Consider the following 571,015-nt stretch of genomic DNA (forward strand, 5'->3'; position numbering starts at 1 on the left):
ACTGCAAGAGGAGAGTGCCCCTAGATACCAACGATGAGTTACGTCAGAGCTCAGCACCCCCAGGGCTGCTCCAGTCCTTGCTTTAGATGCAGGGTGATCAAGAGAGGAGCAGAACCACGCTATAGCAACAGAGAGAGGGAGGGGGAGGGTGGATGGATGGATGGAGGATGAGCAGGGGATGGGGGGGCTGGCTTGCTCTCTCTCAAACCCCCCCCCCATGCACTTTCAGTCCCTTTCGAGCCTGCGGCTCTGGGGGAGGCGGGGGGGGGGGGGGATTCCGCTTTTCACTGCCAAAATAGGAAAAAGGCAGAGATGCAGCTGTGACGTCACTGCTCCCCACCTGCATCACATCACCATGGCAACAGCGTGGGGGGGGGGTGGAACCGTTCACTGCATCAGCAGAGCAAGGTCTGCCAGTGGCCCCCCTCCCCTGACCCCACAGACCCCTCCCCCTACACCTCACAGACCCCCTCCACCGCACTCCCACTGACATCTCCCTGCTGATCCCTCCATTCACAGACCCTTCCCTCTACCCCACTGATCCTTCCACAGACAACTCCCCCCACCCCATCTACTCCACACAGACCTCTACACCCCACCCAAACCCCACACTGACACCCCCCCCACAGACCACACTTCCCACACACACACTGCATCCTGAGGGGCCCCCTGCCCACCCCACTGATCCCCTTGGGACAGCTTCTTTAATTCAACAGCCCACTCCACCCCACTCAGACCCATGGGCCCAGCCAGCCTGGTTTCATCCAGTTGCAAGCTAAGGGGGCAGGTTTTTGGGGTGCAGTTGGGGCCAGGTCCCCAGTGCAGGTGCTGAGGATGAGATTTGGCTTGGCAGCACAGGGGGAGAGGGTGGATGGGGGGCAGAGACTGTTCCCCAACTACGTCGGGCACAGTCTCTACACCCCATGGCACCAGGGCCGTGCCCAGCAAAACGGGTGGAGGGGGAGGCATGAGTAACGGATCTGGATCTGCCCCTATAGGTCTGGGTGTGTAAGGGGGGGATTCATGTGCAGGGCAGTGCCCATAACTTTCTGAAGAGATGCATGGGAGGTCCATGTGGATGCAGGGGTGGGGAGCTAGGGGGGTTGTGTGTCTCTGGCGGGGCCGTGTGTATGTCTGGGCAGGTTGTGTGTGCATGGCGGTGCTGTGTGTGCATGGAGGGTTGCATGTGAGTGGGGTGCTGCACGTCTTCAGGGGGTTGCATGTCTGTGAGGGTTATGGACGCAAGGGGGCAATGCATGTCTCTGCGGGAGTTGCATGTGCATGGGGGGGGTCCATGTCTCTGCATGCAGATGGGGACGATGCAGGTGTAGATGGGCACAGCCCCCCACATGGGATTCGCCCCCCAACCTCCGTTCTGAGGCAGCCTCCCCTCCATCCCTCGCCCACGCAGACCTAGCAACAGGAACCGGTTTCCTAGAGACCCTCTTACGTTGCCAGGGCAGCAGCAGCACCGACAAGCAAGGAACCATCAGTCAGTGGGAATGGGGGGTTCTGGTGGGGAAAGAGCAGGGAGCAGTAACTGCCCCCAGGACAAAGCTGGGGGAAATAACCTCCCACATCTCCCAGTCCCTCCCCCTCCCTCCATTCCCCCTCACTCCCTGACCCCCAACTCCTCTCCCCCGCCAATCCAGGCCCAGGGCAGGGGACTGAGATATAGGGCCTTTCCCCCCTAGAGGGCGCCAGCTCTGATCTGGCCATGCTGCCCCCATGTGAAACAAATTTGCCAGGTCTCAGCCCCATTCCCAGCCAGGCACCACACAAACTCAGTCCAGGCAGAAGGGCCGGGGCCAGCAAAGCTGAGCTCCTTGGGGTGAAGGGCTGTGTGTATGGTGGGGGGGATGCTTCTTGGCATTGGCCCCACGTTGGGTGCTCCAGAGGATTCCATCCACCCCCCCCAACTGCACTTCCCACTGGACCCCATCTATACCCCTCCCCTCCACAAACTGCACCCCATCTACACCCCACATCTCCCCTCCACAAACCGCACCCCATCCACACCCCATACATCCCCCCCAAACTGCACTCCCATTGCACCCCCCACAACTGCACCCCATACCATACCCCCCACACTGCACCCTATCCACATACCCCCACTATACCTGCACCCCCCAACACACACACACAACTGCACCCCATACCATACCCCCCACACTGCACCCTATCCACATACCCCCACTATACCTGCACCCCCCAACACACACACTACACCCCTAGCCACACACCCCCACCTTCTCCTGCTGTCCAGCTCACAGCAGCGTAACCCTGTGGCTGCCCCTTTAGCTGGAGGGTGGGGGTGGGTGGCCAACGCCGGGTGTGGGCCAGGAGGGCCCTGGCAGAGCCATAGACAGGACCCCCATGTGCCCCACACTGCAGTAAATTAGCAGCCACCACCTCCCCCGAGCCCCACTCCCTGCCAGTAGCAATTGAAGTTGTGGGTAAACCCTGCCACCTGCTGGGGATAATGGGAAACAGCAACTTCCTTATTTCCCCACCCCTCTGGCTGCATCCTGGGCCCTCCATCCCAACCTGCCACCCCCAGTCCTGGGCTTCCCTTCCCCCTCCTATCGATGCCACTTACCACTGATAACTCACCGTCATTCAAGAGTGTACAGAGGTGCCCGCGGCAGGCTGTCAGCCCCAGCGTCCCGGCCGGGTCCCCGCGCCGGGTCATTCTAGTGTCTGTTCACCTGCTTATTAGTTTCAATTGGAGATTTGATTCCCCTTCATTTCTCACCTTAAAATCTTGTGCAATGATGCTAAGAGATTACCCAGCTGCTGTGCACTAGCCCAGAGGTGGCTGCATCTCAGCCTCAGGTGAGGGATCCCTGTATAAACAGCCTCTGTGCCCCACCCGAGGAGGCCAAGTCTCCAGATCCCTGTATAAACAGCCCCACACCTCACCCCTGAGTCCCTAAACTGAGACTCTGGAGAGGAACAAGGTACTTAGGTTTCCCCTCCAAAATGCATTCTCTTGGATTTATGATCCTTGATTATTTGTCCTTGTTTTATTCATTCCCCAGCCGGGGCTTTGGTGTCTCTGAATTACATCCAATATATCCTGACACAGTGACTGCTCCACCATTTTCCAATTGACCCAGGTTTCAACAGGACTGCAGCTGGGCTGCTCCCCGGGATGTCTCGGCACACAGCATGGTCCCCTTCTCTAGAATCAGAACGTGTATTAAAAAGAAAGCTGCGTTTCCAGCCCTTGGGGTTACAAATATAATCTCCAAAGAGCTGCCCCAAGTGTAACCCAAGCAATAGCTGCCTGGGCTAGAAATGGGGGAATGGCCCCGTGTCCTGTTTCCTCTCCCCTCCCCGCCACCCCAGAGCCAGCCAGTCTCCCTGCCCTGGGGCTGGATCTGAACTGTCACCCCCCCCAGAGGGGAAAGGCCCCATATCCCAGGTCCCCACCCATTGCACACACAGACACAGGCTGATCCCAGTTTGGGGGGTCACAGTGGGGTTTTATTTGGCTGGGATTTTAATTGCAGCAAAACAACTCCAGCACATTTTAAAGAAGGGTTGGACATGAGGGGTGGGGCCCGTGGCAGGGCTAATTCCCATTCTCCATAGAGACAATTCCATAGGCCAAAGATGGCCAGGAGAGAGGAACAGGGGGGATGGATGGACAGACTGACATATTGCTGTCAAGCGGATGCCCCCAGCTCCCCACACCCAGAGCAGGGCTTTGACCCTGGGGGCCAGCAAGGTGGGATCTGGACTTCAGGCTCCCTAGGGGACTGTAGGGCCAGCGTGTCCCGGCAATCATTTCTTCTTCTCCAACTCCGCTGCCTGGGCTTCTGCTGCCGCCACTGCCAGGGCCTCCTCGCGCTGCTGCTGGAACACAGCATATTCCTCTGCACTAAGGCTGATGGGGGAAGAAGAAAGGGGTCAGACCTACCAGACATGGGAGCCCTGGCCCCCAGCCCCATCCCCCTCTAACCCACTAGACCACACCCAGCCCCACGTGCTCTAACCACTAGATTCCACTCCCTACCCAGAACCAGGGATGGAACCCTGGATCCTGACTGCCAACTCCCCCAGTTCCACCCACTGGATCCCCCACCCCACCCACAGCTAGGAACCAAGGGGTCCTGGCTCCTGCCCCCCCAGGCTCTGTGCAGGTACTCACTGTCTCACCACCTTGATGCCCAGGGTTCTGGCACTGCCAATGAGGGATTTCACCACCTTCTCCAGGCTCATGTCCCGCACCACGAAGTTGGGGTTCTTGGACTTCACCAGCGCGATCTCGTACAGATGCTTCAGGGTCACCATGCCCGCCACCTCATGCCCTGTTCAGCCAGAGACTTGTGAGTTCCACCTGCGGGACCTCTCCACAGCCCCCTTGTGTCCCGACCCACAGCTCCCCCAAGCTCTTGTGGGCCCAGCAGCCCCCCTCATGTGGCCCTTTCTGTCCCAACTGGCAGTGCCCCCCAACGGACCACAGGGCCCTTCCCCTCAAGCTGCAGCCCTCTTGCGGGGACCCTCCATCCTGAACCACAGCTCCCATGTGCCAGGGTCAGACGCAGTTCAGAGTCCAGAGCGCTAATGCTGGGGGCAGCCACCGGGGGCTCACAGGCTTTCCAGGAGCGCCCAGACTTCAGGGCACCCCCAAGGGATGGGGGAGGTGAATCCTGGGCATCAAGGCTGGCAGGGAAGTGGGGGGGGGGGCTGATGTACAGCTCCCCTCCTTTCTGGGTGCCGGTTTGCTAGCTGCGGTTCAACACAGAGGGCAGCATTGGACCCCCCCGCCACACACACACCACAGGAGGATTGCCCCCCGCCCCCCATCGGCAGGACCTCTGCCCTCTCCACCCTGGGTGGCTCCTGCACCCTCCCTCTCCATGTTGTGTAAGCCCCTCCCCACCAGTTTATGTCTCTTCCCTCCTTGATCAGTCACTGCAGTCAGTGCCGCCCCCCATACCGGTCTGTGCTGCCCCCTTCTCGATGCCGGCAGCCGCCTTGAGGAAATAGGAGGCCGTGGGCTGGCTGAGCTGGATCTCGTAGGTTCTGTCTGGCTGCAACACAGTGAGGGGATGGGGCTTAAACTGGGATCCTGCCTGAGGAGAGGTGGCCCAGACCCCGCCCCGCCCCGCCACACACAGATCTTGCCCCAGTGAGGAGGGGTGTGCTCTGGCCCAGTGGCAGCGATGGGGTGGAGCAGGATAGGGCATGGGGGGAAGGGGGGAGTGCCTCCCCTGATATTGAGGCACATGGGCAGCAGGGTGGGAGTTGAGGGCATGGGGGGGGGGGTGTCTCACCTTGACATCAATGCGCACAGGCAGCGGCACCCCCTCTTTGATGTCCTTGGTTCGCTCATTGAAATCCTTGCAGAACTGCCCGATGGGGATGCCCCTCTGGGGAGAGGGGCAGAGACACTGTCAGGGGGTTCTGACCCCCCACCACCTGCCCCACATGCTCTAGGACCTCCTGCACCTCAATGTGTGACCGCCCCCCAAATCAGAGCCTGTGTTTTTTAGAGGTGAAAGGCCCTGTACCCCATTCCCCATCCCTGAGCCACCCAGTCCCCTACCCTGGGGTCACATTTCCATGGTATGTGCCCCCCACCCTTCCCTGTTCCCTGTTTGAGGACATGGTGTCAGGCTGCCGTGCTCCTCCCCAGAGGGGGCAGGGGTAGGGTCCAGATCGAGGGTGTAACTCCAGGTTGTGACTGTGGCGGCCACGCTGTGCAGCGGGAAGTTGTCACTTGATCATGCCAAACAAAGCTGAATTAGAGCGGAGCTTGCAGGCTCCCGGAGCAGCTGTGACCTCCCCAGGAAAGCCAGCGCCCCACACCCTGCGCACACGGCCCACAGACACACCATGCACCCCCCATGCTGAGAGACGCGTCGTAACCCCAGCACGGACAGGCTGGCCCTCAACTTCTGACCCCAGGAGAATCACTGGACTGCACAGGGGCTGGGACAGGCAGAAGGCAGCAGTGATGCCACCCCCACCCCTCTCCCAGAGCCAGGGACAGGCCCCAGACATTCTGATTCCCAGCCCCACTCCCCCACTCCAGGGCTCCCAGCCCTGCTCTAACCACTAGCCCCCACTGCCCTCCAGCAGTGGAGAAAGATCTCTGTACAAGCAAAATCCAATGCCCCCCTTTGCAGGACCCCCCACACACATACACGCCAAAGCCCCCAGCACCTGATCTCGCCTACTGCCACCCCCATGGACCCAATGCTCAGCCAGAGCCTCTGGGGCCCACAGAGACCCCTTCCCCACTCAAGAGCCTGGCACCTCCACACCCCGGTCGGACCCCCGCATAGCCCCCGTGCTGGGAAGAGGCACAGGGACCCCATGCAGGGCCAGGACCCCATGTGGGATTCAGGCCCCCCCTCCCCCATCACGGTGACCTGACCTGCAGGTAAAGGGGGTGGGAGGGGAGCAGGGCCAACTGGGCACAGGAATGGGCATGCCCCAGGAGCTGCCACAGCGCAAGAGGTGGGGCTGAGAAAGGAAGGGGCGAGAGAAGCAACAGGAGGGGTTGGGGGCTGGGGAGGCAGCAATGGGAGGGGTCAGGCACTGGGGGTGAGGAAGCAATGGATCATCAACCAAATACCTCACTGATCCACTCCTCCCCGCACACACACGCTGCTGTGGTAGCCAGGGGCTCCCGTGGTTAGTGCAGAGCTGAGCCAGGACTCCTGGATTCAACTCTCAGCTCTGGGTGGAGGGCGAGTCTAGCAGTTGCAGCGGCAGGCATGGAGTCCCCCAGCTCTGCCTCTGACTCCATGTGCCCCTGGGTGAGCCCCTCTTGCTCTGTGCCTCAGTTTCCCCGTGTGGGACAGAACTGACATTGACCCAGTTTCCGGGTCCCAATCGAACATTGGAGCTGGCACAGTCAGAACAATCCCATCACCTGCCTGCTCAGCTGTGCTCTAGGGGGAACCCCCACAGGCACCTGCAAGTGGAGCAGCGAAAGGGGAAAGGCATTCCCTGCAACACAGCCTGTGGAGGGGAGCATGGTCCCCACCCCGTCCCCGGACCACACCACTAACCATGGGGACATGTAGAGTCTTTGACCCACTCTGGGGGCCCAGCACTAGCCCCAGGATGGTGTGTGTATGTTGAGAGTCCACAGCCTGTCCTTGGTCCCCAATCAGGGTGACCAGCTAGCAAGTGAGAAAAATCGGTATGGGGGAGAGGGGTAATAGGCACCTATACAAGAAAAATCCCCAAATATCAGGACTGACATCTGCTCACCCATCCCCAGTGGCCCAGTTGCCCATAGCTGGGTCCCCTGTGGCCTGTCCTCAGTCCCCCTGTGGACTAGCGCTAGGGAGAAGGTATTGGGTAGGGACATACAAGCAGAGCAAGACCCATCCCCCCTTGCCATTCTCCTTCTGAAACACATGCGAGGCGTTAAAGCCAGCAATTAATAACAGGGGTGGCTAATTAGGTGGAGCATTTACCAGCTGGCTGCTGAGAAGACCGAGGACAAAGGCATAAAGACGGGTCCACTGTGTGGGAGGGGCCCAGGCCCCCTCCTGCCCCATCAGACCCTGCAGCGCTAGGTCACAGCCTTCACTTGCTGCAGTGGGGAGGCCTTTCCCAAAGGACGCCGTCCCTGATCTGGCCCACACCAAGGGGACTGGCTGGCTCAGGGGGTGGGACTTAGGGCTGTCAGGTGATATTTACAGCAAAAACTTTTTGTGGGTTTTGCAGCAACTCCCAGCCCCTTCTCCAGAGCTGGGACAATCCCAGTCCGGGGGCAGGATTCAGTGGGGTCGCCCCCTGGCCCTGTTACAGCAAGGGACCACATGGGGCAGCAGCAGTTGGAGAGGAGGAGGCAATCCTGCAGGATTCTCCGCACTCCCAGCGGAGTGGAGGCCAAGCACCCTGCTGCTGCGACAGATACCCCCTACCTGGACACAGTCATGGCAAGAGGCAGCATGGTTTTGGGGAAGGGTGAGAGGATGCACTGGGCTGGGACTCAGGACACATGGGTACAATCCCCAGCTCTGCCACTGACTCCTGGATGAGTCATGGCCGTTCTTTGGGCCTCAGCTTCCAGCTAACAGCCACCCTACCTCTCCCATACTCTGTGTCCACTTTTGGGTCAGGGACTGTCTCTTGTTATGGGTCTGTGCAGTGCCTGGCACAATCAGAGCCCCCATATCAGCAGAGGGAGTGTCTGTGCAGCCCCTGGCATAATGAGCAGCTCTGAGCTCAGCCGGGGCAGAGGGGAGCGTGTGTGCAGCACCCAGCAGAATGGTGCCTCTGGGCATCACCTCTGTACAAGCAACAGCAGCTACAGACAGTGCCTGCATTGCCTCCCCATCGAGAGGGGGCTCAGTGTGAGTCCGGGGGCATTCTCAGCCATTCCAGCCCAGCCCCTTTAGTCATTGTCTGAATACAGCCCAGAGCCCCAGCAGCCTAGAATGGCAACAGGCATAAGAGGAAATCCTCCTTCCATAAGTTGGGATGCTGCCCTGACATCTGCAGCCGGCCAGCAATGGGAGGGGGCTAAAGACCCTGCACCCCAGATCCTACAATGATGATATAGCTGAGGTTAGTCCTGCTTTGAGCAGGGGGTTGGACTAGATGACCTCCTGAGGTCCCTTCCAACTCTAATATTCTATGATTCTATACAACCTTAGCCAGCCCAGAGTGACAGAAGCTAACCCTGTCCCCACCATGTGAACAGCCATGGGGGTCAGCAGGAACCTGGGGGATTATTCTGGAGCATCACTGTCTCAGAAGCACCCCCTGCCTTTGCAGCAAACCTCATTAGCCCACCACTCGTTAAACACACCACTCACCCATAGCATAACAGCCCCTCAAGTGAGTGACACAGGCAGTGAGGGGCCTGGCCTACCTGACCAAGGACAGGGCCCAGGGGAGGCCCCGGCATGGCCTGCCCTGCCCGGATGATCATTCGGATGACGCTCCCAGGATCAACCTTCTTCACAGCCTTCGCGGTACGGGAGATTTTTGACATGGTGAGTCTAGCTGCCAGATGAGTAAAGAGGAGAAGGGAGGTCAAGGGAGGATCCAGCTCCAGGAGAAAGGAGGAGGGGGGGTGAACGGACAGATGGACTGACAGGCTCTCTAGCACCACCAAGCTGGCACTAGGAGGGGCTCATTTCCCACCCAAGAAATGGCATGGGCCTAGGAAAACTGGCGTTTGTGCCATAGCAGTTAGAAACCATCATATCCTGGGGGCCTTAGTGCCCCCCACACCCCTATGATATAGCTCAGCCCACTGCGATCCACTGGGCCCCATACACCCCAACCACACAGCTCAACCCCTTGGGCCCCATACACCCAACCACACAGCTCAACCGCCTGGGACTCCCATACACCCCAACCACACAGCTCAACCGACTGGGACCCACTATATACACAGCTCAGCCCCTCAAATCCCCTGGGCCCCAAGCGGCTTCACCAGACAGCTCAGCCCCCTGCAACCTCACACCCCATGCGTCCCACCACCCCATGGCATGGCATGGCCCGGCCCGGCCCCGCCTAGCTCCCTGGCTCCGCCCTGTGCGCCCCAGGCCCCACCCATGGCTACTCCCCAAACCTCAGCCTCTCTCGTCTCTGCCTTATTGCCCCACGTGCCCCAGACATCAACTCCCAGTCAGCCCCGCCTGGGCGCAGACATATTGGAACCGGACACAGCGTGAGCGAGGGGCATGCTGGGAGCTGCAGTTCCTTCCTCTTCCCCCCTCCATGTGCATGCCGGGAGTTGTAGTTCTCGTCTTGCATGTACTGACCCAAGTGCATGCTGGGAGTTGTAGTCTCCTCCCTGTGTTGACACAAGTGCTTGCTGGGAGTGACAGTTCCCATTCCAAAAGAGACAGATACAGACACACACACACACACACACACAGAGTGCTTTGTTTTATGCTAGACAGCAGCTTGATACATCCAAGTTTGCTCTTCCTTTTCAGTAACCCAGGACGTTCCAAGCTATTTCTCTCACCTTCAGATTTTGCAGCAAATAGGAGTATCGATCTGCAAGGGGCGGATTCCCTGTGTATACCATACAGTCTCCAGCAACCCCAGCCCTAAACACTCACACAAATCATGAGTCTGGCCTGAAAACCCAGGAGATGATTTTAAAAATGAGATCTGGGGGCAGGGTTGTCTTCTGGTTTCTGAGGCACTTACGGAGCACGTGGGGACATTCCAAGCTTTTTTCCACAATCAGGACAGCTGACTTTTAATTACTTATTTTAATGAAAGATAAGATTCTCCTGTAATCCCAAGAATCTGGGCCCTGGGGCTTTAAGGGGAAAAGCAAATATCATAAAACTCATGATAAAACTGGCCACATGGGATCTCTCTTCCACCTATATAAACTCTAGAATATTCATTGGCCTTAAAGTAACTAGGAAGACTGCTTGGCAAACAAACCTCACACATATTTCCCCCTCACCCCCCAAAATAAACCCTCACTTTTTTTGTCCTTGTTGAAATGTGTAGATTTAAGTTTTTCTACATGAAATGTTTTGACAAATATAGATTGTTTTTGAAGGGGAGAGAAAGGGATTTTCGTTTAATCAAAAAGCCATTTTTTGCTGGAAAAATGTTGTTCTGGAAAACCTCCCACCAGCTCCAGGGACTAGCATCATTTCATAGGCAAGCCTGAGTGGTCCAGAGCAGCATGACAACAAATGGCGAAACGCAAGTTGTTTTAGCATCACATGTTCTAAAGTGCTGCAGCCACACTGCTCGGCTCCTGGTAGGCTTTACAATAATTACACCTTAGAAATGTCAGAGGAAAATTCACTCGGTTTCTATCCAGGGGCCCTGAGACGTCTCCCAGCAACACTACACTGGTTTCACTCCGGTGTAACCACACAGACATTGATGCGGTCACTCATGATTTACATGGCTGCCAAGGGACGGGAGAAACAGGCTCAACGCCATTGGGTGGGTTAAAGGGCCAGATCCTGACCAGGCATAAATCCTCCAGGTTTTTTGTACACCAGCCGAGGATCTGGCTCCAAATATTAAGCAAACCCGGCTGTCGTTTAGGTTGCTCTCTCCAGCTTTGGCCAGGGGCAAGACAAGAGAGGGTGCAGGGGTTGCTTGGCAGGAGTAAGTAGCATAATGCATCCCGGGAGGTGAGAGGACGCGGCTCTGAGGTGCTTAGATGGAAACCCCCCAAAGCTCCCACTTCTCCACTCTGCCCTGCTTCCAAGTCTGAGCCTGCCCCGCAACTCCCACCCCAAGCTCTGGGGCCTAGGGGGGTCCCAGAAGCCTGGGAAACCTGACTCCTGAATGGTTGCCTAGCAACCAGCCAGTGCTCTGGGCTCTGCCAGCCTGTGCTGCCCCCTGCTGCACTGGGATGCTGATGCAAGGCCGGAGCGAGCTAGATGGCCTGCGGGATATGCTGTATACAGACTAACACGGCTACCCCTCTGGATATACAGTGTATTTCAATACAGCCAAGTGCAAGGTTCCCCACCCAAGAACAAGGGGGTCAGGCCACATCGACAGAGCGGGCACTGGCTCCTGGAGAGCACTGACTCTGGACAGGTCATAGTGGGTGAGAAACTGACCCCGAGCTCCCAGTGCCATGCTGTGGCCAGAAGGGCCAATGTGACCCTTGGCTGTGTAGACAGGGGAGTAGTGAGTAGGAGCAGGGAGGGATTCTCTCTCTGCATATGGCGCTGGGGAGACCCACGTTGGGATAATGCGGCCAGTTCGGGGACCCCGTGTTAAGAAGGATGCAGAAGAAGGCCTCAAGAAAGAACCAAGGGCTGGAGAAAATGCCTGGCAGTGAGAGACTTAAAGAGCCTTCTGTTTAGCTTCTCTCAGAGCAGATGGAGGATTTGAGGGGAGATTGATCACAGTGTCCAAGCACCTTCATGGGGAAAAATCCTGGGGACTAAAGGGCTCTTTAATCCAGCAGAGAAAGTTAGACTAAGAGCCAATGGCTGAGGCTGCAGGTTCACACTGTACCCCACATTGCTGCCAAGGGCATTTGCTAAAAGCTCCATGGAGCTGTTTCAGGGCTGGATTTGAAGCTGGATCAGGGGGTTTCAGAGTGAGATCTGTCCCCCATGTTCCCTCCTTCCCTCACTGGTTCCCCTCCCTCATTTCTATATCTGGACTAGGAAGGCCCCAAACACAACTTGCTCCCCAGCACTTCCTCTCTCCCAACTTCCCTGGACCCCTTTCCCAAGTTCTTGAGAAATCCAGCCAAGTTCTTCCAGCCAGAATCCATACAGCGATCAACTGAAGTGTGTAAGAGTCTGCTGCTTCCTGGGAGCCCCCTCACGGCCAGGGATGGCTCTGCAGCAACCTACTGCAGTTTCCCCTTTTATTCACTGCCTCTTAAAATGTCCTCACAGTCCATATATTCAAAGCATTCCCTTTCTAGAGTCCAGTTTATTAAAACCCACACCATCTTTCAAAACAGAACTTAAACAGTCTTCATCCCAGTCCGAAACTGGGCACAGTCCCCCCCAAGGGCCTGTCTGCCCTTCTGAGTTCAAGCATTCTCAAGTCAGGCACACCCAGTGTTGCTTCCCAGAGCTGGGTTAGAACCAAACAGGCTCCTTTTACCCCTGGCAACAACCAGCTTTGCTTCTTGCAGCATTCATCTTACAGCTGCTTTCTCAGGCCAGCTACAGCTTCCCAGGCAGCTAGTTTGTGTCTCAGCTGGCATTCCCAGCCCACCAACCTGGAATATTGGACTCCCTTCCCCAGGGACTACCCCAGGAGTGTGTCCCTTCCTCCCTCATTGCCACAACCCACTATCATAGAGATTGTCTGGCCTGGAAGGATTCCCCCACAGACACACTCACAGCTGGGACCCGTCCCCACGAGTCCACCCGTTCCCAGCCACTGCTTCATTCCCAGACACGGGGCAGGGGACTCCAAGACCTGGGCTGAGATGCACCTGCACCAATGCCGCCCTGCCCCAGGTGCCAGATCCCCAACCACCCCAGTACAGATGGGCACTGGCCTGACCCCTAGAAGGCAGTGGGTGACTCTGGATTGATGCCAGAGTCCTGTCTCTCTCCCTCCCCATTCAATCACTCTGGATTCATCAGTCAGTGTCCACAGTCCCCCAGTGCATCCTGTCTCCCCCACTCTGACCCAGCCTCTGACTGGAAAAGATTCCCTGCCCTCCCATAATGGGGCATTATAAACTCCCTGCCTCTCTTGGGCCCCTTTGCCCCACCTGGCCTCTCCACTCAGCTCACTTCGGAGGGAGTTTATTGCCTGATGTGCCACCCACGTGCTCTGAGGATCCTGGACAATCAGAGCCCTGCACTCTGGGGGAGAGGGGCAGCCTCAGGATGGGGTCACACTGGGGGATCCCCCAGTCCACGTGTCACTCTCATCCTGGTGGCCAGCTTCACAGCCCTGACTCCGTGTCTCTCTGCACCCCCAAGGCCAGACAAAGTGACTCTCCCATCCGCAGGCTCTGGATCCCTTCCTCAGTCATAGAAGCTGTCCTGGTCATCCAGGCTCTGGTCCTCCCTCAGTGACGTCTCCAGGTCTGCTCCCAGCTCCTCCGAGTCACCTGCGCAGGAAAATGGGGTAAGCAGGCATGGCCAGGACTCCTGGGTTCTATTCCCAACTCTGAGAGGCAGTGGGAGCTAGTGGCCTAGAGCAGGGGGGCTAGGAGCCAGGACTCTTGGGTTCTATCCCCAGCTCTGTATTAACCTGTCCCTGTCTGTGGGCATCTTCTCACTGGTGACACTGCCAGCTGCAGGCCCCGGTGGTGGTGCCCTGAGGAAGGAAGCACAAACCCAGAGGGGTCAGAGCACTCCCAGCTGGGGGCACCCCTGCCTGCCCCGAGGAGACCGTTCTGAACACAGATGGATCCCAGCCTCCGTGGCCCATCCAGCCCCACTCGTCCATAAAGGGGCTAGTGCTATAGCAAGGACCATAGGAATGAGGCCAACCTGCCCCACCCTGTGGGAGCTGCCTGCTCCCCACAGTGAAGGCCACTCAATGACTCGTCCTCATGCTCTGGCTCTTTAAATGAGACAAATGCCCTGACCACATGGTCCCCCCTCTTTCAACCAGTTTATTAACCAATTGCTTCCCCTTCCCCAGCAGACAACAGATTCACATGGGGTTAATTAGTGCACCTTGGGGGAGGTCTGCCCCCTGAGGAAATGGGTGGAGACCTGGCAAACTCATCTCATGCATGGGCAGATCCAGACAGAACCCAGCACTCCCTAGAGGGGAAAGACCCCAGATCCCATTCCCTGAGCCTGCTAGCCTCCCTCACTGTGATGGAGTGCACCCCTGTATTCACACCTTACATAATATTGTAATAATATTTGTACATGTTTTTTTCACGCCCCTGAGCGACAAAAGTTTTGCTGGCATCAGTGCTAGTGTAGACAAGACCTTAGCAAAACCACAGCATGAGGTGTTCTTCCTCCTTCAACCCCTGTCTCTTGATTCTCAGCTGGAAATGCTTTACCAAGAGGGACTGAAGCTAAAAAAAGGAGGGGCAAATACCCCCAGGACTCCCCACCCCTGCCTATCTCATTCTCCACACCTGAGAAGACAAAGGAAACAGCTGTTGGACTCTGGGGGCAGGGCCTTGACCTGAAGACTTTGGTCAGTGATGCTGTTGGAAGCCTGTGGTGAGAAGCTTTGCTTTAAATCTAATATAGTTTGTTAAGTTAGGCACTAGAAAACATTTTATCTCATAACCATTTCTGACTCTCATTGCGCGTCCTCACTCCACATCGATCTCCTTGTAGTTAATGAACGTGTTGGATTGTTTGATCTAATCCAGTGTGTTTAAGTTGAAATGTCTCTGTAGGGTGGCACGTTGTGTGTATGTCATTCCCTTAAGGGAATAATGGATTCCTTATCTCTGGACTGTCCAGGGGAGGGCTGGGCAGAACAGGACAAACATCCGGGACTGGGCTCACCTGGCAGAGGTAACCGAGGCTGGTAAAAGTCTGAGTACAACCCAAGTGTGGCTGGTAAGCTGCAGTTACACACAGACACTCGGGTGTGACCTGCAGGCTGGAAGGCCGTTTGAGGGCAGCCCGTGTGAGATCTGCTGCAGCAAAGTATTGTATGAGAACCAAGGTTCAGGACAGGGGTGACACAGCTCCTCACTGGTCTGGACTGACCCCGGTATGTCACACCCATCCTGGGACCAGATCGGAGCCTGTGCCCTCTAGAAGGGAAAGGCCCCATATCCTATCACCATCCATGGAGCTGGATTCCCTGAAAGACAACCAGCTCATCCTCCTGGGAGGAGGGACGAGCTGGTGGACCAGACTGTGCCTGTAGAACCTGTCCTGTCTTTTGCCCATTGTACCTTGGCCACTGACTTCCTTTGATCCTTCCTGCAAGGGGGGGCTCCCCTGGTTGCCTCTCCTTCGCTCATGGCTCTCCAACGTTCTCTTTACCCTGCAAAGGGCAGACAACAGAGGGGACTCAGCACCCAGCTCCCACCAGGAGGCTAGCCAGCTGCTCTGCCCCATGCAGGTGCTGACCCCACACCCGTCACTGGGGTATCAGGCCCACTCCCGGGCACTGAGGTCTGTACCTATGCAGTGTGTTCTCTCTCCTCCCTTCTGCAGGCAGGAGGACTGTGTGTGCAGTGACCTGGATTGGTCTGGTGTAGTGTCGTGTAAATGCCATGCTGCTCTGCATTTATATCAGAGCAGGCTGATGATGATTAGTCCCGGGGGCACTTGTTCCATAGTCCACCATTATTTATCCATTAAGTGCCAGGGACAGAACCTTGGAGTCCGCCTGCTCTAACCCACCAGACCCTATTCCTTGACTAGAGCTGGGGATAGAACCCAGGAGTCCTGGCTCCCAGCCCCCTGCTCTAACCACTAGATCCCTCCTCTTGTACTGTACTAGGAACCACTTTTGGCTGGGCTGGGGGAGGGTTAACCTGGCTTTGCTCACCCGGCCCAGAAGCCTTTCTATCCAGCTCCTCCCCTGTGGTGGATGCCTGCTGCAAAGGCCCACTGAGGGGCCTCCCCTGAGACTGTAGGCCTACAGGGCCTCTGACACACGGGGGAGCTGCTCGGATGTTGTCCAGCAGAGGGCAGTGTTGCACACTACATAACAGCGCTAGAACTGCCCCATGGGCTGGGCCCCATGCTCAGTCTGCAGCCACAGGCATCCCTCTGGGCAGAGAAAGCCATCTGCTGCATTGAGCCTTGGGAGAGCAGAGGGCATTCTGGGAGCAGGGGGTTTTCATCAGCCTGGCTGAGAAAGGGAAGGGAGTTCTGTGCCTCTGCTCCAGCCTCTTTTTATCTGGCAGGGGTTGCGCTGACTGCGAGGGGAGAGCACCCGTCCTGCCCCTGCAGCACAGCGCCCCCTAGTGCCCCACAGGGAACACAGGATTCAGGGCTGATTCCCACCTTGGTTCCGTTGCGTTTCCGGGGGGAGCCAAAGCAGCTTCTATGTCGTCATCAGCTTCACTCTCTGCGTCCTCCTCCTCCTCCCAGCTGGAGTCCTGTCCTAGATCTGGGGGGAGACGCAGAGGGGTAACGGGCTGGGCAGGGGGCAGCAGGGGGGAGGGGGGATACCAGCCTCCTCACTCACCTGCCCGTCCATGTGGGGCCTTTGGGGTGTGGCTGTTCCAGGCAGGGGGGTCTCTGCCACTGCCTCTGCAATGAGAAGGGGGGATGGGTTAAAGGGGAGGGTTAACTGGGGCTCATGGCCTGGGGTGGGGGGGGGGGTAAGAGGAGGACTCACCTGCCTAGCTCAACGCCACTGCCTGGGCCGCTCTGGGGGCCCAGCACCAAGTCACTGTCTGCATCCTCCTCCCCCTGCACATGGCCTTCAGCCCCCACCGCCGGGCCCTCACTGCCCTCCTCCTCCTCACCTCCCTCCTGGCCCCCTTGCTGCCCCACTAGGCCTTCCTCCTCCTCACCCTGCTCCTGGACCCCCTGCCCTGCCAGGCCTTCCTCCTCCTCACTGCTCTCCTCCTCCTCACCCTGCTCCTGGACCCCCCGCCCTGCCAGGCCTTCCTCCTCCTCACTGCTCTCCTCCTCATCCTGCTCCTGGGCCCCCCATCCTACTAGTACTTCCTCCTCCTCCTCCTCACTCTCCTCCCCCTCGGTCCTGGTCTGGCTCCTCGGCCCCTTTGCCAGGCTTTCTTTATCCTCACTGCCCTCCTGCCCCCACACCAGGCCTTCCTCCCTCTCGCCCTTCTCCTCCTGGCCCCCCTGATCTCCTGCCAGACCTTCCTCCTCCTCTTCCTGGCCACCCCTCTCCACCAGGCCTTCCTCACCCTTCCCCCCTGTGCCGATGCCTGGACATGCCCCAAGACTGAGCCTTCCTTGCTCCTCCTCCCCTCTGCCTCCCCCTTCTCGCTTGCTCCTCCTGAGCCTTCCTCCCTATTGCCCTCTTCATCCTGCCCTCCCACCTCCTGCCCCCCCTGACCTCCTGCCAGACCTTCCTCTTCCTCCCCCTCCCTCTGACTCTGCCCCATGGCTGAGCATCCATAACCCCCCTCCCCTTCTGCCAGCTGCCCTACTCCCTGGATGAGGACATGCCCTACCTCTTCCTTCAGCTCCACCCCTTCTCCAGGGTCCCTGTTCCTCCCCCGCTGTCTCCCTCTGACACTCAGCCCCCACCTTGGGCTCCCCACAACCTCTTCTGACCCATCATCCCCTGCCTGCTCCCCCCATGGTTCCTGGCCCCAGCTCCCTCCCTGATCCAGGGGTGCGGTGTTTCCTCCTGGCTTCTCCTTGTGCCACAGCCTTGGGACTCTAGGGATGAGAGAGAGAGAGAGAGACAGAGGATCTGAGCACAGGATGAGGCCGCTTTGCACTACTCCTATAGCCCACCCCAGAGGCGGCTGCATCTCAGCACTGAGTGAGGGATCCCTGTATAAACAGCTCCAGCACCCCACCCCAGAGGTGGCTGCATGTTGGGGTGGGTGGTGAATGATGCACCATCCCCTGGTGTTCAATTCAAGGACTGGGGACCTAGGAGGGATTCCAGGGAGGTACCTGTCCCAGGACTCCTCATAGGCCGTCTCTGTGCTGTCCTGCTCCCAGGCTCTTCTCCACAGCAGCCGCCTGGAGGCCCCGTTGGCTGTGCAGTGTCGGTGCCCCAGCCCAGAGCTGGCGGCGGCCTCAGTGTGCGACCCGGCTCCTGCACACGCCCTGGTCTGCATGGGCTGGGGGCGAGCCCCTGGAAGGGAGGGGTGCACTGTAAGGGCAGGGTGTAGGCTGCAGCTGCTGGGCTGGGCACAGTCAGGGTCAGTGCTGTCCAGAGAAGGGCCCGATCCTTTCCCAGAGCAGTGCCACAGGGTTGCAGCAGAGGCAGCAACTGTGCCAGGCTGGAGGGAGGCAAAGGCCCCAAGAGCAGCTCACTTGTAGCACACAACCTCCCGCCTCAGCCCCCCCTGCCTGGCCACCCCCCAGAGCCCCCTAAGCCACCCTGCCACGGATCTGCAAGGCCTCATTGCCCTGACTTTACCCAGTGTCCTGGGAGGACCCCCGTTTCTGTGCCAAGCCCCAAACGTAGCCGTTCCCAGGGCGATCCCCACCGCTTTCCGATCCCTGTGGCCTCCAGCCTGGTTTGTCGCTGGGTGCGCTGAGTTCTGACCCCGGGAAAGGCTAGCACGTGGCAGGGGCAGAGCGGGTCCCCCTGCAGACAGATTCTGCTGTCTCACTCCCTCAGTGGGACCCAGAGCCGTTGGGTTGTACAGTGGGCCCATACTGGGGTCTAGGGACCGTTCCAAAAGGCCTTACTGCTTATGTCTGAACTGATCCCTGAAGCTTGCAGGAGAAGGGGCTGGGGTGCGCAGCAGGGCCGGGGGGTGATGTGCATGGGGGGAGATATTGGCACAAGGGGGGTAAAGGGGCAGGGGTCACTGCACTGGACACTTTGTCTGATCTACAGGGGCTAGACCAGTTCAGTGGAATCTGCTCGCATGAGCTCGGGCTGTGGTTAGCAGATCAGGAGCAGCGTAGTGCGGCCCCGGCCCGTTCGGCAGAGGAGATCATAGAGAGCAGGTCTGAGTCTGAGGGGGGGTGGTCTGGCCCACGTTGGGGCTCCATGAGGGGGTTACTTGGCGGCTCCCCAGAAGGGGGATTAGGGCAAACCCGAGCTGGGGGGGGAATGGCTGATGCCTGATGTGGGTTGGCCTCCTGCCGAGGGAGCCTAAACCCCTGCGGTGCAATGGCGGTTGCTGAATAGGGCATCAGTGAGCAGGCAAGCTGAGCACAGGTCAGGTCTATGGGGTGTAGCGGGAGCCTCCAAAGGGTAACTTCATGGAATCCCTGCCGGCGGGAAGATCAGCTTCCTCTCCCCTGTCCATGGCTGTAGGACTTGCTCAGCGCTGAGTGTTGGCACCCAGTGGGTGCCACCCTCCGTGGCCCGTACTCAGGGATGTGCTGTGCCCTCTGTGCCTGTCCCCCCTCTGCTCCCCCCTGGACTCCCCACTTCTCAGGACAGGCCCCTGGGCCTCCCCACCAGAAGCAGCTCTCCTCCTGCTGCTGGTGCCGGGGGCGCCTGAGGCATGGCCACCCCAAGGGAGTCCCGTCCCACCCCCCCCAGGCTCCCCAGGCACACCCTTCCGTTCAGCTGTGTTGGGAAAGCTGAGCCGATGTGGGGGGAGAGGCGGGGCTGATTCCTGATGGCGCATGGGAGTCAGCAGCCTGTAGCCACCATCTCTGGCGAAGGGCCTTCGGTGGAGCCAGGGTTTGCGATGGGGGCCCCCTGGGGGGTGGAGAAGAAAAAAGCATCAGTTCGGGAAGCAGCAGCTGAGCAGCACAGCGGGGACAGGAGGACACCGGAGTCCCGGTTCCCAGGCCAAGCAGCACAGAGCAGGGATGGGAGGACCCAGGAGTCCCGGTTCCCAGGCCAAGCAGCACAGAGCAGGGATGGGAGGACCCAGGAGTCCCGGTTCCCAGGCCAAGCAGCACAGAGCAGGGCCAGGGCTGTCTCCTTACCCTCCATGGGCCCCAGCCCACCTGCCCCCGTGGATACAAGGAAGGCAGCAGGCTCTGGTGGCTGTGCAGAGACAGGATGAGGCCAGGGGGTCTGGTGCCGCAGATGGCCCATCTGCTCTGGGGAGTCAGGGAGGTGTCTCCCAGGGCGGGAGCGCAGAGGCAGGTCCAACATCCAGGTGGAGACCCAGTCCTGGGGAGAGGGGGAAAAGAAATCAGCTGAGTATGGGTGATTCCAGAGCCCATTATGCTTCCAGGCCGAGCTCCCGCTAAGCAGGGTTGGGACCAGGCCAGTGCTTTGTGGGGTGGGGAGGCCCCAAGAACTGCAGGGAGGAGGGGGGAGCTGCGGGGAATAGGGTGGGGGTGGTCTCTCCTCCCAGTCAGTGCTGGCCCCAACGCAGCCCCTTTCGCCCAGGAGGGTTAGTGTGAGCGGGCTGTGCCTACCTGGTGCTGAGTGACCCAGCCAGGACTCCCGGCCTTCATCCTCTGAAGTAGCCGCTGCAGAAATTCCTCATAGTCCACCTGAGATGAGCAAGATACGGATCCAACTGTCTGCCCTTGGTCACATCACATGCCCCGTCTGGCCCCCATCTTCCCCTGCGTCTCCCCCTTGGAGTGACTGACATCTTCCACCCTCTCTGCACTGCTGGTGCTAAAGCCATTCTCCTTCTGGGAGAATGGACCCCAGGAGTTCCCACGTACACACACCCCTCTAACCACTAGACCCCACTCCCTTCTGAGAGCGGGGGATTGACGCCAGGAGTTCTTATTAACAGTCTGTTTCCCCCTGGCGGGCTGTCCCCTGTCCAGTGGGGCTCTCTTGCCTGTGGGAATACCCTCAGGGATCAGCCTGCACAGGAAGATGTCTCGGGCCGGAGCCCACCTCACCTTCCTCCTCCTGACAGCATCTGTCTTGGCCCAGAGCAGCGCCAGCTGGGTCTCCAGCTGCCCAAACTCCTGCAGCAGCTGGCGGTTCCGCTCCCTCGCCTGGCGCTCCCGCACGCACAGCTCCTGCCATGCCCGGCACAGCTCAGCTGCCTGCGCCCCGGGGCTGTGGGGTGAGGCAGAGAGGGGTCAGCTCCTACCTGGGGCTGTTCCTGATGGCAGAGCCCCACCCTGGGAGCTGGGGGGGGGGAAGGGGAGCTCTGCCTCAGCAGGGGTCACCGCTGCACTCACCCTCTGTCAGCCCTCCCCCGCTTGCAGGGAGCTCCAGCAGCACCCCCCAAACCAGCGCCGCCTCTCACCGGCACAGAGAGACGCAGCAACACCCCTCACTGAGTGGGAGGGAGATGCTGGACGGCTAGACACTGGGCGGGGGGGGGGGGAGAGAATGGAGGGATTTGCAGATTCATTCATAAATGTTGAGGCCAGAAGGGTCCTTTAGATTCTAGGCCGACCGCATGGATGGCCCAGGCCAGGGAGGGTCACCCCGATACCCTGCACTCAGCCCAGGCACTTGTCAATCAAGACTGTGCTGGTCCCTGGGGGATGATGGTGGCAGGGGGCAGCGATGCTGGTCTCTGCTTGAGGGGGGAAGTTCCTGGGGGATTGCAGCAGAGGGGAGAAGCTGTGCTGGTCTCTATAGGGGGCTGGGCTGTGGCAAGGGGCGGCTGAGCTGGGGGGGAGGGGACTGTTCAAGACCCTGTGGAGGGGCAGGAGGAGGGGGCTGTGCTGGTTTGTATGAGGGTGGGGTGGGGGCTGGGCTAGTTTCTATGGGGATGGTGGCGGTGGGGCTGTACTGATCCCTGTAGGAGGGTTGGTGGGCTGTGCTGTGACAGATGGGGCTGTGCTGGTTTGGGGGCAGGGTGGCTGTGCTGTGGCAGATGGGGCTGTGCTGCTTTCTTGCAGGGGGAGGGCTGTGGGGCTGTGCTGGTCCCTGTAGGGGAGAAGTGGGGGCAGTACCTCCTTCGATGCCGCCTGTGGCTCTGTCCCAAGCCAGCTGGGGGGGAGCTCATCCCGGACGTGCTCCCTCTAAGCAACTCAGGGGCGCAGCAGGCTCTGATGGGGGGAGTTGCTGTGTCCGTCTGTCTCTCTGTCTGTCCCCCAACAACCCAGTGTCTAACTGAGCCAATCAAGGGAGGCCCCAGGGGGATTAGTGAGAAAATCCCATTGCAAAGTCAGGTCCCCCTCCCCCCGCAGGGCCTCAGCCCCAGCTGTGGAGGGAGGGGAGGGGGCAGAGGGGCGCTGGACCCCAGGCAAGGACCCTCCCCTCACTCCCCCTACCCCTGTCAGGAGTCCTCCCTCCCCCAACACCTCTGCATGGCAAGTTTAATCCCTGCAGCTAGAATTAGCTGGGACCGGCTGCCAGCAGACGGCCCAGGGGAGCCCCAGGGCCCAGAATAGCTGCAGCCTGTGCCTAGCCTGGACTCCCACGCTGAGCTGGGGCACCACATGGATGGGAGAGACACCCTCGGTGCTGACCCTAATGCCATAGCGTGGCACTAGGGGTGCTGTGCTGCAGGGAGTGATGGGGCCAGTCTCCCCGGCTGGCAGTGCTGGGCCTAATGCCCCAGTGCAACTCTGAAATCTTCTCCCCCATAACCTCTGCAATGAAATTCACTGTCCTTCCCCACTCCCTGACTCTGTCACAATGTTCAGTGGTTAAACAGCCCCCTGCACTCCACTCCAGAAGCAGCCACATCACAGCTCTGGGCAAGGGATCCCTGTATAAACAGCCCCTGCGCCTCACCCCAGAGGTGGCTGCATCTCAGGGCTGGGTGAGGGATCCCTGTATAAAAAGCCCCTGGACCCACCCCAGAGGCAGCTGCATATCCATATGTGAGGTATGCACAAGTAGTAGCGTTTATATTTGTGATAGCCTATTGCCTCCGGGAGCCATTTATTGAGCTGAAATCCTGGGAAACCTGAGCAGATCAAATCTTATTGCAAAAATCAGCCGCCTGTGGCCTGGGATATGGAGCTTAGCCATGTCCCATATTCTCTGGGGATGACTGTGTGGGTCTGTCTTTGCGTGCTTCTCTGCACAGCAGGGATGAGCCTGGACTCTGGAGCTTGGGAGGGTAAAAAATCTGCACTGCTCATAACCATCAGCCCCGTGTCTCCATGGCTCAGGCCCGTGACCCAGCACTTGCCTAAGTCCCCCAGTGCTGAGGGAGAGATTACTTTTTAATCTGCATCAGTGCAGAGATTTTAGCATTATGTATCCCAGCCAGAACTGGTTCAATTAGAATCTGGACACAGAGGGACTGGTGTGCTGCCAGTGCTACCAGTCTAGCATCCCCTCCTCCCTGCCGCCCATCCATCCTGGTATCCCCTCCCTCCTGATCCCCACATCAGAGCTGTGGGTCCATCTAGACAGGTCTTGCCCACCCTGCACCCAGGATTCGGCCCCCCCCCCCCCCAATAGCTCCCGGCTGTGCAGAAGCACATGCAGAGGGGTGCGTTTCTTGAAGGGATGTGAATGGACCCCAATGGGGAGTAGATCCAGCCAGCTCTCATCCTCCGGCCCAGCGGTGCCCCCTCGCCATCGGGGTTTCCACAGCTCTGCTCATCCCGCTCCATGGAGCTATTGGCTGCTGTGTCTGCAGCCTGCCCTCTGCGCTGGCGTGCGTGCCATGGCATTGCCAGGGAAGAGAGGCACAGAACCTCTGCCCACCTATCCCCACCTCCCATTACCCACTCCCCTGAGCCAGCCAGTCCCGCTGCTCTGGTCCGCTGCCCCTTAGAGGGGAAAAGCCCCGTATCATGCTCCCTGGGTTGGGTACTTTCTATGGGGCAGGGTCGGCCTCTGCCAGGGACATGTGGGGCCAGTTGCAGCCTCTGGCATTTGGTACCGCTCTCTCCCCATTGTGGCATGGGGGGCAATGACTTGTCATCCGCTCTGTGACCCTCAGCCCTATTCTGCACAAGGCCCAGGGCCAGGGCACCCAGTCTGACCACTAGATGTCCCCTCCCCCTCTGCCAGCTTGCCCATTGCCTAGGTCTGCCAGGGGGCATCTGTGCATCTGCGGCTCCCCCTCTCCTCTGCCTTGCCCTTGCCCCACACTAACCCCTTCTCTACAGGGGCAGATCACCATGGCCCATTTAGCCTCTTGGACTCCATGCCAGGGGCTTCTGGGCAGAGGGACCCCTCTCTTGCTAGGAGCCAGGCTGAGAACTAGCAAACCCTTCTCAGGGGGACAGCACCCAGGTGGGACATGCTGGGAGGGGAGCAGGGACAGGGGGGCTGGGAATGAGACACCTAGTCCCCTATACCTGACAACACTCCAGCAGTGAATCCAGCCCCACATCAGTGCCAGCAAGCCAGTCACCATCCTCAGGAACCAGCCCTCAACTCCTCCCCAGACACTCAACTCCTCCCCAGACACTCAAGGTGTGTGTGGAACACATGCCGTGTGTGCCTGACTGCCCCCTTCATGCCTGCTGAGGGTCAGGGTTCACACCCTGTGGTACCTGTGGGGAAATAACTGCGGAGAGCCCCCCAGAACCTCCCACCTGCCCCCTGTGAGCCACAGACACCAGAGCAGACCAGGCACCTCATAGAGTCCTTTATTGGGGGCAGGGTCCCATCCCCCTGACAGTTGTTCAGGATCAGGGTCCTAGGTTCCTGGGAATCCACTGTGACGCTGACAGGCCAGCTCAGGTCAGAGCAATAGGCCAATAACTTGCGTATCAAAGGATGTTAAGTGTGCCAATTCACTGGAGTGCTAATTTAGTTCAAAGGAAACATGAATGATATTGTCTTCACTTATCTGTAACTTGTTGATTGCTATCGATTTACATTACGTATACCCCTGTACTTAATTAACCCTAGATTAAAGTGTGTGAAAATGTGAATGGCCTTGATGTGAAATCTTCATGAAAACTAATGAAAGGTTGTTTGGATTGCTGTAACTTAAACTCCTTGTGTATTGCTCTGCAATTGGATTGCCCATCAAATGGGATTGAAGCCTCGGCATGCTCACTTCAAAGCATGGGTCATTGTGATCAGCAATGGGAAATCCACAGGCCCAGTCTGCTTCTGGAGACGAAAAGCCCATGCTGCGATGGAAACAATGGTCAGGTTGCTTTCTGGGGAAAAGAGCTGTAAGAATGAATCCAGGGAACGATCCTGTATCTCTGAGCTGTTTGTACACTTTCAGGGAGCGTTCCAGATACAAGACAGAGATCTCCACAGTTATGCTGGGTAACCCTGAGAGACTTATCGAAAACTAGCAGATTTTTACATCCCTGCTACCACCCTGGACTTAAAAACTTGGACTCACCTGCTAATGTATTTTACCTGCCTTAACCTCTCAGTAACTCTCATTTCATTTCTTTAGGGTATGTCTACCCTAGAAATGTAAATCAACCGATATTCGATCGACTTACAGCCATTGCCGTGATTACCGTGATGGTTCCTGTCCACGCTACCCTCCTTGGGTCAGCGATGCACATTCTCACCGACAGTGTTTCCACCAACCTACAGAGGACACTGTGTGTGTGTGGGGGGGGAGGGGGACACGACACCACGACGACGACAGGGACTGAGAGCCTGTTCTCTGCCCCACAGGATCCTGGACGGTTGCCCAACCCTCCCCCCACCCATCCCCTGGCTCCCCATTCCCTACAGGGAGCAGAGGAAGCTGCTGGCATTTCTCCTCTCCCCATTCCATGCCAGGAGCCGGGGGAAGCCACCCAGGGCTTCTTGCCCCCAGGGAGCAGGGTCCAGCAGTGCTGACTACTTGACCCTGCCCCCCCGCCTGTCTGTTCCACTGCCAGTCTTGTCAATTGAAATTGACAAGGCTGCCCCGATCCTGGTGGGGAACAAGGGAGAGGGCTGCCCAGGCTTCTCCCCAGGCTCCCAGCTGGGAGCAGGACCCAAAGCCACCCAGGCTTTTTGCTCCGGCTCCCAGCCAGCAGAGGAGGGGTCCAAAACAGCCCAGGTGTCTCGCTCCAGCTCCCAGGTGGGGGGGCAGGTCCAAAGCTGCCTGAGCTTCTCAAGGGGGCTCCCAAGGCAGAGCAGGGTCCAGCCACCCCCACTCTCCAGGAGAGCCAGGGCAGCTGGACTCCAGCTGCCTGGTTTTTTTGGTCAATTTCAATTTCTCCAGCTGTGAAATTGACAAGACAGCCAATGTCAGGGCAGTGTCTGTGTGGCCCTAACTACAGGGACATAAGCCCTGTGCCTCTTGTGGAAGTGAAGTTATGCTGGTGTGGTAGGGCACTTATATCAGCAGGAACAAGGCTGTACAGCAGACACGGACATAATCAGGTCGACATAAGCTGCTTTATGTCAGACTAACTGTGTAGTGTAGCCAGCCCCTAGCTAATAAACCTTTAGGTAGTTGACTAGAGAAATTGGCTGCCAGCATTGTTTTTGGTATACGATTGAGAGTATCCATGGGTCCCGGGTAAGTGACAGAGCCTGTGGGATTGGGAGTAACCTAACGTGAGGTGCTTTTTGGTTTTATTAACCTTCCATCGCAAAGTCTAGTTTGTCTGGGTGGCAAGATGCGCTGGAGAGCCGCCTAAGGCGACTGTTTGTGATTCCATGGTAAAACTAACAGCGTGATCCAGGAATGCACATTTGTTATTGGCTTGGTGAGATCTAATTAGAGGCTATACCACCAGTGTAGGGTGTCTGCCCTGTTTTCTGACAATCTGACCTGAAACTGGCACTCTCAATAGTGAACTACTTCACAGGGCATGACGCCCATTACCCAGCACCCCCCAGGGAATGGCTCACAGGGCAGGAGAGGGCCCAGGCGGTGCCCGCATGGGATCCCGGGGAGGGAGTCACACCCAGTTGGGACACTGTCACCTCGCCACACCAGTGTGGCACAGTGGCAAGGTGTGTGTGTGTGATTGCACAGGGGACAGCTGTGAGTGATTGTGTGTATGTGGTAAAAGCATCTGGGGGTGGAAATTGATGGGGAGGATTGTGTGTGACAAATAGGATGGGTGCCGCACATGTGGTGCGGAGGGAGTGAGCTCTGCGAATGATGGGGGGTGTCTGTGGGTGGTAGTGTGTGCCTGGGCAGTTCTCTCCTGCACCCCCTGCTGCACGTCTTAGTGTGCGGGGCCCTGCCCTGTTGCCTGGGGCAGGGGTTTGAGTCCTGCCTCCCCAAGGTTCAGCTGGGCCCCATGTCTCCCATGCAATGCTACGTCCCCAGCTGAGTGGGGGTGCTAGGCAGGCATGGGCCAGAGAGGTGTGGGCCAGTGCTGGCGGGAGCACTAGGGGGAAGAGGCTGGGGTTGGGAGGGACCACCATCTTGGCCGCAGACCAGGTGCACTGCGGCTCCATGCTGAGCTGCTGGGCATCCCTCCAGGGCTCCCCAGTGACCCAGGCCCAAGGTTGCGATGGGCAGATTTCTAAATCCAGGTCACGTGCAAACCATCCAGAACCTGCCAAAATGGACCTGAAGCAGGCTCAGGAAGTGGGGAGGGGCAGCTTCCCAGCAGTGCTAGGCCGGGCCCTGGTGGAATTCAGTTTGGACCCGGGGGGCAGGGGATGTAGGGAAGGAGTGGGGCTGTTGTGCAGGACGAGGACTGTCACGGGGAGGGAGAAGGGGATCAGCAAAGGGATCTCCCCATGGCTAACCTGAGGGTATGGAGTGGCCAGCTAGGCCGGCACAGCAAGCCGGGTCCTTGATCCCTGCACAGCCCCACGCCCAGGTGCAAGTCTCCAGTCTGGGCCATGCTCCCAGCCCCTCTTCAGGCCACCTTGGGCACGGTGGGGTGGCGGAGCGGGAGACCCCTGGCCGGGCGCGGGACGCCCCGGGGGGGCAGCGGGCGGTGGGGCACAGCCCTGCGGCGGGTACGCAGGCTCTGCTTGCGCAGCATGTAGCGGGAATACTGCACCTCGGGCATGGCCAGCTTGAGGCAGCGCTCGTCAGGGGGGGCGCCAGAGCCAGGCACGGCCAGGGGCAGGTCGTAGCCCACGATGTCCACCTTGGAGCTGGGCTGCCAGGGCCGCAACTCCTTGTTCTTGATCTGCGTGGCGGGGCGCAGCTGGGGCAGCCCCCCGAAGCAGCGGCGCACCAGCTGGTCGCGGGCCCGGCGCAGCGCCCGCACCTCCTCCGCCACGCACTCCCGCCCCACCTGGGCCATCTTGCGCCAGAAGGTGGCGTTGAAGTGGTCGTAGAGCTGGGCGTCCAGCGCGTTCCAGGCGCGGATGCGGGCGGCCAGCGCTTCTGAGCTGCCGTTGCCCTTGGAGCGGGGGCCGCGCATGTTCAGCTTGACGTAGAGCACGTCCTCCAGATCCCAGGAGAGCAGGCGGCGCAGCAGCACCAGCGACTCGTCGAAGTGCTCGGCGATCATCACCAGCGAGAAGACCTCCTCCATCTGGCGGATGAAGCTAGGCAGGTAGGCGGGGTCGGCGGGGCTGTGGTCGTTGTCCCCCCCCAGGTCGTAGAGCAGGATGTTGTGGGCGTACATGGAGAACTTCTCTTGGGGGCGGTAGAAGGCCAATGGGTTGGCCAGGAAGGCTTCCATGGAGCCGTTGGGCACGCGCCGAAAGCTGGGGCAGTACTGGTTGTAGTAGGTGAAGAGCGACTCGAACATGGCGACGGGCTCCCGCAGGATGGTGACGTAGAGCGTGTCGTTGGGCATGAGGCGGCGCAGCTCGTGGCGCTGGAAGCGCAGGTGGTTGGCGATGATGCGGGGGGGCAGGGTGTGCGGATGCACGAAGCGGGCGGAGAAGTTGCGGGGGTAGCAGAACTGGTGGTCGCAGGCGTGGTGGGGCAGCGCCACCGTCACGTTGTGCTGCTCGGCAAAGCGGAAAAGGATGTTCTGCACGGTGGTGCCTGCCGTCTTGTGGGTCTTCAGGAAGGCCACCGAGGTGTGCTTGGGGCGGGGCGACGAAGCTGGGGGGCAGCCCGGGGAGGAAGGCTTGGGGGACCTGCTGGGGACAATGGGGGTCAGAGCGAGGGGCATAGCCTGCCCTGATCAGCCCAGTGGGCCCATCCACTCCATCCCTATGTCCCAGCCCCACATGCCCCCTTGTACCCTCCCAGGCCCTAGCCCCATCTGCCCCCATCCCTAGCCCCATACCCACTAGCTGCGCCCCATACCATCCCACCCTGCCCCGTGATCCATGCCCCACTCCCACCCTCCTACCCCCATTCCCTAGCCCTGTCCCCAGAGCCCCAACTTGCCTCCTTCCCCATCCTCTAGCTCTACCCCCCTCTGAGCTCCACCCCTTCTCATAGCCCCAATCCTGCCTAACCCCAACCCTCTAGCCCAACCCCTCCCCTTGCTCTTGCTCCGTACCAGCTGAGGTGGGCGCTCTGGTGGATGAGCAGGCTCAGGGTGCTGAGCGCCAGCAGCAGCAACAGCAGGGCCTTCTTGCGGGACATCATCTTGAGCGCGCGGTGCAGAGGGAGGGCGTAAGGCATGGTGGGTGCTGGCTCCCCCCTACCTGGGTACCATCCAGCCAGGCACCTCCCTCGTCATGGAGCCACTGGGTTGGCAGCAGGGCCAGCCTCACGCCGGGGAAGCCTGGGGGAAGAGGGACAGGTGAAATGCCAGTATGTCCATTTCTCACGCTCATGCCCCCCCCGCCCATTTGCATACTCACAATCTCATTTCCCAGGCATGCCTGGTCCCCTTTGCACACTCCTGCACTCACGCTGACCCTCAGGCCCACCAGTGCATGCATCACAGGACATAGGACGTTTCAGGCTATAGTCCCCATCTCATAAACGGAACCGATGTTCTTTGGCCATAGCTCTATGACCTGGCACAAGGCTGTTTCAAATGCATGTTGTCCAAACCAGCCCAGCGTGCCGCATGATCCAGGTTGCTCTGTATGATGGCCCTGTCCCTAGCATTATTTACTGCTCCACCAATCTGTGTGCCGCGGGCACGCTTGACCAGCCCTGAGCTAATATTTCCTTCCAGACTATTGATTACAAATGCTGACTAGTGGCAGGCCTAGAACCCATCCTGCAGAACGTTTGGCTGCTTGTGTTGGAGCTGCACGCACACGCCGGGAGGGCGGGTGCCAGTGCAAAGTGCAGTGCACCACAGGCAGCCAAATGTGCACGCACACAAGCAGTATGCGTACTTTGGCAGCTGTCCATGGATGTGACTTGCGTCAACCCATGTTTGTAGTGTAGACATGGCCTCAGCCAGCAGGGGTTGATGAGCTGCTATGGGCCCACTCAGCCCCACCCCATGTCACAGAAACGCACCGGCAGGTAAAGAAGGGGCATGCTGGGAACTGTACCCCATCTCCCAGAGTCCCCTGGGTGAGTTGCTTCTATCCCACGGCACATTTGGAAAATTTCCCCAAGGGCATTGTGCTAGATGGCAGCGCAAGGCTGTGACATGCAGGACAAAACAGCTGGATTTGCAGCAATGGGCTTCCCGCACTATGGTGGCATGACGGACACACGCATATCCCTGTTTTGGCCCCAGCCTACCTTGCCTCAGAGGATATCAACAGAGAGGGCTACTTCCATGGTTATGCAAGAGTTGGTGGAGCACCAGGGACACCTCACTGATACCATGGTGGGCTGGTCAGGGAAAGTGCATGATGCTGGCATCTTTAAGAACACAGGCCTGTTCAGAAAGCTGCAAGCAGGGACCTTCTGTCCTGACCAGGGAATTGCTATGGGTGATATGGAAATGCCAATGATGATTTGGGGGGACCCAGCCTACCCAGTGTACACCAGCCACCTCACCAACACCATGGATAGATTCAGCTGCTAGCTCAGCAGATGCAGAACAACCATTGAATGTGCTTTTGGTAGATTGACGGGACGTTGGTGGTGTTTATTCACGAGACTGGATCTCAGGGAGAAAAATATCCCTGTGGTTGTAGCTGCCAGCTGTGATCTGCATAATATCTGTGAGACAAAGGGGGAAAAGCTGCAGCCGGGGGGGGAGGGGAAGGTGGGGAGACACGAGGGCCACTACACAAACTCCATGTGGAACGAGGTGGTTGAGGGAAACTTTGAAAGAGCACTTGAACGGTCAGCCACAGTAGTGTTCTGTGCTGGGCCAGGAGCTATGGGTGCTGCTGGGAACTGTGCAGTGCTTGCTGAACGTCTATAAACGTGACTGGTTTCCTGAGCCTATGAGTTCTGCGGTGCTTGCTGCACATTTACAAGTACTGTGTGCTGTGAGTACCACTATGCTTTCTGCAGTACGTGCTGTGAACTAATCAAGAGAATTTTATTCTCCATAAATAGACATTTGAGTGGCAAACACACTGCAGAAAAACCTTGTGCAAAAAGACAGGCATCGCCATGCAAACTTTAAACATAAATTCGTGGGATCGGACTTTGAAATTGAAAAGGCAGCAAATAGTTCTGTCCATTTCAGTGCACAAAAGCAGCCCGCTGTGGGTACACATACACCAGCTGTGGTTCTCCCCGGTCAGTTATGTGAAGGGAGCGATTTCCCTTGCTGGCCTGGAGTGGTAGGAGTAAGGATGTGGCCTGTGATTCCACGTGGTATGTTGGGGCGGCACTGGGAGAAGCTAGCACAGAGTTCTCCAAGGACTGCTGGGGTGAGGAGTCTGGGATTTTCGGACTGTAGATCAACAAGGTCTGCTGGATCTGGGCTTGCTGCCTGAGAAGACTCATTATGTCCTTGTGCTTCTCCCGTCCCCTTTCTCCTTTTCCATGTCTGTCGTGTTGGCACCTCCGGGCCTTTAGTTCATGGTCCAGTACAGCGCTGGCTTGCAGGATCTTGCTGAACAAGTCCTCCCTAGCGCTGCTCTTTCCGCTCCTTCTCGGGCTCAGGCGTTCTGCAGGTGCGGAGGGGGCACCCCTCAAGTCCAGAACGGCAGCAGCTGCTGATAGAAAGACAGATGCATCACTGGCTTTGCAGTCACAATGGAAAGAGAAAGATAAGTTTCAAAACTCCCTTGCCCGATTCCCATAAAAACTCGTAATAAGACAGGCTTGTTGCCACGTCAGCTTTGGAACACTTCTGCACAATGCCTCTGCAAGCGCCTCTCCAGCCCCCTCTGTGCCACCAGAGGCGAGTGGAGGGGAAGGAATTTTGGTTGCATAAAACAGTCACATTTCAGTCCCTACTCGATGGGTACAGGTATAGGGCAGTGGCACTGAATGCTGACCCTCCGTCCCACAGGCAGAGGTGGCTTTCGTTGATATTTCACTCCTGAGGTAACAAAGCCACAGAGAGCTCAGCTGCTGCTGGTGTCAGCAACTGAGATGAATGGGTCTAGTGGTTGGTATGGTAGCAGTCAGGCCAGGAACTAAAGCCAGTGGTCAGAGCTGGAATCAGGAGCCAGAAGCAGGACTGGAGCAGTTCTGGAGCATGCGAAGGCCTGTGGAGTCTGTCACCACTCTCTGCCAGGGGAGAGTTCCAAGCCATGACGTGACACCGGGCAGACTGAGCTGCTGTTTCTCCTGGGAGGGTTTTATACCTGCTCTGAGAGTCACCAGACCAGCTCCTGGCTTGTGGATTGGCTGGAGCCTAGCACAAGAATGACTCAACACTGTATGTGGCTTAATCAGGCTCTAGTTCAGGGATGACTCATCACCTCACGTCACTCCCCCAATCGATGGGGCCATACAATTTCCCAGTCTATTAGGTACACAAGTCATCGTCCGAGGAGATTAGAATCTCACCAGATATCTCCCTGCCCCTGAACCATGATGGAGGGTGGAGGTGGGGGTGGTTGGATGCATCCAGGAAAAGGGTTGTCCACAAGGCCAATTTCTTTAACAAGGAAACATGGAATACTGGATGAATTTTCATGGCACGGTGTAACTGGAGCTTAAAGACCACCAGGTTGATCTGTTGAATGATCTGGAATGGGCTAAGGTAATGATGGTCTAATTTCCTTGAGAAGGTATCCAAGTGTTGAATCGAGAGCCATCCCTTGTTTCCAAACGACAGGGAGGAGGGTCCTGTTGATGGAGGTCAGTCCTCCTTGGCTGAGTTTAAGCGTGATTTTTAATTCCTCTTGAATGTGGTATAGGTTTTGAACCAAATCGGAGGCTGTGGGGACATGGGAGACTGGCAGGACGGATGGATGGTGGCAGCCACAATTGGCATAGAAGGGCATTTGGCAGTTTGATCTGTGATTGGAGTTTCTTGTGTAAGCAAATTCAGGAAAAGGTAAAAGTGGGAACCAATCATATTGATGGCAGTTCATAAAGCAGCAGTTATTGTGCTAGAATTTGATTTACCCGTTCCGATTGTTTGACGTAGTTTCCTTCCTGATCTTCCTTTTCCAGCAATGGCTGACTAGCTTTTACTCAGGGTCCTCATAGAGCCACAGTGTTGGTTTTCCTTGTCTCCTCAGGTGAAGGATGACTGTGGGATTTGCTCCTCTCTCTTTATAGCCCAGTCAATCTTTGAAATGTATTCTTCTGAAACGCATCCCCAGATAAAGTTCTGGTTCCCACTGAGTGTGGATGTCATGCTGCCTGGGGTAGGCTCCAGGCTGTCTTCTCCCCTACTGGTAATTTTTACAATGCAAACTGTCTCTTCCTGCAAGCTCTGATACCAATGGGTAGCCCTTTGAATTTGGCCACACCTGGTTTGAGGCATTGGCCTCTTTCCTCTGTCTGGAGAAAAACAGTTTATCAACTCCCCCGAGGTGCCTGGTTTAAATACATTTTAGTCACATATTTCCAGCATCTCTTGCTAAAGTCCTTGGGGGGTTGACTGTACATAAATCGCTCAAGAAAATGAGTTGAAAATCAGTGAGTTATTAGTCTTCCAGTGATATCTAACATGCCACCTTTTAGGTAAATATTATGATAACCATATGTGAGGTTTAGTGAGTGTGTCAGGCCTGACGAGTGACTGGCACAAAGAGTGAACCACCAATGGGCCTCTGTGTCACGCTTGAACTACCTCTTCTTGTGTCAGTACAATGATGTAAACTCAATCCCCAGAACTTGTTAACTTGGGGACGAGCCAGGCACCATCTTTAAATTTAAACATTGTAAGGAAAACTACCTGCACCTGTGACCTTTGGGTGGGCTGGAGTTCATTTCATTGCCCTTCTCCGGTGCCTAAAAACCCAGCTCCTATGGAAAAGCAGCTGGAGACCCAGAATTCAGTCTTTAAGGATTTTCAGCAAGGATTGCACAGGGTCAGCCTCCCCACAGTCAAGTCCCAAAAAGAACAAAAGGAATGAATTCAATTAAGTACCAACTTTATACATCTTATGATAAGATATATATTATTATTATTATTATTATGAGCAACTTAATTTTTGCAACATAACATGGCTATTTGGTAAGCCACATACATTATCTTCACAGTTATACATAAATATAAATAGAGAAAACAAATTAAAGCTAAACAGGTCAGTCTCCACAGAAACATCAGGAGAAGAAACTCAGAGTTCCCAAAATCTTTGGCTGAGTTCGCCCGAGTCTCAGAGCCTTTGATCCCCTAGGGTACGGTTTGCTGAGTCAAAAGCAACATCTTCCCTCCACTTGCTTGTAGGAATCTTCTGTTGGAATCCATGCCGACTCTCCCTCTTCCTCTGCTGAAATCACTGGTAGCCAGTTGGCTACCTGATTAACCAACTACTCAATTAAGGATATAGATTTTTGTTTAAAAACCCAAAACCCTGTTACGAGGAAATACAAAACTGAGACTAGCAAAACATAAAATGACTCTTTCTCCATTATCACACTTAAAGAACAAAGTGGGTGAATCACACTAGTTGGGACAATTTAACTAAAACAGTTTGGCTGAAAACCAAATATTTGAAGTGTACAATTAAAATAAAAACGATTATTTTTCCCTCCCAATTTTCCCTTTGCTATGATTAACACTGCCAGGCTTCCCTGTTGGAGGCTTAACCTGCTGCAAAATGCTTCAGAGCTAGGGAAAACAGCCTACATCCCGGAACCCAGGTAGGAACGATGACACAACTCATTTCTACGCAGCCGCCCCACAATAGATCCCTTAAAAAGATGTCTCCCTATTAGGCACCTGAATTGCACACACCCTTACCTGAGGCCCCTCCCTTTCCCTGGATTGAGCTTGTCTGCACTTAGCTGATGGGATTGGCTACACTGTGGCGGAGTCTCTAACAGGTCCTGGCTCACGGCATGGCTGGGGCCTCCCGGCCACGTCCGCCCCTTGTCGTACTTCTCCCCACTCTTCATAGCCGGAATCTCTGCCTCAGGTTCCTCCGAGGCACCTCAGTGGTCTGCCGGGTGCTGGTGGGGTCTCCGTCAAGTGTGTCGTGCAGCTTGTTGTAAACGCAAGATTGTGCTTCAGCACCAGAGGGACTGTTGTGCTTCCTGGCCTTGTACATTCTTGCGGCAGTTGGTTTTCACGCAGCGCTGCTGCTGCTCCGGATCGTGACCCTTTGCCTGCATCTCCTGCTCAATCTTTTCATAGAGGTCCACATTTCTACAGACAATCTGTAGCTGTGTCTGCACAGCCTCTTCTCCCCACGGGTCCAGGCATTCCAATACTTCCTGTCTACTCAGAGCAGGAATCCCCTGTTCATGGACATGTTCCTATATGTCCTGGTGACTCATAAGGTGTAGCTCCTGGATTCCTTCTCTGGATTCATTGTGCATTTGAGTTTCCTTGATGGGCCATTAAGCAGGCTCCGTGCTGCTGCCATCCTGCCTCGGCTGCTGCGGCGACTCATGGTGTCCGACACCATCAGGTAGTCGAGGGACATCTACACAGAACACATCACCGGACATCGGCAAGGCCAGGAGGAATGAGCCGCAGAGCCAGTGAGAAAAGTTAGTTAAATACATCGTAGTGAAAGACTATTTAGATGGATCAGTGCCCCAGAGATGGGCAGGGGACCCCAGATCGCTGCACACACACCAGGGCGCAGGGAGTGTGGCTCCCTGAAAGTATTTTTGTGCAAAGAACGTTCGAGGTGTGAATGCTCGCTGGCAAGGGAGGGGCATTTTAGGGGGTGGAGGGAAAAAGTTGGCTGCATTGAGGGAGAGGGGATAAATATTGGAGATGGGTGGCAGAGGAAGTGAGAGGGCTTGGAGGGCTCAGGTGAGGGATGCTAGGAAGGGGACATGAGCATGAAGGTGGGGCTGGGGGGAATAAGGACAGGCATGTCTGTCAGCCCCACCTTCTCCCATTGTGTGTGTGTGTGTGCTAGGACTAGAGAGATCTGAGCTCCTTTCCCTACCTTCATGTGTTGTGCCAGAATCTAGGAGCCCCCCTGGCCCTTTAGGGATGTCTAAGTCCCTCTCCCTACTCCTCCATGTGCGCTGGGATCTGGGGGTCCCTGCCTCCTAGGGATGTCCGTAGGAAGAAAACCAGCAAGGGTTAGCTGCACAGTGAGTTACACCTAGCAAGGGACAAAAGGCAATAAGAAGAGGTCCTTTAAATACATTAGGAGCAAGAGAAAGATGAAGGAAAGTGTAAGTCCTCTGCTTAGCAGGTAATCTATGTCTCCAGAAAGCTGAGATGCTTAATGTCTATTATGCTTCAGTCTTCACTGAAAAGGTGGATGGTGGCCAGATACTCAACACAATTAATACTAACGAGATGGAGGAAAATCGGGAAAGAATGGGGTAAAGAACATTTAGACAAGTTGGATGTATTCAAGTTGGTGGGGCCTGATGAAATTCATCCTAGGGTACTTAACGAACTAGCTGAACCAACCTCAGAACCATTAGCAATTAGCTTTGGGAATTCATAGAGGATGGGTGAGGTCCCAGAGGACTGGAGAAGTGCAAACACAGCATCTATCTTTAAAAAGGGGAACGAAGAGGACCCAGGGAATTACATACCAGTCAACCTAACTTTGATAGCTGGAAAGATACTGAAATCAATTATTAAACCATCAGTGTGTAAGCACCTGGGAGATAACAGGGTTAGAAGGAATAGTCAGCATGCAATTGTCAAGAAGAGTCATGCTAAACCAACTTCATTTCATTCTTTTTCAAGGTTAATGGCCTAGTGGATGCGGGGGAGGCAGCAGACGTGATATATCCTGATTTTAGTAAGGCATTTGACAAAGTCCCTCATGACATTCTCATAAGCAAACTAGGGAAGTATGGTCTAGATTAAATTACTCTGTGGCAGGTGCACAGCTGGTTGAAGGACTTACTTAGCGTAGTTAACAACGAACGGCTCATTGTCAAACTGTGAAGGTGTATCGAGTGGGGTCATACAGGTGTCAGTCGTGGGTCCAGTACTAGTCAATATTTTCATAATGGAGCATTTGTCTGAATTCAACAAGAAGAAATTCAATAAAGACAAATGCAAAATACTACACGTAGAAAGGAAAAATCGAATGCAAAGCTACCAAATGGGAAATAACTGACTAGGTGTTAATACTTATGGGAAGGATCTAGGGGTTATGGTGGATCACAAATTAAATATGAGTCAACAAAGAGATGCAGCTGTGATAAAGGCTAATATCACTCGGTGGCAGGAAAAGGATACACTTTACCAGGGCCCAGAGGCCCTGGGGGGCCTGGTCCAGGCTGCAACCCCCATTACCATGAGGAAAACATTTTTCATGGCTCATGAGATTGTATGTATGAGATGAGGGATTGTGGTATGTGTGTGGGAGGGGGCCTGTGTTACAAGTTTGTACTGGGCCTGAAAAAATTATGCTTGGGACTTGCTCGGAGGTGTATTAATAGGAGTGTGTGATGGGGTGTTTGCCCCACATCAGCCCGGAGGGGGCTAAGATGGCCCAGAAGGGGCCAATTAACCTTTGTAGTTGCACCTGATGATGGAAGGCGCAGGGAATTTTAAGCACTAACTGCTAATGAAACCCAGCTGGGAGAGAAGCTGGGAGAAGATTCTAGAGAGGGGACTATTGTAGAAGCAGGAGGCTGCAGGGAGAGTCTGTAGTTACTCTCTGGGAGCAGAGTGGTGGAGGGGGAAGGAAAGCTGGTGGGGGAAAGTAAGCCCTGGGATCCTGGCTCTGGAAGAAGTCTCAACCCCAGAGGAGTTGTGGGGAAAGAATGCCTGAGAAGGCAAGGTAGGAAGAAGCCTGGGGAAACAGCAGCAAGGAGGGGGCCTGCATAGATCTTGGCTGCTAGTTATAGGGTCCCAGTGTAGGGATGGGGCCTGGGTTCCCCAACCAGCCACTGGACAGTGATGCAGGACTGTTGGAAGCACCACTGGGACAGCTGGTCTGGTGAGACTTTGATTCCCGAGAAGGGGGATTATATAGTGACCCGGAGGAAGGCTGAGTTGTGAAGAGAGAGCACTGCAACAATGGAGTGACAGTCAGCAGGGACTGCTACACAGGAAGGAAGCTGCTACACCATGCCTGGCTAGAAGGAGGTGCTCTTGTGGTGAGTGACCCCTGTTACTGGGTGAGGTGTGTAAGACGTGGGAGGGAATTGCCCTGCTCTACTTGGCTCTGGTGAGGCCTCACAGCACAGTGTTCACACATAGGGCTGCTGCCATAGAGAGGATGGTGACCAATTGTTCTCCATGGCCGCTGAAGGCAGGACAAGAAGTTATGGGCTTCATCTGCAGCACACTTCTGAGGAGAGGCTGAGGGAACTAGGCTTGTTTAGTCTGCAGAAGAGAAGAATGAGGGGAGATTTGATAGCAGCCTTCAACTACCTGAAGGGGGGTTCCTGGAGGCAGTTCTCAGTGGTGGCAGATGAGAGAACTAGGAGCAATGGTCTCAAGTTGCAGTGGGGGAGGTCTAGGTAGGACATTAGGAAAACCTTTTTCACTAGGAGGGTGGTGAAGCACTGGAATGGGTATCTAGAGAGGTGGTGGAATCTCCATCCTTAGAGGTTTTTAAGGTGCGGTTTGACAAAGCCCTGGCTGGGATGATTCAGTTGGGGTTGGCCCTGCTTTGAGAAGGGGGTTGGACTAGATACCTCCTGAGGTCCCTTCCAACCCTCATCTTCTGTGATTCTAAGGGAGAGTCAGGTCAGATATTCAGAAAAACTATCTCATTCTAAGGGCAGTTGGCCTCTGGAATGGGCTTCCAAGCGCGGTGGTGGAATCCCCGGCGTTGGAGGTTTATAAGAACAGGCTGGACAAACACCTGCCAGGGATAGTCTAGGTTTACTTGGCCCTGCCTCAGCCCAGGGACCTCTCGAGGTCCCTTCCAGCCTGACATTTCTGATTCTATGGTTGAAGCACTGTGGACACCGGGTGAGGAGCTGAGAATGGGTACGGTTGACACACATTAGAAACACTTCAGCAGTGGAGAGGGGGAAAGGGAATACCCACTGACATGTATGGAGCAGCTCACCTATCATTTCAGGCTGTATTCATGTACCTTCGCTATTCTCTTTCAGTTGAGAATGTCTCATGGAGGCCATTTAACACCTCTTTGAGCCAGCTATGCTGCTGATGGATGGGTAGAGTCCCTCCCCTGTATCTTCACACAATAGTCTGTCTATGGTGCACGCCAGGGCAGCTCCACTCTAGCTAAGGTTGGGAAACCTTCCCGTTTAAAGGAGCCACATGCTTACATGGTTTGTCTTGAAATTTGCGCTCTCTCATAGAAGCATAGGGTAGGTTAGTGATCTAGTCACGGGGTTATTTGAGCAAGGGGTTCGTGAGATACAGCCGCCCCCTGGGGGAAAAACCACCAGCATTTCATTACCTTAATTGCTTCTAGCAATTCTGATTAGTCTGAGAGCCAGGCTGGACAAGAAATCTGAGAATGAAGTGGAAAGGAAAAATCTGCCTCTGTCAATACTTTTATTTATTTATTGCAGAGCAATTCAATCTGAACACAGCAGAATCGTCAGAAGACGCTGCAACTAATTTTGAAAAGAAAAGAAATGGCACATGTGACCCCTCACAGGGAGGGGGAAGGGCGATTGGGGTGCAAGAGTAGGTGCAATGAAGATGGGCTTGGGACTGCAGCGAGGACATGGGGTATTACGGGAATGGGTGGCTGGGTGCTCTGGTGAGGTGGAGGGGGAAAGATTTGGGGGAGTGGGTGAGGAAGAGACAGGAGAGGTTGGGGACCATGAGAGGTAGCAGAGAAGGTTGGGGGGCGAGGAGGGGGCCTGTCAGCCCTGAGGTCACCCAACAAGCCAGTGGGTGGGCTGGGATCTGGGGGAGCCCCTCCCCCTGCCCACTGTGTGTTCTGGTATCTGGGGGACCCTGCTCCTTCTGGGGGTGTCTGAGCCCCTCTCCTGGAGTCCCGTCCCTGCCCCTCCAGGTGAGCTGGGATCTGGGGTGGGAACTGACCTTAATGCAAATTAGACAGCTGAAATCCAGCAGATGAAGAGTTAAGATGCACACCACTCCTGTATGGGGGGAGGGGGTGGGGCTGGCCAAAGTGTGTGGGGGAGAGGGAGGCCCAGTTCGGAGGAAGAGTGGGTGGGGCGAGACTGGGAAAGCCTGGCTGAAGCAGGGGCAGGCTGGAGCGGGGGCTCCCAGCTGGGTGGGCAGGGCACTGGATGGGAGCGAGGGGCCCAGCTCAGGCTCCAACACCAAGAGAATCGGTGGCCCTCCAGTGAGTGGCTGCCTGGGACGGGGTGGGTGGGTGGGTGTAGGTCTGCAGCAAGTTAGGGGGCCGGAGCCACCAAGGAGCAACTTCCTACATGTAATCGCCTTCTCCAGTGTTAGGGCTTTGAGACCGGGTGGGGAGGGGCGGGAGGGACTGAAGCAGACTCTGGTCTCACACCTACTTAAACCGACAACCTACCACGGTTCCAGCTCAATCTCCCTTGTGGGGAGCAGGCGCAGTTAGACCACACTGAGAACTAGGCTGGGGTCCCTGGCTGCCGGGGGCCCCACAGGACAACAGGGCTCCAGGTGAGGGGGCAGGGAGTCGGGGTGGGCACTTGGCATGGGGAATGTGGTGGGCTGGGGCAGCAGCCGGCTTCAGGCTGAGAAGGGGCATCCTAGCACTTCACCTCGCTCTCCCCGGGCGTGGCTGCTCCTGCCTCCCATCACCCCAGTTCCTATCTGCTCCCTGGCCCAATCTGGGCACCCCAGCAGCCACTCAGCCCCCTGCTCCCACCTCTGCCCCCAGCAGCCAGGGAGCCTGCCCACCCTGAGGCACCTGCCCGGCCCTCGCAGCGCCAGCCCCAGGGACAGAGGAAAGGGGGAGCGATGCAGTTTGGGGCAAGTGCGGTATGTCACTGGGAGATTGTTGATGCGCCTGGTTGACGGGGAATGCTAGTAACACCATGTTATAAAGCTGCCGAGGTGCTGGGACGCAGACCAGAGATGAGATTTCTCGCCCCACGTGTTAGCAACAACACATTGCAAACCTGTCAGAGGACCACCAGTATCTCCCCACCACACTAAATGCAATGTACCGGAGAGGGAGGAGCACTGAGGAATCACATGGCAACTGTGTCACCTAGTGGAAAGCCCACGGGGTTGGGACTATTCCCAGCTCTGCCACTGGCTCGCTGGGTGACATTGGGCAACTCACTTCACCGCTCCGTGCCTCAGTTTCCCATCTAAGAAATGGGAAAGTTCTTTGTGCTCCACTGATGCAAAGCTGGGTCTCATAATTATGACCTAGCCACCAGAACAGATCAACTGCAAACCTAGGTGCGAGCTACAGCCGTCTGAATGACCACTAGCTCCTAGCAACAAACTTTCCCTCTAGTTTAAAAAAAACCAAACAAAACCCCTAGGAAATGAAATGGCAAAGCACTTTGTTACGGGAGAGCTATGATCGCCTGGGTGCGGCTCGTGCCAGTCAGAACATCCAGATCTGCAAAACTCAAACTTGTGAAAAGCAGGAAATAGAGTTAAAATAAACGCCCACAGGCCTTAGCTCTGCCGTCTCTGAGTGATGGCCCATGACGCACACCCTCGCACTCTGCCTTTTTCCTGCAATGGACAGCTATTAGCTGCACTTGCCCTATGCTACTCCCCTGGCAGAGTACCACACCTGCAAAATCTGACAGACCCTTCACATCCTCCCATAACCCCCTCACAGTAGCACCCGGGATACCACCAAAACCCATACTATAGCACTCAGGATACCAGGATAGCACACACGATACCACCAAAACCCTGCCCTTCGTTACATTCACAGGCTACGCTCTGATCCCCCCCTCTACTGCCAGTACCCACAGCCAGGAGACCCTAGTCAGTGCCCTGCTGCCGACACAACTGGGTACTGAAACGATGCAGCCTGCAATCTCAAAGTCCATGTGCACCTCTCCTCTTTGAGAACACACATGGGGGGACTTGGACCCAAGCTTCCTCTTATCACAAGCTCTTCCATTCGTTCCTCATTCGTTCCTCCACCCTCATTCGTTCCTCCATCCTCCAGTATAGCACAGCTACCTACGCAAACGCAAACCAGTGTAGGCAGCTGGAGTGCATGCCCATTACATTCCCAGTGGCTACTCCAGCTCCACGGGGGTGGAGTTAAGGCTGACTTGGAATTTCTTGGTGTTCAGAAGTTTGTGGCGGAACCTGAGGTTCCAGAAGGACAGGAGCTATCAGCCCGCAACTTTACGGCCTTAAAGTGTTTTGCCATTTAAGTGCTAATAACTTCAATCAGAATGTCACATGGGCCGAAGTCAAATGTCATTCTTAACCCTATTATGTCAACACCTTTATCAACCAGACTCCTAATCTCGTCTCAAAACAATTCCAGGTTTGTTTGACAAGAACTGTTTTCTATAAAGCCGTGCTGGCGGCCACACTTTCTATCCTTCACTGGTTGTGTCCCATCTCAGCTTGTCCATGATTTTGCCTGGGATCATTGTCAGATTGACAGGCTTATAATTACCTGGGTGGTCCTGTTAACTTTCAAATAATTGGCACAGCACTGATTTTTCTGCAGTTCTCTGGAACTTGTTCCAAGATGTGTTCAAAAACAAAGCTAATAGAATAGTTCAGAGACCTCCTCAACCAATGCTTCTAATATTCTTGGGCACGAGTTACCAAGTCTTGTGGGTCTAGAAGTGTTTAATAGTTGTGATTTAACATGCTCATGTTAATTACTGCATGAATAATTGTTGTTTATGCCTGGCCTAGCATTAAGAAAACCCCCAGCCCTTAATAAACATATCGACTGTGTTCATATAGAGATCTCTCACCCAGCACTGAGATGTGGCCACCTCTTAGGTGGAGTATGGGGGCTGTTTATACCGGGGTCCCTCCCTCACCCAGTGCTGAGAGGCAGCTGCCTCTGGGGTGGAGTGGCAGGGGCTATTTATACAGGATTCTTTCACCCAGTCCTGAGATGTGGCCACTTCGGGGGTGGGGGACAGGGTTGCTTAATGTGCAAATTGCCCAGCACTTGAGTCTTTAAATCCAGACCAGGTGTGTGTCTTTAAGCTGTGCACCAGCTCAGACAGAAGTGACAGGAGGGAGGTGGGGATCCTTGGCCTGGGTGATGCAGGAGGTCAGATTGGAAGATCAGAAGAGGTCCTTCTGGCTTTCGACTCTACAGGCAAGATCCTCAGTTTGTGCAAACTGCCAGGGCTTGGTTGAAATCAATGGAGCAAGGACAATTTACCCAAGCTGCTGACCGGTCTCTGTGAGCAGCTGTGCATCACTGCCCTGTGACAGTTTAGGACAGGAAGAGAAGGAAAGTCCTATATCCAAAGGAAGCTACAAATTCCCTGGTGAACTTACAATCCCTTTGACCTCCCTGGCTCAAGGGTCCATCCCAGCGCAGCAGTGGGGAGCGGCGCAGGAGGCCAATGCGTCTCCACCTGCACAGAGGTGCCACCACCTCACCCCTGCCCCACACATAATCCAGGCCAGACATGAGTTGTGCTGCCCAGCTCCCCAGCCAGTCAAATGGCCCCGTGTCCCTGCGGCGAGAGTGGCCTGTCATGGCTGCCCATGTCGATAAATCCATTCTCATTTCTCATTGCCCAGGGGTCTGAACAGCAGGTGGCTGCGTCGCTGATTCCAGCTGCCCCCCCAGATGAACTGCCTCCCCCGCCACTTCCCCAGGGCGAGCACCCGTCTCTGCAGAGCCAGCTTGATCAGCTGGTAAAGTCCCTGCTCACTCGCTCCCTCAGCAGCTGGTTAATTAGTGCCTCATCCCAGCGCCTGGGGCACAGCTTGGGAATGGAGAAGGGAGTGACAAAGCCCCTAGTGTTACGGCAGTAGGGACCGGGAGCCAGGATTACTGGGGTCTAGCCCTAACTCTGGGGGGGGGAATGCAGTCTAGTGAGCCGCATGAAGCAGGGAGTCATGACTCTGGGTTCTATCCCTGGCTCTTGCAGTAGGGGGGGGGGGTCTCGGGGTCAGAGCAGGGGGGGGGAGGTTCTGGGAGCCAGGATTCCTGGGTTGTATTCCCAGCACCCCGGGCTGTAACCACTAGACCCCACTCCTGGCTCCCGTGCCCCTCATACCACTTAGTTCAGCTGGGCTGTCTGTGCCTCGCTCCTGCAGAGCACTACCTGATTCCGCCCGCCCTGGTGCTGGGCAGGAGCGGAGCTGTCTTTCAGAAGGAAACACAATGAGGGCTGGTTTCTGCTGCCCTGGCGCAGCGAGAGATAGATTTACTGTAGCGCAGCCTTTCCTCTGCCAGCTAGAGTTACCGGGTATTAGCAAGGCTGGGACACAGCACAGGTGACCTCAATTCAGATCCCCTGAACAGCTCCTGCAACCACAAACCTGCCATAACATGAGAGCTAGGAGTAGAACCCAGGAGTCTGGGCTCCCAGCTCCTGTGCTTTAATTCACTAGATCCCACTCCCCCCATTCCCCAAAGTTGGTAATAGAACCCAGGAGTCTGGGCTCTCAGCCCACCTGCTCTAGCCATTAAACTCCCCTCTTGGAGCTGGGATAGAACCCAGGAATCCTGGCGCCCAGCCCAGCCTGAATACCCCGTGGGGTGGCCACACTGGATCAAAACCTACCCCAGGCTCCTGTGCTGGTGCCGGGATCAGAATCGCTGAGCATTCGGGATCAGGATCCCTGCCTCCCGGGGTCGGGCCCCCCAACAGGATGTGGCTGGGCTGCCGAGGGCATATTTATATCTCGGCCACGTCAGAGAGCCGTGCCAGTCTGTGACACTGCTCAAGGGCACCCAGATCTCCAGATACCTGAGCAGAGCCTGGCAAAGGCTATGGAAAAGGCTGAGTCCTTAGTGTGCACCATCACGTCTCCAAGGACAGGGCTACCTGGAGGAGGAGGGGTTGGATCAGTGTGATCCCAGAGCTGGGGCATGTGCAGCGATAGCCCCCTGCATACATCCCATCTTGCACAGACCTCTCCTGCCTGGCCCCACAGGGACCTCTCCAGGTAGCAGATGCAGGGAGAGCCCCCCATAACATCTTATCCCCCATGCACCTCACTTGCCCCACACGGACCCCTCTAGGGGGCACAGGGGGACTCAGTCCTTGGGGTCCATGCAGACCTCTCTCGGCTGGGGCTGCAAGTGCAGGTGTTGCTCTAGCTACTGGTTTGCGTGGGTGTCAGGTACAGCATGTTCCAGTGGGCAGGGCACTCGGCTGGGAGCCAGGACTCCTGGGTTCTATTCTCAGCTCTGCCATTGACCTACTGTAAGACCATGGGCAACTCTGTGCCTCAGTTTCCCCTCCCACCTTTCTCTGTCGAGACTATGTGCTCTTCTGTGCAGGGTTTATCTCCCGCTGGGTGTTTGTGCAGCACCTGTCATGACGGGGAATGCCTGATCTCAGTTGGGGCTTGTGCAGGGCCTGGCATGACCAAGGTTCCCTATCTCTGTTGGGGGGTAGGTGTGTGCAGCAGCTGCCTGGATGGGCCCCAATCTTGCACCATGGAGTGCTACAATAATACCCTGGGCTGAGTCCCACCTGGCTGATGGGAGCTGTCCCCAGGCCCAGCCTGTCCAGGGTCCCCTCCTAGATCTCTGTAGTCTAATGTTTGACTCTCCCATGAACTAATCTTTGCATTTGCAATGGACCTACCCTTGCCTGCCCGCTGTGGCTGGAACACACAGTCCTGGGTCATATGCCCAGTACTGCACTGAGCCACTGGGGAAAACCATTGGGACCTGAGCTTCCACACCAATTGTAGATGCATTTCTACAATTAGTAGATGCAATTTCTGTGCAGGTCGGCCTTTGGAACTGGTGCAAGAGAGACACAGGGGAACCCACACCTGAGCCGGCTCCCAAACTCACCTCGGACAGGACCCCCACATAGATGGGAAGGACTTTTCACCCCTGCCAGGCGTGGCTGGACTCTCCCTGGGCAAGTCCTGGCGCTAGAGAGGGGCCGCTCTAATTAGCACTAGGGATTTTCATGGGTTTTTGTTTTATTGTTTTTGATTGGGGGGGAAAAAATGGACACAAAATACATTGTTTGCTTCCCTTCAAAGTGAACATTTCCTTCTTTTGGGAAAACAAACACAAAATGGTGTCAGAATGTTTCTTTTTCTCTCCTCTTTTAAAACAACCTCCTCCCTCCTTTTTTCCCCACTGGGGAAAAATAGGGGGCAGGAGGACTAAAAAAGAAAGAGAATGGGGAAAAGGCCCCCAAAAGAGAAGCAAAACTGAAAACTATTTTTGTTTGTTTTTCAAAAACTGAAACGAAACCACCATTTTAGTTAGTTTTTTGTTTTGAAAATGTTTGTCAAATTTCTACCCATCAAAAATGTTCCATTTGCTCAGAAAGGCATTTTCCGTAGAAAACTCTTTTCACTGCACAATTTTGTATCATGTCTGGGGTGTAGCGCATCAGCAACACATAGAGAACAGAACCAGTCCTTACGAGGGTTTGAGGGCGGATCCCTTGGCTGGCAGGCTGGATTGAGAGATGCTGGCTATGTAAGTATCCGTCTGTCTGTTTTAATAGAGCAGTTTACAAAGTCTACCCCGCGCAGGTCTGGAGAAGCCAGGGATAAGTTGGCCCCTCAGTGCACTCTCAATTGTGACCCCCGGGGTACGGGCTGACTCCCATTCCTGGCTCAGGGAGCAGCGTGCTGTTGGCGCAGCAGCTGTGCATGGCAGAGCCAAGCACATAGATTTGGCACGTCCATTGTGGGAGGCGCTGTGGCTGAGATGTGGGTGTCTCACAGTAGAGACCTGGGCTATGATCCTAGGTCGGCCTGAAGGGACCTTGTGCAGCTTCTCAGTTAAAGGAAGAGTTATACTGGACCCTACCGGGAAAAGGCCTCATTACCCCTCCCCCTGAGCCAGCTGGTTTTCCTGTCCTGGAGCCAGTGCTCCCTAGAGGGAAAGGCCCTGAGTCTATCCCACACAGCTTGGCTGCCCAGAGATTCTTCTCATCTCTAAATGCAATTCTGAATGCAGAGAGCTGAGAGAGACCCAGGGGGGCAGCTGTGGGTGGGGAAGGAGGAGGCAGAGGATGGTGATAAAACGCCCCTTCTCCCCCAAACTGGCGTGCAACCTTCCCTGTGTGAGACCCTCCCAGTCTCCTCTACCTAGCAGTCCGGCCCAGCCCGGAAGCAGAGGATGTGTGAGGCGCACAGCTATCGATGGCAGCCCCAATCAATAGGACAGATGGGTCAGTGCCGGGCTATGGATGAGGGCTGGTGACGAGCTGTGACGTGTGCTGCACAGCCTGGCCCAGGAGTCCTGACTCTCAGCCATCCCTCTGCTACCGGCAGGAAATGAAACCAAGCCACTGGTTCTCCTCCCTGGTTTGTCAATGTGGATGCCCCATGTGACTCCAAAAAGGGAGAAAAAGGAACAGACAAATGGGGGTAGGAACTGTTGGCTATCAGGCCCCAGCCCCCCCCACTAATACATCAGCCTGGGCAGCCCCAGCACCCGCAAGAGACCCTACAATAACAAAGCAGTGCAGGCAACCCTACGCTGTCCAGCTCCCCATTCCCTGCAGTGTCAGTGGCCCTGGTTACCCCGTTGCCCTCTGTGCCCTAAACACAAGGTGCCTCTGCCCCCCCACGCTCACATAACTCATCCTCCGGACTGGGGCAACTCTGCTGGCTTCCCGGGGGTGAGGCACTGGAGTAACCGTTACTGAATAAGGGAGCCCTGCCACTCTGCAGATATTATTGCAGCAGCCCCTTTTCCAGCTCCCATCGCCAAGCTCCTGAGGGGTGAGTTCCCGAGACTGTGGGGCTGATTTGTACCAACTCTGCTCATGCAGAAGCAGCAAGCCAGTGAGGGCAGCCTGAGGGCTACGCCAGACTACTCTTGACACCTCTGGACCCTGAGAGCAGAGAGTAGCCACAGCACAGGGCATTCCAGCCTTGTCCCCTCCCCTCCCCACCCCTATGGGGCTGAGCCCCACCCTGACCAGGGAGACCACTGTGTCCCCCTCCCCCACAAGGCCTGGGATGATGGCTGGATGGAGGGGTGCATATGGATACGATAGATAACGTGTATATAAAAACACACACACCTCTCTGTGTTAATATATCTCTATATCCTACACAGATCTACCTACCCACACACAAAATCCTGTGCCCCTTCCCCTGGCAAAATTCCCAGGGATGTCAATGGGGATGACTGAAATGCAGACCCAGGCTCTGCGGGTGTGTGGCTGTGTGTGTGTGTGTGTGTGTGCGCGCCCGCTCGCCCGTGTGCATAGCTATACAGATTAGATAGATGAGAGAGCGCAGGAAGGATTTGGGCTCATGAAGACATACAGGCCCTAATCCTTCATGCTCTCTTTTCGCATGGACCCATCTATCCAGCCAGCTAACTGCCACCCCTAAGCCTGCTGTATCTAGCGAGCTGTCTGGCCCCATCTAAGATCACTCTATGTCTACCAATGTCTCCATCACCTTGCTTGGATACACATGCACATACACACACGCGTGTGCCCATACTCCCCCGTGCTCTGGCAATGCAGACTCCCAGGTCAGTGTGTCCCAGCGCTTCCGGTCCCCAAATCAATGACGGCCTCCCCACCCCCGGCCAGGCATTGCCGGCACACCACGTTACTTGGGGTTTGATTTATTCCTTAACTTGAACAGGCGAACAACAATGGGAGTAACCGCCAGCCCCCGCCACATTTGTGTGAAACTCCATGCCAGGTGAGTGTGTGTGTGTACACGCACAAACACACTCACACAGAACATGCATGTATGCCCCATGGGCACAAAAACACGGCTTCACACACAAACACAGAACACGCATGCATGCCCCTGGGCACAGAAACACGGCTTCACACACAAGCACAACGCACAGATGCACGCACACACTCCGACACAGATACATGCACACCCCTTAAGCACATGCTCTCTTGATTCAACTCACTGTGCCCTTGTTTCTCCTTTTATTCCTAACGACCTGTTTGGGGGGGGGGGGGGGTCTATCCTGCTAGCAAACACTGGGCACAGCCCCAGGCCCAGGGCCCTTCGCGCGGATGCTGGAGGGAGAGCGGCAGTATGGCGGTAGAGAGATTTGCAGAGAGAGCCGGGGGTGGGGGATGCCTGGCAATTGACAGGGCTAATTTCTAAAGGTCCTGAGCATCTCCGCACCAGTCCGAGCAGTGGGTGCTCAGCCGGCTGGAATCCCTCTGCCATCTTTCTCTCTCCCCAGGGCGTTGCTGTTACTTGCAAGGGGGATCAATTGGGCGGTGCGATGGAGGTGCACATGTGGTGGTGCAAAGAGCACGCCTGAGCCGCTCTGCGGGCTGTGCACACACGTTCCCGGGGCGGCTCCGAATCCATAGGACAGCGACTGCATTAGCATGTGCGTGTGCCCACAGCTCTGCCTCGGGGCACTGAGGGGGCAGAGGGCAGCTGTGTTTTACACGAATGCCGGCACCGTGCGGACGCTTGGGTGTCTCTGTAATTTGCACACACAGGCACATAGCTCCACAGGGCTGGGCTGGATCCGTATCTCCCCCGGGGCATGTTCATTCACCCTGCCCCATTTCATGCCTGGGCACCAAGCAGATGGGCTCTCCCCAGCGTGTCCGAGCATCCGGCTAGCACAGTGCCCCCCACCCCGAGAAACATCACCTCACACTGCACGAAATAGCCCGAATCAGCCAGATCTGGGAGGTGGGGGGGGGGGGGGAGTTAAACCGGGAGTGGGGGGGATGGAAGAGATTATTAAAATAGCAGCGCCGTTAGTGGGATCCAAAGCGCCCCCCGCCCCCCATGGCGAGAGCCCTGGGTCAATGCAAGGGGGCAAAGAACCCGCAGCCCCGGCTGGAAGCCACACGATGCCTCGCTCAAAGGGGGCAGTGGGCGAGCTGCCCGGGCCCCAGCCCCAGCCCCAGCCCCGTACTCACCGTGCCGGGAGTGCGGGGAGCCGGCGCCGGCTCAGTCCCGTCGTGGCCGGGGCATCACCGGGCAGGGCGAGCGCAGGCGGCGGGGGGCGGACAAGTGTCCCGGGCGCGCCGCGGCAGCATCGCTCCACGCCGCGGGCGGGGCGGGGTCCCCGCGCTAGCGGGCGGCCGGGGAGCGGGGGCGCCCCATCGCCATGTTGCCGGCTGCGGGCGGGCAGCGGAGCCGGAGCCGGGGCCGGGGCCGGGGCCGGGCAATTGGGAACGCGCGAGCGGGGGAGGGAGGCAGGGAGCGCGGAGCCGCCGCGTCCTTTGTGCGGTCGGGGCAGCTTCCCCGCGCCGTGCAGCGCTGCGCTGTGCGCCGAGCCCGCACGCAAGGACGCGTGTCTTGCACACAGCTACACACACACACTGCTACACACACTGCACGCAGCTACACACACACACAGCTACACACACACACAGCTACACACACACACTGCACACAGCTACACACACACAGCTACACACACACACTGCACACAGCTACACACACACACTGCTACACACACACACAGCTACACACACACACTACACACACACACACACACTGCACACAGCTACACACACACACTACACACACACAGCACACAGCTACACACACACAGCTACACACACACACACTAGCTACACACACACTACACACACTGTTACACACACTGCACACACCTACACACACTGTTACACACACTGCACACAGCTACACACACTGCTACACATGCTGCTACACACATACTGCTACACACACACTGCACACAGCTACACACACAGCTACACACACTTCTACACACACGCTACACACACACTGCACACACACTGCATACTGCTACACACAGAGCTACACTCACTGCTGCACACAACCACACACACAGCTACACACCCTGCACACAGCTACATATAACTACATACAGCTACACACACAGCTACACACTCACACAGCTAAACACACTGCACACAACTACACAAACTGCTTAAGCTGCTACAAACACACTGCATACAGCTACACAGATGCACACACTGACACACTCACTAATACACACACAAAGACCCACATGCACACTTTTCTGTCATACACACTCCCTGCTGCTCTGCATTGCACTGTAGCTGGAATTCAGCAAGAGGATAGAAGGGGAGAGAAGAGCACACACACACACACACACACAGAGTCACATCCTCAGCACACCAACCCATCATCATCACCACACACACGTCAGTGCACAACAAGCGTCACACATTCTCTCACCCCCTACCCCCAAACACACACTAGGCATGCACACACAGTCTGTCATACACACTTCAACACACACAGCCTCTCATACAGCCTCTCTCATGTACACACACACACACACACACACACAACAGCCCATTTGCTTCTGTGTGCACATAATCACGCCTGCACACTCTCCTGCACCCACAGCCTGCATGCACACGTACACACCCACCCTCCCTGCACCCTTGGTACTGCATCTTGCAGTGTTGTAGCATGGGGGAGGGCGCCCGGGGATGGTGCCAGGCAGGGGCAGTGGGTGTCTCACATTACCACATGGCCCACAAAGCGGCCATTGTGGCTGCAAACCCCCGCCCTGGGGCGGGAGGGGGTAGCTGGGAAGAGATACCAGATCTGGGGCCGAGGACAATGGGGTGTGTGTCTGGAAGGGGGAGTGAGGGGCCAGCTCGCTGTGGGGCCAAAGGGTAAATCTCCCCCTTACCCTGGTGGGCAGTTGTCCTGCAGGGACCCCTCAAGGGGCCAGGGCCTCTGCACCTGGTCAGATCGAAGGGGCCAGTTAGTGCCCAGGAGGACAAGGGCCGAAACCCTTCAGACGCGCCACACGCATGGGGTGGGGGGGGGCATTCTACAGGATCCCATCCAGGGAGTGGGCACGTTAGGGGACTGTGAGGCATGGGTGGGGCCTGGGATCAGCCTCTGGGGGGGTCACACGGCCCTGCATTCTTGCCCACACTGAGGGGGAACCTGAGGCACAGAGAGGTGAATGGACTCATCTACGGTGGGACAGCGAATAGACCCAGGAGTCCTGACTCCCATCCCATCCCCCCGCTCTAACTCCTAGCCTCCACTTCCCTCCCAGGGTTGGGAATAGGATTCAGGGGTCCTGATTCCCAGGCCCTTCCCCCCCCAGTGCTGGAATCCGGGGGGCGTTACACAACAGCCTCTGAGAGGAGCCCAGTATAAATAGCTGCTTGTTCTCCGCAGCAGAAGCTGGGAGCAGACAGTGTCAGTGACTCACGCATCCTGGTAAGGAGCTGTGGGAAGTGGGGATGGGGATGGGGGAGGGGCTCCTGCCGCAGTCAGTCCCATGGGGGCTGGAGCTGACTCAGCCAGTGCTCCTGTCCTGGGGCTGAATCGGGCTAGTGCTCCCTAAAGGGGAAAGGGCATGGATCCCATTCCTCGCCCACCCTGAACCAGCCCGGCCACCCCCTCCCTGCCCTGGGGCCAGGCTGGAGCTAGCACCCCCCCACCAGGGAAAGGGACTGTAGCCCATTCCCCGCCCTGGAGCCAGGGCAGAGCTGACGCCCCCTGGAGGCAAAGGCCCTGGATCCCCTTCTCCAGGGTCCACGCGGTGTCTCCAGTGGCAGCGGTTTTCGGTTCCGGTTTGAGTGAAGGCTGTGCCCGTCATTCAGCAGATCAGCAAAGGGGCCAGCGGCCTGAACGTTCTCCAGCGAGCACTCCATCCGGCCGGCTCTTTGCCATGCTCACGGGGTGCCGAGTGCGCTCACATGCGGCTGTTCCCACGTAAGGAACAGCGAGCTAAGCAATGCCCCTCGGGCCAGCAGCAGATGAGATCTGGGGCCCTGTGGCACGATTCCTAGATGACCCAGGGCTTGGGGCGACCTGCCGATTTACAGACTATGTCGGAGCCCTGGTGGGAGACAGCCCAGGGAGGGAGCCGGGGGAACAAATGACCATTTCCTAGTAGTGGCCCATGAGCTTTGGTGCCGATCCCCAGCCGCCCACGCATACTGCCTCCCCTCCCGCAGCTGACCCAGCTCTGGCTGGGCATCTCACTGGCAGCTCCCCGTTCTCCCTGCCTCCCCAGAAGGGATGGCCGAGCTCTCCCACAATGCATAGCACAAGCGATGCTGGAGTGGTGTCCCCAGGTGTCTCCGTGCCAGCGAGGAAGCAGGGCAGGAGGCTGCTTTCTGCAACATGGCTGCCCACCTCATGCCAGGGCGGTGAAAGGGGCTTCTCTTTTCTTCTCTGCCACTCACTCCATGTTCCTCTGATGAAGGCAGCCCGGTAGGGGATTTGCTCTGAGGAGCTATTAGGAAGAATTAAGGTTTCAGGGAGTTAGTTTTCCCTTCCTCCAGGGGCTCAGGTCACCGCCCACCCCACTCCACCCTGGGCAGGGCAGTGTGAGCCCAGCACACGCTGGTTCTGCCTGTTGGGAGGAAGGGGGAGCATCTTGTGCCCTCTTACGTCCAGATGGGCAGTGCAGGCCAGAGCTGGGCAGTCTGGGGAACCACAGGATGTGTCTGTGCCCTGCAGCCTTGACGGAGACACCCCTTCATACCAGTCCAGTCCCTACCCCAGGCTAGGCTCTCTGGGCCATGGAGGGGCTCTTGTGCTGGCCTCACCCTGCCCAGCCCTTCCCAATACCCCCAAGACAGCCTACCCTGCCCCCACATGGCCTCACTCACCATATAATGGAGATCTCAAAGAACATTTCAAGGTCAGGTTCTATTCCCAGCTCTGGGAGCGATTTGGTGGGTTACCGGGTAGGGGGAGGGGGGCTGGAAGTCAGGATTCCTGGGTTCAGTTCTCGGCTCTGGGAGGGGCCTGGGGTCTAGTGGGTTACAGCAGAGGAGCTGGGAGCTGTTGATCTGGCACTTTTGAACTGAACGAGTGATTTCATGACCCAGCTAGACCTGAAAGATTCCTGTAGCTCTGGGTCAAGTATTGAGTACAGTGAATGAGAAGCGGAGGTAGGTGGGGTGGGGGCTGAGCGTCCATGGCTGGGACAGCAGGAGGCTGCAGGTTGGATTGAGGAGCACCAGCTAAGCTGTGACAGAGGTGCCCAAGGTTGGGATAGCAGGGGGCTGTTTATCCAGTGATTCCCTCACCCAGTGCTGAAATGTAGGTGTCTCTGGGGTGGGGTGCTGGGGCTACTTATAGTGGGACCCCTCTCCTGGCACTGAGATGCAGCCATTTCTGGGGTGGGGCATGGGAGCTGTTTATACAGGACCCCTCGCTCAGTACTGAGATACAGCTGCCTCTGGGATGCGGTGTGGGGGCTGTTTACAGAGGGACCCCTCTGGCTGAGAGCTTTGGGGCAAACATCTCTCCTCCCCTCTGAAGGGCTCCACGTGGCTGAGCAGTGGGCAGTGGGCATGTGTAAGAACAGACAGGCAGAGGCAGGGGCAGACAGATGGACACAGACAGATAAAGGCAGGCAAAGACAGATGGACTCAGATGTGTGAGGGGTCCCCATACACTGCCCTGTGGGTTGAAGTGGGGGAGGGCTTGGCTCTGAGCTGGAGGGTGCTGGCCTATGGAGGGGTACAGGGTGTCACCCCCCATTGGGGGTGTGATTACAAGGTTGAATATTTACAGGGTCTGATCCTTCCCTGGGGTCTGATCCTTCCCCGGGGTCTGATCCTAGGCCCGAGGGGCTGTGCCCCTCTGTCTTCTCCAACAAGGGGGTGGGGAGCCCACACCAAAGGGTTCTCTGCTCATCAGGCCAGGATCTATGGTGATTAATGGCCAATTATCATTGCATGCCTGACAGGATGGGGCATGGACCCCCCCCCCCCCACACACACACTATGCATCCACCAAGTTCCAAAGGGAGCCACCAAATGATACAGGGGAGGGAAAGGGAGGGAGGAAAAACCACCCTCCACTTCCAGAGCCATCCCCAGCGTTAGGAACCAGCCATTGCGGGTCACTGCGGGCCCTGGGTCCATCCCCCCAGGGGGACAGGGAAGCACCACGACATTTCCCACCGCGGCGTCCCACTGGGAGCTTGCAGGACATTCCCATGTCACTGCAAGAAAGCCAGGCCCAGATTCACAGCAGGGAACATCCCAGGAGTCCTGATTCCCAGCCCCCCATGCCTAACCACTAGACACCACTCCCCTCCCAAAGCCAGGGATAAAACGCAGGAGTCCTGACTCCCAGGCCTACCTGCTAGACCCCCACTCACTCCTTAGTCAGTGCCCCGTGCAAGGGCCAGGCTAACGCGTCACCTGCTGGGACAGGGACAAAAAGCTCACTGCCAAGGGACATGACAATAGTGTGCATGTACTGCCCTCTGGTGGGGGCTTTGAGACTGCAGGAGCATTGCCATAAAAACCTGTTCTATCTGTACAGAAGTTGGAGAGACAAGGTCGGGGAGGTAATATCTTTTATTGGACCAGCTTCTGCTGGGGAGAGAGACACAAGCTTTTGAGCCACCCAGAGCTCTTCTTTCAGGTTGGGGAAAGGTACTCCAAGCGTCACAGATAAATGAAAGGCGGAACAGATTGTTTTAGCATAAGTAGTTAGCATGTATTGTAAAGGACCAGTCAAGGTAGAGTGACCTGTTAACACCTCTGCAGTCACAGGAGAAAAAGGGATGAGTGGGTAGTAAACCAGAAATTCAGTGTCTCTGGTCAATCCCTGATTTTGGTGTCTAGCAGAGTAATGAATTATTCTAATATCCTGGGACCGATACGGCTACAACTACACTACATATCCATAAGTTGGTCCAATAAAAGATATTATTACCTCACCCACCTTGCCTTTCTAATATCCTGGGACCAATACGGCGACAACACTGCATACTATCTAACTATCTATGGGTCTGTCTAACCTCATATACACCCCAGTCTCTCTCTTCCTTTTTCTCACAATCTCATCTCACTCCAGGGGCCTCTGGCAGTGAAGGCGGCTGACGTGAATGTGTCTCATCCCCATCCCAGATTCTCCACTCACATCCCTGCTCCATTTCTCGGCACGCTCCTGGACAGAGCATGCCCCTAATTTGCTCTCATAGCATGTGCAAGGCAGATTTGCACGTGGCATTATGGCATGGGGAGAGCCCACGTTAAACAATACATTGGAACCTTGGAGTTACGAACATCTTGGGACTGGAGGGTGTTAGTAACTCTGAAGTATTTGTAACTTGGAACAAAACATTCTGTTGTTCTTCTAAAAGTTTACAGCTGAACATTGACTTAAGACAGCTTTGAAACTTTACTATGCAGAAGAAAATGCTGCTTTTAACCATCTTAATGTAAATGAAAGAAGCACAGAAACAGTTTCCTTACCTTGTCAAATCTTTTTTTAAACTTTCCCTTTATTTTTTAGTAGTCTGTTTAGCAAGCACTGTACTGCATTTGCTTTTGTCTTTGGTCTCTGCTGCTGCCTGATTGCGTACTTCCGATTCTGTATGAAGTGTGTGGTTGACCGCTTAGTTTGTAACTCTGGTGTTTATAACTGTGAGGTTCTACTTACATTGCTTAATCTGTGCTCACCAGCACGCTGCTCAGGATCTAAACACAGGCCAGGATCTGCAGTACATTACCTGTACCCAGCATGTCTGAGTCCCAGGATGTTTTTTCATGTTCACGTGTCACAGTTGACAACTACATGTCTATGCTCATTCATTTGTGTCCCAGTGCACATGACTACAGTGTCCCACACAGTTACACATCGTGATTTACACAGCTGCGTCCTCCATCCCCATTCACAGAACAATCGACACAGCCACGTGTTCTGTGCTCCTTCCTGTGTCGTGATTTATAGTTTTATAAGTGTCCTCATAGACACACCCCTACACTGACGTGTGTAACACATCACATGACTACGTCCAACACACATGTTCACACGTGTCACTATTTACAGTTATAGTTTCATGCGTGTTAACACGTGATGCAAGTTGCATGTAGGAAAGACCCCGTGTGCCACACCAACCTCCAGCGCCCACTCCCCTTCTCTCTCGCTCCGCCCCATACTGGCCTCGCCAACCCCTCAGAACTACAATTCCCAGCATGCAAAGCGCCTTGAGGACTTCAGCCCCTCCATATTTCAGAACTACAACTCCCAGTAGCTTCTTGACGTCACCCTGCTTTGGGACTCTCCAAGGACTACAACACCCAGAAGGGAACGCGGCAGAAACCTTTCTCCCTCATTGGTTGTCTGGGCTGTGCGTGTTAACGTCATCACGCTGGCGGAGCCGCCGGGGCATACATTTACCGAGAAGGTAGCGCTTCTTCTGATTGGCTGTAAGCCGCCCGCCGCGTGTGTACGTAGTGACGTAGAAGCGGTGCCTACGGCGAGCTGGTGGGGGGGAAGATGGCGACCGAGCACCCAGAGCCGCCGCAGGGCGAGCTGCCGCTGCCGGCCTACGGGGCCTGGGCGCCCCCCGAGCTGCAGGCGAAGCTGGCCGAGATCGGGGCCCCGGTGCAAGGTGCGGCCCGGCCGGGGCCGGCTGGGGGCGGGGCGGCCGCTGGGGCCCATGCGGGGGGTGGCGGCGGGCCCCGGTGCGGGCGGGGGTGTCTGGGACCCGTGGAGGGGAGCCTCGCTGGCGGGGGCGCGCTTGGGGCTGGCGGGGAGGAGGCAGGGTCCGAGCTGGCCCCCGCGCTGTGTTTCCCAGGCAGCCCGGAGACGTGGGGTAGGTTTGGGGAGTAGACGGGAGCCTGCGGGGCTGGGGGTGCCGGGGCGGGGCGGGGCAGCTGGTGGTGGCACAGGCGGTGTTGGCCTGTGAGCTCTGACCTTCGCCTGTGTTTTCTAGGCAGCCGTGAGGAGCTGGTGGAGAGGCTGCAGACGTACACCCTGCAGGTGAGGAACAACACCCTCCCCCCCCCCCCAGTACACACTACGCACGGGGGGGGGGAGGGCAGGAGACATGCTCTGCTATCAGACACAGCCTCCTGGCTCAGGCCCTGGCACCCACCTCCCAACTCCTCTGTGCGAAAGGGACCTGCTTGGCGGCCCAAACCTGTGGTGGGAGACTTTACTTCCTGACATGCTCTGTAGTGTTGCACCCCCAGCATGCAGGATAGAGCGTACAGTGAGAGGGTCTCCCACCTTTACCACCCCTAGTGCTACATGGGCACCAGTACAGGCAAACAGAGTGAGCAGTAATCACACTCAACAGCCTCACCTGACTAATGACACGGACTAGGAAACAGGAGGCTCTCAGCCTGGATTCACTGGTGTTAGAATAAATGAGCAGCATTAGCAGATGAAGGCTGATGTGGTGGCTAGGGCATTAGCCTGGGACTCAGGAGAGCTGGGGGACCTTGGGAGTGTCACCTAGCCTCTTTGGGCCTCTGTTTGGCATCTCTAGGGAATAATAGCGCTGCTATACCTGTAAGGATACATAAATTAATAACTGGGAGGTGCTCAGATACTACGTTAACCGGCACTAGAGAGGTACTACTTGCTTGAACAGTAAGCTGGGTTGTGAATGTCCCTAGAACATCTTGGGTACTGTCAACCTATGGAAGGAAACTTGTGATCTTTATCTTAAGACTGAAGCATGTGTGTGTCCCTGCCATGCTGGCTTGGGGTGGGGGCACCAGCTACTCAATCAATGCTGTTTGGATGCCAGCAGGGAGCTCTATTGCAGCGAGGGTCCTTGAGATTTCATCTGAGCTTCTGCATTCCTTCCTGTCCCGTAATACAGCAGGGTTTGGCTGGTGCACCCACCCATCCATCAGCAGAGATTTAAAGGCAAGTGCTCTGCTGTGGCCTCAGGTCTCCATTCCAGCATGTCTGCTAGTGTTCAGAGTAATCAGAGCAACTGTACTGCAGCCTGTGATGGGGGCTAGTGTGTGAGCTGCAGGGGGTGGCCTTACTTCCATCTCTGAGCCATATGCTCTGTGTGGCTCTGGGCATCAGTATATTCCTTCTCCCCCTCCTTCCCCCCGTTCTACTTTCTGTCTTGGCTATGGAGACTGTATGATGGTCAGTGTGGTGAGGGCTATGTGTGGCGCCACCGGGCTCCAACTTGCGTGGGGAGCTGTAGCACTACTGTCTTTACTTGCCATGGTGGTGAGTTGGCCTCCCCAGAGCCTGGATTTCCTCCCCAGAGCATGTCAGTGGGAGTCTCTGATAGAGGCTCCCCAGTGGATATGCTATCACCTGCTTTGCGGCTGCATTTACTGTGTCCTCCCTCTCCGCAGACTGGTATCGTGCTGAACAGGCCGTCTCTTAGGGGAGATGACGGTGACAAACCCACTCCGCCCCCAATTGCTGGACAGGTAAGTGAGGGCTATGGGGAGGAGGAATCCTGTCCTGGCTAGGTCACAGGGGCTTCCCTAGGGGCTGTGCTGGCTGCACTGTTGTAGCTCTCCTATGTTGGGAGGAGGTTGTCCAGCTTCTTAGGGTGACTGATGTCCATTGGTACTTCCCACCGGAAGCTATTGCTAACCCCAGCATCCTGCGGAGCAATGCTGTTCTACCTTCCTAAATCCCTCCTGCCGGCTCTGGGATTCAGGAGCCTTCCTATTCTGAGCATGCTCAGCATTGCTGTGTGGCTCTTGGGACGTTGCTGTGCCCCACCACAGAGGCAGCATCTCAGGGCCGGGTGAGAGAGCTCTGTATAAATAACCTGTGAATCGCTTTGTGATTCTTCATGTTCTGTCTGATCCTTACCTCCTCATCTTTTCTCTCATTCACAGCTCTCTGGGATCCCTCTCCCTCCTCCCCCCATGGGAATGCCACCCATGCAGCCCCCGCCACCTCCTCCCCCTCCCCCTGGCATCAGCCTCAACTTCCCCATGGGCGTGGGGCCCCCTCCCCCTCCCCCAGGCATGGGGCCCCCCCTCCGCATGCAGAGTGTGGACCCCTCGGCGCTGTCGGAGGAAGATCGTCTGAAGCTGGCACAGCAGCAGGCAGCCTTGCTAATGCAGCAAGAAGAGAGGGCTAAGCAGGTAAGGGCTGCGCTGCAGGCAGCAGTGCAGAGGTGTTCTCCCTCACAGCCCCAAGGTGGTGTGAGGAGGTGCTGGGGTCTCGCCCCTGCTGGTGAGTGCTGACTCCAGTGCCTAGTGTAGTGCAAGGAGGGCCTGTGCTGCCAGAAGACACACAGTGAAGATTCAACCACTTCCTTTGGCAAGAGTCTGGGCTTTGATCCTGGCCAAATCTCAGCTGCTGTTTTGCCATTTGGCCTCCCTGAATTCCTTCCTCCCAAGTGCAATTTCCGTTGTGTATAGGATTCTTCACATCCTGCCCTAAACTATTGTGACGTGCTAATGCTGAGCAGCCCCTGTGCCCCATCGCAGACGAGGCCACATCTCAGCACAGGGTGAAGGGTAAATAGCCCCCGTGCCCCACCCTGGAGGCAGCTGTGTCTCAACGCTGGGTGAGGGAAAGTTCACCTTTAAACTCTAGCACGTGCAATCTGTTCTGTCTGCCCACCCATAGCCAGGGGATAGAGAGAGACACGGGGGTGAAATCGACCAGGTAACAGAACAGTTTGTGTGTCGTGTAGGGGCCTGAGGGAGCCTGATCCTGTTCCTTGCCTCCTCAAGTTGCAGAAGAGACACTGCTCTCTCCTCTGACGTTGATCTGAATTGGACCCGATTGCTCACCTGTTCTGCCAGAGAACACATGCTGCAATCCATTCAGCTCCCTGCACCTCCTCCCCTTCCCCAGGTTGTTCTGAACACCCCTGCTGACCCATTCCCCTATCACAGCCTCTCCCTGGTCCTTTCCCAATGCTCTGAGCAGGCAAGGAATGGGTGTCACTTGGTCACAGCTGGTTCCCAGCACTTTGGCCTCCCCCTCACTCCCTGCAGGGGGAGTCCTCGTTCGGGGAGAAGCTGAAGGAGCAGGAGTTGCTGGAGCAGCAGAAGCGGGTAAAGCCCCACGCGGCGGCATCTCACTGGGCGCTTGGGGCCAGGATGTGGGTGGGGAGGACTAACCGGCGAGGTTGCTGCTTCTTGGTGCTGTGTGTCTCCCCCATCCGCACTGGTACCCCACTCAGTGGGCCCACCCAGTCTGGTGTCCACCCCTCCAGCCTACTTTTTCCCCCCGTAACCTTCAGTACCAGTGGCCCTATCTGGCTCCCCTTCCAGCCAAGAATATGCTCTCTCCCCACAAATCTCCAGCCCCATTGGGCCCCTCTAGTCCACAATCTGCCCCTTTCATCACCAGTGGGCTCATCTGGCCTGATACCTTTTCCCACCTGAGGGCTCATGGCCTCACGTCTCTGGGCATCCCTGTCCGTGATAATGGGGTGAGAATCCAACATTCAAGCATGGCAGGGGTGTTACCTCCCCCAACCCTTGGGGACATCCTGTGGGGAAGGCTGGATGGGGGGCAGGGCTGCTGATCTTCAGCCCTCACCCAGCTGTGACCTCTCCCCATATGTTCCCCTGCTCTCAGGCTGCAGTCTTACTGGAACAGGAGCGACAGAAAGAGATGGCCAAGCTGGCCCCTCCGGTGCCCAGACCCCCTCCAGATGTGGGGCCTGTCAGACCCATAGGACCAAGACCCCCAATGGTGCCACGAGGTGAGATTGTTAGTGCCCAGACTAGGGGATGGGAGCTAGAGCCTTTCCCCTCTATAGCAGGCACTGGCTCGGATTCAGCCCCTGCTTTGGGAACAGGGCAGCAGGGAGCTAGTTACTTCAGATCCGCTCCTTATGTGGACTCACCCCTTTGTGTGTCTCTCCTGCTCCTCTAGGGGCTGCCCCTGTGGGACCCCTGCTGCCCGGAGTTCCTATTGGTCCCCCTGGCCCAAGGCCCCGTGGGCCGCCACCTCCTCCTGGGGAAGAAGGCCGAGAGGTAAGGATGCAGAGAGTGGTGGCTGGTGGGTGGCCTGTTGTGGGTGGGCAGCTTTCTGAGATGCGCTGGAGGTAGAGGGGAGAATTCCTATCCCTATACCCGGGCCGGATTCTATACCTGGCTCTGGGAGGTGAGTGGGGTCTGGGACGGGAGAGCGGGGCGCTGGGAGCCTGGGTTGTTCCCATTCATGCCAGGCTGTGGGTCCTGTTGTGGTAGATCCCCCTGCTTAGTTAGTGCTTCTGTTTGTAGACTGATGACTCCACCATTGGCCCCAAGATCCCTCAGGCCCTGGAGAAGATCCTGCAACTCAAGGAGATCCGGCAGGAGGAGCTCATAGCCGTGCCTGGCACCACAGGTTTGAGGCTCCTTCCATTCTGTTCCTCTGTGGTCTGGGGCAGGAATTTTGGCTGCTGGGGGAGCCCTGGCCTCTCTCAGCAGGAGGTGCTGTAGGGACAAGGGCAGGAGCTCTGGAGGGTCAGGACGCCTGGGTTCTATTCCCGGCTCTGGGTGAGGAGGAGGGGCTAGTGCATGAGGCTGCTGTGGGACTGGGAGCCAGGACTCCTGGATTCTATTCCTGGCTCATGCAGGAGTGGGGCCTAGAGGTTAGAGCAGGGAATTGCGTGCGCCAGTGACCTGGGAAATGTGACCTTCGTACCCCATCATTCTCCATCCTCTTGCTCCCCCGCCCTGCTTTTCAGTTGTGCTCTGGCCGTGCTGACTGCTGCTGGGGCTGGCCCATGAGCTGGGTGCAGTCTGAAGGCAGGGGGAATCCTGCCTTCCAGGCACGCCCCACGGTTAACCTCTCTCTGTCAGAAGACGGGGTTGGCAGGCGTCTCCTAGGGAGCCCGTCTCCTGTCCCTTGGCAATGCTCTCCACAAAGCAGAGGCAGCCAAGCCACCCGGATTGTGTTCCTTTTGTATGCTGCACCCCCCAAGCCAGCTCCTGCACTGGGACAAAGGGGGCTGGTTGGCATGTGTTCAGGGGGGCACAGGAGGATTGGAATGTGGCTAGTTGCTCCTGCTCCCAGCATGCAGTTTGGAGGGGCCAGCAGAGCTGTCCCCTCCGTCTCTGCTCCCAGAGCTTGCTCTAGTGGGTCTGACCCCTCCCCCGTCTTGTTGATCTTCCTGTATTTCAGTAGATGATGATATGGAGACAGATTTGAGGACATTGGCCAGTATTTCTGCTTCTGAGACTGAGGAGGACATGGCTTTGTCAAAGAAAGAGGTGAGCAGGCTGCATGCCTCACATTACAGTCCCCAGCTCTAGCAGGGGAGTCCTGTGGGTTGGAGTGGAGAAGCTGGAAGCCTGGACTCCTGGGTTCTCTCCTCTCTTCTGGGAGGAGAGGAGTGGGTTAGAGCAGGGGGCCTGGACTGCTGGGTTCTACTCCCTGGCTGTCATTGGCTCGCTGTGCTAAAGTCTGGTCAACCCTTTCACCTCTCTGTGCCTCGGTTTCTCCTTCTGCTGAATGGGGCGTGTCCATTTCAGGAGCAGAGAGCTCTGTTAGATGCTGAGACTGGCACATCCCTGTCTTGCTCCCTCTGTAGTCTAGCCATAGTCTGGCTAGCAAGAGGTTGATTTAAAGTGACAGTGTCAGCTGAGCTCCGGCCTGATGTTGAGGCTGAAAATGTTGGCTTGGAATATAAATTCCTGTGAACCATGTTTCCAGTGATGAGGTTTGAATCTTCACTGGCTGCCAATGTCGAAGAATTGGGAGTGAAACTCACCAGAACCTCCCTGCAACAGGGATGCTGGAAGGGAAAGGAGGTGGGAGATCTTTCCCTCAAGAGCCCCCTGGATGCAAAGGGAAACACTGCATGGCAGCTGGGAACTGCCACCTAAGGCTGAGGCCCTGTGGCAAGTCTCGCAAGAGTTGCTGTGTCTTGCTCCGCATTCTGCAAGATGACTGTCGGGAACATTTCATACTGTCACCATAAAGTGCCTCCTCCAGGATTCTTCTTCATGCCTGCCAAATATGGTGCAGCAGTGTCATGCGCTGTTGAAGAGCTGCCACTTACAGGATTGGGTGTGACTGCATCTCAGTGCTGGGGAAGGTTCCCTGTATAAACAGTCCCCATACTCCACCCCAGAGTGAGGAATCTGTAATTATTATCCCCCTTCTCTCGGCAGAGGAACCGTAAGCGCCGTAACCGGAAGAAGAAGAAGAAGGCACGTGTGGCAGCACAGGGCACGGAGGGCAAAGGGGAGAAAGAGACCGTGCAACGCACTGAGCCCAAAGACACCGAGTCAGTGGTGGAGATCGAGTATGTTGCTGAGGAACCAGAGATCTATGATCCCAACTTCATCTTCTTCAAGAGGATCTTCGATGCCTTCAAGGTGAGCCAGGCCCGAGGTGCTGGCTGGGTTTGAGGGATGCTGTCTTGGTGTTTTGGCACTACACATGTAAAAGGTCTCTAGTGGTTAAAGTGCTGGCATCTGGCTGAGGAGTGGGTTCTAACGATTAGCACATAGAGGGGTGCCAGGAGGTTCTGGTGCCTGGGTTTTGTCTTCAGCTCTGGGAGGGCAGCACAATGGTGGTTGGAACAGTGGGGCGGTTCTCACTGGGCTGCATGGAGCCCCGAATCCTGTGGGGATCTGTTTGCAGTGGGGCAGGGGAATTAGCTGCAAGCTCTATCTGCCATGGCTCTGGGGCCAGTGCTCCTGTCTCATCAGGATACAGACCAGTGTCTGTGCTGCAGCCTGGGAGAGGGCACAAGTTGGGTTCTGGTGCCTGCTGTTCAGTTGGGAGCCTTGGCTGATTCCTGAGGGGATAAGACCTTGTGGTGAGAAGATGGGGGAGTTTCCTTTCCATAGGGGAGAAGTTCCTTCTCTTCTGTAAGGGCCTAGCTTGCAGATCTTCATCCCCCAGGGCAGGGGCACCGCCACATGGCCTGTATCCCCACCTGCTCCCTATGGGGCTGTGCAGGGGAAGCATGTACCCCCTAGCTCCTCTCAGGAGATGGGACAGGAGCCTTGTGCTCCCAGCTGCTTTTTGGGGGGACAGTTGCTCAGGTTCATGCGCCCCTGCTCAAATCTCCCTCCGGTCAGTGTCCCTTCCCTGGGGATGGAGTCTCCAGCCTTGGCCCCTCCTCACCTTCCCTTCCCCCCACAGCTGACAGACGATGTAAAGAAAGACAAGGAGAAGGAGCCTGACAAGGCAGACAAGCCGGAGAGTGCAGCCGCACCCAAGAAGAAGGGCTTCGAGGAGGACCGGAAGGGCAGTGACGATGACAGTTCTGATGATGAACAGGTGGGCTGGGGGTGGGGCCAGGCAGCGAGCCACTGGAACTCCCTGCCACCACCATAGCCCAGAGCTCAGGAGAGATTTGGGGGCAAGTGTTGCTAGGGATAGGCTGGCATCTGTGCTGATCTCGCTGGCACCATGGCCCCAAGGCTACAGAGAGGTCGGTGTCGTGTCCGTCCGTCCGTCCGTCGTCCCCCCCGTCCCCCCGTCCCCCCAGCAGGGCTAGTGCTGCAGTGATGATGGGTGGATCCCCCCTCTGCATCTGGCACTGGCCAGTATTAGTGCGTGTGGGGGGGATGCTGGGTCCATGGGTCCGATCTGGTGGGAGTGGGGTGGGGGAGCCTGGGCTGGATGAGCCAGGTCTATTGTGGCTCCTTCTTTCTTGGATCCAGGAGAAGAAACCTGAGGCCCCAAAACTGTCCAAGAAGAAGCTGAGACGCATGAATCGCTTCACGGTGGCGGAGCTGAAACAGGTGAGACGGTTGGTCCCCTCCAGTGCCATGGGGGTGGCAGGGTCACAATTCCTCTGAAGGGATGGGCACCCTTCTTGGGACAGAGACCACCCTGCTCAAGACGTTGTGGAGAAGGATTGGACAGAACAGCCTCTCCCCTCTCAGCCTCTGGTTCAGGGCACAGGGGTCTCTGCATCGGGGTTGGTGCCCTTTGGGCCGATGGCCAAACTCAGTCGGTTGGGTTGGCTCCATTTAGGTAACGAGTGAAACTGACCAGACTGGCAAAGCCATGACCCAGTTGGGTGTTGGGATCTGTTTTTTTTCTTGTAGGGGACACTGTACCAGCAAGGGGTCTCCCAGGATGAGCTTGCCTTGGGTCCTGTTGCCTCCAGTGTCTGCTGTCTAGCTGGGAGGGGGTGAATGGAGCACGGGGAATTGGATGCAGGGGATGGGGGGAGAGAATAGAGAAGGTTCTGGTGCTCGAAAGGTTAAGCTGTAGGCTTGGTGTAGGGGATAATGGGAGGGCGGCGAACTCTGGTGCTTGGAGGGTTAAGCTTGTGCTGTCTTGTCCCCAGCTGGTGGCACGCCCAGATGTGGTAGAGATGCATGATGTGACGGCCCAGGACCCTAAGCTGCTGGTTCACCTCAAGGCCACCCGCAACTCTGTGCCCGTGCCACGGCACTGGTGCTTCAAGCGCAAGTACCTGCAGGGCAAAAGGGGCATTGAGAAGCCGCCCTTCGAGCTGCCTGACTTCATCAAGCGCACGGGCATCCAGGAGATGCGAGAGGCGCTGCAGGAAAAGGTACCCACATGTGCACTGCACCCCAGAGGTAGCTGCATCTCTGTGCCAGTCAAGGGCTCTCTATAAAAACAGCCTCTTCACTGAGCCCATCCTCTCTGGTGTGGTGACTTGGAGGGGCTGGTGCTATATACCCCTGGCTGGGATGACTGCAAGATTTGGTCTTGTATCCTTTGCCATGCCCCCTCACCCTCTGCCCATTAGTAGGTCAGATCTTGTCCTGGCTGCCTCCTGGAGCGGGGTTTGCAGCCTGTGTCCTTCAGAGGGTGATTTGAGGCTGTGTGGGGTGGCAGTCTGTTCCTGCAGCTGCAGGGATCCCATGGGGTGTCTGAAGTGCATTCACCCTCTCGCCTTCCCCCCCGCCCACTCCCAGGAGGAGCAGAAGACAATGAAATCAAAGATGCGGGAGAAGGTTCGCCCCAAGATGGGCAAGATCGACATCGATTATCAGAAGCTGCATGATGCCTTCTTCAAGTGGCAGACCAAGCCCAAGCTCACCATCCATGGAGATCTCTACTATGAGGTGAGTGGGGCCACAGGAAGCCCTTTCAGATGGGACAGCGGCTCTGGCTGGGGCCTGTGCCCAGGGCATGCCCCATGCTGTGACTCAGGAGGGCAGTCTCCATCTCTGGCAGACTGTTGGGGTTTGAGGGCTGGGAAGGAAAGCTCCCACCTTGGCCTGGTTCTCCCTGACCCTGGATTTGTGGTTGCTGGGAGCCTCTTCCCCAGCTGGGTGCTAGACAGTGATCAGCCCATGTGGGGCACTGCCAGAGCCCCTTAGCATTGGGTGCCCCCTCGCAATTGCTCTGACTCCCCTTCCCACCAGGGCAAGGAGTTTGAGACGCGGCTGAAAGAGAAGAAGCCAGGGGATCTGTCAGATGAGCTGCGCATCGCCTTGGGGATGCCCGTTGGCCCGGTAAGTGCTCTTGGAAGCTGCCTGTTAGACAAGGGGAGCTGGTGTGACCCTCACCTGCTGATCCTACAGCCAGCCTTCGGGGTTCAGCTAGCCATGGCCACTGCATGGCTGGGCACCTCAGGACTAGAACAGCTGAGCCGCTGTTGGGTTTACTGGCAGAGCTGTGGTGGTGGGGAGGCAGATGGGAGGAGAGTGTGGTTGGGACTGAGGGGCACCTGTGTGAGTGAGATGAGTTTCTGTCCCCTCGTTCTGGGACTTCCCTGCCGTAGGGGCTGGTTAGCCAAGTTTGTGTAAGCGAGTCTATACTGTTGGCTAATTCTGTGTCTCTCCTGGCTCCAGAATGCCCACAAAGTGCCACCCCCGTGGCTGATCGCCATGCAACGCTATGGCCCACCCCCCTCCTACCCCAACCTGAAGATCCCAGGCCTCAATTCACCCATCCCAGAGGTGAGTGGCTGTGTCCGTCCTGCAGGGCACTGGGGAATGGTCCCTCACCCCAGTCTGTACTCTGAGTGCCAGAGTGCCTGGGAGTGCCTTACTTGGGCTGTGGGAGTGGTCCCAGTCCAAGGATTCACCCTGCGGTTTGGCCTTGCTTTCACTAGGGGTGCTTCATGTGGGGCAGTGCTAGTGCAGCTCAGGCACTGTTTCCTCACTAACTTTGCCTGTCAATGCAGAGTTACTCTATCCCTTGGACTCCCCTTTTCCTAGCAGAGACCAAGCTGGAGCGATGGCCTTTCTCCCTCCTCCCAGTGCCAAGGGCTCCAGCTGTAGATCGCTTTCATCCGTGGCTCCATGCTTCTTCCTGGGTTTCTCTCTCCACCACATGGTTAAATGCTCTTCTTCCCCCTGCCCCACTCGCACAGTCCAGAGACCTGTATTAACCATCCTGGGGTGACCTCTACCCTTTCTGCCTAGAAAGCAGAGACCTTGCAAGGCATATTGTGAGCGTCATCCCTGCTTCCCAAATAGAAGAAGGCCCACAGCTGAGAGGTGCCCTGGCCAGAGTCTGTGGCTGGGCCAGGAACAGAGCCCAAGTGTCCTGGCTTCCAGTCACCCTCTGCTCTAGTCCAGTGGACTCCACTGTCCTTTGGAGCCCGAATAACCCTTTCCTCCTGTCCCAGGGCTGCTCGTTCGGGTACCATGCCGGGGGTTGGGGAAGCCCCCCGTTGACGAGACTGGGAAGCCTCTGTATGGAGACGTCTTTGGAACCAATGCTTCCGAGTTCCAGGTAGGTAGCTGAATGGCCATGGCCCTGGAGAGACTGCATGGGGGTGGGGATGGGAACAGCCATTGCCTGGGGGATGGGGCCACCTGCCACTCCTATGGTCTTCTAGGCGCGATGGGACAAGGTCGGGGTCACCCACTGGCTGGCATACCCCCTCTTTGGTACTGCCAACCAGGCCCGGGCTCTTCCAGGGTGGCAGGAACCAAGATAAATGCACAGCCTGCGCTGACCCATTCCCTCCCTGCCCGGTGTCAGTGGGATGCCTGGAACTGAGCTCCTCAGTGGAGCTGATGAGCTGAGGCAGAGCCAGGGGGCAGCCAGGCTGATGCTGGGGAAAAGGTTGGATCTCTGAACCTTGGAGACTGAGTCCCCTGTGCCTACTCTGTACTGGGGCTGGAATGGTGCCTCCTGGGGGAGAGGGCCCATTCCTTACTCCTCTGAGCCAGCCTGTCTCCCTGCTCAGTGGCTGAATCAGAGCTAGCCCCCCTTGTCCCTACACCTTCCTCTATCTAGCCCATCTCCCCTCATTTCAGGCCAAGGCAGAAGAGGAGGAAATCGACCGGACGCCCTGGGGAGAGCTGGAGCCATCAGACGAGGAATCCTCCGAGGAGGAAGAGGAGGAGGAGAGTGATGAGGAGAAGCCAGATGAGACTGGCTTCATCACCCCAGCTGACAGGTCAGTGCCTAGCTGAGGCAGGGCTGCCTTGGCATGGGCTATGGTTGCGCTGGCACTAGTGTGGGGCTCCTCCATTCCAGCCAGGCCATGTGGCCCAAGTGCTGTGTCTTTAACCATTTGCCCTCTCTCCCCAGCGGCCTGATCACGCCAGGCGGCTTCTCCTCAGTCCCTGCCGGCATGGAGACCCCCGAGCTCATTGAGCTGAGGAAGAAGAAGATAGAGGAGGCCATGGATGGGTAAGTCAGGCCTCTGCCTTGCTTGGGCCACTCTGCTCTCCCAAAGGGAGCAGGGCTGGGCAGGACTCGGGGGGGGGGGGGAGAATCCCCTAGGGAGGGGAGGAGCACTGTCCTGTGCAGTCTGTGCTGGCCCCATGTGGCACTAGGGGGCGCTGTGCTGCAGGGAGGTGGGTGGGGCCCAGTAAGGGATGCTCTGCCTTTGCAGCCAGTGCTGACCCTGGTGTCCTAGTGTGAGCCTAGGGGCACTGTTTGTGATGCTGTTTTGGAGGTCTCACTCGACTTCCCCATTGGGGCTCTTAATCCTGCTCTCTTGGCCCAGTCTCAGCCCTACTGTTTCCATTCTGCTTCCCAAATCCTCCTCCTGTTTCATTAGGGTCAGACACTCTCTTCTACATTTCCTGTCTCAAACTGCTGTCTGGCTACTAAACAGCCCAGCTGCTGCGTCCCACCCCAGAGCTGGTTGCATCTCTGTCCCCCTGGCACTTGTGGCCTTTTGTGCTGATTCCATTTCTCTGCCCCTCCCCCTTGCACCCTTTACAGCAGCGAGACGCCCCAGCTCTTCACAGTGCTGCCAGAGAAGCGAACAGCCACAGTTGGGGGTGCTATGATGGGTTCCACTCACATCTATGACATGTCCACGGTGAGTGACTTGGGCCAGCCAGCTGGTGAGCTCTGGGTTGCTGGTTCTGGTCCAACGGCTTGGCAGGACGAGGGCCTATGGTGGAACCCCCCCATCCTCTCTAGGCCCTTAATTGGCAGCCCTGGAGCAATTGTGGTGACAGGGCTTCTCCGCAGGGGAGGGGCCATGAGGAGGCCCCGCCCATCCTTGGCACCAGGAGAAGGGCAGGAAGTGGGGCTGCCCATCCTTGGCATGAGTACAGTTGTGTTCACTAGCGATCTGCAGCAGGGAGAGGGCCAACTGGGCAGGGGAGGACAGTGGGGCTCAGGGAGTGGGCAGTATTGGGGCAGAGGGAGCTGGAAAGCCATGGTGCGGGGAGCGGGGCAGGACTCAGCTGCATGGACTGGGAAAGGGGTTGAGCAGCTTGGAGGGCAAAAGGTGGCACTTTGGCTGCTGAAGGGCCAGGCTAGAACTGGAGTTAGGATCTTTGGACACGGAGCCATTCGGGACACCCTGTCAGAACTGGAGGGGGGCAGGCATTCGGGCCTAGACAATCCCTGTTTCTGAGGGAAGAATGGCTGAGGGCTGGGATTAGAATGCCTGGTGGTGAATGGCGAGGTCGGGTGCTGCTGGGAGGGGTTGGGGTGGGGGCATGTGTCTGGGGAGAGATGGGGCCTGGGTTAGAGGGTGGGCACAACAGGGCTGGAGGGGTGGGGTTCAAGGGTTTGCTCTAAGGGGATTGGTTATGCCAGTATCCCCTGTCTCATCACCCCCAAACAAAGGGGCGCTCAGTGAGACCACCCAAGCTCAGTTCAGGTGCAAGTACCTGGTCTTCCCCTGGTCATGTGGGACTCACTGCGCACAGGGGGTCATGGTGGCTGGGAGCCAGGCAGGGCCTGGGTTTCTGTGGGGACCTAGCGCAGGGCTCTCACCTTTCCAGACTACTGTTCCCCTTTCAGGAATCTGTCTTGCATACCCCAAGTTTCACTTAACTTAAAAACAACTTGCTTACAAAATCAGACCTAAAAATACAAAAGTGGCACAGCACACTAGTACTGAGAAATTGCTTATTCTCATTTTTACCACAGAATTATAAAATAAATCAACTGGAATATAAATATTGTTCTTGCATTTCAGTGCATAGTATGTAAAGCCATATAAACAAGTCACTGTCTGTATGATGTTTTAGTTTGTACTGACTTTGCTAGTGCTTTTTATGTAGCCTGCTGTAAAACTAGGCAAATAGCTAGAGGAGTTGATGGACCCCTGGAATAGCTCTGCGTAGCCTGGCTGAGAACCACTGACCTAAGGCACTTCAGGGTAGAATGCTAAATGTTCAGCCTGGCGATCTCTTCCCCAGATCCTGCCTTGGGCACAGCCAGTGCTGTTTGGAGGTGAAATATACTGGGCTAGCTGGGCCCCTGGCTGCACTTCCCTGGGGGGGGGGGAGGAGTTCCCCCCCTTCCCAATCTAGTGCTGGCCTCTCACCCTCCCCTTACCTGCAGGTGATGAGCCGGAAGGGGCCTGTGCCAGAGATCCAGGGGGTGGAGGTGGCGCTGGCCCCCGAGGAGCTGGAGCTTGACCCCATGGCCATGACCCAGAAGTATGAAGAGCATGTGCGGGAGCAGCAGGCCCAGGTGGAGAAGGAGGACTTCAGCGACATGGTGGCTGAGCACGCAGCCAAGCAGAAGGTGAGGGGGGGCAGGGCTGGGAGGAAGTGACTTGGGGATGACATGGGGTCCTTCCACTCTATGGGGTGCCAGCTCCGCTCTGGCCCCACAAGGTAGGGGGATTGACTGGCTCAGGATCAGTGAATGGAATACAGAGCTTGTCCCCTCTAGGGGGTGCCTCCAACCCCTGTCCAGCCCAAGGGTGGGGGATGGGCTGGGTTGGGGAGGGGGTGTTCCACCCAGTAGGGTACTTATCTTTCTCTCTGTCTTCCCCATCCCCCCGCAGCAAAAGAAGCGGAAAGCACAGCCCCAGGACACGCGTGGGGGCGGCAAGAAGTACAAAGAGTTCAAGTTCTAGCACCATCCCCTTGGTTTGCATCCCTTCTGTTGTTTTTTAACCCACTTGTTCCTGCCCTGTGCCATAGGGGCGGGGAGCAGCTCGCTGGTACTCTGCCCCTTCATCTTCTCCTGTGCCCCATCAACAGTATTTTGTTGTGTTTTTTGTAAATAAAATCCTAGGTGCTGGGGTGGTTCCCCTGCCTCGGCTCTGGCTCCGTCTGGCCCCTTGAATCTTGTCTTCCTCCTCCCCTTGCTGTCTCGGCATCCCCATCAACCACAGCACCATCTTCTCTGTGGCCAAATACTGTGGGGCAAGTGGAGACAAGACGGTTATTCAGGGAGGCTTCTGGGAATCTCGAACCTCATGCAATACGTCACGCTGTGGAGCTTTGCCATAGAGCTTTCTGCTGCTGGGGTGCCAGGCCTTGGAGTGCAGTGGTCGCTCAGCCCTCTGGTTCCAGTTCACTGCAGGTGGGGGGGGGCTGTCTCAGCTCCCTGGCTCTGTGGGGGGGGCTCTGGTATTGTAAAAAGGCAGTGGGAGCAGAGGGGTAGGTTGTCTTTGAGAGCTGAGTAATCTCCCCTGGCAGGCCCTGCCCTTTCTTAGTTTGGCACTCTGCTCTGAGCCTGGTCTCTGACCTCACGCCAGGGCTGTGGCCCCTATCATGTTGTTTGTGGGCAGCCCAGCTACTGTGGGGAGAGCTGGCCAGGGGCAGAGGGGACAAGGGGCAGCTGTACATGAAGCAGTGCTAGTGCCCAGCCATCTGAGTGCTGGCCAGTCACCCCCATGCCCAGGCAGTGACATGCCATTGCCCTCGTGTGTAACCATGAACAGAGCTGGGGGTACAACCCAGGACTCCTGTTAGACAAGCAACAATCTAGAAACATCAGGCTGTAGCCCTTGTGCCATAGCTACAGGCTAGTGGCCCAGCTGTCCTGAAGCTTGGGGCAGCATTGGCTGTGGCTGTCTTGAGGGGAGAGTCCCCGTCCTTGCCCTTCTGGGAAGCCTGGTTCTTGTTTCACTGTAGGTGCTGGCTGGGAGTGGGCCCCGCAGGGGAAGACTAGCCCACCCTGTCTGCTTCCCTTTTCCTGCTCAGAGCCATGGGCCCATCCACCCCAGCATCCCTCACCCCGGCTCAAGGCTATGGCCTTGTGCTCTGTGTGGTGGGTGGGTAGGTAGGATCCAAACTTCAGCTCCTTTCTGCCTTGATACCTGCACTTGCTTTCCACGGTTGGTCCTGGCAGCTGCAGCGGGGTGGTGGGGCAGCGCCTGTGCTCGCTGACCTTTTCCCCCATCCCCGTGCGTGTGCAGGTCTCTGCCTGGAGCCGGGGAGGGTGGACTGCTGGTTAGCTGCTCCCCTGGGGCTGAGACCAGATCAAGGAGGGTTGGGTAAGTCTTGCTGTCTGATGCTGGGCTGGTACATGGGCATGTATGGCACTGAAGCTGCTGGGGACATCCTTTCCCTGGGGTGAGGCCCCCACCCCGTTGTAGTAACCAACCCTGCCAGCTGCAGCCTGGGGTTTGCCCTGTGGGGAAGGCAGGGGCGGGCACCAGCCTTGATGTGCCACTGGCACAAAGTGGTTGCAGGTCAGAGCTGTGCCAGCCACCTCACTTCCAGGACCTGCCAGAGCTGGGGCAGGGACAGCTGAGGCCAGGTAAGCCCCTTTTCCTAGTGCTGCCCTCCTGTGTGAGCTGGGGTGGGTGCAGCAGGCTGGCTGCAGAGCCAGGGCTCAGCCTGGGGTCCTGAAGCCGTGCATGCCCCTGGCCTCAGGTACTGCTCTGTGCCCCTTCGCGTGCCCTCGGTCCTGCCCCTGCAGCTGGGGAACGGGCTGGGCCGCAGAGCGAGGGTGGTAAAGCTGGGCTGGTCGCTGCACTTGCTCTCTAGGCCGGAGGCTGTTCCCTTTTCAGCCTCCATCCTGCCTTAGCTGCCGGGGGGGGGACCCTTGCCTCGAGCCGCTGCATGGCAGGCGGAGAAGTGAGCCCACAGCTCCAGCCGGCTGGCTGCCTGCCCCGCCCCCTAGCCCGCTTCCCGTGCTGGCAGGGAGGGGCCCTGCGCCCTAGAGCGGGGCGGGGCGGGGTGACTCCAGCGTGGGGGGCACTCCCCGATCCAGCCTCGGCCCCGCTTCCTGCATTACCGGCCGTGCAGGGTCGCAGGAGGGGGCGAGGCCAGAAATGAGGCTCTACCTCACGGGCGGGGTGAGGGGGGGGGGGGCTGGTCACGCTGTCGACTCCGCCCCTTTCAAACCGCGGGCAGGAGTGAGAGGCGCGCGCGCGCTCCCCCACGCGCGTCCCCACGGGGCTGAGCCCGCCCCTCCCTATCCCTTCCGTTTCCCGACAGCCCCGCCGCAGGGGCACGAGCCCCGCTCTCCAGCCGGTGGGGGCTGCGGGGAGGCGCGAGCACCGCTGCGGCCAATCAGCGCGGCGCGCGCGCTCCCTCGTGCCACGCCTCCTGCCCTCAGGAGCGAGCGGCGGGCGGGAGCGCGCCCAGGGCAACAGGCAGGGCTGGCCGCGGTGCGGGTCCGGCAGCGGCTCGGCGCGGCTCGGCTCCATGGCGGAGCGCGGGGGTCCCGGCGTGGGGGGGCAGCGCGCCCCCGCCCCGTCCGCCCTGCAGCCCGCGGCGGCCGCGCTCCCCCCACAGCTTCCCTCGGGGCAGCCCTCGGCCCAGCTGCCGGGCGCGGCGCCCCTGCCCCCCAAGCCGGGCTCCGGGCCCCTCACCCCGGGCGGGGCGGGGGTGCGCCCGGTGCAGATGAACCTGTACGCGACCTGGGAGGTGGATCGGAGCTCGCCCAGCTGCGTGCCCAGGTGAGAGGCTGGCGGGGCGCGGACCGGCCCCCTGCCCCCCCACTCGCGGAGAGACCCGGCTGGACCGGAGCGGAGCTCCCTTCCCCCGGCACAGAGACCGGGCTGCACTGACCCTGCCCCCTTCCCCGGGCAGACCCGGCTGGACCGGACATTTTGCAGGCTCCCGCGCCCCGCAGAGAGACCCAGCTGCACCAGATCCCTGGGCCCTGGCCCCTGCCCGTGGAGAGCCCCACCCCCTGCTCCCTTCTACTTTGTCTCGCCAACCCCTCCGCCCCAGAGCCCACCTTGTTCTGCTTCTCCTTCCTGACAGGGGGCTTCTCTACCCCGCTCCTCCCTTGTTTTCTCCCACATGGGCTGCCACCATCCTGCTCTTCCTTGGGCACCCTGCCCCCTGGACACAGCTCCCTGCGCAGCCTAGGAGTGGCCAGCCCCTTGGGTAATCTCCTGGCCCTCCCACCCCAGTGGTGGGCTCTGGTTGGCTACCAATGCCCCCTGCTGTGGGGACCCAGCTGAACCACAGTTCCTACTGGGGAACCTTTGTCTGCTTCTGAGCCCGGAGGGGCACCCACTCCCTGCTGAGAATCCGACCATCCCCTCTTAGCTATTCTGTTCATTCTCCAGAGCCCTGCCCTTCTCCCCCAGGTATCCAGGAGAGAGACCAACTTCCCCTGCCCCACATATGCCTCACCTGCCCCATCTCCTGTGTGAGAGATACCACTGCCATCTCAGGGGAAAGCCCCCTCTTCTCTCTCAGGTGTGTGCCCAGGGGCCCAATCTGTTTCCTTTCTTCTTGTGCCTGGACCAGGAGCACATCCCCTTTCTAAAAATGCCGATTGTTGTGAAAGCCCAGTTGTGCTAGCTGAGAGGGATGGCTGCCCGGCTGTGCCTGGATCCAGAGAAGTGTGAAAGGAGTGTGGGGCTGCTGGGAGATAAGCGTCCCTCTCAGTTCATTGATTGTTTATTTTTAGCGCGGTTCCTCCGATTCTGCCCAGTCCAGGTGACTCGTTGTCATTCTGCTCCCGTGCTGCTGCTGTGGCGGGGATCGTAATTGCTGTGCTAATCTCTTGTTCGAGATGTTTTTCTGCTACCACTGACACATCCGGCTGTTGCTGTGTTGTGGCGATTTGTGGTCACCGTGGCAGCTTCCTACATGCTCAAGGGCACCCCAGTCTCAAATAGGGTAAAGGCAGAACACACCAACAGGCACGTTTCTCAGCTCTCGGAGCATTGGCCTCAGACTTGCCTCCTGCCCCACTGTAGGGTTTAAAAGCCAGCCAGCCATTCTTGTTGATTTCTTGGATGTTTTGATGAGAATACAGGTTTTTTCTGCTCTGTGTGTTTATGATCTACTCTGCATTCAACACCCCTTTAAGCCCACAGACCCAAACCTGCACTGAGGTCCCCCCTCCAGTAAGCAATCCTGTTTCCCCAGAGAACTCTTAGCAGTGGATCCTCCAGGTTTTTCTGTTGAAGTAGGTAACTAATCTGCATGTTTTTGCACCATTTGCTCAAGACACTAATTGACTTTTATTTAATTGTCTTCCAAACCATGCAACTAATGATGAGTGAGACCCACTCTAAAGGGAACAGGCTCCCTCAAGTATCTGGCATCTGCCTTGGATGAGGCATGTATGTTTATTTCACACCCCCCACCTCACCTGTCTTTTTATGGGAGTCTTTTTTTGAAGGCGTGGCAGGTTAATGTGCTGTGCATATAGAGTTTGGTTCTTGTAGGTGAAAAATACTTCTAAAGCATTTGGGGTGACTTTTTTTTTTTTTATTACATGAAGCAAAATTGCACTCACTTGAAGGGATGGTCTCATAAATCAGTCTCGGGCTAGAGCCTTAAGAGACGTGAGTTCAGTTCCTGGCTTTGCCACAGGTTTCCTATGTGTCCTTGGGGAGACCTTAATCTTTCTGGGCCTGAGACTCTCATTCCTGACATAGGGAATTAAACCTCCCAGCCCACAAGGCTCTGAAGATAAATTCAGTAATGTTTGAGGCACTCAGATGTGGTGGTGAGGAGGGTTGTATTAAAAAAAACTAGACTGTTAGTTAGCATTATAAGACTAAACTGAATCTGTTATAGCCATGTTGGTCCCAGGACACTAGAGAAACAAGGTGGGTGAGGTAATATATTTTATTGGACCAGCTTCTGATGGGGGAGAGAGACAAGCTTTCTAGTTACACAGCTCTTCAGGACAGAAGAGCTCTATGTATCTAGAAAGCTTGTTTATCTCACCAACAGAAGTTAGTCCAATAAAAGATATTACCTCACCCACCTTGTGTCTCTAAATTGAATCTTGACCTTCTGTAAGTGGTGGTAAGGTGCATTTGGTTTTTAAGAGCTAACTACTGCTCTTTGCAAAGGGCATTCTTGGCACCCATGTGTTCTGTGATCTACTAATTAAAAGTTGTATATAAGAACTTGGTATTATTGAGGAAGGGATTTTTTTTTGGAAGGTGGGGGAGCAAAAACAGTCTTATAAATTTCCCATTCTTTCTCCCAGTCCAACTATGCATACAAAATGATGGATTCTAAATTAGCTGTTACCATTCAGAAGAGATCTTGGAGTCATTGGGGAGAGTTCTCTGAAAGCATTCACTCAATGTAAAGCAACAATAAAAAAAAGCAAACAAAATATTGGGAACCGTTAGGACAAAGATACATAAGACAGAAAATATCATAATGCCACTATAGAAATCCATAGTATGCCCATATTTTGAATACTGCATGCAGTTCTGATCACACCATCTTAAAAAAAAAAAAAAAGAAAAGAAAAGATAATTAGAATTGGAAAAGGTGCAGAGATGGATAACAAAAATGATTAGGAGAATGGAACAGCTTCCATATGAGGAGAAATTTAAAAGGCTGAGACTGTTCAGCTTAGAAAAAGAGACAGCTAAGGTGATATGATATGATATGATAGAGGTCTATAAAATCATGACTGGTGTGGAGGAAGTGAATAAGTATTATTTACCTCTTCTCATCACACAAGAACCGGGTCACCCAATGAAATTAATAAGCACCAGGTTTAAAACAAACATAAGGAAATACTTCTTCACACAACGCACAGTAAACCTGTGTAACTTGTTGCCGGGGATATTGTGAAGGCCAAAAAGTATAATTGGTGTTCAAAAAAGAATTAGATAAGTTCATGGAGAATAGGTCCATCAATGGCTATTAGCCAAGATGCTCAAGGATGCAACCTCATGATACGGGTGTTCCTAACCGTCTGAATGCCAGAAGCTGGGACTAGCCAACGGGATTGATCACTTTATAATTGCTCTGTTCTCTCCATTTCCGCTGAAACATCTGGTACTGGCTGCTGTCAAAAGACAGGATACTGGGCTAGATGGTCTGACCCCCAGTATGATCGTTCTTATGTTTATTTCAGCAAAGGTGTGTCTTTTACTGATAAAACCCAGTCCCTATGAGCATTCCATCTTTAGTACTAGCAACGAAGTAGCTGTTGTATCACTGCCTTTATAACTGTCCATCCACTAGTTGTTTGACCAACCCCATCTACTTATTGACATGAGGTCAGCAGCCATACAGTGCTATTTATTTATATAGCAGCCAAAAGCATACTGGATGCTTTATGTAAGCCAGCTCCTACCTCAAAGGACTTTGCAATTTAACTGTCGTTTATTTCAGATTCACACCAGATCATAGGTGACCAGGATCCTATCTGGCCAAAAGCAGGACTGTTCTAGCTGCAATGCTGTTGGCACATCCTTGACTGCAGTTTTCTGACATGACTGCGGCTAGCATGATTCTAATACCTTTTGGGGATGGAGGTTATTTCTCTGGTGTCTTTGCTATCATAAACTGTTATGTGCCAGTGATCCATAGCTTGGTTTTTGAACAGTTTGGGATCAGCTTGGGATTGAGCTGTTGTATGTAGGTACAGACTATACTACAATACCTGATGCACTGGGGCCTTGATCCTGACTGGGGCCCTCTTGGCATCAAGGCAAGAACCAATCATCACTTTTCACGAAACCCTTGGTTTTATAACTAGACACCTCTAGGGCATTAAGGTCCATATTTTAGCATCATTCAAGTACTGGCTCTGTATCTCAGTATATTGCCCGTTGGGCTATTTTGCCCCCTTGAAGGCATTTCTGGGTGTGACACACATGGCAAACTTTACTTGTCTGCATTCATTCCCCCCCCCCCCCCCCCCCCCCCCTTGAGTATTTGCTGTGCACACAGTTTCTGTTGGTTAAGGGGCTACTTTGATTTACTGGGAGAAAAAGACCATTGCGGATGAACGTTGACTCAGCTTTGCAAAGGCTGCTGTTGTCTCTCTTTCAGCACTTAGCTCATTGTGCATGTCCTAGTTGAAGTCACTGACATTTTCAGGAAGAGCTCTGAAATCCTCCTAGGAAAGGTGCCCCATGTCAGTTATCAGCTCCTGTAGCATTTTGCCATAGGATTGCTTCTCTTTCAGATGGGGTGATAAGGTCAGGCTTGTTCTTCATCTCCCATCCTATCAGGCTGTTAAATTGTTTCCCTATCCATCCAAAAAGAAAGCAGATTTAGGGCCTGATTTTTCCCCCCCGGGGGTCCTGATCAGATGTTTCTCCCATGCACTTCAATGGGAGCTAGGGAAGCTTGCCACCTCTGAAAAGTGGACTCTTTGTGTAGGCCCTCCCAGTACCCACAGATTGCTGCTGCTTTGATCATAGTCTGTTTTAAAGGGGAATGTAGAGCCCTGTTCTGTGCCGGGGTTCTGTACTACATTTCAGCATGCTGCTTTGGCTGTGCAGGAGGAAAATGGACCATCCCTTTGTTTGGTTCCACTTTGGGGCTGAATGCTGCCCTGTTCAAGTGACTTTGCAAGCTGGAAACCTCAGTTCTCGTTTTAGTGGACAGCGGTCTGCAGGGAGAGCCCCTGTAATCTGTCCCCTCGCTAGCTGGATTCCTAGATTATAAAGCCAAAAAGTACCCTTGTGATCATCTACTTCGGCCATGTGACTTCCCTGGGAGGAACCTTAAATCAGGGAGGATGCCACAGGGATTAATTTAGCTTCTCATGTGCAAAGCAAATTGAAACCTTACTGCCTGAGCTAGCCGAGCTTCTAGAGACCCAGGAATTGAAGGCCCATGGAGCCTTGTTTCCTTTGTCCCCTGGAGGCAATCCATTTGAGTTAGATTTGAGGCATGGCAGTGGAAGGGGCACACACACAGCCTTGTGGCTACATTGGGGGCTTGTTCTCCAGGGCTGTCTATCAATTCCTGGCCATGCTGAATTGCTGGTTGTTTTTAATCATATTTCTGGTGGTAATTACTCCAGAATTGCTTTTACATTGATCCACCTTTCATAGATCAAATCTCAGCCGGGGTTATAACTTGCTCTGCTGTGAAGATGACAGGACTTCCTTTCTTGTCACATGGAATCAGGGGTGATTTTGCACACTCCATTTTTATGGCCTCGCAATTTACTGTACATCCCCGTAGTTGGCATGGTTCTGGGTGAGAATCTGGTTCTTGCATCTCTCCCGTAAAACTCAAACGCTGCTTGGGTTTGTTTGTCTCCTGTGTCTCAACCATCTGCTAATCCCTGGGGTTTGGTAGATATAACTGGAATGCAGAGTTCCTGAGGAAGTGCATCAGGCTGGGTCTCCTCTTGTTGTTCACGACTGCTGCTGTTAGAGTCCTTTGACAGTTTTGAAACACAGCTGTACCAGAGAAATCTTTGGGGCAGTTTGTTATACCTGCCGTGCAGAGCTCCACTTGCCTCCAGGAAGAGGGGACTATATAAATCCAAGGAGGATATTGGTATACAAGATCATCTTTAATTTATGCATGTCCATGCCTTAGCTGTTTAAAAATAATAATTAAGGCTCTATGTGGCTGATCAGATTGCAGACTGGGAACAAAGTCTGAAAATTGCCACAAAAAAATGCAAACCCACACAATGCGTGGGAAAAGCAGCAGTTCTCGAGTCTTTAGTCTAGTGTGCAAGCAGCACGGTGTGGGATTAATTGGTAGAAGACGAATGGATTAAGCAGAGGAAAGGAGGCCAGGACTTTCAGAGTCTTAACCCTGCCCTGCCACTAACAGTCACCTGGGGCACGTCACTTTGTCTGTTCCTCCAGCTCTGAAGCAGGGTGACATACCTATTTACCAGAGATTGTGAGGAGTAATCTTTATGAAGAACTGTGGAAGTATGGATGCAGTAGGATGCCCTGAAAGTCTGCCTCCTGTGGTGACAAGATACCCAGAATCTGAGCAGGCTTTTAACCTGAGTTGTTTTAACCTAACCTAATCCTTGTGTATTTCGTTGGCTGCTTCTTCATAAGACAGGAGCAGATGCGAAAAATGTCTGCCTGGAAAAGCCCCTTTCTAAGCATATTAGTCTTGACAAATGTCCCTTTTAACCTGCTACTACCACCACCACCCCTCTTTTACATGTTGCCTGGCTGTAAACTAAAGAATAAAATCTTGCTGTTGTAGGACAAACTTCTATTTTTAAACTCCGTGGATCTTAGATGATAAGCAAACTCAACCTCAGACCCCCGGTATCTTTAGTCAGCAAACCTGAACAAGTTTTGGTTTCAAAGTAAATACAAATTTCTCAAAGAGCTTGGACACCTCAGACAATTTGTGTTTAAAAAGAACTTGAAATCCTCCTTTCATTCTGAAAATACTGTGCCTTCTATGGATAAGTAACACTTAAAAGGTCGATAACTGAAGGAAGGTAACCAAATATATTTTTCTTTGTGCAATGTACAGCAAGTTGTGTATAGTCAATTTCATTATTTCCCTGCCTAGTTGATTGGCTAGTTAGTTTCTTCTTTCCTGAAAACATCAATGAGGGCAGAGAGAAATCATTGTAAAAAAGTCTAGGTTTTTAATTGCCTTAAAAAGCCTACTTTTGAAGGCTGGGGAATAGAGAGAAAAAAATCAGGATGTGTCCCTTTAAATTTGGCCCAAAACTGGGTGACTGGGCAACAAAATGGCAGATGAAATTCAGTGTTGTTAAATGCAAAGTAATGTACATTGGAAAACATAATCCCAACTATACATATAAAATGATGGGGTCTAAATTAATTTACCACCCAAGAAAGAGTTCATGGAGTCATGGTGGATAGTTCTCTGAAAACATCCACTCAATGTGCAGTGGCAGTCAAAAAAGCTAACAGAATATGGGGAGTCACTAGGAAAGGGATAGATAATAAGACTGAAAATAGTGTATTGCCTCTTTATAAATCCATAGTACGCCCACATCTTGAATCTGGTCACCCATCTTAAAAAAGATATATTAGAATTGGAAAAGGTGCCTAAAATGGCAACTAAAAAGTTTATGGAAAAGCTTCCATTAGGGGTATGGAAGAGATTAATAAGACTAGGACTTTTCAGCTTGAAAAAGAAATGATTAAGGGGGGACATGATAGAGGTCTGTAAAATCATGACTGGTGTAAAGAAAATAAAACAGCCCTGTTTAATAATTAAGACATTTGTTAAGATTCTGTGTCCCTTTAAGGTCTCAATTTATTGGTAATAAATATATTGATTTAAATGTTTACACAAGTTTTTAAACAAGTATTTGTTCTTGTATTTAACATCTGAAATGTTGCAGAGAGCTGCTTTTCTTACATTGTTTTATAGGCTAGTGAGGCGATCAGCTGTGAAATTAGAAGTCTGCCTTTGAGTTTTAGTAGATTTAAAAAAATTATTTCAGTGGTAAAGCACTTACTGGGATTTAATGCAGCATTGTGAAAGTTCAAAGGTAACTTTGATGACTTCTAAATTAATTGTAGCCATTCAGAAAAGGATCTAGGTGTTCTGGTGAAAGACTCAATAAAAATCTCTTATTGTGCAGGAGACATCAAAACAGCTGACAAGATCTTAGGACATATAAAAAGATAGAGAATGTCAAAGCCCTGAGAGAGTTCTATCTTACAGGGATGAATAAGAGAAGACATGTTAGAAGTGTGTAAAATGAGTGGTATTGAAAAGGTTAATTATATGCTCCTAATTTACCCTTTCTAATACAAAAAGAAAACATGGAATTAAATGAAAAGGTGGCAAATTTAAAGCCAGTAAGAGTAATACTTTTTAATGCAGTGTATAATATGTGGAATGCACTGTCACAAGATGTTGAGGCCAAGATCTTAGAAAGGTTTGAGATGTTTGTTTGAATAACATGCAAAACTATGTAAGGATGAAAACAGCTAATGTGCATGTTGCGTATAAGCCAATATCTCACTGATCTGGGTTTAGGAAGAAACATACAGCTGTTACTGTTGACTGTTAGGGATTTCTTGCACCTTTTTCTGAAGCATCCGGTACTGGCCACTGTTCGAAACTGGAGACTGGAATCTGGACTAGATGGACTATTGGTTTGAGCCAGTGTGACAACTCCTTTGTTCTGAAAAAATATGTTCAAATGTACTGATGGGATCTGAGAGATGCATAGCAAAATCTGTGAAATGCATTAATTTGGTTGCTACATAACTGCTTAAAAGGACTGTTTTTCCTGTGGTGAAATAGTTCTGTATGTGCTAGAAAAGTAACCAGTGTGCTTTCGAAACTGAATATTAATCTGCCACCCAAATACGTTATTACAGTAAACATTTCACGCCTCTTGGGCAGTACCTCCTCTGCCTTCCGTTGCTTGCTTTCTGACATAGCTGTAACAGATCTGCCGATTTAGATAGCATTCTCAATTAAAGGAGCAGCAGAATGGATACTTGACTTCAGCTGCTTAATTCTGTCAAGGAGTGGTGCAGAAATGACACATTTTGCGTTAAATTCCACAGGCTGCATGTTTTTAAAGAGCAAGGTCATTTCAAGGGAAAAGCTGACAATGTAGAGATCTCTGGTGTTGATGTGGGGAATGTTTCCATTTAGTTTCGCTTTGACCTGATCAGCACATCTCCACCTTCACTTTTATAAGGGGAAATAGTAAACAAAGCTCCAGCAGTTGCTATAAAAATCACTCTGTTGTCAAATAGCTCAATGTTTGAAAATTTAAAATGTATTTAAGTGGCCTGTAAATGTGAGGCAACCTGGGTTAGTGCCTTATCAATAATGTATTAAAAAATCCATTCCTTTCAGTGTTTTCTCTCTACTTGTCTTTACCTAATAAATATCAGGAATATCAAGTGTGCAGTAAGTGGGGTTTTCTGGAGAACTCTTGGGAGGTCTGACATGAATTGTGAGGTTTCTCAGGCATCAACCAAGACCTCACTTCTCCCAAGTGTGTGTTGGATGTTAGTGATAGGCCCAAACGAAAACAATGTTTTAAATACTTTAAATACTTATTTAAATGCATAAAAGTTGCTCCCAATTATCTATGATATCCTAGTTTTCTAGAGAGTCTTCCAGGACAAAAGACTAGAACGAGACTTGAATTTTTAATAGATGAGGAACTGTTTTGAGCTCTTTCTACTTTATAAACAGGACCAACCCACTTTCATTTTACCTTTTAAGGACGGTTTAGGGACACAAATTAATGCTGAAACTACTGCACTGTGTGTAGGGGGCAGACTGGCTTTGTTTGAAGAGAAGTTTTGTTTATGCATTTCATGTAACGTCTGGCTTTAATGGGATAGACTAAGCCTCAGTGCATGTTCATAATTGGCCCACGTTGTTTTTCCATGTGACAATTTAGAGCATGAGGTGAGGAGAAATCACTCCTGACGCCATGAAGTTCCACAGTGCACCATAGCTATTCAGGAGATTCTGGCCCTTAAGCCATTTTCTGTCCTTTATCAGGCCATTTGTAGATGCAGTTATCTGGTTTTAGCTGCTGACACCACAATGGCCCACCCAAAAATGTTCCCCTTCTGTTGTTTCAGGTGCCAGAATCAGCATCCCATTTGTATGAACCAGGTTAGCTTGCACCTCTTCAAGAGTTGTTAAAAGATCTGAGGGTCAGGTTTCATTCAGAAAGCATTTTAAGAAGAAGGGGTCAGAAAATGAATCTATGTCAGCCTGAATTTGAATCTGTCATATGTTCTGGATAGATACATCAGGTGGGCTGGAGATTAACCCCTGAGCTAGGCAAAGGAGGGGGGGGGAGAAGATGGAGCAATGGTCTCTTGTTGGACAGGCTGAAGACACATTTTCTTCCTTCTGTGCCTCTGTTCCCCTTGAATTCTTGCATTTCCCTTGTTGTAACCAGGCAAGCTGTTTAATTAATGATTCATCCAAGGCAATGGCTTTTCTGATAAGATCCTGTGTCTTCAAAGGGAAAGAGTAATGCTAGACAGCCAGGACACGCTTCCTATTGACAGGGTTTGATTTAACCCAGTGTGTTTGAAGGTAAACTCTGGCACAGATCGGCCTGATCTTGTTAATGTAATATGTTCTGTTAATTATTTTCATCTCCAGAGAGTAGAGTGGGTGGCTTTGTGGCTGCTGCTTCTCCTACATCAATACTGAAGCCAGTACCCTGGCAGTGGTGTTTGAGAGGCATCCCGTGTTATGGTGTGTGGTTTTTAAAAAAAAAAAAAAAAAAAAAAAAAGGGGGGGGGTGTAGGGGAATCCCATTTTCGAGAGGGGGACAGGACATTAACTCTGTTATCCTAACAAGTTTGTCCTTGCAGTTTCCATTGGATATAGATGTCTTTTTGTACCTAACTGTTAATCAGATACCTTTTCTTATAACCAAGGTAGCTGCTTTGCATTGGTGGTATGAAGTGATTCCTTCCACACACCTTTCTAAAAACCATTCTGGGTGCACCAGTTTGTAGATATTATAATTTTTACTGAGTGTTTGTATCTGTCCATAAATTACCATCAGTATGTTATAGGCATCAATAACCATATGGAGTCTTAAAGAGTATTGGAAGGTGTTATGATTAGAAGTCCGATGAGCTCATTCAAATGATTTTCTATTAATATAAATAAATGGAGGCGCACACAACAGCATATGATAGTCCTTATCTGAAGCACAGCACAAGATAAACCAAGAATTCCAAATGCTTGCTTTGACTAACAAAGTATTCCAAAGTAATTTAAAGAATTACCTGGTCAGAACTCTTTAACCGTGTCACAAAGCTAAATAATGATTTGCACATGGAGATTATTAGCAAAAGAGAACTGAAGGGATCTCATCTTAAAGAGCCAGGACCGGGGTTGTCAGGCATCAACAGCAGGCAGAAAATTGGTATGAATCAGTTATAAATTATCTGATTGGTGCCATAGGCTGGTGATGAGTTAGCTACCTTTCCCATCTCTCCACCCCCAAGTTTGTTAGTGTGATCTTATTTTTAATGCAGTAAATGGAAAAAGACAGGCAGGAATTGCTGTTTGCCAGTGACTGGGAATGGCCAACGGGATGGATCACTTGATGATTACCTGTTCTGTTCATTCCCTCTGAAGCACTGGCATTGGCCACTGTCAGAAGACAGGATATTGGGGCAGACGGCCATTGGTCTGATCCAGTATGGCTGCTGTTATGTTCTGAGCTTTGACTCTCTCCAGTGCTGGCCATTCCACAAGTGTCCTTGGCAGCTGGTCCCATTGCCTGGCATGGAGTTGCTTTGTTTTGATGTATTTTTATTATGGTATCAACTACGAACAGGGCTCAATTGTGGCAGGTGCTGAGTGCTCTGGCTCCAGTCCAGCAAAGCATGTGAGGAGTTTCATTGTCTCCAGTGGGATTGCTCACCAAGGGGTTAAAGTAAAGCATGTGCTTATGTACTTGGTATAGTTATAATAATAAAGTAGTGATTTTCCTATTGAATTATTCTTAACCTCAAAACTAAAATCATTGTTGCAAAATCACCGTGAAAACTTATCAGCTGTGCTTTATGTCTGACCCTACGTCTCCTTTGCTGCCCCTCACCGCTCATTCAGTCCTTCATGGCTAATCAGAATAATCCCTCCCTGTTCGGCTCATTAGCATCCTCTTTGCTGCATGTTGGCCTACATTTACCATGCTTCCCTTGCTGCAGATTCCATTATCTGTCACGGCAGAGTTATCCTCAGCCAAAGAACTCTCCAGTCATGAATAAATGATGTGGCAGATCTCCAGCCAACCTTAATGCACTGTTTATGAAACTGCAATTACTAAAACATTTTATGAAATTATTGTTACTGGGCGGCAAAGAATGACTCTGTAAAAATGGGCCCCTGAGAATTGGAAATAAGAAATAAACCGAGATTTTCGGCATTCTCTGTTCACTCATTGCAGTTGAATGGGCACCACGCTAAGTTAAGTTGCTCCTGGTAATTTTTCCTTTGGCTAAAACTGATCTGAGGTTACGACGGAAAACTTGCCTCAGGCAAGGAGTCGACTGAAGAAATGTTGGCCATCCTGAAGGTCCTCAACAGCACAGCATAGAAAGCTGTTCATTCATTCGCTGTGATCCAAGGGCCTTCTGTAGCTCACAGCATACGGTCAGTGATGGTTATGGGTAACATAGGTGGTTTTGTAACAACCATAGTATTTACTTCCCCATATGTAGGGTAAATATGTCAACATGCTGGGTTTAGTTTCAAAAACAGGAAATAAGTTGGCTTTTCCTCCCTATAACTGTCTCACTTAATCCCTAGCTCTTCCATAGTGCTTTTCATCAGCAGGTCTCAAAGCACTTTACAAAGGAGGTCAGTATCATTAGCCTCATTTTACAGATGGGGAAAATTGAGGCATAGAGCAGTGGCTTGCCCAGCATCCCCCAGCAGCAGAGCCAGGAATGGAACACAGGTCTCCTGAGTCCCAGTCTAGCGCTTTGTCCCCTGAGCCCCATTGCCTCTCAGTTAAACATAACTGTTCCCACCATGGCTCCAAACATAACGTGGAATCAGGGCACTGGGTTGGGACCCGGTCCTGGGTTAAACTACCTGCCCTGCCACAGACTCTGTAGCTCTGGTCAAGTCACTTAATCTCTGTCTTGTTTTCCCATATGTAGATGGGGATGATGATTCTTCCCTTTCCTCCTGCATTGCCTGTCTTGTCCATTTGGACTGTAAGCTCTCGGGACAGCCATGCTCTGTACAGACTTGACTTTGGTGTGATTTCCCTGCTTGCCTCATTAGCGATAAACATGTCCATCTTGCATATTGTGCGGCTGTCATGAAACCCCAAATCTGAATCATTAGTCTTGCTCCCGGCCCTTGCCCCTTTCTCTGTTCCTGGGTGCTCTCCCCTCCCCAGTCACCCTGAGTATCAAGACAACAAATGGAGCAGATCAATAGTTAGAGGGATTTTGACCTCTCCTTCCTGTGAAGCCCAAGACCAGACTGGTATTTCTAGTGAGATTAGATGATGTGACTCAGCTAATTGCTGCAGAAATGCAGCGCTAACATCATTCACCTGAACCTATGGAAACAGCAGCCTGAGAGCTATAATGCATCTGCTGCCTAGTCAGTGCTACCCGCCTCTGCCTTCACAAGCCTTGTGTCCCCACTTTGGCTGTGCCTACCTTGGCAAAAGCAGAACCCATAAGTCACCCTGATGCATGCTGCCTAGGGCCAGATCTGGTTTCAAAAAAGGGCGTGTGCATTTTTACTCTCCTATCCTATCAGCAGGCTTGGTAAATTGCAATTAGATGTGTAACACCCCTGAGATCATCTTGGCCAGCCCGCTTGCCAGTGCTGTGTGCCTTGCAGTTCATTAGCCTGTATTTTGTCTAGTGCAGCGTGCCGTGAGCCAGCACTGATGCAGCGCCTCTCACGAAGGAGCCCAAGTCTCTGCTTTGGGCCTGCTGCAGTGTAAATAGAAATAGAGGCCCACCTGGGTTCCAGCCTGGAGCAACTGTGGTCCTTTGGTCTCTCTGGACCTACTTTGCCCTCTTTGTAAAGCAGGGAGGGAGCTTTGCCTAAACACTGCTGTGTAAGCGCAGGGTACCGTTAAATGTGCAATTTGACACAGCCCCACAGAAGACTACTCCACATTCAGTCTAAACCCACACTCCTGGCTAGGGAGCCAGGCAGGCTAAGCAGGTGGCTCGTACTGGGGCTGCTTCTCTGACAACATCTGTCCCTTTGCCAGTTAAGGAGAGCTTTGTCCCTGGACACCTTGTGCTAGGCTTGCTTACACTGGTGCACCGGGGAGCAATGCCACTGCCCAGCCTGTTAGAGCAATCCAAATCCAGCCCTGTGGCTCTCCTGTATAACCTCTCCCCTTCTAAACGTGCAGTTACACACGCCTCCCAGCCAGTTTTGCGCTGTTGTTCCAAGGCTGCCATGTAAATTGTGCTGCATCTTCCAGCAGTCCAATATTTCCTAAAATGTTAGGGCCAGGAGGGTGCTAGTCCGGCGGTGGGGTGAGAGCACTTCCTCGGTGGAAGGACCTGGAGACGCTGGGTGGTGGGGTGAGAGCTGTTCCCCAGGGGAAGGACCTGGAGGTACTGGCAGGCGGTGGGGTGAGAGCCGTTCCCTAGGAGATGGCCCCGCTGTGTAAGGTGGCAGGTGGCAATGAAGCTTCCCCCCCCTCCCCCCCAGTATGGGGGGTGTCTCTTTTCCCTGGGGTGTGTTCATTGGTCAAACACTGTTCAAAATCAAACAGGTTGTGCTGCTTGGCCATCTTACAGCCCTCTGCCTCAGTGGGCTTCTGTTGCTGCTGTCCTGCAGGGATCCCAAACCAGGCCTTTCCCCTAGGACTAGGTAGTGTGGTGAGGCCCCCTCGTCCCCTTTCAGATCCTTTCCCTGACCCGGGGTCTCCTGCAGGGGCTGCCCTCCCCCCTGTGACTTTCCCATTTAGGCTAGCTGCTTGTGGGCCTTTTGTCTCCCCCAGCTGGGAGGCAGCTGATTAGTCACATGGGGACTAAGTCCATGACACCTTGTGACACCCAGCAGTGAAGGTGCCTTGCTTCTTGCAGAGGTCTCTTTGCCCTGTGACGGCAGCCCAGCCAGCGTGCATTTCCCCCTGCAGAATGCCATCTGCTTCAGAAATGAAGCTGGCATTTCAAAAGAAATAGCGACTTTTTTAGCCCATGTGGCTGCAAATAACACCTTTAAAAATGCCAACGGAGTGTAACTGGCTGGGTGTGACTCCTCAGCCCCCGAAAGAGCTGGGGACTGCTCCTGCCAATTGTCAGAACGCTGAAGCCCAATGGTGAGTTTAGATGCAAGCATTAACTATTTCACTGCTGATCAAAGCACACCAGGCAGGGAGGGCAATCAAATCATGAAAGTCTGTTGTGAGCAGAGGATTTTGCCATCTTAAGTGGGCAGAAGGTTGGTTTGTGAGGTCAGCTTGGGAAAATACTTTTTAAATTCAGTTTCCCCCCCTGGTACCTACCTGGTCCTCTAGAGCTGTGTGTCTTAACCATGGCAAGTGGGCATCCCTTATTCAAAGTCAAAAATTTTCAGAACCACCTTAATTTCCCACAAGTACAAAACATATCCATTATAACAATGGTAAGGGTTCTGCTCCCACCCCTGCCACTGGCTTGCTTGGTGACCTTGGGCAAGTCACTTCTCCTTTTGATCCCTCAGTTTCCCCTCTGTAAAGTGGTGATGATAATAATGACCTCCTTTGTAAAGCACTTTGGAGACCTACTGATGAACGATGCTGGGTAAGAGCTGGGCTTGGCATATAATTTATTTTATACTGTTATAATTTTAATATATAAATATATGTTTTGATGGCTTTGCTTCAGAATTGTAATAAAAATCCCAATGCCCTGTGATCCCTCTGATTGCCTTTCATGACCTTCCTGAAGATTGCCCATTGGTTGAGACGTGCTGCTTTAGAGGAGCATAACCCCATAGCCCCCTGTGCCACCAGTGCAGCACAATATGTGGTTCATGAGGATGAAACTCCTTCCTGACGTCTTAGCAATCAGCTGTGTCCTGAAGCATAATAATTCAATCACTTCTCTCTCTCGGAGCCTCGCTACTAACCAAGATGCAGCAAACAGCTTCCTGACAGTGATTCCGTGTGGCTAATCTTTAGTTCATCGACATAATGCTGTAGTGGTTGATGGTGTAGCGGAACCAGGGGCGTGCACAGAAATGTAAATTTAACCCCTTTTGGATTGCATGTTCTGTATCCGCCCTGCTGCGCCCCACCCCTGCCCAAAGCTCACTCTTTCTGCACCCCCTCCACGAGCCCGAGGAGAAGCTTTCTATCACCCCCGCCCCAGGATCCCGGGACCAGAGGAGTTCTGTGACCCCAACAATGATGGGGGGGGGGCATGCCCCTGCTTGCCACCCCACCCCCTTGTGTACCTCCCTGGGTGGAACTTGCTGGTGTAATGAACTTGCATGTGGAGAGAGTGAAAGTCCTGTTTTAGTTGAGTTGCATTGCAAGATGCAAATTGTAGTTCCAGCGAGTGAAGCCCTTTCTGTGTAAGGCAATGATGTTGCTGTATGAGAGTCTTGCTGTGTCTGTTCAGAACATCACGGTTCTTAAGGAAAGAACGGTGGGCCTGGTCTCTCTCAGGTGCTGAGAACCCAAAGTTCCTCTTGGCTTCAGCTGGATAAGTGGGTGCTCAACACCTCTGAAAATTAATGTCAAAGAGAATCATCTTAGGCTACGTCTTCACTGATGGCAGCAAATTCGCCGACCGTCAGATCGATTTCTCTGGATCGACTGAGTGGTCAGTGAAGACCTACTCAGTCGATCCAGAAATCGACGTATTAAGACCACCTTCTCAAGTGGCATAGTGCTGTGTTGGTGGGAACGCAGTTCCCATTGTCACAGTGCAGTGAAGACAGCGCGCAGAACAGAACCACAGAAATGGATGGGAGTTATGCAAGCTTTTTGCGTAGCTTGCATAACTCCGGTCGATTGCTGCCGAATCTCTGAGGTAAGTGTAGACAAGCCCTTAGGCATGTGGCCACTGCCTGTGGCCTTTGCAGTGGAGGAGGGCTTGACAGCAGAAAGGTCTGACTAGCTCAGAAATCCAAGGCTTGTCATTTTCATTTCACAGTTCACTTAGGCACAGAAGTTGTCTTTTAATTTAAAAAAGACACTGTCAACGTGAAAATCCCTTTTGTCTGCAGACTTTGCACCTCCTCTCATTATAAGTAACACTTAAAACTGCTTGAATTTCTCTAACGTTCAATTATTTTTAGTTTCTTCCCATTTCACATGGGACTGTGTGGTTGCATAGAGTCGTGGCTCTTTATCGCATTCCTAGAGGACAGGCAGTGTGCTCTTTTATGGAGGAACTCTGTTACAGAATGGAATTCACTCCACAGTGCAGGCCAGGGGGAAGCTTTAATTCTGTAGTTGGGTATTGTCACTTTTAACCCCTATTTTCACTTTTCCTCCCTTTTAATTTTGCAAACCCCTTTTTTTGCACTGAAAATTCTCATGACTCAGACTTCAGGAAGTTTGCAGTGAAAAGCCCAAGCAGCTGTATGCCTTTTCAATATACTGAAGTGACTGTAATGCGTTTCTGAGCTGAGTCTTCCAGATAAATCTAACCTTTGTCAAGGTTGCCGTGTCCTTAGATTTTTCATAAGAGCTGGTGCAGAAGATAACTTTGAACATAACTGATCTACAAACAAATTCCTTTCCTTTGCACTCGAGTTAATAGCAGCAGCTGCACATGGGAATACTTAGTCATCCACAACTTCATGACTAAATATTTCATTGCCAGAGGCAATTGCATCTAAATATTTAGTCTTTGTCTGATTAGTAGTGAAATATTTAGATATCAGCTAATTAAACTAATTGACAGTTCTAATATGTCAGTCTGTATGAAGACCAATGATGATGTCAGAGACACTATTTAGCAGCAGCTACATAAAGGATTTTATTTGTACCTGATTCAGTGACAAATACCTGGAGTCTTACAAGGCAAGGTGTGCAGACAGGTGTGTGTGAGAGAGTCATCCTGCAGTGGCAGCCTGGTGTTAGGTCATTCATGATGAGCAAACTTATTCCATTGTCCTTTGGGGACATGAAGTCTGAGAAATTGAGATGAGTCACATTTTTTAAAGGGAACTCACAAAGTTTGGCTGTTAGAAATCATCCCCTTCGTAAAGCTCTGAAATGTTGTAGTTGCAAAATTTCACTGAGAATTTCCAACAGCTGGTTTGAGTGGGGCGTAACTAAAGCTTTCTGTTCAGGGAACATACTGTAGAATGTGTCATTCTTATAACAGGGGATAGGCCTCCACAATTTGCTTTTGGTAAGAGGCAGAAGACAGAAAAGAACCTTGGGTAGAATTTTTAAAATTAGGCTCCTAAATCACATTTGAAATTGGTTTGAAGAGTTCTGTGTAAGCTCGATGGCTTGTCTCTCTCACCAACAAAAGTTGGTCCAATAAAATATATTACCTCAGCCACCTTCTCCTATATCTTGGAACCAACATGGCTACGACATCACCACCCGTCTAAATCACTTGGGCACTCTTAAAAATCGCCCTTCTTGCCTAGTGGTCAGTTCACTCAACTGAGACCCAAAATCTTGTGTGTTCAGGCCCTCAGGTGAGTCACTTAATTCATCTTCTTCAGCTTCCCCACCTGTAAAATAGGGATAACGCACAGCTGCTTTCCAGGGGCATGGCTGGGACAAAAGTTAGTCTGCTTTGAAAATGGAAAAGCACCAAGTGCTCGAATCTCTTTAAAGGCCCAAAATGCCAAACTCCTCTAGAAAAACCACTCCCATCCGGTGTCAGCTGCTCAGCTCTGAAATGGCTTTCGAATGTTGGTCACAAAGGGCAGCTCTCGGTTAATTACAGCTAGCGTCCTGCTGGAGTCGCTACGGCCCAGGAAATGCTGCACCCTCCACCACCTACCCCGCCTTGTGCCACTTGGCTGCGCGACTGTAGGCGCGAATTTGGCACTTCTCGCATGGCTGAAGTCTCAGAGCCTTCGGCTTCCTCCCAGCATATGAGGCGTGCAGTGATCGCCCACAAATCGTCTTGTCACGTTGTATTGCTTAAATCCCACTAGTCTCTTAATTGCAGTAAATTAAGATGATTCACAAAATGCTTCAGCTAATATTTCTCTGACTGAGATATGAGGGATTTTGGCCTGTGGGGGGGATGCCAGAAGCATGCAAAGGGTTAAACTTGCAATACAGATCTACCTCCCAGAGTGGGTTGGTGGTTTTCAGAGCTGGGATGCTGCCACTGAAATAATGATTTTTCACAGCTGAAACATTTTCAATGCAGGGTTGAATAGTCTTCATAGCTGGAGTACTTCTTGGCCTAGCTGAGTCTCCAGAAGTCCATTTGGAGAAGCCTTGCGGTGCTTGGAAAGTGTTAGGGAGGCTGGTCCAGCATAAAGGGGTAGCATGAAAGAAAGCACAAAGTTGAGAGCGGGTGGAGGAAATAGAGGGAGTGGATGGGACATTTGGAAGATGCAGTTGGAAATGAGAGCCAGCGTGTTCCTTCCACTCCTGAGGTAGCTGTCTTTCTCCTGTGGGTGAGGCATTTCTTGTGCATTAAATCTGCAAGCCACTTTGGGTGGCAAGACAGTGGAATGCGGCTGATGGTTTCTATTTTGCATAGGTTCTTATATCCCTGCATCAAGGCAGCTTCCTTTCTTCTCCAGTTGACACTTGTTTACCATTGCTGACTCAGCAGCTACCTGTGCTAACTGCTCAGATGATGGGAATTGAATACATTGGTATATACAAATCCTTCTAATCTCTGAGGCAGGCGCCATTTGGGATGGTTGTCAGGCCACTCCTAACTGAAAATGCTAGCGGTCGAATTCCAGAACTCATAGTTGGCCTCTTTCACTCACCCAAGACAGCTGAGAGCTTCTTAGAGCTGAGGAAAATGTGATCTGGTTTTTAAAAGCACCACATGGTATTTGCAAGTTAGTAGAACTCTGTTCACATGAAGGTGCTACCTGGCCTCTGAAGCCACTCACACAGAGGTACTTGATAATGAGAGTCTACGGGAGTTATGGGAAATGGAGGATTAACAGGCACTGGTAGTGGTTTAGAGCTGTCTGCGTCTACATGATATTGCATTTCAAAGCCTGTGTCTTGATACAGACCTGGAAAGAGAATTGATCTAAACAGATAACTGGATTATTGGGGGGAAATGGTTTTCTAATCCAAAGTGAATATGGATCTGGGACCGGGGGAGGAAACAAACATTTGTATTCTTCTGAGTGGGGTTTGTATGTTGGGAAAGCAGAATAAGGTCTTCTGTGAGTCAAGATTTTTTGTGTAATCAAGATTTGCATTAGTTTATAGAACTCTTATAACTCAGATTTTACCTTCAGATAGTGACTTGCTTTATTTTTTCTCCAGTGTACCTAAATAAGAAGTTTAGATGACCGTTTCACTTATATTTTGAGGTATTGTGCTGGGTTGTCAAGATCAGTCCTGGAGAGCCATTGCTAACAGTCTTCCTTTTCGAAGAAAGTCTGAGTGGAATGGATGAGATACTTCTGTTCTGGAGTAATGAATGTGGAATCTCGCACTGTCTGAAATGGCCAGGGCTTGAAAACTTGCCAGGCATCAGTAGCCAGAGGACTAAGCCCACGAGGTAGAGCTAGGTAAAAAGACAGCATGGTGAATATTGTTCTGCTCCCCTTCCCCTCACTCCCAGGAGTTGGTATTCTTTCATACTAAAATTAAGAGGATGACACTGGATTGGGATCAGAAGATGTGGGATCAAGTCCTGCCTTTGTCATAAACTTCCTGTGTGACCTTGGACAAGTCACTTGCACTCTCAATTCTCTATCTGTAAAATCGGGGTTATACTGCCTTATCGTCCAGCAATGCTATGAAGATAAATTCATTAGTGTTTGTGAGCCATTCAGATACATTTGTGATCAGGGTCATGTGAGGAACTATATAGCTGGAAGGATCTTTGCAATCATTAGAGCTCAAAATGTAATATTTTTTTAAATGGTAGCTGAAATTCAAGATCTAACGGCTGGAAGCTGAAGTTGGAAAGTTCAGACTAGAAATAAGGGGTACATTTTTAACAGTAAAGGTAATTAATCATTGGAACAATTTATCCACAGGTGTGATGGAGTCGCTGTCACTCAGTCTTTAAATCAAGACTGGAGAGCTCTGTCTTAAGTGATCAGCTGTAGCTCAGCCAGAAGCGATGGGCTTGACTCAGAAACCACTGGAGGATATTCTCTGGCCTCTGTTATGCAGGAGGTCAAGACTAGATTGTTTTAATACCTTCTGGCCTTAAAATCTATAGATCTGTTAATTCTGTAATGTGATGGTTTAGTCTGCCCATGCACATCTGACAAGGAGGCCAGGAGTGTATCTCAGCTATTGTACCTCTGCGTTGGAGAACATTTATACCTCCCCAAGTGCACAGTACAGCCTATCAAAGCTACAGTGCCTGCAGTTAGTTACTGCTGTGTCTTTTCTGTAGTATCATTAGGTGACTGTTTTAAATGCTCCTCAGACCCTTTGAGAAGGAAGGAGGAAGCTTTGTTTGGGTGTTGGAGAATGACAGGCTTCCTGTTACCCTGCTGGATTATTTTCAGTTGCTGCCAACAGTCAAGGGTGTGAAGACATAGCTTTTTCTGATGTCAGAAGATGCAAGTCTCAACAAAGCTTCCATCTAGTATCCTGACGTGCAAATTTCCTGTTGCCATGTAGAGCAGGTTTTGACTTGCGTTGGTATGGCTAATTGCCTCTGGCAGAGCTCAGAACACAGTCCATTGCATTTGGCAGGAGACTCCAGCAGTGGGAAGAAGGGTCCTTGAGACGACCTTGGCTGACAGCTGTTTACTGAGTAAACCTTGCTTGGCTTTGGAAAGATTGGTGGGTGGGAGGGAAGGACGTGGGATATGTTCTGCTGATGCTGAGCAACCTGGGATAAGTTGGGTATTTGTCATGATCACTGTAAAGGAGGAGTAATAGAAGATACAGTTAGTATCAAACCTAAGTATATGCCTGGCAGATAGAGGCCTGACCCAAGGTCCTGACATTTCACAACTGGAGAATTGAGCCTTTCTGAATGGATGGATGAATGAACGAATGGGTGGGTGTTAGAGCCTTCTGTGCTATTAGAATTAGAAGGTTGCTTACCTGAAATCCTCCCTGAATTTGTGGTAAGACTTTTTGGCTTTGATTCGTAGCCTTAATAATCTCTGTTTTGACTCCTTGCTCTATGTGGACAATATTCCAACAAACAAAAGCACTATTAGTTCTATGTACACATTCTAGAAATTTGCTGATCTATGAGCATAAACTTTTAGGAACCTATACCCATTCCTCAGGCAGGGAGTTGTACCAGTGGAATACAAAACAGCACCCACAATGTGTTTATAGTCCATGCCATAAGTCTCCGTAGATGTCTGGCCCTCACAATAATGGCCTACTTGTAGCTTAAATGAGTTACTCCTTTAGCTGAAATGATACGGACTCATGCTCTTGGTGTTGAATATTGAGTTGTCAGTCTCAGATGTCCAGGGTGTTTTTATTGGCAGTCATAGTTCATTACAGTAGCACTGAATGAAAATAGCATTCCTGGCTCGGATGTCAGCCTGTGACCCCAATGTTGGTGTAATCTGAACCAAGGTAAATCTGTTAGATGGAATTTGTATCACAGGTAGCTAGGGTTTCAATAAATCAGTTATAACTCGCTGCCTACCTAATGTTTGGTGTGGTTAGATTTAAAACCTTTTAGGGCCCTGCCTATACTAGGAATGGTGATGGAGAAAGATTTATAATTGCTCTTGCTGTTAAGAATCTTTCTTCACTATGTAGTTTAAACTATTCCTTGCATACCTTCAGGCTAGTTCTGACCTCTTCCAAACATGAATAATTGCTTTTCTCTAGCTTGGTACAGGTGACCGTTAAAATGCTAAAGCTTTGAAACTGCGGGTATCTTCCTTTCTGCTGTATGGAACACTGCTTCAGAACTTTATTACTAGAACAACTGCATCGGCACAGATAGAAAAGCTCCACTTCCATTGGACCACCTTGGAGAGAAGCTATTTCATCATCATCGCTTTGAAGGCGGCTGGCTGCTACCACAGGGCTTTTAAAGCTGCGTATATTTGCAACATTAATCTGCACCGAACTTGTCTTTCTCAGAACGTGGCAGGATTCAAGTTGTGCTGTCTAAAATTTTCTCACACTGAATATTTTCAGTGAAGTGAAAAATCAAGTGTGAAGGGCCCAGAGATGGGCAATAAAAACTGACTAGAGGCACTGAAAGGCTTCCATGCAAGGGGAGATAAAAGGAATAGGATTTACATAGCCTACCACGGAGGTGAATGAGAGGGGACATATGAGAGATGCACAATACAGTGAATAGCAAAGCGAGAGTCGTAAGTTCCTAGGAACCTTCTCTTTAAATAAATCAACCTTAACTATAGCAGTGCTGCTGCTCACTAGAATAGATCAAAGGAGCAATGGCCCCATAGAAGTACGAAGGGTTACCGAATGGTTAGGAAAATGGCCCAGCGAGGTTCCCTGTTTGTTCTTTCTCAACAATGTCCATATCCAATGGAGAGCTGGCCAGTACCTTTCTGTCTAAATTGTTTTTGTCAGAAAACTGGGTTTTCTACTGAACACATTATTTATTTATTTTCAAAAAAGGGGTCTGCTTTCAGCCAATCAAACAAATGCCCCAAACCCAAAATATTTTGATTCAGAATTGTGCCAACAGGCCTCATGGGAGTTGTAGTTTGGGTGCCTTATTCTCCCATTCTACTCTGGCCAGACTACATATCACATGACTCCAGTGACACTCCCCGGACCCCAACCCCTCACCAAGAGGGGAGAAATGGATGCATTATGGGAAATGAAGTCCAGCCATAGAGCCTGGCCAATAGACGAGAATGGGAAAACAAGGCACCCAAACTACACCTATGAGGAATAATAATGCCATTTTGAAATGAAATATTTTGATTTTCAACAAAAATATTTCAGTTTTAAATATTTTTCCAAAAAGTCAATTTTTTCCATGGAACTTTTCCCCCTGCTGCCCCTCTGTTTTCCTACCAGCTCTTATCTGTTGTGCTCAGTTCAGCTCATCCAGAAGATTTGAACACACAACTGTCTTCACCTTCTTGGTAGTGATGACCGTCAGTGGAGATTAGGGGACAATTTGGATGACTTGTAACTCCAAATAGTTAGCTCTAGCTGCTGTATTGCCTCTCACATGGCTCCTGTGAGCAAACTTTTCTCAGGAAAACCCAGAGATATGACTTTAGACACATAGGGAGCTGAGATGTTGAGAGAGAACGTGCCAATCTTTGCACAGTAATTTTCTGGCGACAAACACCTCGAATTGCTATTTTTGTTTAACAAACAAATGGACCAGAGTGATTCTACCCAAGCTTTCCATCTCTGCCATTGTCAGAGCTCTTTTATTGCATTATAGCTTTTTAATCCATCTCTGGATTTGTATGATGTGTCTAAGGAACTCCCCTCTGATATCTGAGTGTGTGCATCAAAGTTGGAGTTTCATCTCTTCCAAGGACGTTAAATACCTGGGGTTCCAAAGTGGTGCCCAATTCTTAGCCTAGCTATCTTAATTTAGCATTTTCTGCTAGATTCCCAGTTGGCAGCAACGGAGGAAGAGCTCTGAACAAGCCCAGATTTTCCACCGGGGGCCACCGTGTTTTATTTTTATAATCATCAAAGAAGAAATTAACAAGGATTCCAGTCTGGGCATGGTAGTTGGGCTGATTTAATTTGCTTGGTTAGAGAGACCATCTGTTTTGAAGACCCTTGCGGAGCTCTTGCTACAAAAGGGATTTTATTATTTAGATGGCAATTAATTTCATTAGGGACGGTTTAACCGGAGGTGATGGAGTAGCACTGTCTACAATGGGCATATGGTCAAGGACAAGCCGTCTTAAAATTAAAAAAAAATTATACAGCTGTAGCTATTAACCAGTGCCTTGTACTTTTTCCCTTAGTGCTAATAGTGCTTTGAAAGTACCTTTTCATGTAAGGTTTTCAAAGCAAGAGTTTTGGGCAGAACCAGAAACATAACTGGGTATGCTGGTTCCCAGAGCCACTGCTATGACCCGACACAAGACACCAGATATTAAAATGTAGTTCTAATCCATGTCAGTCCAATATTGTCTGACTTCTCCCTGTGGGATCAGAACTTCCTTTGCAGTGACAAAAATAGGAGCTGAGGAAAGCCGCCTGGGGCTTCTCCATTCCCTACTCTCTGCCAGGAGCCAGGCAGCCATGTCAATTTCATGTATGCACATGTGTTGATTCTCATGGTCCTTCTCACATGCTGTGTTCATCAAGGAATATCCAAAGACTTGAAAGTGTGGAAAGAGGGAGGGGAGAGTTTAGCTTTTTGGGGTAACCAAGCCACAAGGTGCTAGCAGTGCAGTACTTCCAGCAGCATGTCCAGCCAGACACCTTATCGTTATCACCCAGTTGAGTTAGGTGGGGCCTGTACCCAGGCTACCCATTGAACTGTGAGCTTGCAAACTACTTAGGGCAGGTCTGGTACTTGGATGTGGAAACTCTCCAAGTGGTCCCATGGCACTGCAAGTGGTGGTGGCACACACCAGTCAATAAGGCACTGAACCCAGTGCCCAGATGCTGTGCTAGTTTGCAGGGAGGGAGCAGAGGGAGTGACTTACTAGGACCATTGTCCCCAGTGTTTGCTGTGCTGGTAGAGCTCCCATCTTTCAGGTGAGATGTAAGGCATGAATGTTGATTGCTTTGGTCATGGGAGCCTGGGGCGTTTTTGTAGCAGATGGGTACTAGGGGCTGCATCCTGGCCAAATTCCAGTGTGGGTTGTATTTGGCTTAGTTTCCCCCTTCCGCCCCAGTGCAATTCCAGTTAGAGAATGGATACAGCATTTCTGCCCCACTCATGGGTGTTGTGAAGGGTTTAGAAGGAGAAAGCCCGCTGGCAGAAGTGACCAGAGAGGGGGGCAGCGTGGCCTAGAGGAGTCAAGAAGTCTCTCCTGTGGGCAGCTTACCCCATGATTGTCAGTCATATGGGTTTCTTTAACCTTTCTCTTGAAGCATCTGGTACTGGCCATGTCAGATGGGACACCAGACTAGATGGCCAACCGGTCCGGCTGCATCCCCAGCTGTGAGGATTAAACATCCGTGCAGTGTGTAAATGATTATAGTATAGTATATAGTATAGTATATTATAATCATTATATATCAATCATATATATAATTATATCATAATCATTATATTGATTAAATTTAATTGATTAAATTGATTAAATGATTTATTGATGATATAATTTCAGCCTGACCATGAATGTTGTGAATAGTGCTGACGGCAGCCAGCTGTGCATTGGAAGGCCACTGGGGTATGTGTTGCTCTAAAAGTCTCAACTTGAAGTTTGATGTAGCTTGAATCTTGCTGATTCTTTCTGCACAGCATCTCTGAGCCGGCCTCTTCTATGCATCTGCACCATTAACCCATCCTCTAGGCCAGGGGTGGGGAACGTCCGGCCTGCGGGCCGTATAAGGCCCGCGAAATCATTTGGTCTGGCCCTGGCAAGGCAACCGCAGGGGGGAATTCGGCGGTGGTGCGGTTTCACAGCGGCGGCGGCGGGGGGGAATTCGGCGGCGGACACTCAGCCATCTTCCGCGTACCACCATCAGGCTAATTTTTAAGTTGATAATTTTGTGTGGCCCGCGAATGATGTTATAAATATCCAGATGGCTCTTGGCAGAAAAAAGGTTCCCCACCCCTGCTCTAGGCGCTCCTTTTACATCTCCGTTACTGCAGCTTTCCCTTCTTTTCCCATCTTGCCCTGCTCGTGTCCATTCAAAATCCTGCTGCAAAGATCATTTTCCTAGCCTGTTGTTTGGCCTTGTCCCCCTCCTCCTTCTTTATCACTTCAAACCTTAGCTACTTGTCTTCACTTTCAATGCCCATCATGGCCCGTCCACACCTACAGCCATCTCTCACGGGCTACTGAGATGTTGTCTGCTGTCTCTATCACCTGTCTGTATCGCCCACTTGTAAAGTCTCCCTTTGTGCTTTCTCCAGGCTGTCCCACACAGTTGGGTGGTGCTCTCTGTAAACGTCTGCCAAACTACCTCATTATCTACCTTCAAATCCCTCCTCAAATTTCTTTGCCATCATGCCTACAAAAAACACGAACATGCCTCTGACGAAAGATCTGCTGCATCCCTCCCCCGAGGAGGAGAAGCGGAAACACAAGAAGAAGCGTCTGGTCCAGAGTCTGAACTCGTATTTCATGGATGTGAAGTGCCCGGATTGCTATAAAATCACCACTGTATCCAGCCATGCTCAGACTGTGGTTCTGTGTGTTGTCTGCTCAACTGTGCTCTGCCAGCACACTGGAGGAAAGGCAAGGCTTACAGAAGGATGCTCCTTCAGACGAAAGCTGCTCTAAACTAGAGTGTCTGAGATGGGTGGGACTACTTGCGCAGTTGTCTGCATGGACAAATACAGATGGTTCAAGGACAGAACAACATAAGTGTCAAGGTGTGAGCAGAAGGCTTGAAACAAGTCTATGGAATGTGATGGGAGAGCATGACTTTCATACTGTCCTTGTAGCCTCACACATCTGACTGTCAATAAATTTTGGATTTAAAAAACAAAACAAAACAACTTGATAACAGTCAGGCAGTGGGTGTCCTGTGGTCACTGCCCATTATGCTGGCCAGGACTGGCATGTTGTTCCTTGGGCCTCCCCGTCTGTCTGCATTCATCTGTTGTCTTGTCTTATTCTTAGACTGTAAAATCTTCAGGGCAGGGGCCATCTTTTGTTCAGTGTTTGTGCAGCACCTAGCACAATTGGGTTCTGGTCCACGTCAATACAAATAATAATGTAGTAGTTTTAGTATTTTGGGGCGAAAAGAGCTATTTAATTGCCAGCATCAAACATAATCAAAAAGATCTTGGTAAAACGCGAAAATAAGATAACAAAACTGCCTTCCTAAAACCACCATGGCAGGGACTCTCAGGTGCTTTAAATCCCCCTCCATGCTGCCTGCACATCCCACTGACCCTGCTGCTCCATTTCAGCTGAGCATCACTGCCATTCTCGTGCTTTCCCTTTTCCTTTAGATGAGGTGCAGGAGGATGTGAAATGGCTTCAGAAATGTGTACTCCTTCCTGGCCGTAATGGGAAGCAAGTTTGGAGGCTTGCCCAGTTCATCAAGTGCAGAGGAATAGAATAGTGTGTGTTGTGGGCACATCGAAGCAATGTGACAGTTTGCGTTCCCTTCAACTGGCCTAGTAATGTCCAATTAAGGAATCCCCGAAGCCCAAACACTGAGATTTGTAATTGTAATGCTCAGCTTGGCTGGCTAAATTGTTCAACAAATTTTGGGCTTGTGCTTCCTTTCCAAAGGCACTGAAAGAAAAAACAAACCAATACCCTGCTGGACTGGCAGCCTCTGCAGACCAGTCTGCTGGCTCCAGAACAGGTCGAAGCAGGGCCTGGCACTCTGCTCTCTGTCATGTGCTGCGAGGGATGAGTGGAGCCTCAGTAGCCCGTTCAGTCCTTGCAGCCTGCCGGTAAAGCCCTGTCCCGTTAGGAATTGGAGACACTAACATTATAACCGAAACGTTCAGTGCAAATGTGCGAATTACTTAGTGAGACAAGGTGGGTGAGGTAATATCTTTTATTGGACCAACTTCTGTTGGTGAGAGAGACCAGCTACACAGAGCTGCTCTTCAGGTCTGGGAAAGGTACTGCGTGTGTCACAGCTGAATACAAGATGGAACAGATAGTTTAGCATAAGTAGTTAGCACATATTCTAAGGGACCATTCAAGGTGAAGTGGCCCATTAATTCCCCTCTAGTCATAGGACAAAAAGAAGGGGTTAGTGGTTACAGATGGTTGTAATAAGCCATAAATCCAGTGTCTTTATTAAGACCATGATTTTTAGTGTCCAGCAAAGATATGAATTTAAGCTCCCAGGCTCATCTTTTGAAAGTGTTGTGCGGGTTTCCTTTGTGCACAGGGACTGATAGGTCATTCTGAATGACTTCTGCAGCCAAGGCCCTGCATGCTGTGCTAGTGCCATTTCAATGTCCTGATCCTCCAGGCCACTGGTGGTCTATCTTCGGGATCAGCTTTTTGTTACCCACCATGACAGCTGTCCTCATCTGGGACATTGGAGTGGAGTGTGCCGAATCTCTCAAGGTGTGGCAAGCTGCACATTCGTTAATGATGGACCTTGCCACTATAACAGTCCTGACAAATTAGCCCATGGTTACTTTCCTGATGGCAAGTTAATGAGATTTCCCTATAACGAACCCTCACCCTGCTCCATGGGTGTTGTATCAGGGAAGCTAATGGAGGCCTGTAGATTATTGCTCTTTGTAATCTTGCTGCCTTACAAATCCTGCAGCTCTTGGTGCGCTAGAAGTGCTAGACAGAGGCGGAATAGATCCATGTTTATAACGTGCACACCAATCCTTTGGAAGGGTTTGAAATATAGATGGACTTGGCAGGAAGGCTGAGCTGTGTTTCCTTCCTGAAGCGTTGCCTGAATAACTGCAGCATGAAGCTGCCTTTTTTGTCTGATTACTTGTTCCTTTTTCATGCTCTGGCTCTGGAATTGCTGCTGTGAGGTAAACAGGTACTGGGGCTTCTGGACTGGCTGAATACACTGGAGCACAAAATCTGTGTTTTATGGATTCATGAAGTTCAAGGCCAGAAGGGGCCATTAGATTATCTGGTCTGACTCTGGTATAGCACAGACTAGAGAATTGCATCCAGTTACCCCTGTATTGAGTCCAGTCACTTGTCTGATTAAAGTATATCTTCCAGAGAGGCAGCCAGTCTGGATTTGAAGGGAATAAGAGATGGTAAATCCACCCCTTGTCTTGGATGTTTGTTCCAGTGGCTAATCAATCACCTTCCCTGTTAGAAACTGATGTCTTATTTCTCGCCTGACTTTGTCTAGTTTTGCTGCCAGCCATTGGGTCTCATTCTACCTTTGTCTGCAAGATTAATGAGCTTTCTGGTAACAGAAATCTTCTCCTCATTAGTACGGATAGACTGGAATCTGGTCACCTCTTAACTTTCTCTCAGCTAAACAGGTGGGATGGTTGGGGCTGTAAATATACCATTGCTGTTGCTGAGGAAATGTAAACAAACAAAACTAAATCACCTGTTTGTGTAGGGCCTGCACAAAATCCAGTATCTCTAGCCCTGAGCTTCCTTTTTCAGTTTTGTGGCAACAGCTAACTGTCAAACGTGAAGTGCTTGTCTGCTCTCACAAGCTTAAACAATACTGGTATCCTTAAATCCCTCTTGTGGGAACACAGGTAAAAGTGTGACATAAAGGTAGCTAGTCCCATATAGAAAGAGGAATAAACTATGCAGGTGTAAGGCACTTTGATCCCGGTATCACTGCATGCACACTAGGGATTGTACTGTTGTACATAGATGGGTAAATAATCACAGCCCTAATAGGGAGAATCCTACAAGTACTATACCCTGTTCAGTGGGCAATGTGAAATGAGCTGGTAGGGTTCTGAACAGGGAAGATGGCAGCTACTTGGTGCTAACTGGTGCAGGCTTGTTACAGGGGCCAAAGAACAAATTCCTATCTGCTTCCTGCAGACTAGTGGTGGGGTAGGTGGTAAGTTTGGGGGCTGCTGCCTTTGCTGTGTCTGTTCTGTGAATGACACTTTTGCTTTACAGTGGTTATTGATCCAGGTACCTTATGGTTCTTGCTACAAAAAGTACCATGTGATTAATTGTATGGCTGCACAGGGCTATCACTTCTGTGTAGGCAGTCAGGGGATTTCAGTTTGTATTCTCCTTTCCTGGTTTTAGAAGAGAAAAATTGGATGATGTGCACAAAATACCTCACATACAAAGACTGAAGTCTGCCTTTGAGTAAGGTGAAGGCCTAGCTCCTGGTCAGCCCATTTCCAGTGGTTGGGAAATAATTCTGCAATCTGGGAAGGATTTCTCCCAGCTCAGTATTGATCACTGGCTCCATTCCATATTTCTGACATTGACAGTTGAAAGGGTGCATGCTTTGAAAAATAATAGATCAGGAACATTCATAAGCTCGGAATCCCGGTGATGACTTTGAGCTAAACTGGATAACAGTGATATATATTTCGTAGCTACGAGGGGAATAGTAAATCAGTTATATAATCATGCGCATGGACACGAACACAGGTTAGGTATCCCCTTTCTAGTTATTTCTCTATGCATTTTCATTCTACAAAAATCTAACAGCTCACAGTCAAACACACTGGAAACGTAAGAAATCCTTATAGCCGATGAGGGCAGGGGTCTGCTAGAGGAAGCAGCTTTATTTGGAATAATTCTGTTCTCCCAAACACATAGAGAACCTCAATGCACCCCAAGGTTCAGAGGATGTGAATCTTGCTTCTGACAGATACTTTCTCGCTCTTTCCTCCAGCTACTGCAGCTATTCAAATGGCTTCTGCTGAAGAGCTCATTGCTGCTGCCACCCTCTAAACAGTTTGAAGTTTTACAAGATAATTGGACTGTAATTTTCCTTTTATATAAAAGCTTCCTTCAGCAGCCTTCAAAAATAACGTTTTTCCCTTTGTTAAATGCTTGTCAAAGTTAGCCTAATCTGATGCCTGCTTTAACCTTAGTCAAAGGCCATGTGTGTCTGTCATACTCCTCCCACTCCAGTCTATTCAGTACAAAACCTTATACTCCTGAATTCTCTTATACAGTGCCGCTACTTTAGATGAAAGAGGTTTCGATCAAGTTATCAGTTAATTCATGTTGCTCAGCAAAGCTTTTTTCCTTAGAGTTCTTAGGCTTTGCAGGCCTTCCCCATGAAAGCCTTAGGTGGGGAGAAGTGGGTTAGTTGTTGTGAGGGTAAATAGGTTGTATGAATTCTTTGCCAATTTCCTTTCTTCTGTGGGAGTGGTAGAGGGCAGACTTCCTGTTATCGAGGCAAGCAGCACTTCCTCTGACTACTCCCAGCACTGAGAAGATGATTGCAGGAGAGGCAGATAGTTCATTCCAGCTGCCTCTGTTATAGAAATGCATGGCTGGTCTTTTAAACACTTACAAAGGCAGCTATGTATTTAAATACTCATGTTGCAAACAGGCTTCCAGCATGGATTCCTCCCCCCATCCCGTCACCCCAATGTGCTAGAGAAACCATGAAACTGCCACCCTTTTAGATAGCTGACACTTGATTAAAACTTTACTAGGAAGTTGGTAAGCTGGCATGACACTTAAGGAGTGCTTTAGCTGTGCTGTCCTGGACAAATTCAGGAAATTATATTCTACTTCCCCTGTTTTGTCCTGCAGTTAAATTGTGTCTGATATCCCTGGCCTAAACTGTTGCATAGTGTTGCTGTGAGCTATTAAACAACTGCCTTGTTCCACCCCAGAGTTGGCTGCTTTCCAGAATTGAATAGATTCTTGTTTCATAAACACCTTGTATCTGGAGCAATATAAAAGTAAGGCTATTATTACATGTATCTCTAAGGTGTATTTCTTACAGAATTTTTTTTATCTGCAAAATTGATTTTCAGAAAAATTAAAGATGTAAAAAACTGATTAGTTCATCTTCATCTACACAGGATAGATTAGAAATAAATGTAGTATCCCTGTGATGTCATGTATTCGTAGTTTATAAATTCAGAAGAGACCATTGTGATCATGTAGTCTGACCTCTGTGTAGAATAGGCCATAGAACTTCGCTGAATTAATTCCTGTTTGAACTAGAGCAGATCTTTCAGAAAAATATCCAGTTTTGATTTAAAAATTAACAGTGATGGTTAGTCCAATGGTTCATGTTAAAAATTTGCACCTTGTTTCTAGTTTCAACTTGTCTAGCTGCTTCTTCCAGCCATTGGATCTTTTTAGATCTTTTTCTGCTCCCATTGCTTTAACAGCAACCACAAACCGAGCCTGAATGCATCTGATAGTACAATAAAGGTATTTCTTAGTACAGAGTAGCTGTAAGCTCTTGGGGTCAGGGACTGTCTTTTTTGTTCTGGTTGTACAGTGCCTAGCACGGTGGGGTCCTTGACAGTAGTGCCTCCATAAGCATTCACAGTTGCTAGCTTATTTTCCCCTATAACTGAAAAATAGCTAACCACCAAGCAGAATAGAGAGAGATGAATGCAGACTGGAGGTACAGATTTCTGGTGTGGTTTAAAATGGGATTGGAAGCTAAGAGTTAAATTAAATTCCATTCCTGTGGTGGATATGTGCAGCTATTGCTACTAAATTAGTTTGCTTCAGTGCTGCCTTATAAGCCTACAAAGCAAACGGGATCTCTGAATAGTGAATGTCCTCATTAGCTGATGAGGCTTCTGAGTGGGGCCCTGAGTATCTTCTTCATATGTGATTAAACACTGTTTATTGAAAGGGAATTGCAAAGGGAATCTCTGTTTTCATTCACGATCCATACAAAATGTATGGATTTAGTGGCTTGTTGAATCTCCCCCTCTCCCACCCGCACAAACCTGTGACAGCTCTCTCCATTCCGTTCCAACAGGCTGCCTTCAGACCTGGGGAATGAGTTTAAAAAGGACGGTGACTGTCTTCTTGCGTGATTGTGCAGCACCTAGCACAGTGGGGTTCTGATCGAGACTGGGGTCTTTGTGCTCTTCCACAATCAGCGCTGCCAACCCCAGGCATTCAAAGATCATGAGTCAGGCTCCCCAAACTCCTGAGGCTTTTTAAAAAACACATTAGGCTCTCTTTTGGCCTTCTGGTTTCTGAGCCAGGCTGTACTAAGGCAACGCACCAAGTGCATTTTGTCTTTTTCAAAACACACTATTACATATATGCACCCTCTGCCCTGGCACTGCAACCCTAGCCCTGGACTGATGAAGAGGGGAAGTCAGAGACATGGGTGGGAAGGGGTGGAAAGCGCGCCTACCCCACAATAATGGCTCCTGTCCCACAGGGCTGGGCCTGGTTTCCCACTCTAGGCATTATGACCTGGTGCGTGGAATCACAGTGCCACTAGGTTTGGCCTGGCCACTTTGGGTAAATTGAATATCATGATAAATCCTGAGTTGGCAACACTACGCAAACAAATATGCCAATGATCTGTGGATGTCAAAAATGGCTTTGCTTTCTAAATGAGTGATCAGCTCCCGTTACTGCAAGCTCAGGATGATTTCTTTGCTGGGAAGACAGTTGGCGTAATTCTTAATAAAGCCATAGATGATAAATGATAGCTTCTCTTGTCCTTCACTCCATTAGGTTTGGCTGGAAAGAGATGAAATACACAACTACTGTTATCCAAGAACTCCTTTAAATCGTTTCAGAGGGAGCTGAAAGGCCCCACACGAACACTTCCACAGCAGCATGGGCACTCACATACACAATAAGATTTGCCTTGCGGAATAACCACAACAGGGGAATGATTAATTGGTTACACCTCACTTTATCTCAGGTGCTCTGCTACAGTACAATCTCTTCTGTGCTGGCTGTGACATTGTGCATTTAAGGAGGTGTACAGATAATAGAGGGATTTCTTTCTGTTTAGCTGCTACTGGAGATAATGGCAGCAGAGGCAGTAAAGACTATAAGAGAAAGGGTGGAGAAAATAGGGATAGTAACATGAAGAGAAGTCATGCAACGATCATGGAATATTTTGGCCATTGAATTGAGCAGATGTGACATCTCAGAGCAGTCAGGTCTCCAGTGTGGTAGCCTCTTTCACAGCTTTTACAGAGAGACTCATGAAAAACAGGAGTATCCAGCATTGCGGTCACTCTTGCTGGATCTCAAGATGCAGGCCTTCAGGATGTGTTGGTAGTGATTCAGTACAATACATGGTGTTAGTTTAGTGCTTTTCAGCTGGAGATCTCCAAGCATGTCATAAAGGAAGGTATTGTTCAACAGATGGGAGCTGAGGCACAGGAAAGGGGAAGTAACTTGCCCAGGCTCGAATAGTGAAAATGGTAGAGTGAGGAATGGAACCAGGAGTCCTGACTCATTATCTGGTGCCATAACCAGCAATAGATGCTTCTGTTTTTCTGGGTCGGTACTAAGTACAGGGTACCAGTGTGGCCCTATGGGTTGCTACACTGGTGGAAGGGTCATTTCAGATGAAAGACCTTTTCTAAACACACAAGTTGCACTAGTTCAATGAAATCCCTACAAGCTCCTTGCGCAGACACTCTTCAGCCAGTTTAAGAATGACTTCTATTGACTTTGCTTAGCATAATCCCTTACTGACTTAAAGGAAACATTTCAAAAGTACCAAAGTGACTTAGGAGCCTAGATCCCATTGCCTGGGACGTCTAGCTGCTACCACTGTACAAATATTGCTGCCAACAGAGTGGGTGGGTCCCTTCCCTGGAACAGATCAGGTAACTTATGTGTGACTGTTAGGTTTGGAGCTTTCCAAAGAGCAGTAATGACTTCATCTGGCTTGGTCATATTGGCGACATCTTGCAATTCTCCCCAGCACCTCTCTTGATCACTGGGCTCTCCTCTCTCACACCTGCAGAGCAAAATGTAGCAATGTGTGTGATGGTTTCCTGTGTCTTTTGTCCTTTGAGTGTTGTGCTCTATTTAGCCTGCCTGCATGCTCCAGCTTGCCATTGAGGAGGACACAGCAGCTGGGCATCCCTGCAGAGGAACAGTATGTTTCTCTTTGTTCTCTTCTTGTGTTTTCAGATAATCCCCAATGAGTTTGTGTGTGCACTGCTCAGCTGCTCTCTCTGGGAAGAACTGAATCCTGCTGACACCAGTTAATGATCAAGCTGGGGAAGATTTATTTTAACACAACCTATTATAGAGCTAATGCCGAAGCCTGTAGCGCTTCTTCTAAACAGTAACATTTTAGCCATATTAAATCAACATAAAAGGAAGAACCCCATGGGATTATTATAATAAACACATTGTTTTTCCCCGTCTTCACTAGCTGCTGACGCATTGAAGGACTGGGCAAAAGGCTATTGGGATAAAGTTAGGGCCCTTCACAGTGGGTGTTGTTTCTGTACGTCGGTCTGCTTTCTATGCTCGGCCTATGTTGGCATCCATAGTACTCAGGAAGCTGTGGTGCGTCTACTCTTCTGTATAGCAGCGTGACCCTAAGAGAGAAAGCAAGGATTTTAAATCGAGGCCTTCAAAAGCGTCTCAGTCTTTACTTTTGTTGTTTTATTTGACCATCTGACCTCCTTTTTCCATGCAAATGGCACCGAAAAGGCTGCTGGCAGCCAGCAATTGAATGTGTGAAAACTTGCCTGTGGATTTCTTCAGCTGGCTGAATGTGACAAGTGCCAACTTGTGTGTAGTTAAAAAAACAAACACAAGACCCCACTGGCTACAGACAGCAAGAGTCTCTCCGCTCCGTGTTCTCTTTGATCACATTTGCTGGTTCCTGGGGAAATGGAGTTCTTTACATCCGTTGCCTTCCATCCTAGAATGTGTGCGTCTCTGACACTAGGGGTCAGATGAAGCTGGCAGACTACAGCAGCACTTCTCAGGCCCCCATCTTTCCAAGCATGGCCAGGTGTAGTGCTGTCTCCCCAAGCCAGCCATGATGGCTCTGAGCCACCCAAGCTGCTCTGATTAATCTCAGGATAGGTGTTAGTTACAGGGCCTGATGGTGATCTGTTGAATGTCACCATTAACTCTCTTACTGCTGATCATTTAACCAGAGCGGGGGTTTGCAAACTATGTTCAACAGAATGGGAGGGGAGGGGGAAGGACCAAGTTATGGTGAGGTTGGGAAGGAATGTGGAGCCTTGGGAATTAAAAGTGTGGAAAGCTTCTCAAGCATCTAGATTGATGGAATTGAAGGCCAGAAGGGGGCTATCAATATCCTCTAGTCTGTTCTCGTGTATAGCCCATGCCAGAGAATTTCATCCTGTATTGAGCCCAGTCGCTCGTGTTTGATAAAAGCATCTTTCAGAAAGGCAGTCAGGTTTGATTTGAAGACACCAGCAGATGGAGAATCCAGTTGTTAATCACTGTTTCTGTTTAAAAACTTGTGCCTCAATTTCTAACTTGTCTGGCTTTAGCTTCCAGCCGTTGCTTCTTGTTCTGCCTTTCTCTGTTAGCTTAAAGAGCCCTTTACTACCCAGTCTTTTCTCCTCATGTAGGTACCTATGTACTGTAATCGTTGCCTCTCAATCTTCATTTTGATACAATAACAGATTGATCTGTAAATCTCTTCCTGTCAGGCACTTTCTCCAGCCCGCAAATAATTTTTGTGGCTCTTTTCTGCAACTTCTCCAGTTTTTCAACATCCTTTTAAAAATGTGGCCTCCAGAACAGGGCGCAGTATTGCTCTCATCAGTGCTGTATGTGAAGATAGATCCCCACCCTGCTCCAATTCACTACTCCCCTGTTTGTAACGCCATGGGTCGCAGTTTCCCGCTTTGCCAGACGTTGCACTGGGAGCTCATGTTAAGTTTGTCCATTTAGGTGTTCTGGAATGGTGGGCGGAGTTGGGCACCACCACAGCCCCTACCATCATAGATTCCTCCTAGCCAGTCCTGAATACTAGTTTGCGTGTGCCGCCTGCATGATTGTTATACATAGGTTGTAATAATGCAGCCTGTGAAGTGTCTGAAGCTTTCTTCTGGTTAGCCTTTTTACATCAGTATTTAGCTTGTTTGTCAGAGTGGCTGTTTCCTGAAACCCTTTTCTGATTTGCTTCTGCTGTTTAACTTTCAGCGGCCCTTAAACATTACAGGCTGAGTTCCAGCACTTCCAAATTCATGTCCCAGTTTCACCATTTTCAAAGGAAAATAGCCGTGGTGCCAGGATGTCCCCAGCTAGTGGCCTAATTAAGCATGAAGACAAGTATGTTGCTTACATTTTTTTTAGATCAAACCTGAACTTGGTCTGTTTTTTGTTTCCTTAAGCGCAAGGAAGGCTGATCTGAGGGTTAAAAGACAGGACGTATGAGGTCTAGGCTCTGTTCCCACTCCTGCCAAAGACTTGCACTGGTTACTTCATTGCTTTATTTCCCCATGTGTAAAAAAGAGACAGCTATTCCTTCGCTGCTTGAAGAGTGGTGGGTGACTTAAAGGGAGGTGATATGAAGCCAGATTGGATGTCTGGAGACTTGGGTTCCGGTTCTGCTAATGACTGCTTGCAAGCCGTTGCCTCTCTGTGCCTCAGTTTCCCCCATCTGTACAAGGACACCACTCCCTGTCTTTCTTTATAAAGTGCTTTGAGATCTATCAGAAGCACTAGAAGCTAATTATTATGGAACTGGTAAATGAAAGATGCTCTAAAATTAATAGTTCTTTGCTTGAACCTGACTGGTATGAAGATAACTTTTTTAGGAACATAGAACTAGAAGATGCCTCCTGGGTCATCAAATCCAGTCTCTGCTATTGCAGCCAACCCCTTCATAGAATCCCAGTCAGAAACTTACCCAGCTCCATCTCCAAACTAGTTGGAAGGCTTTTCCAGAACCACACTCCTCTGGTTAGAAATCTTCCATTTAAAATGCTTTTTTCTCTAGCTGGAGAAGAGCATTAGATCCAGATTTCCCAAGGTGAAACCTACGCTGCAGCATATCCCCACTTGCCCACCAGGAACATTACACCCCAATGCTTGTCAGGAGGTCTGACATCCAAACTGATGTGATGGAAAGATGAGAGTGGCCTGGTTTAGCCACCGTTTAATAAAAGCCTGATAGTTGCAAGCAATTCCTCTGGCCTGTGAGTGTTTGGTACAGTTCTTAGGCTGTGGTGAGCTGCTTTGGGCATCCCAGTTTGATTGCATACATTAAGGTGCCTGCCTGTGTAGCATCTGGACACAACTGATGTAATGTAGACCCAACCAATGCCTTTCCCTCCACAGCAGGAAGTGTGCAGCCCTCCTGCCTATGGAACTGGCTATCCTAAAATATCAAGAGTCATAGTTGTTAAGGCCAGAAGGGAGCATTATTAGATCATCTAATCTGACCTCCTGAATGTTGCAGGCCTGAAAATTTCACCAGTTACCCCAGAGTTGAGCCCACTCACTTGTTTGACTAAAGCCATTTCCAAACAGGCAACCAGGCTGGATTTGAAGACATTAAGAGATGGAGACTGCCACTTCCCTGAGCAGGTTGCTCCAATGACTAATCACCTGGGCTGTTAAACATTTATGCCTTATTTCCAATTTAAATTTGGCTGGCTTCAGCTTCGAGCCATTGGTTCTTATTCTGCCTTTCTCTGTTAGTAGCCAGCATTTTCTTCCCGTAAAGATATGTAGACACCATGATTGAGTCACCTCTTGATTTTCTCTTTGATAAGCTAAGTAGATTGAGCTCTTTAAGTCTCTCACGCTAAGGCATTTTCTCCAACCCTGGAGTCAGACGTTCCTGTGGTTCCTTTCTACACCCTCTCCAATTTTTCCACATCTTTTTAAAGACCCCCTTGAACTGGATGGGCCGTTCCAGTTCGGACAGTACAGAGGTAAAATCCCCTCCCTGCTCCTGCTCTGTTTACACAGCCAAGGGTTACAGTAGCCCTTCTTGCCAACCATTGCACCTGAAGCTCATGGTCAGTTGTTTGCCTACTATGACTTCTGAATCCTGGTCAGAGTCCCTGCTCTCCATGATAGAGGCCTGGCCCTGTCGACACGGCCTGCATTGCTTGGTCCTACATGTGTGACCTTGCATTTGGCTGTATTAAATACCAAACAAGAAACCAATTGGGCAGAGCAGTTCAAAGGCTGCCATTAGTGGAAGTCCTGACCAGAGAGGTGCCTGGGGATGTTTTGCTTTGTCACATAGCAGGTTGCATAGGTGGCCTGTCAGATCTGACCTGTGCTGAGACACTTGCAGGACACAAGCTTGGCACAGCCAGGTTAAAAATGCAATGCCAGCCTTCATTTCAGTGAAATCCTCATGGTCTTGAGGAGCTTGGTTAGCACTGTCTCCATCCTAATGTGCACGGGCTCCACTCCCCCATTGAGAATAAGACCCTGCTACTTATCCGCAGCTAGCACAGTGACTCTTTTAGCTCAAGGGGTAGGGGCTGGTGCGGAAGGTCTGGGGATCAGTCCCCCTGGAGGGAAACAGGCACAGTGTGTTACACAGACTTGCATGGGGGAGGAACTCTTCCCATGCTTCTGAGAGCCGAAGGACTGTAATTATCAAGTGTCTGTAGGCTAAGTGTCTCTAATATTTCATTGTGCAAACAGCAGTGTAACTTTCACCCAAGGATCTTGGAGAGCTCGATGAACAGCAATTGCTCCAGCATCATGGTGCTCCTATGAGATGGGCATCGCCCAGCTGAAAGATGGGGAAACTGAGGCACAGGTGGGAATTTGAAGAGCCTGAGAGTGAAAATCCCAGCTGGAGTGACTTCCTCAAGGTCATACAGAAAGTCAGTAACAAAGATTGAAATAAAACCTCATGACCCGAGTGACTAAGCTGTGAAAGCTTCATTGATGCTGACTGGATGCCGTTTTGTTCCTGGCAAAGCTGTACGGTTTCCCAGAAGATTTCACAATGATGGATTCCTGCAGCAGCCCCCGATACATCAGAAACTCCTGAGCTTGCAACTTACCATAGGTCTTCCTTTAGAAGCTGTGGCTCTTGTTGTATGTAACTCTTTTCCTTTTCCCCCTGTGGCTCATGTGGTGAAAGTGAGGTTATTACTCCGGGGTGGTTTCTAAACTTAGCAGCATGGGGAAGGGATTCTGCGTGATCACAATTCATGTTTGAAGTCCTATGGCAGGTCTACACTACAGTGGCACAGCTGCACCACTGTAGCATGTCTGGTGAAGACACTCTATGCCAAGAGGAGAGCGTTCTCCTGATGGCATGATTGCTCCATCCCACGAGAGGCTGAAGCTCTGCTGGTGGGAGAGCATCTCTCGCTGAGTAGTTCTGGTGTGGACAGTGCTGTAACTTGCATCGTTTTGGGGGGTGTCTTTTACACCCCTGAGTGACGTAAGTTAGATTGACTTAAGCGGTAGTGTAGACCTGCCCTTAGTCTATCACCTGCCTTCCTAGCTGGTGTGGAGTGGCTTACTGTGTACCTTAGGCCAGAGAAGTGTAATGCATGAGGTTTTCTGGATCACATCACCTAGGTAATAATTTTCCCTGAACTTGCAATCATGTCTTGGAAGTGACCTGTGACTTCCTCCATGGTCATCTTGGGTATCTCTTGGCATTGTGGCAAGCAAACTCTTGCTGTGTTTAAACAGCCTCAGAACTCCTAGATTTTGTTTATCTGGGAATAGACGTGGCTTGGAGACTGGTAGATGATCTCCACTTGGAGAAGGGATGAAAATTAGGTATCCTTGCTTAGCTAATTAAATCCACCTTCAGGATTGTTGATCATAAGGTGGCGGAGACCCTTGCAGACTTGTTGCAGTACATAAGCCTGCTTTTGGCTATTCCTTTCCATCTGAGGATGTTTTTGGAATGCTTCTTTTTCCTTGAGAGCACAGTCGTGGAAGGCTGTCAAAAGGTCCCATCTAACTCCCCCGTTGCTCGGGGTATGGAGAATGGGGTAGATATTTGTAGTATTTTTATGAAAATTATGTCCTTGTTTGTTTTGCTCTTGTGTTGGGGGTTATGAGATCACCAGGCACAGGGACATCAGAATGAGAGCTGCTCCCTCGGTGGAGAAGCACATGGCAATTGTTGTGTGGAAGCTGGCAACTCCAGACTGTTACTGGTCAGTCGCTAGTCAGTTTGGATTTGGCAAGTCCACTGTTGGAGCTGTGTTATCGCAAGTGTTGCAGGGTCATTAATCGCATTTTGCTGCGAAGGACTGTGACTCTGAGCAATGTGTGTGAAATAGTGATGGCTTCATAGCAATGGGATTCCTTAACTGTGGCGGGGTGATGGATGGTGCACACATCCCAATTTTGGCACTGGACCATCTTGCGATGGAGTACATCAATAGGAAGGGGGACTTCTCTGTGATACTCCAGGTGCTTGTGGATCACCATGGGCATTTCACTGACATCAACGTGGGTTGGTCAGGAAAGGTGCCTGATGCTAATATCTTCAGGAACACTGGCCTGTACTGGAAGCTGCACGCAGGAACTTTTTTTTTCCAGATTAAAAGATTCCAATAGGGGATGTTGAGATGCCCATAGTGATCCTGGGAGACCCAGCGTATCCACTGATGCCATGGCTTATAAAGCCTTACACAGGCAACCTGAACAGCAGCAAGGATTGCTTCGATAACAGGCTGAGCAGGTGCAGAATAATGTTGAATGTGCATTTGGTGGGTTAAAGGCACACTAGAGATGCCTTTATGGCAGGCTGGACTTAAATGAGGACAATATTCCTGTGGTTACAGCTGCCTGCTGTGTGCTCCATAATACATGAGAAGCTTGCCCCTGGGTGGACTGCAGAGGTGGATCGTCTTGCATCTGAATATGAGCAGCCAGATGCCAGGGATATTAGAGGGGCACAACGGGGGGGCCATACTCATAAGGGAGGCATTGAGGGCCCATTTTGACAATGAGAACCCGTCAGGTGTTTTTTGAAACTCTGCTGTGATGTTCTATGGCTGCTATACAGCTGTACTTGTGTGTCGGTGGTAGGTGCACATATGTTCAACACACAAATAAAGAGTGCTTCTTGTTTTGAGAGCTTACTTTTATTATTAAACACAAAACAACGCCCAACACAAACAAATCCTATGGGGGGAAAGTAGTGGTGGCAGTGCCAGCTATGACAGCTGTGTGTAAGTCCAGCTGTCATTCTCATAGCTGTCTGAGGGGTTCAAATGAAGGGGGTAGCGAGATGTACCGTTACTTTGGTAGGAATGTGTAGGGGGAGTTGGTGGAGTCCAGGAAAAGAAGTTCTGTTGCGGCTGAAGGGGGGGGCTGAGCTTGCATGAACTATGTCTGCAATGACACTATTGTCTTTAGAAGCGCTGTCTGCTCCTCCGTGGCCTTGATCATTTGCTCATAGCCAGCTAAAATTCTTTCCTGATTTTTCGTTCCTGTCTGTCCATCTTCTGAGATTCTGACATTGATTGTCTCCATGCCCTTTTCTCTCTTTTGGACGCTTTAGAGGACAGGAGGAGTTCCTGGAATATCTCCTCCTTGCTTCTCCGGGGTTGCTTCCTTATCAGTTGTAGGTGGTCTGCCGGCATAGGGGCCTTGGCTGTGAAGGTCACATCTGTGTAAGAACAAGAAACAATGAACAAAACCATTATTGTGAGTGCCCTAACAGTACACATGAGTCACTGTGAAACACACCTCATTCTCACTGTCCCCCTGTGTAGAGTACAGCTCCTTGATCAGCCTGAGAATGGTGAGTTGAGGGGAGGAGATACCATACAAGTAAGTCTGGGTTCTGGGTAGGTGCTTGCTTTGGGCATAAATGTAGGTACATGGGGAAAATAAATTTCAAATTGTGCCACCATTCTCTACAGGCAGGGGCCATAGAAGCAGATATCTCACTCCTTAAGTCAGCAAAGATGCTAGGATGCATCTCAATGCGAAGAGCTTCAAACCAGCTCCCTATGCTGCACGTCTGTGCGCTGCTTTGGTCCCTGCTCAAGTGATTGCCAATTGGCGTGGGAAAGTGACCTACAGTGGGGGCAGAAACACAGCTGCTCTGCCTAGGAATCTGAGGCAGAGAATCGGGGAATACCTCCAAGAAAGTTTCCTAGCGGTCCCATTGGAGGATACCCGCAAAATCTCAGCATGCATTAATGTGCTTCTCAGCCGTACTGCCTAGATGCGCAAGGGAATTGGAAAGCACATGGAAACACAGCTACTGCTGTGCATTTCTATCCCTTCAAGCACTTGTATGTTTTAGCCAAGCTAAGGACCTTATGCCTCCAGTACACAAGCAGCACCAGCTTCCAAACACTTACCAGAGCTCCCCTCTCCTGCTTCCCAAGCTGAAGGGCTGGGACTGGCTGTAGCCTTCTGGGGTCAAGAGCAGTTCCTGACTCCCAACCTCAGCAACCGGACTGGTCCCGGGCTCCGGATCATCCTCCAGCTCCACTTCCTCGTCGATGACCTCTTTGTCGGGGTTCAGTCCAGTATCCGGTGGCCCCGGGGTTGCGGAGGTGTCTACGGCATCTTGGGGGTGGATGTGGGATCGCTGCTGAGGATGGATTCCAACTCTCTGTAGAAGCAGCAGCTTATTGGCTCCGCACCAGAGCGATGGTTTGCCTCCCTGGCCTTGTGGTAGCTCTGCCGCAGCTCTTTGATTTTAGCTCGGTGTCCGCTCATAGCCCTTCTCCGCCATGGCACAAGAAATCTGGCTGTAGGTATCAAAGTTCCTTGGACTGGAGCGGAGCTGGGATTGCACGGCAGACTCCCCCCAAATGCTGATCAGGTCCAGCAGCTCCAGTGTGCTCTAAGCAGGAGAGCGTTTGCGGCATAGAGCTCGCAGGGTCAGCTGGGAAGATGAGATGCAAGCTCTCCACCCCGACCAAGCAGGAAGTGGAATCAAAATTTCAAACTTACCGTGACTGCAAAGGGGGAGGGGCAGGTGGCTGCAGAGCAGCGGAGTACAAACGGATGTCCAGAGTGGTCAGGATTGGCATTGTGGGACATTTCCAGAGGCTGATTACTGTGACAAAAACATCCCAGCAGGGTCTATACTGATGATTTGTTGCTAAACGTTTGTCACAAAAAGTTCTACACCTCTTGTCGAGGCGGTTTTATTTTGTTGACAAAACAGGGTAGTTTTGTTGACAAAAGGGTCATCGCAGTGTGTACACCAAGATTGTTTTGTCGACAAAAGTCTCTAGTGTAGACCAGGCTGAAGTTTATGAATGGGGTTCTATGACAGGGTCGACTGTGGTAGCAGGAGATTGGACTTGGTCCCCCATGAAAGCCTTTTCTGTTTCGTGTCCTACACTCCTATGAATGACAGTCTGACTGTGACCTCAAGGACTGTCTCTGAGAGAGAGAGGGAGAGAGAGAGAGAGGATCTGCAGAGAGATGCAGGCTGAACCTCTGACAAAGATGGGGTGGCTGGGACAAGTCAAGCCCACCTAAAAGGGCAAGGAAAGGATATGGGTTAGGTGAGAGAAGATGAGTATAGATGCTTATTGCTTTAACCCTGTTTCTCTCATCTTAAGTTTCTATGAATCAATAAATCATTTTTGGTTTTGATGAAGCTATCCTGAGTCACTGCAGATTCTTACTGGTCACAAACGCCTGTAGAGAATTCTATAATAAGACCCAAACCTGGTTGGGCCAGCTGAGGTAATATGGCTGGTAAACAGGGGGTGTTGTAGCCTGGTGATCCTGTCTAATGTGAGGGGACTTGCAGGATTCCATTCTGGGTGGAGGGCAGGTAGAGGTACTTGAAAGACTTGCCCATGGAGAGACTGAGAGAGATCCCAGGTGCAGCTCATTTCACACTGTAATATGGGGCTAATAGGGGACTTAACTTCAGTGGCAGCTGGGCAACTCTGAAAATCAGGCCACTTCTGAGCTGGCTACCTAGACATCCACGTCTGAAGATTTTAGCCTTTGCTTCTGAAAACAAGAACAATGCACTCTTTCCCTACCCTTCAAATCCTGCCTGATCCTTCTGTTGGCAGTGCTGATCATTATTCTGACTAAGACGTCTTCTTTTAATTCTCCATATGCTAGGAGCTCAAGAACAGGATTGGGTAAAGGTTGGTGTGCATCTGTTCAATCTTAGCTCCCTTTTAACAAAGTTTTTTATGTGGGAATTGTCTTTTGTTTTTTAACTTTTTCCCGAGCACGTAGAAATACATACTCCAGCAATTCCTGTGTAAGTGTAGAATATTTGTAATTGTACTGAGCATTTGTGAGGTTCCACATTATGCAAAGAAGCTGCCAGTTTGGAATTCCCTAGTGCTGGCCTCTTATCTGTCACAGCAACTGTGCAGATAACAATAGATGTTCCCACATTGTGCTCCACTTAGCTCCTTTGGCTCTAAAAAGGTCACGCTGCTTGAAAGACAAAGTTGTTTTGGAAGTGGAAGCAATAATCTGTTTCCTCAGTCAGCACCTGATGTGCGTTTGCCGTAAGCTGGCAGCAGGTCCTTATCCAGTTTCTCTCACCTTCACAATACAGCTATGCCTCCCTGAACATCCTGCACTCACGTGTCTTCTTCCTGAGCTCTGGCATTTGCTATGGGTACAGGTGCATTCATCCATGGAGATGAACAATGAGACATGGATGACTTACCATGTGCCTGGTACACATGCTGCATCACAAGAGGCTTCCCTTTGCAATTAGCCAATTCTGGTTTCATCTGCCTTTTATTCCTCTTCTGCGTCTGTATTTCTATCTGTTAAAGATTGGGATGGGCTTGGTGGTTGGTGAAGTTTCCTGTCTGCTCCTGGGAAATCTGGGCTCAATTCCTGGCTCTGCTACAGATTCCCTGTGTGACCTAGACATTAGGGGCCTTGTGCAAATCTCCTCTAAATCCCCAGCTGTGGTGACCCCCACCTTTCTTAATAGAACATGGTGACGTGTTGCATGTTCATCTGGTCTGTCCTTTGCTTGTCCATAAATAGCACAGAGCTAACCTTTTAAACTAGTCCTGGCAAAAAGTTAGTGTGGTATTGACCTCCACTGTCAGGTCAAAGGTTGTTCTGGATAAAACTTTATTTTAAGAGGCTTCATGCAGCTGAGAATTGGGTCAGAGAGTTAAGCAAAGAGGTTATGGTTACCTTTTTGCAGTATGGATGCAGGTTAACATCTATTGCATTGAAGAAGACAAGGTGCTCAGATCCTCCGGTGAGGGGCGGGTAGGACAGTTGGAGAAAGGAAAAGCCTGGAGGCCTCGTGCTGGGTTTCACTTCTGTTTGAACTCAGCTTTGAAAGAGCTCTGCTGGTTTCCTGTCTAAAAGCAGTGCTTCAGGTAGGCTTTTATTGCAGTGACAGAGCATGGAGAATGAAGGGCTGGTGGTGTGAGGAACTCTGGAAAACAAGTGTTTCCTCCTTCCATCCCCGTATTTCCCCTTTATCTCTGAATGAAGAAGAGTGCTGCCTTAGGGGTGTCCTGGGGCTCAAACACTTCCTTACTTCATCAGATGTGGGTGAGAGGAGTCAGCAAAGAAGTCACTAACAGCTGCAAAAGAGAACTTGATTCTGACAAAACTCTAAGGATGTACAGCTACAAAACCATGGGATTTAAGCTACCATGGTCTAGTGGTTGAGCCCCTGGCTTGGGTCTTGAGTGATAGGGATTCATCCTGCCATCATATAGTATTTGAGCATCTTGCCTATGTGGGGTAGGGAGTTCTTGTTACTCCCATTTTACAGATGGGGAAACTAAGGCATGGAGGGGAATGATTTGCTCAAGCTTGCCCAGAAGTAGAGCTGGGACTAGAACCCAGACTTCCTAGCTCCTTGTCAAGTTCCTTAACACAAGATCCCCAAATCCACTCAGGCACCAGTCGACCCAGGGGATTTCCTCATTGCCTAGAGGTGAGACGGACGCTTCCTCCATATCCCCATTTATTGATGCTGCAGCAGGCACCTGCGCTTTACTTTGGGGTGACAGCATTTCCAGCGCAGGGTTTGCCTTTGGTTCTGGCCACGGCTCCCAGAGTATTCACAGAAAGATTGTTGTGAAAGAAACTGTGGGCAGGAGGGCATCCTTATCAACTTTTTGGGCTGCCACAGTGGGGCAACCGTCAAGAGAGCTAGCCATGGCAGACACTCCCCAGGGGGCCTAGTTACTGCCGTGTTCTGTATCAGAAGAGTCCGCGAGCCACTCGGGCAGTTCTCTCCTGGGAGCAAACAGAGCTGGTGTCCGTCAAACTAACTGCACTAGTTTGGATCAGCACTTCCAACGCTCCCCGGCAGGAGGGACCTTTCTGCAGTCACCTCTCATGGCTGCAGAGCGATGGACTCCCAGATGGCTTTTTCATGTGCAAGCTGGAGAGTAATCCCTGACCATGGCCAGCTCCAAAGGGCTTGGTTCTTGAAGAGAAGGCAGGGTAGAGGTGTCTGGAGCCCAAAGCCCAGCTTTCCCTCCATGAGCAACAGGCATTGTGGAGTGAAAAGTTTCATTTACCATGTGCTAATTGGAGACTTGGGAAGGGGGCTTTCCTGCCTCCAGAGGGAGGTGCAACTGTACCTGTCCTGGGCAGAAAGATACCTGCAGTTATTCACTATCCTTAGCACAGAAGGCAATATCTCACGCAGTGTCAGAGTATTGGTTCTTTTCAGGACAGTCAGTCTCAGCCCCCTGGCACCGCAGTGTGATCCCTACTGCTCTCATGGAACATGCATTTGAGCCCCCGAAGGAGGTATCAGCTTTTCTCCTCTCCACTGTATTCGGAGTCTTCATTGCTCTGTCTGCGCCAGTGCTCTTCTGGAGCACTGGGCTCTATAGTCCGTGTACCTAAAGTAGCCCTTTGGGCAGAGCCGGCCCTCAAGATTGATCCGAGGCTGTCCTGCAGATTGAAAGCCTTCTCCATCAAGAGTTAAAGGGAAAGAGCGCCTCCTAGCCTGCCATTTTAAAATGGCTAATATCCCTTACTGGGGTCTACCTAGTGGAAAGTTTATATTGCTAATGTCAGAGCTCATTGCCTGCGGACGGTGGTGGCCCCACTGGAGGACAATCGCATGCCTCCCAGGGGAGATCTACTAGGCATTTTCCCCCTTTGCTCCAATCTCTGTTCCCTCCACTACAGAGAATGGAGTTAGTGGGTGGAATTTTCAAAGCATCCAAGTGATGTGCTTTTGAAATGGGACTTGTGATCTTAAGTCACTTCAACGCTGTTGAAAACCCCACTCAGACTCCGTACATAGGCAGTTTCCCTCCCTGGGTCCATACTGCCAGGAATGGATCTTAGGATTTTAATATGAAGGAAAAGAGGAGAGTGTATCGGAGCTATCTGAAGATTTCCTTTCCCTGAGTAGTGAGGTCACAGACCAGAATGTCATTTCAAACTGGGATCTGGTGCCGCTTTTGGTTCAGTGGAGAAATGTGCCCATTTCTGTTGAGCTCTGCGGGATGTAGCTGTCCAATCTGTCTTGAGTTTTTCTGGAAGTAGATTCTGAAGTCTGTCCGTCAACCAAGCGAGTAACTTCCACAGAGCAGGAAGGTCCTTGAGGCCTGGGCTGCACCTGTTTGTGGCAGTGACTGGGAGGTCAGGTTCTGCCTCCAAAGCTCCAGACCCACTATAATGGGGAGGGGGTGGGAGAGGTGTGGAGCTGATTGCTTGGCAAAAGGAGATTTCCTGACTTCTCTAGGACAGATCGGGCTGTTGATAAAGTACAAAGTCTCTCTCACTATGGCCTGCACTTCACCACCCCCTGATGGAAATGCTAGCCTGCTCGCAACAGGACACGGACACCGCAAGCCAGTGAGATCTCATTAGCCAAAACCCTCATTGCCCAAAGATTTACATGGCCCCCAGAAACCTCTGGATAATTGAGGCTTTACAGGTTGGTCTGTGTGCCTTCCGGGCATTCAGTGTGGTTCATAGATGTTATGGCCAGAAGGGACTGCCCATTTTTACTCTGACCTCCTATCTATCACAATCCATAGCACCTCACCCCGTAACTTCTGCATCAAGCCCAGAACTGCCAGAGGCTGAGACTGAGTGGAACAGATTTGAGTTGTCTTTAAAGATAAGTTCAGGGCAGGTGAGCTACAGTATTGCTTGACTTCCACATGTGCTTCCTCTCCCTTTCCCCTCTCCTGAGTGCTGTCTGTATTGCAGGAGGCTGGACGGGCAAGGCACATAACTAGGAAAATATTTGCACTTAGAAATGCACAAGAGCATGTAGACAGCCTTGGGGAGTGTCTGCTCCAACCTGCCCTGCAGCCCAGAGAAGCACAAAGCTCTGAAGAGCTGTCTCCTGGCTCTGATGCAATAGGAAGTCATGAGGGTATTGCATCTGTTACAACCTCTGATTTCCTGTTTGGCTTCAGGAATGCTGCATCTCTTTCTGCATCTCTCAGCTATTCCAAGTCCTGTTTCTGACACTTTCTCTCCTCCTGACAGGTTGTTCAGCTTGACCCTGAAGAAGCTAATCATGTTGAAGGAGATGGACAAGGACCTAAACTCAGTGGTGATCGCTGTGAAACTGCAGGTCAGTGTCAAGTCAGTGGGATGAAGTTGGTGTGTTTTGCACATGGGAGCAGGGTGGAGGGGGTTCCAAGCTAAATAGTCAATGCTGTTGCCTTCCTGGATTCCCAGATCTCCCACTGACTTTTTCCCCACCTGGTGTCTCAGTTTCCTTATAAAAATGAGGCCAACTATGCCCACCTACGTGAAGCATGCTGAGATTGACCGATGAAGAGCACTATGTAAGAGCTAGATAGGGCTGCTGCCATGATGAGGATGATGGCGGGGGCGGGAGGAAGTTGAAGTTATTCATGCAGTGAGGAACAGCCCAGCAGGCCAAGGATGTAAATCAAACAGGAATGTTTAAAGAGCAGTTTTCTCTTAGGTGTCATGAAAAAGGCAGGTCTTACGGAGGGACTTGACTGAGGGGTAGAGGAATGGCCTGGGCGAGGAGCCCCATGCAGACCTGGTGTGGGGGAAGAGTGGCCAGTCAGACAGGCAGTCGAGTGGGAGGGGACAGGTGGGCGAGGAGTGTGGTGAGAAGAGGGACTAAGTGGGTGGTGGGCCGCATTCTGCAGAGTCATAGGTAGCAGTGGAGAAGGGGTCATGATCTTTGCAGCTGCAGTGTGCTAATAAAGTTTGCGGCTGACAAAGTTGGGAGGCATTGCCAATACAGAGAAGGATCGGGATATCGTACAACAAGATCTGGATGACCTTATAAACTGGGGTAATAGAAATAGGATGAAATTGAATAGTGGATAGTGCAAGGTCATGCACTTAGGGACTAATAACAAGAACTTTTTGCTATAAGCTGAGGATGCAAAAGTTGGAAGTGACAGAGGAAGAGAAGGACCTGGGTGTATTGGTTGATCACAGGATGACTATGAGCTGCCAATGTGATGTGGCTGTGAAAAAAGCTAATGCGGTCCTTGGATGCATCAGGCGAGGTATTTCCAGTAGAGATAGGGAGGTGTTAGTACCGTTATACAAGGCATTGTCCAGACCTCATCTGGAATACTGTGTGCAGTTCTGGTCCCCCATGTTTAAGAAAGATGAATTCAAACTGGAACAGATGCAGAGAAGGGTTACTAAGATGATCCGCAGAATGGAAAATCTGCCTTATGAGAGGAGACTCAAAGAGCTTGGCTTGTTTAGTCTAACCAAAAGAAGGCTGTGGGGAGATATGATTGCTCTCTAAGATTACATCAGAGGGATAAATACCAGGGAGGGAGAGGAGTTATTTAAGTTCAGCACCAATGTGGACACAAGAACAAATGGATATAAATTGGCCATCAGGAAGTTTAGACTGGAAATTAGATGAAGGTTTCTAACCATCAGGGGAGTGAAGTTCTGGAACAGCCTTCCAAGGGGAGCAGTGGGGGCAAGAAACCTAGCTGGCTTCAAGACTGAGCTTGATAAGTTTATGAAAGGGATGGTATGATGGGACAGCCTAATTTGGCAATTGACTGATATCAGATTACTAGTGGTAAATATGGCCAATGGCCTGTGAAGTGATATTAGATGGGGTGGGTTCTGAGTTACTACAGAGAATTCTTTCTGGGTGTCTGACTGGTGGCTCTTGCCCACATGCTCAGGGTTTAATGGATCACCATATTTTGGTCAGGAAGGAATTTTCCCCAGGGCAGATTGGCATTCCTCTGTGGTATGGGGCACGAGTCACTTGATGGTGGATTCTCTGTATCTTGAAGTCTTTTTAAATCATTATTTGAGGACTTCAGTAGCTGAGCTTCAGATTAGGGGTCTATTACAGGAGTGGATGGGTGAGGTTCTGTGGCCTGCGTTGTGCAGGAGGTCAGACTTGATGATCATAATGGTCCTTTTTGACCTTATAATCGGAGTCTATTTTGCCCGGTGTGGAGTGAGGCAGCGGGCGTGTCAGGGAGCCCAGAAGGGAGGAGGCTTCTGTAGCCAAGCCAGAAGATAAGGACCTGGGCGGTACCATTATCTGTAGAGAATCTGGAGCCAAGACATGATCTGGAACAATGGTTCTCAACCTGTTTACCATTGTGGGCCACATATGCAGCTCTCTGTGTTATGTGGGCTTCATCCACTACCTGTATGGCCCTGCGGATGTCACATGGGCTGCAGTTGTGTGGTGATTGGGCCGCAAGCAGACCATGGGCTGCAGGTTGAGAACCACTCATCTGGAGGAAGCAGCCGCAAGACTTACTCTGTGCACCCAGCCTTTGGGCAAGAGGGAGGTCTGGACTCCGTGTTTACTGGCCCTGGGGACAGAGGTGGTGTTGGGGAAGGCCAGGAGGTCAGTGTTGTCCCTGCTTATGTTAGGTTGATGCTGTTACAGATGTAACTTGCTATGGTCTTTCTGGTAACCCTCTTGCATTGGGCACACGAGGAATGAACGTCAGCTGCGTCCACTGCTTACTGATCTGCTAACGTTACATAAGCCCCGCACCGTCACTAAAATGTATAACCCAAGCTGTCGTCTTGCATCTTTCCCTGCCAATTTCGATATCTGCAGCTCTAGGTCAGGTGATGCCTGGAAGCTCTTCTTCCCCCCCCCCCTCCTGTATTGAGCCTTGCTAAAAGCTGTTGCTTTTGCCTACCGCTCAGGTTGTCAGCTTTGCGAGAGATCATTGGCATGCTTGACACACATTCCCAACCGCTGTGTGTCTCCCGCATTGTCTGGGAGAGCCAGCATCGTACAGATCTCTGGCGGTGGTGCCCTGTGTGGATTCCCTGCAGCACTTGAAGAGGAGGTTGAGAGCTGAATCACTTTTGATTAACAAGTGCAGCTGCTTTCTGTGTTTGAAAGGGTGTGAAGAAATTAACCCTCCCCTTTTAGGAGCTTGGGGTTTTTAATTCAGGTAGTGTCACGATGTCTGCAGAAAGGGCCAGCCCTTTAGCTAGAACGCTTGGGTGGTTAATTGCAGGGAGAGAGGGACGCGCTCAGAATTCCCATCCACAGGCTACATTCGGCACACTTGAGCCATCAAAACAAGAATCTGTTCACAGTATGTTGTCCAGCTCTCAAAATCTGCAAAGTCGCTCCTAACAATGTTGATGTTTACCTTGCAGTCATTAGACCTAGAGTTAACATTCCAGTCTGAGGAAGTGGAGCAAATTCTCACCTCCTGTAGCTGTGCTGCTGTTTTAGGCTGTTGCCAGGCTTGTTCTGACTCGTGCTGGGTTCACACATTGAAGGTAGCCTACAGCTATAAGAATTGGAGGATCTGGGTTCTAGTCCCACTTCAGATCCTGCCCTTTGAGGCCTTCAGCAAATCGTTTATCTCACCTTTTTGTGACTTGCCTTCTCCACTTGTCTAGGTGGTCCTAACTTCCCCCCCTTTGCAAAGCGCTCTGAGATCTTTGGGTACAAAGCCTGTAGAACTACAGACGAACTAAAAACTGTATCTGCCGCTTTATTGGCCAAGCACAGTGAGGTTTGTGCACTTCTCTGTTGGCCTGCAGTGCGATAACTTCAGAGTGCCGCATCCACTAGATTCCAAAATTCCAGGGCGTGTTCTAGGCCTCAGTGGGCAGAACCCTTTGATTTTGGTGAAGAGCTGAATAGAGGAAATGGGAGACACGTGACGCTCCTGGCAGGGGTTGTGAATGCCAGTAGGGAAGAGGAATTGTTCAGGGTGGCCTTTAAAAAGCACGTATGGTGCATTCTTCGACATGCTACGGTCCACAGAGCCATTCCAGTGGATATCGCCAGCCTACTTGCAGTTTGGGGCAGATCCAGTGTGAGAGTCATTGGCTGCAGCACCCTGATGGTCCCCTCCAGTTTTATCTGCCTCCCCAGTGGCAACCCTGACCCCTCCCTGCTGTTAAGCTTTGCTGAGGGAAACCCCAAATAAGCAGAGCAGGGCCCTGTATGAAATATCTAAATAAATTCCTGAAGGAGGCTTGTTTTCAGAGCATTCCCATCTTCAGACAATTCTCAGGTTTTGCAGATGGATGGCAACTTTTTCCCTTTGATCTGACGTATACTCCCATTGTTCCTCTCCAGGATCATGGTAGCAATAATATTGGCTTTAGGGAAGAAAGACATTCACTTAATCTTTTCCTGTACAACTTTGCTTCAGCTTTCTCTCTGTACAGAGCTCAATCAGAAAACATGAGTGGTATGGTTCCTGGTGAATCTTGGATTCAGGACAAACACAGACATGGTGCCCAGAAAGTCGATCGTAAGCTAGGGCTTAGGATCAATATAGCAGGTATGAGGTCTCCTCTCAGAAGAATGTTAACAGAAGATGACGACGACCATAAAGGAAAACTAGTGGTGTGTCAGAGAAAAATATCCAATACTTACTGGAGCCTTTGGAGAATTCTGATCTCATACACAGGCATGCTTCAGTGATCCTGGCTTCCTGTGATACCTAGGTAGTAATTCTGGGCATCCCCTCCACATCTTATTCGGTTGCATCCATTGGCAGAGATCTAGTTCCAGCTGTATATTCTCCCCTCCCACAACTGACGAATGCAGAGAATCAGATTTTTTTTCTTTTAAGGGATCTTCCTCATTTAGTTCAAGGAATGGTTACCAGAATGAGAGTACCGAATCCACCAGCTGGAACAGAGTGATTCATTGAGGTCTCAGAGCACTGCTGTTTCCTTGGGTAACTTCCATGGGTTCCATGTTCTGGTCGCGACAGTCAACATGTCTGATTGCGTTATTCCTACTGTGTATGAAAACCCGATCGGACCTTCCTCAGAGAGAAATTCTTCTGTCCCAGGCAGAGCAAGGTTTGCTATTTCTGTGTACATTGCCCACCAAGAGGGAGATGAACACCAAGACACACATGGCGAAGTTGGATTAGCAGAGTAACTTCTACACCCAGAAATATCTCTAATTTGGTGGGCTGGTGATTGACTGCCTGGCATCTGGAAAGTGTAAATAAAGTGTCCTGAAGTCTTTCTGTATCAGGACCTGGAATAGAAGGTGGTGAATGACATCTTGCAAAACAGGACAAGGTCCCTGCTTTGTCTTCCCATCTCTGCCACTGCTCCTCTGGGCAGTACAAAAGTTAGTAAGGAGACAGGCACGGTGATACTGTTTTATGTCTTTCTGGCTGAAGAGGTAGTCGCTGTCAGGCCTGATTAACCTAGTGTTGAATTTTCGCTTGTCTTTAGCTCATGAAGGAGGTCTGCTATTGCAAGACCAATCCTCCATCTGTGACCAGGCAAGTTTAAATGAATGCTTGGGTGAAGTGATCATTGCTCCCATGGACCCTGACGGAGAAGTCAGCAAACAGAATTTATTCTACTGGTTGAGTGCAAAGACTATGATTAACTGCCATGCTAAACTGGTGAAATGTAACCTTGAGTTACCTCCACAAGGGCTTTATTGTGAGTGTATAAGAGTGTCCAAGCAAAAAGGTCAAGTCTCTGTAGTGTAATGTTTTCAGCATCTTCAAAAAAAAGGGAGTTTTGTGCAAATCCCAATATTAAATTCTTCCTTCGGGCATCAACGTTATTCCAACCTACAAGGTTGTAGGGCATGACCTTGAAACCTCATTCTGCTCCTTACAGCACCATCCATATTGGACACCTGAGGGAGTGTCATTATATTTGCTGGTCATTAGAGCAGGAAGTTTTTTGACGTTGGGAGCTTTCGCTTAAGGAGACCCTGTATTGTACTTTTAATGTAGACAAGTGATTTCATTCCCTAACTAAATTCAAGAAATAGTCCTCCTTTGGTTAAGCATCAGATCCAGTCCCTAGGAGCACAGATGGTCAGTTGACAGAGTAGTGATGTCTTCTGTATTGAGACTGGCTAGACAGCCACATGGCCATCAATATGTAAGTTCACCAAGGTCTACATTTTAGCCAGTGCATTTCCTTTCTTCTGGCAGAAGTCTCCTCCACGCCTTAGTGCTCAGAGGAAGATGGAGGAGATGTAACCTAACTTGTTTTGGATGTCTGTATTTAAAGAATGATCCTGCTTCCCCTTCTGGAGGCACACTGCTATGAAAATCCTATTGTAGCAGATCTGGTGCCTGGAAAGTCGATCAGAGCCGTAGCATGAAGAAGAATAAGAAAATGTATCCTTGCTTATCTGAAAAGTTCCTTTCTTCAAGTAATAGGATCCACAGATCCAGCCCACCCAGAGACAAATGACTCCTCCAGGTTAGAGATGGAAATTGACAGCCAAAGATTTGGATTTGTTGTCATTGAAATTTTCCATGCTCTGTAGTAGGAGAAATGGTGCAAAGTATATTTACCGCAGCCTGTAATTTAGGAAACTAGCTGTGAATGACCCTGGCTGGGAAAGTGGGATTTCAGGGAGTGACACTGCTACCAGTGACTGTCAGGCCTGGCTCTGCCCCCAAGCTGCAAGCAGGTGGAAGTACCCATTGTAATGGATCTGTTGACCTTGTTGCTCAGTTCAAGGGAATTTTCAGGTAAACACAGATGTTTTTTTTTTCTGTTTTATCTTCCAAATTCCTTGCAAACATGAACTCTCATCCTCACAACCCACCCCAGGAATATCATCCCCCGCCTCCCACTGAGGCACAGAGATGGAAGGACAAGGTCTGCGGGAGAGCCAGGATTGCTGATCTCAGTTCTGTGACATCTTCCTAAGAGCAATAAGCTTCCTAATGGTCAGATCTGCTACGCTGTGGAATCTCTCTCCTAAGAAACATCCCATGAGATGGGGCAAAGCCTTCGAGATTTGCTTCAATTGTCTCCCTCCTTCACAGTATCTTCACCTCTACTTCACTCCACATTTGCCTCTTCTGCCCTGGTTTCCCCTGCCGTGTAATTTTTCCCTTCATTTTTCTTTCCAGTTAGCTGATCCTCTGCTAACTAAACCCACCCCCCAAAAGAAAGAAAGAAAATTGTGGCACTAACATGCTGTTTGCTGCCATCAAACAGCTCACCCTGCTTGAGTGTTATGCCACTTCTCCCACCCGGTGTCTGTCAGCTCTTCAAAGCAGGGACCATCTGCTATTCTGTACAGCACCTAGCACAGTGGGGCGCCCTTCTTGGCTGGCCCTTAGGCACTACTGTAATAAACATGATTACTAATCATTATCAAAGTGGAAGCCATGCTGTGTTGCTGGGGACAGATAGGGTTATTCATAGAATCATAGGGCTGGAAGGGACCTCGAGAGGTCATATAGTCCGGTCCCCTGCACTCATGGCAGGACTAAGTAACATCCCTGACAGGTGTTTGTCTAACCTGCTCTTAAAAATCTCCAATAATGGAGATTCCACAACCTCCTTAGGCAATTTATTCCAGTGATTAACCACCCTGACAGTTAGGAAGTTTTTCCTAATGTCCAACCTAAACCTCCCTTCCTGCAGTTTAAGCCCATTGCTTCTTGTCCTGTCCTCAGAGGTTAAGAAGAACAATTTTTCTCCCTCCTCCTTGTAACAACCTTTTATATACTTGAAAACTGTTATGTCCCCTCTGTCTTCTCTTCTCCAGGCTAAACAAACCCAGTTCTTTCAGTCTTGCCTCATAGGTCACGTTTTCTAGACCTTTACTCATTTTTGTTGCTCTTCTCTGGACTTTCTCCAATTTGTCCACATCTTTCTTGAAATGTGGCGCCCAGAACTGGACACAATACTCCAGTTGAGGCTTAATCAGCATGGAGTAAAGCAGAAGAATTACTACTCGTGTCTTACTTACAACACTCCTGCTAATGCATCCCAGAATCATGTTTGCTTTTTTTGCAACAGCATTACGCTGTTGACTCATATTTAGCTCGTGGTCCACTAGGACTCCCACATCCCTTTCCTCAGCACTCCTTTCTATGCAGTCATTTCCCATTTTGTACGTGTGCAACTGATTGTTCCTTCCTAAGTGAAGTACTTTGCATTTGTCCTTATTGAATTTCATCCTATTTACTCAGACCAATTCTCCAATTTGTCCAGATCATTCTGAATTATAATCCTATCCTCCAAAGCACGTGCAACCCCTCACAGCTTGGTATCGTCCGCAGACTTAATAAGTGTACTCTCTATGCCATTTATCTAAATCGTTGATGAAAATATTGAACAGAACCTGACCCAGAATTGCTCCCTGCGGAACACCATTCATTATGCCCTTCCAGCTTCACTGTGAACCATTGATAACTACTCTCTGGGAATGGTTTTCCAACCAGTTTTGCACCCACCTTATAGTAGCTCCGTCTAGGCTGTATTTCCCTAGTTTTTTTAAGAGAGGGTTATGCGAGACAGTATCAAAAGCCTTCCTAAAGTCAAGATATACCACATCTACTGCCTCCCCTCTATCTGCCAGGTTTGATACCCTGTCAAAGAAAGCTATCAGGTTGGTTTGACATGATTTGTTCTTGTCAAATCCATGCTGACTGTTACTTATCACCCTATTATCTTCTAGATGTTTGCAATTTGATTGCTTAATTATTTGCTCCATTATCTTTCCAGGTACAGAAGTTAAGCTGGCTGGTCTCTAATTCCCCCGGTTGTCCTTATTTCCCTTTTTGTAGATGGGCACTATATTTGCCCTTTTCCAGTCTTCTGGAATCTCTCCTGTCTTCCATGACTTTTCAGAGATAATCACTAATGGCTCAGATATCTCCTCAGCCAGCTCCTTGGGTATTCTGGGATGCATTTCATCAGGCCCTGGTGACTTGAAGACATCTAACTTGTCTAAGTAATTTTTAACTTGTTCTTTCCCTATTTTAGCTTCTGATCCTGCCTTATTTTCACTGGTATTCATTGTGTTAGATGTCCAATTGCCACCAACCTTCTTGGTGAAAACTGAAACAAAGACGTCATTTAGCACCTCTGCCATTTCCGCATTTTCTGTTAGTTTTTTCCTACCTCATTGAGTAACGGGCCTACCCTGTCCTTGGTGTAACTAGTATGATTATGAAAGAGGAACTAATTTTTCTCCGGCAGCCTTCGGTGATTCGGAGAGAGAACTAGTGATATCAGTGACCCGCCAAAGAGCATTGCAGTAAAGTGCAAACCAGCATTGCGTCGGGGCATTTCCAGCAGCTCCCGTTGGACCAGGCAACCCTTCAGTCCATTTAGTGAAGTCCCTATGTTTCTTGTGTAACAAATATGCCAGGCAGAGAGCGAATCTATCTTGTGAAAACAAATATGCCAGGCAGAGAGCGAATCTATCTAATCACAGGAGTTGGGGGCATGACCTGCTCCATCCTCGCTCCTGCCAGAGAGCCCTACGCATTTAATTAAAAATGTATCCCCAGTGTGAATTAGTTACAGCTGAGATGATGCGCTTTTATTGCTGAGTGACTGCTGGAGTTTTTAACCTTTCCCGTTGGGACTTTCCATAGACTGTACAAATGATCCCCCCAGCCTCCATATCTCTCCATAAGTGCTTACCAAACCTTAGGGGGGTTTAAGCCAATATTTTGTGTCCCATGTACGGAGAGCTGTTACCAATAGAGTATTTCCTTTTATTTCTGTCTGCTTCCTACTCTTTCCCTATCATGTTTCTCATTTTTAATAACTTGGGTTTATTAGGTTTTCATCTAGAAGATTTTCAAAGTGCTTTATGGACTATCTGTAGCTTGCTCTGTCCCTGCTGAGATCAGCTATCTCTGCAGCATGCAGCAGCCATTTAACAGTGTGGATCACAGCAACGCAGACGGTCAGGGAAGGAAGCAAGTAGCCTGCATTTGATTGCAAGTGGAAGGGGCCAAGTGGCACTTCACCCACGACACTGCTCCATTGGAGAGCCAGGGAAGAACTGCCAGAGAAACTCTGAGCTCAAGCACTCTCATCTTTGCCAAGTCTGGTGTCATTCCAATGGGGGGATACATGTGTAAACTATTTAATGAGCTAATTATCAGATAAGCGTAAATTTCTGCTTGAAAACAATTGTGTGAATTTAATGCAAAGTTCTCGTCCTACCTGCCCCCTGGGAGGAAGCTGTGGGGATCAGGGTTCCCGGCTCTGGGAGTAGCGTGCCATCTGGTGGCTAGACCAGTGGTTCCCAATGGCATTGCCAAGAGCGCACCTGGCATATTCAATCTGAAAAGCTGTGTGGCTCTGGGGGACAGTAATTGGGTCTGTTGTATTAGAGACCTGGATTCTGTTCCCAGATAGCATTGTAGGTGGCCTGCAGAAATGTTAACAGCAGTCCAAGAAAGAGGTAAGCCTCAGGCTCATGGTCTCCTGGCTTGCAACTCGGTGCACCTTCCCCTAAGTCTAAGGGTGTCAGCTGAGGTGCCACAAGGCTGCCAAGCATGCAGGTACCTGGTGAGATGTGAGGTTCATGGTGGGTCTCCACGCAGGGCTCTCTTTGATGAAAGAAGCCTTGAACATCTAAACAGCATTTGGAGTGCTTCATCTACAGGCCCCTCTGCTTCTCTCCCAAACACCGTCTCAGACTTTGCCGGCACGGCCTGCCTGCTGCAGAGTTCTTACATCTTTCTTTGCAGCATCTGGTGCTGGCCGGTCTGGGTGGGTTCTGGGCGAGATGGGTCCGATGAGTCTGCATGCTCCTATTGTTGCTTATGTTCGGCAGCAATGTTATGACTCCCAGCACAGGTCATCAGTGGGGACAGATGCTGTAACCCTCGGCAACAAAAGCAAGGCCTCTAATGCTCAAGTCAAAGAAGTAACCATATAGTCTGATGGGAGATTTGTAGATGTTATGGCCAGAAGTGACCATTAGGTCATCTAATCTGACATCCTATATGGCACAGGCCAGAGAATGTCACCCCATTCCCCTGCACTCAGCCCAGTCACTTGGGTTTGACTAAAGCGTCTTCATGAAAGGCAACCAGGTTGGATTTGAAGACACGGAGAGATGGGGAATCCACCCCTTCCTTTGGCAGTTGGTTCCAATGATGATTCACCTGCGCTTTCTGTGCCGGCTCTCATTACATCTTTCTCTGCTAGGGATAAGAGTCTAGGTTGCTATGTGGATCAGCTGCCAGAGGGAGACATGCCACATGCAGCCAATGTCTTCCACTGTCTAGTGGTAAGAGCAGGGAACAGCTGGAGTCAGGATTCCTGTGTGCGTAGCAACAATATGCCAGGGGCTTTGAAGGCCAGGCTCTGCCTCCAAGTGGATCTGTGTGCTCTGGGAGGAGTGGTTGGAGCAAGGGATGCTGGGTATTATTCCTGGCTCTGCCACTGCAGTGTGTGGCTTCAGGCAAGTTGCTTCCCCTCTGCTGTGAAAGGGAGAATCACCAGAGCCTTCATGTCTTAGCAGCTCTGAGACTGGAGAAGGAGGGCTGCTCCCGGGGTTGGTGCTAGCGTGGAACTGGAACGCCTGGGCTCAATTCCCTGCTCTGCCAGCCTGTGTGCGTGACCTTGGGCCTTTGTGCCTCAGTTCCCTATTTGTACAGCAGAGATCATCCTTCCCTAGCTCCCAGTAAATTGTGAGGTGCCCAGATGCTGTGGGGATGGGAGCTGGATAAGTGCCCAAGAGATCTTGGAAAGGGCCAGTGTTATTTCCACAGTACGAGCACTCCTTAGGTCTGGGTGTGTGTCCGTCTGGGTCTGTCTCTGGGAGCCGTCTGAACCACAGGTCAGTAATGGGGGGATTTAAAGTGGTGCTGAAAGGGAAACAGCAACTTTGGAAAGCCTACTTCTGACAGGTCACGTAAAGGTGTGTTGTTGGTGCTCCCTTCTGAGATCAGCCAGGCAGCTGTGTCAGGGATCAGAGTGAGCAGGCGGCTGCGATACCTTCTCTTCCTATAGCTGGGCCCTCCAGGGTGGGGTTGGCGCAGGTTAATGGGGGGCAATGCTGGGCAAGCTTGCCTTGCTGGTGTTCCTTTGGGTGCTGCCTTCTGCCTGTCCTGATCCCGAACGTGAGTGGCATGTGACTCTGTCTGATCTGTGTTGGTTATAGGGCTCCAAGAGGATCCTGAGATCCAATGAGATTGTCCTGCCGGTCAGTGGACTTATAGAAACGGAGCTTCAGCTTACCTTCTCGCTACAGGTGAGTGAGTGCAGCCATGTGGGCTCTGAACTACAGGCCTTTTCCTTGACAGGGGGAACTCCCCATTTAGCACCTCTTTAAGCTTAGGTTTCTTCCAATGTACTTGAGTTGCTTTTTAGAGAGAAACTTTGAAGTCCCTCAGCAGATCAAACATAGCCTCTACTCTCAGCTAGAGGAGCCCTCCAGGGTCCTTAATGCCCACAAGGCTACAAAGCCTTTGGAAGTGGCAAACTGTACTGGCATAGTTACACTTAATAACACCAGGTTTCCTTGAAAGCTCCAAGCAATGACAATTCCATCACCTTCTATTTTAAATTCCCCATGCCTGCCCTCTGCCTTAAACTCAGTCTAACAGTTGAACGACCCATGTTATATTTCCGGGGTGACCTTGGGCAGGTCCTTTACCATCTCTGTACCTCAGTTTCCCCATGTGTAAAATAGGAATATTCTTAGGACCACTGGACTGGACTGTCTGGGTCATTGAGTCCATTCCCATGGTATTGCAGGCAACCCTGCCATTATTCATAGAATCATAGAAGATTAGGGTTGGAAGGGACCTCAGGAGGTCATCTAGTCCAACCCCCTACTCAAAGCAGGACTAACCTCAGCTAAATCAAATGAATGATGGAAGGGTTCAGATATTCCAGTGATGGGACCATACAAGTACCTAGATCGAGTGAGGCAGCAATGCCAAAATCAGTGGCTTATAGCTGCGCTCTTCATGCAGCGTGCCGTGTTTCCCACTGCTACTTGAGCCCCTTTGACAACTCCCTCCACCTTCATAAAATCTTGGCAGCAGAGATGTGACAGTGTGCGAATTCAGGCCCTACATGTCAGCCTGGTACCATGGGACTCTTGTGTTTTTTCTGATACACTTTGTATCTTTTTTAGATGTGACCCTTCCCCTTTCATTTGGGGAACCTACCAGCATCCCTAGAGCATAGGAGTCAGTGTCACTGATTACAGAGTGAAACGGACCAGCCTACTATAACTTCCTAAGCTGAGTGAAATGGACAAAGCAGACTAGCTTCCCCCACACCCCCCAATATTTTGCCCTCTTTAAATACACCCAAGTGTTGCTGACGACACAGCATAAGGAGATTTCCAAATGACTTTTAATCCTGCAGGAAAATGCACAGTAGGCAGTAATAAGAATTGATTGATTAAACTGTTGCAATGACATCCTTTGGTAATTTCCATCTCTTTTAGCAAATGGAAGAGTTTGCAGGCCATTCTGGCCTTGGACTGGTCCTTGGAGCAGTTCTGAATGTCCCTTTCTTCCCTACATTCAGCCAAGAGAGTGACATAGAAAGAGTCTTGTTATTTCTTGTGAGAGATACTATGTCCTCCCTTTACTTTTTTAAAATAAGACTATAACGGGGATCAAAAAAGAACTAGATGCGTTCATGGAGGATAGATCCCTCGATATTAGCCAGGATAGGCAGGGATTGCTGTTTGCCAGAGGCTGGGAATGGCCAATGGGATGGATCATGTGGTGATTACCTGTTCTATTCATTCCCTCTGAAGCCACTGACATTGGCCACTGTAGGAAGACAGGATACTGGGCTAGATGGACCTTTGGTCTGACCCAGTGTGGCCGTTCTTATGTTCTGTAATACAGGATCTAAATGGCAATGAAACTTTTGCCACACCTCATTTCCCAGTGAACGTAAAGTATTGCCCTGAGCCGTGTGTCCTGGGATTGTGTTTTGTTCTCAGATGTTGAGCATAGCACATTTGTCGTCCTGGATTATTTCAAGGTGTTCATGACCTCTCTGATCCCTCACCCCGTCCCTCGAAGCCTCTTGTATATTTCTAGTAATGGCTTTTGGAAGCTGCGGTATGCTCAGAATGGCCAGCCAGAAGACTTCCTCTTTCGACAGCTGGCTTCCAGGCACTTCTTCAAATTAACTAGTTTCCTTTCAGGAAGGAAGTACAATCAGTGGGGAGGTGGGAGGGCAGGGAACTGTCAGTCAGGGCTCCTGGGTTCTGTTCTTGGATTTTGAAGGGTAGTGTGGGCTAATGGGTAGAGCAGGGGACTGAGTCCTTAGTTCTAGTCCCAGCAATGCTACTCCCTCAGTTTGTCCTTGGCTAAAGGATAAGATCACTGGCAGCTCTAAAGACCCATTTTCGCCCTCCATGCCTGACTGTCTATTGTGCTGCATAAATCTCTGCTTCCCAAGATGGGCAGCTGGGAGCTCCGGAGCCTGCTGAGAATTGTAAATGTGTGGGCCTTAAATGGCTTTGTTGAGCCTTGACTGCCCCTTGCCATGCAAGCTGTATCCCACAGGGAGCTTATCATCAAACAGGCGTGTTTTGAGGCAAGATGGACGGGATCTTAGATCCTACTTCCATGGCTTTGTCATGCCAGCTCAGCCTGGCCGCCTGCCTTTACTGATCAGACCAAGCACAGCGTCTAAGGTGGGGGCTGATATTTGGTGCCTCGGAGGAAGATGCGCTCGGCTTTGTTGCCCAGTGCCATCCACGGAGGAGGGACGGGATGGGGGAATGCTTTCCTGAGTACTACAGCTCTCCTCTTACCCCCTGCAAACGTGAGATTTGATCATCGTTATTGTAGCTTGGCCAACGACAAGCCCTCTCCTGATCCTCAGAGCCTCCCCAGGACTGCACGGTCCACGGCTTCCATTGGAGGAAATCGACTACACTTGCACATCCACTGTAATCAGGGCACCGCCCTTTCTCCCTGCTAGCCTGGGGGACCAAGGGTCCTCTAGATCTGTCTTCATCTGTGTGTAAACACTAGCCATCAGTATGAGATGCACTTTGGGAGAGTCACTCCCCAGCATGGCTGGACATAGGGTTTTTAGCAGCCTCCCTGAGTACCCATGTGGACCAGTGGCCTGGCCAGGAGTCCCTAGATGGATCTCTGTGCCCCACACCTTCTCACCAGACCACGTGGAACCCCAAACGTACCAGGCTCTCTCGCAGCCCCATGTCATTGCTGCTCTCATGACTGTCACTTGCTCCTGCAGTACCCCCACTTCCTGAAGCGAGATGCCAACAAGCTGCAGATCATGCTGCAGAGAAGGAAGAGATACAAAAACCGGACCATCCTGGGATACAAGACTCTGGCTGTAGGGCTCATCAACATGGCTGAGGTAAGGAGAAGTCGAACAGCCGAGGGGAAGAAACGATTACATACAACCTTTCTCCTCTTCATCTCAGACAGATGCAGAGTGCTGTGTACCTAAGCTGGGCTAAGGGATGATAACCGGAGGCGCCTTGGCAAATTGTCTCAATGCTGTGTCAGCTTGGGTCATCAGTTTAAAACTCCCTGCTCAGCCCTCGTGGGGCCAATGTCTCCGTGCTGTTGACTGTCCGTGTATTCTCAGCAGCCTCCTATGGGGCACGTTGAGAGTATATGCCGCACTCTCTCTTCTCTGCTCAGGTCATGCAGCACCCCAGCGAAGGAGCTCTGGTGCTTGGACTCCACAGTAATGTGAAGGATGTCTCTGTGCCTGTTGCCGAGATTAAAATCTACTCTCTGTCCAGCCAGCCAATCGACCACGAAGGGCTCAAGTCGAAACTGTCGGGTAAGGAGGGTGCTAATTTGGATGGGGGCGTGGGGCATCCAGAGGGGGGAGGCTCATTGGCTGTCCTGTAGCCAGCATCACTAGGCGTGTGCACAGCTCAATAATGCTCACTTGGCACAACGAGCTGCTGCTATTTCCAAGATGGAGCTCAGCTGGAGGGTCCAGGGGTTTTCGTCAGAAGCAGACCCTCTCCACTGAGCATCTGCCCCCCTCCGCCCCGGCTGTGGAGGCGCTGTGCTGCAGGGAGGGGGGTGGGTGACTCACTGGGAGGGGACGCTGCGCTGCAGGTGGTGCCTCCTTCAGATGAAGAAGAAACAAGGTCCTGACCACAGTGGTCATTGAAATTCCTGAGACACTCGCTGTTTGCTCGAGTCAGGGTGTTGGAACCAGTGGCCTGACCAAAATCCATCTGGGTGATTATGTGCCACCTCCCTAAATTCCCTCCTCACCCCTGCCTTTTCACTGGGGCAAAGAATTCAATGTGGGGCTGTGTGCTGTGACACAGCTCCCATGTTCCTCTACAGAGGGAGCTGCATTTCCACGTTGTGCAAAATCACTTTTCTTCAGAGACTTGGCTTGACTAAACAGAAGCAGAACAGCTTTTTCTTGGTCCCTGAAACCTACCAGCTGTAAAAGCCGCATGCCTGCTGGTTCTGTTCTGTATTCTACAGCTTTGCTAGTCTCTTGTATGCATGGTTGGAGGTAATGCCTTAGAAAACACATGGAGCCTTTTCAGCTTCCTTCTATCCCAGCATAGCTATATTTCTTACTAGTGCTTCTGTGATGCAGCCCAGGTGAGAGCAGCAGCCAGCTGGGTATCAGCACCCTTGGTTGCCTGTAGGGTGATTTGGTCTCTGGTTTTAATGTGTTTAATCTGCAAGAGTGAAGGCAAAACGCTGCTCAGGGCCTAGTTCCACCACGTCCATTTGCATCAGATCTTGTTTGGACAGTGGAGGCTAATTCCTTCCAACACGGCTATATTTAGCCTTGCGTCTTGGAATCGTTCAGTTTATGATACTGTCTCAGATGGCTGCCTAGGCAGTAAATCTGGTTGCCAGGGAAACTGATGGAGATGCAGGCTGTGTGTTGGATTTATTTTAATATTTGGGTTTATTACCAGCAACTGCGTGACCTGACAAGGGAAGGCAGCTGGGGACTGAAAAAGGGCACCGGTTGATCTGGAAAACTGCACCCTTTCTTGTCTGGCATCTTGAGGCAAATAAAAATCAGTCCAGGTCTCTTATGGACAGAGCTTAAGTTCCTTTGAGGTGGCAGAATCTAGTCCTTGCCACAGAATTGCACTCCTTTATCTAGTTTTCATTAAAAATAAATCTGTGCAGCTCTTACGGTTGCTAAGTAAAACCTCCAAGTGTGAGGACTGTAGTAGTGTCTGCCTGAGTCTGCAGGCAGCCTGAAACAAGCATCGTCAAATGGAACCTCATTCATCTCAACGTGTTGACTCTGAAGCGTACTGATGACAATGTACATATCAATACAGATAACTGTTTAGCTGCTGAGCACATTAGTGGAAACATCCCCCTGTGTGTGTGTGGTGTGTGTGCCATGCCCCCTGACCCTGTCTTCTAGGATGTCTGGAGCAGGGGTGTTAATGCTTGTAAAATGCTTTGAGAGCCTCCAATGGAAGGCACGAAAGGGGCCCAGGCTTGTTGCTGTGAAGGGAGAGATGGTTCTATTCTGCTATATTCCGTGAGGAAATAGGAATGTAAGTATGTGAGCCATGAAATCCTCTCTCTCTCTCTCTCAAATGCCGGCACCAGCTGATCTTTGTCCTATGAAGTGGAATTTAAGCAATGGTTTTGTTTTAGTACAGTGTCCAAAGACAACTCCCCACTCCCACCTCCTTCAGACTCTAAACAGATACAAACAACTGTCTGTCAAATGGTTGGAAATACCAGATGGTCCCAAAGGGAGTGCAGGGAGCTGTTTGCAGCTCAATAATCAGCACAGTTCCCAAGTTCATCAGTCAGACCAAGGCCAGCTCATCTCAGATGTTAGGCCTGCTCCATATTCCATGCTCCCAGCCTCCCTCCACATCCTGCATTAGGTTGACTGTTTTCCATCCATTGGATGCAGGCAATGCAGGGCCGTATTATCCATTAGGCACAATAGGCACAGTGCCTAGGGCCTACGAAACAACTTTTTATATATAATTTTTTATTTTTATTTAAACTATTTATTAATGGCTTACAATCAAATTAGTTTTTTCGGTCGGGGGGCCTACGAAGGTCTTAAAACAGCCCTGAAGCAATGCTGTGATGTGAAGGCACATGAGCCTGCTATGGGGTATGGGGATGCCATCTTTGGCACTGCTGAAGGAGAGGGGCAGAGGAGGATTGACTGGATTTGTGCTAGTTTATTTGCTCTGTTAAGGCATTTGAAAGGACTCTCTTCTGCTTTTTACCTTAGGCGTATTAGGGATGGTTCTTCCCTGGGGTTTGGGGACCCTGGAGAAACTGTCTGGGAGCTTTCTCAGTCCTTAAATGAATGTGAGAGGGGTTGAATCACCCACAGACTTTATTTTCTACCAGCTGTTCATCCTGGGGGGGAGTTAAACTGATTCTAGCAGCACAGTGGAAGGCTGGCCTGGTGGCTTAGCACTTGTCTAGTTCCTTGGAGACCTGGGTTTGATTCCCAGCTCGATGGCCCAGACTACCTGGTCCACCTGGGGTAACAGTGTCTCAGTCTTGTTTTCAATAGTGACTTAGGAGCTAGCATCTCATTGAAAGCCAGTGGGATTTAGGCTCCAGGTTGCCCAAGTTACTTTGGAAAGAAGGCCTTACACCTAATTAAAGGACTGGAATACATGCCTGATAGTAAGTCTCCAGGAGTTCAAGCTATTTAGCTTAATAAAAAGAAGGTTAAGGGGTGACTTGGTCTTTAAGTACCTATGTAGGGAACAGAAATTTGATAATGGGCTTTTCAGTCTAGCAGACAAAGGTCTAACAAGAGCCAGTGGCTAGAAGTTGAAACTAGATGAATTCAGACTAGAAATAAGGCATACATTTTTAATAGGGACGGTAATTAACCATTGCAACAGCCTGCCAAGGGCTGTGGTGGATTCTCCGTCGCTGGTAATTCTTAAACCAAGATTGCCTGTTTTTTAACAGAAATACTCTAGTTCAGCCAGGAGTTAATTCAGGGAAGCCCTGAGGCCTGTGCTATACAGGAGGTCAGACTAGATGACTCCAAAGGTCCCTTCTGGCTTTAGAATCTATGAATCTAAACCACTCAAGCACTTTTGAAAATGTGATCCTCCCCTCTGTGCCTTGGTTTCCCCATCCCCCCCAGTCGGGACAGTAATCCTGCTTTTCTTCAGCCTCTTGTCTATTTAGACTGTAAATCCTTCAGGATTATCTTCCCCATGTATCTGTGCCACACCCTAGCACAAGTGGGGTCCTGACCTCCGCGAGGGCATCAAAGCACTACTGCAGGACAGGTTTACAGTAAAACCCAGCTTTCGAAAGAATCTGCATGAAAGGCCTTCTCAAGCAGCCCTGCCTCGCTTAGTCCCATGGTGTTGGAGCCCTCCTAGCTCTCCAGTCACCCACAAAGCCTTCCAGGATAGACGAGATGTGAATTTCTAATGTAAACCCAAGCCATTAAAGCCTTTCTCGTCTGTTATGCATGACCAGAAAAGGGCACAAGCTTCATTTCTGGATCACCCTTAAAACTGAGTCCTGGCTGCTTTGTGGCTACACATGGCCACATAGTACTTTCCACGAGAGAAGAGGTGTGCACTGTGCTTGTCTAATTGTGGGGAGGCCAGTGTCGGCTGCCTGCTAGCCCATCCGTAAGGTAGGCCAGGCTATACAAAGACTAAAGCCTTGGTTGGACTGCACTGTGCTGGAGGGCCAGTCTGCACTGCAAAATATCTTCTTACCTGCCAGGCTGTGATCTATGGTGTCCCTGGACCCTAAGCAAATGGAGGCTGACAACCATTCCAGTATCCCCCTGAGCCTAACCCCAGCTGTCTCTTCCAGATCGGTCCCCTGACATCGACAACTACTCAGAAGAGGAGGAGGAGAGCTTCTCCTCAGAGCAGGAGGGTAGCGATGATCCCCTGCATGGACAGGTAACCTCCCCACCCGCGTTCCCAGTCTGCTGCCCCCCCTCCGAGCGCTCTGGGCAAAGCCGCATTGCCAAGCAAAAGGCTGGCTGGGCATGGCTTCCTCCATTTGCAAACTCCTTTTTCCAGGTGGTTCAGGCTTTCCTCCAGTCCTGATCTCTGTGCACCTTAGTGCTTTTGGCTGGTTTCTGCCTTGAACTCTCCGCAGCCCTGCGTACTTCAGTGGCTGAATCAAGACTGAGAAAAGTGCCCCCAGTGAGCTCTGCAACAGTTGCCTCCCCCTTCCAGTCTGCACCTCTGGGGGGGGGGCAAAGGAGGACAAGAGGTGGTGCTGTGCCAGCAAGGGAGCTGGTTGTGTGAGCATCCCTCTTTGGGGAGGGAAAGAAGGGGCAGAGACACCCTGCAAAGCAGCCTCTCTTCGGGATCTAGCTGAGGACTGTGGACTCCAGGGCACTGATCCCTCGGCTGACTTTGTGAGCCTGCCCCGAGCAGTCACCTACGACTGGGCTGCCGTGTCCCAGGGACAAGTGAGATGCTGGTTCAGATGGTTTCATGGCAGTGTGGGCAGGTTCCACTGTCCCCGGGGAGCAGGCAGGGTTGTTTCTCTGAAGGTGCTGTCTCCCCTACCCCCCAAGGACTTGTTTTATGAAGATGAGGATCTCCGGAAGGTGAAGAAAACGAGGAGGAAACTGGCCTCGGCCTCAGCGATCACTCGGGTGAGTGTGTTCTGAGGGAGCGCTGGCTGGCTGTCCCCCTTGCCCTCGTGGCTTCAGTCTGGGTTGTACGCGGGGCCTGGCGCGTGCCAGCTGCACCAAGAGGGGTCTCTCAACTGGTAATAAGCATCTTGCAGGGGGAATGGGTGGCTGTGGGACTTGAGATGGGGCGGAAAGAGCCATTTGCCTCTACAAGTGACCACTGCTCAGCAGCGTCAGACGTATCGCTGGGGCGGTGGGGAAGCTACGTGGCTGCAATCAGGGTCACTCATCCAGGCTTGGCTGTTTGACCTAAGCCATGGCTGGGAAGCTTTGCCCTCTCTCCTAGGAACGGGTCTGTAGTAATGCTGCCTCTCACTGTGCCCAGGCTCAGAAGGCAGTTGCAAGAGCTGTTTGCACGCCTCTCCTTTAACAACCACCTCTGGATATGCAGTGCATGTTTTCAGCCTCGCAGTCTCGCCCAGTGAGCTTGTCTGGTTTGAAAGCTAAGCAGGCTTGCCCTTGGCTAGCGTTTGGAAGGGAGGCCTGTGGAGGATGAGCCAGAGGTGCAGCATGCAAACAGTGTGGGTGACTCAGGCAGAGGAGTGCTCCCCTCTGGATTGGTGCTAACCCCAGTGCACCAGCCCGGTGCTAGGGGGCGCTGTGCTGTGCTGTGCTGCACTCTGCATGTTTCCTGCCTACAGCCCCGCATCAGGTTTGGACACTCCAGTGGACTTTGAACTGTCACTTACGGTACCCGGGATGATCTATGGGGCGATGTGATGTTCTCCTTCTGTTAGCTCCTCCATCTCACAGATAACAAAGGCCTGCGCCCTTCCCTTGGGGCCCCTGATTGCTGTTCACTTCCTTGGTGTCACTGTGACGAGTCAATGGTACCGTTTTTTCACAGCAGCCAAATATAAAGCAGAAGTTTGTGGCGTTACTGAAGAGGTTCAAGGTGTCGGACGAGGTAGGTGCAGCCCTTCCCTGTCTTGTTGCAAATGCCTTCGCTGTTGCAATGGTCTGTTGTTGGGAGTCGGTGCACTGGACGGCTGGGGTCAGGGCTGTGATCCAGATCAGGTGGAAATGCCATCCCACATCACGGCTCCTCTCTCCTCCAGATGAATGGCTGGGTGGGGTCAGAGCTCAAATCCTTCAGCTGGCTCTTCTAGTTTTAGTTGTTGGAAGGGAGGCAAGTAGGGTCAAGTGGCTAGAGCGAGGGGGGCTGGGAGCCAGGACTTCTAGGTTCTGTCCTAGCTCCTCAGCTGAGTCATTCATTGCCTTTAGCAGAACACATCACCTCTGTGTCTGGTACTCAATCCTCTGCTCTCATCACCAGACCACCTCCCTCCTGGCCCTGGGAGTAAAACCCACTTCTCCCTCCCCTACATCCCACCAGAGTGGGGAATGGGACCCAGCAGTCCTACCTCTGTTACCAGTTACCCCCTGCACCAACCACTGGACCCCATTTGTCTCAGAGCTGGGGATAGAAACCGGGAGTCCTGAATTTGAGCCCCTACTTTTTCTGACCACTAGGCCCCACTCCCCTGCAGCCTTCCAACCAAAGGATCATGAGGCGAATGCAACTAAGTGGGGGCCCTTCCTGCTTCATGGGCTAAACCAGCCCCGTGCTGCTGGGTGTTAGACGTGCCTGCGAGAGGCAGTGTAGTCCGGCATCCGCCTCAATGGGGTTTCTTGCAACTTGCTCTGAAGTCTCCAGTAATAGCCACTTTCTGACACGGGATACAGGACTGGCCGAGCCACTGCTCTGCGGGTGACTCTGTGTTCTCTGGGAGATGTCAGACCAACATCTGATTATGGGGTGGGGGATGTAAGACCCTAGACGTGCCATTGGCTGGGAAGGGAGAGCCAAGAGTGGGATGAGGTGACCTTGAGGCCTCTTCCAGCACTTGCTCCTGGGGGCTTCCACAAAATACACGGTCTCTGCTTCGGATTGCCTGGCCCGCTGGTCTGCACAGTCTCCTCTCCACAGGTTGGCTTTGGCCTGGAGCACGTGTCCAGGGAGCAGATCCGAGAGGTGGAGGAGGACCTGGATGAGCTGTATGACAGCCTGGAGATGTACAACCCCAGCGACAGTGGCCCTGAGATGGAGGAGACGGAGAGCATCCTCAGCACGCCCAAGCCCAAACTCAAGTGAGTGCCGGGGGTGGGGGCAGCCTGGTGAGCGGCTGCTGCAACCAGGAGAGAGCATGGACTAGCGGGACCAGGGGACATGGCAGCTATTCCCAGCACTGCCATTGCCTTGCTGGATGAACTGGAGCAAGTCAGGTCCCTTCTTGGTGCCTCAGTTTCCCCTCCCACCTTTTCTCTGTCTTGTCTATTTAGAGTGGGAGCTCCTCAGGGCTGTTCTCTTGCTGTGTGTTTTGTGCAGCACCTGGCACAGTGGAGTCCTGATCTTGGCTGGGGCCTCCAAGCACTCTTGTAATACTACTACTAATAGTGTAGGCTGGGGAGCTAGGAGTCAGGGCTCTGGGAGTCTCTTCCCATAGGTAGGGCCCTACCAAATTCACAGCCATGAAAAATGTGTCACGGACTGTGAAATCAGACCTGCCCCATGAAATCTTGCTATTGGAGGGGAGGGGGAGAGCAGGGCTGGGGGCGCTCCAGCTGTGGGCTCCTACTGTTCCCAGGGCTCCAGCTGCTAGTCCCAGCCGGGCTGGGGAGGGACAGGACTTGTTCTTCCCCTGCACAGCTACTTTCGGGGGAGATCAGGAAGCTCCGCAGGCAGCACAAAAGTGAGAGAGGCAATCCTGTGATCCCCCTACAACAGTTGGACTTTCCAGGGCAAGGCCTGCTGGTGTGGGGTTCAAAGGCCAGAGCAGGAGCACTGACCTGTAGCTGACTCTCTGTGCAGAAGCTTTCGGCCACAGAGGGGCTCAGTGGTTACAGCGGGGGAGTAGGTGCTGGGACTCTGGGTTCCCTCCTGCCCCAGTCTTGTCCCACAAGTGCTGTGGCAACTACACCCTTCCCCACCCTGTAGCTTGGCTCCCCCTTCTAAAAGGAGGCCATGTCCCTGCCTCCCGGGGAAGGAATGTGTCTTACAGCTTGTGTACCTTTCTCACGTAGACCCATTTAACGGACCGTGGGAATTCAAGCCAGGGCACAAGGCCACCTGGGTAGAAGAGACGGCTTTGCTGCAGTTTAGCTGTAACCCGTTCCCAGGGGTTTGTCTAGACCCGGATGTTGCGCTGGGCTGAGTGAAATGGCTGCAGCTTTTGCATTTGGTCTTGTGTTGGTTTCACACTGCTGTGGTGGGGTTAGCACACCGGCTAAATGAACTGAAATGAGGCGAATGGAGAGAAGGCAGGCTTAGCCCAAAACAACCTTGCAGGCTTCTGTTCTGACTGAACGCCTGCACTGGGAAACCACCCTTCATCACCGTGCTGCAGCCAGAGGGGCTGGAACTGGGGGTGCTACCGCACCGCCTGGCTCCAAGTAATAACCTAAATACATGGTTTCCGCCTTCAGCACCCCCACTATAGACATGGTTCCCGCACCACTGGCTGCAGCTGTGTGTGAGGCCCGGGACTCAGGCTTACCTGGCATAGGCCTCTCTTGTACCAAAGCAAGGCTGATAGATGCACACACTTGCATCGTTCAAGGGAAATCTGTGCAGATCCCTACATGGACACCCTCCGGTCTCTGTTTGAATTACCCTGTTCCCAGTCAACTTAAGCTGCTCTTCAGCTGCAGCATCCATTAGACCTTTGGCACCAGACTAACTAGGCCAGTTTCACTTTGGTGTGTAAGTTAAGCCTTCTCAGCCTTCTCATGTAGACAAGGCCTGCTGTGGCTGCACAGCCCCGACCGTCCCCTGCTCGGTGCTAGAAGGAGGCGTGGCAGCACTGAAGCATTTCTAGGGGTGGGAGTGGCCCCTGGAGACAGCCCCTTGTGGAGGCTGGCAGGAGGGAAAGTTGAGCCTCTCACTCCAAACCAGGCTGGGACGTTTGATGGGTTCCTTAGCTGGGAGAGCACCTGGAAGGGAACGGGAGCTCTACGCTAGCACCCATTGCTGTACTGTCCGGTGCCGGTTTGGAGAGCCTCTTGCAAAGCAGCGCAAACCATGAGAGGAAACGGCTTTAAATATTGGTCAAAGTGTCTAACGTCCAGGCCTTGCCCGTAGGCACTGAAATAAACGTGGGATTCTCGCAGGCGCTGGGTGTTGCAGCTGTCACTGAGGCTTGAATCTCTCTGAGAACTCAGGCTTCTTGATCCCATCTGGGTGACCTGGAGCCGCTCGCGCTCTCCTCGCCCCTGGGCCAGGGCCTGCAGCAGCTCTTTGTTCCCTGATCCTCTGTGTCTCTCTCCTTCCAGGCCTTTCTTCGAGGGAATGTCTCAGTCCAGCTCCCAGACAGAAATTGGAAGCCTTAACAGCAAGGGGAGTCTGGGCAAAGATGCCACCAGCCCGGTGAGTGATCACAGGTGGAGGGAGTGGGTCCCGTGTTCCAGCAGAGGGTGCCGGATGTAGGACCACGTGGGTCTGGCTGCATGGTGATTCGCAGCAGATGTGTCACGCTGAGACTCAGACTTTGACTTCCAGTGCATGCGAATGCGGGCACAGAATCCATGCTCTCTGCCAGGTGCCCTGGCCCTGCTGGAGCCAGGTGGCTGCGGGAGTGCCAGGCACAGGCAGGGCGGTGGAGTCTCCCATTCAGCACCCTGGCGCTCCCCTCCCTAGAGCCCGGCAAATGCGAACTGGCTTTTCGAACACCAGTATTTGTGAAAGGTCAGGCTGCCGTTTATCAGCATCGATTATTGGTGTTAGCCTAGCACACAGGATCCCCACTCATGACCCAACACCCCAGTGTACAAACACTGAGAGCCACTAATCAGTGTCAGCCAGGAGACGGCAGACAGACAGTGAAGCCCAAGGACACAGTGAGGTGTCCCTGCTCGGCATGGTGGCAATGCTGCCATGGGATGACCAGAGTGGGCTAGGCCTGCCCAAAGATGCAGCACTCAGCCAAAGCAGGGCAGGACTCCAGGGGCTGAGCAGGGGAAGCACTCTCTGTATCTCAGCTGGGCCAATGGGTCTGAGCACTGGCCCCTGGAGTGGCTGGGGGGGAGTACGTGCAGCAGGACCGTGACTGCCCAGACCAGTAAACACCTCCCCCCTCTGCCCTTCACTGGTTTTTCAGATGGATGCAGCCGTCGGGGACAAGTTGAAACCATCTCGGAGTAAAAACCTAGATGACAGCCTCAACGAAATAGACACCCTGGTAATGAGCCCCTGCCACATTGGCCTGCCCTCCTCTTGGTGCTTCGCCGGGGTTGGAGGCTGGGACAAGGGGAGCCTGGCACATACAGGCCTCTCCCTTTTGGGGGAGCTTTAATGTCTCGCATGCCCAAGATAACACCCTGCGCTGGTGCCTGTTTGCCCCAGGAGGCAGTATGATCTAATAGGTAGAGCGCAGGAAAGCTGAGCTCAAGCCGGGGGGCTTGGGGGCACACAGCCCCTCTGACAGTCGAGCCCAGCTTGTCTCAAGTGGGCACTACAGTCCGTGGACCCTTGGAACGACGTGATCTGAGGCTTTTGGCTGTGGATTGTCACCCACAAGGGCCCCAGCTTTTGATCGTCAAAATGAGTTCTGGAGCCGCCTCTTTCCCTCCACCATCCCTGTAGGAGGGGAGCGAGCAGGACCTGTTCGGAGACTCCAGCACCACATTAGTGATCCCCGAAAAAGTCAAGACGCCCATGAAGAGCAGCAAGGGGGAACTTCAGAGCATGGCATCGCCCAGGTAAGCTGCCCACTTTGAAACCAGGGATGAGAAATGGCCCCTCAGGGCAGCAGATGGCTGGACACAGAGCCTTTCTCCTCTAGGGGGGACAGTCTCCAGTCCAGCCCAGCTGCAGGCAGGAGGCGTGGGTGGCTCAGGGGGCAGGGAATAGGACCATCTATTCCCCTTTGGAGAGTTAGTTCCTAGCCAGGCTGATTGTCACCAACCATTGCTCCCCTTCCATGACCTGTCTTGATGTAGCTCTTAAGAGGCAGGTTCCCTCTCCTTGTCCATTCCCAGGCGGGCACCTTTCCCCAACACTCTGCAGGTTTGGGGTTCAGATCCTGCCCATCTTCCGGGGAGGGAGGCTTCTTGTGGTCACAGCTGGTGGAACTTGATTTCTCTTAAAGAACTGCTTTATTGAATTCTCCCCAAACACAGGCTTTCTGTGGGCTTTACTCGCACTATCATTACAGAGCCCAGGCTCCCGGCTTCCCTTGCTTGTCACAGGTCACTGATGTCGCACACTAGCAGGGTTGGAGGATCAGTGGGGTTTGCTGCCCAAGAAGCAGCCCCTGCCTTGTGCTCTCCAGTGAGTTGGCCCTAAAGTGGAGAGGTTCAAAACAAGCTGCTAGTTACAGCCCTGGCAGGATTCCCTGCCAGAACAGAGCATGGTGTGTTGCACCTGAACTGTCTGAGGCCTTTCCAGAGAGAAAGGGGCTGTTGCAGCCAAGGCCTAGTGTGGGGAGTCAGGAGAGCTTGGTTGTGTCTCTGGCTCTGCCTTGGAACGTGGGTTCTCACTCAGTTGCCATGTGCCTCAATTTCCCCATCTCAGGGGAAATGCTCGGAGGACCGGGTGGCATTTCACATCCAGCACCCAGCATTAGGCATCTTCCCCCAGCCAGGGCTGTCTACTCTGCTCTGCTATTGCCCATTCCCTCCTGGCCAGGAAAGTTGGTGCTGCCTTGCTCCTGGCTCTGAGCTCCCAGCTCTGGGTGGTGTGTGGGCAATCTTAACATGGCTGGATTTGATCCTTTGACTGATTCCCTGTGGATACTGGGCCTCCCCCCCTGTGAAGGCAGCGGGACCATGCTGGAGCTGCACTGAGTTAAGGATTGTATCCAAGTTCCTGTGTGTTAAAATGCCATTTATAGCCCTTTGTTCCCAGTGGAACCTGCCCCGCCTGCCTCCTGCTTTGTTTGGACAAAAGTGCATCTTCAGTGCGTGACACAGCCAGCCTTGCCAGCCCCGCTCCCACGTGCTCTGGGGGGGGTGAGCTCCCGTCACTGCCATTTGTCTGCTTATCTCCCTGATAGTGCTGACGCTGCTGCCCAGACTGACACACAGCAGCACCTTCTTGGAGCGAAGCACGAGGCTACTTTGTCCTAGGGCTTCCCCCTTTGCTTAATTGATGTCAGGTGGCAGCGGAGGCCGCTGTGTCCCCAGGCTCCTGGGAGCGTGCTGCTGTTCCATTCAGCCCAGGCTCCAAATCAGATCTGCTCACTTACAAGTGAAAAGCTGATGTTTCCTGCATGCCAACACTGAGCCCACGAGCTGGCTAATGCTCCCAGAGCTGGGCTGGCGCTGGGGGGCTGGCTGAGCTGGCTGCAGGGATGCCTGGTGGGGAGCTTAGACTGTGTGGTCAGAACAGGCCCTTCTGGCCTTTAGAGGCTGAATACGAGCAATAACTAAAAGCGTATTACAGTCAGTGAAGGGAGCCGCTGGGCCGCCAGTACCCGGGCTGCGTGGCTCTGTAGTAAGGTGGGGACATCGGAGACCAGGTCACTTTTCAGAGAAAAGGCTCACTGTCATGGCCAGAGTCTATTAAAAGGGGAACTATCAAATATTCCTTTGCAGTGGTGTCCCCAGAGGTGAAGGCTAATGATCAGAGCGGAGGCTGGGGATCTGGACTACTGGGTTCTGTCCCAGCTCTGGGTGGGAGTGGGGTCTAATGGGTCAGAGCAGGGGACTGTGAATCAAGACTCCTGGGTTCTATCCCCAGATCGAGGGGGGGGCGTGTCGGCTGGAGAGCATGCCTGCCTCACCCCACTGGTGGGGGGGGAAGGAAAGGGTGGTGTGGGCTGGACGTGGAGCTTTGTGCTCTCAAATGGCCATGTTCTGGGTCACCCCTGTGTTGCTTTGTCATCTTGGTTTGTAAACTCATGGTCCAAGGCCTGCACAGCCTGGTCCTCACCCCTTCGGGGTCTGTGTGCTCCGGGAAAGATGCCAAACGTGCCAGCATTGGAGGGCTCTGCATTTCTGTAGTGATTGAGCCCTTGGCACCTCGGACAGCTTCATCTCTGCTGCTCTGGGCTGGCTGGAGGAATCCAGATCTTGGCAGATAGCCCTTGGCAAAGGGTGGGCACCCTCATGGCTAGGAGTCTACCTTGGATCTGCCGGTAGAGGAGGGGACGCAGCCTGGTCCTGGGGTTCCCTCTGAGTCTGCGCTGGCTACAGTCTGTACATGGGCTCTCCCTGTGTCTGCCCTGCACTGGCAGACCAGCCCCTGCTGAGTCCTGGTTGCACCCAGCAGTGTTGTTGAGCTCCCGCTCTTGACAACGTGGCAGGAAACCCGTCACCTAGCCCTGCCACCCTGTCCCCTGACAGCGGGCAAACGTTGTCCTGGTGCAAGCGCTCCCAGGAGCACAAGGGCATGGCTCAGACTCTAATGTTACCTGGGGAATCTGCAGTCAGAGGCCCTGGGGCGTGGGGGAAGGACCCTGTTCTCTCCCAGTTGAATGGCATGGGCCCCTCTTCCTGTGCCATCCGGGGGCTTCGGGAAACGAGACCAACAGCATTGTCCCTTGTCTGCTGCAGCAAAATGGAAGGTGCAGCGCACACGCCCCGGCAGAAGAGAAGCACCCCGCTGAAGGAGAGACAGCTGTCCAAGCCCCTGAGCGAACGGACCAATAGCTCAGACAGCGAGAGGTCCCCTGACCTGGGCCATAGCACACAGGTGACGTGAATGCAACCCCAGACAGCTCTCGGGGGGGGGGGGTGATCCCAGGGCTGGCAGCTCATCACAGATCTAACCAAACACGGTCAGTTGCCTGACAGCCCTGTAGGGAAAGCCAGGAGCCGCAATGAGTGAGTTGGAGAGGAGCTCTCCACTCACTGTGCTGAAACAGTGGCTTTGGGGGTGCTGTGCTGCAGGGAGCAGGGGTGCAGCACGAGGCGGCACTTTGTTTGTAGTATTCCAGCCGCTCTGTCCCATTGTGTCCTGCCCGCTGGCGCTCGGCATGGATCCCAGGGCACTGTGTGTAGCAGAGCTGGCTCCCACGTCTTGGCCCCGTTCTAGTTCAGCTAATGGATCCACCTCCCTCCACTCCCCGTGCAGGTCTAAGGCAGGAGTTGCCTTCCCTCTTCTCCCTGCCAAGGCTGGCTGTGTGGGGGCTGGGGAGCTGGATATGCAGAGCTGGGTGAAAGGCAGGGGACCTGGGGCTCCTGGTACCAGCGCTAAGGGAGAAGCAGCTCACCAGGGGAACCTCCAGACTTCTGGTCCAGCCTGGTGTATGCAGCCAGTGCCCTGCCAAGGATAAGCCCCCCCCTGCCCGCCCCAACAGATTCCTCGCAAGATCGTCTATGACCAGCTGAACCAGATCCTGGTGTCAGACACGGCCCTGCCTGAGAACATCATCCTGGTGAATGCGGCCGACTGGCAAGGCCAGGTATGGAGGCCAGCCAGCGGGGCACCCTGCAGGAGCTGCAATGGCTGGCTATACTCGGGCGGGCAGTGACCCACAGAGACAAGGCCCCTCTGTTTCCCCATCCTCTGCTGTCATGTCTCAGCCCTGCTCTGAGCAAGGGGGTGGGGCCTATCCCCCGCCCTGCCCATCTCTGGGCCCCCCTGCCCACGGTGCCTGCCTTGTCCAGTGCAAACAGAGAACAACAGCTCGGGTCACACGGGCCCTTGGAGCCCTGCTGCCCTGGGGGTGAAACTGGCTGCTCCACACAGAGGAGCTGTTCTGTGTCACCCTGAGCCAGCCTGTGTGGGGAACCCTGCCCCGAGCTGGGCCCTGACTGGGAGGGAAGTGCCAGAGGGGGCTGGGTTGGCTGCCCAGAGTGTTAATGCTGCTGCTGTGACTGGGTGGCAGAGTCTGAATCCCAGCTGAGCTTCCCCCAAGCGCCCAGGCCTTGGCTTGGTATGGAGTCTCCCCGGGCTATGTCTGTAGATGGGCTGGAGGCTCTGGGGGCGGACGCTGAGCTTTCCCAGTCCAGACCAGGTCCGGTGTGTGATCTGACGGCTATGGGTCCCTCGCCAGCCCTCCTCACGGCACCTCCCGCGCCCCCCTAGCACACAGCACCCTCCAAATTGAGACTGACCGCCCGATCTTATTTGCACTCTCAGTGGAGAGACCAGAGCTCTGGAGCCTTGACTCCTCTTCTCCCTGCTCCAGAGCGGGTCCCTCTGCCCCACACTGCAGCCCGTCACATGGGCGTTGTAGGAACCGTGCCTCTGCAGGCTATGAAGAGGAGTCTGCAGAGCTGCCATTGGGACCCTTGACTTGCCACGATCTCATACATGAACTTGCCAAGCCCCAAGCAAAGCTGACCCACAGTGTTCCCGGCCCTTTGCCGTCTGGCAGGAACACCCCGCAGCCCGCCGGCCCTCAGCAGGGACAGCTAACCAGTGCAGGGAGGTGCACGCTTACCGACCTCTCCCCAGCACGCTGGCTGCTAAGCACCGAGCAGGAATATTGTGTGGCAGGTGTTGAAACCGATCCCTCTGCTCCCATACGCACGTGCATGCTCTGCTCACGTCTCCTCCTCTCCTGGCCAGTATGTAGCCGATCTGCTTCGGGACCAGAAGAAGCCGGTCGTGTGCACATGCTCCACCGTGGAAGTGCAGGCTGTCCTGTCCGCCGTCCTCACCAGGATCCAGAGATAGTGAGTAAAGGAACCTGGCCCTCTGTTCCTGCCCCTGCGCCGGGGGCAGATGGTTCCCATTGATATGGGCGTGGTGGAGTTGCTGTCCTGCAGGGGCGGGGGGCTGGTTATGAGTCAGATCTCGCAAGCTAAGCAGGGTGGAGTCAGGTCAGTGCTTGGAAGGGGAGGCCTCCAGGCAAAACCAAGATGTGGCATGAGGTGATGTTGGAGGTTCATTAAAAGGCACTTTCCCCTCTGAGTCGATACCAAGCCAACGTCCCAGCGTGGTGCTAGAGGGGGTTGTGCTGCAGGGAGCAGGGCAGGGGCTCAATAAGGGGCGCTCTCCCCTCACAGTGGGTTCTGGCCCCAACACCCCAGCATGCTACTCGGGGGCACTGTCCTCCAAGCTAGTTCTGCTCCCAGTGACTGAGGGGTAGTAGGGAGTGTGGTAAAGCAGGGAGAGGGGCTGTTGATCCAATAGGGGGACCTGTTTAAAACATGACTTCATGTGCTCTTACGCCAGTGGCTCTCAGCCTTTGCAGACGACTGTCCCCCTTTCAGCAGTCGAATCTGTCTGGCGTACCCCAAGTTTCACCTCACTTAAAAATGACTTGCTTGCAAAATCAGACCTAAAAATGCAAAAGTAGCACAGCACACTTACTAAAACACTGCTTACTTTCTCATTTTTACCATATAATTGTAAAATAAATCAACTGGAAGATAAATATTGTCCTCACATTTCAGTGCATAATATGTAGAGCTGTATAAACAAGTCATTGTCGGTGTGAAATTTTAGTTTGTACAGACTGTGCCAGTGATTTTTATGCAGCCTGCTGTAAAACTAGGCAAATATCTAGATGAGTTGATGGACCCCCTGGAAGACCTATGCATATCCCCAAAGTTACACATACCCCTGGCTGAGAACAACTGCTCTAAGCTGTCAAACTGCTGCTGTGTCCCACACTAAAGTCGTTTGCATCTCAGCCCTGAGCAAGGGGTACCTGTACAAACAGCCCCTGCGCCCCAGCCCAGAGGTATTTCATTGCTGGGCAAGCATTCCCTGTATAACTCTCCCCCTGATCTCTCTCCAGAAGTGGCTGCATTTCCTTGCTAGATGAACTCTCTCTGTATAATAGCTGCTGTGTTCCACCCCAGAGAAGGGTGCATTGCAGTAATGGATGATTGATGTTGTGATGTACAGCACATCAGGAGTCTGCAGGGTGAAGTTTGCCACAAACGTGTAAGATATTTAGTTCATAGTGCAGGAAAATGAGGACAGAAGTGTCCTCTATTCCTTTTCTGTGGTTCTCTTGCATATTACTCTGAATATTGCAGCATCTGAGGTGAATGCTTTCAAAGGCACAAACCCCAGCCTGCTTCATTCACAAGTGGAGCCGCCTAGGCTTTGCCTACAGTCTGCAATGACCACTGCTCCCCCGGCCAGCTCTGCTCGTATCCCAGGTCATGCCTTGCCAGCGGATCTGCCACTGGGCTGCTTCACCCACAGCTAGAGGCGCTCTGGAGATGCTGCCCTTCAGTGACCTCTGCGCCCGTGACTCAGCAGTGGCTGGCTGGGGATGCAGCCGGCTATTCTTAGCCGCTCTTTCTGCCATTGTCTGCTCACTGTAATGTGCTGTCTGTTCCCTGGGGTTGTTCTCAGGTGAGCCGACTAATGCAGGGGGTTAACTGTTCCAAAGAACCATCTCGGCTTTGAATGGACCTGCATGGTGGAGAGACGGGAGCTTGGGGCTTATTTAACATGCAGAAAGATTTCCCTAAAAAACCAAGCCAAAATGTGTCTGTTAGAAAGTCAGGTGCCATCTGCCCTGTCTCTCTCCAGGAAACTCCCTGGGCAATTGGAGAACCAGTAATATAATTAACAAGCCAGGTGCCAGGAAAGGGGCAGGCTGAGTCAAACAGCCGGGACTGGTAGCAACACATGGAACTTAGATGCTCTACAGCGGAGGTCTTCAAAGTGTGGGGCGTGCAGGAACGTTGCTCAGAAACCTCGCTCCCCTACCGTGGGGCAGAGAGTGGGGAAGCCCCCGCTGCCCTGGGGCTCCCAGCTCAGAAGTCCTGCTGCTCCCGGCCCCAGCTGTGGCCCAGCCCTAGCCAGAGAGGGATGGGGGGCGAGTACAGGAGTAAGGGAGGCATGGGGTAAAAAGCTCTACAGACATCTGGGAGAAATGTTCTTTGTTAACAATTCCATCCCCTCCCGTCACCAAAGAGAAGTGAGCTCCCAATCCACCTCTCCGGCACATCCAAGGAGACCTCCAGGAAATCTCAGACTTGACTTTGTTCGGAAGTAGATAAATGAAGGTTTGTTTCTCCTCCCTGCCAGCCTGCCTTTGTGCATCAGATCCTGCAGGGGACAGGTGCTGAAAGCAAACCTGGCTGGGTAGATCAGAAAAATGCAAGAAAGGCTTGAAAGCCCATTGCTTCCCTCAGCAGATCAGCCATACCATGTCAGCCTGCAGTCCTCTCCCCTGGGGGATCTGTCTGAAGGGGAAACCTGGGCCCAGGCTCCTTTCCCCAGGAGAGGCTAACCTGTGCTCTTGGAACATCCCTGCTCTTTTCACATCTGGACATAGGACTAGAAGGGGCCTCCTGAGCCATGGAGCCCAGTTCCTGCTATCAGAGGCTGTCACAGAATCCGTGGCACCTCACGGGGTTGCAGCTCCCAGCAAAATCACTCCCCTGCGCTCATGCGTGTGTCCAGGCCTTGCATCTGGTGGCCCCCACAAAGGAGAACTTGAGCATTGATGTGCGGAGGCTGGCTGGCAACACCTGTGGCCGCTTATGCTCCTGGAGGAAGAGGTAGCATTGTTCTGCTGGGCACCTGTCCTGTGAACTGCACCTCCAAATGCTTTGCAGGGTTAAGGGGCAGAGGAGGGGAGAGAACCGGAGGCCTACACAAAAGGGAGAGGGGACACTTTCAGCTCAGGCAGGAGACAGGGAGGAGCTGCAGAGGAGATGTCTCTTGCACCGGCAGTGCCATGCTGGTGAAAAAGGGAGCAGAGGGGCAGTGATCATGAAATACAGGGAGGAGCGAGGGGTCTAGGATGACATCACCAGAAGGGCCCTTCACAGTGCACTGTAGCGCCAACGCAATCTCTCCCGTCACCAGGGGACAGGCTGTCCCAAAGCGATTTTGTAGCTTCCCTCTTGGTCCCTGTTAGCTGCAGAAATGAAGTTGGTGGTTCGCAGGTGCCCTCTAGTGGTGATTGTTGTGTGGCACAGTTAACTGCAGCTCCCTGAGGTCAGCTAGAGGTGCCCGGCCGTGGACGTGCGGCGCCTTAGCGATGCAGGAGGGGGCCCTTGGTCCTGAGCATGTGCCTGGCAGGGGGCTGAGCCACCGGGCGCCGCTCCGAGAGCCCCTCCACAGCTCAGTGTGCGCCGGCTGGGTCCTGGGGCTGAGAGACGCTGGAGCATCAGGACACCCAAGCTGCTTCACCGTGGCAAAGAGCAGCAATGCCAGGCACTGCACGGGCTGTGCCGCGGCTCCTCCCTCACAGAGGCCCTTCCCTGGTGCGGGCGGCAGCCGCTGATTCCAGCTGGCGGGTTGCTGGCGTCGCTGCTCCATGGGCCCCTGCCCTTTTACTGCCTGCCCTCACCCGCCGCAGCTCCAGGCTGGGCACGGCAGCACCTGCAGCTGCTCGTTGACTTGGAGCCTCACAGCCTGGCAGGAACAGGTGCCCTCTGCCTGGACTGCAGGGTGGCATCCCTGCAGCTGTGTATGGGGAGGGGCCCCGCTCTCTTCAGTTCCTGTCTTCCTTGCTGTATAAACAGCCCCTCTGCCCCTCCCCAGAGACAGCTGCATCTCAGCACAGGGTGAGGGGTCTCTGTATAAACAGCTCCCGTGTTCCATCCCAAAGCTGGGTGCATTTCAGTGCAGCGTGAGAGATCCCTGCCTAAACAGCCCCGGCGCCCCAGGCCAGAGTTGGTCATGTCTCAGCGCCTGGCGAGGGCTCCCGTGTGCCCTCCAGGCAATGGGCTGCAATAAGCACACCCATTCCTGTGCTCCTGTCTTTTGCAGCTGCAACTGTAACTCCTCCGTGCCGCGGCCCGTGAAGGTGGTGGCTGTGGGGGGGCAGAGTTACCTCAGCGCCATCCTCCGGTTCTTTGTGAAGCAGCTGGCGAACAAGACCTCAGACTGGCTCAGCTACATGCGGTTCCTCATCGTCCCGCTGGGTAGGTGCCTCTGCCCACACCCTGGCCAGCGGGCGCGAGTCCTGCTTGACCCCCTCCAGCCAGAGCGCGGCTGTTTGTGCTGGGCCGGCTCTAGCCTCTCCCTGTTAGTGTGGCTAGGCTGCGGGTGCGTGGGCTGGCAGGGTCTGACGCTGCCCCTGGGGGCGTGCAGAGGGGCTGCTGGGCAAAGCACGGGCAGATGTGCCCATCTGGGTCTGTAGTAGGTGCTCCTAGAGGCTGAGTTAAGAGCCAGCCTTGCTGGTGGGTTGAGCTCTAGCAGGCTGCCTCCTGCTGGGATCCCAACAGAGCAGCTGGGAAAGGCTCCCAGTCAGCCCAGCCTCTGCCTTCCCCCAAGTGCCCCCTTGGACAGCAGCTGGGAGCCAGGAGGGGGGGAACCTGGGGTGTGGCAGACACAGGACAGCAAGACCATCGCTCTTCCATTCTCTGGGCCCTGTGGAAGGCTGCTTTCAGAGGAAAGGGGTAACGGCATCCCTGGGGCTGTCAGGGGCGCTGCCCATGCCCCTTGGACGCAGCTGGCTAAAGAACTCTCCTGGGGGGCGCTATAGTGCACAGCTAAAGAGCCCCCCCCACCCCACCCCCTTTCTCTCCTCCGCAGGCTCCCACCCCGTAGCCAAGTACATGGGCTCGGTGGACAGCAGGTACAGCTGCACGTTCCTGGACTCCGCCTGGAGGGAGCTGTTCAGTAGGGGCGAGCCTCCAGGGGCAGGTGAGGGGCCAGAGCAGCGCTGAGCGCCGTGTCCTTGCCCATGAGGTTGGACAGGGAGTGGAGTGGTTCGCTGCCACCCATGGGCTAAAGAGAGAGCAGCCAGAGCTGTGTGGGGGGGGGGGTCCCCGCTACCAGGCTCAGACTCTTGGGAGGTGGCCTGGGCTCCCCTACGGCAGTGGTTGTTCTGTCTGCACAGAACAGGGCTGGCTGGTTCCTTCCTGTGCCCTGCTTTGTTCCCTGGGGCCTGATCCACCCTTTGTCCTGCCCCCAGCTCCAGGGGGTCACAGCTCCAGCATGGTGTGCAGTGAGGGAGAGGGGGGTCTCCATGGGGCAGGGGGCGCTTTGGGTGAATCTGTGTCCTACCTCCTTCTTAAGGCAGTATAAGATCTAGCCTTCCAGCCTGGCCACCTGCTTCTCTGTCAGCCACCCTCACCAGAATCCTCTCTGACCCACACACAAGAGCCCCTCTCTCCTCAGCCAGTGGGGGGCGTCCTGACTCTGCTGTGCCAGCTCGGGAACAAGGTGGCAGGGAGCAGGCTCTGGTGGGCTTGCCGCTCACACCTCTCTCCCCTCTGCCCCAGAGCCGTTCGACGTGGTGGGCCGCATCGTGCAGTATGTGGCTGGAGCCAGCGTGACCCACCAGCTGCCTGTGGCCGAGGCCATGCTGACTTGCAAGCATAAGTTGTAAGTGTTGCCAGGGCGACCTTTCTGCATTGGGGGCTGGTCACATGTTGCAGGGCACCCGGAAGCCCGTTCAGTCGGCTTAGGAAAGCTATTAAAGATCACTGGGAAGGGGTGTGGGGACTGGTGGTTAGAGTGGGCAGCTGGGAGCCAGGACTCCTGGGTTCTGGTCCTGGCTCTGCTACTATTCAATGTATGACCCTGGGCACGTCACTTCCCCTCTCCGAGCCTTGCCTGGTTTCCACCTCTCTGGAAGCTGCCCTGAATCTGAGTGTATTTCTGGAGTGCCAGTTCTCTTTGCATCCCAATGCCTCTGGCACGGGGATGGGAACTTACCTGCCCCATCCTGGGAGCCTTGCTGTGGTCACGTCAGTACCGGGGGGGGGGGTGTTGTTTAGCCTGGCCAGCTTTGGATGCCCCTCTCCCGTCGTGCATGCAGGGCGGGGGGCGTTGCCTGTCTCCAGCCTCATCCCCCACCCCCTTAGCAGACCCTAACAGCTGTCTCTTCCTCTCCCCACAGCCCAGATGAAGACTCCTATCAGAAGTTCATCCCTTTTATTGGGGTAAGGCTGCCCCACTTGGGTGTCCAGCTCTCCCTGTGGGGCCCTTCCATTGGGGGTCCAGGAACGCTGCTGTGCACTGGGTTGGGGCATATGTTGAGGCCAGAAGGCCTGCGTCACCCGGGGTAGGGCTCCCTGCCTCCAGCTCATCAGCCTCAGGCGAGAACAGGCTGGAATTAAACCCCCCAGGGGCTGGAGAATCCCTGTCCCCAACCCCGTGTCTGTTCTTCCGGGGGTTAATCCCCCGCCCTGGTAAGCAGGTTCAGTGCTTCTCCAGGTCTCTTTCCATGTGGCTCCCTCTGCTGTCATGAGATCCACAGGGGTGAAAGCTCTCCAGCAGGGCTCTCCGGGGTGTGCTGGCACCGCCGCGTCTCCGACACCCAGGGTCAAGGAAAGGATCGCGCTGCTCAGACTTGTGCTGGTTACCAGGGGGCGCCATCCACCTGCTGAGCCAGGAATGCAGTGTGACTTCTGAGCGAGAGCCCCTTCTCCCAGAGAGCACCGGGATTGCGGACTCTTAGCTCGCCGTGCCCCGAGCCAGGCCAGCAGAAACCGAGGGCCTTCATGCTGCCCAGGGGAGAGAAGTGCCAGGCTTGGGCCTCTTCCAGCGCGACATGGGCCTGCGAGGGTTAAACCTCTTTAACCCCTGGAGTACTGAGCAGTGGTCAGAGCCTCTCTGCTGTGTCCTGCCCCACTGAAGTCTGCTTGGAGGACTGGAGTTAGTGCTTCCAGCCCTGCGCTATCGCTTAGCGGGTGGAGAACTGGACTGGGAGTGAGGAATCCTGGGTTCTGTTCCCAGCTCTGCCACCGGCTTGCTGGGCACCTTGGGCGAGTCACTGCCCCTCTCTGTGCCTCAGTTTCCCCATCTGTAAAATGGGATAATACTTCTGCTCTACCCTGACTGACTTTCCACAGAGTCTCCTGGGGCATCTGGCTGGGTGAGGCTCTCTGATCGAAGGAGCAAATGGAGGTGGGGGAGGGCAGCCACCGGTGCCTGGAGGGGGTCGCTATTGTCCGGACGCTCTCAGAGCACTGTAGTGACGGGGGCTTTGTGCCCTGCCATTGTAAACACCCCGATGCAACGTCCCGGGCGCTGGGCTACCATTGCTTTGGGCACTGGGACTCCAGCCAGGGTTGATGGTCCCTGGTCACCCTGCCAGCTGCTTGGCCGGGGTAGCTGGTGCTTAGGGTGGGGCTGGCCCTGATGCAAACATCCTGGGAGGTCCCACCCGCCCAGCTTTCTGCACGGAGCTGGTGGAGCCTGCGTGGGGGGGGGGTGAGCCCCTCCCCCATGGTGCAGGAAGGGTTAATGGCAGCCTTGGCCCTGTGGCTGTAACAGAGCCAGGTCTGTGTCTCCAAGAGGAGAGGCTCAAATGGCTCCTCTGGGGAGGGCTGGCGGTGTTGATTTCCAGCACAGCCTGAATTACTGATCTGTCTCCCCACCACAGGTGGTTAAAGTGGGCCTCATCGAAGATTCCCCGGCAGCCACAGGTACGTGCTCTGCGAGGCCGGCCCCGGCTGCGTACGGGCCAGCTGGTGCCGCGGCGATACAGTTCCCGCCTCCCTGAGCTGCTGTCAGGCTGTGCGCAGAGCTGGGCAGGCCCAGGGTTCCCTCCCAGCCAGCAGGGCCAGGAACACCATTTGGTAGAGGCAGGCTGAGGTCCTGGGCGCCCTGGCTGAGAGATTGCCCCTCTCTGTCCCCCAGCCTTGCCTCTCTCTGACCTCGGCTCACCCCTTCACCCACAGCCCAACTTCAGGTGAACAGGGCCTGGCATGCCCCAGCTTCCAGCTTATAAAACTGGGGGCTGGCTTTTTCTGCTGCCCCCTCACCCCCCCTGTTGCCACTGAAGTATGTGGGGGGCGGTGTCCAAGCGACAGGGTCTGCCTCTGGGATTCCCCCACCCCCAGGTTGCTCCTTGGCTTGTTCCCCTCTCGCCTCACAGCCGGAGTGGGGCTCGGCTGGCACTGATGGCCGGATCCCAGCAGGAGTGGGGTGGGGGCTGAATCCGTCTGGGCTGGTGCGCAGGGGGACGTCGCAGTGAAAGAGTTCAGACGTTAAAGGGGAGTCCCCGACCTCCAGTCCCTTGGGCTGTAGAGCCTTCCGCCCAGGGAGGCGATGGCACCTCGTGGTTCAGGACGCCCGTTAGCCTGGTACCCCCAGAGTACCCCCGTCCCTGGACAAAGCCTGGGAGCTCCCACGCCATGGCAGTGATGGGGTGGCTGGTGGCAGCAGCAGGCTCATCTCCCGCTAGCCCTGCAGAGCGGGGAGGTGCCCTGCTGAGTCACCTGCAGTAGGGGCCTTGGCCTGCACTGACTGGGGCAGGGCCAGAGACGAGACACCTGGGAAAAGGAAGGCACCAGCATCGTGGACTTGGTGCCTGCCACAGCACCCCTGTGGGGAGGCCAAAGCGCCCGTGGGTCGGGGGATGCCCCTGTGGGGAGGCTGGGGCGCACCCAGGGGGGCGAGCCTCTGTGGGAGATCAGGAGGTTGGGGGTTTCCCATGGAGAAATGAATCTGAGGCCAGGACCCTGCCTCATCCCAAAGTCCTGCTCTGCTCTCTCTGCAGGAGACGGAGATGACGTGCCTGTGGTCAGCCTGACCGTCCCCTCCACGTCCCCGCCCTCTTCCTCTGGCCTGGTGAAGGATGTCTGTGCCACCCCCCCGTCCTCGCCATCCATGAGCAGTGGGCTCGCTGTCGTCGGGTGAGGCAGCCTGGGCCACCGGCCCCATGGTCAATGACTAAACCCACGCCCCGGGGGGCAGATCAGCACCATCCATGTTTGTGCAGCACCTGGCGCGATGGGGGTTGGGCTGTGACTGGGCTTCCCGCAGGGCAGGTAGATAATCTTTACCATGTTCCAGCTGGGGAGAATGAGTGTTTCCTTCATGGGTGGAGGAAAGTACGAGCTTAGCCACACAGTGAGTCAACAGCTGGGGGAACCCTGGCATCCTGGTGCCCAGTTGTGTGCAAGGCCATCCCGTTAGAGTGGTTCTGTGCCTTTCCCTGCGTTCCTGCCCCCAGGGACGTGTGCGAAGTAATAGCCTCTGCCATGGCAGTGTCAGCTCTTGTAGCTACCAGTGGGGCAGGTCCCTTCCCTCTGAGTGCCCTCGAGTGGCTGGTGCCCCCGTGTCCCCACCCATGCAGGCTGGGGCAGTCCTATCAAGTCCTGCATCTGGGATGGACTTTGAGCTAGTGTTAAAGCAATGACACAGGAAGTCAGGACGTGTGGGACCTAGTGGGTTAGAGTAGGGGGTCTAGGTTCTGTACCTAGTCTGTGCTTCCTGTGCTCTCTGTAAAGCAGGCTGGCGTTCGCTTGCCTCCTAGAGGTATCCGTTAATTGGTTATCGTTTGCAGGGGGCATTGGAATCCCACAACAGACATCAGCCCAGGAGTCTGGGATCCAATTTAAGATGTATTTGCTCATCTGGGCCCCCAGTAACCTGCCATCGGGAGCCAGAATTCCTGGGTTCTGTTCCAGCTCTGCCACTGACCTGTTGTAGGCCTTTGGGCAGAGTCCTCCTGTGCCTCAGTTTCCCCATCTCTGTGATGTGGGTAGTGCTGTCCTGCCCCTTGGGGGTGACCCCCTGCTCTGCCCAGCTGCTGCTGATGCTTCCCCACTCTCCCCAGTCCCCCCAGCAGCCCCTATGGAGACGTCATTGGCCTGCAGGTGGACTATTGGCTTGCCCAGCCCACGGAGCGCAGGAAGGAGGGCGAGAAGCGGGACGCCAGCTCCAAGAACACCCTGAAGAGTGTCTTCCGCTCGGTGCAGGTGTCGCGGCTGCCCAGCGGCGCAGAGAGCCAGCCCTCAGGGACCATGGCCATGACAGTCGTCACCAAAGAGAAGAACAAGAAAGGTGGGTGGCAGGCCCCTGGGTGTGCGGGGCGTAGATGGGCTGGTAGGCCCACGTAGCTCTGAGGGGGCGAGGAATGGGATGTGTGGCCTTTTTTCCTCTAGGTGTGCTGGCTCTGATCTGGCCCCGGGGCAGTAATGACCCAAAAGTCCTCTCCGTCTGCTCACCATTCAGTGTCCCCATAGAGCAATGTCCATTGTAATTCGCACTAACTGGCCCATTCCTTGGCCATGCTGGGGCAGAGGACTGGCTAGGCCCTGAGTGTGGACCCCCGTCTTGCCCCAGGGAAGTCCTGCAAGCTAAGGGGAAGCCCATTCTGCATCTCCTCTGAGCTAGGAGCTCAACCAGCTCCTCTTTTCACCGTGAAAAATGCCCAGGGACCAAAAGAGGGAGGGCTGTGTCCTTAGGATGCCTCTGCGCTGCCCGAGGCTCAACATGCAAGGTGCTTCTGTGTGCAACCCAGCTCTGCCTTCCCTCTGTAGGAGACAGCTGGCTCAGCTGCAAATGCACCCCCTCCTTCTCAGCTCCCTGTGTCATTGGCGGCTCTGCCAGTGCCCCGGTTTTCCCAGCCCCCGATCGCTTGGTGCTCCCTTGATCACCCCCTTGTGCCGGAAGAGCTGACTGAGTGGGGGTCACTGGTAGGCTGTCTGTCTAAACAGTCCCCGCTCCTTCGCGCTGGACATCGGATTCAGCTTTTATCACTGCAGCTGATGGCAAGAAAGTGGACTGAGAAGGTTTGGAGGAGACTTGATCACGGGCCACAAGTCCTTCCGTGGGGAGGAGCTTTCGGATAGTGCTTTTGTAGCCGTTAGGGCCAGAAGGACCAGTAGATTATCTTGTCTGACCTCCTGGATGGCACAGGCCAGAGAATGTCACCCCGTTCCCCCTGCACTCAGCCCAGTCACTTGGGTTTGATTAAAGCATCTGCCCGAAAGGCAACAGGCTAGCCATGGAGACACCGAGAGATGGTGAATCCATCCCTTCACTTGGCAGGCTGTGCCAATGGTTACTCACCAGCACAGTGACTGTCGGTGCTGTAATTTCAGTGTGAATGTATCTGGCTTCCACTCCCAGCCCCTGGTTCTTGTTCCGCCTTTCTCTGCTAGATTAAAGAGCCTGATAGTGCCTGGGATTTTCTCTCCTTACGGTCCTTCGAATTAGGGTTAAAGGAATTCTGAAAACACGCTGGATAGGCTGAGTCAGCAGCGGAAAAGTGTTGGGGAGAACTGCTGCTCAGCTGCCGTGGGCCACAGATCTGCTGGAAGGAGAAATTTGCTCTTCAGAGCACTTCTGAAGAGTCCTGCGGGCAGGTGGTGGCTGAAGAGCATGAGGCAGAAAAGTAGCCCTTGGCTGGATGAGGCAGAATCCTGGCTGGATCCGAGGGGCTGTTCATCCAAGGGGCTGAGCAGAGGCTCGTACCGAATGCGCGGCCATGGCTTCAGGAATGCAGATGCCGCATAGGAAGGAGGTGGTACTTAGAGCCCAGGACTGAGTCGCCTCTCGCTCATGTTGATAAGCTAAAGCTCTTTAACGTTGCAGGCGCAGGCCAAACGAGAGCGAAGGGCGATGCCGGAAACGTTCAGCTTGGAACTGAGCGGCCAGTCAGCATTTAACAGAGAGGGGGATTTGCCCCGGGGGTGGGGAGCGGGTTCTCCGGCACGTGGGGAGTCTGTCTCTGTAAAACTCCACTCCAGCTAGACGCTGAGGGGCTGGGGGCAGGGCTCCCTGGGCAGGTGTCTGACTGGAGGGTTGCAATGGCCAGTCTGGCCTTAGGCTCACTGCTGCCTGCCAGTTGAGAGGGAGGAGAGAGATGGCGTTAGTCCCCCAGCTGGCTGGGCAGGAAGGCTGCATGGGGGGCCCTGGCTGTGTGATATGGGGGGCTCGGCCTGGGGGGCTCAGTCCACGCCCTTCTGACCTGGCCATCTCCAGTACAATTTAATCCATCTTGTGTGTGTGTCAGTGTTTGCAGTAGGGGCTCCCATCCCCCACCCGATGGACCCTATGGCTCCCCGATGTGGGGCAGGGTTTACAATCCAGGCCTGGCCACACAGGGAGAGACTGTTCCTTGTCCCGCGCAGGAGCCGAGTCTGTCCTCAGTCCTGGGCTCATCCGGGGACAATGTGCACCAGCCTCCCCCTAGCCTCCCAGTCTGGGAAATGGGCCTTGGATTCCTGGATCTGGAGAGGGGGGCAGGGTTTGGCTAAGGGGGCTGTGTTGGGCCCCCAGCCTGCTGAATTAATCACCCTGGGGCTTGAAATGCCCCTCCCACCTTGGCCAGAGGGCTTTGTTGCAGTGAGGAGGGGGGGGACTGGGAGCCAGGTCTCCTGGGTTCTTTCCCTATGTCCATCGCTGACTCGGGGGGGCCACGACCAGGGGGTGTGGGGTGGTGGTCTGCAGCCACGTGACTGGATGGGGCTTTCCCAGCATCTCTTCATGGGGCTCCAGAGATCAGTGCTGGTCTGGCCTCCGGGGCAAGTTATCCTCACCCCGCAACCCTCCTGGCAGAGAGGGGCTGGGCCAGCATCTGCCTGGCCAGGCCTAGCCCAGGAAAATGGCTCACCCCTTGCTGCTGCTGCAGTGCAGGCACCTCCCCTGAGCTCCAGGAGGGAGTCAGGTGAAGCCCTTTCAGCCAACTCCAACTTCTAGCCCCTCCCTGGAGCTTCCCGCCTGCCCCGGGGTGTCCAGCCCCCAGCTGTTATCCTCGGAGCTGAGCCAGGTCTGAGTCACTGCCCTAAGAAACACAGTGGGGTGCAGTACATGGGGCCCCGGACCCCTGGATCCATTTCTGGCTCTGCCACTCATGGCATGACCTTGGGCACATTGCTACCCTTCTGTGCCTCTGCCCCCACCCCCACGCAATGGGGCACAGACTGTGTGCGTGCTTTGAGAGCTAAATATGAGCCACAAGCAGCCGTGTGGGCTCCCGACTGACCCCTCAGAGACTCTGCGGGACAGAGCACAGACCCCCAAGGTACTTCCAACAGCCAGCGTTCCAGTTGCACCCAGCTGGGTGCACTCTCCCTCTGCCTTTCCCAGCCCTAACACCCCTGCCATGGGGCAGAGCCCTGGCTGCCAGTTCCTCCATCCCCCCACAGCGGGAGTTGGGGTGAGACTGAGCGCAGGGTACGTGTGTTCCAGCCGCATCCTGCCTCTTGCCCAGCTGCCCTCCCCTTAGCATTGCCGGCTAACGGCTGCTGGCTGCCGTACTAATCCGGGGGCTCCCCTGTCTCTTGTTCCAGTCCCCACCATCTTTCTGAGTAAGAAACCCAAAGAGAAGGAAGTGGATTCCAAGAGCCAGGTGATCGAGGGCATCAGCCGGCTAATCTGTTCTGCCAAGCAGCAGCAAACCATGCTGAAAGGTAAGGTCTGCCATTGCAATGCAGTGCAGCCACTTCTGGGGCCAGGCAACTTGGTTATACAGGGGTCCCTCATCTGGCGCTGAGACGCAGCTACCGCTGGGGTGGGGCGCTGAGGTATTTATACAGGGATCCCTTTGCAGGTTGAGTTGCAGCCAACTCTGAGGTGAGGCAGCTGTTGATCCAGAGGTCCCTTGTCCAGCATGGAAATGCAGCCACTTCTAGGGTGGGGCAGCTGTTTAACAACCACCCTGCAACCCCGAAGTTTGGGAGGCAGGTGGGAATTATCCTTTCTGTTCAATTCCGGGGCTGGAACAGTGTCGCTAGCCATCCTGTGGGGGCAGCCGAGGGGCACAGGAGCATCAGAGCTGCCCAGGCTGCCCCCTTTGCTGCAAGCCAGCTGCTAGGCGCTGCTCTGACTTCCCCGTTCCTTTGCAGTGTCCATCGATGGGGTGGAGTGGAGCGACATCAAGTTTTTCCAGCTGGCCGCGCAGTGGCCCACACACGTCAAGCACTTCCCTGTCGGACTCTTTGGCTCGAAGCCAGCGTGACAGCGCCCGCTGGCCTGGCCGCACCTCAGCCAGGGGGGAAGCCTCTTCTGCTCCATCCTGCCCTCCTTGCGTAGCTGTGTTGGTATGTTCTGCACTGGAGGGGGCTGGAGGAGGGAGCAACCCAGTGCCAAGCTGTCATCCCCCCATCACCAGCTTTGTCTCCAGCTGCCACCCACCGCTTTCCCGTGTGTGTGCGTGTGTGTAGGGTGTGTGCACCGCCTTGGTTCCCAGTGCTCAGCGGGGAGTGACTGCAGCCGGCCCCTGCGAAGGGATGGGCCTAAAGGACTGAATTTTATTGAGAGTCACACTCCCCCCCTTCAACCCAGAGCAGCCATGGGTCACTGAACAGCCAGGGCTGGAAGCGCTGAGTGTGAGAATGCGCTTAGCCTGGCACAGCTGACCAGCAGCTCCAGCCTGGCTCGTGGCCCACACACTCCTGCTCCCTTCTGGAGCCCTTCTCTAAAAGCACAAGCAGCCAGGCCACAGCTGGGTCCCCAGTGCCGTCTGTCTGCCGTCTGCACTGGGATGGCCTTTCCAGCACAGCCTGCCCTCTCCTGTACGCAGTGGGCGCTTGCTGACCACAGGGCCACTGCACTCCAGGCAGAGCGACCCCCTGCTCTTTGCTAGCAGAGGAGACCCCTGGGGACAGAGGCTGCAGCTGTTGGGAGCTATAGTATTACAGCCACTGATGGCTTCGTGTCCAGGTGGGAGATGAGCCCATGGCAGGGGCCCCCTGCTGATGAAGCAGGAGATGGAGGGAGTGGGGTCTGGAGGTGGGGCAGGGGCCTGGGGCAGGGGCATGCTTGGACCACCAGCTGTGTGTAACCATCCACTGAGCACTCGTGTTTCTGTCGGTCCTAATTGTTTGCCAAGACGTAGCTGCTTAATTTCACCAGTGCCCCACCACCTCTGTCACCTGCGCCCATGCACAGCCAGCCACCTCAGGACAGCAAACGCCCGTGCCCGAGCAGCCAGCTCTGCCGCTGTAGGCTTGGTCTTCCCACTGCCCCCTCCACCCCATCCCATGCTCAGCTGCTGGCTGAGCTCTGGCCAGCCCCATGCTGCGAGGGGCTGGTTACAAAGCCCCGGCTGGCTCGGCTGCTGTGCTTCAGCTGGTGTCTTTCCCCAAAGCCAGCAGCCCAGCTATAGTCTGCTGCAAGCAGGGGCCAGCACCAGGCCTGCTGTGGGCACAGAGCAGGTCGGTTCAATAGGAATCAGGTCACGGGGTTGCCCAGTTTATTATGGCACAGAGCATGCAGCCAGAGATCCTGAGGATGGTGGGGGCGCGAGTTCTGTTCCACAGATGGTCATTTAAGAATGAAGCAGCAGCAGGCTGGGTCCCGCTCCCAGCCCCAGGGACCATGAGCCCCACACAGCACTGACTACCCGACCCCCTTCTTTAGCACTTGCGTGGCAGGAGCTGGGAAGCGGCACCCGGCCATCCCGTGCGTTTCACTCCTGCCTGCACTTCACCCCCTGCTCCAGCCCAAGCCAGCACCTCCGGCACCAACTTAAATCAAGCCCCGCAGTTGGGCTGCTTCTCCCATGCCCCCTCCCGCAGCAGGCAGCAGCGAAGCGGTTGCATTTTCCGTTTGTTCAGGCTCACTGGGAGCTCTGCTCTTTTCTCCCCACGCGTCAGGCAGGGAGCCACAGTCCATAGAAGCCTGAGTGTTCGTACGAGTCTGGCAGGTCCAGGCACGGGTCCAATAATTCGGAGGGGGCAGAAAAGTAAGTGCCTCCCTGAGCCTGGAGTGCCCCTGCCTCAGCCATAGGCACCCACGCTCTCGGGGGGGAGAGGGACACTTAAAAAGCAGGCAGGAGTGGCAGCCCAGCCCTCTGGCATCCTGCTGCACCCAGCCCTGATTGCTCAGGGCAGTGGGCAGCGGAGGGCATGAGAATCCCAACAGTCTCCCCCGCCCACCTGGTAGCAATAAAGCCAGATGTGTCACCAGCAGCCTGGCAGAGCCCCCCTCGCTCACACACCACGCGCCGTACAGCCTCCATTGATTTCCCATCGCCCTCCTGGCTGGCCTGGCTGGATGGGGAGGAAGGTCACTGGGCTGTGGCAGGTAATACCCACAGGCCTGCTGAGCTTTGCCAGGAAGCCAGTTACTTGCTGGCTGAGTCGCTGCTTTGCCACCCCTGGGGTTACAGGGGGGCTGCAGGATGGTCCCTGTGGCTTCTCCAAGAGGAGCTGCGAGCAATAGCACGAGGTGGGAATGGAGCTGGCGAGGGCATGTCAGCGCCCGTGCTGCCTGTGCCGTGGGTCACTCGCCTGGGCCTGGCAAAACCCTTGAGGGTCTTAGACAGCCCGGGCGAGCTCTGAAGGGCTGGTGGGTGGGGGCTGGAAGTCCTGAGCTGCATCACTAGTGCAGATGAGCCCCAATGTGAGCCCCCTGCAGGCCAGCTGTTCCCTGCTGACTGTGTGTCCCATCCATCCTCTGGTCTCCCCTGGCCAGGGCCCCTCACTTGCTGAAACCTGGCGTCCTCCGATTGTAGTTTCTACCAAGCACAAACAGCTGCAGCCAGCTCTCCCCAGGGCTCCCTGTTCCTCTGGGTTCTGAGCCTTGCAGTTGCCTCTGGTGTAGGGCTGGGACGTGGCCCCGCTGGCACTATTGGGTGCCGTCACCCCATGGGAGATGAGTGGGCCAAGCGCAGGTCGTCTCCCAGGCAGGTGCACTAGGCTAGCGCTCGGGGGCACCCCAAAGCCCCTAGGGGGCCTCAGCAAAAGCTCCGGTGTCCCTCAGGCTGGGCTGGGGCGAGGGGCTGTAGGAGTGGAGGGAGCTGCCCTCCAGTGAAGCACCCACGGCCCACGTGATCCCAACATACATTTCCACAGCCAGAGCTGTCAGGACATTTTAGGCCGCCCCAAGCTCCATGAATGCCGGTGGGTCCTGCCTCTGTCTGTGCCACCACAAATCGCTGCAGTGAGAGCACTCCAGAAACACCCTCGTACTCCCCCAGCCTGCGTGCGGCCCCAGGGAGCTCTGGCTTCATGCTGGAGCCACACGAGCACCCCAGCGGGACTCTGGTCCAATACACAGGGGTCTGAAGGGGCCTTGTCTAGCCCTCAGGGCATAGGTGGGGTGGACATCTCGATCTCTCCCTGTTCCCCCGTGCGTGGGGCCCTCTGGGCACACAGGGCACTGTGTACATAGCCTCCTGGTTTGTGTAAGTGCGTGACTCTCCTGCTTGGTTTGCGCACACCGTCCATGTTGGGATCATTGTCCGGGGTTGGGGAGAGACCCCTGTTGTATTTGACACATTTTATGGGGGAGCTGTTGTCCCCACTTTTTTTGGAGTTTTTTCATTAAATAAACTGTGGTTATTTCTTAAAAGGCATTTCTTTATTTGAGTAGCGGCGGCGCTTCGTGTCTGTTCATCTGAATCCCTGTTCTGGTCCACCCCCGCCAGCTAACACAGGCCAGGTGCAGGTGTTTGATTGCAGTGCAGACATACCAGGCCTGACATGGACCCCCATGGACTCGTGCTCATAAGAGTCATCCGTCCCCCCCCCCCCCCCCAACTCCCACTGCAGCCCCCTGCTAGGACAGGCAGGGAGGAAGCTGGAATCCGGCAGAATGAAGAAGCTCCTTCCCCAGGGTGCTGGAACCATTGTATGGTGGGGGGGGGCAGGGCCTTGAACAAACTTGGAAACCCTCTGTAGGACGAAAGCCAGGCATTTGGTTGCTATGATTTGAAGCTAGGTGGTGCTGCTGCACTGCATCACCCCTAGCTGCAGCGCCTCTGCCCTTCCTCAGTCAGTACTATGGCCCTGGCACCCCCCACTCTCCCAGGATAGACACTGCACAGTTCAAGCACCAGCCTCCTGCTGGGTCCTGTTGCCTTGGCCCTGGGAATCAGCCCCTGCTCCTTCCCTGCTGGGGAGGCGGGGTGGCCTGGGACTCAGCTCTGTGGTTCGGGACTGCTCAAGGTGATCTCTCAAACTCTGGCTGCAGTGGAGAATTGCAGCTGAGGGAAAGTGCTCACTTCTGGGCCAAAGACAGAGCCTGCCCTTTCCACCATACATTGGCACTCCTCCCCCCCACCAATCAGACAACGCCGGTCCTTGTATGGAAAAGCACCCATGGAGCTGCTGCAGCCTGGGTTGTCCCAGCTCAGAGCAGCATCGGTACCAGCTGGGCCTAGAGGCTGCCAGTTTGGGCCCTGCAGCCTGGCTCATTCTACCATCGCATTAGCCTCCGGCATGTGACTAGGAACTGCCAGAAAGACATACTACCTGGCTGCTGCTGTGCAGCTCTGGGACAAGAAACTGCTTTCACTGTTGGTAACTAGCTCAATAAACACTGCTGGGGGTGCTAACACTGCCACTTCAGCCAGAGGTCTAGATTGAAGCTCATGTGCGTGCACACAACTGGATCCTGGAGCATGGGAGCAGAGTGGACAAACCAATGCTGTGGCAGAACACGCCAGTGCAACCCATGGCTGTATAAACAAAGGAGGCGGCAGGAGGGGATTTCACAGTGTATATGGCAGGGGTGAGACCTGTACTTAGCACAGTACAGGTGTATGGGGCATTGGTGAGTCACTTGAACATCTGCCCAAATTTGGCCAAGTTATAAACCTTTGAAAAATTGCAGTTCACACATGAAACTTGCTAAACACGTCACAACTACATTCTGGGCAGATTTTGTCCATGCTGAGCATGCTCCAGCCTGGGGCAGTGCAGGGCTGTCCTGTAATTGTAACTCTGGGCTGCTGTAGTCTGGGCAATTTGCTCTGTGACACCACTCTCCCCCTCCCGGCCCCCCCCCCCCCCTTCTGCCCAGACACTGCAGATGAGGAAGCTGCCTGATTCAAATGCAGAGGGGTCAGGAGCTAGACTGGGGGTGGGGTAGAGAACAAGGAGGAGGAGTACACTGGCCTAGTGGTCTGTGTGCAGGGCAGGAGATGGGCTGGAGGCTGGTACGATGATGATTGGGATCGGGATTGGCCTAGTGCCATAGGATTATGACTCTTGCTTCTGATGCTACCATGGTGGGGTGAATGAAAATGCGACTGGGAGTTGGCAGATCTGACAGGGACTAGGATAAGTAGTCTAATAACTGGAGCCTGGGCTTGACTCTGTGAGAAGATTGGTACTGGGATGATGACCCAAGGAAAGAGGCAGGAGTGGGACAGCTTGGAGGGGACGAGGTAGAAGTTTGTGTCCGTTGAGGAACATTCTCCTTGAGGGCCCACAATGGAACCCACGATCCCTGCACGTTCATTAATTTGTCTGCCCAAGTCCCTGCTGAGGTGAGAGGCGGGTACTTCCCCCGTGTATCAGATGGTGAGCTGAGGCACAGCGAGATGTAGGGCAAGAGTATCCGCTAAGTTGGGGTGCCCCATTTGAGACAGCTTGGATCTGATTTTTTTCCTTAACAGAGAAATGCCACATAATGCTCCAAGCCCAGCTCCCAGCCGCAGTGGTGAGTGCTCGGCACTTCTGCAACTCAGGCCCCCAGCCCCCAAGGAACACACGACTCCTGACCACCGAGGTTCAGCTCGGTGACGTGCCCGGCCGCCGGGGCAGAGGCAGGGCTGGAATCCGGTGCCCCAGGCCAGCATTCACCTGCCTGGCGTGAGCCCCTGCGGCCCCTGCCGCTTTCACTGCTCGCCGGCAGCAAAGGCGGCACAGCCCCGGGGTGGGCGCTAGCCCCGCTCAGAGGGACAAGCCTTGCCCCAGGGTCACACGGCTCATGACAGGTGTTGGGGCCCCCTGGCCTCCCCTGCTCTAACCACTAGACCCTGCTCCCCTCCCGGAGCCAGGAGCGAACCCAGGAGTCCTGGCTCCCGGCCCAACCCCCTGCTCCAGCCACTGGCCCCCTCCCCCCGCCCAGCGCTGGGGATAGAACCCAGGCGTCCGGGCCCCCAGCCCTTTAACAGCCAGCTCCATCTTCCAAACCCGGGCAGGGCAGGGCAGGGCAGGGCAGAGCCCGCCTCCCCTTTAAGGCGCTGGATTTCTGCCCACCGGACACTAAGTCGCCGGCGGCGCGGGCCTCTTCCCCTTTATATGGAGGTTACGAGTCTGAGGGTGGGTGTCACGTGATGCGGGCCGCGGGGGCTGCCGGGTAGCGGTGGGGCGGCGCGGGATGGGGCCGGCGGTAGCGGCAGGTCTGGGCTGAGTCCGGGCGGAGACAGCGAGGGACAGGGGGCGGGGCCTGTCGCAGGTAGGGGCGGGGTCGTGGGTGGGGGAGGTCTCAGGTGTGTGTGCCGGGGGGGAGGGTCTCTCTAAGCGGGCGCTGGGTCCAGCGGGGACCGGGGGGGGGGGGGGCACATCTGGAATGGCCGGGGGTAGATGCGGGTACTGCGCGGCTAGCACGGGGGAGCGGGCGGGGGGCATCGCCCCTGGGGGGGGGGGGTGGCTGGGGCGGGGAGGGGAATATGACATTCGGGGTGGGGGAAAGCGGACTCCACATCTGGAATGATTCCATCAGCATGGGGGGGTTCCTCCACATCTGGACCGACCCAGTGTGCTATGGAGGGTGTTTCGTTCACATCTGGAAGGGCCCCGGCCGTGTGGGTCTGTGTGGCGGGACGGGGAGGCCGGAGGGGGTGTCTGGACTGGCCCTGGGCGTGCAGGGGGGCTGGGAGGCTTACGCCACATCTGGAATGGTTCTGAGCCCTTTGGGGGGTGGTTTCTACCCAGAGGAATGAGAGTAGAGCGGGGTGGGGGGTAGGGGGCTACTTCGCATCGGGCGGGTCCGGGGGTGGTATGGGGATTACTCCACATCTGGAATGGCCCTGGGCGGCGGTAGGGGTATCGAGATGAGTTGCTCCACATCTGGAATGGCCCTGGGAGGGATGGCGGCACTGAGGGGGCTGTCCTGCACATCTGGACTGCTCTCAGGTGGCATGGGAGGCCCTGGGGTGGGTTCCTCCACATCTGGGATGGCCACGGGCGATGCGGGGCCCGGGCGTGACTCGGGGCAGCGTTGGCCTGGAGGCCCCCGGTCGTGGCTACTCGGCCGGGACCGTCGCTCCGGCTGCAGGGGAGGCGGAGCGAGCAGCGGGTCGCACGGCGGCGCGGCGGGCGCATTGCGGACTGAGCGCGGGGCTGGGCAGCCGGGGCAGGTGAAGGACGCGGCGGGGGATGGGAGCGAAGGGGGCGCACGGGGTGCGGTGGGAGGAGGTGCAGAGCGGCCGGGCTCGGGCCTGGGGAGGGGGATTGCACGGGGCGCCAAGGTACAGGTCAGGGCCGGGGGAGCATGTCCGGGGCTGGCAGCTGCAAGGTCCGCGGGGGGTGGGTCCGGGGGAGTCGCAGGGTGACACTGGGGTGTGGGGGGCAGTTGCAGATGCACGGGGCGGGGGGAGATACGGGATGGGGGGAGGTGCGGGCTGCGCTGGGGCAGTTTCAAGGTGCAGTGGGGGGCTCGGGGGGCAGCGGGGGCCCTCTTTGGGGGCCAGGGGAGGTCGCTCAGTGGTGGGGAGGCGGGGAACGATCTGTCTCCCCCGTCCCGGCGGGGTCCCGCGAGCCGCCGGCTGAGTGGGGCCCGCACCGCATTGCGTCGCTGTGCTCCGGCCGCTGGCCTCTGCTGGGGGAGGCTGGGACTGCGGCGCCGGGAATCAGGGGTCATTCCAGGGAGATGCAGGCGCCCATGTACCCCTCCCCCATGCGCCCCTCCTTCCCCCAGCATGTCCCAGGGGGGTCTAGTGGTGAGAGCGGGGGGGGGGGGGCCTGTTTCCAGTTCTGGGAAGGGAGGGGGGTCAAGGAGTGAGAGCAGGGAGGCTGGGAGCCAGGACTCCTGGGTTCAGTTCTGAGGGGTGGCCGGGCTGAGGCCCTGAACGTGTGTGGGTGGGGAGGGGGCCAGGTCCCTGTCTCACAGTCCGCCCCCCGCAGGAGCCTGGCCATGGCGACCATGGTGTACCCCCCAGAGGAGAAGCTGAGCCAGGATGAGATCGTGCTGGGCACCAAGGCAGTGATCCAGGGCTTGGAGACGCTGCGCAGCGAGCACCACTCCATCCTGGCCACCCTGCTGGGCGCCCCGAGCTGCCTGGACAAGCCGCCCGAGGACAGCGCTGTGCAGGAGAAGTCCAGCCTGCTGCGCAAGTCCCTGGAGGCCATCGAGCTGGGGCTGGGGGAGGCTCAGGTGAGGCCTGCACGGGAGCCTCGCGTCCCTCCGCAGCTCAGGGAGGTGAATTGGGGCTGGTTGTTGGGGGGGCTGAGAGCCAGGACTCCTGGGTTCTAGTCCCAGATCTGTCGCTAGCAGCACGACCCTGCAGGCAAGTGCAGTTTCTCTCTAAAAGGGACAGCCACCCCTCCAGAGGCAGATGTGGCCTCTGGGTGGTGTCAGGGCTGTTGGGGAACTGTGAGGGTGGGGAGGGCAGTAGGGGGCAGCAGAGCCTGCGGGGTGGAGGAGGGCAAGGGATTCCCGTGGGGGACAGGGAGGCTGGGGGTGAGGCAAGGAGAGTGGGGAGGGTGAGGGGTGTGGAGGCTGGGGAACGCAGGAAGGCTGTGGCAGGTGGGGAGTAGTGGGTGCCTGTCAGGGGGTGGGGAGGTCATGGGGCAGTGGGTGCCGAGCGGAAGGGGAGGGCTGTGGGTTGGGGGCAGTAGTGCCGGGGGGTAAGGGGAGGGCTGTGGCAGGGGCGTGGATTCTGTGGGGTTGGTCCCCATCTCACGTCCCCCCAGGTGATCATCGCTCTGTCGAGCCACCTGAGTGCGGTGGAGTCGGAGAAGCAGAAGCTGCGGGCCCAGGTGCGGCGCCTGGTGCAGGAGAACCAGTGGCTGCGGGATGAGCTGGCGGGTACCCAGCAGAAGCTGCAGCGCAGCGAGCAGGCCGTGGCGCAGCTCGAGGAGGAGAAAAAGCACCTGGAATTCATGAACCAGATCAAGAAGTTCGACGATGACGTCTCCCCCTCGGTGTGTGCCCCTGCAGCCTGGCATCATGGGCTGGGAGGCCAGGACTCCTGGGTTCTCTCCTGGCTCTGGGAGGGGAGCGCGGTCTAGTGGTGAGAGCGGCAGGGTGGGGCTGGGCGCCTGCGTGCTCCCCAGGCTGGCATGGGAGAGCTGCAGCCCTGATCCCCTTTTCCTTGCCCAGGAGGAGAAGAATGGAGAGGCAGCCAAGGACTCGCTGGACGACCTGTTCCCCAGCGACGACGACCAGGGCCAAGGTGGGTCACGCTGCTGCCGAGGTGAGCGCTGCAGGGTAGGGGCCAGTTCTCCTCCTGCCGGCCCTCACTGCCTCTCTCCCCTGCAGGGCCGACGCCCGGCAGCGGGGAGGCTGCGGCGCAGCATGGGGGCTATGAGATCCCGGCGCGGCTGCGCACGCTGCATAACCTGGTGATCCAGTACGCCTCGCAGGGGCGCTACGAGGTGGCCGTGCCGCTCTGCAAGCAGGCGCTGGAGGACCTGGAGAAGACCTCGGGCCACGACCACCCTGACGTGGCCACCATGCTCAACATCCTGGCACTGGTGTACAGGTGGGGACTGGGACACGGGGCCTTTCCTTTCTAGTGACCTGGCGCCAGGGAGTGAACGTCAGCCCCACCTCTGACCTCAGAGGGGCCCTGTTCCTGGCCACCTTGGAGGTAGCCTCAGTGGGGACCCAAGGGCTGGGTGGGCCTTGGAAATGGGGATCCCTGCTAGGTTTGGTCAGCGAGAGCCCCCCCACCCCAGGGCTGTGCTCCAGAACCCCCTATGCTCAGGGCCAGGCCCAGATGCCCATGGGTCTGACCAGGGACCCTATGCCCCCTTCACAGGGACCAGAACAAGTACAAGGAGGCTGCTCATCTTCTCAACGATGCCCTGGCCATCCGGGAAAAGACCCTGGGCAAGGACCACCCTGCCGTGAGTGTGCCAAGGCTGGGGGCCACGGCTCCTGGGTTCTGTCCCTAGCTGGGGTGGTGGGAGGATCTAGTGGGTGGTTCTCTCCCTGGTGGGGGGAGGGGAGTCTGGTGGGTAGAGCAGGGGGGCTGGGAACTGTAGGTGGTTGGGTCCGGTCTGCGCTGCGCTGTTGTCCCAGATTTATCCCAGAGGGGCTGAAAACACCACTGAGCTTGAACTGGGCAGAGCAGGGACCCATGGGGGGGCAGCGGGAGCTGTGCCCAGGTGGGCGGGGGCAGCCGTGCTGGGTAGATGATGGCACCCGTCTCCCCCTGCAGGTGGCTGCCACCCTCAACAATCTGGCGGTGCTGTACGGCAAGAGGGGCAGGTACAAGGAGGCCGAGCCGCTGTGCAAGAGAGCGCTGGAGATCCGCGAGAAGGTGGGGGATGGGGGGACAGCTGTGAGGGGTAGGCTGCAGATCAGGGAGGGGGGATGCCAAGTGGGGATGGCTGTTGGGGGGTCTGTGAAAGGGGATGCAGCTGAGGATGAGTCAGTGAGGGAGCATGGAGGGACAGGCTGGGGTCAGTGATGGGGTGCAGCCGTGGGACAGAGGCTGGTACGGGCAGGGCAGCAGAAACAGCTGGGGGGATGGCAAGGTGGTGCAGCATGCTGTGGGCAGGGCTGGGGGAGTCCTCGGGGCGCTTTTGGACCCCCATCCCGGATTCACAAGGTCGGGGCTACCTTCGACATGCCAGACCCCGGGGGTCTCACTCTTCCTTCAGGGCGGGTCACACAGCCTCCCCGCCTGCTGAGACTGACCTCCGGGGCTCCAGCCCCCCTGCCCCACACCCTGAGCTCTGCCGGCGAGTCCAGCCGAGACAGGCTCCTGGTGGAGACGTGTCCACTCCAGGGGTTAATGGGCCCCCAGTATTTGCAGTGATATCAAATGACTGGGTTTGTTGGTCACCGGGAGCCCAGCGTGGGGAGCCCCCAGGTTAGCACAGACAGGAAGGTAACGCCTAGTGCCGTGGGTCAGCCCAGAGCTGCAGCGACCCCAGGTGACAGCGTCCAGCCCTTTGCAACAGCAAACCCATCTGCCCCACCTCTCAGTCCTGCCGGGGGGTCTCTCTTCCGCTTCCCTTCTGAGAGGCAGGGGAAACCCTCCTCCTTCTAGGGCCTTGGTTGCTGGGGGTCAGTGTCCTGGTGACTGGGTTTGCCGTTGTCTCCTCGGGTTTTCCACTGATGTGGGGCGACTTCAGAGAGCCTTTTAATGATCCCTTCAGAGTAGACAACATACACCCACCCCTGTGTCTCTGAGCCTGCTCTGAGAGCCAACAGCATCCCTTTCCCCCCACCCGGATAGCCACGCAAAGCACAGGGGAAACCGAGGCACATGGGCTTTGTATAAAATATTACCAAAACTTCCCACTGCATTACCCCCACACCCGCAGGTGCTGGGCCGGTTCCACCCCGACGTGGCAAAGCAGCTGAACAATCTGGCGCTGCTGTGCCAGAACCAGGGCAAAGCGGAGGAGGTGCAGTACTACTACGGGCGGGCGCTGGAGATCTACGAGAGCCGCCTGGGCCCCGATGACCCCAATGTCGCCAAGACAAAGAACAACCTGGTGAGAGCTGGTGCTGCGTACAGACAGACAGACAGACACACCCACAGACAGGGCCTTACATGTCCCATTGCACAACATCTTCAGCACCCCCCTGCCTACAGCTGACCTACGTGTTTTCTGCACAGCGGGAGGGGCCAGCTCCGGGTGGGGGGAATATTCTCATCCCTGGGCTTCGGCTTCTAGCTTGGAAAGAGGGTGGGGCCTTAGGGGGAAGAGGAGGAGCAGGGGGCGGGACCAGAGTCCCAGGGCTCGTGCAGGGTCCCCAAACTGGCCGGAGCCCCTGGTCATGGGCCCCATTGGCCCGTGTGGTGACCCACCACCATTTAGGTGCCCCTAGACACATGTCTATTGTGCCTAACTGGAGATCTGACCCTGCCCACAGCACCTCTTGCACACGCCCTGTGAGGGCGGGGAGAGGGGTCAGAGTAGGGACAGGGAGCCAGGACTCCTGGGTTCTATCTCCTCCATTGACTCTGTGTGACCGTGTATCAGTCCCGTCCCTTCACGGTGCCTTTGTTTCCCCATGCGGAGGGCATGGGCAGCATCTGCCCTTCCCCAGGGCTGAATTTGAGCTATGGGTCCCTCCAGGGAAGGGGGCAGATAAGGGCAAAGGGCCCGTGGTGAGGCAGAGTGCATTGCCCCCACCTTGGAGACTGTCTGGTCTAGCCTCGCCCCCTTATGGCCAGACCGGGGAGTGCAGGCCAGAGCTGGGCAACCCAGAGGAACCACCAGATGTGTCTGTGCCCAGCAGCCTGGACGGAGACATCCCTCTGTGCCCGGCCCTGCCCCTGCCCCGCCCTTCCTGCACCCAGGGCCCCAACCAGACTTTTCACCCACGCTCACCCCGGCTCTGTCCCACAGGCATCCTGCTACCTGAAACAGGGCAAATATAAAGAGGCCGAGGCGCTGTACAAGGAGATCCTAACCCGGGCACACGAGAAGGAGTTTGGCTCGGTCAATGGTGAGTCTGGGACAGGAGCGCTCTCACCTCGCAGTCAGGGCTGGTGCCAGTGCCCCAGAGTGCCACTAGGGGGCAATGTGCGTTGCAGGGAGTAGGGCTCAGTAGGGGGCGCTCTCCCCTCACAGTCGGGGCTGTTCCTAGTGCCTCAGTGCAGCGCACGGGGGCGCTGTGCTGCAAGGGGCAGGGTGTGGGGCTCAGTAGGGAGTGCTCTGCCCCCCGCAGTCCCACTCCAGAGGAGGTTGCGACCCAGAGCCAGGCAGGAGTCTGTAGGGTGCTGTAGTAACTCCCCCCTCCCTGTCTGTCCCTGCAGGAGAGAACAAGCCAATCTGGATGCATGCAGAGGAACGTGAGGAGAGCAAGGTACTTGGGTATGGGGGTGCAGGGCTGTCAGGGGGGCTGGGCCGTCAGTGGGGTGCTGGGGGGGACCCTACCCCTTGTTACTGCCACTGCGCAGTGGCAGGGGCCAAGGCTTACATTCTCACCGAGTATTTCCCAGGACTCAGGACTTTGGCCCCGCAGGAAGCGCCGGAGCTCCCGTGCTCTGAAAATACTTATTGGCGCTCCTCTCTGGGTGGCCCCGGCTGAATTTAAGCCCCGGCTGGGGCTATCCTGTGTGTCTGTCCCCCCCACAGGACAGGAGCAAGGACAGTGTCCCCTACAGGGAGTATGGCAGCTGGTACAAGGCCTGCAAGGTGGACAGGTGAGTGCAGCTTCCCGGGGGGGCGACACCCAGGGCCCCAATGGGGGGGCAATACTCTCCCACACTTCGCCCGCCAGTCAGGCTCTGCCCCTTCACAGCAATTGTCTGGGAATTAGAGCAAGCAGGACCATGAGCCAGGACTCCTGGCTTCTAGCCCCAGCTCTGTTCCTGTTTTATGTTGGTTGAACCACTCCCCCTCTGCCTCAGTTTCCCCTATGCACAGGGTGCGCTGAGCAGGCTGTTACTTACTGCTCCCTCTGGGTCCCCTCTCCTGCCTGCAGCCCCACGGTGAACACGACCCTGAAGAGCCTGGGGGCTCTGTACCGGCGCCAGGGCAAGCTGGAGGCCGCCGAGACGCTGGAGGAATGTGCCCTGAAAACCCGCAAGCAGGTACCACCAGGCCTGGGGGAGGAGGCGGCTGAACTGGTTTCCTCCAACTCCCTTCCCCACCCCACAGGGGAAGGAAGCAGGGGGGTCTAGTGGGTAAGAGCAGAGGGGGCTGAGCCAGGACCCCTGGGTTCTCTCTGTGTTCTGACCTCTGTCTCCGTGATGGTGGAATGATTTTAATTATGATTTAAATCAGGAAGCAGGAAACTCCCTTCCCAGAGCTATGGATGGAACCCAGGAGTCCAGGATCCCAGCCCCACCCCCGCTGTAACCCACCAGATCCCAGCACCCTCCCACCTGTAACCCAGCTTGTCAGAATGTCAGATGTCATTTTAAGAGGGTTTTTTTTTTTAAAAAGTGTATTTCATGTCCCTGAGAACAATGAGATGCCGATGGTCTCCCCGCAGGGCGTGTACGCCATCAGCCAGACCAAGGTGGTGGAGCTGCTGAAGGACGGGAGCCGGACAGAGCGCCGACCCAGCCGGGAGAGCCTGCCCAGCAGCACTGCCAAGACTGAGAACCGGCCGGAGCCTGAAGATGGGCTGGGCACAGAATGGGCTGGGGTGAGAGACGCTGCTGCAGGGGGCAGGGGATCGACATGCAGGGCCAGATTGCCAGGGGCCACTTAGCATGGTATCCCAACCTTCAGCCCCCGGTCAGCCCCCTGGGTCAGCCAGCCTGTTATCCCCCTGATCAGCCCCACAGTCGCATGGGGAGGAAGTTGGGGGGTGTGGGATATGGGGGGGTCACATGGGGATACCCCACAGAACCCATCTCCCACCCCAGGAGGGCTCCGGTGTGCTGCACCAGATGGGGTGTATCGAGGAGGGGGGAGTCTGGGAAGGCTTCAGGGGTTGTGTCAGGGTGTCCCCATGTGACTCCTCTTGCCCCCCCAGGATGGCTCTGGAGCCCTGCGCCGGAGTGGCTCCTTCGGGAAGCTGCGGGACGCCCTGCGCCGGAGCAGCGAGAAGCTGGTGAAGAAGCTGCAGGGGAGCAGCCCCCAAGAGCCCAGGAATCTGGGGTGAGTCCAACCCGCCACGCCCTGTCCAACTGTCTGTCTGTCTCTCGGACGTCCCCTTTCCTCCCAGGCTTCCTAACAGGCTTAGCCCTCACCAGCGTCTGCCCACAAAGAACAACACAGAGCACCAGTGTGCCTTAGAGGGGTGGGGGCAGGACTCCTGGGTTCTGTCTCTGGGAGATGAGGTGGGGGGAGTGAGAGCCCGGACTCCTGGGTTCTCTCCCTGACTCTGCTGGGACTCTGTTCTTTTCCCCTGCAGGATGAAGCGGGCCAGTTCCCTGAACTTCCTCAACAAAAGCGTGGAGGAGTCGAGCCTGGTGAGAAGGGGGCAGGGGGCAGAGGTGGGATGTGTCCCTTGAGCCCCCCTCCTCGTGCCCTGCATGGCTGCCCTTGCTCTGACTCCCACCCCCAGGCTGCTGCAGCCCTTCCTCCCGGGGGCGCGGGCTGATCACGCTGGCGGGGAGGAACCTGGTCAGATGGGGCTCAGTCCTCAGGTGCTGTGGGGATCCCCGATTGGGCCTGTGCCAGGCCCCCCTGCACAGGGAGGGGAAGGGGCCATGCACAGACCCCCACTGTATGTGTGGGCCTCTGCCCAGAGGGGAGCTCCCTGCTCTGCCCGGGCACTTTTCCCCCTGCTGGGCTTTTGTCAGCACGGGCTGGCCCAGCCCGGCTGCCCTCTGTGCCCCAGCGAGTCCCCCACCCCGCAGAACCAGGCCTAGCTTGCAGCCCCACCTGCTATTAGGGCCAGAGAGTCCCACCGGTGCCGGGGTGGGGACACATGGTTAGGTGAATCTCACTGGATGTCCACTTGTAAGAATGTGGTGGGGGGCAGTGGTGCGGGGAGGGGGTGAGGCAGGATCACAGGAGCCCACCATCTCCTTGCCCAGCTTCACCGCTCTCCCTGCCCCCTCTCTAAGGGACTGAGCCCCATGTGACCCCCCCCCATTCTCTGTTCCCTGCAGCCGGCCTGCAGCAGCCTCTCCGAGAGCCGGGGCCTGAGCTCCAGCACTGTGGACCTGTCCAGACGCAGCTCCCTGCTGGGGTGACCCCCACGGACACCCACAAACCCCCACGGACACCCCCACTGCCCCCGTGAGCCGGAGTAGAGGAGACAACACCTGCTGTTACATCTCCATCGGCTGCCCTCACCCCTCAGCCTGCGGATCTGATGCTTGGATGGGATGGGGAGACTCGTCTTTGGGGCTGGGTCGTGCTGGTGAGGGGTGGGATGTTGGGGGGCATTCAAGGGAGATCCCTGGAGCTCCACTGCTGGGTAGGAGAAGGGAGCGGCTAGTGAGTTACATCCGCCCCGTCACTGCTGGGTCACTGATCACCTCTTTTCCTTTGTATTTATGTTTCGTTCTCAGGGAGTCGTCCCCGGCAGGAGCCCCCTTTGCCCCTCTTCACTCCCTGCTGGCCCCAGACCAGCTGGGAAACCCCTCCCCCTTTGTCCTGACAGACACAGCACCTGCCGCTGCTCAGTATCTAGCCCCTCTGAGCGTCTTCCCCCCACCTACCCACAACCCTCCCCTCCCCACAGCGCCCTACAGCAGCGAGGAAGCCCCAATCTCTTGCTGAAGGAGGCTGGTGCCCGAGGTGTGGCTGGTGTGACCCCGGTTTGCGTGGGCCTGGTGCAAGCTGGTGACCGCCCCTCCCCCCGACTCTTCAACACTAACCCCGCTACCAGGGGGGGTCTCATTTCCTTCTAGCTAGAGCCTGGGCCTTACACTGGAAAACACTCATCCCCTCCAGGGCGAGGGGACTGGAGACATAGGTATTGCACAGTTCATTGCCCTCCCCAGCCTGTCACATCTCTGTACTCCGCTATTTAAATGGCCCCCAACCACTGCTGGGCCCCAGAGCGAGGATGGGGGGCTGTTACCACCCTCCACAGGGGCTGGGCCCCAGAGCGGGGGGTGTAGGGATGGCTGGCCAGTGGGGGGAGAGGCTGCTATGGAAAATCTCCCCCCAACCTGACAGAGCCCTCGCTGGCTCCCTACTGAGCCTTCACTGCTTCACCACCTGCCTGTCCCCCTGCAGGGGAGCGCACCGGGGGGGGGGGGGGGGTCGGGCACCTGCTGAGTTAGCTCTGAATTTACCAGTGTTGCTGTAGAAATAAAAGGTACTTTGAAATCTCATCGTGTATGGGGGGGCTCTTCCTTCTGGGGGGTGGGGCTTTCCCCTCCAGGGGGTGCTGGTTCCGAGCTGACCCCAGGGTGGGGGGACTGGCTGGCTCCGGGATGGGGAATGGGACTTGGGGCTGTTCCCTCTAGGGGACTATGGCTCTGACCCAGCCCCCCCGGAGCTGCCTTATTGGGGAATCCAGCTGCTGTGGAATTGGCCTCTGTTGATGCATCCTGCTCCTTTAAGCCAAGTCCGGCAGCCCCAGCCCCCCAATGGGGCTCAGTTTAGGGGTTGAAGACCCTGGATTTCCTCAGCTGTGATTCCAGTTCTGAGCTCATAAGCTCGAAGCAGGTCCCTGCCCCAGTGCTCAGTCCCCATGAGCCAGGCCCAACTTGGCGTGCGGCTAAGGCCAGCGTGAGACGTGCGAGCTAGTGTATGGGACCTTGCTTTGCTCCTGCCAGGGGAATCGTCTCCCAGCATCTCTCCACCACCAGCAGGTAAAGGAAGGCTGTGATTGGCCCATTATCCCAGGGCTCCGGGACCTGGGGCTTGAAGAAATGCACTTCCTAGTGTGTCCCTGCCAGCAATTTGAATATATTTACATTCATTTGCATATGGACTGTGCCACAAACAGAGACATTTCCCTGCGTTCATTCCACATGCCCCCAGTCCCCATTTGGCCCACAGTCTTTGTCACCTCAGCTCATGCTATTGGGAAGCCTCTGATTGGTTGCCCTTCCTTAGCCTTGGGAAAGACAGCCAATCAGAGCTGCTGGATACGCTGATGGACTGGAGCAGCCAGGCCCTCCCCCTGCAGGCATGGCTCCTGGCCCCCCCCCCCCCCAATCTCCACCCTGCCTGCCATCAGCCCTTGTCATGGCCCTGGAAGCCTCCCACCCTGCCCCTCCCCAGGTCCTGGCTGCCCCCCTCCTGCTACCTTCCAGGGGTGGCTGTTCCACTGGCTTTAAATTTTTTGGGGGTGGGGGGTCACTGTCCTCCCCAATCCCATAGAGCAGTCAGGATATTTGGGGGAAGGGAGATGCCTCTCCCATGCAGGCCCCAGGGAGGATTTCCCCATCATTTGGCTAGGGGAGCGCCCGCTGTGGTGGCCATGTGTCCGGTTTTCAACCGGCAAGTCCAGTCAAAAAGAGAACCTGGCAGTGTCCGGTCGGCATTAACAGTCCAGTCACCTGCAGTAACCGGCCCCCGCCCCCGCGGGCGGGCAGAGCAGCTGCTGGAGCCTGAAGGAGTGGCTCTGCAGCGTCCCCTCCGGCCGAGGCAGGCACTGGGGATGGCCACCCCGGGTGTGGGGAGAATCCTGGCTGCCTCTCCACCCTGCTGTGCCCCGATTGCCCCTGATTGCCTCTGGGGCCTGACCTCCCCCTCCCCCCACACACACCCCGTCATTCCCTGATTGGACAGGCGGGCAGGCAGGCTGCATGTCAGCTCCTCCCAGCCCATGTCTGCAAGTGGCAGGTGAGACCCAGCAGGTCGGGGGTGGAGGGGGAGAGTGAGGAGATGGTGGGAGGGGGGAAAAGCGTGACATGGGGCAGGGGCTGAGGGAAGAGGCAGGGCTGGGTCTGAGGGAAGAGACGAGGTCACGGTGGAGTCTTGGGAGCGGGCGGGGCAGGGCAGAGTTTTCAGTCATTAGAAAATTGGCAACCCCACCTCTCTGCAATGAGATGCCAGGAGGGTAGCCCCGTGTGAGGGCACTGTGGTGCATTGATGACTGCGCTGGAATTGCATGCTATTACTTTAAGGGCTGAGCAGGGGGGTCCTGGTTCTGCTAGCAGGCTGGAGGGGGGGCTCTGTAAAAAAGCTAGCATGCATGTGAGTAAAGTTGGTTTGCAGCTAGCTGGCCTACAGCAAAGTGGGGTGAGCTGGAGCGTTCTGGTTTTAGAGAGCAGCCTGCTTCGTCGCTCTCTGTTGTTGGGTTGTTGTTTGTTTTCATTCTGATTTCTAAGCAATAAAGTAGCATTATGGTTAAGCTTCCCCCATGCATATTGTATGTTTTCTTCTCCTTCTCTGTTTGCATGCCATGAACCATAACAGGTGCCAGCCTGGGACTGTGCTATTCCCGGCTACACTCTTTACAGTGCCCCCTGTTGGGGAAGGCCAGAGCTGGAATAGCCAGGAGTTCCCCTAGCCAGAGCTCCTGCTCCATACCCTACAGCCCCTCCTACTGGGAGAGGCTGGATGCTCCTTCTCAGCCAGCTCTTCTCCCCTGCTCCCCATAGTGTTTCCTTCAGGAGCAGTCTAGAGTAGACTGGAGTAGCCAAGAGCTTCTCCGCTTGCAGTGCAGCCAGCACTCCTTGCTGAGAGAGGCAGGGACTAGAATAACCAGGCAGGAAGGAGATCCCTGCACAGGTAGTGCTCCTTCCCTTAATGGAGTAATTGTGAGCCGCCCTTGCTGCCATTCTTCCTGTCATGCTCCCAACAGCGTCTAGACTGACAGGAAGTTCAGGGTCTCTTCCTTCTATACCACTGCTCTGGCGATCCCCTACAGGTAGGGTGACTAGATGTCCCGATGTTATAGGGACAATCCTGATATTTGGGTCTTTGTCTTATATAGGGACCTACTATTACCCTGCACCCCCGTTCTGATTTTTCACACGTGCTATCTGGTCACCCTACCTATGGACCCTTCTGGTGGGACATCTTTAAGGGAGAGGGCACTTACTGCACAGAGTGTGATGCTCTTGAGCCTCTAAAATACTGTCCACATCAGGGCTGTGTGGGGCCCCCTAGGATTATAGATGAACAGACACAAAACTAAAAGGGCCATCATTAGATGAAACCTCCTCTATGTATCACAGAAGCCAGTTGCTGCCCCAAGCCATTTCTGCAGCCAGCCCCATAACCAAGTACCAGGCCCAGGTCCTGCTCTGTAGCACTGTGCTGTGAATAACCCCTAGAGAGGGCAGGGGCCTGTTGGAAAGATAGATTGGGAGCGCTGGTTTCCCTTGTCCTGTGATACAAGAAAAAGGATGAGTTTCACTAGGGGCAAATTCAACACAGGCCAAAGGCAACAGTGACCCACACACTGCGTTATTCACCTGTGAATAGAACCCAGGGGTCCGGACTTCCACCCCCTGGTTCTAACCACTAGATCATACTCCCCTTCCAGAGTTGGGGCTAGAAACCAGGACTCAGGACGCCCAGCCCCTCCCTTGTGCTCTTGGGTTTCGAAGTTAACTTGGTGAATAAAAAAACTACATCCCCCAGGGGCTTTGCGGCTGCGGAATAAATGACGGGAACACTGATCACGTGGTTGATAGAGTCTGGCAAGAAAACTACATATCCCGTGAGAGATTGCGTGTTTGGCGCCTGCGCACTCGGCCAGTGCGTGTGACACCTGGGTAGGAGGAACTACGCATCCCATGAAGTAATGCGCTCTCCGCACAGGCGCGCTTCCCCGCAGGTCGCGCGGCCGGAGGGGAAGGGGCGTGGCCAAGCGTGAGTGAGACTACATATCCCAGGGTGCCGCGGGCTGTATACTGCACTTGCGCGCTGGCGAAGCCGACCCTGGGGTGCGGGGGGAGGAGGACCGCGGGAGGGAGCCGCAGGCCGCCGCCATCTTGTGAGTGAGGAGGAGCCGCCGAAGCCATCGCGGGGGCGCCGCCATGAACCCCGAGTAGTGAGTGCGCGGGACGGGTGGGACCGGGACCCCCGAGCCTCAGGCGGACCGAAGCCCCTCGCGGCCGCCCCCCCTCGACCCTGCCAGGCCCCCGTCCCAGAGCGCTCCCCACAGCCCCGGCCCGGCTCCCCGCTGGGCCCGGAGCCGCCCTCGCCGGGGCTTTAAGTTACAGCCCCCGTGGCCCCGCCCCCTGCTGCCCGGCCGTGACCGCGGGCGGCTCCTGCCGTCGCCCAGCCTGGCCCCGGGACCACCGGCCGGGTCCCGCCTCACGTGCCGCTCAGTCCCGCTCACCAGCGGCCCCGGGCCCCGGCGCCTGCCGCTCTCGGCCCCTCCCTGGGGCGGCTGAGGGGCCTTGGGGGCGAGACTTGGCTCGCGGGGAGAACAGCTGTGACACCCCCCCCCCCGGAAATGGCTCCCTGGGGGGCTGGGCCGTCTGCGCGGAGAAGCGCTGGGCCGCCTGGTGTCTCCTCCTTGCACCTGCTGTGATGGGGTTCAGCCCAATGGGAGCCGGGCACCCAGAGCCTGGGGTGGGGTGGCTTTGTACCAAGCTAGTTATTCTGGTACCCGCCCCGTGGGCCTGGTTATTGTAGCAGCTTGGCAGAGCCGAGATCCGGCACTGACAGGCAGCTCCTGTGGCTCTGCTTTTCGGATGAGACTTAGCAGAGGTCCTGACCACTTGGCTGGGAAGAGAAAGGGCACTGGGGGCCCGTCCACTCTGCTTCCTTTAAATCCCTCTCCCAGCAGTTTCAAATGGATACAGGATTCTGCTCTTGCTACTATCTCTGGTGACTTAAACAGCTGCTGTCTCTCCCCCAGAGGTGGCTGTTTTACAGTGCTGGGTGAAGTGAGGTCTGAAATGCATGAAGATGGCTCTGGTGTGAAAGGCATGAGGGGTGGCAACCTCAAACTGAGCCAGTGCTGTTGCTGAATTTCTGACCTATGTGGGTGCATTCTCTTGGTTAGCTAGTCAGTCTCCACCAAAGTCTAGGGTGTGGGCCACCCCAAAGCATCTATCTTGTATGCATGTTGAATCAAAGGGAAAGTGACAGGAGATAACATGAGTCAGGATTTCCTGTCCTCTTGCCACCAGCAAAACGCACTCATTAGGAAATGGTGCTAGTGTTGCCTGTTGCCAACTGCACTTGATTGTGTCACCAGGCTAGGTGGACTAGCAAAGGGTGATGGAGCTGGGGTATCGGGCTACATGGGCCCATTGGTCTGACATGACAGATGTAACAATCCTCAGATACCAGAAGCACTCAAATGCCCTGTAATTAATTGTGGTGATCCCTACAGGAGCCCCTGGAAGTATCATGGGAATGGTACAAAGGATTATAGGGCCATTTGGAGCAGAAACATTGTTCCAAGTGGCCCTAGAGGCAGGGAGAATGCTGGAAACCCCCTGGTGCAGAGATCTCAAGTAATCATGGAAGTGGGCTGCTGTCTCCTTACAGCAGCAGCATCAAGCTGCTGCTGATAAGGTCTGCTCAGAAGCACCCAATGGCTGTGGCTGGGCCTATCATCCCTAGGCATCCTGAAATGGCAGGATCAGCTCTGCCTTTGCCTCTTTGGGGCTAGATGTGTTCAGTGAGGGCTCAAACGCTGTGGCCATGTCAGCCATGCGTGGGCATTAAACATCCTGGCAAACTCTCTTGTAAGAGCTGGGGTGTTACCCTGGCAAGGCCAAAACTTCCATTACCTTCCCCCCACCCTAGGGGCAGCTGGATCTCAGCATTGGGGGAGGAGTACCTGTGTAAACAGGAGTAAACCCCTGCAACCCAGCCTGCAGACAGCTAGCTGCATGTCAGTGTTGGGCAAGTGGCCCCTGTATCAGCAAGCAGCAGTTTTTTTCTGGCACCTTCCGAGTACAGTGGTGACAGTGGGTCTGCTCCTTCCTGCCTGTATTGCGCAGGCAACTAAGAAGTGTTGTACTGACAGCATGGTGGCTTTGAGGCAGGATCTGGGGGAGGAGGGCTCTGGTTGGGACTGATGTGGTGTCTGAACCCTTTGACATTGCTGATGCTCTGGGGAGGGGCGGGGAGAGAAGCTGGACTACAGGATTCAGTTTTGACTGCCTCTGTGCCTCAGCAATGCTGGGGGCAGTTAGACACTCGCAGTACATGGTGACTGTTAATGTTGTCTAGGTATTGACTTGAGAGATCCCAGAGTCTGGCCTCTGGATATGATGGAGGGCTACATACATATGGCTAGACCAAACACTTGGTGCTTTAAAAAGCTTAGTCTATATTGTTCCTGTATTGCAGAGGGGGAAACAGGCACAGATGTCAATGGCAGAACTGAGCATAGAACCCAGGAGTCCTGAATGCCAGTGCCTGAGCCTTACCTATTGCTCTGCACTGTCTGATGATTGTAAATGGTCCCATATCGGAAGGCTGTGCTGATGAGCAAGGGGAAGCATTGTTGAGGAGGGTGCAGCTAGATAAAGCTGGAGGAAGCAGGAGCTAAATATCGGAAATCCCTTTGTGACAGTGGGCTCTCTGGAGCAAGGAATCTCCTCCCAACGGCAGCAGTATGGGGGCTCTAGCTGTGCTGTGCCAAGCATTAAGGAGCCATTGTGTGTGGCTGGGCTGGATGAGGTAATGGAATCTTCCCATCACACACTCCAACCCTACACAACAACAGCCACTCAGCCCTTGTGCTCCTGTGACAGAAATGTCTAGAGGGGTGTGGAGAGCAGAGTGCTGGGAGAATGAACACCCTTAAATCCTGCGGGGTTTCTTCTGCCACACCATTTGCCTCTTGCTCTTTGAGGAAGGGTGGCTTACATAGCATCCCAAAGCCCTATCCCACCTGTTGAGCTGAGCTGTAGAAAGCTTCCATTCTGGCTTTGCATGAATATTAATCCCATATAAACTGTCCCATGTGGCAGTTCTGTGTCTGGATCCCAGCAAGGGATCCTGTGGGCTTTAAACATCCCTGTAAGTGGGGCTTCCTTCTCTTCCTCCACGGACCTGTGCGGCTGGTCTGTGCTCTCATGATGATAGTATCCTCTCCCAGACACATGCCTCCCTAAGCAACACCCTTTGTTGGGGAGGAAAGTCTGCCCACCAGGTCCAGTCTGGGGATCTTTCCCAGTCCTGGCCACTCTGGCCTTCTGTAGTCTCTCAGCCATCCCCATCCCCTCATCCTGTTTACCAAGCAGAGGAAAGCACCTCTCTGCCTGTGCCCCATGCTGCTATTGATGCTGGAACTGGGTTCTCTCCTGACTTGCCTGTTGGATAGACTCGTTAGCTAGATTCCAATGTGCAGGATGAACTCCTGCTGCCTGCACAGTCCTGAGAGGCAATCTCAAAAGTGGAGGGGTTGCCTGGGGATACAGGAGTGGGATTTGTGTGGGACAAGAGTGGGATTTGGCTTGCAGTTGCTGTTGAGCAGGGAAGAACTGTTGCATCAATTTAGATAGACTATATGGGCTAAAGGTGTTAACATAATTCAGTCACTGTCCAACATTAAACCGTGTTAAACAAGGGTCTAGGTTAGATATACAGAGACCTCCGCCTGCTTAGTACCATGGTAAACATACAGTTACTGTTCTTTAAACCTTCTATTACAGATACAGAAAAAGGCAAAACAGTTAATACATTAGGTTTCAAATGCTTTTAAATATTTTTATTTTAACAGCAGCCATTGTTCCCTTTCCCGTTAGCTGTAAAGTTTTTAGACCCAAAAAATCTCCTTTGTTTGACAGTAACAATATAACTGTACTTTTGTGGAAAAGAGAAGTTAGTAGAGATGGACCCGGGCCGTTCCTGTTAGTCTGATTCCCCTTTCCTAGTAAACAAAATAAGGCGCACACAAGGAGAGGGAAGAACAGCAAAGATAGAAAATGCAACTTCTGTCTTGTTGACTTTCACTTGCGGCCTCAATGCTGGAGAAACACAGGCGCAGCACGTGATCTTACTAGCCACTCAAAGACCTGGCAAACATGTACCAGCATCAAGCTATTAGGGCATTGCTTTTAGCTGCCTCTTTCTGGTCCGGGCCTACAGCAGTGTTGTAAAATATATAGTTTTGACCAGTTGAGGCAGACTCTTATTAGACTGAGGGCAAAAGGAGAAGGATAGGAAAAAGAAGAAATAAAGTAGAGAAGGAAAAGGGCATATGGAGTGGGGCTTAACAAAGTCAGCTGAAGTGAGTGGAGATGGCGATGTTTGAATCCCTCTCTCTGGCTCACTCTTGTCAGGACATCTTAGATAAGGATGAAGAAGGTCAGAAGGCCTCAGAGATGGTGGAGTGGCAGCTATGATGATGAAGTTTGCTCATTCCCCTTCTCTCTCCCTTAGGTCAGCCAGCGTCATGGGAGCCTCCTCCATCTTTTGCCGCAGAGTTGTTTTTTTGTAAAGGACTCCAAAGGGGAGTGATATTCAAAGTAATGAATAGGCTATTCCACCTATCAAATAGTCCTAATTTCTTACATCAAGTTTGGTTCATTGATTTCCAGTCTTAGTATTGCCTTGTTTACCAGGGAATGCTCTGAACACAGTGTTATAACAGTAGGCCTCTTCATTTGAACTAGCTTAATTGTTGTCTGTTTTTTTGCACCTCTTCCCAGTAATATTTGATCTAGGTTGTTATGATGTTTTGTGAACTCCCACTTTTCACAGCTGAGCTCACAAATAAGGTACATTTATAGGCCAGCTATTACAACAGGACCCAGCTTGATGTGGATCTAAGGAGCTTGCTGCCCTAGTGGAATGGGTGGGGTGTGGCTCTGAGGTAAGCCTGGGGCCTGTCTCAGCTGACAGGTGCTGCAGAAGAGAAGGCTCTGTCCCCTGCATTGGAAGCTGTGGGGAGGAGACAAGGAAGCAGTGGTGCAGCAAAGCTCTGCCTGCAGAGGTGTGGCCCACATTCTTTATTGGCTCTGCTCACAAATGACTCTGCTCCAGCCCCCATGTGGATAAGTAGAGGGGGAACCTACCCTTGCTGACCCCGGCTAGTGGAGATGGGAGGGCAGGGGACCAGTTCTCCCCAGGTCAGCTGGAGCAATCTGTTTGGAAGAGGAGTCCAGAAACTGTGTGCGCGCGTGTGGGCGCGCGTGCGCACGCGTGCGTGGGGGGGTGGGGGTTGTGTTATCACAGCAGCTCATATCTGGCTGGCTTGTTGGAGAAACACCTGACTTCCCTAGCACCTGTTACCAAAGGATCCTGCAGTACTCAACCCTGCCAAGGGGAATTAGCCCCTTTCTACAAGTAGGGAAACTGAGGCACATAGGGGTGCAACCTGCCCACAGTCCTGCAGTGTTGGTGGAATTGCTAGGAGTAGAACACAGGGCTTCTGCCTTAACCGCTGAACTACTCTTTCTTTCCAGAGAGACAGGAATAGTCATAATTTCCTGCCCACTGCCTTCCCGAGCTGGGGATAGAACCAGAGTCCTGTTTTCCAGCTTTCCTGATGAAATGTCTGTCCCCCTGCCCTGTATGTGTGACTGTCCTGAGTCGGCTCTGAAGTGCTGACCTCCCATCTGGGATTAGGCAACAAGCTACTTCCATGCAGCAGGCATCACTTCTCTCTTCTCACAGTCCCTGTGCAGAAGAGCTGTCAGTGGGTCAGGGGCCCCACCCATTGGGCTTTCATGCAGCTGCATGGAACCCTGCTACTCTCATCTGTACAGCATGTAGGGTAGAGGCTATCAGATAGCTGGGGGTACTGGAAGTCAATACTCTTGGGTTCTACCCTAGCTTTCCCACTAACTCATCAAGCTGTGGGCAAGTCACTTCCCTCTCTGGGCTTCAGTTTCCTCATTTTTAAATCTGGGCAATAACTTCACGGGATGTTGAAGCTTGTCATGTAAACTGCTTAGCACCCCTTCATTGACAGTGCAGTGAAAGCCTCTGGGTCATAGGTTCAAATCCAGAACAGGTCAATCACAAGCAAAACCAGTTCCTTCATACAGCTTCTGCACAAAATGCATTGGTGGGTCTGAGGGTCTGTTGGCGCTACAGACTTAACTTGAGCTACCTATTCTGGAGTTGGCTTCACTAAAGTGCAAGTGACCACCCTGTAAAATAACACTGGAGCTGCTGTGGTCATGCTGGCACTGCTTGTGTTTGGCACTAAGACTTCTGGGGGCATATCCCATAGTCCTTCGTCCTGGAATCAGCTGAGCTCTTCTGAGTTCTTCTCCAGTGAATTGTGAGAGAACTGATCTGTCCTTTCTGTGCAGGGGTGGGAAGGAGACTCTGGGAATGGTGGGAAGGCATTGGAGGACTCACGGCACTCCAGTGGAACTAGCCTGCACCCATGCTGCAGGGTGGCTGAGTTAGCAGCTGCCGGTTGTAGCCTACACCCTACAGGCGAGCCAGCTGAAGTTGAAACCACCTCCACAGTTGAGGGAAGGGGTTTGTGTGAATGTGGCTTGAGTTAGGGACAGCACTTGCATTGTAAGCCAAGTTAACTGTGTGGTGAAGAGGAGCCTTCAGCCCAGCTCGCGCTGTCGGAGGATTCTGCTTATAAAATCCTCCTGCTCCTGGCACTAAGTGGACTTGGTGCTGGCAATGGGCCACTTTCTGTATGTTTACACACTCTCTCCCTACATGGGCCATGCTGCTGCAGGCACTGCATGAGGAAAGCTGCATCAGTTTAACAGGAGTTTAAGTTGATTTTGTGTAGCCAGTGCAAACCCCTGTGTAGGCTGTCTGATGCTTATGTCACACAGGAGGCCAAAGTAGCTGGAGAGAAGGACCACAATCCATGAATCTTTAATATAAATCATTCTCAAAACAATCTAGTTCCAGCTGATGCCTTATGACTTAAGCTGAATTTAAGATTCAGAGTTTAAGGCCAAAGGGGACCATTAGATCCTCTAGTCTGACCCTCTTGTGTATTACAGGCCAGAGATTGTCACCCAGTGACCCCTGTATTGAGTCCAGTCATTTTGGGTTTAGCTAAAGCATCTTCCAGAGAGGCATCCAGTCTGATTTGAAGCCACCATGGGATGAAGAATCTACCACTTCCTTTGGCTGTTTGTTTTCAGGGCTAATCATCTGCATTGCTTAAAATAAAAAAGATGTCCTATTTCCAGGGTTGGGAGGATTTGATTTTAATCTATAACTGTCAGTAAATGTCTTTCAGCTGATACACTGAAATTGACAAATCAATTGGTAACAGTTGGTGTGCCTATGGGGATTGGGTGTCAGGGCTGGGAGCCTTCTGCATCCCTGCTGTCACAGGAGTGAGTGAGCTGGTCTGTGACAACAAAGCTGTGTTTCTACAGGTCCAGTGACATGCAGTCCCTGCAAGCACAAAGTCTGGGACCTTAGGAGGCTGCAGTGATCCTAGCCCAGTGGAACAGAGACCTTCAATGGGGGGAGGCCACCCCCTGCTGAACAGCTCCTGCCTGGGGATTGCACCTGTGCTTCTGGCTGGTGAATGAGTGAGCTGTGTTGGTGTTGCCCGATCCCTGCAGGTACAAGGGTGTGGGAGGAGGAGTTCCTGGCCACAAAGGAGGCCACCCCACTGCTGAATGGCTGCTGCCTAGGGTGGCTTCCCCAACATCTTGGGCCCCTTGGCTGCACAAGGAGCCTCCTGCAGCCCTGCTGTCAGCACTGCAGTAACCCAACCCCTGCAACTGGACAAAAGTTGTTAGAAGAAAAATCTTAAACAAAAATAGATAATTGTCAAAATTGACTTCTGCCAAGCCTACTTATTTGCATTTTCAATTTACCTGGCTTTAACTTCCAACAGTTTAAGATAATTTAAAGCCAAATGTCTGTAGTGAGTTTACCCCAGTTTATGGCCTAGGAACCCCAGACATAGACATGGACCCTGTTGTGCTAGGCACTATACAAATGTAGCATTTGTCTGACTGGTGCAAGCCTCTCACATAGCTGAAGCTTTGGATCCCAAGATCCTAGACTCCAGGTTACCAGCAGCTCGTCTGAGCAGACATTCCCTGGATCCTGCTCTCTATCTTGTTGCCATCACTGGTGCTTTGGGGCTCCCATTTTTATCGATTGCTCTCGAAGAAGAGTGGGTGGTGGTGTGAGGAGTAATGGGCCTTGATAGCCCAGCTTGGTATTTGCAAGAGCCTATGAGGCTTGACAAGGGCTGGTGTTAATTAGACCTTGTAGTGAGCTATGTGATAAGATGTGGGGGAGGCTGTCTCTGGGGATCCTGGTGTGTATCCAGGGCTACCCTGCACTGGCTCTTAATGATTACAGTATTTAGAAAAGTCTTACACTGCATGCCATGTAAAGCAGGAGTTGAATGTAGCAGTCATGCTCAATAGCCACAGAGCCGAGTGCTAGATCTGCACCAGAAGGGCAGGGGGAGAGCCCGAGTCCAGCTCGGAGTGTGTAGAGCCTTGTGTTTTTGCCACTTATGGGGCACTTACAGCGTGGATTCAAACCATAGCTGTGAGATGCAGCAGTACTGCAAAGTGGGGCTGGGTAGGGTCACTGCTTGGCTAGGAGATACTCTTCTCTCCCTTCCGCCCCCCCCCCCCCCCCCGCCTCAAAAATGCAGGCTGCCACTGGCGTGGGAGGGTAAGTGATGAGTCTGTAAGGGGTGTTCTCCCTCTGAGCTGACACTGAATCTAGTGGCCTGGCACAGTGCTAGAAACACTGAGCTCTAGGGAAGGGTGCTGCTGGGCTCCACAGGGCGTGCTCTCCACCCTGTCCCCGAAGTGCTGAGATGCGGTGCCCTTTTGTTGAGATGTTGATGTCCTGGTACTCACTTTTCCTAAAATTCCCCCCAAGTAATAGCTACAATTAGACTGAGTCTAATTAGCCTTAACTTCTGCCCACACTGTCATGCAGCATTGGGCAGGGACCGGGCCAGGGGTCCTGTGTAAACAGCTTGCTGCTGTAATGGGTCATCTTGCACCTTGCTTTGGGGTGAAGGATGCTATAGCTCTGTGTAGTTGCTGTGCTGGCAGGATGCGATGCTTAAGTACCCAGAAGCATTGTATCCTGCCACAACAGCAGCTAAAGTACCCAGACTTTGCGAGTGTGCTGAGCTGTGTTGCTGCTCAGAGGCCTCAGCTCGGCTGGCCAGATTGAGGCAGAGGTGGGGCTGTGCTGTGTCTCTGGTGTTGCATGTAATAGGGTCTGTGCAGAGGCTTCTCAGTTCTGTTCCTCCTGGCTTGTGGTGTGGCTGGAAAGCACACGTGAGCCCTGCTGTTGCTGGTGGCGAGCTCTGCTGGGCAGTTAGTGGTGTCCAATGGCCAGGATCTCAGACAGGTTGTAAAGGGCTGAATGTTACCCTAGGGCAGATTATCCTTCTGGGAATAGATCAGACCCTTTCCACAAACTATAGCTATTCTGCCTGAAACTGCGCTGGCTTAAGGATGGGCATCAGGATGGAATTGAAAGGGGGGCTAGGAGCTGAGACTCAGTTCTTTCCCCAGGTCTGGGAGGGAAGTGGATCTAGTGGCTAAAGCAGCACAAGGTGCAAGTGGGGGCTCTTACTGTATCACCTACCAGTGTCCTGTGTTGGAGCAGGGTGCCTCGGGAACAGTTGTCTCAGGGCTTGGGCTCTGGCTGCAATTGGCTCAGGCTGCCCTGAATGTAGCAGGGTCTCTTCTGTTCAGGGATTTATTGCCACTATCCCCCACTGCAGCACCAGGGAACAGAGCGTTTCTGGTGCCGGAGCTGGTTGAGGCTAAGCTACCTTTGTGTTAAGGTCCAGTCACTCAGCAGGTCTGCCCAGGAGGTTTGTGGTCAGATTGGGCATTTCAACTCCTTCTTGGCCACCGCTGTGTGCCTATCCACCATGTGGGAAGTTCTGCGGCTGCCTTAAGTCTGAGTGGCTGAGGGTGAATTGCTATTGGACTGGGTTACAACCTTTCTGTGCAGGGAGGGCTGAGTGGTGCCAGTTTCATTGCATGTGGCAGTGCTATGGCAATGTATTGGGGTGATGGATCCCGCTCACATTGACTGGGGCTGGGCTGGCCTGTACAAATGGGTCTCGACCCAGCGAGCATAGCCACAGCAATGGAAAACATGGTGAGGGAAGCAGAGGAATTGCCTGGAGAGCAGAGATCTCCAGCTGGCATTGAGGGATTGAAGCTGGTCTAGGCAGTGAGTGACAGCAGTCTATAACACTCCCAGAAGGGAAGTCTGAAGTGGAGGATGGCACTCACACCTCAGAGATCAAACCTGGAGGCTCTGCTCTATTTGCCTCCCCCAGAGGGACTCTAAAACCAGCCTGGAGATTTCCTAGGCCTCTCACTGCTGGGGCAACCTTCTGATTGCCTGCCTAGCCCTAGCTGTCCCTCTGTTAGGGTCACCACTGACCCTTTCAGTGAGTTTAGCGGCCTTAGAAGTCCGGGATAGGAGCCTAGGGTGGGTAGGGCTGAAGCTGCAGTGCCCCAGAACACCTGTGTCCTGTAGAAGGCCAATCCTTGAGGTCAGCTCGGCTTTGCACTGTGGTGCTGGTGCACCATCCATGCAGGACTCTTATGAAAGACCCTCTTCCTTCCCCTTCCCTGCAGTTGTGATGCTGCAGCTTCCCCAGCACTGGGTGAGGATTCTGCTGCAGGTGTAGGTAGGGGGCTGGTCACAAGCAAGTGGGATCTTAGAAACTTTAAATACACAGGGTCTGTCTCAGCTTAGAGCTTTAAGAACAGACCCAGCGCTCAGTGTTCACCCACAGGGCTGCAGTGTGGCATGGCGTGACTCCTCTAATCCCAGCAGAGCCAACAGCCCCAGCAGGTATGTGAAGACTCCCACAGGTTGCTGGGGGGGTCTGAAACCTGGCTTAAAGGCAGGCATTTGCATGGTCAAAAACTTCCCACTAAATCCTTGTGCCTTGGCTCCATTTCAGGGGCTATGTGAAGGCCTCTAGCCTTGGCCTAGCTGAAAGGATGCAGGAATGGTGAGGCAATCCGAACAGGCCTTGCTGGCCTCCAGCTCTGAATGTCTTTGTAAACACTGAGAATCTGGGGAAAAACAGTGTTAATGCCTTAGTCTGAGGTCCCTGGAGCCCCCCCAAAGTTCTGTCTTGAAGCTCCTGTAGTGAGCTTGTCCCCACTCATGAAGCAGTGCAGGTACCAAAACTAAGCACTCCATGCCATTCTCCTTGCTCCCCTATATTTCTGACCTTCCACTTTATAGCCCATGGTGACCTCTCTCAATTTGGAGAGAGGATGACCCTGCTCTGTAAGATATTGCCGTTGTAGAGATTAGATTGATGTGAGTTTATTGTGTGCACTGATCCAAAGCAAGGGACAGGGCTGGAGTTAGGACTCCTGGATTCTGCCCTCCACTCTGGGAGGGGAGTGAGCCCTAGTGCTTAGAGTGGGAGCTGGGAGCCGTGATTCTTGGATTCTAATTACATCCTTTGCGGAGCATCTGATGCTCCCTGTTGTCTCTTGGGAATGCTGTGGGTGGCAAGGAGCAGAGTCCTGACTGCCCATTATCTGGGAGTGACTAAGGATCCCTGTATAAAAGAACCCCATTCCCCACTCCAAAAGTATTTGCCAGCACACATGCTTTCCCCACTATGTATATCCCTTGCCTGCTGGGGGTGTGGGAGTGTGACCCTTTAGTCTTCCACTGGAAACACTCCCTGGTCTGGGCCGGGAAGAGATCTCAAGGTATTCACACAGCTAGAAAAGGTCAGGAAGATCCCTGATGCTCTGCATGTCCTCACAACTGCCCTGCCCCCCTCATTTGCCACCTCTGTCTGTTTCAGTGATTACCTGTTCAAGCTGCTGCTGATTGGAGACTCCGGTGTGGGGAAGTCCTGCCTCCTGCTACGATTTGCTGTGAGTGTCCCTGCCCTGTGCAGAGCCCTTCATGATCCAGTGGGCAGCTATCTAGCCATGTAACAGGCTGGCCATATCCCTTCCGGAGCTGCTGCAGCGGGGCTGTGGCATTTGAGATATGGCTAGTTAAGTCTCACCACTCTGGCGCATATTATGAAAAATCAAACCATCGTACAGGGGCCTAGTCAAATTTGCAAGCTGGCAGGCCTACATTTCTTCAGTGATTGGCTGGGAGACATCCACGATGCAGAGAACAGCAGAGATGTAATATGGTGCCCTCTTTCCTCAGTCAGTGCTAACCCCAATGCCTCAGCATCATGCTGGGGAGGAGGGTGCTGGGCTGCAGGGAGTTGGGGGGAGGGGAGGACATGGTAGGGATCTCTGTGCCCTCATGGTCAGTGTTGCCCCAGTGCAATGCTAGGGGACATTGCTATTGCAGGTGCTGCCTTTTTCAAAAGACTTAAAACTGGGATCCTGACCCTCTGGGGTCAGTTAAGACCCTGTAATATTGTCCCAAGAGGCCCAGTAATCACTGTTGTCCTGGTCAGTTTCCATCTTGAGTGATTATATTGGGCCTCCCATAACTCCACATCTGGTTTAATTTGGTTACAGGCGTCACTTCCTGTCCTAAACTTGCACATCATCACTGTGTGCTGCTCAATGGCCTCTATATCCCACCCCAGTGATGGCTGCCTATAGTCTGTCTAGCTGTCCATAAAGCACTTTGGGATACCAAGCATTACAGGCCAGACGGGGGGCTGGTGCTGCATTCCCTTTGGCGATGTGCAAGTACCAAGGGATGACAGCTGGTTAAACTGCAGACTCTTAGCAGCTCCTGACTAGGATCTCCAAACTACCAAAGCACATCATAAAACCCTCCTATTAAAGGAGTCCCAAACCCTGCTCTCTGCCCAGCACTGGCAGGCCTAAATTCACCTTTGAGTGGTGGCTGTTAATGTCTCAGGAGTGTTTAGATCCAAGTGCTCCCTGGCTCATGACCTTTACCCCTGCCACTAGAATTGGGGTGATGAAGGTTCTCCTGCCTCATTGTTATGAGCATGGACCCCAGCTGCCCTGGTAACCCCCCTCATTCTGCATCCTCCAGGATGACACCTACACAGAGAGCTACATCAGCACCATTGGGGTGGATTTCAAAATCCGGACCATTGAGCTGGATGGCAAAACCATCAAACTACAGATCGTGAGTATCTGGCCCCTGCCCAGGCTGCAGCTATGAATGGATGCTGCTGCATTGACTTCTGGGGACTGGCTGGCTCTGGAGGACAGGAAACTGTATATGGGTCCTTCCCCCTCAGAGGGTGACAGCTCACTGGTGTGGGACTGGCTGGCTCAAGAGAGTGGGGAATGAGATATGGGGTCTATCCCCTCTAGGGGGTGCTGTCTCTGGACAGGGCACCTTGCATTTATCTTCTTCCAAACTCTCCCTCCTTTCTCCCTTGCAGTGGGATACAGCTGGGCAGGAGCGGTTCCGGACCATCACCTCCAGCTACTACAGAGGGGCGCATGGCATCATCGTGGTATATGATGTAACAGATCAGGTAATGCTGCCCCAGGCACTTGGCTCTGCAGATCCTTAGACAGCATCCCTGACCTCCCTTTGTCCAGGGCCCCTCCATGTTCAGGCAACGGCCTTCCTACTGGGCATCTAGGGAGCTGGGACCCCTGGGTTCCATCAGGGAGGCAGTCTAATGGTTAGAGCAGTGCTGTAGGAGTGTCCCACTGTTGGTAGCCAGACCCCACCAGACCGCTGCCTGCTTGGCAGCAGTGAAAACCTGGCAGTACTCCCTGAGCTGCGTTGCCTCCTGGCAGGCTGGTGGGAGTGGGGGGTGATAACATACTGGGGTTTGGGGGTGGGGAGAAGATCCTGATCACTATTCCCTAGTGACCATCCATTCCTGCACCCTTTGATGCCCTTTGTACTGGGCACTGCTCCTTTCAGGGACAATGGGACATTGCATTCCTTCAGCATCTGGAAGGTGGGAGTGGCATCAAGATAACAGCATCTAAGAACAGCTGCTGAATGGGGAAGGGCTGTACTAGCAGAGCAATCACTGGGAGCCAGGACTCCTGAGTTCTGTCCCCAGCTGCGCTACCAACTCCCTGATCCTAGTGAGTTGCTTCCCCTCGGTCCCACTTCCTGCCTCTGAAAGGACATGATCCATTGCTGAGGGGTGCTGGGGACCTGCTCCCCACTGTGCTGTTGCAGGAGTCTTACAGCAACGTGAAGCAGTGGCTGCAGGAGATCGAGCGCTATGCCAGCGAGAACGTCAACAAGCTGCTGGTGGGCAACAAGTGCGACCTCACCACCAAGAAAGTGGTGGACTACACCACCGCCAAGGTGAGCAGGGCAGAGCAAGCCCCTCAGATGCCTGTCGATAGGATCTCCCCCTTCTGTCTCTGGCACCTCCTGCATCTGGAGGATACAGACAGGGCCCTACCTGAGAGTTGCTGCCTATCAACTCTACAGGGCAAAGAGTGAGTGCTGTCCCTGCTGCAGTGTTCCTGCAGTATGAGGAAGTTCCACCAGGTGGCAGCACTTGTCCTGTCAGCTGCTTCCTCCCCTTGTGCCTGGCTGTAGCTCAGGAGAAGGGCTTGCCCTTTGCCAGCTGTAGGGCTGGTCTCTGGGCTTGTGCTGGCTGCCTCTGTCCCCAGTACCAACCATAAGCTCAGGATCCTGGCTGTCTGGGGGCAGAACTAGGCTACACGTGGGAAGCAGCAGACGGCCTTGTGGTACCAGGGAGCTGGAGCCAGCTGGGCTGGTTCCTTTGAACAGAGGCTGGGGATGTGGGAGGCCCTCCAGCCCATCATGCAGCACTCCTGGGTTCTATTGCTGGCTTGGGGAGAGAAGTGGGATCTATAGAGCAGGGGCCTCTAAGTTCTTTTCCCAGCTGTACTATGCACTTGCTTTGTCCCTTTGGTAAGTCACTTCCTTGGGGTGTGCCTTGGTTTCCCCATCTACGGGGGGGGGGGCTAATGACTGACCAGAGCTCTGCCTGGGGGAGCTTGTGGGTCTGAATGGTGAATGTCAGAGTGGGGTAGTGCTGAGATCTGTCCCCAAGGGGGTGAGGGCCCTCCTGGGTAGGTGAGTCTTGGGGAGAGGCACAGCCCTGCCCTTCGGGGCCACAGACAGAGGCCTCGCCTGTCTGTAACCCTTTCTCCTCCCCTGCCTTTTCACAGGAATTTGCAGATTCCTTGGGCATCCCCTTCTTGGAGACCAGCGCCAAAAATGCCACCAACGTGGAGCAATCGTTCATGACCATGGCAGCTGAGATCAAGAAGCGCATGGGCCCTGGTGCCACCACTGGTGGGGACAGACCCAACCTCAGAATCGACAGCACTCCAGTCAAACCAGCGGGCGGAGGCTGCTGCTGAGGCCCGGGACTGTGGGATGGGGTGGGGAGGGGAGGGGACCGTCCAACCCAGTGCTGTCCAGCATCCTCCTCCTGTGGCGTGGCAGCTTTCCCGGATGATACCGTGCAGGGGGACGGGACGGGATGTCTCCCGTGGGGCGGGGGCTCGGGTTCTCTGCCTGTGTTAATTACTTACCCTTGTTGATGTGTGGTGGGACAGACCTGCCAGGGTCCTCTCCCATCTGTGAGAACTTCCCTCTATGCAGCCTGTGTTGCCTCGGTCCTGGGTGCCCGAAGCCTGGCAGGATTCCTGGCTCCTCCTTGTGGGGTCACTGCTGCTGCTCCTCTCCCCTTTCTGCTGGGTGCATGGGGCTGCCCTCACTCCACCCCCAGCCTCTGCTCTCCTGCCTGCAGCCCCTTTCTCTACAGTTCCAGGTGTGGGCGTGTTAGGTGAGCCTGTCACCAACCCCACATCTTCCTGGGAAGCCTCCTGTGTGGTTAAGCTTGTTCTGCTGCCTGGTACTTGGTCTCCATGGGGCAGTCGCTTGTCACTAGCGAAATAATGGAGGGAGGGGCATAGGCCTCTCTGAGCTGCACAAGCTTCCCACCACTGATTTGTGCCCTCTGCCTCCACGTGAGGGGATGTGTCATGGCTTCTCCAGGTCTTTTATCATTCCTCTTGCTCCCAGTGGTGCACAGACTTCTGTTTAATCCCCTCTGTGCAGCTTGGGGTCCTCTTCTCCCTGCTTTGCTCTAGTTCAATATTTATACCCTGCTGCAGACTTTCCCCAGGCATGTCAGAGTGGCTGTGATGCAGGGCTGACCCAGGAACGCTGAGCGGAGCCTGATGCTGCTCCCCCACCTCCGGCCCTCTGTTTGTCCTCTCTAGGCCTTCGGTTTCCTCCCCAGCCCTGCTGAGGCTGTCTCACGGTGCTCCCCAGCCAAGGGGGGCAGGTAGCTGTCCCCAGGCCACCTCCGGCCAGGCCCACTGAATGTATTCAGGGTAGCACGGACAGTCAGGGGCCTTAGAACTGGCCACAGAGGCCCATGGGCTGCTTGCACAGCCCCTTCCCCAGGGCTCAGGAGCTCCCTGCACCTCTGCTCAGTGCATTAGCCCTGGAGGATGGCTGCTCTTTTTCCCGGCTGGAGGGAAGATCTTGCACTTTCGGTGGGGGTGGGTGTGTGAGGGGTGCTGCCCTCTACTGCTTAGCTCACCCCTCTGCAGCATCAGCCCTTGCCATCATGACCAATCACCAGCCCTGGCAAGAAGGGGAATCTGAGGGCCTCAGCCTGTCCCCCTTTGCCATGCCCCCCCTGTCTGGCCCGGCCCTGTCCCTGGTTAAGGGGGTGGGAGGAGCCAGCTGGGTAGTTCACTTATTGGCTATTTTCCACCAGTGAAATTACTTTAAAAAAAAAAAAATGGAACAAAAAAATCCCAAAATAAAGGTGAGTGCCTCTGCGGGGAGGCTCCTGCAGCCTGCACCTTTTTACTGTGAGCAGTCGTGGTGGGGTGTGTGCAGCTAGAAAGGGGGAGGGGTACATGGGCTTGGCTGGGTGCTAGCTCCCCTCCCCTAGGATCAGGCAGCACTGGTATGGTATAGGTACTACCCTGCCCTCTGGCTGGGCGGGGCAAGTCACTGTCTCCCCAAGGGGCCCCCAGTCAGTTGGGCAGGCACTGCATGGTGAGAACAGTCCCCATCCCCATGCCCTCCCTGTCCTGGCTGTGCACCCCCCACTTTTGCTCCCTGGGGTTCACCTGCCTGGGGCTGCCATGGAGCATGGCAGAGTTCTTGCACGGGGGATCTCCTCTGCCATTTTGGAAGACTCAGAGCTGCGGGAGAGATTGTGTCCCCTTGACTCAGCTTTGGGCTCTGTTTTAGAGCAGGGCAGGTACATACATACCTGCCAGAAGGGGGGGAGGAGAGCAAAATCCCAATCCAGGGCTAGACTGTTGCAGTAGCAGCAGTGCTGGGCTGTTGCACCCCGCTAGGGGGATGGGGAAGTCTTGGGGTAACTAACCTTTCTCTCCCTGCCCCCCCCACACCCCCCCAGCACTGTGGGGTAGAACCCTGCATGCTGGCTGGGGGTTGCTCACTGGAAATGACTTGTGCCTTTTCCTGCCTGGCAAGTACCTGTAGCCCCTGAGAGCCCATCCCCATGAACACTCAGGCACAGCCAAGTCATGCTCCTGATTCCTCCATGGAGCAGTTGCCTGACTGGAACACAGTGGCTTTGTCTGGCCCAGAGCAGCAGCAGGTGCTAGAGCAATACCTGCAGCTAGGGGCCCTCCCTGCCCAGCAGGAACTGACTGCAAAGAGCTTTTATGCAGAAAATAGAAAATCTGGAATCAGCAATGTTTTGATGTGGAAGCAGCTGTGTGCTTCCTCAGTGGGGGGGCTGCCTACTCCCATTCCCCTCTACTGGCCTGGGCAGGTGGGACTGCAGCTCCTGTGATGCAGCATGGCTTCTTCCAGCTGGGCTCCACACCTTCCCCTCTTCACTCCTAGCATTGGTTTCTCAAAGGTGGTGGTGGAAGAAATGGGGGGGAAGGGGCAGAGTGGAGTGGGCCATGACCCTTTTTATAGCCTCCCCCCAACTAGGTGGGAGTGTGAGGAGTGGGACGGGGAGGGAGGGAGCTCTTCAACAGTGCTGCTTAGAGAAGTTTTGAGTGTCAAGGCTGCATTGGCCCGTGTATCCACTTAGTGGGAACATGCACCTCGAAGCGCTGGTTACAAATAACCTTCCTTTTCCATTGCCTTGCCTGGTACTGAGCTGCATCTGCCTATGGTGTGTGTGGTGGGGCTGTTAGAGGGGGACCCCTGGCCTAGGGGTGAGATGCAGCACCCTTGGGGCTGGGGTAGGGGGCCTGTGTGCTGCTCAGTGGGCCCACAAAGGAGCAATCAAAGCCTTGCCCTGGCACCATTTCCAGACTGAAATGTGGGTGTGGCAGCAGACACTTGTCACAAGGTTTGTTCGTTCAGAAGCTGTCTTCCAGGGGAAAGCAGATTTGATGGACAACTTCCTTCCTCTCACCTCCCCCTCCTTTCCTCCTAATCATGGTGTTGACAAAGCCCTGGGTGCAAAGGGTAGAAACCTGGTTGTGTTGATCCAGTCTGCCCCCCCCCCCCCCCCCCCCCCAGCCAGCCAGCCTGAAGAGCCCTCAACCATTCCTACTTCCAGCCCTTAGCAAGTGGGCTGGCGCTCCACCCCCAGCCAGTTTGAAGTGGAGTTTCCTGTCCCTGGGTCACCTCTTCCACATTAAATTGCTCCTTGCTAAATAGGGGCACCTTAGTTCCAGGCTGAATGGGGCCTGTGGCATTACCTAGCCCCTTGGCTCATCCTTTGCTCCCTGAAATTAACTCCCTTTGAAGGGAGTTTGCCTGGAGGTTACTGGATGAGGGGGTGACCTCCTCCCATATGTTCCTCTGAGCCAGGCGTGCAGAGCTGCTCAGCTGCTGCACTGGGTAAAAGTGCCTTGATTGCTGCAGCAGCAGCATGTGGCAGGGGGCCAGGCCTGGCTAATGCTGGCAGGGAGGGGCTGGCTCAGGCCTGGATTGCTACCTCCACCCCACCTGGGGAATGAGCTGAGATACGATTGACCTACATCAGCCCATGCTGTGTGCTCACCGCTGCCTGGAGACAGGGTGTGACCTTGGGCCCCAGCTGAGAAGTGGGACTCTTCCTTCAGGAGGGGCTGTGGACTGGCACCCCCTCACTGCCAGGGGCAGTGTGTGCCCACTGTGCTGGCTCCTTGCAGGCTGGGGCCTGGATCTGCTGCTACAAGCAGCCCCGGCCTGGGAGGCTGTGGAATGGGGCTGGGAAATTTGGGTGGAGGGGCAGGGCCTTCTGCTCCCCACCTAGCTCCCGTGTGTGTGGGTGGGGACACTGCTTCTCAGCATGCAGCAGTGAGCTGGGCTGAGCCAGGGAGTGGCTCGGACCTGCCAGCCTATGGCATCCACCCATGGGATGGCAGTCCAGCCCAGTCCAGTCCAGGGGCTGCCCTGCTCTTGGGCAGGAGGTGATCTCTGGGCCTGCTGCTCTGTGGATGGGAAATGGAGCCCAGCTGGAAAATGCCAATCCATGACAGGTGTGTGTATGTGCTGCTAATGTCCACTCTGGATCAAGGAGGCTGCCTTGGGCACCATCCCCCCGCCCCCCAGTGGAATTAGGAGGTAGCTTTGTTCAGCACCAGTTCACGGGGCTCAGCCAATGGCAGCTAGGGTGAGGGCTGGGGCTAGGCTATTGGTGCTGCTCAAGATGAGCCACGGGGACCCCCTCCCAAGAAGGCGCCACTATTTTAAGCCCTTTGCTGCCAAGAAATAAGGTCACTGCAAGGGGAGGAGAAACAGCAGTGGGAACTCACTTACGGGCAAGCATTCCTCCGTAAACACTCCTGTGTGTACCCTGCTTTCTGCCTTGCCCGCTGGCTGCATCTCTGCACTTGATGAGGGTCCCGCACCCCCACCCTCCTCCCTGCATGCCTGCATCTCCACAACAGCCACGGGATCCTTGTAGAAACAGCCCTGGGCCCTGCCCCGGGCCAGCTGCATCAGCAGGATGGGGAAGGAATCCCTGCATAACTAGCCCCATGCGCTAGGGGGGACTGCATCTCAGCAGCTGGCGACGGAGCCTCCCAAGGGCTGTGGGATGAAAAAAATGTCCAATCTTACTGTGAAAGTGTCTGAACTGGGTGCTATTCTCAGCAGAGCTGTGCTCTGTCAGTCTCTGCTGCTGAACCTTTTACTACAAGAAATTGCAGTTGCCTTTGTGAATGGTTCTGGTGTGGCTGCGCCTAGCACCTGGACTTTGAAATCAGGCTGGGGATAGCCCTGGGGCCGGGGATGTGCCTTTTGATAGTCCATGGATACCTGGGCCGGTCTGGCTGAGTTATAAATGGCTGAAAATGGCCATTTCCCATCTGTGGGGTGCTTGATTCAGCAGGATTTTAGCAACGAGACTAGGGCCCTCGGCATTCACCAGCCCTGGCTGGGGCCTCTCTGTGGCATATCACGTCTGACCCTGCCTGGAATGCAGCTGCAATGGGTCAGCTTCAAGGTACCCGTGGGCCCAGGAGCATGAGCCCTGGGCTGGGAACCTGTTGTACTAGAGTTTCAGAGGGGTGGCTGTTGATAAGTCTGTGCCCTTCACAGCCGTTAGTGCGGCATGGAGGAATGGAGTAATAGCTCCTTAAATCCGGGTGCCTAGTGCTCAGCGGGTTCTGTGTCAGACCAGTGCTCTTTCTCTTTCAGTGCGTGTTTCTCTTTCTCACACACACCCTTGTCGTTTTTCAAATATTTTTCCAACAATTTTTATCAAACGTGTTAGCAGAACTAGCATTTTTCCTTCACCAAACCCCCCAGCTCGGGGTCAAAAAGAAACAAAAGTTATGAGGAAAGTGGGTGATTGTATCCAGGTCTCCGGGGTCCTATGCTGGCACCCTACCTACCCCCTCCACCATGCTGCTTCAACTCACCTTCCCAGGAGAGGGATGTGATCCCTGTTTTACAGAGGGGACCTGAGCTAGTGTCTCAGCCACAGCCTCCCGTCAACCCTGGCAGACGCAGGATGCAAACTCAGCCCTGCAGGCCCCACAGCCTGATGGCTAGAGCAGTCTCAGCTCTTATCAATTCAGTTGCTGCGGTCAGCACTTCTGCAAGCCAGAGCCCAGGGGCTCCCGTTAGCCACTGAGAATGAGGAACACACAAGTGGTGACCAGGGGTGAGCATTTTGGTTTAAGTGACTTGCCGGGTGCCCCACAGGAAACCTGTGGCAGAGGCAGGGATAGATTCCAATTCTCCAGCTCTCCTAAGAGTGAGCCCCTCCTCCCTCTCCCTGCAATCCCTTGCCTCATTCACCGCTCACCAGCCAGCTTCTGCACCAAATGAGGCAAGGCCCAGAGACGGGCCAGCACGTGCCCTGAATGAGGCAGGAAAAACAGTCTGTGATAATGTCATTAAAGCTTGGGGGGTATGATGCAGAGAGGCTAGGGATTTATAAATGCCTGCCCTAGCTACCTGCCTTATCTCCCCATGTGGCACTGAGGTGCTGGAACTGGGGGGGTGGGGGGGGAGAGGCGTGGCTGCACCTCTTGGATTGAAGCAGGCTTCCTTCATATACAGGGTTTAGCGTCCTGTTCAATGGCTTTCAGCATCCGCACTATAAACATTGTTCTAGCGCCCTGGTTTGGAGCCCTGCAAACATTCAGTGGAGATTTAAGGGGCATCAGCTCAGCTGAGCTGTGCAGGGAGAGGGATGGAGCCCAGGGCTGGGCTAGCTGTGGGCTGAGGTTGAGGGGCACCAGCGGAGCTGCATGTGTGTGGTGGGGGAGCTCAGGGCTGGGCTAGCAGGGGGCTGTGGGTCACAGCCATCTCCCTGCTCCCATTCTTCTGGCAGACAGGCTGGGTGGGGCTGGTGCATTGCTCTCGCTCTCAGTCACAGACTGTTCTGTGCTGTGTTGTGAAGGGGAAAGCAGCCACCTGGCCGGCATCGGGTGTAAAGTAAAACAGAACTTGAATAATACATTTTATTCTAATTAAAATTATTGCTCAAATGAATCATCGCATAATTGCACTGGATTAGGAATATTTAATTAATCCAAAAACGTGCCCAGAAATCTGCAGACAAGTTCCCCCATCTCCATAGAAGGGAAATTTCTGGCCTAACTGATGCTTTTCATCTGTGATACGGTGCCTCTGGCCCTCAGTCCCTTCTCGCAGCTCTGACTGAGCTGCCCCCATCTCTGTCAGTGCCTCTCCACCCTAACCCGCAGCCCCCACACACCGATCAACCAATGCCCCTCAATCCTGACTCAGCGCTGCTCCCTGATGTCCCAGCCGAGTGCTTCCCCACCCCGCAGTTCTGCTGGTGCTCCTCGTCCCCAGGAGACTGAGACTGGCCAGGCCTGGTGCCTTGCCACACAAACGGAGCGGTAGGTGTTGTGTGTTTGTGGAAATGGCAGGGGTGTGTGTGCATGTACAGGGTATGTGCGTATATATTGTTGGGGCAGGGTGGTGTGTATTTGTGAAGCTTAGGGTAAGGGTGTGTGTGTGTTTCCAAGCACAGTAGTGCTGTTATCCATTTGTCGGGTTATGTGCAGAGTGCCATGTGTGTGTATTGGGGGGGTGTCGGGTGCTTCAAAGGGTGTGTGTGTGTTTAGACACAATATGAGCATTTGCAGTGTGAAGTTGCAGGTGTATGTTTAGACAGGTGCTTGTGTGCCTTTGAGCACAGGGGTTTTTATAGGGCACGTGTGCACACATGCACTTTTAGCTTCTAAGGCCGGAAGGGACCACGGTGATCATCTGGCCTGACCTCCTGGGTAACAGACCAAGAGCCGGCCTTGAATGAATTCCTGGCTCAACTGGAGCAAAGCTTTTAGAAAAACAGCAGCTCTTGATTTTCAATTTACCAGTGACGGAGAATCTACCCCGGCCTTGGTAAATTGTTCCGATGGTTAATTCCCCTCAACTGGGAAAAACTTGGGCCTTATTTCTAGCCTGAATTTGTCCGGCTTCAACTGCCAGCCCTGGGCTATTGTTAGATCTTTGTCTATGAGATCAAAGAGCCCCTTATCAAATGTCTGTTCCCCGTGTAGGCACTTACAGACTGTGATTAACTCACCCCTTAACCTTCCTTTGTTAAACTTAATAGACTGAACTCCTTGAGTCCCTGGCTATACATTTTCCAATCCTTTAATCATTTTCTCGGCTTTCCTCTGGATCCTGCATCCTCCTCTCCAATTTATCAACATCCTTCTTGACTTGGGCCACCAGAACTGGATACAAAATTCCAGTAATGTTCACGACATATGGAGGCAATAGAACCTTTCTTCTCCTACTCCAGAGTTCCCTGCTTATATATCCTAGGATCACATTAGTCCCTTTGTCCACCACATCACACTGGGAGCTCATGGTCCCCTTCCACGGCCCGCAACTCTTCACAATCCCTGCCCCCAGGATGGAGTCCCCCGTCCTTTAAGCATGGCCTACATTTGCCGTACTTAGAGGTATAACTTTTCATCTGGCCATATTAAACAGCCCATTGTTTGCTTGTGCTCAGACTACCACTGTGTGTGTAGGTGTGCACTGTATGCATGTTCACGTGCGTGTGGATCTACACAGTGTGTGTTCATGTGTACAGCATCTGTAGAGTGTGTGTGGGGAGGACTGAGTGTTGTGTGCGTATGACCAGCTACACAACCTCCCATAGCCAGCTCCCCCCACAAAGCAGCCCCCCCGCTCCTCCTTATGTCAATCCCAGTGTCCCCCACTCCCTCCCCCTGTGGTACCCTCTGTCTTCCCACCCCTCTATCGCCATCCCCACAAGATCCACCTGATCTCCCCTCTCAAGTTTCCAAGCCCCCCCATTCCTGCCCCTCCTGGGAACCCAACACAATTAATGAAACAATGGAGAGAGGATCCTATTGGTGAGCGATGGGGAGGATGGGCCAAACCCTGGCAGCATTGACCAGGGAGACCCCTGCACTGAACCCTCCCGACATGCGCAGCACATACCCCACCCTTAATCTGGCACAGACCCCCTCTCCCCATCTGACACAGAGCCTCTAGTACAGAGCACCCCTCACCCACCTGCCCCTGGTCTGCATGGAGATGTGTGTGTGTGAGTGAGTGTGTGACTGTATGTGGAGCCAGGTAATTAAATGTCCCGCCCCTGGAGATGGTTTTCCAAAGTCAGCCCCTTTGTGCACACACTCACACCACTGTCTCACGCACGCACACTCCCTTTTCTGGCACATTCACCCCCCTGCCCCTCCTTCTCACACTCATCCCTGTCTCACACAAACACACCCCCCCGTACCCCATCTCTCTTTCACCCCTTCTCTGTCTCACACACACCCCTACCCCTCTCTCCATCTCTGACACCCCCTCTATCACACACTCACTCACTCCTCTACCCAGCTTCTCTCTCACACACAAACACACCCGTCTCACTCCCACCCTTTGTCTCTCTCACACTCCTTCCCTTTCTGTCTCTCCTTCGCCCCTCATACTCACACTGCTCTCCCCAGCCTCTCTCGCAGACTCAAACACCCCTACCTCTCACACACCTGCTTTGTGTGTCTCTCACACACACACACTCCTATCCTCTCTCATCCACCCTTTGTATCACACACTCACTCACACACACTCCTCCACCAAGCCTCTCCCTCACACATACTCTCACCCCCCCTCTCTCTGTCTCTCGCACACTCACACCTTCCTTGGCTCCCTCACACAACACTCACATTGTCTCTCTCACACAGCCCCTTCATCTCTCACTCGGGCACCCCCATCTCTCCTTGTCTCTCACAGACTCACACTCCCCCCACCTCTCTTTATCTCACACACACCTTTCTCTCTTTCACACACACCCCATTGTCATCCTCTCTGCCTCACACTGTTTCACTCACAGTCACACCCTCCTTGTATCACACACACTACACCTCCGTGTCTCACCCATGCACACCATCCATTGTCTGTCTCACACCCACTCACACTCATCCTCTCCCCATCTCACACCCTCTGTCTGTCTCACTCATCCTCACCCTCAGTTCAGACACTCACCCCTCCCTGTCTCACACCATCCCCCTCTGTCTGTCTCACTCCCACTCACTCCCTGTCTCACACACCTCACACCTCCATATCTCATCCATGCACACCATCCATTGTCTCAGTCTCACGCCCTGCCTGTCTCCCACTCCTAGCCCTGTCCACTCACCCCTCCCTGGCTCACACTCACACTCACCCTCCCTATCTCACACCCCTTCTCCCTGTCTCACTCCCACTCGGTCTCACACACATCACACCTCCGTGTATCACCCATTCACACCATCCATTGTCTCACACCCTCCCGTCTCACACTCATAGCCCCCACTCACATCCGTCTCACACCCTTCTCACTCACATCCCTCCCTGTCTCACCCCGTCTCACACACATTCACGCCCCCTCACTGTCTCTCTCACACACCTCTGTGTCTCATCCATGCACACCATCCATTGTCTCTGTCTCACGCCCTCCCTGTCTCACACTCATACCCCCCTCACACTCACCTCTCCCTGTCTCACACCCGTCTCACTCACACTCCCTCTCCTCCCTCTCACACACCCGTCTCACTCCCATTCACCCCCTCCCTGTCTCACACACTCACCCCTCCCTGTCTCACACTCACACCCCTCTCTCTGCCACACTCACACGCGGTTGCGCTTGCGCCCCGGCTCCTCCTCCCGGCTCGTTGCGAGGGGGGCCGGGGCTGCCAGTCGCGGCGGAGCCGGTCGAGGACCGGAGCAGGGAGCTGAGCGGAACGGAGGCGGGTCCCGGAGCGATGGGGGCCCGGGCTCCGCAGCGCTCCTAGGCGGGCGGCTCCTCCCGATATTCCACGGCGGCGCCCCGAGCTCATGGGCCGCCGCAGGGGCTGAGACCCCCCGCCGGACGGGCTCGGAGGGACCCAGGCGTCCTGGCACCATGGCGTTCACCTTCGCCGCCTTCTGCTACATGCTCACCCTGGTGCTGTGCGCCTCGCTCATCTTCTTCGTCATCTGGCATGTGAGTGCGGGGCGTTGGGGGCGGGAGAAGGGGTTCGGGCGCTCTGGGCTGGGCGTGTGGGAGCCTCGGGGGGTCGCATCCGTGTCCCGGTCCAGGCGTCTTCTCTCCTGAGTCCTAGGCAGAGCCCCCAGCGATCGGGCGGGGGGGGATTCACCCCATTCATTCTGCCCCCTTTCCGGGGTTCGGGCTGGTCTCGCTACTTGCTCCCCCCGCGTCTCTCTGTCCCTGGCTGACGGTCTGTCCCCGCCTCTCTGCTTGAAATAATAATAATAGTAATTCTGCAATAAAAGAGACAAAGAAAATTCCCCTCTGCCCCCCCCCCCCAACATCCTTCCCAGCCCCAGTTCCCATCACCCCCCATCTCCAGGCTCCCCTTCTGCCCATCCCGCAGGGCCCCTGCACGGGGGCTGGTGGTGACGGCCGGGACCAGTTTGGGGGTTGCTCCGGAGACTGGGCTGGTGGGAGGCGCAGGGCCGGACTGGGGCTGGTCGGTCCCTGGGGGGCGGGGGGGAAGAGGGGGATGGAGCCAACGTAGTTAAGAAACCCAGCGATGGGGGGCTCTGCCTGTGCTGCCCCCCAAACCATGCGCTCCCCTGGAACTCCCCCACTGCCTTCCACCCCCCTCCCGACCGCGTCTTCACCAAAGCCTCCCCCTCCCCCCAGCTGGATCTCTCTCTCCCAACCCCCTCCCGTGCAGGATTCCCCCATCCCCCAAATTCTCCTCTGCTGGGTCGCTTCCCCCCTCCCTTTGTTCCAGGGCTGCTGCACATCCCGGGCTCCCTGGGATGAAGCCCCCCTTCTCTCCCAGCCGTAACTAGGGAACCTGGCACTGGTTGCCATGGGAACTACATCTGTTTACAAGATGGGCTCTGGGTATCAATAACTGGGTGGTGGGTTTAACTCCTCGGGTTCTGGGAGCGAGGTCTCCCCCTCGCTCCCAGTGGGGCCTTGCCATCCCTGCACCCCCCCAGTTCCACCAGTGCCCCTCAACCCTGACTTGCAGCCCCACTGCCACCATAGCCTTGGTGCCCTTAGTTCCCACCCGCAGCCCCCTGCTCTCCCAGCCCTGGGCTCCCCCCCATGGACACTCTGGTCTGTCTGGCTCTGAGGCTCCTTGGCTTCCACTGCATAAGACAACCTGGGCCTGTCTCTCCTGTTTCCCAGATCACTGATTGATGGGAGGCCTTCTTCTCCCAACCCCATCCCCATGGACATCACAGTAGAGCTGTGCCGTCCCCCTCCCTACACCCCCACAGTGCCCATCTGCTTTGTCACCTGCCCCTGCTATGGGAGGGCTCCAACCACAGCTGTCTGGGGCAATGGGCTGAAAATGTGTGTGTGCTGGGAGTGATGGGCACCAGCAGGATTGTGGGAAGCCCAGAGCTGGGATAGGAGGGGGCTACAGTCAGGAGTGAGGGGCACCAGCAGTTTTGGGGGCACAGGGTGCATTTGAAACAGGGACCATTCCTGACCCTTGGCAAGAGGGGTCCGTTCCTAGCAGAAATGATCCAGGTGGTCCTGGGAGCTGCCGGCTGGGGGCTGTTTGTACTGGGATTCCTCCCCTGGCACTGAGATGCCACCACCTCTGGGGCGGGGTGCTTTATACAGCAATCGCTTGCCTGGTACTGAGATGCAGCTGCCTCTGGGGGCTGTGATAACAGGACATGTCACACAGTAGTTTAGGACAGGAAGTGAAGCAGAATCCTGTGTCTGAAGAGAGCCCTAGGAGGACACAGCAGTAGGGCTGGGTGTGAGCTGCATTTCCTGTTTCATGGGAAATTCCACAAATTCAACATTTTATTTGGAACAAAAGCTAAATATTTTGAAATTTTCCACAAAAGGAAACTCCAAAAAACATGTCATTTGGGCTTAATGGAAGTGTCTTGTTCCCATTTTGATCTTGTTCAACTTTTAATGTTTTTCTATATAAAAAACAATGAATTTTGTTCTGAAAAGTCATTTCAAAACCAAAGGCCAAAGCTTTTTATTCCAGGAACGTGCCAACAGGACATTCTGGTTTTGACAGAAATGGCATTTTATCAAGAAACTGTCTGATGAAAAATTTCAGCTCCAGTCAGAAGCGCAAGGGAATTTACCAAACAGAATGTGACCAGAGCCCCTGATGTGTCAGGGTTTTGTCCTGTCCTGCTCCCTGCAGCACAGCGCTCCCAACTGAGCCTCCTGACCTGTCCCCCTCCCGGGCTCACAGCACCCCCTGCTGGCCCCTGCATCCTGCCCAGCTCCCTGTAGTAAAAGGCCCTCTCGTCAGCAGGGAGCTCCGCCAGCCAGGTTCCCTGCTCTGAATAGAAGGGGTGAATTGCTCTGGCTCAGTGGTTCTCAACCTATTTACCATTGTGGGCCGCATATGCAGCTCTCTGTGTGTTATGTGGGCCGCATGCACACATTACATATACTACCTGTATGGCCCTGAGGATGGCACACGAATCGCAGCTCTGTGCTGGTTGTGTTGCAAGTGGCCCGCGGGCTGATAACCACTGCTCCGGACTGGCTGTATCCACCAGCAATGGAGCCCTGATCCTGCCCTTCCCCAGGCTCAGAATCCAGGAGACTGGGATCGGGGGACCCAGAGGATCAGGTTGGGGGACCCAGGCGAACGAGGGACTCAGGTGACTGGTATTGGGGGACTCAGGACGCAGGTGATTGGGGCCTCAGGTGATTGGGGGACCTAGGTGATCAGGGATCATGGTGCTGGACCCCTTGGAGCTGCAGGGAAAGTTCCTCCCGCCCACTGCCCCCCTCCCGCTGGAAACCATCGCGTTACCCTGGCGACCAGCTCCCAGGCGGCCAATGGCAGGCGGGTCGTGTGCTGGTTTCTCTTTCTCCCGTTCTGGGCAGGTGCTGGGCGCGGGGGCGTCAGGGACGCACCATCCCCAGCCAGGCCCGGATTGTGGGGCATTGATGGGCCAGGGAGGGGTGTCTCCAGTCTGGCAATGACCAGGCCCCTGCTGGGCTCCCACTGCCCCCAGGGACATTTCTCACCCCAGCTCCCACGGGGACCAAGCATGGGAAATGGAGGGGAGGGGATGGAGTTTGTAGCAGTGCAAAGCCAATGCATCTCAATCCTGACTCACAACCACCCACCCCTGCCGGTGTCCCTCAGTCCTAACCTGCAGCCCCCCCCAGTTCAGTTGGTACCCCTCAATCCTGACCCGTAGCCCTCTGCTCTGCTGGTACCCCTCAATCCTGACCCACAACTCCCCAGCTCTTCCAGTGCCCCATAATCCCTGCTATCCCAGCCCTGGGCTTCCTTCCCCCCAGCATACACTGACCCCTAATCTCCCCCACAGTCACCTGTCTGTCACCAATTTATGGCTGACCCAGCACAAGCTGGAGTGTTGGATCTTGTCTAGGGGCCAGTGTGTGAGGCGAATTTGCAAGGTCTCAGCTTCATTCCTTATGGGGCAGGTACCTCGTCACAGGAGCAGCAGCTAAACGGTTCAGCCAGCCACCCCATTACCCCATCCCTCCCTCCCTGCCTGCTCCCCCCCAGCTGACAGGCTGTTCCAGGGCTCAAGTTGTGGGGGGAGGGTGCTGGAGCGGAATCCCTCCCCTGCCAAGCAAAGGAGCCGCGTGTGAGGGTTGCTAAGCAACTGCGACAGGCGCCTGTGGCCTTCATTGTTGCTTTGACAGGTACCAAGTGCAGCTCAGATCTGACTATGACTGGCAAGGAGCCCAGGGCTGGGCTGGCAGGGGACTGCGGGTCAGGATTGAGGGGCACCGGCAGAGCTGTATGGCTCAGCCCATTACCCTGGCGGTGGGTCTCTGCTCTGAGAACCCACAAACTAGTGACAGGAATGGCTGGGGCAGGAGCCAAGAGGCTCTGGGGGCTGGGATTGGGCTTGAGTGGATGGCCCTAGACATGCTGCTGCTGCTGGAATGTGGCGCTAGGGGGACCAACCGGGGGACTCTGGAGGGGGCCATGAATCCCCCAGACACACATGCTGGCGACCATGGCAGCAGGATGGGGCTCTGACTAGTGACACAAGCCACTTCCCCTCTGATGGGTGTCAGCTCTGAGCCGGGTGCGGGGCTCGTTATGAGGACCCCCCCCCCCCCCGCTGTCTCACACCGGATCTGTCCCAGCCCCCGGAGGATGGGGAGGCGGTGGCTGAGTCACCCCATTTGGCTGGGGCTCCGGGGCTGGCTGTTCTGGAGCCGGCTGTGCTGGCAGGAGACCAGGCAAAGCCATGTGGCGTTGGGGGAGGGAGCTGAACCCCAAGGGAAGCTGGGTCCCTCCACATCCTGCTGGGAGCTAACTTCCCTGGTGACTCTCGGGGGAGGATGGATTCAGGCTCCTCAGGGGGCAGATGCAGGTTCAGGTTCAGGGGAAATGGGAGCCAGGACTCCTGGGTTCTATCTCAGCTCTGCTAGGGGAATGAGGTCTAGTGGTTAAAGCAGGGGGGGCTGGAGCCAGGGTGCCCGCTCTGATCACTGGTATTTTTGTTATCGATATGGAAGCGCAAAGCGGCTGAGACTGGTGAATTCCTGTCGGCTTTGTCTCCTCTGAGGGATTTATCAAGCAGTGAATGTTAGCAGGAAAGGGTTTGTCTGTTCCTCCCCATCCTCATCTATCCATGAGCCAGCCAGTCCCCCAGCCCTGGGGCTAGACAGGAGCCAGCACCCCCTAGAGGGGAAGGCCCCATGTCCCATTCTCTGCCCTGGGGCCAGCGAGGAAGGATGACAGAATAGGGAGCTGGGAAGGGAGGGGGTCCAGCTGGTTGGCCCCAGAGGACGTTCTGCCCCACTGGGTGGGGCTGGCAGATGCTCCTCTGTGGTTTCAACAGCCCTCAGTCGAGGTCTCCCTCACTGCCCTCTGCAAATTGGCAGGATGGGGTCTGATTTGCATATGTAAATGAGCATGTGTGGAGTGGGGCCAGGCACTGCTCAGGTGATCATGCTCTCAGGCAACCCAGCTATGGGCCTGTGTGAGCCTCAAGCCCTGCTTCCCATAGGGGGGGAGAGGGGGCCCTCCTGGGAACTCCCTGCCCCTCACTCAATGAATGGGGGAGCCCCCATGGGAAGGTCGGGAGAGGAATCCCTATATAAACTGCCCCTGCGCCCCACCCCAGAGGCAGCTGCATCTCAGCACTGGGTGAGGGATCCCTGGATACAAGCCCCCCAAGCATGTGCCATCCCTGACTCAGCCAGGTCCCTGGGCTGGGCAGGGAGGATCTGTCTGTCTCTGGGGCTGCCTCTTACCCTGCTCTCCTGCTACAGATCATCGCCTTTGACGAGCTGCGCACAGACTTCAAGAATCCCATTGACCAGGGGAACCCGGCGAGGGCAGTAAGTCAATAGATGTGGTGGGAGAGGTGTGTCTGTCTCTGTGTCCATCTGTGTCCGACCCTCCCCTTGACCCACTGCTGTCCCGCTGCGATGTTGCCCTTGTCATTCCTATTTTTTTTTAACTGTGGTGTCCACTCAACCATCCTCTCCCCTAAATGAGCGACGGACGGTGTCTGGATTCGGGATCCCAGACTCCTGGGTTCTGTCTGAGCTCGGGGAGGGGAGTGGGGTCTGGTGGGTTAGAGCCGGGGGAGGCTGGGAGCCAGGACTCCTGGGTTCTCTCCTGCTGGCCATGCTGCGCTAAGGTTTGTGTCAGTCAATTTTTTTTTTCTGAAAGTCCCAAAGTTTCCATCAGGCCCTGGAGGGAGGCTGCCGGGGGGTGTCAGCGCCACTCTGGGGCAGGGATTTCAAAAGGCTCCCCCACCCCTCCAACCCATCTCTCTTCCTTTCCCTCCCCAGTGCCCCATGCCCCGCTCCCCTGGCCCAACCCCACTGCTTGCCAGCTGCATCCGTGAGTCAGAAACAGCTCTCAGCGCTAGTGCCCCTCAGTCCCGACCCGCAGACCTCTGTTATCCCAGCCCTGGGCCCCCCACCAGCTGTGCCACTGCCCCTCAATCCCAACCCACAGCCCTGGGTCCTGTCCCCCCCAGACTCAGCCAATACTCTTCAGTCCCAGCCTCCAACCCCCTGCTATCACTCGAGGTGGGGGTGGGTTCAGGGGAACGGCTGTGGTTCTCTGGGGAGAGGGTTGAGGAGCGTCACCCAACGGCTGCTCCCCCAGCGGCATGGGGGGAATAGTAGCGACCTGGGGCCTTGAGCGGGGAAGGGGCTTGCCATGGGTCACAGTGAGTCAATGGCAGAGCTGTGGATAGGACCCTGCTCCCCACCCAGAGCCAAGGGTGGAACCCAGGCGTCCTGACTCTCCCTCCTCCCCCTGCTCACTCCCATGAGACCAGGTTTCTCAAGCCGTGGCTCAGGACCCAAAATGGGGCCGCCAGACTGTCTCAAAGGGTCCTGCGGTGGCTCCTGTCCCATGGGGCCGGCGGAGCTCGCCTCCCTGCTCCAGGCACAGCAGCCTCTAGAGTCCCAGTGCCGCACACTGGGTGGGTTGCCTGTGGGGAGGGGCCTGGCCACCTCGCGAACCAGGTCACAACTCCACTCTCACATTTGGCCCAGTCGGGGTCACGGCCACACCAGCATGGCACTGCGACCCTGGAGGCTGCCACGCCCAGCCAGCCCCACAGCACAGGAGCTGCAGGAGCCGCCGTTGTGGGTGAGAGCTGGGCAGGGACCAAAACCACCCCAGGGCCTCCACCCCCAGACTACTGACTGGGTCATGACAGGCCATAAACATTTACCAATGGGTCCTAAACCCTAAAAGGTTGAGAAGCGCTGGCCTATACTTCCCTCCCCTCCCCAAGCAGGAGATAGAACCCAGGCATCCTGAGACTTTGGGGGTTGGGGAGGGGAGCTCTGGGGGCTGCCTGCGAGTTGCTGGGAGAGGAATTCAGGTCACACTGAACTATTTATATTTAGGGAAACTGAGGGTGAGTGATGGCCCCAGCTGCAGCTCCTGGTGTGAGGGACCCCTCACACTCCCCTGCCCCTCAGGTTACTGGGATTGACTCTGCCCAGCCCATGCACAATGGAAGGGCACCCGGCTGTGCCTGGGCCAGGCTAAGGAATAACTCCTCTCCCTGTCTGCGCAGCCCGGAGCCCTGGGGTCAACCACCTCCCTTCTCACTGGCAGCATCTGGCTCACTGATGGGAAACTGAGGCACAGATGGGAGAGGGACTGGATCAGGGTCATGCAATGAGTAGGGACAAGAAAGAGAAATAGAATCCAGGAGTCCTGGCTCCCAGCCTCCCCTTCCCCACTAAATCCCCCTGTCACCCAAATTCTATTAATTGCCATTTGAGTCCTGGAGTAACCTCACTTCATAGTTGATACCAGAATCCGGCCCTGACCCCACTGCAGTCAGAACATGACTTTGGATTTACTCAGGGCAAATAAGCTCTGAATCTGTCCCCAGCCCCATTGCTGTTGCTGGGTGACTGGATTTACTGCAGGGGAACTGAGATCTGGGCCGGTGGGGATGGGAGAGGGGGAAGGAGGAGCTGGGGAAATTGATGGGGGGGTGGGTTCTGGGGGCTGGCTGTGCCCAGGAGGGGGTCGAGGTGAGGGGTGGGATCTGGGGGCTGGCTGTGCTCAGGAAGGAATAGGGGGTGAGCAGGCCGGAGGCACTCGCTGTGTGAGTCTTGCTTGTAAGTTTCTCTTTCCTGTTACTGATCCAGCCAGGTTTTGGGGTTCGCTGGGTGGGAAAAGGGCAGAGACAGAGACACTGAGGCTTCAGTCCCCCAAAATGAAGCTCAAGTCTCTTCTTGTTCAAGGCAGGACCTCCCCTCCCCTCTCCCCGAGCACAATGTGTGGGGAGCCCAAGTCTGGATAGCAGGAGCTGCGGGTCAGTACACAGGCACCGGCAGGGTTTCCAGGCTGAGTCTTGGTGGGAAGAGGCTGCCATTAGAACCCCTATGTTTCCTGGTGTCAGGTTTGATGGTGATATTTGGTGTCTTGGGGTATATCTACACTGCAACAGAACACCTGGGCTGGCCCCTGGCAGCTGCCTAAGGCGTATGGGGCTCCCTCCCTCCTCACCCGGTCCCAGATCCCAGGCACCGACCCCAGCCCAAACATCAACACTGCAATTTTATAGCCCCAGCCCGAGCCTCGCCAGCCTGAGTCAGCTGGCACAGGCCAGCCGTGTGTGTTTTATTGCAGAGTAGACTTGCCCTTAAATCCCCAGCTCCCAGAGTCCTGGGATCTTTTGTGACTCGTAACATTCTTATGTAAACCCCCGGCAAGTTTCTCTCCCTTGTGGGAGGAAGCTGGGATCTGCATCCTGGAGGTCACTTCGCAGGCACTGAGCCAATAAACACAAGCCCAGTGGCACATGATTTGAAAGCCAGCCTCATGATTTTGGAGCCCCACTCGACTTGGAGTTCACAATGCAGAAATTGGAAACGTAAACGATCCCTTTCCCCTCATGGGAACACAAGCAGAGCCGCTTCTCTTAAGCTGTGTTGGGTCCAGGGTTTGTGTTTGTCTGGGATTTAGTGTCTGGTGTTTATGTAGGGTCTTGTCTGTGTTTGTGTAGGGTCTAGTCTCACTGTCTAGGGTCTTACAAAACCCTTGACTTGTGTATTGTACAAGCTTTAGGGCACACAATGTCTCAGATGGTGGTGCGACTGATGGAGCCTGAACCCTCTCTAGGGTTTGGGGGGAAGGAAGTGGGGTCCCAGAAGCCCTGGGATTTGGGCTCCATCTTTGTTTTGCCTATATAAGGGCAATGAGGTGTCTTTGTGGCTTCTTGCCCCATATCCACCCCTGATCCCAGCTCCAGCAAGACCCCAACACCCAAAGCTAATTCCCAGAGCGGGTATCCATGTACATCCTCTGCCGCCACTAAACCTCATTCCCCTCCCAAAGCTGGGAATAGAACCCAGGAGTTCTGGATCCTGTCTTCCCCAACCCCCTGCTCTCACCACAAAATTCCTAGATTATAAAGCCAGAAGGGACAATTGTGATCATCTAGTCTGTCCTTCTGTATAACTGTTCCAGGGTCTAATTATAGGATAGTAAAGCACTGGAATAGGGAGGTTACTTAGGGAGGCTGTGAAGGTTTTTAAGAACAGGTTGGACAAATGGCTGGCAGGGATAAGCCAGGTTTACTTGGTTCTGCCTCAGTGCCAGTGGGTGGCCTAAACGACTTTGTTAGGTCCATTCCAGCCCTACATTGCCATGATTGTGTGACACTGGCCAGAGGATTTCCATGAATGGATTTTTTCCATGATGGAAAAAACCTAGCTGGCTTCAAAACTGAGCTTGATAAATGTATGGAAGGGATGGCATGATGGGCCAGGCTAGTTTGACAATTGACTGATCTTTGACTGCTGGTGGTAGGTATGCCAATAGCCTGTGAAGGGATGTTAGATGAGGTGGGTTTTGAGTTACTACAGAGAATTCTTTTGTGGGTGTCTGGCTGGTGAGTCTTTCCCACATGCTCAGGGTTTAGCTGATCGCCATATTTAGGGTCAAGAAGGAATTTTCCCCCAGGGCAGATTGGCAAAGGCTCTGGGATTTTTTCACCTTCCTCTGTAGCATGGGGCATGGGTCACTTGCTGGTGGATTCTCTGTACCTTGAAGTCTTTAAACCATGACTTGAGGACTTTAATAACTCAGTCATAGGTCAGGGGTCTGTTACAGGAGTGGATGGGTGAGGTTCTGTGGCCTGCGTTGTGCAGGAGGTCAGACTAGATGATCACAATGGTCCCTTCTGGCCTTAGAGTCTATGAGATCCTGGTTGCACTAGAGCAGATCTGTTAGAAAAACATCCAGTCTTGATTTAAATGTTGCCAGTGATGGAGAAGCCAGCTCAGCCCTTGATAAATTGTTCCAACGGTTAATTACCTTGACTGTTAAAAATGTGTGTTTTATCTCTAGTCTGAATTTGTCTAGCGTCAGCATCCAGCCCTTGGCTCTTGTTAGACCTCGGCTGCCCTATTGACGCTCTGTTCTCCAATTTCTGCTCCCCGCGTAGGCACTTCCAGGCTGGGATCAAGTCACCCCTTTACCTTCTCTTCGTTAAACGGAGCCGATTGAGCTTCTGTGCTCTAATCTCTAGTTGTTCTTGTGGCTTTTCTCCAAGCCCTCTCCAATTTATCAACACCCCTCTGGAATTGTGGCCGCCTGAATGGGGTGCAGGATTCCAGCAATGCCACATACGGGTGTAACAGAACTTCCCTTCTCCTCGTCAAGATCTCACTGTTTATATACATCCAAGGATTGCATTACCCCGTTTAGCCATGGCTTCAAACTTGGGAGCTTGCATTCAGCAGATCATCCACCAGGACCCCCAAGTCCTTTGCAGGGTTGCTGCATCACAGGATAGTCCCTCTGTCTCTGAATGCATGGCCTGCATTCTTTGTTCCTTGATGGGTATGTTTACCCTTGGCCACGTTAAAACACATATTGTTTGCTTGTGCCCGGCTTCCCAAGTGATCCAGCTCCCTCTGGATCAGGGACCTGTTGCCATTATTTGTCACTCTCCCAATCTTTGTATCATCTGCAAACTTTCAGGGATGATTTGATGTTGTCTTCCAGGTCATTGATAAAAATATTAACTAGTGTAGGACCAAGAGTCGCTCCTTTGGGACCCCACTAGAAACACACCCTTTCAGTGACGATTCCCCGTGTACAGTTACATTTTGAGACCTAGCGGTTAGCAAGTGTTAATCCACTTAATGTGCACCATGTTGATTTTGTATTGTTCAAGCTTTTTAATCACGATGTCATGCAGTACCAAGTCAAATGCTAAAGCTATTACATCAGCTTTATTACCTTTATCAACCAAACTTGGATTCTCATCAAACAATATATCAGGTGGGTTTGACAGAATCTATTTTCCATAAACCCATGTTGATTGGCATTAATTATATCAAACCTCTATAATTCTTTATTAACGGAGTCCCATCTTATTGGCTGCCCCGCATCTTGCCTGAGATTGATGTCAGGCTGACAAGCCTATAATTACTCAGGTACATCCTGTATATCCTTTTTAAATATTGGCACAACATTAGCATTCTCCCAGTCCTCTGAAACTTCCCCAGTGTTCGAAAGCTTATTGAAAAATCAACAGTAATGGTCCAGAGAGCTCCTTGGTCAGCTCTTTTAAAACACTTGGATGCAAGTTATCTGGACTTGCAGATGAAGAAATGTCTACCTTTGGTAGGTGCTGTTTAGCGGCCTCCTGAATTACTAATGGAATGGAAAGTATTTCTTCATCATCATCATATGATATGAACACGTCATCTGGCTTTTTCTCAAATACAGAACAGAAATATTTATTGAATACTTCTGCCTTTTCTACGTTATTAATGACAAGTCTGCCATTCCCGTCTAATAATGGACCAATGCCATTGTTATTAGTTCTTAATATACTTGAAAAACTTCCTTCTCATTGTCCTTAACTCTGCTGGCCAGATATCACTCCTTGTGTCCTTTTGCTTCCCTTATACATTTTCTATAAATCCTAGCTTCTGATTTATATTAATTGCTATTGACTTCCCCTTTCTCCCATTTGTGTGTATCAGTTTCTGTCTGTTTATCTCATTTATTGCACAGCTGCCCTCACTTCATCTCTAAGATAGGTGGGTTCTTTCTTGATTATGGCTTTTTGGGCTTCTAGTAAAATGTTCTTAAACAATTCCTAATTATCATTTACATTTTTCTGGTTAAATTCTTCCTCCCAGCTGATTTGCTTTCAGCCTTGTGAAACTGGACCTTTTAAAGCACAAGTTAATATATCCCTGGTTTGGACTTTATTTGGTTTGCACATAACAAATGTGATCAAATCATGATCACTTGCACCTAAACAGTAACAAATGTTTAGTTCCGTGATCAATTCCTCTTTATCTGTCAAGATGAGATCTAATATAGAATTCCCTCATGTTGGATGCAACACTCTGAGTTAGGAAATTGTCATTTATAATTGTAATCTATAATATATAGCAATTCTAAGGACATTTTAGACCTCCAGCTTCGCTTAGATTGAAGCCTCCTGAGCACACTGTTTATTCCCTTTTTACACATTATAAATAGGAGTGGAAGGAGCCGGTCATCCTGTTCCCTAGTGGGTTTTTGGTGGTCTGTAGAAGACACCATCTAGTACGCAATCTATTGCTTTATCTGTTAGGACATTGATCCATAAGCATTTAAGATCATTTGTAGAGCTCTGCGCAGATACAAAATTTGTATCCACATCTGATCCGCAAAAATGGCCCGCAGATATCCACATCTGCAGATGTAAAGCGGACATCCATAGATTTGCAGGGCTCTAATCATTTGCGTCTGAGCTGTCTGTGACTCAGACACACGCAATGCCGTTTTTGACACTCCCCTTGCCTTTTTGCCCACTTGATCCTTCCTAAATAGGTTACACCCATTGATGGATTTTTTTTTTTAAACATTCCTACCCCACTCCCCTCCCAGAGCCAGGTATAGAACCAGGAGCTCTGACACCCAGCCCCTCCTCCCCCTGCTTGAGCACCCCTCTCTGGTCCTGCCTCCCCACCCCTTTTCTCAGCCCTCCCCTCTGCCAGCTCTGAGTCTAATTCCCTGTTTCTTTCCCCCCCTGCAGCGAGAGCGATTGAAAAACATTGAGCGGATTTGCTGCCTCCTGAGAAAGGTGCGTCCGTGTGTTTCTGTCTCTGCCCCACCTGTCTGTGTGTTCCTCCTGCCCCCAGTCCAGGTGGCCCCATCCCCGCTCTGTATGTCTCCATTCTCCAAAACAGTGCATGACCAGTTCCTGAACCCCCAACCTGGGGGCAACTGGCAGTACCTGAACCTGCCACCCCCGCATCTCCCTGGACTTCTGCTCCTCCTCCCCTCCGCCCCCCACAGCCTTCTGACCTCCATCCCTCCTCCTCGGCTCCCTGCACCTTCTCCCCAGGCCCCCTCCTCTCCTCACAGCCTCCTGAACCCCTTCACCCCTCCTAGGCTCCCTGTACCTCCTCCCCATAGCTCCCCAAACCTCTCCCCACAGCCTCCTGAACCCTCTTGCCCACTTGCACCTCCTCCCCTTCCTAGGCTCCCTGCACCTTCTCCCCACAACCCCCCCACCTTTCCCCACAGGCCCCCTGAACCTTCACTCCTTAGCTCCGCCTCCCCCACCTGCCTTAGGGCCAGATCAGAGCTGGCCCCCCTGAAGGGAAGGGCCCCATATCCTATTCCCCACTACCCTGAGCCAGCCAGTTCCCCCACCCTGGGGCCAGATAGGAGCTGGCACTCCTGAGGGGGGAGGTGTCCCTGTTGGGTGTTGCTTGGCATTCTGGTTTGAGAATACTCCTGGATTATTTCTGCCTGGCTGGCGGCTGGCCAGGACATGGCCACATCAAAGCCTCTGGCTCTGGGGAATACTAATGGGGCTCCGGCAGGAGGAGCACATTGCTGGGAGCATCCACCCCCCACTGAATCTGGGAGCCAGGACTCCTGGGTTCTGTTCCCCACTGACCATGGCCTGCTCTCCCTTCCAGCTCGTGGTCCCTGAATACTCCATCCACGGGCTCTTCTGCCTCATGTTCCTGTGTGCAGCTGAATGGGTCACCTTAGGCCTCAACATCCCTCTGCTCTTTTACCACCTCTGGAGGTGAGTGGCTCTGCGCCCTGAGAGAGGGCAGCCTGGGAGGGGAGGAGTGCAGCACCTGGGGGCAGCCGGTCAGGACTGGGGCACACGGGCAGAGCTGGGATAGCAGGGGGCCGTGGGTCGGGCCTGAGGGCGACCAGCCGAGCTGTGTGTGTGGCTGGGATAGCGGGCATCCGGACGCCACACGTTCTAGAGGAAACCCCCTTGCACGTGGGGCTGGGAGGACCAAGATGTTGTCTGAGCCCCTGCTCCATTGTCCCCTAGGTACTTCCACCGCCCGGCCGACGGGTCCGAGGTGATGTACGATGCCGTCTCCATCATGAACGCTGACATCCTCAACTACTGCCAGAAGGAGTCGTGGTGCAAACTGGCCTTCTATCTGCTGTCCTTCTTCTACTATTTGTACAGGTAGCGCCCCACACAGCCTCTGGCTGGGGAGTCTTTACCCAGCGCTGAGATGCAGCCTCCTCGCGGGGGGGCCAAGGCCATTTATACAGGGGTCCCTCACCCAATACTGAGATCCAGCTGCCCCTGGGGTGGGGTGCAGGGCTGTGTACCCGGCGCTGAGCCCCTCACTCCTGACTTGCAGCCCCGTTTATGTTGCAGCATGTCAGGGTGTCTCTTTCTCTTTCTCTCCCCAGTATGGTTTATACTTTGGTGAGTTTCTAAGAGGACTGAGTGGGGGGCCCCCACAATTGCGTCAATGGCTGCTCCTGGACTCCTGGGTTCACCCCCAACCAGCTGTTTCTAGGAGAGCACAAGAGATGCTGGGAACATGGGGGGGCCCCTGAAAATCCAACACCCCCGTGGGCCTGATGCTCCGCCCCCCACGCATTTGAGGCTCTGCACCATCGTTGGACAACTCGCAGGATCAGATGTTGGGCCTCCCCGTACTAGGGCCGCCCCACGTTTTGAGTGACTCAGTAAACCCTGCTGCCCCCTCGTATCTGCAGCACCTGTGAGAGGGGGAGAGCATCTCCTCCCAGCCATACCTTCCCCACCTCTGTGATCGCGGCCAGCGCTGGAGCCCCCAACGCAGCTGGGGCAGGATGAGCCCCCCAGCACTCCCCTTTGTGAGTCTTTCTGTTGGGGGGGGAAGGGAGGAGGAGGGGGCACCCTGCCTCTTAGGGGGTAGGTGAGCTGGCTACTCCTCCCCTGCAGTGTCATTATAACGCAAGGGGGTCAGGGTTGGTGTCCCCAGCACTGGGCCAGGGAGGCTATTCTATTTGACACATTTACATCTGGGCGGATTATCTAATCCAGGGGGTGTGACCCACCCAGGAGCTCCCCACACCCTGTGGGGAACAACCCCTGCCCCCCCCCCACCCAAACCCCAGGGTTGGCCCAAACCCCACACACCCCAGGGCGTGGCAGGGTATTTCTGTGTGGCTGTGATGTTGAATTTGTTAGCAGGAGTTATTGTCTGGATGAGGGGGCTGGGGGTTCAGGGGATGCCTTAAATAGACCCTGAGGGGAAAGGGGTCAAGGCTGAACAATGACACACCCACCAGCTCCCCCCTAAAATGTCAGGGCCCCCCAATCTACCTTCTCATTGCCAAATTGGGGGAGGATTTTTTGGGGGGCACTCAAGTTTGGGCCATTGGGGTGGGGGGCCCCTGTGTGTGGGGTGGGTGCCCTGTTATCTGGCCTGAGGTCCCTGTGTATCCCATTTGGGGAGCTGTTCAGGGCTCGGTGCTGGTGGTGTTGGGGAAGAGGCCCCTGGTTTTGGAGGGAGGGGATTCCACCCCACCCCACCTGGAGTCAGACCGGGAGAGAAAGGGACCCAGGTGCTAGAGCCATCCACAGTGTATGGGGGAATCCCTTCCCATTGCCTCCCCCCCCCACGGGGCATTTGTGTAAAAAAAGAAACACTGGATACAAAATCCTCAACTTTGTGGCTGAATAAAAACTTGCAAAAAAAAAAACAACCCATCACCCTTCTGGTGTCTGTAACTGAGCCATGGGGCCAGCAGGGAGCATTGGCTCTGATCCAGCCCCAGGGCAGGGGGTCTGGCTGGTACAGGGGAGGGAATGGGACACGGGGCCTTTCCCCTTCAGGGGGGATTTTGGCTCCAAACTGGCCCCAAGGTGGGGGTGTCTGGCTGGTTTCTGGGGGCAGGGACGGGGACGTGGGCCACTCTAGGGGCACCAATCCCAATATGGTCTTCTGCCACGGTGCTTCATTACCCGCCGCCACAGCCACAGGAGAGGGGCTGTCGAGGCCCAGACTTTGCCTCCCAAGGGCAGGAGGCACATTGCCAGGGCTGGGAGAAGCTTTCTCTGGTACTGCCCCGTGTGTGTGTGTGTGTGTGTGTGTGGGGGGGGGGGGGGGGGGGGGGGGGAGGTGAGGAGCTGGGCAGCCCCTCCCCACCAATCCCAGCCTCCTGGGGATGTCTGCTCCCAGCCCCATGGCAGTGGGGAGCTGCTTTGCTGTGAGACAGCGCAGGGGCCTTCTGCGTAGAGATGCTAACCCTGTATTTCCAAACTAAGGGCCTGTTTTCTCAGCACCCTACCTCACCGCCTGCTATTATGACCGAGTAGGACTCACCTCCAGTCACCAGGGTATTGCTTGCTGCTTTTTGCCGCGCTCAGCAATTCCCCAGCTTGGTGCACAGAGCTGACACCCTAAGGGGAAACAGTAATAAGGGACTGTTGGCAATCCTAGCGTCCCTGCTCTCATTCGCTCTCTCTCTCTCTCACACACACACACACACACACACACACACACACACCCCCCCCCCCCCCCCCCCCCCCCAAAAGCCTGACCGGCTGAGATGTGCATCCCCATCCCGCGGCTGGGCACTGCTATTGGGGTGTACACACCTGCGGGCACAGGTGCACTGTCTCAGCCCAGGCCAAGTCCCTTCCCCCACACTGTCCCCCATGATACCACCCCCTGTGCTCTCCCCAAAACAGCCTACCCCCCCCCCCAAACCTTCTAGCAGCCATGCAGCTGTGGCCTGTGGGCAGAAGGGTCATAGTCACAGTGTAAGCAGCAAGCTCTGTCCCTATGGGGAGCCCAGCCAGTCAGGTCTAGGGACACCCCCCCCGTCTGGACCCCAGGGAGGGCATCCTGGCTTCTTTCCCCAGCTGTAGGAAGCGGATTGGGGGTAGAGTCAGGGCAAAGGGCTTTGGCACCCCACTAGGGCAGGACTGGGTGGTTGGGGGGGCGTTTGAGAGCCAGGGGTCCTGCAGGGCTTAGCCGCTTCTCTGACATGTTTCCCCTCCATAATGAGATCAGGCAAATTCTCTCCTGGGGCAGTTGTGTGTCTGCAAAGCGCTTTGAAGCGCTAGAGAATAATCAGCAGCTGCTGTTTTCTGGGCCATTTATCCAACATTTCTCATCAGGGAAATTCCTGTCTCAGATCACATTTGTCACCATGCTGCCAGGGAGCGCAGATGAGCGCGAGCGAGAACCCTGCACTGGCAAAGTGCCACCACCCCCAGGCTTTGATCCACTGGGAACACGTTCCTTCACTGCCACAGATACAGGGAGCCTTCGCCTGGCGCTGCGCTGCGGCTGCCTCTGGCGTGGGGCTCGCCGGCTGTTTATACAGGGATTCCCTCGCCCGGCAGTGAATGGCAGCTGCCTCTGGAGGTGGGGGAGGCGGGGTCGAGGGTGTCTCCCCCGTGCCTGGCATGGAGACATGACCGCTCTGCATTTTTTTTGGGGGGGGGGCGGGGGGGAGGGAGGGGTGATGTGGCGGTAGGGGCTGGGAGCGGTTATATAATGGCCAGGGCTCACGACCCTCCCTACTTGCTCCAGCACATTAGCCACGAGCTGCTTGATGGATTTAATCTGCTTAGGTGAATCAGCACCTGACACCCCCCCCCCCCCCCACAAGCTCCACCTATGGGACCCCAGCTGCTTGCCCTGGGGCTGTCGTCAACTCCCCTTCCCCCCACATTGCCGAGTGCAGTTCTGCCCCCCCCCCCCCAATCAAAACCAGTGGTTTGTCCTCGATTTGCTCCATTGCCCCATTAAACAAAGCAGACTAGTTAACATGCACACACCTGGGCAGGGGGAAACAGGAGTATGTTTGTGGCCTACGCGCTAGCCCTCTGGGTGGGTGGTGGGTTGCCAGAGCCAAGCCAGCCCTGAGGAGAGTGGCAGGGGGATGGAGACATTGGTGTGGGGGGAATGGATTGTGGGGCCTTTTGCTCCCAGGAGTGCTGGCTTATGGGCGATGGTCCTTGTGCAAGGTGCATCAGTGTTACATCTGGTGCCACTGGGAGCCAGGGCTGCGGATCTGGTCCCAGCTGGGGGGCGCTGTTTGTTGGTCAGAGGGGTGGGGCTGGGTGTCAGGCATTCTGGGTTTTAGTTCTTGAAGCTGGAGGGGCAGTGGAGCTACTGGGGCGACCAGAGAGCTGGATGTCAGGACTGCTGGGGTCTATTCTTAGCTCACTGGGGGGGGGGGGACGACAGTTCACACCCCATTCACCCTGCAAGATCTCTGCTTATTTAGATGAACCAGCAGCATCCAGATCTGTCAGAAGCAGGATGATTGGAAGGTGGGGAAGTTGCTCAGAGCCAGAGGGTGGTGCAGGAGAGGGCAGCGCTACTATCTCATCGCCACCCAGCCACACAGACTGAAGGTTGAGGTGCTGGATTCATGGTGAACGGAAGTGATGGTGGGAAGGGGGGAGGGAAGAGGACCAGCAGGGGATGAAGAAGTCTCCCCCACCTATTGAGGTCAGCATTACAGCATTACGTGTGGTGGACTGGAGGGGTTGCAAGGGGATGATGAGCAATTAACTAAGAGAAACTGAGGCTGGGGGGCGGGGGTCCCAGGGCTGGGTTTGCAGAGGGCTGTGGCTCAGGCTTGAGGGGACCTGGCAAGCTGTGTAGTGAAATCTATAGCTGCTCTGGGCCATACAGGAGTCCCTTGCTCATAATTGGGGGCATCTGCTGAGGAAAGTTTATGGGGATTCAGTAACATCTCCCTCCATTTGCTCCTGCGAGCAAGGGGCCGTGAGTGCTGGGATCTCAGACGGACGCCTGGCGGCAAGAGGCAGCATGACAACACGACCAGCACTGCAGGCAGAATGAAGCTTATCTCCCTGTCTGCTCTCCCCCTCATCCCTGTGCTCCAGCATCCCTGGGCTGCAGTGGTGACAGGGGTTAAAGTGCTGGGCAAACGGTCACAGCACAGAGCCAGCAGCAACACAGTGGAACTCACCCAATGCAGACCTGAAGGCGTGTTATAATGAAAGTCAATCAACATGGGTTTATGGAAAACAGATCCTGTCAAACTAACGCATGATGTCTTGATCGCACTCTAAAGTACTTACACAGGGACCAAAACTTGGCTATCACTGAGCTCTTCTATCTAGCTGCCACAGCTCTAACATGATCTGATGGCTGGAAGCTCATGTTAGACAAACTCAGACAGGAAATACGGCACTTTTAAAAAACAATTTAATAATTAATATTAAATATTAATTCATAATTGCCTAAGGTGGCAATTTTAAAATCGATTGGATTTTTTTCCCCAAAATATCTGCTCTAGTTCAAACAGGAATTAATTCAGGGCAATCCTATGGCCTGTGTCATACCAGAGGTCACACTAGATGATTCCTAGGTGTACTTGGTTCTGCCTCAGAGCAGCAGGCTGATCTCAGTGTCCCTTCCAGCCCTACGTGTCTATGATTCTGCGATAGATAATCTGTGGTTCTACAAATAGGACAGAAATAGAAGAATGGCTTCAGGCTGGGAACAAGGGGCACTGCTAGTATTGCGTGTGCGTAGGGGGGATCCACAACACCTGCAGGGATAGAACGTTTTGCCTACTGAGCCCCCACCCTGCTTCCTGCAGCACCGCACGTCCCAGCTCCATGCCTGGGCATTGAGGCCAGCATTGACAGTAGGGCTACAGTACCCCCTATAGGGCCACTGAACCACTCCCTGCTGCACAGATCCCCTACCTCCCTGGGTCCAACTGACACATAGACCGCAGGTTAGTCAGGAGTGTTTATTCCCTACTCCCCTAATGTTGGGTTTTGATGGGAGTTTTCCAGGAAAACACCGTTATGCTAGAAACACTGTTTTGGGGGTACTTTCCGTCCCAGGGGATGGGGGGCCAGATAGCAGAAGGGAGGCAGGGGTTAGGGCCCTGCACCCGTGGTGATCTGGCTGGGTGAGTGGCAAAGGGCAGGTTAGTGTTATCATCCCTCCTTCATAGTGAGTGTGAAACTGAGGCATTGGCAGGGGAAGGGATTCGCCTCACGTCACCCAGCCAGTTGGGGATAGAACCCCGGAGTCCTGGCTGCCAGCCCCGCCAAGGGGGTCTGAGGTGTCCATGCGTCAGCGATGTGTGTGGTCCCAGGCATCTGTGCATCAGAGGGGGTGTGTTCTGGGTGCCGGTATGTCTGGGGGCAGTCCCAGGAGTCCATGTGTTTAGGACGAACTATCCCCCGGGCGCCACACTGCCCCCATCTCAGCGGACCAGGTGGAAGGTGAGCCAGTAGACGATGAGTGGCTGGCAGGCAGCAGCCCCCAGGGTGACATAGGTCTGACCGCGCCCACTGCCCCCAGGGTGTCCCATCCCATCCGGTGCCAGCGAGGGGTGAAGCTTCATCCGCAGGGAGCGTGCCTGGAGGAAGACAAGGTTAGACAGGTGTAATCCACCGCCCTTGTCGACTCTCCCTGTCCCCACCTGATCTGTGGGGAGACAGCTTTACACATGGGGATGGCCTGGTAACCACCCACCCCCACTCCTTCTCCTCATGCTACTCTGTGCCCAGCCTCCTGCCTCACCACCGCCTCAATCCCCAGCTCCCGGGATTGTGGGGACTGCGCTGCCCCCCTGGGGGCAAGTTGGACATTGCAGCTACAATGGCTGAGGGAGCCATTATCAAGTCCCATGATGCCCTGGGGCTGATGCCCCATGTTCAAAAGCTCCTCCTCCCCCAACCCTCTGCAGCTGGGATTGGCAGACAGGGCACTGGGAATGAGTCGAGGTCCCTAGGTGTCTGTATAGGGGCTGTCCCTATGGGGTTACGCAGGTTGTAGGTGTCCATCTAGGGTCCCACACTCACCAGGAAGTACATGAGGGCACAGGACGTCCAAGCCAGGGCCACATAATACCCATCACTGCCAAAAAGCAGCCCTCCCAGCACAGCCAGGATCATCCTGGAGGAAACAGAGTTGGGGAGAGCAGGGCCAGGCAGTGAGGGGGGACTCCCCACATCTCCCTTCCCTGCATGGATGTGCCAGCTCCCCTCCTCCAGCATCACCCCATCCAGTACACTCCCTGATCCTGGTGGGACCCCTGAGACCCGCCCTCAGCGTCACCCCATCCAGCCCCACATCCCAGCCAAACACCCCAGACTCCCTCCTCAGCACCACCTCATCCGGCCCTAGATCCCAGCTGGACACCTCAGACCCACTCCCAGCTTCCCCCCATCCAGCCACCCCGCTCCTGGCAGAACTCCCAACCCCCCTCCAGCACCACCCTCTCCTTCCCCTGCATCCCAGAGGAGATTATGTCTGTGTGAGGGACAGTGGCATAAGTGGAGAATGGGGGCTGGAGGCTTCCAGAATACGATTCCCATGATGCCCTGCGGCAGCTTCTCCAAATGCATTTTGAGCACAGCTGAAATAAATTTGTCAATTTCCATTTCAGCCTAGTTTTCTGTAACCCCACCCCCACATTTGTAGCCTGGAAACTCCCCCCCCCCCCCGGAGCTGCCTGGCACTGCCTGCCCCCCTCCTTCCAGCTGGCTTGTGGCAGCAGGACTACCTATTGCACTCACCCCACGTATTTGTAACCACTATAGGCCAGCAGGTCGAAGGGCGTGAGGTCGCTTTGCACCGTCACTAGGTACAGGCTCAGCAGCAGGGCGAGGACTTCAATAATGACCCACACGAAAGCAGTGCTGGCACACATGCCCAGCACCTCCGGGGAGAACCTGCCAGGGAACCATGACAGTGAACCAGCCTTAATATCTGCCTCTGGGCTGGGGCACAGGTGCTATTTATGCAGAGATCCCTTGCCTGGCACTGAGATGCAGCCACCTCTGGGGTGGGGTACGTGGGCTGTTTACCAGCACATAGCTAAGCTACACCTGAGCCTGAGAGAGGAAGTAGGGGAGAATCCTGCAACTGACTGAAACCGTAGCAGGGATTTAGAGACAGGTGGAAGTCACCCAACCTGGAACTTGGCCAGGAGGACACCTGGGTTCACACTTCAGCTCTTGGGGAAAACACCAGGGGATCCTCAACACCTGGGAGTCACTGGGACAAAAGACACTGTCCTGGGGCACTGGGGTCAGCGCTGCCTGCAAGGGGAGAGCCTGTGGGGGAAGGGTGAGCTCAGAGGTTGGGGGGTTCCAGGGAAGCAGGACTCACCTCTGCTGCAGACCTAGGGCCATACCGGCCAGCAGGATGTATGTGATAAAGGCCATGCCTGAAACAAACACACGGATGAGGCATGAGCTAGAGCTTCCACTGAGGCAGTGACAGGGAATGTAAGAGGAGGGGATCAGCCTCCCAGAGGGCAGCGCTAGCGATGTCTGTCTGACTGGGCAGTCTGTCCATCCACCCCCCTCCCCTTCTTTCACATCCACCAACTGCTCTCTCAGCACTAGATTCAGACTCTCAGCTCTCTCGGCACTAAATTCAGACAGAAAAAGGGGGTCCATTAGATCCTAGCTACAAGTCCTAGGAGAAGAGGGAGGAGGGACAGCAGGACGTGGCTACTGGTCCCTGGAGTTGGGGTGGGTAGGGCTGAGAGTGGAGGGCATCAGACCTGACTAACCTGGGCTAGGAGGAGAGGCCCCTCCTTGTCAGTATTTGCTGACCCACGGCCCCTCTGTTTGATCATACTCACTGGGGATGTACAGGTCAGGTGCATTGATGTCCTGCCGGGGTGTCAGGGGTGTGTCCCTGCTATACCGAACCTCCCAGTTCTAAAGAGAAGAGAGAGTGATTAAATACAGCTTCTAAGCCTTACAGACCGTTATCCATGAAACGGGAAACTGAGGCACAGACAACAACAGGGTCATGCAGTTGAGTCAATGGGAGAACCACAACTAGAATCCAGGAGTCCTAGCTCCCTGGGAAATTCCCGCACTATCCCCCTAAATGGCAATCTCCTCCCAGAGCTAGGGATAGAACTCAGGAGTCCTGGCGCTCAGCCCCAAGGCCTGCTCTGAGACCCCATAACTCGTGCATCAGGGTGTACAGTACCTGGTGTGCATAGGGGAAGAGCAGCAGTGCCAGCTTCTTGGCCACATAGGCGGTGTCTACAGCAAATAAATGCTTGAGCTTGTTCACGGACATGAACCTGTGGATCTGTGCAGGAAGAGCGACAGGGTTATAGCACCGGAGAGGTGTCCTGGGTGCTATTGTGAGAGGAAGAGCAGGAGGCTGTGCTGTGGGATATAATGGGGGGCTATCATATTGGGTGGAGCAGAGGTGGTTAATGGCAAGGTTATCACACCAGGCTGCATGAGGGGGTTACTACACTGGGCAGAACTGGTGGGGATGGAGGATAGTGACAGGGGCTTATTGTGCTGGGTGGGGAGGGGGAGAAACGCCTCCTCACAGGACGAAGCCCATCACTAGTTAATTAACGACACCTCCCCATTCTTCTGTGGGGCCATATCCAATGTACAGAGAAGAAATGGAGGCAAAAAGAGAACCCAGGAGTCCTGGCTCCCATCCTATCCCATCGCTAATCCACTTAGATCCCATTCCCCTACCACAGCCAGGTATCAAACCCAGGAGTCCTGGCCCCCAAGTCCAGTCCCCTCCCAGAGCTGGGAAAAGAACCCAGGAGTCTTGACACACAGATCACCCACTTTAACAAGCAGACGGCGCTCCCCTTTGTGAAAGGGCCATGTAGACTCAGTTCCCTCTACCCTGCAAAGTGGGTGCTGTCAGAGTAGGGGAAGGCTCTCCCCACCATGGGGGCATAGGCTATGCAGGCTCCAAGGGTTGCAGAACATTCAGCACCCCCAATCTGCTCAGCCCCCCATTCAAGCCCTGTGCAGCATGGGGATCTGGGTCTTGTCTGTCCCCGTCTCTCCATACCTCCTTGTGGACAATGTCCTTGCCCTGGCTGGCGATGGAGGAGCCATAGGCCACGGCCACGTTGGCCATTGGGTCAGCCAAGAGGGTGTTGAAGCCCATGTCGATTCCTGAGGCGGGGGCGCTTTGTGCCTGGGGGAAGCCAGCACTGGTGTCGTCAAAGAGCTGGTGGGGGTCCGGAGCTGGAGAGACCAGGGGGCCCCGGCCTCGGTGCTTGGAGCCTGCAATGCATATAAAATCCATGTTAATCAAATATGCAGACAATATGCAGATTAGTAAATACCAGCTGTCATACAAAGCAAGCGGGACTGGTTGGGAAGCAGGTCACTTTCAGACACAATGCGTTTTAAAACAGCCAAACAGGAGCAGGACAGGCTGCGCCGACAGAGCGGGAACTACATCACGGAAAGCAGTGACTCCGGATACTGTCCAGCGATAAGCAACTGACCACGAACTCCCAGTATGATGCTGTGGCAAAAAGGACTAAGGTGTCCCTTGGAGTCACCCAACCTGTGAGCAGGGTAGGTGTAAGCAGGAGCATACCGCACGGGTGAGACCCGCACTGGGACAGTGTGTCTGCTTCTAGGGGCCACAGCTTGAAAAACTGAAGGTGGTGCAGAAAGGAGCTGCCGACCTGATGGAGAATAAATCTCTCACTAAGGCTTGAAGTGCTCCAAATGTTCAGCTGATCAAAGAGACGATCAAGAGGTGGTGGTGAAGATCAGGAATCAGGGTGTTTAAGGACCTTCACGGGGAGGAGATACTGGGAGAATGGGATGCAGCTGGTGACACGGGGGTCTTTGCTTCCTGACTCGGGGGCGGGGAACTCCTGCCACACCAGAGCAGGCCTGGCCCTTGGCATCCCCCCACCCCAGCTCACCCTGGGATTCCCCATGTCACCGGGATGGTGCCGGGAGCGCTGAGAGCCCAGAGCTGGGCGGCGGGGCACGGCCAGGGCAGCGGGAGAGAGCAGGGCTTGATGCGGGCCCGGGGGGACGTGCAGGGACGATCCAGCCCCAGGCCGGTGGGGGAGCCCGGCCCGAGCCCGTGTCCCTGCTGGAGTCGGGCTCCTCAGCTGGCCCTGCCCGCCCCACTGCCGGGATCCTGAGCCCCACGTGCTGGGCCAGGGGAGCCCGGGGCCTGCAGAGGCAGCACTGGCCGGGCCCGGGCCCGGGCCCGCCCACTGCACGCGCTGCCCCCCAGACTCCCCCGCCCCCCGGCGCCAGCTCCAGCCGCCCCGCGCAAGCCCGGGAGCAAGGCGCTCCCCTTCCCCTTCCGCCTCCGCTGCGGGGCAGCCCCGGGCGGGCCGCGCGCCCCGCACTCACCTTGCCCCCCGTAGCCCTGGTGATAGGCCATGGCGGGGCGGGGCGGGGCGCGCCGAGCGAGCGCTGCCGGCCCCCGCGGGGCTTTCTGGGTATGAATAACAATAAGCTGCGGGGCTCCGAGCGCTTTCAAGGGCCTTTCGTTCTCTGCCCGGTACCGGACCCTGCTGACACCCAGCAGCGGCCACGTCTCCGTCCGAGCGGGCCAGGCAGCCACACGCTCCCCCAGCCTTGATTGGCCGCCGGACCACGTGGATGGACAATTCGTCATGATGATTGGGCCAGGGGATATCAATCTGGACCCAGTTTCTCCAATGAGAAGTTAGAGGGCGGGATGTCTGCCCGCGGGGAGGAGCGCATGCGTTCTTACTGCAAGTGAAGCTCGACGTGCCAGGAGTGGGGCGGAGGAAAAGGAAGGGCAGGCGCGAAGGGCTAAATGGAGCGGGCGGGGGAGGGACTCAGCCAGGATTCTACCTGGATCCATGCCCTGTACAGAAGTTAGCGGCTGTTACCAGATAGGGTCAGGGACCCCGGCTCTCCACATACAGTCATAGATGCCAAGGCCAGATGGGACCATTGTGATCATCTAGCCTGGCCTCTCGTACAGCACAGGCCATCCCAGAATTGATTCCTGTTTGCACTAGAGTAGTGACTGAGAAAAAACATCCACTCTTCATCTAAAAGTTGTCCGTGATGAAGAATCCACCATGAGCCTTAGGAAGTTGTTCCACTGGTTGATTACCCTCGCTGGCAAAAGTTATGCCTTATTTCCAGTCTGACTTTGTCTGGGTTCAACTTCCAGCCATTGGATGTTAGATCTCTGTCTGCTGGGCTGAGGAGCTTGTGGTTAAAATGCCATACCATATAGACTGGGATCAAGTCACCCCTTAACCTCCTTGTTGAGGTATGCAGATGCAGCTCCTGCAGTCTCTCACTATAAAGCTTGTTTTCCAAGTGTTTAATCATTCTTGTGGCTATTCCCTAAGCCCTCTCCAATTTATCAATATCCTTCTTGAACTGTGACACCACACCTGGATTTCAGCAGCAATCACACCAGTGTCACATACAGAGGTAACAGACCCTTCCTTCTCCTACATGAGATCCCCCTGGTTATGCATCCGAGGACTGCATTAGCCCTTTGTTATTCATCACGCTGGGAGCTCATGTTCAGCTGCTTAGCCATTCTGACCCCCAAGTCTTTTTCAGAGTTAACAGTTATCACGCCCCTGCCCCTCCCAGACTGCTACGCATCCCACAGCTGTCAGGTGCACCTGCATAATGTGGAAAATATCAGGCACATGAGTGCAAGCCTCCCCTACACAACGCCCTGGGAAAGGTGCACTCAGCTACCAGCCAGTAGCAATTGGTGTGAGGATCCTGAAGTGATTGTGGGGTCCCAGCTAGGGGAACTGGAACAATAAATACATAGAGAAGGGGATGGGAGCCTGAGGCAGCTACCAATGGGGCTTTTGCTGGTCCCAGGTGCAGGGGACGGGGAGAGTTCATGTCTGAATAACAATCAGATAAAACGTTTTTAAAAAACAAAGTCTGCAAAAATTAGTCAAATCCCACAGAGCACTGAGAGACTAAACCCATTGGGCCCCATCTGCATCCCAAAGCACCCCCCACTTTTGGCCACTGGCTCTCAGCCTCCTTGGGAGATAATCTCATGACCCAATGGGCTGGCCCCACTTACAGGTGGACTTGATCATTATTGGGGGCAGATTCTCAGTGGGTGAAAGTCATCCCAATCCTGGTGACTTCAGTGGAGCCTGGTCAATTCCCACCTGCCCCAGAGAGGTCTATTTAAAGCACCAGCTCCTAGAGTCCCAAGATTACGGGGTTTTGAGTAAATAAACAAAGTGAATTTCTTAATTTTGTGTTGGGGGAAAGGGGAGGATGTGACACCCCACTCCCCATAGCGAACCCTAGGCCAGTGTGGGGTTTACCCCATCTCACTGTCCCCGTTGAACCAGCTGAACCTTTGGCTAATAGCAGGCATGACTCCACAAGGCCTGGCTGGAGAGCCCTGACCACAGTATGGGCTATGGGCTGTATCCAGGAATGCAGGCAGTACTGGTGGAAACCAGCTGAGCAGGTGCTCCCAGTGCCATGCTGTTGCTATGAGGGCAAATGGGATTCTGGCATGTCTGAGTAGAGGGACATGGAGCAGGAATAGAAGCAGGGAGGTGAGATCCCCTCTGCACACAGTGCTGGTGAGGCTGAGACTGGATCCTGTACCCACATCCAGGTGCCAGACTTCCAAAGGCTGGTGACAAATCAAGGGGAGCTCAGAGAAGAACCACAAAAAGGCTCCGAGGCCTGGAGGACCTACCTTGCAGGGAGAGGCTGAAGGAGCTGCATTTAGTTGATTTCAGAGAAGGTCCCAAAGGGAATCAATCCTGATCTTTCAGCACCTCTATGGGGAGGAGATTTCTTGGAGCAGGGGGCTCATTAATGTCGCAAAAACCAAGGTCTGTGAGCCAATGCTGAACACATTCAGCCTGGGACTGAGAGCTGAATGTTCAACAGAGAGAGGGGACTCACCCTTGAAACAACTGCCCCAGGGATGGGAGGGTTCTCCATCAAGTGGAGTCTTTCAATCTAAATTGGGTGTCTTTCTAAAAGCTCAACTCCAGCTCAGCCAGATGGGGTGCAAGGATCCCTGTGAGGCAATACCCAGCCTGGGTGATGCAGGAGTCAGAATGGAGGATCAGAATAGGCCCTTCTGGCCTTTGAATCTCCCATCCATAAATCCTGTGGCAGGGAGTTCCATAGCTCATCCACTGATTCTCATGCTGGTTGGTCTCTGTGGAAAGTAGTTCTTTGCACAGTGCACAAGAAAGTCTTGCAGGCTGCACTTTCTCCGAGATAGTGGCTCCCTTGCCTGGGCATTGCTCCCTTTACCTGGCACCATGGGAGCAGCAGGGAAGGATGGGGAGGAGGCATGGGGGGAGAGCAGTGGAGACAGTTTCACTTCTCTTCCCTGAGCAGCGGAGGCTGTGGGCAGCCAGAACCAGACATTCTCCCAGGGGCATTGAGGGGACTGAATTCCTATGTACGTTTGTGGGGGTCTGTCTCTCAGGACTAAGACACTTCCTCCAAATGTGGGTCCCAGCAGCTTTGGGGATGAGAGCCTCACTAGCTAGTAAGGCTGGAGCTGGTGGTTCTGGAGGAGCCCCCTACAGCTAAGGGACCGTCTCCAAAATGCAAAAATATGGGGGAGGGTGAGAACGGAAGGACTTTGGCAACACACAGCTAACACAACTTGCACCCCTAAGGGCATTGGAAGGCAAGAGGAGTGGGGTTGTAGGCACTGAGGTGGGGGCAGGGAGGCACTGGGGACGGTGCCAGGAGGTACAGGTTGGTAGGAGCAGGAAGCACAAGGTGGGGGGTGGCAGGATGGTACCTAGGCTGGAAGCTGAGGGTCAAACAGGGGCATGATGTGCGGGTCGCATTGGGGGGGTGAGGAGTGACGGTGCAGGGGGCACAGTCAGGTAGGAAGTGCAGATAAGCACTGGGGGCACAGGGCATGGGGGTGCAGTACAGGGGCAGGAGGTGTGAAGGCCTAGGGTTAGAGGGTGGACAGGGTGGTACTGGGGCACAGGAGTTGCAGGGGCCCTGGGGTGGGTGCTCGTGGGGGATGGAGGTAGGGCAGAAGGAGTAAGGGAACTGGGGGTTTGGGGATCACAGTATGCGTGGCAGGAGGCACATGGGCCCCTGTGACTGAGAACAGTGTGGGGGGTGGGGGGTGTGTGTGGAAGAATCACAATGGCTCTGGGGCACAGGGGATGCAGTGTAGGGTAGGTGCCACTAGGAGATGGGGCAGAGGGAGTAAGGGGGCACTGGCATGCAGGAGTAGGGGGTGGATCCAGGGGCACAGGAGACCCCGGGGATGCAGGAGACATCAGGGCCCTGGGCTGGATGGCTGGAGAGGAGGGAGCTGGGGGGCACCTGGGTGCACTGGTGATGTCTGGGGGGAGGTTTCTATTGGTAGGGTGGAAGGGATGGGGCGCCGGGGGCACAGGATGCGGAACCGGGGGCCCGGAGTGCAGGTCGGGGCAGGGTAGTGGGGGGGGGGGGGGTGTAGCCGGGGTCAGTGCGGGACAGGGTGATTGGGGGGGCAGTGCCGGGCAGCGGCGGGGTGCAGCCGGGGCCAGTGAGGGGTAGGGGGAGCTGGGCACCGGGGCAGGAAGGAGGCTCCGGGAGGCGGCCCCGGCGCCGCGGGCAGGGCCCCGCCGGGGGAGGCGGAGCAGGCGCACGGTGCAGTCGGAGCGGGGCGCACAAGATGCACCAGGCGGGGAGGCGGCTCCGCGCTCCGGCCGGGGGACGCTGACCCCGCCATGGTGCCCGCGATCCCGGCTGCCGCAGCCCCCAGCAGCAGCCATGCTCGGCGAGGGGGCGCTGCCCGGCCCGCCCCCCGCGGGGGACCCGCACCGGGAGGAGGTGAGAGCTGGGCCCGGCCCGGGACCCCTTTGCGCGAGGGATGCGGCGCTTTGCCCACCCCCCCCGGGGGTGGGGGGCAGCGCTGCTCTTCCCCGTCCCCCACCCCCCTGTCCCATTGGGAAACCAAAGCACTGGGCCCCCCCCCGGACATGGGGGCCGGGCGTGGGGGGCGGTTGCGGTGGGGGTTTATGATGGGGGCGGGTTGGGGGGCGCATGGGGGCTAGGCGGGGTTGGGTGTATGGGGTGTGCGGGTTGGGTGGGGGAGCGGGGGGGGGGGTCACGGTGTTTCCCCGCTCCGTCCCCCCGGCCTTTCTTTGACTCTCTCTTTACAACGGGAAGGACGCTGCACCGGGATCACCGGCGCTGGGTCGGGACTGGGGGTCCCGGTGGGCCGGGGTGGGGGCGGGTTGCTGTCGGGCCCGTCGCGGGGAGGCGGGTCGGGTGCCGGGCTCTGCATTGCAGCAGAGCGGCTGGTGGCGGCGTCTCTGCCTTGACGGGGCTGGGTCTGTGCTAGGGGAGGGAACGTGAGGGGCTCGAGCGGGACAAAGGCAGGGATGGCAACGGGTGGGGCCGGGCTGCCGGGGCTGGGATCCCCCCGGGACAGTGGTGGGGTGGGGAGCGCTTGGTTTGATCGTGCCCCCCCTGCCAGCGCTGCAGAGAACACGCCTGGGAAGGCGGAGAGGGGGAGAAGTATGGCCGCGGGGCAGCCCTGATTTGGATGGTCTTGCGCTGTTCGGATCCCTGCCCTTCCCTTCCCCCCATCAGACTCCTGGGCCCATCCATCTATTCCCAGATCTGGGAGGCTGTGGGTAGAGAATGGAGGGCAGGGGTGATGGGAACCCAGAGTCCTGGGTTCTGTTCTCAGCTCCAGGAGAGGCCTGGGCTCTAGGGCAGGAGGAGGTAGGAACCAGGACTCCTGGGGTCTGTCCTGGGGTCTAGGAGGCAAGTGGGATCTAGGGGGTCAGAGGTGAGCAGGGCAGCTGGGGTCCAGGACTCCTGGGCTCTAGTCCCAGTTCAGGGTGGGATCCAGTGGGTCAGAGCCATGGGGTTGAGAGTCAGGACTCCTGGGTTCTATCTCTGGCTCTGGGAGGGGGCAAAGGGTTGGGTAGTTAATTTGTCCCTGAGACATCCCATCCCCCAGTAAACTCATTGGTGCTGATGCATCTGCATCCCTAGCCCTGCCCTGTGTCCCAGAGTCCATTGGTTTCTGGCACTTTGCCCGGGGCCCATGAGAAACTGTTCAGGTGGAGCGGGGGAGATAGATGCTGTCTGCGGGCAAAGCTGGGAATTGTGCCGGAGGGGCCTTGTGTCATGCAGCACCAGGTCTTGTGGCTTGGTGGATCTGGTCTGGAGCTGGCCGTGAATCTCCTTCCCGGGACGCTGGAGTCCGAGTCATGTTGAGGCTGTTGTGCCCCGTTAGCCAGCCTGGCCTGCTGCAACCACAGCATTGCCCATATGGCCCAAACCTGACATGGGTGGGATTCGAATCGGGGATCCCTGGTGCTGAGCCATAGCAGCAGGATGCTTCTTAATTCCATCCAATGAGCAGTGCAGCCCATTCGCTTTCCAGCCAATGGACTACTCACCTGCAATCTGATTGGTTGCTGCTACCTGGCTTGGGGCAGCCATTTTGATATTTGGAGGGCAGGGTATGGGACATGGGGCCTTTCCCCTGTAGGGGGCAGCAGCTCTGATCTGGCCTCAAGGCTGGGGGGGGGGGGACTGGCTTGTGAGGATGGGAAATGGGGCCGTTCCCCTTTATGGGGCACCAGCTCTGATCCAGCCTGAGGGCGAGGGACAGGCTGGCTGGCTCTGGGGTTAGAAAATGGGACACAGGGCCATTCCTCACTAACTGTGTTTCTCTCTCCCTGGAGCAGCAGCGCCCCCTCAAGCAGTCCCTGAGCAGCTCCCTCTGGCGCGAGTCACACTGGCGGTGCCTACTGCTCACCTTGCTGATGTATGGTTGCTTTGGTGCCGTGGCCTGGTGCCACCTCTCCACGGTCACCCGCCTGGCCTTTGATGGGGCATCCCGTGGCACCTCCACTGTCTATCATGCCAGCCCCTGCTCCGACGGCTACCTGTACATCCCACTGGCCTTCCTGGCCATGCTCTACCTGCTCTACCTGGTAGAGTGCTGGCACCGCTTTGCCCAGGCCCGGCGCCAGCCCCGTGCCAGCACTGCCAGCGTGCACGAGTTGGTGCAGCACATGCAGCAGGCGGTGCCGTGCGTGTGGTGGAAGGCGGTGAGCTACCACTACATCCGCCGGACGCGCCAGGTGACCCGCTACCGCAATGGCGACGCCTACACCACCACGCAGGTGTATCACGAGCGCGTCAACACCCACGTGGCTGAGACCCGCTTTGACTACACGGCCCACGGCGTGCGCGACGTCTCCAAGGAGCTGTTGGGCCTGGCTGAGCATCCGGCCACCCGCCTGCGCTTCACCAAGTGCTTCAGCTTCGCCAGCGCGCGGGCTGAGGCCGCCTACCTGGCACAGCGGGCACGCTTCTTCAGCCAGAACGAGGGGCTGGACGACTACCTGGAGGCGCGTGAGGGCATGCGACTGCAAGATGTCAACTTCCAGGAGCAGCTGATGGTCTTCCCTGAGCCAGGGCGCCCTCCCTGGTTTGCCAGGCGCTGGGTTTTCTGGGCAGCCTCGCTGGTGCTTCTGTCTTGGCCACTGCGGGTGCTGGCTGGGTACTACACAGCCAACGTGCACTACCACGTGGAGAAGCTATTCGGTACTGAGGATGGGCCTGGCTCCCTGGAGCCCCCTGGCTATGGACGCCCCGTCCCACGCGTGGCCACGGTCGACATGACGGAGCTGGAGTGGCACATCTGCTCCAACCGCCAGCTGGTGCCCAGCTACTCGGAGGCGGTGCTGATGGACCCTGGCATGGCAGGCGGCGCCTACCTGCGGGGCTGGCAGCGCTGCCGCCGCACTCTGAGCAGCAACTCGCTCCCCTCCCACAGCACCCGTGCCCTCTACGCCCGCCTGCCTTTCAGCCGCAGCCGCTTCTCGCTGGGCGGGAGCATCTTCCGCAGCCTGAGTGGGGGCGGGGTGGAGAGGCAGCCCCTGGGGAGCCCGCCCTGCTACCACGATGCCCTCTACTTTCCAGTGCTCATCATGCACAGGGGGGAGGGGTGCCCCCTACAGGGCGCATCGGGCACAGCGGCTGGGACACCTCTGTGAACTCAGTGCATGACCAGGCACGCAGAGACAGGAGAAAAACAAATAGCCGATCCCTAGGGAAAAATTGTACCCCGCACCTCCCCTGCCCTGGGCATGAAGGCCCTGAGTGAGTTAGAAAAGGGGAGCCACTTCACAGTGAAACCAGGGTGTGCTCTCAGCTCCCCAGGAGTAGATCCAGGCTACGGGGTCAGGGCTGGAGTCTGAGCTACATTCCGCCAGGTGGAAGTGGACTCCAGAGGTTAGCCTGCGTCCAGGACTGTGATAAGGGCAGTGACAAACCTGTGCACAAGGAGGCAAGCAGTATGGGAGCCTAAGGCGGGGGGCAGCCTTCCCCAGGTGTGCCAGATGTTCAGGAGAGGGTGGGGCTGCCCTAACCTCCCGATAGTCGGCAGACCTTGATGTTGTGGGTTTGGTACCTCATCGCCCCCGCTCTCCTCTTGGAGGCTGGGACCCCCATGGGGGAGTGAGGCTGCGGGACAGTTTACTTTCCTCTCAAACCTCCCCCCACAGTATTTATTCTGCCCTGGCAATCCCCTCTCCCCATAGTATGGGCCCTGAGGCTGTGCCAAGGGGCCGCTGGTTTAATCGTGCATGCCCGGGCAGGCCTGGTTGGATAGTGGCGTGAACGTGACAATGAATAAAATAACACAAACCCACAGCGGAGTCTGGGTGTGTGGCTGTGCTGTTTGCTTCTGGAAGGTGTCAGCCGGGCTCGCTATCCCCCCATGCTGCCTGCCATTGGAGGGGACAGCTGTGCTGCGTGTGGCCCCTTGCTGAAGGGGGCTGAGCTTGGCGTTCTCGGGGCGGCGATGTCAGCGGGGCGGCCCTCGGTTAGAGAGGATGAGCTTCGCTCTGTGTGCGCGCCGGGGGTCCCCGTGAGAGGCGTTAAGCCCGGATGGGGTGGGACGTAGGCTGGGGTCATGGCACAATCTGTGCTGTGCTAGCCCCCCCCGCTGCATCTCCGTGCTTGGCCAGCGAGGCCCATATGAACAGTCCCTGTGCCCCATCCTGCAGCAGCTGGCCCTCAGCACTGCCCAGGAGCCTCACAGCTTGCACAGCTTGCTGAGCTTCCTGGGGCAGGGCCCCTTTACGAGTGGGTAGCATCTCCCAGGCCTGGGGGTAGCAGGAGGTCTGTGGGCAACCAAGTGCCTCCCCTACGGATGCTGGAGCCGTGAGCTGATCAGCCCTGACACTGGCAGGGGCGTGGCGTGAGCAGCGCCAGGGAGCTGGAGCCAAGTGATCGTGCAGCCCTGCAGAAGCCCCTCACTGCCAGCCCACAACCCCCGCTATCCCCCGCTGAGCTCAGGCCTGAGGCTTTTGGAGCCAGCATTGGCTGCCAGGGGCACATGCCCCCTGCTGAACCGCTGCCCTGCTCCCTGGAGCACTGGGGTCAACCCTCCTGGGCCGGTTCATACGTGTGACAGACACAACCGCTGGTGGAATCAGGAGGGTTTATTGATTGTCTGAAGGATGCAGGCATATCTTGAGCTTCCCCAGATTCTCGGTGGGGCCCAAGCCCTGCTCCCCTGGAGTGCAGGTCAAACAGGGTGCATGGCTGATGCAGAAGAGGGAGGCTCGAGCCCTGCATCAAGCCTCATGGCTTCCCCATCACCAGCCAGACACTGCATAGCCCCAAGTGGTTCAGGCCACTCTCCCTGGTGGCTTCAGACTCTTTGAACAGAGCCAGCTGAGCCCCCACAGGCGGCAGGGAGATAGAGGAAATAACTCACCCCTGTCGGGCAGAATTGAACCCAGGAGTCCTGGTGGCCAGCTCCCCCGTTCTAACCCACTAGACACCTCTCATAACTGGGGCAAAAAACCAGGAGTCCCTGCTCTGAGTCCCCTACAGCACAGTGGTCTCTGATGCGTGCTGCATTTTATACCCCTAACATCTGCAGGAGATTCACTCTGGAATCTGATTCTGTGGTGAGCCCTGAACAGCTCCCTCCTACCCCCATGCACCCCCTGCTGATGCCTCTCTTATTCCCTGCCAAGGGGTGTTGTTCAGCCACCCAGCCTCAGTGCTGGAGCTGCCAGCCAGGTGGTGGGTTAGTGCCAGTGGGCAGGGCTGTGTGTTTTTGTGACAGGACACCCGCCCTGTGCAGAACCGGGCTGAGACGCTGCACAATTGCAGTGTGGCTCCAGGTGGACCCAGATCAAAACTGGCACCCCCTGGAGGGAAAGGCCCTATTTCCCTTTCTCCACCCAGCCTTGCCAGCCCATCCCATTGCCCTGGCACCACAGGGGAACCAGTGCCCCCTAGAGTAGAAAGGCTCTAAGTTAAATCTGCTTGGCTGCCCTGTTGCCCCCGTGCCTGCCCGGGGGTTTATGGGCTGAGGTTGCTTCTGGCACGAAGAACTGGGTGCTGGGGTGGCTCTGACCCGTGAGCTGTCCATCTTACCCCCAAATACCCATGAGCCATTGGTCTTTGCTGCAAACCTAGCATCTGCAGGGCCCTGGCCCTGCTCCCGGGGGCATCGTCCTGCAGGGTAGCTCCAGGAGCACTATCCCACTGCTGCCCCAGACACCCCCCATTCTGGAAGCCCTTGGAGCCAAAAGAGGAGGGGAGAGGAGGATGGGGCTGGAGTTTGTGCTGGGAGAGGACGGGGCAGGCTCTGTTGGCACCACTGCCTACCATGCAGCTCAGCACTGCTGTCTGTACCCAACCCACCTCCCAGATGCGGGTGGGAATCACATCTCAGCTACACAGCGACCTCTCCTGTGGCTGCCCTGTGGATCACGTTCTTCCACGTCATCACTGGGGGGCATTCCCTGACTCTGGCCTGCCCCCAGCCTGTTCCTGCTCAACAGCTGCTGGCACTGTCTCTGGTGTGTGGTGTGGGATCCTTCAGCCGGCTGGTGTCCTGCAGAGAGGGGGCATCACTCTGGCCCATGCTGGCTTGGCAGTTGGGCTGGGGAGGCAGGGTGGCCACGCGAGGCTGGGATGATGAATGCTTCTAGAGCCTAGGAGGGAAAATCATAAGGGAGCCAGAGAAATTAAGGCAGAGGCAGAGCTAGAAGCTAGCATCCCAAGCCTCAGCCCAGCATCTGCTCTGCCAGACACAGGCATGTCTGCACCACCCTCAAAGCCAGGCACAGGTTAGCAGCTTTACTCCTGTAATCAAAGGGTCTCACATACTCCTTCCCCTCCAGGGATTGTACTCAGGACAGCTCACTCCAACACCATAGCCATGTTTGGGGGAACAAGGAAGCCACAGAGAGAAACATTCTTGTGGGATTCAATTTGGCTTTCAGCCCCTCCCGCGCTGCTCCCCACAGCGTGGCAACCCCCCCAGAGTCCCTGCCCTGCTCCCTGAAGCCCAGCACCCCCTACTGAGCCACCAGTGTGGTTCATGGACATCGCCCTACCCCACTGGGCTGAAGGCTGGAGCAGGATCCTGTGTCGGACCCCAGGGCGGGCTTGGTCCCTCACCTGTTCTTGGTTGAGGCTGCCCAGTCCTGCTGCTGGTGGTTTGTGAGCCGGTTTCCCACATGGGTGGGGGTGGGGCCAGTAGCACTTGCAGGAGGGGTTGGGGTCCGGAGGTACTAGCTGTGCAGCAGGTTCTGTGTCAGCTCCTGGGGACAGAGGGGATGGGTGTCAGTGCAGGGACAAGGTTGGTGGAGAGACCTCCTATGCCCCATCTTGATGAACACCCTGAAGCCACACCCTGTCCCCTACCAAGTATCCTGGGTGGGATCATCTCCTACAGTCCAGTCCCTCTTGGGGAGCCAGGATCATCCCCTACTGTGACAGCACCTTTAAGTGACTTCACACACGTTTGCATGAGAAGGGCACGTGTCGTTTTACTGTAACTCAGGCAAACTTCCTTTGAACTGGGCAAGGATTGTCAAAGACTAATTAAGTCATAATTAACTTGATTTCATATTGCACTTAATCTGTTGATCGCAAATAGCTTTATGGAGAGGGGGGACGAGCCCACCCCCACCCCCGAAGCTTGGAACAGGCTGCAGGGGATGATCCCACAGGATAAGCATGCCTCTTTTATAGACTGGGAATTGACCTACAATGGTGTTAAGGAACCTGCCCAAGATCACATAGCAAGCCAGTGGCAGAGTTGAGACTAGCACCCAGGTTTCCTGACCGATGCACTGTATACTTCAGAGCAAAACATCACTGGGAACATGAGTGAAAATACAAATCAGGACTGACTGCTCCGAATAAATCCAGCTAGGCCATGTGTAACCAGCTGTAACAGCCTGGCTCCCCCTGCTCGGGGCTAGTCCTGAGGTTTGAGTCTCCTGCAGTGCTTACGCTTACTGTATTTGTAGATTGAACAGCAGAGGATCAGACTTTTAGAGCCAGTTCACTTGCTGCGCTGCTGCCCCCAGCCAGGGTCATCATCTTACATGTGCATTGAACATCAGGGTAATGACTACCTCGCACAAGCAAACACAGACTCCTGGCCGATACTTCCTATTATGGGCCAGATGCTCACATACAACCAAAAGGAGCAGGTCCCTAAGTTGGGGGGTGGTGTGCAAAGGCGACTTGAAGCACTTGGCTGGACTGCTGGCTCCTGGGGCTGGTTTGCACACGCCTTTGGAGCCAGGTGACAGGAGACTGCGTGCTAGTTTGCTTCAAACAAGGCAGAACTCCCCCAAGAACAGCCGTTTTTGCATGATTGTGACCTAACATGGCAAAAGTTTAACATCCACGATGCAAGAGTGCGAGGCCATTCAGTGTGGCCTCACACCAGCGGCCTGTTTCAGCCTCAGAGCCAGGTGGTGAACGCTTCAGGACCTTTCCCTTTACCAGTACAAATGATAGGAAAGTGCAGTGGGGAGCGGGGGTTATGGGAGCTATGGTCGGTCCCCTGCTTACCAGCCTCATCCCATGTTCTTTCAGGGTGAGCTCCTTTGATATTTATCTCCCGAAAGCAGGGAAGTTTTTGCATAGGTCAGTAATGTTCTCTCTCCCTAGCAGTGTGGTAGTCATAACACATCAGCTGGCTTGTGTTACACTTTTATATTGCTATGGTGGGGGATGGGTGAAACCTTGTTCAGGCTGGTGGGTAAGATAGCTGCCTTTCACTCAGGATAAATGTAAGAAGCACTTCAGCTCCTTTTGGAGTAAGATAGCTGAAACAATAGGAGCCACTCCCCAAAACACAGGTCACATGCAAGGCTGGGCAGGAGATGAACTATGAGGGCAGAGAGATTTCACTGGGAGCTGAATGTGCATGTAGAGGGCTGGGTAATGTTTCACCTGTGCGGGTGAGCCGGTACAGTGACACCACCCCAGAAACACACAGAGAGGGAAGCAGAAGGCCAAAGCCAGCCAAAGACTTACCTGTTGCATGACTCCCAAAGAAAGTTCAGAGAGGCTTTTTGGGCAGAGTGCTGGCTGGGAAAAGAGGCTTGGCAGACTGAGCAAGGAAACTGCTTCCTATTTGAGTCCTACTGGAACCAGGATTTAGTGTGCATTCTCTCTACATAAACAGGATTGCCCCAAAGAAATACCTTATCCATCATCAATTTCTCTTCCTCACACACAACCCATAGGACCCTGCATGTTGGCTAACCAATTAGGCCAAAAGGGGTAACTCTTTAGTAAACTCCCACTGCTGAGAACTGATGTGGCTTTTAAGAACATAAGAATGGCCATACTGGGTCAGACCAATGGTCGATCTAGCCCAGAAACTATGGAAAATGAAGTCCTTGGATCAGAGATGCTTGTTTTGTCTCTGCTGAACAAGCAGCAAAGATCAGTGTGCTGTCTGTAATTTACAGGAGAGTAAACAGGACTCTCAGCTTCCTTTCCTGCTTCTACTCTCAAACCATGGCTTAATAGATCAGTAGTGGGATAGATGTAAGTTGTACGTTTATTGAGTCTGACATTGCCAAAGCACAGGGCAAATACATTTGTGGCATTAAGGTGTGGGTAGTTGTTTACGCTGTGGAAACATAAAGCTGTTCTTTGGAAGGCAGTATGCCTGGCTGAATAAGTAAACAATCAAGAGCTAGGAAGGCTCAGATCCCAAAAGGTATTTAGACCCCCTAACTCCCTTTTATTTCAATGAGATTTAGGTGCCTAAAAACCTTGGAGGATCTAGGCCCAAGTTCCTTAGCATTAGCTGAGAATCTGACTCATTTCCTTCACCCAGGGTAGTTAACTTCTATGTGCTTTAGTCATTCTAGTTCAAAATAACAGGGTCTCACTCAAAAACAGATGCAGTGAACAATTTGTCTGCGTAAATACATGACAAATTACAATCCTGTTATAAAGCGAGGCAACAGAAAGAGGAACCAGTTCTGATGGTCCCTTGGGACACTCCAGTCAATCACTGCAGTTTTTTTCTCATGTTTTTTCTCATGTTTCCAGTTCCATTGGAAATCAAGGATTTGATTCTGATTTGGATGGATAATACATGGGAAATCTTTTAGTGGTTTTACATGTCACCTTTTTTTGCTGTATGGGCTCATTTGAGCCTTTTTAAAAAATACTATGTATTTCTATGAACAAGCTGTTTTAAAATTAGTTAATATGATCTTAACATTTCAGGGAACAATTTCTTCCCATCAGATGGCTGGGAAGTAGACCAGTCCCAACCGATACAATGAGAAATTGTACAAAGACCTCACTAGAAATATGTAATCCTTCCAAACTAGTTTTTGGAGTCACCGAACCTCTTCAAGTTCACAAACTCCATTTCCCTGTAATAGAACCATAGGAATTATCTACTAGGTCATGCAGTCTACTTCCTTGGCAATGCAGGAGTGAACCTTGAACATTCAAGTTTACTTTTAGGTTCAATTCGGTTTTTATAACTCTCTCCTAGACAACATGATGCCTCATACAATCTCATAGTATGCCAGGGATATGCCACTCCAGAGAGGGAGCCCTACCCTAATAAGGAAAGGCTAGCACAAGTGCTCTATGTCATAAAGATAATATTTTGGCTTTGGAACTTCATTTCCACTCTTTCTCAGCTCCCTCTTTCACAACAGATTCAGGTCAACAGAACTTTCAGGCTCAATGTTCAGATGGGTTCAAAATTAGTTAAAATCAGGTCCAGCATCCTTAAATATCAGCAAGGCACGTTCTGAGAGACAGCAGAACTTGTGGGTGCAGGATATTCCAGGATGGGCTGGGCCTCACTACAGGGATCAAGAGAGATCTCTATACACTCACTCTTCCTCAGTCAACGTCTCTGCTGCTCAGTCACCTCTCGGCCTCTTCTTGGGCCTAGCCCTGCATCCACAGGAGTTTGTTGTTATTAAGAGCTGAGGGAAAGTCAGAATTTACAACATTTTAACATTTGTTTTCATCTCAGATTAGGACAAAAAGTTGAATTTTTTACTGTTGTTGAGGAGCCAAAATTCTGAACATTTTCAATTCAGAAATGGCCAGTGTTTCATTTCAATATTTTTGATCGAAATGAAACATTCTGACATTCCTGAAATTGAAATATTTAATTTTGGTTTACTGAACTGACCCAGAATACTTAGTTATGAGTCAGTTCAATATTAAATGGTATTTTGCCATAATTGCATATTGCCTTACGGTAGCTGTAGTTCAGGAGTCTGTTGCCCCCATCCTTCTCTACAGGACAAACTCTCTGCCTGGACTACATCTCCCATGATTCCAGATGCATAATCTGACTTCCATGATGCATCACACAGTGCAATCTACAGAAAGTCCATATTGCATCATGGGAAAGAGTCCTCCACTTCAGGGATCCTGGCCCATAGGAGAGAATGGCACAAACGACAATTCCTATAAGGCAATGCCCTAATACAAAAATGCAGTTTAATGTTTTGTTGAACTCATTCAAAATGAAACATTTTCAGGTCAGTTCAAAAACTGAAATATTCTGATTTATGTCGAACTGACCCAAAATTAACCATTTAATTTTGATTTTCCTGATGGAATATTTTTTGCTGGAAAACAAAGTTGCTGGAAAATTGAAATTTTCTATAGGAAAATTTTCATTTTGTAAATATTTTTCCATTTTCCACTAAGTCAAAGTTTTCCTGTAGAAAATTTTGATTTTCCAGAAATTGTATTTTTTCATCACAAAATAATTCCAACAAAAAATTCCCAACCAGCTCTACTGTTTATGCACACAGCTTTAATAAACATAGCAGAAGAGAGAGGACGACAAATGGCTCTGTGGCGACATGCTGAAGCAGCTCTGGTTATTTTGACTCAGAGCCTGTAAAGTGCCATCTCTTTCTTTCAGATAATCCATGCACAGTTATGAAAATTCAACCACCAGTCAGGAACGCTGGAAATAAATTACTAGAATCACACACGACCAAAACAGTATGTTTATCTGTTCCTAGATTGCAAGTCAGCGCTGTACTGGATATGATAAAAACACAACTATCCCACCCGCCATGGCACAGGGAGACCAGTCTAAGCACATCTTTTCTCCCCAAACACCGTTACCATGTATCACAGAATATTCATACAAAAACAAGGGTTCCTCCTGTCAGGAGTCAACCAGGTCAGCTCCAAGATTTACAGACACAACTTACTTTTTTTTAAAAACAGATACACTTTCAAGCATATTTAAAAGACCAACAAATGCAAGTTGCATAGTCAAATAAGCCCTGCACTTGGGAGAAGTAAGGCTTCACAGCCCTTTTGGATTTGTAGAGTTTTTGTTTACATCCATTTTCAAAATAATCCACCATTTCAAGCATCATAAAGAGTGCAAAAACTGCATTGTACTGCACATACGGAAATTAGCTTGATAGTCTAGACATTTACACACACTTAGCACAAACATTAGAGGATTGTTTTGCTATCCTTGATACTTTTAAAACTGATTTGACAGCCCAATTTCATGTTGTGTGTGTGTGTGTGCGCGCCAACAAGCCATGCAGTAACTGTTAAACATCTAACTTTTTATATCTGTATCTTTATAACCCCCGCTCCCCAGAAGCCAAAACCCTATCCCAGCAAATTCACCTCTTTTCTCAGGAAATTTCTTCTGTTGAGATTGCTAGAGTACCTGGAAACAGTCCTGGAAAGGCTGGAGCAAAGAAACAGCCTTTGGACATTTAATCGTGGCACAATAGCCCTGATTCAGCAAAAGACTTAAGCACGTGCTTAAATCTCACAGAAACTGTATAAATCCAAAAAGGGGGTTGAAGCCTTTTTTCCCCCAGGGTTTGGTACGTTTTTTCTTTAAACCAATACATTTAATCCCTTGCTCAAGTGATTTGCTGAAACAGGGCTTTGTAGCAGGAGGCTCACTTGTGTGTATTAAGGTTTTACAATAATGTCTCCTCAACTGTCAGCAAAATAAATTTGCTCTCAAATTAATGCATTGGTTCTTCCCAATCGAGTGATCGATGGCCTCCCTGGAATTACACACAGTGCTCTCGTTTCAGCAATGAAAAATAATCCACACAATTCCAAAGAGATGGGTGGGAAAAGCCTTTTAAATAACAATGCACCAATTTAAAAGATAAGTATAGAACTTTCTATAATAGTCTTTGTCGAATAGAGCCCTACACATTCCCAGCTTTCCTTGTAGTCTCCATTGAAATCCAAGGTTCATCCTTCCATTTGACAGCTCCCTCTGAAACACATCAGCAGTTGTATCTTTGCTCCTCAATCAGTGCTGCGTTATTCTTGAGCCAGCTCATGAACCAATGGGGATTGAAAACCAAGGCCAGGAAAGACTGGGTTTTCCTGAAAGGCAATGCAATCAAGCATCAGCAACCGGTACTTGGCTCTTTTACATATTACACGGCTTCCGTAGACTACATTATCAGTCTCAGGTCTTTAGGACCTGATTTTTCATAAGCACACATGCAATCAGACAGCATGTTTGAGCTTCATATTACCAGCGTCCATGTGCAACACATTCTGTGTGCAAATTAGACATGCAGTTATGAAAACCAGGCCCTTGAAGTTTCTGATTATAGGATGAGTTGACAAAAGTAGGTCAGGTGCATAGATATACTGAGGAAACAATAAGCCCTTCCTTCATTCTATCCCTAGATCCATTTAGGTTGACAAGATCGCAAGTGTGAAAAATCAGGACAAGGGTGGGAGGTAATAGACGCCTATATAAGAAAAAGCTCCAAATATCGGGACTGTCCCTATAAAATCGGGACATCTAGGTCACCCTAGGTCCATTCCTCTGCTTCTTACATGCAGTGCAAGGTGACACGTGAAAGGGCTGAATCAGTGCCCTTGAAGCCAATAGAAGCCATTTTTCACACACCACATGGACTTCAATTCTTGCCTTAAAAAAAAAATCACTAATGCCGTCTGCTTCTTCTGTTACCTTTAGCATATATCAGATCATGACTGAAACGGCCACACGTTGGAGGCTCTGGTGGAAGCCTAAGCAGCTCTTTCCCATTATACTTCTCAGCAGTAGTTAGGTATTTACTGTAGGAACGGCTTTTCTCTTCTTGGTCACTTCCCCCCTACCATCCAATGGTGGAACCTGGTTGTGTTTTGGCAATTTCCTCCTCAGACTGTCCAAACAAATCCACAAAGCAAGTCCCACTGCCCTTTCTAAAGCCCAGCTGTACGTAATATTCCAACAAGCCCTTGCCCAGAGTCAGCTTGTGTTTGCTGCTAACAAGTGAGAAGCCTTGGATGGATAGGCAACTGTCAGTTTTGGACCCACGCGGACTAGATGGCGCTAGTTGTTAAAATGCTGGGCTCCAAAGCAGCACAGTATGAGAGGAGGCGGCCCAAGGAAGCCATGGCAGCATCAGCCTAGGGTCAGGAGTTCCAGAATGGGAGCGTGTGTTGGAAAGACAATAAGCGTAGGCAAGTAGGGGTGGTTCTCCAGTTGTAGGAGGTCACTGACGAGCTCAGGGGAGATGAGAGGAGAGCTGGCATCAGAACCCAACTCCTGAAGAGTCCCCGGGTGCAATAGGCCCCAGAGAAGACCTGCTTTGGGGGTCCATTTGTCAAGCAACTGCAGGGAGTCTCCAAGTACATTTCAGTCAGTGAGATGGTGAAGGGTGAATTGCTACAGCAAGGAAATTGGCAGGTTTTGTCAGTGGGTGTCACAGGCAGTGGGGAAGGCCCAGTCCCTGGAACGGCGCGGGAGCCAGGAGGTGGGGAAATCACTGGGGAGAGAGAGCACCTATTACAATTGTAAAAAAGTAAAAATACCCAGCCAGGTTACCATGCTCTCATTTGTTGCCATGGTGACTGGAAAGCTGAGTGATTACTGAAGAGCATGTTGATGATATACACATTTGTCCTGTGTGGTGCTGGCTACTCCCACAGCTACGGGATGGAACTGCACTGTAGGGCAGTTTCTTATTCACTGTGCTTGATGGAAGTGAAGAGAAAAAACTAGAGGCCAAAAATTAGAAGTGATCCATAAGGATGTGTACATCAGACCCTTTAGCTAGCATTCAGCGAGACGCTCACAGACCTATTTACACCAACTACCCAAAGCTGATCTAACTTACATGCAGAGAAGCCAGAAGCAGGTAAGAATGAGTAATTTAGAAGTAGCCCACACTACCCTACAGCTCCTTGGTGTGTGCCTTACATTAGCTTTGATTCCCTCACACCGGTGCAGAAGAGGTGACATAATAGCTAAGTATTAAGATCACACACACCATCCATTTTGGAGCTATTTTTCACTTCCAGCATGGTGTACAAAGTGGTTATTTTTGACCCTGCTTCTGTTGAGACTTTAATCATGTACGACACTGAGGTGTCTGGCTTTAATGGCTTATTGGGCCAGGGTGCCTAGTTCAGGTGAATTTAAATGTACCGCTTGTACCTTCTGTATTCCCTCCCATACTATCCCTATTCCAGGAGGCAAAAGAATCTAACCCCTTACAGCCTGGATTTCAGGGAGGTAATGGCTTAGAGAATGATGGCAACAAAAGATTTTATTGTTGAGAACCCAAGTTTGGAAAAGACAGACATGGCAGGTGACCACCACTTCCCCACACACTGTGCCAGGCTGCAGCCTTGTGAGGGCAGACGACAGTGAGAGCAAAGCGAGTGGAAAATTGGGGCTTCATACTTCCATGGTATCAGAGAAGGGGAGATGAAAGGTCAGGGACTCTAGACAGAATCCAGACAGGAGGCAAGTTCTGAACAGCTGGAGTGTGGAAGTTTGGGGCCCAGGGACAGCGGCCAGACCAGCACTCTTTCTCCTTCCCCAGTGAGAGCACTAGAAAGTCACCCAATGCCCCAGTGGTCCAGTGGCTATCTGCTACAAATTCATTTCTACACCACCTCCACCAGGAGGGAGAGGGGGGCGGGAGGAGGAGGCAGTCAAAAGCTGTCTTCAGTGACTCAGGAAAGAGAATATTACCTTTATGAATTTCTCTTTATGACTGGGAGTAAATTAAATGGAGCTAGCTCTCATTCGAGTAGAATTTGAATAAATATGCCTATTTTTGCTTTTCCAAAACTATTTGATTGCATTATGATTAACTGTATGAAGCAAAAAGAATGTGCAAGTCAGGCTTAGGTGTCTCCGTTGGGTATGCCAGGCGTTTGCTGGAGGCTCTGCCACCTTGGCCCAGCCCACCCCACCCAAAGGTGTCCTTATGGGGGAGAAGAGTAGTGAGTTTAGACTTCCAAGAGCTGCCTAGGATCAACTGTGGGCAGAACTCTGAAAATTGGTCCTCCAGCAGCTAGAAGGGCTGCGAGCAGACAAAAGCCAATCAGGGCCCACCAGGCAAGGTAAAAAGGGCTGGTGGCTTCCTCCAAGTCACTTGGACTAAGTGGGCAGTTCTGGATGAAGCAGGAACAGTCAGGCACGATCTCCCGTCTCAACCCAAAATGCCCAGCCTGGTCAGGGACCTAGCTCTGAGTCAGTAAAAGGCTGGCCGTTTATATTGTGGAACGCAAAGCCCAGGTGGCCTCCTGGAGTTGAACAACAATCTGACTGTTGTAACATTACAAACAGCTTGCTTGCCAGATGCTCGGCTGGTTCAGGCGAAGCCAGGGCTTCACCCCTTCTCTTCTGCAGGCTGCTCCTAGGAACTCAGATCTGAAGTCGAAAGAGAAGGGAATAATTTTTAAACAAAATCCTTTTCCCCTAAAATATTTTCCCTTTATTTTTGCATATCATTTGTGTTTCCAGCTATACATAAAAAATGCTTAGAAAGAAGTTACAAAATTGTGCAGAGTGGACCAGAGTGGTACAGAACGCCTCACACGATACACGATACATCATTTCCCGTCTTCCTCCTCCGCTGAAGTAGGCCCTTGCGCGTGGCACTGCAGCTGAGCGGGTCCTGCTTCAGTCGCTGGCTGTCTCATTTTCAGAATCTAAAAAACAAAACCACCACATCAGATTACAGGCCCATTGCGTAAGGAGTAAATCTTAATTAGAAGGTGCCTATCTGCTGTGGGCATTGTAGGTGCCTCATGGAAGCAGAAGTCAATCACCCACAATGAGAATGACAACAGCCAGTTGTGGCTTGCTGAAAGCTCTCGAAGATACTTCTGGTTAGAGGACTGTTCAAGCACATCTAAGCCATTCAACTGGGACCCAAGTTTCAGGGTGCAACCTTCTCCCTAGTGCCTCTCCAAACTTTTATATCACAATGGCTGGGAGAGTCCCAGTCCCTCAGGAGATGATGGGGGAAATGAGAGAATGTATCTAGAACCGGTGTCAGTGTGTGGAAGGAGAATACTGGATGGAGATTTCTTATTGTAATAGGGAAGTCAGGGGGATCTGGTGTATGCCCTGTGCTAGAATGGTTGATGTGCTGATTCTTGAGTTATCACCCCAGAGCTCTGTCTGCTCCAAGCAGCACGTGCCGCACCCCACGCTACTGCAGCGCACTTGCATTGGTGAGGCTACCCATGAACAAGGGGCTTTCAGCAGCTGCAGGTCTGGCAGCATTGTCTCAACTGGCCATGCTTGTTTAAAAGAAAAAGGGCCAAGGCCATGGCCCTCCAAAGACCTGGACTGCAGAGAAAGAGCTAGACCAGGCTGGCAGAACACAAGGTATGAACAGCATCCTACAGCCCCTGCTACCTTCACACCACACAGTGCAAGAAAGTGGGTAAGATACAGTAAGTTCTGTGGGGTACCTGGAACCAAGTTCATAGAGCTTTAAAATGTTAGTGTCAAAACAAACTCAAATCATGTGCCTAAGGGTGAGTGCAGAGCAACACATAAGCAGAGACATCTATTTCCTCTCCCTCTTCGTGCTGCCACAGATTCTGCGTTAGCTACAGTCACAGATCAGTCTTTTTTGGTCTCCCGCAGTGAAGTGCACTGAAGTCCTCCTGTCCACATCCCAGAAGCATGCCTGGTGTTTATCAGAGCTGCAAGCATGTTTGGTTTATACTAGATTCTTTCAGTATAAAATAAGACTGTCTTTAAGACAGCAGGCTCTTCCGAGCAAAGCAAAGATGAAGGCTATGGGGGAAGCGTGTACCATACAAGCAGAGTGATTCTGTTAATGCTGGGAACAGGTTTCCTTGGTTCCCAGGGTATTTTATATTAAATCCGATCTCTCCTTTCTCCCTCCCAACACTGCTGCTGCCCTGACCTGACCTGCCTGCACACGTCACTACTCCACTGTGAAAGGTAGTAAAAGCTGCATTGACTGAGACTGATGGTCATTCTTCCACCTGCTTCTGATCAAAGTCAAATTCTGCTTGGACTTGGATCCACCACAACCTTTGAACAACTTCCCATTAATAGTAATAAATGCCACTTTGTCCTTCTATGCCACATTTCATCCACAGAGCTCAAAGTACTTTAACAAAAGGTGGGTGAGCATCATGTCCATCTTACAGAGAGGGAATGTGGTTATGGGACTGGCCCAAGATCAAACAATGAATCAGTTGCAAAGTCAAAAACAGAATCCAGACTCCTGCTCACACCACTAGCTGAATCTTATCCCACATCCCCCAAAGACACTTCTGAATTCTGAAGCCAGCCTGAAGTCTCTACAGAATAGAGACTGAGACCTCAACATCTGACTATGTCCCTATTAAATGCATAGATGATAACAGAGAACGCATTAAACCACAAAACCTTGTGCCGGGTGGGAAAAGGAAAAACTGATTTTATTTTACACACTATCCAATAGCTGCTGACAGTCTGGATGGAGAAGGAAGCAAACACTGAAAAGGGATATTTAGACAGGTTCCTGAAGAAGCTTTCAGCCCTGCAAAATATAAGAAGAAATCCTGATAGCAAGCTAAATGATTTTTCACAATGTATTTGTCCTGCTCAGTATACATTGCTCTTCACCAGCACGTGCTCCTCCTGTCTGGTTAGCCCATTGCAGAGTGGCCGTTTCCCTATTTCCTTCACCTCTCTGTGTGTGGCAGGCTGGCTTATGCCAGCACTCTGTTACAGTCTCTTACTGTCTATACTAAGATTCACTAATGCATTGCAACTGGGTACATTACAAATCCAGAGCCGGATTTTCCTCTGCCATGTCCACTGGGTTTGTATGGTGAATGAGCAAGACGAAGAGGCCCACTGGGTTTCCAGGCGAGGTAAAGCTTTAGCCAGAATTGCTCTTTACCATCTCTGCCTCAGATCTTCTTTAGCAGAAAACACTTCTGTACTTGGATAGGGACTTGATAGGTATTTTCTACTAAAGAATGATTTGCAGCAGGTATATTTTGTTGTTGTCAAGCCTTTGCGGTTCAAACATCTCCAAAGCTGAGCCCCACCACAGGGCTTTGGGAGAAACTAGGACAGAAGAACCAAAGCCCAGCACTGAGGCGCTGATGGCGCAGTCCCATACGTTGTAAGTTTCTTCACTTCTATCAATCAGCTCTGGGAAAGACGTGCACTAGTCAAGAACCCTCCATTTCACAGGACGCAGGAGCTGTTGTGGTAGCGCAGTATGGCAGGTCAAATCATGGGGCTGGACTTAAGTCCTTAACGCTGCAGAAGAGAGCATGATTCTTCTCAAAGGGTGGGGGATCTACCCTGGAGATTTCTTATACTCCATGAGATCAAATGCAGCATAGGGCCCTTTCTAACGTGTGACTACTCTGACATGTTGAATATGCGCTGGTGAATCTGTCTGCTGGCCAAGTAAATGAATCCAAGCTCCTCTCACTCCCCAGGCGTTGAAATCGCCAAGAAGAATGCTCAAGGGTTTCACGCTTAAAGCCGAGATTAACTTAATGCTGCTAAAAGCTTCCCTGTCGTGCCCAGTGTTTGTGTATTTGTCAAGAAAAGCCTAATGCCTGATGATGTTTTGCATGTGGAAGATGGAAATGCTTCAAATACTCAGGCTTTCAGCCTCAGCTTGAAAATCATTCTAGGAGAAAAGTTCTAGACTAAATCTAAAAAAGGATAGTCACTGCACAGCCCCTGCATTACAAAGCAAGAGGGACCAGGAAGTTCACAAAATGAGGCCAATTTATTATGCAGCCAGATTTCTAATGCCGTACATGCTATATCAGATGGACTATCCAAGATTAAATCCCAGATTGTAAATAATCTATGGATTTATATACCGACAGCACCTTGAGTAGTTTTACAGCACATCCAAATCCCTTCCAGCACCAAGTTCTTTGATTACTGACATTGATCCCCTCCCGTTTATCCGGGCTAGCACTTCTTTCACCTATCTGCAGTGAGAAGAGGGACAAGGTCAGAGTTTAGAACCTGATCTCCCGGAACAGAAGAGGAACTATTTATTGGCCTCAGCACATGAAGCAGTTGACACAAGGAAGCAGATCAAGAAGCCAGACCACATCTACACAGCCTCAAAAATTTCACATCTAAGCTAATTAGGAGTCATCCTCAAGTGTCTAGTCTGGGAAGTCATTTTAGCTGCCTCAGATCCATTCAGGAGCAACACCACAAAAGCTCTAAAATGGCCAAGGACTTTGTACCAAAACTCAGTCTAGAGGGAAAGCTATATGGCCCTAGCATCATAATTGCAGGCTAGAGTCCAGGATAAAATATTTTAAAAAAAAATAAAAAATCTAAGACTAGAAATAAAAGATTCAATAAATAATAAAAAAAATACTGGTATAACACTCCAAGCACCAACTAGTCAGCATCATTTGTCCTTTTGTTAGCTCCCCAATCACATAGCAAGATACACATCCCCAAACAAGAATGAAGACATTTTTGTTTGTACACTATTGCTATATGCAGAGAGACCTGCTACACAATTCATCATATACAAACCTCTCCAGCACCTTCTACAAATGGAGTAATAAGTCTAGGACCGAAAGGGGAAGAAGGGTGCAAGAAACCTTACAAGTTATTATTTAGGACCCTACCTTGAACTATTTAGTTGGTAACCCCTGCCTCAAGGCCAATCGCTTCAGCAAGAAATAGCCAACTGACCTCAGGGGGCTGGCAATGATTCAGGAACTCAGCAGATTTTTCCCATATCTATTTGTGGATAAATGGCACCTGACTGCTGCTGGACAAGACCGGGAACCTCCGCTTATTTTGAGAAAGAAAAATCACATTGGACTCAAAGCATTTAAAAATTGATCTGATTAGAAATCTCCATGGGTGACTTTCAAAGATTTTGGAAGGATGGTTACTAATTCTATTCAAACACCATATGCATACACATACTATTTGGGGGTTTCGTTCTAAGTCTGTGGGGTTTGTTGGGTAGGTTTAATATATCCCACTGTTTTCTGCAGTGAGAATACTTCACAAGAGGATCTTTAGCTTGCCGAGATCAAGAAACTTAAATCTCCAATTTGAAAAGAATCAGTGACTATCGTCCCAAAAATCTGAACATGGAACAGCCTACAACTAGATCAATGGTTTTATTTGGATTCAACACTAGAGACAACTATGGCAAAGTAAGAGCATTTTGTAGAAACAAAGACTGCCAGATCAGTGGCCCATTCAGTCCAATCTCTGACCATAGCCAGAACCAGATGGGTTCAGAGAAGAGGAAGAGACCCCCTTTAGTACACAGTGAAAGAATAGTTCCAGAGGGGTAGCCGTGTTAGTCTGTATACAGCAAAAACAACAAGAATTCTGTAGCACTTTAAAGACTAACAAATTTAATTTCAGGAGGCATAAGCTTTTGTGAGCTTCAGCTCACTTCCTCAGATGCAGTTGGTAGAAATGATACAGCAAATAGGAAACATATATAGGAGGTAACATATGCATATCCAAGGGCATAGGAAGGAATAGAAGGAATAGAAACCCACTAGGGTTTTACAAATGTATTGATAATTGAATGACACGTCAATATTACTGTCCTTCTGAAAGCGATTCAGGGACGCCCAGTTATACACACACAACTGGAAGTGGAAGATAGCATTTGCAGTTCTCTTCAACATAGTTTCATTAAACCTTTGGAGAGACTGCAGGCTTCCGATGAACATGCTAAAATGCATTCATCTAGCTGGCCTCATTCTGCTCATGCTTGCCCCATAACAGTTTGTACTGCACACTTCCAAAATACGCTGCAAGGTCTTTGGGGCAGGGACCCCCACGTTGGTAAAGCAATGCGTACAGCTCTAGTGATATCCGTAACTCTGGTAAATGGTAGGGTTCTGTTGAGGAACAAGTCACGTTCTATTCCTGCAGAGAAGCTACCTTCCAAGAACATTAGAGTTCTTGCAGAGTCAAGCACTCAAAAGTAGGAAATGCCAGAATTAAGGTTACCAGTTCACCCTTCATTCATCCCCGGTTGTAATAACTGAGTTTACAAATTTACCTTAGTTTTGAGCTCGGCTGTGAAAAGTAAGTGAAAGTTCATAAACTGTCCCAGTAACTAATTGGTGGGAGCCACACGCAGGAGTTGGCAGTCAGCTAACAGTTAGTAAGAGCTGGCCTGCCATTTCTTTTGAAAACAAATTACATGGCAACTAGCAATTTAAAATGACCCCTTTGTACCTCACACTAGTATCCCCGTGCTTTACAAACAGCAGTGAATTTATCTGCACAATACCCCTGTGAGGAAAGGTCAGAGAACTGTTCCCATTTTACAGATAGCAGCACTGAACTAAGCCACAGATATTAAGGCAAAAACGGCCAGAGGAGTCAAGCAGGTGTTCAGAGCGGACCTGCCAGTGACTTCAGTTGCTGTGGCAAATGCTCGGCAGTTCCACAAATGTGACCCCAGGTGGCTCACGTTGGGCACCCAGAAAACTGAGGAGCACTCAGGAGCCATCTGTGAAGTTTGGTTTAAGTGAATTGCCCAGCATCACATAGGATTTCTGTGGCAGAGACAGGGATAGAATCCAGTTCTCCAGGGCAGCGTTCAGATGCCTGAGCCTCAAGAAACCATCCTCTCTCTTTCTGCAGTCCCCTACCTCATTCACAGCACAGCTAACAACCTCTGACCTTACTCCTCTTCCTGTTTTCTCTTTCGTTGTCCCCAATACTCAGTTGTGATCTGGGCTCAGTGGTTCGTCTCCCTTAGTTGAGGAGGATAGACTGTTAGCATTGGGGGAGCCTAGACCCATCTGTCCCAGTCCTGAAAATAGTACACCACTAACTTCTGCAACAAACGAAGCAGGGGTTCTATAGACGACAGCCTGATTCCATACACAAGCCTGACTCTTTCCTAGAGCAGGTCCATCACAGGCCCTGAATGAGGCAGGTGTCCTGGGGGCAAAAATTGGATGCGACTGTAATGAAAGCCTGTCATAATGCAAGCCAAACACACAAGGGAACTGAGTTAAGGTTGCACAGGCAACTTAATTGTGGTGTTTGCTAACTGGTGAACGCTTCACTTTGCAACTTCTGTAATCTCCTAAGCTTTTAAAAGCTTAAACATGGAAAAAACCAGAATTATAAACAAAAATTCCATCATGGGACCTCAGCAGGATTGGGCTTTTTAGTTCCATGGCATGTTCTCTACCACTGGAGCTAACGGAGTAACTGATAGCAGAAGAAGGCTATTATCTTCTATGTTGGCCTGGCACGACAGGGGAATGAGACACACACTATGCCAGTGGGTTTCAAAGATACTTGCTGGACAACAGAGGAATGATGAGCCATAGGAATAAAGGGTTCCATCCCAGGCTCTGTAAGGGAGTGTTCTCTAGTGGGCACAGACATCTGCTTCTATTCCCACTTCCCCAATTCATGCCCGTTACCTCCCCCTACTGCTCTCTTCCCCAGCTGCTGCCCTACGCCTCCCAATGGCTCCTGTCTCCTCACTCCTATACTCCCCCATTCCTGCCTCTCTGCCTGCCCACAACCCGTTCTCTGTCCTCTCTGCTCCTGCCCTGCAATCCCAGCTCCTGTCTCCTCTCCCTTGTTTCTCACCCCACTGCATTTGGGTCAGTTGGCTTCCTCCTCCTCGCTGTCTGGGCACCGGCAGCAGGAGCACTGAGAGGATGGGAGGATGTGTCTCTGCTCTCAGTCATGGTGCCTGACACCCCGTTGAAGGGAAAGTTCTACTCAGCCCCTGTAGCCACAGATGGAGCATGCTCAGTCAGTCTGTGGGAATGACACATGCACTCTGGTCTTCATAGAGGAGCTGGGTGAGGATGGAGCATGCTCAATGCAGATGCAACCTTCCAAGCATTTAGCTGCCAAATGCCAACAAATCTGTACGGAGCATGTGCAAACAGATTTTTCAGAGATTTATAACTGGGCCAGATTTGGGCAGATTTTCCTGGGAATGACAAACGGCACATTCTGGACACCTGCCAAATGTAGAGTCTCTGCTCCAAATGATGGAGACCCTAGAACTGCTCAACAAAAAGGGTTGAAAGATTTCCCCCCCCTCCTAACATAAGGAAAAAAATCGCCGCAGCCTCATTCTCTGAAAGGGCTGAGCTGCTTTAACTGAAACGTAAAAAAAAAAAAAAAAAAAAAAAATTCAAACTTAGGCAGATTCTCGGTATGGAAAATTTCAGCCTGATCAGTTTAAGTTTGGCAGAATTGTTAGCAATTGAAACTAGGGTTTTATAATGGAAAACGTCAGGTAATCTTAACTATAGGTGGCACAGATAGTGACAATTACAATCTAGACACAGATACACACAGTTTCCTTTTCAAAGACTTCATATAAGAAGGTGTGTGTGCAGTGCCGATCCTTTGAATACAGTATCACTTTCACTTCCACTGCTGCATGCCCTTGGACAATGGCAGTTATAAGCAGCAGCCAAAAACTGGGAAAGGCAACATTTGCTTCTTAAAAGCAAGGAAAGGAACAGATGGCTTGGGGTGGGGGAAAGCTGTCTGGGGCAGATAGAGAGGAACAGGTTTCAAGGTTTTAGGAAAATACTACGTTTTTCACACAGTTTTCAAGCACAAAATGTTTATTTTTCTTCTTTATAATATATACAATTCTTGGGGGTTTTAGTGCCACTGACTTTGTCAGTATACAAGGAGTGGTCTATACATCAGGCAATAGCGACAAACTGTAAGATCCAGTGCAAGCTGAAGGAGAAATGATGTGAGAACATATTTTTCATGTTTGCTCAGGAAGCATACAGACATGAATCTAAAGAAATAAATTAAAGATACATGTTACAAAGAACAGAAATCTCTTACTACAGTAAGTATTTTGCCCAGGCAGAAGACTGCATAATTTTCTATAAAATTCAATTCTAACTGAAATGATGGAATAATAGATTTAAAGGGTACAAACAAAATAATTTAGACAGTTATAATGCTCAAAGTACAACAGAACTATACAATTCACAGCTTGGCAGCACAAGACATCTCCACCTTTCAGTAGGTAGTATAAAATCTCGTTGCAGTAAAGAAATATAGAGCAGTGTGCCTTCATGTCTGACCATGTAATGTTTTGTTACCTGTGCCCATAATGATTTCCCTTAGTGCGATCTATCAAAATGAAACTTACCATCAGCAAATCAGTTTTAGTGGTTACCTTGTGCCTTTTGACTGAGAGGTGAAGATGCAGATTTTATGCACAGTAAAATGGACAAAAACCAACTTTCAAACAGCAGAGAGGTGTCCTTGCTACCTACAGTGCAAACTTAATTAAAATTGAAAAAATTCAAACAAACTGTAGTCAAAAACCAAAACTGAAGGATTCACTGTTCACATAAGAAAAAAGAAAAATAAGAGCTTCACATTTAATTCCATTTCAGTGTGAGTGCTGTTAGCACTTCAGTGACAAAAAAAATACCATTCTTAACCAATACTGCTGACAGAATTGAAGGGAGAGTACATGCAAATACTATACTTACATAGTTCTTATAGCAATCTGGAGATGGGCTGTCCTATAATCAAGATTTCAGTTAGATTTTTCACCTATCAAACATGCCTGGATTTGTAATTTAACCGAATTACACAAACCCACTGGGGGGAAATAAAATGTAATCAATTTGCTGCTTAACTAAAAGAAAACAGTATTTTGCCTGCCTGCTCCCTGTAACAAAAATAAGTTGTCACCTGCAACAAATTTGCCAAGGATTGCATAACAAAAGAAATTGCACTGCCCAAAACTATTCCCTATACTTATATACAACGTACTTTCATTGCTCCTGTAAATGCTTCTATTTTAAAATGTATCTATTTCACTACTCATTGTACAAATGCAAATGGATTTAAATCCGTCTCAATCAAACAAATCTCACCTTGCAAACTTCTGAAGAGCCTTAAAAATGTAAATTCAACCCACTAATTAAAATAAAAGCATTTACAGTAGAAAATGGAATGAAACTAAACAAGAGTTTCAACTGTAAACCTTGAGTATTTTTGCAAATAAAATCAATACAAATTTAAACTCACAAGCAGATTGTAAATAAAATACACCTTTCAAATATTTTTATCTCTCTTTCCAGCTGGGACTGGAAAGCTTAAATTCAAGGCACTGTCCTCCTGCAAGGTTTAATACAATTTTGTAACCTTCAATTCAAGTACATTAACTTTAAAGATTGTGAGTGTAGAACACCGGAACACAAGAGAATAAAGTGTCTTGAGCAATCACATTTAAGCAAATATTGCCATAACAAACAAACTATCTTTTGTGAAAACATTTCACAGTGATTGCTTGATGCAGTGTTTGGCTGTGTATGCTATTAGACCTGACCAGGGTGCCAGCAATAGAACCATACCTCTTCAAAACACATATGGCATCTATAGGCTCAAACGCTCAGCATTCCAATTCTGAAATCATCATCATCTATCAAAAGGCAACAAAGCTACATTATTTTCATATTAGGGCCAGGTGGATTGACAGCAGGCTGCTGCAGTGACACTGGAAACAGCTGCAAGCCAGTTGTGTCAAGAGCTGGATACTGTGCAATGCTCTGACCTCCTACAATCCCAGGTTGTGCTGCTGTGCCCGACCACTGTACTCCATAAACGGGTGTAGGGAAAACTCCTCCATATTGACAAAGAGGCATCACATAAGGTGTTACTGTGCCAGAAAGGGTAGTACCTGGCATAGGCACTGGAATGGATGGTGAAACTCCAGGAGTTAATGCGGCTGACATAGGACAAGACACTGGAACAATGCACTTTTTCCCCACTCCTGTTCTTACTGAATTAACCTATAAAAAGACAAATAAAAAAAGCAAAGCTATTAAGCTGATATTCTCCTAACTGATCAATGCAGCGTTTTATTTTCGGAACGATGAAAGTTGTGTGGAATTGGACATTTTCAACCCACATGGCAAATGATTCAGCTCTTATGTTAATCTCACTCCCTCAAGTGGCAAAAGCTTTGAATGACATGGCGAGTAACATCCCATTCCCTCCTCCACTGACTCTTTCTAACAGAAACCCCCTCTATGAGAGACATAGACGGGAGAGGAATGCAAAGAATAACCTTGCACCAAGTTCCTTGGCCTCTCCACCGTTAAACAGCTACTATTAGGGTCTTTTGGTAGCCTCCAAACAGAAACATGACTCTCTCAGCACGAGTGAGAACAGGGTAGGTACTATTCACCTTCAGATTCTCTCTAAGGACAGGGGAAGTTTGGGAAATTAAAAACAAATTTTGATGGGGGAAAAAAATGTGGATGCCTGTATACATAATAGCTATGTTGACTACAGACCCTAAAAGGGCCAGGCAGGCCGGTGTACGTTACTGAACAAGAGAGAGAACTCTACACAAAAAGCTACAAAAGTCATTTCTTGTAAAAAGTGATCTGTAAGATCTCCCAACTCCTACAGGCACTTCTGCCTGCCCAAGACAAACAAAACACTTTTCCTTTGACATCTTCCGGGAGCAGTGGGCTCTGGCTCAGGCTCTCTGCTCAGTGTCCCCTTCTGGTTCTCTTCGTTTGACCCTGTGACCCTCACGCCCCTTCCTGGTTTTTTCATTAGTTGTCCCCAGTAATTAGTTGTATTCCCGGCTCAGTGGCTCCTCCCCTTAGGCTGGGGGAAGGGCCTTTAGCAGTGGGCGGGCGCACTCCCTGGTTTACAAATAGGACAAACAAAACACTTAGCCGAATCTCATGTTAAACTTCCTCAGTTCTATAGAATCCCCGCACAACTTTTCAAATGGGGAGGGAGGGGTTTAGCACTCAGTAATTCCACCTCATTGCTTACTGAAACCAGAGTATCTGCAGTTTGCATGGTGGGGTGACAGAAAGGGCTTTCTCTTCTAAACACAGGGGATGACTGGCTTCCTGGAAATTATACAATTAATAATAGGACAAATACAAAAGAATGCTTATGGTGCAAGACACAATCTGGTGTCCCTGTTGACTGGGTTAGTTTTTACTTCATACATAATTTACAATTTCCTGCAGTGATTCCACCAAGTCAGCACCTATTCCTGAAACAGTCTGTATGTTTCAGGAATAGGTGCTGACTTGGTGGAATCACTGGTCAGGTTAAATTGATAAGATTGGTTCAAGTGGGGAATTTTTAAGGACCAAAAGCAAGTATGAGTAAGTGAGTGAATGTGTGAGGGTGTGGTGGTGGGTTACTATTTTTTTTTTTTTTTTTTTAATTTTAAAAGGATCAGTGATGTCACAAAGGGACTTTTTGCTTTTGGGGCTGGAACATGTAATTGAAAAACAACACACATTTTTTTTTAAATCAGTGCAGAAATATTTGGTGGCTTTTTGTTTCCTTAACTTTATGTCTAAAGTGAAGTCAGAGTCTGACTGCGTGTATGAATATATTAAAATGTATCTGATACCTGTCTGGTAAAATCAAGTGATGCAGCAAAACCTACCACTAAAAATAAGCGCATGGACCAGGTTGATTTTTCAAAACTGTTATTTAAGCCCATATTTTAAGATACTAACAATGATATTTTCAAGCAAACTAGATGGTTCTAAGTAACTGACAACAGATATACCGCATACATGCTTTACTCCCATTTGCAACTGATTTATACTGCCCCAACAAGCAATAGACTACATAACATTACTGGAAGTGACTAAATGGCACTATTGCAGATGGTTTGACTAGTTGTTTACCTGAACGCATAAGAATCAGAACTTGGAGAAATGCTTATTGTCAGCTGTGATACAGCTCCTTTTAGATGCTGAGAAGTATGGTTCTACATTGGTGTGTGTGTATGTTTCTGGCTCTCTCCCTCAACTAATCCATGTTGGGCATAGCTGCTGCTTATAGATTATACCCACACAGCTGGACAGAACATTATCTGGTTCCCAAAAAATAAACCACACACACAGGCTTTATCTTGTAAAATCAGGACAGATTCCCGTTAACATTTCAGGGCCTTCACTATTGTTGTTGCTGTGCATCCTGCTAGAAAATGATCAAATGAACACTACGAATGATGGCTGCATTCCAGCTATTGCCTCTTTCTCCACGTATAGGAGGTTGACTGTCAAACTATTTTCCAGCAACTTTTCTGTGATTCTCCAGCTATACTGAATGAAGATTGATGTGGCTTGAAAGACATAATTTCAGTCGATATCTTCATATTAGACAATCCTTAAATGTTTCCAGCAGATTATTAGCACTCTTGCGTCTCTCAGCATCTATCACATCCAACATCCAAGCCAGGGCCTTCACAGTGCCAGGGAGTGGTGCAGGTGATTCTGGATTTATTAGTTTCAGTGAAGTCATGGATTTTAATTGTCTCTGCTCACTTAGTGCATAAAGTTCAAGGCAAAACCTGGCCAAATCTGAAATTCTTGTTGAAACACTGATCAACAGCTTGAATATCTGTGTAGGGCCGTAATCAAGATCAGCTGGGTATTTCATTAAATCTGTCTGAGGACCAGGCAGGTATTGACACTGAAGCACACTTGAGGAATTTTGCCAGGCTCAAGACATAGCAAGGCACTAGGGGTTTTATCAGATAAGCCACCCAGTGAATTGTAAACATACACCAATAGTTCCAAATAAGAGTTGGGGTTTCCATGACTTATCGTCCCAATGTTAATTTCAGTGTTGAATTCACAGTCGAGGTTGAATGATGTCACTATTTCCCCTTCTGCCTCATGAGACGGCCAACTCCATTTTGACAGAATGAGCCATTTTCAATCATTAGATACTTGCTGGACCAGATGTCCTATTCTGTTGGCTAATTTCTTGTCAGCAAAGCTGGCAGCCACATCCATCAGTGTCAGTTACTCACGTGGAAGGAAGTTCTGATGCAGGCTCATTTTATCCTACCCTGATGACTCCTGGATACACACTGCTCATCAATGATGAGTGTGTGATACACAGTGCCTTCTGTTTTAGCAATTATAGGGAGTCTTGTTCAACTACAACAGCATTTTCTGATATCAGCATCTGCGACACACCTTGAAATACTTGTGATTGGCATGGATCACATATTTTATACTGAAGTTGTCTTGGGAGGTGTAGAAATATCAGAAGCTGGTGTCTTGGTACAAATGGTACAAACCCCAGAACCTTGTGTTTCATTCAATCTGTTAAGAGGTGTGTAAACCACAACAATCTTTGCAGAACAGTTTGCAGTCTTGTCTTCTAGCTCGTTGACAATGTTTCCAAAAAAGCTAGTTTCTCTGGGATCAGAAAGAAGGCGTAAAGTGTGTCTTTATTTTCTAGCTGATATTTCTACACTGTACTCCTACAAGTGGTGAGTGGTACTGAATCACATGGCTTATCCTATTCTGAATGGATTTTACATAATTCAGGAGTGTTTGCCTATCAGTTTCCTCTTACGTTTCTTTCTATTTGTTCTAGACATTTTGTTTATTAAACTAGCCCAGGCTTAAATATTCTGGATAAACAAACACACAGTTCTCACAATGAATGGATCCACCAGATGTGTTGCAAAATTGCATCTAAAGTCACACACTGTACAAATATCTTCACTGAGAGAGAAATTTAGAAAGAAATAAATTATGCTAAATCGAATTAAGGCCACTTCAATTCTGAATGAGAATGTCCACATAGGGGTTTAATGCAGTTTACATAATCCACTTTAAATTCACATCTTTAGTTAGCTCAGATTAATTTTCCTGACTGTCCCTGCTAGATAAGCCCTTAATGAAGTTTTGGACATGCTAAAAAGTATTTTATAAATAAAATATTATTGAGCCGGAAGGAGGTGAGCAGGTCTATTTTTCTTCCTTCCTCCCTTAAGAATCCTTCCCCATCACATACACTATACTTATCTTACTTGAACCACATTCACAGAACTGTGCAAACAATGCATAATTACACATTAGGAAATTGAGTCAACACAGCTTACATGTCTATATGATATAAAAAGCTATCCAACCTGCCGTAGCTGAAGTGAACATAAGGCAAATCTTAAGAAACCACCACACCCAATGTAACCAAGTTAGAGAGAACAGAGTGAAAAAAATTGATGAAGACTCCCATCCAAAATCCATCAATTCTGCCAGAATATTTCATGCCCTGGTTCTCTCATATGGAGTAATGGAAGCTCCTCCTCTCTTCACTTCCCCCAACTCTCAACTCCAATTCATTGAAATGCTACAGCTAAACAGATCTCCTTTCCCCGGTGTAATGACTATGCCAGCACCCCCCCTGCTCTTATCCCTTCCATCACTTCCTGTTTACCTACACCTCAAGACTAGGTACAGCTCCTCTCCTGCCCACATCTCAATCTTTCCTTTCACATCCCCTCCCTTCTATATACCGCACTTTCCAAACTCCTCTCACCTTAATAAAACTCTGGCCTCTCTGTGGGTTTTTCACACTCCTCCCTACACCTGGAACAACTGTTAACAGTCCTGAGCCCCAGATCACCTCCCTCCCCTTCAGATCATTGCTCATTCTTTTGGCTAGCTTTTTAGTGCCTCCTCCATTGCTATTCTCTCCTGTGCCTGTCCTACTTCTAAGCATTAACTTACCAAATACATCAGCACACAAACAACAATAAAACAAACAAAATGGAGACAAGCTGAGGTAAGTAGGAAACAGTTGTCATCTCTCTGTTCCAACTCTTTTGTCTCGTCTTTCCTTGCCAGGATAGGTTTAAAGTGCCATTCACATCTAGGAGAGGTAGATAAATTGTTGGATATATCCTGTTTTCCAAAGATTTAAGTCTGGTCAGTTCCCACAGTGCAGCCTTAGATGATTTTTACTTCAACCAAATCTTGGCGGGGCGAGTATGTCATATCTACAACAATGCAACTAAGTATAATAATCTTTGTCTAGTATAACCCCCACTGGCAGGATGTGGTTAGTGCTGTTGGCTAAGCTGAGTAGACCTGGGATGTCACTCCACACAGATTCCTCTTTCCTCCTGTCATTGTACAAGTGGTCAAACACCAAGGGATACGAGGAACAACTGACAACTTGCATCAGATGGTCCTGCCAGTGCCCACTTACTTGGTATTTACACAAAGCTGGATGTAGGGAAAGCTAGACAAGGGAAGATAATGAGAAGTGGATGCACAAATTTCACCACAGTTCCATTATTCATCCAAGCGAACAGACACGGAACACAGCAAAACAAGTGTTGAGAATCCCCCTTCCCTGTCCTTGCCCCTACACCTACTTCAGAATTCTTGCTTCCTAGACAGTCAACTAGCTAAACCAAAGCTCAAACAGGTGTATGAACTATCAGTAACAGACAGGCTCTATGACACATCACATGCCAGTGACAGAAATGAGGCTGCACTTTTTATACAGCAATCATATCATAGACTCAAACATTTTTTCTACTCTCAGCTTTCCTTTGTGGTTGTTTCTCTTACAAGCATTTAGAGCTCAAGTAGTGGCAAGAAGGAAAGCCAGGCCCTAGCTGATGAATCCCTCGGTCCCCTGTCAATCTCAGGTAATCGGCTTACCCAAAGAACAGTCAACGTACTTTATACATAAACTGCCTTATGTTACCTGCTGCATTCCTGTGTGTTTGCAGTGCCCACAACTACCTAGAAGAGTTGGTTATTTCAGTACTTGCCCAACATGGATTAGCATTCGTGAAAATTTTCTTATTAGATGGTCTGACATCAATACCTAACGAATTATCTCTCTTTACATCTCAGCATGTACTGTTTAATGATCAGACTTCATGCATACTTTCTGTTTGAAAGGGAACATGTCACCCGAAAGCTCAGATGAAAACACAACCAGTATTTGGGTGCTCCATAACACTACTGAAAACAGGAAGGTATTTTTTTTAAAAAAGGAAAGGACAGTGACTATATTTCATACTCAAAGTGATAGGCAACATGGTCTAGTTTACTGTAGGAATTCTCATCTCAATAGGAACAAAACAGGAAGCTGTTCTTTTTTCCCCTCAGAAGGGAAAGTTAAAGACCTGCTTTGCCAGCCCAGTCTCATGCATTGCCTATTATGCTTCCAACCATGGAGAGCAGGAAATTAAGAATGAGAAAAACGCTATACGTCTTTATGCAATTGGCCGAGCACATCCACCAACATTTCATAGAATCGTAGGACTGTAAGGGACGTCACGAGGCCTTCTAGTTCAGCACCCTGCACTCAAGGTAGGACCAAGCATTATCTAGACCAGCCATGACAGGTGTGTTTGTCCAACCTGCTCTTAAAAATCTCCAAATGACGGAAATTCCACAATATCCCTAGGCAATTTATTCTAGTCCTTAATTATCCTGAGAATTAGGAAGCTTTTCTTAATGTCCAACCTAAACTGCCCTTGCTGCAATTTAAGGCACTGACTCTTGTCCTATCCTCAGAGGTTAACAAGAACAATTTTTCTCCCTCTTCCTTGTAATGAAAATTGTTATGTCCCCCCCTTAGTCTTTTCTTCTCCAGACTAAGCAAACCCAATTTTCAGTCTTGCCTCATAGGTCATGTTTTCTAGACCTTTAATCATTTTTGTTGCTCTTCTCTGGACTTTCTCCAATTTGTCCACATCTTTCCTGAAACATGGCACCCAGAACTGGACCTAGTTGAGGCCTGGAGGCATGGAGTACAGCAGAAGAATTACTTCTCGTGTCTTGCTTACAACACTCCTGCTAATACATCCCAGAATGTTTGCTTTTTTTGCACGGTTGACTCATATTTAGCTTGTGATCCATGACGACTCCCCAGATCCCTTTCCACAGTACTCCTTCATAGGCAGTCATCCATATGGTATGTGTGCAACTCACTGCAAAGAGCTGTTAGTTGATTTCCCCTTAGAAGAAGAGCTTTCACTTTAAAAATTTACCTATAATACCTGTGTGTGTAAAACACACAGCAGTTTGCCTAGGGCAACAAAAAAAACCTTAAGGGCAACAGAAATGTCCTTTCAGAAAAAATACACAAAGTTTGCTGACCGTATTATAAGCTGATGGAGAATCAGACTGTACTTTCACTGAGCCCTGGAATCATGTGGGCAACTCTTATTAATATTAATAGAGGTTCTGTGCAGAAAAAGGGCAAAATGAAGATGTACAGATTTAGATGGAAGAGATTTCCAGCCCATGTAGTCTACCTTCTGCCAGTGCAAGCTTGTTCCAATGTTACATCATGGAAACTTGACTGACTCACATGGCAGGGCTGCCACAGCTTTCTTTAGAACATAAGAACAGCCATGCTGGGTCAAACCAATGGTCCATTTAGCCCAGTATTTTGTCTCTGACAGTGGCCAATGCCAGATGCATCAGAGGCAGTGACCAGAACAAGGCATTTATCAAGAGATCCACCCCACATTGTCCAGTCTCAACATCTGGCAGTCAGAGCCTTAGGGGCACCCCTGTAATGGGGTTGCATCCCTGAGCATCTTAGGCTAATAGACATTGATGGACGTATCCTCCATGAACTTATCTATTTCTCTTTTGAACCCAGTTATACTTTTAGCTTTCACAAAAGCCCCTGGCAATGAGTTTCACAGGTTGACTGTGTGTTGTGTGAAGTAGTTCCTTATGTTGCTGCCTATTAATTTCATTGTGTGACCCTGTTATTCACTTTCTCCACAGCATCCATGATTTTATAGCTCGTGATCACATCCCCCCTAAGTCATCTCTTTTCCAAGCAGAGCAGTCCCAGTTTTTTTAATCTCTCCTCATATGGAAGTTTCATATCCTTAATCATTTTTGTTGTCCTCCTCTGTACTTTTTCCATTTCTAATATATCTTGTTTGAGATGGGATGACCAGAACTGTATGCAGTATGCAAGGTGTGGGGGTACCATGGATTTATATTGTAGCATTATGATATTTGCTGTCTTATTAGCTATCAGTTTCCCAATGCTTCCTAACATTGTTAGCTTTTTTGAATGCTGCTGCACATTGAGCAGATATTTTCAAAGAATTATCCACAATGGCTCCAAGATCTCTTTCTTGAGTGGTAACAGCTAATTTATCCCCCTTTAATTTTGTCCGTATAGTTGGGATTATGTTTTCCAACATACATTACTTTGCATTTAACAACATTGACTAAACATCTGCCATTTTGTTGCCCAGTCCCCAGTTTTGTGTGAACCCTTTGTAGCTCTTCACAGTCGGCTTTGGACTTAACCATCCTCAGTAATTTTGTATCATCTGCAAACTTTGCCATATCACTGTTTACACCTTTTTCTAGATCATTTATGAATATGTTGAACAGCACTGGTCCCAGTACAGATCCTTGGGGGACACCGCTATTTACCTCTCCATTATGAAAACAGACCATATATTCCCTACTCGGTTTCCTGTCCTTTAACTAGTTATAGATCCATGATAGAATCTTCCCACTTATTCCACGACTGAATAGTTTGCTTAACAGCCTTTGGTGAGGAACCTTGTCAAAGGCTTTCTGCAAGTTCAGGTGCACTATATCCTCTGGATCACCATTGTCCACATGTTTGTTGACCCCCTCAAAGAATTCTAATAGATTGGTGAGGCATGATTTCCCTTTACAAATACCGTGTTGACTCTTCCCTCATGCTCATCCATGCTCATCTACATGTTTTATAATTCTGTTCTTTGTTATAGTTTCTAACACTTTGCTTGGTAATGAAGTTAGGCTTACTGGCCTGGAATTGCCAGGATCACATCTGGAACCTTTTTAAAAAATTGGTGTCACATTAGCTATCCTCCAGCCATCTGGTACAGAGCCTGATTTAAGTGATAGGTTAGGAGTTCTGCAATTTCATATTTGAGTTCCTTCAGAACTCTTGGATGAATACTATCTGACCCTGGTGACTTATTACTGTTTATCAATTTGTTTCAAAACCTCCTCTTCTGACACCTCCATCTGGAACAATTCCTCAGATTTGTCACCTAAAAAGAAGGGCTCAGGTGTGGGAATCTGCTTCATATCATCTGCAGCAAAGATTGATGCACAGACTTCATCTAGCTTCTCCACAATGGCCTTGTCTTCCTTGAGTGCTCCTTTAATACCTTGATTGTTTGGCAGGCTTCCTGCTTCTGATGTACTTAATTTTTTTGCCATTAGTTTTAGACTCTTTTTCTAGTTGCTCTTCAAATTCTTTTTTGACCTGCCTAATTATACTTTTACACTTGACTTGCCAAAGTTTATGCTCCTTTCTATTTTCCTCTGTAGGATTTGAATTCCACTTTTTAAGCATGCAATTTTTAAAGGATGCCTTTTTGCTTCTAACGGCCTCTTTTACTCCATCGTTTAGCCATGGTGGCTTTTTTTTTTTCGGGTCCTCTTACTATTGTTTTTCTTTAAGATATTTGATACAGAGTTATATACTTTAAATGCATAAAAGGCCATTGGCTCATGTAGTCTGATCTCCTGTATATCACAGGCCAGGGAATTTCACCCATTTATCCTTACATTGAGCCAAATGACCTGTGTTTGACTAAAACAAGAAAGGCATCCAATCTTGAACTGAATATGTCAAGAGATGGAGAATCCACCCCTTCCCTTGGGAGTTTGTTTCAATGTTTAATAACCCTCCCTCTTAAAAACATGAGCCTAATTCTAATCTGAATTTATCTGGATTTAACTTCCAGCCCTGGGTTCTTGATATACTTTTCTCCGCTAGGTTGAAGATCCATTCAGTACTTTATATGTTCTCCCTGCAAAGGTACTTAGACACTGTAATCAAGTCAACTCTCAGTCTTCTTTTTGGTGAGCTATACAGATATAGGGAAAGACTTAAAAACTCCATGACATTTTCTCCAGCCCTCATATAATTTTTATAGCTCTTTTCTGCATTCTCTCCAATTTTCCAACATCTTTTAAAAAATACTGACACAAAGGACTGGACACACTCTTCCAGTATTGAACTCCCCACTGCCATATACAGAAGTATAATCCGCTTCCTGTTCCCACTTACTACTGTGACATTGGTAAGCCATTTTTCCTGTTGTCCAGGTTCAGCGTCTCTCAGCTCAGTGTCATCCCTCTTCTTCTGCTTATTCCTCTTTGATCATCATAAACCATTCTGGTCTCCTTTCATTTCAAATCCATCCGAACATCTGTAGACTCAGGGAAGATTTTAACACCCAATGCCACTTGTGTCATTGGAAATCTCCACCTTAAATCGCATCTGTAGCCCTGGTTTTGCCAGCTATGGCTGGAGTTCTGTGTTGTGCCTCTGGGTGGCATAGGCCAGAAGGGCAGAGCCAAGGGCAAGTGGTGCTAAGGTGGCTGTGAACCACCTTTGCACCCCCAGGAACCAAGGCTGCTCAGTGTGGACTCCAGCATAAATTAGAGCGACCAGAGGATGCTCTAGTTAATGGTAGTGTCCCGAGGGCTGTCTGTGGCTGCTCTGCAGATTCAAAATCCCTGTAGTGTTGTGGTGACTTGCCACCTGCCCTGGCCCTGTCCCCAGCATGGTCCCTGCCAGGCTGAGCACATAGGGCTGCCTGGGGGAAGCTCCCTGGTCAACTGCAGTAAGGCTTTTACAGCTCCTATGTATCAGTACAGTGGCATAAAGGGCCCTGGCTTTTTACATTTTAACCTTTCCTTGTAAGGCATTTCTTCTAAAAACTCAACCATCTCTGTTACTTCCTTGGACAAGAATCTTACTGTAGGATGAAATATATCCCCGAACACTTCATAGACTATATGTGGAATAATTCCTCCCCACCCACCCAACAATATTCTGCCACACCTTGGTGGAATATCACTGAACAGTTTGGATAGGAAATAAAGACAACTACTCAATGGCCATTATAAAGAATTAGACCAAATATACTGTCATTAAGCAAACTGGAACTTGGGCTAACAGTTCTAACTTGTGCTGAAGTATGAGCGAAGGAGACTTTCCAACTGCAAAACCCTTGTCAGGGTGTGTAAGTGAAGAATTGGCAGAATGATAGCTATTGTATCACCAAAAACCACTTCCTGAAGAACCTTGGGGGATCTCCCATCCAAGAACTGACCAAGAGCAAGTATGGTCAACTTGCGTTATCTGACAGGACCTACAGACGGATATGGTATTGCTGTGAAATGGTGGCTCATCTATTATATATCTGGGCAATAAAACTGAACACCTTGGTCACATCATCACTATATAGACAGGGGTCATGACCCTCCCTTCTTGTTAAACTCTGGCCACTGAACAGAAAAGTTTTTTAAAAAAAATTTGTACGTCTGTTTTCCCCATAAACCTACTTTCATGCTGCAGTGATACACATTTTCATTTTTTTCCCCGTGAAGTGTGTATATGTTTGGAGAGCACCTAGTTCAATGGGGGTGAATCGCCCGACACTATCGCAATGCACATTCTTTTTAAAATAAGTTTTTTTTCTAGGATTTTTTTATTGTTTGTTTGGAGTTTTGTTTCTTTTTAAAAAGGCAATGTTTCCCCATCAACATTTAGTTATTTCAATTGGAAAAGATCATTATATAATTTTCATAGTATTTTTTTCCTCTCATCTTTATTGCTATTTTGTTTCTTCTAGACTCAATTTTCAGCCTCCTGAAAAGTGAAACAAGGCAAAAAACGATGGGGCAAGTAGTCATTAAGTCCAGAAGAAGACACTGTAGGCTGGGAAGGATTGAGGGGCTTATGTGAGGCATAACTGGGATTTGTCATTTTTGTGCCTGCAGGGATTTAGCATAAAATCTTATTCTCAACACCATCACCTCAGCCATGAAGTCAAGTGGGTGTGCGTGCACACAGATGCACAGGTCTCAGGATATTCAGTTCTGCCACTGAACCAAGGCTTAGTGGGTAGGAGATGCTATTGCTTCCACTCCTCAGTGGGTTCAGGGTCACCTTAGTGACATTTTTAAACGTCTCTAAGGTAGATGTGACTAGTACGGCACAGCTCTACCAGCAAGGGCAAGTTAAGTATCCAGTTGACACCCATCTCCTTTTCAAGACAGAATATTCACACAGCGTCTGCAACATACTACCACCTAGCCACTAGTCCAGCAACCATTCTACATGAGGAAGATTACCATTAAAAAGAAGAGGGATATTAGCAAAAGTAAAACCTTGTTTAAGTCCAGCAATGTATGGATCATCAGTCAGTGTGTTGCTGTTTATCAACTATAAATTAGCAGTTCTTAATTTTAAAAATATATGTTGGCCCATAGGTTGCCAAAATTAACTCCAAAAGACCAAAAAATGAAAGCTATTTTAGAACTTAGTGAAGTGAGATGGACATTCTCTGCAGTATGTTTTAGTTTATGTCCTCCTCCTATGAGTTCTGCAATGGCTGTCAGACACATAGCAAAATGTATGTTCTTCAAGGAGTGCCACTTACTCCACACGTCTCATTCTGTGTCTGCACGGGATTAGCCTTTGGCTCCATGTCTTGCCTTTTTTGGTTCTGCTTCAGTTGGTTCAAAGAAGGTTTTGACTGTGCTGCTCCAACAGTTTTGCTTGTCCACTGATCCACCAGCTTGTGAAGATCATCTGTGAATGTTCCTTTCTTGTTGTTACTGTTGTTGGCTTGCACCTGGACCTGCAGAGTTGATGGTGGTAGAGGCTCAGGACACATTACAAGACTGTTTGTAGAGGATCCTAGAAAGTCACACACAAAGAAGGGTCAGCTATGTCATCATTAATGCACCACTTTGCTGCTTGATTTAGGTTTCTCACACACTACTATTCAAAAGCTGGTATTTTTTCTCCTTTAATACTCTCATTCCTTTCTAAAGAACATCTTTGCTTCAAGAAATGATCCATGTATCCACATTTATAGTTATGTTATTGTGCATCATTAATGCCCCAACAGCGCTTTCCCTCTGGACATGTACCTTCCCCCTGGATGAAGTTATTTAATAGCTATCGACAATAGCATTGATGTAACACCACTTATAAAAGTATCCCCACAGATAGTTACCATTGGAATAGAATTTGATGCAGCAACTATTAGCTTTTATGAATCATGATTTTACTAGATCAAAATGAAATGCAAAAATTATATCCTTTTTTGTTAACCTTTATGTGAGTTTACACAAGAAAAATAAGTGTAGAAAGTGTGATGTCCGTTTCTAATGTTGAGAGAGAGACTGTTGAGTTGGTGATGCTTCAAAGGCTAAAGAAGCATTCACTGTCTCTCTCTCATCCCACCCTTGCATATTCTCTCTCTTTCTAGAAATATTTGTCCCATGTACGAGCTGGAGCTCCAGTTCCTGGCAATTTAGTATTATGTCAAAATCAGTACTGAACAGGAAGTGACAAAGATTTGCAGATTTCAATTTCCAGGGAAAACATTAAGTGAAACAGTTTTAACAAATATATTTGAATATATTTAAAATATAATTTTAAATAAAGACTATCTCTTCAAGCAAAAAGTTCAGAGAATTGAAGTGAAATGATTTATTTACAAACACCAACACAGTCTATTTCTGCTAACATGAATTTTCCAGCCAATAAAGTGCGTTGTGAGTAACCCTACTAACGTTCCTCTAGTTACATAAAATACCTGCATCCTCCTTTAAATGATCATGCATTCAACCTCTGGTGTGATTTCTATGTGAATCCTGCTCACATTCTTTTAGGAAAGGGACCAGTGAGAAGATATGTATTTTGAGGCTAAAGCTCTTCAAATAGTGTTCAATATTTCACGCATCTCAACAGGAATGAGGTAGCATCAAGCTATAGGTTCAGCCAGCAGCAAAATGGCAGTTTTATAAAAGCTGTACATGTAAGATTAGACAAGCACTGTACTCAGTTCTCTCACAACACACACAAATCACAATTATCCTGCAGCATGCATGCTTCTTAAAGCATCACAGGACATGCACTGTAACTAAAGAGATACCTGCTCACAATTCATATGCAGCCTAATTTAATGTCAGCAAAGGTATAACAGCTGCTATTAAGCAAACAATCAGGTTTTAGTCAAAAATAAAAAACATCCCATGCTATAAAGGAAATACTGAGAAACAAAAATGGGATAGTTACTACTACTGTGATCTTTGCCTAGACATAGTCGTTTCAGGGTGGACCCTACAAGGTAGAACAATACAAAGACACACAGAGTTAGGCAAGACTAAACACAACAGGTCTGATGGACAAGCTTCTGTACTTTCAGGCAATCAAAAGGTCATCATTATGCAAGGAGGAGCAGACAGAAAGTCAGCAGTTCAGGTGAGTAAAGGAAATCTAAATAACTGGGCAGCCCAAACCTATATTAATGTGCAACCATACAAAAGCTTTAAAGGATAGACTTGTGTTTCAAGAGCAAGAATCAGTAACTTGAAGATGCTTGCCTTTTTTTTTTTTTTTTTTTTAAAGTCACCTTGGCTTCCAAATAGGGCTTTTTTGATTCCTACTCTATTTATGCAGGCAATTATGTTAATTCAGTCCATGACAGGAAGCCAAAAATTATTGCAGTAACTAGTAAAGCTAGTCTGGCTGCAAAGACTAACTGTAAAACAACCCCCAAAAGTATTGTTTTACCAGTCCAAAAAGATACATTGTTCTGCAGGTGAGGCCAATTTTTAACTAGTTTAGTAATAGGATTTGTGCCTAAATGCACAATTCTGAAGTAAAAAAAGCCACAAACAGCTTTCCCTTTCATGTCTTTTCAAGGTGCACAAAGACCATCCAGCAGAATACCAGAGGTCTAATTTAATCATACTGTGTATTTTTCAGTATTCGCTTATTGTTACATTCTCCATCATTATTTGACAAGTTCAGTAGAATCTATGCTATTACAGTACCGGATGCACAGATAACCCTGTCTGAGGGTAAGGTCTTGCCAGGCAGGACCATGATTCCCTCTTAGAGTATCACATTTTCTGAAAGATATTTTGGACTTTGGTGAGAAGACAAGTCTCATAATGGTATGCCAGGGGGGGAAGAGGGGTGCATATTTGGGCAGGGGCAGATAATAACCTACTGTCCTGGAGCACTTTCACACATGAGCAAATCAGAGGGCAGAGCAGAACCCAAGACAGTGTGGTTCCCCTGCCTAGCAGCATGGCATCAACACACTGTGGTACTGTGCAAGAGAGCCATGTTTAAGGTCAGGGGTCTTGGTTTAATGCAGACTCTGAATGAGTCTTAGAAGCAGAGAGAAGGGAGACAATTCAGAGTTAAAAAGAGAGGAAAAAGAAAGAGTCAGACTGTGTTTTGGCGGGGGTGGCACAAGGGAAAAACGGATCTGAAAGAGATTATTTTTATTCTCTAACACACAGCTGAGTGATGCTGTTCACCCTGTAAACAAAGAGAAGGACATTACTGAGGTAGCGTCAAGCTTGATTTGTACGTAAGCAAATCCCAGTATTCTAGTACTCAGTTCTTCACATTTCAAAGGCAGATACATGTCACACAATAATAACTGAAACAGAGTTTGGGTTGCATTTGACTCACTTTTCATGCTTCTGCTCTCCAATACCTCAGATATGCCTTACCCTGCCTCCCCTCCCCCTTACAGTCAGCTGGCCGCCCTCATTACAGATGTCTCAGTGGGACTAAAATTAGGTTGTCATTTTTCTAACTATCTTGCAACACTGCAAAATGCAAATAGGAGAGTATGGCTCCATTAGCTAACATACACAGTGAAAATAATTTTTGTATTACTGCCTGGAAAATGTAAACACAGGCAGCAGATTATTGTATATGCACTAAGTTTACCCCTTCACCCCCACCCCACAAGACAAAGACACAAGCTTGTGCACATTATCTTGTGTACCGCACCAAGTAGGGCCCCAAACGTATAAGCACTTCAGCATAAGTGGGTAGGCATGTGAGCAGACTCACAGAATTCAATGGTACTATTCGTGTGTAAAGTTACTCAGCCATCTAAGTGTCTATAAGAAAGGAGCCAAAAACAAAAACATTAGGAAAGTAAACCACCAAAAACAGGTCTTACTTTTTCAAACAAGTCCTCTGCAGAACATTGCTTGGAAGATAGGAAACATTACCTTGACTGAGATAATGCCTGAATTAGAGCACTGACAATCAATCTGAGAAGTTTATTTTAAAAAATGCCTTCAGCTTCAGGTAACATCTACAGCTGTTGAACTTAAATTCAAGCACTTTATTTATCAAGGTAAATCCAATCTGCATTTATTTTGTCATCACCTTGGAAACAAATGAGTGTAGGAGATGGAAAGCTATCAACAGGAAGCAAGTAAAGTCTACTGTCATACTCATTCATCAATAGTTACCAAGAAGTTTGTAAGCTAAAATTAAACTTCTCAAATTTCTATAAACCATTGGACCATTTTCCATCAGATGCTCAAATATTTTAATTAATTGCTATATAGACACTTAAGAAAAAACATTCTGGGAGGAATTCATAAAAGCGCCTAATTTAGGAGCACATGCTCCGATGGTGCTTTTGAAAACTCTTCAATGAAAGATCTTTCATAGATTTTAGGAATGCCTGATTCCTTGGTACGTAACTAGGCTTGGAAAAATTGGATTTTTGTTTGTTTATTTTTAAAATAATTTGACAGATAATATCAATGTTCATTTTAAAGCATTTTCCCAATTTTTATCAATTTAAATTTTCACAGCTGTGGGAAATTATTGAGGGTCAAAAAATCAGGGGTGGGACAATTATTTAATGACAGTAGATTCAAAAAGCTAAAGCTGTATAACCATTAACACACAAATTGTCAACATCATATGTCAAAATAAACAAAGCCAATAGCTGTAAACCAAACTCTAATAAGTTTTCAAGCAGCAGTTTTCTTACTTTGCCCATCTGTAAATTCTGATAATCATTGATGGAAATATTTTCTCATCATTTTGCACGTCTGGTGAAAATCGACATGAACTGACCATCACCAATAAAAATCGAATCCTGCCAAGCCTACACATAACCAGCAGAGGGTGTACAAGTTAACAGTATTTCTGAAACTGCTCTGACATTGATCATGCCAAAAACATCCCATTCTATTACAAATGCACAAAAAGATCCAACACTGAACAAAGTTAACAGATCAAGATGCAGTTTAGGAAGGACATTGTGGAAGTGGTTTGTGGGTGATGTAAACAGTGGAGGAGGGGGAAGAATTCTGAGAAAAAATTAGCTGCAATTTTAAAAAATGGCCTTTGATTTTCGGTGCCCCAACTGAGACACTTTGTGCCTGATTTTCAGAACTTGGAACGGTTGAGCTCCCAGAACTGCTACTGGCCTCAGCTGAAGTTATGGATTCTCAGCATTTCTGAAAATCTGGCCCAAGTTTCCTCAGAAGTTAGGGAATCAAAAATGAAGGTACCAAAAAGAAGTGGCCATTTGGCCAGTTGTCTTGAAATATCATTGTCTACAGTTAAATAGGAAGGACAGGGAGTTAAATTCTAATTGGCCTTGATCTGTCAATTTATATTCAGCAAGCAGACTGCTGTGCCTGCTCAGAACCCCATTAACTTCAATGGGGCTCTGTGGGGGGACAGCTGTCCACCCACATGTGAACTGCAGGACTGGGGGCTGAATTTGTAGATCTGAAGTCTAAGAAGTAGGACCAGCTCCTAGCACAGACAGAGCATTGAAGAATGCTCAGCTAACTGAATCCACAGAACAAGCACACGCACAAGGACTCGTTTGTAGAAGAAAGTTGCACTGACAAATTAAGGCCTGGTCTACACTTACCCGGAAATTCGGCGGCAGTCGACGGGAGTTGAATAGCTCCCATCAACTGCTGTACTTCTGTTCTGCGCGGTGTCTTCAATGCACTGCACCACTTGAGGAGGTGGTTTTACTAGGTCGATTTCCTAATCGATTGAGCGGGTCTTCACTGACCACTCAATCGATCCAGAAAGATCGATCTGACGGTGGCAAAGTCGCCGTCATCAGTGTAGACATACCTTAAAGTATCAGTATAAACCAATTTAATCAAACCTTTTCAAATCTCTGTCTGGACACCTATTTCAGTATAACTGGCTTTTTCTGGGTGGGTTTAGCTTAAAAATTGACTGGGAACAGGTCTAAGCTAAATTGAAATAAATCATGCAGACTGAAATAAGACTGCTCACACAGGGGTTTCCACCAGCTAACAGTGAGTAAAAAATCAAATTTAAGTTCAACTGGTGCAACTTTCCTTTGTGGATGAGGCTTAAGTTACTGCATCCTTGAGGAAAGGTTTGTTTTGTGTCTCACTTTTGTGGGTTGGAGGTTCATGAAAAGGTGGTAAAGTATCACCTGAACGAGATGCTTCATAATTGATGATATGCTGTATCTGATGTCACTGATATTTTAATGTGGCTACACATGAATTTCAGATGAAAAACATTTATGTTCACTTCATTGTTCTTTTGGTTTCGAACACAAGAATTCCAAGGGAGACTTTACATGTATTTACACAGACTCACACCCCGCCTAATATTTATATTACAAATATACTCAGAGGGCATGACCTTGCCAGGTGCTTAGAGCTCTAAACAATTAACTCAGTCAATGGGACTCGGGGGAGGGGGCTTGTGAGTGTTCATTATTGTGCAACAAGCACTCAGGACCTTGCAGAAAGGCTCTCTGTTAGCTGTGTGCCTGGTGACATTAGATGGAAACTCATCTTGATCTTCTGTGGCTACTGTGTCTCCTGGGAAGGACCAAAATAATTTTAGAGAGCCCTGGTTATGACAGATTTTAAATCATGCTATAAAAATGTAAATTCTTAAACTATTATTTTTCTTTTTAGCATAAACCATGTGCTGCCTCATAATTAAGGTATGCTACATACTGGCAATGACAAATAAATTATTTAAAAAATCACAAAGCAGGAACTCAGTTAACATTAGCCATTTTATGAAGCACAGTAGCTAGGTAGATTCCTTTCTAACCCTTTCATGACTCCTTTCTCCAGCTGAAATACATCTTTTCTTATTCACAGATTATCCATGTTACTACATTATGTAGCAATTATGAATGAAGAGTGGGAATCTCATATGTTTCATATCTAAGCACTAGCAGGCAAGGTTCAATATACCAATTTCTAACCTGGAGGGAAGATGTTTAAGAGTTAAATATGCCAGAGCACTCACAAGTAGTTTCCTGACATACGTCTGTTCTTGTCAGTAAGCGTTAAACCAAAAGGTATACGCTAGGAAACTGATTAAAGGGGTTATATATTTTCATTAAAAATTGCTTCTGCTTATCAATTGAATCCTGGCTTGAGGTTGCTTTGTTTAAAAAAGATGGAGTCTGAACTGTAAGATTTACACCCAAAAGCTACAGCAAATTGTTTTCACTTCACTTCACTTCACACACACAAAATGCATTCACCATGTATCTCAAAACAGCTACTATCCTTGCAGAAGCATACAACAGAGATGTATATATATAGCACATTTAGAATCCGGCCCAAACCTTTGCAATTTGTCTACTGGATCAACTCAAATTGAACGGCCCGAAAGTGTCTTTTAGGCCAGGAAGAGGCAGTTTCCTTGAGAGTATGAGTCTTCCAAATTCCTATTGGAACCTCCAGAAACCTCAGTTCCTACAAAGGCTGCATACACCCATTGTTCTGGGGATAAGGACTAGACGCTGCTCCATCCAACTAGATGGAGCCACTAGAGAAATGTCCTTTCCTCTCATGAATTGAGTGCATAAGCAATCTCCCCTCGTGCTGGCTTTAGGGACAGTTCAGGATTAGATCCAAACTGATCTCACATATTACAACGTGGTTTTCTCCAACTGACCTGCTAGACCCACCCAAAGAATGACTCAAAAGAAAAGAAACTGAAAAATTCAGGGTAGCAGAAAGTTTAGACAGCTTCAACTGTGGGAATCTGTGGAGCAGTTGAAGCAGGAAGTAGTTTCTAAAACTTTAACATTGAAAAATAAAAGGTCTGTTTTCTGAACTGGAGTGGTTTTGGATGGATGCGTTTGTGCTAAGTGTTTGGAACTCTGCCCTCATCTAGTATGAATCAGATGGGGTAGTACGAATCGTGTCTCAAAACACTTTAATCAAAAGAGACACAGAGGAGACTATGTGGACTGAGAAACGGAAGGTTTGCCCACCACGCAATTTGTTACAATCAGTTATTTAAGCATTGGGAAACTTAAAATAATTATGTATTGACATGTTTTTTCTACCAACTTGAGCCATGATTGCATAGGCCCACAAGATCTTTTTTTGGTTTTGGCAGAAATTCTCCCCACTATTTTTGCAGCCTATTGAGTAGTAAAACCTGTGATAGAGGAATTAAACCATTTCTGGGAATTACTTGCGCAGGCAAGGCTGCAGCCAGGTCCATTTTACTACTTATTAATGGAAAAATCTGTATATGGAGAAATTCTCAGGTTCTTAGGATAAATCCCTGTATGCAAAATATCTTGAAACCTCAGTGATTGTTAAAACTTTGCATACAATAGGCTTAGAGGTAAACATTGCTTTTTACTAGCTTTGATGAGTGGAGTCCTGGGGATCTTAAAAAAACGGGGAAAAAAAATCAGTATTTAAAAAAACAAAACAAAAAACTTTTTTTTAGAAAACTGGAAAAATGTATTTGAGTGGTCTTGTGCCTTTGATCTGCATCACCTGGGTAATGATGAGCAATGTATAACTACAATGGGGAAAGTTTGATATCAATGCAAATGAACATTGAGTTGACTGAATATTTCTTCAAGAACTGAGCCTTATTAATATTATATGTAAGTGGCCTATAGTACCTGATCAGTACAATATATCTTTATTGTACAAGCAAAATCTATGTGTCCAAAAATCAGCCTATCTGTTTAGTGAAAAAAGTTTGTATTTTAAAATTAAAAAGCTCTATTAAATTTGGTTGAACTGCCAATTACTTTAGAGACCATGCAAATAAAATACACGTGTTTCATTTGAGCTAATGCACAGTTATTTGAAATCAAAAAAGAGTACTGGATCCTGAAAATCCATTTCAAAGTATCATACGAAAGTCTGATAAAGCTTTTTACGTATTTGTGCTTTGATGAACTGCTAATTGACTTCATCTCTGAGGTCACATAAGGTCAGAAGAAAATAAACTGAGTGAAATGCTCCAGCCAGATTAGTTTATATGAAAAGGTAAATGGTACTCTTCTTTGGAGTAAACCAGATCTTTCCACTACTAACAATTATATTAACAAGAGCTCACTTAAACTAATTAAAAGCTCATAATGTGGAAAAACACACCACCTAGAAAATAGACTTTGAAAGAACTAGCTGGAGCACCGTCATCTCGGCATTTCCACATGCAAGGAGCAGGGAGAAAAAAAGAGTGGATATAAACAGTACTGTATATTGTTTTAATACAGCCCTTGTATGGAAGTTATACCCCCTTCAGTGACCTTCTAGTATTGTATCAGCTTGCTACATGCATGTCTTCGTAGTCCAAACATGTGTGAAAGAGACCATTCGTCTACAGAAGGTTGGATTTCTTTTTGTTGTCGCTGGAACTGGGACAGCAGACATGTATATTTGCCACATTGCAAATAAAAATATTACTTCAACATAAATCACATAAAGGACAAAAGCTTTGATATGTCCAGAGTAAACTTTACCATAAGGCTATATAATAAATGATGAGATCTTCCACACATGCTTTTGGTACCCAGGCATGAGCCAAAAGCAGTGCACAAAAGCCTTCATATGAAAAATGAAAACAACTAAGGAGTGTCAATGATGATTACTTAAAAGAAAAAAAGAAAAGATGATGTAGAAGGAAGGGCATCCTGCCAAACATATTAGAGATATAAAGGATGTGCTTGGAAAAAGGGGGACAAAAGAAAGATGATGGTCTGTCATAAAATACAAAAGAACAAATACAAACAGATGGACAAAGACACAGGTCCACTGAGGAATCTGGTACGAGGTTTGCTACTAGATTTATAGGTCACTCTCTCAGACGTTTGGTGGAAAACCGTCCAGCCTGCAAATGAATATAAAGGGAAGAAAACAAAGACACTTATAAAGTACAAATAACTGTGATCAGATGTCCTATTCCCTCAGTCAAATCAGCTTTGTTTGTTAATCATCCATTTTAGCCTTGCCAAGAAGGAGCAAGTTAATTGACCATATGCAAAAGGATGTAATAACAGCAGAAGAGAACAGGTATTCTGTAGATTAGTTTGGCAGGATGTGCAATGTTGAGCAAGATACTTTAATCATCATTATAACTTTCAATACATAGGGCAACAAGTTTAGTCAAAGTCTAGGGAGCTGTGCACTGCTATACAGCTGTTGGAAGTTGGAACTCAGGACTGGATAATGCAGCCTTGACTGACACCTCTATCATACCTTAGACAGGATATCCAAATCATGCAAAAAGTTAATCCCTCCGATGCGGGAAGCTTAGCTTCCCCCACATCAATATATTTTTATTGACCAAAATGAATTAGCACTTCATAATGAGGAACTTTGGGCCTACCAGTACGTAGGGGCTAAGAGAAAATAGTATGAATCAGGAGAAACTAAGTTAGCCTTCTGTCCTACTATTTCCTTTTTCTTCAGATCTCAATAAGACAGATTCCACAAACGATTAAATCAGTGTAAGTCACGGTTTGTGAAAGAAAAGGCATAGTTCCCCAAAGACTTGCAATTCTTCTGTAGCACTGATACATTTTATGCTTTGGAAAGTCTATTTATTTTTGCTTGCCTAACTTTTTGTCATGCCTAATCTTTTAAAAGGTAAGTCAGTAAACTTGCATTTATAAAGCTAGCATGCCTACACCGTTAGTAGAGCTCACCCCTAAATCATTTAAGCTTTAAGTGATATGTACTAATTTTAGCATGTGTTGTAAGACATGCTGAACTGTAGGTACATAAAATCACCTTGGCCAGAACTACCATGTGCATGGCCTCCTTCAGTGGCTAAGCCGGAGCAGATGTCAGAAGACAAAGAGGCTTTGACTGAGCAGGGCTGCTGTGTCTGAACTGACTTTCCAAATGTGGCTGATGCGGAAGAAGTTACAGCTGTTGCTTCAGTTGAACCAGCATGAGTTTTAGTTGTTTCTTTGGGGAGAGATTCTTTGCAGTCTGACAGATTACCTAAAGAAACACACAAAATTGTAAATGCAATCATAAGGAAACTACTACAGAAAAATCAACCTTGGTGTAACTGCTAGCTTGCCTCTGAAAGAAGCAGCAATGTAAAATTCTAAAGAACGTTAAGAAACATACACTTTTACGGGTAAAACTCTGCATCTGAAAAGAATTTACATACCCCCCATCTACCCAGAGTTTGCAAGATGAAAAGCCAGTTCATCCAGTAGGTTTAATTTTTATGCAATGTTCTTAGTGTACTTTTCAGAGAGACAGGGGTATAACTCAAGAAAAGCATTGTTTTAAAAGGTGTGAGTTGCAGAAGTGCCTCAACAGGAGATGGAAGAAGCTACAGAAAGATGGAGCAGGATTAGTGAGATCCTATTCTCAACTATGAAGTGTGAAAGGGAGAGGACAAAAATGGAGAATGAGTGAGTGAGAAGCAATGGGAGATGAACAGAAGGTTGGAAAGGCAGAACTGGGTAAAAATAAATCAGGAGAAGCAGTTTTTAAAACCAGAGGAACTTTGAAATTCACTTGGGAGATGGAATGGAAGCTAGCAACGGTGACTGAGGATGGGAATGATATAATCAGAGTACATCAGCAGTAATGTTAGAGACCTCCTGAAGTTGGAAAAGGATGTAAGGCCAAAGAAGCAGCAATTTCAATAGTCATTATGAAGCGTGATTAAGGCATGAATAAAGCATTTAATCAAAGTAATGGCAGCTGGTCAGGTTCCAATAGCTTAGCAGGAAAAGGTAGAATGACTACAGGCAAGCAGATGTCTGAGGGAAAGTGTGTAGTGGAGAAGCATCCCAGTCCAGAAAGGCTTTTGCTGTACATTTTAAGATGAATGATGGTGGAGTCAGAATTACTTGACAAGAGATTTTAGCCAGAAACAAGCTTTGACCTTTTGAAACAATTCAGGTAGTAAGGTGCTATGCTGATGTGAGCCAAGTCAAAGAGAGATGTCAGGGAGGGCCAAGACAGAGAGATGGGTGTTGCTGGCACAGAAGGAAGGGAAAAAGAGTAGAGACAGCTCATAGATGGCCCAAATTGAAAAACGGATGGACATGAGAGTTAGATACCATCACAGGGAACGCCACATTGGAAAGGAGGAGGAGGTACGGCATCCCCCAGAAATAAGCCAAGTAGTTGCTTGAATGAGAAGGTTTAAAACAGAAGAGGAGTCTGCTGGAGACACTGACCTCTTGCTCAACAAGTCTGAGAGAGAACGACCAATCTCAAAAGCCACACGGAGTGAATTTGTCTTAATTAACATAGCAAAAGTAAGCAATGACTTAAAAGCAGTTACTCAGCTCTGATGCCATTCTTAGCTCTCCCTTAATTGCTTAAGTATTGCTGCAGTTTCTGTATGTGAGAATACTGGGATACAAACTGGATCATGGAATGTCATTCTCAACTCTGAATGTCCTTGCTTTTGCTAGCTTAATTTAGATACTTTTTTTCTTTTTAAGAAAAACCAGGCTGTACTAAAAACTGACATAAAGCAATTTACTTTGGTACAGAACTGCCGTCAGTGGAAAGAAGACGTATAGGATTTGAAGTACAGGTTCAAGAGAGAAAGAGCTATTCTGCCAACACAGGCTTCAAATTAACTAAGGTCAGCAGGAATTACTCCTATCCTGCAGCAGGAGAATTGGGCACTACTTATCTAAGTTTCCCTGCTCAATTACTATTTCATTGCTTTTCCAAACAGATAATGCCACAGACTCACTGTGATTGGTCGTGCAATCCTGATCTAGACATCCATATTAGCAAGTATTAGAAAACCTCTCAACACCATTCTGAAGTGCAAGGCATCAATCACAGCTTTAAATTGGTTTTTGGCAAGTCCAATCCAATCTTACAGAGTGTCTTTTAGAAAAGAAAGATCACTAGATGCCATGCACTAAATGCAAACTAAACAGTATCTAAACAGTGAATACAAACATTAATAAATTACATTAGGGAGAAAGATGGGAAAACTTAAATGGATTTGGGTTCTATCTTAAACAAAAACTGAACTGGGACATTGTTATTTTATCTGTCAAGCACTGACTGTGCTCAGTACCTATTCACAAAATACTAACTGCTTCAGAGGAAGAAATCTGGCAGTAGGTGGTTATGGAACAGCCTGTGAATAGGGAAAACATTTCTTTCCGAACCTGAGTCAAAGGCAGGCTTAGGCCCGGAAGCGTGAGGGTTCATATCCCCTCAAAAACTCTTGATTATTTTTCAATATTTGTTCTCAACTCTTCCTATTTTAATGCTGGGTGGACTTTTTATCCATGTCAATATCCAATGGTTTTTTTGGAATTCTGCGGGGGCAGTGGTGGATTATATCCAAGTAACCACACATTACAGCAATTTTGTTTTCTTCTCATCTCATTATTGCTGGCAGAATATTACCTTTCCATGTAGCCAAGCATTACAGTTAATGTAGGGGAGCCATGAGATCAGTACTGGGCAGCTGCAATTAGAGGAGGTCATGGAAAGATCTCTTAAAAAGTTGTCTACAGTATGAAAGTTTGAGTCCCTGTAATACAATGATTATTTAGCCTTTCATTACCTTCGCCTGAATTCAGTATAATTACCTGGCAAGTCAGGGACAGAAAATAAATAAAAGCACTTCTTATGGGATACAAGGTTTTAAACATATGGGACCTACTTGTGTTGGAAGGTGGAGTTTTGAGCTGTTGAACCAGAGGATTCAATAGTTTCCCAGCTTTTAATTTATTTTTGCTGGTTCTTCGCCGGCGGCCACTTGGTGGGGCTGAATGAAGAAAACCCACATTGGGGGGCAAGGGTTTGCCCAGCCGGATGTACAAAGCCTCTATTTCATTCTTCTGTTGAGTTTGCAGTTCAGCGATTTCTTTCAGGTGCCTAATAAAAAATATAAAATAAAAGGACATCATGCTAGTAATGTGTTAGAAAATGCCAGACCCAGATGGCATTTATAGTTACAGAAAACCTTCTCATGTTATACAGAATAGTTTCTCAACCTGTGGTACACGTATCCTCAGGAGCACGCGAGACAAAGGCAGGGGGTATGCGGTGAAAAACCCAGTGAAGGGAGGCAGGCGGCAGCCGCCCGCTTCCCGCCCGGTCCCAGCTCCCAGAGTGGAAAATTGAGTGTTGGGGTACTTATTAAAATTTTCAGAAGCTAGGGGGTACTTGCTACTTAAAAGGTTGAGAAAGAGTGTTATACAGCAAGCTATTCCTCATATAAGGATGTGTACATGTGTAAACACTCTATAATTGAAAGACATCTAACCCTGTATGCACATACATGAAGAAAATTAGTTCCAACGCTCTGCTCTAAATATACTCTTCAAGTATTAGGTTATATAGAGACTCCTGTAAAAGGAGGATTTTCAGGCTCTAAAGTGAACATGATTGGTTTGGAGTGAAGATCTGGAATTAACTCATATGTTTCCAGAACTTCTGTCCCTTCAAACCAAGGCCTCTGCAGGATGGGGCACGGCTCACTTGCTGATGGATTCTCTGTACCTTAAAGTCTTTAAACCATGATTTGAGGACTTTAATAACTCAGTTATAGGTTAGAGATTTATTACAGGAGTGGGTGGGTGAGGTTCTGTGGCCTGCATTGTGCAGGAGGTCAGATGAGATGATCATATTGGTCCCTTCTCACCGTAGAGTCTATGCGTCTCTAAAAGTATAGTTAAATTAATTAGGAGAAGTGCTTCAAGCAGAAAAGTGAAAGTGTTTAAATTAATAGTGACACAAGAACATGACTTGCCACCTTTCTTATAATGCAGGATGAATTGTATCTTAAATACCCTTCAAATGAATTATAGTATCCAAAAGTGAACACACATTGAATTGTTTTCTAATAACCTTATTTTCCAAGCTAAATTCTAACTTTATAGTCAGATGGGGAACCAGTGCTTCCATTTTTCTCCCATCACATGCCCAGAGAAAAAGAAACATGTAAATGAGGAAATGGACGGGTCTGGGGACTAGTAATGTGACAGAGTTTCATTTCAGGCTCACCACTTCAAATCCAGCCCAGCTCAGCAGTTGGGTTGTTCACATGTGACTACTCAGGGGTCCAGTGTGAGATGAGCTGGATGTCTTCAACCAGTTCTTATTGGATAGGTATCTACTTAAAAAATGAGTGTCCAAAGGTAATGGCTGAATTGAAATAAGCCTGAATTAGCCTCTAACTCCAAAGATTATCCAGGGTTGAGGCACTCTGGAAGGGGTTTTTGGAGAAAGAGCTGCACTGCTGCTACCGATCCTATATCAGGAGAATTCATTCTTTAATGTTTTCAATCCAGCACCTTTAGGGATTACTATGTTTACTTTTAAAAGAGAATAATGCCACTGAGGACAAAAAAATGCATACATTTTACACAGCATAGCAGGTATGAAACACTTCTCCACCTTGAATAAGATGAAAGATGTTTAAAAGATGAGTTTAATAATAACTGGCTTTTTGTAGTCACTGCTGATGCAACCATCTCACTGAAGAGGCCATGTTATCTGTGACATGCTATCATGTTCTATAGTGTGTGGCAGAGAATTATTTTTGGAAGACAGCACCATAAACAGTAGGCCGAGATGCTAAATGTAATTTAATTTACTATTCCAGATGTATTTTGATAGCAAGAAGTACTTTATACAGTGATACACTGAACTGTTGGATGAGAAGAGTGAATTCTGATTTACTTTAAAGGTAACCGGCAAAGAACACAATTATTTATACCCCCCTGTGCTTCTCATGATATACATAACCTGGACATTTTTTTCACCCATCGCCAAGCAAGTTTTCTTCTGCGTGCATTTACATTAGAAAAATCAGGTCTTGTTTACCCTGGTTTGGCTAGAGGACTCTGCAGACCACTGTATATCTAGTAGGTTTATGACACCACAAGAGACTGATGTATTAGCATTGAGTGCAGGAGATCTTTTTTTTTGGCTATACTTGTTTAAAATCCAGCTGTTTGTTTTGTTCACTCGTATTTAATTAAAAAAATCTTTCAGGTCTTAATATTTCATAAAGCAGCAAAAAATCCACTTGCCCCAGACCCATTTTGCAGGGGACTCTCAAAGCTATTTAGAAAAGAAAACAAGGGGAAATGATTAAGGGGGAAAAACAAAAGAGAGAATCCTATTACTGGGGATTCTGATTGAAGAAAGTACCTGACATAAAGAAAAAAGTTTTGCTTAGGGAGAGACCCAAATCCAAACCTTGGCTACAGACACTGCCAAACCTTGGGTAAGTTTGAATCCAGATCCAAGCTCAGTAACATTCCTCCCTCTGAAATGATGGGACCATGAACGTTTCTCCCAATTAAATCAGAAGTTGTTATTATAAAAAACAACTTTTAGTAAATGGGCTTTAGCCACAAAAATAATCTGCTTTTGGGATGGGCAAATCTCAAAAGGTCCAGCTAAGTAACCAGATTATTCTTGATTATTTTCTGTTTGTCTTGAAATAACATCTAGAGCTCTCACTCAGATTGACGCCTCATTGTGCTGGGTGCGGAACAAAGGTGACATTTCCTGCCCTGAAGTTAATTGAATTCTTAGGTTAGCAAACTGGGGCTGGATCTCAGTGAATTGGTTTTCTCTGGCTCAAAACATAGGCTTTTGAGGTGTGCTGGTATTTTCACTTCTAGCTGGAACTGAGGCCATGTCTCGGTGCTGCAGCTCTGTAGAGACACTTCCTATATCAACAGAAGGTGTTTTCCCCCATCACTGTAGTTAACCCCGCTGCAAGAGGCAGTCGCTAGGACAACAGAAGAATTCTACTGTCAACCTAACAGTGTCTACACTGGCGTTAGGTCAACCTCACTACGGTGCTCAGGGCACAGAATTTTTCACAGCCCTGAGAGACGCAGCAAGGCATAGACCAGGCATAAAAAAAGCAAAGGTGCTTAAAAAGAAATGAATGATTAAGAAAAGTTTGGATTTTGTAACTGCTCCCATTGTGGTTTGGAATCGGTATGAACTGTGCAGGAAGGGGTGGTATTTTCTCTGAATGAGTTTACCCACTGCTGCTGTTTACTATGCGTGGAGATGCTTTCTAGGAAGTCTAAACACATGCCAAGTATCCAGCTTTGTTTTACAATCCAACCTACTTCTCTCTCAGGTTCTGCAGCTCTTTCTTCATATCTGCATCTTCAAATTCCGAGTCATTGTCGCTGCTCATGTAGGACGACTGTGAGTGGAAGGATGTTATATTGATCGTGGGAATTTTTGGTCCCTGACCATTAGGCGATTCAGGGCCTAGTGAACTAGTCTGGCCAGATCTTTGCAGAAGAGGAGTTGCCTTTTTTGTGATGTCATTGGCAGTACTATTGCTCTGTGGGGACGGCCGGGTAGTAACAGACTTCCTTCGGAGAGACTCGTCGCCAGAATCACTGGAACCATGGTCAGAAAGGACATCAAGAAAAGATGCCGTCTGCACTCGCCGTATTGATGTCTTCAGATCAGGGCTCGAGGGAAGATCATCCAAGTAAACATCGGGTGGTGCAGAGTACCTTAAGCAATGTGGCAACGTTAAAGTTAATTCATCCTGGGTACTGATCACTGAAAACCTGCCAATAGTTTTGGCTGGTGTACTATCATCACGCATTTCAGACGGTTTTCCATAGGAACCAGTGTCTACAAAGTCATTTCTTTGAAGATTATTTATCTCCCCATCTGTTGTAGAAGTCTCTGTAGGTGCAGATGAAGTTTTATTCTTTGCCTCCTCATTTCTTTTAGAAGTTTCTGTTTGTTCAGCTATGGCTGACAATGCTGGAGCAACCTGGAAAAAGAATGAGGGAGATTAATTTTGAGAGTAAGTGTAGCAGACAAGCATAAAACTGTTTATAGTTTTACATTACCTGAAAACGACCTTTTGTTGTAACAGCAGAAGTTGAAGAAATGTTTGCAGCTGAATCTGTTTCATAAATTGGAAAATAAAAAGAAATTAACTGAATACATGCCTGGATGGAAAGGTTTTAGCTTAATAAAAGGGAAAGCAACACTAGATCCAGTATCCATTATTAAATACAATTTTGCATAGAAACAATGGATGATTCAACACCAAGTCTATATAATCTAGACTAAAATTAGGATATCAAATGCAAGATTTATTTAAACATTTTAAAAGCCATAATGCACGTACTATAATATATCCCTTAGTAGAAACGCAAACTCATTGCAGTGATCAGGGCAGTCCCGATAAAGATAGGTCTGAAAAAGTTCTGAAGAAGAAAGATGGAGGGAGATTTAATTGTGTACTGTATGCAGAGCTCAAATTACAAAGGTACTTTTGAGGTCTGCAACAAAGAAATAGTTGTCTGACCATGTCATTGAGCAGTGTGCATAAGGCAAGCAGGATTTGACCATAACTGGAGAGTCTTTTTTTCATATCTTTCATCTGGATCAAGTTTAAACAATATGTTGCTGAAGGTGGTAACTATAGACTGAACTAATGTCTATTTGGACCACAACAGCACTACCAGCTCTTCTTTTCAGAGCCAACCTCAAATCCTGCTACTTTTAAGAACTTCACCGGTGGAGTAAAGATCTGCTTGGCTTTCTGCTTAGCCTGTGACTTGCAAACTTCGGAACCCTATGAGAGTAAGCAAAGAGGCCCACAGGATAGTACAGAAATAGCATTGACTGTAACAATTCAAATTAGCTGTCACTGTTAACTACCTTTTCTGCTCAGTGACCCACCTTTTACTTCTGGGGAGCGGACACCGATGCTAGTCGTTTCAGACTTTTCCAACTTAAAGTGAAAGGAAACAAAATATAAAAGTGAATTCCAGTTTAACACACACTTCCCCAAAACAGGGAAGCCAATATACAGTCTCTGTCTCTGGAACTTGCAACATATTTAGAGCATATTTTAGCACCAAGTTATTTCATATAGGAATAAATATTTTACATTCTTAGTGAAATTTACCTCCCATTTTCTTCTTCAGCCACACCTTTTTTTCCCCCCATGGGAAGGTGAAAGAGGAGGAAGGTTTTAGGAGAAAACTGCAGCAAGATACTAGTGTGGGACAATCATAAATATGCACTGAGTTTAGCTATTCAAGTACACACTTATAAATGAGCACCTTGTGCTTTTTCAACCAGATTACATCCTAATATTTATGAAATTTCTTTGAAAAATTAAGGAAATTACAAAACAAATGTTTTATGTATCTGTTTTATTCCATGGCACACGATCTAATTGAAAGCACTGTCAATACTGTGATGATATTTACAATCCCTTCCACAGAGAACAAACCTTAAGTACTTTAGAAACTGGTTTGGTGACATACACAGCATACAAAGAAACACTTTCATCAGTTGCTTAACTGCAACCTCCTCTCCATTGAAACGTGGCACGTTTTTAATACTTTGTACAGTAAATCCAATTGAAACTTATGACGGGGGCAGCTTTATTTTTTGTCAGGGGGATATAAACTAACTCTAGAGTGCTTTCCAATTAGATTAACATCTCTGATCTAGCAGAAAGTGCTATGGAATTTGATATGATCCTAGAGCAGTAGTTTTCAACCTTTTTTTCATTTGCAGACCCCTTAAAAAATCCCAAATGGAGTTGCGGGCGCCTTTGGAAATCTTAGACATATTCTGCAGACCCCAGGGGGCTACAGGTTGAAAATCACTGTCTTAGAGTGGCCTCAGTATCTCATCTGAAAGACTGCATCTCATTCTGCACATGGTCCCTCACTGGGACATTGAATCATTAATGATCCAAACCACCTACCTAATCACTAGCACCTTGCACCATCTAGGCTTTCCACAGAAGTCTGCCAATAAAGTGGGGGCGTGGCCTTCTCCTACTGAGCTTATGAGAGGAGGCAAGATCACATCTGCAAGCAGTGTCAGCTTGACACTACAGAGCATCCAGCACTAGCTGTAGCATTTGCGCTAAGTGAATGCCCACAGTATGTTTAATTAGGGTTTTAAATTAAGATTGGTTTAAGAAGATTTGTTTATGATGCCCTAAGCAAATGTCACCACTTTGAATGAAATACAAATATTGAGTTTGTACCATGGGGGCAACTCACTTTTAAAGTGATGGCACCATAGGCCCCGTTTAGGACTCAAATCACTTTACTTTAGCAGTCTGCTGGATACCATGGAATTAGTCACAGGGGGATGATGGAAGGCAAGTAAAGATGTGTATCACTACTTGGGGCATGACAATGAATACTAAGCACCTTTATATTTATGGGGCACAGTGACTTACCTGACTCTGGTTAAGCTATACATAGCTTCTCAGCTCCAGTTCACCTATAAATCTGACATTTCTGTTACAACCATATTACTAGTATCTACATGTGCTGAAAAAGAAGTGTGCAGAAGTCATGGAGGACAGGTAACCAGTTTAAATGAATACATGCAAAATGATCTTGACAAATTGGAGGATTGGTCTGAATTCAACAAGATGAAATTCAATACAGAGAAGTGCAAAGTACTTCACTTAGGAAAGAAAAATCTAATGCACAACTATAAAATGGGGGAACACAGTAGAACCTAAGAGTTATGAACAGCAGAGTTATGAACTGAGCGGTCAGCCACACACCTCATTTGGAACCGGAAGTACGCAATCAGGCAGCAGCAAAGAAAAAGAAAAGCAATACAGTACAGTACACTGGGTCCAATTTGGGGCACCCCGATGCAAAAAGAATGTGGACAAATGGGAAAGAGTCCAGAGGAGAGCAACAAAAATGACCTACAAGGAAAGGTTGAAAAAACTGGGCACGTTTAGTCTTGAGAAAAAAAGACGGAGGGGGGACCTGATGACAGTCTTCCTATATGTTAAGGGGTATTATAAAGAGGTTGGTAATCAATTGTTCTCCATGTCCACTGAAGGTAGGACATGAAGCAATGGGCTTAATCTGCCACAAGGTAGATTTAGGTTAAATACGAGGAAAAACTTTCTAAGTATAAGGTAGTTAACCTCTGGAATAGAGTTCCAAGGGAGGTTGTGGTGTTCCCCAGCATTGGAAACTTCCAAAAACAAGTTGGACTAACGCCTGTCAGGGATGGTCTAAGTTTCCTTGGTCCTGCCACAGAGCAGGGGGCTGGACTTGATGACTTCTTGAGGTCCCTTCCAGCCCTACATTTCTATGATTCTATGCATGAATGAGGAACAGAGTATAACAGACAGAAGCCAGACAGGCAGACATCACCCTCTTTCCCCTATCAAGGCTTAGACAAATGCTCAAAAAGGAGCAAGCTCAGTCATTGTCATCCCTATGAAAATATTTTACATTCTTTAACCACCAAGATTGATCACCTCTCACCTCGCTCCCTTTAGAAACAGGACTTAAAAATAAATGAAACAAACTCAGTTAAAGGATTATACCAATCTTTGAACCCAAGAGCAAAGTTTAGTTTTCGCTAACGAATGACCAGTGAAATACTTTGAGGAGTCAGAATAAAGCTGACAAATTGAAAATAAAAGCAGTGCTGAACTATGGAAAGCAGTAAATGGAGGGCACAGACAGAAAGTAAGCTACTATGGCAACAAAGCAATTTAGAAGTGCTCATAGATAGAATTATCTGCATATCCTACCATTGGTTCTTTGATTCTGGACTCTGTTCTGGTATGGCCAGTGGCCGTAGCATTGCTCAGCATGGCAGAAGTTTCCATGTCTGCTGGATTTATGGGTATAAAAGGCACAGTCATAGCCTGACTAGCCAATACAGGGTAAGGTGGCATTCCAGCAGGGACAAGTGACACAAATTGATCCTGAGCAGTACTAGCTTCCTGGCAGGTGTCTACGACATGAAGGTCTGGTTCTCTTAAATCCAACACAAGTGTGGAAATTAGTTCTTCATTAAAAGGTGGTAAGCTAACAAACTCGCTATCACCCTGCTCTAAAGGTACGAAGCTGTCTGGCGTCCCTGCGGATGCTGAAGTAGGAACATACTCTTGGTACAGTAAATTGCGCAATTTCTCATCGAGGCTTTTTATCGTGTTGTCAGCAAAATCAACTCTGGGTGGCCCTTCTCCATCTGACTCCATTGCACCTGGTTGCGGCAGCAGACCGAGGCCCTGGGCAGTGCTGGTGACTGGCTGGGTCGGGATCAGCGTCATTTGCTGCTGGGACACAGCTACCGAGAGCTGGGGAGGACTTTGAAGCTGAGAGCCGGCCAGGGACAGAGGCTCAGAAACAAGACTCACAGGAAGCAGCTGGTTCACAAAGGGATGTTGCATCACACCAGGCTGACCAGCCTCTGTCAAATGGGGGGTTGGTGGCACGGGCTGGAGCTCCAAGACGACGACATCAGAGACAGCAGGAACTGTGCCGAATTCTGCTGCTCGTGGGGGGACCGTTGCAATCGAGCTGGGGGGCCTGACTGTACAGCATGAGATCTCCACATCGGGAACGCAAGCGTCTTCGTCTGCCTGCTGGAACGTCCGTAGGGAGGCTTTTGGAGCAAGCGGAGCATCAGAGGGCTCCTCTAGTGAAGTCACATTGTGGGCAGAAGCGTCAGCCTGACTGGGCATTATCAGCTGTAGCGGAGTATGTTCTGGTTGACTGACATTAGCAGCAAACTGTTCTAGGACATACGGTGCAGTTCCTGGTAGCGTCGCAGCTAAAATTTCTGCCTTGTTCTGTAAAACAGCTGACAACCCTGCAGCAGGGACTTGTGCCAATGGAGCAGGCGTTCCACTGGGGCTGCCATACACACTAGTTTGATCAGGAAGCTGGTGACAAAATAAGACACTAGGTGTGTCTGTCACAGTAGAGCTCATCTGCTGGTCATCAGACGGTTCTGCGTCTACAAGGAGTAAAGACACCAATTTCACCTTTCACAGTGTATATAGAGGGCAACATATAAAGTAACCACAACATTTCTTGGTCAAGTTTAAGTACAGCAGGTCCTGAACTGCTAAACATTTTTTTTTTAAAACAGAAAACTACTAATCCAATAATCAAATAAGGATCTCAAAGTGCGGATGACAGAAAATATTTCTGTAAAAGGATGCAGGTTATTAAAATAACTATGAATAGAAATTAAATTACACACCTTACTCTTAACAGAGTTTAAGAGCACTCAGACTTTTCTCTAACTAATCAAAAGACGGTACATATTTTAGTATAAAACTATATGCTCATGTAAAAGGTGTGACCCTACAAAAAAGCTCTTCACGCTGGATATGATATACATTCCTATCCATTTTGAGTGGGTATTGTATTGTACTCCATTGGCTATTAGTAGTAATAGCCCATTGCTTATGAACTACCAGTAAATTGAAGTTGTTAATACTGGACTGAACAGTCCAGTAAATTGAGGTTAATATAAAGGTCCTACAAGACTATCTAGACTGCGAATTATGTGACCGGTACTTCAGGTTCCTTTTTTGACTTGTACAAAGTTCTTAAAGTTCAAGCTATATAAACACACACCTTTGGGGGCAAGGCTTCCATGTTATTCTGGACCTCACTGGTGCTTCTCAACCTGCTCCCCCAAAATCCACGGCTGATGAACAACTAAGATAAATGCTGCCCTAAGCCAGGGGAGACACACCCTTGAATGATTCCCTCTTCCTTTGGCGGTGGTGGCCTCTGAGCAAGTGGTGATGGTGAAGATCAAAACCAGAAGCAAGCATCATTTTTGCTGATGGATTTGGTGGCATATGTGGTTTATGAATAATTTTAGAAGAAACTTATTGCAGGTATTGTTTAGCCACAGTGTCATGTAGCTTAGCTAACAACTACAATCATGCATAGTACTTCCTTTGCAAGTTAAACTTTGTCTGGTTAGCCACACACGTTTTGTGGATTGTAGCAGTCTGAGTTGCAGGGAAGTAATTAAAGGAGCACTAACAGTGTTGGTATCCTTTACTGGCCAACTTGTGAGGTAACACTAACAAGACACTCTTCACACTCTGCCTCCTGCCATGTTACAGCTAAAAGAAAACAATCACGATGAAAGTGTGGGAGGGTAAAGGAAGAAATGACACAGCTGCCTCTGAGAAGACGAGGTTGATTGCCCACACTCCCGTTCCCTGAGATAAATGAAAGCTTTAAGTTCATAAGTACCTGGACCTTCCGGCTGTTTACTCTGAAGAACTGCTGGGGAGATTTCTGGTACTTCCTCAGCAGGGTTTTCCACAACAGGGCATATAATAAACCACCGTTTTCCAGTATGTAAAACTAATTGTGAAGAACAAAATAAAGGGTTAACACTGTATTTGTTTTGGAGCTTCTATGCAGTACTTTAAGAAGGTGATAGGATCCAAATCAGACTTGCTCTTGAAGTGAATCTCCCACATTTAGGAATGGACATGAGTCTCTACAGTATTAATGGAGCTTAAAAATAATGGCTCATAGCAAAAAAATGATCTTCCTGAGATGGAAAAAAAGTCCTCTACCTTTCAAAAGGCCATACTAGAATGGGACCCAAGGCCAGATCCAAAGTTCACTGAAATTGCTATAACAACTCCCTTTGATTTAAATGATGTTTGCCTTCGGCCTTAAAGTGAACTAAACGTACTGTACAGAAGGTTTCTGTAATTAGAGAAACTGCTTTTTTGGTGATATTTTATGCAACTTACTTTAGCTATTTTCCTACATAAGAAGTGTTGTTTTATCACTGCTCTCCTACATTCATCTTGAACTTTTACTCCCTCATTTACATGTATCAAACCACACAGTTTTCAAAATTTTATTTACAAATCAATAAAGGCAAACAGTATTCTTTAAGATTGACCAGCAAGTGTGAAGTATCTCAGAGGAGCCAGACAAACTGTGTACAAAGCCTAGTGTGGGAGGGACACCCATTTTTTTCAGTCACTGAAGCATGTCGTGGGGCACCAAAGAGGTTTTCCACACACACAAACTCAGAGAAGTGGCTAGTAAACAATGGTGTGGGCAACACATGACGACATGAAGTTTGGAAAACAGACTTCCTCTGGATTTTATTCCTTTCTCCAGTTTATATGATAGAGGGAGTGAAAACCCACACTGATGCCTTCCTTTCTCTGGGAAAGTGATAATATGCCCATATCCAAAAGAACCAGACTTCTCTCTGGTAATACGCAGTTGGCTGAAACTTCCTGGTTATAAAATTCAATTGCATCTGCAAACATTAAGGCTGAAAGAGCCAATCTCTGTTAATCTTCTCTTGCAAGCTTAGTTATTGTTGAGAACAAGGAGTACATTATATGGAAGGTTCGTCTCCATCTGCTCAACTCCACTTCCAGTTAGGAGGCATCAGGGATCGCTGCCCGTTTGTAAAATTCGTATGTTCCCCATGCACCCAAATGCTGGTTTAATCTATTTTAGCCTTGGAATTTCAAGGCTGCTAATGGTAACCGTAGCTCTTATCAGGCCTATATTTTCAGGACATATTCCAGTCACCTGTAATTGGTGGCGTTATCTTCAGACTGCTAAAACTTCTGGACAGTCTAATATTACCTAATCACTGCCTTATCGTGCAAGACTAAATTTGTACTCAAAAGCACTTTTACCATTCTGCTGATACATGGGTGCCTTCACTTGAGACTGCCGATTCTCCTGTTCAAAAAAAAATATGTTTTTAGACAAGTACTAATGCAGGAATATTTTTCTAAGGAATATTTGTGTTGCAAATCTTAGTTGAGCAGAGGTTGGAAAACAAATGTAAAATGTAGTAACTACATTAAGGAAAAAAAATCAGATTTGATATTAAGAAACCCCCTTTTATTTGTGTGTTAAATAAAGACCAGACACACAAGATTCTTACTTCATTCATTTCCAGTCTACAAGCATCCTGCTGGGGACTCGTTCCCTGATCAGAACTTCTTTCTCCTTCTGTATCTTCGCTGAGCATATCTTCTGCTTTATCAATAATATCTTTCATTTGTTCAATGAATGTCTCTTTCTCAGTCTGCAATATGAATTCATTCTCTACCTGTACGGGCACATTAAGATAAAACACTGTAATGACTACGGGTCAGTACTCATTGTATGGTCTTACTTAGGTAGAAGTTTGCATCTGTTGTACAGAGAGCACGTGCATCATTCTTCATGGGAACTAGAACCTAAAGAGACAATATTCTTATTTGTTCTCCGGCCAAAGTGAATCACTTCTGTTACAAAAAATCAGTCAGACTATTGGCCTGGAGAGTTTGATGCAAAGTGAACACCTTGCTTCTCTGGGTAAGATACACCATCTTGTTTCTCATCTCAGAAAGGAAAGGCTTTGTTACAATAAACAGACATTAAAAAAAAAAAAAAAAAGACACACAGCCCTATGCTTACAAAACACAGAACCTGGCTTTCAGGGTTGCTTAATGCCCACAGTTCCTGTGGATCTGGGATGGTGGAAGCTCAGCCCCCCATCTGAAAAATCAGTGTCACTGCAGGTACGATCTAGAACAAAACCAGAGCACAGTACAGAACAATGTGCCCCATAAGCCCTGCAAACCTCAGAAGTAGGAAGATTTTGTTGGGGTTAGCACAGGAAAGAAAAATCTTGATCTCTTTAAGGATGGCACCTCCACTGTCCCTCCTTGGGGGCTTGAGGAGTGGGGTGCTGGGGATGTTTGGCTGGAAAGCATGCAGCAAAAGCTTCTTGGCTCGCATGCATCCAAGGGAGGGCTTAAGAGCCCTTCCCCCTCCTGGGGCACCACCATCCCACTCTGCTCGCTCTGGAATTAGATTAGGACTGGCTGTGGGCACCATACCAGTGGCTTTTTTGCAGCGGGAAGGAAATACTTCCTCACTGCCATACTGGCCTGGGTGGGGTATGTGTTTTCACCTTCCTCTCAGCAGCCTATGAACCTGGTGCATGAGTTTGGTTGTAAAATTTTGTTGCAAGCTGTTACGTGCCCCGAGCAGGTAATTGTTCAGCAGTGGTCTGGTTCACTGATAAACCAGAACTGGAAGAGGACAGCTAGCAGCAAATATCTCCAATAGCTGGTGATGGGACACTAGAAGGGGAGGGCTCTGAGTTATTACAGAGAATTCTTTCCCAGGTGTCTGGCCGGTGGGTCTCACCAGATATTCAGGGTCTAACTGATTGCCATATTTTGGGATCAGGAAGGAATTTTCCCTGAGGTCAGATTGGCAGAGGCCCTGGGGGTCTTTCGCTTTCCGCAGGAGCATGGGGCACAACTCACTTGCAGGTTTAAACTAGTGTAAATCATGGATTCTCTGTAACTTTAGAAGCTTTAAATCATGATTTGACGACTTCAGTAACTCAGCCAGAAATTAAGGGCCTATTACAGGGGTGCGTGGATGAGGTTCTGTGGCCTGCATTGTGCAGGAGGTGATCATGATGGTCCCTTCTGGCCTTAAAGTCTATGAGCAGAAGGCATCTCCCAAAAAAGCTGGGGCGCCTAACTTTGGTACAGCCAGGTGACAACCCCTCTTCCCCATCCCCTTAATTCTTCTGTGATGAGAGGGTGGTGGGGTCAGGTGAATAAGAGGAAGGGCTGATGTCAGCCCTCCCTCAGGTGAGGGAGGAGGACCTGCACTGGACAAGTTATTGTCCGATAGTTCCCAGATGTGTTACTAAATAAAGTTGTGACTTGGTTAAACCACATTTCTGGTGCCTTGTCCTTCTTGTGGTGTCCAGGACCATCAGGGTCATGCTTTACTTTTCAGATGATAAGCAGGGCCAGTGGCACCACCTGTTAAGGTTGCTTGACACTTCCTATTATAAGCCCCTGCTTTCGATGTTTATAGCTTAACAGAAGTCACTTTTGGGCTGAATTTTCCAAGCTGGGTGTCTTTTAGAAAATTTTAGCCAAAATGGTCACCGGTTTCTGGAGAAGGAGACTGGGACTTGGATGAGGAACCAGGACCGGGGAATGGACAGGATTGGGACAAGGTCATATCGGAGAGGACAGGGCAAGAGGGCTTGTAGGCAGAAAAATCTGTGTCCACCACAGCGCGTGCGCGCCTTACCATGTAAGTCGCAATTTCTTCTGGTGCATCACCATCTAAATCAAATTTAAAAGTCACCATTTTGTGATTGTGTGTTTCCAGCTGACATTCCACCATCTTATCCCCTGTGTTACACACCTGTAGGAAAAGAGTAACATCAATCATTATTTCCGGGGCATGTCCAAGAACAGAAGTTCAGCCTGGGACAAAGAGGTTGTACTTGCATTTAGAATGGTCAGCTTTGGTCTGCTTGACTTCTCCTGGCGTGATCGAATGCGTGTAGATTTCTTATGTTTCTTTGAAGGCTTCCCTTCTTGCTTTCCACCCCCACTCACTCCTTCAAAGCTGTCACTCATCTCTTTACCTGAAGTAACATCGGGACTCATGTAGCTTTACAACAGGGAAGGAAAAAATAGCCACAAGGGATGGGGATGTGGAAAGAGAAGGAGAAGAAGAACAGTGAATACAGGAAAATAGGGGACCTGCTTTGCAGTTAAACTTTTGAGAGCAGCACATCTGGCCCCAATTCTGCATAGCACCTAAGCATGAGCATAAGAAAACACATGATGCGCCTTGCACTCCACACTGAAATCGGGCCTTACTTACGTCTGAGGTTGCTACCTTTAACACTTCACTACTTTCATGTACATCTGGTATAAACTCTTGTCTTCAGGGGCCCTTAGAGTCCATCTTTGACCTGCTACTGTTTCCCAAACTTTTATTTTCTTACCCTTCTTCAGGTTCTACACTGCAGTGGTGAAGGTAGAATGTGCCTTATCTAGAAACCATCACATTTTTATATCAGTCAGAGATGCAGGGAAAGGGTCACAAGAGAGTGACATTAAATACTGAACACAACTTGTGCAGCTACTGACCACTTTACTTCTAGACTTGTTCTTAGTCTATGAAGGTCCAACAAAAAATGCCAATGTTTATGGGAGTTTATACATGCACCCTGTGGAGAGAGGGCATCAGGGTATCGCCCTAGGATGTGTTCTGATGTAAGCAGTTCTTAAATGTTGCCACAGCTAGGAAAAGGAGTTTTTCAAATACCATAGCTAAGGAGGCAAATAAAAATTCAAGAGAGATTAACCACTAAATATTTGGCATCCCTTCGTATAAGAGATTGTAGGATAGCATACTGACTAGGGATGAGTGAACTCACGTTGCCTAATTCAATCATACCAAGAATTTTAAGTTTGCAAGTTACTGTAGCCTGAAAAATGTAAATTCCACTTTCCATGAAAAACACAGAAGAACGGAAAGTGTCACAAAAAACGCCAGACACACAGCTCAGTGGCTGGAAGCCTTAAAAACACTACTTTTCCTGTGTCAAGGGTAGACTGAGTTTATTTTCCTTCCCTAGAACCTTCATGGTTTTTCCAGTGGCATTCAGCCTGTAAAGCAGAAAATTCCTTAAAGTCAGGTGGAGTTTTAAGGCTGTAGGATTGTTTGTATGCACTTGTGTCAGTCTGGCTTTTTTGCTGAAGTAGAAATGGGGGCAAAGGAAAACATTCTATCCTGAATACACAGGGCAGACTTCCCCCGATCTAGAAAGTGTGTTCTTTTTTAAGTTGAATCCTTCTTGGGGTGTTACAGAGAGCCATGAATTTAAGTTACAGAACAAAAATACATTTACAAACTTGCATTTTGCAAATCCTAAAATACAATAGTTTGAAGGTGAAGACAAATGTCAACTCCATGAGTTTGGTTCCTCCCTCAGGCTCATAGACATAAAAAGACTGGATATTAAAACATTAAGACAGGAAGTCAGGCCAAATATTATTATTAGTAGTATTACAATAGTACCTCAAGGTTCCAGCCTGGATTAGGACTTCATTGTGCTAACCATGCTAAAGACAGAGCTGGCCTTGTCTACAAATTAAAATGATGCAATTGTTGCTATACTGATATAGTTAAAGCAGGACAATCCACCCCCTAGCATGGAAGCAGTTATCAGTATAGAGGTGCCTGATACTAGTATTAGCTATTCCTGGTTGGAAAAGGGAATAACCTACATAAAGGCAGGCACCTTTATACCAATATAACTGTAACCACACTAGAGATAGTGCCACTTTACCTATTTGGACAGGGGGGAAAAATCACACAACTAACCAAAACAGTTAAAGCAGCACCATAATTGTGTATACACCATGCCTAAGACAGAGTCTCTGCCCCAAAGAGCTTATGGTCAATATTGATAAAACAGACCAACCCAAACAGTTAAACTTCATATATGCAACTCGTTACTTTCCCCAAATCTACCCCTTACTATCTTCAATCTGTCCATGTGCTACCAACCTAATGCTCCTAATCTACACTTTGTCCCACCCCACCTCACAGACAGAGCTTCAGGCACTGGCTTGTGAAGGGGGAGAAAGAAAAAATTTCACATGCTAGAGAGATTGTAAGGATACCTTTCACAGCTCAGTGCTAGGGTTTGCTGTTTTTCCTGTATTGCATGCTCCTAAAATACAAAGAGAAGTCATTTAAATACAGACATTGGGCAACATTTCATATACTGTATTTGCTTATGAAGAAACGTGACACTTTGTAGATCAAGATATCTGGCAGAGCAGTTTTGGGGCACGCACTTAAAGGGACATTTTCTGAAAATAAGATTTTAATCCCACACCATTTTGTTTAACTCGTTCTCAGAATTTGGAATGCCACTAAATTGTTCTTTTCTACCTAAATGTTGCTTTTGTTCCTAACATTTGTTTTGGAGCACAAGCCAACATGGCAATTGTTTGTACACAATTATTGATATTAAAACCCCACTTTTGGAATCGAGTTTGTTAAAAATTTAATTCTCTCATTGCTCACTCGGCGGCAAAAGAGCAGAAACCAGAGAAGGTCTTACATAAATCAGCAGTTTAAAAAGAGCTCATGGCAATAGAATAGTGGAATCCATGTGTCATTACCTACCTGATCTTTTTTAAATGGATCCAAAATTTGACCTAACCACCTTATTATTTTTTTGCAATATCCTACAGTAAAGAAATGCATATGGCAGCAATATTTAATATTTTCAGTACGTTTTGCTTATTCTTGAAAAGTGCTTTATGAATTTGGAATAAAGGAGAAAAGCAACACTGACATGCTGGGCTGCCTTACTGCCCTCTTCTGCCTTCTCTACCACAGAAAGATTTTCCTTTGAAAACAGTTCCCCACTGGTGCTATCACCGTTCAGTGCTAGCACAGACACCCGTGCCAGCTGTCACCAAGATTCTAAGTATCTTGTGGTGGAGACCTTTTCCGAGCAGAGTTAGATGAGATGATATTTAAAGCACCAATGGTTGCTGGAGCCCTCTAGAACCCCTACCAATGGAGATAAACTGGGGGTAGCCACAGCAAGACATTTTAATAAAAAATCCTAGAGTAGGCACATGTTCAGGAACCAGGTCAGAGAGATGATCCAGTTGTCCCTTTTGGCCTTAAGCTCTATGACTCTAAGGGTATGTCTACACTGCACAGTAAGCTTAGGTCTGCGGGTCCCAAGCTTGTGGACTTGGTGTTTCCAAGTCTGTGTTGAATATCCACACTGCACTGTAAACCTGGGCCTGATAGCTGGGCTAACACATCCCTATGGCACTAGGCAGATCTTCTGACTTCGGTCTGTACCCACAGTGTAAAACGATAGGGCTTGGGCTGGGACATAGACCCCTCACAGACTCCAAGGACCTTGGTCGTGAGTGCTTGCTGACCTGAGTCAGACTGATTTGTGTGTAGACAGAAGGGGCGAGGGCTCAAACCTGAGTCAGAGTTTGGGCTTAGTGTGCAGTGTAGACATATCCAAAGCTCCCTGAATCCTTTATGACTGCCCAATAATGTTAAGAGTCTGCATAGCAAGTTAAAACCTGTAAGCCTCTAAAGGATAACAAGCTCATGTTGGCTATTGCTCATGGTCCTATAAGCCAGCTGTGCCAAACTTGACTGCTTTTTCAATAGCATTACAAAATGAATGAGCAATAAGATCACAGACACAACACATTCAGATTTTAGTAATGCACTTGATCAAGTGTATTACAAAATCTTGCTTGCCTGATCAAATCAAAATTGCCAGGGATATGAGCACTGTCACATGGATTCAAACAAAAGAGAACACCAGACAGAAGTGTTATGGCAAAATGGTAATGAAATGAACTGTTTTGAATTACAATATATGAGACTGATACGAAACTCTCCTTACAAAGGGTTATCCCTACGAAATCCTTAGCAAAAGTATTTCCCAGTATCTGACATCAGCACTGCCGTCAAGGGCTACTTTGATCAATTGGTCCGTATGTGGATGGAGACTCACAGACAATCCAGCTCCGGTGGACATTGGTCATAGTTTAACCTAGTTGAGGAGTTCCTTTGTTTTGCAGAGCAGATGGACAAGAAGGGTTAACATGTAGGGTCATTGAACTAACCTGAGCCCTGTATAGAGAAAAATGGAACCATGTGATAAGGCCAGGTGCGGCTGTAGGATGGGGATTTTCCAGGTGACAGTATAGGGCAGGGAGGGTTCAAGTAAATCTGGGGTCCCTAACAGACACTCAATTGGGCCTCCGAACTTCAAGAATCAATGTGCAAATCTTCCCTTCAAACCGCTCTTCCACATCACATGGGGAATGGAAGGCCACGGGAGCTGATCCCATGAAGCAAGTATGGGAACAGGGGGTTTATCCAGAGCTGCTGTGTGTGGATGGAGTTAGGGAAATAGTGGATGGGGGTTTCCAAGGCCATGATAAAAAGAGTAAAGAGATAGCCTTATGCCTCAGGGGCCTCTAGTTGCCATTTCAGATTTCTCAGAGAAGCTTGTACTCCACATCATGTTACAGTACAGCAATACACTGTATTTCAAAGCTCCCAGAGTACTGTAGGCCCCCCAACAGAGACTGCAGGTTTAACAGCATTGTCTGAACTGGTTCTGGCGCTGGGGGTATGCAGAACACAGCAGGCCAGAGGAGAAACACCCAGAATCGTTACTGGATATAGCTGGGATTTGAGATTTTTTTTTGCAGGTGAAACTCCAGGTTCATCGTTTTGCTGATTTTGCTGCCTTTGTTTTGAGATCTAGGACTTGTGTGAATGCACTGGGCTGGAGGTAAGTCTTCATGTTGCTAATTTCCCTAACAAGAAAGACACACACTTCAAATTCTTAAGGTCTTCCACTGCTTGGCGAAGGGGCAATGGAAATTTATCAAAATGGGAGGTGGATTCCAGGGGGGCGCCACAGCATTTGGCTGTACGTTCAGTCTTATTTAACATCTGCACTGATGAAATGGAAAAGGGGGTTAACAATACCTTAATTAAATTCTCAGATTGTTTAGTGCTAAACTGGGAACAAACTGCAAATACCAGTGAGGACAGAAATACAAATTAGCAGCTAAATTGCTTTGAAGAATGGGCAGAAAGAGAGATTGAGCCTGGAAAGATGAAATCAGTTGCTTCAGGGAAAGATACTCCAAAACAGAGATGCTCTATGGGGGAGAGAAACTTGGAAAGCAATAGTGCTGAGGAAGATTTCAGGTTAGGAGTGGACAGCAAGTTAGACATTGGTTTGCAATCTGACATAATAGCCAAAAGGCCAATACAATTTTGCTTTGCATATTAATATGCATTGCAACATTGAAGGGAAGGCAATATACCTGCCTCAATCTTTGTCAAGACTCAAAGTTAAACAACTGAGTGAGGTCATGCAAAGAAAAGCCAAAATAGTGATTAGCAAGCAGGAAAAAGTAATTGTGTTACAAAGAAAGACTAAAAGAGCATATATAATTTGGTTACATGTCTACTAAAAAGGGACATGGTAATATCTACCAATTGTTGAAGAATCCAAACCATCATGAAAGGAGTGAAATTGAGGGCAGTAACAAAACGATATTACACTACAAAGTAATGGGATGGGGAAAAAAAGATTTAGGCTGAACATCATGAAGAACTTTTAGACAGTGAGACATTAGATTATGGAACAGTTTCTCAAGGCAAGCGGTGGAAGCCCCATAGATAGAAACATTTAAAACAAGACCAGACACCACACTGGATGGAGCTGTATGGAACACTCCCACACTAGCCCCTGGGAGATGACCTAATGATCTATGAGTATTATTTCCATACCAGTTTCTATGCTATCTTTGCCTACCTGCCAATTGAGGATGAAGGGAGTACTTCATAACTGAGTTGTCCAGGTGGCTTATTACTCCAATGAATAACTTTAAGGAGAGATTTCCCAGGTTACAAAGTATAATATGTAATCTCCAGCTACATATGAAATAATTGCTAAAATGATGGTTCCAGGCAATAATATATCATCTAAATTAAGTGGCTCTTATGGAATGAGCTTGGATAATCAATCTTGTGAAATAATTTTATATCTATAAAGGACATTAGTGGCAAGATTGGTAAATCATTTAAGAAAAAATGGTTCTACCTCTTGAGATGACTCTGTAACCGACTGGATAGCAGAATATGGAGCCGGGACCTGCTGCCCCAGAGGCTGGGAAAGATCTGGTTGAAGCTGCAGAAAACCAGTAGGCTGAAGAGGCAGACAATGATCTACGGGCACTGTTGCACTAACTGCAGCAAGGTTGCCATGAAATTGCGAAAGATTTTCTGGCCCGAGGCAGGGAGGCAACATTTCAGGTTGCAACTGCAAAGGTGGTGGCATAACTATCGAAGGCTGCACTGGCATTACAGGCATCTGGGCTCCAATTTCCAAAGCATATTGAGGATGTCCAATAATCTGTTGTAATACAATAGAGACCTATTATAAAACCCTCTACTCAGGGTACTCATGACTCATTCAAGTCCAGGTGTAAAAGCCATCTTTGCTAATGAATTAAACCTTTATAATCCTACAGTGAGAACATGTTTTTTTTTTATGGGACATGGAAAGAAGGGAGCCATAAAGAGTTATTTTCAAAATAATCAGAGTTAAAATAAAATCAGAGGCTGGTACTTATATAAGTTATGAAGGTACAACAAAGAGCATGCATGCCTGAGGATTTATATACTACATGAGTGCTTATTACTTTCCTAATGATATTTGCAGGAATCACGCAAAAACTAAACTTGATCCTGCTCAGAATTTCAAAACGCTACTTATATCCCATTTCCTTGAATACTTGGCTCTATTTCCATAAGCCTATGGTGTGCACGTGGAGAAAAAGACGACAACACTTAACCGAGTAAACAATATTCAAGTTGAGTTCAAGATGTATTCAAGATGGCAGGGTCTGATGACATTCATCCTAGGGTACTTAAGGATCTAGTTGAAGCAATCTCAGAACTGTTAGCAATTATCTTAGAGAATATCTAACGGATGGGGGATGTGCCAAATGACTAGAGAAGGACAAACATACTACCAGTTTTTTTAAAAGGGAACAAAGAGGACCTGAGGAATTATAGGCCAGGCAGCCTAACTTCTGGAAAGATATTGGATGAAATTATTAACCAATCAACTTGTAAGCACATGGAGGATAATTGGATAATAAGGACTAGCCAGCATGGATTTGTCAAAAACAAATCATGCCAAAGAAGCTAATTTCTTTCTTTGACAGGATTACTGGCCTAGTGCATGGAGGAAGCAGCAGATGTCATATATCTTGATTTTAGTAAAGTTTTAGTCACAGTCCCACATGACAGTCTCATAAGCAAACTAGATAAATGTGGTCCAGATGAAATTACTAGAAGGTGGGTGCACAACTAGTTGAAAGACCATACTCAAAGAGTAGGAATCAATGGTTCTCTGTCAAACTGGGAGGGCATATCTAGTGGGGTCTTGGAGGGGTCAATCCTTGGTCGGGTACTACTCAATATTTTCATTAATGCCTTGGATAACAGTGTGGAGAGTATGTTTATAAAATTTGCAGATAACACCATACTGGGAGGGGTTGCAAGTACTTTGGAGGACAGGATTAGAATTCAAAATAACCTTGACGAACTGGAAAATTGGTCTGAATTCAACAAGATGAAATTCAATAAAGACAAGTGCAAATTACTTAACTTAGGAAAAACTGAATGCACAACTACAAAATGGGGAATAACTCTTTAGGTTTAGTAGTGCTGAAGAGGACCTGGGGATTATAGTGAACCACAAATTGGATATAGGTCACCAAAGGATGCAGCTGGGAAAAAGGCTAACACTCTGGAGTGTATTAACAGAAGTGTCATATAGAAGACACAGGAGATAATTGTCCTGCTCTAATCAGCAACGGTCAGGCTTCAGCTGGAGAACTGTGTAAAGTTCTGGACACCACACTTTAGGAAGGATGTGGAGAAATTGGAGAAATGATAAACGGTTTAGATAAACCTGACCTATGAGGAAAGGTTAAAAAATTGGGCATGTTTAGACTTGAGAAATGAAGACTGACGGGGGACCTGATAACTGTCTTCAAATATGTTAAGGACTGTTATAAAGAGGACTGTGATAAAACGGTTACCTACCTTTCCATAACTCTTGTTCTTCGAGATGTATTGCACATGTCCATTCTACTACAGGTGTGTGTACCCCTTGTTCATACTTCTCAGAGATTTTTCCCTCAGCAGCACCTGTTAGAGTAGCAAGAGCACCTCCTGGTGCCTCGAGCCATTGCATGCAGGTATAAAGGGCTACACTACCCCTAATGCACTTCAGTTCCTTCTTAACAGAAAGACTGCGATAGAGAGGGGAAGGAGGGCAGGCTGTGGAATGAACATAGGCAACAAATCTCGAAGAAACAAGAGTTATGAAAAGGTAGGTAACTGTTTTTCTTTGAGTAGTTACATGGGTAGGTGAAGCACTCCAAACTGGATGTGGGCTCAGAGTCTACTTGAATAGGGATAGTAGGACCATCCATCAAAATCTGGCATTTTCTCTAGACTGATGAGAGACTGACATAGTGGAAGGCAAATAAGGTAACCGACAATCAGGTTACCATCCTACAAATGTCCAGTTTGGGTACGAGAGCCAGAACGGCCGTGAAGTTGCTTGCAATCTGATTAAATGAGCCACCACTTTACTTGACACTGTAACATCAGCCAACTGGCAGCATAAATGAATACAGTCAGAAATCCAGAAAAAGATCATCTGGGTGGATACTGCATGGCCCTTTTTTCTGTTGCAAAACCGCAATGAAGAGTTGAGACAAAGACCTGCATGGCATAGTCCAATACAGGTAAAAAGTCAAAGCTCTTCTAACATCTAGAGTATGGTGCTTTTCTTCCCCTTTACTTTAATAAGGTTTTGGAAAACAAGTCGGTAAATAAATTGTTTGATTATTGTGAAAATCAGAAACCACTTTGGACAGGAAATTTGGGTGAGTTCATAGGAAAACCCTGTCCCTAAAGAACACTGCATAGGGACACTCTGACAGAAAAGCCCAATCTCTCCCAGCCAAGGATACAGCAACCAAGAAAGCCACCTTCATAGACAGGTGTAACATAGAACAAGTAACTAGCAGCTCAAAGGGGGGCGGGGGGGACGACGACGACTCATCGACGTTATAGAATTAAATTTAAACTCCACTGTGGAACTGGGCTGTGAATTTGTGGATATAATCTAGGCACCATTGGGAATCTGATGGACATAAGGTTTGAAAAAAATTGATTGGTTATCCCCGGGAGAGCGAAAAGCTAAAATAACCACCAAATGGACTCTGATGAGACTAAGGGCTAATCCTTGTTTCAGAACCAAAAGATAGCCCAAAATATAGGAAATCAGAGCTCGAGTTGTGTGGGATGCCTCTTTGTATGGACCAATCAGAGAATCTCTTTCATTTAGCAAGGAAAACAGATCTATCTAGTCTTCGAACAGGCGTCAGGATAGATTTGTCTGGGTTGATTAGGAGCCCCAGTGCATTGAAAGCGGATGAGTACTTGAGAGTACGCTGGAGAGTACTTGAGACTTGGACTGGCCTCTCACTAGCCAGTCATCCAGGTAGGGGAACACATGGATTCTCAATCTTCGCAGGAATACCACTACTATGGTCATGCATATTCTCTGGCCTAGGTTTCTTTTTCCATTTCATTTGGATTAGCTATTATTTGTCCTAATGAAATATTTTGGGACTCTACCACATGTGTCTGGTAAATGACAACTCTGTCTCACAAGCGGGAATATCAGTTCTTGGTGTTTGGGGTGCTGTAACTGTTTTTATAGTGGGGGTGCTGAGACCCACTGAATCAAACTAACTGTAAACCCTGTATCATGGAAACCACTTCAAACCAGGGGGGGGGGCAGTAGCACCTCCTACACACCCCTAGTTCTAGCACCTATGTTTACCATGCATACTATGCATAAATGGCTAGATTCAACTCTCTTTGAAGCCAATGGAAATATTACCATTTATTAGTTCAACAGAAATTGTATCAGGTCCAAAATGAGCTAGGATTCTTCACCAACAGTATATCTGGACCAAATATATGGCTGATGACAGAAATTTAGATACAATGTAGTAAGTTGGCGATACCATGGTACAGTAGATTGAAATGGGATATTTTGAATTTCAATCCACATGCCATTGTAAACAGATGTAACAGAACACTGCCTTGTGCAACCTTCACTTTTGAAGTAACCCATTCTTAACAGATCTGATCCTTCCCATTATCTCCTGCTTGGGTCATGCTGTTATACTTTATGTTGTCATATTATAAAGGTGACAAGGGTATTATTTACAGACTCATTAGTAACTCATGAACCACTTATCTTGTAAATGGTGCTAATATTAGAAGCCCTATTTTATGCTTTGTTGGTTTTAACAAAAAGGTACTGCAGCTGGTATTTCTTTCTTTTTTGTAGATATTCTCCAAGCAGCATTCCGGAAGTATTCTCCAGCAAACATTTCTCTTTAATTTAAAAGCACACTATTTATAAACAGTTCTACATTAGTAGAACTGGCCCAGTACATCCATATTCCCACATGCATATATATAGGTGGTTCACCCAGGATCATGCATGTACTGTATTATGGATATTAAAATCAGTGGTATAGTATCCCTTTATATCAGACTGTTAGGGGCTGCTTTTTTCCACTGCAACTGAAATGAGGATGATAATCCTGTCTGTGTGGCCATTTTTTCTTCTAGCTGGGACAAGGAGAGAAGGAAGCGGGTGCTCAAGAAGAGCTCCTAATACTTCCTTCTCCGAATCCATTAAACTATTATATATTTACTGCACTCTGGGGCAAGACTTTGAGCAACAAGTTCAACTGCTTACTCCTAGTCCAACCAATAGCTACCTCATACTGCATTACTGGGTCAACATCCATATGAGTAAAACATCTGAAGTGTAAGTAACAAAAACCCCACCTGCATGTTCATAGTGGAACAAGTTACCGGATCTACTGCTTTTAGTACTGACACAGTCCAATGTCAAAAGAGTTACCTGGTTACTGACCCCAGATGCAGACACAGTCTGATCTGAAGGATGAATAATGCTTGGCTGCAGTGACGGAGGAAGTGAAACTGCTCGCATGTCCTGAGTGTGATGGGGAGAGGGAGCTTCACTCCGAATGATCTGCTGAAAGGAAGGCGGGTACATCTGTTGTTGGGAAAGCTGGGATATTGTGGGATGTGTTGGCAAAGCTGACACTCCCGGTGGAGCCATAGCAAGTAATGGTATTGTAGCAGCCGATATATTTGGCACTATTGTTTGGCAGGGCAAGACCAAAGGAGCCACAGAAGTATGCGGAAGGTTGGCTGCCGGCATGGGTAGGGCAGAGGGATTGGATGCTAGAGGCAGAACAGGATTCATGGGAAGGCTTGGTATAATCACAGCTGGAGCAAAATACTGAGAAGGAGCAGGTATGGGGGGTGCACTGGCAGCCGGTAAATCAGAGAGGCTTGCAGGAAGGTTGTCAAGTCCTGCCAGAGGAGCAACTGCAGGAATGACAGGAAGTTGAGGAATCTGAAAAAAATATATCACATAAATTGCAAATGTTTTAACTAATGGTACAAATTAGTTCAATCTGCCATCTAACCATTAACTCATTGGTGCCATTCTAATTATGTCTATTTATTACTCACTTCCTTCCATTTCCAGGGGTTTGCAAATAGCAACACTTGGATAATTTGATTTATTGACCACAAAAGGAAAATTTTAAAGTTTTTGGCCCTTTTTAAGTCTGAAGAACTGACAACTGTTTCCAAAACTATTTAGCAGCTATATAGCAATCTAATAAGAAATAATCATCATTACTGTGATTTTGAAACAAATTAAAAATCAGACTAGGCAGAGCCTTCAAAAAGTAAACCACCGTGCATGCAAAATTAGTTGCAACAATTTTAATAATTCATACTGCAAATGTGCAGGATAGAAACATTTGTGGGAACAGTTTTTAAACACACAAACTCCCAGTGACATGATAGATCATAACTACCCGGCCTTGCCAGTCTGCAGTTTAACATTTCCCTTGAACATTTTAAATTCCTGTAATTTCACAGTTTCCTTTTCAATACATGCACATAAGAATTGCAGGATATGTTTTCCTGAAGTCAGTGGCAGTGCCTGCCTGCAAAAGTGGATCACAATACACTTGTTTTCTAAAGAACAGTTCATTTTGTATAAAAATTCAGAAGTGTAAAAACTGGATACTTCAGTAATTGTATAGATAGTCAGGCTAAAATAATGTACCAGATTAACAAGTAGCAAGATATTTGCATTTAAATCACTAGAAATTCTTTACAGTAAATGTGCTTTTAATCTTCATAGGAAATTTAGGCAGATATTTCGCTTTTAGAAGTGAAAGGATTTTATTTTGCAGTTAGCCAATTTTTTAGAAGCAGATGTTGGGAATTTTCTTCACCGACTCTCACTGTCTGCTTTGGTAAAGATATCAGAAGAGGAATACATCACAGAAGGATCTTGCTTTTCCCTTTTGTTTAAGTGGGTTCACATCTTAAAAACCCTCACTAGCCAATCTACTGAATGGTACTAGTATGAGCTTTACCACTGCAGGCCAAAGAAAAGGTTCCATTGCTGCTACTGCTAAGGAAAAGGGGACCAGAGATCTAGGGAGGAAGATGGATGTGGGAGGGTGCGAGGGTGGAAGGTGAAGATAAGAGCTCAAGAACATAAAAGTGGGCAACTGGTCATGCTGTTAAGCCTGGGATGGGGAAGAGGATCCATCATGATGGAGAAAAAATGCAGAATTACAGTTATTGCAATTTAATGACTAGCATGAACAGGATTAATTAGGCAAAACCGAGGATTATTCAAAGAGGATTTTTTTTGGTGGGGAGGGGGTGTCACCTAACAAAAACTAATGACAAAAATTCTAGAGAGCATTTAAAAGTTACATTCTTATGAACCAAATTAAACTGATGTGCATTCCCAGTAGCCAGGTGAAAACTTCAGTGCACATAACATTGATCAGTGGCTAGAAAACTTTACTGGAATGGACGAGCCTTTAAAATGATTAAAAACACCACTGAGTTCTCAAAACACTTTACCTTGGAGGCTGGAACATGAGGAAGTTGCTGCACACTGGAAATCTGCAGTGGTTGTAGCTGTGTACTGGTAGCTGCCACCTGAGAATTCTGGGTTTGATACTGGGGCAGCAGATGGGCAGCAGGCTGCAATGGACAAACTGGCTGGCTGGCTAGAACTTGCTGCAGAGGAGCTGGCATGGATTGTTGCTAGAGAATAAAAAATTGCACATTAAGAAAGAATCGGTTCACTGGACAACTGTCTTGTTCTCTTTCCAATTAAAGCTCATGCTCAAAACCGAACTGTCACTCGTACTGAGCAGCACTGGTAAAAAAGACTGACACTCCCAGTTTAAACATTGTACAAAAGCCTAGATTTAAGTCTTATTTAAATAAAACATACATTACCACAAAAAGGCAGATTCTAGCTGATTGGAAAGGTTATTTTTAATGAATCATGCAGGCTCTTTAAAAATTGGAAAAGGACAAACTCCCCCGTTTTCTAGCCAGCCCTGCAAAATCTCCCAACTATGGACCTCAAAGATTCCTATATAGAGAGCAAACCAGGGCAATACTGTCATTCAAAAACTGACTCTACAATAAAGCCTAGACATTTAAATGTTCTGCAAATTTGTAATGCATCTCTCTGGCTGATCAAGGAACATACCATTCTTATTGCAATAAAGTTCCAAAAGCCAGATTTGAAGAGTATTTTCCTTCCTCCTCTTCCCCCCGCCGATTTGAATGTGTGTGAACGCGAGGGAACTGACAGCAAAAGAAACTCATGTCTGACACTGTCCACCCTATAGCTCCTTAATAACTGAAAGGAATCTACAAAGCAGAGACAACCCCCCAACTCCCCATGTTTAAGACTTTTGTGAGGTATAAAGACACTTCAAACTACTGAAAAAGTTCTGGGGGTTTTTTTAAATAAAACTTTGTTTGAAAAAATTGACAAAAGATCCTTCGAATCTTCCCAGAATTGAACAGTGTTGTCAAATGAGTATGTGACAAGAGCTGGCTCCCTCCCTGCCCTCCAAATGAAGGGAACGTGATTCCAATTCATTAAAAGTGAATATTCAGCATCCCTTCTCTGTTGGTCAGGAGGTGAGATAGCAAAAAGCTCACCAAAAAAATCACATATCGCATTCTCCAGTAACCTTGCCAAGAGGGGAAAGTAAAGACCTGACTTCTAATAGAAAAAGCAGAATTTTAAAAGATGCTTTGAGAATATTTTAAACAATCATTAAAGGGCAAAACAATTTTTTTTATTCTATTTATTTATTTATTTATTTTTACAATCCCCCTTTAAACCTGCAGGGAAGCTTTTACCAAGTGACAACATAGCTTTATGAATGAGCTCAACTCTGGTCTGCTGGGATCACACTCTAGAGTTGATAGTTTAGTTGTGACAACAGTTTTAGAACTTTCCTCTGGATAGCGGAAATAGATAATTACACCATCTTCCCATATGAAACGCCTGTCGCCCCGTTTTTTTAAGCTTACACTACAGCATATAAGACAAGTGACAGTGTCTAAATTAGAACCTAGTTTTATAAACATTCACAATATAAGGCAATAATTTAACAGCAAAATATGACTCAATGTTGGGCCTCTCAGTTCAGCTGAACTCTGCCCAGTTACTTTAATTAAGCTTTACCTGAATACCATTTTGTTCAATTTGAGAACCGGTGGTGAGCAAACAGACTGGCATAGATCTAACATTACTGCACCCATCCCAGTAAGTGATTTTAAATCTCTCAAGAGGTTCTATCCATAACGACAGTCCTGAAAACCAAGCTCTGTTACGCTGGCCTGCCATACTACCAAAAATCTGATTAGAAGGAGATAACTGGACCAGGGCTGACTTAACAAGCACATTTTCACCTCTAACGATCTATCCTGCTTCAGGTGTCTCAGTGAATGTCCGATGTAATTACAGAGGTAATATGCCTGATGTTAAAACCGTAAAGACAAAAATGAATGAATAGTGAAAGGTAAACATTTCTTTTCATCTTCGCTGCTTCTGAGGAATGCCAGCTTCACAGTGTTTTGATCTTGTATGTTCTCAGTGACAGAATGCTTCAATAAGAACTCTTATTCCCTTTTTTAAATATATAAACACAAGAACGGAGATTAAATGGATTAAGGTATCAAGGGGGTTTACTCATCTTGAAACAATTAAGACTGAAGCAGTTTGGTGGTTTCCAAACACAATGACCTGTGAACAGATATGTATTGGGCTATTTGCATCTGGTACCTCAGGTTACTCAGCAAGTCTCAAAGTAACAAGATGTTACATTGATGCAAGAAAGATTCCTTTCACAAGGCCGAGTTAACCTCCTAAAGCTTCCATTTTCAATTCCATTTATATACTTCAAAATACCCCTGGCTTGGGTGCAGCGTGAGGAGAACCGAACTCAGCTGGGTTATAATCTTCATGCTATAAATAATCATCTTCTTAAAACTACCTAAAAAGCCAATAATAAAATTTTAAAATATTGAAGAGATGCAAAATTCAACTAGGGGAAATGGTATTCTGGATACACCATGCGTGAATCATCTTTTCACCTGCTCACACAGCACCTCCTTTTGTACTCACAAACACTTGCACATGTGCTTTCCCAGCATTGACACCCGCACATGCGGTCCACGTGTTTTGCACATGAAGGTGCACTATTCTCTGCACTAGTTTCTTGGGCCCTGCGATATGAGTGCGCATAAAGGAAGGCCACTCTTTGAAAATGAGTGACAGAAATCTGGACAGCTGGGACTTGTTGGCAATTAACTTCATTTTGCTAAAATCCTCAGATTTAAAGCCAGTTTTATTTAGACAAAGGATTGTTTCTCTCCCCAATTTGACATGTTTCTGATCATGTACCAGTAGCATTTGTTTTGAAGTGGACAAGATGAGTGGGATTTTCAACCTGGTCTAAATGACTTTGAGGCACAAGTCCATTGGCTTTCAATGAGACTTGCTCTCTCAAGTCACTCAGGTGTTTTTGAAAATCCCCCCCAAATAGCTTTTAGCATTCTAACCCCAAACATGACAACACATTTAGCATCTCATTTAGCATTCATCTTGCTGGCAATTTAGGCCCTGATTCAGCAAAGAACTTAAGCACGTGTTTAACATGTAAAATATATGCTTAATTGCTTTACTGAATTGCAGGCTTAAAGAATAAGTCTTGGGTGTAGTGTAATTCAGTGTGCAACCACTATTCACATAACTTACTATCTATTTCACAAATGAACTTTTTATAAGGCTATTGGACAGAGTGAATCAGGAGCAAGATACTTCACATAAGTGTTCCTATAATCGGTACATTGCAATTACATAATGCTAAATAGCCATCAAATTGCATCTTCCGCCTGCATGGTGTGAAGGTCTAGTGTTCCTACAGTGAAAGCTACAAGCCAGCTACATCATCTTCACAGGGCACTGTTTAGTTGAGCTAGTTTCTGAATTTCAAAAAAACCCCCAGGTTTTTACAAGTGTATTTTGACCTGGAATTGCATTCTTTGGGCCAAATTCATGCCTGGAGCAGTTCCATATGAGCGAACAGACACCTCTCAGGCATGGATTTTGCCCTATACATCTTGAGTGCATATTACATAGTATGTTGTTCCCTAATATAGTGTGCAAAGTGAGCTGCCAATGTATCTACATATGTGAAGAGAAGGAAATTGTGTGATTCATCAGAAAAACAAAGATTGACTATATTTTAGTCCCATGCTCTATCTGTGACACTACTATTTCAAACAACAGCCATGCCTCCCTGAGAGGAGGAAAAAGAGAGAAGGAAAATGACCTAGGAAGTGAAAAAAGACCTTTATCCAGAACAGTCAAAGCAAGATTGGCACGTGGAAAAAATCTGCTAATTCTGATGTGTCAGCAGAAAGCCCATGAGGCCAATACACAGATGTCTGCAATTGAAGCTTGCCCCAATTCTGTCCAAGAAGCAGTAACATTTCTGGCTGAGTGAGAGAACATGAGAATATTTTGCCCATTAGAAAAAAGGGATATGCGACAATACTTCAAGAAATCATGGGTTTTAAACAGGTAGATCAACTTATGCTTTTTCTATGAGAGTGCTTTCAGAAAGAGGAGACTATTTCATGCCAACAACAAAATTTGAGCTATTCCAGCACTGAATATTACTAAGACTAAAGAGATTTTGAAATTCAACTTGATAGCTTTAAGTTCATGAGAAAAGTAAGCACCCATCTATGCCAGCTAAGTCAGTGTTAGAAATAGGACAGATTTTGACAACCTAAATGGTGTGAGGTGAGACACAAAGACATCTATTAGTAAGACAGTAAGTTCCTCTGCCCCCTGCACAGAGAGTATAAACATTCATCGGCCCATTTAAATCATAGCCTGCGTTCATAGAAGCTGAGTTTTTGGTAGAATCACAGAATCAGGACAGGTCTCTGGGACATTTGCATTGCCTGAGGTACATACTGAGCTAGTACAGGATGCTTGTCCAAGCAATGAAGCATTTGTGACTTTCTCACCTTTCCAGCATTCAACAGATGCTTTGTAAATACGTTTACTATGCATTAAATTGCAGCAAATTATCTGAGCATCATAAACGAACACTGGAGGATTCAGCATTTTGGAGATTGTCCAGAGAGCAGTGGTGCCCAACCTTATTACACAGAAGGGCCACATAAATCTCAGCACAACCTTGTGTGAGCCAAACAGATTCTATGTATTAATAAGATTTAAAGTCACCTGTGTTGATTTATATTTTAAGTTCAGCTTGTTTCATATGTATTTAGATAGGTTGCTTCTATGCACAGTATTGTCTATTTATATACTTATGTAAACTAAATTGATGTAAACATGAGGACAAAATGCTAATGAATCAGTCATTAGTATATTGTGTTGAAGCAGGCCACAGGCCTTATGAAATGGTCTAGTGGGCCATATACGGCCCATGGGCCGTAGGCTGGGCACCCCTGGTTTAGAGATCGCAAGATTCTCCCTTTAATAAAGTAAGTTACTTAGTGCATCAAGAACATACTGTACTATGCTTTTAAAAAACATAGATTATTCCTACATTCAAAGTGGCCCTATGGCCCTCTTACTCCTTTGGAAAAAGATGCTCTAAAATCCTCCTGAGGATCTGAGCACAGTTTAGAATAGACAAAAGCTTCTTTTTCTGACATTAATTTATTAGCAAGTCATGCACATCTAAAGTGCTAACAATAAAATAAAACGAAGTTGTTCATTTCCTTAGATTTTGAAAAAGTTATGCTTTGCACAGACCTGCATCCCCCTGTAGGTAGTAGAGCAGATATCAGCGCATCAAGCAGGTTAGCACATGTTGGAAGACAAACAGTGAAACTACAACATGATACGTCAGGGTCTCAAACTATGGGGCTAGGGCTCACTGATCGAATCAAACTCTTTTTATTTATTTCTCTCTCTATTTGCCATCTTGAAAGTGAAATACTGCAAACAGCTGTCTGGGTTTTCCTTCAGGTTTCCTGCATCCCTATTTCAGCTCCAGTTCAACTCTCCCACAGTGAGGGACTGAGCAGAGTTTCCCCCTCAGTGACCCTTCCTGACTACCAGGGGACTGTCTCTCTTCCTCTATCCAACAACCCTTCTGCTAGTGCCCAGCCAGCCCAGAGTTGCCTGGGAAGAGAAAATAAGGAAAGATGGATTCCAACCGCCTGCCAAGTACCTTACGGTCTCCTTGTAGGGAGGTGAAGAGGATGAGGCCTCTGTGCCAGGCACCTGGGAACAAGCTCATATACCTCAATGAACTATATTAACAGAAAGGCTGTTATAACTACATATGTTTTCTACAGTATTTCCTTAATGTGAATAGTATTTCTAGCACACATCAAAATGGGGCCCAGGATCCATTGCTCTGAGCAAGATGGGGTTATAGTGGTGAAAAAGTTGAGAGCCACTAGCATCAAGGAAGAGTAATCAGTTTTTCTATTTAGCAAGCCAATCACAATGTGATTTAAGAGCAGATATTAAACTGGGATTCCCTCCACTACCATGGATAAAGGGTTTATGTCAAAGTTCTGTCTACTCTGAACAGCCTCCAACCACTAAAAGACACTGATGAGCCAGGGAAAGAGAGTGCAAATATTGACGTATTCATGAATTTAACTTCTTTCTGAATATTAAGAAAGTTCTGAAACCCTGCTTTTGAACCTAACTATTGTATTTAAATGGTGGTTTAACAAGTTCTCAGTACAGTAGTTCTATTCAACAAGCAGACCTGACCTCTCAGAAGTCCTCAAACTGATCTTGGATAGTGTTTTTGCTAGCAAAAAGATTATTTTCAAGAAAAGAAAGGGAAGAAATGGGGTCAGATAGTTTAGCTTCTCACCTGTTGGCTGGCTAACACAGGCTGAGATTGCCCCATCTGCAATGAAGCAACTGTGGTTGGCTGGATGACTGGGAATGTCATTGCTGGCTCTTGGTAATGTTGCGGTCGCTGAGAGATAACTGGAGGTGGAGCCTGAACCACTGTTAGTCCAGGCTAGAGGAATGAAAAATAAATTATTTTAGAACAAACACCAATAAAAAGTTGTCTACAACTCATTTTTAAGAAAACGTTTGCCACTAAGTATTTAATTCAAAACAAGAGAAGAGAAATAAAAAACATAAGCAAAGGAAGGTAAAATTTACTGTAATCTTAAAAAAAAAAATCCAGGAAAAGGCAGCTGTCCAAGGGGAGATAAGAAAACCAAACTATTGTATTTCTTTTTACTGGAAATGGGTCGCAACCCAGATAAGCTCCTTCTTCTGCCACTGAAAACACGTGCTCTCTCTCACTTAAAAAAACCCCAATAGCTAGCTAGGTCAACTCCAGTTTATATCTTAAAAACAACAAACAACTTTTATTGCCAGGCAATTAACTTAAATTGGAGGCCATGAAAGTGACATAGGATTTTTTTTTTTTTTTTTTTTTTTTTTTTAAAGACAGACAATGGAAGTAAAATAAAATAAGATTCTTAATATAGAGAGCCTTAATGTATATTAAACAAAGGGGCAATAGACTTAAAACCCTATTTGCTGCAAGGAACACCAATTACACCTCTTGCTGTATTTAGTAATTTCCTATTTAAATACATCAGGAAGTATTCACTGCTTAAAAATCAAGTCTTCTCTTTAAGCTTTTATCAGTTTATACCTATGTAATAACATATAAAAATCCAGTCAAAAATTAAGTTGATGTGAAACATCTATGAAAACTACTGCTTATGACAAAAATAAAACTAAATGAAATACCTTCTGCTGTTTTACCCTTCACAATAAAGAAAAACTGATCACACAAGTCCAGTTGCTGAGACCGTACCAATGAAATCAATAAAAAGAGCGGGTCTGCTCGAAGGCACTACACTTCACTGTTCAATTTAATAAGTCTTCTGCAGAAGTATTGCTACATTCAGTCAAAGTTGTTATTTTTTCATGTGAAAAATACATGAGAAAGGATGAAACCAACACCACTATATTCATAGAACAGATGGTTTCAACAGTTGACAGAGCTTATTACAGAGGCCAAAGATTATTCCCCCTCCCCCCTCCAGTTAAACAGAACGACGATTCAAGCCATTCACAGGACCATTCAAACTAAATACACTTTATATTCTATTGTAGGCATTTTGGAAAACAAGGGAGAAACAGGGTAAGTGTGACATTTCTGAAGCATCTGGGTAATTTTGGATCAAATAGGAGACACTTGTCATTCTTGGATTTGGTTTTTCTTCTTCTAAACCAACTAGGGATGAAATGAGGGATTCAACCTACCACATCACTGGTGGTGTTTTTACTAGCTAGGTTGCTTCCACTGCTCTGCAGAGCTGGAGTCATCAGATTGTTCTTCTCTGTTAGTGATGCTTTGCCAGCACAAACTTTATGGCAGGGTGGAGGTAGTCCAGGCATGTTGGCTTCCCCATAACTGATGGACTCAGAATGCAGGACTTTTTCTGTGACTCTTCCAATTCTCATCGGAGTAGAACAGGACTTTTGACTAATTATGTGCTGCAAAGATTCATGTAATAAAGGCAGGTCTAAACTTCTGCCAGAAGACCCGCTCGCTTGAGGAAGTGGTAGAGACACTGAGCTTTTTTCTAGTTTGTTACAGAGACAGTGAGGTATATTTGTAGAACACTTAAGGGGCACTGACATTTTTGGATCTTCTCCAGAATGAAGCAGATGGGCTAAGCATGCCTGACAACTGTGTTTAATGATCATTAACTCAGTGGTATTTGCAGAGATCTCTAATGCCACTAACTGTGATTTACTTGCTTCCTCTTCTCTATTAGGTGTGATTTTTATGTTTTCCTCTATTAGTTCTGTTGGAAGAGAGGACGTAACATTTGGAGTCAAAGCCACTACTGAATCGCTATGGCGACGATAATTGCAATGAGTGCTGTGAATCATGGGTAATAAGTATTGACTAACACAGGAGCAGTGTGCCACTGGAATTTCTGAAGGACACACTAGGCCTATATTGATTCTTTCATTGGAGAGATCTGAAGGTTTATGTTCGATTGCACACAACCGTTCTTGCAGTGATGAATCCATTATTTCTTGCTGGCCAAGGTCATCATAACATGAACACAAGAGTAAGTGTGAATATCCGTCTGGGTTACCAGTGTTAGATTTTGGAGCCTCAATAACAGAAGTGCTTCTTCGCCTCTGTGCAACATTAAATATATGCAAAGAGCTAGAAAGACCTTCAATAGATGCTCGAGCTTTAGCACAACAGGAAGAAACATCGGACCCAAGAGGCTCTTGAACAAATGAAGGAACAATAATATGTGGCTATATTAACAGCAAACAAAAAACAAAAACAAAAAATAATTCTCAAACAAATATGCTCATGAGGTTAAGTCTAATCATGGCAAAGCTACTAAAAACAACTCAGTGAAATGAAAGGAAGACGGATTCTCACTTTATGATGTTTAAATTAAAGTACTATAGCAAGCAGTAAACCATTCCTTTGAGCACAGGAAGTACAATTCTAAATGTCCTATCTTTTGATAGTAAAACATATTTAGCATTATTTTCATATTTTGATAGCATTTCGCATTTTTAGGTGAAAGTATGAATACATGTATTAAATGAATCAGTACTGGTAGAAATCGAGAGAGAAGAAAAAGGGTGATCCCCCCCACACACATGGCAGAATATAAGGCGAGTCATTAAACATGCTCTGGTATATTAAATATTGTTAAACAAATTACACTTACTACAGAAGTCTGCTGGTAATGCCCCAGCTGCTGAAGGCTTTGGGGCAAAGCCTGGCTCTCACTTAGAGGTGGACTGTAAACCCGTTGAATAGCAGGAGATATTGAATCAGGCAGAGATGAGTAGATGACACTTTGCTGGCTGCTCTGGGAGTCTGAATAAACTGTGGACCCCTGACCGCTGTCAAATGTGCTGTCAGCTGAAAGAACAATTTTTTTATTAAGAGCTTAACAAATCAAACAAAATGTTCAAATAATGATTTAACAGGGAGGTCTATGTGGGGTTTATGCAACTGGCATTTTTACAACCCTAGCCATTTCCAACATATAAATAAGTTATATAACACACATGCTATTTTCTATGAATGGTTCATCTCTCCTCCCACAAGCCAGAAACGAAGACAGTCTCCTATGGATTTTGTACAGAGCTAGGCACACTGATATTCCCTTTAGAGGTCACAATATTGATGAGAACTGCAGATGTTCTATGGATTTTATAGCATGAAAGAATAGTGAGCTGATTGTGACTTCAATGAGAGATGAGGGATATCAGCCACTTGCAGGATGTATTCCTTTGGAAATACAGTGGTTTTAATGATTATTTAACTCCCTTTTGATTAGTGGGTGTTGCACATTTCCATTTCAAATAAGTTATGAAATGTTACATTATTTACGATGCATTAGCCAATATAAAATCAATTTCACTGTGTAGTACCACCTTAGTTGAGGAGTACTGACAGCAAGAAAAATTAGGGGAAAATGTCCAATGGGGAAACTGTAGGAAAACAAATAATGGCTTTTTGACTGCTGTATATTAATTGTTGCAAGACAGTAAGTAAAACAGCATTATTTAGGCACACCTAAAAAACTGCTTTAAATCATTAAGTTGATTTTGACTTGCCTGGCAATTTTAGACATTGCTTGCCACTGAAGCACAGTAAAACTACACAAGAATAGTTCCACTGAAGTTACAACTGAATTCTAAGCAATTTTAATACATCCTGCTCTTTCCTGGTTTTATTAGTACAAACAGAAAGCCTTAACATACCTGGACTCAACACCAATATAACTGGATGAAATAAAACTGCTTTATATAAGCAGCCATCTTGGTCCAAGTTTTTAATGATTAGGAGCACAATTCATCGCTTTGTCAGTGCTCATAATACAGAGAATTAAGCCTGACTAATCTGAAAAATTGCACAACTATGGGAACTGGGCAAGAGCGACATCTTTGTCAAACGGAAATAAGGCTTATAATGGTTTTGTTAAATATTAAAGGCTTGAAAAAGGCCTTTTCAAGTTTACTGAAGCCTGTAAAATATATCTGCATAGTTAACTAGCTTCTTTTTCTACAGCTGTTGTTTTTACACTTGAAATAACCAAGGCAGTGGTCACCTCATATATGGAGTGAAAATACCTTATCGCAACAAGGAGGAGTTAAAACCTGGACCAAAAGTGGACAGTAGGAGACTTGAACCATAATTGTTAAAAGGGTTTTAAATTAAAGGAGTATGATTTTACCATATCTTTATCTAAAACCTTCCATCTTCCCCATCCTTCCACCTCCTGCACAGGGCTTGCTTTATATGGGTCTGAATAAAAAGGGACCCAGATGTGAACCCCGCTCAGTTTTCAGAAACTAACCTCCCAATTATGTTTTGAGAAAACAATCTCACCTCTGATTTACCTCATTGCCTGTTAAAAATCAGATGCTGCCTAAAACAACATTGTAGCTGTTTTTAATAGAATAGAGAGTTTCATCTCATTATAAGCAATAATTCAAGACCACAAAGGAAGACAGTAAGTGAACAGTGATAAAACAGAAGCTGAGAGTCAAACCTAGATTTTTTTCTTGACACACCATGTTGTATGCAGATACTGAATTATTTATATCATCTCCGCATCCTCTCTCTGAATATCACATGAACAGATAGGAAAGTGATTTATAGGGCTTTTAGACTCAATAGCACTAAACAAGCATCCAAAGACATGGGATACGGAATTGCCAAAGTACAGCAAGAAATAAATTACAAGTAGGGACCAGGAAGCAAATTGAGTATTTAATATATATATTTACGCCCAGTAAATTGCCAGTTCAAATTGGCAACAAGGTCACAGACAGGTGCAATTAATCTCATCGAGCTATTATTTTTAACTATCGTAGTGCCTTTTATAAAAGGTACCTCAAAGAAGTGAGTTTATCGGAGTTAAGTATGTAGTCAGAAAAAAATGTAAGATCAGACCAAATCATCATCTTTTAAGCTTCAAAAATACTATAACATTCTGCAAAATTTTGAATATCCTGTAACAGTCAGACAATTTTATACCTTGTGAAAGTTTGCTGTTTTGTGCAGAGCTTGTTGAATTATTATGTTCAATATTTCAAAAGTTAACTCAAATACAATGCATGAACTATAAAATGGGTAAGGATTTTGTATATTTATAAAATACCTGAATTAAAGAATAAGCAATCTCTGAACAGGCTAGAACAGGGGCTGCCCCAAACTTTTTCAGAGCTTCAGGTCTAAAATATTTTGCAATATCAACCTGACCAGATGTCAGCAAGGGAGCCTCAGCGTGCCTCCCAAGGCAAGTTATTAGAAGAGTCAACAAGGGAGATTGCAGATCATTCAGGAAAAGAGTTGAGTTAGCCACTTTAACTCCATATGAAAGAAGGTTGCAGGTGAAGGAAACCTATGTCATCACAGAGCAACACAAGAAGTCAAGAATTCTTTGGATGGCCTTTAAATGAATTTCACAACTTAACTGCATCATGAAGAACCTGGCATAGATTGTCAGGCATTTTCTTAGTAGCAAGAATTTGTCTGGGTATGAAATGGTCTGAAGTTTTGGCTGTCGTCGGAACAGGCTACCTGACGTGTGTGTGTGTGTCTGTGGGAGTTCCTTTTACCATATATTCTCAACTGAACTAACACAGTAATGCTTGTAAAAACATTTATCCAGCTGATGATGACCCACCCGTAAGGCTGGTTCCTCAGGTTATAACAATGTGGTGGCCATCAAAGAACAAATAATTAAAGGATTTTATGGTGTGTATCTATTTTTATATCTTTTAGCTGTACTGAACCTCATCCCCACCATGCCCCTTCCTCCATATTTTCTGCATGATCTCCTGCAACACCCTGGATATCCTATGCAACCCAGAGTTTGGGAAACCCTGAACTAGAAAAATGCAGAAGTGATGTAGAAAATGACTACATTTCTGCTAAAGTTAAAGTATATATCAAAGAAGAGGGTTCAACAAGATAAGAGAATCCTCCCATTACCCAATAAGAATGATATGCCATTATAGCTGAACTGTACTATCCTTTTGTAGATAAAAATATTGCAAATATTGAATCTTCCTGGTTTTATGTTTTTTCCCTTATGGATAACCATGGAAGTAGCTACTGAACTAGACAAAAATTCAGTATAATGGGGAAAATGTAGAGACTACAAGAAATTTTATTATTATGTATACAATATTGCTTTGGACAAGTTATGTTAGGAAGTAAGAAGTTTCATAATGGATACATTCTGCCTGTTTTCAGAAAATATAACAAAAAGTGAAAAAAAATAGCAAACTTGCATACATTCTTTTATCCTGGTGCTCTCACAAGAGCACGCTTGCAGGGGCTGCAAGAATGGCTAGCTCACCTCACAACATGGTACCAGCCAACCCCACTCATCTCTGTGATACGGTAAGGGACTAGCTAAAACCAGAGGACCTCAATGGAACATTTAATGGTTTCTCCTTAAAACCCAGCCATGCAAGGGCAACTTCCACTTGCTCCCTTTTTAGGGACAAGTTTCACTTCCTCCTACACACACATACCGCCATGTCATGTACAACTCACAGAGAGACCATCTAATATCTTCACATTTGTTTTGAAAAGCTACATTTTACAGTTAATTTTAAAAGTGGTATTGAAGAGCAGATCAGGTTGAGTTTATCATGCCACAGAGAAAGGGTAACATTGAAACTATTCTGAAAATACATTTTTTTTTTGGATTCACATCTAACAGGGAATGTGGCTAGACAGCACTCAGATATTCTCTTCCATAACTGAAGTATAGGTTTCTTTTTGTAGACCTTTTACAAACTTACATGAATTACGGTAAGAATTCTCTTTTTGAACCTTCTAGTAATTCCGCCTTTAGGAACTAATGTCCCTTGTCAACGTCGAAGCATGTATAATACCTCCAACCCCGATTTTGTTGGGATTTCCAAAAATTAATAAGGAAAACAATACACACCCAACCTGGCCCCATCTCCAAAACAACATTAATTTCCTTCTTGTGACTCAATATGGAAAGTTGTAGGTTTTATTTTTAAAATTAGATTTTTTTAAATGCATTTTAAGGCAGTTAAAAGTACTTTCAATTTTCTTGCTATTTTATTTACTAATTTATTATAATCCCATAATCTTTCGTATGTTTACTCACCCTACATCTGTAATGTTAGTCAATGAGTGATATATAGTGTAGGTTCTATAGAAGTTTTCTCTCTTGAATTTAGAATACCTCTAGTATTTAGAATTTAGACTTTACCTCTAGTGGGCAAAACTATATACAACACTCCAAATGTTTAGTTCAGAGCGCTGACGTTTGTGGATTTCATCCATTTTATGCAAAGATAATCATAACTGCTCACACAAGAAGCAATGCAAACACGAGACTTACATGCAACAGATGTGACGCTGGTGGGGAGATTATGCTGAAATAGATGCTGATCAACTTCTGGCTCCTCTAACTCTGACAGGGTTTGTTGACCAGTATGGGAAAGGTATGTAACTTGAACCTGTTGTGCTTGTGGCACCTTCAATTTCTCCAAACATTCAGAAACTTGACGATCCTCTGATTGTATTATAGGCCAAATTCTCTCTCTTCTCCACTGTATTAATGCTACTCTGTCACGTATTGACTTTGCAACTATCTTGACATCACTTTCATGAAAAAATCCAGAGTCAACCTGCAGGGAAAACATATAAACTTATCATGCGCATGCACATGTGCATTTTAATCTGCATCTTTTCATAGCAAAGAAAGGATGGGTCTGAAATAACATGAACTGTGCATTTGTTCCTCACAGAATCAGGAATTCAATACGGCTTTGAGTTAAACTTCTAGCACTGAAGTATTTAAGAGTAATAACTGCTCTACCTGTACTTCTAGGAAGGTCCTAGTACTGTCATAAGAACTTTCTAAGCACACTTCACAGAAGAAGGGACACTTATCCTCAGAAAGGCACTCTGGACACATTCCTTTTCCCTCCCACCCAACCACAAGATTTTTTGGCAGTTTAGTATTTTGCCAGTTTTGTTTTGTTTTTTAAAAGCACAAAGAAGCATAAAGAAGAGCTGCAGACAGGCTCTGTGTACAGTCAGGCAGTTGAAGATATTCTGCTGGACTCCCAACCCATAAATTGTATTGACATCCCTGGACTGGGGACGTAGAAAGTGCTACTTGTAAAAACCTCAGGGTGAAAACAGGAGCTTTGGGGGAGCTAACTACCTAAGTCTCAAGTGATGAGTCACATACGTTTGCAAAGCCTTGTATGGCAAAAAGTAAAGTCGATTCTTCTATTCAAGTCCAAACGGGAAGAGAACTGAAAATCTGTCATGTTAACAAGTTCCAAAATTATGTTCATTCCTACTTCACACTTTCATCTAAAGAATGCTAAACTTCTTATAAAGACACGACTACTTTCAGAACCGCTGTCTGTGAAATGTTGTCAGCCCACTTGTGTAACATGTCTTATTTCAGGTCTCTCTTCTTCTTTGCCCACATGGATACTTTAAATGGATGGATGGATACTTTGTTACTTAACTTTTTGAGTTTTGAAACCTCTTAATTACCATCAAATTTCTTATGTCCAAATCAGTTGTATATAATTTATAATAAAATATGTTATTATTTTAATACAGTCTGAAGGAGGACAAGATATTATAGCAATTTGGTGTGATCTTCTTTGGTAACTCTGCCAAAACAAAACAAAACAAAACCCCCTTCTCTCAAAAGAAATTTAGCAGGTATAGCCCATCTAAGCTGCACAACTTCAAAAGTCAGTAATTTTCACAAAATTTTAATATCTGGTTATAAGAACATGGTAGCTATCACCCAGCAAATTTTAATAAGGTGAGTTGTGTCCCAATATATTGCTTGAGACATTACGTATCAGTTCCTTGTCAGAATTAGGAAAATAGAGCAGGCCAACTTTTTTCCTTCAATGTATTTTGGAATGCTAAGTTATGGATAGAAGTGAAAGCTAAGCAAAAATTACACTATCAAAATGGTTGCTTTCTCAGCAGAACAGGAGTGATGGTGATACTGTCACTAAAGTCCCCCCCTTTGAAAATATTCCAGGCTGTGATGCCTTGCCCCCACCCCTCACTCTTGATACCAGACATAGTTTTTGTGGCATCAATGAAGATTCTTAGAGAGCTAAGTAACCACACAATGCCACCTTTACTTCTGCGCTGCTGCTGGTGGTGGCACTGCCTTCAGAGCTGGGTGCCTGGCCAGCAGTCACCGCTCTCCGGCCGCCCAGCTCTGAAGACAAGGAAAAAGGATGAGCAATGACCAAAAAAAGAGGTCATGTCAGGGGAAACCCAGGCATATGGTAACCCTAAAAATTATTGTGATCTCATGACACCCCCTACAACAGCCTTGTGACCCCCTTTTGGGCCAGAGCCCCCCAGTTTGAGAAACACTGCATTAAAGGATGGTACAGAATACCTAAAATATTAGTCTAAGAATTACATAGCGACAATGGAAGATAAAACAGTTTTCTAAAACCGGAACTGATAACAAAGGAAGATATAAACATTCATTAAGTTAGATATATCTACTCTTATTTAAAAAAAAAAAAACAAAAAACCCTCTTCTGCCATCACTCTTTATAGTATACTTTGAACCCTGCTACTTGAATAATTTTGTCAGCTCATTGCCTCTTTACAGACTATTTTTCTTATCTAAATTTTTCCATTTTTTTCAATGCCAGCAGAACTTTTAGAAAAGATGGAAAAAGTGTTTGTGAAAAGCTTCCTGGAAAAAGTTTTTCAACTTTTGGTCGCAACTTTGAACTCCAGTTGTAGTCTGAAATTATCCTTGATTTAGGAAAGACTCCAATCATCTCTGAAGACATAAAACAGACAGAGATGGGTTACATAGTTTTCTTTTGTTTATTCCTGGGATTAAACAACATGCTTCATCAGATTATTAGTTTTTCTCTTTTATTACTTTAGTTTTCTTCCAGCATTCATTCTAAAACCAAAGTCACCCTATTTAAACTGGATATCCTGACCCTTTTGAATAGAATTTACTTTACCAGATTTGCTCCTGCTGTCCTTTGAGAGATTATGAACTACTTACATACATATTTTTGTCAGGAGAAGTTTATTTTACCATTTCTTGTGCAACATCATCAGGAGTTTCCTTCTCCAGATCAAAAGTAAACTCAATGGCTCCATTATCTTTGGGTTTTCCTTTCAGTTTCTTAGGATCTTCTACCCAGAGTCTTAAGGCAATAGAGGATTTCCTACCATCGTCTTCTTCTGCAAGTTCCACTCTTACCCCAGTATCTTCAGCAAAAAAGGCATGGCTTAATAAATCTTTAATTTCATATCTGGAACAGATGATACCCCAAGAGAATATCAAATACTGCATATTTTAAACACTTTCAGTTAAGTATTTAACAACATAAATAGAAAGGCCTTGTAAAGGCAAGGCTAACAGAAACAGCATGCTTTGCATTCAGCCATAAGAAATTTGTTTTCGTAGTTGATAGAAATAGTATGTATAGTATTGTTAGGAAACCGTGGGAATTAGACATTTGCTATTTGGCAAAGCTTTAGCATTATTCATTCATGCACCAAGTACTCCAAATTATACATGGGAACAAATGCAGTCCCTTCCCAAGTCTGCTTACAAATCTGATATTCAATTTGATACAGGTGAGAGGGGCCCCTCATCAAGGAAACAGTTCTGGTCTACAGGAGTCACAGTTTATAAAACCAGAAGGGACCGCTGTGATCATCTAGTCTGATCAGAGACTAGAATCTGAAGCTAGACAAATTCAAAGAAGGTGTGATTTGGTTTTTTTTAAACAACAGTGAATCTAAGTAATGACTGGAATAATTTATCAAGGCATATGGTGGATTCGCCATCACATGAAGCACTTAAAGCAAGACAGTTGCACTTTAATTGTTGTGCTCATTTCAGGAGTTGCTGAGTGAAATTTTATGGAATGTGTTAGGCTGGAGCGTCGGACAAGAGATCAGAATGATCCTTTTTTACCTTAATCTATAAAGGAGAGGGAAGGAGGGTTGGCTTGGCTTGGATTTATTTTATTATCTTGATCTTCTCATAAAGCAGCCCTTTATGTTTCATCTGATGTACAGCATTGTGTACTTTGTTCTATATAATGGACACCCTGAGAAGTTTTAATAAATCTAAATATAAAAATAAATTTCCATACAAAATTTGGTCCTCTGAAACAAACCTTTCTTCTTTATTTTTGCAAATACACTCCCCAATTATCTCCTTAATTTCAGGATCAGTAACTTTCTCAAAACTTGCTGGCTTGACACCCTAAAAAGGAAGAAAAAGTCATCAGTCAGATTAGTCATTAGCGTGATAGAGAATTGCAATAAATCTGTAGGAGTGGTAATTGTGGATAAATTGTACTAACTACTGTAGTACAAAGCTAAAACCCAAGGTAACCACTTCTTTAAGTATTAATTTGGAATTGAAATAAGAAATTGAACAACTTCCAAAACTAAGTATCACTATGCTTTGAAATGAGCTGGTTAGTTTGTGTGTGCCACTCTGCAATTCATCTCACTTGTCTTTGCTACCAACACTTAGCAGCCTTGCTTTTTTACCCTGGATGCATTCTGCAGCCAACATTCAAGGAATGATGGTGTTTCAATTCTCAATGTGTTTTTTCCTTGAGATGATTTGGTTTTAATGTAAATTTTTAAAAGGAGGTTTGCATTAAGTTCTTTAAACAACAAATGGACACAAAAATATTCATTTTGTTCAGATGCTCATTTGCTAGATGGCTCAATATGTTTTCTCACAGAGATTCAATATTACAGCAGCAAATCTGAAAAATCAATACACTATTCTGAAAGCTATTCTCCATGTAACCTTTCAGATTGCTGTTTTTTAAAGCTGAAAAAAAGAAGGGAAGGTAGCAGATTGGGAATCGGCTCAAAAAAATTCCAAGTTGGTCTGACACTTCCAGCTGTTGAGGAAATCCAGTGCCCTATAGAAGCTGAGTGGAGACGTTCAGGAGAGCGGATGGAATCTCTACCGTAGCCTGATGCAGCACAAGCTACATTAGATTTTACATTCCTTACAGGAAGGCCTTTCACTGTTGTGGATATAGAATATCGGAGCAAAGACAGTTGCCTTCATGAAAAAACATCGGTTGACAAGTTAGGGGGGGAAAAAGTGCCCAAGTAATCCCTGCCTCTAAAGGGGGCAGTAAATGCTGAGATGCAGGCTGCTTAGGGTGACCTGATGTCCCGATTTTATAGGGACAGTCCCATATTCAGGGCTTTTTCTTATATAGGCACCTAAGACCCCCCATCACCTGTCCTGATTTTTCACATTTGCTCTCTGGTCACCCTAAAGCTGCTCCACACAGAGAACTCTAAAAACTGGAGCGACAATAAAGAGGCTCAATAGTATGAGTTGTAGCAGGAAGAGAGCAAAGCAAAAACCAGGGCACTCAAAGATCATCTCCACCTGCTTGCTGATAACACAGGTACCAGTCCCCAGCCAAGCACCACTCTGTGGGATGCACACTTTGCAAGACTTTTATATCCTCCTCCTTGCACAGAAACTCTGCTAATATGAGAAAATTCTAAGTTACAGGCTACAGTACAGTTTGTCTTTTCTTGCTGTCCCAAGCGGGAACAAGATAATTAGAAGGAAAACTGGACGGGTGATATGGGATACGTAGCTGTGCACTTCCAATATCTGCACAGACAGGCAGTTCTGATATATAAAAGAGATTACAGTAAGGTAAGAAAAATTGTGTTTTAGTTTTTGTTTATGAGACTCATTTCTAATGATCCAGTAAAAAACAGGCCATCCTTCTAATGTCCTTGTCAAATCAAGCAGAATAGACTAACAGGCCCTCATGATTTATGACACTGCCCACTTGTCCCCATGCAGCACAAATAATAGCTTTTGTATAATCGCTACTTCAAGAGCAAGATGCGAGAAGTCTGGTAGTAGAACAGTCAAAGAAGTTCTAGACAAGAAGTTCTATTTATCCTTCCACTTAGATGCAGTCTATACAAGAAAGCTTACCAATGAAATATATACATAAAAGGAATAAAACTGGGCAAAAACAGATTCCAGGAAAGCAAGTTTTCTGCATCTAGGCCCCACGTCAGCAAAGTACTTGGGGACAGGAATACCCCAACTGAAGTTAATGGGGCACTACTCATGTCCTTACGTAGGAAGCCCAAAATTCAGTGGAACTGAGCACCTAACCCCTTTCAGCTTCTTTTAAAATCTCATCCTAAAAGAATAATAATAATATTGTACTCAATTAGAAACACAGTAAATTGGACTTTAGGATCTATCCAAGTTACGCTGCCTTTGAGATTAGCCAAAAAGTTCCGCACTTAGGCCCCGATACAGCAAAGCAAGCAAGTATGCACAATTTCAATAGGATTTAAGCATGTTTAAGTACGCTGCTGAACTGGGCCGTCAATAAATATAATGAGTGAATTTCAGTGGGAACTGGGTATCTAACTCCCTTAAACGCCTGCGGAAATCCAAGCCTTAGACTTTACTTTGATCTTATGTTAATGGTCTGATGCCATGTAAGCCTTAAATTCAGGCTGTGATTTGCCTTTGTTCTCAGCCTGGCTATTTAACTTTCACCTTCAGCTCAAAAGATTCAGACATGTAATTTTTGAATTTTGAGAAGTCATGGAGTCTCATACCAAGAGTTAGAGCCCCCCGCCTCCCAGCGCTTGGCCCAGACAGAAAAGAGAAAGAATTTTATATTCATGTGAAAGGAAAACATTCTAGAGGCAACAGACTGGGAAGATCCATAAAACTAGAAAAGGATAGCCTGGATGTAAGCAGCTCTCTCTTTGATTAATCAAATCTGAATCTTAATTATTAGACTAGGGATACTTTTTTGCATACCAAAAGGTGATCAAGGGTCAAAGTTGACTTTTTCTTTTTAAAATACTACATCTCTGCCAAACTTTCCCTGGAATGAGCTCCAACTGGGCAATAAAAGAAAATTTAAAGTAACAGAATTACTTTTAGCATTAATCCTCTATGCCCTAAAATCCTTAAATTAAGCAATCATCAACTCTTATTTTAAGGACAAATCAGGTATCTAAGCCTTTCTTGTGAGAATAATCCTGCTGATGTAAACCAGTGTAAAATAACTCACAGATTGGCAGCTTTTGCACTGATTTTTTCCTCTTATGTATCACATATTCATGGTCCTGCCCGAGAGCTGGCCTTTGAGGACTAAACACCATGATAACAGGGCTATAGGTTTTTAGAAAGACCCCAAACTAATTTGGAGCTGAGGGCTGTTCTAGCCACACTACCATGATGGGCAGCTGTAAACTAACCACCTTCCAGCCTGCAACTGTACCAACTCTCTGGATGAGTAATCAATGGCTACAGGAGTAGCAGGCTTAACAACATGAGACACAGCATGTTATAATAGATGGAGCACAGAGGCTGGAGATACTTGAGTACAAAATAACCAGGGGAAGAGGAAGAGGAAGGAACAAACAAGAGACTAGACATGTATCTTAAAATGTGTCAATACTAAAGACAGAAATTATTTAATGTGCTGCAAGGGAACAACGCTTAGGTTGAATATCTGGAAAGACTTTCTGAAAGTCAGTCAACAGCAACGTTAGCAATTCTTGCAATTTTATTGCAAGCCTCATGGTATTTGTTGGTCTTAACTCTCCAGCTCCTATATTTAAAAAAACCCCTCAGCTTTCCATTAAAAAAGTTTCTAAGCCTCATAGCTATTGGACGAATTCTTGAAAGTGTTTCCCTAGGGTGTCCTAAAGATTCAAAGCCCAGAAGGCAAAGAAAATTAATCTAATAGTATATATTCCTATATAATATTTAATTTCATTATTTTGGAGGCTGACTCAGGTTTTTGAAATCTTTGGGCTGGCAATACTGTAATGGCTTATTCAATAGGCTTCCAAATGAAGTGGTAGAATTATTGCAAGAGCAATAAAAACTAGATTGAGCAATACAGTATAAAGTCCGCTGTAGGGAACAATTTTGCAATGGGAGGAAGGTGGGCTGGAAGATTTAATAAATGCTCTTCATTTCTGTAAGAAATGGTCAGAGACTGTTGGAACCAGTGACCTGGAGATTAGAAGAGGCATTGTCAACTTGATGTCTAGTTAATTGCTAAAAGAGATTAGTTTAAAAATATCTTTACAGTTACCATATCTACTCTTAAATCCTCCTGCCAATGTTGTGGTTTTACAATAATTTTAGGAGTGTTTCCTCTCCCCTCTACAGGGGTTGGAAGACCCAAACAGAGGCAAACAGCTGATTATACAAGGGAAGACAGAAACTGGCTAAAGAAAAGTGCTGAGAAATAGACCAAATGCATTTTAAAAAAAAGTTTTTTCATCTCTTCGTTACAGTAATGTCCAATGTTAATTTTAACAAAAGGTAAAAAACAGAGGAAAATGATTTTTAAGCTGACTGTGTTCCTTTAAAAAGTGTCTGGTATGACCAAACTCTCAAGATATATAGCTATGTGCCAAATACCTTTAAGTGTTGTGGCTTCTGACTGGTCTTCACTGTCTATGGGGGAAACTTTTCTTCAAGGTTGATTAGTGTCTCATTACAGTGGGCTACTACCTGACCTAGAGGGTATTCAACTAGTATTTCATAATGGGAATCACTCTGAAATAGTATTTAGTTCATGTTCTCTGCTAATGAGAAGAGAATATTACATAACCTGGTGTGTTAGTGTAAATTCCAACTGAATGAGAAGTGCTAGCACAACTCTTGTAGCTATTTGTCAAGTGTGCCCCGTTGACTAGACAGGCATCAAGCTGTTCAGGGCCTCGCATAAGAATGTGGAGCCCCCAAAGTGTTCTCCACCTGTGTGCTGGGAGAGGGGCAGGGACTGAAGGGGCCAACATACTGTGGTTCAGTGAGGCAGTACTTTTTTGTGGTCGATGCCAACTCAAGCTCCAGAATCTAAGATTTTCTTATACAAAACTTAATTGTCCAGCTCTTAAGACCGTTAAGAAATCCTTCAGTACGCGAACAGAGCGCAAACTGAGTACCCACTACAGCTAGCCTGACAACTCATAGCTGAACTTCCATTAATCTCAACAGGGTATAAACTCCGACACCCACTGCAGGTGTGGATTGACCAAGTGAACAAAGGGAGAAGAGGGGTTTTAATCCTATTATGAAGAGCAACACAATTTGCATGTGGCATCTCATTTCAGGTTTTCAGGTGCGGTGGATACCATTTCTCCCTCCTCCCGCCACAATTACACCCCTGGCCAGAAGAAAAAAAAATCACTGCCTAATCTCCCCCACCAAAAGTTTGGGTCCTCAAACTGAAGAACCGGCCAAAGCCACAGGATTAGACTTGTGATCTCTGCAAGGGAACTTGTGTTTGAATAAATCTTTTCACTGCAATTTCACAGTGGAAAGCAACGCAACACAGACCACTACACATTTCTACTACCGTAGTTCACTAATGACAGTTAGCAATTTCCATCTTGATTATACTTGTCAGGAAGAATGGGTGATCAAAATCACAACATGTTACAGCTTACTGCTTTCTGAAGAACTCATGTGCACATATCAATTTAATGAAAAGAAATTGACAGTCGAGACCACTTTGAATGTATTACCTGAGGAATCTTTTATTAATTGCTGTAGCTTCCCAAGGGGAAACACTTTGCTTACGTATCTAGTACTTGTGCTTCCAAGAGCCTATTCCTGTTTCTTTTTATAGTTCCAGATGATCTCATAAATATCTTGACACAAACTAAACAGGAAGGAAATGTAAGCACATCACAGCACATCCCAGTTTAGTCTGGTTTTCCTGAAAGCATAAGATTTTTACTTTTATGTAATATGTCCTGTATTTTGACATCCTTTGGCTGAAGTAGGACAAGGCTAGTCAACTAGAGAATAAATCTGCTGCTTTAAGGAAAGTCTCATGTGACAGAAAGTCCCACGTGCCCGACTGACAATTCTGACCTTACATCTGCCTTAACAGCAGGAAAGAGGCTCCTGAAATTGTCAAATTGCTCCCAAAGTTATCTGGAGTCACGTGCGGGACCCCTGCAAACATCTATTGTGTTAGAACCTGAGCTATGAGTATATGACAAAATAAATAACAATGGAGAGCAGCTCTGTGACTGACAATTAAATACTGGCTTAGAACCAACATTTTAAAAACTATTGTTGATGCTAAGGCAGCATCAACTTCTCAAATGCTGTAACATATTATTGCCCTTCGCGCATGGGAGGAGATCCCCATACATATCTGCAGAGCCACCTCATTGTCCTCCTGCAAATCTCTCCTTAAAACTCTCCTTTGTCATGATGCCTACAACAATCTTGAAACTGGAGAGGCAGCTGGCCTGATGTGACTGCTGCCTGTCATACTGCTCAGAATAGTCAGTGCTGTCTCATTGTTTCCTTCTGTAACCATCTCTCTCCACCTATTGTCTCTTGTTTGTAAGCTCTTTTGGGCAGTGTCTGTTTGTACAACACCTATCACAAGGAGGTCCTGGTCCATGACTGTGGCTCCCCGCCACTACTGCAATAGCAAATTCAGAAATCAGAAATAGCTCAATGCCAGGTTAGCAACCAGTCAAGAAGTCTCCAAAGCTTTTTAAAACAAGCCCTTTCCTATAGAAGAGCATTATGCATTTACAGGCAAATGGATGATGCCTTAGTGCTACAATTTATACAAAAGCTCACACTAACGTTCACTTGTATCAGGAAAAGGCAACAATTTGATGCTGGGTTTTCATGTCATTGTCACTTACGTAGAACCTGAGACGGAATCTCTTCCACAGGTGCAGCATCTCAAAAAGAAGTCTGGATACTAATTAAAACTACAGTATATTAATGAAACAACAGCCAACCAGCAAGCAGGTGGGCTCCCGAGACAGAAATATTGCTCTAAATCAGCAGTGGGCAAACTATGGCCCATGGGCCGCATACGGCCCCTCTGAGCTTTTCATCAGGCCCTCCAGCTCAACCAGTGGTCCATGAGCTCCATTCAGGTGGTCCGTGAAAAGGTTGTGGAACAAGCTGTACGGCGCGGTGGCGGCTGCTCCGCCTCCCAGCCCCGCACCTTCCCCCTGCCCAGCAGCGCCCAGGCCGGAGCCGCTCCTAGAGCATTAATGGCTTGCCATACAATTTCCATACCCAGATGTGGCCCGCAGGCCAAAATGTTTGCCCACCCCTGCTCTAAACAGTCTTACTGAAGACTTGCTGATTAGCAAAAATACAAAAACCTCAGACCATCTTCTCATGGTGTGCCCTAGTGCTTCTGTACGCACAACCATGTGCGCACACAGGGAAAAATTTCTTTCCCTATCAGCCAGCCCTTACCTAAATTTCACTTCTGCTTAGCTCTTCTTAACAGGGAAACATTCTCAAATGCCCACACTGGTGAGAAGCTACCCAAAGGAGACACTAATGGACTCTCCCATGCCTAGACAAGAGGCTGTGTGTTGGTGGACTGACAACCACTAATTCTATTTGGTCCAAAATAGTCTAACTGAACATTTTTTGGCACTTTGCAAAAGACATTTACTTTGCAGGAGGTATGGGAAAGGATGAGGGTATGCTCCTACATAGGACAGGAGGCGAGGTGGGTGGGATAAACAGAGCAATAAGAGGCTTCATCTTCACATATTGGCTGCCTGCGGTAAATTATCCCCATTACATTATTTAATGTTGATGGCTGGCGGAGTTTATTTGTATATTAGTATTTATTGTTAGTGGGCAGTCATTGTGAAGTTTGATTGTTATGAGGGTGTGCTCAGAGCTTCTGTGTAGCTTTTTTAAATTGTTAAATCTAAATAAATAATTAGAAATAATTAAAAAACACGTCTATAGAATGCCTGGACTGCAGCATAGTGCAATACTTGATGCAGGTTTAAAAAACCACTAATCTTCCTAATTGGTTTTTTTAGTCTGTGTACTACTATTCTATTGTTTCACTGCACTGTCCCCCCAGCCCATGTCTCCTAGTATACAGTTACAGTCAAACCTGTAGATGTTTTTAGTTCTGATCTCTGCTAATGGCCCTGTTATTAAAATTAATAGATTGTTTCTTAAATGAGGTATAAATCTTGTCATTTTCCCATTTTCACTTTCTTTTCCTAGGCTGAAGTGTGCCAGATTTTCCCTCTTAAGAGTTAAATTTTTATCTAAAAAAACATTTAGACAAAGCTTGTGAAAAGAACCTATAGTTTACATCCACGTTTAATATTCTTTGGTTTTATGAACCAGATCAATGGAGTTTCTGTAGGTCTACTAAAGAAAGCATTTGGGGAAGTAAGTAATCAATCACATTTTGTAACAGGGTTGCATATAACTAATGTTAAATAGAAAGCCTGCTCGTATCTAATTCTGCTCTTATTCTTGATTCTTTTACTGTAGGATTCACTTGAAACATTGCTGTTCACGTTCTTATTTGACATCAAAAGATCCATCTCATTCATCACTATATAACACTGCAGAAAAGTTCTAAGTATACCAACTAGGAAACTCCTCATTATAGAAAGCTGTATGAAACCTGAACCGCTGTCTTTGTCAACAAAAGCAGACACAGCTCCACCACATCTGAAAGGGAGAGTTAGCTCTTTTTACCTCCTGGACAGAGATATTTCCTAATGATGTTCTTAGCTACTAAACCTTCATAAGGCCTTAGGACTACACACAAGTAAAATGAGAAGCTTTTAAAGCGCTTCCTCATACTCAGGTCATGTTTGAAGGAAAAAACCACACTGGACTCTAGTTAAGATCTTTGAGACTATGCAGTCATGTGCATTTAGGGCATTAAAGACTGAATCTCCACGCCTGTTTTTTTAGAGATCTAAAAATGGCTGCTTGTCTCTAAAAAGAGATATAATAATTTTACACCAGTGGAATCACTCTATTGAAATAATAATATTAAGAAATGTACAGCTGATGCCAGACAATTCAAAGTTAAATCTAAATCATATTAGCCTGAAAGTCTGTACCTTTCTACAATATTTTCCTTGGTTAGAAGGCTGCTTTTGGTATTTTGTTTTCTGTGGGTCAGTGGTGGCATAATTCAAAATTTGAGAACTAAAACAAAAAAGACTTTTACTCTGCAGAACAGTGGAAGTAATATCCCAATAGAAGGTATGTTCTGCACTATTAATAATCTCATGTTGCCCCATTACATGTTGCAAGCAAAGGCTATCTGCACAAGGTGACTTGCTTTGTCTCCCAACAGAAAGAAGAGGTGCTTTTATTCAGACAGTGAGAAAAAAAATGAATTGCCCCATATGTTGAGTCCCATCTGAAAATCATACCCATGGCCAGCTGAAGCCTGCACTTTATTTTACTTTGCCCCCCAAAATAAAAACAGGTAGGGAATATGATGTTGGAACACTAAAATCCAACCTTTTCAGCAGGGTGAACTGCATGGAGTTACAGAGTTCCTGCAAAGGGAAATACTCCCTTCATGCAGTACAGATGAAATATCAAGATTGTGTGTGTGTGTGAGAGAGAGAGAGAAATCATGGCCCCCATTGAAGAGAATGGCAAAATTCCCAATCGGGCCAAGATTTCACCACAGGACTTTAAGCACCGAGAACGATCTATGCAATCACAAACTCATCTCTGTTTCAAAGCATAACAGTACACAATTTTGCTAATCTGCAGATCTAAGGTGGTCTTGGATATTGTGACGCTGGCTGGATTAGGGAGACCATTTACAATATTATTTAACATCAATATTTCATAATTACAATAATTCATGTGAGATATGTATGCCATGTCAGGTGTCGTTAGATAGATTATAATTTGCTAAGTATGATGATATTGTTTATGTGTATGTGTCATATTTGTATTGAAAGTTATGGATATGTCTGATATATCTGTATTTCAACTTGCGCTGTGTTTCTGGGCGACACCCCAGACAGGATGGCTGCAGCACTAACTAGCTTAATGGCCCATTAAGGAAACTTTCAGGTACAATGGGCCCAGGGGGACAAGCCAGGGATACACCTAATGAGTAACCAGGACTTACTCATGTGACCCTGGACTCCATCTTATTTCTGTAAATTTCCACAAGCAGCATGGAAAAGGCAAAGGGACATAAAAGGCAGCTGCACCACATCCATTTTGTCTTCAGTCAGTCTTCAGCTTTCACCTACCTCTGGATCATCTCATCTACAACTGAAGCTGTGAAACAAAGTACTGAGACCCATCAAGGTACTGGATGTGCACCAGAGGGACTATACAAACCTGCAAACTCCACAATTCTACTGGAAACCTGATATATATGGACTTTCAAGTCATTTGTATATATTTCATTGCTTTAGTCAGGTAACACTTCTCTTATAGTTTGTTTCTTTCCTTTTATAAGAAACCTTTAGTTTTAGTTACTAAAGGATTGGCTGGCAGTGTGATATTTTAGGTAAGATCCAAACTTCTATTGATCTGGTAATGTGGCTGGCCCTCTGGAATCAGGAAAACCTTTTTGGTAAAAAGCATAGAGTTTTAAGCAACTTATCTCTTTATTGGACCTAGTGGCTGACTGGGAGCCAGAGACTGAAATGCAGTAAAGGGGGCTGTGTATATTTTTGTTTTAGCTTATTGATAACCAGTGTGGGGAATCAGAAGCATTGTTGGGGCTTGTTGGAAAGTCTTGACTTCTGTGTCACCCACCAGTGCCGGGAGAATCTGCTCTCCTTTTGCAGCCTGCCCTTACCTTGGCATTTTCAGATGGTCTACCCTAGGCAAGGATGGGTCACAGACATACATGAACAATCTATTTAATGAGATTTATAGCACTATTTGTCTGTTTCAGCAGTCTCTTACAAAAGATGTGTTTTCTTCAATTTGTAAATTGGCAAATACAGGAAAAACATTAAACCCATTAAGACTCATAAAAGGGAAAGGATGTGACCAAAGTGACTTCCATAGAGCAATGTTTTAAAGTTATAGGTTAGTGAACTCTAGGCTCCCATCTCTGAAGCCAAGAAGGCATCTACTAAATCCCAGTGGATTCAGGAACTGGAGGAGTTTGTCTGCTGTGAATTCTGCAGTGCACCAGTAAAACAAATATTTGGATTGGCTCTGCAAGGAAAGATGACCAAGTCAGATATTTTAGTCACAAAATATGCTCCACTGTCTACATCAAAATTACTTGGCACAATGATTAAACACAAAGGAAATCTGACTATGGAAAAAACCAGCATGAAAAAATGAGAGTTCAGCATCAGAACTAAAACCGCTGGAAATACGCTGACCACAAAAGCATTTTAATGTTAGCTGCAATAATGCGACTTCAACCTGCTGCTTTTAAAAAATGTGTTTCTCTTGTTAAGTGTTTTATATTGCTCCCTATTTCTTTTTGCATCATGCAACGCTGAGCTGAATCAAGTCCAGAATTTACTTTACTGTTTTCATTAGCCTTTCCCGCCTCATTTTCAGTCAGCACTCTGGCTACTAACATACTGGGGCTTCGGATCCCCAATGCAAAATCTGAGAATGTAACTTTGTCACTACAGACAGGCTCATAGACATGTTTCAAGTCTTTCAGTTGTTCTTTGAGCTGTGGCAAGGAGCCTAAAAAGAAATCATGAGAATCCTGGTGGGGTGAAAAAAGTGATAAATGGAAGTGTGCCATTTTATTCTCTAGAGAGTTACTCGGATGCTAAGGTTGTACAGGCAGGGGAATGGGGGAGTAATAGTTTAATCACACAAAGAATCTTCAAGATACTCTGTGTGGCTGCACATAACCCCTACTATTTGGTGCCACAATGTGGTGGTCCTACTCCTACCACTAGAACATTAGCTAGAGATTTTGAACTACTGCTTGCACGGCAAAGCAGCTCTGTTATACTCCTCCTGCAGAGCAGAGGACAGGATGCAGCCCTTTGTAAGAAAAGAGATGTTTCCAAGCTACTTTGGGCTGGGACCAGAGACCAAATAGCAGAGATCCCACTTTGCTAAATTACAAATGGCAATTTGTACTATGGACTACAAAATGCGCATTAGAACTACTTCACTATTCAGTTGTGGCCTCATACCGTCAGCATATTGCCACAGATTCCACAGTCATCTCCAATGTCACTTTGCTTATGGTGACACCAATGCCAACTTTTCAACTAGGGAATTATGGCTCATCCATATTCCTCCTCTGGTTACCATCAAGCCCAGCAGAGCAGACATAGGGCCATAAAAGGCCATCTGCAGCCAGTCTGACAGTAATGGCAGGGAACAGTTAGGGACCAGTGTTCTATGTTACTGGCTTGTATGAGATGAAATTATAAAGGTCCATACAAGCACTACCGTTTTACGGGGTACGGTTGCGTAGATGGGTACGAGATGAAGGCCTCCTCTGCTCTGGCAGGGATTAAGGAAATTGGAGCAACATGGTTATTAGACTGCATCTCCTGATTTGCCATTTAGGTCTCCAGATTAATTGGCTGTGACCGTCATATTCATGGGACTGTAATTAAACCTATGCCATCCACATCTTCTTCAGTGAGGCTCCTGACCCTAACTGCATTACCAAGTCCAGGTTTGCTGGAACAATTTGTACAGTGGGGGTGCTGAGAGCCATCAAAACAAACTGTAAATCCGGCATATGATGGAAACCACTTCAAAGCAGGGGGTGCAGAAGTAGCTCCCCACCCCTAGTTCCAGCACCTGTGACCCAGACCCTGAGCAAATGGATGAACTGTCAGGATGCTGGTGCAGCTCTCACTGGCAGGATACTCCATTCTTCAGCGGAAAGCAGAGAGCGACTAGCTGTGCTTTTGGGACCTTGCTTTAAGAAGGTGCGAGCAACCTGCTCAGTCCATAGACCATGTTGCATTAGACACTCACCGCCTTGCTTGGGTTTGGCTTTAGAAATCAGAGTAACATTAACTGTTGTTCAGCTCGAGCCTTCTCTCTAGGCGGGGCTGCTTCTTCCTCCCTCAGGACTGCTCCTTGAGAGAACATGCACAACCACTCCCACCTTCCTTATACCCAGGTGAGTCACTTGTCTCAGGGAGACAGCAGAACCCATCTCTTCATTTCCCAGTGTTCCACTGTGAAGAAAGTCCAGGTTGGTGAGTTAGTATCTTTTATTGGACCAATTTCTATGGATGAAAGAGAGAAGCTATTGAGTTTACACAGAGTTCTCCAGAAGAGCTCTGTGTAGCTCACAAGCTTGTCTCTCTCACCAACAGAAGTTGGTCCAATAAAAGGTATTACCTCACCCACCTTGTCTCTCTAATATCCTGGGACCAACTACATAGCTATAACACCACTGTAAACAATAATCTGAACCAAGTGTCATGTTAGTGGCTTCACCTAAAGGTAACGTCTCACATAAAACTGGTAGAGTGGAAACTTCAGTTGCTATGCAGGCTGTGATTTTCCACTAATTAAGGGACCTTGACATTTCCATTAAAGCCACAGAGCATTCCTAGATAGTTTCCAGATCAACTCATGTAGACAAGGACACTCTGGATTTGATCTTCAGCGCAGAATCATATATAGTGGTATAAAGCAATCACTTCTGGCTTCCTTTCAGACCACCTTCTCCTCCAACCTAGCCTACTTCCTGTAGATACAGTGAAGCCATTCCCATTTTGTCTGCTTGGAGATTCATGGACCCTACAGAGTTCCTGAATGGAGGTAGAGTGCTGTTAATCACGGACTCAGTGCAAACCTCCTTCCTCTCATGTGACTTTCAGACAACTTGTTACACAGATGACCTGTGACAGAGGAAGCTTTAAGAAAGGAGGCTATAGTGTCAGAAATCTGAATCATCTTATATTCTTCACCACAGCATAGGAACATAAAGAGAGTATCTAGAGGCTACAGCCTAGGAATTATCCGTTTCTTCCACTATAACATGTGTGGAACTCTCATGAATGGTGGGAATCCCGGTTAAACTGGGCAGTCCCCATTTTGAAAAAGAACATAGTAGAGATTTCCTCCCCACCTCACATCTACTTTGACTGCTGTAGATAAAAATCAATAACAGAGTCACACCACGGGCTGAGAGATTATTAAAATTTGCCTTATGCAGCCATAGTAAAACCAAATGACAGATCCTAGTCATGCTACTGTGGAATTTTAGACATTCCAAATTAACCTGCAAGCATTTTCTAACTCTCCAAAGAGGAGACGTAATTTCTACCCTATTAGAATTCCGCCACAACATACATCCCAATCCAGAGTCCACAACAGCATATCATTTAAAAGGTTAGGATTTAAAGGGCTTTAGATTATAAATATCCATGCTAAAAGCAATCTGAATAAAAATGTAAGTGCACATATTGAAGCTCACTTACACAGGTTACTTTCCGGTAAATTTGAGCAGCATTCTGGCATTCTGAGTAGGGGTATTCTGAGGTAGCCATTTCCAACATGCACATTCCAAAAGCATACACATCAACTGATTCATCATAGTGTTCTTCATACATTTCTGGAGCCATAAATTCTGGAGTACCTAGACACAAAGGGGAAGAATTTAAATTAGACACAAACACTAAATGTGTTTCAGGAAAAAAACTGGAATGATCTATAAAAATGTACCAATTTCAGCCATGCCTGGGTAAATGCAAGATTATTTTAAAACAACAAGGCTAACTAAAATAAACTCCCGCCCCAACCCCAAACATAAAAGAACAGCCCCACACATAACTCCCCCTACCCTCACCAGTAATGATGTGAGAAATACAGGTGTGTGTAAGAATTCCAAAAGTGAAACAGAGTACAAGGCTTGGAAATAAACTGAAAGGTTCATAATGATTTTTTTATGGGGACAGGGGGAGAAAGAGAAGGGAAAGAGCAAGACATTTTGCTTTTGGTTTAGTCAGTTTACAGTTCATTTTCAGCGATACAAGCAGTAATTACTTAAAAGGTTGCACTTGGAAGGAATGTGTAGTAGTCCAAGTTCTTATATGAAGTCACGTGTGAAGAACACTAGCATTAAGCCTGATTTTACCACCATTTCAGTGAGAGAGAAATCAACAGAACTACTCACAGAATAAGGTCCTTCTGAATGGGGGTTAAGGTGGTAGAGATTGGACCCATTGTGATAAACCTGAAGTAAACTAGCAGCTTTATTACAAATCACTACTTAGAATCCCTTCAAAACTTCCTTTTCCTATACTGCAAATCAAGAACAAGTAGAGATAGTAATTACATCAATGCTAACTGAATAACTTCCACACTTAGCACCAGGACTTGGAAATTCAGTCCCAACAGCTGTTTAACTCGTCAAAGAGCCCCCAAATAACAATTACTTTGAACAGTGAGGTCTACAGAGCTGAACCAATACCTTTAGCACAGAATGGTTTATGCTTGGGTGGTGGGAATCTATACATACAGTATCATTTTCTTATCAAGAGAATGCCAGAAAAGATCCAAGAGGAGTGAACAAGGAAGTACTGAAGATGAACATGAATTAGCTAGATAGGATCACAAATATTAAAGGAAGAAAGAGTAATTTCCACCAACTAGGATATCAATGAGCGGGTGCAAAGAGAGACATTTGTTCTCTCTAGCTACATTAACCTAGGAGCAAAGAAAAGTAAAAATTTTATTTCTAAAGGACTTGTAATGGCCCATGTCACCACTTTAGTCTTCAACAAGACATGGACTCCAGGTGAGTAACCAAACTCACTTCCTTCCTGGGATCTGGTTTTATTGGCACCTTTGCTGGCATAGCAATGTTGGTCAGGGTTATGATTTTTTACATTTCGGTACTGGTAGAAAGCCTAGGGTGTACACAGTCATACCACCATAAAGGTGATTTTGCTGGTATAACTTATTTTGCTGAGGAACAGGTATAAACTATATTGGTAAAAGAATTTATATGCTGGTATAAACTGCATCTACCCTAGGAGGGTTTACCAACATAGCTATACCAGCAAACCTTTGCTGGTACAGACCTGGCTTAAGACACAAAATAAGCCTCAGCCTAAACTCTCTGAGGTTTGCTAATCCTAGGGCCTCTCTCAGGTCTTCCTCTGTTCTTACTCCCACTATCTCAAAGACACTCCCTTTATATCCTAGTTGGACCCACCTGTCAGCAAGACTCAGCTGTAATTACCCTGAATCTTGATATAGAGTTTTAACACCTGTGCTTAGGGCGACTTGACAGAAAAGCGCTGCATTCTGACACAGAGCCTTTATCTACCACTTGTGACAGAACCTTACATTGCCACTACGAAATGGTTCATGGCTGTGTCAGATGTGGACTACACTCTACAGACCCGCTACATTGCCACAGAATCTCATTCAACCTAGAACAAAGAGAATTATGCAGCATTTAAAATAACTCTGTCACCAACCTAAGAAGGCCAAAGTCTAAAAAGTGGGAGATATTATGGCAGCATTCCAAAAACTCCATCAAAGGGCAAGAATCTCATTTGGTCTGTGTACAAATTCATTTTTAACAAATTATATCCGAAAGGTTTTATGTATGCTTAATAGTCCTTAAAAACTGGAGTAACTATGGGCTCAGTATTCATTCACATAATCACTGATCCTCCCCATGCTACTCAATCCATTGCTTACAAAAAAAAAAAAAAAGGGCACTCTTCTGAAAAAGATTGCAAAAGATGGCCAAATTTATAAAGGGTTTTTCTCAATTTCCATTAAATCTTGCCTACTGTAGGATTTTTCCCCCTCTAACAGTTTCCCTCCACTGTTACCACTAGAGCAGACAAAATGCCAACAGCCTCCAGTATTTTTGCAAAGTCTTGTTCAGATCTGCTCTGAGCAGGATTTGACAGCTCAGTGGTACAGATTTACATGAGCTGAGGATCTGGACACAAAATTTCAGGCACTTGAATCTCAATGATTTCAGTCTAACATCTATACGCTGAATTTCACACCCAAATACATTAGTATAAATAAATAAAGGGATCCTTTTCTTAAGCTTTAGGATGCAAAAGATTTACTTCAGCAATTACTTTTCAAAAGAGCATACTGTTTTGATGACTGGGGAATAGTTGTTACCAGGATTAATTTGCTACAATAAGATATTATCCACTCCTCCAGAAGCCTAAAAGCATCCCTCAATGAATAGAAATTGAATTTTAGAGTATTTATTTAACTGTTGTAGCTGAAACATGAGCATTTCCATGATTACTTCCCACACCTTTGCCACCTCATTTTCAATCACAATATTCTAAAACTTTTACTTACAAAGCTGAAAGTTTCATGGCCTTAGGTCTCTTTAGGGTAAATTTGCTCAGGAAGTTTGAGTAAAAAGGGTTGAGTTGTTTGAGAATTGAGGAAAAGGGGCATCACATACACTTTCCCCACTCAACAAAGTGTTGCAACAACTTCATCCGTGCCAAAGTGGCTGGGGTTAAAAGGTTAAAATCTGGCAGGGAAATACTGCCTTTAGGCCCTGATTCAAGAAAACACTTAAGCATGTGCTGAAATTCCATTGAAACTGGAGATGAAATTGCTTAAATGATGTCTTGACTAGGAGTATGTCCTTGAATTGGGGCTTTCATGAGAAGGGTCTTTGAGTGTAGTGATGAAAATTGGTTTGGTTTTAGAGTTATTAGGTTTCAGTAAAATAGCAGTCCCAGGATACAGAGTATTCTCCCACCACCCAAGACACTTATCCACTCTAAAGTGAAAGAAAGCTGCAGTGCAAGGGTGCTGCTAACTTAGGTTCGCAGCAAATGCATATGTCTCTGACGGCAAGAATAAATGCTGAACTAATGAACTGCCTTTTTTAGGGTGAGAAATGAAAAGGACATACATAATTAAGGGGTAGTCAAACATTTTGGTGAGAAAACATTAAAAATCATTTTAGATGGAAGAGGCAGGCCTTTACTGTTCAGATATAGAAGAGAATTTAACATGCCATGGTAACATTTTCTAGATTGAGATTTTTCTAAGCCGTACAGAGGATTTAGACACACACAGCCACCTACATCTCTGCAGCCAAACTACAAGTATATAAACACTAAAATGAAACAAACAAACAATGCAAATAAGAAAAACCCATCACCAAACCAGAACAAGAAGGCCAGCAATGGAGAACAAACTGATTACCTATTACACTTTTGGCAAATGAAGCTCTTTTGAGGGTTGCCAGACCTAAGTCTCCTATTTTCACAGATCCAGTCGGCCCAGTAATAAAAATATTGTCACATTTTAAGTCTCTGTGAATGATTGGTGGAGTTCTCGTGTGCAAGAAATGTAGACCTTTGAGGATTTGCCGGCACCAGCTACGAAGAACTTTTGGTTTCATCACTTTAAATCTCTTCAGATACCTGGAGCAAAAACATACACAGAGCATTAGGTGTGAAGAAAAAGAAAGTGTTATTTAAAACGCTAAAGGTTTCACAATGGACAAAATTGTGACCTTGCTTTGAATAAAAACCCATCTCAAATACCACAAACAGCTCAGAGATAGCACAATGGTGAAAGTAAATTGCATTCTCTAAAGAAGGAACTGAAACATTTCATTTTTTGGGAGTTACATTAAGTTAATTATTGTATTAAGCTTCTCTGGTGCAAATACCACCAATATTCAGATGTAAGGAAGTTTAATAGTAAAACAATTCATTGTATGCAGAGACCTATGCTAGAACCAAGGTTTTACGTATTCAGATTAGCACAATATGGAAGTCTTTTGTCCTGAGTACTGCAGACTTGCATTTTTACCATTAGTCTAAGACTCAGGTCTTTACTGTAGATATGGAGGGCATGTTTTGTAGGAACTCAAAACCTGCTACTTTCACTTGCAGAGTGGTACATTGGAGATGTGCAGTGATGTGTATTACTCCCATCGGGGATGAAAATCTGTTCTGAAGTTTGTGCCAACTGAAGAAGTGTCAGTACCATAAGCTATTAATTAGCACTGTTTAGGAAATAACCTTGAGCAGCTCTTGCTTCAAAAAATGATTCCCTCCAGTTAAAGATCTATTTTATTGCAGTTTTGTAATAAAAGCCACAAATACCAACCCCCTACCCTCCAAAAAAAAACCAACCCAAAACAAGCAAACAAAACTACCACCAACAGCCACCTGACAAATTCACAGAGAGCTTCATGTGCAGAATAGAAAACAAAGGCAAAAACTGCTGATAGTTATGTAACTGAAACAGTAGATCAGGGATAAAACAAAAGGTGCTGAAATTCTGCTTTCAAATCAATAGAGTTCAAACATTGTGACAAATGACTGAAAGGAGAGAACAGATAAGTTTTTGGTTTTGAGATGCCTTTTTTTTTTTTTTTTTTTTTTTTTTTTTTTAAAGAGAGTCTGTAACTAGTATTTTTCTAAGAATTTCTGCAGCTATTCTTAGACATGTCACCAGAAGCACAGTACTTACGTTTTTAGTGTTCCAGAGGTCATCAATTCAGTAACCAGCACAATACATTTTTTTCCTTTTACACAGGACTCCCAGAAGTCATAAAATCTAACAATGTTTGGATGCTGAAGACCTTTCAACATTTCTGCTTCCTCCTTAAATCTCTGTCTCTCTACTTTTGTCAATTTTCTGTCCTAAATCCAAAATAAGCATTATTAGTATTGAATAAAAAACCCACAATTTTTACAGTCCGTAAGTCATTTATTATAGTTTTGACTGTACTAGATTTCTTTTATGATTGTGTCAAGCATGATTATTATAAAAACCATTTATATAAGAAATGAGTAATGTGGACGAACTAACCTCAGATCTAGTTCTTGTCGTCATTAAATTGTCTCTGAATTGAGCTGAAGGACAAATAGCCCTGTATCCAAGAAATGTCTGTGCTATGCCACATAAGAACCTTTGATTTCTATTTTCATCTTCAGAGGCATCACTAAAATCCCACAATGTAACCATTAATATGGTTTCGTGCATTCACATACAGCTAATTGATTTCATTAGATTTGTTTTTAACCATTTTTGGTCTCGAAAGTACAGTTAACTAGAAAGACTAGACTAACAAATGCAAGGCCTGATCTTCAGATGTACTGAGTACCCCACAACTCCTATGGATACCATTTACAATCGAGGATTGTAGGAAGGTGCTGTGGCCTTCCTTGGAGCTTGGGCTCAAGAAAGGGCCGCGACCCCCAGGCCGGACAGGAACAGGTCCAGCAAGTCAGTCTGCCCGGCAACCGAGGAGCCGGACAGTGATAGGGCCGGCAGGCCAGTCTGCCCGGCAACAGAGGGGCGGAACTTCCACAGGGGAAGGAAGTATAAAAGGCAGGCCCCGCCGCTCAGTAGGGGACAGGCTGCCGCTGGAGGCAGACGTGCTGTCCCACCGACTGCAGTGTAGGCCTGACCCCAGCCGGGCAGCCGCCCCAATCAACCGCTTCCCAGAGCTGAGGTGCCTGAAGCTGCCCGACTTACCGAGCCCCAGGGACTGGATAGGGCCGCCGGGCCCCAGGGACTGGACCGAGCCCCCCGAGGCCCACGGGTAGGAGATACCCCCTGAGGCTGGCCCTGACCTGGAGGAGCTGCCTGACGCCGAGCCCCCGGAGCCCTGTGACCTGGAGGAGCTGCCCTCTGCAGAGGAGCTCCCCGACTTGCCGCTGGTCAACGAAGAGGGACTAGTGGGCCTGCTGTGTGCCGAGTACCCCAGCAACCCCGAGGACATGGAAGACAGGTACCTGGGGACCCGGGGGAGGAAGTGGCCCAGGGACATCCATAGCCAGTGGCTGAGTCAGGGGCAAGACCCCCATCAGCGTGTTGTGGTGAGAGCCCGCCGACTCAGTGGCAAACGCCTTTGCCACTGCTAGGGCCCTGGGCTGGGACGCAGTGGAGACAGGTGGGCCTGCGTCCCCCTCCCGCCTTCCCTAGCCACCCCGGGGAGAAAGTGCTCTCCCCTGCCGCTACAGACAGTGGATCCACTGCTTACCTGTCCCACCCTGCCTGAGGGCCAGAGACTATAACCTGCTTACCGGTCACGCCCCACCTGGGGATTGGAGACTCCAGACTGCTTACCTGTCTCACCCCACCTGGGGGGTTGGAGACTCCAGACTGCTTACCTGCCTCACCCTGCCTAAGAGCCGGAGGCTATAGACTACTTGTCTGCCTGCCCTGCCAGAGGGTTGGGGCTAAGACTGGTGCATTGGCACCAAATTATTCCCCTTGTAGGAAGGTGCTGTGGCCTTCCTCAGAGCCTGGGCCCGAGGAAGGGCCGCAACACCCAGGCCGGACAGGACCACTGGCCTACACGGATGCTCAGCACTTTAAGAGATCAGGCCTGTAATCTGCATGCTATGGAATAAAGGGTAAGGTCCTCCTTAGGTGGATGGCCTTTTCCACTACTATGGAAACAATCTAGACAATGCCATTTCAAAAAAGAATGTGTCAATTTTTCTGCTCACTCACAGTTCTGCCTCTTCTTCCAAGCTATTTTGTATTAAATTCAACCTGGAAAAAGGTTTAAAAATTGACTTTGCACTTTTGTCCTCTCTATGATGCAAAAAAGCATCCTGAAAATGTTTCTTGCCTGCTTTTCAGATCAGAAATATCAGGAATGCCAAATTTCCTGTTCCGAGTTCTCCTGGAGAATCTCTGAGAGCTCTCAGGGGTGTTTAAGCTCCAGCACCTTAATTGAAAAAGCAAGGGCTATTTAATCTTTAACAAATGTTTAGACCCTGAAGATAAACAGATGCAAGAGTGTAAAGGAATGACTTAAGACCTTCCCCTTTCAACTGTCGCCCTCTTGGCTCTCGTGATGGTGTCAATCTACTAGTTCTTCAGTCAATCTGCCAGCTTCAACAGCGTATAAAATTTTAATGAATGAATAAATAAACAAACAAACCTATCTGTTGGGGGAAAATGCACTCCTGTAGCCTTAGAGGCAGATGGGCTTTGGCTGGATAGGCAGGGGAAGAGGGCTATCCTTTAGGGATACTCGTCTCCCACCCCAGCTCCCACCATGGGAGTTCAGCTCCCTCATGAGTCTGGGATATGGATAGTGTGGGGGTGGAGGGATGGGGAAGGAGGGGACATGACATCCTACCTGACTGGCCAGGGGGGAAGGGAACCCCCTGGCTCCCATTCACCCAAGGGGCAGGCACAGAAGCCCCTTAAAAATCCCTCAAGCCTTCTTCATAAATCAGAACAAAGCAAAAAAAGGCACAAGCCTAAATATTTTCTCTTGTTAGGAGCACCCCTTTGATACTGTATAGCCACCTGTGGTCCATCTATCTCCCATGGACAGTGAAGCAGATTAAGATCACTCCAGTCCACTGCCCTAGAAATAAAGCTCCTTAGGTCTTTAGCGGGCAGAACCATGTAATAGCTCTTACTCACCACACTCAAAGCTAACAAATCACTGAAACACAAGCATTTATCAGGTCCAAAATTATTTCATTTTTCAAACTCAGACACGTTTGACTTTTCTCAGCCACCTTGGCGGTATGTAGAATTAAACGGTGACTTGGGTTATTTTTAACTGAGACAGACTCTGAAGGGGATGATATCATTGCCATATTGATATGGTCTCTCCTCAGCTACAGTGCAAAGAATTCCACGTAATATTGAGAATTCTCACGGCCGGGGACAAATTGGCTTTATAGTGGCAGAGATTACTCAGAAAATCCAGGCCGAAACTTGCTACATGTTTTAACTCGTCTTGTCTTAGAGGGAAGAAAGTCTACCCATTTCTTAAGAGAAAGGGGTGGGGGAGAGGGAAGGCAATGGTTACGTTTTTCAAGGATTGCTAGATGTGCCAGCTCTGCAGTTTTTATTTTTCTGTACATTTTACTGAGCAGCAGCAGTGTTACTACTCATACTAACATCGCTCAGGAGAACAGCAACAATCTTCTTCATCTGAGCAGCTGCTTGCCTCGTTGGGGGCAGATCCCTTATTACAAGGCAAGGCTTGCAGCAACACAGTCACAGCCGTTCTACCGGTGTCAGGCGGACATCTACCACAGCAACTACGATCGCCAATAACGAGGCACCATTGCTGCTGTTTCATATCAAACCAATTTTAAGAAAGCTAAAAAACGCTGCCCAGTGAGCCTGCACCGAAGGGTTTGACAATTGCTTTCCACCTCATTAGTCTTCCCTTACTGCTGAGAGTCCTTTTAATTTTAGCCCTGTAGAATAAATCAGACACACTCCAATTAAAGAGGAAAGGAAGAAATTCTCTATGAGAGTCGGGAAAAGCACACTGAGGGGGGTCAAGAGAGGAGCAGGGAGGAGGACAACAACAAAGCTGGCAATTTTACAAAAAATTCTATATTTAAAAAAAGAATTCACAGTGCTTCTTGATTCTAACTTTTAGGTTTCTGAGCATCCTGGGGAGTTTTCCACCCCTAGTTCATGAGTAACTTTAAAAGTGTTAAGCAAACATACAATAGGCAATTATATTCTGTATCCCTGGCTGCAGATTATGTGCCCAAGTGCATTGGGACTGACGACTCAATTAAAAAGTATTCAGGAATGAACAACAAAAACCACACATTTTGGACAGGATAAAAGAACTAACACCTCCTTCCTCCCTTCAAACCATCTCCATATTTCACAGACACATTCTTTATAAAACATATTTTTAAATCAAAAGAATACTGATAAATAAGTTCTTAAGAGCAGCAACAGTTTCTGCTGCTTGTTGAATCAGCCTCAGAAGAGAACCAGTGCCAATTGCCAACACTTGGAAGGAAAGCGTAGGGGTAAGTAAGGAACGTTCCAGGTCTGGGTGAACCAGTCCCACCGTGCGTACTTAAAAAGATTCAAACTGATATTGTGGAGTTTCCACTGTGAACTCTTTGTAAGAGTTTATAGCCAAGCAGTTCTAACTCCATCAGTCTCAACTTGACACACAAGTTGCTGGCCAAGGCACAGGCTTTTTAAGAGGACTTAAAAATTAATGTGTTTTCTACTTCAAGGCAGAAAAAACCCCTCATCCTCCGGTTGCCATTTTAACTACACAACTCACTCAGTTTATTTGGAAACCAAAAATCTTTACAAAGATTGTAAGCACATGTTCTCAGACTGTATAATGCACACAAGACAAATCTTTGAGATGAAGATACGGGTGTGTAGGCTTGTTGTTTCAAGCCTTAGGGCACTGAAATGTTAGAGAGAGGCCAGGAGTTTCTATGCTGTGATGACATTGGAGCAAACCAATTCCATGAAATAAGTGTTTGGAAATTGCAAAAGGTAATGGAACATTGAAAAAAGCAGGCATAAGCTGGGCACCCAAAATCGCGGGGGGGAGGGGGTAATAATAATAATTTGGGTGTAAAGTGACTAGGCCAGGGCTATCCAGTGACTTGGTTATAAGCATTCTATTCCTACCTCAGAGCCTCACATTTAGTGACCATACAGCACTTCTTTCCAGACTGCAATTCTCTGCTCAGCACACAGCCCAAGCTGGTGGGCTGAATGCTGAGCAGATAGGCAAGGGAATAAATTCTTCTCCCCAAACCATGGGGCCGCCATGGAGGTCTCTCTGCAGTCACTACTTCAGCCCAATAGTAGCAATAACCTCAGCAGACCCTTACAAAGTGCCCCTTTAACCTCAAGGTAAGAATCAGTCCCGCGCTTCCTCTGCCTCGGGACTCTACTGCACAGGGGGTGCATGACCATCCTATACTGCCACTCTCTCATTGCACAGCCGGAGCACCACAGTTCATCTTTCAAAGGGATCCCCTGCAGCCACGATAAAGGCAACTAGATGTGCCCCCATGATTTTCCCTTTGCCTCATTTTATTCAAATTCCTCCTCCCAACCTCTTTAGCACCAGCCACCACAATCACTGTGTTGACAAGGCATACTGCTGCAGACAGACAAGCAGCTGTCTGCTACTCCGCAGCTTACCCAAACAAAGTAAGAGTCATCTGGAGTTAACATACAAGCTCACTGCTCAGTCTATTTTCATTTTATTGGTTTTATCCTGTAGATTTACACAGTGCGTTTCTAAAATATCATAAGACACAAAAATACTTTGAAAAAGTGTTTTCAGTGTGAATTGGGAGATACTGATATTATTTTGCAAAGGACTACACACTTCATCTCCTTATAAGGTATCCAAGCTTCTTGGCTCCTTTGAATCCCACTTTACTGGGATAGAAAATCTTGGCTCCGCAGGACAGACCTTTAAAATAATTGAAAGCCTCTCAACACTGCTGCACAGCACCAAATGATTCTAAAATAACTTTAACCTTCAGAAGTTCAAAGCTATTGCACAGAGCACCCCTTGGTTCAACATTTCCAGACAAAAATTAAACAGAAACAAAGCAAGATGAAGTAAGACAGCTGCTCACTTTAGATTTCTTTTAAAAAGGTAATGATAGACTTTCTCTTTCATAGGCTATAAAGAATGCCTTAAAGAGAGGCATTTTGCCCACATTTACAAGCAGATTATGTTAAATGGTAAACTTAAAATTATTCAGAGTAGAATTTGTTTACAAGATCAGAGCTCCAGTATCAAAGGACAAGCAAACATAAGACAAGTTATGTTTTCTAAAGGACTGTAAGTTTTCCTGCACATATCATGAAAGACACCACTGGTATAAAATAGGTCCTGAATGCACTATCTTGAAACAAGTTTGTTGTGTTTTAACATGTTCACCATGACTCCAAGACCACAACTGGTAATTGCACTGAAGAGACACAGCTTTATAAAATACAAGGCAAAAGCAAATTTATACTTTTAGCAGACATGTTCACGGAAACAAATACAAAATCCTATTGTACAGGATGATTTAAGACATCTTTGCAAGTGCTGTCACAATAGTCCATAACCATCCACCCTGCCCTGTGTTCACAAGTTTTATTAATTTTTCATTATAAATTTTTATTATTGCTCTATTTTGCTGCTGGTAAGTATTTATGGAGTGCCACTAAAGCAGTAAGCCATGACATGGCGTGCATAAGTAAGCTATTGGAATATCTTAGGTGCAGTGTCTACAATCACATAGGCATGATAAAAGAGCCTCCACAATCTAGTGTGCTTTATTATTATCAGAGTATGTTCCTAAATTTTACATTTCTTTTAAGCTGTTTTGGAGTTATGCAATGTATCCTTCCACTATGAAAGATAGTTCCTAGCAGGCAGAAAAAAAAGCTAATAGGGAAAAGTTATAAATACCATTTTCTCTATTCATTTTCTCCTTCCTCTTTTTCCCCTTAATTCTGAATATCTCAAATGGCAGTTTCATCGACAAGGTATACAGCTGAACAAGTGATAGCTGTTTACTTTTCTGACAGAATGCCCAAATGATTATTTCATTTATCATGTTGCACTTGCCAGAGTGTGTGCTGTTTTAGAGTAGGTTATCCGGGAGTTGGACAAAATGAAGTTTGAGGCGGAAAACAAAATTAAATTGCATTTCCTGTTTGTAAATTGGATTTGTGAAAGTCAGTCACCCACCTGGAACACGTAAGCCACTCTCTCCTCCTCCCAGACAATCATGCTGGCTCATGTAATAACTTTCACACCAACCAAGCTCTCTCTTTGACAACATAATGTTCACCTTCACTAAATTTCCTAGTGCTGAACACTGGCTGTGACTGGAATTAGTACCCAAAACCCATTAATAAAATTAAGGGACAGGCTGAGCTTTACATATTATATTTCTAAGAATGACATTCCCCTCCCCAATTAACAACAGGAAACGTTGTGCTAGTATGTCCTCCAATCTGGAGCACGTGAGCTCTGACTGAAGTCCTCTGGTGTCACACAGGAACAGGAGAGAGCTTTATTCCGAGTCCTTGGAAAATTTCCAAAGAAAGACTAGCCAAAATGGTGAAATTGAGTTCCTATCCATAACTGTCTAATACTTACCTTAGAAAATGAACATGATGATAAGAATTCCATATATCGCAAAACACTTTATAAACAAGAGGGCATATTATCCACTTTTTACAGATGAGGAAACTGTGCCACAGAAAGTTTAAGTGACTTGTCCAAGATCAATGTGAGACACTGACAGATTTGGGAATAAACTACAGGTCTCCCACTTATACTCCATTCCAACTCTACCCAGCAAAGGGGACTGGAGGATAAACAAAAGATCAGAATAACTTATCCAAAATATTTACTTTAATTCAGTTCCAGCTTAATAATGCTATATATATATCCATTTAAGAACTACTACTTACGATTATGTTTGATAATATAATAGCTGTGCCTCAAAGCAGTGTTTCATCACAGAAACCTGGAGATGCACTACAATACTCCTACAGAATGTATTCTGAGTGACATTTTGATTAAAAACAGCCACTATGACAACTTGAAAAGTGGTGCTAAGTTGAGGAATACTAAACTCCATCTTGCTAGTGACTGAACTCAGGCTGTGATGCAGATGCTGTTATTTTAAACAATTAACTATAAAATTCTCCTGAGAAACACAAAATTAGTTTTAAAAGAATGTTGAAAGTATTCTTCTCAGCCTTGAGATGTAACCGTTGTTCAAGAGGCATTTAGCAACCTGCTTAGCATCATCAGCTTACATGTCATCTAAGCATTTGGCAGCTGTGTCACACCTATCCACATATGAGGTGTGATAAAGACCTCTCATTAGCTACCCTTAGACCAAAAGGATATTGCACCAACCTGGAAGCCACAAGTTCTGGTCTCTTCAAAACTGAGTGTTAATATTTCTATGTAATTCACAAGCCTTATTAACCAAGGCCTCATATCCATACCTTAGGAGGCAGGCAAGTAACCTTCAGGTGCCTGCCTCATGTCCTCATTCTTCTCTGAGGGCTGGGCTCCATGGCCAGACTGCTGTGATGACTTCCACGATACCCCATGCAGCTCAGTCAGAGGGGAGATTGTGGTGTATCAGGGAAGATGTATACCAACCAAGGAACCCAGTCCACAGGAGAGAATCAGGGCATAAGACACCCAAACTACAACTCACAGGAGGTACTGCTGCATCCTAGCTAGATAGTTTCATGTTGAACTCTCTCAAAACAAAATGTTTTGGTTCCATTCAACAAACCAAGGTATTTCAATGTGGGCTGAATCAACTTGAAAAGAAATATTTTGTTTTTATTTTCCTGACAAAGTAAAAAAAAAAAAAAAAAAAAAAAAAATCAAATCAGGAAAAAAAAATCCCCCCCATTTTGTGAAATTTTCATCTAAAAATTCCAAGCAGCTCCATCGCCACTTCATCTCAAATGGAAAAGATCCATGCTGTGGAATTGCAGGACCTTATTTCCAATCCTGATAACTATACACGCAGGGGGAAAAAATTCTAATTGAAGACTGAGTAAAGTTCTCAAAAGTCCCTAAATGACTTAGTTACTTTAAAATTTTTTTACTGCATATCTTTATGCACGGGAACATAAAGCACTTGACTTTGCAAGGGTGTTTTTCTGTAATTTTAAAAGATTCCCCCTCTTTAATGGGAGGACTCTGGAATTATAATTATTTAAATTATTTTCTATTACAAAACATTTAAAAGTGAATTTGGATACATAGTTAAATTTTATTCTTGTTTGTGTTTTAGGTAATGGGAGATGTTCGTTTAACAGGGCAATGCACTGAATTGCAAAGTGAGTAGAGAGATTTTACCTATTTGGCCAGAGAGAAAAACCCTGGCTGCGTAAACTTTAAGACTGGCACACAACCTGTCTCCTTCTTGAAGGCGGAAGCATTAGCAATTGGGGAGACTGGGAGATTCAAGATATTGCTAATGAACTATGGAGCCTTTCATCTGTAACAAGTTTTAATCCACCTTAGTTCAGTAGATATTAAAAGTTGTTCCCTTTTAATGGATGTATGGTAGGTCCCTGTACAGCTCCCACATTACAAACTCACCACCATACTTTGCAGTAATTGACAGTGTCAGCTGGGGCCAAGAACTTTATGATCATTAGCGACTGAACCGTTTCTACCACTCCTAGTCTAGAGGAATTCTTATCTCCGTTCCCCCACCCCCAACTGGTCACAATGAAAGCAAATTAGGAAGGCAATGTACATGGGAAGCTTGCTTTGCTGCTCCTCTGCAGAACGGGGGCTTCATTCACCAGGACTGCCAAGTGAACCAAAGTAAAAGCTACCTGCTACCTGATGAAATACTGTACTGTCACACTGACGATTGATTCACTTTCTCCTTCCCAATAAATATGTTGCCAGTTTAAGACAGACTTTCAAAATAACGAATGAATTGGAAAGATCTATTAGTACTCTAGTGCTTATCTGGGTGGAGCAGCTGCTAGGGTTATGTAACAGTTTGGAAGATGGTCACCCTTGACACAGCAATTCTGGGCTCTGAATGCTAATCAGTATGAAAGCTGCCAGCTGCATCTAGAAGCAGGCTTTGGTTTGTGTCGCCCTAGGTGGATGTAAAGTTACAAATAAGGGAACTCAGTTAACAAAAGTTCTCCTTGTGTTAGAATGGAGAACACCACTATACCTACCCTGCCAGGAAGACCAAATTCCCTGTATTTTCTAGTGTTCTGTCCAGCCTAGTTTTAAATGTCTCTAAGAATAAGGCCTCCCATTTCCCCCCCAGCAATAAGTTTCACAATCTTCCAACAAAGATCAGGAAAAAGTTTCCCTATAGTTAAGCCTAACATTTCCTTTTCAAAGTTTATTTTAGTTTGTAAACAACAAAGGAGAAGTATTTGTAAACTTGCACCCTGTTTCTCAGAAAGCAATGCCTGGAAAAGAGGATACAAACCTACAAATACTTCTTCCTCAGATACAGTAAACATTGTTATGTCAGTCTTTTCTGAGTCAGTCCCTCCAATCCATTTATCATTTTGGGTGGTTCTTCTCTACCTAGCAACAAAAGACATTAACCGTCAACTTAAAGTCCAAAAATTGGAATTACTTACTACCAACCTCTTTATTTACTTCTCCTTTCTTTCCAACTGGAATCCGTAAGATTTATTCTCCCAATGACATCACTGGAGACAGGAGAAGGAGCAGACCCAGCATTATGGCAACTAGGACTGAAGTGCCAGAGACATATTGTATGTGGAGATGTTTTCAGGATTTGAACGTTAATCTAAGTAAAACTATACAGCCTTTCTATGTAAAACCGTTTGTGCTGTTTAACACAATAACCTTTAAACAAGTTGCAGGTAGCATCTAGATTACTTGTTGAAATTACTTATGCAGTAGAATAAGTTTGTATAGGTTCCACACAAACTGGTAAAGTTAGATAGAATACCAGAAATAGTTCATTTTAGACCCTCCAACCTACACACAGAATTTTTTAAAGGACACAACACATTTCAGTATGCAATAGCCAGTAACCCCTTCCACAACATACCACCAAACTTACGTTCATTGAGACGCAAATACTTGAAAAAACTAAAATGTGTACGTTCAAAATGTTTTGAGAGTTGAAATGCACATGGTCTTTTCTGTCATGTATCTCTGAACTGCAGTGTTTGTTAAAGTTTAAATAAATGTTTGTACCATTTTTTCAAGTTAGTGATCAGTTTGGTAAAATATTAAAAACACTTTGCATCTATTACAAAAGGTATCTTTACGTCACCCATTACCACAGTATCTGGGCACACAACATATTTTCTATCACAAATCATAATATTTCCATAACAAACTCCCATGATTCCTAGCGGCCATAAGGAATCGCTGACTTGAGTATTGGCCAATTCTAGTTCTATTTCCAGCTTCAAGGGTCTTTACAGCAACAGATGCAGATTTTCAGACCCAGTGTGTCACTCCAAAGCACTCAGCAGGTCACCTTCTAATTTTCATCAGTGTAGCTAGAATGGACTCTTAATATGATGCTATGTTAAATTACATATCACACTCACCATGAATCCTTCAGTGGGATGGACAGAAACTAAACAGGGGAGGAGGATAGTTCCCCTAGAGGCAGGAAGCTGCACTGCAGCTGGACCAGCCACCCAGCTGACAGGAAGGAGAAAAGCAGATTGGAGTGAGGGAGGAGCAGAGAGCAAACAACAAAAGTTTGGGGTTGGAATAAGACACTGCTATCCCCAACTAGGCTGAAAGATTTTTTGTGGGGGAGAAGAAGTAATAGAGGAGGGAAGGCCTATGCTTTCACCCAGGTTTCAAAGGCAGCACTGTTTGTACCACTACACAATTCCAACACAGCTAGTTATGCTCATGCAGGATTAATTTGTTCTTCCTGTCTGAGAGTTTCCCTCCTTACCCCCAGCAACTCTAAACTGACTTATCTTAAAGTTGTAGAGCCCCTTGCTGTCTGCCTCCTTTCTCCGGGAATATTTACTGAACAAGTTATGGAGAATAAAAGTATTCCCCCAAACAAGATCATGTACTACCTCATTGCAGCCCACACACCAGAAGATTGAGAACCGCTGCTTCCTAGTACTGTATTTGGAGATGAAGTAAACATTCTGCTACTCTGCCTCATGTTAAACATCACGTTTATAACATATGTTTACTCAACGACATTCACCAACTAAAATAAACACTGCTCAAAGAATCAGCAATATAAATTAAATTTCTTAATTTAGATTTGTCCCTGGACAAATGTAGTTTGGCTGCACCTTCTGCATCATATAATCCAGTCTCTTTAACAAGGTCAGTGTTACATGGGTAATATTCTCACATAAAAAAACTGCTCCTGGAGAGTCTTATTTATGTTTACACTCACTTTTATGTAATATCAATAATCCTCCTCGCAACTAAATTGTGTTGTGGACATTGATTTAAGATCTCTCTTCACAGCTGGAATCTCCTTTCTCTGAATCATCAGCGATGGCCAGAGCTTGAGATAGGACACTGGATGGGGTGACAACAAGCATTCTCTCTCTCTCAGGTAGACTGGCTGGTTCGTACTCTCACGCGCAGGGTCTAACGTATCACCATATGTGAGGTCAGAAAGGCATTTCCCACCAGGTGAGATTGGTAGTGACCTTGTGTGTGTGTGTGTGGGGGGGGTGGAGATGGGGGGGGTTGGGGTTGTTGTTACCTTCCTCTGCAGCACATGGTACAGGTCACTTACCAGGATCATCTGGGTATCTCTCTCACTTTTATTTCCCTGCCACTGGAGGGACCTCAGGCACTGGAGCATCTCGGTCCCTTCTGTCTGTGGCACATAATTGTTTAATTTCCTGGGGGCTGTAATTCTTTGGTCTAATTTCAGTTGTTGGGGTTAGTGTGCATGTGCTGGGTAGTGTTGGTGGCCAGAGATCAGACTGATGGTTCCTTCTGACCTTAAATTCAGTGCTGTGATCCATTATCTTATGTACCAGACTTTTTCCAGGCACTAAGAGGTTTTTTGGATTTTTTTTTTGGGGGGGGGGGGGGAGGGGGGAAGAGGCCTTTTGTTTGTTGGTATATTTGCCCCCTGCTAACTGTCCCAAAAATCAGACAGTTTAATTCCTACACTAAGCTTCCTGGTGAGCCCTTTTGGAGATAATACGTAGTGAAGTCAAAGGGTGGCATTTAGTTGGTGCACACACTCTTAGAAGATGCCCACTGAGTGTACACAGAGATGAATTTTCAATTGCATACTATTTTTAAACATGTTCCCCCAAACCAGGCAAGCTCTGTTCCTTCCTCCTCAATAAGGAGGAAGGATAAAATATTCAACTTGATCTCTATTTTAATGCCAGTATCTTGCACTTCATGAATTTCAGCGCCCACAAGTCAAATCATTGCAGAAGATAATAAATGTGAAAAAGGGGGTTATAATAGAAAATGTTTTGTAACCTTGATTATAGCAGGCTCTAGCAATTGACATCTTCAGCGTGCTCTGCAAATTGTTATTTTTATGTAATAAAGAGTATTGCACCTAACAGTCATTCCACTACTTCCCCCACAAGAGATGCCTCTTACATGTCACAAACTTAAAACTAAAAGCCATCTCTCACTTGCTCATCTATCTGATGTAATGATTGACTGGCATCCTTTCGTCTGAGAGAGATGATGGAAATTGCAGCCTATAATATAGATGGTTTGCAATGTCGCATGTGACTAAACAGTACAATCCGAGATTTGCATAATGTTTGGCAGTTATTGCAAGTGTGGGTTTCATGATTGGGAGCTGCTTGCTATCTACAAACTCTTTTCTCTTCAAGCTGTAGAAGCCAGCTCCTGTCATGGATTTTGATGCCCAGACAGAGACAATCGTTTGTTATGATGACTTACCAAGGTTTCTCATCTGTCAGGATCAATGCCAAATTCCTTCATATCTCGCTTACATGTGTCTTTATATCTAATTTAGTACAATGTTTGAAAACCTTAAAATACCCTAAGTATAGTAGGGTTTAACTCCAATTATGGATTTAACTCCAATTATGGCAATTTTGAGGAGTAAAATAAATTCATTTTGGATCAAATAAAATGTTTCATTTTTATTTTGTCCATTTCTAAACAGGTTTGGAAATTTTTGTTTTAATAAAATTAGAGGAAATTTTGAATAAAAAATTATTTCTAACAAAAAATCAAAAAGTTTTATTCTGAAATTGCCAGAACAAAATGTTTTGATTTTTTGAATTTGTTGGGTGTTTTTTCCCCCTAAACAAATAATTCAACAAAACCGACATTAATTTGCAAAATGGTGTTGCCAAATTTGTATTTTTTGCCAGAAAAACTCTTGGATCAAAAATTTCACCCAGCTATAATCAAAAGTTCTAGTAATTACAGAGAAGTTGCTCATGACCGCAACACGTAAGATTTAAGGTTATCCACAATAAAATATTTTTGTGACCTGTCTTTGAGAATCTCCAACTCTTCAACTGTTTGCAGCAGGCCTTTGAAAGTCAGCAGCAAGAAAGCCTCGGGGCCTGAGAAGAACCTTTTCTTTGCCCCAGGAAATTCTGCTCAGGTTTGAGGGTTATCAACTCTCACTTGCATTTGTCAGGGGGGGGGGGGGGGGGGGGGGGGGGGGGGGGGGGGGGGGGGAAATTTGGCAACATGCCAAAAATAATAAAATTCTGAAGCCAGGCTGATGCCAAAGCAGCACATGCAGCATTGGCAACACCAGGGAGCTGTCAGAGCAGCTCCAGTGGCTGTGGGGGCAGGGAAGATTAGTAGAGATGGGGTGGGCTGGGCAAGACTACGGCTAAAAGGACTAACGCAGTCCAGGGACATTTAAGCAGGGGAATACTGAGTAGGAATAGGGAGGTGCATTCCGTATTTGACACTAGTACAACTACTACTGGAGTACATCTAGTTCTGGTTTCCACAATTTTTAAACACCCTTTTTGAAGTGGAGATGATTCAGAGAAGAGGCCTTAGAATGACAAAATGATTGGAAAACATGCCTGATAGCGAGAGGCTCCAGGAGCTCAATCTATTTTTCTTACCAAAGAGAAGATTAAGGGGTGATTTCATCATAGTCTACATACACACCTACAGAGGAAACAGTTGAAGAGCCCTCCCTACCAAATTTCTGACCACAGAAAGATACAACAAGATCCAATGGCTAGAAGCTGAAGCTAGACAAATTCAGACTAGAAATAAGGCACACTTTTTTTTTTCTTGGAACAGTGAGGATAACTAACCTTGGAACAATTCACCAGAGTTTGTGGGGGATTCTCCATTACTAGAAATTTTAAAATCAAGACTGGTTGTTTTTCTAAAAGATAGGCTTTGGTTCGAACACAGCAATTGGACTTGAAGCAGGAAGTCCTATGGCCTGGGTAATGCAGGAGATCAGACTAGATCACAGTGCAGTCCCTTCTGCTCTTAAAATTATTTGTGAAACTATTTTAAAGACTCTGTACTTTGTCTATACTAAACTTCCAAAATGTTAATTTGCACAGGTTAACTATCACATGCAACTATCATACCTTAAATTCTAGTTAGCCAAAGCTCTCTGAAAATAATGAAGCTAGCGGCATCAAATCTAAAAGAATTTAAGCTCTCCTAAATGGTTGGAGCTCCGGCAGGTTCAGTAGTGGTGATAATTAGGGAGTGGAATAGGAGAAAGAGACCCATTAGCTCAATAGAATTCTGCACTGCCCAGCCCACAATAAGTATAGTTAGCTTGCATACAAATCTTTTAGTGTGCCAACACCACTTGATCATGTAAAGTTGCATTATATGGAAACGCTTAACTACATAAATGTTGACGTTTAGAAAGTGCTGCACTGAGTGTTTCATAAGCATGTCTGTACAGAACTTTACAAGCATCATGAAAGTAACTTTTTTAATTTAAAAACTTGTCAAACACAGTGAATTACAGAGACAAAAATATTGTATGTATGATGTAGAGATAAAAATATTGTATGTATGATTGTATGTATAATGTATATTCCAAAGGACAGAGAATATATCAAAAAGCAAAACAAGAACACTAGAGCCTGGTCTACACTTACCGGCAAATTCAGCAGCAGTCGACGGGAGTTACACAAGGTATGTATAGTAGCTTGCGTAACTTACATGGACTTCCTAAATTCTGTTCTGCGTGCCATCTCTACTATGCAGCGTTGACGGGAAATGCGTACCCATCAATGCAGCGTTACTCTTTTTCCGGAAGTGGTTTTATTAAATCAACTTCCGGATCGATTGAGTGGGTCTTTACTTCCGCTCAATCGAACTGGATAAATCAATCTGATGATGGCAAATTTGCCACCGTCAGTGTAGACATAACCTAGGTTAAAAGGGACACTGTCAGGCAGTTTGCGCTTCAATTTTATGTTTTGCAAAGGGATGAGGGGAAAATGTAATTTACAAATAGACACAGGAACATTCAGCATATTTGTCAAAAAGGCTAAGGTAGTATGTTGATTTGCATTTAAAATATTCCCTGCACTTTTTGCAACCTAACACTGTTCAGTCTCAAGCACGTTGCTGCAATGAGAAACAGAACATGGAAGTGACTAATTATGCTCATTCTCCATCTTCAGTGAAATGCAAAAAAATTAAGCGTAATACATGATAAAAACTACAGTAAAATGGATCATTTAAAAAGGGTTTTAAAAAAAATCTAAGAAACTTGCAATAGAACAGATAAGGATCTTTGTCTAATTAAAAATCAGTGCCTCTTAACAAGTTTCACTCAAAGACAGACAGCATTTTAAGTCCCGAGTAATTAATTTAATACAAGGTTATGCATTCAGTGAATACAAAGTTCCAGTTAGTTCAGTATTCATGCACATTAACAGTGTTATTCTTTATACTGCAGATTATATTAAAATGTTAAACACTTAATGGAGAAACTAATAGAGAGATTGATTTCCTACTTGTCCAATTAGAAAGACTTTCTAGTCCAGTGAAGATATCACCTATGTAAATATTAGCTCTGCTTTTTGACAATAATAAACCAAACATAAAATAAAACAAAACAAAAACTGTTCTGAAAAATCCTGCTGGAGGATAGGATAAGTTAGTAGAAGGAAATCAGAGGTTTGTATACAAATGTACAAGTGTGTTACTTTCCAGAGTTATTCAGGTATTTTGTATGTATTTATAGTCTTTTCTTATTCCTGAGGACTGATCAACATTCCCTTCTAAAATTGCAAAATGCCCGCCTCTCTGAAGTCCCTATACCTTGCACAGCATGACAGTTATTTTCAGAGTATGAAATGACCATTACTAGGGATGGAGATTTAGCAATTCAAGCAATGCATTTTATAACAGTGATAACTGATGTTCAGCGTAAAGAACGTAATGCAGGAAATACATTTTCCCCGTTCCCTAAGATAAGTGACAGGTGAGTGCAGTAAAACACTGTATGGGCTTCACTGGCCAAACAACTCATTTCATTGTGGGGAGAAAGTTATTTGTGTAGAAAAGTTAAATAACCTCTACAGAGCAGATTAAAAGGACTGAAGAGCTAAATATACAGCGCTTAGTCATACACTAAGACAGCCCGTATTCATATCCAATAATTTTCCTTGCCCTGGAACATCCCAAGTATCTCTTTGGGCATAGTCTTGCAGAAAGGAGATTGTTGTTCAAATGAAATGGAAGGGCCAGATCCACTTGTCCCTTCAATCCACCCAGCCGCTACATTTGTCGTTTTGATTCCTTTCCCTAGAAAGTAGCTGTCTCAGCTACACAAAGTTCACTAAGGGCTTGTCTACACTTGCCGCGCTGCAGCAGCACAAGTGCAGCTGTCCTGCTGTAGCACTTAGCGATGATGTTACCTATGCCGACAGGAGAGCTTCTCCTATTGGCGTAGATACTCCATCTCCCCGAGAGGCAGTACCTATGTTGACAGGAGAAACCCTTCCATCAACATAGCGCTGTCTACACTGGGAGTTCAGTTGATATAACTGTCACTCAGGCCACACCCCTTAGTGATGTAGTTACACCAACGTAAATTTGGTTTGTAGTGTAGTCCAGTGCCAAGTTTTGCAGTCTTTGAATGTGTCTTTATGACTCGTAAGAACACCGTCTTTAATATTTTTTAAATAATCCCTTTAAGCGCAGTGTTAAGAAAATGCATCCTTATATTTAAATTAAGCGCACTTCTGTTTCAAAACATTGCATAGCTTCAAACACACCTTCAGCGCAAACTGAGTTAATGCAAGGCAAAGCAATACAGATTTAGACATGATAAATGAACTGGAACAAACTGAGTTTAATTTAGCTAACAGCTGGTGTGACCAGATATTTCTTGCCACCTTTAGCTGGACAAATGACTAGGCCCATTCCTCTCCAGGACAGACCTACTGACAGAGATTCATGCATCTGTCACCTAAACCCTATCTACACTTCCATCGACTGCCGCCAAATCCCAGAGGTGAGTTACGCAAGCTATGCAAAAAAATTGCGTAACTCCCGTCAACTTCTCTGCTCCTCTTCTGCGCCATTTGTGAAGGTGGTCTTAGTATGTCGATTTCTGGATCGACTGAGTGGGTCTTCACTGACCGCTCAGTCGATCCAGAGAAATCGATCTGACGGCGGTGACTTTGCCGCCATCAGTGTAGCTGTAGACCTAAAGACTGGGCTACTGCAATGCGCTTTACCTGGAGGTGGCCAAGAAAGACCACCCAGCATGCAGCTATCTGCTATGTAAGAGTCCTATTTGGCATGAACACATACCACTGAGCTTGAAAGAGTTCAGTAAGTGCTAATCAAACGTTGGGCCTATTTGAGGTCCTTGCCCTGATCTCTGAAACCCTATGGGGTTGGGCCCATCTAGCCAGCGGTTAAAGTAGACTGAAACAGACTGGGCACTACTCACTGCACCAGCCAAGGAGAAGGGGGTACTTAAACGTTGCTTCCCTAAGAGGAGTAAGAGTCCACCTCCCCCACTGCTTTTAGAAGACTAGAGGGGAACTTCCCCACAATCCATTCCATGTTCCTCCTTCCTTTAATCCCTGCATCCAAGTGACCACATTTCTTTCTTTTCCACATCCTGCTGTTACACTCAGTGAGGACTGTCACAACCTGCTCCTTCCTGGGCACACACTTTTTCAATACCAGTGTCTGTGGGCGGCTGGTACAGCCCTAGAAGTTCAGCCCTCTGACCTTCCTTTCAGTGTCCATTCTAATCAGTGTCTTTGAATAGCTGGTGGTCCTGGCTGCGTCTCCTAAATCTATTTCAAGGGTCCTCCGGATCTCTCCAAATCCCACTGATTGACAACATCTCCAACTTCTGAGTTTGAAAAATCACTAAACTTTTCTTTAACCAAATTAAACATAAACATAACAGCAGCTTTCAGTCACCCTTCTACTTCTCACTCCCAGAGGCCCTAATCTTATAAGAGCCCAGCTGTGCTTCCTTCCTGATCACAATTCAACACCCCAACCCTCGCTTCCAAACAGCCATGCTTCAAATTCAACGCCCCCCAAAGTGCCAAAAGAACAGCCCAGTCACAGCTTCCATCCAGGAGTCAAAGCCTCTATGTTTCTGTGTTCGCACCCAGCAGTAGATGCTTTTTTGGTCTTTGTCCAACAACATATCCTGCTTAACAACACTTACCCTAATTCACCTCACATCACACTACGTCAACTCAACACAGTCCATTTTCCACAGAGATGCTCTGGAATGTAGAGCCAAGGAGCTCAAGTCTGCAACAGTCAGAATACAGGGCATTCTTGGTAGAAAGGCCACTGGAGAATAAGACCCTGTCTACACTTACCTCCGAGATTCGACGACAGTCGAGGGGAGTTACGCAAGCTATGCAAAAAACTTGCGTAACTCCCGTCGACTTCTGTGCTCCTCTTCAGCATGCCATCGTCACTGCACTGCACCGATGGGAACCGCGTTCCCGTCGACGCAGCACTACGCCACTTGTGAAGGTGGTCTTAGTACGTCGATTTCTAGATCAACTGAGCGGGTCTTCACTGACCGCTCAGTCAATCCAGAGAAATCCATCTGACGGCGGCAACTTTGCCGCCGTCAGTGTAGCCGTAGCCTAAGATAAATCCAGGCATGTATCTACATTTTCAAGCAAGTTGTACCAGTTGGGCACACATTTCCCCACACCACCATGGCATAGTTATGAGATATTGTTCTTCAAGAAATAATAAAGCCATTCTTATAATGAAAAGATGCTTTAAAGGATGAGGCAGAGAAAGAATAAGAGCAACAATATTTTCCAGCACTTGCAAGGCTAAACTAGTTCAAAAATTGGATCTCCAGTCACAGCTTTGGCAATTACCTGCATGTGCTGCTCTGCCAGTTACAGTTTAACTACATTTCCTAACTTCCAAATTTTGGCAAGACATTAATAATTGTTATTAAAATTTCCCCTCTGGCTACTCAGTCTCAAAAACTGAATCATTTGCCCATGGGCTCTGCTGTTTCTCTCTCTCTTTCAAATCAGTCAACCACAAACAAGCAACTACCTAATGAATTTGGGGAAGACACAGTGATGAACAGTAAAGAGAAGGCATGAAATTATCCTAAGAGCTTATACAAGAGGGCAGGGCTACACAACTAGGCAGAGTGTTAATATCAAAAACAGCATTCTGATTCACAATGGATTACACTAAAGCAGTATCACTACACACTGCAGAAGCCACATATATCACTTGTCCCTTTGAAAAGGAAAACACTTAGTCAGCCCAGCCCACTTCTATTTTTCTGTTAATTCCAGTGCATGTTGGGGAATTAAAATAAAGAAGCAAGTTCAACAGTAATATTGCCATTGTTTTAAAAAAAGGAAGGGAACAGTCATAAAATTACTACAACTTCCATTCAGTTAAATGTTTTACACTGAAACTGTTTCTAATAGGGTCCTAGCATGGATTTTAATCTTGTTTAAATTGGAGCCAACAGACATTTTGATGCAAAGACTTCAATATAAACACCCTGAGGTGCAGTAGTGATTTTTTAAAAGCCACCTCTCACCAAAGGATCACAAAGCGCGTTAGAGATGTTAATTATGTCTTAACTCTAATGCAAAGGAGGTGACCCCATTTTGCAGATGGGGAATCTAATACTGAGAGAGCTGGTGTTCTAGAAGTCACAGTGAGCCTGGCCCAATACTGGGAATAGAACCCAGGGGCTCGGAACCCTACTTCTGGTTGTAACAGCAAGACAATGTTTCTGACCCCCCAACTCACTATTTTGTTAGAATGCCGAGTAGCACCAGCTCTGATATATCCATATTTGGACTGTTTAACTCCACTTGCCTTTATGCACGATGGGACAACGCACAATATGTTGATGCTGAATTATTCTCCAGAAGAGCATGGGTGGAAATGATTTATGCATTTGCTAACTACTATTCTCTTACTACACAAGAAGCACAACACCCTAATTTTCGGTTCAGGAAACACTGTACAGTTCAATGTCCTAAATTTGTCCTACCTTGACAAGGAAGCATATTGAAAATCATGCCTTGGGGATGGGTGGTATTTTCCTAAGCAGATGTTCTTAGCATAGGAAACATTTAAGAGGAAAGCAGGTGTGACAGGGACAGGTCACATGCTGGTGCACACACGCCCTCTTTACCATAGCAGGGGGGCATCATTTCTATTTATTTGCAGGCTACATTGACATTTTATGGAGATCAGTAGTGATTTTGGAAGAGAGAAATACAGAGCTCTGACAGCAAGCTTCTCTGTATGGGAAGGTGGCCAAGGCATGATCATTTTGTATCCTTACAAAAATATTTTGTGGTTTTAAAATAATGCCTAATAAAAACACTGATAAATCTAGGAAGGAACAGGAAAGATCACACAAAGTGTTCATTCTTTATATAACAATTCCATCAATACATTGACAGTTCAGTAAGACGGTTAGATACTAAGTTACCACTTTAATAATCAGTTACTCTTTTGCTATTACTATGGCAACTCTTAACCATCTTTATGTGAATATGTAACTGTTTCTTCTGGTCTACATACTTGGTTGCTTCACTGAATACATAACCAACAAATCATGAGGGACCCACACTTTCAGGGCAAGTGAAATCTTACTATAATCAAAAAATAAACCCCAGTATTTTAGCTTCACCCATCCAAAATCTATTCCATACTCCACTCCATAATTGTAACATTTCCTGTTGCAGCTAGCTTTGTCTGCCTGTCTTGTACCCTTCCTGAGCCTAGCTCCCCACCAAATGCCTTCCATTCTGGCTGATGAAGTATACATCACATGAAAGCTTTCAGATAAGGCTGAGAGTAACACAGCAAGATGTTTGATATGCCATCCTCAACACAACTGGCTCTTTATAAGCACATCAAGAGGATACTGAGAAAAGACTTGCTCATTCTGAAGTGTCTTGATTGCTGGTCCCTTTACACTGTGGCACGGCTACTTCGGACGTACTTATCATAGAATTGACATTTCCACGGAAGTCTTGGAAATGAAGGTTTAAAGTTTCTTAGTTATTTCAAAGCTTGCCACAGAAGTTGTTAACCTTGGATTACAGGTTATAAAAATAATTCAGATTCTCTGAATTGAAAGAGAAAGACTGCAGGAAGATCTAACAGAAAAAGTTTATCACCAGTTTCTAGTCAAAAGTGGGTCTGCATCCACTAAAGGATGATAGGCCAAAATCAGCATTCTACATACGATCCACGACAAGGGCCAGACGGAGCTGTGTGTGCGGATGCGGCATATACTCCCAACACCCAGAACCTGCTGGTTTATCATCAGAAAATTTGAGCTCACAGGCTTCAATAGCTCAGCTGTTGCAGGGCACTCTTCCAGTGCTGCATCCCCTTCTGAGGCAGGAGCTTGGTCTCTATGCTTCCACATCACAGAACATTTTGCATGGAAACTGAACATACATATTCCTGATCCTTGTTAGAAAGGTGACCACTGAGTTATGTCAGATTATCCTTGCTCCGAGGTTAAAGATTTTACTGATGGCAACCGAGAAGACCAGTCTTCCAAGGCTGATTGGAACTCCCTCTTGTTGCCAATTACCCGACAGTAGTCATAACACAAATTACAGCACCAAGTCAGTGACGGAAACTCTTAACCTGAGGGGCTGCAATGCATTGGGTATAAGCAAAGGGAGAGTTTTTCACTTTACTTTTAAACAGGAAGTGTTATTTAGAAAATTTCAAACCATTAAGAAAAAACAGCTTCACTCTTCATTTTGACAAGCATGTTGGATCCCCACCCACTCACCCCGTTGCAAACGAGACCTACATTCTGTAGTCATCTTCCAACACATGCCCTTGATTTTTTACCATGTGACACACTGTAGCATCTTTGAGAAGTTTCAAAAGGGGTCGGTCACCAAAATGAAATAAGATTGTTTTTCAATTTTACACTGCCCCCGAGTTTTCCTTTTTGTGCTAGATTGTACCAGCTTTTGGCAGAAAGCTGGTAGTTTTGGCTATGAGGCTTCTGGCTCTCAGAACAGGGCAACCACGGGCCAAACTTTTAGCTGAGGGGAGAACTTGCATGTCTTCTTTCCCTAACTCTTGTGGGAAGAAGTGGAGTGAACATCTAGCACATTAGCTGGATGTTTCATAACCATTTTAACATATTGATTGATGTTAAATCTGGAAGCTAGATACAATTTAAAATGGACAAGCAGTCTATGTATTGACTGGGACAGTTCAAATCTCTGAGCTATAGTTTTAGGCAATTTGCAGACTCAGGAAGATGATCAGAATCTGAAAGGCTGTCGCAAAGTTTATCTTAGATACCATAAGGGCTAGAAATGTAGCTACTATGTACATTCTGTGACTAATAAAGGGTATGATGCTAGTGTATGCAGAGAAAACACTTAGCAGCAGCTCTGTCATCTCACGAAGGACAAAAAACAAATGGTTCTTAAAGTTTTCAAACAGGGCTTTTACTAATGGCACAACATTTAATACAGCATGTCTAACCTGTCATGTTTTAATAACTCTACTGTTCAATGGCAAATGTTGTGGGTTGTACTGAAGGTCAGCAATGGGCCATCATCCTTTATATCCAGAGTGTATAACTAACTGCTCCTCTGTATTCTGATCAGCCTCCCCATTGCCAGCATCAACCATGTTTGCCAAACATGCACTCTGCAGCCATTTTGAGGGGAAATGACTTTAGGTTCACCTTTTGTGAACCATCATCTCGCCTCTAATACAGCCAGAGGTCTTGTTTGCAAAATGCACCAAATGTGAATCCTCACATTCACTGAAGTGAGACAGCTTCAAAAGTACAAAAATAAACCAGCTCCTAATGACAGTCTAAACCGTGAAAGGATTAGGCAAAGTCAATGGTATTGATTGGCTTTTCTGGTACTCCAATACACCATTCAAGGCAATGATTTGTTGGTTACTATCTGCTATGTGGAAGAGCTAGATGGTAGAAGCTAGCCTGCTTCCCTGACACTGCTTTGACCGCTCCCAGATTCCAAAAATTAAAAACATTTCCTTTCAATTTTATAAAAAGCTTGTTTTAAAATTACTGCTAATGTAGCACATAACACTGCAAGTTTCAGCTTCGTTTCTTTATTCCCTCCCCCACAACATAAACAGTTGAATTATAAATATTAAATGACAAAATAATGTCACTGCTTTATATCCCAGTCAACAGTAAACAACCCGGGTATATATAGATACAGGTCTCTGCCAAGTTCCACTTAACAGTTCTCAAGAATATTTCTATAAATTCACATTAGGAGTTCATGAACTACTGTTATTGAACAGCTTTGTTTCCTGGAGGCATGGAAACTAATAACCCACATGCCAGACACTCCATTCATTATTTTGACTCAGTGTCACAATTTTTTAAGAGATTAGATTCATATTCTGATTGCTTTAATTATTAGATTATATGAAGTTTATACCAAATGGAAAAAATAGACTTCCAAGCTTTTTATATACTTTGTGGAGCTGTATTGTTTGAAAGATACCATATAGCACAGCTTAATTATTTACTAAAAAACCATAAGAGTTTGCATCGTGTGTGCAACCTTGTCTTAGCTGCTTAACACTGAGACTTTTTAGATCTAGATTGGAAACACTTTTTATAAATTATTTTAAATTTAAAGTTTTCCCCTAGAAGGCAGGTTAAAAATATTTTTAGCATCATACACAAAGCCACAATAAAGTCACTGCTGTGTCACAATAGTGGCACATCTAGGAGCCCTGACAAACCTGCAGGGACTGAAGAGCTGCCTACAACCACAACAGTTTGTATTCTGACCCAGCAACTAAGAGCAGTGACCAACATGAAACAAGTAGCAGAGAAATGACAGATGGTGATGACAAAGGTTCTCAAAACAAAATGCCAGTAAATGGTGGAACAATATAAAAAACACACACAAAAACCCCATCTGTTTTTTCCTATCGAAGAAAAGCATGGGAGCACAACACGTGACTGCTTCCACTGACCAGAGTCACACAATATGGGCCAATGCTATGCAACAATCCCACACAGACACTTCAGTACTCATCATTCCTGGCCTATAGTATTGTTTTTGCCAATACTGGCTTTTAGAGACCACGGTGATAGTCTTTTTCAGGACACTGTACACTTGAAATGAAGTTTTAGAAAGCCTTACTTCTATGGTGATAGGGAACTAGGCCAGGGAGTCGGAAAGCTGCATTCTAGTAACTTTTCTAAGATTCCCTTACTTTGAAAAGTCAGGCAGTTGGAACGTTTTTTTTCTGCCAACTGAAAATTAAAGATTTCCACATGTAGGAAGTATTGCAGTCTGTATAGATGCTGCCAAGGCAGCAGCAGGTGAGAAAAAGCCTTGTCATGTGGATCCAAACACACCACACTTCCTGCATCGTGGCTTCCTCACTTTCTAAGCCTTAAGAAAATGCCTCAAAATCTGTGCTAGGTCCTTCATGAAGCTTTTAAAGTAACAAACTTCATAAGAGACTATCCAATAGTCTTGTATTTTTGCATTGCTCTGTGTTTACATGGCTGCCTCTTCATCAGCAACCCACCTTTTACACTGAATCAAAGTGGATCCTAACCTAATTAAGAGCAGAAGTGCAGGTTTCCCTGACTGATCCACAATCCCTTCTCGCTAACTCTTACCCTGCCTTGCTACATCTTTGGGCCTCAAAACCAGAACATGAATGCATTCATCAGAAAACTTGAACACTTCCAATTTCAACCATAAACTTCAAAATAATTTCCTTTTGTTTCAGACATCACCAATGAAAGAGCTGTGGCACTGTGTTACTGATGATCCACAAAGGATGAAGAGGCGGATAACCAGCCCTATGTCCAAAGTACTATTGACCAAGCAGCACTGATTAGGCCACTGCAAAACAGTCCCACCAAGACAAAACTTTGGAAGTGACACTCTCTAGGAATTCAGCAGATATTGGCGATCCCTGAAGGACAGACGCCCAGCTTTAGGTGCCAATGCGCTGAGGACAAAAACTGGAATTTGAACTCTTGTATATCTGTTAGTCAGGCTCCTTTTCAACAGCAATGATTGACTGAAAGCTTTCCTTCTCTTCTCAATTGAAATTTACTTCAGACTATTTCCCCATTCCACCCTCATATGGGACATCTTTCATCAGCAAGATTGTTCCTCTGTGATGCATGAGCAAAGTGTTATTGTAAGGGCTTTATCTCATTTATTATAGTGAAACTTTGCTTCATAACTTCATAACTACTTTTTCCTGGGATGACTAAAGTCATATAGCTTGGACTACACACAATTAGGGTTAGAGGAGGTCTTTGTGAAGGGGACTCCCAAAACATTTTAATCCAAAAGTGTTCATCAGCTCCACAGATGTGGAAAACCCTGCTACTGAGAGTACCAGGAACCCACATACCAGAATATCAGACACAAACCTACAATGGAGACAGTTTCTCCTAAAGTCTGTAGAAGACTGCAAATTAATTAAATAAAACAGAAATTAGAAGAAAATTAAGGGGTTTGGTGTTGCAACTGTATTGTGGTTTACAACAGAGACCTATCTCGAAGAACATACAGTTTAAAGATAAACAGATGTTGATCCAGTACCATTAACTAACCCAGTCTCACATCACATATACATGAAACCCAGAAAAATAGTCCTACATTATCTTTTAATGAAATGAAATAAAGCTACAGTATAAATTGAATCCATATTTCAGGTCCAACAGAGATTGTCTGGGCAATCTATTCAGTGGATTCAGCAGTCTATGGAATGCATTAGTCCACAACAATTTATCACTGAATAAAAGCGAACCCAGCCCCTAATAAGAACTTTGGCACAGGAAAGCAAGGCAAGGAAGCAGCTTCCATATATGGCTACTAAGGGCTAATGACCACACCTTATTCTGTCATTAGTTTAAGACAGTAAAAGATATAAGCAAGCGTTGCATTAATAAGTGGCAGGATTTGATCAATCCTTTAATTGCTGGAGATCAGTAAATTATGGCAATTATATTTGGATGCTAATAAATACAGATCTTATCATTCTCCAGCAGAAGACATACACCATGTTTCAGAAACCCACCACTTTTTATCGAAAGAGTTGTGTTAATTTAAAGGATATTGTATTAGATAAAAGAAGAGAGGATGCAGCTAACAACTTGCTGTTTTATTATGGATTTTATGTGCTGCCTGCAGTTCCAAAGAAATATGGATTAAAGACGACGTCTGTTTGGCCAGTCTCCAAAATTAAAAGCTTTACAACAACCTTTCATTTCCTATAGGATTTTTAGGTCTATTAACTGCATTAGGCAAGATCTCGGACATCCTGAACAAATACCCTTAAGAAAGAGGGTTTCAAATATAACAGAGTCGGATGTGCACACTTCAGAGTTAAGATCTATGCACTATAAATTTGGGTTTTAACTGCATTTCTGATACAGGTTTCTGTACTGTGTTTCTGTAGGCCTCAGATCTAATTTCCAAGGAGATTTGTGCAAGTCTGAGCCCCATGAGTTCCTGACACGCAAACCACAAAAGATTATTCTTTGACATGTGTACTGCGGTAGAACCCACAGACCTCAAACAGATCAGGGCCCTGTTCTGCTAGGCACAAATGTAGCAGAGGACCACTCTGTGCCCCAAAGTGCTTACATCACAAAAAGACAAGAGAACAGATGGATGAAAACAAGCAAGGAGGAAATCAGGGTAATAAAATAATAGGATGCTTACACATACAGGTAACACTTAGCTTGATGTTTAACTCATAATTGAAGCTCTCAGAAAGTCTCCTGGGATCAGGCTTTTGTGGGATTTTTTTTTAAAAAGTACTTTCTGATTTTGACCAAGTATGCCATGAGAATAGACTGCACAATTTAATATTTTTGAATGAAGCCAGAAAGGGCAGAGGAAAGAAATGAATATGAAAGTGAACTGAACCATTGAATCAAAAATCTAAAAAAAAGACGATTTGATTTGGAAGGAAAGATTAGTGTCAATTCTTGTTTCATTTCAAATGCATTTACTCAAGAGAAACCGTAGCTATTCCAAACATAGGATTTTAAAGAGAGAGCAAATCTTGCCATTCCCCTACATAACGTGATAAGCTTTGCTAGAGATCAAGCCACTTTCACTACCAGATCTTTGTGGGAGAAGAGCAAATCCCCACCCCAATAATACATACACATTAAAATGGTATTAAGGCTGCATTTAAAGTTCTCTATATATACAGCAGACTGCAGCCTAACTGTAGCCACTGCTACTGCAGATGCATATTCTATTCAGAAAAAGAGCACGCTGTACTACACACCATGACATTTCCCCTTCTGCACCCTACCCATTCCATTTAGTTAGAAACTTCTCCTCATCCCCTCCTTCTCCCCTCTTCTACTTCACCTTCTACTTCAGAAATATGGCATGTATCCCGCAAACATCTAAACTAACTATTCTGCATGCAGCTTCACTCAAGTTAGGTTACTTTCAGAAAAATCCTAAAGAATATTCTGAAAAAGTGTGACACCCCTTAATCTTGCCACTAGCGTGTGGCCCCAAAAACGTAAGAGCAACCATACTGGGTCAGACCAATGGTCCATCTACTAGCCCAGTATCCTGTCTTCCGACAGTGACCAATGCCAGGTACTTCAGAGGGAATGAATAAGGAACAATAAGATGCACACATACAAAACGGGAAATGACTGCCTAGGAAGGAGTACTGAGGAAAGGGATCTGGGGGTCAGTGGAGCACCAGATAAATATGAGTTAACAGTGTAATGCTGCTGCAAAAAAAGCGAACATGATTCTGGGATGTATTAGCAGGAGTGTTGTAAGAAAGACGAGTGGCAATTCTTCCTCTCTACTCCGTGCTAATTAGGCCTCAACTGGAGTCCAGTTCTCAGCGCCACATTTCAGGAAAGATGTGAACAAACTGAATAAAGTCCAGAGAAGAGCAACAAAAATGATTAAAGGTCTAGAAAACGTGACCTGTGAGGCAAGACTGAAAGAACTGGGTTTGTTTAGCCTGGAGAAGAGAAGATTGAGAGGGGACATGATAACAGTTTTCAAGTACATAAAGGGTTGTTACAAAGAGGAGGGAGAAAAATTGTTCTTCTTAACCTCTGAGGACAGGACAAGAAGCAATGGGCTTAAACTGCAGCAAGGAAAGTTTAGGTTGGACATTAGGAAAAGCTTCCTAATCGTCAGGGTGGTCAATCACTGAAATAAATTGCCTAAGGAGGTTGTGGAATCGCCATCATTGAAGATTTTAAAGAGCAGGTTAGACAAACACCTGTCGGAGATGGTCTAGATATTACTTACTCCTGCCATGAGTGTAGAGGACTGGCCTAGATGACCTCTCAAGGTCCCTTCCAGCCCTATGATTCTATGAATAGAAGAGGCAAGACTATCGAGTGATCCATCCCGTCAGCCATTCCCAGCTTTTGGCAGTCAGAGGCTAGGGACACCCAGGGCATGAGGTCGCCTCCTTGACCATCTTGGCTAATAGCCATTGATGGACTTATCCTCCAGGAACTTATCTAATTATATTTTAACCCTCTTATAGTCTTGGCCTTCACAAAATCCCCTGGCAACAAATTGCCCAGGCTGACTGTGCGTTGTGTGAAGAAATACTTCCTTTTGTTTGTTTTAAACTTACTGCCTATTAATTTCATTGCGTGACCCCTGGTTCTTGTGTTATATGAAGGTGTAAGTAATACTTCCTTATTCACTTTCTCAACACCATTCACGACTTTATAGACCTCTATCATATCCTCCCTTAGTCATCTCTTTTCTAAGCTGAAAAGTCCCAGTCTTTTTAATCTCTCCTCATATGGAAGCTGTTCCATACCACTAATAATTTTTGTATACCTTTTCCAATTCGAACATATCTTTTTTGAGATGGAGTGACCGGAACTGCATGCCGTATTCAAGGTGTAGGCGTACTATGGATTTATATAGTGGCATTATGATATTTTCTGTCTTATTATTTATCACTTACCTAATGGTTCTTGTTAGCTTTTTTTGACTGCAAGCGTCAAGCACAAGCAAACAAAAAAATAAAAGAAAACCACTATTAGCATTGGTATTGATGAAGCACTTTCTTCTCTCCCCCCACAGAAAAGGAAGTGTCCTATCACTGTATATCACTAGTTGTGATCTCTTAAGTGTGCTGCATTTCAGGCAGATAATTAGCAATGTATCACTTTTCCATTCACTTCCCTCTCCAAAGTAGGAAATTTTATTGCTACACCACAAGTGACAGCAATGATGGACAAGCTCTCTGAGGATACACACAGAACGTGTTACACATAGTGAGCATCAGCGTCAGATACAATGTTTGTTCTAACCAAGCTTGTGTATGGAGAGACTTCAAGAAGCTCTTCTATTGTTACTGTACTGCCAGTTTTTCCCTTGTGATCGACCATGAATGCTACTACCTGTATAATTCTCTAAATCAGTATCAAACTGTCATACTGGAATTCTGGACATCTAGCAAGAATTTACTGAACAATTATATTACAGCTATAGATTTACTGCTGCAAAAGTGGAAGTTGGGCTATTCTGACCCAACCCCTACTGAAGGCAATGGAAAGACTTTTACTGATTTCAAAATAGCACTGGATCAGCCCCCTCAAGTATATTTTTTCCCCATGTCTCATATTAAAGCAGCAGGAGCAGTTAAAATTGAAGAGTACTTTTTTTTTTCTTTTTAAGAATCAGGCTCAAAGTGATTTTTTCCCTTGCAACATTTTTCAAGACATACTCTTAGGCCTGGTCTACACTGGTGGCTTAATTCGAATTAAAGTCCCTTAATTCAAATTAATCACTCCCGTGTCTACACTTGCGCATTGTTAATTCGAATTAAGGAGCCTTTAAAATTGAATTAATAAAACCACCTCTGCAAGTGGATTAGCACCTGAAGCGCATCAGTTAATTCGCATTAGTGAGAGTGTGGATGCAATGGGACTTAATTTGAATTAATTGGCCTCTGAACTGTATCCCATGATGCTCCATTTCAGTACCCTCTCCCAAAGCAGCCCCGGGAAGATTTGAATCTTCATTTCCTGTAGTTGCCAGCATGGAGTGAACTTTCCCATTGTTCTCAGCATGGCTACTGCAAAGCCCAAACGTGCTCCAGCATGGAGCAGACCAGAAGTCTTAGACTTTATCGGGCTGTGGGGTGAGGAGTCAGTTCTGTCTCAGCTATGAGCCAGCAAAAGGAATCTGGACATTTATGGGACAATATCCCAGGGCATGCTGGAGAAAGGACACCAAAGGGATGCTTATCAATGCAGAGTCAAGATCAAGGAACCTAGGCAGTCTTATCAGAAAGCCAGGGAAGCTAACAGCCGCTCATGCAGGTTCTATGATGAGGTGCATGCTATTCTTGGGGGCACTATGCCCCCATGCTGCATTGATACCTCCACTGCTTCTCAGTCCATGAACAATGAGGATGAATCCCTGGAAGAGGAGGAGGAGAGTCTAGAAAGCAGGGAGCATAAGAACAGGGTTTCCATTCTCCCAGAAACACTGGAGTTATTCTTGACCCCTGAGCAGTCCAGCAGCACACAGGACAGCACAAATGATCCCGTGGAAGGCACATCTGGTGAGTTTTTTTTTCTTATTAGCATTGGTGTCCTTGTACATTGAGTGTGGGGGAGGGAGGGCATGAGGGGGCTCTCAGGCAATTTGTTGCCTGTACTGGGTGATAACCCAGGTATCAGTTACTGTATGTGTTGAGAAATGCTAGGTGTAACATCACTTGTTATAACATGGGAAATGTTATGTATGTAATCTGTGATCCCTCCCTTGATTTTCTCTGCAATCAAGGAAGGCAGACTCTTGGCTTCCTGCGTTTTAAGCCTTGTCCTCCCAGACCACCATGCAGGGTTTTAAATCCAAGCCTTGCTTCCCCCCCTCCCCTCCCCAGCACAGCGCAAGCCGCGAGTGCCTGCTCAAACTTTTTTAAATCCAAGCCTTGCTTTCCCAAAAACCCACATTAAACCACCCGCAGATGATTTCTGTAGGGGCTTGTAACAGAGGCAGAGAGAGGACATCATCTCCTAGACACATTGTTTCATGGACCACTTTGTTTCATTGGCTACATATTTACACTAAATCATTTGCTAGATGCAATTTAACATTGGGAGCACTTTATTCTGAATTCTACTTGTTGCAACACTGTTTCATTGAGCCTTTTTCAAGCAGTTACGTTTCTTTCTATCACTGTGTTCACTAATCTAACTATGTGTCCCGTTATTTTTCTTTCATTCTGTAGACACCTCTGCTCTGGACCGACCCTTAAGAAATGCAGCGGACAGACTGTCTCAGATTAGAAAAAGGAAAAAAACCAACAAAACCCCAAAGATAATATGTTTTCAGAGCTCATGACGGCCTCAGCATCACCAGAGACAGAGCAAATAGCATGGAGACAGACCTTGACCCAGAGCATGGACAGGGTCATGGAGACTCAGACAAATGCAGGAGAGTGATCGCAGCACCACGGAGGAGATGCTGAAAGTCCTGTGGTACCAGTCAGACATGCTCCGTCGTCTTGTGGCTCTTCATGAGTGGAGGCAGGGCACAGTCCCGCTGCAGCCCCTCCACAAAGCTCTTGAACCGAGAGCTATGCTGCCCTCCACCTCCCCCGTCACCACGAGGTCTCGTGGTAGATTGTCCAGGATGCAGCCACTGCTCTCCTCCACCCCAGCAAGCTGCCACCCTACCCCTGGAGACATTGAATGAACCATCACCCACCCCCACCCCCATTCTCCCATGACTTGAATGTAAAGAAATAAAGTTTTGCAGTGTTCAAGAACATTTTTTAATGAAATGTTATATTGTTCAGGAGGGATTTGTCGGGCACAGATGTCAAAGGGGGAGCGGGAGAGGAGGGATCATCAAAGGCAAACAACATACTTGAACAGAAATCAGTCCTGCATCTCATTGCAGAACCTGGTCTTCAAAGCTTCCCTAATGCAAAGCACTCCGCAGTTATCTCTCCACGTAGTGCTGGCATCTGGCTGCTCATAATTGGCGGCCAGTCTTTCTGCCTCCACACCCCAACCCTGGGGGAACCTTTCCCCCTTAGCTTCACAGACATTATGAAGAACACAGCAAGCAGATATCACAGAAGGGAGGTACTTCTCACTGATGTCCAGCCTAGTGAAGAGACTCCTCCATCTACCCTTTAAACGCCCAAAGGCACATTCTACAACCATTCTGCAACTGCTTAACCTCTTATTAAAACACTCCTTGTCACTGTCAAGGTGGCCGGTGTAGGCTTCATTAGCCAAGGGAGCAAGGGGTAAGCAGGATCCTCCAGGATCACTATGGGCAATTCCACACCCCCAACTTCAATTTTTTGATCAGGGAAGAAAGTGCCTGCCTGCATCTTACAGAACAGCCCTGAGTTACGAAATACACAAGCATCATGCACCTTCCCAGACCACCCCACACTGATGTCTGTGAAACGACCCCTGTGATCCACAAGCTCCTGCAGGACCATGGAAAAGTACCCCTTGCAGTTTATGTACTCCATTGCCAGGTGTGCAGGTGCCAAGATGGGGATGAGAGTCCCATCAATAGCCCCCCCACAGTTTGGGAAACCCATCGCGGTAGACCCCTCCACTATGTCCTGCACACTTCCCAAAGTCACTAGCCTTCTTAGCAGAAGTCTATGGTGAGTGCGTTTTAAATGCCAGCAGTGAGAGGAAATTTTTTGCTACATTGTTTCAGTGGCCAATCATAGAAATTGATACTTTTGGAAGAGTTTATTCAGTGCTACATGTGGATACATTATATCATGCTTTCCATCAGTGAAATGGAAACATTTGTATCACTGCATTAATATACTAACTGACTCCGTAGTTATTTATCTTTCATTCTACAGACACCTCGATGGAGGGAAAAATAATAGGCAAGCAATATACAGGGGGTTTTGGGATGATCATTAAAGGCAAACAGCATACAGGTGGCGGGGCTCGTTTGGTGGAGGGAAAAATCAAAGGCAAGCAATATACAGGGGTGGTGGGGGGAGCATAAAAGGCAAACAGCAGACAGTTCTAAAGTAATCCAGGATAAGCTGCGATGCATTTGTCACGGTCAAAATGAGAGCATAGTTCAGCTGGCTCCATGTGCCTGCAGCAATGGCGATTGGGGGAGTAAAAAAACAGCATGAAAATCCTTTTCCTGTTTGTTTGGGGGTGGGGGAAGCAGCGCTGCATCCTGGGACGATGACACTCGTCACAACAGCCTCTATGGTTAGTTGCACTGTGGGATAGCTTCCCACATTGAACTACTTTCTTATTTGAATTAAGGCTGGCCAGTGTGGACGCAAGAAACCAGCACAAACACTGTAGTGTGGACAGTCTGCAGCGCTTTCTATAAATCACTTTCTGAAATTCGAATTAAGCTAATTCGAATTAGTGCTGCAGTGTAGACATAGCCTTAGAAAACTGATGCTAGCATGAATTTCTTCTGGAAACACAACATAATACTAGAGGTGAAACCATGACTCCATTAAAATCAATGAGAGTTTTGACACTATCGTCAGTGGAACCTTGTTTCATTGTAGATACCCACAATTTATAAGAACTTCTATGATGCCATATCTGAGCATCAACACATTCTTTTATAGCACCCAAGGGAAAAGGGAGAAATTAATTGCCAAGTGAATGATCTTCAAAACCTCTTTCTTCCAAGAGTGGCTCTTTATCCATCACTTAGTGCCCCTTTGCAAAAAACATTTTAAGGTTTCATATGTCTTTTTGAGTCTTGTTTAAAGTCAACCTTTCTCCCCACACCCTTCCAAGGGGACCCCCTGAGAATTCACAGCTGAAACTGGAAAGCTCTAACTGTGCTGTGTGGCCTAGTGAGAAGTTATATTTTTGAACATCTTCCATTATACGAATGCCATGTACTCAGTTTAGTTTTGCAAATCTATAAATGCAATATAACTTTTAACAAAGAAAGAAGCACTTACTTTTCAATATTTGCTAGAATTAAAGCCACTCCAGGCATTTTAATTGGTTGACTTGTACTTTACCCACAGACATTTTGTCCTTCCTATTTTAATTTAGTTACTTCATCCATTAAAAAAAGATTCTAATGGATACCAGTGTCGGGGATGTATTTACCTGCAAGCAAGCCCAGGAGGTTATGGTCTAGGAGGTTATAGGCTTCTTGCAATAGCAAGTGTTGCTACGATGATAAAAGACATGGCAGAAAAAACAAAAACGTGAGAACAACAATTTTTAAACCAAAAAACATATCCATCACTTACGGTACATGCTATTCAGCCTAGAGAGTCATGTTTAAAATTTCAATCATTTGTACAATTTAGTGGTGTATAAATGAAACCACAGTTTGTGCAAAGTTCTTTAAAACTAAACACATCGAAGTATGTTCTTAAAGAAAAGGTCAGTAATTCTAAATCCAGCTTATATTTATGTACCTGTACATCAGAGATAAATGGGATCAGTCAATTTACACCCCCACCCTACTTCCATAAGGTGGTTTTACAAAAGCAATTATAAGTAGCATTTACAGTATTTGGTACATGTTATGTTTAATTTGCGTGGGTCTTTTATATGGCATAAAGGAGAGAACTAAAAAAACAAGTAAAATAGGAAAATTATTTTAAAACCCACAAAAGACGGTCTAGTGATTTTGGACAGGCCTAGTGCCAGAGGTGACTTTTTAGTCATTTTGGAAAAGTGACTAATAATAATAATAATAGAAGAAGAAACAAAAGCCATACCCAAGATAGCCTTCAACAAATGCATACCTCTAGATGCCATTTATGGACACAGGGTCTTGAAATATCATGCTAAATACAGCACAGGATTTGACCTGATCACATGGGTAAGATCAGCCAAATGCAGGCAGAGTTTGAGCCACAAAGATGCACATTAATGAGGAAGGATGGCCTTGTAATTAAGGCCCCGGCCTGGTCCTAAGGAGATCTGGGTTCAATTAACCAGCTCTACCCATGACTTCCTGTGTGACCTTGGGCAAGTCACTCGCTGTTCCTCTGTCACCCATCTGTAAAAGGAGGGAGTCTGACCATCCCGTCCCCCAGCCTTTGCCTGTCTGGTCTATTTAGCTCATAAGTTCTTTGGGGCAGGGACTGTTTCTATGTGTTTTTACAATGCCCAGCGCAATGGGCCCCAAGTTTGGACTGTAGGCACCACCGTACTATTCAGCACGTTAAAAGGATCTATAGTTACATATCAGCCTACTTTGTTACAATCTACACCAGGTAGACTTTGTACCAGTGCTTCCATTTTCACTCTATTCAGCCATTTTATAACATCAAGCTAAACGTGTTCTGATTTATCACAAATAGGTTATATCTATTTCTGATCTTGGCCTTAGAAATTATCTAAGCATAGTTCCTAGGCAAAAGAAAAGGTGTCTGACAATGATAAACTGTGACTATTTCTACTTAGTTCATCCAAGCGAGGTAGTCAGATATCTGTAAACATTCCAATTTCTGCTTCACATATCCCACCTTTTCCCTCTAAAATACACAATTATATGCCCAAGAAATTTTTATAGTGGAAGAGCTGGCTCTCAATAGATTGGCAACAGACTTTACAGAGTCTCACCTCTAGATAACTGATTCAGTAGCTTTCTGGCCCATGCAACGTGAATTGGTGAGCTACTTATTAAACGCGCCTATGTCCATCCTACTTTGAAACTGGTCTGCTCACTCCAAGTCATACAGGAAGGCTATCTAGGGGAGTTATTGAGAGAAACAAGCTCCCAGTGCTATATCTGCTCCGTTGCTAACGGACTTCAGTCTCTAATCCTTGGAGTCCAACATCCTCCAATGACTAAATTCACTTAGAGAAAGAGACAAACTAAGGGTCACTTGTCACTTTGCATTTTATCAGTTGTCAAACCAAACTTCTAAATTACTAATTGCTGAATTATGAAACACATCAGAAACTTTCAGTGACTAAGCAAAAATATAGCAGTCAAACATAACAAGCATTATCCATGCTCCTCATTTACCGCAAGCTAACAGTCATTCCCAACAATATGCCATGAAACACCTTTTCCCCCTCATACCACCAAGTTACATTTAATTATCCCCTAATTCCCTGCACATTCCAGCCCTAATTTTAGATTAACTTTGGCATTATAGATCTTCAAACTAAAAGGCTGCATGACAGAGACTGAAATCTTATATCTACGAAGTGGCATCATAAAATTGGTTAAATGAAACTAGTTGAGTGTCGAATGTCTTAGCTAAAGATGTGCTGGTGAGACAGTGCTTTGAATCTGAATTATCTTTAGGTCACAGTTCAAGGCCAACTCAAGGCTATTCTGATGAGATTTCAGTCCTAAATATCATGAATTCTGTTCCAAATCCTCTGAACAAGAATGCAGTCCCCTTTCAGTTTTGGCTAAGACCTGGACCCAAAGCTGTAGAATCGGATTTGGACCCACGAATCCAAATCTCAACTTTCTCCCTTCTTACCTTCAAAATTCAAAGGATTTTGGATTCACAGTTCTGGTTTTGGCTCATCCCTACTCCTACACCCTCCAGATCGCTGTGGACACTTGACAATGATTTTCCTTGAGTCAGTAAAAATTAAGACGCTAAATAGCCTCTAGATTAAAGAGCCTTGTTTGCCAAACTGACCAGCTAATGGAGAATTACTTTAATTGGCTCTGCTGTGTCAAGTTCAGAATATGGGTGGAGACTTAGCAGGAGCTGTTGATGCAGGTGCTGAGCATTCTTGGCTTCAAGGTCTTTCACCTGTGCAATATCCTGTTGCACAGGATACAAGAAACCAGTCTTTTTTATGTATTCACTGTTTTAACCAGGGCCTGGATTGGTGCAGATCAGGCCAAAGCATCAGGCAGCCTCAGCAGGCTCCTTCATGTTCTCCATGCGTATCGTGTACCAAGTTGATCCTGGCAGAGGAAAGAATCAGGACTTGTTTGCAGCAGGAGTGCTCTCAACTATTCAGGTGAAGGGACGGTCTTTTCATGATCTTTGTACAGTGCTTAGCACAACAGGGTACCGATCCATGACTGCAGCTTCCAGGCACTGCAATACAAGGTACATTTATCATCGACTGACATGTTTCCAAGAGTGGAGTGTAGCTTTCCTTGGTTGGGCAAAGAAATTGCTTCTTATTAGGCGGAGAAACACCTCAGAAGAATGGTATGTTATCCGTTACATGAAGCAATATCTTGTTGGATTATTTTATGAAATTACAGGAAGAATCTTATAAAAAGGAATTAAGAAGAGACAGGCAGGTGACAAATACAAGAGATTGTTAGGGAAGTAGGGGTGTAACGATCCATGCTGTTCTTGTAGAAATACTGGTATTTTATTTAGAATGTATTTATTTTTGTGCTTGCTATAGTGCGATATATGTCTGTATTGTTTGAAATCAGAGATTCATTAAAGAAATAGTTTAAGTCCATTAAGATTAGAGAGGGGGTGTTATTTTTTTTAAATTAAGCCTCCCTGTTAACGTATTATTAAATTCCTACACTCTTTATGGAGTCATCATGGAACCCTTCCCTGATTTGTAACAAGTCCCACTCTGCACCACCAAAGCCACACTCCTCTCCAGGCTTGTCTGCACAGGTATTTGTGCTCCACCATCCATATCAGAAGGATTTCATTTGCAGGTTGGCAGGCTGTGGAACTAATTCTCCTCACTCAAAAAACATAGATTTGGTCACATTTCTTTTGCCAGCATCCCCTATACCAGGAGGGTCTTTCCCTCTTGCCCACCTGCCCTGGTGAAAGTGCCTCCGGCCCAGAAATGAACCGTTATTACGAAGGCATTTCAGAATGGTATTTTTATAAAGCAAGTTGCTGTCCAATAACTTAACCTTGGTGGAAGGGAATGTGGTTGTGTTACTGAGTTGAACAGCGCTGAATGCATAGTCCCAGTCTTACATCAGGCAGCTGCTTATGTCCATGTAATCTCACTGATGTCAATGGATTATTCACATGTGCGAAATGAAACACCTGCTTAAGTGCCTGTAGGATTGGGGACAAAGACATTTAGAGGACCTATCCTCCTAAACCAGCTGAAGAAAATCATGAGTGTGAATAGAAGCTTGACACGATATCAGAGTAGATTTCCTCAGCCCCCGCCCCCCCCCCTTCCTCTGTGAAAGATGTGACCAAGAAAACTGAAGAGCACATTAGTCAATGATTCCCTACAACTTTCCACTGTGCAGGTCATTCAATGGCAGATCAGCCCATCTATTTCTATAATTTATGGAAAAAAGTCCACGTTTCAGTTTTAAAAGCAAAAATGCAGGCCTCATTTAGGCAAGTTGATAGCTATCAGATGGCCATTTATGAATTTTTTTTTATTTTAATACAGATTTTTCACCCATCTCATGACAAGTGCTATCAGCATTATTGTGAAATCTTGCACTCCCTGCCCCCTTTCTGTGCTTTAACTGTGGCCAGAGAGTTCTCTCTTCTCTATAGGTGGAATGCCTGGAGCACTTCTCAGCATGGTTGTGTAGTCTATTTGTTCATAGTGCATGAGTTTTGAGAACTAAAGGTTTCAGCAGTGCGATGGAGCAGTCACAGAATAGAAGACAAGGGGACTGGTCTGTAAAAGGATTCAGTGGGTTCTATTTCTGTTAAATTCTCTCTTGAACCCTAGAAGACAGACTGGAAAAGAACTCAGCTGCCGGATACATAGTACAAGATTGTTTTCTCCTATCCTCTTTCTAACAACCCTTCTTTGAAAGAGAGACTAAGATACTTCTATCTTCAGACAACATATTTATTGAATGTCTTGACCCAGGAAAGGCTGCAGTATTTGGGGACTATTTTGGGTAAGGTGGAGGGAGGGACCCAAGTGGCCAGAAAATATTAAGGGATAGATAAAGGGACTAAAAGCCTGCTCCAGCACTGAGTAACTCACACCGGTTTAGGAACCCAGTCTAATCCGAAAGCTCCTAAGGGCTGGAGCAGACAATTCCAGTCTGGGGGTTTTGTATAACTTGGGATCATTTCAACCCGGAAGTGCCAAGATAGCTCAGAAGCTCACTGCAACTTTGAGGTTTTATGTTGCTCAAAAGCTTGGTTTGGCCTGGGAGCTTAGTCCAGTTTAGGAGCTTGCTACAGACCAGAGCTAGATTTCAATGAGAACCTTCCTGCCTCTGAACGAGGGAATTTAGAAAGGAATGTCTGTTTCCTGTGAAGCTGATACTGAAATTTTATGTTGCTGATACTGGAATTTTGCAAGGAAAATTAACATGCTTCCCATGGGATCCTAGAGTAAACATCTTTAAAATGGACTGTTTTGCTTTTCAGCCTCCCTTCACTGCACTTTTACGTTTCTAACCTACAGATCTCATGCTATGACTAGCCATTAATGTAACTTGCCAAGAAGATTTTTAAAATCTCACTAACTCCATGAAAGATGGTGCATGGAGTTACTTGTGCATATTACTAACTGGAAGGTGTGTGTGTGTAGGGGGGGAGGGGGGAGTTTGTATGTCAAAGGGACATAAAAAAGCCAGAACACAGAATGAAGATCCAAGATAACTAGAAGGCTACAAATATGTAGTCAAGCTGGCAAGAGCCAGCTCATTTTACTCCTCCCCACACACTCTGGTTTGTATCATACCTAGTTTACACTGAGACAAGTGATCACATCCATAAAAGCAAAGGAATTAGACGTGGTATATTTAATGCATATATTTTATATATAATCTTAGAATTTCCTAAATGAAATATGGAAAAACATTCATGTAATTGTGTAGAATTGCTTTGTTTGCCAGAAACATTCATGCTCTTGTCCTCCATTAGAAGTCAAGGGCACTATAAGCTTTTATAGCAATTGATTGAGAGAAAAGCAAGTCTATTTTACTGATGCAACACTTGCTTTATTATCTGCAATGCAATTTCCCAAACAAAAGGAAGCATTGTTGTGAAATAGAAGAAAAGCAAGTTCAAATAAATGCAAAATGGCAATTTTCCTTAATTCAGTAATGAAGAGCAAAAACAATGCAAACAAACATTTGGAATCAACAGATCTAGACATTACCAAATATTTCAACAAGGAATAAAACAGTACAGTTCTGCAGCACAATATACTATGTCAATCTGACTTTCACATTCTTCTCCTACATTGTTCTATTTTAATAGACAATTGATTCAGCTTAGCAGACCCAGTTCAGCTGTATCAACTCCGTCAAGTGCAGGGGTCAACTGTAAATGTTGCTTTGATTGAAAGATTTAAATGAATTGGAAAAGCCTTGGTAAAAGCTGCTACATAAGTCAAAATATCATGATTATAAGCTCCAAAGCATATGCCAGAAGAGCAAGGAATACATCCATTTCAAGGACAAACTACAGCAACGCTCATATCACATTTTTTATGGAAATAAAATATTTAGTTCTCTGTACTTCTGAAATGGCAAACTGGCATTCGTTCCTTTTATTAAAGCTCTCGGTTTCATAAAGTGTAAGTAATCTGTTGCTTTTGGCTAATGAAAAAATGCCTTCATTTGTCCTTGCATCATGACATGATGAAGTCTCATGTATTTGAGATGCACTGAAAACAGTGCTCAGTAGCCAGTGATGGAAACTGCTTACACTGAGTAATCACATCATGTCAAGGCCATCAGTAGACTAAGAGGTAATGAAAAGGTAAAATGCATCAAAAAACAATGATTTTTTATCATCTGTATTCAATGCAAACTTTTAGTACAACAGTTTAAAGTTCACTTGTATGTTTCTAGTAAAATCCATGAAGGTTAAAATTATTCACTATAAAGTAAGAACTAATTCTAACCAACTGGTTTCCAGAACTGTTTGAACAAAAGCTTTTTTTCAGAATTCAAAATATAGAATTAAAGACAAGTTAGCAGAAATTGTATTAACTGTACAGCTGTTAACTGATTTAAGGTGTTGCAAGAAGAATACAGTTTAATAGAGGGACACCCCATTTCCTTTTGATATCTTATTTAACCATTTTCTTTAGAGTAAGATGCTCACTGCTAGATCTGTTAAAGAATTTTTTTATCTTGCTCAAAAGGCTAGCAGAGTTAGTTTACTTGTTTTTAAAAAGTCACAAGAGACTAAGGATCAAATAACAAAGTATGTGTAATTTTCCATTTAAAAACAAATTTGGACATGGATCAAACTAAGTTCACAGAAAGTAGACGAAAAGATGTTATTTGAGTCTATCCCTCTCTTAGCTATCTTCCTCAAGTGCTTGAATAAGTGTTTTGTATCCCTCTAGATCACAAACAGCTGAAGAACAGATGGCATTAGGACTTAAAATATCTCTCCTTGGTAGCTTAACCCGTAACACGTGTATCCCCACAAACAACAGTTTTCAGTGGAGTCTTCCATTATTCCTATGAATAACCAGGATGCAAGAGGTACATTAAGCAGTACAGTTCAGCAAACAGTTGCTTATTGTAAGACATGTCACCATGTATACACTATTTGCATTTTAAATGTGATCCTATATATATATGCGCAGTATATTTTTACAAGGAAAGTGGAGTTTAAGAGAAAGAGGGCACAATTCCATTGACTTCAGAGTTATGCTTATTTGGAGCAAGTCAAGTGATGGCTAGAGAACTAAGTGGTCCTTTTAAAAAGTCTATAGTCCAAGTTCTTGATGAGTCAGATCTCAAAACATAGACAAATCACTAGGGAGGCTTCTTAATGGCTGTTTTCCTACAACAAATGCAGGGTGGGGCAGGAAGCAACAAAGTTCCCATAGCTTATGAGTGGGAGCAACAAGCCTCCTTCGGCTCATGGAGAATGGTACACGAGTTTCCCCCAACCCTCCAAGCACTTCTGTGATGCTTCCTGGAAGTAACCAGGGTTGTGAAGCAACTTGCTACCATCTAACCCTAGTGTGAGGAAGCTTTGTCTGTGGCTACTGGGGGATCAGCTCCCAACTCCATTGGCCATGGGCAACACAAGCACATTCTATGCCTCCCCAGACCTAATCTCTTAATCATCATCTGGCTTGGTACACAAATAGGTATAGAATGAGAGAGACAATACACCGCACACAGACTACCAAACAAGAGAGAATCATCTGTCTGAAAGAAATCTGTCTGAGATGTGTCACCTCCTGGTGACCTGCTTCACCTTCAAGACCTTAAGAATAATTTCCAGTATAGATACTTAACTCCTTAATATTATTTGTACATCCTTTCGCAGTGATTATGACAACCAGTGGGCTACTGGCTCTCAGTAGAGATCTCACATGCCACCCTTTATTGAATAATTATGCATACGTCTGACGCAGGGAATCCCTGTAAAACCCCATGCACGCCCTGTTGGCACTCAGAGGTCCTCGGGTAACAACTTTTTAAGGGTCATGAGGGAGGCTCAGTGACCTCCAATACTTGCTTGGGCTTCTTCCATGATGCAGACCAAAGGAGGCTCACAGAAAGTGTGGGCGGAAGGCCCCAGGATCCCTTCCAAGCTTCTTGCTTTCTCCAAGTTTTCCCCTCTGTGCACATCCTGAGCTCTGTAGGAAGAAAGGCTCTGCAGGAGCACAGCCCAGCACCATCAGAGGGCCTTCCCCCACTTCCTATGAATTCACACATCTGTAGGAGGAGAGAATTCCCAGAAGGCTCATAAGCCCTTTCCTGAAGCTCAGCCCCCCTGAACTCCCACAAGCCTTAAAGTCTGTTGGTCCCTATTAGCCTATTTTGGCTTGGAGACCTAACTACACTGGAGGGGGTACACAGGCCAATTTTGGCTCCTTGGAGGATAAGGAGCCTATTTTATTCTGGCTGCGGGAAGTGGATTTTTCCTGACTCTACAATTGGGCTCCATCCCTAACATGGAAATTGGGTTTTAGGAGACCCCAAGAGAGCTTCCCAACCCTCATATGGGGGTGCAGCGGAAGAGCATATCGATCTATGGTACTCATAGGTACTACACTAAAGTGTAGTACCATGAGTGCCTCACAATCTTTAATACCTTTATCCTCAACACCCCTGTGAGTTGGGAAGTGCTATTACCCCATGTCAGAGACAGGAAACTGAGACACACACTAACGAAGCAACATGCCAAAGGTCATACAGGAAGGCTATGGCAGAGCTGGGACTTGAACCCAAGATTCCTGAGTCTGAGGCTAGTGCCTTAAACCCTGGCCCATCCTTCCTTTTCCCCCCCTGCATGAGCCTCCTGAGGTCCAAGGTGAGGCCCGATAAGCTTTTCATGGCTTGCAAGAGTGGAACCTGAAGAATCTATGATGTGAGGAGAGACTCGTCATTCCTTCGTAACCCCAAAGGAGGCCTGGGGACAAGGTGGATACAAATTTTTTTTAATAAACCCTGATTTAAAAAAAAAAAAAAACAAAACACCTAAAAAAAATTAAATTTGAAATTGACAACCACCTAGATCAAGGCCCATATTTATTATAAACTATTAACATCATTTACATTAAACACACACAAATAATATTAAGCGCTACATATTTGCTGCTAAGTTTTGAAGAAAGTCAAACCACTGAACTGGTGAAAGTCATTAGCTAAGGACCTGGAACCAGAGCTTGCTGAAATACTAAACCAGCTTTTGACAGCAGTAGCTTCTTCTGCAGGTGCAGAGAGAATATTTGTTTCAGTCTATTGAACTAGTTCCAGTTCAATGATTAGTTCATTCAAACCTAAGAAACCGAGTGGGAGTTGAAAAAAGCAGGAAATCATATTTTCTTTCAACGTATGAATAAAATATAGGTGTGAAGGGATGAAATCTACTAATTCTAAAAATCTTGAAAGACATGGTGATCACGCAATCAGTTCAATTCACTAACTACCAATACTGCCTTTTCAGATATACCAGTTTTAAATGCAGAGTTGTTTGAGAAAATGTACTGGATACACGACAAAAAAAATTAATTGTTTCGTGCATTTTGAATTGAATTTGAATTTCCAAATAGGACTTGACACAAGTAAAAAATTAATCTAGTGAATAAAAAATGCATTATTTACCATTTTCTACCATACCAAACATATAAAAATTAGGAATCTGAATAAATATAAGGTAATGTAGATATAGAGTAGCCTCCTGGCTAGCGAAAAGAAGCATCACATTTAGTGTAAAGGCTATATTTAGTTGTAAACCAACACATTTTAATGGTTACCAACCAATGAGAATCAACCTCTCTTTCAGAAAATAAAATGCAAATGCAAAAACACAATTAAAATAGACTTTTTTAAACCAAGGTTTCCTGCTTGCTCCTTTAAATCATGATTTAAATTCCTCTGAAAAATCAATCCGCCCTACCCAATGAGCAGCAGGCAAGAGGTTCATTATGCCTCATCACTCCCTGTGAGACCTGGGTAGCAGCAGCAAGAGGTGGAAGGGATGTTCTACCTCTAGCTTTGCTGGCCTCCAAGCCATGTTGCAGCCCACATTTCTTCCAGACGTTGGAAGAGGCCCCAAGACGTTCGGAAGCAGACAGGAAGGAAGCTACATTCAGGTTTGTTTAACCCTAACATTCTTGCAGGGCCGTACACACTCAAAGCAGGGATGGGTCTGCAACTCTAGCTTCACGTTTACCTCCAAACGTTATTAAATGCAAAACAAGACACCAACTCCGCATTCCTGGTTGGCCACCTGAAGTATTCTCCACATGCCAGCTGACTGACCCACTCACATCTCAGAATGCTGAAGTCCTCTCCCATAACAGGGCTGCCAAGTATCACATCCCACCTGACAGTCAAGCATTTGGCAGCTATGTCGTATTCCCACAGCCTGCCTCAGCTGTCATACAGCCGCATTTCCCTGCAGTTCTGCCTTTTTGGATGCTAGGGGCTGCTGGCACCTACTGAGCACACAGCCAGGCACCCTGCTCCACAAGGAGTAGCCCAAAGAAGCCAATGGCAGCTGGAGAGGAAGGGGATGGTGCCTGGAGAGGATGGTGACAACCTCCCTCTCTCTCCCAAATAACAGCCCTGAGCTGCCTCCCACTGGTCCCTGCAAAGACAGCTGCACCAGGCTTTCCTCAACCCAAAACCCCAGCCACAGCTGAGTGAGCTGGTCCCTGCACCCCAGGAGCTCTACCATTCCATCCAGTAGCACCCCCAACACCCAGGACCCTATACCCCCAGGCCTTCTTTGCCCTCACCAAACCGCCCAGGACTCCCTGCATTTACTGCCCCCCCTGCAGCAGCCCCATATAGCCCCAGAGCCGTCTAACCTTCAGCAGTTCCAGTTACTCTCTAGTCTGACCCTCTCGCCCCATTACCTTAGCACCTATCCCAGCCCGAGCTACCAAACTTTGTTCAGATCCATGTCCCACCCTCGCCAATGCTCAAGGTAAAGCATATGGACCACAAGCTTAAACTTATGGTCATATGCAGATTTGTGAATATGCAAATTAGTGTATTAAATATTTGCATAAAAGATCACATGGACCAGAATAAGCCTTGGCAGCTATGCTTTAGACTTAAATGTTTCTCTAGAAACTATAAACAAAGGGGTTAGAATTTATTGCAGACAAAATTATGGTAGTTTTCACCCATTTTCCTCTAAATCTATATTTCACTAGACTAAATCTCCGGGTAGGCCTACACTAGAAGCGCTACATCAGTGCAGCTGTCGATGTCCCCTGCTAACATAATGCTGATGTGGACAGCACTTAGGTCGCTGTAACTTGCGTCGCTCAGGGAGGTATCTTTTTCACACCCATGAGTGACATAAATTAGATTGACTTAAGCAATAGCATAGATCTGCCTTCAGGTACATCCACAGTGTATGTTTTTACTAGACAAATATATAGCTGTATGCAGTGATGTTGCAGCCATGTCAGTCCCAGGATATTAGAGACACAAAGTGGCTGAGGTAATTTTTTTCAATTGGAATCAACTTGAGAGAGAGAAGCATTTGAGCTACACAGAGCTCTTCTTCAGGTCTGGGAAAGGTACTCTGTGTCACAACTAAATAGAAGATTGATCAGATAGCACATATTCTAAGAGACCGTTCAAAGTGAAGTGGCCCATTGACACCCTTGTGGTCATAGGACAAAAAGGAGGGTTAGTGGGTTACAGATTGTTTTAATAAGCCATAAATCCAGTGTCTTTATTAAACCCATGAATGTTAGTGTCTAGCAAAGATATGAATTTGAACTCCCAGCTTGCTCTATATATATCTAGCTGCTTAAAATAAATATAAAATTTTTTTCAAAAATGTTTTTGCAAAAAGAAAGTCAAATTTAATTCAATTCTAAGTAATTATTGGAAATTTGGCTCAGCTCTACTTGCTATGGGTTCCAATTTGCGGGATTTTAGAAGCATTTAAAGTCAATATAGTTTATTAGTATTTTAGTGCTACACTCCTACCTAGCTGCCAGTGCTACTGAAAAGCATGTGAACACTTTATGCTGTGCAGGTTCAAGTATTGTCTTCATATTAACATAGTAAATGAAAATTTAGCTACTTATTTCTTCAAAAACAAAGTTCCATTGAATTAATTATATCAGAATTTAATAGAAATCACCCTTTCTAGAGTTATCTTGAAGTTCAGAGACAGCTAGTCTGGTTGAAAGTTACTATAATGTCACTGAGCAATTTAGAACACCAAGATGCAGGCCTCCCTACCTTCCACCAAGAACATTTTCTAAACTAGTCCTTCTCCTAATTCAGACTATGAAGTCATTTTAATTGATGATTAATATTGTATTAGCCAATTACGCATCTACAGCCTTTTCCTTCTATCTCTGTCAGTAAATGAAATAGTTGTCAGCCTTTATGAGCTGTACAAACAGCAACCTAATGCAACAATGAAAAACTGAAGTTTTTCAACTTCTCTAGCCAGAATAGACAATTTTAAAGTTGCCCATTCAATGACCTCGCTTGAACAGGACTCCACACAAACACAAGATTATACCCACACAATCAGCTTGCAGGATCAAAGCCTTAGTTAGCATTTGGAAGACTAATTGGAATATATACACTTATGCGTGTATTGTACTGTTTTTCCTCTAACATCTTAATAATTCAAGAGTGATCCCATTTAGCACCATGCTGAGTATTTTCTACTACACAGCATTAAATGTTTAACTAAATGAAAGATAAATCCCCTATGTCTTCATTCCATTAAAAAGTGAGAAGCTGGTATTAATACAGGATAGTTCTTTAATAGGTAATTTTTTTCCACTTAAGTAATTTCCATTTTCCAAATTGTAAGTTGAGCTTTAAAGACAAATACCATCATTGGAAACAAAGATTAACAAATGCAGATGTGTCCAGAGTTAATGGTTTGAATTAAAATCTGAAGCCTAATCTCATGCTGTAACAGTAAAATATCATAAAAACACACAAATATTAAAATCAGTCATCAGCTAACCTGGCATGAACTTCTTATGCAGAGAATGTACCAAAAAGATATAAATTTGTAAATTATAGAAAATCTGTCTTTGGAATGTAGCTTCATACCTAAATTGTGATGGACTAGGTAGGATCAACCATTTAAGACTCTTAAACACCTTCAAAACAATGTACAAGTTCAGAAAAAACTGATAGCAATAGCATTAGTTCTTCATTAACTTTTTACTGTATGAATTGAAGAACAGCAATAGGAATGAAGAGAAAAATACAAAAATGGCATTCATCGTTTCAACACATTTTAAATCTTTCCACTACCTTCTGTGGCAAGAAATCTCCAACCAAGAATCATAGCTTAAAAACATGACACTCATAAGAAGTGAGGGGGAAGTGACACTCTGAACAGGATGCATCAGACAAAAAAATACAATAAAAGACTGCCATCTGTAACTGTCTCCAGCTCTGTTTCATAAGTGCACTTATTCACACAGCTCCTTGCTTGGATGTTTGGGTGGGAAGTGCAGCCTTATATCTACATTCCCTTGTTTTCTGACTTGAGAGGTGGGGTTTTGAGGAGGAGGAGGAGGGGGAGGCTTAATTCCACTGTTCTTGTAAGGCAGAAGTTGGGGAGCCAGTAGGGTACAGCTGCAACCTTAACTAAGTTTTGTTCTGGTGACTTTTAAGGATGTTCAATATTCATACAGTCCAGACACACTGGTTCTAGGACTGGGCATTTGACTGGTCCAAAAATAATTGGAGATATCGTTTGATGCACTAGTTTATTAGAACAGCAACATAAAAGAATAAGACACTATGGTCACCAATAGACTTGGCCTTCGACAAAGCCTAATGCCTATTATAAAAAGCAGTCTGCTTGTCTGAATTATTTCAACTCAGAAAACGCTATAACACATTTAAATGACATTCTAAAAATAGAGTAATTACTACTTTTTAGCATTTACACTTGAAAGTCATTCCAAACTGAACAGTTGCAGAAGAAAAGCAAAATGAAATGAAATAAACATAGTAACTATAAAAGAAGAAAGTCATTTTTAAATGTACTTATACTAAGTAGGCCACTCTTCAAGCAGCTTAATGGCTCTGAATCTTTTCTCTGTCTCTCTCCCCTACTCCCTCTTGAGTTAATTTCTGTATATTTGTCTAGTCAGTTTAGATGATAAGATCTCTGGGGCTGGTATTCTTTTAGCTTGTTTAATGTGCTTTGTAAACAGCCATATACATTGTATACCAGGCCACCAAATAAACATACATGTTTGTTCTAGAAATTCCAGCCAATCAAGATGCTCAACTTTCAATTAGTTTACCATTTCCCCCAACAGGTGGCATTAGCATGTAGTAAAGTGAGTGATCTGGACATTTAAGCAACCAAATAGTAGGCTGACAACACCTACATCAGGGCATTTTGCTGGAATATCTGACTATATTTGACAGTGGTCAAATAACAGGTGGTCAACTGACATTATCTGACCAACTTGCCACGCTATTGGTGGCCTATTCTGATATAGGTACAGGTGGTCTTTAAAACATAATTAAAAGGGGGAAATCATTCATAATAGGAGATTTTGGTCTTGGACAACCATAATAAGTGGGAGGGGGTGCTTTCATTGGTGATAAGTAGCTACTTCTCTGATCCTTTCATTTTTGGAAGAAGGACAAGAAAAGGATGTCCTTTCTTTCCCTACTAATTTTACAACAGTGGCATTGCTAACAAAAAGCTCTAAATAGAAACCTGAGAGATCAAAATTAAAACAGGAATTGAAGAGCACTAGTGAAGACTACTCAATGATGTAGTTCTGTACATGGACTCCCCTGATTTTTTCTACAAGTCCCAAAAGGGACATATACTTTCAAGCTCTTCATATTTCAGCATGCATCTATCTAAATAGAATGTTTAACCTGCCTATTGGCAAATCTTAACTTGCTCATGAACTGAGTTTATAGTTAGGAGGCTCAGCTTTTTGAAAAATGGTTAGTCTGAAGTCTCAGCATGCAGCTGCAATGTACCACTAGTTAACTAGAGGGGGGCAAAACCAAGTGCATGAACCCTTTCAAACTTCTGCAGGCATACAAATACCATCACCAATACTTACAAGTTCCAGACTAGACTCAATATGGTAAAGGAGTCTATTTTCTGGCTACAGTCTAAATATCTTGGCTCAGGCAAATCTAAAACCTAGTTTCAATTCAACTTTTAACCTGAACCTATCCATGATTCCATTTCTACATCTTTAGCTCATTTCTTCAATCATAGTTATGCTACAAAACAAATATTTAATCATTCTTTGGCATTAAATTTAGTTAAAACCAATTTCTTGCAAAAAAAATTTCCAGTCATGTAGTGTACAGAATGAAGAGATCTCAAAACCAGCTTGCAAAGCTTTCAGGTAGATTAAAAAAAAACACACCATGATTGGACTGAAAAATAATGTTAGCGGAGAAAGTAGAGGGGAGAGATGTCTGCTGGAAAGCTCAATCTATGAGAAGATAAACTGAAATATATTAGGGGTTCATTCTTGTGGGTCATGGACTCAGAAAAATCAAGTTAGATACAAAGAATGTCAATTACTTCATCACTTTGCCAAAGCAGAACTTTTCCCTTTGCTACATTATCTTCATTGAGAGCTAATCAAGTTACACAAAGCAGAAGTATTCCATTGGCTCTCATTCTCTAAGCTTCATATATATGCGATACAACCATACCTTTAAAAACCTCCTATTTATCATTTTGACTGCATGTACCGTACCCAAGACTGAAGGAGCACAACTGATCAGCCTGGAAATTTAGGGATCTTGCTGGGGGGGGGGGGGGGAAGACCAGTACACATGGGTATATTTCCCCTAAAAGAAATGTACAGATGTAACATTCAAATTAAGCAATATAAAAATTGCTTTCTGTGCTATGAAAATATCAAAACTGACATTTTATGTTTTCAACCATAGGGTAATGATTTTGTATGGGTCCTTTGCCACTTGCAACTGAACACATGTCTACAGAGAAATAAAAACAGAATCAAGTAATGTGTAATTGGCCAGATACATCAAAATATTGTAAATAAACACGATTCCTTACAAATGTCAGCCTTAGACAAACTGTATGCAACTCAGGTTTATGAAAGTAATACACAATCCATCAATGTATAATGCTGGCTATTTGCATCTTTTTCAAACTAAGGCTGAGAACATAGGCCAGACACTAAAAAAACCAAACCCTACACTTCATTAATCCAAAACAATTTTCAACAATAACTTGAAAATTTAACATACCATCTTGTGGAAGCTGACCCTTCTCCAACATTACCTTCAAATCTGTACAAATAATTGACACTGATTTGTCAGAAGTGGCAGCCAGAAGTACCCTGATGAATTCTCATCACTTTTCCTGTATTTGTCTAGTCCAAAAACTAGACCTCTCAATTTAGAACTATTATAGAAAGAAGTCAGTGGCAATGAAACAATGTTCTGTCTCTCAGATTTGAAACTACAGGTACCTCTGGTTTATAATGGAAGCCAAAGTAATGATTACAGATCATTCTTCCACAAGAGACATTTTGAGCTATACAGGTAATTAGAGGCTTTTTAACCCTCTTAACACCTTCTCCACAAAGCAGCACATAAAGATCGCTGACCCAAATGAAATGAGATTAGTAAAAAGAGATTAGTGAAATTTCAGTGTATTTTACTGTACCCAATTGTGAAGATTCCTCGAGGATTTAGATTACCATAAGATTACAATTTGCAAAGTATCTTTATTTTCTGACATACTTAATGATCAGTCTAAGCAGCTATGGACAGTCAATCCATTATAGAACTGTTTTACTTTTTAAATATTACTTTTCACTAGTAAAGCAGAGTTAAAGCAAAGTTGACAGTAAAATGAATGCCAAATCACTGAGACTATTCTGTTGTGACTGAATTTACACAACATAGGTCACTGTCAAATGATACTGGCCTTTCATTATATCCAAACATTCTCTTATAGAGAACATCTGGACAATATTTTTAAATGAACCTTAAGTTATTACAATAAAAAAAACTTTACACGTGCAATTTTTTTTCCCACTCTCCAATCTAACCCAAATCAGAAAGACAAAGCTGGCTTGGGATGATGCTTTCTCCTTTCTTCCCAGCAGCGTGCAGCTTGACAAATCTCCAATTGCCTATTCTGCAGCTTCTCCCCTGTTTCTCATACAGTCTCCTCCATGCTACTGGGACTTCTTCTATCTTGCCTTTTTTTCTACTTCTCTTGCTGCAACACACCACAATTGTGGCTCTGCAGCCCTTTTAAAAATCCCACAATACAAAAGTAAAGCAAGTTGTTTTTGTTTCTCTAGCTCTTAACAGAATAAGAGAAATTCACACAAACACTGAGATAAGTACTCCCTACACTTTTAATTAAACAATATGGAGTTGCAGTGAATTACAAGATACTATACAATAAAAATCAACCAAAATGACAAGACTGTATGTCCACTCATCTGCTTATCACAGGAGACAAAGTAGAGTTTACATTGATTTTCAGAATCAGGGCTTCCATTCCGTCCTTTCCTAATTGTATTTAGACATTATAGCAGGAGGTTCAATCCTGTATTCAGTGGGAGTTTTGGGATTTGGGCAGGATTAGTGCCATGGATCAATTTGAAGCACAGATCTCAGCACCCCAGCAAAATCTATACAACACAACCTAGCTTAAGTGGTAGTCTAGAAAAAAGGTCTTATTAAAAAAGAGAAACCTCAAGTGCACTGAAAAAAGTCACAACAGCTTAGGTCTCATATCAATGTACTAATATGCTAAGAAGCAAGGTGGAGTCAAGAAACAGACACCCCTTCACCAAAAAACTTGGGTACGTCATGTTGAAAAATCCACTTTGCATACGGTGAATATAAATATGTAAGTACAATACAAAGTTACAGAAATAGTTAAAAGAATTTAGTATCCATGCCCAGAAATTGAAGAGTTTCAGGCCTTTAATTAGAATTGTATTAATGTACTATTCCATCCTACAGGTCTCAAAGGCTTAAAAAAAAATAGAGAAATTCTGGGAGGAGGGGAAACCTTTAGTTGTGTTTGCTCCAAAAGACATCCGAATCCACACATTTTGACTTTGCTGAAAGACTAACTCAGATATAAGCTACATTTGATGAGAAAGCCCTTCCCAAATTTCAATTCAGAATGAGTTGGAGACAGCTTAATTACCCTTTCAGAATAGGGGGTTTCAGTGGGAAGAGGCCCTACCAGTAGATATTCAACCCCTGATGTGTTTAGATTTGTGAAGGAAGTAAATCTATTTTCTGCAACTGTATTTTAAGATTTTGATGTCTTTTTTTAAGATACAGGCTGCTAGACTCCTGCTAAATCAAGTTACAGCTGTCTAAAGTGTCAGTTTAAGTGACATAGAACTACCCCCTGGAGCCTCAGCGAACAGTCTCCGTGCAGTCAAGAACTCCTGACTTTTTCATCCCTCCCATCCTAGCCCATGACACTGCCAGACATTTCAGTGACCGAGCCCAGTGCTGAGGGGTTAAGGCAGGCAGGAGTCTATGTACATAAGGTGGCAGATTCTGCACCAATGAGAACCTGCCGCTGTAGTTAGAGGATCAGCACAGCAGCAGCGGAGACGCGAAAGGTTGCGGGAAGCTAAGCCTCTGGAGCTGGCACCGGCTATGTCCTTAGCGGCCCGGACAGGGCTGGGAGCCGGGCGGGGGCCAGGATGAGCCCAGCTTACCTGAAGTTCACACCAAGCGACCTCCACCCAGGTCTCCGTGTCCAGGCCCTTGTAGACCGTTTTGAAGGACCCCCTGCCCAGCTCGATATCAAACTTCAGGAACCTGCCGTCGGGCGAGGTGGAGACGGCTTTCACGTCGGCCTCCTCCTCGGGCTCCTCCTTCCGGCACTTGCTGTGATCTCGGTACGCGTCCGGCGGCTCTTTCCTCTCCGCGTCCCTGCCCGGCTCCTTCTGCTCCTCGGCCGCGGGCGGCCCCCCGGGGGCGGCCCCCTCGGGCTCGGCCACCGCATGCTGCTCCTTGGCCCGCTCCGCAATGATCCGCCTGGTTTTGGCGAGCAGGACGATCCGGCGCGGCTCGGCCTCGGCCAGCTCGAGGGGCGGCTCCTCCTGGTCCGAGTCCACCACGCTCCGCCGCAGGAACCGCAGATGGCCGGCCCGGGGCTCCCTAACGCCGGCCACGCGGGGAGGTGGGGCAGGGGCAGGCGCCGCGCCCCTCTCCGGCAGCGCGGGGGTCTTCATGCCGGCCCCGCGCCAGCTGCCACTGCCGTCGGCGGGCGGGGGCCGGGCAGCCGCTGGAGATGCGCCGCCTCCCCCCGGCGGTGGTGCCGGGCTGGCAGCGCCCCCGGTTTCCATTAGCGCTGAGCTTTGGGCTTCTGCCGCCGCCGCCGCTGCTGGTGTCCCCGGAGCGTGGGAGTCACCATGGTCCGGCCGCGTGCGGGGCCCCGGCGCGCTCACCTGCGGGGCAGAGCGCAGCGCACTGACGAGCCCGCCTAGCTCCCCATAGGGCGGCTAAGCCCGGCCCCGGGGAGACCCGCTCACCTGCCCCTCCCTCCCCGGCTCCAGCGCACGCCCCCCCCCCCCTCACTCCAGCCCTGCAGCCCCGCCCTCCAGCCAGGCTAGCCCCCTTCCCAGCCGCTCGTTCCCTCCCTCCAGCCAGCGTCTGTGCACCTTCCTTCCCCCACCCGCCCCCAGCCTCCCCGTCTCTGCCAGCCACGCGCACTACCCCCCCCCCGCGGAGCTCCCTTCGCACCCCCCACGTGCCCCCTCCCCCACGTAGCGGGCTGGCCTCCCCCCGCCGCTGTTGCACACTTCAGTGATGCTGCAGGCAGAGAGAGCTCCCTCGCCGCAAAGCCAGCTGGGGAGTGCACAAAAGGGGAGGGTGAGCTGGAGCAGAGGCTAGTGTGCGCCGATCAAGCCCACGCAGGGGCTGTCTCACTAGCCCTGCCCGGAGAAGCCGAGACTGTCACAGCAATCGGGGAGGGATCGTGCCTCTAATCCTCCGCCCTGCCCAGAAAAAATAAAAAGCATGCACGCCACAAGCCAGGCACCTGCAGCCGCAGCTGGAGGGGGGGGCGGGGCGCCAGCCAACAGGAGGCGGCGGCGGCTGCAAGCTGCCTTTGCACGTTCCCCGCGTGCCAAATGCGCCAGCCGGCCGGGTTCAGGTGGCCCAGCAGCCAGCTGCACAATGGAGCTGCGTCACCTGCCGGGCGCGCGCCCCACCCACCGCTAGGCGCTGCGCAGCCGGCTACTCACCTGCTGAGGGGGGTCCGCCCCTCCTTGCGGCCATGGAAAGAGACTGGGGGCGCCCGGCCGCAGAGCTCCTGCTCCAAGCAGCGTAGCGCTGCCGCCGCCCCCTCCTCGCAACCTGGGTGCTGCAGCGCTCGCCTCCCTGCAGCTGTTGTCTCCAGGCTCCCCAGTGCAGCCTGAGCCGGCCGCTGCAGCAGCACCAGGTACCTCTCGGCACCGATGGTGGTCGCCCCCGGTCCTGCCGCCCGGCGCTTTTGTCAATGGAACTCCTTCTCCGCCGAGCAGCCCGGCCGCGAGCCCTGGGCGCCTCCGCCAGCCAATCAGGAGGGCCGGGGGCGTGGGTCGTCGGCTAGACCCGCCTCGGGGAACAATAGGCGGGGGGGCGCGCGCGTCTGCCCGGCCCCGGCTGGAAGCCCCCTGCTTGCAAGTGCCACTCCCAGCCGGCTTCAGCGCGGAGCTCCCGCGAGCAGCGAACGTGCCCGTGGAAGAGCAACACCCCAGGCCCGGGGAAGGTGCAGCCCTACCCGCTGTCCTGATCCCGGGAGGCAGGGGTGCGATCTGCTGGGGGGGGCGGGGAGACGGAGGAGCAGCTGTAAGGTCAGAGCCGGGGGTACGGTCATGTAGGATGCGGGGGACGCAGAGGGGGAGGTGGGAGCATAAATGAATAGGTGGGAGGTAAAGGATCCGCCTGGGGGCTGGAGTAGGTTGGGGTGCCGAAGGGTGCGGTGGAGCAGATGGAAGAAGCAGATGGAAAAGCCGATCAAAGCATATTCAAGGAAACATCCTACTCCCAGAGGTCGTTGGGTCCTGCTGCATGGTTTCTGCAGCCTGATGCTCCCAACCATCGACTCCAAGCCTCCAGGGACGTTGGGACAGAGATTTCCCCCCCTTGGCTGAGCCTGCTAGCTGTAAGTCTCAAACTACTTACAGCTTCCTCAGGTCTTAAAAACCCAACTAACTGCCAAAGAATCTGCTCTGAATGAGGGGGCCCGGTGTGAAATAATTAATCAGCATAATGGAAATGAGGCTGTATTGAAATGGAGGGTAGAAGAAGAGAGAAGCACTTTTGTTACATTGCACTGCAGGGTGTGGATGACTGTAGAATTACAAACATAGCTGCAGCTTCCACGACTCCGTGTGGTGGCTTCCCCCTCCCCGTTGAGGAGTAGCGATTGTTATTTGTATTTAGATGGGTTAAGGCTAAGGACCCCCCTCAATAGACTAGGATGCCCCAGTGCTAAGCACCCTATAAACAGAAAGAAACAGGCCCTGTTGCAAACAGTTTACAATCATGTATACACATGGAAACACATAAGAGAGACCATAACCCCTCTCCAGGTTGATTTACCCTTATTCTAGCTATATGAAGTCTAAAAAAAAAGAATTGGGAATAATAATAATGTTGAGTTAGTCCAGGACTGTCCATGGAGGGGATAGATAATGGGATATAGAGTCTTTCAGCTCAAAGCTGCTGGTTTGAATTCACCCATGTCAGAAATGACCGCAATCTCTACTTGCTGGGGGCAAGTCAGACTGTGAAATAAGTTGGTGTTCTCAGTCCTCATGCATAACATCCACATCACATAAATAGGTCACTACTGCTGACAGGGATATTGGCAGTAGAGAGACAAAGCCCTGAACAAAGCTGAAGACCAAATTCCTCTCCTCTCTGGCAGAGGTCCCTTTAAGTCAGTTTTGAGACACAAGCACAACCCTTTCGCAAAATTTGCACTAGTAGTAACTGTGGTGGTTCTGTCCTGTAGGTAAATAAAAGGATTTCAGTTTCCAGCATTGGGAAGCTTTCATAGCATTTGCTGAGCATTCAGATCACACTAACACAATTAAGTTTTTAAAAAAAAATCACTACAAAGCAACAAGGTCCAGCAAAAACAGGCTCCTGAATCTGAAGAAGCTGGTTACCTAGAATCACAGATAATTAAAAGAGAGATTATAAAAAGATTATATTTTTTATAAGAAAACAGATGGTATTTAAATTATGTAAGAACTGTGGTGCTTTCAGTTTAAGAAACATGCTTAATGTTTTTGATAATTATAATTTCAGTGTTAATTGGTGCATTGTAATTTGTTACTGAAGTGCTCAGACTTATTACTTATAATTATATTTGAAGGATTTAAAATTGTGTTACAACTATAAGTGTGCAAATGTATAAAATAAAAGGAAAAATTACTTACTCATAATTCTGAAGAAACAGGACAGATTTGTCTAAGAGTAACGGTACTTACCATCATTCCTCATTGCCAATTATAGGTGTAGATAATGAGGCATAATATCTATGTTTAATTAAAAACTAGCAGTAACTTATTTTTCTCCTCACAATATTGCTTATAGTACTTAGCCTTTTGGTATTATATTTTCTTATGAATTTACAGAAGAGATGATGAGCCTGTATAAAGCTGTTCCACAAAAACATTCCTTTGCACTTGTAAATATTCATAGGAGTAAATGTCAGTGTTTTAGGAATAAGAAAAAAAGAACTACCAGTGTGATATACAGAGTGTATCTAGTAGGGTACAATGACTGTAAAACATGCCACTACAATCAATACTCAGCTTTCAGAGACTTCCACAACATTTGGTTAACTAAACTAAACTAAACTAACCACACATTCACAGGCAAACATAACTAAGTATAAACATACTGTAGCACAAACTGAAAAAAACCCCAAACAAGTGAAATGTAAGCACTACAGTTTTTGAAGCTCCAGTCTCATAATTAAAGTTTCATCTTTAATTGTTCTGTTTGTGCCTAGGAATTGCAACATGTAGGATACACACAGTAGCATCACTTCCTTACACAGAGATCTCACACCCCAGAAACCCTTTGAGATACTGAGCCAAGTTAAGTATTCAGAAACAAAGTAAAAATGGAGTGTCAGCATCCCCATGATGATTGAAGTATGTGGCCTTTCGTCTTCCAATGCTGAATGCAGCTGTGGCAAAATGATAAAATCCCAGTTTGTCTTCTTATAACAATTGTATGCTCTTCTGCCATGCAGTTTTACCACTGTGAATCTGAATTTGCAGAAGACAATTATGTAGTGTGTCGATTAGCTGAAAGAGTTCTATTGCTGCAAGAAATTAAAAGAAACTTGAATCATACAAGACGGTTAATGTGCATGCAAGTATCAACATCTATATGCAGTATTTATATTTCTATAAACTGTTGCTTAATACAACCATGTGCGTTTCTCTAATGACTCCCTCTCACCTTCTTCTGATATATCAAATGCCATATTAATGCGCCTGCTCCTGGACAGAGATAAATACTTTTAGTTTTTCTTGTAATAATTTTTTAGTACAAAAAGACTGGGACCCTTTGAATTGGAGCCAATGTGTTGCAGCTACCTGGACATTCTTTAAAATATTTAAAAAATATTTAGCATGTAGCAAACACAAATTGTCATGTAAAAGTGTCTCGTTTACTTTCAGTATCTGATTAATTTCATGATAGGAAATGACTAAAAATTATCTGGAAACGTTTAACTGAAAAAAGAGCTGCAAAGCTTCTGGTTCCAGTTTTTAAGAAGGAGCCTGATAAGTCCTTGATCCTACATGGGAAGATACCTGCGCCCACACAAAACTGCTTTCAGGACGTTTTCCAGTTTGTTTTCCCTCTCTCTTGCTTTGACCATTGGGAAAGAGAGTTGCATGTAGAAACCTCTATTTCTCTAGGAATGTGGTGAGAAGATGCAGATGGTGTACTGCATCAGGAATGAGTTTAAAGGATGATCACTACTGGCCATTGGCTATCGACTGGAGACATTTAATACACCACAATGGACCTGCAGACTGAGGGGGGGCCAAGACTCCCTAGATCAGTTAGACTCAGCTGATGTTAATTTGTTTATTGTTTTAGCACAAATAAAAGTGTTAGGCACTAGAAATCAGGAATTAATGAGATCTGTAGAGCAATTAGTCTGCATTACACAACACTTGGTGTAAAGGGTACCAGGGTGAGAACAGTACACAAGGCTTGATCTTAGGCTTTGTCTCCACTAGCACTTTTGTCGGCAAAACTCTTGTCGGTCAAGGGTGTGAAAAACAAACCCCCTGACCGACATAAGTTTCACCAACAAAAGCACCGGTGTGGACAGCACCGTGTCACTGTGAGACACTTTCCTGCTGACACAGGTACTGCTGTTTCGGAGGGGGTGGTTTAATTATGCCAGCGGAAGAGCTCTCTCCCATCGGCATAGAACGGCTACCTCATGGCGGCGCAGCTGTAGCAGTACAGCTGTGCTGCTCTAAAGTCTGTAGTGTAGACATAGCCTTCTTAAAGCTCTGAGCTTAAGTTTCCCAGATGAAAATGTAACAAGCCTAGGACCTGATTCACCTTTCACTGAAGTGACTTGCTATTGATTTCAGTGGGAGCAGGATCAGGATTTGATTATCAGTTAAATGAGGGAATTGAGTCTAGCAATGTTCATTGTTTAATTTTTTAGGTTTGGTGTGGAAGAATGCTTCACTTAGAGGGAAAAACAGCCCAACAAAGCCCTCAGAATTTTGAGTAATATAGAGAAAAATCTATTATAAAGGATTCAACAGAAGGAAAAAAAAAGTTCTTTCTTGCTAAGATTAATTCCATTCTGCAGAATGAAACATACTACTTTGGACTGCTATAACACCTCCCAGCTGAAGATCTGACAAATATTAAGATATTAATCTCAAACCCTCACTTATTTAAAAAATAAGCACATACTGTTTATTTCTTTACTTTCAAAGGAAGGAATTACAACAACATTTGGGATCTGACACCTTCATCTGGCCTAGTTTAAAGTAAGCTCATTTTTGAATCTTCAATGTCTCTGTTTGTTAGTTCTCACATTACAGTAACATGCCAGCTCTGTTTCTTCATTCTCAGGTTATAAAGACAATCATTTTACAAATCGTAAAATCCATACTCTGGTTTGGAAAAGTGTGTTTATTATAGCCTAAATCACTAAACTCCACCAAGTGGCAGAGTAGAGAACGTATAACTTGGAGAAACAAGAAGCCAATGCTTTAGAATGACTTCATGAGTAGCTCTTTGTGCTTTTTGCACTAGACTAGGCAAACACAATGAAGCATTTGTGCGCTCTTGTTTTTTTTTAACCAAATGACTTCCCCTCTTCTCCCCCTCCCCCCATATCTCTTGAGCATGGAACGATGAATAACGATGGGCGAGTAATGTCAGGAACAGAGGACAAAGGACCTGCAATAAAATTTGAGTATGCAGTATATTAGACCCTGATCCTGCAAACATTAATAACTTTATTCATGAGATTAGCCCCATTGATTATGATGAGACTAACTGTGTGGGTGAAATTATTCACGTACATTGGTTCCAGTTTTAGAGCCTTAGTGTGTGCATTTATGCCAAAAAAGACAAACAAAACCATCTCATTGTTTATTTGTATTGTGGTAGCATTTAGGAGTCCTAGTCATGGACCTGAACCCCATTGTGCTAGGTGCTGCGTACACACAGAACAACGAGATTGTCTCTGCCCCAAAGATCTTACAGTCAAAGGCTAGCTCTACGCTAGGAGCTAGGGGAGGTGATTCCCCTGCTTGTGTATGCATACTTGCACCAGCTCTCAGTCAGCTAGCAAAAGTAAAAATAGCTGTGTAACCACAGTAGCACAGGGAGCAGCAGCAGAGGAACGGCTGAGCTACGTCAAGTACAAACCCGCCTGATACTGGTGGCCTTGCCTCCACTGCCACTACCTGTGCTACTGCAGCGAGAGTAATATTTATACTTGTGCTAGCTCACTGAGAACTGGTATGAGTATGTGTACAGGAGTAGGGGACTATCACCCCTAGCTTATAGTGTAGACATAGCCTAACTACTTAGGCTATCTAAATTGTATTCTGGATACCTACTTTTCCTGTACTTGGTGTCACATACAAATAGATTAAACATGGAGAGTGCTTTGCACTGGACATTTTCTTTACTGAACCTATAAAGAACAGGATTTTTTAGGCCCCATTATTTAAAGAGCTTTACAAATCCTAGTGCATACAAGTTTTTCCTTTACAATAAAAAACAATGTAAATGTAATTATTCCCCTTCAGTGTTAGTCTCTGGCTGGCTTGAAACAAACACAAAACAGGTGAAATTATTCATTCTAGTCTTACTTGCTCGAATGACTAAAGTGCAGAAAATAAACAAATGATGAGAAGCAAAATTAGTATTTTCAAACTTTCAGGTTTTAGTAATCTAAATAAAAGTGGTTAGAAGTAAACAGACAAGAATGTAAAGATACCTAGAGCAGGCCCAAAGATTTAGGTTTAATTTTAAATAACATTAACAGTACTGTTTCAGTAAAAAGTGAGAGAGAGAAGGAGTAAATCTGAATTTTGGTGCAAATAGTTTATTTGGATTTTAACGTTCCCTGACAGTATTTACTACTCAGACCCTGTAGCACCCGACTAATCCACGAGAACCAGAAAGTGAAAGTGCCTGGAAATTATAAACAAAAAGAAAAGTGATTACTCTTTTCCCATTGTCCAAGTGAAGTGAAGAATAAAAAGTTAAATTGTTACAGTTTTCAGATTCAGTAATCTAAAGGATTATATTTTGTTTTCAGGGATATATTCATTGTAGCACTTTTTTTTTGTTCTGTGTTTGTACAATGCATAGAACAATGGGGTCCTGGCCCATAACTGGGGCTCCTAAATAAATTAGTAATAATCATAATAATTTATTGCTTGGAAAGCATTTTGAAGAAGTGTTTATAAATGCTTGTTATCAATCTGGCAGCATCCCTTTACAAAACATAGTGACATTCATGTTGATCGTCTCTCTCATCATCAACTTAAGTTTTAGTGGGTGTATTTTCCAGACAAAAAGTAAGGAATCTGTGAGATACGCTATCTACGTCAGCACTAAAAGCAGCTTTCTCAGCAATTTTCAAAAGAGACCTCCAGAGAGAGTTTAAAAACCAACAAAAAGAGAGGACATGCCAGAACCTCGGCAGTGGAAATTAATTTAAGGGGCTCCTAGACCTCAATTTTTATTCCATAGATTTTTTAGGTTTAAAAAAAACCAAAACCAAATGTAAAATGAAAGGACATAAGTGAGTGAAAATAGATTTGACAATATCTAGTTTATGTGGTGCCTTTCAAAGAATAGTCATCATACTGGCATCCCTACAGCACCCTTCTCTTGAGCAGTTACCATGTGACTGTTATTCAGTGGACAGCTGCTTCCTAGTGGACCGTGTTTATGATACATAGTAATGAACACCTATTATCTTAACTGGCAAAAATTATCAGTGTCAGCAGGGAGATCAAAGTCTGATCGTGCATAAATCCAAACTACCTCTCAACGTCTACTAGTTCCCTTAGATCGGGCTTGAAGCAAATGGGTAGGACAGCATGAAAGAGTCTGCACTGCTGCCGCCACACTTGGGTATAAATGGATTTCCAGTGCCCAGGCCTGTCAATCTAAACAAAAGCCAAAAAGTCATAATGTATCTTTTAAAAAATGACATGCTCAAATAGCCAGATCTGGATGGCCATGAACCTGCAAAGACTTAGGGCTTGTCCACACTCTGTGTTAGTCTGCTCTAGATAAGTATAAATTCTAGATTCTCAGGATCTTGACTATCCAGATATTGACTAGAAAAATATTTTAACCCATTTCTACAGTGAAATATCACAATGATACAATAGCAATACTCTAAGGTAAGTATGTTAGCCACTGTACTTTTGCCTTATTTGACATATTTTAAGGAAATCTGTCATTAAAATGTGTGAAGTGGCTGAATAATTTGAAGTATTCCCATTTACAAGAAGGAATTGCAAAATAATTTATCAGGAGAAGGTCAGTATTGCCATAACATGAATGTTTTAGGAGTCGCCCGTTCTGCATAAATGGCCTTACTCAGCATTTCCTGCACATTCGGTTTCCATCTCGTTGTTAGTCAGGCCCTCCAAAGATCTTACCAAGGGCTGTCTGGCAAAAAAACCAGAGAAGTGAGGACCTGGGGATAGATTCTCAGCTTGTGTAAATTGTCATTTCTCTCCACTTCGTTGGAGCGGAGAATCTGCCCTCTAGTTTTTTAAATATATTAAGAAGCAAGGAGAAAACCACCACACAGTTTAAAACTCTGAGGTGATTTTTATGTCGATTTGCTTCACAGATCACTTTTAAGCTGGTGTAATCAGTCACCAGTGATCACTGCTTAGCAGATGTTTAACACTCTGGAGAGAAATTTCTTTGAATGGTCTCTGCCCAATTCCTGAGCAGAACTTTGAAACTTTTGAAATAGAGACAATTCCTGGAGAAATCTATCACAGGGTATGCTATAATATGGAATTAGAACTAGTTAAATACTATTTATTGCACATTGCTTCATACTGAATCTTTTAATGCATGCCAATATTTGTTAATTTGTTCTGAGTACTCCACCAGGACTATGCTGAACTACTGCATGCTAGAACAAGAACATTTTGGAAGTTGTGATGGTTAGTAGATAGACGCACTGAAAGGCCAGATCTAGTCAATAAAGCTTCAAGTTCTTTAATACATTAAGGCAAGGCTGACAGTAACCTGAGACACACATTGCTTTACAATTAAAAAAAATAAAATACCAAAAATATCAGTTCTTTATTGGGAATGACAGTCCATCTCTACATGTGAAGTGTGCATATAAATTTAGAGGTACTAGTCCCAACACCCATTCGGGGGGGGGGGGGGGGTGGCAAAGAGGGAATAAGAAAAGAAAGAACACAAGGAGGCGAAAGAAAGAAAGAATAGGGAATAAAAGGTTAACATAATGAGAGTAGGAGTTTATTGGTGCTCATTTCAGATCAGATTCAGATTGCCTTACTCAAGCTGGATAGAACTTTTATGCACAAATAATCCCTCTGAAGTGCATGGGACTGTTTGTGGAATAAAATAACTATCCAACAAGAGGAAAGGTGTCCCAACCTGACCTCTTGAGGAATTTTTGCAAGACAATATATATATATATATAGAGAGAGAGAGAGATGTACATACACCGTTTCACAAAGCATGGAAACAAGAGTTCTGGAAAGATCATAGATAAGACTATGATAATATGAAAGAATAAAGGTCTTCTCAAATATCCAGCTCTCCAACTGGCAGCCTGCCAGACCTGTTCAGAGACCAAATGATTGCTTTCTGATTGGGCTATGGAAACCATCTGAAAGCTATAGATTGTTTTTTCATGCATAGAACAATTGATCAACTAAATGTTATCTTTGCTCATTGGTGTTTGCAGTCTTGGGGTAAACATGTTGGGCCAGCATATTGGAGAGACAAGGTGGATGAGATAAAATCTTTTATTGGGCCAATTTCTGTTGGTGAAGGGACAAGCTTTTGAGCTATACAGAGCTCTTCTTCAGGTCCAGAGCTCTGTGTTGCTGAAAAACTTGTCTCTCTCATCAACAGAAGTTGGTCCAATAAAGATATTACCTCGCCCTCTCCCCGCCCTTGTCTATCTTTACTGATGGCATTGAGAGTACATTTGTAAAGTTTGTGGACGATAGCAAGCTGGGAGGGGTTGCAAGCATTTTGGAGGACAGGATTAGAAATCAAAATGATCTTGACGAACTGGAGAAATGGTCTGAAATAAACAGGATGAAATTCAATAAGGACAAATGCAAAGTACTCCACTTACGGAGGAATAATCAATTGCACACAAGCAAAATGGGACATGACTGTGTAAGAAGGAGCACTGCAGACAAGAAGCTGGGAGCTATAGTGGATCACAAACTAAATGAGTCTACAATGTAATACTGTTGCCAAAAAACCCCCCTCAACAATCCCCAAACCATTGTTCTGGGATGTATTGGCAGGAGTGTTGTAAGCAAGACACGAGAAGTAATTCTTCCGCTCTACTCTACGCTGATAAGACCTGGAGTAGTGTGTCCAGTTCTGGGCACCACACTTTGGGGAAAATGGTGACAAATTGGAGAAAGTCCAGAGGAGAGCAACAAAAATGATTAAAGGTCTAGAAAACATGACCTAGGAGGGAAGATTGAAAAAACTGGGTTTATTTAGTCTGGGGAAGAGAAGACTGAGTGGGGGGACATTAAAACAGTCTACAAGTATGTAAAAGGTTGTTATAAAGAGGAGGAGGAGGATTGTTCCCCTTAACCTGGTAGACAGGACAAGAAGTCTTACATTGTAGCAAGGGAGATTTAGATTAGACATTAGGAAAAAACAAACAAACTGGCAGGCTAGGTAAGCACTGGAACAAGTTACCTAGGGAGGTTTTTGAATCTCCGTCATTGGAGGGTTTTAAGAACAGGTTAGACAAACACCTGTCACAAATGGTCTAGATAATACTTAGTCTTGCCTCAATGCAGGGGACTGGATTAGATGACCTACTGAGGTCCCTTCCAGTTCTATGAGGAATATGTTGATAAACCACATCAGAATTGTGATGAAGCAAAGTTAAACCCATATCAAAAGTGGAAATGTTATATTCGGATTTTCATCTTTGCACAGAACAATTCAGGTTGTTCTTCCTCTGCTATATTGTCTAAATAAGCATCAGGAATGACATTAAAACAACTTCCTCAGCACAGGAAAAAAAAGCTATTGCAGTGTTTCCAAGTAAGAGGTTCAAAGATGAATGCCTTTTAATACAAAAGTTTCCTAGCAACGCGTGTTCCTTAGCTAGAATTTACTCCAAAAATGGTGATGCTGTCAGAATTGTATCTGTAACCCAGTGTTTAAAGCACAGTGACTATGCTGCATTACTCTTTGCCTTCACATCCCACAGTAGGACAAAGCATTAGTCTCCTTTTCCCAGTCTCAGTTTTGCATTTTCTCTCATTTTAGCCCTATGCATGGAGTCATCTTCCAGTCCTTATCTCCCAAGTGCCTTTTCTGTCTTCTTTCACATCCCTACAGACACCCCTTCCTATTTCTCGTTAATAACCCCCACAACGTCCTTCTCCTGAACTGTTGTCCTGTGGCTTGTCTTATTAGGATTATAAATTCTTCAGCGCATGGGCTGTGTTTTATCGGTATTCATAAAGTGATGTGTCAATTAACAGTGCTACAATGGTAAAGCAGTCATCTATGAGTCTGCAGTATCATCTTGTCCAATGTGCTTTGTGCCCAACAGTGAGAGCACATGGTGTTTTTTAATGGAACAGGAACAAGCTCTTGCATTCAGAGGATTAAGAGCCACAAAAGCTTTGACAAGCCGTTTTCCTCGTGGCCTCAGGGTAGAACAAAATACAGAAGGGATTGACAAAGTTTCTTGAAGCACAAAAACTTACTACACAACCACGAAGCATCAGAAGAATGGGTTACGATAGCAAGGGCTCCCCAGAGGGCAAACACAGCACAGAAGTGACAGTCACCCACCCAGTTCCTCTATCCCATTGGAACAAACATGTACAGCACCACCACCCTGTTCTATTGTAATGTGCACCCAGATCAACACTTCCCATCCCTTAACTCTCTTGAAAGAGAAGAGGACTAGACAAGGCAACTTCAGGACTTCCCAAACTTTTTCAGGCATTGATCTTAATAGCATCTCTGTCATGGACCACCATCTCTTACATTAATGAGTAAACAGACCACTTTCACGCCCGTAGTAATTGTTTACAAGGAAAAGCAGTATTAGGAAATGATGCAATGTATTTTTTTAATCTTCTAATACCATTTAGCAGCTGGAAGTGAGGAGAGAAGCCAAAAACCATGCGACCAGCCAGTTCTTTGTGGACCATCAGTAAGTGCTCCAATGACCACAGTCTGACAGCTACTAGGATATTATATTGTGTCACGTGCAAGACAATAAAAGGGTAACTGCAATGCAATAGTTAAGATGGGGAATTCATCGGTCACAGTAATCAAAATGATGTCTCACACAGCAAACACAGTCTGGAGTGAGGGCCTGCAGCTGACCTGAGGACTAGCTAGTTCAGTCTCCAGGCAGACTAATGAGCCCAGATGGGCTACAGCAGAGCTGCCTGGTTGACGGGAGCCAGCAGGCATATTCTTAAGCCAAGCAGCACCATCAAGTTACTGGTTGTTCAACACTAACATCTGCAGCTGTGGATGCTCTGTGCCATTCCCAGCCTTGTTCCAGTCCTGCTCCGACCACTAGACCTGACCATCATTGCTCCAACCACTAGGTATGACTGCCCACACCCCAGTCCTGACCACCATAATTTGATGGACCTTGCACATTGTGTAGTAGTTCTGTAACACAGTATGTGCTTTAATAGATTGTACAGAGTATATGTCATATAGCTGAGTTACAATTACTCTAAAGAACATCACCTTCCGTTTCTTAACTTTTTGGCTTTATAAACTAATTTCTTTATTTAAATAAAGTGCACATTTGGACATGTGTTCATTAGTGTACACACACACACACACACACACACACACGCTCCAGAGTCCACTAGGCCTTGCAGAGAATGTAAAATTGGAAATCACAGACACCTAGAGCTCAGCGCAAAGGCCACCACAATAACCTGGGTACCCTCCAATACCATCTCAAAGCTAGGAGACCTTGCTGGGGACTGACTACTAGCCAGAAGATCCCAGTGCTTTAGGAACCACAGCTATAAACTGAGTGAAAAGACGCAGCCTTTGCTAGGGAGTACCACATAAAGCATTAGCCTGCTTTCATGGTTATGGGCTCTATTACCTATTGATACTGTTCTTACTTGCAACATATGAAATGCCTGTATTTCGTGTAGTGAAATACGTCGCCATAGAAGAGTCAAAACTATTCAGGGGAAAGAAAGAAAGAAAGAAAAAGCTTTATGAGAAGATACATAAACCCACTCAAACTATTTTGAGAACTCCAAGTCCTAAGTGATGGAGGCAATTTGTTCAGTTTGTTATATAATGGCACTGCAATATCTTTATCTGTAATTGTCAGATGTATGAAGTACTAATAACTTTGGAAAGGGGCTTCCTTTGTCTTCATTGTTAGTGAAGAAGAGATATCTGTGGATTGTTCCCCTCCCCCCCAAATTAACAGAATCACCTCTTGGGAAGTAGACTTCTAGATGCTTGCCATCTCCTGTAATGATACTCATTATTTAGTACCAAAATAACGAAAGATCCATCCCAGTAATACTTGCAAAAATGTGAATTTTGTCAACCTGTGGCGTACATAGGTACAATTCCATGGTTGTACACCTTTGAATGTAGGAACTTAGCATAGAGGACTATAGTTTGAAACCATGTATTTATCTGGATTACAGAGCATCCTGGTCACAGTATCATCATCCTCTACACAATCTCCTTCCACACCCTCTGTGCTCCTTATTTAGGCACACCTGCCTCAATAAGCCACGTGCCTGCAGTAGCTTTAACTCCAGCCACCCCTCTGCACCGCAGTAACATTTGCCCCTTTACCATACCCCCACCATTCTGTATCTGAATGCCATTTTTAAATAAAAAGTGCTCCTCCCAGGTTAGTTCCCATTATAAATTTAGCAATGTTACTTTGAACACCATATTCCATGTTGTCTATATACACAATATTAAAATGCTGGCCAAAAGTCAATCCTGCACTTTGTCTCTGTCTAGCTGCTATTCCCTGCCCTGTAGCCAGACTCCAAGCTGTAGAACTAACTTGCTTCTTTATGTGACTAATTTACATATTTAACCCATACGGGGTCACATTTTCAGCCCTAACCCATGATTTTGCATGTCCACTTTTCTTTTGTGGACTGACTGGACCATTGATTTTGCATGCACAGACAACCTTTTCAGTACACAAACTGGGCAGACAGCTATCCACTCAGTCACAGATCTGCTTTTGCAGATGCATTCACACTTACATATGCAAAGGCATATATAAAAAAGTTGGAGGTCTGCATGAGGCTGGCTGCAAATTTTCCCACGTGGTGGAATGTTGTCCATTTTCTAAAAGCAGCTCATACAGCAAATGTCGAATTACTCTTACCCATCTGAGAGAGACAAGGTGAGTGAGGCTACATCTTTTATTGGACCAACTTCTGTTTTGAGCCACATAGAGCTTTTCTTCAGCTCTAAGAAAGGTACTCAGAGCATCACAACTAAATGCAAGGTGGAACATACTGTTTAGCGTAAGTAGTTAACACACATTCCAAAGGATTATTCAAGGCAGAGTGACCTATTAACGGCTTCCACTCTCTGCTTGAAGTACCTTTCCAAGACCTGAAGAGGAGCTCCGTGTGGATCGAAAGCTTCTCTCTCCCACCAACAGAAGTTGGTCCAATAAAAGATACTACGTCACCCACCTTGTTTCTCTAATATCCTGGGACCAACACAACTACAGCTACACTGCATACCCATCTTGGCAGTTATACTTCTAGGAATAAATCAGTAATGAAGAATATTTTATTAAACAACTATCACTGCCTTTCAGATGTTCCCTCATGTAGGTAATAACCCAAAACCCATTGAAGGTCAATGGAGATCATTCCATTATCTTCAGCAGACTTTGTATGAGCCCCACAACCACTAGGCACCTTCTGTGTCTTTTCATAGAATTGATGTATATCTCCTCTCTTTTACCATCTGCCCATAAATGAAAGGCACGTACAAGAACATGTTTGTTCCAAAGCTCATCTGGTCCAGTCAGGACCAGAGACAGAACTGTGCAGAACTTCAGAGATACAGAGACAAGCTAGATGAATGGGCAACATGATAGCAACTGACATCCAGTGTTGATAAATACCAAGTAAAGCATATTGGAGGGTAAAAATGTAAACTGCTCACATACCTTACAAGCTTCTAAATTGACTGTTTCCGCTCAGGAAAGGGACCTAGGCATCATCCTAGACAGCTTGATGAACTCCTCTGCTCAATGTGCAGTCAAAAAAGCAAACAAGATGTTAGGATGCAAAAGGAATGGGATGGAGAATAATATAGAAAATCTCATATACATAAATAAATATATATAAACCTTTATATAAATCAACAGTGTGGTCCCATCTGGAATACTGTATGTTCTGGTCACTCCGTCTCAAAAAGGATAATGCAGAAATAGTAGAGTGGTCAGAAACCAGCGATGAGAATGACCAATGTCATGGAAAAACTCACATGAAGAGAGATTGAAAATATAAGGATTATTTACCTTAGAGAGGCGATGAAGAGGGCACATAACAAAAGTATGTAAAATGAAAGATGGTCTAGAGAAAGTAGACTAGGAACTTGTGTTCTCCCTGCTTAGTAACAGCAGACCAAGGGAACAATCAATTAAATTAAAAGGTACGAATTCAAAGCGGATAAGAAATACTTATTCACAGGATCAGTAATTAGACCATGTAACTCATTGCCACAGGAAGTCATTGAGGCTACGAATACAGTAAGATTAAAAAAGGGATGGAACACTTATATGGATAACAAGAACATCCAGAGTTATAATTAACAAAGCTTTGGAAGGGATGTTAATATTCATGCTTCAGGGCTTAAGCCAATCTCTAATTATTGGAGATCAGGATGAGAGCTAATGTAGGGGGCAGATTCTCCTACATCTGCTGCTGTGGGGTTTCTTATACCTTCCTTTGAAGCATCCAGTGCTGGTCACTGCCAGACACAGGATACAGGACTAGTTGGGTCTGACCCAGACTGGCAATTCTTATGTTGCTACCTACATTTCTAAATCTATATTAGATGTGTTAAACAATGGGCAGTGAATATTCCTAATTGGAGAGAAAAAAAAATATACTAACCCATGAAGATGTATAGTATGTAAATAAAGAATGATCAACCAAACAAATCCTTTCAACTTTCTCTCTGATCTGGAGCCCAGCCCTGTTATTCCTCATTTGGTTCTTACTAAAATAGAATTGTAACTGCAATTGATTTCCATCAGTTTTCACTGTCTTACAACTTCAGGAGTTAACTCTCAGAATATAAGAATATATTCCCCCTCCTCCTCCCATTTTCACCCTCCCCTGTTCCCCTTTAAAAATTGTGTGCAGTTGCTTTCAAACTATTTATATCCCAACTTTGATCCATTATTCATTATTTGCATTATGGTAGGGACATGTCCCCAATCAGAATTGGGATCTCAACATGCAAGATACCATACAAACTCAAAGATGATTGCAGCCCCAAAGAGATTACAGTCTAACTAGATGGGGACTGCTGGTGCATTCTAAAAAATATTAGCATTTTTACTGTCATCATCCCATGCACAAGTTCTCTCTCATATTATATTACTCCAAATATAGTGTCCAAATTTGTCATCTACAAGTTCCATGTGTACCATATAGAAAGAATATGTTACTTCCCTCATTCTATTCAAAGCTCCATATAAGACAGGGAGTGAAATTTAATTCTATTCTGTTTAACTTCTTATACCGAACCCTTCACTAAGTTGGGAGAATACATACACTGTCTTATTTCATACAAGCTAAGAGATTTGAAATGCCCAGTCTGTTTTCATTCAGAACACCCAGTCTGTTTTCATTCATGCTATTAAAGTTCTACTCTACCTCCATAACCTGGCCATCAGTTGTGCTTTGAATTATTATACATTATTACCAGCAATACACATTACCCAACCTCCTCTATTATTTAGCTTTTAAGTAATAATCATAAAAGGCCAGAACTTTCAGGAGCACAAAGCAGACAAATGTGGAATGAGTGGCCAGCTGAGGATTCCCCTTGAATAGGGGAATCTTTAAGTGCCATAAAGTCAGTGTAGCTGGTCCTATACCATTTCTCCTCTGCATGGCAGTGATCTCTGGCTGTCATGCCTTGGGGACTATTGCAGCTGGGGATAATTTTTAGCTACCTTGATGTTACCCTAAATTGCAATGAGGGCTAAACTGACCACTGACTGGCCCCAGCATTAGAAGGGACATAAAGCAACCTTTCCTCCTCTCCACCAGGTCCTGTACCAAATACAGCTCAGACAGATCGAAGGATTGGGCCCACGGTGCCATAGTTTCTTTGTACCTTGCTGAGTTCAATTTTACTGATCTGGGAGATAGATGAAATTAAGGGGGTCTAGATTTGAGTTTTTCTCTAAAATAAAGAGTGCGCGAGTGCATGGAATCTAAATGCCTTGGGCTTTTTCCTTCTCCAGCTGTGCTTTCCAGAAGCAAAAAAAAGAAAATAATTTGTTTGAAATCAATAGAGGTTTGCCTGTATAAGGACCATGTCTTTTGCTTCTTATTAAGCCTTATAGTTTCAGCCCTATGGCTTTTGTTTCTTTTCTTTATTACTTGTACTCTGTAAGAACCAGTATAATATGTGGGAATCTGAGCATAAGACAATATAACTTGCATCCATAATTTCCCATTCTAATTACAGGTTTTGCCACAGAAGCTGTGCTCTATCATTTTCTCATCTTATTACAAATTAATAGGACAATGGCAAAACTCCCATTGACTTCAACATAAGTAGGACTGAACCCTATCTTTGCAGCAAGGCTGCCATATCAAAATTGTAGATCTTAATGAATTCACTGCATTATAGCTGTTTAAGAAACTGTTTTGATCATTTCAGTAGTCTGCATTTTCATTTGCTGTCTTTGTGGTTATACCTTCCCTACAGACCAAAAACCTCTAAATAGCAGAAAGAATAGGCAGTCACTCAAATGACAGAATATTGAAAAGGTCATAAATAGCACACAATACCAGTATAACTGAATGAATATATTAGAAAGTGAAGTTCCAATAACAGATTCCAGACACACAGATAATATCAGCATAAAAAGTAGCACAGAATGATTTGATTTGTATAGCAATACATTTGACAGGAATGGGAACAGGAGAAAATTAAGTCAACGTTAAGACCATGGTGTTAGATTCTTTGGCTGCTAGATTCTGAATACAATATCTTTTTATTGTTCTTTGGATGTCTTAATGATCCTTCATTACACAATAAATTAGATTTAAAATAACACCACTGTTCAGGATCTGCCCCTCTATATTGATGTGTCGGACTAGATGATCACAAAGGTCTTTCCTGACCTTAGAATCTAAGAATTTCTCTAGTACTTCCTTTCTTTCATTAAAGACCAAAAAAGTCCAGAGCTCTAGAAAACCAAAACAAGATGCCAAGAGGCAAATCTTCAAATTGGTGTTAAAAAAAAATCAACAGATATTAATCATGGGTGCAACCCCAGGGGGAAAGAGGAAAAGGGAAACATCTAATTGCATATTGGATGATAGATCAATGACTTGCAAGTTCAGCATTTTAGGACAAGCCAAGCTGCTGAGTCATTGATTTCAAATGATGTACACAGTATTCTATCATTCACTGTATAGAAGAGTGGCTGACTTCTCAAATGAGTTAGATTCAGAGTTCTCTCTCTCTCTCTCTCTCTCGCGCGCACACGCGTGCACCAAAGAACAGAAGTCAGGTAATTTACTCTTGACAAACTGTCATAAAAATAACTTGAACAGAATGCCTGATAAGACTCCGATGCTGCAAACACTTAAGCCTCCATGTAGTCCCTACTCACGTGATTAAAGATAAGCGTAGGCATGTTTGTGGGATCGGGATCTAAGCTTGTAATCCCCTTCAGTGTTGTTATAATCCAGGTATCAGTACACTGGTATATACTACCATACTGTGTACTATAGCAACATGGGTTCCCCCTAGAGGATGTAAAGGTCATTCCATGCATTTTAAGGACAGCATCCACTATTTGGTGCAGATCCCAACAGGAGCTGTGACACTGGACACCAGCTGAGGATCTGCCCTTTAGACTGGATAAAGAACTGACCATCAAAGACAAAGCTTACCCGAATGGAAAGATTGGGGGGGGATATAATGGATTAGAGTTTAATATCTTAAACCGTCCTCAAGAGAAAATTCTAGAGAGAAACCAGGAAACTGTGCAGAAGCCTGTTAGTATCTCGTTGAAAATTCACAAGAGGCTGGTGGGTTTCAGTGCTTGGTAGCAAATATAATCTACAAGAGGCTGAAGATTTCCAGTACATGGAATTGTATGTAAAAAAGTTACCTGGAAGAATAAACATGCAGCGCGCGCGCACGCACGCACGCACACACACAGAGAGGAATTAAAATATAGCGAAAAAGGGGCAGAGGAGTCTATGATAAAGCTCTAAAACCTTTGACATGATAAACTGCAGTAACCAAAAGTAAAGGTTTCCAGGAGATCAGTCTGGCAGGAACAAGTATAAACAGTAATTAATTATTCTAATATTGCATTAGAAGTTGGCAAGGTTAACTATGGAAGATTTTGCACAGTTCTGGTCACATTATTACATATTATCTGCATTTCATAGTGCCTAGAAGCCTCAAACTGGGATCAAGGCCCTATTGTGCTTAGCACTGTACAAACACATAAGGGATAATCCATGTCCCAAAGATCTTACAATCTAAATAGACATGGAAAAGAGAGTGAAAGAAATGAAGTGACTTGTTCAAGGTCACACCGGGAGCCTGAGTGTCTGAGGCAGAGCTGGGAATTCAGCCCAGATCACCTAAGTCACACCCTAATCACAAGACTCTTTCCTCAGCACCTGGTAAAAGATATTGAAATGTAGAGAACACAGCGTAGGACTCATGACAGTTATTCACTTAAAGAAACTAAGGTTTCATGATCACAGCACTGATGCCTGTGAATATCTTTACTCACACAAGTAGCACCACTGAAGACACTGAAATGAAATTACTCATGTGCATTAAAATGGGTCAGCCCCTAGGCCTATGTTCTTTGGAAATGAGGAGATTCAGGCCTTGATCCTGCAAACACTTGTTATACCAAGCTTCTATATAGTACTTTTCATCAGTAGATCAAAGCACTGTACAAAGGAGACCTCATTATCCCCATTTTACAGATGGAGAAACTGAGGCGCAGAGCGGTGAAGTTGCTTGCCAAGGTCATTCAGCAGGCCAATGGCAGAGCTACAAATAGAACCCAAGATTCCTGAGTCCCAGCCCAATGCTCTATCCACTAGGCCACATGTGGCCATTTCCCTGAAGTCAATGTCCTAGAAACCAGGGTCTAAAAGTGGACTTCTCTGGGGGTACATAACATTTTAGAGAGCACAGGGGACAGAATGGTGTTTGAGCTAGTGTCAGATACAAGAACATGGGGGCATAAAATCAAGCAAAGGAAGGCACTTGACTATAAAAATGGAGGAGAATTTCTTCACATATGTAGTGTGGTTCCCTAAAGGCAAAAACAATTAAACCAAAGGGTAGTTCCTGCGGATTAATAAGAAGCTGAAGATGTGAAAGTAAGAAGAGCCACTAACCTCAACTGGCCATCAGTCCCCAGAAATTGATCAGCATTATGGCCATTGCTGATCCTAGAAGCTGGTCATTTAAAAAACCCCTAAAAGCTTCCCTGCTTTTCCCAGTGGGTAATGCAATTTCAAGAGCTATACACAGGGAATTTCTAGAGTGAGGCACAATGGAAACGGGAAATGAGGAAACGGGAGCTCAGCATCTCTCAGAATTGGGCCCTTACTGTCCCACATATTAGCCAGTCTGTTTAAATCATACCATTTAAATCATACCATTCATCACATACTGTATAAACTATCAAAAGCACTAATATAAGTAGCAGATATAAATAAAGTAAGCTTGTTTTCTATCTGAATGGAAGATGATATAGTGGGGAGCAATTGTTAGTTTAAAGGACAAGCTGGATTTAAATGAGATTTCTGACTTCCTCCTGACCTTCAATTTTCTCTCTCTTTTAATAGACGGGCTATTTATGAAGCTTTGTAGTTTGATATCCACAGGAAGCAGATTAATTAATGCTTCTATTATTCCAATTTCTGGATGGATTTAAATCAACTTATTTTGCACTTTATAAATGATCCACTTTGTTTTCTTGAAGTGGAACATTTTTCCCTAGAATACCGCAATAAATAAGGCCATATTGCAGCAAAACTGCAGCTCTCATAAATTGGGAAAGTAGTTAGTGCATGGAGCAATCAGGCCATACATCAATACAATTTTTCAGACTGGAGAGAACTGAAGGGCTTTACAATTAAAATGTTGGCAGCTTCTGATAATAGGGCACGCTGCTTTAATTAGTCCATTTCCTAACATGGTTGCACAAACTTTTAAAATAATTTATTTTTGTACAAAAGAGTTTCACACAATATAGCTGTCTGAATTTAACCTTCAACAGGATTCCATCACAGGGCCTCACATACCATATCTGCTAAGAATTTAAACCAAGGAGCAGCTGTAAAGTATTCAATATTTGTATTTTATAGCAATACCCTTTTATCCTTTTTGAGTTTAACTACAGCGTATTCTTTCATTGCTCTAATTTGCAGCGCACTACTGCTCGGTGTAGGGCAGTTGTATAATATCGTAGAATTGACTCCTGCAAGCTTTGTTTTAAACACTTATATTTTCTAAAATGAGGAGCTTGTTATACTAGTTCTATTAATAAAGGTCATCTTACATAAGGAACTTAAACTGTTATGTTATAACGGATGTTCACCAGTTGGACACACCTGGTAGAAACCATAAGGGAACAAAAATATATCTTCATGTACTTCAGTGAACTTGGCCAGTATCTTATCTCTTTGGCCACTAAAGTTAGTGGCGCCTGCTGATCTCAGTTTCTACAGCAGACTGAACTAAAGCGCATGGCCCAAACTCTGCCGTCAGCTAGAGATAAATTCAGAACAACAACTGGAGTGAAAATAAAATATCATTACCCAAAAATTCTTGGAAATTTAAATCTCTGGCTATATAAGTAAGGAAATGTACTCATATCTTAAATATATATACAATTGTTACCTCTGGTTTTATGATGTATGTGACATTTATATAAATGCCACGTGCATATTTTATATTACACACATGCATAAAGTTTTTAAAATATGTTTGCACAACATATATATGGAGGTGATAACTACACAATCAATTTCAAAGCCATGTGATAAATCTTTTTCACTGGGTCCACTTTACCTGCCCGTCCACTCACTAATTTACCCCATAAATTATTCTGACATATCTACCCCCCTGAGCAGTTTCAGACTGCTGGCATTGTTTTAGATCAGTCTGACAGAGTAATGTTTCCCCCTGTTCTGCAAAATGTGAAATTCCCTCGCTCCCCTCCCTCCCCACCCTACATTTCCCTGGCTTGAATATGGACAAGAATTAATCACAGCTTTTCTATACATAAAAATGATAGTTCTACTTTAGAATCTGTTGTCCTGGCCCTGGCAGGTCTAGAAATGGGTGCTTGATGGCACTGGAAAGTGGGGAGCCCTGGCTTCCCAGTTGGGCAGTCAGCACTTGGTTCCAGCTTTGATGGATCCCTTAATTTAAAATCACTGATGTTTTTCATATATAGACAAGTTATTTGGGACCATTTTTAGTGTCTGGTTCGGAACCCTATACATTACAATTCACAATAACTGAGGTGCTTGGTTCCAATAAAAAGCCAACTTAATTTTTAAAACTCTAAGATAAAAGACATGTTTTGAAAAACACAACTCAGATTTTAAGGCCAGAAAGGACCATCATGATCATCTAATCTGACCTCCTGCAAATTGCAGGGTGCAGAACCTACCCCACCCACATCTGCAATAGGTCCACAACCTCTGGCTGAGTTACTGAAGTCCTCAGATCATGATTTAGAGACTTCACATTATAGAGAATTCACCATTTGGGTGGCTTGAACTGGAGTAAAAACAACGAGAGTTCTGTAGCACTTTAAAGACTAACAAATTTAATTTCAGCAGGCATAAGCTTTCGTGGGCTTATGCCTGCTGAAATAAAATGTGTTAGTCTTTAAAGTGCTACAGAACTCTCGCTGTTTTTGCTGTGTACAGACTAACACGGCTACCCCTCTGGAACTCTTCAACTAGAGTAAGTGACCTGTGCCCCATGTTGCAGAGGAAGGCAAACTCCCACCCCCGCACTCTCTGCCAATTTGACCTGGGGGAAAATTGTTTCCTGACCCCAAATATGACGATCAGTCAGACCCCAAGCACATGGGCGAGACCCACCAGCCAGACACCTTAGACAGAATTCTGTGTAGTCGCTCAGAGCCCTCCCTGTCTAGTATCCCATCTCTGGGCATTGGTGATATACCAGAGATAAAACAGGATCTACTGAACATTGGTCATGTGGTCCGATCCTGCCAGGTGTTGAGCACCATGTAGGGAAATCCTCCAGTGATGTAGGATTATTATAGCATCTCCTTCAGCACCTCTTCCTGACTTGGATGTAGGGAGTTTTTCCAGGGCAAAGGAGGTCTGTTACTAGGATATCCCTATTCCCCAGATATCTCTGGTTGCAGGAACAGCCCTTGGGAGCCAGTTGGCGATCTTTCCCAGGGCTGCTTCTTGTGCCCACTGAGGGGATGGCACTTTGCTCCATGGCCTGGCATGAAAGGAGATAGGGCAGGTCATATTCCTATTCCCCTTTTCAGGTCAATTGCCTGCCAGTAGGATTAGGGACCAAGAGTCTCCGCTCACAGGGGATGGAAGCCTGTCCCTATTGAAATCAATAGAAGTACTGCCATTAATTTCAATGAGGTCCAAATTTTAGCCCTGCTCGATGAGTGGATTTGCATAGGCTACGCAAGCAGGAAGGATACTTCCGCATGACCCACTCATGGGCTGCTCAGTCTTGCCTTTAACCTTTCAGTATTCGTTTCCCCATCTCTGAAATGGGGATAATGATGCTTATTGAGTTACTGGGAGTAGGAAGCAGGTAATATTTGTAGAGTTTGTCCTATCGCCATCATAAAATGAACTCACCAGGCTCTGAACTGCCAGTAAGGATACACAAAATAAATAAATTCACTCACAAACTGCACAACATCCTATTTTGGAGACTTACGGAGCTGTAATAGCGGGGGTCAATGAAAATTCAGGGTACATCTACACCGGAAATTACAACTCCAGATCGGGTAGACCTACGTGTGCTGGCTTTGATTGGGCTAGTGTGCTAAAAATATCAGCATAGCCACAGTGTCACAGGTGGCAGGGACACGCTAGCTAGCCCATCCTGCTACCCACACTGCGGCATCTAGAGTGCTACTTTTAGAGCGCTAGCTGAAGGAAAGCTGGCATGCACACAGCTATCCCAAGCTGGAAATTATACCTCCAGCTCCAGTGTAGACGTGCTTTAAGTGACATGTTGTAAATGCAAAAGAGAATGACAGGACCATTTGAACCCTGGGCATGTGAGTTCACTAGAGGCAATATATTACAATTTTCTTTACTACATGTACAAGTATCTCTAAGAGAGGAAGGGCTGTTTGGGGAGCCAGTCACAACTGTCCTACAAGAACTCCTGTTTTTGCCCTATATCCTTAAATTGCTTTTGTAACTTGTGTCACAGTGAAAACTAAGACTAGGGCTCTGACCCAGCAAAACATTTAAGCCCATGTTTAACTTTAAGGGCTAGGACCTAACTGCATATTACAAGTCCCATATCATTCTAAATCTTACCAAATACAAACATACATTATGTACAGTCTCAGTGAGGCATTTATGTCAAGGGTACTGTATTGTTTCCACAGTGGAGCAATAGCACAGCTGGGGAGGCTAACAAGCTTTTTCAAGTACGTGACTGTGTTAAACGTCTCCTGTTATATCCACACTAGTTCTTTTTGTTTTTGCTTTTCTACAGTGGGTTTATCCACTGCCATGCTGGGAAAGAAGAGTATTTTACCTCTTGAATAATGCCCCGTCTACAGAGCTAAATTATACGTGTAAGAGCTATTACTGAAGTGGAGGGGGCCTTTTAACTTTGTACGCCATGTTCTGTGTCACAGAATTGAATATCCCCTTGTTCTCTTATTGGGAGAAAAGGTAAATAGGACTGCAAGATGTACCTTCTTCAGACCATTCATTATTTTCAATACCTACATCATGTCCACTCTGATTCTTCTCCTCTCAACTAAACTGTCATAAGATTTTCAGTGTTTCTTCATATTCAACTCTTTCCATGCCATGTGTCATTTTTCTGGCTCATCTTTGAGCCCCTCCTCCCCTCATTAATTCTATTATGTCCTTTTACAACTAGAATCAATACAATGCACCAGATGAGGCATAATATTTTCAGTATTATTTCCCATCCCATTCTTTATGCCTAACATTTTGTTTGCTTTTCTGACTGCAGCTGTGCGCTGAACAGAGGCTTTCACTGAAATGATCACAAGGACACTCAGGTCTTTCCTCTTCTTGGCTACAGTTAATTTAGAAGTCTCAGTCTTTATGGGCAGGTCAAATTATTCCTTCTACTGTGCATTATTTTGCATTTATCAACACTGAATTTTATCTGCCATCATGCACCCGGTTCATCTAACTTTGTTAGGTTAGCCAAGACAACAGAAAGCTGCAAGAGACTTCAGAGGAACTCAGGTAACTATGTCATCTTCATGTTTTGCTACCACACTGTTCACCTTCTTTTGTAGATCATTAACACATGTTAAACTTTGGTCCTAGATTGTAACATTAAAGCACTCCACTATTAACCTTTTGCCATGTTGGCACTTTTTCCTCTTCATTATTTTCTGCCTGTTGGCCAACCCATGATAGTCTCTACCTGTCACCCTATGACTACTTACTATCTTTAACAGAGTCTTATGAGAGCCTTTGAGAAAAGCTTTATCAGCTAACAAATTGCAGAATATCCCTATAGATGTGTGTGCCGTGTCTGATAATGCATTGTAGAAATCTAGAAATAAGTGTGTTATTTATCTAGAAACTGAAGCTTCAATTTAAGCACTGCAAAAATCAATAAAGTAGAACTTTCTGTTCCTTCTTTGGGTGTTTCTATAGAGTTTCTTTTGTTCTATTCATGAAGTTAATTAGTAACTAGTCTCAAAGGAATCTTATAGTTTTAGAACACACTATCCTTTCTATAAAGAGTGTTCAAATTCTCGTGAAGGCATTTAAAACCAGCTAGAAATAGGTGAACTGAAGCAGAAACACCAACCTACCGCAGCAAAAGCTGTCCTTTTTTAACCAATAAAGGGCTAAGACTCACTGGAAATCTAGTGAAAGCTTGTTTTCAGGAAATTTTTGTCTGATTTCTAGACCAAGGATTTTTGTAGAAGGATCCAAGTATTTGATGTTCAGCTGTCGCTAATTACGACCTACATAGAAATAAATGAAGGTGAAGTAAAATGATTCAGTATAGAGCAGGTTTAAGCTGATCTACAATACAGTAGGAGTAGTTTAACCTCCCAAAGCCAATGAACTGTCTTGCTGAAAATTAATGGGACACTTTTAGATACACAGCATATTTGAAAAGAGACATCTTAAGCAAACAGATACCGTATCTAGTTTAACCATAGAATCATAGGCTAGAAGGGACCACAAGGGTCATCTAGTCTAACCCCCTGCCAAGATGCAGGATTTGTTGAGTCTAAGCCATCCAAGACAGATGCTATCCAGCCTCCTTTAGAAAACCTCCAGCAAAGGAGTTTCCACAATTCCCTAGGCAGTCTAGTCCATTGTCCTACTGTTCTTTCAGTGAGGAAGTTTTCCCTGAAATTTAATCTAAATCTGCTATGCTGTAGTTTGAACCCATTGCCTCTTGTTTTGCCCTCTGTGGCAAGAGGGAATAACTTTTTCCCACCTTTTTTATGGCAGTCTTTCAAGTATTTGAAGACAGCTATCATGTTCCCCCTTAATCTCCTCTTTTCCAAATTAAACATGCCCAGTTCCTTCAGCTTTTGCTCATATATCTTGCATTCCATCCCTTTCATCATCTTTGTCACTCGGCTCTGGATCCTTTCCAGTTTTGCTACATCCTTCCTAGACATTGGTGACCAAAATTGGACACAGTACTCCAGCTGAGGCCTAGCCAGTGCCAAATATTATGCCTCTGTTAATGCAACCTGAAATTGCATTTGCTTTTTTTGCAATAGCATTGCATTGGTTACTCATGTTGAGGTTTTGATCCATCACAACTCTGAGATTCTTCTCAGCAGTGCTGCTGCCATGCCAGTTCTCTCCCATTTGTGCATTTGGTTTTTCTTCCCTAAGTGTAGCACCTTATGCTGGTCTTTGTTGAATTTAATTTTGTTGTCTATAGCCCAGTTCTCCAATTTATCAAGATCCCTTTGAAGTTTAACTCTATCCTCCAAAGTGTTTGCAACCCCCCCTCCTCCACCAACTTTGTATCATCTTCAAATTTGATTAGTATGCTCTCTATTCCTACATCCAGGTCATTTATAAAGATGATAAATAATACTGGACCCAGAACAGATCCCTTTGGAACCCCGCTTGAGATCTCCTTCCAATCTGACATCATTCAATTAATAGTTACTCATTGTTAATGCTTGTTTAGCCAATTATCCACTTAATGGTAGTTCCACCGAGCCTGCATTTCTCCAGCTTACTTATCAGAATGTCATGTGGGACTGTGTCAAAAGCCTTGCTAAAGTCCAGGTATATTATGTCCACTGCATTCCCGCTACTCACCACCAGTTACCCTCTCAAAGAAGAAAATCAAACTGGTGTGGCATGATTTATTCTTAGTAAATCCACGCTGGCTGCTAGTGATTACCCCTTCATCCTCTAGGTATTCGCAAATGGACTGTTTTATACATTGTAAGTATGTCACAGATGTTAGAGATGGAAGAGAGTTATTATGACTCTATCTTAATGGACTTCTGTGGCTTAAAATATACGTGGACGGTGTTAGATACAAAGCGTGACCAGTTCTCACATTATACTGCCATCTGCCAATGGAACCCAGAGTGCAGGGCACTTGGCAGCAGAAAGCCTGCTGAGGGCAAGGCTGTAGTGAAGTCCCAAAGGCAGATGATCCTGGACGTTCCAAGAGATGAACGTCCCCTAAACAATTTCCACAAGTAGGGCTACTATGGAGATGCAGTTTGTAGCTTTGCTCCCCTGCTGGCAGGCAGAAACGCAAACATCACTTACCTTCCCCAAGGATGAATTCCCTCTTTCCAGCCACAGAAGGCACATTTGCACCCATGAACGCTGAGCCAGCCTTGGCGAACCAAGCCCACAGTTTGTAGTGAGCACAGATTAATTTTCTCTCTTTTTTTTTTTTTTCCCCCTTTAACATTTTGCATTTTGATGTAGAAAGAGTTCGACCCACTGGAGAAATCTCACAGAGCAAACCTTCTGCAAAGGCACCATCAATGCTGCTCAGTGTTAACAGCATTTAGAATGTCAAGGCTCACCGCTACTTTAACAGTTACAAGAAGTGTGAGCCTAGTAATAAGCCAAGCCGTTTTCGCATCAGGCAGTTTGTTTAAAATCGGTGCCCTTGCAAATTAGTTGCTAAATTTGCTATCGTGAAATGAGAGTCTGGAAAATGCAGGGTGCCTGTATAAAGCGATCCATAATCATGCCATGCACACTTCCTTCACCCGTGGACTGGCTTTGGTTCTCTCTCCATTTATCTACACTCATTACACAAAATTAGAGCGAGACTAGATCTTTGGAAAGCACAGTGTATGGCCCTCAATCATTAACTTGGAGTTTATCTGTCGAATCCACAATGCTCAAATAAATGATATTCAATGCTCCATAAAATAATTAGGAACTGTCATTAAAGGAAAATAATAGGGTGCAGCGGCTTGGATTGACTCACTTCATTCACATGTGTTGGTGTTCTGCAGGGAAACACGGATTCCTGTTGGTTCTTTCCGGGGGTGTGGCTAGTTAACCCCACACTAGATTATGGGAGGTGGGAGTAGCTCTGAGGAAGGAAACTAGGAACTGGCCAGAGAAATCCTGCAGGGAAACCCTAGGAATTGCCTAGCCTGGGGCAAGAAAGCGTGGGCTGAGCTTCATGTTTTGTTATTTCAGCAATCAATAAATGACGTACCACAAGAAAAGGAGCAAATTTTGGACTTTACCCCAGAGCGTGTGTGTTCTCTGCTGGCGCTGGGCAAGGACTCTGCATGTTCAGAGGACAATTTATAATGCATGACACTAATTTAAACAAAGTTAATGGTGCATCACATTCTACATGGTTCTGCCTTTTGACCCTCTCCAGTTTACTGTGCATTGTCACTGTGGCCTACATTACTAGCATGCAGCTGTATTCATAAACGTGTGCTAACTTATTTCTCCTCTTGTTTCTGCAACAAACAAAAACATTCTTCCCTCCCATGCCAACCCCAATGGAGAGTCAATAGGCCAAGTGCACAGATAAGTCACTGGCATAAATTACATCCGGGGTGTAAAGAAGGCCTTCTTAGGAGAGTTTCTTAGGCTGTTTCCTGCTACCAGCAGACAGTCTCCAAGTGTAGAAGGAAGAAAGTTGCACACCCATTAAATACTACATTGGCATAAGTTACAGGAAGTTACCGTGTTTTCTGTGAAATGACATCGGTGACAAATTGAGCCCACAGCCCTTCCTGGGTGCTGGGCTGTTTACAGCGGTTCTGAAGTCAGCCCCAAATACTTCATTCACAAATGAGAATTGGAGGGGGAGGGGGGAGAGACTCTCCAATTACTAAAATTTATGGATAAAAGAAGTGTAATAATGTTGGTTGCTCAGTTTTACTGCTCTCAGGCAGAAAGCTGTAAGAGCTCTTTTATTGCTATTATGACCAGTAATGCTGTCCCGCATTGTGTCACTAACCAACTAACTGCTGAAAAAAATTTAATTTTAAACACACTTTCATTTTGTATTATTAAAAAGAGCATAGGTTGGCATGTCTGAGACAGGCAGAGCAAGGCTATCTTGATTAACAAACAAGTAAAGATTGTTTTATTACATTGATAAAAAACCAGCAGGGAGGTTCTGCCTATTTTTGTTTCATTATTTTCTACTGAATACTTTTTCTAAACACCTGGTAAAGGATATTAAGGATTGTCTGAAGTTTCTTCTGGATGGTGTGACATTTCCAGGGTACTTCTACTGATTTACGTGAAGGCTTCTGGAAGGAAGCTTTATTGCATGTGGTACCCTTCTTAACTAAAAACCTGCATTGGCAAAAACCCCTGGGCTAAATTCACCACAGTAGGCACAGAGGTGGTATAAACTGTATATCTCTACCACTGCACATCGTCCTGTTTGATTTCCTTTGGGTTTCCCACTGGGGTGAGAGCAGCTGTGAGCTCCAGACAGGACTCCCTAGGAATCTCTCCAGAAGAGCTATTGAATCAGGACATCCCTAGTCATGTTGGCCACTATTCATCCTTGGGCAGAACTGGCCAACCGGTGCTAGCTGTGTCTGTGAATTTCTCAGCAGGAGGAAGGATATGGACATTCTCTGCCATGGCAACCTTCCTGCAGCTTCAAACCCTACGAGCTCTCCCTTGGGGCTAAGCAGGCAGAAGCTGGACAATGAGGAATTAATCTAGACCTATGTGTTTTGCAGCAGGCTGATAAAAACATATCTGGAATCAGTCATACTACTGTGTTGTTTTTAGCAAGAAAAAAGAGAGAACATACTGTCAGTGTTCTAATACCACATGTCAGCTACGTAGCTCCTCAGGGACACCTGGCTTCCCTCGAAAACAAGGAAAGGGTAATGCCAGCAAACATTGGTCTGAACCAGGGTCAAGCTGCTAGTTTGATGACCTGTGCGAAACGGGCAGCTGGTCTCAGTTCAATTCCTAATGGAACCTGCATCCCAGCCACAAGAACCATCACCACAATTGGCACTAAGTGGAACTTTTGTTAGGAGTCGCCATCCAGAGAGGCCAAGGACTGAATAGCCTGAACTGTCTTCTCCCAATCCTGACAGAGTCTAGTTTGTACATGTAGGCAGAGTGGCATGGGCAAGTTTGTACTCTAGTTGCCCTTCCTATGCATGCTGTGGAGAAAGTGTTGTCAATCTGGTATCTTTCATGGAGCAGTAATTTAAAAGAAAGAAAAATAGATAAAATAGATTAACTGGCTCTAAACCTACCACGTTAAGGACCGAACACTCTCTGATTTTACTCCAGATAATCCTTAGTTAGATAATTAGACTTCAAATGGAAACTCATGTTTTCATAAGTTAGGGGTCTCCTATTATGCTAATTCTCTGACTCTCGAGATGCCGTAACAGAGAACACACAGTCTGAAGCTTCATGAGCAGACATTCCTTTGCATTAGCATCAATTATATCAGTTTGCTGCTGACACATTCTTGCATCATGAACAAACAGAGCAGCATAAACTAAGAGGGTTTTGGTAGATAGACGTGTTCTGATTGTGGTTAACAGGGCAAAAAGAAAAAGAAAAGCTTTCTCTCCCGCCCCAGTGCTTCGTAACTAAACATGGTTCACCCAAGTCAGAGTGTATTTGAACAAGAAACTACAGCAGTAGCGCAACAATAGACATTTCACAGTTTATATTTTCCATGCAAAACAAAAACTTAATCAAGTTCATTGGAACCTCAAAACAATCTTTCCAAAAGGACTTCAGTTAATTTAGGGCAAATTAAACAGTTTAACACGGTTTTTTAAATGAATAACTTTCACATATTTTTGTCTTAAACACACAGCTAGTTCTATAAGGAGCTTACAGTAAATTAAATTAAAGGCACCAGTGTTTAAAAGTCTGTTTTTAAAATTGATTTAAACTGATCCAGTTTAATAGTTATACAAACAGTCCTAAATCATCGATACAAAAATCAGATTTAAATAGACTTACAAGTGTCCGCACAAGATTTAACTAGATAGATTTAAAACTAATTTAACTTAAACTGGTTCAGCTTCTGTGAGTTGACTAGTTCATGTCAAACTAAAAAGACTTCCAAGTCTCTCCAATTTCACCATGGAATCATGGTACTCTATAGTTAGTCACCAGTAGGCCCTAAAAATTTTTTTAAAAAAAATCACATTTATTTTCACTTATTCCTGGGTTATATTTATATGGCTTGTTGGAAATTGTTGGGGTTTCTTTTACTTGAGATCACTTACAAATATAAAGCTGGATTTTAATTTTTGTTAATCTACTGGAGCTTTCTTAAACTCCATCTCCAGCCTCCACCGTCTTTGCAGGAACATGGCGAGTGGATACAGTAGGGATACAGCTGGGCAAATAATGGATTCGTTTTCCACTAAAATTCAGTGGGATTTCAACATGAATTTCCTTTGCCCATCTACCTGCTGTCACCACTCACATAGCTGAGTTACACATGCTCTTGAAATGTAAATTTTTAAGATTACATACACAAATAATTCTAGAAAGTGAATTTAAAATTGCTTTCCTTCTGCATTCACACCGGTAACCCAATTATAAAAAGAAGTTATGTTTATTCACTCAGGGAGCAGAAATGAAACCCTGTGAATTATGGTTCGTGACCAATCCCAACCACGTAGCAGATCAAATTCTGAACAGACACAGAGCTTACATGAGATCTTGAATTTGGTCAAAATTATTCAATAAAAAAATCATAACCTCTTCAAACATTCTACAAACAGAAACATTTCTAGTAAGCTATGAATTATGCATTCAGGTCTTCATAGACCCATGCTCTCTATCCAGGCACTGCATTCAAATGCACACATCCTTGCAGCTCCAATATTATTAAAAAGCATTCATCTGTGGAAGGTCCTGAACACTATATAGCTCCACAAAACCCATTGGCAGCCCTGGGTAAGGAGCCCATTTGCTCTTACTTCACACTAGCAGACAGCTGAGCCATTTTGATCTTTTTACTTGGGGACAATTCAGGCACAAGCTGCTGTACTTTGTGCACAGAGAGAAGAGAAGAAGGCTCATTCCTTTATCCGTCTACTTTTAGGTTAGAATGCTTTTTCACTGCAGAAACTAATGCATATGCTTATTTTATTATTATTAAACTAACTTTCTGGGAAAGTCTTTGGGTCTGGCAGGAAGCCATGTTTCTCAGCTGCACAAGGGAATTTTTGTTTGTTTTTAGTTTAATTTGCCTGCAGAAACAAAGGCAGCAATGCTTGCCAGTAACCAGAGATGAAGCTTAAAGGATAAGAGCCTCACTTCAGTAATGGGGTCCTTTGGCAGTTGTTAGGCAAATATAAGAGGGTAGCACATGCAATACCTGTGGAATCAGCTAGTTTCTTTCAGTTGTGCTTTGAAGATGCCCCATAATTTAAATCTTAGGAAAATACCATGAGCCATTCTCTGATGGACGCATTGTAAAAAATACTGTAATGAATTTTAAAATCGCTTCCCTTAGTGATATAGGCTTAAAATAAAAATTAAAAAGAGGTGAGCGAAATAGTATGGGAACAATGTGAAAGCTGTGGAAGAACATAATTATAGACCATCTTTCACAGAAATGAGAGAGGTGTTTTGGGGTTTTTTTAAAATTAAATTTATAATTTTTTCAGATGCTCAGCTGGTAAAGAAGGGACAGACCCCATAGAGTTTGTGTCTATTCTGCTCCAAGGACCTAATGTTTTTCCACCCAGAAATACAAGTAAAGGATCAGATCCTCCCCTGGTGCAATGAACTATGTGGAGTAGGCCTGGAATTACTTTGAATCAAAGTTGCAGAAGCTATCTGAAGTATGCATCCCAAGCAAGGGGAAAAAGTTCATAGGGAAAGGTTGCAGACCAAATTGGATGAGTAAACATCCCAAATGGGTTATTAAGAAAAAGCAGAAAGCCTACAAGAAGTGGAAGATAGGACGGATCAGCAAGGAAAACTACCTCATGGAGGTCAAAGTGTAGGGAAGAGTGACAACCGATAAAAGCCAAGCAGAGTTGGACCTTGCAAAGGAAATTAAAACCAAGAGTAAAAGATTCTATAGACATATAAATAAGAAGAAAACTAGGAAAGAAGTGGGACCACTAAGCACTGAGAACAGGGTGGAGAGCAAAGACAATCTAGGCATGGACCAATACCTAAATGAAAATTGCCTCAGTTTTTAATAAAGGCAACGAGGAGCTTAGCGCTAGTGGTAGTATGGCTAATGGAAAGGAAACTATGGAAGTCAAAGTTATCACGTCCAATGTGGAGGTCAAACTCAAACAGTTTAATGAGACCAAACTGGGGCAGCAGGGGGTGCAGATGGATAATCTTAATCCAAGAATATTAAAGGAACTGGCACATGAAATTGCAAACCCAATAACAAGGATTTTTAACTAGTCTAAACTTAGGGGTCACACCCTCTGACCAGAGAATTGCTAATATAGTACCTCTTTTTAAGAAGGGGGAAAAAAGTGATCCAGGAAACTACAGTCCTGTTTGACTGCAATTGTATGCAAAGTCTTGGAACAAATTTTGAAAAAGAAAGTAGCTAAGGACATAGAGGTGAATGGTAATTGGGATAAAATACAACATGGTTTTAAAAAAGGTAGACCAACCCAATCTCTTTCTTTCTAAAGATAACCGATTTTTTAGACAAAGGAAATGCAGTCTATCTAAATCAATCTGGATTTCAGTAAGACATTGGATTCACTTCTACATGGGAAGTTATTAGTTAAATTGGAGAAGATAGAGATTGAGACAAAAATTGAAAGGTGCACGAGGAACTGGTTAAAGAGGAGACTACACTGATTGGGTCACGCTGAAAAGTGAACTCTCAGGCTGGAGGGAGATTACTAGTCGAGTTCCACAGGGATCTATTTTATTTAACATGTTTGTTCATTACCTTAGCACAACAAGTGGGATTGTACTAATAAAATTTGTGAATGACACAAAGTTGGGAGGTATTGCCAATATGGAGGAGGACTGGAACATCCTACAAGATCTGGAGGACCTTGAAAATGGAGTAATAGAGTAATGGAGTAATAGAAATGAGATGATATTTAATAGTGCAGAGTCATACGCCTAGGGACTAATAACAAGAATTTTTGCTATAAACTGTAGACATAACAACTGGAAGTGACAAAGGAGGAAAAAGACCTGGGTGTATTGGTTGATATCTGGATGACTATGAGCCACCAATGTGATGCCACTGTGAAAAAAAGAGTAATGCAATCCTAAAATGCATAAGGTGAGGGATTTCCAGCAGAGATACAGAAGTGTTATTGCCATTATACAAGGCACTGGTGAGAGCTCATCTGGACTACTGTGTGCAGTTCTGGTCTCCCATGTTTAAGAAAGATGAATTGAAATTGAAACAGGTGCAGAGAAAGGCTTCTAGGATGATGAGAGGAATGGAAAACCTGCCTTCTGAGAAGAGACTCAACGAGTCTTGTTTAGCCTAACCAAATGAAGGCTGAGGGGAGATATAAAGTATTTAGAGAGAGAGCAAATGCCAGGGAGGGATGGAGTTATTTAAGTTAAGTGCCAATGTTGACTCAAGAACAACAGATATTACCTGGCCACCAGCAAGATTAGGTTTGAAGTTAGAAGAAGGTTTCTAACCATCAGAGGAATGAAGTTCTGGAACAGCCTTCCAAGGGAAGTAATGGGGGCAAAAAACCTAACTTGTTTTAAGACTGAGCTTCACACGTTTATGGAGGGGATGGCACAATGGGATGGGCCACATGCCATTGTAGGCAATCTGTGACTGCTAGTAGCAAATATTCCCAATGGCCAGTGAGGAGACACTAGACCGGGGGAAGGGGGGGGGAGAGCCTAGCTTCTGAGTTATTAATATTTTCCCAGCTGTCTGGCTGGTGGGTCTTGCCCACAGGCTGAGAGTCCAGCTGAGCACCATATCTGGGGTCAGAGAAGAATTTTCCCCCAGGGCAGATTGATAGAAAGCCTGGGTTTTTTGGGGGTTTTTTTTTTTTTTGCCTTTCTCTGCAGTATGGGGCACGGGTCACTTGTTGGTTTAAAGTGGAGTAAATGTTGGATTCTCTGTAACTTGAAGTCTTTAAATCATGATTTGAGAACTTCAGTAACTCAGCCAATGGTTATGGGTCTATGACAGGAGTGGGTGGATGAGGTTCTGTGGCCTGTGATATGCAGGAGTTCAGACTAGATGATCACAATGGTCCCTTCTGGCCTTAAAGTCAACAATTCTAGGAGGTGGCCCAAACTATTGTAATACTCACTTATGGAATCACTGGGATTTATTGGAACACCTAGGGTGACCACCTGTCCTGAATTGGGTGGGACAGTCCCAGAATGCACAGTTCAAGTCCCAGTCAGGGGCTGAATGACTCCAGGAGAGCATTTGTCCCAGATTCCCTGTGGTGCTGCTCCATGCCTGCCTGAGGCTCAGGGGCAGCACCAGCCTCTTCCCAGTGAGGGGACTGAGATGGGCCTTAGCCTCCCCTTGCCATGATATTCTGCCTCCTGTTCCTCCTCTCCTCCTGAGGCCCCACCTCCTGGTCAGGCCAGATGCTGGAGCTGGGCAGTAGTAAGAGCCACCCAGGGAAGGATCCCCAGGCCTTTCACCTACCCTGGGTGGCGTGCTCCAAGGGCTGGGGACATGGGCCAGGGACTGCTCTCAGGCAGCCCACCTCCCTACCCAGGGCAGGTGAAGGTTCCAGGGCAGGAGGGGCGGGCTCCTGCATGTATCTTTTGGAAAGATGTTCACCCTAGGAACCCCCAAGTACCAACTCCAGTACACAGGCAGCACAGAACTTGTGGCTAACCTCCCAAGTCAGATCAACCACTTAACATTACGATAAGGATATAGCACCATCTTCTGGTGGAGGTGCTGGCTACACTAAACATTACAGCATGTAGCTGGGGTTCTCAAACTGGGGGTTGTGAGCTGTCAGCCCCGCGCCAGGCACGGTGATGACACCCCCAGTTAAATTAAAATTAAATTAAATTTCCCCCCTGCCCCCGTTTTTCATTTATAAAGGGCGGGGGGTCCTACTCAGAGGCTTGATGTGTGAAAGGGGTTGCCAATACAAAAAGTTTGCGAGCCTCTGGTATCATGACAAAAGGCCACTGTGAATGCAACAGGTGGTGTGGAAGAGGCATGCTTTGGACGCATGGCTTAGGTTAAAGCAGGGCACCCAATACCTCTCCCAGACAGCGCAGCCTAGCAACGTGCTACCCCAGCAACTCTAGCCCAATGGTCCATGTGTGACAGCAGTCAGTGGGGGTAGTTCAATAAGAGTAGCTTTAAATAAGAAAAAAGTAACATTTAACGCAGCACCCTCATCTGCATGTGATTCCTGGGACCTGACACACAGCTGAACACGTGCAACTATGGCAAATAGCTTTGGCATGAGATATATCCATTAAGCAAAGAGTACAAAGCTGCAAATAATATAATCTCAGGCATGCATAAAAAGAGTACACAGAGAAAAAACAACAGCACGGTGTAGATTCTTTGCCCAGCTCCCCAGTAAAGACTTGTCAGAGACAAGTTACACTTATTAATATACTGGGAAGGTGGAGTTCAAGATGGCTAGCATGAGTCCAGATCACAGCAGCACTAAACATGTATTTGAAGGCTATGCAGCCACCGCCACCATTCAAAGTGATGTCCCTTCACAGCAGAATATGACACCCTGATGCTGCCCTGTTATCTGGTGCAGCATATTGCTGTCTCTCACTGGTGGAACTACTCAGGAGATAGGATCAGCTTGAATCTGGAATGTGAACGATGAATGGAAAACAGTGCAAGCCTAAAAGGAAATGACTTGTAACAAAGAAAGAGAAGTCATCCATGTAAAATACATAATCCATAATAAAAATTGGGGCACTCCCTTGATTCCTAACTCAAAGGTGAATACTGACAGTGCACATGCCAAAGCCAACCAAAGATTGCTTACAAATGCATGATCAGTCCATTAAAAACTACAGAGCATCTCCTAGCAACACAACCAGTATGTATTTGGTGGTGGAAAAATAAGCCTTTCATTGCTGCTTTAGCCAGCCGTAAGTTACTCACCTCTTTACTCATCTTTTCTTGCTTCTTCTGGAGGAAGGGATTCATATTCCTCCCTTTCAAAATGCCACACCCACTGTGTCTTCTCATGTGCACAATCGTGAGCAACACATGCACCATTTTCTGTCCCTCCTCAATATTCTCATCATGGCAGCATTACAGTGAACAGTTTTCTGGGATTTCACTTTTTTTCTACCTGCTATGGCATTACATGCTCACATTTTGATAAACACAACACATGATAGGACATAATGCTTCTAGTGAAGAAGGACGCTGTGGCATCCAATCAGGGCAGTCTAATTTAGTTCCCAATTGCTGGAATATCGAGTGTAAGCTCTTATAGCTACATTGATTTCAGCACTGTTATGTGTTTACACCAGGTGAGAACTTGCCCTTGATCTGTACACACTGGGAGTATAATAGACTAATGGTTGAACAGAACTTTATTTCTGAAGAGTCATCCCCTAGCAGGAAGACAGTGTGCAACTATGTGGGATAAACACATTAAAATGTATGACCTGTTTGGTTTTTGTTTTTTTTAAATAACCTATAGTACAGAAAAAATATGGTGCCAAGGGGATTTTCTTTCCTTGCTATTAACTGGAAAATACTCACAGCTGCATAGGTTGATGGAGCAGCAGGATAGAGTATGGTTTCCTAATTATTGGAAATTTCTTTCTAAAAAAAGATGTTAGGAGGGGAAAAAACAAACAAACCCAGCCCTCCTTTTTAAGAACAGTTATTCCTTTAGCAGTAGCAAAACCATTCCCTGCCCTCCACCCACACACAACCTTATGTCACACCTGCTTTTGCCAATGCCAATATTTTTACTGTACACCTTTAAGAGACCAACGTAATGTCAAAACAAGTTCTCCATCCCATCTCTGTTTGGACAGTAACTTTTTATTTGATGTCACTCCAGCAGTCTACTCAATTACACACAAATAATGTAAAAAAGGACTGCATTTTCCTAGCATCCCCTTTTCATAGGTGCTATCCCTGCTGCTTAATGCAGCAAAATGCTGCTAAAATACCCTCCCCTAATTTCATTTAATTAGTTTTAAAAAATCCACAACCTTGACCCATGACACACAAACATATCACAAGGACAATCACCAAGCATCAGATATTTGCTTCAGCGGTAATATTGTATTCAAAATTATGTTAGACATCACTGAATAAGTCACAAATAAAAAGCTACGTGTAAGCCAAATGGCTCTGGAAAACACTCCTTGAAATGTGAAAATACAAATATAGCCTCTTCTACATGCACTTGTGTATACTCAACCCCCTCCCACACACCCCAATAAACAAGCAATGCTATTATCCCAGTTCTACATAGCTTCATTTTGTTGAAGAGTCTGTTTCCTCCTTAGCTGCATGACTGAACAGGTTGAATCTCCATAAATCTAAATGATATAAACGTCAAAGACATCTTCATGAAATTGCCTAGAGATGTCAGAATTAATGTCATTCACCCCTGGTCACACTTCTATGCCCAGTTTAGTTTATTTGTAATGACTGAGAATTTTCTACAATAAAGTTAAAACAATTATTTCAACAATATTGCTGTTAATTCTGTATTGAATTGAAACATCTACCCGCCCAGGAGATATATGGTCTCTTTATGTAGAATTAGACGTGCTAGATGAAGTACTGGAGTGACCATTATCCACGCTGGCAAGAGATAATAAATGGGGTTTGATTTCCTTAGAAAATTTAGCATGTACCAGTATGTCATACAGGAAGAAAAGATTTTCCATAAAGGCTATCCCCATTTTATCATCATCCATTGGACAAGTCAGCTGGAATCGCCTGTGAACTGACCCCATTTTAAGCCTCCTTTCTGAGTGCCTGTGTAAGCTGCTACTTTTGTTCTATTCTTCCCTGACAGAGGCTGGAAGGCCAGAATACACAGGGTGAAATCCTGGCCCTACTGAAGTCAATAGCAATTGATTTCAATGTGGTTAGGATTTCACCCTGGGTCTTTTTTGTTGAATGGAATGAAAGAGTCAAATTCTTCATTGATGTCAAAGCAGTATGCAGGTATGTGTGTCCGCACATATGCTGTGTGTGCGTGTGCATGTATAGACAGAGATTATCTACTGAGTAAATATTTTCACTCTTCAACAGATGGACACTTTTTCATCTCTCGGCAACAAACAGTCAAATTAACCTAAGCTTAAACCAGTAAGCCAGTTATGTCTGTACAGTAGCTACTTTTCATGGTGTGTTTTTCTTAAAAGTGATCTTAACTCACCATTCACTAGTACAGAAATTATAGCAGTCTCGTGTCTGTGTCCAGACAAGACTAGAAAGATCACATTGTTGTGCTGTATGCAATGCACCTTCATGTCACATTGTGGTGACTCCTAGTTTAATGCAAATTTCCCTCCTTCCATGGAGATGATGTTTTGATTTATTGCATGTTTGAAGGCCATTTGAAGATAGGTTGATATATAAATAAATGTATGCAAGACAATGAACACCTTATGTTGTTAAAGATCATGGCACAGTAATGTTTATGGCAAACTTACTATGTAAAATTTAATATAAATGATAGCCAGAAAATCAGACTTTATAAATGTTATTTTAGTAAAAAGGACTTTAATGCAAGGCTTTGGAGACAGTGCTACAATAAAAAAAACAAACACACACAAACACAATACACACACAGAGACACACTAGCAGGACATAGCAACACAAGTTAAAGGATTTTTTAATTCATTCTAAATACTAGTTTTTAAATGAAGTAAATGTTAAACCACGCCTGAAATTCAGCTGCTTGCTTAAACTCAGACCTTCAGACTCATCCATGGAACAACATGACAAAGCTAATTTGTGCCTTTGCCTAGCAACAAGCTTTCTGGTGCTTGATACCCTGAAGAGTGACAGTCTCATTAACAACCAGGATAATGAAAGTGCTTCTTTTCTTAGGTTTTCTGTTTCAGGATTTGTTTTCCAATGCTGCTAACAGTGGGAGAGGGTGAAGGAAAGCAGTCAACTTTTCTGGGGAAGTTTGAGCCTGGTAAAGAATGGTAATTGCAAAGTAGAACGAAATATCATGACCAAATACTGTGCTAAGTGATTGGCCATTTCCATTAATGTACAATACTCTTATTTCATTTCTGTTGTCCATCCAACCTAATTTTCTATAATACAAAACTTACAGTGGAGGATATTTTTTAAACAACAGTTTTCATATACCAGCTGTTACCACACAGTGGTACCCAAGATACCCACTTTTAGGAAAATGATAATCTGTTGACAAATGTTGACTTTTAAAAGAGCAACCACTGCATGTTATAGCTTTCATTGACTATAGGACTGAACTACAACCTTAAATCCAAGCCTTCCCCTTGAATTGCCAAGGGTTACATTTTAATTCACAATCCAACTCTGCCCTAACTGTTTTTGTTTATGTCAAATCCAGACCCACAAGAGGATATAATTTTCTGGATATAGTTTGCATGGACCCCAACGGCAAAGTCTTAAGTAAACAATATTGACATCATTTTCTAGCAGCTTTTGGTCCAGCTGAACCTGAACCCCAGCCCAGTTGGGATGAATGCCAACCTAACCCCACTCTGAATCAAAGCCTTTCATGTACATAGTTGTCAAATGTGAGAGAGGATTGCTGGGGGTGGAAGTACCCATTCCCCTGTGCGTATGACTCCCATCACCAATCAATCCTTCCTACATCTGCTCCCCATATCACTTCTCTCACACAGACAGATAGACAGAGAGAGTCAGGTCTGCCCCAGCTCTTGGACTCTCTCCCCACTCATGGAGCAAGAGGCAGCGAATCAGAGAGTATTATCAGCAGGAGATCTTTACTCCCTTTTTGCCAAAACCCAAAGCTAGAGAGATGCCACATCAGGAACCACCATCACTGCTATAGTTGGGGGTGGGAATGGAGGGCAGGATGAAGAGGTGAATCTTCACTCCTCTTCAGCGTGGGGAGAGACAGGCACCACTAGAACTTAACTCTCTCTAGAGAGCATGAGGAAAAGCGCAGAGTGCTGGGGGACAGGTATTGCCACTGACACTGCAGGTAATCACCGTGAACTGCCAGCTTAAGTCTTCTTGCACAGGTGTCTTCTCACCTGCTCCTTGACATCGCTTCATGGAGCAGATGACATTCATGACCACACATATTGCCATGGCTCTTCTGCCCTGATTTAATCACTATCTCCATGGCTTGTCTCTAATCAGAACCCGGCAGTCAAATAACAAAAGCACACCTGGCAGCACTGACCACTGCAGTTATAGACTCTATCAGCACACACTGCATCGTGCTCATTATGTAGCTGGAAGCCTGAGGTGTACTTCTACCTCCTCTGTTTGCCTCTCGAGAGGTTAGCATCATTGATTCAGAATCCAAAAAACAGCACGTTCATTTCCCCCTAGTACTACTCTCCTGATTTTTCTATACAAACAAAGGATGCATCTCTCCTGTTTTGTCTTCTCCATTTCAGGTCATGGTATTTAAAATGTCATTTGCACCAATGCCAGTGTTGAAAATTCTGTCAATACTGTATACCTTGCACGTTATGTACAGAAAAATAAATATGAATGCTTATGGCACAGAGAGTTACAAAACTACTTCGGGCTGTTTTATGACTATGTCCCAGTGATGAAGATCAGATGTTCTTCTATTTGTTGTCAGAATATTAAAGTTAATTTACATTAGACACTGCAGAATAAATATGATATGCATGTTGGCTGCAGAGTTTGCCATTTCTTTTCACAGAGAGCCTTAATTCTCTGTTTCAGTACAATGAATCCTTTTCCATAGGGCTAGTTACACAAAAACTCATATGAAAAAACAGGTGATGTGTTTGCTGCTTGTCATAAATTTATGAAATAAATAGACTAGAATACAAATGGCCAAATGCAACCAAGGTTTCACAGAGAGCTATACAACTGTCAGTACAAGTCATGGACATGCAAAGTTGCCTCTTTATGTTAGGCCATGGATCATTAACCTTAACACTTCGACAAGCACTTTGTAAGGGATAAAGGAGTTTGTCCTCCGCAGTCAGGACAGCGTGTGCACGCACGTACACACGCACACACACGATGCAAACATTTGCATGCAGCCTACAAAAGGGAAAGTTCATTCTGCACAGCTAAAGCAGGTGTTCAATATGCGCTAAAGGATTTGGGAGTAGTTGGCACACTGGGGACAGAAAGGGGAAGATCACAGGACGCCAGACCAGACCATAGAGTGAGATGTGGGGAGAGAGAGATGCCAGTAGCTAGAAAGATACAGTAAGTGTTGTCATCCTATGAAAAATGGCAGCGCTGCAATACAAACCTGAGATCTCCTCCCTTTCTAATCAAAGAAAAAGAAATGTAATACAGCATGGAACATGTGGCTTGATACAATATATTTCTTTTGGCAGGGGTCCTAAGACTACCAAGAAGGAGAAGCAGCAGCAATGTCCAGGTTACAGCTTTTTGTGTGTGTTTTGATTATACAGTAGCACTCACAGATCCCAACCAGGAATGGGACCCTATTGTGCTAGGCACTCGGGCCCATATTCACAAAGGTAGTGAGGTCCTTCCTCCAACTGATTTCCAGTGTAGTTGAGACATATACATAGACCTAAGCATGTGCAGCTACTTGCTGAGTAGAAGTAATATCTAAATAGGATATGAATATTGGCTGTTGGAGTGTCTTTGTCCATTTTCTCTGTACATCTTAGTACATGTATCATGGAGATAAAGGAGGTCAGAAGTAAGCATGGTTGTTTCTTATATCTGTGATTTATTAGTACCATACGGTTATGATGAAAGAGGGAACAGCTGATGTCAAAGGTAGGAATTCATATTTACTCATACCTTTCCTCTTCACTCTCAGTGCTGATATTTTCTGTATCATGTAGTTGTACCTGAGAACTTATTTGAGTAGGAGCTGCCTAAAGATCCCTGGATTTGGGAGGGGAGAGAGGTGGTCTTCATACACATGGGTGCATGAAGAACAGAAGTACATTTATCCTCCTGTGCTTTTTTGAATTAAATAGCTGACCCTGCAATAAGTACAGGAAAAACTATTCAAGGTAGCCCCCATGTAAAGAAATCTCATGTCTTAAGAGATTACCCCAGAATATCCTCATACTTATTGACTGCAGTTATGATCCACCTTCATTAGAAGGCCACTTCCATTAAGCAGCCAACTTTTCTTTCTCGTGTTATGGCTGAAGACAGTTTTGACTGTGCCCTTGATTTCAGGTTTCTTGCTTATACAGGAAAAAGTGAAAGCGGCTTCTTGTTTCAGTGCAGCTGACGGCTCTTCAACAGGGGCACTTGTGTCAGAGTGTATCAGATGGCCCCTGCATAAAAGCAGTTTATTGTGCTTGTTATCTGTAATCCATCTGAAGTGATGGCACAAAAGGTCCTGCAGTAGGGAAAGCTTTGTACAAGATGCTGCACCTCTTGTTCCTTGTTTTCCTTCTACAAAGCAGAATAGTGCTTTGTTGTGGAACTGGGCCCTGCTCTGCAGTAGCAACAGCACTCAGGCAGATGTACCAGGGAAAAAACCCCCACAAAACCTACTTCTGCTTGGCCTGGCAAATACCTTGAATGATACTGGTCCCAACACGGACGGCTGGGGTACCCAACTATGAACACAATTTATAGGAGCAGGCTTCTAGAATTATTCTTTATTTCCTACCACTCGACCAGTTTTTAATCCACAGTAGGTTATTGCCTCTTCCTCCGGTTATTTATTTTAATGTAAGGGTTTTATGAAAAACCTTGTTAAAAGCCTTTGGAAGAAAAAAATCTAATGAAACTACATCCACCAGCCAACTTTATCAGATGTTTTCAAATCCTTTCAATGAGTTTTAATAGGTTAAAGAAGCATGATGTACCCATAGTTAAGTCATGCTGTTTTGGCTCCTTCCGTTTATACTTATTCAAGTCTTGTGTTTCTTTCTCCTTAATTACACTTTCAGTCAATTTCCTGAATGGAGGCAAGACAATCTGCATTGATGAGCTCCTCTTTAAAACAATGCACACCCAGTTCAGGGGAGCTGTAACAACGGGGTGATATAGAAATGCTTCTGCACCATGGGCAGCATCACATCTGAGGCAGTTCTGACTGATGCATCAGAACTGCCCTTTCCTTTCCATTTATTAGTTGATGGATTTGTCAGGGCTTTTAATGTTCTTGGACTACATTTTGTTTAATGAAATTCAATGTTTTCAATGAGAATACAAAAATATATCCAGTTTCCTTTAATTCAGCACATGCAATACTTAGGGCAATCTCTCTCCTACTTCACATTTTATTTCCTTTGTGACTTGAATGAATACTATCTGGTCATAGCCTGTTAATTGTGTTTGAGTAGCTGAAGTTCTAATATCATCTTTAGACTTACACTACAGTTACATCGGATGCCCAGTCAGTGAAAAGCAGCGTCTGAAAAGGAATTGTCTCATTTTCCACAGTGAAGATGGAGGCAAATGGCTTATTTAACTTCCTTGCAACTTTGCCAATCTCCTATGTCCCCTACCAGGGAGTTCATGAACAGATACATGTGATTCCTTCTTGGTTCTAATATATTTAAATTATCTATCTTAATACTTGTATAGCCCCTTTTAGGTCTCAATTCAACTTAAAGTTAAGTATGTGCTTTAGTCCATCTCTATCCAGGAAGGGATGTATTTGAAATTAAGCAAGTATTAATGCTCAGCTTATGTTTTGCCTAATATAGGCCCCAATCCTGCAACTGGATCTACACAGGTGCAAAGGTCTCAGAGAGGAATCCAACTGCAATTTGAATTCTGATTTGTTTAAAGTGTTTGAGCAGGATTCATCTTAGTGCTTATGCATTTCTAAATGAACAAAGGCCACTCTGCAAATGTAGGTGAGTTTTCGCTCTACTTTCCACATAGCAATTAGAACTGATTTGTTAGTAAGCAGAATGGGTTTTAATTATTGGATTGCTTCTGTGCTCAGCCTAGTCCTTAGAATTATGCATCTTTAAATAGATGTATGTGCAGTGTTGTTGTAGCCATGTTGGTTCCAGGATATTAGAGAGATAAGGTGGGTGAGGTAATATATTTAAAATTAATGTATTTAATATTATTTTATTAATATATATTATTAGAGAAGTTGGTTCAATAAAAGATTACCTCACCCATCTTGTCTCTTTAAATAGATGACTGGTTCAGTAACAAATAAGTACTTTGGAGCAGTTTAACTTCACACATTATGCATGCATCCTAGCAGCTTTGTATGAAACCACATAATCAAGTGAACTGAACATTTCCTCCCCTTGTGTACAGTCAGCTACATTGCAGAAGCGCTTTCTGGGCATACCTGGAATGTCATTCAGTAATGAAGTGATTAATGTTTATTGTCAACACACTGAACCTCTAGAACACTTTTTAAACGAGAGTCTCAAAGCACAAATTATGTAAATATTCATGAATTAAGCATCGCAACACTTATGTAAAGGAAACTATTGTTACCATCCCCATCTTACTGGGAAACTGAGACCTGGAGGTCAATTAACATCTGCATAAGCCTTATGGAATAACGCTACATATGTCAGTGTTAAACTGGGGTATAGAACCTAGGATTAAAGAGTCCAGACTGCAGGCTCCCTTCTGGAACCCGCAGAATACACTGTCCTCTTTATAGGCTACAAATTCCATGTGAAACAATGAAGCAGCATTTCCAATTTGAGTTGTGACTATGAATTTCTGTCTTCTAAAAATGAAAACCTGATCACCACCACCTTTCATATAATAACCCTCATGCGGTCCAGCTCTTTTCTCCCCTTTCTAGATGTGCAAGTTTCTGTTCAGCACCCTGCTTTCTCTGCAAGAAATCCTTTTAACATGGCACCGAAAAGGCCCAAAGAGCTTTTGCCTGGCATACATTATTTGTGTGCCCTATTATTAGATTTCCGGTTCTGAAATAAGGATTGAGACCCTTGAACTGCAGCAGTGCTGCTTTCCCAGCACTAGGATGCTTCCTACCTCCCAACACTAATTCACTCTCATTTGCATTGCAATCACTGCAGAAAGTGAATGCAGACCTGAAAGATAAACTCCAGAGCAGCATCTGTTGACCATATTGGGATTAACAGAAAAAGAATTGGAGTAGGAAGTAAGGGAGCTAATGACTTCCTCCTCATTCTAACCTTCGTTGGAGAATGGATGCCTTACTGTCCATCACATCGACCTACTGGGGGGATTTAAGGCTTTACAGATCCGGGCTCCTGGCAGCCAGCCGCACTGCAGAAGTCATTTGCATATGGTCCTACAATGCTTAAATCCTGCCTGCATCATTCTGTGCCATAGTGAATTAATCAATTAACCCAAACAGGATTCTTTGGAATCTCCTTGGTCAGTGATGGGTGACCAGATAGCAAGTCTGAAAAATTGGAACAGGGAGGGGGATTAATAGAATCCTGGGGGTGGGAGGGAGGAGTAATAGGGTCCTATATAAGACAAAGCCCCTAATATCAGGACTGCTGGTCACCCTATGTTAGCATGGGACTGAGAATCAGGAAACCTGGGTTCTTTTCCCAGCTAAGCCACAGTCTTCTTTTCTGATGCTGTGAACATCACTTATGGATGGGGATACTAAGGCACTGAGAGTGAGATAGGATTTATACTTTTCTACCTCACAGGAATGATGCCAGGATTGAAGCAGCAACGTTTATAATGCACTTTAGAGGTCCTCTGATAAATAGGCACAATGGGAAAAATTTTCAAGAGTGTCTAAGTGACCTAGGCTTCTTAGACACGTCTGAAAATTTTAACCAACAAATGTAAAGAATTACATTACTATAGCAATAACTTTAGATGGGATGTTGCACGTCTGTCATTGACCCACTTTTGTTTCACTAAACTTGGGGAAAGCCAGCAAAGCTTATTGCAATCAACTCTTTGGGAAAGCATTGTTTCTATATTTGAATGCCATATGACTGATATTAGGATGTTTTTCATAGCTTTCTTCTTAGTTTTGTGACCGTTCAGTGGCTGAGTCAGTTTAATTCTTGTCATTTGTGCTTAATTAGGGAACTCAGTTTAGTTAGTGCAGCCATCAACATTTAATGATAATGTAACAGACATCCAAGACACATTAAAAAACCCAAACCCAAGGTCTGGCAATACTTCAACTTGTATGTATCTATATAAGTGAAAATACAGTAACATAATACTATGAATGGCCTTACAGGAAATGTTCCCAATATACTGTATCAATTTTTTTCAGCTTGTTCAGTCAATAGAGCATAGAAAAAGCTAGAGGGCGCTGCCTTCTTTAGACTATGTTACTAGGACAATAGAAGCGTTCTAGAATGTATAGCTTATACAATATATTAAAGAAGAGAGGGGGAAAGACACTTGTTTCTTATTCCAGAAAGAAGACAAACTTTACTGAAAGACTGCCAAGAATGCCCTGTGAAACACCAGTATAATGTTGCATCTTACAACTACACAGAGCTCTCCTTCAGGTCTTCTTCAACTGTGTGTAGCTCACAAGCTTGTCTCTTTCACCAACAGAAGTTGCTCCCATAAAAGATATTACCTGCCTCACCCACCTTGTCTCTCTTAGTTAGTTATTAATTTAACAGAAATGTCAAACAGGAGGAGCTCCACTCTTCAGGAGAACGCTTTGCTGGCTAGCATAAAATGCCAATGAAATGGGCTATTCCATAATGGGGACTCTTTAGATACAACCAGAATTCCCAGTCCCATACCCTTTAGCAGAATGGTGCTACAGTACTTCTAAAATGAATGTCTCCTGCACACTGTACAAAGGGCATGGCAGCCATCTCTATTCCTGCATGCAGTTAAGTTAACCACATTTGTGCACAAACACAGCTTTCCTTAGCTGGCCACTTTATGAGCTTTGATTAAAAAAAAAAAAAAAAAAAACCTTTGTGAAATGTACTGTGCTTGTGCATTAACATTTTTAATAATCGTAAGTCCGTGAAGCCAATATTAAATGTCATTGGAACACTCAATAATGGCTATATTCATGTTGAACTTCAGCTTTCCCCACAGTATTCAGCTATAGAGTTTTTCACAAGAAAAGGCAACATTCTTCTCCAATGGGGAAAGTGTATATATACACACTAAGTTATACATTCATATTACATGTAGTCATGGTATTCAGAGAGAGAGAGAGACACACACAGCTGATAGGATTTTGTTGAAAGCTAAAAATAAGAGTTTTCAGAAACAGAGAAAATGCTTAGAAAATGTGAAAGTTATGATTGGCTGAAAAATGAGGAAAGGATGGAAAGTGTTATGCTTCCTTAACAATAGCAGTCAGCAATCTACTCTTCTAATCCAATCATCATAATTAAAAAGTTACTGATTGCCAGAAGATTATCAAACCACTAGCACAGTTATTTCCTATTTTAAGTATCCAGTTAAGATTGTAGTATCTCAGATGGCAGGATGTGGTAACACCCAGCACTCACCGTTTTCTGTTATTGTAGGGAAAGCAGGGGATGTAATGAGGTGAACAGGCCTCACACAGGACTTTGGGGAGGAGAGGTCCACAGAAAGTCCTGCTGTAAACAACTAGGCACCACTAGGGAATCTGTACCAGGAGTAAAGTGGAATCACCTGACAAGCTGGCTGCCTGCAATCAGCTAATAGAAGGTGGTGGAGCAGCAGGATCTCTGGAGAGGAATGTGAATAATTTCTGTAAAGCAGAACAGTAGTTTGTATTTGGTGGTTTGAACTAAGAGGCTGGGTGTTTGTTTTCTTGTCTACTATTTGTAACTAAACAGCACCATCACTGTGTAAGTTCACCCCCATTGTACAGATTCCTTTGTCTGGTTTCCAGCACATAGCTCAGGGCTGGGTTTTCTTTTTACTGCTGTGGAGTGACTGTTGGCAGGATTCTGAAAGAGCTCTCTGTTTTAAGTCTCTCTAACTTGATCCCTCCCTTCTCCTTTCAAAGGCAGAGTGGGGGTAGAGGGTGTAACCTCAGCTGAGGCAGGGCCCGGCTAACATCTAAAATCTTGTCTCTGAAACACTGCCACTTTAGATGCCTGTATGTATATACACATGGAACACTTCTTAGCAATATCAAGTGGGGCTTTTTTCCAGCCTGTCTGCAAAAAAGAAAGACAAAGGGGGGGTGAGGTAATATCTTTTACTGGACCAACTTCTGTTTGTGAGAGAGACAAACTTTTGAGTTTACACAGAGCTCTTCTAAGCTCAAAAGCTTGTCTCTCTCTCTCCAACAGAAGGTGGTCTAATAAACGATACTACGTCACCCACCTTGTCTCTCTAATATTCTGGGAACAACATGGCTACAACACTCCGTGCAAAAAAGAACATAGTGCAGTCAAGAGGGTTGCTTTGTGTGTATGGTTCTTTTGATGTGTACGGTGAACACAATGCACTACAGGGAAATGCATGACTACTTAAGGGCAGCCAGCCAGCTCGGGTAAAGGGACTGGCCATGCAAGCACTACAGTTCGGAAGAGTGGTTTATGTAAGGACAACTTTCTAGGGTAATGCCAGCTGGGAGAACTAACTGCATTACAGTGCCTTGTTAAATCAATCAAATCAAATATTCCTAAGCTGCAATGCTGGGTCAAGCTGACTCTGAGGCGCTCCAGACATACATGTTGCAGTACTGGAGAATTCATCTTGATCTTGGTCTGAAAATATGCAACGCTATTTGGTTCCTTTCAGTATGGATGGTAGATAAGTCTGGATCAGGCCCAAGGCTGCCCAAAAGGCTAGTCTTGGTGCGTACTGATGAAAGAAAGCTGAGACGGGGAAGTCAAGAGCTTTCTTCCCCTCCCCCCCCTTTCTTTTTTGAAAGACTTTACATTGAGTTTTCCTGCTTTGAGAGGGAGAACAATATTTTTTCCTAAATAAAAACTACTGATTTTTAACCTACGTAAATTTTCATAGATTTTAAAGCCATAAGGGACCATTGTGATTGTCTAGTCTGACCTCCTGAATAACACAGGCCATCAAATTTCCTCAAGTGTTTTCTGCATCAAGCCTATAGCTAATTTTATAGTAGTCTCTTAACATTCTACCCCAGAGTCAGCTGCATTTCACTGGAAAGTGAAGAAATCTCAGTATATAAATACCACAAAGTACCTTAAAGCTCTGGGCACGTGGTGCTTCGGATCTAAATTATGCATCATGACCTCAAATACACAATTAGCTGCCCTGAATTAATTGGCAATGTCAGTTACAAAATCATTGGATTCCTTGAATTTGTATTGAAAGAATTCTGTAAATGCACCATTCCATTGGAGCAACAAAAAAAACCAAAAAAACCCCACCACTCCCACTTCCAGAGGAGGGAGGCTTTTTAAACTGAGTGCCCAGCTAGGAATGAGGCATGCAGCAGCACATGGGGCAGAAGCCCCAGTTTTGGCATGAGCAGGGGGAAGATATAAGAAGCAGTGGCTACCCTATGCCAAAGCTCTTTGGCTGGGCGTGGGAGGCCCAGATATCTGCTACTACCTCCTGCTCCCTCCCCCCGAAAACAATGCTTCAGTTTTTCCTAGCCTCACTGCCTACTTCTAACAGAAGGTCAAGTGGGACAGGTTATTTGTCCTTAAGGATTTCCCTCTTCTGCCTGCTGTTCTGTGCTTTTAAGGGCAGCAAAACAGAATCCCACTGAAAACTGCCTTGTGAGGAATTCACACAGCCCGTAAAGGTCAGGAGAATGAAGATCAAACAGGCAAGCTAGGATGGAAGGTGGTGGGAAAAATGACTATTTGATAGATTACAATGCAGCACTTTGGCAAAAAAAGGTAAGTTATGGAGCTATTTGTGAGGTTGCATAACTGTATTATACTACATACAGCTATATCAAAGGTTCAAAGCTGCCCCTAGAATGCATCTTCCCCACCCAGCAGGAATTATGAACTACAAAGACAACAGCAAATAGCTAGATGGCACAGAGAGTGGAGCACCATGGTTTGACCTTTTTAAAAGGAGGTATAGTGGTAGGATGTAGACCCTCCTCTTCCCAAGAAGAAACAACTGAACAAACTGCACACACACACCTTACAACCAAGGTGCTGAAAATTTTTTTGTTCAGAGTGCAACTGCCAGTGTGATGGTCAAAGGCATCTTTTAAACAATAAATGTAGGCGCAAGTACAAGAAAGAAGGATGTGCTGTGGGGAGAGGAGATTATAAACAGGATTACAGCTATTACTGACATCAAGTGTTGGTTTAGGAATTGCAACCTCTATTCCCATGTAAAATAACTCTATCAAACATTCATATTTCAATCCCTCGCTCCCCATTTGGGTCTTTTCTGAAATCATTTTTTCCCCTTATTTTATTCTTTGGCAGAAATGAGTGACATCCACCTTTCCCACAGAGAGATTATAGTGTACCACATTCTGTTGCTTTAAACGTGTGCTCTAGCTAGGAAATACTAGACTCTTGCATAACCTGCTTTTGTATGGACCACAAATGTCAGCTTTTACCATGTACTTTTTATTTTTGGAATCTCTTCAGACACTCTCTGCATCCACATAAACCACATTGTGTTAAAGAAAATGAATTGCTAGATAAAAAGGAAATCTGAAACTTGAGATTTTAGCAAAAAATAATCATCATTCATGATTCAGATTATTCATTTTCCATAATTAAGAAACCAGTGCTGTTTTATGCTTGCCAAATAAGCATTTTGGGAGAACTGGTTAATTATGATCCACTGATGGCTTGGGAGACCAGTGCAATCTGAAAGTGAATTTCACTCTCTCAGATACCGGGATGCAGGGCAATGGGGGGTCATCTTCTTTTGAAGGATGAACTGAGATTTCATTGGCTGATCTACGTGGTGGCCCTAACAACATTCACCATCCTTCTACACAGCACTCACTTGCTCTTTCACACACTCTCTCGGTGTTTACTGAGATTGCAGCTGATCTCTCTTAAGGAAATTCAGACACATGGTTCTCATTACTTTGTAATGACAGTACTTTCAGTCCCCAAACAAAACAGAATGACTTCGAGTACAGTATTAAGTTATCACTTCATTACAAGTTTTCCTACTGATCATGTCTAGGTATACAGTATTTTTGTTCTGCCTCAGTGCAGGGGGTTGGACCAGATGACCTCTTTAAGGACCCTATATTTCTATGAGTCAATGTCACTGCTTCATAGCCTCTCCTCCCATCATAAGCAGTCATGACTAACGGTTTGTAAATATTATGTTACAGAGAGCACTGGGTCTTTTCTTTATTGTTAGAAATCAAGCAGCCAACTAGAAAACCTTTTTTTTTTTTTAATTTACTCAGAACAACAACTTAGATGCTCATTTTGGGTAAAAAGGAAAAGCTCTGCTTTTACAGAATGTAACAGTTGGGCTGACTGAAGCATGAGAAGTGAGTGTGCTTTGCCCCAGGTCACATGCTGCACTGAGCGTTTCAGACTTTATTTGAATCCTGGCTCCCAGCTCTTTTCTGTCAAATGCCAGACCAAAGTGCTTCTTAATACGTACACTCTTTTCCCCATAAGGCTACAAAAACAGGCTACATCCCACAAATCTGTTTGTATGGCAGCTCCATACAAGCACCATAGGCAGAATAACACTGGGACCCTCTAGAACTTCTGCTGCTGCATCTGACACACAGAGAACTGAAGTTTGCCACCCCGGACCCTTTAGACTTGCAGCCAAAATGCTGGACAGCATTGATGATACTTGTTGACCCCCTGATGTTTTCAACCAATCTGTCAAAATGTGTGTGTAGGGCGTGGGAGGGAGGGGGCAAGTGGGTAATCAAAAATAGAATTTTTTATAAAAGGGTCACAGAAAAATTTATATTCAGAGAATTTTGACCAGCTCTACTCACCTCTTACTCCTTAAGGCTGCTGTAGCTATTACAGGCCAAGTGGTCTGAGGTTTGAATGAGGCATTACCATGAAGACTGATAAAGAAATTGATGGAGTGGTTGACTGCGCACTCAGGCGAGTTCTGGCCTCTACCAGCAAAGGCCACCAGCGCATAGCCCAAGGCAGGGCCCAATATGGAAAGCAATGTTCCCTCCCCTGTCCTGGATCTGGCTCAGCCTTTGATGTAATGTAAAGCAAACTACCCCAGTCATCACCTGGCTGCAGTGGCCCCTATTGACCATTGCAACACTGTAGACAGAATAACCAGGCCCACCCCGACAAGCTGCCACAATACCTCGTGCACAATTTGTTCCCATTGTGACTCCTGGCAAAGGCTACAACCATGTCCATTTACCACCTTGGCTGTGGTGGTCCAAAACAGCACCAGTATGTGTACGGTTGTGTTTTTTATGCTCTTGTACTCTCTCCTCCTCTCATTGTATGTTTCCTCTACATAACAAGGCAAGTTGTGTATACACCTTTGTTTTCAAAACATTATTCTGTGGTATTTCTGTGAGTCCCTAATGCTGTCAATCTTTACCTCTGTCTTCTCTAAATACACTTTCCATCCAGCTGCGGGGTTTTTTTTTTAAGATCACAATGAATTAATATAGATTTGTAGGTAATGGGAATTACCTTTAAGTGGTCCAAGATAATTCCACTAAAACAAATGGCTGATGATCTTTATCATGGGAAGCTGTGTAATTTTTTTTTTTTTTTTTTTGCAGATATACATTCACACATTACACTTTTTATAGTCAGGAAATTAATGACAAATTGGTTTGGACTCATGTATAGTTAAGCATTTTCTCCAGTAATCTTTAGCAGTAAATATGGAAGCCTATTGTTGAGAACTGCAAAATGACTCAATTTCCTGGAAGTTTTTGTGCCTTGAACATTGTTGATGAGAACACGGTGGCTGGGCTTGACCGGATTACATATGCCAAATAAATAAATGGAAAACTAACCTGTGTTTGTTTGCTACAGATATGTTTGACACGTCACTCACTTTTATCTGGAATGTAGCAAGACTAAAAGTTTCCAGTGATCTGCTTATAGATGCCTGATTAATCAGTTTTGTATAAAATACTGTAAAGTCCAATAGAAAAATCATGACTGGGTGTAATCTGGTATTGAAATGCATCCTGATTTGCCCATAATAAACCATGTTATGGGAAGCATAACGTTCTGACAAGTCATAAAAAGCCATGAAATTCAAAGAGAATATCAGAAATCACCCTTAAACTGACACCCAAACCATGTAGCACATTTGCTGAATGCAATCTTGTACCGTTTGGAATTGGCTACAATAATCTGGGACAGGGGAGTGAGTCTAGTTTAGCTCACACTTTAAGAACCCAGTTCTCCATTCTGCCAGACCCTTTAGTGATTGTTGGTGCAAAGAAGCCATAAAGCCGCTGGAGCTGGTTAGGTGTGATGAAAAAATCCCTGGGTGGCGTAGCAGTTCTACCCCCACCTCTTGCTGCTTTCTACATAAGGAGCAAAGTCTAAAAGGTGGAAGACTAAGTGTCTTTATGTTGTGGCTAATCTCAGTTGCTCTAATTTAAACTGGAGAATGAATGAGCACCAGCCAGAGCCAACATTTTCATAATGGAAATTTATAATATTATATACTAAGGAATTATTCTGTGTTTGACTATAATTACTCAGATCTAAAAAGCATAAGAACAGAGCCACTGAATAACTTGTAACTGCGTAGAGAGTTTTCACTGTTGGAAAGCAATTTCAGAGGTAGCTATGCTGCTGTTTGAGAGAGGATTACATGTGTGTGGCTAAAGGAAGAACCATCTTAATTTTTTAATCTATATTCTTTCAATGGTAGGTAACCATAGGTGTTACTTGTAACTAGTACATTTTAAAAAAAAAAATCAGGAAAAAAGCAATTAAAATAATGTTTCTCTATTTCTTTTCACATTGTTTACTTTGTGCATTTGATAGCACTTCGTGTATAGTCAATTTCACTGTTTCTACCTTTCTTAAGGATCTGTGCTTTACCATAAAATCTGTACATTGTACAGTCAGTCTTCCTTTTTATGTGGGTCACTCACACAGTAACAGAGGAGAGAAGCTTTTCTAGAAAAATAGGACAAGGAAATTGCAAATCCACAAACACTGGAAGGAGGATACTGCTTATTTTATTTTTAATGGACTAAATTTCAAGTTGATGACCTTTTAATCTCTTCAGTGTTATTGGTTCATTAAAGTTTTTTCTAAAATGCAAATTTTCCATGTTTATCTGAACGTCTCTCTAGGCAGTGAATGAAACAGACTTTTACAATCTAAGTAACGATTCTACAGCTGTGCTGAAATACACAAAGTCTAAGGTCAAGTGCCTTCATCCAACCAAAAAGTACAAGTTCCTGTGTGGCCTCCTTTCTTGATGTATATTAGGTTAATCATATTTGGCTGTGTTTGACCCAATGAATTATAAGAGCTATTTCTACATAGCCCTCCTAGAGGGAATGGCTTATCTGTCAAAGCCTGCCATTAACCAGCAGGATCAACAAAGCCTCCTAATAAGGAAGATAAATTGGATTTTCTTACTGTGTAAGGGGTTAAACAGCTAAAACAGAGCCCTTATCTGCACTGCACGGCATTAAAGATTCCTTGGTGGTTTTTGTCAGTGTAGGAGTTTACCTCAGTCTCCTTGGTGAAAATGTCCCATTCCTGATTGTTCTATAGTATGCTACATGCTGGCTGCCCTCTCCCTGCATTCCAGTGATAGGTGAAGTGATTCCTGTCCTGACATAAGACCCAACCCTGCAAATATCAGTCAGTGGACAATCCTACTGAGACAACTTACTTGTGTGCAAAGTTCCTCATGTCTGTACATCTTTGCCTTATTTTGTCAAGTGCTTTGGAAGCAAGCACTATGCAAGATTATTTTCATTTTAAAAATAATCGTACAGTGAACTGCAAAGAAGTGCATGGTCCTTGTACTAAAAGACTGATAAGGTCTCATATATTACAATGGTCATTTATCTAAAATGTTGGAGAGTGTGCTCCAGTGGTTAGTGCACTGGGCTAGGAATCAATATGTGTGGGTTCTATTATCAATTCTACCTCTAACTTGCATTGTGACCAACTCTTGCTGTCTTGTTGAGAGTCTCACATTTAGTGTTTTTCTTGATGCACCAGCTCCTGGAGTCATGTTATTTTATGAGAATGTTTCTTTCTAAGTAAGATTTTAGCTCTCACCGTTCCAGAGGAAAGCTTGAAAACCTGTCCTGAGTGTATAAAGGTGTGTAAACTAGCAGGCAAGAAATAAAAATATATTTTAAAAAACAACTTATTTTAAAAACCAGTCTCATGATTTTTGAATGTTTGGCATTAGAGATATTGAACTTACTTTGTGATCTTGAATAAGTGATTCCGCAACAATCTGTAAAATGGGGGTAACACTCGGCTGTCTCCCAGGAGTGCTGAGAGACTTAGACCAGAGTTACACTAGAAAAGATTTGCTGGTATTACTATACTGACAAACCTGCCTAGTGTAGATGCAGCTTATACCAGTATAGCTTACATTGGTTCCCTGAACGAAACACAGTAGAACCTCGGTTTTTATGAACAGCAATTTTGCAAACAATTTCTCCTGAAAGAGGGGAAAAAAAAGTCACATCATGAAAGTGATGTCACTGAAGCACATGAACTTATCCCTTCATGTTCTGGTGCATTGGAAATGGCTTTGCAGTGGTCTACAGGACAAGAAGAGAATGAGGCCATGTTCCATACTGCAATGTATGCACTGCACCTGTTGTGAATTTGAGATGTTCAGTTTTATGAACCTTTTAATTTTATGAAGTCTTCAATCCCCAATTAGTTTGTCAGATAGGGGTTTTATTGTACGTTTTTGCATGTAGAACTGTGTCTAGCTTAGGCCTTTTTTTTGGTGGGGGGCAGAATTGGTTGTTTTTAAATCCATCCGTGACCACATTGCTGTAGCACAAAAACTCCTACAATAGCCCTGGCCATAGATTATTATTTTCCCCATCTTCCAGGAAGGCTCATAAGAATGGCCATACTGGATCAGACCAATGGTCCATCTAGCCCAGTATCCTGTCTTCCATCTGTGGCCAGCGCCAGAGGCTTCAGAGGGAATGAACAAAGCAGGGCAATTTATTAAGTGATCCATTCTGTGGTCCACTCCCAGCTTCTGGCAGCCAGAGGTTTAGGGATGCCCAGGCATCCCTGAAGCTCTTGGCTAATTGCCATTGATAAGTTCATGGAGGAGAGGGTCTGTCTCAAGCTTTAAAAAACCAAAACCCACATATATTTTTAGCCTTCACAGCATCCCGTGGGAAAGCGTTCACCCGGTTGACCGCGCTGGATGAAGAAATACTTCCTTCTGTTTGGTTCAAGCCTACTGCCTCTAGATTTCACGGGCTTCGTGGGCTCTGTCTGGTCTGGCTCCTTGCCCCCTCGAGCCGCCACGCCAGCGTTGTATAACCTCCTCTGCTCCGTCCAGTTCCTCTGGCAGCAGCCACTCCCCGCTGTGCCTGTGTGGAGCCGGCCCGCCAGGCCCCCTCGCTCCCTCCCTGCACTCGGGGCTTGCCCGCGCCGCGCTCCCGGGACGAAGGGGAATCCCGGGCGGAAGCAGCAAGCGCCGAGGCGGGCTCGGCCGCTGTGCGTGTGTGTAGCGGGCTGGGAAGGCAGACACCGGCGCAGCCTCGCCTCCCTTTTCCACCCCCCGGGGCAGCTGGGCCGGGGGATCAGAGGCACCATGACCTCGGCGGCCGAGAGCCACGAGCTGAACGGGCTGACCGGCGGCGGCGGCGGCAGCGACCAAGAGCCTGCAAGCCGGGTAAGGGGCAGCGCGGCCCGGAGGCGCTGCGGCCTGGCGGGTTCGGGGACCACGGCGCCGCAGGCAGGGGCTGGCCCAGGCGGGGGGACGGGGCGGCCGGGGGCTGTACGCGCGATCTGCGCCTGGCAGCTGGGCCGGGCCGGGCTCCCGCCCCTCGGAGAAGACGGGCTGCAAAACGCTGGCACCGGCGAGGAGAGATAAGGGAGCTGAGCCAGCCCCTGCCGCCCTGCCCGTGGGGCTGGCCCGGAAAACCCACCCCGGCAAGTCCCGAAGGCGGCGAGGGGAAGCAGTCCCTGCCCTGCCACAATGCGCCTTAGGCTTTCATCCCGAGCACCTGGAGCGCACCGTGCGTGTTGTGCTGTGAGCAACAGCCGGGGCTGTCGGGGCAGCCGCCTGTCCCTCCCCAGCGCTATAGCGGCAGCCGCCTGTCCCTCCCCAGCGCTATAGCTTTCCCTGAGTCCAGCTCCGGGGCAGTTTGTGTAAAAATCAGGCTCCAAGGAGAAGGAAGACTGGAGTGTGATCAATTCAAATCACACCCGCCTGCAAAACATTCCCCCCCCCCCCCCAATTTCTTCTTTGTTATTAATTTACATACAAACAGGATTATGCAAGTGCTTGCCCCTCACAGCTCTATGAAATAAAAGCACGACTAACCCACTGTTGTCTATTAGACCCTAGACACAGTTTCCTGGAAGGACTCTCTTCCAACTTCGCCTAGGGAAGGGGAGTAGAGAATCGTTCTTCCTCTCGCTGGAGGCTGCAGCTGCTACCTTCCCTTGGCGGTTAGTTTTAGCATACTTGTTCAAGGTGTGAGATGGTCCTTACATTAGAATATAAGCTTTTCAGGGCTGGAACCCTAGCTTGCTAGATATTTCTACAGTACTGGAGCTACTGGGGCTCCAAACCAGAATGTGGCCTTTCAGTACAACAGTATTACAAATAAGAAAGTGTCGGTCCCTTAAGTTAAAGTGGAGTTTTTAGGAAATGTGTGCGCTACAGCGGGGTATCAAGTCTGGACAATGACTATTTGCCACAGAATCACTCCCTAAAGTGCATGTACGCTCAGAGGATGACATTTGCTAATGAATGTATAACAGACTCATACCAGTGTCCAAGGAGGAATTCTACAGTATGTATGTAAGGGAGATAGGCGCTATAGTAGCTAGAGAGATGTGAGTAAGGACAGGTGAACTGAACCAAATCAAAGGCTCAAATATTTAGTAGAGAGTACTTACTACAAATGTCAGTTCGTATTCCTTTTTGAAATCTGATTCTGAGACTGTTGCATGCCTTGAATCTCAAATATACTGTAGTTGATGAGAAAAACTAATGAACTTTTCCTCTGTTCCTTCCAATGGGCTGGTGGTGGCAGAACATTGCTCTAGGAGAGTTCTTCTGTCTTTTCTGCTTGAGTGCACAGCTTTTAAAACGACTCCTAGTCAGAATATTTTCTAAATTTTTTTTTACAGTCACACTTGTATAAGCTATTTTTGAAGCCACTGCTCCCTCGGCTTTGAGGATGGGTGGGGGAAAATCTCTCTTTGGGCCTGAAATCTCCCAGATTTTGAGTAGCAACAACCTATGTTTTAAAGTACTGAGACATTCAGCATCCAATGAGAGCAGCACAAAGGAGCATAAGCAAGTTGATTTACTGGCTGTTTTTGTCTGTCTTTAGCCTTGAGGCTGTTCAGCTCCTAGCTCCAGGCACTCAGCTGGTGGGCTAAAGCTGAATTACCACTTATCATACAGCTCTCCACTCAAGCCTGTGCTCAGCTTCATTATCTCCTCGGAGGTAGAGCTGCTGTAATAGGACTGAGTGCATTCTTCCTTCACTGCAGAGCTGCTCTAGCAACTCAAGGAGAAGCAGAGTTCTTCTTCATGCATCTGATCAGTGATGGGATGGAGAAGAGACCAAAAGAGGTTCAGGAAAACAGAAAGAAAGAAGGGTACAGGCTGGGATGGGGAGCCCAAAGTGAATTACTTAGGATTGTTTGCATTTTTCCATGGACCAGGCCAGAAAACAAAACCTTCCACCACTGACTGAATGAATAGTTTTGTTGACAAACTCCTAAATAACCACCTGCCTGTAAAGCATTGAGTTCTCTACTTGAAAAAGGTTTTTGGGTTTTTTTTTGGTGTAGTCTACGGTGCAAATTTAAACTCATCTAGTTATACCAGCATAGCTCCAGTGTGGATATCTTGGTATAAGAGTACCTTTTTATGGTTTTGCTTAAGTTGTTTGTGAAGCGGGCTAAGCTAACTTGGAAAAAGCCACTCTTACGACTGAATAAGAGTGTCCATAGAGAATAACACACAGCTACAGTTATACTGATATAATTGGTAAAACTTTCCCATGCAGCCAAGGCACAGGCACATGTGTGTAAGATTCTTTTCCCACGTGGCTGAGCCCTCTGTGTGATGTCAGATAGCCTTAATGGCATTTCTAAAGCAGAACGTCAAATACTGGAAAAGTACTGCAATAAAAAAAAATTGGTGGACTTTGGCATTACTTTTGTCTGACTCCAGATCAAGCTTGACTCACTGTACTTGAGTCAGAACTGAAAGATTCTCTTTAGAACTGCCACTTCCTCATCCAGCTCATTTTAACAAAAAAAGGGAATAGCATTGACTGTGTCAAGTTAACTGAAGGTGGGGATATTTTTCCCGTTCCGTTTCTGTTCTTGGAATCTCTATATACTTTAGGGGTTTTCTGCTCTTGCTTTATATTCTGTTAGCTGTAGTTACCATTCCAGTGGTGGCAAACCTTTCTCAAAAAAAAATGGAGACAGTCAGTCAGTCAGTCAATTCAGATAGCACCTGAAGAATAAGCAGCTGTAAATTAACTACCAAGAACATTTAAAGCCGAAGTATTCTATAAAGTAATGTTGGAGAGGTGTTTACAATCTGTAATCCCCTTGTTGAACCTGAAATAGGCAAGTGTCACTTTTATTTTGGCATGGGAGGAGGGGAAAAGAGAGGCAGAAGCTAAGGGCTAGATTTTCAAAAGAGCTCAGATCCCTTTAAGGGTATGTCTACACAGCAAAGAAAAACCCACAGCTGGCTCAGGCTTGTGGGGCTGCTTCATTTCCATGTAGACTTCTGGGCTCAGGCTGCATCCCAGACTCTAGGACCCTGTGGGGTGGAGGGTCCCAGAGTTCAGTTTCCAGCTTGAGCCTGGAAGTCTACGCAGCAATGAAGCAGCTCTGCCACTCCTAAAAAAGGAGGTAGTTTTTCAAAAGCGCTCAGCACCCAGCAGATCCCACTGTGATATCTATGATCAGATTTTAAAAACTCAGCATGCTAGGTAACGGAATTAAGCTCTTCTGGGGAACAAACAAACAAACAAAAAAAACAAAAAACAAAAACAAACAAAAAAAAAAACCACACACACACAACCAAGCCTCAATTTTCTATGTTGAGCTCTACTGAAACTCTGACCTTTAGTGACTTGCCCAAGACCCAAAGGGATCTACATGAGAGAAATACCTTAAGAGCCAGAAGTTCCTAGCTTCTACTGTTAAGCTAGATGGTCATGCCTTTACTCACAATGAGCAATTCCTTTCTCACTTTTAGTAGAACCTATTCTTCATTATTCCCACTAAAGTCAATGGAGGTGCCTGAGAGTTTTCTAACCCCTTGCAATAGAGTTTTGATGCAAGTACTGCTGGTAATAACTAGTGGGTCAAGAAATAGAAAAATATGGAAGCTGTCTCAAAAGCTTTCCATATAGCTGGTTTGCCATTTCAATGCACACAATGGGGCTTCCAGAATTACCCTTTTTTTCAAGCTAGCGTATTCTGTAAGGTAGATAAGATACCAAAGAGATGAAGATGAACCCAAAAGCTGGATAAAAAAAACCAAACAACTATTGGATATTAACATCGCATTGCAGCCATTCATAAATGTATACCTTTTTTGGTAGAAACGTATGCAAAGTGAGTAGCATATTTTCACTATTATCATCCATATATAAATGTTAATAAAGCATATTGGCAGTGTAAACCTACAATGAACAAACTTCAAAACATGTGGGAACTTGAAATAATTATTCCATTCTTCACTAGAATGAAATGTGTCCTGAAGCATTACGTATTTCAAATGGAAACTTCTTCTCATCTAAATGGCTAGTAGTAGTGTGCACATAATTATTTATAGCAATTGGAACATGTCAACAGAGCTTTACAAACACAGAACATAAACAAGTCAGCTTACAATGTATTACTGATGTGCTGTAAGACCAGATAGCACTGGAGTGGAAAGCAGTGATGGAAGTCTAACGCCAGCAGTTTAAAGAGGTTCTCAGGTTAAAAAAAACCAAGTTCTTATTACCTTAAATTATGGTTTTTATTTTTTAAGTTGGCTTTTCACCATTTTTGTTGGTTTACTTTTTGCAGTCAGTCAGTTTTGGTAATAAAAATAGTCCAAAACAGGATTTGAGAAAAGAAAGGTGATTTGGCATATGTGAAAGATGAAGCTATTCTGAACATACAGGAACAGAAAGCAAAGTAGTACAGAATCAAAAGCAGGATGATGAACCTACAGGAATACGTAAAGAACTGGAACCTCTAGAGAGAGTCTGCCCTTATTTGCTCAATGCCCAGACTTAAGCCACTCATTTAGGCCCCAATCCTGCATACCCAAAACTCCTGCCAAAGTCAATGGGCATTTTAGATATGGAGAGCTGAGCCCCTAATTTGTTAATGGACCTCAATGGTTACACCTATATAACTCATTAGTTTTACAATACTAAAATCTACATGGAACATAAGGTGCATAAGTCAGTGATGCTTATTGACAAGAAAATAGTTACACTCCGGAATATAAAAGAAAAGGACCAGAAAAATGAAGATTTGAATATAGGCAGAATCTGATAATGCTCCACCCAAAGCAAAACCCATTTGAGAACATATGATGTGCCATAGAATTACATGAGTCAAATCCCTAGCACACTGCATTTATCATCTGGATCAAGTTTAATTCTCAGTTGCAGGAGTACTTTTAAAACTTATTTTGAAGTTATCAGAATGTCTTCAAGCCACAACAGGGCTCTGTGAAAACCTGCCACATGAGTCATCTTGTCTTCCAGAAGGGTATCCTTAGCTTTCATGAGCTTTGTAGTTAGAACTCTCATGTGAGATTATAAAGTGTCATTAAATAATCATATTGGGTCTGAATATTCATTTCTTTCTATAGAGATTGTGTAATGTAGAGAAAAATGTTAGTTTTTGTTAAAGGAGAAACCTTTGCTGTTTCACCAGATTGGGCCATGAAGCAGAATAATTACCACCCTGTGTTGCTCAGTGAATTCATTGACAAGACTCCCACTGCTTTAATTAAAATGGAGAAGGATCAGTCCCTCCTCTTTGAATTTAAGTCTGAAAGCCAAATGCAGATCTGGTTTGGTCTTCAGTAGTGTTGCTCCCGCTTAAAATTCAAATTCAAAGTGGGTACGAATTTGGTCCAATGTCTTTTGTAAGAGATACTAGTATATAGTTATACACACATTCTTTTGCAGCAGGTTTTAGCCAAGCCTTTTCCTGGAGGAATACATTAACATGCAGGGACTGCATTCTTGTCTAATTTGGCAATGATGGCAGATAGGGATGCTTTCCTGAATCTAGGCCTATTTAGGCGTGTTCTTATGTACTGTCCTTAGTGCAGTCCTGAATAAGATGGATTTAAATTCATGCATACACACTTTCCTGACTCAAAGCCTTAATGCAGAAATGAAAGGAAATGTGATGGGAAGGGGAGGAAACCAAACATGAATTGTTTAATCTAGATTAAATAAATTAGCCGTTTTCCTTTTAATACACTATCATTTGACTTGCATTGTCTTCATTGCTTTCTAAGGAATTCTGGAATGTCTGAATACATTATTAATCCCACTTTCTCGATTTAATAATGTTGCTATAACAACAACTCGATATTAGACTTCTGAAAGACATCTCTGTTTATAGATGGCCCCTGTTCTGTAGTGATTATCTAATGGCCTGCAGCCATACCATCACAAGGTGTGATCTCACCAGCTCTCCCAAGCTAAGCATTGTTGAGCTGGATTAGCACATGAATGCCAGACCCCTAGGGGAAATGGAGGTGCTGCAGGAAGTGGTGTTGATGATTCAGTTCTGTATGTGGTATTCTTCCCTCTGAGACAATATATATATATTTTTTAAATTTTTTATAGCTGCTTTCACTTCCCCTTTAAGCAGGTTTTTTTTTTTTTTTTTTAAAAACCAGTATGGCCAGCTCTCTCAATTGTGGCTTTTGGGACAAAACTTACCCAGTGGTCGAGTATAGTGTTGGGACATAGTCCTGTAGGAGGTTTTACCTTTAAAGGAGATAGAAAAACAAAAAGGTCCCAACATAGTTGCCAGCATTCCAAATATTTTCCTGGAAGCAATACTGAAAAGCAGCAAGGGCTCTGGACCCTTTTAAGGAGAGAATTCCCAAAACAAAGGTATTTCTGGTTGCTGAGTGACAGCATAGTTACCCATCATTTCTGGTTTGTGAATGATGGAGAGCTTTGATAAATGATTGTGTAATCAGCTTAATGGTGTAGTTACAGGAACAACATTTCCACTTAGGCACTGGGAAACTAATACAAGAAGTTAATACAAGAATTACAAGTAGTAATTGTCACTGTTCACACGTTCTCACTTCCTAATCAGTGGTTGTGAATAGGCCTCATCTACTCTAAATGAATGGACTTTGCTTATACCTACCCTCCCCATTGTTGTTCCTTATCCTTGGATGTATATGTATATCTCCTGTCTGATTTCTATTCCTTACATTTGACGAAGTGGGTTACAGCCCATGAAAGCTTATGCCTACAGAAATTAAATTTGTTAGTCTTTAAAGTGCTACAGGACTCTTGTTGTTTTTGCTGTATGCAGACTAACGCAGCTACCCCTCTGGAACTTAATACATTATAGTTTTTTGTTAAAACAAATCCAGAAGTTGTCCCCATTCCTCACTTTTCCTTAATTGGGATTTTGTGCTTTGCAGACAAAGCACTGTCTATTATACATGCATGATGGGGAAAGTTTTCTGAAGTGGCCAGTGCTTTTGGATACTTCAGTTTCTGGAAGCCCAACTTGAGACATGGGGCCTGATAGTCAGAAGCACTGAGCGCCCACAGTCCCAGTTGAAACCAACATGAGCTGCAGGTACTCAGCACTTAGAATCATAGAGTTGGAAGGGACCTCTGGAGGTCATCTAGTCCAACCCCCTACTCAAAGCAGGACTAACCTCAGCTAAATCATCCCAGTGAGGGTTTTGTCAAGCTGCAGCTTAAAAACCTCTAAAGATGGAGATTCCACCACCTCCCTAGGTAACCCATTCCAGTGCTTCACCACCCTCCTAATGAAAAACTTTTTCCTAATATCCAACCTAGACCTCCCCCACTGCAACTTGAGACCATTGCATCTTGTTCTGTCATCTACTATCACTGAGAACAGCCTAGCTCCATCCTCCCTGGAACCCCCCTTCAGGTAGTTGAAGGCTGCTATCAAATCCCCCCTCATTCTTCTCTTTTGCAGACTAAACAAACCCAGTTCCCTCAGCCTTTCCTTGTAAGTCTTGTGCTCCAGCCCCCTAATCAGTTTTGTTGCCCTCCGCTGGACTCCCTCCAACTTGTCCGCATCCTTTTTGAAGTGGGGGGACCTAAAACTGGACACAACACTCAAAATGCTGCCTCACTAATGCCGAATAGAGGGGAATAATCACTTCTCTTGGATCTGCTAGCAATGCTCTTACTAATGCAGCCCAATATGCTATTAGCCTTCTTGGCAACCGGGGCACACTGCTGACTCATATCCAGCTTCTTATCCATTGTAACCCCCAGGTCCTTTTCTGCAGAACTGCTGCCTAGCCCATCCGTCCCCAGTCTAGCTGTGCATGGGATCCTTCCGTCCTAAGTGCAGGACTCTACACTTGTCCTTGTTGAAGCCGGGTTAAAGCGTCTCGGATTGGACACCCCAAATTTATGTACTTTGCACACAAATCAAATATGCATGCAGAGAAGCTGGAAATTAAAAGTTTAGTTAACAGCTCTGAACTGTTGGTTTTCTAGTGGAGTCAGTTAAGGATGGAGTAAATCTTCAAGCTTAATCTTGCAAACCCTGATTCATGTATGTTAACAGATCTACTAACCTCAATATGCAAGATCTGGCTCATAACTTTTAAGTTTCAGACTTCTGTTGATTTTGGGCATGTTCTAAAACAGTTTTTAATTCTATCCTCTTAGAAAGCGTATGTACGATGGGAGAAGTGTAGGATGCTAACCAGAACAATAGCTGCACGTAAGCCAGAAGCAAAAGGGCATGCATTAAAATCTCCAGCAGTGTGAAGTCAAGTGCGTTTTCTTTCATACATGCAAGGGCACAAGGAAGTCCTAGGAGTGAATTTTAACATAGTTATGGAGTTAATGAAAGAAATGAGCATTGAGTGGTGCTGGTGTTTGCAGTCTAATTTCCAAGGTGAAGGTGTCCACATCAAAAGTCACTATGTGAATGGGTACTAACTGACACTCTTACCCTGTCCTGATAATATAATTGGTACCCTTTTTGGGACTCTCAGCAGAGGCCAAAGTTTGCATAGAGAGACTGAATTACTCTCCCCCCCCCCCCCCCCAAAAGCCATTCCTCTTGGTCAGACTTTAGGCATGTTAGTGGGGTAGTGTGCAGAATCTTAAGCAGACAGTGTTGTGTAGTGAACGAACAGGGGACTTAGGTCTTCAGACTTCTCAGTTAGGTAACTTTCACGGTGGAGACAAACAGAACAGTTTTTTGTTGAATCATCGGGTATAAGGAATAAAGGCTCTTTTTACAAAGAAAGGAAACCCCCATGAACTGGGAGGCACAAGGTCATACATGGTCAGTAAACACAAGTGGTTGCAAAACCTTCTTTATAGTTGCCAGTAAAATATTACTAAAATTAACCATACTGTGGGGAAACAAACATTGGATTTACCCCTTTCCTCTTTTGTAAGACGATTAAGAGAAGGAAAACAATGCAATTATTCTGATGTAGTGTCTTAATTAGTTGAATCCCATCTGTGGGGAGCCAACACTGCTGGGGAAGGCAGCATAAGCCTTGAAAAGGGGTCGCAAGACGCTGGTGGGGTGGGAAAATACTGTCAATTTAAAGCTTAGCTGCTCAGCCAACGGTTCTCATGGCTTTCAGAGTCACAGGGACTGGAGATGGGAAAGCTTGTCCACAGTTCTCCTTTTCAGAGCACACTGGACACCACACTTCTCAGATAAACATGGTTTGTCCCAGAGCTCAGGCACCAGCTCTGCGTGCATGCTGGTTGTTAACATGGAAGTGAGTACACCAAAATCTTGTTCACACAAGGGCTTCTTTGAAACTATTCTCAGACACTTGTGAGGCCACACCCAAACATAGTCCATAACTTGTCTGTAGTAGATAATTCTAGTGGTAGGAGCATGACAGGGGCTTTAGTCACACAACTCTGTGACCAAAGACACAAACTGTGAAATGGTGCAGAAACATGCCAGCACTATTGGTATTTTACTTGCTTGGGATTCACCATCATCGCATCCAGCACTGGCTCACTGCCGTGCTCATGTAAACCAAGACCACATCTACATCAGGCAGATCCCCCAGAGTTACACATCCCTTACTGTAGCTCCACAGGTAGTAGCAACAGTGCTGACACTAGCGTCATACGGAGAGCTGCTTACGTTTTTTACCGCACGTCATCTATTCTAGACCTACTCCAAGCAAGATTAGCTGCATATTGGAGGGATGCAATTCTCTGGTGTGTGCAAGGCTATTAAGGTACGGCACTGACGGTGAGGCAGGGAACAGCTTTTCTCACCCACATTTACGTAGAGAGCTCCAGGAAACAACAGTGGGAAATATATTTCTTCATAGAGCTGACTCGCCACTATACCACAAGCTGTCTGGCAGCAGGCATCTTCTAGCTGCTCCTTGTGGATCTTTACACACTGTGGTTAAAACAAGCATGTTAGAAAAAACAGCAAGGGAGACAGCAGACCCTGGACAGGTGCATGGAGAGGACTTGTAGATAGATCTTATCTTTCCTGTATACATTTGCATGGGGTAATTGTAGCACAGATAGGCATGACAATGCCAGCTTTAATCTAGCTAGCATTGGTATCAATAGAAGTGTAAATGTGGTGGCCTAGGCTGTCACCCAGAATACAAGCCCTGCAGGAAGCCTGCGTACACTGGTTGCTCACCTGAAGTGAAGCCTCTGCCACTACATCTAGACTACTATTGTTATCCAGGCTAGCTAGATTAAGCTAGCATGGGCATGCCTGGACGCTAGCATGGCAAAGCTCTGTTAGAGCTGGACAGAGCCACAGGGTGCTAGGAGCTGCTGTAGAAGAACAGAGCCAGCCTGCAATGCACCTGGGAGAAGGAAGAGAGCAACCCCAGCTCTTCTGGAGGGAGCAAGTTTTGTCCTTTTGAAGGGGAAAGGGTAGCTACCCTATGCTTCCTGAACAGTGCCCTTAAAATGGAAAGCACTGCTTAAATACACGGTACTGTTACAGCACCATCGCAGCAGGCACCGGACAGCATTTTATAGCCACGTAGCAACAAGTATTTTGGAGAGTTATTGCAAGCCCGCTTCAAGCGGCAGTGTAGACCTTGCTTCTGTGTCTCACTTTGCTTCAGGCTTAAATCTTCTAAAGCCAACAAGCAGCAGCCTAAAGACTCGGTGTCTGGTACAGGCCAGCCGCTTGCATGCTGTTCTCTTAACCACAGGATGGTTTAGTTTCCTGTTATCCTCCCATCACATAATATTTAAATGCAGATATTGCTACATAACATGTCTTTTTTCTGATTCTAACAGCTTCAGACAGCAAAGCCTCTACAGTAGTACTGGCTAAATCAGCATATTTAGCAGTTGCCTTAAACTGATCTTCCAGTATGTCATGTCAGATCTTCAGCTCTGACATATTAATCCATGCACTGTTCCTTTCTTCTTCTCTTGCCAGATGGGAAGTACTACTCCCTGGTGAGGGAGTGGAACACAAAATTGCTTACTCGGCTAATCTGATGTGACTCCATTTATGAGCTACTCCAATGTAATCAACTTCCCGTGCACTTTTCCACTGTGTCTACACAGCCAAGAAAGTCTTACTGGATGGCAGGATATTAAAAATGTGAGAGTGTTTTTCCTGGTATAAGGAATGGGCCAAGTTTCACTCTCACACGAGTACCACATTGTATCCACAGGTGGAAATGAAAGCAGAACGTAGCCATCCATTTACACATAGTTAATGAAGAGTTGTGTATTAAAGTAAATGATTTAAGGCCATGTTCCCATTGAAGCCAAAGGCAAAACAGAGAGAGCTCCAAGATTGGACCCTAAAGTTTTTATTGCAGTAGGGATAGGGAAGCAATCTGCTTTTTCCATTTAGAATTGGAGCCTGAGTCAAAGCAATCTACATGTCAAATATTGCACTCTGATGGACTGTTTTTTGGCAGGAAGAGGTAAACAATTAGCCAGTAGATAGCTGAACAGTATTTTTATGCTTCTTCAGTTATGAATTTATTGCAAAACCCCACAATGGTCTCAGTTTTCTAGTTTTTTTTTTTTTTTTTTTTTAAACAAAGTGATTTTCCAATAGAAACATACAGGCCAAAATTCTGCTGTTACTCTTGTGCCACTTTTTGATGTTATTGGCATTACATGGTTGCAACCACGGGCAAAATATGGCTGTACTGAATAGTTAATAGGTGATATTAGTCTAAATCTTCATGATTGATAGATCCAGCATTTATTTTGTGCTTCTTTTCTTCTAGAGTAATGGGAACACAGCCACACCGGTTCTCATTCCTATTAGGAGGATGGTGTCATACCAGGAACTGCAATGTTTATATTGTGTCAGTGCCCTCGCCCCGTCTCCCCCAGGAGACAGGCAAATAGGAATTTGTTTTGTTTTAATTTTTTTTTTTTTTATCGTGGGACCTAAGCAAAGCCAAATAGATAGCTAGTTCTTCCTGGCTGAAGTTTGGATCTGAAAAATTAACATTGTCTCTTTTCACCATGAGCAAAGTCTCAGTAATCAAGCCCTCTGTGTGAGGCTATGGTTACATGGTTTCATTCCCATTGCTGCTGCCTCGGGATTTTTCTTTCAGTGAATTATTTAAATTGTGGCTGGTTACAAGTGGCCGGAGAAATAAGATCAAGTTTTGCAGTTTGTGCTCTTGGAGGGAACTGGGAAGCAGAAAACATTCAATGCACTGACATTTTTCTAGCTTAGAAGACGGTAGATAGTGGTTGAACTGGCTTTGACACTGGAAGTTTGGCTGTTTTGATCACACCCACTGACCAGTTTTGATTAGAGAGCGTCTTCCGCATTTGAAGTAACTTTTAAATAGAGATCTTCCCCACAGTTGTTAAAACCTTTCCAAAGAAAAACATATATGCAGTAAAAATATACCTAACAAATAGGAGTTAAAAACCCAAAAGCCCAGCCACAACACTTCTTATAATCTTTCAAAAGAAATTATATTGAAGTAGTTAGAAACCAAAGAGATGGACAAGTGGGAAGCTCATATATAGTCAGTCATCTAAGAGGAAAAGGAAATTGCTTGCATAAACATTCAGTTAGAAAGAAGAGTTATTAAATCAAACATCAAAGGTCTCTGTTCTGCTCCTTCTTATGTCTGTGCAACTCCATGGAAATGGGTAGAGGTGCCTGGGAATGTAGTTGTGCTACATGGGTGTAGTAGAAGGCATAATTTGGCTCATGGTCTCAAGTGTGTACTAAGGGCCAGTTTTTTTAAAGGGGTCCAAGGGAGTTAGGAACCTAACCTGCTTTGAGAGAGCCACAATGTGGTTGAGGTAATATCTTTTATTGGACAAACTTCTGTTGGTGAGAGAGAGAAGCTTTTAAGCTTACACAGGTCCTGACCTGACTAAGAGCTCTGTGTAAACTCAAGAGCTTGTCTCTCTCACCAACAGAAGTTGGTCCAATAAAAGATATTACCTCACCCATCTTGTCTCTCTAATATCCTGGGACCAGCACGACTACAACAAAAGCTGCCTTTACGCAGTTTTGAAAAATCTCACCAGGTGCCTAATACCTTTAGAAATCTAGCCCCAAGGACAGAGTTTTACTGATACCCTAAAGGATGAGGAAAGAAAAAAGCAAGAGAGAACAGACCTGCTAGGTCTACTGCTTTCCCCAGTAAATTACTGCTTTTTGACATTCTGCTGGGGATCCCCCAACCCTTCAAAACAAAAAGTCCACTGCCTTTCTAGCAGGGGTGGGAGGTGGCTTAATCTCCCATCACATGAGGTCAGGAAGGGAATATCCACATGTGTATGGGCAGTATGGGAATATCCACCAGTGGTTGGGTGTTACAGAGTCTTATGCAGCAGTTTAATCCAACAAATCATCAAATAGGATTTATAAATGACTCAAGGATCTTGGTAGGTGTGAGCACACAGCAGTACAGAGATGTGCAGCACTATTATGGAGACTGGTCCCTAGACCAAAGTCCATTCAATTTGATGTATGCATAATTGGAATATTTTCACTTTCAGCCTGGACCACAACGCTGGCTGCAGAGAAATGTACCCTTTAACGTGAACCACTATGCCAATAAGAAGAGTGCTGCAGAGAGCATGTTGGACATTGCTCTTCTGATGGCCAACGCATCCCAGTTGAAAGCAGTAATGGAGCAAGGACCTTCCTTCTCGTTCTACATCCCACTTATTATTCTCATCAGCATATCCCTTACACTTCAAGTTGGAGTGGGCGTGCTTCTGATATTCCTTGGTACGTAGTAAGGACATTGCCGTTTATTTCTACAATAGGATTAACCCTGTTTTTGCATTTTCCTTTTGAAAGAAAGCTGTTTGAATGGCTTTGTCCCAGAACAGGTTAAGATTCAGCTACAGAATACAGGAAATGTTTTTTGCGTGTGGACTTCCTTTCCGTTCGGGAAACTTGGTTGCTGATAAGCGTCCCCATTTTTAAATTGCTGACTGCAGGAAAATGGACTATTATGTCAATGAGGCTGGAGGAGCAAGGATCAGAGTTGCCCTTAAAAAATACAGTGCCCTTAAAAAAAATTCTATATAAGGCCAGCTCTGTATGCATAGTAATCTCATGCAATTAAAGCCAACACAATGTTAAGTGTGGACTACGAAGTTATTCTATAGCAACTGCAGTATAAGCATATATTATACCTCCCCACCACCACCAGTGATGACACCACAACCCTCTACCCCCACATTACCAATGTTTCATGTTTGATTACTGATCAGACTAATGGTACTCTCAAAGATATTTTCTTTGGTTTATCGCTATATACACCGCCCTACACCAAATTTCTTTGACATGGATGCCGTATATTGGCTTTAATGGCATTATACCAGTGTGAGTGAAAGCAGAAGTTGGTTTAGAGTACTAGACATCAGCACAAGGCTTGGCCACAGTAAGATCATAGGCTTCTTTGAAAACTCTGAGCCTTATGGGGTAAATAGGGTAACTGATATTATCACTGTGTACACCATAAATGATGTTAAGGAGTATTTTAGAGTATGGATATTCTGATTACCAGACGTATCCTGCAAAGGACAATGGAAAGATATGTCAAGGATGCTAAAGTTGTTATAGGTTTTGAGGATAGTGATTTATAGAAGTATTAGATAGATAAAGCTAAGAAGAGGAGATTCACCCTTTCTAACATCTTATTGGTATTTAATCCCTTGGAAGAAATGGATTGACAGCCATAAACTAATTGTTCAAAGGCAAGATCCTGGATTCTATTTGAGGAATGGTCTAGCTAACAAACAGCTAAAGTAGAATTTCTTCACACCAAAGACATGTCTAATCCATCATCCAAGCCACTATCACTTCATCTTTGCTTTTTGGCGAAGAGCACATATAATATCAGAGTAAAAGCTGACATGTCCTATGCCTGGGGACCATCTCTTGGACTAGCAAGGAGATTCTAGCACAAACATCAAGATGTACTTTGATTTCTAACTTACTTGACCCTATTAATATTCATTATTACCAGTGTTACATGTGTCTGATTACTGATAAGATTAAAGAAAACATCTAGGAAACTACCATCAGGTTTATCAGTATCGAAAGCATTTATCCTTCATCTGAAAAACATTTAAGATGATAGATTTCTTATGATGACTCATTTAAAGATAAAGGGTGAAATCCTAGCTGCACTGGGCTCCAGTGGGAGTGTTGCCATTGACTTCATCCAGATAATTTAACATTTAATATGGAGGGTATGTAAATATCACACTTCTGCTTTTTGCATTTAATATTATCCTTGAATTTAGAGACCCCATTGTAGTTCCATGCTGCTGAAAATTAATGCAGCATTTTTATTGCTGTTTTTCAAAATACCAACATTTCACTAGCCCAGCACTAGGAATTTCTGTATTTATACTATGTGCAAAGATCCAAGAACCAATTATCCAAGTTCTGAGTTTAAAATCAGACTCCTAAATTAACAGAGAAACTCTGTTCTGTAGACAATGGGCTTGATCCTGTACTCCTTTTGCAAAACACTGCCCTCAGTAGAAGGGGTATGTGTGGAGGGGGCTGCAGGGGGAGCCATCTCCTATATTCCAATACCATGGTTGCTTTAGTGGTCCAGCATCCAATTTGGTGGAAAAGGATTTTGCTAACATGCATCCCTGGGATGAGAATGGCAAGGGGTTATGCAGCATTCTTCCAAAACATTTTTGAAAGTAGATTTACCGGTAAATCATTTGCATTGTCACTGTGACCAACTAACATGCAAAGTTGAAATAGAAGCTTTAAATGATGTTAATTATACAAAGAGGCATTCCAGAACCCTGCAGAATACACCATAGGCTGATCCTGTGAATGCTGTCAAAAACCTTCTCAAAGTCCATGAAATTTATGTAAAGTTGTTGTTGCCATTCTAAGCATTGTTTTATTATAGTTCAGGCAGTAAAGATCTAATTTGTGCATCCATGCCCTTTTCTGAGAATGCTATTAACTAACTGCCTCTGATATACGCTGGTCTATGATTTTACACAATACGTTACCTGGTACGGATAAAAGTGTAATACCACACCATTGCTGTTACTGAGAGCTCCTTCCTTTGGTATTTTCACTATCACTGCATTGATCCACTCATCTGGCACTTTTTCCTTTTCCCAAACTCATGTAAATAGAGGGGCCAGGATAGGATGCTGCTAACTCAGGATTAACCTTGAACAATTCTGCATTCAAGTTATCCTTGCCAAGAAATAATTCAAGCCATGAAATCTTTAAAAAAATGGGAAAGCTCTTAGCAAGTCTAGCACCCAACCCTCCCCCAAATGCTTCCTTGCTTGAGGCCTCTCTTACCTCCAGGGTTCTCTTCTCTGGTCATCTAGTTTTCTAGACAACTTCTTCTGATTTCTCAGGAGTATCTCGGAGAGGCCCAAAGTGGTCTCACTGATCTCCGAGGCAAAGGCACGGCTTGTCTCTCCTGGCACTCCTTCCCATCCTTCCTTGCTGTGAGCCTCTAACGCCCATCAAATGTGGGAATGAGAACTCCCAGAATTCCCCCCGTTTTGGGTTGAACCAGCAACTGTGCCATGAGCCTGCAATAAAAGGGCTGGTACTCCCTGCCGCAAACCCAAAACAAGTTCAGAAGGGGTCTGTTAATTGAAAAATATGTTAGCTCTTTCCCTCTGGTTCTGAACTTCACGGAAGATTACACACAGTCTGTCCTTTGGACACACTGGTTTTCTGTACACTTTTCCTTGAAGTGCTGTGGTCATCTGAACAACAATTTTTTTGGGTGGAGTGGGGGGTGCACAGGGGGGATATATAAGGATTTTGAAATGATTTAGGCTGCCTGAAGTGAGAGTGGCATTGGATTACTCTGACAAAAGGCTGAAGAATAACTGTACTAAAGAATGGTTGAGGTGAGCCACATTTAGTACTATTATAATGATGAAATAGGATTACTGTAATTCCACCTGAAAGCTCAGAGTCCTGCTTTAAATAGATGGAGCCGTATTTTACCTACTTCCTCGCCCCCAAATTTGGTGAGTCATCAGAATGACAGCTCTCTATAACCTGATGTCTAACACAGGAGATCCTCTAGTTACATATACATTGTTGTCTTCTTTCCTACCAGCAGCTAACTTTAGGAAACACTTTTCTTAAGTACTTAAGAAAGGAATTCTGGTTCATATGTCTGGAACTGCCATGCCATCACAGTGCCTCTAGGACAGTGATCCCCAAACTTTTTACCCTGTGCCCCCCCTTACCCCTGTCTGCACCCCCTGCTCTTCCCTCAGCTGGGGCTGAGAGCGGGGCCATGACCAGGGGAAGGGGCTGCAATCAGGGCCAGGCACCACAGCAGGGGGTCATGACTAGGGCAGAGGCTGAGCCTGGAGCAGAGCTCAGGGCAGAGTGGGGCTGGGTGGTGTTCCCTCCCCACCCCTCGTGGGGGCAGGCGTGTGACCAGCTGTGCCCCCCCAAACGTTCCTCTGCACAGTTTGGGGGCCTCTACTCTAGGAGATGTTAGAAGGCACATGTCCACACAAACAAGTGCTCCAAATGACTTACAAGCATGCTACCAGTGATGCTACATAACCTGTTTTTTTAGGGTTGCATATGGGTTGAACTCCCAACAGTTTTAGTGTCCGTGTAGGTGCGGAGTAGCTGAAATGGTCAAACAGTGCCCCCACGACTGCCCCACAGTGCTCTGGCTGGCTTGGGAAGTCTCTCACAATATGCTGCTTCTGGGAGCAGAGTTGAGAACTATGGAACAGATCCCCAGAAGCCATTGAAATTGAGAGAGTTTAGGACAGCACTAGCAGGGACACAGGGCAAGCCTGCAACGGGTCAAACTAATTCAGCATGGCTAGCCTGGATTTACTGAACCAGGTGTACTTAAACTCACTCAGTTACACATGGGTCAGAAATTCTTCAGTGTCGAAAAGGCCCATATGCTAGAGAAAAAAAACCCGCTGATATGTATAGCAGAGTTCACAAACTACATATCCAGGAGCTTTGAAAACCACTGTTTATGATGCTGCTAGCGCCTGCGTGGTGCTTGACATCTGTCAGTTTTCTCTTGTTTATGTAATTTAGTATCTTACTACAAACAAAATGAGAGGAAGATGTCTTCTCATTAGTTTTCTCTTTCAAGGGCCTGATCCAAAGCCCACTGAAATCAGTGACAGTTTTCCCACCAACTTCAGTGATATTTGGATCAGGCCATAAGTTACAGAGCCCCTGTTCAGAGAGGAAGTGGTCAGAGGAGATTTTTGGCTTGCCATTAATTCTGAACAGTCCCTCCAGATTTCACACAATCCTGCACAAGCACATGCATATTTAATATTACTCGTTTTTACATTTTATAAGATTTGGAACTGAAGCCTAAACCAATCTAATTTTATCTCCCTTATTTGTCCTTCCCACAGCAGTTAAAGCAAGGAAAAGTGCAAGCAAACAGAAGAAAAATGTTTACACAGCTGATGCCCACAATAAGACCAACTGCAGCTGTGATGCTTTGAAATTTCACTCTCTGTTAAAACAGATGTAATATAAATGCTCCTGCTTTCTAAAAATAAAATCAGAAGCAGTAGGAATAACCATCAGCGGGTAGGAACAGGGAACGGGGCAGGTACAGATCTCATACTGGTAAAGGTGGGGGGGGAGAGAGAGAGAGAGAGAGAGAGGACTGGGTTATCTGGAAAGGATGTACAGCCCATTCTTGCACAAGAGGCTAGACTTTATTTTCTCTCATTGGTAGCTCTTCTGGTAAGTGACTAAAAGCAATTTTAAGAGGTAAAGTAATAAAAAAGTTTAAAATGTGCATTATGACCATTTTCGTTTTGTAAGAAAAGAGATTAAACATACTCGGGAACATCCTACTCCAAGTGTTGGGGATCTCTTTTCTGTAGGACACATTCTGCATCTAGCTAAACATAGCAAGTCAGTGGGAGCTGCACAAAATGTATCTAGAAGCAGAATTTGGCTCTTATGTTAGAAGATATTGCATATTCATCAAAAATGAAAACACTCCGCTTAGATTTTGTAACATTAGATGCCAGACAATCTTGCAAAAAAAGGAAATTAGCATTGCAGCCAATGAAGGGGGAAGAGAAATAGTTACAGAAGAGAAATAATAAAAAAAACCTTTTAAACATGTTTGTAAATACATTTTGATGGTAAAACGCTGCTTCTCTCTTTTTCTTTGAAGTAAAATATGACCTTAATAACCCTGCAAGACATCATAAGCTGGATTTCCTCAATAACCTTGCAACTGGACTGGTGTTCATTATAGTAGTTGTGAATATTTTTATCACTGCCTTTGGAGTGCAGAAACCAGTGGCTGGGATAGCCTCAAGACAGTAGGTAACAAGAAGGTGAGTTATGATCCTTTCCAGTTTTTTTCCTATTGCCTTCCACCCGACAGACAGTGCACACATGTATACAGCCTACCTGCTCTTTAGCAGGGTCTGAACATCATTTTCCCCCTTAAACATTTTGTATGGTCTCTGTAGAGAAGAAGTGTATTCACACTGATTCAAGAACAGATTATTCATACTAGAGATTATGAATTAATTGGATACTGGATTTGAATGCAAAGTGGAGAAAAAAAAAGGCCTGTAGAAGACCGTCTTGTACTCGAACAGGGGCCCCTGGTACATTTCCTCTTTGAAGTCATAGAGAGAATCCCTCAGGAAAAGCCACTCCCTCTTCTCTGTGCTGACGCAGCCAATCAAAGGTCTAAAAAACTATATTTTTTCCCCTTATACTACACAAAAGCCTTTTTATTAGGCAGGTTTGCATTTGCAGTGTACTGCTATCCCAGTCAGTTATTAACACGTGAAAGACTTTATCCAAGTTACTAATATGGTGTATTCTTAACCCAATATAGTGTTAGGCAGCAGTAAAGACTTTAGACTTCATTTAACGTGCCCTTGGTTTTCCCAGGATGCACTTCTTCCCATTTGTAGGAAGCCCAACCAGTTCTGCTTTTGCATAAGCATAGATGAGCTTGTGAAAGATCAAAATGTACGACGCAGCAGCATTGAGAGGGGGCATTCTGGTTGAAACTCATCCCAGTGCAGAAGACAAGCCTAAGATCAGGGTACCACTACCATCCCACTTACACCTTCCAAACAGGATTGAAATTGCATACCATATGCCTTGCTGTGGCCTTCTGCACAGGACAGCATGCCCTCTCAATCCCAAATCCCTTTTCGAGGAGGATTGTGGAAGAAATCATTGCATGGAGTTGCCAGTAGTAATCCCAAAGCACAGCAGGTCAGCAAGCTAATCCTACATGACACTGGGCAGCCTCATACACATCCCCCTATCAGGTGGGCAAGCTCTAGAAGCAGCAGCCGTCAAAGACAATTATACTAGTTTTATTTTAACATTAAAAGACATCCTTATCCCAGCTCTGAGCGCCCTGCCAACTATTCAAAATTACCAAGTCAGAACCACCATCTCAGTCAGCCGCATTCCTTCTACAGAGTGGCATTCCATGGTATTACATACAAAAAGCTATGAACACTGCGGTTGCAAAGTCAAGCACTCGGAAGTTAGGGACGTCTGGAATGGCAAATGCATGTGCAACCTTAATTCAGCCCTCAGGAGCCTTGCCTACCATCCCACAGGAAGCCTGTGCAAGAGCCAGCAATGGAAGCCAAGAGGAGGCTTCTAGGTCCCAGCCCTCATATCTAAGGCACTACAAACGTTCTTTTACTTCCTACAACCCTCTTCCTCATTCACACTCCATCCTGCGCACTGCTGAGGCGGAGGCACTGTTGAACTAGTACTAGGGGATTCAGTATTTACTGTACTATAATGCAGACACACAAGGGGGTCAAATTAAGGTTGCTTAACTAACTAATTCTCACATTTCCCTAGGTGTTGAATGCTTGACTCTGCAACATCAACTTCCTTCTAAGGGAGGGTTTTTGTATGTGGTTTCCTGGGGTTTTAAAAAAAGGGAAATTGAGAAATCCCAGACTTCATCATTTAGAATCATATCCATGTCTGTGACTGCTAGGGTCTCCAGCAGAGTTGGAACCCAAGACCTTTAGATCCACAGCACAGATCTAAAGCTAAAGGAGTAACTTCTCTTTTTGAACATGCCACCAGAAAGGGACTTGTCATGGGGCATAACTGCCTTGTAGCACTGCAGGCACTCCCTGCCTCAGTTCCTCCTCCCATGTATTCACGTGGCTCAGCCCTGCAGCTGGGTCACTCCGAGTTCAATCCCTTTTCAGGGATAACAAATCCAAACAAATAAGCCCCAAAGAACCTCTTTCTGGATCCTTTTCAAGTCCCTTCTGGGTTACCTTCCAGTCTCTGTCTTTCCTTAAACAGGAGCCCCAAGCCCTCCTCCTGGAGCTGGATAATTCAGCCAGTTATTACCGCTCTCCTAAACCAGGAGTTCCCAGTTCTTCTTGGAGTGGAGTTGTAATTTAGCAGACAGTAGGGCCTGTGACAGCTTCTCCCTCAACTGGTCCTTCCCCCCCACTTCATCCTCAGGGTCAGAGGATTCAGCAGGTAGCATCTGCCCTGCTATGAGGGAAGAGGCAGGATTTATGCTGATACCCTTCTCCTAGCTCATCCCCAGTTGGTCAGGTGAGAAGGGAACCTTGCTCCACCCTCCTTAGAGGGCTCCTGCCCCTTAAAGACACAGTGATGGGATTTCCTCCCAATCACCACTTGATCCCAGGGCCACTCAATTTCTACCAATAATGCCTATACCCCAGCACAGGACATAAGAGCTCTTTGTTAGAGAGCAACAGAGCGTTAGGAGTCAGAAGTCTGAGGCTGCATTCCTGACTCTGGAGGGGGTTGTCATCCAGTGGTTACAAGCAGCCATATGGCCTTTCAGAATGAACAAGTCACGTCTCTGTAGGTGGCTAAGCGGATGAACCTGCCATACACAGAACCTGGTTCTAATCCCAGCTCTGCCAGATGTGACTTTTTGTAAACTTTGTTATCTCGTCTGTAAAATGGGAGGATGTGAAAGAAGGGGCAAAATAAAAGTTGCCAGCCTTTTAAAGTAGGGAGTCTGAGGGTTTTTGCTTAGTAGTTAGGGCTGTGAAGTGCATAAAATTAGTAACACCAATCAGTGGAGAGCTGAGACCAGAAAGAGTGGATTCTTCCTCTCAGTCCAGCACACCATGTGACACTTAGTAGAATCTTGATGCATACTCAGGGCCGTTGCCTTTGTTAGGAAGCTGTGTGTAGTCGGAGCATACTCTGTGCACAAGAAATGTGCAGAGATTTTAGCAGCTAGCTTCTAATAAGCTGTACAGGGTGTCCTACTAGCAATTTTCAGGGGCTTGTAACGTCATCAAATCTAGGTGAGTTTTCATGGGGATAGCAAAAGGCACTTCCTACCACAGGACTATTTCTCCGCCAAACATCCCATCTGTCCTTCAGAATGGAGGTACTAAGCGACAAAGATAGTTGGAAACATTTAAAATTCAAGACTACCTATTTGTCCTAAACCTGTTTAGGAATGGCTATACAGTTGTTGCTGAAGTTTAAAAAAAAAAAAAAAAAAAAAAAGCCACATCATGGGACAAATACCTGGCATAGAAAACTTTGATTTAAATGGATACCTTTTGGCACACCTAAGGAACAGAAAACACAGACTTAGAGTTGGCTAGTACATCCTCTTCTAACTACAGGTATTGCTACTAGCTCCACCTGTAATGATATCCTAATACCATGGTATAGGAGAGTTGACTCACTGCTGGCATGACCCTCTCACGGCACAAGGATGAAGGTAGTCTCACAGGTAGGCAGGTCCCAAGCCATTTAGTGCTTCGTAGATCATAACCAACATCTTAAAGTCTATGCAGAAGCTAACTAGTAACCAGCACACATCCTGGAGCACAAATGTCCTGTGTTCTCTGTAAAGAGCCATCCACTTGGTAAGCAGTGCATATCTCCTGCACCAGTGTAAGTTTCTGAATGGATTTTAGACTTATCACTGGCCCTTGGGAGAACTGATTTTACAGCCTGTCTCCAAAAACGTTGCTGGGGTCCTCCTCAGCTACAGAACTCAGCAGTGAACATCTTAAGGCGTCTTCCAGCTGCTACACATGATCCACAGGTCATCTGTTTACATGCCTTACAAGCCAAATTGTGCTCTAGGCAGCATTAATTGGCTATGCTGGTTTCTGTGTCAGCTGTTGTACATTATCCCTTTAAACATGCACAAGTGCTTCCTCCTGCCCATTGACTTTGCTCTCCCCTCCCAATGTGTGGCAGAGTTATAGGCCTTTTGTGGAGACAGTTGTTTTTCAGTTGCTGTGGTTTTGTGCAATATCATATTACTTAGCAGTCTCCATCTGGTATAAAGGATTCTATGTGGCATTTATGTAGGAGTTTCTTCTTTTCAGTGCCCTGGGCAGTGGACATGCCAGAAAGCACGTAGCCCAAAGATTGTTTCCCCTCCTGCCCCTTTACATTATGTTTGGAGTCACCAGCTGACAGCAGCCATCTTCCTGAAAATTCAGAGTCTGACTATTTCTTCTCTGTGGGCTTAATGGAAATCTTTAACACCTCGTATTCTGCCCAGTGGATGCCTCTCTCTTTGCTTACGCAGTGTGTACATAGGTATGTGTTTCATAAAAGCCACCCACAACATTTGTACACTCAGGATTATATACCTACCAAAAAGGCTGCCTGACTGGAACTGAAAGCTCCATTGCAAGTTCCTGTTCTGCAGTGAAGGCAGAACAGCAACTAATTTAATTTGCCTTGGTGGTAAGATGGTCAGGTAGAGACATAGGCCCTATCACCTGCACAACGCCCTGTCACTGTGCTCCAGGCTATAAGCTGCACGCACACTTCTCAACTTGAATGGATAACTCTGAGTTGTGTCTGGCTCCTTTACTTTTTTAATCCTTACTTGGTATATGCTTGGGGTTTCTGAAGATGGTACTTGGGATCGGTACATATTTTAATTTAACAAAGAGAAGGTTAAGGGGTGACTTGATTACAGCCTATAAGGGCCTGTGGGGGGATCTGTTATTTAATAACAGGCTCTTCAGTCTAGCTGACAAAGGTCTGACACAATCCAGTGGCTGGAAGTTGAATTGAGACAAATTGAGACTGGAAATAAGGCATAAACATTTTTAATGATGAGAGTAATTAACCATTGGAACAATTTGCTAAAGGTCATGGGGTCAGTCCATCACTGACCATTTTAAAATCAAGATTGGATGATTTTCTAAAATATTTGCTCTAGGAATTATTTTGTAGAAGTTCTATGGCCTGTGGTATCAGGAGGTCAGACTAGATGATCACAGTGGTCTTTTCTGGCCTTAAAAATCTCTGAATTATTGCCCACTGTCACATGCAGCCTTTGCTAAAAATAAATTTGCCCATTCATTCATATACAGTCTTTACAGATCATTGAAAATAAATGTGTCTTTCCCCACTGGGCTTTTGGCAAACAAACATACAGCCCTGGATAGCGAAATGCAGTCTCAGCTGGTAGCGAGGCCCTCATTGGACAGCTCCCAGAGTCTGTAACAGGCACTGGCTTTGGTCTGCCCTGAAGACATGCTGCTCATGAAGGACCATGTTGGCATGCTACCCCTGAAGGACCATGTTGGGTGGAAGTGAGCACTTCCCAGCTTTGCCCTGCATTAGGCCAACACAGCAGGACATTTTGATTCCATTGCAATGGGAACTTTGTAATTTTTATATAATTGAGCTTCTTAATTTTTTGCTTTTCCACTTTATTTCAGAAATCTGAACCATTGACCCTCCCCTCTACGTACTTCTGCACTTGAGCCAGTTAAACTTGGACACAAAAGATAGCCTGAAGAAGCTGAAGTTACTCAAGCCAGCATTCTTCTGTTTCCTTCAAGCGCCTTTTTTTTTTTTTTTTTTTTTTTTTTCCTGTGCCTGGATTTTTCATCTGATTAAATATGTAAAATGTTCAGTTGCTAGTGGAAAGGTTGAGTGTTTTAACTGCTAGTTCATTGACACTGCCTTCCAAGAATCTGGTGTCTCAATTTCTATAGAAATTGGAGTTCTTCAGAGAAATATGCAATGTGAATGCATTCAATAAGGAACATAAAGTGATGGTATAAACTCCAAAGGCATCGAAAGCTCCTTTTTGTGCTTTCTGTTTGCTTGATGGAGAAGTTACCCAACAAATATTGCTGTGTCATTTCCAGTATGGAAACTAAAGGTCTTGAGTTCTGGCACGGTCACACTGTCCTGACCTCTCTCAGTTGTAGCTACGTATTTGTATTCCATATTGTTGTAGCGGAATGCCTTTGTGTTATGTCAAGATGGCCATGGCTGATTGTTCCTCTCTTTCCATGGAGGAGTTTGTCTTTTCAGCTAAACCAAACACTGCACCTTTTCCAAGGTAACAGGAGTCCAGATGGAACAAAAAAACCCAACAAGCTTTCCTTTGCCCAATTTCTTTCTCATAAGTACTCATTGGCCAGTTTCTGGATCACGGCCAATACTCGAGGGCCTGCATGAACCTTCCCTCCCACCCCTTGGTGCAGGGTTCCACAAGTAGTCCCTTTGCCTAGTTTCTCTGCACAGTTGCCGTTCTCCAATCCCTACAGGACGATTAATACCCACAGCCCTAGCACCCTCCTGAAAAGCTTGTAAAAAGGCTGCCATAGGCGCCCCTAGGTAGCTTAAAGATGGAGGGTGACATTCATCCCTGAACAGAAGGCAGGACAAGGCCTGTCAGTTATTAAGTGACACATAACCCCTCAAATTAGGGTGCAGAGGAGCAAATTTCCCTCTGAGGGAAAGCCTGATCTCTGCACTTCTTCGCTTTTGTGACGGATTCTTAACTTTTTATTAAAGTAATACATTTAAAGAGATAGCAAGGAAAAGATCCTCAAGGGCTCATGTTCCCTGCTGGCCCAGGAAGCAGAATTTTTTTCTGAGCACATACTGTTGCTGGCAGTGGTGTATACTGTGAGTTCTGCTGCTTCAACTATTTTAATCCTTTTACTTCTTATGGATCATATTTGCAAGTAAAGTGATTTTAGTGTCTTTGCATTTTAAACTTTCTTGAAGATATAAATTTATACTAATATATTTCTTGTGTTGTCACTTTATTTTTTAAAATGTCGGCTTTGTACATTTGTAGCCCATCTGTAAGCTTTTAGGAGGGCTAAGAGCAGCACTTATGTATAGTTTTAAATGGATACTCCACTCTTCTAGTTATGAATACATGAATAACTGGGCTTAGAGACTTATCTAGTTTACTGTAATTACTAATTACTGTAAGAATTATCCTTTAACCAGAAACAAAGCAACAGAAGGTTAACATTTTTCTGTATTGCTAGTAGCAAAATAGGTAAATACAAGCAACATAGAAAAGCTTTTGTTGCGTTGTTTCTGGTCAAAGCTTTTCTGCAAGGTTTCTGGTAAATACTGCTTCTAATGACATGTGCTGTATATATGTAAATGTAGCTCAGAGCAGCTGTGGAATGAGGCACTTAGCACAGGTTCCCAACTGTTAATTTGTCTTCTGTTAAAAATAATGAAGGAATATCAGACTGTACCTGTATGATATATTCTCAATATTGGATGCAGTGTATTGACTGGTAAAACAGCATTGCTTGACAGCTTAAAATGAAGACTTTCTTCCATTATTAAAAACAGTAAAACTTCAGGTGAAACCCTTCTGAGCATGTTGTTACTATAAATGTTAGCGAATGGCTTTGATACACACACCTCAAGTGCACTGTGTATACAAAAGGTAGCAAAATGTATTGCTATTAATATAGTACAACCTCATGGTGTAACCCTAACTCCATAGCCATTGCAATGGGCAGACTGAAATGACTCTGACCCTTTCACTCAGACTGGGATCCTCATTATTACTGGAGTGGCATGAATTTGTTTTAAGTGCAACTTTCCTCTTTTTATTGGTAAATAAATAATTTTTCTTACTTTTGTTTCTGGTTCTTATTTACTCTCCACCTTCAGACTTATTACCACGCACAGTGCAAGCCTGATGTAAATGACTCCACTGACCTCATTTCTATCGCCAGTCTATCTCCACTGACCTCTTAGGAGTTTCTGCTGCTTGCATGAGATTGGAATTTGGCCCAGGCTATTTCTAATTCCTTCTTTTTGCCCCCCCCCCCCCCCCCCCCCCCCCCCCCAGTCTTACAGACAAGCCAAACTGATCACACCTTTCATTGGCTAACCGGCATGACGGAGAAAGCACAAGAGACCCAATTTCCTGCTGCCTGCAGAATCATGCTGATTAAGCAGCCTCTTGGGATCTAGATTTTTTACTCACAAACACAGAACACTTATCTCTAGAGCAATCCTTGGAGCTTCTATACCTCTTGCCTATTTCAGTTTCCCTGCCCTTCATTTACTCCAAATTCTCTGTCTTCTCAATTGCGTGTTTGCTTCGTCTCCTCTGTTCTGTCTGTTTCTCATCTCTTTCCACTATTTGTCAGTTTTTGTACATCCACCCTTGGTTCCTTTTCAGTTTCCTCCTTTCTATTTAACCTTATTTCTCACGGCCATGCAAGGAAACGAGCTGTTTCTGTGGTTTTTCCTTTAAATGATCATAGGAACAGCTGTTCTCACTATTTTCCACCAGAAAGACATCCCACCCTCCAACTGCTTATATTGTATCGGAGGAAAAAAAAATCTACTGGATCCAAATCAAGCAGTGAAATTAAGGCTGGATATAGTCAGTTTCCAATGAAATTTGTGGGATCTAAGTGTTTGTTCATGTGGGAGGGAAGGGAAAATGTACCCTAGCTAAAAAACATTCTAGCTGGGTATGGAGAACTAGGCACATGTATGTAGAAATTATGGGACAGATTTTCAAGACAGCTCAGGCTCTACCATAGCAGCCAGCTTTTCTAGAGAGTTCAGCTCCCATCCCAACATGCTGAGCTCTTGTAAGTTTGGACACCAAGTGTCACAACAGGAGCTACTCCTGCTCAGCTCCGAAAACGTGGCCTCAACTGAGTTCTGAGCACATGAAAAAAAAATCAGACCCTAAGTAAGTAGCCTGAGTTTCAAAGGCATCAAGTGCCCAGGTCATTGTCCTTAGATTTGAATAACTTTTTCCAGATGAAAAGGGTGATGTGTTATTGCCATGTTTTTACTGCAATTAAACAAAATTGCAAAATGTCTTCTGTCGTGCAATCTAAGTTTTTAAGATCATGAGGCCTTTAAAGATCATGTATTTTTTATCAGGCAAAAGCTTCTCCACATTGGTTTAGTCTATAAATAACTCAGTCACATTAAAAAAATTCTTATCAGGCACCTATTTAAAATCCTAGGTGAGCCTCTCTTAGCAATATCAGATAAATGTGTCCATTTCTACAGCTTCTTAGTCTATCAGGCTTTTCCCATTATGCCCCTCCAGTCAAAAACAGCTGGTTTCTAGGCAAAAGTTTCAGTTAAAAACAAATCCTCAATAATAAGGCAATATGAGCTTTTATTGGCCATCTCTGTTCACATCAGTTCATCTTGCTCTATAGTCTGTAAAATGGAAGTAGGGGGGAGAGTAACATGCGGTTTTGGTTATTTTTATTAGTACTTCCAGATCTAGGGCTGTTTTATGTCGCAGCGCTCTTGGTTTGATTTTAAATTCCCTTTAGCAAGTTACAATGACCAAATTACTGGGATGCAATGTTATGCTAGGGTGTATATTCTAAAACTCATCAGCTGGAAGCTGTTCTCCAGCAGAATGTTACTATAAAATGGCGTGACGTGGTAAATAGCTCTCTGGTTAATCTCAACCTTTTCTCAGAAAAGGGGTCAATAATATTTAAAAAAACCACATAAAACTCGAACTCTGCAAGCCGCGAAGAGCTGCACAGCTTAGCTTATGCCACATCTATACTTGAGTGTTTTGATAGGTCTCTGTGTGTAGATTTGCTTTTGAACACAGTTCTGGCGCAGAGGGCCACCGTTCCGTGCCAAAGAAGAGATTTCCATGGACATACTTTTCGTGGTCTCTTTGCCTTGTTTTGGTGGCGTCACAGGGTGGCTGGCCTCTGTAAATGAGGGAGGCCCAGAGCCCCTGTGCCAGATCAGGTGCACCTGTTTGGTGCACAGTTGGACCAAATAATAGGGTCGGGCAGCACTTGGGACTAAGGGCTCATAGACAAATCAGAGGAGACAGGCTAGCGAATCAAACCTGGATGAACGGGAGTCAGGGGTGGATGAGAGCGACCAGGAGACTGTGGAAGGTGTTTCCTGGGGGAAGGCTGCAGGCAAAGAGCAGCAAGAGGGATTTGCTGGCTGACTTCCCCAAGCTAGAGCCAGACAGACAGACAAGACTGAAGGCAGGGGAGCAGCATACTCACTGATGTCTCCATACTGGAGAGCTGGCTCCAAGGAAACAGTGAGAGGAGCAGGGGGAGAGAGGAATGGTCCCTGGGCAAGGATGATCTCCCAGTAGAGAGGCTCTGGGGGCTCTGCTGGAGGGCTGGGGTAGCTCTCCTGGCAGAGGGAGAGAAGAGGATAATAGGAGGACTAATAGGAAGACTCTGGTGTATGGTGAGGATGCACTCCCAGCAGAGAGGCTGGGGGCATTCCTGCTGGGAAAAGCTGCACTAGTATCAGACAGAAGGGTTTGGGGTTTTTTTTTCAGGGGGGGGGGGGGGGGGCAGTTGTTTGGTTTTTTAGAAAGGACAGATGCTACAACAAAGAGGAAGATAAAGATGAAGAATAGTCATGCCAGCAGAACTTGTACTGTGGAAATGCTGCTTTCACAACAGGCCATCTGTGTATCAGGAAAAAACAAATATCTAGACCTAAATGTTAGAAAAACATAAAAGTGAGAAGGGAGTTAGAGGAGGAGGTCTCCCCGCCCTAGTAACCGTGTTCGGTATTGCTAATCAAAGGAACCAGGTTTCTTTTTCCATCCTTGTCTTTTGCATCCTGGGACTAAGGGTGGGATGTGTTAATGAGGGAACCTTGCTACTCAGCTAAGAATGTAGGAAGCTGGGCAGTAAAAAGGTTGCTACACATTCTGGCATTAGCAGCTTCTAGATTGCATCCTACTTTATAGGGAATGACTCCTAGTTGCCTCTGTGCGCTTTCCTTCCACCTCATCCTTGCCTAGAGATCTAAATTTCAAAACAGTTTATTTATCACCTTGGCGTTCCCCTTATAGAAAAGGGCCTGTAGAACTGAAATCAAATTTTCATTTTCTGTGGTACTTTGAAGTCCTCCTATATAATTATAATGCAGTAATAAGGAATATTCTATTAACATATAGTTGAGTTTTATAAGTTTGAAGATCACTTTCTATACACTTTCACTCCCATTATATCAGGCTTTTCGATAGGCCTACAATCCTATTCATCCACACAAGAGATATTTCATGACCAGTGAGAGTATTGTCTTCCTTGTACTGCCCCACCAAAAGGCCTCAACTGTGACCTGCAGGGACCACCCCTAGAGCTGAGAGAATAATCCAGTATTTCTATACCCATTCAATCACGGTCAGCTTTTATGAGGAAAAACACGGGTACATTCAAAGTTGTGTGACAGAAATGGAGGGCTCCATGTTCCATAACCAATGCCATAAACTCCCCATTCTTCATACAAGGGATGATTAAAGAAAGCAATAGGATGGATTTTGAATGCTCTCACACCACTTTGCTACAATCAATGGGCAGGGAATTTGTTCAACAGGTTATACAGTAACTGGTTAAAATGTTCCTTCTACTCTGTACGATCCACATTTGTCACTATTAAACCAGTATCCATGAACAGTTACCACAGAGAGATATCTGAGCCACAGCATTTTCCTAATGGAGAGAACAGGAAATGACTAGTATCAGAGAGACTACCACAGGGTAATTGTTTTCAAATGAATTTATAATAGAAGCAATTGTAGTTTAGATCACTTTTTTGGACATACTATTAGTTGGACTTTCCCCACTGTTTGGTTTTTCCCTATTAAACGGCTCTTCCCTCCCCCTGCCTTACAAACCCAATACTTTGCATTGCCCTGGTGTCAGAGAAGAAGATAGGTAATGTTCTGAGCATTGCTCTATTGTCATGGAGTCTAGCCAAATGGGTATGTAGGTTTGTATGTGACTAGACAGTTATGGTCAGTTCAATAATTAACAGTCTTCATTTTGGACTTCATTCCAAGAGATGTTGAACAACCACAACTCTCACTGACAGCAAACATGTCTCTAGTTTCAGGCCCTCACTGTACTCATTACATCTCCCGGGTTTTTTTTGTTTTGTTTTTTTTAAATGTTTCCCATACAAACTAGAATTTCCGCAACCCCGTCTCTGAAATAACAAACAGCTTTCTCAGCCAGGATTGCATTTGTTATTACTTTCAGTCATGGAGCAATTAACTTCTTTTTTCCATGGGAAGATCATGCATAATTGGGTAACTAGCAATGCAATGTCAAATTATTAAGAGCCAAATTCTTCCCTTGGATGCACTGAGCACCCAAATCGGAGGGCAGAATTTGGCCTTAGGTTTCGTCTACTGCTAGGAGACTACAATATAGTCTCCCTTGTGAAATGTGACATTTCATGTAGATAAATTCATAATTAAAAGGCTAAAAGTCTCTTAGTTTCTGGCAACGTAACACGTCACTGGCTGTATAACAAAAGCCAATTAAGCTAGAACAAAAAGAGACCTTCAAAATGGGAATTGTGCATGCCGGATAATAAACCAAAGCTAAATAACTACTTTGGATTGTCACTGACTTGGGGACAAATGCAGAGGTGTATTCTGTTCTCACTCAGACAGGCTGAGGCTCCCATGAGCTTGCTTCAGTAAACTAGAAGTTAGTGAGGCCCTAGTGAACATAATAAATTACCCTAAATATTGCATCAATTGGTGGGATTATTTTTGGCTTGTTCCTTCCCATCTTCTAGACATTGCCTTCCTAAACTCAGCTTCCCATTTTTTCCTTTGGAAGTCTACAGTTGCTACTTGGGCCAAGGAGTTTCTTTCATTACAATTATTGCTTATTATCTACTTAAGTCATCATCCTTTATAAACCTAACACAAAATTATGTCATTTGCCTCAGGGGCAAACTTTTCATTCCTTGATTTGTTCATCATATCAACCTTCATTTGAAGGTATTTCTAAGAATATTTGTTTGGTAAATTACCTTCAATCTTTAACATTTAAAGCAGGGATGTCAAACTGAAATCGAATGGCAGGCCACATTAAAATTTAATTTACTTAACGTGGGCCGTACCTGCGTCTCACCCTCCACTGCGAAAACATGATGAGTCACTCCATTCAGCGGTCCTACCCTCCGCCGCGAACTCTTGCAGCATCCTACCCTTCGGCGGGAGCCAACAGGGGCAACACCAAAAAGTCTCCAGTAGGCTGTATCCAGTAGGCAGGGGCCAGACAAAAAAGGCTGGTGGGCCGTATCAAAGGTAGGCGGGCCGGACTGAAATGGTTGGCAGGCCACATCCGGCCCACGGGCTGAATGTTTGACACCCCGGATTTAAAGGATTCTTGCCTGGAGGTTGTACGAACTATTATTCTGCTATTTATTACAGCTGAGCGAATTTATTTCAGCTAATAGTTTATTTGCTAAAACATGCAGTTTTGGTCAATATTTGCATATTTGTATCAAGTTTGCCACAAAATTTCAACCAAACTGAAAAATCAAGGTGTTTTGATAACGCCCAGGCACAACAGTTTGTTTTGACATTGCCAAAACATTTCAAGTTTTCCACCGGAAGTCACAAAATGGGTGGAGATGGAGGCAGTGGTGGTGATCTCTTAAGAGCTTTTATCCCATTATTGACTGTGAATTGCCACTGTGAAGAATCATTGAGCCAGGCAGAGTAGGAAAATGACAATAGTCTGGTGGTTAGGGAATTCACCAAGGATGTGGGAAAAAACAAGTGCAAATCCTTGCTCCAGTGACTAATTATTTATATACTGTGGAACAGCTTTGAACAGGAGAGACTGAGAAAGACCCATGCCAGACTATCCCATCTGAGTGGCAAAGGCACTGTGCTACAATGTTGGGGAGATAAATTCATCCACATCAGGCAGAGGAGGGAATTGAACTCTGGTCTCCTGTATCCCAGGTGAGTGCTCTCACCACTGGGTTAAAAGTTGTAAGGAGACCACCTCCCTCTTCCCCCAAATTGTGTTCATCTAATTCTCTTTTGCTTTTATTAAAATGTCCCAAATCTAAACAAAATATTTGTGTCAGGTCAAATGAAACATTTTATTCAACCTGAAAAAAAAAATCCACTAGTTGCCAAGCTCTGCTATTCACTACATTGATTTACTTATATATCGGAGTGGATTCCAGACACCCCCCCCCCCCCCATCTGTCTCCCAATCCCTTGGTCAGTAGAGGAAGGCATGTCTTCCTCACACTGCTTCAGTAATCATCTCCATAATTTAATTGTGAAAAATCAGTGGGCAACATCTGAACATGGTGATTAGTATTTGTCCCCATTAGTCTGCAAGTATAAATGGATCACACTGTAGCATTTATAGGGCCACCATTCCAAAGACGGGCAAAGTAGCTGCATCTTGAAAATGCCTGACACCTGTTCCATCTGAAAAATGGTTGTTTGCAGACCAAAAGATTCTGGAAGTAGCATGCCCAAGAGCCATTTGTACATGCATTTGCAGGACTTGGCATAGGACACTAGGTGACATGCAGTCACCCAATACATGTGCACAAAGTAACATTTTTGCAGGGACAAGTGCATAGGTGCAACAGGCGTGTTTTGCTAGTCTAAAGGCTGCACCAAACCTTGAAAGCCTAGCCCACAAATGTTTCATTTAAAAGCCCATTCTACTATGTCGTCCAGGGATGCATTAGGTCACATTGCATAGGTACTGTAGTTTAACAGAGATGACCCCATGAACAAGACTAAGACTAGGTGGAGGGGGTGAAAACCAGTGGCCCTGCTCCATCTACTTTTAACAAGTAATGAAATAAGACAATATTTCTTGCAAAAATGGTGCAGTGATTTTGCCTCTATTATAAGAGTGAAGCATCATTTTGATTTTGGGGAAATTTTGAGTTTCTGAAAAGGTGAGGAAGAATGATTGTGTAGTTAGGGCAGAGCACAAGGAGATCTAGGTTCTATTTCTAGCTCTACCACATACTTTGTGTGACCTTGGGTAAGTTACCTGGGACCAGATTTTTAAAAAGGTACTTAGGCACCTAGTGGGATTTTCAAAAGCACTAAATGACTATCTGAATGTTTTAGCACCTAAATACCTTTAAACTTGGCTCTGAGTGACTTGCACATAGTCGGACAGGAAATTTCCATTCCTCAGTTTCCTCATCTATAGAATAGAGATAATACCTACTTTACAGGATTTTTAGGAGTTCATTTTTATGATTTTGCTTAGTTGAGATTTGTAAAAGGTAATGAGCTCTGCAGGAACAAGGCATTCAAAATCCATAGCATAGTCCCTACCTTGGGCTTCGATATGCCAAGCCTGACATAACTAAAAGCATATGCAGCCACACGCTCTAACAGACCTGATTTTCCATCATCATCATCATCATCTATATAACAGTTAATTTCAAGAGTATAACAGTTTCAGAAATATCAATTTTATGCTATCATCATATTAATGTGGTTAAGTTCTGGAAACACTAGTCCTACGTTTCAAGGTTTTATTAGTCAGTCAATTCAAAAGCGACATGTAGACATTAAAAATTATACATTTGCAATAAAGAATGCTTGGGTTTAACAGCATTTTGCTCCTTCCCTTAGTAAGCATGAGAGCGCATCCAAAAAAAAAAAGATTGGGAGAGAAAAATCTGAGGGATTTTCCCCCCCAAGGTTTTTTTTTGGGAGAAAGGGGCAAATTCTAAGTTTTGACACAATTTAATCAAGATTTTAAATTTCAAAGAGATTGACCAACTCTAGTTACCACCTTCAGGGGAATTAGTTCCTTTGAAAAATCCCTGTCTAGACACCTTTCAAAACACCAACCTTAAAGGTTAGTTTCTTACATAATGAGACACTTTACAGTGAAATTGTACACCTGACAAGACTTCATAGCTCTTCTAAATTATACCCTTTTGCTGAGTGTCCTCTGTTATCTATAGCTCTTGGTTTACAACAGCAAGAGAAAATTGTTTTGTGATAGCTGTATTCCTATTTATATAAACATGTGGCATGATAATCCCTGACTGATAGCCAGTTAATTGCTCTAGTTGCATAGATAACTTTAACCACAGAAAAGGAACAGGTAATCAGGAATTACTCCAGGGTACTCAGATCTTGAGCAGGGCATTCGCAGTTTAAGGACAGCAGATGACAAGCTTTGTCTCCCCAGGATTATGGAGAGCTTTCTTATTAGCATTAGTAAAAGCCCTGCCTTAATGCTTTCTTTTCTAGGTATACAGTACAATGCTATTCTATAGCGAGGGTAGAAGATGGAGAGGAATACCAGTGCAGGGGCACAGGGGGAGTTTCTCCAAACACATTCAAAACAGACACCTCAGCCCTCTGTACCAAACATTGTTTCTCAGTTCTGCTTGGGAGTCATTTCAAAAACTACACTGAGGGCAAACTTCAGTAACTAGGAAGTGGCATTGGTGTCAGCTTGGCGAAGCTCTAGAATCTTGTTACGAAAGGAGCCCCAGGCTACTTCCCTGCCCTTATAGGGGGAGATAGTGGAGAGCTGGCATGATGGTTATTTTTGATTAAAGTTAACAACACTAAAAGTGGGCAGCCTCCCCCCGTCCACTGCTCCCTCCCAGCACTGCATTGTCTTTGCCCTTGTCAGGCACCTACTTACCTCTCCAATGGCAGGTACACCTATGCCTTCATTTCTCTGGTCAGCAGACTCTGTCTCACTGTCAGGATATGCATGCCTCAGTTTCCCCACTGGTCTTGGGTAGTTTTGTACTTCAGGCAAACCAGAAGTTCTTGCTCCTCAGGGGAAATGAAAGTCCAAACAAAAGCACAACACTAATGTTTCCCTCTCAAACTGGGGCCCAAGTAGGTACATTTCCCAGCTTGGGCCACACCCCTTTCTCCAGAATCTGGATGACCTCAGCCTTCTCCTCTTGTATCAGGGTTTTACCCATCTTGCTGTCAGGCACCCACAACCAATACTACCCCTTGATTGCAGGGTCGCTGCTAACCACTTCCAGGTGCAACAGCTGATGAGTAAGAGGGCCAGGGAGCCTTTATCACAGGCTCCAGCTTCACAACCACCCCCCTCGTCCTTCACACACTGGAGTGAGTCTCTGTTCCTTGATTTCCATCTCGCCCCACAGAGGTTTAATTCCTACCCTGGCTTACCTGCCACTCAGCATGGCAGCACCTCAGGCACAGTTTGTTAAACTCAGCAGCAACTTGCTAAAGAGGTTAATGCTGCTCAGAAAAGTGTTAATAGCCCCAACAGGGCATTAAGCTCTTGCAAATGAAAGAGCAGAGCCTGCAGCTGTAAGTGGAGAGCCAATGGGAACTGGCTGCGCTGCAAGGGATATGCTAGAAACTTCACAGCAGGACTACAAGTGTGGATTTACATGGTTTTGGCCCCACATTTCCCAGGACCCTTTCACCTGGCACTTTTGAAGGCCATCATTCCTGCGCAGCTGAGGGAAAGATGTGCATGAGATGGGGCATAATAAATCCCATGGATTTTCCAGGTCCATTTTTTTCCTCTGGGGATTTCCCCCTCAGTGGGAGGATGAGCTGAGCCTTCCATATGTAAAAGCGAGAGAATGTGGCTTTTGTTAGCTGGAACACTGGACCAGAAAAAACTAAGCAAGTTTGCAAGTTGCATGTCACACGTCTGACCTTTAAAAACTAATATGGAAAATAGAAATGGTAATGAGGGTTATTCCTTATAAGCAGATTAGAGCTTTGATATGCAAGTGTATTGTTGGTTGTTATTTGATGTTGTTTACATATATCTTGTTAGAAGTTAGCAATGTAGATAAACTGCTTTCCTGTCTATTGCTGTTGTTTTATTTGATTAGGAGGTCAAAAGGGAATATTAACATTTAGATGGATCTTGAATGTAACAATACTATTGTTTTTATTTTCTTTGAAGTTTATTTTTCTTTGAAGTAGTAAATACCTGTGAATGGTTGTAAATGGCCAGTTACCGTGTTCTAATGTAACTAGTTATCGGTGTATACAGGACACAGGAGATAATACTTCAGGGCCACAAGTAATCACCTATTGATTGTTCAAGGAGGTACCTACTGTCAAGAAGATATCGGTCAGCTGCACAGATCTATGAAAGACTCTAGTGAACTGAACCGTTTTATCTCAGATCTGCCCAAGCTTGTCAGGGAAAGTTTGGATTGCAAGATAGGGATCCCAGCGAGAATCGCCCTGCTAATTCTCATGGGAGAATTTGAACAAATTCTGTGCATGGATTATTTAATCTTCATTTCTCTGGACTGGATTTCTAATAAAGAAGCTTTTAAACAAGAACTGATGATGCGCAAGCTGTTTGGGTAATTTCAGAGACTTTGCAATTTAAGAACTTTATTTTCATCTGTATATGTATATTGACCTTTTAACCATTACTCTTTCCTTTTTGCATAAATATTAGTTTAGGTAATAAGCATTGGCTTTAAGCCTGTATTTAAGTAAGAGCAGAACTATTCATTGACCTGTTTGGTAATGTGTCCGATCCTGGGGGAGTGATAGAACTTTTTTACCTATGCTGGATAAAGATTTTCAGTAATCCTCATCATATTTGATGTGCCTGTCTGGGTGCTAGCCAAAGGGCTGGATAGTTTTAAGGAAACTGGTTTTTCTCTACTGAATGACCAGTGAGGTCATCAGAAGCTCATTGATGCTGGCTTGGTATATCTTATGGAGGAAAATCCACCCGTAGTTAAGGCTTTGCCTGCCCCATTCGTTGCAGTTTGCCCTGTTTAAACTATCTCAGCATGGCTCCCCTGAAGGCCAATGTCACGTTAGCCTATTTCATTGTTCACTTGCCATTGGTAATAAAATGGGAATCGAGTAGATCATGGCACCACTGATGAAATAGGCCTGAGCCTGATGTAAATATCCGGAGACATCTTCATAAATGAACCTCCCTCCAGAGGGAGGAGACCTGGCTGGCCCATTGCTGTCCACTCAGCATGGTTCCCTACTGGATGCTTACTGGTGTGTCAGCCAGGGGTGTGTAAATGTCCTGAGCTGTGGGGCACGTGCAGCAGAAGGAAAGAATTTTTCATAGCAAATGTTACAGTGTAAAAACCTGCTCTTTCGAAGGAGGAGGAGCACATTCCCCAATGCACTACAACCTCTGCACCAACCTCTGAGCTCCTGATCCGGGTTTGAACTGATCCTACACAGGGCCAAACTCGCAGTGGGGTCTCTGTGGGAGCTTTTCCATGAATAAAGCTGAATATAAACCTTGGTATTTGAGCCTCTATATCAAATGGGCACATGTAGGCTTGCTGCTCCTTTTCTGACTAGCCATAGGTCTTAGTTGTGCAGGGAGGGCCACATCCTGGAATTTCAAAGGGCCAGGGCTGTGTGTGTATAGATAAAATGCTAATTATGTAATCATTCACAAAGTGTACTGTAGTAAATAATGGAAGGCAGAAAATAAAGTACTTTTATAGAAAAAAACAGCCAATTATTAATCCGTCCCTCCCCGTGTCCAGAAATGACAAAAACTCCACCTTGCATCACTCCTGAAGACAACATGCAATGACCCAAACTTTCTTCCTCTTCCGTATCCTCAATTTGTCTCAGAAGGGAGGAAAGCTGCCTTTCAGCTCCGGATTATTTTCATAACAGAAATGATTTAATGAGATCAGTCTAGTATTATCCATTTATCCATCGACTGACACTGCAACACAAATGGGCATGGTTGCTGGTCTCTTCCCAGGGGCACCGTGCTGGACTAGCCCAGTGATGCAGTTCAGGGCTGCGGTGTGTTTCCAGAGATCTAGTCAGAAATATAAACACCTCATGGGTGTGCTTTGTCTGGCTTTAGCCAGCACTCTCACAAGGAGTAAAAATTCAGCAACAGAGCCAAGATTATAAAAGAAGATCGGTTAGAAAAGTCCTAGTGACCAAAAGTCTGATGGGGCGCTCTGTTACAGAAGAGTCATATGACAGCATTGTGTATTAGTGTGTGATGTGAAAAGTTCCTTGTAAGTTTCCTCTCATCAGGCAAAAACAGTCTGTCAGGAAATATGAGTCATCAGGCATGTCAGGGAATGTATCATCCTGCCAAAGAACTGAAACCCTTGCTTGATTCTCTCTCCAGACTGCTGCAAGTTCCAGTCTAAACTAGCTTCACCCTATTGCCAAGAGACCCGGTCCATGGAAAAACGCATGATTCAAGGAAATCTGCAGTCTAAAGGAGAGTGCTTGGAAGGTGGGTGTGGAAAAGTACAGTTACCTGCCTCAAAAACCATGCTTCCATTCATGTCTCATAAGCAAGTATAGTCCTGTGCACTCAGCTGCAATACAAGAATGGCTCCTTTTCCACAAGACACTAAGTCCCTTTAAGTCTCTTAATCCACCAACGCCCGGCTGACTTGGATGTTCAGAGGTAAAGCACGTGGCACAGAGTGAAGGCCTCGGCACTGGGCATTTAAGTGGCTTGTTCAATATCAGTGAAAGCCAGTGCGCCCTTTAAAATGGTCACTGCACGTCTGTGCGTAATGCATGCAGCATTTGGCACCCCCAATGCATGGTGCTAATGCTTGAGCTGTGTCTGTTCTTGGTGGGGCCTATTTTGCATTTAGCTGGAGCAGGTGAGCTGGCGTGCTTGCATTTGAGACAAAGATGAGGGTGAGATGGAATGCGTGTCTGAGACTAACTGTGGGAGAACAGAACAGTCTTTGTACTGACATCACAACTACAGTATCCGACTGGAACAATGTCATGGATCCCCAGGGCCAGTGCTCTTATGTGGCTCTGGAACAGTCCCTGGGAGGATTCTTTAGAGCGATAAATCCCTTAGGGTCACACTTGGTCACTGGTGTAAGCCCCTTGGCTATACCGTCTCCTGGGTCCAAACATGCCTGCCTCACCCCGTGAGCTGCCCTCAGTGAGTCCACTCGAATTGGACCCCTGGGGAAGGCCTGCACACCCAAAGGGAGTGATGCGCCCCCAAGCTCTCATGCAGTGTTTATTAGCTCTCTGGAACATGGCATAGAAAGTCCTCAGCTAGCACCGAGAATAGAAGGTTACAGCCTAGTCCATCTGGGTCTGCTGAGAGTCCAGGTGGATTCAGACCTCTCTGTTGAGTCCCCTCTTTGTCCCCAGTCCAGAAGCGTGACTCTTGCTTCTAGTGCCCACGTTCTAACCACCTCTGGCCCCTCCTCAGTTCTTTGTCTGATTTTCCCTGGCAAGACAGGTCACCTGGCTATCCCCCTCAGTTCTTGGTCCTCCAGCTGGCCGCAGCTGGCTGGCTTCTTGCAGAGGGTGGGCCCCCTGGGTCATCAGTTGCTAGGTTACAAAATGTCCAGGCCATTGTCTGGGCCCAGGCAGCTAGGCGGGAGTCACATCTGGTCCTCTGCAAAGATTTAAACCACCTTTTCCAACCACCAAGTTAAACATGCAGCACTATAGGGGAAACTGAGGCACACACAATGTTCATACAAATTATTAAGAAAAATTCCCACTTTGTCTCAAACATTAAGCAAAATTCCTCTTGCTACAGGCAATAAATCTCCCACTGGCTGATATGGGACAAATTATGCCCTCAAGGACACCCTGTGCAACCCCACTAACCTCAAAGGGGTTACACCCCCCCCCCCCAAGTCAGGGCCCATTAATCATATGTGGAATAAGAGAGGAAGGACTGTCCAGTGGGTAGGGCATAGCCTTGGACTTGGGAGACCCAAGCCTGTGTTTGAATCTTTTGCTCACAGATTTCCAGTGTGACTGTGGGCAAGTCACTTACGCTACAGCTACACTAGAAGTGCTACAGCGGCGCAGCTGCACTGATGCAGCTATGCCACCCTAGCACTTCTGGTGAAGATGCTTTAAGCTGACGGGAGAGAGCTCTCCCATTGGCTTAATTACTCCACCTCCCACAAGAGGCGGTAGCTATGGTGGCATGAGAGTTTCTCCTGACCATGACACTGGCGCTTAGGGCTGTATAATTTACATCACTCGGGGGGGGAGGGGATTATTCACACCCCTGAACAACGTAAATTATACCAAAGTAAATCCTAGTGTAGACAAGGTCTTAGCTGCTCTATGCCTCCCTTTCCCATCTGTAACATGAGGGTAGCAGCACTGCCCTACCCCACTGGGGTGGTGTGAGGATAAGTATGCTGAAAGATTGCGAGGCATTCAGATACTCTAATGGTGCGAACCAGAGTAATGCCTGAGATATTTACAGTGTTTTAGCCATGTTAATCCCAGGACGTGACAGAAACAAGCTGGTGAGGTAAGATCTTTTAATGGACCACCTTCTGTTGGTGGAAGAGACAAGTTCTCCAGCTACACAGAGCTCTTCATCAGGTCAGGTAAGATAGCTAAATAGACCTGGCAGAAGAACAACAGTTCTGTTTTGTGAGAACGTTTGAGGTTCCCACCTTTGTTTTCGTTCTGCGTTTGAACAAAAAGAAAAACTTTTGGCCATTTTGTGAAGCGGCATTGTGGGGAAACAGTTGTTTTTAGAGCAAATTGCGCACGTTTTCGGTTCTCTCACTGGAAATGACTGAAGAGCTCAGCAACCTTCCCACTGAAAATGTTGTCAAAATCATTATCGCACCGTGAGACATTTTTGCTTCCATGAAACAGCATATTTTAAATGAAAAGACATTTAGTTGAAAAGGTTCTGACCAGCACTAAGAAAAGAGAGAGGCAATAGTCTGCCTGGTCATGCTGTAAAAGCAGAAGGATCCTGCACATCAACTGGGGCAGGACTGTGCGGCTCAATGAGCGCATAAGGCATTGGTTGACTGAGATGTAGCTGCCTCTCTTAGCCGGTGATCTGGCAGTGGTGGGAAAAGGGCAGCAAAGAGGAGAGAGAATCGTAGTTGTGGTGGAAGAACTGGGATAATGGCTTGCGATTTACTAGCTTAGTCAGCAATTCCAGGAAGATGGTAAGTCTGGGAATGTGGGTATACAGTGGCAGCTGGGAAGCTTATTAGCCCGGGGCTTGCAGATTTACACCAAGACCTGACCGGAGCCGCCTAGACACATACATACGAGATTCTATTTATATGGGTATTTGCCCTAAAAGTCCTTCTCTTTGCAAGGCCAGCCTTGAAAACAGCCTAAACTGATGTGAACTGATTGCTTGGGCTAGACAATAATCACTGGTTTTTCCCTCCCGAAAGCTCACAGGTTACTGATGGTCTCCATACAACTGCCTAGGGCTGCCCTTTGGAGTCGGTGCTCCCAAGGTTTTCAATAAGATGCTGTTTCAGTTTGTGGGTGTTGCCAGCTGGCCACTTCTTGCACCCAGGCTCCCTTCCATTCAGCAGCCTTGAGCTCTGGCCACCAGGAGGAGAGCATGAGAAGCAATCTAGACTAGCGAAGTAGGCATGGGACAAAGCATAAAGCAATCGTAGAATCATAGTGTTACAAGGGACGGGAAGGGTCATCTAGTCTAATCCCCTGCCAAGATGCAGGTTTTGTTGTGGTTAAACCACCCAGGATAGATGCTATCCAGTCTCCTTTTGAAAACCTCCAGCAAAGGAGCTTCCACAACCACCCTAGGCAGTCCGTTCCATTGTCCTACTGGTCTTACAGTGAGGAAGTTAGAGAGTTAATCTACATCTGCTACACTGTAGTTTGAACCCATTGCCTCTTGTCCTGCCTTCTGTAGCAAAAGAGAACAACTTTTCTCCATCTTTTTTATGGCAGCCTTTTAACCCCTGCAATTCAATCCCGGCTTTGACGTTGATTCCTTGGCCTTGGTCAGCTCACATAGCCTTTTTCCTTAGCTTCTCCATTGCAAAATGGGGATAATACTTACTAACACAGCCGAAGAAGTGCTCTGACCATTACATAGTTTGTTTGCTGAGAATTCTACAAGCTTATTTCACCAAAATGAATACAGCACTTCCCAGTGGCAGGGACCAGGCGGGGCCTTCCAAGATGTTTTTATGTATTTATTTTAAATGTGTGCAGCTATACGCAGAACCCCTCCTGCCCCGCCCCCCACAAAAAGCTGCACTCGATTCTTGCAGCAGGAGGCAGGGGGCAGATCTAAGGAGCCCGCCCATTGCAATACACATTATTTTACATGTAAAACATTCAGTTAAGTTTGGGGGCTAGCCAAAAATCACCTCACTAGCCCTTCCGAAAATTCTCCTGACTGGCTCTGTGCCTGGTGATGTGATCCTGGAGGGCAGGATTTCGTTATGTTGCTGCAGCCCACCTCTCTCTTTGCCCCACAAATAAAAAGGTCACTGCAGCAGAAAATAGGTGGGGGGTACCAAAGTAGCACAATCCTTTTCTAGAGAGAAAAAAAAAAGTAAGGCTGAGATTTTTTCAAAGCTGCCTGGGGGCAGGTTAGATAACACCTTCCACCCTTTTCATTGGGAATGGTGTGCCTAAATCCCCTAGGCTGAGATTTGAAAACCGCATGTGTATTTTATTTCTCCACCTCTTCAGGACAAAAGCAACATCTGGCTGTCTGGAATGAGCAGTGAAGAGGAGTATCAATTAAAAGACCCAGACACCCTGCATGGATCTCTTGCTAGCTCTGCTACTATGTGCTAAACTAGATTCTCTCAAAGCAGTGTGTGAGAAGACACGCAAGTCAGTCTCTTTTAGTTACTAATGCATAGTGCTCCATTTAGCAGTTTGGAAATTATGTATCCTTTCTCTTGTGGCAAGTAAGGGCACCACAGAAATGAGGTCATATTTCACAGAAATGAGGTCGTTGGCCAGATCAGGAGAAACCGAGTATTGATGATAGATGGTACAAAACATCCACTAGGTGTCACTGATCATCTTTGAAAACACAGCGAGCCAGAGTTTGTGCTGCAGAATATCCAGGTTATCCAGAGCCTCAGGTCTATTGCCACAGCTGTTCTAACGCACTGGAGCAAGTGCTCCAGGATGATTCGTATAATGTGAACCTCAGCCAGCCTCTCGCAAACCCCCCAACCCTCACCCTGGAAATCTGAGTTGCGCACAGTACTGTAGCTTAGTTTAGAGTGAGGGTTAACGTTTGCAGCAGCCTCCAAATATCTTTAGCTAAACAAATCCCAGATAAACACTTACCAGTTTATCTGTAGGACGTGGGGCCTCAGTCATCATTTCATCCTCTTCAGGCCCAGCCACGGCAGATGCCTCACATAGCAGAAGTCAGGATTTCTTTTCTGGGTGGAGCAGAGGCTGCCCACTCTATTTCACTAGGTCCCTCTCTCCCTGACCCCAAACGACACCTTAGTGTGTTTTGCTGTCTCCTGCCACCGCCTCCCTCCCCAGTGAGAATTGGATTGGGTCCTAATCGCAGCTCTCTGTACATAGTGGGGCTGCACTGTACTCAGTGAATATCTATAAAGGCTGATTATCTCCTCTGAGTGCGTGCTGATGCTCTGAAACGCAGACTGCCAAACTAATTTATTAGACTATAGAGCCAGAAGGGACTGCTGTGTTCATCTAGTCTGACCTTCTGTATAACACAGGCCATAGGCCTGCCCTGACTTGATTCCTGTTGGAATACAGCAGCTCTTTTAGAAAAACATCCTAACTTGACTAAAAATTGCCAGTGACGGAGATTAGCTGTGCCTCCACTGCCACTGCCCATGGACTGAGGCTACACTACTATTTCGCCTCTCGTCAAGCTAGCGCAAATATGTGCACATGACCTGGAAATTACACCCCTAGCTCTTAGTGTAGACGCAGCCGTGGTATGCGATCAAGGCACCCCTTAACCTTTTCTTGGTTAAGATAAATAGATTGAGCTCCCTGAGTCTCTAACTGTGACATATTTTCCAATCCTTTATTTCCAGTCACATTTTGTAAAGCACTGGGATCTATGGATGAAATGTACCATATAATCCCCTAAAGTCCAGATCCTCAAATATATTTAGGTCCCTCACTCTCATTGCTTTCCAGGGAAGTTAGGGATTTAAATTCTTTTGAGGACCTGGGCCTCCATGAACATTCACAGCCAAGGTACAGTCTCAGAGAAGACTACCTGCCAGTCATGTGCAGTTCAACAACTGTTTATTTCTACTTACTAAGCACCTATTCCACACTCTAGGCTACTGCGCATTACATTCTCCTACTCTGATCACACCTGACTACTATTGGTATCAGCTATCAAAGGGAATGCGCCTCAAAAGCTTATGCTAGAATTAGTTTTGCTAGACACAATGTTATTAAAGATATCGCAAAACCAAAATCTAAGGAGTCCTTTTTTCACATGCACAGCTTGCAGTGTTCCGCATCCAAAACAGATTGGTTGGATGATTCAGGATGTACATGAGCGTTGCTGAATTTTCAGACAGTAAAAATGGTACTTTTCCAGATGATGGGCCAGATCCAGAATCAGAGTAAATTGGTGTATTGAATTCAAAGAGTGACACTGATTTGCACCAGCTGAGGCTCTGTCCTGATAACAGTAGCGTGCCTGGCTATTGTTTTCTTACTAGCTTACATTTTGCTACCTACCCTGGGAAATAAAAAAAAACAACAATGCAGAAACATATCGTTTTGTAGCCACCTTGAGGCATGATCACAGAAGAGAAAACAGCTGGGAAATGAGGCAGTACCTATCTTGTAATCAAGACTGCAGAAAAACTTTATGTCGCCTTAAAGACCGAACTACTGTAGCTATGTATTATATGAATATATATATGTATTATATGAAGTTAGAACCTGCACTGCATCTTCTCTACCCCGTTATATGAGCAATCTTTTCCCCCCAGCCCCTCTCTACTCACACCAGATGTCTTTCTATGTTACAGCCAAACCCTTGCAAACCAGAGACTGCAGAAGGCTTGTCTGCAGGTTTTAGAGTCAGCGTAGTAACTGCCATTGCTGCTACAGAACTCCTCCTCGCCATGCCTGCTGGCACTACTGATTTTGTCTGGGGAAGAATGAAGCTGATTGACTTTTTGCCTTTTGGGCTAGGGCTGCTTTAATAGGCTTTGTCTTTGAGCTGCAATTCTAGTGTCCTCCCACCTCCAAATCCTTGAAAAATCTTGGCAACCTTCATCAAGACGCAGTTCAGCACTGCTCCTTCTCCCTCCCTACCAGACTCTATGACAGATTCCTGTGCTGTATTTGCCAAGTAGCTTAGACATTTACAATATGCTTCATCAGCATTAATATAGGTACTGTCTCTTTCTGCGCTGTGGCACATCCCCGCCAGCCCTCTCTCCTAAAAAAGGGAACTACTTCTAGCAACATGAAAGGGAGAATTCTTGTTTCTAACGTGATGGGCAAAGAAGCCCCCCGGGGGAGGGCAGAGGATGTATGAGATTACAGAATGACTCTGAAAACAGCACGCCTGTTTAGTAAGAAACACAGTAGGTGGAAGTTTCTCTCTGCGCCTGCTGCACTGAACTACTAACTACTACTGAACTACTAACAATTATTTTTGTTTATACACCCCCTTTCATCCAGCACTGCAAAGAACTTAAAAAAAAAACAAAAAACAAAAAAAAAACAAGCAAGCAAGCAAGCCATACAACCCTCCCTGTTAGGCAGATAATGCTAGCCCCATTTTATAAATGGGGAAACTGAGGCACAAAGCGCTTCTGCATAAAATTTTCAAAATCACCTAGGTGTTTGGGAGCTAATGAGAGTTAGGAGCATTTGAAAAATGAGAGAGAGAAATGAAAATGGCACCTAGCACTCCTTGATCCTTGGCCCATGCTCTAACCATTAGAAGACACTTCCTTGCTTATTTTACACTTAAAGAGACATTGAAAGGCAGAGTTTTTTTTAAATGGCTTCTAAATTTACAGCTGCTCATGGTCAGAGGTAAACAACATATGAATGCCACAGCTCACCTAACACCACAAATATCACATGCAAAGACTGCTTATCTAGTTAAAAGTGGACGTGTGGGATGGGAGAGGAGGGTAGGGTGCAGTGACTGCCTATGCATGATTGGCCCCATGCGTTTAGAGGCTGGGTTAGACCCTTTAGAAAAGATGGCCCTTGATGTATTTTTCTCCCCCATTAATTTAATGCAAACAAAATGGGCAGCCTGCCTTTTTCAAACGTTTGCTTGCACAGTGGGTAAAACAATGCTGAGTACGCACATAGTGAAGAGACCTGATCGTTCAGCAGCACTTCTGAACTTTGGAGCTGCACTTTCTTAGCAGATGAACTGCTGGTCTTTGGGAACCCTTCTGCTCAGTTCCATATTTAAAGGTGTGCATAGCTCCTCTTCGAAAATGATACCAGAATTACCCTTTCACTCCAACTACCCCAGGCTTGGAATGATCTGACAGATCAGGCCTCAAGGAATCTGCCAGATTTAATTTGGGTTTGGGTTAAAGGCGCATATTCTCCAGCATTCCTTCAATGGATTAAATTGATGAGTAATGACCTCTAATGAGAGGTCCTGCCCAGGAGTGGATAGTGTGAGAAATTAATGGGTAAACATTCCTGGGCAGATGGTCGAAACTTCTCAGGCAGGTGTTACATGAAGTGGTGGGACCACATCTGAACTCATTTAAACCTGTGAACCAAGTCATTGAGATCAAACAGGACTACACGGGTTGATCGAGGAAAGAATTTGCTAGTTCCTTGCTCGTCTCCTTGCCAACTTGCAGTTTTTCAGCTAGATTTAAGTTAGTGAATGAAAGTTTCAAACATTCAAAATATGAAGGCGCATTCATTCACGAAGATCACGTAAACCTCCCTGGATGGAAGGACGGTCAGCCCACAGAGGAGAGGCAGGGAGGGCGCCAAAAGGGATAGAAAATAGCAGGGATCGGGGGATGGCTTGGAAAACAAGGAAATATCTTTAAGCAGTTTGCTCCCGCTTAAGGTTTGCAAACAGAGTCACTCAGAGTCCAAGAAAGCAAAGCTCCTGCAGTCACATACTGCTTTCAGACATACTTTATCTAAATAGTTATATTTCAGCAAGGATGTATATAAAATTACATACCTGCAACACAAGTGATTATTCGAGTCAGCTAAAGCAAGGCACTGATAGCTGTCTATCAAGGTGATCAGGGGACATAGGCACACTGTGACATACCCCTCCTGCACCCCAATGGCTCCAGCCATCCACTGTGGTCCCTCTCCTTGCTTGGCATAGCAGGAGCGCTCCCCCTCCCTCCATCCAGAGAGGCCAAGGCAAAAATTTGGGGACTTCTTTTTTTTTCTCTACTGGAAGCAGCGGGGGCGTCTCCTCTCTCCCTTGAGCAGTGGGGGTGGCAGCTGCCGTCCCCATTTTACGTACCCCCATGGCCAGCATGTGGGTGATGTGGAATCATGGCACTCTTCTGCCACACAGACAGTCCTCTGCTGACTGGTGTTGGTGGGACCTGATGGAACAGTGGATCCTTACACACCCCATTAAAAGACTTCGGACAGTTCACTCCTCAGCACTATATGTGAAATGCTGGGGCAGGCCACGCGTTGCCCAAACCTTGTTCTGACCCTCTTTAGCAAGGTTAAATCAAATCCTGAGACCATTGTTTTAAGGAAGTTATTTTACATAAGGAAGAGTTTTTCATACCTGAGCCTTCAGGTTTTAACTTACTCTAAGTCTGGGTGAAAGGGTTTAAAATGAATCAGCCAACAAAGACACATAACATCAGTATTTAACAAAGAGAGACCCTCTTCTGAAGCAGTATTTCATGTTTAATTTACGATTGGTAAACTGATTAACAAGAAATATTGTAATACATTTGAAACAAAAACAATGAAATTAAAATAACTTATGATAACTAATTGTCCCAGTCAAAACATTCACCCTCGTGTAGCAGCAACTATAAAATAACCCCTGGAAGGAGCAGCCACTAGGGGGCAACATAATACACTGTAGGGCACTTCTTGACTTCAATGCAAAGCACAAAATACATGAAAAAACACAAGAGTAGATGCCTTTCAATACATAGAGGCTCTACATTCTTAAAATTTAATTTGGATTAACAGCTTTGTTTAATGGTTTTGCTTTATAACAACTTTCCTTTAGCTCATATGACCATATACATTATAAACGTTATCTTGAGACGACATGAACAAGGATGTTTGACTATAAACTATCAAACCCGTGCAGTATACCAGATAGCTTGCATTTCTTAGAGTAACAGTAACACTGGCCAGACTTTTTAAGAATTCCATGAATTTCCTGAACTAATGTCTGTATGTACAGTTCCCCAATAAAAAAAATCTAAGATTGCAAGATTCCTGATTAACAATATATTTTAGGATTATTTTGCTATTATTACTGTACATGAAACTCCAAAACACAGCCATGAGTGATATTTACATACAGTACTACAAAAATGATACAAGAGCTGAAATTTTCAAAACTGTTAAGTCCCATTGAAAAGAATGGGAATTGAGTAGCCAAATCTCCAACATGGCTTTGAGAAGTCCAGCTAAATCTATAAGGTAACCCAGTAACATTCCTGAGTGAATTATGCCTTTGATACAGTTCTCACTTGCAGACAAGTCACACTTTAGACAGTGCAGTGATTCCCTTCAAATGGAGTTGTGCAAACCTGTTATGTGAGGTGTCATTTTGTTTTCCATTCCTTTTGGATACAGATGGACTAGTCGGCCTGGTTTAACAATTTACATGCAGTCTGCCAGCTTGCTTTATTTTAGAGGATTGCAGTTCAGGCAATTGCACACCACTTTTCTTTGAATCTGGACAAGTTTGACATCACAAGTGAGGCAATCGGAGGCAAATCAGTTTTGATCTAAATCAAATAGCCCACGCAAGACAGAAACCAGAGAAAAAAGAAGTAGTTCACCAGAGTGTCAGCAATCATTTGGATCGGACTGCACGCACTTTTGGGGGGGGGTGGGCAAATCTGCCTCCCTTCCCCTCGGTGCACCCACACAACTCTAAAAGCAACAGAAAAGGTATTGTTTTACAGAGGCAAGCAAGCTGAACACCAGGTAGTCTCCCTATGCTGCAGAACTATGCTCTACAAGCCTTCCGCCATTACAATGAAGAGGTTTGTTTGTTTTGAGTGTTTATCATAAGATGTAAATAACATAATATTGTATATTGTTTATATATGTAAATATAAGTAAATATAAATTTAAGATGTAAATAATAACATAATATTGTGGAGTGGGGGGGGGGGGACATTGGCAAGCGTAACTGCAGTGAATCAGTGATTTAACAGATATGCTTAACAATGTCCCCCACACACACATACACTCCACAAAGCTACTGTAACTTTCAGGCAGGCGGGACAGCAGATTTCTTTTCTCTCTAAACAGCACTGCGCATAGTCAGTTTACTTTGAGTAGGTTGGAGATGCTGAAAATATGGCTGAACTATATTAAATCTTTAGCAGACACACAGGAACAGTTTTCAGTTTTCACAATGTAGTAACCCTTCATAATTTAGAAAGTAAGCCTTATTTCAGTGAGCACTTAATACTGCTTAAATGGACACAAGTGGGACTACTTCCATATGTGTAAGGTTAAGCACGTGCAGAAATCCTTGCAAGAAGAGGGCCTAAATGTCAGTGTGAGTAATCAATGGCAGGTTGTTTATTCTGGGTTTGAAGGGAGATTTGGCTCTCTCCAAAGAGATGGAGTAATCCAAAACCTAATTTCTATATTTCTGTCCAGTAAAACAATCATCATAGAATGATAGAAATGTAGGGCTGGAAGGGACCTCAAGAGGTCATTTGCTCTGGAGGTTCTCAAACAGGGCAGCACAGAATGGATTCTTGGGGGTGGAAGGAAGAGTAGCTTTAGGGGAAAAAAAAAAACAAAAAAAAACTTACTGTGCACATTCACAGCTGAGCGGTCAAAGAGCAGTGGCTGCTGGACAGGTGCCCAGGGGGGTGTAAATTACTAGACACAAAGAAGGGGGGCTGCAATCAAATAAATTTGAGAACCACTGATCTGGTCCATCCCTCCAAGATGAGGCAGGATTAAGTGTACGTAGATCATCCCTGATGGACGTTGGTCTAACCTGTTCTTAAGAATTCCGCAACCTCTACTGGTAATCTTTTCCCGTACTTAACTATCCTTATTGTTAGAAAGTTATAGTTAGAAAGATTTTCCTAATATCCAACCTAAGTCTCCCTTCTGTGGAAGGGCACCACAGAATTCATGACGTCCAAAAGGCAAGTCTATCCACTTCCTAAGGCACTGGACATGGAAAAACCTCTATACGGTATATGGTTTGCTATACAAACACATTATACAAAGGAGTAAGATACAGCTTGGTATCAGAATCCATCCCTATAGGGTTACAAAAATATCTGGAACCTTCTGTTCCAGATTGAGAAAACTATGAGAAATCTATTGCTGTCCCTCCGTGTTTCCTCAAGCCCTCTTTCTAGGAAGCAGAAAGGTGGGTGGTGGATGGGAGAAAACCTAGTAATTGCACAAGAGAGACAAGGTGGGTGTTGGACCAACATCTGTTGGTAAGAGCACCAAGCTTCCAACAGAAGTTGGTCCAATAAAAGGTATCACCTAACCTACCTTGTCCCTCTAATATCTTGGGACCGACACAGCTACAACAACATTGCATATAGTACTTGTGCAATGTAAAAATTACACGTCTATGCAAAGTAACCATTAGTTTCCATTTACAAGTAATGCTGCAAACAGCCGAAAAAGAAGAAGCAGTTTTCTCTTATTGACTGTTGAGGTTCTTTAACTGGCCATATTGGACCAAAAATAAGCTTGTCCTGAAAACAGAAGCATAAGAAAGATTTTACCTTCTGTGTGGAGATTTACAGCCAAATCCTGCTCCGGCTGCTTGTGCACTCCCTCCAGTCCTAGTAGCTGGGTGTCCTTCCCAGATTTTATTTGTGAAAGGTAACCTGATCTCAGTAGATCTCAAAAAGAGAAAAAATAAAACTTTAGCCATTAGTAAACATTCCTATGTCTTATGATTGCAAAGATTATCAAAGCCATTTTCTTTAAAGAACCCAGGCCCAAATCCTCAGAGCTATTTAGGCACGTACCTCACATTGATTTCATTGGGAGGTAGGCTCCTAAATAGCTTTGATGTTCCAGGCCCTAAACTCTGTCAGGAGAATATTCTGCCATCCTTACATTGAGTAGGATCCTACTCCATGGGTATTTCAGTGGAATTGCTGGTAGATTAAACTACTATTCAGTGAGTTAGTGTGGCAGAATCTGGTCTTCAAGCTGTACGAGACACTGATTCTTTCTTCAGGATTTCAACAATAACTCATAACAAATCACAATTTACAAGTCTTTTGTCGAAGGGACACTAAATTGGATAATCTAGATACAGAGAAGCTGCTTACTAGTAACAAGGCTGCTGTGTTTGCATTAAAATGAGATGTGACTGCTTGGGATGACTCTCTTTTGTACAGTGGTTCTGCTATAAACAGAAATCATCTCACTCTAATGAGATTTCCAATACAGCTTTGGCACAAGGATTTAAAACCCTTTTACATTTCTGAAGCATTTTATTTCAGTTTCCTTAGAGCGGAGACACTGCTGGATTTAAGCAGCATATGGAGAATTACATTTGGTTTCAGATGTTATAAATTAGAGATGGGGTGCTGGGGGGGAAAGAATCGCTCTGACTTTAACTACAGGGCAAGACACAGGAAGAACAGAACAGAATTAAAGCACTTTCCAGCTTGAAAGTGGGCATAGTACTGGATCAGTGTACAACTACGGCAGCAGAGCTGTGGTCATCGGTGACATTATCATGGCAATTCTATAGGAAAAGCTGCAAGCACTGTCACAGTTTTTCCTATAATAAAATTCCCTGTGGCTATTAGATCGAAATAGACATGAGAGATGAAGGGGCAGACAGAGGAAAAAACATCTAAACATACTGCTCTGCTGGTTAAGGACAAAAGATGTTATTTCATTTGCACAGAATTTTTTTTCATTTACACCTTATGTTATATATTTAAATATTCCTGTGGCCCACTCCTGATCTTGCCGTATGTGGATGTAAATGAGGAGCTACTCTGGTGAAGTTCACATAGTTACACCAGTGAAAACACTGAGTTTGAGACATGTAATCAGACAAACAATGCTGTCTGCTTATGGCTGGCTTCTGTTCCTCTCCACTGCAATGGCAACATTCCCACTGATAGGAGTAGGGGAAGAAACAGGACCCCTTTGGGCCCTATTTCAGCCTTTCCTCAATTGGTCACATATTCCTGCAGATCTTTTCTGGGTGCCAAAAGGGGTCTGTTATTCAGAAAGCTGGTCCTGAGTTGCTTCTAAGAGGATAATGCGGGTTGTTTTCCTTGGAGTAAGATGACATTTTTGTTATGTGAAAGTATAGGAGAGTTTAAAGCTGGAAAATAACTTGATTTGCAACCCCACTGCTTTGACCTTGGTTTTGACCTTATGATCAGACTAAAGAGTCATATGAATGCTTAGGTATAAATTATCCCATCATTACTATCTTTTTAGGGTTCTTGAAACTGAGGCACTGGGGGGAAAAAAACAGATTTTCTGGTAAAAGCCCCAGTTCAGGGAGACACTTAAACACACAAGTAGTCCCATTGACATCTATGGAACTACTCACATGCTTAATGTTAGGCACATGCTTACATCCCTTGCTGGATCAGGGCCATAGCCATTCATTTATGGGCATGCAGGTCCCGTCAATGTTGACTGGTGTATGTGACAGGATAGTCAAATATCTGAAGAGCCTGCCAGGTTTCTATTGGGTGGCTTTCCCCCCCGCCCCTCTTCCTTCGGGGTTTAATTTATAGGTTGGGAGATTATAGCCCAAATATCCACACACCAGGGAACCAGGTATTGTATACAAGGGGTCACTAATGACTGCACCAGGTTAGCCCATGAAGGCCACAGGAAATTGTATAAATGATAGGAAGAGGAGATCAGAAAGCCAGCAAGGAGTTGATGTGAGGCTAGCCAGTAGGTGCTGACTAAGACCTGCCTAGTCAAACTGTTAATGTTGACAACCCCTGGGACGTGATTTGACAGGTTAGTCAGTCAGTTACTGTTGCTCTAGCCCTTTTCCCATCCCAAACTGGGGAAGGACAGATTTAATAAAGAAACTTTTGTCTTTGCCTGATTGACTGGAGCACTGGTGTTATATAAGCCAACCTGTTCATTCAGGCCCTTTGTCGTAGGGGGTCCTGCTTGGGATGTCGCTTAGGTTCTAAATGGGAAAAAGTCCACTTTGGATATCTGCCCATCAAGACGTCAGAAGAGACACTTGCTGAGGGTGCTGGAGGAGCTATACCAACAGTCTTGTCTATCCACCCCCAGGAATAGACCAGAGGTTAAGGAGTGGGATGAAGTATAAGCCCTGAGTCCTTTAGAGGCAGCTGCTAAGCCAGAGACAGGACTGTTCGATGATCCACCTGATCAAGAGAGTGCAATGCTAAAGTGGTTAGCTGTTCAGCAGGCTGGGACAGAAGACAGGTGGCAGAGAGATGACACTAAACAGGCTGACAAGTTCCAGAGATTTCAGGAAGACCAACAGAACAGGGAGAGACCAGCCACATCAATAAAGGGCTGCAATATTCAAGGATCTTAAAGAGATAGAGTCCTATCAGATTCCAGCGTGGAAATGGGACCAGGATTGGGCCTATAAAGCAAAACAAACAGGAAAAACCTCCAAAATCTTATATTCAGTTCTGGCTCCCTGTTCTTCCCACACATGCGTTAGCCTTACACCAATTCTTTGTGTTAAGAAAGATTTTTGCAAGTTTTTCAGGATTTTACCCACAGAAGAAACAATATAATGTGTGATCTAGCTATCTTAGAAAATCTTACAGTACTTCACGTTAAAATACATCTTTTTCGCCATAAACAAAAGCACGTCTTGCAGCTTTGATTATTTCTGAAGTCCCTGCCAAATATGCGGGACTACTTCAGTTTCCTGGCTATACGCAAACTAAACAAACTTCCCTGGAAAGGAAAGAAGTCTGAAAAACCTACTGGGTGGCTTCAAATGCTCGATAGTTCTGCCATCCCACAGATTCAAAGGGCCATTGTTTGAAGCCTACCCTAGCTCAATATTATTATAACATTGATAACAGACAGTTGCCAGAGCATGGCCATGGCAGACTGGGATGAAGCATGAAAGGAGGCAGTCAGGAAACCTTGCAAGGTTTTGAATACACCCAAAGTGAACCAGCTTGTGATTAGCCGTGTAGGCACAGTGCCCATAACTCTGAGCTCATGTAGTATAAAGAATGCAAATGGAATGAACAATCCTGACACAAAAGATCAGGTCCATTTCTTAGTAAGGCTTTGGGTTGTTTTGGTTTTTTTTAAGTATCACTCCTAAGTGACCCAGTAAAAAGAGACAGAATTACATCCTCTAAACAGCGGTGTTCCTCTATACCCAGTATAAAACACAAATACACAAACATGACTTAAGAGCTATAATTGCTAAAGTGTATTAAAAATGTTCATACCCAAATGATAAATATTTTAAAAGAAGCATTTACAAAAATAAAAGATCTGTTTCCACAAGAAAGTTCATATGTAGCTGACCATTTGAAAGCACCTTGAAGCAGCATATATACTGCTAAAGCCAGTTAACCAAATCTTTGGTATAATATATATATATATAGTGTGTGTATATATATTTGGTTTTCCGTTGGCAGGTATACTGTACAGAAAATTGAAGAAGCAACTTTTCCTTAATTTTTCCTTGACGTGTCTTCCATGTATACCATACAAATATTTCTAACGTGTCTTCCTATGATAATAGGAGAAAATCCCAGTATTTTCTTGGCTCCTCCTATAACTTTAGGATCTAAAACAAAGACAAAAGATGGGAGGGAAAAAAGAAAGTGAACTAATCAACTGATAAGTACAGTTTTAATAAACAGTGTTTTGCAAAGATTCCTTACAAAAATGCTTCTGGGGGAAAGTTGTTTCTTTGTATTTTGTAAATGAACTGAACTGAAAAGCCCAGCTAAGGGACCTTTGATTTGCAGAGGCAATTTTAACAGGGAGTAGGTCAGAATCTCAAGTGAAAAAAATTCCATGGCTCACTTTTGATAGACATTCACTATTTATCAAAATGATCTTTTGGGCTTCAGTTGTCCATGGGCTGGTGTATGTCAGTTAGCACTAGAGCCCTGGTGAAGAAATAAAGAACACTGTGTCAAATGAAGCTGGAATGGGAAGGATTCAAGAAGGCAAAGTCATAGAAACCTAGGGCTGGAAGGGACCATGAGAGGTCATCAAATCCAACCCAGTTAAGCACTAGAACAGTCTTCCAAGGGAGTTGTGGAATCCCTGTTGTTGGAGGTTTTTAAGAACATGTGGGACAAACACCTGTCAGGAATGGTCTAGGTTTACTTGGTCCTGCCTCAGCACTCAGTATACCTACACCATCCCTTATAGGTGTTTGTCTAGCCTGTTCTTAAAAACCTCCAACAACAGGGATTCCACAGCCTCCCTTGGAAGACGGTTCCAGTGTTTAATTACCCTTATCATTAGCAAGTTTTTCCTAATATGTAGCCTAAATCTCCCTTGCTGCAGGCTTAGCCCATTACTTCTTGTGCTATCTTCAGTGGACATGGAGAACAATTGGTCACAGTCCTCTTTATAACAGCCCTTAACATATTGGAAGACTGTTATCAGGTCCCCCTTCAGTCTTCTTTTCTCAAGACTAAACCTGCCAAGTTTTTTTAACCTTTCCTCATAGGTCAGGTTTTCTAAACCTTTCTTCATTTCTCTTGTTCTCCTCCGGACTCTCTCCAATTTGTCCACATCTTTCCTAGTGTGGCACTCAGAATTAGACACAATACTCCAGCTGAGGCCTCACCAGTGCTGAGTTGAGTTGGACAATTGCCTTCTGTCTCTTTCATCCGACACTCCTGTTAATACACCCCAGAATGACATCAGGCTTCTTTGCAACTGCATCACATTGTTAACTCAGATTCAATTTGTTACATGTGAAACCTGGTGCTGTGGCAGGCGACCAGCATTCGACCACTGTAATGAGCAGTGTGAAGCAAGAACCAAAGGATCTCCTCCAAAAGGAAAAGACAACCTCATAGTAAATATGCAAATTTGAGATCTGTTCTCTGGTTTTTTACCCTGTGGACACTGGGAGAATCCTATCTGCTGTAGCAATGAGAGTTCACATTACTATGGTTTAGATCTTTAAAAAGTGACATCTAATTTGTGACTTCTTGTGTAACTAAGCTATGAGCTTTTTATTATTTATATCCTTGTGCATCTGGGGCACAGGTTGCATCCTAACCTCATTAATGAATGATGACACCTTCCATTAGCTCTACTGCAGAAGCAGCTTTTATTCAAGATACACAGGAAACCCCTCAAATGTGTTTTGTGGTAAGGTGACTGAGAATAAAAATTTCCCTTTAAAATAATTTCAGAAGAGATTACCTGAGTTACAGCAGTACATGAAGAATGCTAATCCTGCCGCAACACTAAAGCAAGCAAGGAAGAACATGGGACCTACGGACGAAAAAGGAAAAGTGAATTTAGTAAAAGAATACAGAAAAGTGAAAGTTTAGTTTAATCTGATGATTCACTAAACTCAATTATTAAAATGCATGGCTAAGATTATTCAAATGAAGTATGCACAATCGTAATTCTGTATATTCTGTACCTAATGTACTATAAAATACCATCACTTTATTGTAAATATTGTGTATTACAATAACTCTGATATTGTTAGCCCCTCTTGTTCTAATTAGAACTCAGAATGGGAGGCCTAATTACACTACACATGAAAAAGTTCTTAGATTTACAGAAAAATGTCTAGTTTGTGTAAAAAAAATAACCCCTCCTCTTTTGTTTTTTAAACAAAACTGGCAAAATAAGGGCCAGATTTTGATACCATCACTCAGTGAATAGCACCTAACTCCCTGAGAAGTCCCACAGATGTCAATGAACTGCTCCTAAAGTAAGGTACTGTTCACTGAGAGTAACTCTCTTGGAATCTGGCCCCAAATAAGTAGTTTTTCACAATGTTTCTTTTTTATACTTTGCTTTCTTCATCTTTCCCTTTTCCTTGCTCTCCTCGAAGAAAAATTACTGCTCTTTATGGGTCCAGTCCTTCAGTCCATGCTCAAAACTCCTGACTTTAGTTACCCTTGACTTTCTTGAGAATTTTCTCTGAGCAAGGATTGCAGGATTAGACTGCATGAAATAAACTACGGCCAGAAAGAAAAAGACAAAAGCCAGTCATCAGCTGTTTTAACACCCAAGATTTGCACATTTTTGAGTGGCTATACATTTCACTTATTTAAAGGATAGCTACTGATATACCGATGTACATTCTTACGTATATAAAATGAACCGGGAACAGTATTGTGTGTGAATGCATTTAGATGTGCACTGCGAAGTAATGAATACTGCATTAAAAATGTTTTCTGTTGCTGTTCATGGTTCTGAATGCAACTGAGATGCAAAGTTATTTGTACCGTATATTTAATCCAAATCCCTGACGGGAAACCATTTAAACATTTCAAACTGAAATTAAATATGGTGCTTCTATTGCCGTACAGTAGAACCCAGCTAATCCACTCTTCACTCAGCCAGACAAAAATTGGCCAACGTTTAATAGCTGAGTGCTGAAGGGAGGTCTCAGATTACCACGATTTCTTCCCTATTACATAATATGATAGCATATATTTACTAGCATCCTGGGAAGTGCTATCATGATTACACCTAAATTGTATTTATCTTTTTAGGGGGAAATCCTAGTTCTAGCCTAACTACGAGCTGGGGTTGCCCACAGACACAGGGAGAGCAGGGAATAGAAATTTTCCAGCAGTGGAGTCATTCTGCAGTTGCTACTTCAGGCTCACAATTGCAATAGTTTGGTGTGGCTCCCTAGGAATGGTTGATGGATATGAGTAGTCTCTGATCCAGTCACAGCCCCTTATTCAGCATGATGGCACACAAGGGGACGCTGACCTTTTGCAGTTTCCTAAAGTGTTACCCTCCCCTCCATGGTTATGGATCCCACCATTGCACTGAGTAGGGCAAGGGAAGAGACGCAATTTATCCTTAATGGACAAAGTATATTTAATTTACCATTATTCTTGGGCCTTCTTCTTGTTGTTGTTGTTGGTTATGTCTTATTTGTTTGGTTTGTTTTTGTCTACTCACTAATTTGCAAAATTCAGCAATTTGCGATGGGTCTCCCAGTGATTTAGCAAGGTTCTTCTGCAAAAGCCCAACTATCACTGTAAAACCCTTTATTACTAAAGTATTGGAAGGGCATGAGAAACTAAAGGCTAGTTAGAAAATATGCCAAATTGAAGAAGAATGCCAATGTAAATGTTTCCTAAATCTCTTGAATTCTATGACACCAGATTTCTCAGTTGCAGGCTGAATAAGCTTTCCTCTAATAAAACCATTTAAATAGCTACAATAAAGACAAAAGAGAACAAATGATTTGGTCCATGTAAATGAAGTTGTAAAATGAACTGCATCTTCATCTAAAAGTATTGTTCTATCCAATGGTACGGTATGCATTTTATTTACCCCTGTCAGTTAGAATATATTTCTCCTTGTCTGTGTCTATCCCTGTGGAAGCTGAGGTTTCTAGAAACAAAAGCAACACACCAAGAGTTAGTATTGAGCTCCAGCCAACACACTTCTGTATCAATTCATGCAAAATGGAGGGAAAGTCTGTATTACCACTTTTCAGAGAAACAGCAAATCTTTATGTGAAATATTCACCCCTCTAAGGCACTGAGGATTTACAGTCCTGGTCCAGCGAAACACTTAATCACATGCATAACTTTAAGCATGCAAGTAGTCCCACTGGGACCTGAGGGGTAACCGTTCAAACGATTCACATGCTTAAAATCACTCCCAGGACTAAATGCTTTGCTGGACTGAGGCCTAAAACAGTCAGATTGTTCTGTTGATTTCTCCTGTCAGAGATGTAAATGCCCAGAGAGTAAGAGGAAGGTTGGTAATACATTACATCAGAGAGAGGCTTTCATACTGGGACAAAGTTTAAATCACCAATCAGTCTGAAAATGGATAGCTGCAAAAAAAATATCAGGATTTAAAGAAGGGTTTACTCCCACAGCCATCAGTGTTCTCCTCGCCACCCTATAACCAAGTCACTGAGCTGTGTTTCTGACATGAAAACAATTGACATGGCAATGGACTCGGTTACCCAACATCAGAGACCAAATTTTGCTTTCAGATACACACGTGTGCAACTCTCATTGATGTCAACAGGTCCGGCCTGCTCACGGCTGACACGTGAGATGTGGCCTGAGATTGGTACTTCTCTGTAAAATCAAACAGAAGGGGAATCTAGCCTGTCAACAAGATTTTCCAGAGTTAGCAATCGCAGATGGAGAAATCATTTCTTTAATTTGACAGTGCTTTTCAGTTTGCCATAGTGTGAAAGCAACCCTCCATCCCCATTCAGGGAACTCTTTACCTTTAACGTGCACGTCTCAGAGTGTGTATTTCTAGCATTGCTCGACCAATGTTAATCTCTGCTTATTACACTGCCTATCCACTGTTTAAGATGACAGTTGACCACACACCACTCTCCAAAAGGGTTCTGACAGACTGTGCAGTCGGGCCCAGCATTAGCTCAAGAGCAGGGACAAGATGGAACAAGGGACATGGAGATAGTAACCAGACAGCCAATCCCCTGGGTGGGTTCTGGCCAGGATCCCAGGCCTGTCCCCCACTATTGGGACATCTAGTTACCCTAAATGATGTCAAATGAGTGGGCACTTGTTGTTACCAAAACCCAGGCAGGGCAGAGTCTGCAACTCTGTCCCTGTCCTCCTTCAAAAGACATGTAGGCCTCCGAGGATGTGGAGCTCAATCTGGCTGCACAGGTATTGGCAGGCTCCTCGCTGGGGGAACACCAGGACCTATGAATATTGCTCTCTGTGTTTAATTCATATTAAAAATTTCTTCCACTGAAACACAGCCTGATTCGTGGAAGGAACTTTTCAGCCAACAAAATTTAATTGTGGGTGGTTGGTTAATTTTTCAAATAAAAAAAAAAATCGACAGTGTGTGTGAATTCCAAATTTGGCTGCATTGCAGCAATTTACAGGCGAGCATTTGTGACTTTTTATTTTATTGATTTTTCTTTCCTTCGCTCTGGTACCTTTGTGCCCAATCAGCCCATCCAGCTCTCTGGGCAGACGAAACAGAATGGGGCAAATGGCACCTCCTCAGCACCATTTCCCTTTCCACCTCAGAAAACCCCCGAGGGCTCGGGATCCATGAGCAGATCACAGAGGTGCACGAGCACTCACTACACATTACCCCCACCACACCAGTCCAACGCAGCAGATTTGCCTGGCGTCGGTCTGCGTTAGCCAGCATTAGCTTGGGAACTCTCTTCTCCCATGCGGTGGCATCCCTCTGAGGGACATTACAGAAGCACTCACTGAAGTGGGAAACCTTGGGCAGCACAGATACCACTTAACCTTCTTGCCAAGAGGTTGGAGAGGGTCAGGAGAAAAAAAGCCTCACTGCAAAACCTCAATGGAGTCCTCAAAACCTAAGATGATCTTGGGAGACGGGCCCTGCAGAGTTTCCAACCCCTTATCAGGGTGGTCCTCTGAGGGGGATGCTCTAACCCTTTATCATTCTGTTCTCTGTTACTCTTAAGAGAAATGAAAAATGTACTTCAATCCGCCTCAGAGAATGAGAATTGATTCACAGCTTCAGAATATACCAGAAACTGTATCACGTACTGCAGCCCCCCCTAGTGGGTCTCTTGCGACATGACTAGACATTTAACTTCAATCACTGTATTTAGTGAGAGGAAGAATTTTTGTTGTCTTTTAAAATTGAAAAAATAACTTTGACATTTACAATAGTTTTTCTTTAAAAAGGCAATTTAAAAAAAAATATTTCCTCACGCACCAAGACGTGTTTATACCATATGTTACAGAATCATAGAGATGTAGGGCTGGAAGGGACCTCAAGGGGCCATCTAGTCCAGCCCCCTGCACTGAGCCAGGATCAAGGGAACCTAGACTATCTCTGACAGGTGTTTGTCCAACCTGTTCTTAAAAACCTACAAGGATGGTGGACAACCTCCCTTGGAATCCTATTCCAGATCTTAACCACCCTTAGAGTTAGAAAGTTTTTCCTAATATCTAACCTAAATTTCCCTTGTTGCACATTAAGCTCATTGCTTCTTGTTCTATCTTCAGTGGGTCCAGAGAACAATTGATCCTCTTTATAACAATTGATCCCCTTTATAATAGCCCTTAACAAATTGGAAGACTTTTATCAAGTACCCCTCAGTCTTCTTTTCTCAAGAATAAACATGTCAGGTTTTTTAACTTTTCCACATATAGCAGGTTTTCTAAACCTTTTATCATTTTTGTTGCTCTGTTCTAGACACTCTCCAATTTGCCCATAACTTTCCTAACGTGAGGTGCCAAGAACTGGACACAGAATTCCAGCTGAGGCCTCACCAATGCTGAATGGAGTGGGACAATTACCTTCCATGTCTTACATACAACATTCCTATTAATACACGCCAGAATTACTTTAGACTTTTTTGCAACCGCTTTACATTGTTGACTCATATTCAGTTTGTGGTCCACTAAACCTTTAGATTCTTTTCAACAGTACAACCACCTAGCCAATTATTCCCCATTTTTTAGCTGTGCATTTGGTTTTTCCTTTCAAAGTACTTTGCACTTGTCTTTATTGAATTTCATTTTGTTGGTTTCAGACCAATTCTCCAATTTGTCAAGATTGTTTTGAATTCTAATTTTGTCCTCCAAAGTATTTACAACCTCTTCCAACGTGGTGTCAGCTGCAGATTTCATAAGCACACTTTCCACTCCATTATCCAAGTTACTAAAGAAAATATTGACTAGTACTGGACCCAAGACCAATCCCTGCAGGACCTCTCTAGATACACCCTCCCAATTTGACAGCAAACCATTGATAATACTCTCTGAGTATGGTCTTTCAATCAGTTGTGCACCGTCTTTACTGTAATTTAATCTAGACCACATGTCCCTAGTTTGCTTATGAGAATGTCATGTGGGACTGTGTCAAAAGACCTACTAAAAATCAAGATATATCACATCTGCGGCTTTCTCTCTCCAGTAACACCATCAAGGAAGGAAATGAGGTTGGTTTGGCATGATTTGTTTTTGACAAATCCATGCTAGCTAGTCCTTATATCTAAGGAATATATAAGGGCCTGTGCTTATTAAAGAAATAGTGAATTCATCATTTCAGCGCAGCTGGAAGGCATTGAGGCACTACAGTTTCTGCCAATATTCCCATGACAAATTCTTTTTTGGGTGTTCATAACTTTGCTCTAAATACACATTAGGCTGAAACCAAATAAAGTTGTCAACTTTAAGATTTAATTTTTTCCCTTCATGTTTAAAATGTTCAGAGCCCAAATCTGCAAACCTTTAGCACATGCTTAACTTCACTCAACAGCACAACTACTCATGCAAGTAAAGTTATGCATGTGTTTACAGTCTTGAAGCCTCAGGACCTCCGTATTTAAATGATTCAGTGAGAAGTAAAAATAATAGGCTTCCTTCCTTTCTGCTGCTTAATTTTAGAAAGGGGCTATGTTTTTAAGAAGGTTACTTTTTGTGGGCTGTTAGTTCATACATCAGAAATAATAAAATTTAGCAATAGTGTAGCAGTGCACATTTTCACAAACATTAACTAATTAATCCAGACAGAGGACCAACCACTTTAGCTATCCAGCTTCTAATATACAAACACTTATACTGCTCTTAGAATACATCATGTATTTCCTTATTATGTGAGGCTAAGGAAACCGCAGTCTATGACTACATAGTTATAGTACGTGCTTTCACCCAGAGATCTTAATCATACTACTCATGTCTACAACATGAGAGTCTGCAAAGGAATAGAAAATGTAATGCTGCTTTGTAAAAGTGAGCTTGGAACACTATTCAATGTGCAAAGTGGTGTCTCATTTAACCTCCAGATGCAGTAACACCTCTGTGCTGTTCTTCACTCAACACTTCTAGTAGCCCAACTCGCTAGTCTCACGCTTAATGTGTGAGGGCCCAATCCTGATACATCTACTCCCAGGAGTAGGCTCAGGGTAAAATTTTCAAAAGTGCTTAAATCCCATTTCCAAAACGATTCAGGCTCTTAAAAACTTAACATCTGATTGGAAAAAACCAATGGGAATTAGGCTCCTAAGTCATTAACGAGCTTTTGAAAATGTTATCCTCAGTGACTTCAGCGCGAGGATTTGGGCGAGCATGTGCTGCAGATTCAGGCCCTTACTAAGTAACGACGGTTGGCTGTCGTCCAGTCAGCCAGGAAGGATAACTCTGCGCTTCTGTTCCTGACTCCTTCAGCTAAAGTGACCCATTTCTTTTAGATACGAGCGTCTTTGAGTCAAGTTTCCACACAGCCTCAGCAGGGACGGCATCTGCAAGGTGCACATCAAATCAAACAGCCTGAGGTAATGCTGCTGTGATAATTACTAATGTGGACTTCTGATGTAGAGATGGGCCCAAACCAAAGCCCCATGCAAACCCCTCATGCTGTGAGGGAAATTTGGGCTAGCTGTGGAGTCTGCATGTTTTCCAGGGGATGGCATGGCGTGTGGGAGGTGTCAGTGGCATCAGTAGCTGTGGTTCAGTGACAACTGTTCTCCAAAAAATTATTTGTTACATATAAATGAAAGAAAAACGTTCTGATTTTTGGCCTTGCATGTTTTTGACTCTACGCTATCAATCTTAGGCGTTTGACCACATGACCAAAAAAATCTGCTGGAATGTTACCAAAATGCTATTCAAAACTACAAGGGGTTTGAATGGTGCAGCCTCAGTGTCATTTGATACTTTATAGGGACTTCCTAACATGAGGCCTCTTCATTCACCTAATTGCAACAGCCCTTCCTCAAGCTGTTCAAATTGTTTCAACATACTGAGTGAATTTCACTTCCTCTTTGAGCTTTCTTTCTTTCTTTCTCCAATTCACTGGACAGGATGGGTCAAATATGGCAAGCATTATTTTCCCAGCATAGTAAGCTAGCTGGACTGTATACCTCTGCTTTTATAAAAAGATCAGCTTTACAATATAAAAAATGGAAACAGCTATGGTCTCGATCCTGCAAACACATATGCATGCGACAAGGCCCACAGACTTCAGGTGACTACTCATGTGCCTTTGTGTTTGCAGGATCAGGGCCCAACTAATTAACACTATGGTTTGCCATTGCAAGTGTTTGTGAAACAAGCATAATCTAAGATCTTATGTTTGCCAAGTTATGATGCACAGCTGGGTAATTTAAGCATTGAATGGAAGCCAAGTCTCCAAACTGCCTTGATTTTGTTACTTTGTGTTACAAACTTATTTTAAAACATAGTTCTTTTATTTACTACAAATCAGAATAAATACTTGAAAATATAAATGGGCTATTAAACAAAATGCACAAAAGGGCAGCTATTAAAAGAAAGAAAATGGGAGTTGAGTTATTTTTCTGCATTCTACATGTTGGGATAAATTTATTCTTAAATACAGAGACTGAGATTTCAAAGCTGGTAAAGAGATTTGGACATCCAATTCCAGTCAAAATTAATGAGAATTGTGCATCCAAATCCAAGTGGCTTCAAAAGTCTCCAGTCCGTAGAAATTAACACATGGAAAAAGAGCATTTCATTCTTCAAAATAAGCCAGCAAAGATGCCTGCAAAGGCAAATTTTGTGATACATTGACTCAGGGAAGCCACATGTCTCTCAACTTACTCATGATTTTCCTGCTTGGCAAATCATTATACAGCTGTTCAGCATTGATCTGTAAAGCCCTGTAAAATTCTTGACAGTGTTTGTCTCCTTTCTTTTGTAGGTGGCTTATCAGATCTGACAACCGAATATGAAGCAATGCCTTTGGATTTCTGAACTGTAAGAAAAAAAAGCACTCATTACAACAAAGATTACAAAAGCAAGAATACAGTGCGGAATTAGTTCTTACCCTACATTTATATTATGAAAGAGTGAGAACATAGAGTTAGCTTTATTATGCTAAAAGTATCTGTCATTACATGAGCATTCTAGGATAGGAAACAAAAATAAAGATTCAGACCTCAAATGTCAACATGCACAATTTGAACCAGCTGCTTAACTTAGTTTGCTCAAGGATTGTTTTAGCACCTGATCAACTTCAGTACAGCAACAGGAAAGATAACTGATGCTTATCATTTCCCAAGAGTTTGAGCCAGCAAGAAACCAATCTATTGTAAATATAGCACTAAATAGAAATACTTTTTATGCCATTGGCAAATAAAAAGTTCTCTACTTCTGTTGTCTTATTGAAAATGCACATCTCAGAACTGGGACAAACATGGAAAGTGCTTTTCCACCGTTCTCTGGAATTTGGCCATGACATGTTCTAGCCATCATGACAGCCCTACTGCATCACTCTCTGTGTTCATTCTGTCTTCCTATCCATGTAGTTACAGAGAAGAGATGACCTTCCCCATAATCTGAGAAAGTTCTGAACAGTAGTAAACCTTACAGTGAGAGTAAATATGTTATACCTAACCTTAGCTGAAATCATTTAGACGTGTGCATTTGGAAAGTGTCCAAAAACTTCCCTGGCAAATAGCTATAAAAGCATTACACTTAGGACCAGGAGGATAGATAGAGATAACATTACATTTAGGATCAATTCCTTGTCTAGAGGGAGAGGAATACCCTCTCATGCTCCTGACTCAGGCAAAATTCCCACTGAAGCCATGGGAGGCCAGCCGTGGAAGGTGTGCAGGATGGGGCCTCGTATGTGTCACGGGAATGACAACTTTTGTAAGTGAAAAAGAGAGACCAAATTTGCATGGGAAAGGGGAAAGTGTTCAGTCAGTAAGAACGGCAGCACAGAATACTACTTTCATAAAATCAGGCCTTAAATTCACTGTGAAGCTCCGAAATGAACGAGCCTTTCTTTAATTGTGTACGTCTCACATCATTTAAGTCGTGCCTCTTTCCTTAACTATGTGGATAGAATGGTCTGGCTTCTGGTCTCATAGACACTTTCTTACACCGCAATAACTCCTCTCGTTTCAGTGGTGGTTGATCTAATTGACACTGGTGTGAAAGAGAATCTGGCTCATTATCCTGAACTCTAAAAGGCTGATTCACCATTGCCCTACATCTTGCATACAGAGCGAGTGCAAACTATTACCTTTCTGATGCGGTGGCATTTCATACCCACGTTGCACTCATTCTGTACTGACATAAATGATTTTGCACCCAAAAGCAGTGACCACTTTGCAAAGGTTGGCTTTGCTGGCTTTTCTGCCTCAGGCCTGATCTATATTCCAAATTGCCCCAATTTAATTAAGGGTGCATTTTTAAATCAGTTTAGTTAAACCTTTGTCTGGACACGCTTAAATCAATTTAAACCTGGCTTGTATTGATGGAGCACAGGGATCTGCACCGCTTTAAAAATATACCTTTCATTAAATCGGGGCAACCTGTAATAAAGATAAGGCCTAAGTTCCTCATGATCTCTATTTCCCAGACAATATTTTCCTACCACACAGAGATGTACGGATTCATTAACAGTTGTGAGGCTCTCAAATACTGCAGTGATGAGTGCACATTTTATAGATAGCAAGCAAGAAAAGCGGCAACCATTCTGATGTTTAGGAATTGAGGAATCTCCTAGGCTGGCACAAGCAGCTTCACCAGTTGATGTCCTAACCCAGGGGGATCAAACTAACTTCCAATGGTGGGCCACATTTCATTAAAATGAACTTAAAGTGGGCCATACCCTCAGGGCGTCTTACCCGCCGCTGAGAAAACTCGCAGCGTCCTGTCTTTCGGCAGCAGCTCCAGGGGAATTGCCGGGCGGCAGCTGCCAGGGGCCAGAAGAAAAAAGTTGACGGCCTTATACAGCCGCCAGGGGCCGGACCAAAGAGGATCGCGGGCCGTATCCGGCTGCTCACGGGCTGGACAAAAAAGGTTCACCCGTGGGCCGCATGTTTGACACCCCTGTCCTAACCTAAATGCAGAAAATAAAGCTATGTCCAGAAACACTGCAGGAATATCCAGCCACTTACCTTTTCTGCTTCTTTATTGGTGAGAATTTGGGGGTAGACTCTGTTGAGCTGAAGAATAATTTTATCAACCAGGTGCTCACTTAGTCTGCCATTGCGTGTAAGAAAGTACATGTCCTGCCGCAGCCGATCGCAGTAAGACTGATCTATGAACAAAAGAGCATGCACCAAGAATCACTATTATTTGATGGCAAAACTATCCATAAGTTCTGTAAATTGCCTCTTTTGTGATGAAGGGTAAAACACATACACCAGCTTCCTCTCATAGTCAGAAAGTTTAATGCCAGGTCATCGAGGCTGACCTTCTGCACAACATAAGCCACCAACCCATCCAGCACCTGCACACGAAACCCAGCAGCTGACATTAGACCAAAATATCACAGACTACAGTAGACTAGATTATTACGTGCCGCAGGCAGAGAAGAGCAGGGACCAAGGTGAAACAGTGTTCAAGGCCCCACAATGGCAGGGAAAGGATTAATAGCATAATTAGCTAAGGCAGTGCTTCCCAAACTTTTGCAAGCCTAAGCTGTCTTTCAAGAACATGCAATCAATTGTTGCCCCCTTCAATCTCACCATATGCTCCACATGTTGTTAAGGGACCATCCATCTCCAATTATACATCACGTGTGCGCCTCCATCCCTTTCCCCTCAGCAAATCTTCTGCACTGCCCCTCTCAGGGGTCTGCACTCCATACTTTGGGTAATGCTCTCCTAAGATATTTATACACTACCAAGGCACTAATGGATGTTTCAAATATCCCCATTGCATCCACTGGTCTGCAAGATGTAAAATTGCTGAAGGGATGAGGTAGAAAATACATTTCCTACCATTTATAAATATTAAATTGAGTTGTAATGTTTAAAACTATTTTAAAAAAACTCGTTACTTAATATAAAAATCTTCCTTATCTCATAGTGATATCCACTATCATCTAGAATGGTAAAAGGGCACAGAACCGAAATATTGCACATATATTATTCCCTTCTTCCACCACTGGAACTGCAGCCATTCTGCTTATGGCAACCGTACACAACAGTTTAGGGAAGGAAATGAAGATATCTATCGTAGCCAGTCAGAACTGCTGGGGGAATTTAGTTAGATTGAGTGAGGGACTCCTGCTGTCCTGACTCTGTGCTTACATCCAGGCGAAGTTCCCATTGACGTACTGCCAGTTTTGTCTGAATAAGGACTACGAGACTTGGCACAAGGTATTTTCCCAAAACTGAAATGCAGCCAGAGCATTTGGAATAACATCTCTGCTAAAGCGCCAGAGAGCTCTGTAGCTTTTGTGTGACATACCAGGGAACAATCCAGACTAATGAGCAGCTGTCTCACCTCTGCCCTGCACCCTTGGGTGCCTTACGATGCCTTGCTGTAATAGCTTCCATCTGGGCTGCTCACAAGCAGTGGTGTACTGTTGGTCTCCAGCGCTCGGGGACCGATGCTTGCATTTGCGCCCCCCACCGGCACGAAGCCTGCTCTCTGCAGCAGCAGCAGCAAGGCTCGGCCTCGCCTTCAGGTCTCTGCCCTGCCCGCCCTGGGCTCCTCTCTCCCCACAGCAGAGCCATAGCGCTGCCTGCAGGGGGCGCTTCCAAGCTCTCCCCAGGGGCACATGGCACTCCCAGGCCAGCTGGAGCCCGACCCACCCTGACTGCACTGCCGCCGGGAGACACCTGTGCGTGCATGCTCTGGGGACCAGTGTGGGAGTACGTGCTTCTTGGCCCAGGACCGGCATTCTGGTGTGGACAGAAGCCGGTGCGTGGCGTGCTCCAGGAAGGCACATGCATTGCAGAGCCTAATGCTTCTGCTCCGCCGCTCCCAGCCAGCCCGGCAGCCCCATTCTCTCTGGGACGGCTCACGTGAAGGGCCTGGCAAGTGCCGTCCCCGCTGGCCATCGCCTGGGGGCCATGGTCCCCTCCCACCGTCCCCTGTCAGTTTGCCACTGCTCACAAGCAGTCTTCCAGCATGCAAGCCAAACCCTCAGTGTCTGTGTGACACTGCAGCCTGCCAGCCACACTTGGGTTACACTCTGGCTCTCACCAGCCTCAGTTATACTGCAAGGTGGCCCCAACAAACTCCCAATCTTAGAAGTTCCTCCAAAAGTGTCCTGTACTGCCCAGCCCTCTTCTGGACAGTACAAAATATTTTAAGTCCATTATTCCTTGAAGGGAATAATATACTGTTTTACACTCCATTTGGGAAAAGAGGAACCTCCAATAACAATAAATTCCTTCAGTGAAAGTACATAAAATACATGCAGAAATAGAACTTCAAAATAAAATGGGTCCTTTACAAACCTCAGGAAATTCAAGATTCCTGATTTGCTGCATTGCTTTAGGCATTATTTCCATTTTCCCAGTAACTGCTTTTGCAGGATCCTTCTCTTTAGAGAACAGCATTCAACTAACTAAAAATAGTTCAGATTGCTCTAGAGCTATTTGTGTCCCAAATTTTCAAATACAGATCTATGCAGATTACACAAATGATTGTTCCTTAGCCAGACTTTGAAAGAGATGTTTATACACAACCATGTTTGAAATAGGTGTTAAAAATGTATGTTTCTACTACTGTCGTCTACTTAAGCATTCATTCTAGACATCAGAGGTATTTCATAATAGATCTGACCAGTGTAGGGGAAGAAACGTGGAATACCCCAGGGTACATAGGTACAGTTAAACTATATGAACAGGTTTTATTGATATTTTGGGCTTCCAGACCGTAAGTGATCCTGCCTACCCTCTGTGCTTCACTAGCTAGACATGGTGAACTAAATCATAAAGGGACAGCTTGAGCACAGAACCTGGACTTGCTTCTCTTGGTATAAACACAGCCCCTGTCATTTATGTATCACAGATTTAGTATTACGTTTCCTTTTTTACAGCTGTGCAGTATTGAAAATTAACAGGAAAGGCTTCATGAAACCTCCCAGACTAATCATAAAACAGTAATAGTGCCAGTCACTCCCATTAAAATAAACACATGGTCTATCGATATTGGAGCAGGCTTGGCATTCCATAGACACCACTGGATTTTAGTTAGACTGTTTCTAGACGGTTACTACACACATACAAAATGGGAAATGACTGCCTAGGAAGGAGTCCTGCTGAAAGGGACCTGGGGGTCATAGTGGATCACAAGCTAAATGTGAGTCAACCGTGTAACACTGTTGCAAAAAAAGAAAATATCATTCTGGGATGTATTAGCAGGAGTGTTGTAAGCAAGACACAAGAAGCAATTCTTCCGCTCTACTCCATGCTGATTAGGCCTCAACTGGAGTATTGTGTCCAGTTCTGGACACCACATTTCAAGAAAGATGTGGACAAATTGGAGGTCTAGAAAACATGACCTATAAGGGAAGATTAAAACAATTGGATTTGTTTAGTTTGGGGAAGAGAAGACTGAAAGGAGACATGATAACAGTTTTCAACTTCATAAAAGGTTGTTACAAGGAGAAGGGAGAAAAATTGTTCTCAACCTCTGAGGACAGGACAAGAGGCAATGGGCTTAAACTGCAGGAAGGGAGGTTTAGGTTGGACATTAGGAAAAACTTCTTAACTGTCAGGGTAGTTACACACTGGAATAAATTGCCTAGGGAAGTTGTGAAATCTCCGTCATTGGAGATTTTTAAGAGCAGGCTGGACAGATACCTGTCAGGGGTGGTCTAGATAATACTTGGTCCTGCCTTAAGTACAGGGGACTGAACTAGATGACCTCTCAAGGTCCCTTTCAGTCCTATGATTCTATTTATCCAGTGTAGTAAACACTTTTACAAACACTGTGTCTCTTCTATGTGCTTCTAACCCTTACTTTTCCAATTATGTGCTTTAGGCAGTTTGGATTGAGCTGTTAGAAACAACTGCTGCCCTGACTCAAATGCCATGCAACCCCCTTTGGTTTCAAAGCAGCTTCATGGTACATGAGTCAGGGCAGAAATTGGACTCTCTCCTCTTTGTACCTTCAAACCAATTCAGCCGGAGACATGCCAGGCTCAGAGAGAATCAGAGAGGCATTGGCAGTGTGGCCATGGACAACAGGGCGCAGAGATGCTGACCAGGGCCCAAGCATAATTTTTTTGGGACTAGTACAAACTTGTAACACGGGACCCTCCCACACACATACTACAATCCCTCATCTCATACATACAATCTCATGAGCCATGAAAAAAGTTTGAATTCTGAAATTACTGTTACATATTCTACATTTCTGAAAAATGACCCCCCTTTGCTATCTTTGTTTAACATAACACTCTGCCTGAGTCCTACATGTTTGTTGACTATTTTGTAATTTTTTGGTCATTATAAAGGTATTGTATCCTGTCAATGTCTTGATTTTTTTTATTCTAATGGACCAATGTGACTACAAACATTTTATAATTAGGCCAATTAATTTTAAAGGTTTATTTTTCTAGCCTTTTTCATTGCAAAATCATTAATTAGCCCCCCAAGGTCAATTTCTCTTGCAAGTTCACACTCAATAGACAAGATAGCTAGGTGACTTAACTGTTCTTGTCCCATTGTAGAACGCCTGCAGTTTTTGATGAGTGCTAGCTTGCTGCAACTTTTTTCAGCTTCTGCCACAGTCACTAGCAGTGTGCAAAAAAGTGATGCATGTTCTGGCAGCTTTTCTTTGTCATCAATTGCCAGTGCCACAGACATAGTCTCTATATTGACAACATTTTTATCTTGATTTTGTTCATCTGCTTCCCTAGTTAGTTGCCTGACTGCAGAAAGGCCTTGTCTGATTTGAAAAACTAGAGGACAGATTGGTGTCCTTTAGTTTTTTTTAGTTCCCTTCCTTTTACCTCCTTACGTTTCTGGCTGCATGATTTGTATTTATAGCCACTACCAGACATGGCAGGCGGGGTGGGGTATGTGGGAGTGAGAACTTACTCACATATATTTAGGCCTCCAACTCTTACCAGAAGCAGTAGCAGCACTGGATCCCACTGTCTTATAGTGCTTTGCTTTGCCCCTCCCACCAGCTGTCCCTCCCTCCTGCCTCTGCACAAGGAACTCTGGGACTGGTAGTTCTTGATATGATAAACCATGTCACAGAGAGGAGCACAACTCTCTCTGTCTCTCAGTGTCAAACTACAAGTCCTAGTTTAACTGCACAAGCGCACACTCTGTTCTAGAATGTGGCTTGAGACTGCTTTAACACTGCTTCTCATTGGCTCCAGCAAATCTCACACGATCTGGACAATAGATACATAGATACAGGGAAATAAGTTTCTAAATATCCTCAGGCATGATCTACAATTTAGCCTCAATTTTTTCTTCATGGTAATGGGGATTGCAGCCTGGGCCAGTCCCCCCCTGGGCCTCTAGGCCCCGGTAAAGTGTACCCTTCCCCCGGCCCTAATGCTGACCCTGCATGCAAATACCCCAGCCCTACATGGATGCATCAGGATCTGAGGGAATTTCATCACAGCATGTGGTGAGACAGCGATGCTCCCACCTTGTCTGTGTGGAGACAAAACTCTTTCCCCCTCCTCCCCAACCATACAATTTATTATGGACTCTGAGTTGAAGCCTGAGTGTCACACCTAATTCTGCAGCTTCCATGAGTTCTTCCAGACGAGAGCATAATACAGGAAGAAAACAGGGGAGTTATAAACACCTGAACGATTAGGGCACCTCAAGACTCAGGTAAATTTAAATGAATTCAAGTGCTAAAGCACCACCAGGAATGGCAAGAGCCAATGTGCAAAACAAAACAAAAAATTAAGAGGTGAAAATACCAACTGACTTTCCTCTCATTTTTTTTCCTGTTTGCTATACAGACAACATGCCACAGTGCATTAACAGCAATTTATACTGGTCAAGTGAGGTTACATCAATGAAGTTGGCATGTAAATTAAGAGCCCATTCGGTGCAGACTGGAATACTCCCTGCAATCACAGCCCTTTACAATTATATGGTCACCAAGCAATCACCACTCTTTTCTGGAGCTTTATGCTGACATTTGAAAATCCTGCATTTTGTGAAGAGTAGGTATTATGTGGGATAAGCATGTAGGTTCTCAGGAGTGGCTCTCCTTTCTTCCCCTCTAAGCTAACGCAGGCAGGGGAGAAGATTTCAGGCAGTGTCTCTAGTTTCCCTTGTCTAAGAGTTCAGGCCTCTTCCTGGATCCTGCTGAACTCTCTCTCCCAGGAATTAATTTTATCCCTGGCTCAAAGTCAGTTATTTATGAGGAGCAATTATTTTGTTTTTTGCCCGTGGAATGTACCCAGTAGTTTCATAATTTGGGTTTGGGTAAATAGTCAAAATATCTGAAGGGATTCTTGTCAATTAATAAAGATAGTGCCGAGGTAATATCAGATAGCACACCTGAGCCCTTTACGTGTTCTTCTCTCCCGGCCGCTGTGTGGAAGCATCACACAAACCTCAAGAGGAAATGTCTCCGCCCAGGCCCCAAGTATTCCGGGGCCACAGACTCCAGTCGCAGATGCAAACCTGTGTTTCAGCAACTCAGTTTACTGCTTCTATTTTTAAATTATGGGCTGGATCTTGGGGGTCATTAAAACAATTCTGCCACAAGCCACATTTTCAAGACATCCTTGCAAGCTTTCTACCCACTGTGTTATATTACAGGAGTGTCCTGAGACTCTGATCAGGATCAGCGCCCCATTGCACTAGGCATTGTATTATGTGGAGGTATAGCAAAGTACTGCAATTCCATGCTTCCAAATAGGAAAAACAATCAGCAAACCAGAGAAAGATAGTATTTAATTTTGAAATAACAGTTTCCTGTCATATCAGTTAAACAATTTCATTTTCCTCAGTGACAGGGTGGCTTGCCCTTGGGCTGAAGAGTCTGGGGTCAAGGCAACCCTGAGTACAGAATGAGCCCCACCCCACCTGAGGGGAATCAGCCAATTTCCTCTAAAGAACAGAAGATGGCTGCAGTGAGATTCCAGTGAGTTAGAGAGGCTCTTGCAGAGAAGATTCTGAGATCAGGAGAATTACTCCAGCGAGAAAGGGCTGGGAGCAGTCTGCTGAAGCAGGAGGATAGACTTTTGAGTTTAGTTTTAAATTTTATGCTAATAAAAAAAAAAAAAAACCCACCCAGCCCCCAAGAAGGGCTGTGACTGGTAGAGAGAGTCTGTGGATTTTGTTTAACGAGTCCAGAAAAAGGGGGAAACAGGCACGGCCCTGCAGAGGCACCCCCAGGTGCTGTGAGGCAGCCACTTATCACACTGCTCTTCCTCTACCAACATTAACATCACTGATTTTTAATCCAGCCCTAGCTTTGTTCAGTCATGGAAGTGCTGTACGGGAGACTGTAAACATGGAATAGATAGTGAACTGAAGTCAACCTCATTCTGGATTTCACCACTGTACCGTGCTATGAAGATGTAGAAGATGGCTCTTAGATTAGCTTTTATTTCAGTGTAGTTGACAGAAAGGAAGTTTAAACAAAGACCAATACTTTTTGTATTGATAGGAAATGGAAACATTTATAAAGGAGCAGGAGAAAAGAATCAGGAATTATAGTTAGGAGCAACAGAGATATAACAAAGCCTAATAATTACATATTGACTCATACACGGTGCATTTCAGATGTGCCCTGACATTTTCCCCCCCTCTACCTAAAACCTGAAAGGTACAGGGACATACTGGATGCATGTCAAATTTACATTTCTAGCTGGCACCTGGCCTCATACAAACAGAGAACAAAAAGGAAGAAAAGTATATTTCCAAAACATAATCAAGACTTCTATCAGAGAGAAATGAGCTATCATCAGTTATTGGTTGCATTAGATCCTCATATATGGAACAAAATACATAATTCAGTGTTATAAATGCTCCAAGAAGCAAGTGATGGTAACAAAGCAATATGCTCATCATTTTTAGCCTTCAGGCAGAGAACATCATTTCCATTATAACCTTTCATAAAATCTCTTCTTCTTACAAAAGAGGCAATTATGTTTTTGACAATAGCTGCTGAATGACTAGGTCATTATAATAACTTACTGGTGTTTGAAAACTGGTACAATATATTCTGTTCTTTAAGGCAACAAGGCATAGCCAGACCTTGATCAGATTCTACAAACGCTCCAGGTTAGATTGTCCTCTCCTATAAAGCCTGCAGGAAGAGGGTCACAGTGAGGAAGGGGAGAATTCCAAAATTCCCCTCCCAAATGTCTCACCCAGATTGTTCTATTAGGGGAGCAGGATTTGGTTACTCCAGGACAAACAGCAGTTTTTGGCCCCAGAACATGAAGATCTGAGGAGATTGGCAGGGAATCAGGGCTAAGTGCCCTGGCATTAGCAGTCCCTTAGCCTCACTCTGTTCAATACTTCAGAGTATTGAGAACCTCCTTTGAGATTCTAGCACCTCCAATTCACACTGAAGTCAATAGCATCTGAGAAGTCCATGGGGGCCTGCCCACACAGTTCTCTCTGCAGCATTGGGTCTTAAAATGTAAGCTTTCTGGGGCAGGAACTACCTTTTTGACACTTGTTTGTACAATGCCTAGTTCAATGGGGTCCTGATTCTTGATTGGTGTCATTAGACAAGCAAAATACAAATAACAAGAAGAATAGCACTCGGACTAAATATCAGACGACAGTGGTCACCATAAACACCTTTATAATTTTTCCTTTTGCCTAATTAGCTTCACCGTGATAGTCCCCATACTTGTAATAGAGGATATAATGGCATAGATCACATGTGGTTGTATATAAGAGCATAGGGACAGGATAGGGAATGTCATATGTCACGATTACAGGGTGATTACTCCCTCTTGAGGGCACCCCTCTGGAGATTGGTTTTACTAACTTCATCCCTCTCACCACACTGTCCTACCACTCTTAGTCTGGGTCTCTGGGAGACAGCCTCCCTGTTACCAGCCATGTTAACAAGACAGGCCCAACTGTGTTTGGCACCTGTAAGCTCTTTTCCTTTGGAAGCCTTTGACCAGCTGCTGATTAAAGTGACTCAAAGCCAGCTTCCTGAAAACAAATTATTATTTAGTCACCCAAAGATACATAGTGAGAAGGGGGAAAGGCTAAAACAACAAAAGGCCTATATGTCTGGGTCTCACCCAACTTTTATTCTTTCCTTGCACATTTTAGGTAAGAGCTTGTACACACGATCGCTTATGTCAGCATAATTTATGTCACTCAGCAGTGTGATTAAGCCACCCCCTGAGCGACATAAATTACATGATCGACCTAAGCGGAGATGGTTTTATTATGCTGACAGGAGAGCTCTCTACCCTGAACAGCTGTAGCGCTTCTAGTGTAGACTAGCCCTGAATTTCATCCAGTCCAAACCCCATACTCCAGGCCTGGAGAGACAGACAGCCCTGCAGCATTCTCTGCATCTCTATCAGAGACTCATCTCCACCTGCTGCTATGTGCTTCCTCTCCAGGTCAGGGCTTTTAACCCTTTAGTAAGTCTTTGATCCTAGGCTCAAGCCTGGGAAGAATAAACCTGGATAGTCTGGCTGGAGCCAGGCAATTAATTTCCCAATTAATAGCTTCCCCACTGTTTCTCTGGCGATACCTTATCTTTGTCACTGTTTCATTTCCTGCTTGTTTCCCCCTGACAGCCACCTTTGATGAAACTCCAGACAGATAGACAGGCTAGTATCAAGCAGGTAACTGAGGTGAATATGTTATCCATATAAAAATACTTTTAAAAAACCCCAAACAGCTAGCTCTCTCGTTCTTCGCACCATAATAATAATATGCAGATGCCAATTCTACAGACTGTAACGGTGGCCACTGTACCATGCGATTCTCCAAAACACTTGTTGAACCGCCTCCAATTATTAGTCTAAAAAGGTGCCTGATACTTTTTATAATCCTGTTGGAGCGACAGAGTTAGAAACTGAATGCACATGATAGGTGCACGGCAAGGCAAGCTCCCGACCAATGTGCCTTAGGACTAAGCGGGAGGAACCCTCTTCAGGGATGAATGGTTGGTTTCTATGTGCCTTCAGTTCTTGGCCTCTCTGCTCAGATTTCCAAAAAGGCCTGCTTCTTATTTTCCTTTCTTTTCTTAAATAGACAGGTGTCCACAGAGAACCGGTCTGAGACTGTCAAACCACATCAGCCACTGAACAGCTGGCAAACGATAATGATTTTTGGTCTCCACTGATCTGAGCTGGATTTGAAAGTGATGACCTAGATGTGAAAGGCTGCACAGTCAGCCCCCTGAGTCCCTAGTGCTCATACAGAGTTCCTAGTGCTAAAGCACTCTGTAGGCCAGTGCTTGAAATCAGAAACATTTTCTCTAGCAAAATTAATAACCCAGCTTTACTTCAAACAGCAATTAACATCTTAAATTCATCTGGGAAAGCACAAAAAATTACAAAGCATTTGATCCCTAAATGTGGTGTCAATTGTCTCACACTTGTTATCAGTTCTATAACTTTCACGTGAAGATCACAACCAATAGTTTCCTCTGTAACATAACCAGGAAGGGTTTGTACTGTATGCACAGAAGTAGAATCTTGATACAGAGAGGACTCTGATTAGGTATAAATGGCACAGATATTTTTGGAAGGGTTGGATAGTTATTGGGTATATTATACTGGTGATATATATTATTTTCATTAAAATGTTAAAAGATCACAGTATTCTGCTCTCAGTATGTTAAGCAATTAAATGTAATATGTAGTAGCAACAGACTTGCTGGCGTCTTCAGTTCCCAGTTCTGGAAATGAATAAAGCACCAGAACCCAAAGCTTGCTACCTCAAAATTGTATGCAGATCCCATTCCTGAATACATTTATTTAAATGCCTAAAGGTAAGTGCATACCTATCCCATTGACTTCAGTGAAGTTATGCACATGCTTAGGTTTAAGCGTGTGCCTGACTATCTGCAGAACTGGAGCTTTAGAATGTATTGCTCTTTATAACCTTGTAAACTCAATGGGCTGTACACAGGCACAGAGATCCATGCTAGCACGTTTGATTGCAGGGCATCATGGTGTTGTACTGTCCAGAATTGGAACAAGATTTTGGAAATGGATTTTAGGACGGAATAAAGCTTTCCAAATAGTATTCATTATATCCTTTCCAAATATTTTGGGTGATACAGTACTACTACTTACAAATTCCACATAAATACTGGCTCTTCATATCAAAAACTCATGACTCAACCGGCAAAGCATGACTCACATCATAATCAGTCCCAGCTTTACAGCTTCAGCACTTAAGGTGGCCTGGCTGTTTTGAAAATGCAGTTGCTAAGAGGCTTAGAAGTTGTTACAATATCAGATCAGAAGTGAACAGCTCTAGTAAATGAATGAAAACCTTCTACTGACCCGTGAAATTAAGATATCAGACTTGTAAACCAAATAACTCTGCTATTCACAAATTGTTGCCAATTGCTCTCACCGTTATTATCTTGAAGTTAAAAAATCTCTCATTATGCAGAGCCCCTAAGAAACCAGTCCTGCTGTTGTTTTACATGCAAAACTTCTGTCCTCATCACTAGGGATTACTCATGTGGAATAGCTGCAGAATTAGGTCCTAAATTAATTTTAGGATTAAAAAAGTAAAACAAAATAAAAAAATCCAGGTGCCCAGTGTCTTAAATTCTTTTTTTTTTCCCTAGACATTTTCATAGCTCCAAGTACTCTGATCATGCTGAAAGTCATCAGCACTTTGAAATTTGATTCTCCACATGACAGTCATATTAGATGTACCATCCAAGGCTAAATGCCAAATAAGAAAGCAGAAATTAAGTGTCTCATGCTTGGAACTCTTGCTGCCTTCAGAGGGAGATTCATTCATGGTGGGCCTACAGGATTAGGCCACAGCCAACTGTGGAGGAGAGATGATCTCTCATACCGGCGGAGATCAGCCATCTCAGGCTTTTTAAATAGATGCTTTTTGTGGTTGTTTAGAAATAAACAAACAAATCACTACCCCCAAATTAAAGCCAGGAATCAGCAGTTCCTATTCACCAGGCAACGGGAATAGATCTAAGTATTATGTTATTCATTTATAAAGATCCCGTTGCTGTGGGCAGCTAGAGCCCTTCTATACAGGAGTCAAAAACAAGCCCACCTGGGTTGATGCAGTGGTCAAGTTGCTGCAATGTTAGTCTTTGTCAGGAAGAAAGAAAATGAAAATTAAACAAAAATCTCAAACCAAAATCTGTATAGCTTGCCTTGAAACCAGGCAGCTGATTCATTTTATTAGCCCTCTGCCTTTGCATCAGAGCTGGTTGTGAACTTGAGAAACGGTTGTGTGGAGATGTGAGGGATTGTGTTTTTGTTTGTACCGTGCCTAATGCAACAGGCCCTGGTCCATGAAGAGGGCTTCTAACACTGCAAGTTTGAACTTGCATGATGAGGATATGTGGACTGTTACTGCCAGATGTCAACGATCAATCCACCTTGTCAATTTGGGAGGGAGGACGCAGTATTTACTACTTGAAGTCAGCTGAGCAGATCTAACCCAAGTGCAATGATACGCCCAAGGGTATATTATTGACTGGAGTTAAGGTTTATAACAGAAAATTACTGCTCTGCCAGTTAAAAGCACAACGGGGTTTTCACCACAGAGCTATGTACACAGACACAGCCCTAGGTTACTGCACAATGTGCTGTGTGACATTAACATGGTCTGGATGCCAATGAAGTCCTCCCGTCTGTCAGGCTGCAGTCTGTCATAGGCTCCATTAAAGTCAACCTGGTTTGCCAGTCATTATACTGCTAGGATACACTAGCTGAAGGTTGATGAAGGGAAACTCTCATCCCCAGAGTACATTTTAAGGGCTATTTGAATTAAAAAGACCTGACTGAGTTTTGAACTGTAGAAAAGCAAAGGCTTGAGTTTCTTCTTGAGAGGGAGAATTTCTGCTTCCAAAAGTCAGTGCTGTATTTACAAGCCAAGTATTGATCAAGACGGAGCACTACTCAGACACTGCTGCCCCATGTCTAATAAGCACAGGGAGAGCCAAGTCAATAAAGATTTCCTCAAGTGGGAACTATTTCCAAAGGACAGGACTGAGAGGAGTGACTGGCTTTCCCTCCCTCACTGAGACCAGAGAAACTCATGACAGAGAATGCTCCTACATGCCCCCAGCCACTGACCCTCCTCCCGCCCACAGCTCTGCGTGCCCTGTGCAGCCAGAGTCAGGCTCCCATAGCCACTGGGCGCCCTCTCCAGCCACCCACAGTTTTGTGTGCCTCCCTGCAGCCAGTCACCATAGCCACTGGACGCCCTCTCCAGCCAGAGTCACCCATAGCCATTGCGCGCCCTCTCCAGCCAGTCACCATAGCCACTGGGCGCCCGCTCCAGCCAGTCACCATAGCCACTGGGCGCCCTCTCCAGCCAGAGTCACCCGTAGCCATTGCGCGCCCTCTCCAGCCAGTCACCATAGCCACTAGGCACCCGCTCCAGCCAGTCACCATAGCCACTGGGCGCCCGCTCCAGCCAGAGTCACCATAGCCACTGGGCACCCGCTCCAGCCAGTCACCATAGCCACTGGGCGCCCGCTCCAGCCAGTCACCATAGCCACTGGGCGCCCGCTCCAGCCAGTCACCATAGCCACTGGGCGCCCTCTCCAGGCCTTCCCCATAGCCACTGGGCGCCCGCTCCAGCCAGTCACCATAGCCACTGGGCGCCCTCTCCAGCCAGTCACCATAGCCACTGGGCGCCCTCTCCAGCCAGAGTCACCATAGCCACTGGGCACCCTCTCCAGCCAGAGTCACCCATAGCCATTGCGCGCCCTCTCCAGCCAGTCACCATAGCCACTGGGCGCCCGCTCCAGCCAGTCACCATAGCCACTAGGCGCCCTCTCCAGCCAGTCACCATAGCCACTGGGCGCCCTCTCCAGCCAGAGTCACCCATAGCCATTGCGCGCCCTCTCCAGCCAGTCACCATAGCCACTGGCCGCCCGCTCCAGCCAGAGTCACCCATAGCCACTGGGCGCGCTTTGCGCGCGCCCTGCAGCCAGCCGGCCCCCAGCTCTGTGCGCTCCCTCCAGCCGGAGCTGCCGCGCCCTGCGGGACGCGCTGCCATGCAGCCAGCGCTCCTGTCCCCGCACAGCCGGTCCCCAGCAGCTGCCCGTTTGGAGGGGAAGGGCGATCACTGACCTGGCATGATGGCGGCAGCTGGAGGAGCCCTCCCGGCCGGGGGCAGTGCGCGGAGACTTCCTTGTTTTTGCAGCCGCAGCTGCCAGTCCCTCCCCTCCGTGCGCTGACAGGCCAGATCTCCTCCGACTGGCAGGCGGCGGCTGCAGGGGCTCAGGTTACAGCCCGACGCCCTTCACCACCCCCGATCCCTCCAGCATCAACCAGCCCCGCTGCACGTCAAAAGAAACCGCCGCCGGCCGGCCGGCCCAGCTCTCAGCAGCGAAGGTGGCAAAGGCTCCCTTTGCCTCGCTCCCCTCCCCGGGATTGGCAGATGTCAGCTGCGGGCTGCATGTCGAGTGGTGCCGGGGACCTGGTGCCGCCTGCAACAAGGCACCGACGCTGCTGTCCCAGAAAGAATCAAGCCTGGAGAGAAAATGAGCTCTGGGGTTCTGAGCTTGGGCTCCCAACTCCAGGGCTCTCAGCACCGCCCATGCCACCGACCTGGCCTTCTTCAGACGTTCATTTCCTTGGTACTTACCCCAGCCCCGTCTGTAGTATTGGCTATTCCAGTACAAAGCAAGCACCTTCCAAAGGCAGCAAGGGAAACCAGCTCTTCAGTGCCCCAGAGGGGGAGAGGGTGTGTGTATGGAAAGGGGGCACTGTCAGTGTACACAGAGGCCACATCATATGTAACAGGGCCATGCCCTCCCTTGTGGATGGAGTGAAACCAGCTTTCCATGCACAGTAGGTATTTACTAGGAATGGGCTCAAGCCATAACATTTGATCCAGATTTCAAAATGGATGGATTTTCTGTTTAGCATGTGCACAACACAAGCATGTAATAGGCCTGGGGGCTCAGTGCTGCCCTGTGCTGGGAGGCAGTGTGAAGTGGGACCAGACACAATAAATAGCTCTTACACACTGAGTAGTCCTGCTGAAGTCAATGTGACTCCTGGCCTGATTAAATGCTACCAGTGTAAATAGGGATTACAGAGTAAGGTTCCAGATCAGGGGACCAGCAAAGTGGATGGAGTCCAAGTTTGATCCCTGTGCCTTAGCAAGATCCCTGCAACAGAGAAATGTCTCCTTATTTCTCACTAGTCAGGGCAGGATTTGGTGATGTTCTAATGTGACCCAGGGACCTCTTCGGGTAAGTCTACACAGCAATTAAACATCCCGTGGCTGGCCTGGGTCAACTGACTCAGGCTTGTGGAGCTCAGTCTATAGGCTGTAAAATTGCAGTGTAGACCTTCAGGCTCAAGCTCTAGCCTAATCTCTGAGATCCAGCCTAAACCCGAACATCTACACATCAAACCAGACTATTTATCCAAAAATCCTTTCTTTGTCTGTTGGTCCCTCCAGAATCCAGTTTGAATGAGCATATGCACAGCTCTCCAGGTCCTCCTAGAGGAGCTGCATACAATTCCACAACAACACACACACACACACACACAATTGCATTGTAATACAAGGGACCCCAAAGGTATTAAACCTAATTCAATGAGGCTTAATTTAACTCAGTAAAGATTATCTTAATTTCATGAGGTTTGTCCAGGATATAGTCGGTCTGTCAGACACTGAAGGGAAAACCATTGAGGAACTGAGAATTTTGCTCATCTAGCAAGATACATTATACATAGTCGTGGCCCTCAGCAAAACAGCCAGGAAGTTGGAGTTGGCCAGATAGGAGGTGGCAAAAGTGGAGAAGAAAAGAATTCCAGATGTGGGTAGCTGCAAAGAGGCCAGGCAGCATTGGAGAGAGGCCAGGAGCAGAGAGAGCCTCCTACGGGAGAGCATTGGAGCTGGAAGACAAAAAGCACAAAGCCAGAGGAGCAGAAGCTCCAAGAAAAAGAGAAGGAGAGAGAGCATGTCCTGAGCACACTGGATTTACAAAAGCAGCTCCCTTTACCCATGGGTAATCCTCATCAGGGATCACAGAGGAAGTATGAACTATGCCCTAATTACAGGGAGGCTGATTGCACTGAAGAATATTTAACCACCTTTATGGGGATATGCAGTGAAAATAGCACCCCTGATGAACAAAGAGTGACTATCTTACTCTCCAAACTGACTGGTAAAGCTATGCAGGTGTTTAACAATATGGATGTAAATGAGGGTATGTTATTTTTAAAGGGTCTGTGTTTAAAGGATTTCAGGGGCATATTGCTGTTGACAAGTTAAATCATGGGGAATATGTTTGTAAAATGGTGGATTATTTGAAAACAAACAAAAAAAAAAAGGAATAAAAATAACAGGGCAGGGTCCTGATAGATCCCATTGAAACCTCTGTGCTCTTAGCAGAAAGTAGCAATGTATCTCTAGGGCAGGGAGAGGAATCCTCCCCTTTACCAGAGGCAGCCCTCAGTGCAAGTAAAAGCCAAAGGGAGTGTGCTGCAGAGCAAAGTGCAGATCCCTGTTTGGAAAGCCTACCGGAGGACACCCTTGGCAGCATCCCAGAGAGTAGGCTCAAAGGGAGATTCTTTATAGAAGTAGGAAGGATGTACCAAGAAGCCCCAGTGGGTGAAAAAAGAAGTCGGGGAGCCCTACAAAGAATTGATTCCAGTAAAGCAGGATTTTAAAAATCTAAAGTTTTTACAGCTTTTTCTGCTTGTTTACTTTTTGCATTTCACTCCTCATGGTGGACAATGGAAATGTCCAGTGGTTGGGCTTAAAAGGTTCCCACTTTTGTCTTTGATCACCATAATAAACTAGCAGGAAGAGGACTGAAGGGATTCTGCTGACTCACTGAGGCCGATGACTTACTCACAGAAAACCACCTAGACCAAAGTCAGGATCTAAGGCACCAAGTCCGTAAACAGATTTTTGAAAGCGCTGAGCACCCAGCAGCTCCCATTGTGACACTGAGGGGCAGATTTTCAGAATAGCTCATATTCAACCTGCTCAGCTCTTTTGAGCGTCTGGCACTTTCACACATGAATTGCCCCAATGATCTTAGTCACTCATGTAAGCTTAAACAGAGAGCTAGCCTACCTGGAAATCTGTTGATCGACAGAACAATGGTTTTGCAACCTATATCCAGCAACACAATATCAATCTTTTTTGTTTTTCACTTTTGTAACACTTGCCTTTACCCCAAGAGTCTTGAATGACAATATAATTTCTATGCCGTATTAACTCTAGTGTAACTCCAGTTTAACATATACAGATTTCTTGGTCTCTAGATATAAAGATTAACATATTCTGCTAGTATATTACATCAGTAGATGGGAGTTTCTATGGAACTTAATCTACAATTCTTATCATTTGTGTACTGTACGGCTGGCAAGGAAGTAGAATACCAATACTGCTGTTTCACCTTAAGGAATACTGAGATTTATTTTGTTGCTAGCCACAACCAAAGCCATCCTGCACTGGAAGCTGATTTGCTTATGACATTTTAAGTTTTGAAACACAAAACAATGATCCATTCCCTTGTGTGTGTATACATGGCAGCTACAAAACGTGCATTGTCTTCACAAGTGATGAGGAGAACTGGAGTTGGTTTTAGCTAGGAGAATAAGCTAGCTGTCATAAAAAACTTGGCTTTAGTAGTTATGCCCTTGTACCTGTACTCTAAGAAATCAATGACAGTTTGGTCTCCATGAGGACTGCAAGATTCAGTCTTCTAGTGTTTATTATGGATGCCTATGTGCTGATAGCTTTCTTGGCTTTCCCCTCCCTGGGCTCACTCACCTAATCCCCACCCTCAGCTGTGCTGCTTGGGATGTCACAACACATCTCTTTACTCTGTTCATAGCTCTCCATTTGAAGAGGAAAGGAAGTATAAATATTGAAATAGCTAATATGTATGGTCCCCCCTACTGGATGGAACCCCAGCCCTCCTACAGTGCACCTTATAAAATAGCCTTAATATGACTATGACTTAATATGAGTTAAAGGAGTTTCTTCTTTACTTCCGATAGTTTTGGTCTGGGCTTTAGGAGCAAGGAGATCTGAATTCCATCCATGCTTACAAACCAGAAGCTCTGTCTGGCTGTGGAGCCATTCATTGCATCACACTATGTTGTGTTTTGATATCACTATTCTACCGATCTGAGTCTTGGGGGTACTAGTCAGTTTCGCACAATGTTTCAAAACAGCACTGACCATTGCCAGGGAATCTTATGACCTGCCGCTTCACCAGAGAGAACAGGCAAACCTTTGGAGGCAGAATATTGGCTAGATCCAGAGGCTTGACACGTAAAAGGTTAACTTACTAAATAATTAATTATTCGGGGTACTTAGATAGGATTTTCTCTCTGAACCATGTACAGGTTTGATGCTGCTTTTCAGTTCTCTTTATTATACAAAAGGTAAAATATTTAAATTCATGCATAATAAATACATTTCATTGGCCAATTTAGCTTGCTTTCAGTTTGAACTGGGAATATATATTTAAGCTTGTGGAATTAATTGTCAGTTTTGGAAGCAATTAATTAATTGTACAATTTGTAACTATGATTTAGGTGTCCATGTTAATTTAAATATCTCACAATTTTTGCATTTTTCTGATTTGCACATGCAGTTTATGTTTGCATGCACAATTTATTTTAATTGGAAAATTAGAAAAGTGAGTGCATTTATTTATGCTTAGCTAGGAAAGGTAAACCAAAGTTGACAGCTAGATTTTCAAACCTAAGAAAAAAGGATCAAATACCCTAAGCAGAAGAAAAAGCTTCAAATGAAGCTTCTAATTAAATATGGATATATTAGCTTTATGAGGCAGAAAGCATGAAGAGATCTATGTCATTTAAAAACTCCCTGTAGCACAAAATTCTGAGAGCATTCAGTTAGTCAGCCAGTTGCAGAAAAGAGGCTGATGTCCTTAGCTGATCTTCAAGTTTGCATGCTGTGATCAACAAAGAAATAGATACAGTGTTTATTACTATGGCTTTCTAATAATTGCACAATGTAGGTTAAGGAAATTATTTAAGTAAATTCACACATTTTGGAAGAGGTATATTTCTAACATGTTATACAAAGGTAAAGGAAGACATTTTGTAATTATGACTTGCATCAAAAAGATAAAAGGAAATATTTATATTGAAGAGGAACGCTGATCTTCCATCATAAAGGGGTTGAAACCATGGCAAGCAGAGTCAGCCAAAGCATTCTACCCCAGACACTTCAGTCCAGCATCTTGTCAGTGCTTGACCATATATGCATCCTGAAGATCTGAGGGACACCCTCTGATGCTCATAAGTGATATGGTCTCCCAAGCATCTCATTGAACTATGAGATTTGTTTTTCAGACACTTTACTGTTTTTCCAGGTAATGGTTTAATAACATCTATATCCATAATGGACAGCCTTTCTTACATACCACGCCTGCAAGAGATACTGTGACAAGACAGCCTTGCGGTCCCCTCTAACCCAATGGTTCTATAAGTCAGTAGGTGTAAAGAGACTTTTAGAATAGATTAACACTATTTTCAAGGCAGAAATCCTACAGAATCTGAAAGATGAAATGCAAACGGATCACTTGACTCCAAACAATTGAGATAGTTGTGCTATCACAAAGGCTTGTTTGTAGATAAAAATAGACATCATGACACATACACTCACATATTCTTAGAGATTCTGACCTGACAGCTGTCTTGGGATCTCACATTTATACTTGCCCATTGAGCGAGATCTCAAGAGGAATCATGCAAGTATTTTTCTTTGGTTCTCTAGCCACATTTATTCCCCCACCCCATCCTCTCTCTGGAGAAATGAAAGTTTGGTTGGCTGCGTTTTGTATGGCCATCCCAGCTGATTCATTTAAGGACACCACACTCTCTTTGGACATGCATGGGTTATATGTCCATCAGGAGCTGACTGCAAACAGTATCACCAGCAAGCCTCCCTTTTGCTGTTGGGAGTTTAAAGGTCTTTGGGCCTGACCTAAAGCTTATTGGAGTAAATGAATCCCATTGAACTCAATGGCTTTGGATCAGGCCCATTGCTGTGCCCAGTGTTTATGATATTTGCAGTCCAAGGTGCGGTTTTAACACTCAGTGATCCACACCAGAATTCAGCACTGACTTGCACTTGGAGTCTAACCTGCTCACTTGCATCAGACAGCTCAGAGCGACACTGTCTGTAGATGGTGCCAACATGCCCCACTGTTGGGATGTTTAGAGCTGAGGATACAACTCAGACCCATCTTCACTTTTGAACTCCTGGATCATTTAACCAAAGATACCGACGCAGATTCTTTGCTGCACAGAAGGGCCATTGTATGGGAGGACAGGACTTCTAGAGCCTGCAGAGGGGGTATGCATCTCCAGTGTACTACAGAGCCCAGGTCCCACTATGCTGCCTTACAGAGGCTGGGTGGGGCTAATGACTTTGCCACTCTGTAGACCCACCAGTCATTCCCCCTATGAAGTGGAATGCAGGCACCAGAACGTTTGTTCCCAGCCTGAGGGTGGAGAACGAACCGCAGAATGGCTCTGCTGCCAGTTGGTGGTCTTGGGGAGAAAGAATTATTTTCCCTCACCCCCACCCAGCTTCTAGAGAGATCCCCAGTGCCCGTCCCAACTGCTTGTGTTGTCTGATGGAGGCAAGATTAGAGCAAAGGGAGCTGGATTGGGCCCTGAATCAAGAGCCTTCTTCAGGATCACTTTATTCCCTGATTCTTGTTTCCAGTGCTCTACCTCCTCGCTTGTTTTTTACCTCTCATCTGAGTTTAATATCCTTCGGCATGACCGACCCTTCAGAAAGTGAGAGGAGCTCCAATCCATCGTAGCTGCCATTTCAGCATATGAAGGTGTATGACTTTTGTAAATTCTAATCACAATTATGTTATTACTGATAAAGAGAATTCTTCTGGGGACCCAATCTGGATAGGCCAGTCATAATGAGGCTTACAGTGGACACAAAAACACTCAGGTATAGACAACCAAACATATGCGTTAGTGCTACAGACAACCAAACGTAAGCATAGATATAATAACTGTGATGTGGCCTGTATTGGGTGGGATTACCACAGAACCCCACTCAGAGTCAGATTCAGGATATTCTAAGAGCATAACTGGATATGGTGTATGCATTTTCAATATTAGTATAAGTACCACACTGTATGCTTCATACCACTTCAAAACCATTACAACCTAGAAGCAGAATAATGTTCATTTTAAAACTGCTATGTCTAAGACCTGCAGTTTGCAGATCCCTGGCTCCCTGCTGATGGCAGACATGCTATGTCAGTGGAGGTCAATTATTTTCCGAAGCTGAGGTTCATCTTTGATTCTTATCTCCTAATTCAACAAACAGTCTAAATGACCTGCCAACCCATGTGTTTTATTTTCCACAGTAACAGTTTAAAGGACAAACATTCCTACTTCCTGATTAGCTAATCTCAGTGGAGATTACTGATTTTTAACTCTGCAAAACAGAAATACTTGTTTTATTTAATTTAATTATTTTATTTCTTAAATGTCGCCATTGTCACTTGGAATCAGAATGAGAAAATACAACATACTATCTCTGTTATGCCTTAAATCACAATAATATGTTTTTCTTTTCCCCGGTGGATAGGGCAGTGCAGGAAATGAGCCTAGTGAAATCTCTGTCTGCGTTAAAAAAATAGAATGAGCGTGGACAATTCTTCAAGGATCAGATCACACACTACACTCCCAGCTACAAGTGGTAGCTGACAATTTGCAAAACAGAATCCAAGAAGGAAAAATCTCAGCATTCATCAAACTACCAGCCACTCCTCTCTCCAAATCCTCACTCCTCCTCTCTGTTCTTCATGATCTGTTGTTTTGTTTCATCTGCCTTTGAAAGTCAAATAATTTATTCTGTTGAAAACGTTCCATATAAAAACATTGGTCACTTACACGTCCGGTAGGGCATCGTCCATGGGTTTCCCAGCTTTCCTGTTATTTCCTGAACTATGTAAAATAGGGGCTGCAGAAAAAGTTGTCTCCCTGCTTCCATGAACAGAGAGGTCACTGACAAGTAAATAAAGTGAAAGTAAAGTCACTGAGAGCCACGTAAGGCTTCATGTGACCAGCAGAGGCCTCCCTCGTGTGCTTAGAAGAGAAGAAAATGCCAATAATGCAAACTGCTGCAAGGGGAGAAATGTTCAAATGTGGGCCAGATCCCAGTAACATCAATGGGAGTTTTGCCACTGATTTTAATGGGTGCATGAGTGGGCTCTGAACTGAAGAAATCTGAGTTTTACAGAAATCGCAGGATTCTTGACTGTTGTGAATAGTTAGGATGGGTTGATACGTGGAATAGATTTTTTCCACTATCATCGTCACCGTTACCCCTGATGGCAGGAGAGTTGATAGGCGGACCGCAGGTCAAATCCAGACTGCTACACGCTTTTGAATGGAGTACAGAATCTTTTTATTTACTTATTATCATCATTATTGTTATATATAAATATATATTTTTGTATTGTTTTCTCTGGAGTCTGGACCTTGACTCTACCTGGACTAAGAAATTTGGGCCTTGACAAAAAATAATTGATTACTCCAGCCCTATGGTTTATTTATTAGCTGGAGGTCAGACAAAATAAACCCCTGAAGCCAAACACCTCAGATTTTGGGGGAAGTGGTGCGCCAGATCCAAACTTGGAGACTTGACTCTTTCTCTGTTACAGGCCAAACTTAATTTCTAGATGTGAACACCTCAAACTTCGAGGAAGCTTAAATCTGGACCTGTATACTGAACCGCTACGGCTCTTCTCCATGTATTTGTTACACACATTGGAGAATCAAAATGTCCCGATTCTGCTGAAAAGCAGCATTTTCCCTGGGCAGCCTATTCCCTACACTGAAACCAAATGATGGTAGGATATCAACAATGGAAAACTGGAGCACTGTCCTTTTCTGGGGGTACTGGAAAAGTCAACATATGCAGGCCTTATGGGTGGGTCATCATCAGCTGGATAAATGTTTTTACAAGCATTACTGTGTTTGTTCAGCTGAGAATATATGGTATAAGGAACGCCCAGAGGTGTGTGTGTGTATACACACACACACACACACACACACACATATATATATACACACACACACAACGTTTGAAAATACACTTGTCACAAGGTCTCAGCCCATGTAAAATACTAGCAATGCACAATCATACAAAATTAACTAATTGACTCAGAGTTAATTCAAATACTTGAAATCCTCACACCAAGGAAAGAACAATCCTCCTCTCCCCCCTCAAGCCTCAAATCTCTACCGCTCACGTGTGTAAATAAATGAGACTTGCGAAGAGCCCCCACAAAGATCACAAACTCAGACACTGCCAGAGCAGTGGAGGGAAAAAATTCAACATTTGAAGGCTTTTCATTTCCAGACTCCTTTTATGGAAATATTTGGACTGTTAGCTGGAGTGCCTCAGCTGCTCTCCACTGTCAGGGAAGGATGAGGAGGAAATGCAATCAGAACTCAAACCACAAAGGACTTTTAAATGAAAGTCAGCTTATCTGGGATTTCCTGTTCTGACCTGCTCCAGGACACGAAGAAGCTCAGAATTCCACCAACACCTCATGCCTGTAAAATAAACTTAACAATGGTGAGACTTGAATTATCCTCTAAACAGAGTTTTCAGTGAACACCCCATTAAGATGAATGAAGGGAGTTCCGATCTCTCTTACCGCTAATTATCTGAGACCTTCTGTCTGCTTCAAATTCTCACCACAGCATTGGGTGGGCTCTGTTCACATTCAGGAGAGTTCCTTTGTAATCATTGGGGCTAGCAACTCTATATACATATTGAAAAACAAAAAACACCCTCTTTTTTACGTTAGTTAAGGGATCTCCCATCAATAAACGAAACCATAAAAAATTAGGGAATTACAAAATGAAGGATTAAAATGCTGCAAAGTCAAACACTCACAAGTTAGGAATTGCCAGAATTAATGATGACCTTGTGATACAACCTTAGTTTGGTCTTCTAATATATTAATTACAATAAGGCCTTTAATTAAATGTAGAAGTGACTATCTGTGAAAAGTTTGAGGCAAGTGACATGAATTTTGGTGGCAGAGGCAGGAAAATAATCCAAGTCTCCAGGACGGTGGCAATTAAAGACTATTCCGTAATTCGTACGAACAAGAGGGCTGAATTCAGGTTTCATGGGCAACAGTCATTTTTGCATTTTCTAACTTGTGAGTGTTTGACTTTGCCGCTTTTTATCCTCAACTTTGTATTTCTTAATTTTTTAAGGCTTTGTTTATTAATAAGAACAACCTTAACTAACATTTAATACAGATATTTTGTTTGAGAATTTCCCTTTTTAATAGAAAAAAAGTATTATGTGTGTAATAAAACTATGTATACAATAGTAGTGCTGTTTTCTATAACAGTTATTTAAATTGTAGTATTATTGTTAATAGAATGTCAGCATATGTAAAAAAGTCAGCATGAATTCAATACCTCTGTATTTTGAGGGAAAGTTTTAATGTCATGAAAAGTATTTGAACTATACAGATTTCATGGTACTGGGGAAAAAAATAGATAATCTAGAAGTTGCAGTAAAACATACGTTTTTTAAAATTGTGTAACAGAAAACTGAGTAAGGATTTATCTGTAATTTCCCATTTTTTTTAAAAGGTAAATTTCCAGAAAGTGATAGCCCCCAATGTGTTAAGAAGCAACAATCTAATTGAAATAGAGCTGGGATTTTCATGTAACCCTTTGTGAGAAACAAGAAACAGTGCAACTTACCTCAGGACAAACCCAAAGGATCACTGCAAGAATGTATACAAAGGCCATGTGCTCTCTCTCTCACTCTGTCAGATACATCATGTCCCAAATAAATTTGTAATTATTCTACTGCATAACAGGGAGTATTTTTGATTGTTTCAGAGTGGCAAACCATACAGTAGAAAATGGTATCTTAATTCCTCCTAAAGAGAGCACAAGAACAGCTCATTCAGCAGGCTTCCAAATATTCATTTATAAAGCTCTATGGAGGAAATGCCTGCCCTGTAGTCAATATTCTACTATTTATTTAAGCACTCCACTTCTTTGGTTAGGGGTTAGACTACCTTGAGAAAAATGGTGTCTCTCCACTCCACCCCCAAGTATATTCTTCAAAAACACACATAAGACTATCAACACCACGTGTTCAAAAAAGTCAGTCAGGCCCCCTAAAATCATTTGATTAAAAAAACCCAAACATTTGGGTTATTTTTATTTGCCTTTTAACAGTAGAGCCTATAGGACTCTTGTTTTTGTTTTTGTTTTTTTTTTTCTCTGTGACTACGAGGGCTAGAAACCCACTTTGTTTTTAAATGAAAGCTGAAATTCTCTTGGATTCATCTGACTCTAGGGGTTGGGACTTTTTAAAACACAACCAAAAAAAACCAACCCACAATCCACCAAATATCGCGAGATTCTCAATAAAATCACAAGTTTGCAACACTTCACACTGTCTTTTCCCCCAAAATGAATCTGGACAGCCCCTTTGGCAACAGGCAAGTACTCATCGGCAGCGTGATCCCGCTTGTGGCTATGTGCTCTTGACTGACACCCATCACTTTACAGGTTCAGGTCCCTCCAGCATGGCAAGTATTTTCTCTTCCATTTGTCTCAGAGAACCAACTTTTGCTTAATAAACTAAGTGTTGGATACCTTGATTTCCCATGGCTAGAGTTATACCAGCTGGTTTAGACTCCACCCTTCTTGCCATTTATTGTAAGATCTTAAAACCATCCTTCTAGTTTTCTGTAGGCAGCCTAAGCTTAGCAGTGGAACAGTGTGACTTGGGCTGTCTTAGTACATTTGCTTGCTTTAGGAAAGCAGCTTTAAACCGTTCTGAGTGAAGGAATATAAGTAAGAGATCACACTGGTATTCATGTGCCAGTTGGAATTATCCTATCTTATTGTCACGTATAGCAATTAAACAATTGCTAAGTATATTTCCATGGGGGTTCTTTTATGTGGTAGTAGCATTTAGCTTTTTTAAGCATAAGAGGCCAGTTCATTAAAAATATAAAAGACAATGTGAAACACCCTTTGGGAGTTGTGCTATAGCCAAGAGAGGAGAGTATGAATCTATTTAAGCTCATTAGCTCGTAAAAATTCTAAAGGGGTTAATTTAATAAACATGTTTTTTTAAATGTCTGCTTAATATTCTCAACTGCTTTCATCTTCTTCCTGCAGAGCACTCACTTCCTTCTGATGATAAATAATTTTTACATGAGCAATAAAGCCAGCTCCTGGGGGTATCTTTATCATAATCTAAACACATTCCGGGGGGCAACAGAACCACAAACCTCATAAAACCCTATGGGTGGTGTTCCTTTATCTTGTTATAACTTTGCTGCCCATTGTGCTAGATTGCTTAAATAAATGATAGTAATCAAATGCTCCAGCACTGAGATAATAAATCTACCTGGCTTCTCTGTTGTCTCCCATGACTATCAATGGCCTTAACCTCAAGGATTTTTACTTTCTGCATCAAACATTACTCAGACTGGCCTGATTTGTCACACCTGGTGACTGAGCTCCCCTTGTGCTGTACATCATTGCCGCAAACAAGTGAATGCATTTCCCCCCTTGTTGTTTCTAAATGATATTAAAGCATTTGAAAGTCACGTGATAAATTAAAACTACAGTGAGCTAAATCCTGAAATCCCTACTCAGTGCAGATTCCCTTTAAAATTAACAGGAGACTGGATTTAGTGAGGATGGCAGGAGTCTGCCCATAAACCTTGCAGCCCACTCAAACAACCGCAGCTGGCCTACCCATTCATTGTTACTTATAGCCCTTGACTCAAGCATGGAAGGCTGAAAGGGGGATGGCAGGGGACCTTCCACAATTCTAACTTGGTAAGAAAACAAAAGGAAGCTGACAGGCCGTGCACTTTCAGGCAGAACTCAAACTCCTCCATAAACCTGTTGATGTACTCCCAGAAATGACACACACACTAACATTTTCTAAAGCACTTAAGTGACTTAAGAACCTAAGGTCCAGACCCTCAAAGGTATTTAAGTGAGGATTTCAATGGGATTTAGGCACCTACACACCTTTAAAAATCTGGCCCTAAGTGCCTCAGTCACTTTTGAAAATGGGACTGTCACAGATCCACAGGGCCCAGTACTCCTGCCCGGCTCTGGAACAGTCCCTGGGAGGACCCAGAGGGTCACATTCTCTCACTGGGGTAAGCCCCTTCACTTCACCGCCTCTTGGGAATCAAACCCTGCTGACTCCGTGAGCTGCCCTCAGTGAGTCGACTCGAATTTGACACCTGGGGAAGGCCTGCACACCCAAAGTGAGCAATGCACCCCTGGCCTCTTTAGACTGGAGCGACTCTCAGGCATCGTTGTAAAAACAGGGGTTTATTAGATGTCTGGAACACAGCGTAGAAAGCTCTTATTTAGCATCGAGAATAGAAAGTTACAGCATAGTCTACATGGGTCATTCCTGAGCCCAGAGCTTGCTCTCTGATTCCCTGTTGAGACCCAGTCCACAAGAGTATGTCCTGCTTCCAGCAGCCCCTCCCCCATCCTTTGTTCTGATTTCCCGGGCAGAGCCGGTCACCTGTGCATCCACCGCAGTTCTTTGTTCTCCCGCTGGCTACAGCTGGCTGGCTTTCTGGAGAGGGGGTCAGCAGTCCTGGGTCAGTAGTTGGTAGGCACCAAAAGTCCGGGCCATTGTTCTCTGGGTTTGTCATGGGCATGGGGACCCAGACAGCTGGTCATCAATCACACCTGGATCACTACAAAGAAAAAACCACCTTTTCCCACCATCTAGTTAACCAGGCAGCACATAGGGGAAACTGAAGTACCCACTGCATCAGACAAAATATTAAGAAAATTACCCCTTCGTCACAGGGACTTAGGCGTTTATCCATTAGCACTATGATGAAACAGCTGGAAGCTGGAGGAGCATTATGGGTAAACTGATCAAGGCCAGATTCCACAAGGTGCTGAGAACTTCCTACAA

The 571,015-nt window shown here is 47.1% G+C and overlaps 13 protein-coding genes and 3 long non-coding RNA genes across 38 annotated transcripts; 9 read left to right on the forward strand and 7 right to left on the reverse strand.

Moving 5' to 3' along the window:
- Window positions 1–3,467: 3,467 nt before the first annotated feature.
- MRPL11 (mitochondrial ribosomal protein L11) lies at window positions 3,468–9,698 on the reverse strand. Of its 2 annotated transcripts, none has more exons than XM_067544147.1 (6): window positions 9,560–9,698; window positions 8,852–8,985; window positions 5,286–5,381; window positions 4,949–5,042; window positions 4,157–4,316; window positions 3,468–3,892 (listed from the first exon to the last, which is right to left on the reverse strand). In XM_067544147.1, the coding sequence occupies exons 2-6, from the start codon at window positions 8,972–8,974 to the stop codon at window positions 3,790–3,792; spliced, it is 576 nt and encodes a 191-aa protein (XP_067400248.1). In that variant the 5' UTR covers window positions 8,975–8,985; window positions 9,560–9,698; the 3' UTR covers window positions 3,468–3,789. The 2 variants fall into 2 exon arrangements, with proteins under 2 accessions (XP_067400248.1, XP_067400249.1); XM_067544148.1 differs by lacking the exon at window positions 9,560–9,698 and adding an exon at window positions 9,372–9,390.
- A 2,850-nt stretch (window positions 9,699–12,548) lies between these two features.
- On the reverse strand, window positions 12,549–16,852 carry LOC137150311 (uncharacterized). Its single transcript, XR_010918942.1, has 5 exons — window positions 16,696–16,852; window positions 16,543–16,607; window positions 16,359–16,464; window positions 15,296–15,387; window positions 12,549–13,522 (listed from the first exon to the last, which is right to left on the reverse strand). It is a non-coding gene; the product is annotated as an uncharacterized lncRNA (long non-coding RNA).
- A 7,545-nt stretch (window positions 16,853–24,397) lies between these two features.
- On the reverse strand, window positions 24,398–50,308 carry GAL3ST3 (galactose-3-O-sulfotransferase 3). 4 transcript variants are annotated; one of them, XM_067544126.1, is made up of 3 exons: window positions 49,880–50,308; window positions 29,115–29,342; window positions 24,398–28,746 (listed from the first exon to the last, which is right to left on the reverse strand). In XM_067544126.1, exons 2-3 carry the CDS (start codon window positions 29,237–29,239, stop codon window positions 27,558–27,560), a joined length of 1,314 nt encoding a protein of 437 aa, XP_067400227.1. In that variant the 5' UTR covers window positions 29,240–29,342; window positions 49,880–50,308; the 3' UTR covers window positions 24,398–27,557. The 4 variants fall into 4 exon arrangements, with proteins under 4 accessions (XP_067400227.1, XP_067400229.1, XP_067400226.1 ...); XM_067544128.1 differs by lacking the exon at window positions 49,880–50,308 and adding an exon at window positions 48,604–48,789 and having other exon boundaries at window positions 24,398–28,743; XM_067544125.1 differs by lacking the exon at window positions 49,880–50,308 and adding an exon at window positions 48,604–48,789.
- Window positions 50,309–57,140: 6,832 nt separating this feature from the next.
- Window positions 57,141–72,836, forward strand: SF3B2 (splicing factor 3b subunit 2). Its single transcript, XM_067544104.1, is given in 23 exon segments — window positions 57,141–57,321; window positions 57,646–57,692; window positions 59,042–59,119; window positions 59,540–59,791; window positions 60,656–60,715; window positions 61,245–61,371; window positions 61,545–61,645; window positions 61,895–62,000; window positions 62,781–62,869; window positions 63,773–63,979; window positions 64,755–64,892; window positions 65,279–65,359; window positions 65,914–66,141; window positions 66,512–66,661; window positions 66,965–67,054; window positions 67,394–67,501; window positions 68,176–68,209; window positions 68,212–68,282; window positions 68,813–68,955; window positions 69,090–69,191; window positions 69,732–69,831; window positions 71,316–71,501; window positions 71,767–72,836. Coding segments are annotated over 23 exon segments (2,685 nt in total). The 5' UTR covers window positions 57,141–57,206; the 3' UTR covers window positions 71,839–72,836.
- Window positions 72,837–74,218: 1,382 nt separating this feature from the next.
- Window positions 74,219–171,880, forward strand: PACS1 (phosphofurin acidic cluster sorting protein 1). 2 transcript variants are annotated; one of them, XM_067544102.1, is made up of 24 exons: window positions 74,219–74,619; window positions 124,232–124,319; window positions 136,086–136,175; window positions 139,169–139,294; window positions 139,585–139,729; window positions 143,731–143,822; window positions 144,452–144,532; window positions 145,419–145,478; window positions 146,502–146,662; window positions 148,844–148,937; window positions 149,668–149,748; window positions 150,153–150,268; window positions 153,065–153,203; window positions 153,811–153,915; window positions 155,028–155,134; window positions 159,150–159,304; window positions 159,918–160,028; window positions 160,610–160,712; window positions 161,230–161,272; window positions 162,718–162,760; window positions 163,837–163,972; window positions 164,899–165,125; window positions 168,362–168,481; window positions 168,917–171,880. In XM_067544102.1, exons 1-24 carry the CDS (start codon window positions 74,366–74,368, stop codon window positions 169,027–169,029), a joined length of 2,790 nt encoding a protein of 929 aa, XP_067400203.1. In that variant the 5' UTR covers window positions 74,219–74,365; the 3' UTR covers window positions 169,030–171,880. The 2 variants fall into 2 exon arrangements, with proteins under 2 accessions (XP_067400203.1, XP_067400204.1); XM_067544103.1 differs by having other exon boundaries at window positions 145,422–145,478.
- On the forward strand, window positions 74,482–101,986 carry LOC137150310 (small ribosomal subunit protein eS27-like). 2 transcript variants are annotated; one of them, XM_067544149.1, is made up of 3 exons: window positions 74,482–74,619; window positions 100,673–100,735; window positions 101,425–101,986. In XM_067544149.1, exon 3 carries the CDS (start codon window positions 101,519–101,521, stop codon window positions 101,792–101,794), a length of 276 nt encoding a protein of 91 aa, XP_067400250.1. In that variant the 5' UTR covers window positions 74,482–74,619; window positions 100,673–100,735; window positions 101,425–101,518; the 3' UTR covers window positions 101,795–101,986. The 2 variants fall into 2 exon arrangements, with proteins under 2 accessions (XP_067400250.1, XP_067400251.1); XM_067544150.1 differs by lacking the exon at window positions 100,673–100,735 and having other exon boundaries at window positions 74,588–74,619.
- A 3,209-nt stretch (window positions 171,881–175,089) lies between the features above and the next one.
- On the forward strand, window positions 175,090–185,487 carry KLC2 (kinesin light chain 2). Of its 3 annotated transcripts, none has more exons than XM_067544112.1 (16): window positions 175,090–175,202; window positions 176,873–177,122; window positions 177,662–177,892; window positions 178,071–178,143; window positions 178,230–178,452; window positions 178,732–178,819; window positions 179,134–179,235; window positions 180,248–180,421; window positions 181,283–181,382; window positions 181,693–181,742; window positions 182,015–182,082; window positions 182,364–182,472; window positions 182,877–183,032; window positions 183,366–183,490; window positions 183,747–183,828; window positions 184,450–185,487. In XM_067544112.1, exons 2-16 carry the CDS (start codon window positions 176,883–176,885, stop codon window positions 184,531–184,533), a joined length of 1,905 nt encoding a protein of 634 aa, XP_067400213.1. In that variant the 5' UTR covers window positions 175,090–175,202; window positions 176,873–176,882; the 3' UTR covers window positions 184,534–185,487. The 3 variants fall into 3 exon arrangements, with proteins under 3 accessions (XP_067400213.1, XP_067400211.1, XP_067400212.1); XM_067544110.1 differs by lacking the exon at window positions 175,090–175,202 and adding an exon at window positions 175,802–176,106; XM_067544111.1 differs by lacking the exon at window positions 175,090–175,202 and adding an exon at window positions 175,802–176,106 and having other exon boundaries at window positions 183,747–183,804.
- A 3,633-nt stretch (window positions 185,488–189,120) lies between these two features.
- On the forward strand, window positions 189,121–208,544 carry RAB1B (RAB1B, member RAS oncogene family). Its single transcript, XM_067544144.1, has 6 exons — window positions 189,121–189,248; window positions 200,904–200,976; window positions 202,082–202,177; window positions 202,440–202,535; window positions 203,204–203,335; window positions 204,175–208,544. Exons 1-6 carry the CDS (start codon window positions 189,235–189,237, stop codon window positions 204,367–204,369), a joined length of 606 nt encoding a protein of 201 aa, XP_067400245.1. The 5' UTR covers window positions 189,121–189,234; the 3' UTR covers window positions 204,370–208,544.
- A 5,717-nt stretch (window positions 208,545–214,261) lies between these two features.
- CNIH2 (cornichon family AMPA receptor auxiliary protein 2) lies at window positions 214,262–230,321 on the forward strand. The gene is made up of 6 exons (XM_067544141.1): window positions 214,262–214,889; window positions 220,128–220,196; window positions 227,393–227,440; window positions 228,288–228,400; window positions 228,662–228,805; window positions 229,039–230,321. The coding sequence occupies exons 1-6, from the start codon at window positions 214,329–214,331 to the stop codon at window positions 229,064–229,066; spliced, it is 963 nt and encodes a 320-aa protein (XP_067400242.1). The 5' UTR covers window positions 214,262–214,328; the 3' UTR covers window positions 229,067–230,321.
- A 3,766-nt stretch (window positions 230,322–234,087) lies between these two features.
- YIF1A (Yip1 interacting factor homolog A, membrane trafficking protein) lies at window positions 234,088–240,072 on the reverse strand. Its single transcript, XM_067544135.1, has 8 exons — window positions 239,756–240,072; window positions 238,434–238,651; window positions 237,588–237,692; window positions 237,229–237,307; window positions 236,748–236,805; window positions 236,153–236,308; window positions 235,436–235,529; window positions 234,088–234,990 (listed from the first exon to the last, which is right to left on the reverse strand). Exons 1-8 carry the CDS (start codon window positions 240,021–240,023, stop codon window positions 234,835–234,837), a joined length of 1,134 nt encoding a protein of 377 aa, XP_067400236.1. The 5' UTR covers window positions 240,024–240,072; the 3' UTR covers window positions 234,088–234,834.
- A 3,863-nt stretch (window positions 240,073–243,935) lies between these two features.
- TMEM151A (transmembrane protein 151A) lies at window positions 243,936–248,351 on the forward strand. Its single transcript, XM_067544118.1, has 2 exons — window positions 243,936–244,198; window positions 246,076–248,351. The coding sequence occupies exons 1-2, from the start codon at window positions 244,139–244,141 to the stop codon at window positions 247,390–247,392; spliced, it is 1,377 nt and encodes a 458-aa protein (XP_067400219.1). The 5' UTR covers window positions 243,936–244,138; the 3' UTR covers window positions 247,393–248,351.
- A 12,057-nt stretch (window positions 248,352–260,408) lies between these two features.
- On the reverse strand, window positions 260,409–416,985 carry WNK2 (WNK lysine deficient protein kinase 2). Of its 9 annotated transcripts, none has more exons than XR_010918939.1 (30): window positions 416,763–416,957; window positions 415,230–415,964; window positions 360,952–361,124; window positions 359,671–359,891; window positions 355,938–356,095; window positions 341,864–341,952; window positions 340,768–340,987; window positions 338,044–338,332; window positions 333,364–333,560; window positions 330,492–330,644; window positions 324,157–324,342; window positions 322,091–322,612; window positions 317,159–317,470; window positions 313,158–313,207; window positions 310,965–311,130; window positions 310,762–310,878; window positions 308,594–308,761; window positions 308,340–308,385; window positions 306,910–307,023; window positions 304,431–305,644; window positions 301,571–301,622; window positions 300,730–300,785; window positions 299,980–300,650; window positions 296,541–296,755; window positions 293,660–293,875; window positions 292,659–292,757; window positions 284,880–284,924; window positions 283,286–283,490; window positions 270,658–270,769; window positions 260,419–260,641 (listed from the first exon to the last, which is right to left on the reverse strand). XR_010918939.1 is itself a non-coding variant. In XM_067544094.1 (30 exons), the coding sequence occupies exons 2-30, from the start codon at window positions 415,860–415,862 to the stop codon at window positions 260,613–260,615; spliced, it is 6,783 nt and encodes a 2,260-aa protein (XP_067400195.1). In that variant the 5' UTR covers window positions 415,863–415,964; window positions 416,763–416,956; the 3' UTR covers window positions 260,419–260,612. The 9 variants fall into 9 exon arrangements, 8 of the variants coding, with proteins under 8 accessions (XP_067400197.1, XP_067400195.1, XP_067400196.1 ...); XM_067544094.1 differs by having other exon boundaries at window positions 283,231–283,490; window positions 416,763–416,956; XM_067544095.1 differs by lacking the exon at window positions 416,763–416,957 and adding an exon at window positions 416,319–416,521 and having other exon boundaries at window positions 283,231–283,490.
- A 2,499-nt stretch (window positions 416,986–419,484) lies between these two features.
- Window positions 419,485–465,908, reverse strand: LOC137150315 (uncharacterized). Its single transcript, XR_010918944.1, has 3 exons — window positions 465,786–465,908; window positions 431,474–431,550; window positions 419,485–419,845 (listed from the first exon to the last, which is right to left on the reverse strand). It is a non-coding gene; the product is annotated as an uncharacterized lncRNA (long non-coding RNA).
- Window positions 465,909–474,719: 8,811 nt separating this feature from the next.
- On the forward strand, window positions 474,720–501,958 carry NINJ1 (ninjurin 1). Of its 2 annotated transcripts, none has more exons than XM_067544152.1 (4): window positions 474,720–475,020; window positions 488,573–488,807; window positions 494,236–494,401; window positions 499,772–501,958. In XM_067544152.1, exons 1-3 carry the CDS (start codon window positions 474,940–474,942, stop codon window positions 494,388–494,390), a joined length of 471 nt encoding a protein of 156 aa, XP_067400253.1. In that variant the 5' UTR covers window positions 474,720–474,939; the 3' UTR covers window positions 494,391–494,401; window positions 499,772–501,958. The 2 variants fall into 2 exon arrangements, with proteins under 2 accessions (XP_067400253.1, XP_067400252.1); XM_067544151.1 differs by lacking the exon at window positions 474,720–475,020 and adding an exon at window positions 485,767–486,179.
- A 9,317-nt stretch (window positions 501,959–511,275) lies between these two features.
- LOC137150500 (uncharacterized) lies at window positions 511,276–519,011 on the forward strand. The gene is made up of 3 exons (XR_010918983.1): window positions 511,276–511,818; window positions 514,238–514,348; window positions 518,557–519,011. It is a non-coding gene; the product is annotated as an uncharacterized lncRNA (long non-coding RNA).
- Window positions 519,012–523,704: 4,693 nt separating this feature from the next.
- On the reverse strand, window positions 523,705–565,042 carry CARD19 (caspase recruitment domain family member 19). Of its 6 annotated transcripts, none has more exons than XM_067544156.1 (7): window positions 564,943–565,042; window positions 543,068–543,210; window positions 540,756–540,909; window positions 534,526–534,585; window positions 532,414–532,485; window positions 526,785–530,806; window positions 523,705–524,792 (listed from the first exon to the last, which is right to left on the reverse strand). In XM_067544156.1, the coding sequence occupies exons 1-6, from the start codon at window positions 565,040–565,042 to the stop codon at window positions 530,691–530,693; spliced, it is 645 nt and encodes a 214-aa protein (XP_067400257.1). In that variant the 3' UTR covers window positions 523,705–524,792; window positions 526,785–530,690. The 6 variants fall into 6 exon arrangements, with proteins under 6 accessions (XP_067400257.1, XP_067400254.1, XP_067400255.1 ...); XM_067544153.1 differs by having other exon boundaries at window positions 523,705–524,940; XM_067544154.1 differs by having other exon boundaries at window positions 523,705–525,804.
- Between the last annotated feature and the right edge of the window lie 5,973 nt (window positions 565,043–571,015).

The sequence above is a fragment of the Emydura macquarii genome, unplaced genomic scaffold (genome assembly GCF_026122565.2).
Source record: "Emydura macquarii macquarii isolate MOO-44397 ecotype Brisbane River unplaced genomic scaffold, CSIRO-AGI_Emac_v2 contig_968, whole genome shotgun sequence".
Lineage (NCBI taxonomy): Eukaryota > Metazoa > Chordata > Testudines > Chelidae > Emydura > Emydura macquarii.

Bases quoted from the DNA above. Each gene is read 5' to 3' on its own strand.
- WNK2 (XM_067544094.1), bottom strand. From the start codon at position 415,862: ATGGAAACCGGGGGCGCTGCCAGCCCGGCACCACCGCCGGGGGGAGGC. The intron at 300,786-301,570 runs GTGGGTCACTGA...TTTATGAAACAG, and splicing joins CCGCTCCCCAGAAGTAAAAG to ATTCAGCTGCAAACATTTCT. The intron at 300,651-300,729 runs GTAATGTAAAAC...TTCTTTTTCCAG, and splicing joins CAACAAAAGGTCGTTTTCAG to GTTGCTCCAGCATTGTCAGC.
- GAL3ST3 (XM_067544126.1), bottom strand. From the start codon at position 29,239: ATGCCTTACGCCCTCCCTCTGCACCGCGCGCTCAAGATGATGTCCCGC. The intron at 28,747-29,114 runs GTACGGAGCAAG...CATTGTCCCCAG, and splicing joins CAGAGCGCCCACCTCAGCTG to CAGGTCCCCCAAGCCTTCCT.
- PACS1 (XM_067544102.1), top strand. From the start codon at position 74,366: ATGGCGGAGCGCGGGGGTCCCGGCGTGGGGGGGCAGCGCGCCCCCGCC. The intron at 139,730-143,730 runs GTAAGGAGGGTG...TGTCTCTTCCAG, and splicing joins GCTCAAGTCGAAACTGTCGG to ATCGGTCCCCTGACATCGAC. The intron at 161,273-162,717 runs GTAAGGCTGCCC...TCCCCACCACAG, and splicing joins AGTTCATCCCTTTTATTGGG to GTGGTTAAAGTGGGCCTCAT.
- KLC2 (XM_067544110.1), top strand. From the start codon at position 175,937: ATGCGGGGCCCGGGCGTGACTCGGGGCAGCGTTGGCCTGGAGGCCCCC. The intron at 178,453-178,731 runs GTGGGGACTGGG...CCCCCTTCACAG, and splicing joins ATCCTGGCACTGGTGTACAG to GGACCAGAACAAGTACAAGG. The intron at 180,422-181,282 runs GTGAGAGCTGGT...TCTGTCCCACAG, and splicing joins CCAAGACAAAGAACAACCTG to GCATCCTGCTACCTGAAACA.
- MRPL11 (XM_067544147.1), bottom strand. From the start codon at position 8,974: ATGTCAAAAATCTCCCGTACCGCGAAGGCTGTGAAGAAGGTTGATCCT. The intron at 5,382-8,851 runs GTAGGCCAGGCC...CCCTCTCCCCAG, and splicing joins TGGGCCCTGTCCTTGGTCAG to AGGGGCATCCCCATCGGGCA. The intron at 5,043-5,285 runs GTGAGACACCCC...ACTGTGTTGCAG, and splicing joins CTGTGCGCATTGATGTCAAG to CCAGACAGAACCTACGAGAT.
- TMEM151A (XM_067544118.1), top strand. From the start codon at position 244,139: ATGCTCGGCGAGGGGGCGCTGCCCGGCCCGCCCCCCGCGGGGGACCCG. The intron at 244,199-246,075 runs GTGAGAGCTGGG...TCCCTGGAGCAG, and splicing joins GGGACCCGCACCGGGAGGAG to CAGCGCCCCCTCAAGCAGTC.
- YIF1A (XM_067544135.1), bottom strand. From the start codon at position 240,023: ATGACGAATTGTCCATCCACGTGGTCCGGCGGCCAATCAAGGCTGGGG. The intron at 236,806-237,228 runs GTGAGTATGATC...TGTTTGTTTCAG, and splicing joins ACCTGACCTGTACATCCCCA to GCATGGCCTTTATCACATAC. The intron at 235,530-236,152 runs GTGAGTGCAATA...TGTTTCCTCCAG, and splicing joins AGTGGTTACAAATACGTGGG to GATGATCCTGGCTGTGCTGG.
- CARD19 (XM_067544156.1), bottom strand. From the start codon at position 565,042: ATGGAAGCAGGGAGACAACTTTTTCTGCAGCCCCTATTTTACATAGTT. The intron at 540,910-543,067 runs GTAAGTGGCTGG...TTTTTCTTACAG, and splicing joins CCAATAAAGAAGCAGAAAAG to TTCAGAAATCCAAAGGCATT. The intron at 532,486-534,525 runs GTAAATAAAATG...TTTCGTCCGTAG, and splicing joins ATATATTCTAACTGACAGGG to GTCCCATGTTCTTCCTTGCT.
- NINJ1 (XM_067544151.1), top strand. From the start codon at position 486,087: ATGAGCTACTCCAATGTAATCAACTTCCCGTGCACTTTTCCACTGTGT. The intron at 486,180-488,572 runs GTGAGAGTGTTT...TTTCACTTTCAG, and splicing joins GATGGCAGGATATTAAAAAT to CCTGGACCACAACGCTGGCT. The intron at 488,808-494,235 runs GTACGTAGTAAG...TTTTCTTTGAAG, and splicing joins CGTGCTTCTGATATTCCTTG to TAAAATATGACCTTAATAAC.
- RAB1B (XM_067544144.1), top strand. The intron at 200,977-202,081 runs GTGAGTGTCCCT...TGCATCCTCCAG, and splicing joins GCCTCCTGCTACGATTTGCT to GATGACACCTACACAGAGAG. The intron at 202,178-202,439 runs GTGAGTATCTGG...TCTCCCTTGCAG, and splicing joins AAACCATCAAACTACAGATC to TGGGATACAGCTGGGCAGGA.
- LOC137150310 (XM_067544149.1), top strand. From the start codon at position 101,519: ATGCCTACAAAAAACACGAACATGCCTCTGACGAAAGATCTGCTGCAT.
- CNIH2 (XM_067544141.1), top strand. From the start codon at position 214,329: ATGCACACCATCCATTGTCTCTGTCTCACGCCCTCCCTGTCTCACACT. The intron at 220,197-227,392 runs GTAAGTCAATAG...CCCCCCCTGCAG, and splicing joins AGGGGAACCCGGCGAGGGCA to CGAGAGCGATTGAAAAACAT. The intron at 227,441-228,287 runs GTGCGTCCGTGT...TCTCCCTTCCAG, and splicing joins TTTGCTGCCTCCTGAGAAAG to CTCGTGGTCCCTGAATACTC.